Here is a 576,716-nt window from a genome sequence, read left to right on the forward strand (position 1 = left end):
CATCGGGCTCCCTGTGAGGAGCTTGCTTCTTTCTCTCTGCCTGTGTCTCTGCCTCTCTCTCTCTCTCTCATGAATAAATAAATAAATCTTAAAAAAAAAAAAAAAAAGGAGAGGGGAGAGTTGATGGAACAGAGTCTCTGGGTGGCCAAGAAGGGATGGAATTCTAGTATGTAAGTAGAGAGGTGAGCCTATGTTAGTAATATGGATAGCTCTTCCAAATTAACAAAATGGAAGGTAGTGATATCTCACTGTGGTTTTGATTTGTATTTCTCTGATGATTAGTGATCCTGTGCATCTTTCACATTTGGATATTTTCTTTGAGAAAATGTCTATTTAGTTTCTCTGTCCATTTTTTAATTAGTAGTATATCTCCTTTATATATTTTGGATATTAACCCCTTCCTGATCATCTCATAGCTGTTAGAATGGCTATCAAGAAAAAAAGAGATAACTGTTGGCAAGTATGGAGAAAAGGGAACACCTGTATATTATTTGTGGGATTCTAGGTTGGTATAGCCACTAGGGAAAAACAATATGAAGGTTCCGCAAAAAATTAAAAATAGGACTACCATATGATCCAGCAATTTCATTTCTGGGTATATGCCCAAAGGAAATGAGAAGAGTATATCAAAAAGATATCTGGACTTCCATGTTTCTTATAGCATTATTCACAGTAGCTAGGACATGGAAACAACCTAAGTACCCATTATTGGATGAATGGATAAGGAAGATGTGGTATAAATTTATGTAATGGAATATTATTCAGTCACAAGAAAGAAGGAAGTTCTGCCATTTTTAGCAACATGGATGAACCTTGAGGACATTATGCTAAGTGAAGTAAGTCAGGCAGAGAAAGACAAATACTGTATGATATCAGGTTGTGAGATAATACAAAATACATATTGGGCTCTGCCCCCAGTTCCTACACAGAGCTCCTAAAACCTCTGTAAGTTCCTAAGTGATAAGAACATTAGAAGTATCTCTTGTTCTAATATTGATCTTTGATCTCTGTTCCTGACATGGAACTCCTGAAACCTTTGTAATTTTCCAGGTGATAGAAGTGCCTTTTCTTCTAATGAGGTAACTCTGGGGTCAGCTCCTGGATGACTCCTGGATGAAGTCTGGTCACCACAAAGGCCAAGCCATAATTAGAAGCTTGGAATTTTCAGCTTCACCCCTCATTCTCTTGAGAGGGGAGAGAGGATGGACATGGAGTTAATGATCCATCATGCCAATATGATGAAGTCTCCATAAAATCCCCAAAGTATGGGGTTCAGAGAACTTCCAGGTTGGCAAATACATCCACACCTGGAGGGTGACAAAGCCCTAACTCCAAAGACAGAAGCTTCTGCACTCAGGATACTCCCAGACCTCACCTTATGTATTTCTGCATCTGACAGTTCTTCCTATGTTCCCTCCTTTAGTAAACTGGTAAACATAAGTGTTTCTCCAAGTTCTGTGAGCTGCTCTAGCAAATTAATCAAATCTGAGGAGGGAGTCATAAGAACTTCCAATTGTAGCCAAACTGGACTAAAGTTGAGTTACCTAGGGACATATCACTTGCGATTGGCATCTGAAGTGTGGTAGGGAACAGTTTTATGGGATTGAGCATTTCACCTGTAGGACCTGACACTGTCTCCAGGTAGATAGTGTCAGAAGTGAGTTAAATTGTAAGACACCCAGCTGGTGTCATAGAGAATTCCTTGGTATGGGGAAAAACCTCCATAAATTTGGTGACCAGACATGAAGTATTCTTTCTAAAAGTAAAAGAGACACACAAGAGAAAAACACACTAAGGAGAACTGGGTTTTTTTTCCAACATGGAAAAGAGGAATACTGGTTTTTTTCTTTATACACTTCTATGTGGAGTCTAAAAAAAGCCAAACTCATAAAAATAGAGTAAAATGGTGGTTACCAGGGGCTGGGGGCGGGGGGAGGGGCAGGAGAGATGTTGTTTAAGGGTACAAACTCATAACTAGTAAATGAATAAGGCCTAGAGATCTAATCCTCAGCATAGTGATTGTAGACAATACTGTACTACAGATATCAAGCTTGCTAAGAGACTAGATCTTAATTATTCCTACCACAAAAAGGAAACAATAATTAGGTGATGTGAGAGAGATGCCATAATGGCAATCATATTGCAATATATAAATGTTTCAAGTCAACATATTGTACATCTTAAACTTACAAAATATTATATGTCAAATGTATTTCAACTTAAAAGAAAGAAAAAAGATTGTGTGTATGGACAAGATGCAGGTAAGTGGGTAAGTATGGTGGTGAAAACCCAGGGGGAATTTTTCCTCTAATTGCTCTTGTTTTCACAAAACAAAACAAGGACAGATGAAAATAAATCCACTCTGAGATCTTTTCATGAAAGCCCAAAGCAAGAAACAAAACAAAACAAAACAAAAAAACAGGAAAGAGGAAGGAAAAGATCTTAAAAGCTATCTGGACAAAAAGATGGATTTCGGGTTCAACATTCAACTCAGTCTTAGAAGACAGGTGATAATGAGATACCCTCAAAGCCAGACACCCAGTTAAACTTTCCTAGAATGTACAGGTCAACTATTGACATTTTTAGACAGACTCTCACCTGAGTTGCCATAGCCACTAATGAATGTACTTTGGTTAAGAATGAAGAAAAAGGGGGCTCCTTGGAAGCTCAGTTGATTAAGCATCTGGCTTCAGCTCAGATCATGATTCCAGGGTCCTGGGATCAAGCCCCACATCAGGCTCCCTGCTCAGTAGGGAGTCTGTTTTTCCCTCTTCCTCAGCCTCTCACCCCTTGCTGCTTTTTCTCAAATAAATAAATAAATAAATAAATAAATAAATAAATAAATAAATACTTTTTTAAAAAAAGGACGGAAGACAAACCCAAAAGGAAATAATGGTGAGCAGAGACTGAATAAGCATTAGTGGTAAGAATTTAAGGGGGTTTGAGAACATGGTGGATATGAAATGTTGGACCCCAGTAGCCTGGAAGAGGATGTAAGTGATCTATGAGTCCTAAGTGTTCTGAAGGAGACTAAGTATAATAATTATAAACCTAAGATTATCTTAAGTCAAATATGGGTGTTATAAATGTAAGGACTGGTGCTGGAGCAACTGAATTAACCTAAATGGAAAAGATAGAGCTTGGACCCCTTCCTTAGACCACACGCAAAAATTAACTCAACATGAGTGCTGGTGACCCATATAAGAGCTAATGTGATAAAACTCTTAAAAGAAAATACAGAAAGGTAACCCAAAACCTTGGGTTAGACAAAGTCTTCCTAGACACAATACAAAAAGCCAAAGTGACAAAAGAAGAAAATACATAAATTAGACTTCACCAAAATTAAAAACTTTCGTGCCACAAATGATACCATCAAGAAGGTAAAAGACAGGGGATCCCTAGATGGCTCAGTGGTTTAGCACCTGCCTTTGGCCCAGGGCATGATCCTGGAGTCCCGGGATTGAGTCCCGCATCAGGCTTCTTGCATGGAGCCTGCTTCTCCCTCTGCCGGTGTGTCTCTGCCTCTCTCTGCATGTCTCTCATGAATAAATAAATAAAATCTTTAAAAAAAAAAAAAGGTAAAAGATAATCACAGAATGAGAGAAGATATTTGAAAATCACATATCTGTTATGGGACTTGTATATATATATATATATATATATATGTATGTATATATATATGTAAACTCTTAAACTCAATAATAAAATATATGTTATATATAATATATAAATAAAAATACATAAATAAAATTATATATTTAAATATATAATATATATATACATATATATAAACTCTTACAACTCAATAATAAAAAAATAATAATAACCAGGTTTAACAATGGGGATATGACCTAAAGAGACATTTCTAAAAGAAAGAAAGAAAGAAAGAAAGAAAGAAAGAAAGAAAGAAAGAAAGAAAGAAAGAAAGAAAGAAAGAAAGAAATGACCAAAAGGCACATGGAAAGATGCTCAACATCATTAACTATTAGGGAAATGCAAATTAAAACCACAATGAGATACCACTTCACATCCACTAGGATGGTTATATAAAAGGGAAAAAAAAAAAAAAACAGATCACAAGTGTTAGGGAGGATGTGGAGAAATTGGAACCCTCATACTTTTCTGGTGTGAATGTAAAATGGTGCAATTGCTTTGAAAAATAGTTTGGCAGTTCCTCTAAAAATGTTAAACATTGACTTACCACATGACCCAGCAATTTCATCCCTAGGTGTATACCCAGAGAAATTGAAAACATATGTCCACACAAAACCTTGTACATGAATGTTTGTTATACCAGTGCTCATAATCATCAAAAAGTGGAAACAACCTAAGTGTTCAGCAACTGATGAATTGATGAATATGGCCTGCGCATATTGTAGATTAGTATTCAGCCTTAAGAAGAAATGAAGGACTGATACATGGTACAGCACGGATGAACCTTAAACATGTTATGTTAAGTGGGTTACGAAATGACCAGTTACAAGAGCCCTCATATTGTACGATTCCAACATATGAAATATCCTGAGTAGACAAATCCATAGAAACAGAAACTAGATCCCTAGTAGCCAAGGACAGAGGGGAGAAGAGAATGATTGATAACGTGACTGATAGTGGATATGGGATTTCTTTTTAGGGTAACAAAGATACTGTCAGCATAGACTGTGGTGCTGGTTGCACCACTCCACGAATATATTAAAAACCACTGAATTACACACATTATATAGGTGAATTACACAGCCTGTGAGTCCTATCTCAATAAAACCGTTTAAAATGCTTTAAGGGTAACCCTTAAAAGAGTAGATTATCTGCATAATTTCTAAAATAGTAGAGTTAAAGTGAGGACTAACAGTAATTGTTCAATTCAATTGGGAAAGGAGGGGCAAGAAGTGAAGAAACAGAGAAGCAGAGCAGAGGCTGTAAAATTTTTACAGGAACACTACAATAGCTATATTCTGTATGATGCTGTTATTATATGCATATATATACTCTTTAAAGATTTTATTTTTATTTATTCATGAGAGACACAGAGGGGCAGAGACATAGTCAGAAGCAAACTCTGGGGACCCTGATGCAGGACTCAATCCCAGGGCCCCAGAATCATGACCCAAGCCAAAGGCAGGCACTCAACCAGTGAGCCACCCAGGTGCCCCGATATACATATTTTTTAAAGAATTTATTTATTTTATTTAAGATTTTATTTAAGAGAGAGAGAAAGGGAGAAAGGGAAAGAAAGGGAGTAGGAAGGAGAAGGAGAGAGAATCTGAAGCAGACTCCTCACTGAGTGCAGAGCCGGGCACAGGGCTGGATCCAACAACTGGTGAGATCATGACCTGAGCCGAAACCAAGACTCAGACGCTTAACCTACTGAGCCACCCAGATGCTCCCATTATTACATGTTTTTAAAGAGCAAGCATTATCAAATATTGGACATATCTGTGAGTAGTAAAAATGTGAAAATATTTACTCAAAAATATTGGGGGAGGCAAGGAAGTATATGGGCAGGTGGGGCTTCTACTATATTTATCACACTTCTTCAATACATGATAGGAAATGCTGGCACATCGTGCAAAGCTGTACAAATTTGAAGAGGGAAGTTTGACAATATATGTAACAAAAGATTTTTTAAGCATTCACGTTCTTTGAGTAAGTATTAAGCCTTCTAAGACTTTAGGAAAATAATCGCATGTGTACATGATGACTTAACTACACTGATGTTTGCTCTAGCTCCATATACATATGCCTTAAATATTTACATGTAGTCATGGGGAAACAGATTATTAATTGGACATATTCAAAATATTAGAAAGTACTGTGCAGTTAATCTAAAGAATTACCTGGAGATAGAGCATCCAATGAAAGCTCTGTGTCCTCCGAAGACAGGCAGATGCACATAACACACAAAAGAGTTTGCAGATGATTTCAGTGGGTCCCAGAGTATTTAAAGCTCAGATCTTTGATCAGGGAAGGAAAACCTGCCAACTAACTCGTAATCCTCCTCTAGAAGTCTCTCCCTCCAGAAGCCTCTTCCTCCAGGCAACTTCTGCTGCACCCTGCCCACTCCACCCTCACCAGCCTGGAGTAGGCACCTCTTCCTTCAGGCCCTAGACAAACCTGTACCCTGCACGCTGCATCACTTTGTACTGTGATCGTAGACCTGTGTTCTCTTCTCTGCCAGCCACTTTGGGAACGGGGCACACAACTCAATTGGCTTCAAATCCTCCGCATGGCCCAGGGCCTGGCTCTGGCGTAAATAAATATTTGTTGAGCAGATGACCAAATGAATGTTCCTGGAGGAGGGTGACATTGCTATAAACTGCATCTCGATGACACCTCACAGAGAGAAACACATACTTCCCACGTATTTATTAATCCACAGTCAGTGTCAACGACCTCTAACAGGTTGTAGGCTCGCCCCAGCCAGGGCAGATTGTCCTTTGAAATATGCTGAATTTTAAATACAGCCTTATCTTAAAGAATGAGATGTAATATACACCTCGTATAAATTGCAAATGAGGCACTGGGGAAGCAAGGCTCCCACATTCTGCACGACTCAGCCTCACGCTCGGCTCTTCAAGCAGCCACAGCAGTGGCTGGACAGTCAAATTAGCAGCAGCTTGTTTTCATTCCAGAGGACAAGCTCTCCAATCTTTTCTGAAGTTATTTCCCTTCCCTTCCCTTCCGGTTATTCCCTATTTCCATCAAACGGAGCCCTTGCCTGCTTTTCCTCCCCGCCAGCTATTCAGGGGGCTGCTCCCCCCGGAGCTGGCGACACAGAACCTATTAATAAGCAAACAGAACTAACCGGCTCCTTCTCCTGGTAGTTAAATTCCTTTGCCACCGATTTCTCAAACACTTCCCTTTAGGGTTTTCCTGCAGTGTCCCATTCATTTAGGGGAAATGTGGAAAATTGTTTAACGTTTCTTGTTGTAAGCAAATGGCCTGGAATGCTGAGTACATGGGGAGAATAAAATGCTTCTCCTGTCCCTGGTCCCCAAACCCACCTGGTGGCGCAGCAGAACCTGCCTTCACTCCCGCGGGAGAGACTCTCGGCACCCAGGTGTGGTTAACATAGGGAACTGCACAATGGAAAGCTTGAATTCTCTTAGCAGACCTCGATCTTCATTCTGCACTTCTGTTCTGACTGGCTCTTTGCCTTGGTTTCTCCAACTGCAAAATGATGGCAAGTATCTTTGCTCTTTGAATAGATTTGATTGAATGTAACTCAAGGATAACACTGTTCTGCATCTACCTTGGCCTGGCAGGTGGGGTGCGAGCTGCAGGATAAGCCCGGCAGGAGTCCTACTGCTTCTAGATGGGTTCCAAAGCAAAGCTGCGAAATAAGGACAGTAGCAAACTCAGTTCTGAAGGAAGCCGTGGGCAAAGAGAAATAGAAAGTACCTGAGTTTACAGCCTCCCCCATGGAGGGGAACGAAAGGAGAAAGGCTGGTGACCTGGAGAAGAAAATCATAACTTTACCCCCATCCTGTTTTTTAAAAATGAAAAATGCCAAAAAGACCTCATTGTTACACCGACTTCCCTAAAATACTTCAGAGAATAGGTCTTGTAGACAGGCTCCATCTCTGTTAATGAGTGTTTGTATTTAGAGTAAAAGAAATATTGGGGAAGGACCCCCCTCTTTTGTCCAGTAAGGGGAGTGGGTGAGTCATGGGACAAAATATTTTTGTTTCCTAACACGCGTAAAATGGGATGTCAGAGCCACCCAGGTCAATCCCTTTCAGTCTACAGATGGACATATTGAAGCCCACAGAGTCGGGATGACTTACCCAGGGTGACATAGTGGCAAGGAGCAAGTCAGGAGTGAGACCACAGGCCTCCTAGCCTAGAGTTCCTTAATTCTCAGCACCCAACAACATAATCCAAACACTAAAACAATCAGTTTATTATCACCCTGGACTTTTTATTCCACTAAATGTCTCTTCTACTTTAGTCAAACATGGACTTCTTTCTGTACTACAAAGACAATTTGCCCATTCCTGCTCATGGAATTCCTTTGGCAGGCAGGGCTGCCCTATATGGACACACAGGTGGTACACTACACAACTCTAAAAAGAGGGGGGAAAAAAAAAAAAAACTTGTTCAATTGTAATCCATGGGTCAGCCCCAGACGTTCTTCTCAGTATTCTCTTCTTATTCAGAGTACTTTTACAAGTCACGCTTTCATGAAGCCTTCCTTGCTGGATTTAGACTACACTGGTTTCTCTCTATCTGAGTTCCTAAAATTCTTATTCTTTATACCATTTACAGGCTGTGAATCCTTGGGCGAGGCAAATGATTCTGAGTCTCTGCTTTCTAATATGTAAGAACAGTAGAGCTGTTGTAAGGATCAAATAAGCCCATGGAGGAACTCTACAAAGTGCAAAGAGCTCTGTGATGCTTGTTGTCACACTGGCAAATTAAATACCACTTATGGTGTCTCAGTCTTTGTCTGGTTTCCCTAATAAGAAATAGTTCGTTGAAAGGAGGCCGAGACCACTCGTATTTTTACCTCCTTCGTAGTATGTAATCAAAATAATGGTAACAACTCACTGCCACCCCCATTCTAAATGCTCTGTGACACTAACTCATGTCATCTTTATAACAAGTGATGAGGTGGATTCTAATATTATCTAGGTTTTATAGATGAGAAAAGTAAACACAGAGAGGGGAAGTAACCACACAAGAGTCAAAAAGCTAGTCTGTGATGGATTAAGGATGTGAGCTCAAGACAACTGTCTGCTTTTCTAACTTCTAGACCATTCCACTCCTCTCTCTTGTATGTACAAGAGGGTCAGAGGAGAAGCTCAGCACATTTTTGATTCTTGTTGGTTTGATTTTTGAGGTCTTTTTCCTTTAGACAGTGTTAGGCCTTAGAAAAGAGAAAATCAAGTCCATTTGTTTACCATGTGGTGACATGACACGGCGTTCAGCTCCAGCTAGCTCTCTAATCTACTTTCCCAAACCTCTGCTCACTGGAGCCTCTGCTTGTTTGTGGTGAAGGAAGACAAAATTTTGTTTCCTTTTTTTTCACTGTGGTAAAATATCCACAACATATAATTTACCATTTTAACCATTTTAAGGGTGTGTCTTAATGACATTAAGTACATTTACAATTTTGTGTAACTACCACCACTGTCCATCTTCAGAACTTCCTGTCACTCCAAACAGAAGTTCCATACCCATTAAACAGTAACTCCTTGTTCCTCCACTACCATCACCTCAGCCCCTGGAAACCTCTGTTCTACTTTCTGTCTCTAAAAATTTGCCTATTCTGGGTACCTCAGGCAAGTGGAACCATATACTATTTGTCCTGTTATGTCTGTCTTCCTTCACTTAGCACAATGTTTTCAACTTTTACCCATTTTGTAGCCTTTATCAGAATCTCATTGCTTTTTATTAAGATTTTATTTATTTATTCATGAGAGACACACAGAGAGAGACAGAGACATAAGCAGAGGGAGAAGCAGGCTCCCTCTGGAGAGCCTGATGTAGGACTTGATCCCAGGACCCCTGGATCATAACCTGAGCCAAAAGCAAGTACTCAACCACTGAGCCATCCAGATGCCCCAGAATCTCATTGCTTTTTTAAGGCTGAATAATATCCCAGCATATGAATCTACCACATTCTGTTTATCCACTTATCCATTGACGGGCATTCAAGTTACTTCCACTGCTCAGCTGTTGTGAATAGTGCTGCTATGAACATGGGTGCACAAAAAGTCAAAGACATTTTAATACCAGCCCATAGTCAGCAGAGTTGAACAGATAAATCAACTTCTGAAAAATAATCCCATGATAATCCTCAAAACCAAATGGGGCAGCAGCTCAGAAGAGCAGAAAGAGCTTTCAAGGGAGAAATCTTGGCCCTCTTCTTATTAGCTTTGTGGTCTTTTGGATTGAGTTTCCTGACCAGAAAAGTAAGTAAATAAGATTAAATGACTTCTGAAGTCCTTTCCAGCTCAAATGTTGCTGGATTCTGTATCACCAACCTGCATCCTTAGTATCTACAAAGGAGTATATTCTGCTCACCCTCTTTCTTAGGATTTTAGTATTTGTAAACATAAGCTGGTTTTCCTAGGTCTGTTTTCTCAGGTGCAAAATGACTTCCTAAACAGGCTACATTTCTCTTGATGCCCAGAAACTAGGCTGGAGGATACTACAACATATCCTCTTCCCCACCTACATGACAGCCTATGGTGACTCAGTTATCCAGGCCAACTGAATTGTCCTCTTCACAGGAAAACTGTCTTTCTCACAACAACCAGTCACCAAGGCACTCACATTTCTGAGCCTCAGTTTTCTTATTCTATGCATTTACAAACTGAGAATGTTGACCACTCATGCCCATCAGCTCTAGTCTGTAAGGACTAGGGCAAAGGAGATGTATTTGAAAGAAGAGGCATAAGGATTTAGGGTGAGGATTCTGCATCAGTCCTCAGGGCATAGGCTGAGAGGAGCAGTGAAGAGTGGCTGCATCCCATACCCCTCAAACAACCCAATGAAATACATCAACATCACAGAGAAGAAAAATATATGTGTGGCTGTTGTTGAGTATAAGGGAGATGAAACTATATCATTGTGAAATAAAAGTCATGGTTCTATTTCTTCCACAACAGCATAAAACCATACATTTTATCAAGAAAACAGAGTAAGACCAGGAGTACCATCTTGTGAATGAACCCAATCCTGACTTCTGAGCCCCTCCACCATTTTTTTCTTTCTCCCTTTCTTCCCTCACCTGTCCTCTTCACCTACCTGAATTCTTGTCTGTCGGGGACTGATGACCAGTTGGGTCCCCTTCAGCTAATTGTAATATATAAAAGTTGTCACAGTTCAACTTTGAGGCTTTATTCCACTGGGTAAAGTGAAGTCAAGATGAAACTTCTAGAAAAATCTCATTTTTCAGTATATTCCAAGTGTCGACAGTTTTCCTGTTCTTTTTTTTTATCTAAGTCTAGCCTGGTTTACTTTATCAAATTTTTCAATTGAGCCCATGTGGACTTATGTTTCACATTTGGCTTTGTAGCTTGGGAGTATACAGTGTATGTGCATGCATATGTGTGTGTGTCTGTGTGTGTGTGTGTGTGTGTGTGTTCTCTTCCATGACTTGCTGATGCTGTTCTTGACTCTTACTATACTTAGGGGTACGGGGAGGGAGAAGACAGGAAAAAATGCAATACAATTTTTTATGTTGGCCAAAACAAAGTATCTGTTCAGCACCTTCTTACCCTTTCCCCCACCCACAGCTATATTATTGTCACATAGCTACTCATTCCTCATCCTGACTAGCTCAATTTGCCCAAACCTCAACCCCATCACTAATGCATGTATCAACATATTTAATGTTCCCCTAAAATTATGACTGGTAGTGTGTTTTAACAATAAAAATAGAGAAGTGATCGGTTTTCTTTTTTGTGTTGTTTATTTTTCATGAAACATCTATTAGCCTATATCTGGAATTCTTTTCAATCCCTGTGTCAATAAGAGAACAAACTTTAAAGCTTAAAAAATGCAAATGTCTGAGCCCCACCTCAGACTTACTGATTTGGAATTTTAGAGATAGTTCTAGAACATCTGTGCACTTTTCATATTTCAGGAGAGGCTTGAAGACCAGCAACAGAACAAGGGAAGTGTAGGCTTAATCAAACAAAAAAGATTTTTAAGGTATAGAAAGGTATGAATACCATCACCTAATTTCTCATCAAAAAAGCACTGAGACGTCCTTTCCTGGACATGGTACACTCATTCCCTCATTTACTAACCATTTACTCAACAGAACTTCACTGAGCTCATACTGCATGCTGTAAAAGACACAGAGTAAACAAACTATCAGGCAGCCTATCCCTAGTGAAGAAGAGAAGATATAGACAGAATTAACCACAATATAAGAGCTGTGCAGGCAAAGGGTTATAAATTCAGAAGAGCATGATGTCCTTTCTGGCTAGAGATACCATAATGGCTTCATGGAGAAAATGTTCTTTGAGATATTTCAATAGGCAGAGATGGGAGGAGGCAATCAAAGGGAGAGAGAATACCTGAGAAAAGGCTTAGAGCTGAGACAGCCAAGGCTGGGTTTGAGAGGAAGAGTTCCCATGAGATGGTGAAGTGACAGACAGAGATGGAAAGGCAGGCAGAGGTGGCCCATGAGCATCATCAAGGAGTTGACTCTTCATTATGAAGCCCTCTAGCCCACAGTCACTTAGTTGCAAGACAAGCCCAGAAGTCTCCTTCTGGTTAGTATTCCTGAACCCTCTTACAACTTTTGTTTCGCCATGCTTGACTTCTCATTTCAAACAACTGCCAACCCCAAAATTTTAACCACCAATCCTTTTTGAGAATTACCAGGCATACCTTGGTAAAATCAACCAAAATTTACTGAGTATTCATTATATTCCAAGAACCAACTCATTTGTTTTTCATAACTGGGGTACTATCTTTATCAATTCTGTTTGTCAGATGAGGAAACTGAGACTCTGCAAGGGTAAGGAATTTGCCCAAGATTATGCATGGTAGCAGAGTAACAGAGATTTAAACTCAGGTGCCCTGATCCCAAAGTCCATATTCTCAATCTTCCCATTATACCTCCTTGTGCATGACAGTCATGATCTTTTTCCAAGCCTTTATTTTATTTTTTTTTTCCAAGCCTTTAATGATGAGCCATTTTGAAACCATCTACCACTTTTACCGGATTGATTAAAAACATGAATACTGAAGCATAGCAATCCCAGAGTTAATTAGGACCAAATTCTAGATCTAATCTAATTTTGAATCTGAATCAGTAATCCACTGTGGTGGACAGAATTATGGTCCCCAAAGGGACCTAATACCTACAACCTGTGAATATGTTAAGTCACATAGCAAAGGGAAATTAAAGTTGCTGGGTTATTAAGGCTGCTAAACAATTGAACATAAAATAACAAGATTATCCTGGATTATCTGAATGGGCCAGATGTCATCACAGGGGTCTTTAAAAGTAAATGAGGGTTGAAGAGGAAAGGGCCAAAGAGGAAGATGTGACTATAGAAGAGATCAGAGTAATGCAAAGTGAGGACTCAACCTGCCATTGTTGGTTCTGAAGATGGAGAAAGGGGTCATAAATCCAGGAATGGAAGTGGTCTCTAGCACCCGGAATAGGTAAGAGGACATTCTCCCACTGGCAATCAGCCACTTTAATTTTAGTCGAGACCTGTGTCAGACATCCAGCTTATAGAACTGCAAGATAATAAATTTGTGTTGCTTAAGTCACTAAGGATGTAGCACTTTGTTAGAGCAGTATAGAAAGCTAATATGTCTGTTATATTGGCCCACTCAACCATCGTTCCTTGCAATAATAATAATGTGTAAATGATCATAATGCTTTGTATTAATAGTAATGCTTTTGCTAATGTTAAAGAAAGTCAAGATCACCAAGTCCCTTTTTAGTAGAGAAGCTATCCTCTTGGTATCAGTGAGGCCTAAAGTAAGGTAGAAAAAAGAAATATAGCATTTATGGGAAGTCCGTAGACATTGGAAGCCAGAAGATGTTATGTTCAAATCTCAGTTGTTATACCACAAACCAACTGTGAGAACTTGGGTAATTTATTTAATTTGGCTTTGTCTCACTTTCATTATCAGTAAAACTAGAATAATAACATCTATTCAATATGATTGTTAGGAGGATTAGAGCAAATATATGGGAATTTAATAGTACATAGTATGTGCTCAGTGCAAAAAAAAAATGGGTTTTGTAATTGGAGTGTCTGAAAACTTTACAAATTACAATTTGGATGGTTTGATACACAATGGGTTATAGCCACTGGCATAAATAGCATGATTTTTCTTAAAGGGATTAGAATAATCTAATGAGAAAGAAGCAAATAAATGGAAGAATTTTCACATCCATTTTTCCCAATTGGTAAAGCTGTCTAAATATTGCTTTTTCAAGGTCTTTATTTAAGGAAAAAAAAAAGATTTTCTATTTATTTATTAATGAGAGACACAGAGAGAGAGGGGAAGAGACATAGGCAAAAGGGAGAAGCAGGCTCCCCATGAGGAGCCCAATGTGGGACTCGATCCCAAGATCCCAGGATCCCAGGATCACACCCTGAGTCAAAGGCAGGTGTTCAACCATTAAACCACCCAGGTGCCCCTAAGTGTAACCCAGATACCTAAATATACCACAGTCTTCATGGATCTCCCTTCACATAATACCCAGATAACAATAGAGCAGGCTCCCATTCTCTGGAATGAGAATGCCCTTCTTTCAAGTTCCCCTCTCTACATAATTTTTTTTTTTTTAATTTGAGAGATTTTTCCCTGATGGTCACTGTAGTCTGGTTGTTTCTTCTGGTTTCTACCGCTCTTTCTACAAGTTTAGCCTGGTGAATGGACGCAGGACCCTTCCTTAAATCCTAGAAGGATAAATAAAACAGATGGTGGTGTTAACAAAACGCCACAGAAGAAAATTTGAACACAAAAAGACAATTTAAAACTGGTTGTTGGGGTACCCGTGTGTCTCCCTCTGCCTATGTCTCTGTCTTTGTCTCTGTCTCTCTCTCTCTAGAATAAATAAGTAAAATCTTAAAAAAAAAAAAATGGTTAAGTGTCACTGCTCCTAGTTATGGGACTTGGTTTCCCAGGATCTCCTCCTGGCCCTACACATATTCTCCCCTACCCCATTATCTTCTGACCTGCTACCATGTTCTGACCTGATACCATGAGGCTATCTTCCTCAAATGTCCTCCTTTCCAAAGTCGAAGCCCAACTGCTACTGGTCCAATGGAAAGGTATAGATTTTCCCACCCCCAGCCCAAGAACTATCTTTTTTCTGTCCCAGGAGGATTGCCAAATCCAATGTTATGAAGTTTTTCCCTTACGTTTTCCTCTAAGAGTTTTATAGTTTGTGGTCTTTTACTTAGATATTTAATTCATTTTCAGTTAATTCTTTTGTGTATAGCATAGGATAAAGATCCAACTTCTTTCTTTTGTATATGGATATCCTGTTTTCCCAACATCAGTTTTAGAAAAGATTGTCCTTTCCCCAATGAGTGGTCTGGCACCTTTTCAAAGATCATTTGACCATATACATGAAAGCTTATTTCTGGACTTTCTATTCTACTCCATTGGTTTAGATGTCTGACTTTTTGCCAGTAGCACACTGTTTGGTTACTGTAGTTCTGTAACATGTTTTAGAAGCAGGAAGTATGATTCCTCCAACTTTGTTCTTCTTCAAAATTGCTTTGATTATTTGAGATCTCTTGAGATTACCTATGAATTTTAGGATGATTTTTTTTCTATTTCCACATACCATTGGGATTTTGACAGGGATTGTGTTGAATCTCAGATCTCTTTGAATATTATTTACAATATAGACAATATATCTTAACAATATAAATATCTCAACAATATGAAGTGTTTCAATTCTATTTGTATCTTCTTTAAGCTATTTCATCAATATTTTTTAATATTCAGTGTACAAATCTTTAACCTCCTTGATTAGATTTTAAGTATTTAAATCTTTTTGGTGCTATTATGAGTGGGATTGTTTTCTTAGTTTCCATTTCAGATGATTTATCATTAATATAGGCACAGCTGATTCTTGCATTGATTTTTTTATCCTGCAACTTTATTGAATTTATTAGTTCTACTGGTTTGTTTTTTTATGTGTGTACAGAATATTTGGAGTTTTCAACATATAAATGCATATGTCATCTGCTAACAGAGATAATTTTTTTCTTCCTTTCCAATTTGTATATCTTTAATTTCTTTTTCTTGCCTAATTGCTCTGGCTAGGACTTCCAATATTATGTTGAATAGAAGTAGAAAGCATAGACATATTCATCTTATTCCTGATCTTAAAGAAAAAGCTTTTAGTCTTTCACTATTTTGTTAGCTATGGGCTTTTCATATATAGTCTTAGTTATATTGAAGTAGCTTCCTGCTATTACTAGTAGGAATACTAGTTGGGTGTATTTAACATGAAAAGTGTTGAGCCTTGTCAAGTGCTTTGTCTTTATCAATGAAGATGATTATGTGGTTTTCATCAATTATTGTGTTAATGCAGTGTATCATATTGATTGATTTTTGTACATTGAACTATATTTGCATTCTAGAAGTAAACTTCACTTGGCCATGGTATATAATACTTTAATGTGCTGTTGATTCAATTTGTTAATATTTTGTTAGAGGTTTTTCATCAATATTCATCAGGGATATTAGTGTGTAGTTCTCTTTTCTTCTAGCATCTTTGGCTTTGATATTAGAATAATGCCGGCCTCATAGAATGAGCTTACCTGTGTTCCTTCTTCAGCTTTTTAGAAGAGTTTGAGGAAGATTAGTATTAATTTTCCCTTAAATGTTTGATGAAATTTTTCAGTGTAGCTCTCTGGTCCTGGGCTTTTCTTTGTTGGGAGGTTTTTGAATACTGAGTCAATCTCCTTGCTAGTTACTGATCTGTATAGATTTTCTATTACCTCATGATACAGTCTTGGTAAATTGTGTCTTAATCGAATTTTTTAATGTTAAAAATATTTTAATTTATTTTTTAATTATTTAAAATTTAATTGCAGTGTAATTAATATACAGTGTTATATTAGTTTTGGGTGTACAATATAGTGATTCAACAGTCCCATACATTACTCAGTGCTCATCAAGATATGTGTACTCTTAATACCCTTCACCTCTTTCATCATTCTCCTCACCCACCTCCCCTCTGCTAACTGTTTGTTGGTTCACTACAGTTAGGAATCTATTTTTTGGTTCATCTTTTGGTTTTCTCCTTTTTTTCTTTTCTTTTGTCTCTTAAACTCCACATATGAGTGAAATCTTATGGTATTTGCTTTTCTCTGACTTATTTTGCTTAACATGATACTCTGTAGATCCATCCATGTTGTGATAAATGGCAAAATTTCATTCTATTTTATGGATGAATAATATTCCATTATATGCATATATAATATGTATATAATATAATATATAATATATAATATATAATATATGAATGACATCTTTATCCTTTCATCTATTCGTTCATCACTTAGGCTGCTTCCATAGTTTGGCTCTTATAAATAATACTGCAATAAACACAAGGGTGCATATATCCCTTCAAATTAGTGTTTTTGTTCTTTTTGGATAAATACACAGTAATGCAATTACTGGATCATAGGACAGTTCTATCTTTAACTTTTTTGAGGAACTTCCATACTGTCTTCAAATGTGGCTGCACCATTTTGCATTCTCACCAATAGTGTCCGAGGATTCCATTTTCTCCACATTCTCACCAACACTCGTTCTTTCTTGAGATTTTGATTTTGGCCATTCTGACAGGTGTGAGATGATATCTCATTATGGTTTTAACTTGCATTTCTCTGATGATGAGTGATGTTGGGCAACTTTTCATGTGTTTAATGGCCATCTGTATGTCTTCTTTGGAGAAATGTCTACCCATGTCTTCTGTTAATTTTTAATTAGAATATTTGGTGTTTTGGTGTTGTGTTATATAAGGCTTTATATATTTTGCATACTCCCCCTTTACTGGAAATGTCATTTGTAAATATCTCCTCCTGCTCCATAAGTTGCCTTTTAGTTTTGTAGGTTGTTGTCCTTCGCTGTACATAAGCTTTTTGTTTTGATGTAGCCCCAATAGCTTTTTGTACTTTTGTTTCCCTTGCCAAAAAAGATTTTTAAAAAAAGATATATCTAGAAAGATGTTGTTACGATCAATGTCAGAGAAATTACTAGCTGTGGTAGGACTTTTATGGTTTCAGGCCTCAGTTTAGGTCCTTAATCCATTTTGAGTTTATTTTTGTCTATGGTGTAAGAAAGTGACTTGGTTTCATTCTTTTGCATGTAACTGTTCAGTTTCCCCCACACCATCTGTTGAAGAGACTTTTTCCCATTGCATATTCTTGCCTCGTTTGTCAAAGATTAATTGGACATGTAATAGTGGGTTTCTTTCAGGGTTTTCTATTCTGTTCTATTAATTTATGTGTCTATTTTTCTGCCAGTACCATACTGTTCTGTTGATTACAGATTTGTAATTTAACTTGAAGTCCAGAATTGTGATACCTCCAGTTTTGTGTTTCTTTTTCAAGATTGCTTTGGCTCTTCAGGGTATTTTGCAGTTCCATACAAATTTTAGGATTATTTGTTCTGGTTCTGTGAAAAATGTTATTGGTATTTTGATAAATATTGCATTAAATATGTTGAATGCTTTGGATAGCATAGACATTTTAACAATATTTATTCTTCCAATCCATGAGAATGGAATATTTCATCATCTTTAATATCTTTCATTAATGTTTTATACTTTTCAGAATATGGGTTTTTCACTTGCATGCTTAAATTTATTCCTAGGTATTTTATTATTTTTGATGCAATTATAAATGGGTTGTTTTCTTAATTTGTTTTTCTGCTGTTTCCTTGTTGGTGTATAGAAATGCAGTGGGAGTACTTGAGTGGCTCAGTTGCTTGGGTGTCTGATTCTTGATTTCAGCTCAGGTCATGCTCTTAGGGTTGTGAGATTGAGCCCTACATTGGGCTTTGCAATTGACATGGAGCCTGCTTAAAATTCTCCCCCTTTCCTTCTATCCCCTCACCCCAAAAAAGAAAGGCAATGAATTTCTGTACCTTGATTTTATATCCTGTAACTTTACTGAATTCTTTTAGCAATTCTAGTTGTATTTTGGTGGAGTCTATTAGGTTTTCTATATACACTATCATGTCATATGCAAATAGTGAAAACTTTACTTCTTCCTTACTGATTTGGAGGCATTTTATTTCTTTTTTGTTGTATGATTGCTATGGTTAGGACTTCCAGTACTATGCTGAATAAAAGTGGTGAGAGTGGGGATATCCTTTTCTTGCTCCTGACCTTAGGGGAAAAGCTCTCAGTTTTTCTCCATTGAGTATGAGGTTACCTGTGGGGTTTTTTTATTTAAGACCTTATTATGTTGTGGTATGCTTCCTCTAAACCTACTTTGTTGAGGGTTTTTATCCTGAATGGATGTTGTACTTTGTCAAATGCTATTTCTGCATCTACTGAAATGATCATATGGTTTTTATCCTTTCTTTTATTGATGTGATGTAGCACATTGATTGATTTGCACATATTGAACTACCCTTGCATGCTCGGAATAAATCACACTTCACATGGTGAATGATTTTTTTTAAGGCGTTGTTGAACTTGGTTTTCTAATATTTTGTTGAGGATTTTTTGCATCTATTGTACATCACAGATATTGGCCTGTAGTTCTCTTTCTGTGTGGTGCTCTCATGTTGTGTCCATAAATATTTATAATTGTTATATCTTCCATGTGATTGTCCCCTTTGTTACTATATAGTGTCCTTTTTTGTATCTCAATACAGTCTTTGTTTTAAAGTATAGTTTGTCTGATAAAGTATTGCTACCGCTGCCTTCTTTTGACAGCTATTTGCATGATAAATATTTCTCCATCCCCTCATTTTCTGTCTGCATGTGTATTTAGGTCTGAAATGAGTCTCTTGTAGGCAGCATATAGATGGGTCTTGGTTTTTTTATCCATCCCATCACCCTCTCTTTTGATTGGAACACTTAGTTCATTTACATTGAAAGTATTATTCATAGATATGTATTTACTGCCATTTTCTTACTTGATTTGTGATTGTTCTTGTAAGTTTTCTCTGATCCTTTTTTCTCTTTCATCAGTGATTTTCTGGCTTTCTTTAGTGATATATATGGATTCCTTTCTCTCTATTCTTTGCAAATCTATTACCAGTTTTTTTATTTGTGGTTACCATTAGGTTTGTCCATAACATCTGCACATAGCAGTCTATATTATGTTGATTGTGTCTTAAGTTTGAACTCATTCATTACTCCTCTTCCTCCTACATTTGAGGTATGTGGTGTCATAATTTACATCCTTTTGTTTTGTGAATCTTTACCTGATTTTCACTGATATGTTTCTTTTTTTTATGCTTTTGTTTCCTATTTTCTTATTCTTACCTATGGTCTTTCCTTTCCACTCAAAGAATCCCCTTTAACATTTCTCATAGGGCTGTTTTAGCGGTCATGAACTACTTTAGCTTTTGTTTGTCTGGAAAACTCCTTATCTCTCTTTATATTCTGAATGATAGCCTTACTGGATAGATATTGGCTTGGCTGCAGACTTTTTTTCCCCAGCTCATCGAATATATCATGTCACTCCCTTCCAGCCTACAAAGTTTCTAATAAAAATTCCGCTGACAAGCTCATGGGGTTTTCCCTTGTATGTAACTGTCTTCTTTTCTCTTGCTGCTTTTAAATTTTTCTCTTTATCATTATTCTTTTCCATTTAAGTTACTATGTGTCTTAGTGTGGCTCTCCTTGGGTTCATTTCATTGGGGGATCTCTGTACCTCCTGAATCTGCAAATCTGTTTCCTTCCCCAGATTAGGAAAGTTTTCAGTTATTATTTCTTCAAATAAATTTTCTACCCTCTTTTCTATCTCTTCTCTTTCTAGGATGCCTATAAGGCAAATGTCATTACACTTGATGGAGTCACTGAGTTCCCTAAATCTATTCTAATTTTACATATTTTTTTTCTCTCACCTGCTGAGCCTGATTATTTTCCATTAATCTGTCTCCCACATCACTAATTCCTTCTTCAACTTCTTTGAACCTGGTATTTATTCCATCTAGTGTATTTTTTATTTCATTTATTATATTCTTCATCTCAGTTTTTTTTTTATCACCTTGTTAAGGGTCTCACTAATGTCCTTCACTCTTTTCTCAAATCCATTGAGTATCTATATGATCATTACTTCAAATTCTCTATCAAGAATATTACTTATATTCATTTCACTTAGGTTTCTTGTCATGGTTTTCTCTTGTTCTTTCACTTGGAACATATTCCTCTGTCTCCTCATTTTGTCTAACTCACTGTGTCTGTTTCTGCATGTTAGGAAAATCAGATACCTCCTCTGCTCTTAAAAGTAATGACCTTATGAAGAAGAAGTCTTGTAGTGGCCTTCAGTGTAGTGTTTCCTGTTAACCAGAACCTAAAGTTTCAGAATCTCCAATGTGTGTTGCATGCACCCTGCTGTTTTGTTCTGGGCACTTTTTCTTTCAGTAATATCCTGCAGAGGCTATCTTTGCTTGTTGTGAGCAAGGTTTTGTACATAGACAGAGTGGGGCATGCAGTTTTAACAAGATGCAAGTGGTCTCCCTGCAAAACGAGACCTACTGCTGCCACTTCCAGAACTATGCCAGCCTGAGTAAATAGGGCACACATTTTTAACAAGGTCTGCCTCAGGCTTTCCAAGGCCCACTGGTGCCACCAAGACTGAGGCCCTAGAAAGCAGGTGGATCAAGACGTGGTATTAGCAAGGTTTGCATAGGCCTTTTGGAGGACGGGACCTGCAGCACCAGGACTGAGGCAAGTGTGATTGGGAAGGGTGGAACCACCAAAGCAGGGAAGGGCAGGCCTTAGAGTAAACAAATTAGGTAGTGAGTATTGGTGCTGCACTGGTTCACACAGGTGGCTGTGTATTTATGCTTAGGGAGTGGAGGAGGGAGCATCTGAAAGTTCTTTTGTTCCTGAAGAAGTCCCTTTGTGATCCCTGCCTCTCCAGGACATGCTCTGAAGTGAGTAAATTACTCTCCCTCCCCTATGTTCCAGGCATTTTTCAAATTGCTGCTTATATGCTGTATCTCTGTGGGTTGTTTGCTCTTTAAGGACAAGAACGCAGCTCCATTATGTCCATTTGGTCTAAAGGTTTGTTCAAGTCCTCTATTTCCATATTGATCTTTGGTCTCTTTATTCTACCCATTAGTGAGAGTGAGATATCTAACTTTCCTAATATTATTGTAGGTCTGTCTTTTTTTCCCCTTCAATTCTTTTTTTTTTCCCCCTTCAATTCTGACAAAGTTTCCTTCATATATTTAGGAAAGTTAGTGTTTGGTACATATATGTTTATAATTGTTTTATCTGGGTGAATTGTCCTTTTATCATTATATAATGTTCTGTGTTTCTTGTAACAGCTTTTACTTTAAGTCTATTTAGTCTGATATTAGTGCAGTCACTTCTGCTCTCTTCTGGTTACCATTTGCATGAAATACTTTTTTCACAACCTTTCACTTTCTTTCTATGTGTGTCCTTATATCTAAAGTGAGTTTCTTGTAGACTGCATATAGTTGGATTCATTTTTTAAAGATTTTATTTATTGATTCACAGAAAGAGGCAGAGACACAAGCAGAGGGAGAAGCAGGCTCCCCACAGGAAGCCCGATGTGGGATTTGATCCCAGGACCCTGGAATCATGCCCTGAACCAAAGGCAGGTGCTCAACCACTGAGCCACCCAGATGTCCCCATATTCATTTTTTTACATTGATTTAGCAATCTATGTCCTTTTATTGGGGATTTTAACCCATTTGCATGTAAAGTAATTTCTTATATAGAAGAATTTACTATTGCCATTTTGCTAATTGTTTCCTGCATGTCTTGTAGATTTTTGTCCCTCCTTTCCTCTCTTACTACTTTCCTTTGTATTTCACTAGTTTTTTGTAGTGACCTACTCTGATTATTCTCTCATTTCCTTCTGTGTATATGCTATAGATATTTTCTTTGTGGATAGCATTTTAGTTATATGAAACATATTAAAGTAATAACATTCTATTTTAAACTGATTACAGCTTACTTTCAATCACATACAAAATCTCTATTCTTGTATGCTCCTTCCCCCACTTTATGTTATTGAGATCACAAACTATATCTTTATATCTTGTTGGGAAAAGTAGTCTCATACTGCAGTCTTTCAATTCCCTCTTAGCTTCATAAGAATAAGCCTTGATCCTGGAACACTGTTTTACCAAGACATAAAGAATCTACACAGTCTGTGCTGGCCTTACCATGTTGTATGGGAATATCTTTCTTTGCTTCAGGCACATGAATCCTTCTTTGCTCTGCTTAATAGTGCACATCAATGGCTCTCAGGCATATCCAGATTTCAGTATTTCAGACCCATGGGAGAGGGAGAGAGGTCCTTCTAATGTGGTATGAGAGGGGAACACACACACAATGCCTTGGTGTGGGCCCCTTTTGATCTATCCTGGTTGGACACTGAGCTTCTCCCACAATGCATATGCATACATTGGGTTGCTTGGTAGTATCTCATAAGTTCCTTAGGTTCCTTTCACTTATCTTCTTTTTTTGTTTGTTTGTTTGCTTTTTTGCTCCTCTGACTCAATGACCTCAAGTGACTTGTCTTCGACATCTTCCTTCTGCCTAATCAAGTTGGTTATTAAACTCCTATAGTAAATTTTTTAGTTTGCTTGTTGTATTTTTTTAATGCCAAAACTTGTTTGGTTCTTTTTTTTTTTTTTTTTTAATGGTTTCCATATCTTTGTTGGTATTCTCATTTTGTTCATGCATCATTTACTGGATTTCATTTAGTTGTCTATATTCTTTTTAAGCTCATTAAGTTTCTGTATGACAGTTATTTTAAGTTCTTTGTCAGGCAGCAAACAGATCTGTGTTTTTTTACAGTCAGTTTCTGGAGGTTTATTTCATTTTTTTTGATTTGGCCATGTTTAAGATTCCTTGTATCTTTGTGTGCCTTACGATTTTTTCATTAAGACTTTGGCATTTGAAGAAACCACCACCTCTTCCAAACGTTTTGGACTGGCCTCATGAAGACCTTTACCTATTAGTCCAGCTAGAGATTCTAGAATCTCTCAAAACTTCCAAGATGTATCTTCTCTGAACACGTGTATGTACTTTTAGTCCTTCCACATGCCCTAAGCATTTTGTCCCTGCTTCTCCTCAGAAGCCTGTAACCTCCTGCTCTCCCTGCTGGCCACTGGCAGAACTGCAGCTCTAATGTGCTGCCATGATCTTAAATCTTTTCTGCCGCTTCCAAACAAGGCCACCATTCCTATCAGCACTCAGAGTCAGGAGAGACAGAAATCAGTCCCTCAGGCAGTCCCCAGAGGGGCCAAAACGTTTGATGCACATTCTCCTCTTCTGTTTCTGTCATGAAGGATAATCAGAATATGGGAGGTTTCCTTCCAGTTACACCACATTGGGTTAGATAGAAGGAGGAGCACAAACAAGGGTGCAAAACTCAGTGAATTTTCCTAACCCTCTCACTGGAAGGTCTGGGTGTTGAAACTTCTCAACTGCTCCCTAGAGTTCTCACAAAGAGATTCTGATCCATATATTGTAGTTAACTATGTGTCTCTGTGGGAGAATAAGGGCCTAATGCTTCCTGTGCAGCCATCCTGCTGACACCTCTCTAAATGTGTGCTATTTTTTTTTTGTAAGAATAAAATACATTTTCTGATAGAATCCTTTCACTGTAAAATCTATCTCTCCACCTTTATACTCCTAAAGCACTGGGCATCGATCTTCCCATGCTCATCACATTTTGCCTTATGGCTATCTTTGATTCAACATATGTCAAATCCCTCCTCTAGGCCAAGGGAATCCTGATTTGTTTATGTGTGCTTTAACTGGAAGAAGAAGAAGAAGAAGAAGAAGAAGAAGAAGAAGAAGAAGAAGAAGAAGAAGAAGAAGAAGAATTGAAATTAACAAAGTGAAAGGCCTTCAAATAACAAAAGTCAAGGAAGATCCTGGATTAGGGAATACAAAAGAATAATAGAGCTGGTGATCAAGAAAGGATAAATAGGAGGGAGCTAGGGAAAGGTAACTGAAGACCCAGAGAAATTTGGGAGAGACTCATAAAGGAACAGGAAAAGGCCACCATCTTAATTTGCAACTAACCAAGACCTATGGGTATTAGATTGCTCATAAATGTTCTCTACATATTTTTATTTTAATCAAAATAGATATATGAGTTCTACAGCTCTAGAATGTCTTAAAATCAAGTTTAGAGCATGGAAATGGTTTGCTTAGAACAATTCTCATATAGGAAATGTTAAAACACATTGACACGCAGAAATAAACATATTGAACTTTTACAGATTTACATAAACAACTGCATGTTGACCATCAGTCCACTGAACGGGAACCCTGTTTTAGTTCCCATTTCTTGGTGTTGAGTAATGGGACTCATCCAAGAAATAGTGCCAGTGAGGAGGGAGGTGAGGAAATAACACCCAGTGTAATCCTTGCTTGGCTGTCTGACCTCAGTTGAGGGCTTATGTCCCAGGGTCAGGGTGACCAAGAGCATCTGCAGAGCCACATGATTCAGTGGCGTTCGGGAAGCAGATTCATCTTTTTATTTATCAAAGAATCAGATGTAGAAACAATAGTTACTAAATGTCTGTGCTGTTCAAGACACACACCAACACCAGCACCTCCGGATTCTAACAATTCAAGTCCTCATTAACTTACAATGAACAAACTTAACTGACAGGTCAGTTCTTTGAACATTTCCTATAACAACCCAGAGTACCTTACTAAGCCTCAAATGGCTGATTTTCAAATAGGAAGAAAGGAGTCTGTGTGGGGGGTTCGGTTAAGATGGTAATTTGGTTTGTTTTAACAATGACACGTTTTAACATTGATGGTCAGCCCCAACCAAAGGGAACAGATCGTGACATTGCCCTTAAAAGGACCAGAGTTATTAGCCTAATGTATTGAAAAGGGTGATGCACTAGACACGACAAATCACAACAATCACAGGAATGCTGACAACACAGGCAAGGAACAAAAGAACGGAGCTGTAACATGAACCATATGGCTTAATAACTAATAACACTTCTAAGTGTCTTTATTGTTGTTATTGTTTTAAGACTGGCTATCATTTGGCCTCTCTTATTATAACTGAAATGTTATCTATAGCTGCTATCTCCCCTGTATTTCAACATGTTATTTTTAAAGCAAGATATGAATACATCAGAGACTCTTTCATATCTTGTAGAGGGAAAGTTCAAATGCGAGAGTCTCCATAATAAAGCCTACCCCGATATAATAAATGGGGCTGTCAGATTGATTCTCACTTGAGACACCAACTGTAGCTAATATTACTCAATATGCAGATGTTTTCCGTCTCTTTCTCTTCGACAAAAAAAAGAGCATTTAAATGGAATAATGATAAATTGTTATTAATATGAAGAGGCTCTGCTACAGTGTGGCCAAGGGCTGTACAGGTCAAGAGTTGGAGGCACATGTGAGTGATGGGGCTCTCACCTCTGTGCTGAAGGGTCTCAGGAATTTATTAGCTGAACGATTCACTCTGTCTCAAGACCACACAACATTATTTTTAAAAACAGAAAACACAACCCTTAACTATCCTAAGCTTCTAGAGACAAGGTCCCCTTCAGTGCCTGGAACACTGCACTGCATTGCACACAGTAGGTGTTTAAAACTTAAGGGCTTCTTGAAGAATAAAAGTACTAACACAATTCTGGCAGAGGAATGAAAAATGGAAACGCAAATCCCGACAATTCTTTATCCAAATGTCAGAGCTAATGCTTGTTCTCAACGGATTCCACTGTCCCTGGACAGGCCGCCTGTCTGACTCCTGGAATTTCAGTCCACAGCACTGGCCGGTGGTCACCTTCACATTTGTTTCCACTTAAGTTTCCCCTGCCTCTCTTGCCCTCTTCCCCACAAGCATGCAGGTATGCCACACCGAAGAGGAATGCAAAAACTTCACTTAGCTTCTTTTCTAAAAAGAAAGAAAAGAAAAACAAAGGAAAGAAGCAAAGGGCAAAGGGGTCTAATGGGGCATCTCCCTAAATGATGAGGCATTTCTTCCTAGAGAACACTTGGGGAACTCTTAGTAGGTGTCTCCTGGCAGCAATCAAATGCTCTCTCAAGTCCTTAGGACCTAGAGTCTATAAACCTGGAACACAGCCTTTTATTATGCTTCTGAGAGTTTACTTAAGACAAATAAGTTAACTCCGTAGGGACAGAGGGACTTGACTTCACCTGAAAACATAGTGCTATACTATCCAGTCTACAAGTGACTAAATTGAGCAGAGGTTCGGCATTCATTCACTCACATATCTTTTAATGGAAGTTAGAAACCAGAACATAGCTACAGAAAGTGAACCAAATATTTATCCATCATGACTCTAGGTGGCTAAACACCCAACTCTTGATTTTCCATGTTAATGGCCTGGACAATTCATAACAGTAGCTAGTCTACAAATTATACTCCATTATATTATAGAATTCATATCAAACAACTTATCCTTCTTTTTCTTCAAGGTTTATCTCTCTAATTAAATTCAGGTAGGCTAATATTAAAGATTGTCAAATGTAAGGAGCCTCCAAATGCTCAGACTAAGAAGAACAAGAGAGCTTTCTTGTGACAGAGAAGCCATACCTAGACAGTGAATTTCCAGAGACATTTCATTGGCTGGAGAAGGGAGTGGGGCTGGATTACCTACAACTGACCTGCCAGATTTTCAGTTTAAACTCCTGCCACACTCAGGAATAGGGTTACTCTGATGTGCTCCCGGACTGAAAGTTCCAGAATCAAGTTCCCTTCTAACTCAGTGCTCTACCGAGGTCTTTCCCTCATCTACTGATCAGCCAAGGGGAGGACAGGTAGCTATGTCCACCCACACTAAACTCAAAACATGGGGTGAAACCATTGATTGTATTTCCCACCTCAGTGTTTCTCCTCAAGGCCACTGCCCCCATCCCAGGCCACATCCCCTCTGCTGTAAAGCCAGGGGCCAACCTTACTTTGCTCACCCTCTCTTGGATCTATAATGTCTCAGTTGCAAATGCAAGAATCGCTCTCTCTTCCTCTGCTTCCAGGACTTCCCTCCCTACTTCCTCTTCCAGTGAAACTTGGGTTGATTTTTCCTACCCTGGCAGCTAGCTGGTTGCTTTGTATAAAACAAAAGGCATATATCATTCTGAACAAAAGGCGGTCCCTGAGTTCCTTCTTTTTTTTTTTTAATTTTATTTATTTATTCATGAGAGACACAGAGAGAAAGGCAGAGAGATAGGCAGAGGGAGAAGCAGGCTCCCCCAGGGGAGCCCGATGTGGGACTCGATCCCAGGACCCCGGGATCATGACCTGAGCCAAAGGCAGATGCTCAACCAGTGAACCACCCAGGTGCCCTGCCTGAGTCCCCTTCTAACATAAGGGTCCCTGAGTTTTTCTGAGGTCTGGCCCTCTAAGGGTTTCCATAGACCCCAAGGACATTGAGCCTCAGGTCCTGCTACTGTAAAATGGGAGCACTAACAATACCCTGTTCCCAGCTGTGGCTGCTGCCAGCAACACCATGTCTCATTCAGCTACATGCTGCAGCATGTAATAGCTATATTGCCTTGGACAAGTCACTTGAGCTTTCCAGCCTTCACATTTTCATAGGTAAGATGAATGGTAGTTATACTTGCCTCATTGGATTATTGGGAGGATTAAAGGGGACGTTTCAATTAAAGGAGTCAGGACAGAACTTCTCACAGAGTAAGTGCTACACAGATATTGACAATTGTTAATTTTCCTTGAACTTTTGTAGAGTTCTAAGATGATAGTACACATGAAAGTGCTTCATGAGTCTTCTACAAATATTGGCCGTCTTTGAATCTTGCTGTAAGATTGGTCCACAGGTTCCTGAAAATTCAGGAAGACTCCTATTGTGACTTGCTTCTCACAAGTGGATACCAAGGGAACTTTGAGAAGAGGCTTTCCCTGAAGCTGAGAACACGAGGCAAAGGTCCTTGCTATCATACGGCATTAACCAAGAATGCCACGGGCCCACCATCATTCTGACTCCTTACCTGAACAAGGGTTACCACTATTCCCATTTCATAGATAAAAGTCAAAGCACAGTGAATATAGGCCTAAGGCAACCTAGTCACAGACAAACTAATGATGTAGGCCAAGCAAGTTTTCATCACTCCCTTAGCTTTTCCTCTGAATGTTAAAAACATCTTCTATGTTCCCATTCCCTTCCAGGCCTCACTATAACTTCACTGGCCAGACAATAATTGGTAAATAATTTAGACATTAAATAATTCAAGTTATACCAAAAAGTGAACAGCTAACTGTGTTGCCTTTTTTCAAAAGTACTGATATCCTAATAAAGGTTCACAGACAGAGCAGGACAAGGCTGAACCAAATAATGTTTGACACTCAGAAGCTTTCTTTGTTTTAGGGGAGAGGATACTTTCAGGGTGACTAACTCTCTGAGTTCGTATGGGACTGGAGAGGTTCCCAACACACGGGATTTCCAATGCTAAAACCAAGATGAGTCGGTCACCCTACTTTCCTGGCCCACACTCTTTCCATTGAGGAAGCCAACCATGCTTGGGTGACCAGCAGATGCAATGATCTAATTCTTTGTGGTGTGGCCTGCATACCTGCTGCTCCATCTATCAGAAACATCACACCCTCCTTCCCACTCTACCTTCATCTGCTAACTCCTCCCCATTCTTCAGAATACAGCTCAGTGGGAACTTCATTGGGGTAACCTTTCCAGCTTACTCCACCCCCCAGGCTAATGATTTTCTTTATTATATGTTTTCAGGTCACTCTATAAGTATGGGAAAAGTTTCCTCCCTAACACCTAAAGTGCATAAACAAAAAACATTTGTTTGTGATTATTTCAGATATGATTTCCCCACTAAGCTCTACAAGAACAGGAACTAGGAAAATCAGTCCTTGGTTGATTATGCTGCCAGGCAGTTGATGGAATCAACTATGTCTGCCCAAACCAAAGTAACAAAATTTCTTTCTGGGCTTCTTTATGGGTAAGAGTTCCCAGGGTCAGACACTTAAAATCCTCAAATCAAACCTCCACAGCTGGGGCTGCCCATGTGCTTCTCATCTCAACAGCACTCCTGAGTGGTTCTCTAGAGCACACAGAGATTGGGAGGTGACCTGACTAGAGTCCAGCTCTGCAGGCCCAGGACTCCTCCAGTCCCAGTCAACAGTGCCCCCAACAACTCCAGGTTACACCCCAGGACTCTCCTTAGGATTTCACTGAATGGTGGTTGCAGGAAACCACAAATGAGTAAATTAATTGATACACTAAACAGAGAGGAGGTGGGTGAAAAGGAAAATTTTCCTCTCTGCACCCTAGCTTAAATTTGCCTCTCCTTTAACACATACCCTGTGAGCCCAGAACTTCCTCCCTAGGAATCTGTTCTGAGAGAGGCAACCAGATCTATGCCCTCAGATCAGGGAGAGCAAGAACTTTCTGTTGTTTGGGACTCTATCTCCAGATGCAGGCATCTAATCGCAATTAACTAAATTATTTACGTAGCATGATAACAACCCTGTACGAAACTCTTCAATATCTACACCTAAAAAAAATGAGAACAGAAAGTTTTCAGATTGTTTTGGGTAGAGAGATTGACATACATGTTTTCTTCTGCTGCTTTTTCAGTATTCCTCTATAATGTGTATGATAAATTCTATTAAAAACAAATGAATTAATGGTTCTATTTAGCTGTTTGGATATAGGAGTTTTATGTTATAGGCTGTGTTCATTTAGGTAAATCAGTTTTTCAATCATTGGGCACTCTTTAATCATTTTATTTTATTTTACCACGATAAGCATACCCTTAATCTCCATCCTCTACTACCCCCATCCCTCCCACAAAACATTTTGCATTTTTATCTCTGTAGTTAAATTTTTTAACCTATGCATTTCATAAAATCCTTCTTAACATCCACATGCTCAATATAAAATGATTTAAATTTGATTCCTAATATTGGTCATTTGGGTTTCTTCTCTATCTCTCTCTCTCTCTCTCTCTCTCTTTTTTACCAGTGGCTTACTAATTTATTACTATCCAAAAAAATTTTGCCCTGTTAAAAATAAATTTTAAAATAAAAGATAAAAATACAGAAATTATAGAAACCTAGGTGATGCTTGATTTAAGGCTATGGCAGTAGGTGGATGTCCAGGGCAGATGTAAAAGGCTAATGCTAATTAGAGTCTCCAACAGGCACAACCTCAATAACACGCATCACTGTTGCTACCACAAACCCAGCATCCTGGTATCCTGACATGCAGGCATAGCTTAGCTCATCCCCTGGGATAAGCTTTTTGCCCACCAAATCCTCTCTCCCCTTCCCTATAACCACTCAAAGAAAAAAATATATCCCTCAAAAAACTGTCCACTTCACAGTTATTGAGGGCATGAGTCTTATTTACACCCCACCAGGCAAAGACAAGAAGTTGGTCATAGAGACGAGAGTGAAAAATACCGGAGAAAATGTTCTTCAAGGGAAGATCCACACTCCTGCAACTCATTTGTCAAGGACACAAGGCAACTGACTTCAGGAAAAACAGAAACTGGTTGGAAAAAAGACTATTCATGTCCAGCTCTTGCTAGAAAAGGTCATTTTTATATCCATGAGCTAGGAGGAACAGACATATGTCAACAAGAGACTGAATTGTATTCTAGAGCCATTCATTATTACTGTTTATTCTAAGGGTAACCCTCATCCTCTTTATAGCTCTCAATTTTTGTTTCCAAATAATCCTAGGGAATGACATGAATCGTTTCTTTCTTGTCAGATTAAGGAATTAAGGTTTTTGCTTGCTTTCTTTCTTTCTTTCTTTCTTTCTTTCTTTCTTTCTTTCTTTCTTTCTTTCTAAAAATGTGTGAGGGCACAGAAAGCTCTGAGAATCTAACTTAGAGCCATTTAGACCGCAGGATTCAGAGTACTTATTTAATTAACATTTATTGAACACCTGTTGTATGGAAGGCACTGTGGAGGATCAAAAGATAATTAAGACACAATCCCCACCTTCAAGGAATTTTTTCCATCCCCAGGAAGCTAGCGACAGTTAGCCAGGAGTAGAGGAAAGAGTGTGCCCAGGTGAGTTTGCACAGAGTCCATCTCCAAATCTACCTTCCCATTCCACCCAGTGGCTCAGTCTGTTACCACTCCAGGCCTGGGCTGTGTCATCTCTGGAGGTGACAATCCATGCCCTGCGTCCTTCCGTAAGACTTCAGCGAGGGACAAATGAGAAGCTGGGGTGGAAAGGATGCTGAAAACACTTAACAGACCCATACAATAAAAGATGGTACCATTCTCACTGTGACATTCTTGATTCCTACAACTCTTAAGAAATGTTTGTAAAAGGGTTTTCATTTTTTACTTACAAATGCCATCTCCTCTTAGGAGGCTTTTGAATGCAAGACAGTTTTGCCCCATGAAGAAGAGAATAAATGACATCTTCCCTGTGACTATTTTCCCTCCTGAGTAGGTGCTGCTGTGCCCATCACCTTTTCTTTTATGAAAATGCCTTTTATTTTAAGAGTAAAGGAATTTACAAATCATCTACTGTGGTCCCTGGAGAAACTTCAACAAGGTGGTTTGAGGAAGAAATTTCTGTGTCATTTTCTTCTAAATGTCTCTTTCTGAAAACGAAAAGGAGTCAGTTCAAGGACATAACAGTGAAGTATTGACTGTTTACACAACTCAAAAATGGTTTGAAAATGGAGAAAAAGTAGACATATTAATTCAGTGGCTTATTGAAATTCCCCAAACATTTTATTCCACCTTACCTAAAGCTACGTGTTCAACTTTTTTCTTTGGGAATTTTGTTGTTGTTTTTAATAAAAATGTAAGATTGGCTACATCAGGGCAACTTAATTTCAACTTTTATTTTTGACTGCTCTAGTTTCTGTGTTTATTCGTTGATTGACAAGTGACTGAAGCTGATCAAGAAGAGATACGGCAATGGGAAAGGAAAACAGAGTGCTCGTCTTTTTTATTTTTAAGATTGTATTTATTTATTCATGAGAGGAAGAGACATAGACAGTGGGAGAAGCAGGCTCCCACCCAATGGTGGCCACCCCATGCTGCAGCACACAAAGCTCCGTGCCACCACCACTACCACCACATCATTGGTCATCAACTATGTCATGGTTTTCCTCTACTTCTGCGTGCTGGCTTATTCTATCCTCTCTGTTTGCAATATTACCCCCTACTACATTCACCTCTTGAGATCCTATTGCATGTCAAGGACCAGCACAAAGTTTGCCTCCCCTATCTGGTCTTCCCAGATTACTCCAAGTTGACCCCAATGTTCCTTGATCCCTGTTCTTTGTAATTCTCCATCATTATTTCTTTGTAATTCTCCTATCAATTATGAATTATCAGTGCATTCTGTCTGGTTTTAATTACTTCCTTCTATGTGTAGCAGAATGTGCTATTGAAGATACAACCTATGTTTTGCTTTCTCACTGCTTTAGCAAGAGGGGAGCTGGGGCTTATTCCTGCTCATTCTTTGGAGAGTGGTGCATCCTGAGATAGAGAAGACATCTCCCATAAGTGATGGAAAGCAGTCGTTTTACGGTTCCAAGGTCGAGAAATGTCTTAGAGGCAAGGACTTTATTAAAGGGAGGTAGGGGGTGAATGAAGGGACTGTTAAGAACCCACAGTGTTTCTGGGATTGAGCTCAAAAATGACCATCTTCTGGAGTGGGTTCCCAGGATTGGAAAAAGGAAGTGTCTGTGAGCCCAGCAGTGTGCGCTGCCTCCTGGACTTCCTGGCACCTCTGAGATGGGGAATGGACTGTGTGACTAACCCAAGGCACGAAGGCCTGTCATTGAGGAACCTAGTGAGAAGGAAAGGGCACAAGACTTAACTCTTAAGAAGTGGAATCAGCTAGGATTTACCCTCCTGAAAAAAGCCACTGCGGCCTATGCCAGCATTCAACAGTGGCACCATGTGGCAGCAAGGAGCTATGGCAGGGAAAGAGACAGTGGCAGCCAAGGGAGAAACCCAGAATTCTCAGCTGTTTGCAGTTGAGAAGTCTTAAAAGGTTTGGGGTACAAGGGAGGGAGGCTTGCGAGGACAATATTGGTCTTCTGATCAAGTCCGTAGGGTTGGGTGGAAAAGGCAGGAAGACTATTAATTTAATTAGAGACATTAACAAATTATGGAAGTCTTAAATCACCTACTAAATTGCAAGCGCCTTGAGGACAGACACCATTTTCACTTCAGCGCCTTGGAAGCAACACTGCCCTGAGTTGGGTACATTTGATTTAATGTACTTTGCATATATTTGAGGACTATATCAATGAGATCATGAACCCCAGCGAGATTAAAAAAAAAAAAAAACTGACCTTACCATTTTTAGCATGGCCTCTCTCCAAAGGTTACTCATTTGTGTGAAAATAATTATTTTGCCTCTTCTTGGATGTACGCCAAAAGAACAAGTGTTTAATCAAAATATTAACCAGTTGGTCTACACAGATATTTTCCATGATCCTCTAGGATTTAACTTTTGTTGAATTCTGTGATATTTACTCAGGATATAATTTTCTTCTCCTTAAGAACTTACCTGCTAAGTCATCCCTGACCTAGTAAATATATCACAGCAGACCCCAGTTTAACTGCCTCAGGTCACTGCCAAGATGAGTCCCAGATTCTTGGCACCTACCATTCCTCACTTATCCTGCATCAGACTCAATAGCGTTCTTTTCATTTTTAAAGCTACATTGATAATTTCAGCTCATGAATATTCACTTGCACATCCTTTCAGAGTTACTTTTCACCTACGATGGCATCATTTTAGGCCATAATCCCCTGCCTTACTCTGCACTGCATACACTTACTCCTTCTTAACTAATGGCTTCAATCATGCAAAACTATTTTCAAGTAGATGAGAGAAGTGGGGCTTGAAATATAGAATATATCGTCATCTCCTCTTGCATGATAAATAGCTGTTATGGTCATTTATTGTTCCCATGTTCCAAAATCTAAAACTGCTTTACAGATGTTCTTTAGCCTAGCTTCCCAACATCTGTGCAGGGAAGGCAGGGTGCAGAGTTACCAGCTCCATTTTGCAGATGAGAATAGTTATGAGAGGCCCAAGGGGCAGCAACTTGACATTTTTAGGACGTTGTGATTATACTTTATTAGCTTTACCCATAACGTACTAGAACAGCCGGCAAACAGCATGTGTCAATGTCCAGCAAAAAGGTCATTCTATAAAGTCAAAAAGAGCTAGAAACAGAACCCAAGATTTGAGGACTTCCTATCTCAAGTTGCATCGGCTATTTTCCTGTTAAAGAGATATGCATAAAATCACAAATACATACCCATAGACTCAGAAAGAAGATCACATAACAACACACATCACATTACACAATGCAACAGAGTAATTAGCTTTCCTTTCAAAAAGCAAAGCAGCCTACTCTGCCTTTCTGATCTACTTCGTGACAACTGACCTCAATCCAGAGGGCTGCCCAAAAGACATGACCCCCCAGTAGGGACTATTTGTCTTCTGGGCTCCTAAAGTCTCTACTAAAGATAAAGTAGGACTATACTCTTGCTGCATGCCATTGGAGCCTATCCAAATAGGAATCAAGAAGGGAAAAAAAAAGGTATTATAACATTACGCTGGGATTTCCATATCAACACTTCAGAGATAGTTAGATGTTCTCTTAATTTTTTTTCCTAAATGAGGTCTATTACCTCGAAGTATTTCCCGAGGTGCCAATATCTATTGTCTTTGTGAGCACTGAGTACTTAAAAGGCCAGGGTTTGGGTTGCTCTGTGCAGCTGGTTGGAAAACTGCATTAACCTATGTCCCCAGGTGAAAACAGCAAAGCTCCCTGGAAGCATTTGGGAAAATGTCCCATTTCTAATTATTTCATCTTTCCTTCCTTAGTGGGAATACTCGGTGCTTATACTACACACCAACTTAAGAAGCGTTTCCAATGAGGCATGGTTACCTCTGCTCACCCCACCAAATAAACCTACCCAGGCTGTGACAGCTCTGCAGAGCAAGCCAGACACTTGAATCCACAGGTAAGACAGGGTTCTAACTGTAGCCTGAAAAGTGCCCAAGTTCTTTATTACTTTAATTCTAGATGTTGTATCACTGGTCTTTAGCAGGACAATAATTTCAAGTTCTGGACATTGCCCTCTAACTATCAGTTTGGGTTTGGAATTAAAGAAGCAATTTATTTTCTCCTTGATATATTGTCAGCAATTAGGGCATGTGCCACCAAGTAAGTGGGGATTCCTATTGTTACCTCACAATATGAACAGACTTTCTTTAAGCATATTTCACCTGCCATGAAAATATTAACATACATGTCCACTAAGGAGTCCTGCTTTTCATCTATTAGTAAAGCTTCTTCAGTGTAGCCACACTAAGAAATATGATCTTTTAAAAGGACTTAAATTCAGGGTGCTTGGGTGGCTCAGTCAGTTAAATGTCTGCCTTCAGCTCAGGTCATAATCCCAGGGTCCTGGGATGGAGCACTGTGTCAGGCTCCCAGCTTCTCTCTCTCCCTCTGCCCCCTCCCTGCTCATTCTCTGTCTCTGTCTCTGTCTCTGTCTCTCTCTTTCTCTCTCCTTTCTCTCTCCCTCTGTCTCTCCCTAATAAATAAATAAAATCTTTTTTTAAAAAAAAGACTTAAATTCATAATGCAATAATCACCTAAGTATGTATAATTTCACTATTCCTCAATCATTTTTGGTGATTTAATTTAATCTTAACATATCTTCAGTTTCCATTAAAATGCTTATTTCCTGTCTCACCATAACATGTTCTCTTCTAATGAAATCATTTCTAGGAAAGAAATGTATTGAGCCTATTTGGTATTAAAGCCCTATTTGGTGTATGATGTCTACTGTCCAAACTGCTCTCTGCCTCACCCACGTTCACTCCTTACCCAGCTTGTTTTTGGGGGAAAAGTCTGGTTATTTTGAGAACCATAATAGGCTTTGACATTTCTGCCAGGGTACCTGCAAGGAAAAAAGCATAAAGTCATTACTTTGCTTATTATTGACATTATAAAAGTCTTCCTTCATTTTTTTATAATCAAAAGAAGTTATTTTTCTGCTGTCAGATATAACAGATTTTCTAAGAGAAGCCAACAGTAGTTTCATCACTGTACCCTGAAGCAAACATTTCAAAAAAGTTTCCTCTGGTTCTTTGTTAGTTGCAAAACAAACACCAGAGGTCAACTACTTCTTTCTCTGGCAACTTTAGCATGCAGATGCTCTTGGCCAGCATTTACCCACAAGGCTTAGGACAAGGGGGGAAACTTCTCCTTAACTAGATCCTGTAAGCGGCAGTCTTTGGCTTCCCATGGGGGAACTTTAAGAAGGTTTCTATGAAAAGAAAGATCCCAAATAATCTAACTTAACAACTAAAGGAACTAGTAAAAGAAGAACAAACAAAGCCCAACATTAGTAGAGGAAGAAAATAATAAAGATCAAGCAGAAATAAATGAAACAGAAACTATAAAGACAATAGAAAGGATCAATGAAACAAAGAACTGATTTTTTGAAAAGAGAGACCAAATTGACAATCCTTTATCTAGACTTACCAAGAAAAAAAGAAAGAGGACTCAGATAAATAAAATTAGAAATGAAAGAGGTGAAGCTATAACTGTTACCACAGAAATACAAAGGGTGCTAAGAGACTACTCTGAACAACTATACACCAACAAATCAGACAACCTAGAAGAAATGGATAAATTCCTAGAAACGTACAATATTCCAAGGCTGAATGAGGAAGAAATAGAAAATATGAATAGACCAATTACTAGTAAGAAGATCAAATCATTAATTAAAAATCTCCCAACATCCCTGGGTGGTGCAGCGGTTTGGCGCCTGCCTTTGGCCCAGGGCGCGATCCTGGAGACCCGGGATCGAATCCCACGTCGGGCTCCCGGTGCATGGAGCCTGCTTCTCCCTCTGCCTGTGTCTCTGCCTCTCTCTCTCTCTCTCTCTGTGACTATCATAAATAAATAAAAATTTAAAAAAAATAAAAATAAAATAAAAATAAAAATCTCCCAATAAACAAAGGTGCAGGGCCAGATAACTTCACTGGTGAATTTTTTTCAAACATTCAGAGTAGGCTTAATGCCTATTCTCTCAAACTCTTAAAAAAGATTGAAGAAGAGCAGATGCTCTCAAATACATTTTATGAGGCTAGCATTACTCTGACACCAAAATCAGACAAGGACAACATAAAAACAGAAAATTACAGACCTCTATACCTGAGGAACATGGATGTAAAAATCCTCAATAAGATATTAGCAAACCAAATTAAACAATACATTAAAGGGTCATAGACCATGATCAAATAGGATTTATTTCAGGGATGTGAGCATGGTTCAACATCCACAAATCAAGCAACATGATACACCACATTTACAAAATAAAAAAAAATAGAAATCATATGATCACCTCAAAATAGATGCAGAAAAAGCATTCAATAAAATTCAACATCTCTTCATGATAAAAATTCTCAACAAAGTGGGTATTGAGCAAACTTACCTCAACATAATAAAAGCCATATATGAAAAACTCACAGCTAACATCATACACAATGGGGAAAATTTTTCAGCTTTCTATCTGAGATCAGGAAAAAGACAAAAATGCCCACTCTTGCCATTTTTATTCAATATGGTGCTGTAAGTCCTAGCCATAGCAATTAGGCAAGAAAAACAAATAAATGGTATACAAATCAAAAGAGAAGAAATAAAACAGTACTATTTGCAGATGACATGATATTATATATAGAAAACACTAAAAATCCCACCAAAAAAACCTGTCAGAACTAATAAATAAATTCAGTAAAGTCACAGGATACAAAATCAATATACAGAAATATGTAGCATTTTTATACACCAATAACAAACTATCAGAAAGAGAAATTAAGAAAACAATCTCAACTACAATTGCATCAGAAAAAAATAAAATACCTAAGAATAAATTTAACCAAGGAGGTGAAAGATCTATTCACTGAAAACTCTAAGACACTGATGAGGGCAGCCCAGGTGGCTCAGCGGTTTAGCACCACCTTCGGCCCAGAGCATGATCCTGAAGACTTGGGATCGAGTCCCACGTGGGGCTCCCTGCATGGAGCCTGCTTCTCCTCCCTCTGCCTGTGTCTCTGCCTCTCTCTCAATCTGTGTCTCTCATGAATAAATAAAAAATAATATTTTTTTTAAAAAAAGACATAAAGAAGGCATATTTCACAGAAATAGAACAAATAATTCTAAAATTTGTACGGAACCACAAAAAATCCTGAACAGTCAAAGAAATCTTGAAAAAGAGCAAAACTAGAAGTACCATGCTTTATGATTTAAAACTATACTACAAAGCTATAGTAATCAAAACAGTTCGGTACTGGCACAAAAACAGATGCACAGATCAATGAAATAGAATTAAGAACCCAGAAATAAACCCACACATATATGGACAGTTAATGTGCAACTAAGGAGCCAGGAACATATGATGAAGAAATGACAGTCTTTTCAATAAACGGTGTTGGAAAAACTGGTCAGCTATATGCAAAAGAATGAAACTAAACCACTATCTTAAACTATACACAAAAATTAACTCAAGGGGCACCCAGGTGGCTCAGTTGGTTAAGTGTCCGACTCTTGATTTTGGCTCAGATCATGATCTCAGGGTCGTGGGATTGAGCCCCACATCAACCTCCATGCTCAGCAGGGAGTCAGCTTACGATTCTCTCTCTCCCTCTGCCCCTCCCTCCCAAAATAAATGAATCTTAAAAAAATTTAACTCAATGTGAATTAAAGACTTACCTGTAAGAACTAAAACCATAGAATTCCTAGAAGAAAACATAGGCAATAAGCTCCTTGACATAGGTCTTAGCAGTGTTTTTGTGAATTTAATTCCAAAGGCAAGGGGAAAAAAGCAAAACTAAACAAATGAAACTACATCAAACCAATAAGCTTCCATACCATCATCAAAATGAAAAGGCAACCTACCAAATGGGAGAAGATATTTGCAAATCACATATCTGATAAGGGGTTAATATTTAAAATATATAAAGAACTCATACAACTCAACAATAACAACAACAACAACAAAAACCAAACAACTCAATTAAAAAATGGGCAGAAGATCTGAATAGACATTTTTTTTCCAAAGAAGACATACATATGACCAACAGGCACATGCAAAGATCGTCAATTGGTGATTAGGGAAATGCAAATCAAACCACAGTGAGATATCACCTCATCCCTATTAGAATGGCTATTATCAAAAAGATAAGAAATAATAAGTTTTGGAGAGAATGTGGAAACAGGAATCCTTTGTAAACTGTTGGGGTTGTAAATTAGTGCAGCCACTATGGAAAACAGTACAGAGATTCCTCAAAATTAAGACTAGAACCACCACATGATTCGGCTACTCCACTACTGGGTAATTATCCAAAGAATACAAAAAACACTAATTTGAAAAGATATGTGCACTTTTGTATTTATTGCAGCATTATTTATAATAACCAAGATATAGAAATAACATTACATGTCCATCAATGGATAAAGATGTGACATATATAGACACACACACACACACAGTGGAATATGACTCAGATATTAAAAAAGAATGAAATCCTGCCATTTGTGACAATGATGGACCCTCAGGATATTTTGTTAAGTGAAATAAGTCAGAAGGGGAAAGACAAATACTGTAAGATTTCACTCATGTGAAATCTAAAAACAAAACAAAATAGATGAACAAATAAAACAAAAACAAACTCTTAAATATGGAGAACAAGTCAGAGGGCAAGGGAGTTGTGGGATGGACAAAAGGGAGAAAGGGGCCAACTGTAGTGTGATGGATGGTACCTATAGACAGGGAATGATAACTTTGTAGTGTACACAAATGCTGAATTATAATGCTGTACACCTGAAACACAATTCTTAAAAAAGAGCTTCAGTATGGGTGGGAGGGTAGGGTAGAAAAGGGTTTCTGTGTTATTTTAAAAATAAAAAGTAGTTTGATAAACATATCCTGCCAGGAGAAAAATATTTTGCTCTGTAGCCGCCAGCCAGAAGCTCTATTTCAAGTATATAAGGGGAACCTAAGAGCACTATACTAGATCAGCCATGTAATCTCCCCATCCCCTGTTCCCACCACTCTTGCAAATCTCATTCATTCACCTTCTAATGCACTGTCCATGGACTCACAGAGGTACAGAAAAGAGATGTTCTTGGTCATGAGGAAAAATCTGGCCATGTGAGAATTCAGATTTTCATATGATATAAATAACAGAGACGTAAGATTATTTTGTGGAAACTTCTTTAATGTGAAGGTATGTAGCACCTTGGCAAAATTGTGGTAAGGAAGGATATCTCAGTGGCTTTGCTGTGTTGTCTCATATTTTATTACAAAACCAAGGTTGATTAGAGTCCTTTGCAAAAGAGATTAAAATGGAAAAAAAATAAAATAATAAAATAAAATAAAATAAAAAATAAAATAAAATAAAATAAAATGGAATAAACCTGGGACTTCATAGGGTCTTGTGATAAAAATGCTGTTGACTCTGTCTGAAAAACTGCTAAAATCTTCAGAGCAAAATATATTTCCCTTTGATTAGAGAAGATAATGCATCCAGCTCTCTTTTCTGCCTCACCCTTCAGTTGCCAGGCTTGGTAGAAATCGGCAGGGAGCGGGGGGGGTGAACGATGCAGACCTGGACCTTAGCTTCAGGAGTCTGTTATAGAGCTGATCTTGTCTTAAAGTGAAAAACTGTCCCACAGAATAAAGTCAGAGTGTCTCTATAGTACCCAAGCATTTACCCCATGGACTGACAGTGCTCTGCCCGTCAGGTATGGCCCAGATCCCAGCTCCGGTCAGAAATGACATGAGGGCAGAGGGAGGCACAGTGAGATGGGGAGCACCAGAGTCTACTCTGAAGACTCAAAGACTTACAAAAATAAATCCACTGTTTACCCTAGATCATGGAAATACTCACATTCAAAAAATGTGCACAACTTATCTACTCTCCAAAGAGCAGTAATTCAAGCATAGAAGTTTGCAGAGTAAGAACAGACTCCTTGCATCTTCTTTTGGTTACTTCTTTTTACCTAAGAGAATGCAAACATCCCTGAACACAGCTTCCCATGAACCCCCCCTGTTCCAATTCTTCTTATTTTTCACCCTCCTTTTCTGTTTCTCCTATTCCCCACTAAGATTTGAGCCTCAGAGAACAGGAGAGGACTCTGATAAAATTTGGAAAGAAAACCATTCCAATTTCTGGTCCTGGCCATGGATGGAGCCTGAAGAATTTTTGAGGCATTAAGTAATTAACCTCTCACCACCTCCGAGTGTTAAGAGACACGTGCTACTGTTATCTTCCATTTTATAACGGGCACAACAGAGGCAAACCAAAATTTAAAGACTTGCCCAAAATACCAGAGTCAATAAACAAGCAAGAAACACACACTCCCTTCTGCACACACTACTCACTTCCAATAGACTCATTTATTGTCAAATGCTTGCTCGCTTTGTTTAGTTTTAATCCCCACGCCATTAACATGGGAGCCTGGAACATGTTGACTTCTTAACAGCTCACAGAACCACAGTCATTTAAGATGGAAAGTAAACAGCATCTTGTCCTCATAAGGGAAGATGGGAGGTCAGTGGTGGGGGAAATCCCAGTCCCAAACCGGCCAGTGCGAGGCAGGCCGGGTGCAATGGCTCTCATCGATCAGCCTGCAGGACTCAGTCAGGCCTGAGATATTTTGGCTCATCTTTTGCATCATCTTCATCATCTCGGTCATCTGGTGCCAACGAGGGAGGAATTGCTCAGATCCCAACACCTGTGCCTCTCATTTTTGCCATTAGGCAAACTCCCCTATACCTCTTCTTTGATAGTCTTAAATATGCCTGTCTTATAGTCCAAATTCTGACCCAAACTAGTGTTTAATTAGGAAAAAAAATAATGCAACCAAGAAAAGATGGGATTTGGAGTCAAGCAGATATGTCTTCAAATTCTGATCCCATCATGTACTGTAGCTAGACAACCAGAGGGCAAGTCACAGAGCCCCCTTGAAGACTCACTCCCCTGCCTGCAATGTGGAGATGAGAATGCCTAGCACAGAGAATTGCTCTTTGGCCTAAGGTCTGGAATGAACGTGTATGTATAGTGCTGTCACATGCCTGGCACGGTAATGAGGACTCAGACCTCTTTTCTATTTTCCATAGTTAGAGGAATCATCAAGAGTGCACACTTGATTAATTTTATCCAATGTCTCTGCTACTTTATTTCATAGCTGAGAAAGAGTAACCAACAAAAATAAAATTACAGAAAAGGAAGGAAGGAAGAGAGGATTGAAAGGTCAGGGAGGGAAGGAGAAAAGGAGGGAAGAGAAAGAGAGAGGGAGGGAGTGAGCGAGAGAGAGAGAGAAGAGGAAAAGAAGGAAGGAAGGCAGACAGTTGCCAACTCGTGCAGCCTCTTGCAGCACAGCATGCTAGAAGTGGGTATGGAGTCAGAAATCAGCTGGAAATCTTGTTTCCTAATATATGCTACTTTGGTAACCCTAGATGAGTTACTGAACTTCTCTTCAGCTTTCTTATCTTGTAAATAAGTTTATAGTAATAATGTCTACCTCATAACATTATTTTGGAGATTAATCATAATAATGGATATGCAGGTGCCTGGCATAGTGTCTGGCACTTGACAAACACACACACACACACACACAGATTGGATTTAAATGTCAATTCTAAGATTATTCACATAAGCTAGGAAGATAACTCGGTTTCCTCGTCCAAAATAATCAGAAGAGCAGGACTAGCTCAGAGTGTGCAGTGCAGAATGTCCTAGAGGGACGCCAAAGCTCTACTGTATAGTTGCAATATTAAGTTGTTCTTATTAAAATAAGCTCACCAGACTGCATGGGGACAGAATCAAATCCAATCCATCTATAGCAGGGCAAGAAGCCCGCAGTCTGCTCCTTAGCAAGAAACAATAAATAATTCAGCAAGATAGAGATGCCAGTATTCTTATGATTTTTTTTCTTCTGGTGATGAATCCTACTCATATTTCCTGAAACCATAAGTGGCATATAATTTCACAAACTGAGGGGGAAATAAAGCATGCTAGAAATGCAAGGATGTTATGACAATTCTTTCCCCAACAATACCAGCCTTCAGTCATCTTTCCCCTTGATTTGAATTCCTTTAGCATCAGGTTTACAATCCACAGGACACTGTGACTGAATGGATTCTGGAACATCTTGGAATGGTTCTTTTTTTTTTTTCTCTTGAAATCATTCTCTTAACAACAAGTTAACCTGTCCTTAATACACTCTGCTTGACATTGTTTTATCATGTATCATTTAAAATTCTGCTTTGGGGCAGCTGGATGGCTCAGTCAGTTAAGCATCCAACTCTTGGTTTTGGCTCAGATTGTGATCTCAGTGTCATGACATCGAGCCCCAAGTCAGGTTCCACGCTTAATGGGGAATCTGCTTCAGATGCTCTCCCTCTCCCTCTACCTCCCCCCTGCTCTCTCACTCTCTCTCTCTCTCCTTCTAAAATAGATAAATAATAAAAATATTTTAAAAATAAAAATAAATAAAATAAAAGTCTGCTTTTACAACCCCTCTAGCACTTGCTAGAGTTTCCCCCAGTTTTATTGAGATATAATTGATATACAACACTGTAGAAGTTTAAGGTACATAGCATGATGGTTTGCCTTAGTATTTTGTACGATGATTGCCACAATGAGTTAACATCCATCATCTCATAAAAATACCAAAAATGAGAAAGAAAGAAAAAGAAAAATGTGTTTTTCCTTCCGATTCCCCCTTAGGATCCACTCTCTTAACAACTTTCAAATATACCACACAGAAGTGTTAGCGACAGTCATCATATTGTACATTAATTCTTAGTACTTATTTAAAACTGTGAGTACCTTTTGACCATCTTCCTCCAATTTACCCTTCCCCATCCCTCTTACCTCTGGTCACTACAAATCTCATCTCTTTTTCAATGAGCTTAGTTTTTTTGGAGGTTTTTATTTTTAGATTCACCATTTAAGTGAGATCATACAATATTTGCCTTTATCTGTGTGACTTATTTCACTTAGCATAATGCCCTAAAGGTCCATCCATGTTGCCACGAATGGCAGGAGTTCCATCCTTTTTATGGCTAAATGTATATATATCACAACTTCTTTATCCATTCATCCATCAATGGACACATAGGTTGGTTCCATATTTTGGTTATTATAAATAATGCTGCAATGAACATGGGGGTGCAGACATCTCTTCCACATGGTGTTTTTGTTTCCTACGTGTAATTCCCAGAAATGGAATTGCTGGATTGTAGGGTGGGTCTATTTTTAATTTTGTGAGAAACCTCTATACCGTTTTCCAGAGTGGCTGTACCAGTTTGCATTCCCACCAAGAGTGTACAAAGGTTCTCTTTTCTCCACTTTCTGGCCAACACTTGTTCCCTCTTGTCTTCTTGATAATAGCCATTCTAACAGGCATGAGGTGATATCTCATTGTGATTTTAGCTAATCACCTTTTTTTAACAAAGAAAAAAAGAGCAGGGATCAACTTTACAGCATTCAGCATTCAAGTGAATCTAGCTAGAACTTAATAACATTGTTCATTTTCAGTTTTTTATTGGCCAACGATATTGGTTATCTATAGTACTGCTATAAAGTTTTTAAATAATGTACTCAACTAAAAACAAAAAACAATTAATTGACCTAATTGCATACAATATGTATATATGGCTACTGCAAAAGTGGTGAATGTGGCCAGTTAATGAAAGAGGATTGGGAAGCCCAGCTACCATCCTATAAAAACAAACAGACTCTAAGACAGGTTACCCAAGGACCTATAGAGAGTGGAGGAAGAGGTTGTCAGGAAAACCAGGGTGCAAGCTTTGAGGATTGGTAAAGGAAACAAATGCCTCAGCCTCCCCACAGTTGAAATCCGGGCTCCTGGATCTGAACTCCTGGTCCTCTGACTACAGGAGGGACAAGCACAGAAAGTGAATGTTACCTGCACCCCCGCCGTGCAGACAAGCAGCCCCAGGTGTGCAGGGAAATGGCAAGAGGGTGGGGGAAAGAGGGAATGTCTAGATAAGTATAAAAACCCTGAGACTCGGTTTCAAACAAGCACTGTATGAAGGTAATAAACACACAGAGGGAAAGCTCTGGGGCACCATGGAGAGACCACTGAACTGGGCGCCAAGAGACCTCGCTTCAGTCCCAGCTCTGCTGTCTCGATGGGTGGGCAAGACACTCTTCCTACACATACGTATCCTCACCTGTGAACCACTCCTTTCAGTTATTCCACTTTTTGCCCCTGAGTGTATATCACCAAAACTTCCAGTTTGATGTGAGGGGACACAACTTAAAAGAGACAATATATTTGCTTCAAGAATACTCTCTCTTCCTTAACCATCCTCCCCCTGATGTGCACCGGTGCGCGCACACACACAATTGCATTCAGAGTTGCAATCATTTGACTGTTAATATAATCACTGGCAAATGTTGGTCATAAATACTCAGTGCTAACGGGGTCAGATTCCCTGGTGGACACTGAGGAATGTGCCTGGTGGGTGGCGGAGGGGAGTCACTTTTCCAGGCAAGTACAGGAGAATTAACCATGGATCTAGGCCTCCGTGGCCTTTCCAACAGTACCAGCACTCTCCTCCATCCCACCCTGATAAGCCCCACGTTCCTCCTAGTGGACTTTGTCCAGTGTTTTGGCAAAAGGACTTGGACTTTTAATACCTGGAACTGCATATGGCACATAAAATCACAACTCTCCTCTCTTGGGAATTAAGAAAGTAGGAAGGCTTTCTTGGTAAGTTTTTGTTTTGGTAAGTTGAGGTTCAGAAATTGCTGTCAAAAGACTCATCCAGAAAAATTCTCCCTCCATTTATTGCCCGCTGATGGGCTATTGCACTGTCAGAAGTGTCAGAATGGCAAGCGGAAAAGAAAGAGGCTTGACAGTACAATCTGACCACCATTAGCATTTACTGAGCATCTACGATCAATTGTGCACAAAGGGACAGAATAGGGCCTGGTCTCAAGATGCTTGTCATCAGGCTAAAGAGTATAAAGGCTTATCCGCAGAGACAGTGAAAGAAGGCAAATTGTGGGTAATTAGGTGACTTCCGTTGAAGACAGCCCTCACGTGCACTGCCTCAGCCCCCCATCGATTGCCCAAAACCCAGGCAGAGACATCTTTCAAAAAACACAAATTAGATCGTGTCATTTCCTTGCCTAAGGCATTTCCCAGCTCCACCTCCAGACGAAGTCCACATTCCTCACTTGGTTTTAAAGGCCAAACAGGATTGAGGCTCTGCTCACCTCTGGGCCTTGTTTCTCACCACTCCCCCTCCCACCTCGCTCTCCACGGGTGGCTCAGAAGTCACTCCACGCTCCTGCACTCCTTTCCCGTCATGCCTCTCTGCTCATGCTGTTCCCTGTGCCAGGAGCATTTACGCACACCCAGTCGCCTGGCGACTTGCCCATCCTTCAAGTCTCAGCTTAAACATCGTTGCCCATCAGGGCTGCTTTCCTTGCTCCACAGCCTCCCATGTCACAGGATTTTAACATGCCATATTGGATCTAATTTTCTAACTGGCTGTCGCCTCCATTCTACTCAAGGTCCAACAGGCCAGGAACCATGATTGTGTTAAACGACACAGTATTCCCTCCCTCCAGCACAATGCATGTTTTAGGTGCTCGCTCAATATGTCTGGGTGAATGCATGTGCCCTGTAGTTAGAGAAAAGTAAGATGAATAAGGGCCTGGAGATAGAGAAAGGAGGATTGCACAGAGGAGGTGCTATTTGACTTGGAATCTTAGGATGAGTATATTTCCATAAAGGGAGAGAGGTGATTAACATAGGGACAATGGAAAGACAAAATACTTCCAAGTATATTGGACACAAGGAGTGTAAACTAATGAATAAATAGATTAATGGATAAAAAATGAGTTTCTTGATGAAGGGAACAGCAACATAAATTAAAGGTGTTTTTCTAAAAACCTAACCAGCACCTTTTATCAACACCCCCAAGCATATGGCGATAGAGTACATGAGGGGGGGTGGAAGAGTTATCGAAAGGTCACAAATAACCAGCATTTCCCATGTCTCATGTCATTTCGGACACCCTCCCTATCTCCACCTGGATGTTTTGTTATTATTTTTAAGAGTTCAGGATTCAAGAAAGAAGTCTTCTAGGTGCTTTTGGACTTTAATGGGTTTTTCCCACAGTCTCACCTTAAAACAAAAGGAAACTCCGTCTTTCCACTGAAAGTATATCCAGGACAGAGCAGACTGACAGTTATTTCAAAGCCAATTTCCAAAACATTTTTCAGATGTGATAGGTTCTGAGATTTACCCTCTTCTCAACTGCTGTGGATTATCTCGGAATTTTTTATTTGGTTTGCCATTCTCCTGACTAGAAGTCCTGATTAATAGGGGACACGGAGCCCTGTTTAGAAAAATCCAATACATTATGCTCTAGTCTAATATATCCTAAGCAACTCTTTTGCAAGCCCACATTGTAGCGTTCTCGTTTACTCTCTCCTCTGGGGGTTTGAGGGGCCGGGAAAGGGAGAAGTGAAGAGAAAGAAACCAGCTTCTTGGCAGCTTCTCAACAATAGCTCCAGCTCCCCAGACCCTCCAAGAAAAAAAAAAAAAAAGTATTTTACATAGTTGCTCTAACCAAGAAAATATGCATAGCTTCCTGACAGATTGGATAATGTGGAGATTTGAGAAAATCGTGGCATTCCCCCTTATTTTCATTTCACCCCCAGATGCTCTGGGTGCAAATATAACTTCCACCCACACATCATAGTAGTTTCATTTTCTTAAACTGGGGAGTGGGCAGAGGGGGCAGTTGGTGAGCAGAGGGGCTTGTGTAGTCAGGGGACATCAAAATGGCACCCAATCCCATTTGGGGCTGCCCCTTCTGGTCAGTGCTGGGCTGGAGTCCAACCCCTTTCAGCAGCAGGACCAGCTGACCCGACTTCGTGGAGATTAGATACTCGTGGATGACACAAGGAAGCCTTCCAACTTGTACGTTGGAGAATCTGAAGGAACCTGAATCCCAGCTTACGGTTGCCAAGAAACTCTATATGATGCAGGTGCAAATCATTTTTCCCCTCTTTTAAATTCAGACTCATTAAAATATGTATTTTGCAAGGGGATTAAATTCTAACATCTGGGAAAGGGGAAAAAAAAAAAAAACCACATCCACAACTCTGAAATATTCTTTAACTTGGTTTCAGATTCTGATTGTTTCATTTCTTTTAGGTTGGGGGTAAGAGGCGGCTTGCTGCTGGGATGACAGAAAGGGGCAAGGAGAGAGTTAGAAAATTGCTTCGAAGGGCCCCAGACTTCATCAGCAGCCATAATTGTGGGAAAGTAACGTGAAGATGCCAAACAACAGGAAATTACCAGAAGAATCTGTCAGCACAATCAGCTGCTATTTTCATTGTTCTTTGGCAAATTTATACACAGTCGGGAACACCTGGGCTGGCCCGAAGCCCAGATTTGACTAATTGCCAGGGGAGAGGAGTCGTCATTTGTCTTCGGAGGGATTTCCTCCATTCGCTCCTCAAAACATGTGGTTTCACTTTTCCCCTCTCTCCGCAGGAAATGGCAGGACAGTGAGACGCAAAATAAATGAGTTCACTTCCAAGAGGTTGCCTCCTAAGAGGCCACTCCAAAAATAACTGTCTTGTGAGAGGTTGTTAATAACCAAGATTCTATATACTGTCCTCAGAAAACAACATTTCAAAGGCCCCACGATTTCCACCGCAGGCCCCTTCTTCCAATGTCACCCCCTCACTCCTGTGCAGAGCCCGGCTCCTTGGAGCATAACCTTAGCCCCATCCTCTTCCTGACAACTGTAAGGTGAGCCTGGAACAGCAAGAGATGTCAGAGCCTGGTCTCCCTCGCCCTGCCCTGCTGCCCATCACTGGCTTCCCTCCCGAAAAACCCAACATTGCAACCTCCCCATCGCCGGGAGCAAGGGGATTCCTCGAAGGCATAGACTGAGCCCTGCTCCCTGCCGCTGCCCTGCGCCTGGCTTGGGGCTGGTCCCAGATCCGTATTCCCTGAACGAAGAACACCAGGGGGTTTGCACGAATCACCTGCTTTGCGGCATGCTGCCCGGGAGTGGGTGTAGATATGCTTAAATTTCTTGAACTTCAAGAGATCACCTTTTTATGAGAACCACCTGCCAGAGTGACAGCCTTCTCCCCTAACCTCTCTCCATATTTTTGTAGGTTGACACACCACTACACACACACACACACGCACGCACGCACACACTCACACACCCTTCTCCCTCCTACCCCTCATTATTTAAGCATAGGTCTGGCCAAGATATCCTACTTGGGTAGCAAAGTCATGTTTTATGTTCCTTCTTGAAGCCAATAGAGCTTTCTAACTTAATTGCCCAGTATTTTAAATGTGCTGATTGGGAAATGTCACAGTGACAGTATGTTTCATATTGAAATGTGCATCCGCCTTTGGTATATTTTCACCTGTGTTGTGTTCAACCTCTCCGGTGATTTAAGGGTTCTGGCATCACATCAGCAAAGAATCAACTGCTTTTCCTTTCTTTCCTTCTTTCTTTTTTAAAGCATTTAGAGCATGCGGCAGATCATTACTACCCTAGGTGAAGCCAGCAACATTTGGGTTTGATTTGGTTGCAGTCACAGACCCCTTTCTCAAAGTTGAACTGCACTGTAATTCTAAACTGACCCACCTTCCCCCTAGCAAAGGTGAAAAAATGTTATGGAGCGTTTTACAACCCACAGCCCATCATTTATGCTGAAACACTGGGAGAGTTCAGACTTGGCTTATTTTCGCTAACTCAGAGATGTTTTGACATGTTTATTTGTTTAATTTGTTTATTTTGACTAGCTCTGATTATAATTGGCAGGAGTGTGTAGAATTAACATTAGACAGTGTCTTAGACTTGTCTGTTACAATAATGCAAAAAGAATGTGAAGAGAAATCTACCCGCTACATAACAATAGCAAGCAGGCAGGAAAACTACAGATTTCTTTCACAAAAGAAATGCAACCTCACTGCTAAATTCTATTTTAAAAATCTAAACAACAAATGTACAAACGTATGCCCAAATACTAACATTTCTTTTAGTCAGTAAATCTGCCTCTCTACTACTATGCTTGTACAAGAGTTAGGAGACGTGAAATTTTAAAAATCTAACCTTTGGAATTTATTTTCTGAGATTTTTCTTTGCTGTCTTATGTATGAGCTCTGACAAAATAAAGGCATGCTAACAATTTAATGACATTGTAGTAGTGATGGAATGATCACATAGTATCTAATGCAGCTTGTGGTTGAAAATGTACTTTCTCAATCCTCTAAAAATCCCTGAACAATGAGATTGACATCTCAAATAGAAAAATTTATCTGAATTAGGCAGTTTTGCCTGGATTTTTCCCAAATTTGCCAAGACAATGGTCATATCATGCTAATTTTCTTATTGGTGTTAGCAAGGGTCTACATAAAGACTGTTTCATGGGGTTGGTCTACTCTTCATTCATAAAAGAACATAAAACCCATTTTTAGAGGGAAAAATTCTGTGTTCATTGTTCAGCCAGACCACACATGGAATTCCCTACGTCCTCTACAAGCATTAGTCCTAAACCAGCTGACAGGGGCTTGTTTCCCTGGCCTCATCCCTTGCCCCTGTGTTGAAGACTATTTTGCTCCTAGGCATGTCTGAGAGGGCATTTGGCCACAGCTCCCTAAAAGGGAAAATATGAAATCAGTGCATCTACATAGTCTACTGCCAATTATGCACAGAGCACAAACATGCTTTGCTCACATTTATTATCCCATAAATATTTTCCCCATGCACAGTATGGTATATTGCTGTGTGTGATCTTGACTTCGAACACCATATGCGCTCTGAGAGGAGGGCCAAGTTAAGGTTGCCATATCTACTCCAAGCAGCCCAGAGGTCTCTGCTATGGAATATTTGCCCTAAGAAGCCCGGGGTCTCCAGACAACCGATCTCTCAGCTTCCATTTCCCTTCAGCTTAAATCAGACTACTTTGGGGCAAGAAAACCCACCCTGAGAGCGCAACAGTGGCCAGTTACACCATGCTTCCCCCAACGAATGACCTGTTGGGCTGTGTTTGAGGTACCAACTCACATATTTTTGAGGGGAACTGGGAAGATAGTTTCCCTTAGGGGGCATGGGAGTGTTCCTTATAGGAGACTGAAAATATCATTCCCCCCACCCCAAATTCAAAGACAAATACAGCATTTGTGCAGCTCCAGGGCATAGGGTATGAGGTCAGGCATTAAAAGCAGTTTAAAAAAAATACAGTATGGATATAAATGTCAAACTATTATGCCCACCACAAAAAAGAAATGGTAACTATGTGATTCCATAGAAGTGTCAACTAATGCGACAATGGCAATTAAGTGTATCAAATCAACATGTTTTGTGTCATAAACTTATACGCTGTTATATGTCAAATATATTTCAATAGAAGGACATACAATATGAAGAAAGAAAGAAAAAGAAAGAAAGAAAGAAAGAAAGAAAGAAAGAAAGAAAGAAAGAAAGAAAAGAGAGAGAAAGAAAGAAAGAAGAAAAGAAAGAAAGAAAGAAAAAAGAAAGAAAGAAAGAAAGAAAGAAAGAAAGAAAGAAAGAAAGAAAGAAAGAAAGAAAGAAAGGTCAATACAGTTTTACCTCTCCAAAACTGCATTCTGAGTTTTCCCAAGAGAAGGGCCAAAAAGAAATATACAAAGATGGGAATCCCAGGTTGGCAACTTGCAGTGCCCTGGGGACCCACAGACAGTCCCCTCATCCTCTATCCTCTGTACCCTTTCTATGACAACTCTGTGTTGAATTCAGGAGTTACTCAGCCGAGCCTCCGGAAGAACTGGACCAAAGAAGAGAGAAGATGGGTCGAGGGACAGGTAAAGGTCAAACACATGGTGGTTCTCTGGGGTACATCCAGAGATCAGAACATGGCCATTCCCATTTCTCACATTTGGTATACCAGCAGGTCTGACAGTGAAGAGCCACTGTCCTGACAGAGAAGAACTCTGAGAGCCTGAATCATCACAGACAGATTCAACAAGTGACTCCAGACTTTGGAGGGACATACCGCAAGCATTGAAATGAGAAGGGCTTACCGTGTAACATTCACTTAACTACTTGACTCAAAGACCTAAAGTGCTTACCTGGAAGTATTGGGTTAATCAGGACTTGGCCATACATAATGTTCTGTGCCATCTCTGCAAACCCTAGGAGAGCTAACCAGGACATAAAGAGCATGCAACCTCACATCCAGAAGTGGAGGCAGGATTTAGAGACTACTCCCTTTAGTGGAGAAAAAATTAAGCTGCACAGATTTGCAACAGGGAACAGCAAAAGGAAGTCACCATCCACTTTTTTAAAAGTTTACTGTCACCGTACTTGTGACCATTGTTAACGGAGGGATGACAGGAGAGTCAGAAATCCTATTGGCGACTTATAATCTGTCCCCATTTTGCTGGGTTACCTTAAACCAAGCACTTGCCTTATCTGTTCTTTATGTTCTCCAGTAATTCAGTTGTTCAAATTACTTTGAGCTTCGTGGAAGAGAAAATGTGTCATACAGACAAAGTGTTATGATTATTACCTAGCTCCAAGGGGAGAGCTTAAATTTGTTAATATGAAATGGGTTGACTTTCTTTTTGGTTAAACTAAGTAATGAAGCATGGGCCATAAGTGTTTTTAAGCTCCTTAGATATAGAGGTTATATAAATACAAAGCAATATTATTGAAATGAAACTTCTTCAGGGCGTTTGCCAAGGGACCCGGTGTTAGGAATATCTTACAGGAGAAGATTAAATGAGGGTTAGTCTAATGAAGTCTTGTTGCTAGAGGTTCCATTAGGGCCAGTTCTAAATCCCATTGGATATCTGGGTGATTTAGAACAAGGAGAGCAACCAAAAAGTGGCTAGCTCGAAGACGCGTTTTGAAACCATTTTGCTGCCTGCCGGTGTAGTTCTATGGCTTCAGAGATTTCCCAAACTCATTACATTGAAAATTATCAAGACATACTCAAAGAATTCTTCAGGATAATAACACCTGGTGTGGGTTCACCTTTAAAAAGTATTCCCCCTTCTAATCATCAGGTAAAAACCTCTGACTTGGAAAAATCAGATTCCTTTGCTTAAGCAGAAATTCTTTTCATTTACTGTCTAGTCATTTTAAGATGCACCAAAGCTCTGTCTGAGAACAAGACAATTGTCCCAGCAGGAGCAAAACAGTAAATACCGGCCAGGACTGCATACATTAGGGGGTTTGCTCCAGAAGGAAGTAGATAGAATTAGTATACGGTTTTCCCACTGCTGACCTCATGACAATTCTTCTGATGTCACATTTTCTGCTGTCACTTTGTAGAGTGTAGACAGTTGATAATTATGAGGCTTAAAAGTCAAATAAAACATACATAACAGAGTATCTTATAAACATAATATCTTGTAAAATATATAAAAATGAAAATGTCAAGCTTAACAGTAAAACACTAGATTGGGACACAGAAGACCGGACTTCTGTCCTACTTCCAGGAAACCACGCACAGGCTACTCAATGGTTTCTGGGACCCAAAATATCTGTACCTGGTGAATTAGGACCACCAAGAGTGCCCTCCCTACCTCAAAACTTACGTACAGAGCAAATAGGTAGAGGGTACGATTGTGCTTCAAAGCATGTTAAACCTTGGGGATCCCTGGGTGGTTAGCCATTTAGCGCCTGCCTTTGGCCCAAGGCATGATATTGGAGTCCTGGGATCCAGTCCCACATCAGGCTCCCTGCATGGAGTCTGCTTCTCCCTCTGCCTGTGTCTCTGCCTCTCTCTCTCTCTGTGTCTCTCATGAATAAATAAATAAAATCTTAAAAAAAAAAAAGCATGTTAAATCTTGAACAAATATGTAGTATTACTTTTCCTGAGAGTTGTGGTGAAGAAAAATAATTCAATGATCAAGTCAGGAATATCAACTGGTCTGAGAAACACGATTTCTATCATCCCCTGACCCCAATGTTACTAGTCATGAAATGAAGAAACGTTGACTGCCAAAACATTCAGAAAATCGAAAATGCTTCAAACACAGTAAATGGGTATCATTGGCCTTTAAATATAAAAAGGATTTCTTATTTAATCCAAAAGAAAGACCAAATTCTATTATCTCTGAAGAGTTCCCTCTCTTGTCTTTCAATATGCTCTTAGCCAAGAACATGTTTTTGTTTTGTTATATAAGGTTATATAAATACAAAGTAGTATTATTTGATCCAATATGAGATTATATTCAATTTTATTCAACAGATGTCCCCAGAGAAGTCCCTGCCTTGAAGAGTCTGGGCCTCTCCACTGAAGAGTCTCCTGAATATTTGCAATTTCTCCTTCTCCCTTGCTCACACATGCCTCCTCAGCCAGCTGCCCTGCTGCTGGCCCCGACCCTTCCCTCAGAGCTCCAGGCTAAAGTGACCATCAGTAGCTGACACTATATGAAGTGGTTTCATGGTCCAGGGGAACTTGTACCATCCAGCTCGGTTCCCAGCTAAGCAGACATGGCTTTGGGGCATTTCTGGCCTCTGGCTCCAAACCTCAGGCCAGGGGATTCTCAAGCTGTGCAGCCATGAGCCATTTGGATTCCCCCAGCCAGATTGGCCACCTTGACTTTGCAGTGGTCAGAATCTGGCTCTTGTTGTGCCCCACACACAAGCCAGGCACAGAGCCAGGTAAGTGGTCACTAACCCCAAAGCAGATGGCTCTGGAGGTTCCAGCTAGAATTGTCTTAAAAGCATCAGCAAGCTGCATCATGAGAACTTTCCATCATTCTTGCACTCAGACTCTCTCCTTCTTTCTTCTCTTCTCTTTCTTCTTTTCTTCTCTCTCCTTTCCTAAATGATAGGCAAGCCAGGGGCACCTCCACTTACCCATCACACACAGAGCCAAAGGGCTTTCTATTTCAAATTTGCAATGTGGCTGCAAGAAGCCCCTGTTTTTTCCTCTGTCCCCATCTTGCTGCGGCTCCCTCTCAGCAATTCTTTGGTTTTTAGAACAACCTCATGAATTAAATCCCAGGACAGCATCAACATCCATGGGCCTTGGTGTACCCCTTTTAACTCAAGCTTTCTCTTCCATGAGCGGGAAGGCATTTGAGCCACCCTCTCTTCTCCCCACCTCCCACAGAACCCCATGTGGCCCCCCTCAGTAATCAGACAAAGCCAGGAGGGAACAATGTTCTCAAGGCAGGAGCCCCTTAGTGTAGAGTCTGACTGTTGTCTGCAGGTAGGTGGCAAACAATTTCATACCCAGCAAGGCTGGCTACTTAATTCTTCTCAACTGGAAACAAGCCACACACACACACACACAAAGATTTTCAAAGAACAACAAAACCTCTTGTATAAAAGAGAAAGAGGAAAATGTTACTTGGCAGTTTCTCCTGGAGTCTAAAACATGAGTGACAGTATGTATCCGGTATAGTAGTGAACAGTACAGATGCACTTACAGTTGCCTGTGAAGATGCAAGATGAGGATCAGGGCAAAGGCCGAGAAAGTAGGGTCCAAACGGCCAAGAATCAGACATTTCTTAAGCAAAATTCTTGGTATTAGTCCACTCAATAAACAGAGGGGATTTTAAACTTCAGCAAGGTAAGAGGCGAAATTATGCCAGAACAGGGATAAAGGCATACGTGGCTCTCTGTTGCCATCCAGTGGATGAGTGCTGTGTGATGGGGAGATTCTTCACCGAAAGGATTCCATACATAAAATTCAGTCCTCGTGAAATCATGTTGTCTCCTCCAAAGAATTACTAAAGCTTCCAGAATGTCCTTTCCCTTAGTCCTCCCCATTCCCTCATTAGCTGCATTTGTTTGTCTTTGAGATAAAGGCATCTTGATTGGATTCTCCTTGTTGACTGAAAAACTCAATACTCAAAAAAAGAACAAACTTTTGTGGCCCTTGAACAAAATCTGCCTGAAATCTGCTGTTCCCTTAATTGGCTTAAAAGACAGGCGAGAGGGGTGTGGAGGAGAATAAATGAGAACCTGGGAGAGAGTGAGAGACTCTGGCTTTATCTGAGTGCCAAATGGTAAATAAGCCCTTTTTATGGACTCATTTGGTCTCAGCGCTACAAAGGCTTCTCTAATTGAGGGAGGAAGCAGACAAAAAGGCAGTTGTAAGTGACATTGGATTCTTCCTGAGGAATGCTAAGGTTTCTGGTTGATCTGGAGAGGAGATAGAAGGGATCCTGGAGTCACTCTTTAAATCCATGGGTTTGCTAACCCAAGAGGTGGTAGTTTAGTTCACATTGTCCGAAATGTGTCCTTCAAGCACATACCTGGTGTTTCCCTCAGTGGGTCTCCCATTCTGTATGCAGCTGATCTAAGCCCAGCAGCCAGGGTCCATGGTGCCTGTGCCAGATGGGTCCCCGGGTCAGTTGCCAATGGCCCAGGAGGCATGAGATGCCTTAGGATATATCACAGGTAGTTTCAAACTGTGTGTTCCTGACCCCCAGTGACACTGGGGTCCCACAAAAGTTTGATTCAAGTATTTTTATTTTTTTTAAAGATTTTATTTATTCATTTGAGAGAGAGAGCACAGCAGGGGACAGAGGGAGAAGGACAAGCAGATTCCCCACTGAGCAGGGAGTCCGACAAAGGGCTCAATTCCAGGACCCTGAGATCAGGACCTGAGCCGAAGGCAGACACTTAACCCACTGAGCCACCCACGCACCCAGTTCAAAAAATATCAGTTTTACCTTTAAAAAAAAAAATGCCTTCTCAAATGTCTTGAATGTCAAATTTAACACACCAGGACAGCAATAAGTTAACTTGTATGTCTGGACTTTTTAAAAACCTAGGCCTATGCATGTCTCCTCATGTGATATTGCACACATATGTTCTTTTAGTAAAATTGGCTGTGCTCAAGCTCCATCAGGGCAGGCTCATCCACGTCTGCTCAGAGAATGTGTTCTCCCAATATATTGTTAGCTGTGTAGTAACAAGTAAGGAGATGATAAGACTTATGATAACATCACATTAAAAATAGTTTTAGCAATTTTTATACATTCTGGATGCTTTTTATTTAAGTTCTCTCTCTGTGATAAATGGTATTAACAGATGTTAAATATTGGTAGTAATTCAATTTAATTTTTATTTTAAATCCAACTATTCCTCTTTTGGGCTTTGCATCAATTTATTTGAAGAGTATCTAGAGATCACAATATGAGCCAATTTAAAACTGTTACCATTTGCAGATACTTATCTGTGTGAATTAGAATTTTCCCAACACTGTTTTAACCGAACAAAACAAATACTGTACTAATAAAGCCAGGATAATATTTATCAGCAGATCTCATTAACAGACAGTAGACTTCTGTTGTCTGAAAAAGTGTATACGAAAGAGCATAAGCTTTGGAGTCTGTCATGGGCTGAATCACACACCCCGCTCCAACTGTAATTCATAAGTTGAAGTTCTAATACCCACCAGCTTAAAATATGACCATATTTGGAGATAAAGTTTTTAAAGAGGTCATTAAGTTAAAATGAGGCCATAAGGGTGGGTCCTAATCCAATCTCACTTGCATCCTTATAAGAAGAGGGGATTTGGATGGAGAAAGAGGCACCAGGGATGTGTGTTCACGGAGGAGAGACAGTGTGTGAAGACAGAGGAGAAGCCAGTGGTCGCAAGCCAAGGAGAGAAGCCATAGAAGATACCAATTGTGCCAATACCTGAATCTCAGACTGCTAACCTCCAGAACTATGGGAAAAGAAATATCTGTTGAAGCCAGCCAATCTGTGCCATTTTATGATGACAGCCCAAGCAGACTAACACAGAGCTGAAAACAATTAGGTCTGAAATTCCCATCCTACCACATATTACCTGTGTGGTCTTTTTTTTTTTTTTTTTAGTAGCTTATTAAAATATAATTTAAATATCATAGAATGTATCTGCCTTAAGTGTACAATCCAATGATTTTTAGTGTATTATAGAGTTGTGCAACCATCATCACAATACCTTTGTAATCTTGAGAGAGACACTGAACTTCTCTGGGCCTTAATTTCCTCATCTGTAAAATGGAGCTAATTCCTTCTACATGGGTTTGTTTGAGAATTTAATGGTATAACATGAAGCACATGGCTCATGTGTTTGTTTTCTTCCTTCTCTCATTCTTGATGTCCTTCTACCCTAGCCCAATCAAGTCTCAAATCCTGGATACTTGCAGCTCCAATTTCCTGTCAAAGCTCCAGTCCTTGAAAAACTTTGCATTGTAATACCTTTCACTCCTACTTACCACTTCCTACCAAAAGGTATAATAGTTAGCTATGCATGCCCCAAAAAAGTCTTCTGCGTGCCCCACTAAGATGGCCACCAATGATCTCTGTCTCCTGGTATGTTCCTGCCTAATTCCCTTCCCTTGAGTTTTAGATGGACCTAGTGACTCACTCCAAATGAAAAGAAGACAGCAGAAATGATGGGATGTCACTTCTGAGATTAGGTGACAAAAAGCCTGTGGTTTTCTTCTTGGGTATCTTCTCTGGCTCTCTCACCCACTCAATTGGAAGGCAGCCAGCTACTATGTTGCGAGCTGTCCCGTGGAGAGCCCACGTAGCAAGGAATTTCTGCCTCTAACCAGCTGCCAATAGAGACCTAAGCCCTGCCAACAGCCAGGTGCATGAGCTTGGATTATCCTTCCTCCAATATGCCTTGAGATGATCAGAGCCATGATCTGTGCCTTCCTTGCAGCCTTATGAGAGGTTCTGAGCCAGAAATCCCTAGCTAAGCTGCACCAGGTTTCCTGACTCACAGAAACTGAGATAATAAATGTTTGGTGTTTTAAGCTGCTTAAAGTGGTAATTTAAATGGTAATTTGTTACACAGAAATCCAGAAGCAATATACTCACCTTCCAGTACTATAGAAGGAAAAGAGTCAAAAGCAGGCTGACCACGTTGGAATGGTCAGTGGCCAAATAAGGAACAAGTAAGATCAGCCCACACTTGGTCTATAAGAATTTGCTAAAAAATATCTGTTGTTTATGGCAGTACCTTGTCATGTGTCTCCATGTCTCCTGGGAGGGGCTTAGTACCCTCTAACGTGGAATTCAGTTTGGGTTGCCCTATGACCTCTAACAGGCTAAAAAAAAAGTCATGATTTTATTGAATATCCAGCTTTTTCCTATTGTTAGGGCCGAAGCAATGCTCTCTGTGGCTCTCTGCATCTTAGGTAAAAATGAAACCCCAGACTGGGTTTGAATTTTGATCTCTCCCTTCTTTTCCTTCTGACCAGGTACTGTGACACAGGTCCCAGAACACCCACACAACCAAGGAGACAAGGAGGCTTGGATTCACTCTTTGAGTCCAAGGTCCATAGCCAACTGGCCCCACATAGTCCATTTACCTACTCACCTAAAGGCTAGAAAAGAGAGTTGCCCTAACAATGGGATTTAAAGACCTTTGAGGCTGGCCTTCAAGTACTCCTTGAAATTCTCATCATTAAAGTCAGTAATGAGTTTGATGACCAGTCTGTTGAAGGTAGGCCAACATAGGAAAAAAATAATTAACTTGGATGAAGGAACTTTGGGGTTTTTTGCCCAGTTACTCACCAATTGGGCAATTTGGCTTGGGCAATTCACTTCAATTATCTGTGAATTACTTTCCTTATCTATTAAAGAAGGACCTAAATGGTAGTCCTTATGACAACATAAGAATTAAATTTCAAATTTATCAAAAAGAGACTACTTTTCTTCTCATATTTGCATCTGTATTACTCTGGGTTCCCTCAAAAGATTCCACTGTTTTGTGGGGCTCTAAACAGAGGAGACTGACCAGCTGAATCTTAGGGAAAGTTAAGAACTGCACTTTCTTAAATCTGCACAATTCCCATTCTTTTTATTATTATTTTTTTAACACAATTTCTGTTTCCCCCACCCCTCAACACATGCACACAAGCTAAAGGAATGGACACATGACCTAAACCCAGCCAATCTTAGTACTTTAATCCTTCAGCAAACAAGGTTTGGGCCAAAAAAATGGACAGAGGAGAGCCCTTCCCTTGGATTATCTTAAAGATTTTGGAGAAGGGACTTCAACGGCTGTGTTTGTTTACCCAAGAGAACGTGCATTTGGGGATACTGGCTACCACACAGATGGAAACTTTCTCAAAAAGAAGCCAAGAAGAGATAAGGAGAAAGAAAGAAAGTGAAAGGTCTCCAGTTAGGGTTGTGTCCCAGTTCCAATTTCTAAGGCTCTGGTCTCTGCAACTCTTCTCTAAATTCTGTGAACAAACCTAATATCCTTCCCAGGCACGTGAGCTAATAAACAAAGATGCGTTGAGTTTCAGTTACTTGCAACTCAGACAAGCCTGATAAATACAGAGATGGAGAGGGTGGGGGATGAGTAATAAAAGCTAAGAATGAAAAGATTTTGGACTGAAGTGATGGGACACCTCAAGACAGAGGATCTAGGGGACCCAGACAAAATATCCAACTTGATTCCTTTCCAAATGTATATGGCTACAGATTGCCAACTACTTCTTGCAAGGTGGACAAAGCATGTAGGCTTGTTTTATGCAAGATCCCAAACTCTCGGGCAGCACGGTGACCTGGGTATGGTTTCTTTCAAGCTGCATTCATCTCTGAAAACCAACTGGTACAGCGACCTGTAAGCGTTGAAGTGACTAGCTAACAGAGTAAACTGTGATGTCTCTAATTTGGGCAGTCTCCGATTTCCAAGTGCAATGTGGCTCTGAAGACGATAGCATTGATTCGATTGTCACGTTACAAAATCCCAGCTGCAAGTGTACTCAGAGAGGTGGCATTGTGTTAGAGGGGAAAGTGTGGAGACTGGAGAAGCATTAAAAGTGGACTCAGACATCATACTCTCTCACCCAATCCCCACTATGTGCAAGGGTGAAAGGTGTCACCTCAGTTTTAGAGCCGTGAGACACTAACAGCTCCTATGAGGATAGAGCCAATAGCCTTGGCCTTGGTCTCATTAGTACCAAGCTCTAGCCAGCTGAATTAATCATAAAAATGAACACTTGTCTATGTAAGACACATTTTCCCAGGGCACTTACGCTCTGGGCTTAAAGGGAAGTTACATTAATACTTGCAATCCATATCTTGCTGAGTTTCTCCACCCTGCTTGCACTAACAGAATATCCAACTTCTTAACAAGTTCCCCCAAATTATGTCTTAGGACCTCTGAGGGGATTTTACTCTATACAAAAATAAGCCCTGTCAGCTTCAGTATGGAGTTCACCTCCATATTCTTTTTTTCCATCCTCTTTCCCTATCCCCTTAATGTCACCGAAAGGATTACCATTGTGTCCTACGGATCCCAGCAATGTAGCAACACCATACTCCACAGATATAAAGAAAATCCTTACTCTAGTTCCTGACACCCACCTCCAGGAACCATTAGCGTACCCTCTGAGCATGCATGCACACACACACGCACACATGCACACACCCCTTAGTGACAAGGTCTGTCAAAATGATCCCACATTAGTGCTGTGTTATATGCCAAATCTTAAAGGGCTCCTTTTTATATAGCACGCTTTTCCATTCCCCTGTGTACTTCTTTTATTTCCCATGGACCCAGATGTAAATCCATGGTGCTAACAGGGAACCGGGCTCCAGAACAACTCCAACGCTATCACCCCACGCCTCCTACAGCCTGAGCACACACTTCACTTAGCAAACACTCCTCTCCCTCCTGTTATCCAAAACATCCCCAGGGTTCCAGAATCAATCCATAGGTCACAAGCTTTGGGCTTCACTTTGATGTTTCAGTTGCACGTACATAATTCCTATTTTTTGCATTGCATGATAGATAATACAGCAACTGCTACGGAGTCCAGGAACACTTGTGAAAGAAGACCCATTGCCTCAGCTCACCTTAAAGAAAGGGTCACAGTCCAGCAGGCCTCACACTATAGTGGAGAAGATAAATATGATAGAAATCATCTTAAGATAACAGGCTGGAGGGGTGCCTGGGTAGCTCAGTCTGCCTTTGGCTCAAGTCATGATCTCAGGGTCCTGGAATCGAGTCCTGTGTCCAGCTGCCTGTTCAGCAGGGAGTCTGCATCTCCTTCTCCCTCTACCCTTACCTACCCCCATATTTGCTCACTCGCTCTCTCAAGTAACTATATAAATAAAATCTTTTTTTAAAAATGACAGGCTGGATTTTTTTTTGTCTGTTCCTTTCCTGACATCTTATGAAGATATGTTTGAACCATTAAGATAGAAAGTCTAGCTACAAAGCAAAAGAGACAGAGTGGGTTGGGACTTATACAATCCACGAACTAGAGAAGTCAGTCTTTGGGAGAGTGCTGCAAGTTCTTGTACTATATAGTAACTTTTTATATTCCAATTCAAGTCTTTAGTACCAAGGCCCCCCCTTATCTTTCTAATCTTGTGTTAGGAACTTTCTTATATATTATCTCATAGAATCTCCAGGATGAAACTGTGCTACCTATGACATTTGAAACAAAATATATTGCTTTATCTTTTGTTCTCCAAGCAATACATGTACACTCTAAGATAAAAAACTGATGAAAGGAGACATGTTAAAATTATCTATTATTCCTATGTCTAGAGAAAAATATTTTAATAGTTCGATATATATGATATTTATTATTCTATCATCTTTTCCTACACATATACAACATATAACTTTATAATACTACAATTTTAAAGCTGGTTTTTTCTGAACAATAATGAATATTTTTTTGTGACATGAAATATAATTTTCTTCTACAACACGATAAGTTTGCATGAAGTTCCATCATACACTATACATCACGATACATTTAACTGATTCTCTATTGTCGGGGACTTCAGCTGTGTCCAATTTCTTCTTATTATAAAAACATCCTAAAAGCAAAATCTTCACACATATCCATGATTCTTCCTTTTGGATTGATTCATACAAGTAGAATTTCTGGGTCACAGCACAGTAAAATCTGAAGGCTTTTCTCCCATATTGCCAAATATCCCTCTAGAAAAGTTCTAGCAATTTACATGGCCACAAGTGGTACAAAAACAAGAACTAATTTCCCTGCAACACTGCCAGCATTTTTATTTTTATCTTTGCCAATTTTTTGGAAGAAAAATTAACTTTCAGTTGTTTAAAATGTGTAATTCTAGACATTTGCCAGGGAGGTTAAGTATATTTTGCATGGGTTCACTGGCTATTTATTTACATTTCTTCTTATGTAAAGTGATGTTCATTTCTTTTGTCTGCTTTGTATTAACTTGTTCCTCTTTTTCTTGTTGATATCTAAATGCTTAATTATTAAATCTCCCATACGTATCAGAAATCTCTTGTAACTCTTTCCCAGGAACCAAAAATATTGTCTCTCAGTTTGCTTTTTAATATCATTTAGTATGTGGTATACATAAGTTTTCATGATAAATTTTTATGGAGTCAAGTTATTCTGTATTTTTCTTTATGATTTTTGTACTTTCCAAGACACTTAGAAAGGCCTTCCAGGATTTTTTTTTTTAATTTGCTTCATTATTTTTTAGAGTTGTAAAGTTTTTTTTCACATTTAAATCTTGACTTTGGGTGTGGTCCGAAGCATAAAAGATAAAAGCATTTTATCTTTATTAAATGGTTAGTCATTCTCAGGTAATCCATTCTCTTCCCACTGACCTGAAAGGCCAGTGCTACCACATAAAAAATTCTGTTATGTTTGGAGTCTCTTTCTATTCCATTTCATTGATTTCACACATAGTGTCTCTCATCATTCTTATGCCCTGCCTTTTCCATTTATCCTGCTCCATCACCAGGAAATGATTCCTTTTCTACACAAAATGAAGACAAGTCACCTGTTTTCAGCTCTCCTTGAAAAGCGAAAGAGTGAAAATAATGATCAACTACGGATATTTTTTAATTGAAGAGTGCCGTTTCAAAGGAAATCATTCCTAAAGAAATGGGCTTTAATCCCATGTTTTTGTACTATTAGCTATTAGCAACTGAAAAGAGGTGGTGGTGGTGGCAAGTCCTGCTAAAACACTTGTCTCTCTCTTTGTTAACCCTTAAGTTACATGGAGATGCAGTTAAAGGAAGGGAGTTGGCCAGAATAGCAATGCTATAGTAGCCACATCTATGAAGCAGAGAGCAGTGACCTATCCATATGGCCATTTTCGTCTGTTGCTGCTCCTTTAACATGGCAAAGTGAGAATCCACTTATGATATTGGGTAGTGTAAATAGGCCTTTGACCCTGCAACAAAGACCTCTATCACTCACTGTTTTGAATCTGTTTCTGGTCAACTCGGTTGGCCCAAATGCAGCTCTAATGAGACTGAGGTCATGGGTTCAATACCAGTGTGGTCTAATTACCAATAAGTCAACTGTTTCAGGGCCTCCACTTGTATTTCTATACCAAGCCAGCCATTTTGCATATGCCCAGCCTTGGTCACTCAGGGGACAAGGTGAGAGAGCACAGATAAATCAGAACAAATCTCCCACTGTACTGGGACGTGCACTCAATGCCCTGCTGTTGGCAGGTCAGTAGCACGGTTTTGGATACGAGCAAGGAGAGCACATTTTTATATTGGAATGACAACCTTCGGTAATTGGCATATTCTCCACCCCATCCTGCAGAGAGGCTGCCAAAGTCCCATCTCAAAGGACTTATTATTCTAATTTAGAGGATAGAGATTGGAGGGCTGAAGGGTGGGGGGTAGGATCGGATGCTTTAACAGGAATATTCCAGTATACCTAGGGGGAAATCAAAAAATTAAATGGAGAAGCAACGCTTCTTTTTAATTTCATTATGAAGTCACTGAAACATGTTAAAGATAACTTGGAAAACAAGCAAAGGACAAAAACATCCATCCTCACCCACACAGCACATGCACAATTCGAAATTTTAGACATTACATTTTCCTTGTCATTTCAACGCGTTGCACAAATAACATTTTACAGGAGAAAGAAACATTTTGCAAGAAAATGGAAATCACCTACCATCTCTAACAAAGCTACGATTTTAAATTTTCCCCGCCGATTTCCAGTCCTCACCCACAGAAGCGCTGTGTTTTGAGTAACTCCTCATAAATGCAGAAGTCCTCAAAGGCGCTGACCCACCAACCCGACAAAAGGCCCATAATTAAAATCCCCCCAGGAAGTCGAAGATGCCCCGGTATTCTCAAGACTGCTTACACTTCACCTACTAAAGAAGTTTCTAATCACCAGCATTCAGCACGATATCATTTGGAAAACATCAAGAGGGGAGGAAAAAAAAAAAAAAAAAAACAGTCCTCCTGCCTAATGTGAATGCAGTAGAACCGGCGCTCCCCTTTAGAACGTACTGTAATTTCTCATGGAAACACTTTGTGAAAAGCCAGTCATATATCGTAGCCCCTAAGTATGAAACCACGGGTCCCTCCAACCACACAAAACAGCTGTGCCCTCGGAGGAAAGGTCATCGGCTGCAGTCGTGTTTCTTTTTACTTTTAAAGAACTGTCAGACCATGTTTTATGCGGTCCTTATGACAGGGTGCTGTTTATTGTATGACCAAGCTGCCATAACTTCAGGACGAGGAAACTGCCTTTATTTGGAGAGTATATATCTTTCTGACTTGCAGGAAAGATGAAAATTAAGAACGGCCCCTTTTCGGAGTGGGTCTAAGTATTCTTTGACAGTCTCCTACAATATTTCAAACATCTTCGTCAGACCCATAAAACCTGATGCTGGCCTCACTTAGGCCAGCTGAAGCTATGTTGGAGTTAGGACATTTATCGCCAAGTGTGGTGTGAATGCTGCCACTTGGCAGATGTTTTTGACCAAGGATTTTAAACCAGCTTGCTCGGTGCCCCTGAGGACAATGAAGTGTACATAAAGAAATCACGTGACGTTAGGAGGTGGTAGTGATAGCCGATGTTTATATCATGTGCCAGGTTCTGTGCTAAGCGTTCTACATGCATTATCTCAGTTTGTAATCCTGTGATACAGATAAGAAAGCCAAGGCAGGAAAGAAATCAACTGACTCACCCCCAGGTCACACTGCTGCAAAGCCAGGGTGCCAGGATTCACATCCAGGGCTCATCACTCTGAGCTGCAGGTGCAATTAACATCTGCGGGTCACATGATGTTTCCCAGGCACCGCGGTCCCACAGGATAAGGACGGTCTCCATGGTCCTCACACGTTACTCTTACTATTGAAATTGTATTGGAGAAACTAAGTTCCCTCCCCAGGGTAACAGGTGGCAGCTTGCATTTGGAATCAGTTGTGGAAAGAAAGAAAGAAAGAAAGAAAGAAAGAAAGAAAGAAAGAAAGAAAGAAAGAAAGAAAGAAAGAAAGAAAGAAAGAAAGAAAGAAAGAAAGAAAGAAAGAAAGAAAGAAAGAAAGAAAGAAAAGAAATCAGTTGTGTCTGACCTCCAGCTCCCCGCTCCGGTGCCAAAGTTCTTGACCTGGAGGGTTTTCTAGAGAGGAGAAGTAAAGGGAATGTGAAATATTTTCAAAAGCTTGCTCCAGGACTTGACTGTCTAAGGATCAACTGGGGAGGGAATGTGACAAAGTCCCTTGAGAGCTCTGTTTAAAATCCTTGCCAAATTCTGTTTCGGTGTGTTTTTATATTCTGGCGTGGGTGAAATTTGAGGTACACCAAGCTGCTTCAGAAATTAGTTTGCATCTGGACCATGCTTATGAGGGACCAACAGTTACTAGACTAAATGCAACCTAGTCCCGTAGGTTAGTCAAGCAGTAAGTACCATGCCTGGGGTTGTGGCAATGGGTTGTGCGGTCTAGGCAAGTCTCCTGCCAGCTAGAAGTCTCCCTTGGGATGGGGAAACCATGAAGTTCAGATGGATTAGGTGAAGCAACCATGAAACCCTCTTCTCCTAGGATAAAGTCGCGAGGGGGGCTGACAGCTGATAGACATATCCACCCTCCCCTCAGTTGCCACCCACCCCATGGAATCCCCTCCCTGGCCCATGCTCCCTCCCGTCTCTCTCCTTCCTCAGCCACCCTGGGATGGTGGGAAATCACTGGCTAGGTGGGCTGGCTTCTAGCCCTTGCTCTGACACTCACTAGCTTTGTAACTCTAGACAAGTCGCTTAACCTATGTCTTTCGACCTCATTGCTTCATTTTTTCCTGCAGATTTGTATTAAACGCCAAATGAAATGCTCATATTTCATAGACGACATGAGGAATTAGGCCAGTTGGACTCTGCCGTTCTTTCTAGGTTGAAAATACTATCTCGGGGATCCCTGGGTGGCGCAGTGGTTTAGCGCCTGCCTTTGGCCCAGGGCGCGATCCTGGAGACCCGGGATCGAATCCCACGTCAGGCTCCCGGTGCATGGAGCCTGCTTCTCCCTCTGCCTGTGTCTCTGCCTCTCTCTCTCTCTCTCTGTGACCATCATAAATAAATAAAAATTAAAAAAAAAAAAAAGAAAATACTATCTCTCTCCCTCTGGTGTGATGCTCCTGTCCTCCTCTTTCTCATCATCTTCCTTCTCTCTCTATACTTCCTTCTTCTGTAAGCTCATTCCAGTCTACTTCTGAGGCTCTCTCTGGCTCAAAGCAGAGAGACAAAGAGAGAGAAGAGAAATTCCTAGATGATGGGATCTTCCTTCCTTCCTTCCTTCCTTCCTTCCTTCCTTCCTTCCTTCCTTTCTTCCTTCCTTCTTTCTTTCCTTCCCAACCCCATGATACTTTTCTTTGGCTTTTCAGGAACTAAAGAAACTTCTCTTAATTCATTTGTTCATTTGGGTAAACTGTCTGAGTGTCTGCAAGTGCCAGCACTTTGTTAGGCATGGTAAATGACAAGTATCACCAATGGATCTGGGGAATATTTGTTCACAGATATGCAAACTGTGGTCCCTTGGGGGAGCCCAAGGAGCTCATTGTAATCACCTGCCTCTAAGGAATGCCCAAACCAAGTACATGGACTATCTTAAAAGTGACAGCCTCAGGAGCCCATCACAGCCTTCCCATAGAGGTGATTCCAATGGCTTGCAAGGACCACTGGCAAGTGCCAGCTCTGTGTATGTCTAACACATCCAGGCTTCCTGCTTGAAAAATTCCAAAGGGCTTGAAAATAACTACACCAGTGCTGTCCAACAGAACTCTAGGATCCTGGGAATGTTCTATATCTGTGCTGTCCAACACCACATGAAGCTATTGGCTACCACATGGGACAGCACCGTTGCGGAATATTAGAAGCTCATGGGAAAGGACATAGGACTTCTAGACTGGATAGAACAATTATGTACAATGGACATCAGGTAACCTTGAATCAGATGATGGAGAATTTAAGGGTAATCCTCTGAATTGTGGGATTTTTAAGAGCAAAGATGCCAAAACAAGAAAGGAGGGAGTTTAGTCTTAGGCAGTTTCAGGCGGCCCTGGCATACAAGTCTCCAAAACTTCACTTGATGGGTTAATGGTTGCTACAGGTTCAGGCTAGGCTGGTTTGGTTATGAAAAGGAACAGATACACACTCACATCAGCTTGAGCAAAGGATGGCAGTTGTTGTAGAAAAGCTGTACTTATTCTATACAGGGGCTGTGATCTTTCAGATCTCTCAGATCAGCTAAAGACAGCTGGGTCTCACAGTGATTGGGAGGCTCTGGAATACATTTTCACAATTTTTTCAACAACGTGATGCTGAACACCTATAAAAATTATATAAGCACTTTTCTGAGTGTAGGCACTGATAAATGTCAATGATAAAATTATAAAAATGGCATTTAAAGGGTATATCAATGATAAGAAGAATAAGGAAGTCTTCATGTTTGGGGCAGAGGTTCATGTTCAATGCTCATGGATAAAAATAGAACTACTTGGCTCCTGTTAATTTTTTTCCCACCTATTTTATCTTAAGGAGATCAATCTTCATGTGAGAAAAGAAAATACAAACATTGTAAGAGATAAGCCAAAGTTGGTTATTATAACATACTTCATTGCCCTCAGTGAGTTCAAATCACCAGGTCTACACAAATTACGCCACCAGCATCTCGTAGAAATAATGAAAGCTGAAATGCTGTAGATACCTTCTGAACAACTATGGAGAATGAGAGAAGTATCAGTGGGCTGGATTCAACATTTTCCCAGACTTCAAGAAAGGGTAGAAAAAAGGCTCCATAAAATGACAACCAATAGTCTTGACCACAATCTCTAGAATAATTTTGAAGCGAGTTTGAAGGGAAATGGTTTGTGAACACACTTTGAAAGGAAAACAGTGATCACCAAAAGTCAGAATGGGTTCACTGAGAATAAATTATGCCAGTCTACCCCCCATTCTGCTTTTGGGACAGACAATCGCAAAAACACACACTAAGTTGGACTTCAGTGAGGCTTTTGACGGGGTCTCTCATTAGATACCTTGGACAAGATTTAGAAATTCGAGCTAAATGCTGGTACCATTGGATAGATTAATAAGCACTTGGATGGCTATCCTCAAAAAGTTAATAGATGACTGTCAACCTGAAGGGAGGCTTTTATATCATGCCATAGAACTATTTGTCCTTGGCATGCTCTGCTAAACATTTGCATGACTTAGATGAGGACAGTGATGGTATGTTCATTAAATCAGCAGATGACAGGAAACTAGGAGGGATAGATAACAGATTTCAGGCCCCAAATTTTCTCAGTCTGAGAAAATGGGCCAACTTTAATTAATTATCAGTATGAGGATCTGTCCTAGTCCATGTTGACAAACACCCCTTTCAGCTCCTTGAAAGACCAGATGGATAAAGCCAGGAAAACTTTGCTTGAGTGATTGAAAACCCAGTTTCCACCATTTTCCATGATCAGACCACCAAAAACAATTTGCTTTCCAATCTCTGGACTGTTTTGTTTTGTGGTCAGAATAACATCATAGAACATCAATGTCATCACCTGCTTCTTGTTAGGACTGACCTCTTGAATAACTCCTTAGGCCCTTGTCTCCATACTCTGCGCACCAATAAGAAGTTTCCAAGTCTCTACCTCCACGTGGAGCTCCTAGTACTTTACTCCCTTTCCTGATGAGGAAGTCACAAATTCAACTCTTGCAATTTGTCCTGTGATGAGACTAAGAGGGCTTCTGTCCTCAGTGATCCTCCTGGGCTGTTTGATCTCTCATGTCATCTAAAAGCCAACCCTTCTTTGCTCCTTGACACTTTGGGACTATGGCCCCTGTGACATATGATAGATAAAGGTAACTGGTTGCATTTTTAAAATCAATAAGATAAGCATTAAGGCAGGAGTAGCTTGTGTTCAATTGATTATGGATCCAAAAACCAACGTGATACTAAGAGGTGCTATCAGAAATAGCAAGTCTATCATAAAGGAAGTGATCCTCTTGCTCTTCTTTATACTGAGTAGACCATGCTGGGTAATTCATGGAGAAACACTATCATCTAATTGAAACTTCCTTGGAGAAGAATGGCTAGCAGAGTTAAGACACTTGACATCAATTAAATAAAACAAATGTTGAAAACTTGGGGTGAGTGTTTAGCTCTGAAAAGAACATAATAGTTGCCCACAGAATTTAGGTCTGACTTATAAAGGATTGGGATTGCTCAACCAGACAAAGCAAGCATCAGTAGATGAAAAGTCCAGAAAATCAGATTTCTTACAACAATCTCTAACAATTAGAACTGTCCAAGGCCAGCTGTAAGCTACACTGGCATGTTCTTAATTCTCTGTTGCTAGAGGTGCTCAAGAAGAGAGTGTTATTTATATTGTTACAGTTGAAATGCACAAGCTAGCATCTAGTTAACTAGGAAATCTTCAATGCCCTTTATATCCTAGGCCTATGATTTTATAACTATATGTCTGATTTAACTTGGGCTATTTTTTCCTAATTCTCCCTGTCTACTATTTCAAGAATATATTCTAGAGAAGATATATGGCCTCTCTTTTTAAGTTTGTGAGGCCAGGCAGAGGAAAATTGGGGAAGACCAAGATTAATCCTCCTTTAAAGATACAGCTGGTAAGTATCTGCTGGGGTCTACAAAATTCTGCTCATCATTTGTAACAATCCTTGCCCCCACCCGAACTCCCTTGGGTCCTTTGAAATATGACTTCAATTCTGTTCTGTTATCAGACTCTGGACAACAGGTCAGTTTTCCTCCCAAGCCCTCCTCTTCACAGATAAGCACTCCAAGACACTGTGGCCAAGTTTGGTGGAGGGGGCCTTGCTTACTCAGCCACTGAAACCCACACAACCACCTGATTGGCTCCTTCTTATCCCAGCATGAGAAGGGGACAGAGAAAAGAGGGAGTCATAACACAGAAGAAGCTGACTAGGCTCATCCATCTTCCTGCATCAGCCCATGGCCATTCTGCTCCTGGGCTTCTTTCCATCCCTGGGCCTATCTCTCCACTAAAGGGCCTCAAGGTGACTCCCATCTCTCTCCCATGGCTTTGGGCCGCCCTTCTCAAATAAGCATTCTGTCTGCATCACTAGTAATCTCTGTCCAAAACCACACATCTTTCATCTTCCATACATCTGTCAGTTTATTGTCTTTAGGCAGAGAACGTATGATTATTTTTTTAAGATTTTTATTTATGTATTCATGGGAGACACAGAGAGACAGAGGCAGAGACATAGGCAGAGGGAGAGGCAGGCTCTCCATGGGGAGCCTGATGCAGGACTCAATCCCAGGACCCCAGGACCAAGACCTGAGCCAAAGGCAGATGCTCAACCACTGAACCACCCAGGTGCCTCGAAGGTATGATTATTTTAATTATTCTTGTTACCATCCCTGTTTCCTGAAAACTTAAAATGTCAACCCTTTATGTTACTTCCTTTAACAGATGAGGAAGCAGGCCATGATAAAGAATATTGAATAATTGACTAGTGTCAGAGCATGCTCTCGAGAGAACCTAAAATATGTGGATAGAAGGTGAAACCAGGTAATTGTGAAAGATCTTTTCAAATCTAAGGACACAGAAAAAGAAGAAGAAAGAAGGAGAAAAAAAAGAAAGAAAGAAAGAAAGAAAGAAAGAAAGAAAGAAAGAAAGAAAGAAAGAAAGAAAGAAAGAAAAAGGAAGGAAAGAAGGAAGAAAGAAAGAAGGAAGGAAGGAAGGAAAGGGAAAGGGAAAGAGGGAAGAAAGGGAAAAAACAGAAAGTTGAATGGTTGTTGCCAGGGACTGATGAGAAGAGCCCACGGGGAGTCATTGTTTAAGGGGACAGAATTTCAGATGTAGAAGGTGTGATGAGTTATACAGATGGATTATGGCAACGGTGGCACAACAATGTGGACATAGTTTATACCACTGAATTGTACACTTAGAAATAGTTAAAATAGTAAATTTTATGTTAGATGTATTTTACCACAATTTTATTTTGTTTTATTTTTAAAGATTTTATTTATTTATTCATGAGAGAGAGAGAGAGAGAGAGGCAGAGACACAGGCAGAGGGAGAAGCAGGCTCCATGCAGGGAGCCTGATGTGGGACTCGATCCTGGGACTCCAGGATCACACTCTGAACCAAAGGCAGGCACTAAACCACTGAGCCACCCAGGGATCCCCCTTACCACAATTCTAAAAATGAAGAAAAAGATTTTTTTTTTTCCAAAGCTAGATTTGACTCTATGATTTTCGTTAGAACTTCTAAGAATCAGCACATAGTTAATATGTAGGCCATAGGATCTGAGAAATGATGTGAAAGTAGGTGAGGAAAGACGGAAGACATGCATCTCAGCAGGAAAGTCATAATTCTCATAGACAAGAGAATCTCCTCACTCCTCACTCCAGCAATTAGCAACACTCGACAGCGACCGGTCCATCCCAGCCTTGGTTTTCTGGGTTCTCAGCCAACAATAGATTCAGAACAGTGCATCTGAAGAGAGTAGGACATGGCAGGGAAAAGATGTTAGGCTAAGACACAGAGCCTAGAAGAGATATTGGATAATGATTAAAAGCATATACAAAACTAATAAAAGTCAGCAGGCTGAGACCATTTAGTGCTGGAGCAAATAGCTCTTCATGGCTCAACAGGCCCTGAGGGCCTGGAACAATGACTGATGCACATAATCAAGTCATCAAAGCATCATTTAACAACTTAAATAACGTTCAATGTTCTTAGTTGAAGAAGAAAGTATCAAATACTTTTCAGAAATATTCTCATAAAATGCTTTAAATTTCTGTCAGGGTTGGTATTTAAAATGGAACACACTCAGTTGTCTGGAAAACCCACTGATGCAGAACCCTCATTTTCCAATGATGCCTGATAAATAAGTATAGCAGAGTTCCAGAAAGTTCAGCTCTGCGTGTACTGCATCTTTTCAGGGGAAGGGAAGTAAACTCCAAGAGGGTCTTTTCCCCCCTCTTTGTCTTGCCTTTCAGTTAAGGAAACCCACATGGGCCATTAGGAACCAAATCTCAATGCAAATAACAGGAAACACATCCTCTAGGCTTAAAGAAGGCCAACTACCTCTAAGGACTGGTGGGTAAACACTGCTCAATGAAACTTCCCTCAGTTGAATGGTAACAACCTGATCCAACTGCATACTCTCTTTTGGAAAGAAGAAATACTATGAAATAAAGAGAAGTGAGCTGAGTTCAGTTCCCCATTCCAAAGCTGTTATAGATCACTCCGAATGCTTAACGCCATCAGCAATTTTAAAGGAGACCTAAGCACCTATAGTCCTCTAGTGATGAAATATGTGTCCTAAGCAAGGGATAGCCTTAATTGCAGCAGAAATGGGCACCTGATCCAATGTCGGCCAACCTCTAGACTGATCCCAATCAGTGAGGTTGTCTGGAAGAAAACAGTTTACCACAAGGTAATAAGCAATCTAATTTGAAAAAGAAAATCTGAGGGATCCCTGGGGTGGCTCAGTGGTTTAGCGCCAGCCTTCAGCCCAGGGCGTGATACTGGAGTCCTGGGATCGAGTCCCACATCGGGCTCCCAGCTTGGAGCCTGCTTCTCCCTCTGCCTGTGTCTCTGCTTCTTCTCTCTGTCTCTGTGTCTCTCATAAATTGATAAATAAAATCTTTAAAAAAAAGGAAAAAGAAAATATGAGAGATTCAGTCAGTGTGCTTGGGATACACACGAAGTAAGAAATACTCTGTCCTCACAGAGCTTATAGAGCAGTGGTTTTGCAGGCAAGTAAATGCTATTACCGTAATTGCCATGAAATTGTGAGACAAATACAAATTGGTTCAGCCATTATAGGAAACAGTGTAGAGGTTATTCAAAAAATTAAAAATAGAAATACCATAAGATCCCACAATTCTACTTGTGGGTATTCATCTGAAGAAAACGATGACACTGAGTCAAAAAGATCTGCACTCTCGTGTTTATTGTAGCATTACTCACAATGGTCAAGATGTGGAAGCAACCGAAGTGTCCACCAGGGGATGTAGACATAAAGAAAATGTGGTATATAAATACAATGGAATATCTCTCAGCTATAAAAAAGAAGGAAGTCCTGCCATTTGCAATAACATGGATAGACCTGGAGTGAAGTAAGTCAGACAGAGAAAGACAAAATACTGATCTCCTCACATATAAAATCTAAACAAACAAACTGAACTCATTGATACAGAGAATAGATCGGTGGTTGCCAGAAACAAGGCAGGGGGAGGAGTGGGCCAAATAAGTGAAAGGGGTGAAAAGATACAAACTTCTAGTTATAAGATAAATAAGTCGTGGGATGCAAATGTATAGCATAATGACTGGTTAACAAGGCTCTGTGGCATATTTGAAAGTTACTAAGAAAGTACATCTTAAAAATTCCCATCACAAGAAAAAAGAAATTGTAATTATATGCAGTGATGGATGTGAAGTAGACTCACTGTGGTGCTCACTTCATAATATTTACAAATATTGGATCATTATGTTGTACAGCTGAAACGAACATAATATTAAATGTCAACTATATCTCAACAAAAAAAATTATACCACACTCCTGCTAAAAACCTTTCTATGACTCCCTAAGGCAACTAGAAAAAACACCCACACTTCTTCCTCTATTCTGCATGTGACTGGATCCCACATGGCTTTCCCCACACTTCCACATGTCATTCAAGTCTCAGCTCCAGTGCTGTCCAGAACCATACAGCAGATATATGCTCCCCTCTTTATGTTTTCATATTTTTTAATGGTTCGTAAAATATCAAAAACTTCAAAAGTATATTAAAATTCACATTATTTTAAGCTTAAACATTTTATTTATACCCAAACCAGAATTTATTGGCTTCAACAGAAGCAAACTCTCCAAGAAGATGTTCAAAATTTCTTAGATGATCTCATTTTCATTCTTTTTTTTTTAAATTTTATTTATTTATTCATGAAAGACAGAGAGATAGGAGAGACAGAGAAGACACAGGCAGAAGGGAAGCAGGCTCCATGCAGGGAGCCTGACGTGGGACTTGATCCCGGGTCTCCAGGACCACACCCTGGGCCAAAGGCAGGCGCTAAACCACTGAGTCACCCAGGGATTCCCATGATCTCATTTTCAATTGAGAGAATTGCCATATTTGACAACATCTATGATCAAGTGATTATCTTAAATAATTTTTAATTAGCTTCATCTTACTGATCCTTTTTTGTTTAAAGTTTTGATATTTTGTTCCTCATGTTTTTGGCATTAATTTTGCTTTTAAAAATATTTCCTTAAAATAGTATTTATTTTGATTACTGAGACTTATGTGCCCCCCACACACACACACACACACAAACTCTGTGCTGAATTCTGTACTTACCAGCCTCACATGGTCACAGGCCCATTCAGCTCAAAGGCCTTCTCCTCAAAGATGCCTTCTCTGACCCTCTATTCAAAGTAGCCTTCCAATCCTGCACCTGCCCAGTTTCTTTGTCTCCTGTTACCCTGATTTAGTTTTAAAAGTAATTCTATTATTCTAAATCATTTTATTTAGCTTTTAATTTTTTTTCTTAGGTTCTGTCTCCCACCCCCTAGCTAGAAAATCCATGCACTGTGTCCATCTTATTCACTGTTCTTGCTATAGCACCTATAACAGCAGCTGGCACATGTCTGATAAAATAATGCATTTGGGAATAATCGAGTTATACATTGTCATGGAAGCTGTGTGCTTCAAAGAATGGATAATATGAAAAGAAAATCTAGCGTAGGACAAAACTCTGAAAGACAACAATATTTAGCATGGGAAGAGGAATCTAAAGAGCTAATTGTGGGTGATGGGCACTGAGGTGGGCACTTGACAGGATGAGCACTGGGTGTTATTCTATATGTTGGCAAATTGAACACCAATAAAAAATAAATTTATTAAAAAATAAAAAAATAAAGAGCTAATTGAAGTATCAAATTTTGGTAAGGATGTAGAGGAACAGACCTCATTCACTGCTGGCGGGAGTGCAAAATGGAATAGCCACTTTGGAAGACAGTTTGGAGGTTTCTTACAAAACTAAACATACTCTTATCAGCATATCCTTACTAAGAGCCAGCAGCAGTCATGCTCTTTGGTATATATCCAAAGCAGTTGAAAATTTATGTCTACATAAGAACTTGTACACAGATAAGTATAGCAGCTTTACTCATGATTACTAACACTTGGAAGCAACCAAATGTCCTTCAGTAGGTTAATGGATAAATAAACTGTGGTACATCCAGATAATGGAATAGTATTTAGTGCTTAAAAAAAAGAAAGAGAGAGAGCTATCAAGCCATGGAGAAACATGGAGGAAACTTAATAGAATAAAGAAACCAGTTTGAAAAAGCTACATACATACTGTATGATTCCAACTATACAGCACAAAATTACAGAGCCAGAAAAAGATTAGTGGTTGCAGGGAGTTGAGGGAAGGGGAAATGACTAGGCAAAGTGCAGATGATGATGAGGGCAATGAGACTACAAGTGTGGATACATGCCATTATGCTTTTGTCTAAATCCATAAAAAGCACAATACCAGGAGTGAACTCGAATATAAACTATCTGGACTTTTGATGATAACGTATCAATGTAGGTTCATGAATTGTAACAAATATGCAGTGCTGGTGAGGGATATTGATAATGGTGGGGGGGGCCACTGGGCATGTGTGGGGGCAGGGGGTAAATAGGAACTGTCTGTATCTTTCTCTTAATTTTGCTGTGAAACTAAAACTGCTCCAAAAAAGTAAAGTCTATTAAAAAGAAGGAAAAAAGGTAACTGACAAAGTACAGAGAAAGAAACAGAGAGTGAATCAGAAGAGTAGCTCTTCCAAAAAGCAAAAGGCAAAAGATGAGATTACTTCAAGGAGGGCGAGGCAGTCATTCCCAATGCTGCCAAGAGTTCATCTAAGATAAGGACGAAAGAGTATCTCTTGAGTTTAGAAAGAGGTCATCCTCTACTTTCACAAGAGCCGATTCATTGAAGGATTGTGGGTGAAAGCCAGATGGAGGGATGAGGAATGAATGGGTGGTATGACAGTAGTAGAGCTTACAATAATGACAACTCTAAGTGTCTGGCAGTAAGGGAGCTACAAATAGAGGAAGGGGGCTATTGCAGTTTTTAGACTGGGAGAGACATGAACATGCTTAAATACTGATAGGGAGAAGCCAAGAAAGAGAGAGAGGTAAAGAATGATAATGTAGGAAAGGGGATAATTTATATTCCATCTTCCTGAGTGGATGGAGGGATTTACCTTGACTGGGAGGGGAAATTCTTAATTCTATTACAAAAGGTAGAGAAGAGAAAAGACCATGAATAGGCATGATCAGAGAAACTTGATGCTTTCTCTCATGCTTTCTATTTTTTCTTATGAAATGGGAAGTGAGATCTACTGAGGAGAACCTATGAAGTAATTGGATAAGTTTTATTTATTCACTTCACAAATATTTATTGGGGACCTACAGTGCTCAGGCACCATCTTGGATACTTGGAATACATTAATGAAAAAAAACAAAGATGCCTGTTATTGTGGAGTTTATATTCTAGCACGTGAGGATAGGTAATAAACAATGAACATAATAAATAAGTTATATAGTGTGTTAGGTTATAAACCTAATATATAGGGGGCGCCTGGATAGCTCAGTGATTGAGCATCTACCATTGGCTCAGGTCATGATCCTAGGGTCCTGGGATTGAGTCCCACATCAGGCTCCTTGCAGGGAGCCTGCTTCTTTTTCCCTGTCTATGTCTCCGCCTCTCTCTGTGTGTCTCTCATGAATAAATTAATAAATAAAATCGGAAATATATATATTTATATATGTATGTACATATATAAGAAAGTAGAGAAAGAAGGAGATAGAGAGTGTCCAGCAGGAAGGCGGAGAGCAGTTTACAATGTCCAACAGAGAGGTAAAGGTGAGCTTCACGAGAATAGGAAGTGTGAGAAAATATTTGAGTATGATGAAGGAATTAGATGGGTATCCAGAGGAAGAGCATTTGAAGAAGAAGAAATAGTACAGAAGTTTTAAGGTGGGAACATGTTGGACCCTGTATAAGTTTCCCATTGCTACTGTAACAAATTACCATAAACTTTGTGGTTTAAAACAACACAGAATTGGAGCACCTGAGTGGCTCACTTGGTTAAGTGTCCAACTCTTGGTTTCAGTTCAGTCATGATCACATAGGTGTTGGGACTGAGCTCCACATCAGGTTCTGCACTCAGTGAGGTGTCTGCTTGAGGCTCTCTCCCCCTCCACCTCTGTCCCTGCCCCCATTCATGCACTGCTCTGTCTGCCCAAAATAAATAATTTTTTTTTTTTTAAAAACACACACACAAAATTTATTCTCTTACAATTCTGGAAGCAGACATCTAAGATCAGTTTCACAGGGTTAAAGTCAAAGTGTCAGCAGGGCTAGTTCCTTTTGGAAGCATTAGGGGAACTCTGTTTCCTTGCCTCTTCTAGCTTCTGCAGGCAAATTGAAGTCAGACACTCGAATGATCCAGAGGCTTTTAGAGTAGACAGAACAGAATTTCTTCACTCATGACCCCTCCCATATCACCCCAACCTCTTGCTTCCATCTAGAATCTTCTACTTCCTCTTCTGTAGTCAAATCTCCCTCTGCCTCCTCTTACAGGAACCTTGTGATTACATTTAGAGCCCACCAAGATAATCCAGGATAATCTCCCTAACTCAAGATCCTCAATTATAATTGTAAAGTCCCTTTGCTATGTAAAGTAATATTCACAGGTTTGAGGAATTAGGCCCTGCATATATTTGGGGGCCATTCATCAGCCTACCACAATCCATACTCTGGCTCCCAGAGATTCACATCCATCCAATATGCAAAATACATGTACCCCCATCACAACATCCCTAAAAGTCTCAGTCCTTTACAGCATCAATTCAAAGTCCAAAATTTCATCTAGTTATCAACTCAAAAATCTCAAATTTTGTCTAAGTCAAGTACAGATAGAACTCTGGATATGATAAAAATTCTGACGCAAATTTCCCTTCCATCAATGGACTTGTAAAACTAGAAAACAAGTTATCGGTTCCTAAAATTCGATGGTGGGTCATAGGCTGCCAGATATAGATATTCCCATTCAAAAAGGGAGAAAATGGATTAAAAAAAGAAACATCACTGGTCCTAGACAATTTTGTAATCCAGTAGGGAAAACTCCAATAGTTTTCAAGGCCTTAAATAATATCCTATGACTTGAGACTTTATGCTGTGGACTCAAGGTTCTGCTTTGTGAGCCATCCTTCTTTTTCATGCAGAGTGGCATGTGTTTGTAGCTGACTGGTTTTATCAGCCTGCTTTCTGCCTATAGAGTTTGGGGAGTCCTACAGTCCTCTTTCATTTTGTCCTCTCAGTTCAAGCTGGTGGTATTTCTGCTGGTGTGACGTTCTTGGAAACCTTGCAGGTCTCCTATGGATGTCATGGGGATCCACTAGATTCCATTAGACCCTTCCATAGGTCTTTCCTGGTAATCTCTTCTCTGTTCCTGGCTTCTGTGGAGATGGCTGAGTCACACATCTAAACTTTTCAAAGTGCCGTCTGTATGACCAAATACTCTAAATAGTGAGGTAAAGTTTGCCCAGTCACACCCTGGGCTTTCTCTCCAGAGCACAGCTTTCCTGATAGCAAATCTCCTAATTTTAGCATTTGTTGCCATCAAGCTAGGCTATTTCCCAAATCAACAGGTCCTGTTCATTTTTCTTAATAGTTCTTGCTTCACAGAAGGCTGTGCCTTCAACATCTTGCTCAGGAATCTCAACTATCTGCATTCATTGTTTAACAATTCTGCTTTCCACAGAACTATGGGACTCAACTCTGCTAAACTTTCTGCTGCTTTATACCAAAGCTCCTTTTTTCTCTGGTTTCCAAAAATATGTTCCTCATTTCCTTTGAAGTCCACATTGGTAGCACCTTTAATGTCCATATTTCTACCAACAATTTGTTTATGGGTATTTGTGTATTCTCCAAGACAATATGGACTTTCTTTACTAGAGAAGGGGTTTCCCAGTTTCTTCTGACCCCTCAAAGGCAGTTTTAACATCCATGTTTCTACTAACAGTCTGTTGAAGTCAATCTGTCTAGGCTTTTTCTAACATGCCCTTCAAAATTTTTCTGACTTCTGCCCACTGCCTAATTGTAAAGCCACTTCCACATTTTTAGGTATTTGTTAGAGCAGCATCCCATTTTCAGGGTATGAAAATCCATGCCAGAGTTCAACCAGAGAAATACAACTGGTAGAGCAGATATATATTATGAGATTTATTTCAAGGAATTGGCTTATTTGACGTTGAAGCAAATGTTGAAGGCACTACTTGGCACTGTTGAAGGCACTATTTGGAAATGATATTGTGAGCCCCTCAGGGATGAAGTTCAATAGAAAGGAAAGTCCAGCAGACAGTCAGTCAGAAAGTTGGGTAGGTAAGTCCTAAATCTGTAGGTCAGACTATCAAGATGGTAGACTGGAACTTTCAGATATGAGCTAATACAGCAATCTGCAAGAAAGCCTCAGTTCTGCTCTTATAATCTCTCACTCACTGAATAAGTTCCAACCAGAGTACCTAAGATAATCTCCCTTACTTAAAGTCAGCTGATTATGAGCTTTAATCAGACCAACAAAATACCATCACAGCAATACCAAGATTGGTGTTTGAATAACTAGGAATGATAGCTTATTCAAGTTAACACATACACCGACCATCACAGATGCGTTCAAGATTCAGCAAAGAGGTCACTGTGGCTGGACGGGTATGGGCAAAGGAGCAGTAAGAGGTGACAGCTTGAAATGCAGGGTGTTGTAGGTCAATGAGAAGAATGAAAAAGTTTTGAAAAGATTAATTCATAGAATCAGGGGGCTGAAAAACCTAAGTGTAGAGTGCACCAGCCACTAAGATAATGCTATTTTCTTTAGCAATGCAGTAGTCCCATTTTAGGCAAATTGAAGTCAGACACTAGAATGATCCAGAGGCTTTTAGAGTGGACAGAACAGAAAAAAAAAGAGGGGGCAAGGAATTTAACTGGCAAGAGAAACGTGAAAACAGTGGAACCAGGAAGTCTAAGTTGGGAGGAAATAAAGTGAACAGTGGATAGGGAGAAGGTCTGGGCTTCAAGAAATTCAAGGAGGACAATAATAACAAGGCCATGGGACCAAGGAACAGGTAGAGGGAGTAACTGCACAAGATAGGTGTGAAATTAACAGGTCCGGTCGGCAGTGGAATGTCTACACTTATTCTGGGATGGAATAGCTATGAGTCACAATAGGGTACATGGTATGTTTATGGAAAGAACAGCTGATGAGGAGTAAAGCTTCCAAAGATGAGCTGGACTTAGAGAAGAAATTAGGAGGATGAACCCCATACCAGTGTCTTCACTGAGTGAAGGATATATGTCCAGAGAACAGAGTGTGATAGAACCAGAGGGGATGGCCCTATGGCAAAGGCTGGAAGAAAGCAGGGCTTTTCTTTCCCCTGGAGGCAATGAGCATTATCTGTTTGAGATAGCTACCAAGAGAAGTAGTGTCCTTAGGAGAGAGCTTGGTTTCAGTTAAGGAATGGAAAGAGAGATCATCTTTAGTGAAAATATTGAGGATGCAGAGAATTTGCTTCCTATGAGACCACAGAAGGCTTGGAAAGGAGAGCAAAGGGAAGGTGTGCTGGGGAGTCAGAGCAGAGAGCTATAAAGATGAGAGGAAGTTACCTGGATGGTAACCAAGGATAACAGAGAAGGGAGGCATGATGGATTTACTGGTGGTGCATTTCTTGCAAGAATAAGTCATAGCAGTCTCCTGGTGGATGGAGAGAGGGACATTCAGCCCTTGAGTCATCCGGGACCTGGACGGATGCCACTTGCCAAGGAGGTCTACTCTGCTGGATGAGTAGATTCTGGCTTCGCTGGAAGAAGACAGTGTAAAGACAGATGATATGGGTTCTCTGTAGATACTATTATACTGTCCTGCAGTGGAATTTAAGGAGATGTGGAACCCTATACAAGTACAAATGACTACTTAGAAATGATATTGTGAGTCCCTCAGGGGTGAAGGTCAATGGAAAGAAAAGTCCAGCACAGTTAAAACATGGATAAAGAGTCATAATCTAGATACACACATACAATTTTATATTTATTTTGGGTGCTATCAGTATTAGCATATAAATGAAAGTTAAAGCAATGGTTATAGAGGAGGCAAAGTGCCATGTAAAGATGGCACTAGAGGGGCGCCTAGGTGCTTCAGTCAGTTAAGTGTCAGACTCTTGATTTCAGCTCAAGTCATGATCTCAGGGTCATGAGATGGAGTCCTGCACTGGGCTCTGTACTGGGCATGGAGCCTGCTTGGGTTTCTCTCTCTCCCTCTCCCTTTACCCTACCCTCCCACCTACTCTGTCTCCCTCAAAAAAATAAAAATATCATTAGTTATAACAATAATAATAATGATAGAAAAATTTATTGAGCATTTACTCTATGGAGTAGCTGGCAAGCCACTACTCTAGCACATGACATGTATCCACTCATTATTTGTAGGTATTAATATTTTTCCTATTCTACAGATGACATCACACAACATAATGATGGTACCAGGATTGAAATCCAGAGCCCACATTTTTTTTTTTAAGATTCTATTTATTCATTCATGAAAGACACACAGAGAGGGGCAGAGACACAGGCAGAGGGAGAAGCAGGCTCCATGCAGGGAACCCGACACAGGACTCGATCTCGGGTCTCCAGGATCATGACCTGGGCTGAAGGCGGCGCTAAACCGCTGAGCCACTCAGGCTGCCCAGAGCCCACACTCTTAATCCCAAGCTTAGGCTACCAAAAAAAGAGGAGGTAAAATATAATCCCGGAGAACATCATTATTAAGAACATACTGCGGAGAAACTATAGAAATTGTACATCACTGAGATACAGGTAACGGATCCTAAGTATGGTCTTGAAAGTTTATTTTAAGATAAGTTGCTGACAGGGGTGCCTGGATGACCGTTAGTTGAGCATTCAACTCTTGATTTCAGCTCAGGTCATGATCTCAAAGTAATGAGATCGAGCCCTGTGTTAGGCTTCATGCTCACCAGGGAGTCTGCTTGAGATACTCTCTGTCCCTCTCCCTTTGCCGCTCCCTCTGCTCTCTCTCTCAAATAAATAAATAAATCTTTTTTAAAAAAAAATATAAGTTGCTGGCAGCATCTTGCTTTCTTGTCTTTGACTCTTTTTTTCTTGAAAGTGGAATGTGGGATAAAAACGAGTTCAATTTAGTTGGGTTTCAATTAATGAAAGTTTTGTGGTATCTGCTTAGTGGTTTAATAAAAGCAACTTTAGCACTGGGAAAACTTCATCTCGTCTTCCTGCATTCCCACAAGAAATTTTTATTTAAAAAATAATAATCACCATAATAATAATCATAATTTTTCTTATTTTCTAAAGTAGACTCCTTGGACCTTACTGGCTAGAGCAGTTACTAAGGAAGGATCAGGGGTTAATTTCAGTTCTCCTGGGTTGTGAACACTGACTTGGGACCAAAGGAAAACCTTCATCCAATTTTTTTCCAAATTAAATCAAGAGCATTGATAATTAGTTTCTATCAAAGACATCTAGTGGGAAATGAAAGAACTGAAAAAGCCATAAGCTGCCTTTACTTCTTCATTAATATTTGCTCCCAAATGCAGGTCAAATAAACTACACTCACAGTTTTAAATGAGTTGCTTTAAAGCTGATGAATTATTTTTCTCCTTGGATTTATACCACCCGTTGTGGCTAATTATTCCCAATACGTGCCCCCCCACTTACTTGAGGTTTTAGTCAAACAAAGAAAACAAAGCTAAGCTCCATAGACATTGAACTCTGTTTTGCTTTAAAAAAATTTTTTCACTACATATGCAACCCCACTTTGAATACTGAGAGATTTCTTCTCACAATCAAAGCTCCTCTTGGCTCTTAATAGATAGTGGATGAGGTTGGCTGATTTTATGGCGTTCTGAATACCCAGAACAGAAACACAGTTTAGGAGGCAAGCCTGTAGGAGCTACAGGTACAACTCCATTATGACCACATCCTAATTTCCCCTGGTTGAAGCTTTCTTTCACTCTACCAGGCCTTAGCTTGCTCATCTGCAAGATAAGGACAAGAATACTGTGATAGAAACAGCTAGCTGGCCACCGAATTTGTGCAGAGTTGTTGCTGGGAAGTAATCATTCAGCCAGAAACTCAATTTCCCCACTCTTCTTGTACCAAAATGAACCCATATGACTAGTACTCACCAACAGAAATTCAATGGAGTTGTACACGCTTGGGCTTTTAAACAGTGGGCATGCACTCCTGCTTCTGGCCAAAATACAGTAGCAGGGACTAGATTTGTCCTCATGTCCCAAACAACTAAAATGTCAGACAATGTATACAAAGCAATGGTTCTCAAGACATGGGACATCAAAAAACAAAGGGCAATAATCCCTGAGTGATCAGAAAAAGTGAGGTAAGCCCAATGATTGCCCAAATTTACCACATAGAGAAAGTTTCCAGTGTGTACCACCACTGGGAGGGGGAATCCAAGCTGAGACCCCATCTCCCTGAAATGAGGATATGGAGTTGGGAGTCTGGCGAAGCCAAAGCAGCTAGAGTCCATAGGCCAGAGTATGGGAGAGGAGGGAGGGTGCTGTACAGAGAGAGAACTCTGGAGCTCTGTAGACAGTCTCCACTGAGTACTCAATTGAGTATTACTTAGTACATGTGTATAAGTCAACTACCCAAGGCCAGGAATCACTCTAAAGAATTAGACAGAACAATGCTCAGAGCACACACAGGGCCAGGATCAGTACTTATTCCAAATAGCCAGAGTGGAAAAATCTCATAGTACATGAAACATCAGAATACTAAAAAGAGCCTTGCCTCACAACTGAAGAAAGATTAATCTTAAATTCATCTTTAGGTGGTCTCACCTAAAAAGGCTTATCCAAAAGGATCACATTGGGGCCCCTGGGTGGCTCAGTGAGTTAAGAGTCTGACTCTTGATTTCAGCTCAGACCTTAATCTCAGCGTTGTGAGTTCAAGCTCTACTTGGAAAAAAAAAGATCAAACTATTTTTAAGCAATAGCATCCCAGGACAAAGCTCAAGGCCATTTGTTAGAATGCAAATATATCTATCACCAAATAATATAAAACTCACGTCTAGCATCCAACAAAAATTGCTAGGCATACAAAGAAAAAATATACAACTCATAATAAGAAGAAAAAAATCAATTGAAACTCACCCAGAAATGACACAGATGGTAGCATCAGTAGAAAAGGACAATAAAAAAGAACAAAAGAAATTTTATAACTGTATTCCATATATTCAAGATGCTAGAGGAAAGATAGAACAAGCTAAATAGAGACATAGAATATATTTTATTTATTTTTAAGGTGTATTTTATTTATTTTAAAGAGAGATAGGGTGTGGTGGGGAGGGCAGAGGGAGACGGAGAAAGAAATACAAGCAGACTCTGTGCTGAGTGCAGAGCCTGACACAGAATTTGATCTCACAACTCTGAGATTAGATCTGAGCCAAAACCAAGAATTGGATACTCAACTGATCATGCCACCCAGGCACTCTGAGACATAGAAGGTATTTTAAAAGACCCAAAATGAGAAAGTTATTGGAATAAATACAAGAAAACTGCTAGAACTAATAAGTGAATTTGGCAAAGGTTTCAGGATGAAAAATTAATAAACAAAAATCAATTATATATAGTAGCAAGGAACAATTGGAAAATGAAATTTAAAACAATGCCATTTATAATAACAAAAAATATGAAATACAGATAAATTTAACAAAAGATATGCAAGACTTGCATACTCCAAGCAACTCTCAGAACATACTCCATGATGAACTCAGTCAACAGAAAGCACCTTGCCTGGACAAACTCGATTCCCCCTTCACCCCCTAATCTAATTAAGTCTTTGGTTCCCCCACTCTCCTACCTCTTTTCAACCAGCCCGAAACCTATCCCAAGATCCTACCTCCTTTTGAGTACCCTCCACTACTGGTGCAAGGGGGCCTCCTATAGCATCCCTCTTTTCCACGAAAACTTGTCTCTTCAATGCCCCATCTCCTTCGAACCCCAATACCAACTCCATGTTCCTTCTCCACCTCTGGATCTGTCCCCTTTCTGAGTGATTGACTGCAGGAATTTTCATTGTCAGGGAAAAAGCTCCCTGTCCTCAAGGTGGCTCACCCTAAATCTGTCCCATCTGGAGGAGCCCAGTAATCCTCCATCAGCATGCTGCACAGGGCTGGATTATTTAGTTTGGAATAACATTCCTGTGGGCCTTTCACACATAGAGTTTTAAGCCCTCAGTTTGGTCTCATCTCAAGGCCCCTCTATCAACCTTGTCTGGGGCTTGCTCCTGATCTTCCAGCTGAGGAATGCCTTTATCAGGAGCCAACAATCATTTTTAGTGAGAGGGTTATCAAAATCTGTATGCAGGGAAATTTTTTCCTAAAAAAAGAAAGTAATCTGTGGAGATATGGCTTACCCACAAGAAAAACCTTCTACATTGTTCTGCAGAACATCTTATTCTTCTTAAAGACTCTGATTTACTTGAAAACTATCCTTTCCAAGAAGGAAAAGATCTTTAAGTTTGCAAAAACCAAGGTCCCGCTAAGCTAGTTTTCCTGCAACCAATAAATATTTGTCCTAAAATTCTTCAAGACCCCATCTTCTAAAAGTATATTTTTCCCAAAGTTTCCAAGATCCCAAGGACTAATTCTTTGGCAAGGCTCAAGTTCACAGTATCTGTTTTTGTCTTTCCCCTACAGACACCTCAGCAGTTCATGCAAAAAGGAAATATTTCTAAACCCGCAGCCTAAAATGGGAAGCTGGCCACCCACGGCAAACCCCAGAGATTCCAGCCTGTATCTTATTATAGGATACACACACACACACATAGGATTTTTATATGACATATAAAATTATGTAATCATATCATGATATATATGTATTATAGATAATATATAATACACTACATATTATGTTTGCTGACTTTCAACAGCCCATACCTATGAATGGCTGTCCCTTCCTGTCCCCCTATATCCTCAAGACTTCCCTCCAGGATCTCTATTCCAAACAGTGGGAGAAGGGTGCCTCTACCCTACATTTATATCAGCAGATGAAATCAGAATTTAACAATTTTATGGAAGAGCAAACACATACCATTTGAATTAAAGCATCTGTAACTCTATCAGCATATTAGTACTAGAGGAGTGTAGTAATTATCTGCATCCCACACTGCAAAATAATTTCTGGAGGAAAATTCATCTTGTGTTCTAAACAAATAACATTGAACACAATCCTTTGTGCCTTTCTACATGCTGATGATGTACTATATCCTGGAACATTCCAAAAACTTTGTTTTCTCTCTACGCTTTCTTGTGAGATAAATAGCAGGCAAAGTGCTAGCTCATGGTAGAAATGGAAAATTTGGAGGCTACAGAGAAGATAAAACAAATTCAGCCGAGGTCCAGAGCAGATTTTCCTTCTGCTAAACAAGGACTGCTTGCCTGTACAAGTCAGTCTCCCAAATACATAAGTGAAGAGTTGGAAAAAGAGAAGGAGAGTGGACCTTGCCCAGAACACAGCACTTTATCATCATGGTCCCACCCTGCCAATCTAGGGGTTTAAGTAGTTCAAAGTCTTCTGCTTTGGCCAATCAGAATCATTCACCTATTGAACTATGACAGAGCAATAAACGCAAACCCCAAAGGGATGTTTTGACTGTGCTATACTTCTATCAACCAACCAAGAACTTCCTAACTGGAAGTGAAGTATCCACAACTCTAAACTCTCCTTCCTGGCTCCCAACCCTGCCAGCTCCAGGGAGAGGCCACCATGTTCTCTTGACTTGTTTCCTCAAGTGTTCTCTCACAGGGCAACATTTAGTTAGAATTCCAAAAGAAACTGTTACTTCCAAGGGTTCCATTCCATTCTCTCATAGTAACACACTGCAGGCTAGTATTTACGTGGCCGTGCGGGCTATTTCCAGGCCCAGCCATTACCAGTGAATGCGGTGACATTAATATGAGTAAATGCAGGAAAAGAGATGAAATAAAACATATCCTATTGAAGGAAATGAGAGCTCCTTAAGAAAGGAAAACACACATAGGAAAAGACGTGGGCATATCAGAATACAAATAGGGCACTTGGGAGCAGTGGATTCCACAGGCATGATGTTATTGAAGTATTTGATACCAGTGTAGGCACCTGCAGATATGAATTACATCCTCATGTAGACCACTAACGTTAGAGTACTGACATCTCAGGAAGCGCTTATGTTATATTTCAAATCCCCTGCCCGCTGCACAAATATCCAATAAATCAATCAGTGATAAAGGACACCAAGAAAAAAGGCTTAAAATGCTGAACAAGCCACCTTTCCCTCCTCAGAGAGGCTGCCGCCCTTAATTTATTGGGGGTTCCCTAGTTGCTCACACCTCAGCCTTGGGACACCAGGAGGGTACTATTAACACCTTCAGTGCTGGGCCAAGGGAAAAAGCCATAAGCTGGCTGTCTGGGGACATTTCCGAGGTAAGCATCAGCTTGGATGGAATTCCCTGGTTATCTCTCAGGAATTCCTGATGCCTATTTCCACCCCACCTCTGCCTCCTTAACTGGGGCGTCACTTCTTTTTCCTTAGGGTGAGACGTGAGGTGGTGGGTCATACTTATTTCATTTGGTTATAATAACAGCACCTTATATACCCAAGGCAAGTTTTCCAATGATGATTGTTCTATAAGTGCAAAACCAGAGGCATGGAAAATTTTAGATACTTTTCTAGGTAAATAAGAAGAGACAACGTGAAATCTCTAGTCAAGTAGAATAAGTGATTTAAAACCTGGTCAGTGGCACACTGAACAAAACACAGAGAGAAAAGATTGAAAAGCAACAGGTCAAACTCTAATTATGGTTATCTTTGGGTGGTGGAATTTGGGAACTTCTTTTTCTCCTTCTTTCTTGAATTTCCTAGATAGTCTATTATATTAGGTGTGATGCTTTTATGTGTCAGCTTGACTTGGCCAGACATTTGGCTAAACATTATTCTGGGTGTATCTGTGAGGGTGGTTTTGGATGAGATCGATATCTGAATTGGTAGACTGAGTAAAGCAGATTGCTCTCCCCAGTGTGGGTGGGCCTCATCCAATCAGTTGAAGACCTGAATAGAATAACAAGGCTGGGTAAGAGAGACCCTCTCTGCCTGACTGACTGTCTTTGACCTGCGACATTGGTCTTCTCCTGTCTCCTGACACAGACTCATAATGAAACTACATTACTGGTTCTCCTGGGTCTCTACCTTGCCAACTGCAGATCTTAGGGCATTTTCTCCATAATCGCATGAGCCAATTTCCTATAATAAATCTCTTTATATATATATCTATATAAAAAATATATCCTATTAGTTCTGTTTCTCTGGAGAACTCTCCACGTAATGCAACTAGTTTTGCATTTATACTTTCCTATCTTCTGCAATATTATTTTTATAATTAGAAAGTAACTTTTAAAATTTATCTATGCAAATTTAAGAACTATGTACTATGCAAAGAGAGCCTCACAAAATTAATCCCACTGAGAGCACTAGTATTTCATTTCATGTTTAATTTCGATATTTATTCTTACCACATAAATCTTAAGGCACCTAGAGAATATTAACATCAATATTATTTACATAACATTACTCAAAGCCTTTCCTGGTTTCGAAAGCATCTTTTTTGTGTGTTTAAAATTGTGCATTGGAAAGGAAATGTTTTTCTGATATACCAACTGTACTCTTCTTCAGTGATTTTAAAAGCAATGATAGCAAGTCTTAGCTTTGTTCTTAGACAGCTTTTGACAAAAACTTACTTAAGTTGCACAGTGGTAGGCCCCGTGGGTGATACAATGTACAAAAATGAAACTCTTTTTTTTAAGTGTACCAAATGCTATATTAATGATTACCTTACTTAGTCCTCACAATAACCTTGTGTTTTAAAAGGGGACATCAGCCCCGTTTTATAGCAGAGGAAAGCACAGACGGTGAGGGTGCAGCGACTCACCCAAGGTCATGCAAGCTGGTAGGTTACAGAGCTGGGGCTTGAACCCGGCGCCTCTACTTCTAAACCTTATGCTTTTTCCTATGGAGTGTGACACTGTCCCCCTGCTTGAAGAGCTGACTGTCAAGACAAGATGGATACACAGGAAACGAAATAAGAGTATACGATTAAGCATTAAATCTGAGTGGTATGTTCATCGACTTCCATCAATTATAGCAAGTCTCGCCTGACTTGTTCCATTTTAAAAACTGAAGTTCAAAGTTGGAAAATAATTCACCCACATAGTTAGTGGCAGCTCCAGAAAGAGAATCCTGGAATGATGGCTTATGTTCCAAATGAGGCATAAACAGAGACATAGCTACAGCCCAAGAAGCTGTGTTGTGAGGCCCCAGCAAAGGCAGCCCTCCCCTCAGCCCAGATGTTCAGGAACAACAGAATATAATGATTCAGAGGGGAAAAAGTTTTTGTTTGATTGTTGACTTTTTATTAAGCCTTTACAAAATCAGTGATTCTCTTTAGGGTCCTCAAAATCACTGATTTCTTCTACATAGAATGTCAAGAACTGGATGTTCTTTAATAATTAACGTCTTCCTTCAGATCCTCCAGAATGGGGATGGGGGTGGAGAGGAGGAGCCAGGAGGGTGTGAGAAGGATAAGGGAGAGAACAGGAAAGGAGAAAGAAGGAGCAAAGGAAGAAAAGGAATATAGAAGAATTTGGAGTTGACCCCACTCACATTTTTCGTTATTCTAGTTGGCCACCATTTTTGAGAATCTCCTGAGGGCCACCGTCTATAGATGAGATGTTTTATTTACATTGAGTCTCACAAAAAAACACTTGAAAGAAAAACAGTGCCATCATTTCAGACAACGAATTTGAGATGACCTTGCTCAGAGTCACAAAGCTAGGCAGTGGAGCTGAATCCAAACCCGGGTCAGTGTGTGGAACTTGAGTTGTCAGCCTCCGAGGAAGACTGTTTCTCCATTTCCAAGTTCTGTAGGCAGGGACTTCAAATATTCCCAGATGCCCTCTCTCATCTTGGCTAAACCATGGCTAACAGGTGTTTCCCCAGCTAGTAGGAGTTCTCTATGAAATGCCTGGTCTGAGGATGCCTGTGTGGCTCAGTGGTTAAGTGTCTGCCTTTGGCTCAGGGTGTGATCCTAGGGTCCTGGGATCGAGTCCTGCATCAGGCTCCCCACTGAGTCTGCTTCTCCCTCTGCCTGTGTCTCTGCCTCTTTCTCTGTGTCTCTCATGAATAAATAAAATAAAATCTTAAAAATAAAATAAAGTGTCTGGTCTGTGAATTAATATTCTTTTCCCACTGACTTTGAATTTCTAACTCATCTGAAAGTCAGGACTGCTGATTAAAACTCAGGATTTTACTTGAATTAATCCTGGGACAGAAAGGGTCACCCCAGAATTCCTCAGGATACTGAAATTCTGTAAGGCATCTGTCACCCCAGTGGATTGTGCTGTTATTGTCCTCTGTGTCTAGGCAGGAGGACATTGAGTCAGGCCAATCAGCGACGGTTGGCTGAGGACGAGAGCAGATCGACAGCTCTTGATCTCTGCTAGAGTCTGGCCAGAGCCAAAGTCATGCCAATGGATGACATCGCCAGTTTCTCAAGTCCTAACCACCAAAATGTTAACAATATCGTCAGCACTCCCTGAGAAAATAAACCTTCCTTTCAAAAATAAACCTGACTAAAGGTATCAGAAGATAAAGGGTTGGTTTCCAGCCAGCAGCAAAACTGTGCAAAAGAATGACAATGACTTTGAAATAGAGTTCTGGAGAGCTCATCAGAATTAGAAAGGACTGTGGAAACAAAACCCCTAAAGCTCAGCCACAGAATCACAGGACAGTTGAGCCAAGATTAGCACATGCAGATCCAGGGGCCCCAGTAGGGTTGCTTCCTAGTTTTTCTTACTTTTCTCATTTTTATAATACAATGTGTTCAGCAGTCTAGAACAAAGAACACTGTTTTTGTTAAGAGTGTAGTTTTAGAAACTTTGGAAACTTTTGGCTTGGAGTCCTCAAAAATGGGTTCAAATCCTACGTCTTCCACTTATTACGTTCCTGCGAGCAATTTACTAACTCCTTGAGTCTCTTAAATGTTGTTAATAACATCTGCTTCGTGATGCTGTTGAGAGAATTTGATGGAATATTTTCCAAAGCATTCAGCACTACGGCTGGCACATAATACATGCTCAGTAAAAGATGGTTGGCTCCTGATCTGAATCTGAGTCAGAGAAACACTGTGGAACTATGTAAATATTCCCATTGCTATAATTACAGCCCCTTAATAATAATCATAGGAGCACATTATCTTGTATTTTTAGATTTACACTGAGGCATTTAGGGGATGGAGGCATCACATCTGTACCCTTATTAAGTGGTTCAGAAAAAAATATATATTTATAGGTAAATAGACAAATATGAATATAGAGATGGATGGATAGATAGATAGATATTACAGTCCCCAACTTAGGATGTTTCAACTCAATGATTGGACTTTACGATAGTGGAAAAGTGATACGTGTTCGATAGAAACCATACTTCAAATTTTGGATTTGGATCTTTCCCTAGGCTAAGTAGCAAGAGCACAGTCCTGTCTCATGATGTGGGGCAGCGGCAGCTCCCAGTCAGCCACGCCATCATAAGGATGAACGACCAATACGTTTACCACCATTCGTACCCACACAACTATTCTTTGATTGTTTTCAGTACAGTATGAAATAGTCAAAACTTTATTATCAAGCAGGCTTTGTGTCAGATGATTTTGCCCTACTGTAGGCTATTTTAAGTGTTCTGAGCACGTTTAAGTTCAGCTAGGATGAGCTCTGATGATCCGTAGGTTAGGTGCATTAAGTGCATTTTGACCTAGGAGATTTCCAATTTAGGATGAATTTATTGGGAGGTAGGCTGATTGTATGTCAAAGATCTATATCTATATAGACATAGATCTACACAGATCTATGTATCAATTTATCTATCTATATAGATATACCTTTCTTGAGAGAAAGCAGATACAATAAAATACTAGTATTTTGGGAATCTTAGTGAAGGCGGTTTGTAGTATTTTTATTAACTTTTCTTTAAGTCTGAAATTTCTGTAAGTCTGAAATCACGTTAGGAAAAGTAAAAATTAATATTCTCTTATTCAATCCCTATCGTATGCCTAGCACTAAACAACTTTACACATAATCACTACATAATCCAATCCTTACAATTACTGTAAGAGAAAATATATATATATATATATTTTAAAGATTTTATTTATTTTTTCATGAGAGACACAGAGAGAGAGAGGCATAAACATAGGCAGAGGGAGAAGCAGGCTCCATGTAGGGAACCTGATATGGGACTTGATCTGGGAACTCCAAGGTCACACCCTGGGCCGAAAGCAGGCACTCAACCGCTGAGCCACCCAAGCGTCCCTGTAAGAGAAAATATTATTACCCTCATTTTATAGATGCAACAACTGAGAGTTCCCAAGAGGATATGTAATTCAGCAAATAATACAGTAACTGGGGCCTGAGATTCAAACTCAGGACTAACTTCAAATCCCCTGCTCTCAACTCACGGAGGTCTCGCTGGCAACTGGCATCAAAGGCAAAGCTCACAAAATGATTAGGAAGCAGAGAGCATAAGAAGCTTGAGATCACTGTGTCTCAGGGTCCAGCAGCTGCTTGAAACAGTGGGTCAAAGGGACACTGTCATTGGGTAAAATGCTGACCTTCAAATGGCACAAAATTATTGTCATTTCCTTTTTAAACAAATTCCCTGATTTGTTTGGAGTGGAGCATGCTTCGAGAAATACTGGAATGATTGCAGGAGACTTAGCCAGCCCCTCCTGCTCAACATCTGTCCCAAGCGTGTAGAATGACTTTGGATTACATGCTTTTCTAACAGAAATAATAGTCTCAATACCTAATGCAGGTATATCATTGCATAGTACAGCCTCTCAATCCCTCAACAAGCATCTATGACATATGTTATGTGACCAGCCTGTTGCTGTGGTCAACATACAAGAGAGAGAAAGCCCAGTTGGTGGTCATTTCAAGAAGGTAAAAACATGGTTAGGTGATAGAATATCATTGATCCCACAAAAGCGACATGGAGAGGGAATAGACAAATGCCCTATATCTGGGAGACCTTATCCTAGCAGGTGGTGGGCAAGTGGTTGCAACTCCCCTCCCATCAATTTCCTTACATACAAAGTTAGAAGGTAGGAAAAAAATAAAAGATAGTCCTTATTTTGTTTTTCATCTCTATCCTTCTGTAATTTTCTAAAATTGTTTTATACACTTTGTATCTCAAGGCTTCCAAACTACAAGTACAAAATAATATATATCTGGAAATTTTTTAACCGACATTTTATGGTGTCACTGTCCGTGGCACATATTACATACAGGGGAAATGGGGTCATGAGGCCGTATAAAATAAATGTTTAAAAACGTCCTCCTCCAATTCCCGTTGCAGAAGCTATTGGGGAAAGCAGGGTAACATTCCCCAAATTTGGATACTAACTCCTTTAGGAGGAAGCTCCCATCCTTACCCCGAACTATCTTGGTACCACTGCCTGAACCAGAGCAATGAGATGGAGGGACCCCCCCTTAACTTTAACCAGCCTCTCAGCTTAAAGCTAGCATGCCAACTAAATGTATGCTCTACTCACTGTCTAGTAATTAATGATCATTTACTAAACATTTCTTTTGGCACTTGCTGCCCCAAGCCCTTGACACAGGACTTGTGCCAGTTCCTCCTTCTGGGTCTCTGGACACAAATGACAGCCAGCAGCTCAGATAGATTTCTTCTTGGGGTTGAGGTGCCCAGCAGGATGGAGGAGAGTCTATATTACTCAAACTATCCCCAGAACTGGATTTAGGATGGACAAGACCCCCCTCATGGAAACTGTTCTTCTGTCAGACTCTAGAGAGAACCTCTACCAAACTTCCTACTTTTTTTCTGGCTAAAATGCACACCTGACCCCTTGCTGTGAAATCATAGGTGAATATATTTTGGGTGATGAAAATATCCCTATATTTGATTTCCATGGCTAGGAAAACCCTAGGGAAAGGTTTGAGTAAGATAATATGAAATTTTAGCAAGCCAGTGCATTCAGTGCAGGATTACACAACCAACAGCCTTGCTGCTTACGCACGCCTGCCCTAACCCCATTTTGATACAGAAATATCTAAACTAGGAGTGAGGGGTGCAGTAGGTGGTGCAGTGGTTGAAGTTTAGGGACTGATTTTCTTTGGAGGACATGTAGGACGAGGCTATGGGCAAAGGACATGAGAGCAAGACCAGAAGTGGGAAGATGCCCCCCAAATGGAGCAAAGGGGACCCTTGTGTCTGTAATCCTGAGTAGAGGGCAGCAGCTTTCCATCAGGGGCATTTCTAATAACATGAGCAAGTCTAACACAGAGAAAATTCTCACCTTCAAATCCTTGCCTATTTACAGCATCTTCCTCAAAGGAGAATGGACTTGAGAGCACGGCAAACTCCTAATTCCAGCTCTGTCACTTAGTAGCTATGTGATCTTGAGCAAGTCACACAAACACCTTAAAGTCAGCTTCCTTCTTTGTAATATGGGCATAATAATGAGACCACGTGCAACAAGACCCTGTGAGAAACCCCTACAGTGATAACACTGCGGATAGACACACGAGAAAGGAAATGGGCTCCCGTAATAAGAAAGTGTAGAAGGATGAGAAAACAAGGGGCACCATGTCTGTATTAACTGATTTTTCTAGCACCCACATAAAGCAGGTACCCCTAACATGCCCATTTTACAGATAAGGTAACTAATGGACACTTTTGCTGTTAATGTTCTCAGCCCTTTAAGTTTTTAAACTTATCACAGTTGACCCTTGAACAACACAGGGATTAGGGGCACCAGCACTGCCTCCCTCCAACCCAGTTGAAAATCCATGTGCTAACTTTTTTTTTAAAGATTTTATTTATTCATAACAGAGAGAGAGAGAGAGAGAGGCAGCGGGAGAAGCAGAAGCAGGCTCCATGCAGGGAGCCTGACATGGGACTGGATCCTGGGACTCCAGGATCATGCCCTGGGCTGAAGGTGGTGCTAAAACGCTGGGCCATCAGGGCTGCCCCATGTGTTAACTTTTGACTCTCAAAAAACTCAACTACAAATAGCCTACTGCTGACCAGAAGCCTTACGGATACCCAAACAGTTGATGAACACCTATTGTATATGTCATGTGTGTTATAGATTGTATTTTCCTAATACAGTAAGCTAGAGAAAAAGAAAATAATAGAATCAGGAAATACTTTTAGTAATGGATTTATTGTCAGAAATCCAGATATATAAAAAAAAGAAAAAAAAAGAAATCCATGTATAAGTGGGCTCAGGCAGTTCAAACCCATGGCATTCAAGGCTCAACTGTAGAGACAGATTCGCAGGAAGTTGCACAAATAGTAGAGGTCCCGTGTCCCCTTTCCCTAGCTCCCCCCATGGCTGCGTCTTACCCCAGCACGGTGGCTGTTCCTATTTCCTCGGGGGAGCCTAGCCCTCTGAGGCTGACAGTTGGGAGCGTGGTTGGGGCCACTGGAGGACTTTTGGGAAGGCTGTGGGATGAAGGAATAGATGTCAGTGCTCAGGGAGCCCGCACTAATCTCCCGATTGGAGATTTATGAGACAAGACAGTCATTGAGGTTCAGGGACAAGGTTTGGCTGCTTCTGCCTCAGAAGAGGACACTGGCCCTGCCAACAGGGATCGTCCGTGATCCCGCCGGTGGAGGCGGCCAGCTCCCTAACATGGTCCTCTAATCTGCTAACGAGGCTCTGGATACTGACTGGCTTCCAGTGACCAGCTGGGCATGTGGTGATGAAAGGCTTCCTACTTTATTACTGGTCCCTCCGGCTCCTCTGCTCTTCCATGCACTCTGCTTACTGTTCCAAGTTACCCCAATCCAAAGCCAGTAAATGTATATGGCCAAGCCTACCCGGCCCCTCCTGCACTCCAGCTTTCGAACTTGGAAGAGAAAATAGCTCCCACATTTGTTACTGTGCTATTTGTTGGATGGGAGTCACTTCATCAATCATAAACATCCTTCTCCGAGAGCTGGTTCCCAGGAAGAGAGGAAACTCGATCCTTTTCCTTCGACACTGATACCCCTTGCAGGGCTTTGCTGTCTACACAACCCAGGTGATGCCTCCTGAAAGTTCCACGTGGGAAGCTGTCTTTCCATCTTGGGCCACGATGCCCGAGAGGCCAGAAACCCTTAAGGAGAATTAAATCGACCCAGCTGCACCCCACTGTCCTGCAGCCCAGCTGTGCCCCCACTGCTCCCCGCTGCCCACTGGGAGCCAGAGCCTCCACCTGGAAAGGACGCCCTCTGCGGCTGTGCAGCCTCGTCTGCCCCGGATCTGGTGGCGCACCCCGGCTCAGGAAACTCGCGTAGGCCAGGGGATGGCAAAGACAAAGCATACTTGTATTCCTTAAAAAAATAAAGGCGAAATGTTCTCTCTGAGCCCCGCTAAAACAAAAACCTTTACAGAAAAAAGCACCCTGCTCAGCCGCGATAAGGTGAAAGGTTAAATGTGGACAGAGCAGTCATATATAAGCAGTTTCTTAGTTTTCTGATGGGAATACTTAACAACCTAAGTATGTTTCCCCAGGAGGTAATCTATTATATTTTGTCCAATTTCTTCCTCCAAGAACTGAATCAATTCATGATGTAATGCCCAGGGGAGAAGAGTCTTCTGGAAAGAGAGTATCTTTCTGGGGACAAGGTTGAGGAAAACATCTTAATATTGTTACAGCTTTGGCCTGGCTGTAACAGCTCTTTGCTTTGCCCAGATGGCAGAGCACCGGCCGGCAGGGAAGGCAGGAAAGGTCCGAAGGACTCACGCCTCGGAAGTGGTCTGGGTATGGCCAGAACTGTTTGCCCCTCGTGGGGAAATACAGGATATAAATCCCAGCAGATGGTTACAGGACAGCAGCGGGACGCTGGGCACATGCTTCAGGAGTCTGGTGGAGATGCTGCTTGTTCCAAGTGTTGGCATCTAAACGCACATGCAGTCCTGGTTTCTGGTTCGAACGCTATTTCTTCTGGCTTCTTTCCTGTTCCCAATCCCCTCTCCTCCTCCACACCCCTCCCGCCCCCAATATATTATAGAAGAAATGGTAAATCAACACTCATGATTCACGTCGTTTTAAGAAGAGAGATGCAGCTTTTGATTATTTGTGAGAGTCTGGATGGCTTCAAAACCCCATGGTAGCTATTGATTTCAAGGGCTCCTCCAACTAAACTTCCCAAATGGCCTGACCTCCTTAAGCATGCAGGTAGAAAACGGAGGAGGCCGCTGAGACAAGCGAAATAAGCCACGGGCCCGGTACCAGAAGGCCTCCGATCTTTCCAGGTCTTATTATTGCATCTCTCTCTCTCTCTCTCTCTCTCTCTGTAGGCAGAGAAAACCGCTTCCCTCTTGATCATCTTATTTATAAGATGGGAAAACATCGTATGTCTTGCTATGCACTTTGAGAGATAGACTACCTCAGAAGGGTGTTTTGTATGTTTTACTGAAATGTGGGTTGAAAAAAACCAAACCAACTCAACAAAGTGGAGTGTGAAAACCTTGATTAAGGGTTATGAGTAGAAGGCAGGTAGGCTCAGGCAATGTACCTAAAGAAAAGCTGGTTTCTGAGGGGGGAATGAAGCCACAGTGCACATTGTTTCCAATTTGACTGAGAAATGTACATTTTTAAAAATCTTACAATAAGCTTACTTAGTTTTAGGTTAAAAAAAAAAAGGATCCCTCAGCTCTCATGGAGTTGAAAAAAAAAACAAATAGTAGAACTTCGATAGATCGGTGTCCAATTATTCCTACGCTACCCAGTGAAAGAACCCTATGTATCCGCATTTAAGTTTGAATACTTAAATCGAAAAACTTAGAGCAACATTTAAAATGGAAAACAGCTTATTTTTTTACCAAGAAGTTTGCACTTCACCCTCCTCCCCTCCCCTCTTAAATCGTAACACTCATATTTGCTTCTCTACAGCCTGAGAGCCGTGGACCTCGTGGATGCACTTACCCAACACAGAGGTCCTTCCACTTCCCACCATTCAGACACGCTGCACCACGCTAAGCACCCGCTCCTTCCAATGATTTATGTCTGGAACATGCCAGTCGGGCTGCTTGATAGGAATACAATTGGACTTTGCAGTGCTTGGGAAATAGCTATCTTTGCCTCAATGTGCAATGTTACTAACTGAAATGCAAGATGAAGGCAGTGTTCTGTCTGGAGTGTTTATTGTACAAAAAGTTTACGGTCAGTGAAATTATCCAATGGCTTATGTCCATTTGCACAGATGTCTGATATTGTTCAATAAAACATTTGATGAAAGTTTGAATTTTATATTTCAAAGGAAGGACCTAAAGGTGGATTGAATGAAGTCTTTGCTACCATTTTCTGAGGCAGACTGCCTGGCTCAAAAAATTTATGTTTCCAGTATTTCTTTGGTTAAGGCACAAACCATGGTCACAGGTGACCATAAATTTAAAGTTATTATTCTAATAAAAAATGTATTTTGCCAGGGTTATGAAGCACAATGGTGCATTACAAAATGAATTATCTTGATTGTGCAGAGTACTTTCTCCCCACAGATCCAAAGGGTGGGAATACTTAAGAGGGAGTTATTGGAGTCAGTAAACAATGTTGGAAGCATCATCATAAAGGAGTCATTGATACTCGCTAGAAGGAATTCTTCGGGGGCCATAGAAGGCTACCATCAAGGGAGTTTTACTGCATATTTGCTGGGTCTGATATTCCTAGAATTCTCAGATTCTTAGTGGTCTTTCTAAATGTTTAAATACTTAAATTCAAACATTTATCACTCTGTGGGGACCTCTGTAGAATTTATTTACATTTGGAGTTACTATTATCGGAGAGAAGTTCATTTAAAAAATATCAGCCAAAAAAAGGTAGCCTATTTAAAAGTATTACTACAAATGCAATTACTTAAGACAAATACCATTTAAGAAAAAAAAAAAAAGCCACCTGCAAGCTGTAAATATGTGTATTAATTTTTCCCCACAATATTTGCTTTGGCTGTGACCTATCCTAATACTCAGTTGAACAAGGGCTAAAAATTGTCAAACCAAATTCTTGTTTGAGAGCTAGAGCTCTAACTACTGCCAGTTTGAGAAAAACACACATGCAGGTTTAGGGAATATGTTTTGTTTGTTTTGGCTATGACATAGGGCAGAACACTTTCCATCCCATTCGAATGCATTCAAGAGAGTTTGAAATATTGCACAATAAAAGTCATTCATTATATCTGTCTCCTTTCCCTTCCAAAAACAAAAATGGCTGCCCAGTTCCAAATCTACACAGGGGGCAGGAAGAAGGGAGTCACAGGGTCACTGGAAATCACCCAAGACCAACACCAGGTTTTTCAGGTTTGAGTTAGGGAATACTTCTGAAATCTTCATTCCCAACGTATACTTAAAACAAGAAAAAGACTGGTGGTTTTGGATTGTTGTTCTGTTATGAACAATTAGAAAATGAACACATTGTCCGTGTTCAAACGTTAGGCATAAAAATCACACACTTTACATCCAAGTGCCTGGCATCTTAACTAAACTTACTTGAACCGAAAAATCCTATCATGTTTCAACAGTTTGACACCAATTTTATACTAAACAAAAATTATGTCACTGTTTGGGCCATACATGTGGAAGAACCTATTTTTGCAAACACCTGATGCTACTTAGCAGTTATTTGATATACCTAGAGAGAGAAAAAAACTGACGTTTACTTCATGCTTACCAGACTCCACAACACTGGAAATGTAGTTTGTTTTTAAGCAGCAAAAATAGAAATGTCACTAGCAAATCACCATATTTAACATTCAAACAAGTGGGAAAAAATTTTTTTTAAAAAGCAAATGTTAAGTTAGGTAAATAAAGCCATGAGAATAAAAAATTATTATATGTAGTAAGTATATATAAGAGCTATCTTTACATTTCAGAGCTTAAAAATTCACAAATACCCTCAGGAATTTGGAACTCTAAAAAATATGTAATTGGAATTTTCTTAAATTACATCTAAAACCCAAATGCCAGCTGTTTGCACCTTCACAGGCCACTTTTATTCACAGATTAATATAAATTAAACCATTTATCAGACACTGTGTATGTTGTGGACAGATGAGAAGGAAGCCTTAAGAAAACTGCTCCACAACTGGTCTTTGGATATTTTGGATATCCCAACCTGCCCCTTAGAAAATGCAAACTGGTATTTTTCTTTAGTGTGCATGCTCATGTATTCTCCATTTTCATATAACAGATATAACACTTACGGTATCTACAAATAGCAGCTCCAGAAAACACTTGCTTCTCAGTATCCTAAAATTTTCCAAAGTCCTAATAAATCTTAAAATTAAGGTCACCCCTAGGCTAAGTAGGATTTTGGTTGAAGATGTGGGACAAAACTATGTATCAGGAGAATGGCAGTAATTACTCATCTTCTCACCAAAGCTATTATGTTACTTGCAGTCTGTATCATGATTTAATAAAACACAGAGAAGCATCAAAGAATGTACAAAGATGAACACACCAGTACAACAGTAGACAAATTTGAAATTGTTAGGCCACAGTACATTGGTAATTAATCTGTTCTAGAGCCAAGTTAAGGTTACGAAATAATCTCAAAAAAAAAAAAAAAAAAAAAGAAGAAAAAGAAAAAAAACGGGGGAAATAATCTCCAATAAATTAAAGGTTAAAAAAAAAAAACACCCCATGACCATCAACAAAAACCAACCACAAAACAAAACAGGAAACACCCAACACTTTTTTTTTTTTTGGTATGTACAATTATTTATTGTGATTTAATATCATTGCAGTTCTGTTCACTTGATCATGGATTCCAGGTCCTGGGTCAACCCTTTGACACACTACCAAGAAATCTGGTAATACAAAAGACAGAAATGCATCAGCATTCAAGGAGGAGAGACTTCTTTAAAACTTTGTTATGTACGTTCATACTCTCTAGTCTAGTTTCAAATCCAAGCTTTGTCCAGCTTTATTCATAGGTTAGAATCTAATGGGGAATTAAGAAAAATACTGAAAGCAAAAATGTGTATGAGTATGTGCCTCAACACAGCAAAAAATTGCAGAAATTACAAAATAAGATAATCACATTTGGAAAAGAATATGCCTTTTGGATCCCCATTCCTCTAAAACTCCTGTTAGTATATTTTGTTCAAGCATCACTTCTAGAAAGAAATCAAACTTACCTGATCTCCAGGTGGTATCACTTGAGAGTACCAAAATGTTCCTTTCAAATCACCCTGGACTGTAATTCTGCCCCTTAGAGAAAATGGAGTATCTCGAAGAGAGTGATCACATTAGAAATTAATGCCTGGCATACATATTATTGAATCTACAATCTGTCTACTTAAGGTGACCTGGTACAGGAAAATATTCCTATGCTTAAGAAATAATTCTCAAATGCTAAGGCTACTTTATGAGTGAAGGTAGTGGCAGTTTTTATACAAAAACCAAACTATAGTAAAAACTATTTATGAGAAGAAATGAATCAGATTTATAATTTAATATTTTTGGCGAAGACTTTTGAACCTTATTTTAATCCAATTCACTTTATTTTCTTGCCGATTTTATATGGTAGTGTTCAAAAAGAGAATTCTTTCTCAATGACTAAATCTTACAGTGGGGCTCAGGGTGACAATTTAGAATCATGAACTGAACAAGAGCACTGGGCTGAATGTACATGGACTCAATGAAGTTTGTTTCCTTCCTATATTTCTGATAGCTTATTATTGATTCTTTCCCCTAAATGGTAATGCAAGTCTGGGTGTAATTGTAGGCTCCAGATAGAATTGGTTGGTCAATCTTTTGCTTCTACTGGCCTCACAAAAAAAGAACTTTTAAATATAAACTATGATAAAGAATCATAGTTAAGAAAAAAAAAAAAAAAAGCCTTCCATAGTAATCAAGATGGTGTGATGTTGGTTTAAGAACAGAGATCAATGGAAAAGAATGAAGTCCGGAAATAGGCTTGTACATATAAGGTCAAACAATTTTAACAAAAGTGTCACAGAAATTCAATGAAAAATGTATAATCTTTTCAACAAATGGTGAATAATTTCCATTAAAAAAAAAAAACCCTGACCTTACATAATTTATAAAAATTAATTCAAAATGCATCTAATACCTGAGGGCTAAAACTCTAAAACTTCTACAAGAAAACACAGGGGAAAATTTTTGTTTTTGAATTAGGCAAAGATTTCTTAGATAAAACACAAAAGCATGAGCCATTAAAGAAAAAAAAGATAGTTGTAGATTACACTGAAATTAAAAGACAGTGCTAAGAAATAAAAAGACAAGTCACACCTGGGGAAAAATATCTGCAAGATACATCCAATAATTTGTATCCAGGGATGCCTGGGTGGTTCAGCGGTTGATACCTGCCTTCAGCTGGGGGCATGATCCCGGAGTTCTGGGATCAAGTCCCACATTGGGCTCCCTGTGAGGAGCCTGCTTCTCCCTCTGCCTGTGTCTCTGCCTCTCTCTGTGTCTTTCATGAATAATAAAATCTTAAAAAAAAAAAAAAAAAAGAATTTGTATCCAAATATACACAGAACTCTTTCATTCGATAGGAAAACATCAATAAATAAATAAAATGTTGGAGAAACATCTGAATAGACACTTCACTAAAGAGGATATAAGGATGGCAAACAAGTGCAGGAAGAGATGTTCTACATTTTTAGGTGTTAGGGATACAGAGAATTCTAAAATGAAAAAGACAACATTGGGTGCTGGTGAAAATGTGGAGCAATTGAATGTGTTGCAGGTGAGCACGCACAATGGTGCAACCACAATGGAAAAGTTTGGCAGTTTCTCAAAAAGTTAAACATATCTCAACCACACACCCCAGGAATCCCCACTCCTAGATATTGGCCCAAGAGAAATGAAAATGTGTTTAAAGAAAAAAAGTCCATCTGTGAATGTTTATAGCAGCTTTATTTGTAACGGTAAAAAAACAAACAATCCAAATATCCATTCCATTGGTGAATGAGTAAAGAAAACTGGTACATCCATTAAACAGACTTTTACTACTTAGTGAGAAACAGGAATCAACTACTTATAACATGAAACATAGATGAATCTCTAAGGCATTTTGCTAAATTTCAAAAGAGACACAGAAGGATATAACTCTTATATCCATTTATACAACATCGTGGAAAAGACAAAACTAGAGGGATAGAAATTTGCTAAGTGGTTGTGAGAGGCTGGGGTTGGGGGAGAGAGGGTCTGACCGCAACAAAGAGATAAGAGCTGTTCTGGGGTGATGGAAGTGTTCTCTTATGTAACGGTGGCAGCTGTTCTAGGACTGTATGAATTTGCCAAAATTCACACTGTACATTTAACAAGGTAAACTTCACTATAGTTTACTATAGTTAATTACACCTCAATAAGTCTGATTTCAAAAAAAAAAAGAGTTCTTTCAATCTAAAGCATGAACCAGGCGCCAATAACCATTTCCTTCTTATCACGCTAAGTCTTAAGCCCCACACTCAATTCCACAGCTCAAATGCCATGGGGGGCAGCAAGAGAAAAAGGAAGCAAAGTGGCACTGAGGTGACGGCGGAATGAAGGAAATGCATGCCAGAATGTTTATAGAAGAACTCTATCACGTATGAACCAGGGAAGATAACTTGATATCCATTTAATTTTAATTTCAAGGAATTTGTCTTAGGGACATTTTTGACACAAGCCCAGTGTCGCGTAATTTTCAATCACAAAAAAGTGGAGACAACCAGACTCTTTAGTAAGGAGAGGCTAACTAAGTTATAGACATGCAGAGTGTACGACTCTGCAGGGATTCAAAAGACTGAGGCTGCACTAGGATTCCCCATAACAACATGGAAGTTCAATCCTGGTGTTTTGGTGAATAAGAAAATCAAGCTGCAAAACGGCACATTATAGTGATCCCATCAGAAAACAACAAAACCTACACTCGTGGGTATACAAGCAAAGGTCTGGAAGACGTAGGCCAGTTGTTAACAGTGTTCACACAGAAAGCTGGGGAGGGGCAGGTGTGGCTGCAGGGAGACAGTTTGGAATGGTGTACAGTTCTCCACTTTTTTCCAATAGACACATATCACTCCCATGATAAATACGGGTGAAAATTAAAGTGACAGAGAAGCACCCACAGCAACAATGAAGGGCTGCCCCGGCTCCAAGTTAATGTATCCAGATGTCATGCTGCCATCTTCTGGAGCAAACAAGCATCGACAGGAGCGATGGGCTGCTGCAGTAAAAAAAGATTAAGGCAAGAACAAACTCTTCCAAAGCCCACTTTCCGATTCGACCGTTAATGAACAGAAACAGCTAAAAACAAGCAAGCATGATCAAGTACAGAAATAATTAACTTTTCACAAATCTTAGGAATACAAATGAGACAGTGGATAAAATTATGCCCCAATTGGTTTGATTTCTCAGACCTCTTCTTTTTAGGAAAACTGCCTATTTGTTATTTACAGATAATCAACAGAACATTTATACTGATACATCCCGAAACTAACAAAATACATCAAGTGTTTACATCCTTAACTGGAGATGCCAGAAAACAAGAATTTAACATTTGAAAACTCAAGCCAAAAAAACCCACATATCAAATGTGTCCCTTGTCCGCATTAGCACGGTTTGAGAAACAGAACAAAGCGGGTGAGCTTCTTAAAATTCAAATACAACGGAGATCACACATCATCATACAGCAACAAGGGGAGGAAAAAAAAATACCAGTAGTTTTATCCTTCACATGAAAGGAAGAGAACAAAAAGCTTTTAAAAAACAAAACCCTTAACATCGTATGTTTCTGAAAGTTTTTGTTCTTTTCTTTCTAAATTACCAAAACCAAAAAGTTTCAGAATAGTTCGTTTTGCTGAGGGGAGTGTGTGTGGGGGGTGTTGTTTTCAGTTTTCAGTGGTAGAGATTTGCCAACTATACCAAACTATAAACGGGGAGGGAAAAAAGCCCATAAATAATTTACGTGTAAAGATAAAAGAATTTTTAAAACAATCCAGCCTTTAGCTGAAGAAATTGGGGATCACTTTGAGTGTTAATGTAAAATACATTTAGTCTTTAACAGCAGGAGTTCCAGACCTATTGGTGCCAAGAAGGTAACAAATAGTCTCTATCTGAGGCAGGGGAAATGGGCACTCAGCAGGAGCTTTCTTCCCTGTTGTGTTATTTATAGAGAGCTCTATTTGTTAACATGTTTCTGCTATCAGGGAGAGGGAGAGTTCAATGATTTAAAGGATTTCAAAGACAATTGTTTAATGATACAATGATTTATGTGCATTCACAAATTCCAGATATATAGCAATTTAGATTTTCAAACTGCTGTCATCAAAAGGGTAACAGGAGAGGACGCTGCTGAAAAGTAACTGGAAAATCCAAGACAAGTGACTGTACTTGAGATCGTGAAATAAAGAGAACTGCTGGAAAAGGCCAGATTAAATAAAAAATCAGCCATCTACCACCATCTTTGTGTTAGTAACCTAATTTTCCAGGGCCCTTTCATAGGAGTTTCTGGATTAAAAAAAAAAAATTTTTTTTTTTAATCGAGAACCATGAATTAATTCCCAAATCAGTAATTTGGGTTTTCTTTGAATAAATCCTAAATGTGACTAACTGGAATGATCTGGAAGATGATTCAACTAAACTGCTCTGTTTTCACCAAAAACCAAACCTGCATGTCCCACCCCACAAACCATGTAAGAGGTTTGTTTGAAGAACAGAATGTTTTCACCATATTCATTCATAAACTAAATACTCATTTTAGAATGCTAGATTTATAATATTCTGATTATTGAAGGAATTTTCCAAGGTGCCATGTTTAAGTTTTGGTTTTAACCTATTAATACAAAATTTTCATTTGAGACAAAGTAAATTAAAGCTTCTCAACTTTAAAACGTCTTATGATTTCCATCTTTCCTGTTAACATTTTTTAACCTTTTTTTTTTGCATTTTAAAACACATCTTTTCTCTTTTTCTAACAGTTTTTAACCTTGTATACCTTCCATCTTCACAAAATTACATGAATTCTATCATTTTGTTTTTTAAACTCTTCTCATCCAGACAGAATGAGTCAATTCTAAAAGACAAGGTTTTTTTGGTTTGTTTTTGTTTTTGTTTTTTTTGCAACAGAGACTTAAACGCTTCAGTGAACATGTACCAATGTGAAAGCTTCAGTAAGTGTGTACTATTTGGGGAGAGAAGAACAATATTAAATAGAATGTTTTCCTTTTCAATGAAGAAAATCACTTATTTCTACTTAAAAATAAGTTCAACTCAAATGATTTTATTTGAAACTTTTAAAACACCAAAGCTGAACAAGAGACATGAACTGGAATGAATGAATCTTTTGAGCACGGATGGTTACCTTCTATGCTGCCCTGCGTTCTGTAGGAAATGCCAGCTACTGCTTTAGTTCCTGGACAGGTTCGATTCTTTGGAAGTCCTTCGGAGAGCTCTCTCCCTTCTGGCTGAGAGAGGTTCTTCTTTTGTAGCATTTTGCCTGAGTAGTAGTATCTCTTGTATTTGCGAGCACAGATGTGCAGACACTCTTCCTCCTCTTTCCAGGTAAACTGGAAGAACCAGCAGCAAAGCCCTCTCTGTTTTCTTTACCTGATACAGGGAATGGCATACTCGGTTTCTGTCCAGAAGACACAGTTTCTTTAGAGAGGGACAGGCCTCCAAATCCTCTGCTGTCAACTGTACATATCGTTCTCCTTTTCGTTTTCTGGGAAGTGCAGGAAGTGGAAGGAAATGGAAGTGAAATCCACACGAGCCCTTCATCTTCCAAATCTTTCCGTAGCCGTGTGCTGCGTCTTACTTTTGTTTCGCTGTTTGTTCTCTGAAAGGTTTGCTCGATGGAGTCAGATAAATCTTTATACAGTTCAGAATTTTCTAGACCAATTTCTACAGAGCTGCTCGCAAGGTAGGGAGATTCGTGATTTCCATTTTCTTCCAAATATAAACTCTGCCCATCGGAATAACATGAAGAGTGCCTTCTGTGCTGCTTTTCTCCACCACGCATACCAGTGCCACTTCTACCTTTTATGGAGTTTCTTCTCAAACCTGCACTCGGTCTTTTACTTTCTTTTACGTTGTTGATTAAGACCTCTTTATTCTGGAAGTCAGACGTTAAATGCATGGTCTGCACTTTTCCTTCTGTAGCTATGAAAAAGTCATCCTGTTTTTCATACTTTATGTTTACATCTTCTGAAATTTTAAAGATTTGGAAAATGTTTTCCACATTTTGACTGGCAGTAGCCAGTTCCCGAGACGGCAGGATAACACTGGATTCTGCATCATCGGCTGCCAGGGGCTCTGCGGTCACAGAAGCACAAAAAACATGACTGCTTTCGCTCTCAGGGCCCGCCTTCAGTTCATCTGCATCTTCTGACTTAATTTCTGCTTTTGGAATTATTTTATGTTCACTAGTTGCTACAGCATTTATATTTAAATCTTGATCTAAAGCAGAGTTAATAAGCGACAAGGAACTTTTGGTGTAAGAGCTGCAGAATGCAGACAGATCGTATTTATTAAAGCCCTGATTCATCTGCAAATCTTCGGGGCTCTGGGGCAAAAGACTCTTTCCTTTAGGAGGCTTTGCTTCTTCAAGTTCTTCTTCAAGTTCACCGTTGGAGTTGAAATCATCTAAGGGATGTAAATAAGTTTAAGTCTCACTAAAAAGTAACAATGGAAATAAAAGTCAACATATCAAACAGGTGCCATATCATCTATTCTGTGTTAAGCTTTCAAAACTCACAAGACTTAGCAAATGCTGCCCTGTACTTGCCCCCATCTGTCATCTTGCTCTTTCCTTTCTAGTTCTTCTCCAAGCCACAGGTTAAGAAAATATGTATTTAATACATGAGTGGATAAAGTACATAATCTCAGACCATGAAAATGAGAAGTGTATCTCAAATTGCTTCCTGTAATGTACTTTCCACACTACAAGGTCAATCGGCACAAGGCGGCCACATTTCCCATTTCACAAAAAATGAATCACTGAAAGTGGGCACCGCCGTGCTTCTGAAACTTTTCTAGCTACATTTCCCCTGAAATAGAGAAAAGAAAACTTGGAATTCTGGCAGATCTGAGGGTACTTCTGCAGACTCTTAGGCCCTGTGTTTAAAAATTAATATAATTTAAACTGTATTATACTGTCACATAGAGCTTTGTTTCAATATTCTAAAAAATCTGTCCCTTCCACCTCAATCTCAAAGTCAGACTCTAGGAAGATATGCCAGGTGGAGGTGCCCGGTGTTTCTGACACCCTGTGTCACATCACACAGGTGAAAGAAACATCATTGAGGTTTTAAAGCTATGGAACACAGCCTTAAATAGATAAATCTTAAAAAAAAAAAAAAAAATTTTTTTTTTTTTTTTTTTTTTTTTTTAAATGGGGCACCTGGGTGGCTCAGTCTATGAAGCCTCCAACTCTTGATTTGGTTCAGGTCATGATACCAGGGTTGTGAGATGGACCCTGGGGTCTGGCTCTGTGCTCAGCAGGGAGTCTGCCTAAGATTCTCTTCCTCTCCCTCTGCCCCTCCCCCAGTTCCCATGTATGCATGCTCTCTCTAAAACAAATATTTTTTTAAGATTTTAAGCTGTGTAACACAGCGTAAACAAATTCAGGCTTTCAGTACTCAGTACTACTGGATCCCATCTCTCTTGTTATCTCAGAGAGTATAGTTTTTAAATGGCCAAATAAGTATAAAAAATATTTTAAACAAAATCAGAACTGTAGGGTATACAAATCATCAGCTGAGCTAAAAATCTAAAAACCAGTATTTCATGATTTAGGTACTTAAAATCAGGTCACATGAGGCAGAGATTAACAGAGGGTCCACTTGGTGGCAACCAACTGATATGTCACTTGGGCTTTTCATACAACTTTAAAAATCAATGTTTATGTATTTGACATGCTAGGGAAGAAACACAGGGGTAAGGGATGGAGGGAGGAAAAAAGAAAGGGATGGGGGAAATGGAAAAGGGAGGAAGAATAATTTGCTTTAAACCTTTAAAACATGACACCATTGGATAGATAAAAAAATAATCCTTCAGGTGTTTTTAAAAAGAAGTTCTCTAATAAGATGCAAGATGGAAAACATACACTAAGAGTCATCGTTTAAACATCTTTGGAAAAACTCCTGTCAGGGACTGGAGATATAATGAAATAAGACTTGGTCTTCAGTGTCAATGTGACTGCAACTTGCAGGGGAGGGAGGCAGAAGAACATTACAAACTAGACAGTAAAGGTGCAGTGTGAACAAAGACTCTCCCTGAAAGGCAGCTAGTGGAGCTAAATCTTAAAGGCTAAGCAGCACTGGGGCCAGATTAAAAAGAGGTGCAGTGGCCAACCCCCTGTCTCAAGACATAGTACATAAAGCGGCTGGGGTGTCGATGGTGCCCAGGGGCTGGAGGAGCATAGGTGATGATGGGCTACCTGTGTGTGCTTTAACTCTGTGCTTTTCTGAAGTTAAGAAGCAGGTTGAAGCCAACAGTCCAAGGTGGCATATACTGTATTCGTCCTAGGATCTATTATAAATCCTATAGATATATTGCAAATGGAATGCAGGCTATATACATTTGATGACTGACAAAGACAGCTATTTTTAGAAATTATTCTATACAAAATTAACACACCAATGAACACATACTGTTATTAATTTCAGCATGATTTAGTCAATCTTCAAACTCAGGCATTATAAAACAGATGTAACTCCAATTTTTATCTAACTAGGATGTCAACTGACTTAATCTTTGCTTGCCAACATAACTGTTTCAAGGTAATCAAGTTCAACTCATAAATGTTATTTCTAATAGATGCTTGGCAGTGCCAATTCTACTGGAACATCATAGGGCAATTATTATTTTTTAAATTTTTGTCCATCTGTTACTGAGCCATCACCTTGTTTACATTTCATGATGGACCATAACACCACACAGAATTCATTTTACTTTAACAGCATGCTATAAAAAAATCAAAACATTAAAATGCTTTAAAAAGAAAAAGGATGGAAGGAAATTATTTCCCCTAAAATTATATGTACTGGTACTATCTTGTGTCTTTGTTTCTCTGGGGAGAAGATCCAGAGTTTCCATGAGTTTCTGATGAGGGTAAAAGTTACCAACTACTGCTTCCTTAACTTCAAAATCTCATGGTAGTACGACACAAGGTTGTTATTTTTATTTATATGCTCTTTAACAGTGAATGGAAAAAAGGCAAAAAAGGGTGCAACAGCAAGAAAGTGATGGAGAAGACAAAAATATCAACAGGAAAAGAGCAGGATACCTGAACACACCCTTCCGGCGCCTAGAGTGGCAGGCATCCCCTCGGAGAGCTCAGGCAGCTCGGAAATAGGACTGAGGAGCGGCTTCTTCGAAGCAAAGTCTCTTTCCCCATATAAAGACTTCTGAACACTCTTCTTTCTCTTTGCTTTCTTCTTCCTGCAACTTTTTAAAGCCTGTGAAATGTAGTAAAATGCCGTAATTGGGAAAGACGTCACACCATTGAACTTCTGAACCTTTAATTAATTCTTACAGAAAAACCTGAGATTAGTTATGCCATTTAAAATTTTAGAAATTCTGGGATGCCTGGGTGGCTCAGTGGTTGAGCGTCTGCTTTTGGCTCAGGGTGTGATCCTGGAGTCCCCGGATCAAGTCCCACATCAGGCTCCTTACATGGAGCCTGCTTCTCCTTCTGCCTATGTCTCTTTGTCTCTGTGCACGTCTCTCTCTCTCTCTCTCTATATATATACACACACACACACACACACACACACACACACATACACATATACCATGAATAAATAAATAAAAATCTTAAAAAAAAATAAATTTTTAGAAATTCTGAGTCAGGCATGGGTGCCTGGGTAGTTCATACAAAGTCAAACAGAATACGAAGCAGAACTCCAGTTTACAGATTATATGGTAACTAATGGTCTACATTTTCACAAAACATTTGCCAAAATAAGTTCTGGGTAAGTGAGAGATAGATTAGATGCTGTAAAGCTGACAGACTTAAGATATGAGATATTTGTAAATCAGATATAGTTACAGAATGACTCATGATTAACCTAGAATGAGGTATCTACTGGAAACTATGGGAGACTGTCCTCTGCTCATAGGTTTGGAAGAAGAAACAACAGTTGCATACATAAAAAGTTAAAAGATAACACAAAGCTAGCTGAACTACTTCAAACAAAAGATGATTTAACCAAAATTGAAATGAGTAGGTCAAAATGAGATGGGTTAACAAGCACAAGTAGAAGATGACAGACAATGGTCTGGTAATAACTGATTACCAGACATGTGGGTTTCCATAAAAAATTGAAACTGTTCTAATACTATCTGGAATGTAGTATTAAATTCAATTTTGACTGCCATGTTAGCAACTGAGAATTAATGTTCTCTGTTAAAAAAAAGTTCCATATGGAAAAGACTTCAGTGAAACTCAAACACTGTATTGTTATGAGCAAAAAGAAGTACACTCAGTGTGATAATATTGGAGAGAACTAGACTTTAGGTCAACATAAGGAACATGTTTTCAGCAATTAAAGTTGCCAGAAAACGGAATCCATGCAAACATTTATTGAGAAACCACTATGTACATGTAGTAACTGGCTAGATAGGAAACAAAAAACAAACAGGATGTGGTCTTTAAGGGGCTCCCAGTCTAAGGGCAAGTAACTGTAATACATACAAACCATGACAGGGTCTCTATGGACTCAGATTGGTATGTGGCCTATAGGGGGCTTTCAAGATTGCTCCCCAAGGCAAGCAAGGCCCTTGTATGCAATGAGTATGAGCCTGAAAACAATGAAGGTTCACTGCACGGTGATTCAGGGAATGACAACATTTGATTTTACATTTAAGAAAGATTATTTGGGTGAAAGCATATAAACTGATGACGTGAAAGAACAGATGATATTCAAGAGTACAAAAACGGCACAGAACTGCATGTTCCCTGAGATATGTATAGATATCCTGTAAAAACAAAACAAAATAAGACATTCCATGGAAAAATAATTTTAGAACTGTACAAGATAAATGTTTCTCTTGGTGATTTACAATATACATTCAACATTAAATTCTATGAGAAGTCCTCAGTATAAATAATCTTCAAACACATTAGGGAAATGCTGGGTTAACTATTTTTCCATGAAATACATACATATATATATATACTTATGGAACATCTGTTGAGATTCCATGAACAGTTGGGGAAATGACAGCTTGGTCAATGGATGTGGAAACCAAAAGAAAAAATCTTAACTTGGGCTCCTCAGATGAGCTGTGAAAGAGAACACACGACCTCTGGTGCCAGATGCCTGACTCTGTCACCTAACTGCTTTGCGATCTTAGGCAAGTTACCTCACCTCTCTATACCCCCTTCCTCTGCAAAATGGAAACCACACTGGCACACACTACTGCAGCGAGAATTGTTAGTTGATGTAAGTGAAATGGTTAAAATAAGGCTTGAGCCATACACAGAAGAGCTATGTGTCAGCTATTCTTGTTTTTTTAATTCCTTCCTACTACTATGAGAATATAGGGAAAATTTTTTTTGATTCCAAAGTATGCTTAGTGTTATTGTGTGACACAGGCACTACACAGTTAATACCCTATGGTCATTGTCATCAGTTATAACTTCTAGAATAGTTTGGGATTCATAGGTACAGAAAATACCCTTCTAGCAAGATTTTGGACATCTTTGTTCAAATAAGATGTCTCCCATACCTGCAACACTTCCCGAAACACAATGACTTCCCGATAAAAAAGAAGGAATGAACAAATGAATGAATAAATGCAAAAGAAAAGGTATATTTAAAACTTCATAAAATTTGCTACACATAATGAAAAACTAATATTGCTTTTTCATTGTTACGGGCCAGTAGTACACCAACCGAGAAAAGACCAAAGATTATTAAAGCACTTGCACTCTGTCATGAACATACCTCTAATATTGCTTGCCTATTAGCAGGTTTCATTTGCAAAGGCTAAAATCTTATCAGAATTTAAATTTGTTCCAATACAAAACAGCCTTGCTTTTATACTGCAATAAAAAAGCTGCATGTATTCAGAAAAAAAAAAAAAAAAAAAAAAAGCTGCATGTCACTGGAATCCTAGGGAAGCCACTGATTACAAACGGTTAGGCTCGTATAAGACTTGAGGCAGATAAAGGACAACTGAACATACTATCCCCAAAGTGATTCCAATCACTCCAGAATCATCAACAGTTCTTCCCAGCGAAGGAGATCACTAAATAGATGTAAATACTTGTCTTTTGTTTGCATAAACAATACTTAATTTGCTTCCTGTGAATAGCTTTAAAATTATTTTAAAACAATTCATGTACATAGCAACAAATCACATTGCACAGGAAAGCTTATGATGAAAAGCACACCCTTCCCTACACCTTTCATTTATTTATTGGTTCAACTTTTAGTTCTTAATGGCTAGCTCCACCTCTCTAAATAAGAGGCTCATACTGTCATTTTTTAAACCTTCGATAATGGAAAGTTTCTAACACACAACAGGTAAAATAGTATATTGAACCCCAGGTACCTATGATCTAGCTTCAACAATTACTAACATATAGAAATCAGGATTCATTTATAACTCCCTCCCTCAGATTTTAAAGCAAATCCCAGGCATCACCTCATTTCATGTGAAAATCCTTCAGTATCCCTAAGATATAGAGCTTCCCCCGCCCCAATAATAAAATGAAACATTTTATTACCTGGCATTATATTGTTGATTTTTTTCTTTTTACAATGCCATTTCCCCCCTAACTTTATTGAGATAAAACAGATAGATAAAATTTAAGTGTAAAATACACAATGTAATGACTTGATATATGTATATATTGCAAAATAATTATTTTTTTTTATAATAACAAATACTATTCAGGAATAAAAGGAACTAACTGTTGATATACACAGCCTGGATAAATCTCCATATAATAGTGAAAAAAAAAAAACAGTCCTAAGAAGTTACAGAGTGTGGTTATATTTACATAACATTCTGGAAATGGCAAAATTAAAGAAATGGAGAATTAGTGGTTGCCACTAATGATGGGGACAGGCGTGGAAATAGGGCTACAAAAGGGGAAGAAATCCCTGTGGCAACGGAAATGTTCTTTATCTTGACTGTGTTGGTATTTTTCTATGTGATACTACTGAAGTTTTACTGGGGGAAACTGGGTAAAGGGTACCTGGGAAATCTCTAATTCTTGTTACAACAGCCTACCCTCAAAATAGGGACTCCTGGGTGTCTCAGTGGTTAAGCGTCTGCCTTCGGCTCAGGGAGTGATCTTGGAATCCCGGAACCAAGTGTCCTGGAGACCCGGGATCGAGTCCAACATCAAGCTCCCTGCATGGAGCCTGCTTCTCCCTCTGCCTGTCTCTGCCTCTCTCTATCTTGGTCTCTCATGAATATATAAAATCTTTAAAATAAATAAATAAAATGACCTCAAAATATACAGCTTAGGCACAAAGAACAAAAAGAGCAATTTACCCTAGTTATTTCCTCAGAGATTAAATTTCTCCATTTGGCCCGTGTCTTTTTACAGCTGTTCAAATCAGGATCCCTATAAGGTCATCACACATTCCATTTGGTTGACAGATCTTTGAATCTATGGTTATCTTTCTTCCCTTGCCATTTATTTGATGAGTAAACTGAGGCACCGGCCTCAGAGAATTAGTCAAACTCTGGATCTGGTTGACTGCAATCAAGATGTCTTTATTTTCCCCTCTCCCCTACACTTCCTAACATTAGTTGTTAGATCTAGACTTGATTAGATTCAGCTTTTTTTTTTTTTGAAAAGAGCATTTTGTGGGTGCTTGTACCCTTCCTCATTGCATTGGAAGGACTGCGTTCTCTCCCGTGACCTTTGTAGGCTCAAGTGCTCAGTCCGATCCATCCACTCTGGCTCCCCCATCAGCCTTCTACCCCATGATCAGCAACTTTCATGAATGTGTCTTTTTAACTTAGTAGAACTTTTCCTATAAATAAGTTCCCCTCATCAACTATGTGTTTACTTGAAAACAGAACTCCCTTATTTTCTAGTTTTCACAAAAATGAGTTGGTGTCCTAGAAAGCTTCTAAGGTGACCTTTAAGATTTTTTAACTATTATGAACTTGAAGTGTTTTTTCACATTTGAAGTCTGTGTTTCAATCCACCACAACTGTTATTTCTGATAATCACACTGTCCCACCTTTGGTCAGTGGAGCCCCTTCGAGATGGTTTGCGGTCCTTCCCCATGGCCGCAGGGGTTTAAGCTTATTCCTTCACTGCACACTGGTACTGACCCAGGCTCGTTCCCTATGTGTGCTGTTCATAAACCCGCAAGCAGCCATTTCACTACGGAACCCTCATCACTTTTAGTTGAAGATGGTATTCAGAAATGGCAGTCTGGGTCCCAGGGGTGCTCACTGCTTCTAAGCCTTGAAAGAGCTAGGATATCTTCTTAAAGGAATAAAACCTGAGTCTGTACTGATGTTTCCAATTCAAATTTGGCCTAACAAGGTTCTGAATTTGATTTTTAATTCTTATTATCTAATGGTCAGGTCTGGATTCCTAGTAAGTAAAAAAAAAAAAAAAAAAAAAACTTCACAAGAACTCTTAATTTCTTTATTCTACATTACACTCCCCTCTCAGTAGGAGCCCTTCCTTATGTTTGATTAAGCTCACTTCCTTTGTAGTCACTCTTGTCCTGAGGATGCTTTCTGAAAGGACCTCTAAATTCTAGGTTTGAAATTATTCTTTGTGAGGTTAAGCCAATAACTTGACACCCAGATGATTTGGCCTCCTTTTATTTCAAATTTCTTTAAAAAAGATTTTATTTATTTATTCATAAAAGAGAGAGAGAGAGAGAGAGAGCTGGAGAGGGAGAGGCACAGAGGGAGAAGCAGGCTCTATGCAGGAAGCCCGATGTGGGACTCAATCCCAGGACTCCAGGATCACCCCCTGGGCCAAATGCAGGCACTAAACCACTGAGCCACCCAGGGATCACCTTTATTTCCAATTTTTAAGGACTGTTCTCTTTCTCATAATTCTGATTTACTGTATCCTGTGCCACACTGACACAGTTCAAAGTCAAAAGTCCAAAACATGCTCAGGAAAGTCTGGCTTTGAGTCTTTCCTATTCCCTCCTCTGTCTCCTCTCCCCAGGGATAATTGGTTTTGGCCTTTGGCTTATTCTCTCACTTTTATGAAAAGATTTTATATGTGTTTATCAATATATACACCTGTTCATACAAATACATGTTTAACGTTCCCTACTTTCTTAGATAAAACATAATTCGATTGTCATATTAACTGCCATCACAAAATACCTCAGACTAGGTGGTTTCAACAACCTTAGTCTATTTCCTCACAGTTTTGGGGACTGGAGGTCCGAGATCAAGGTGCTTGCAGAGTTGGTCTCGGAGGAGGTCTTCTTCCTCAGTATGCAGATGGCAACTTCCTGCTGCTTCTTCTTTTTTTTTTTTTTTTTTAAGATTTTATTTATTTATTCATGAGAGAGACAGAGAGAGAGAGAGGCAGAGACAAAGGCAGAGGGAAAAGCAGGCTTCATGCAGGGAGCCCGATGTGGGACTTGATCCCAGAAATCCAGGATCACACCCTGGGTCGAAGGCAGGCGCTAAACCACTGAGCTACCGAGGGATCCCCTTCCTGCTGCCTCTTTAGCTGGTTTTCTCCCTGGCTGTGTGCACACTGAGGGTCTCCTTTTGTGTCCAAACTTCCTCTTATAAGGACACATGTCACATTGGAATAGAGACCATCCCAATGGTCTCATGTTAACTTAGAGTTTCTTCCCTTTTTTTTTAAAGATTTATTTACTCATGAGAGACAGAGAGGAAAAGGCAGAGACACAGAGAGAGAAGCAGGCTCTCTGCTGGAAGCCTGATGCGGGACTCAATCCCAGAACCCCAGGATCATGCCAAAGGCAGATGCTCAACCACTGAGCCACCTAAGTGCCCTGAGGTTAGGGTTTCAACAAAAAAATATTTTAGGGGGGATCCCTGGGTGGCGCAGCGGTTGGTGCCTGCCTTTGGCCCAGGGCGCGATCCTGGAGACCCAGGATCGAATCCCATGTCGGGCTCCCGGTGCATGGAGCCTGCTTCTCTCTCTGCCTATGTCTCTGCCTCTCTCTCTCTCTGTGTGTGTGTGACTATCATAAATAAATAAAAATTAAAAAAAAAAAAGAAATATTTTGGGGGCGGTGTGGGAGTGGGATCACAATTCAGTACCAAGAAGCCTACTCTATATGTTGCTTTTACACCTTGTTTTTTTTCACTCAACAGTAAAGACATCCTGACATCATTCCATCATTGGAAATTCTCTTCACTACTTTTTCTACAGCTATAAAATACTTGGCCAACACACCATAGTTTATTCAACCAGTCTCATACTGATAGGTATTTAGTTTTTGTGTTTTTTGCATTACAAAGGGTACTGCAAAAAAATATCTTTGCTCATATGCCTTTTTGTGTTTCTGTCATTGGATCTGAGACAGATTCCCAGAAACAAGATTGCTGGGTCAAAAGGTAAATGTTTCTTTTCATCAATGTTCAAAATATACCCTGAACCCCTAATCTGTAAAATAATCCTAACGACAGCCACAGCACCTACTATGGCCAGGCACCGGCACATTACATATATTAACTTGTTTAATGCACACAATAGGCTTTTAAATTTAAGTACCACTATTCCCTTTATTTTAAAAACAATGGAGAAATCAAGAATCTTGCCTGCCATTCCACTGGTAGCAAGTGGTCAAGCCAGAATTTAGAATCTAGGTTGGCTGGCTATAGAACCTGCTCTGTTAACCCCCTTACAGTGAATGCTAACTAACATCCTCACATCTTCTCTATCCACTTTTCACCTTCTGCTAGCAGCTACACTTAGATCGTCTTACACAATCCAGTTCTTAAAGCTTTGCTCTTAGTTGAAAACAAATAGCATTCACATCATGACTGTGTAAAATTTTTTTCATTGCTCTGCGAAGGATAAGCTCATATTCCTTTCCTCTGGTGCCCCCTGTAGATGATTCCTAGCACTGTAAAACATACTTTCCCTTACACTTGCTTGTAATCACATTAATGTTTGCTTCATATTTACTCCAAAACTTTTATACACAGGCTTTTATTTGAAATGGTATATGTATGTAATTACCTTTCTTTTTCTTCTTATATGATACACCTTCTCCTTTCTCAATCATTGGTCTTTTTGTTTTTCTCTCCAAGGACCTTCTCCCTGGAGCACCCTTTCTTCTTGTTCAAATTTGGCCTGGTTGCTCTTCTAGGCTGGCTGAACAACCAGAGATTTCCACATACTGCTCTCCCATATCATTAGATCCAGTGTGTTCTGAATCCTTAAGCTTACTTCCTCAGTTTCCTAGAGTATCTCCTCCAGTAATAATCCAAAGAAAAACTTTCAAAGTCCTTGAGTGTCTAAATGTCTTTATTTTTTCTTCTACACTTAATTGAATTTGACTGGGTACAAAGTATTGGGCTGAAATCAAGTTTCGTTCAAAACTTTAAAGATCCTGTTCAATCATCTTTCAGCATTCCGACTACTGTTAAACTTGATACTTACTATTCAGATTCTTGTTTCCAGGGAGGAAAAGTCCACTTTTCTTGTTATCCTTATTGCTCAATTTCATACCGACAGGCTGAAGACTTGGCCTTTTTTTCTTTTTTTAAATTTTATTAGGCATTCAGTAGGTCCTTCTAACCCGAAGACTCCTTTCTGTTGTGGGAAATCCCTTCTTTTGACAATTTCTCTCATTCTATCTTCTTCTTCTTTCTGAGATACGTACATAGTCTCCTAGATTCAGTTTTTACATCTCTTATTACTAGTCTATTTCTCTTTTGCTCTACCTCCTAGGGGACTTTCCTTAACTTTATTGTCTAGTCCAACTACTAGATTTTACATATATATGACTATTTTTTCCTCTGCTCCTGTTTCATAGGATCCTCTTCTTAGTTTCATGCAGGTAATATTTTCTTAAATCTGAGTAGATTAGATTTTTTTCAATAAAGTTTCCATCCATTCCCAGAATAGCATCTCTTTCCGGGGTAAGTTTTTCAACTTTTAAATATTGATCTTTCGTCTCTTGTTTCTAACTCAGTTGTCTGGTTTTACATAAGGAAACACTGGATAAATTGGTCTGAGCTTCCTCTGCGTTCCATCTCAGTCTCTTTCCTGCATGGAAATTCTATTGGCAACTCTGTGCAGGGTGGGGCAGGGCAGAATGAGGAGTATCAGTGGGTAGGCTGTGCTTTAGGGCAAGAACAGGCTGTCAGGACTATGGGACTTTCCAAATGCCAGAATGAGGGCTTTCACTTGCACGATAACATCTGTTCTGAGATGGGAGAACATGGAGGGACAGGGGTGGAATGCCAACTGGTGCAAATAGTCTCAAATACAGAACTTTGTTTACTCTGTTACCTACTACCACTCCTCACTCTCACCATCCACTGGATCTGCTAATACTGGGCCCAAAGTCTCCTGGGATTGCCACGTGCAGGCTGGCTCCCAATGCCTCTCTGGCTCCCTCTAAGAACATTCTGGGCTGTAAATCCACCTCTTTCATCTGTTAATGTGCCCTCATCCACCTTGTCTTCCAGAGATTCACTGAAGGCTGTCATCTGTTGCTTAATATCCCTCCTTACTTCCTTCCTCTTCTCAGTGCTATTCTGAGTCTAGTCTCTTTATTATATCTATTATTTTAATTCCATGGGGTCCTGGGAGGGGTTGAAATAAACCTTAATGCTCAATGCTACCTGAACTTTCTGGCTATTGATTTTATGTCAAAAAGTATGTGTACATTCTTTGTAGCAGTGTTTTTTAAAGAGTATAAAGAAAACCAATTTTTGATACAGTAATAGAGGTACATGCATATTTCTGAACATATGTGTTTTTTTCAGCAAGGGGATCTTTCAAAAGATTGGGATCTAAAAGAAGGATTAGGGATCCCTGGATGGCGCAGCGGTTTAGCGCCTGCCTTTGGCCCAGGGCGCGATCCTGGAGACCCGGGATCGAATCCCACACGTCGGGCTCCCGGTGAATGGAGCCTGCTTCTCCCTCTGCCTATGTCTCTCTCTGCCTATCTCTCTCTCTCTCTCTCTCTGTGACTATCATAAAAAAAATAATAATAAAAATAAATAAATAAAATAAATAAAAGAGGGATTAAACCAGGAAAACTTCCAGCTTTTTTCTGGCTTTGCTGACTGCAGATGTTTGGGCCATGTTTAAACCAGTTTTTGTTTCATGGAACAGGATGGAAGTTTACTGTTTTGGTGGCCAGGATATTGGGGTAAAATTGAGTTTAGTTTTGGAAAAGCTGGTATCTGAGGTGCTTGTAGGATGGTTTAAGAAGAGAAATATAGTAGGCCACTAATTATGTTTATACATTAGAAAGATTTGGGAGGCATCAACCATGCCACCTATGACATTACCCAGAAAATACACGATTTAGAAAGGCAGAGAGAAGAACTCTAGGTAGTACAAACTAAGGGTGGGTGAAAAAAAAATAAACCTTTAACAGAGACTGTAAAGGGATGTTCTCAATTATGCCAAATACTGTGGAGGTGGCAACCAAGCACAAGAGCTCAAAGGTTGCACTGGAGTTTAGTCACTAGTTCACTCAATACCTTGGGAAAAAGATTAGAGTGAAGAGGGGGAAAATGAGAGCTGACTTCAGACAATATCTGAAACTATGGCTCTGCAGCAGGAGCACCTTTGTGAGCCTCTCCAGGAGCAATGTTAGATGGGAGAGGGGACAGTGGTGGATTAATCCAGAGTTGAAGTGGAATGAAAGGGATAGAGGACTGAGGTTACTGACAAGAGTTGGTGAAACTGCTCATGCAATTTAGGGTGAACAAGGAAATGGAGGAAATGACAGGATATCTGAATGCTGGAGGGTACACAGAGGGGCCAGATGACGCATATGAGTAAGGGAGTGAGAAGGCTGGATAGAGAGGCAGCTGGGGTCAGAGAATGGGACACAGAAGTGTGTACTACTAAAAGTGGGAAGGTCTTAGGTACCAACAAGCTGTGGGGTATGGCAGAGGAAGGTGTGTGGATCACTGAAGTGGAAAGGGTCCACTGGGTCAAGTAGCTGGATCAGCTATCCACAAAGACACAATGAAGTCACCTGAGCCAGCACAGGCCCTGAAGTGTTGAGGAAGATGAAGAGCCCATTTCTACATTCTTCTTTAAATACAGGAAGAGATCTAGCCATTTGCAGAAGCTAAGTCAAACAAGCAGCAGATGGCACACTCATCTCTAAGAAATTACAAGATTCCTCTCATAGGGTGAGGTTAGATTACATTCAAAGGTAAGAATCAATTTAACATCGGGGTGCTTGGGGATCCCTGGGTGGCGCAGCGGTTTGGCGCCTGCCTTTGGCCCAGGGCGCGATCCTGGACCCCGGGATCGAATCCCATGTCGGGCTCCCAGTGCATGGAGCTTGCTTCTCTCTCTGCCTGTGTCACTGCCTCTCTCTCTCTGTGACTATCATAAAAAAAAAAAAAAAAAAAAAAAAAAAAAAAACATCGGGGTGCTCGTGTTCTACTGTGCTGAATGTACATGACACAATGAAGACAACACAAAAATGATCCTCGGGTAATTACAGCTGAGTATATAACTGCCTCTGACCCTTTCTATTTAATGATGATAATGATGATTTTAATACTCTTGGTTCAACGTTAACTGGAAGAATTCTGTTTCCTTGCTTTCCTAATCCTACAACAAAGAAATGTATGACTTCCACTCTTACTATATCTTTAAACACACACTTACCTGATTCTTTTTAGGAAGTACTCTTCTTGTGAGCTTCCTTTCCTGAGATTTCCTCCTATTCATTTTCTTTTCTTTGCAAGGCTGAGCTTCTGTATTAAGTAAGTTGCAAACATTCTCTTCTGCAAAAGTGGTCAATTGCTATAAAGCAAATTTAGAGGAGGGATACCATAAAACACAAGCAAGTGCGTTTTGACATGTGTTTCTCATATTTTCCTCCCCACGCTGCTTCTACGTTTTCTATCCCAGTTCTAATTGACCAATTCTATTAGAAGTATTTTAACCATCTTAAATTCAAATGGAGGAGCTCAGTAATTACTAATCTCTGATCTTATTAAACTTAGAACCAGAAGCATACGCACTCTGTCCATTATTTTAAAGGAGAAAAAAAAGTTTAAAACCAGTTGATTTATTCATTTATGAAATATTTACTAAGCATCTACAACTTAGTAGCTAACTGCTATTGAGTTATGGCAGGGGGGATATGCACTTAGATTATCTAAATGTGAATCCTGGGTTTATCATCCAACAATGTCAGCTAAAAGCCCTATAATGGTATATATTTATGAATTTGGACAAAAACCCAATTTTATTTAATGAAATAGGAAAAGACACACACCCAATGAGAGTTATGCTCCTACTGAAAAGAATTAAAACCCAGTGTTAAAAAAAAAACAAAAAAATGCAATGTTTTTGTAAAAAAAAGTTATAATTATGCCATTTTCTGGCTCTTGTAATTACACACTACTCTTCTTCACTGTGTACTTCAGTAAAATTCATAAAACCATGTAGATCCCAAACAAATGTGCCAAATGGATTACCTTCTACATTAACATAAACTCTGAAAGCATCTTGTTTTATTGTATTTTTTTCTAACAGAATTAAAATCAAATCAGAAAAAGAACATTACCATTGGTTATAGGCTATTAGCTCTCAGTGACACTAATTAAATCAAGATTTTATTCAAAATGATGTGATCATAAAGACAGAAAAAATCTCTAGTAAGATTTAAAAACAAATACATTGTGCCAAATACAAACACTTACATTTCTTCTGTTAGAGGCCCGTGTGATTCTATCAACTTTACAGGAGGCTATTTTCTCATGGTTTTTTGAAGAGCTAAAGCTATCAGTGCCTGATGAGGAAGACACAAGCAAAATTAGGGTAGCCAACAAAAAGTTGTAAGAGCCATCATTTTTCAAATACACTGGATACTGCTTTGGATACTCACCTCTGCTTTTAGCAGAAGATAGTATCTAAACATAATTAATTACTAAGAATAAATTTTGAGATTCAGATACATGTTTTAAAACTTAAAGTTTACTGAAAACCCAGAAACTTTTACCACTTCCCATGGAGAAAGCATACCATATTACCCTAAGACAACAGATTAAATCACATTACAGTAAATACCATATTCTCACTGATGTCACTTTATTCCAAGCTACATTTTGTACAATGAAATTGCAAAAAAAAGGCATTAAAATGATCATGACAGTAATTTTTTTAACTTACAAAATTCAGGTACTTTTTCATTTGATCCCTTTTAATGGTATAAATGAAAGGTAGTATAATGTGTAAAAGAGCATGGGCTTTGGAACATGACAGACTACACTTCTAGGTATAGCTCTAACTTCACACTCCATGTCTTGGATTCCCGTGAACCTGGTTTGTCTCTTCCAGCTGATGAGAAGCCATTAACAGATTTCCGTCAGGGGAGAGACAAGAATAATGGTCCCCATGATGTTTGCCACCCAAGTCCTGGCTTACCTTGTCATGACCATAAACAAGCCAGGGACCTCAAAAGGTACATGGGCCCAAAAGGTCAACTTAATGTTGGTGAACACTTCTGGAGACCCTTATGATCCACATCGTTCAGTTTTCCCAATTGTCACAAGGAATTTACTGTTGACAAGAGTTGGGAGGGCAACTCCACTGCCTGCAAAGACCTGAAAAATGGGGCTACCACCTACAGAAGTTAACTGCAGGTGATTACAAGGTGCGGGACCTGGATGTAGAAAAAATTCTTCTTTTTTTTTTATGACTCACTTATTTATTCGAGAGAGAGAACACACAAGCAGGGGGAGGGGCAGGAGAGGGAGAGAATCTCAAGCAGGCTCCGACTCCTTGCTGAGCTTGGATCTCACGACCCTGAGATCACGACCTGAGCCGAAATCAAGAGTCAGACACTTAATGGACTGAGCCACCGAGGTACCCCAAGAGACTTTTTATAAGCTTTTCTATACTACATGGTTTTTAAAAACCAAACATGCATTGTTATAATAAAATTTTAAAAAGAAATTAAGATTTAGTTTCACAGATATAAATACTGAAAATGACACTTGTCTGATTTTAAGATAAATAAAAGTTACTACCTGAAAGAGTCTCAGAGATTGAAGACTTACTAAGAGGACTCAGAACTGCAAATGATTCCTGAAAAGGTTCTATGTTTTCCTAAACAAAGAAAAACAAGAATAGAAATTAGACATCCTTAAATTCAGTGGACATGTAATGTGCCCAAAAGAAAATAAGGATTTATTTTTGTAGGTGGAACTGCAGGAAGCATAGGGATGGGGAACCAATAAAAGATTAAGAAAAAAGGTCAAAGCAAAACAAAGATACTGAATATAAAAAGATTTTATAATATTTACCAATCTTTAACGAAACTATGTTTACTAACTACAGTCCAACAAATGAAATATTAAATGGAAGTAGCCATAATGATCCACTAACAAGTTCCTCTTCGGTTTACTTAAAATCACATGTCCTAACTCTACAGTAAATAGGACATTCCATTAATAAGCACAACCTAACATTTCACTATTATTCAGGGGAATGGCAATATAAATGCAGATGTCAAAACTTTTCTTTCCCACCTAATTACCAGTATGATAGTAGCTGTTGGCTTTTCATAAATAGAAGTTGTCAGTTTGAAGAAATCTTCTTTAATCACCAGTTTGCTTGGACTTATCAGAAGTGACCACATGGTTTTTCTTAGTTTGTTAATAATGTAAATTATAGGTTGTTTTTTTTTTTTCAAATATCAAACCAACTGGCATCTTTGGGTTAAATCTCACTTGGTCATGATGTAGTACTTTTTTATATATTACGTTCATGAGAATATTGAGCTCTAGTTTTCTTATGTCTGATTATGATATTAAATTAATGCTGACATTAACGAGTTGGGAATTACTCCTACCTCCTCAAATTGTCTGAAAGAATATACATAAATTTAGGTCTTCCTTAAGTATATGGTAGAATTTATTAGCAAAATCATCTGGATATGCAGTTTTCTTTGTGGGAAGGTTTCAACTACAACTTAAATTTCTTCAGTTGATATAAGGCTAATGAAGTAATTTATTTCTCTAGCATGAGGTGTGGCTGTTTGTATGTTTCAAAGAACATGTCTAGTTTATGTTGTTGAATTTATTGGCATTAAGTTTTTCATAATACTTATTATCCTTTTATCTGTATTATCCTTCTAAAACCTGTTAGAGTATGTGGTCAAACCACCTTTCTTTCCTTATATTGGTAATTTGAGTATTTCCCCTGAATAGTGTGATTAGAAGTTTACCCATATTATTTTTCTAAAGCATTATCTTTTTATTTCGATGATTCTTTCCTCAATTTTTTTAGTTCATTGATTTCTGCATTTGTCTTTATTAATTCCTTCTGTTTATTTTGGCTTTAATTTGCTTTCTTCTATTAGTTTCTTAAAGTGGAAGTTGAAATCATTAATTTGAGACGTCTCTTATGTTGAAATACAGACTTTAATTATTTCCCTCTAAGCCTGCTTCAGTGCATCCCACATATTTTTGTTGTTTTGTCGTGTTTAGGGTTTACAGCATACATGTTTAACTCCCACCACTTTATGTACACCCTAAAAACCCCTCCCAGACTCTATACCATGTTACTTCTGTTGTAGATCTTACTGACATATGCTATAAACCAAAACACATGCTATTATTATTCTTGTTTTAACAATCTTTTATAGAGATTAATAATAATTTTTTAAAAGTCTGTTACAATCTGCCCACTGAAGATGAGTGAGCATCCTTAGTGCTCTTCATTCCTTTTTTAGACTGAATTGGGAATTTTTTTTTTTTTTTTTAACCAAAGGACTTCCTCTAACATTTCTTCTAATGCTAACCTGCTATGGCAATGAATCCTCTCAGCTTCCAGATGTCGGAAAAAGCCTGTCCTTCACCTTTGTTTTGAAAGATGGTTTCACTGGATTTTTTTTTTTTTTTTTATTTATGACAGTCACAGAAAGAGAGAGAGAGGCAGAGACATAGGCAGAGGGAGAAGCAGGCTCTATGCACCGGGAGCCCGACGTGGGATTCGATCCCGGGTCTCCCAAGATCGCGCCCTGGGCCAAAGGCAGGCGCTAAACCGCTGCGCCACCCAGGGATCCCTCACTGGATTAACAAGTTCTGTTGCTGTTATTGTTTTGCTTTTTTTGCTCCAAGTAAATGCTGCTGCACTGTCCTTTAGCTAGCAGTTTCTAATGAGAGTTCTGTTGCCTCTCGTGTTTGTTGATTGATCATGGATTCTAAGCAATGATGTGTCTTTGTGTACAATTTCATATTTCTTGCACTGGGAATTTGAACTTTAGGATCTGTGAGTTTATGATTTTATCAAATTGGAAAATTTTCAGCCATTTAAGTATTTTTTTCTGTTCTGATCTCTCCTCTCTTTGGGGACTCTAATTACATGCATATTATGCCACCTAAAGTTGTCCTAGGCTCACCAATTGCTCATTTATATTTAGTCGTTTCTACTCTTTCATGGGGAATAATTTCTATTGCTACATCTCTAGGTTTGCTAATCTTTCCTTTGGAGTCTTTAATATGCTTACTCTCATTCAACATATTTTTCTTCCAGCAGATTATAATTTTCAGTGACTATAATGTATAGAATTCAGGTTGGATCTTTTCTGTATCCTTCATGTTCTCAGCATGTCCAATCTTTCCTCCGCCTTGAACATATCAAAGATAGTTAAAGTAACTTTTTCAATGTCTTCGTCTATAAATTCTACCACATGTGTCATTTCTGGATCTACTTTTCTTGACTGATTTTCCTCCTCATCATGGGGTATCTTTTCTTACATGTCCATTAGTTTTTTATTGAAAAGTCAGACATTTTGAGTTTAATGTTATTTGACACTGGATACTTTTGCTGTTTTTGAGCTAAGTTGTACAATGCAGTAAAGTTGTGTCCTTTCAAAGCTTGCTAAGCTAATTCTGTTCTAATAGTGAGGCAATATGCTCCTGAGTATCGGATGCCCTCTGAAATATAAGGTGTTTCTACCACTTAGTTGGTGGTAACACTTCCTTCTTCCCTGTAGCTGTAGGGACTGTTTCCTCTGCTCCATTTAGGTCATCCTTTCCCTGGCTTCAGGCAGTTTATTCACAAGCACGCACTGACCAGTACTTAGCTGCTCAGCTAAGTCTCCAGTGAAAACCTTTGCAGATCTCCAGAGCTCTCTGTGCAGCAATCTCCTTTCTGGTCTTTGCCATGAGCTCTAGCCTCTCTGCTTTCCCAGACTCCCAACTCCATTTTCTCAGCTCATGGAAACTGCCAGGCTCCACCAGGTAAACCCCTCCTGTGCTGTGGCCTGGACACCCAGCTTGGGCAGTTAAGTTGGGGCTCATGCAGTTTGCCTCATTTGTCACTATCCTGCCCATCCTGATGGTCAGTGTCTCAGAACAACCATTTTTGTATATTTTGGGTTTTGTTTTGTTTTAGTTGTTCTTCTTGAAAACATAAATTAGGTCCCTGTTACTCCACATTGGCTAAAAGTGGAATATTCTTATTCCAAAGTGTAAGGCAAGGGAGAGGATGAATGATGGTTCCAATATAAAAACGGGCAAAGATTAATAGGCAATTCTCTAGAGAAGAAATTCAAATGGCTTATAAACATGAAAAATGTTCAAACCTCATTAGGAAACTAAATTTTCAAGTCATCTTTTTCTCTTATTAAGCTATTTTAAAAAGTACAAGTTCATACCCAAAGTTTACAAAGTTTAGTAAAATAAAACCATTTATACTGCTGAAGTATATAAGTATATAAGTATATAAGTCCAAATTGGTACAATTTCTGGATACTCAGCAATATGTATTAAAAAGGTAAAAAACATTCCTATTTTTTCATCAATTAATTCTACCTACAGAAATTCATCTTAGAGGGAAAAGTTTATATTTACAGCATATCAGTTCTAAGGTTGTTGCTCTTTCACATTTTCCCACTTCTGAAACCTGAGTGCAGCTTACAATTCATGGTGTGTGACAGCTTAACTTCTAGCCTCTTTTCTTGGTGGTCCATAAAACAATGGTACATTGTCAGTCAATGGTATTTAGGTTCCAAGAAATATGCCATGTACAAGGAGTCATGCAAGTATGAGAACACAGCTAATACCCCATGCACTTGTCATGATGAGCACAGGGTAAAAAAAAAAAAAAAAAAAAGAGAAAAAAAACCTACCTAAAAAAACACATTATTTTCTACCATGACACATCATTTAGTCCATTGCATGATTTCAAAGCATAATTATTGTTCACACAAAACAGGCGAGGTCTGATGAAAATATAAACAAGTTTGTTCCACATTTTTCACACTTACAAGATTCTCCCCCTTGTCATCAAAATTTGGTTGTGATAACTGCAACTGCACAGGAACTGGTGGTGATTGCTCAAGTAGCAGGGGACTGATACTACTTAAATCCTTTTTTCGAACAGGTGTTCCTCCTTTTCGCAACGGAGTATTTGCTGGCAAAGACTCATCAAACACCTCAGGGCTTAGATCCTCTCCAAAAGTAACTCTCTTCCTCTTCCTGATATTTAGAAAGGCTGGCACTTTACAATTTTCTTGACCTTCTATAGGTAATAAATGAGTAGATAAAAGAATTATCTAAAAATGCATAAGCTAGAATCTTTTAACATAATTAGATACAGCTTTTATAATAGAAAATAGTTTGTAGAAAACATAAATTCAAAATGGAAAAGGAAGCAGTTCTAAAATATGGTAATAGATTTTAAAGTAAATTTTGCATAAGTATCTTAGAAGTTTACAAAATTGGAATAATAAGTTCCTTTACAAGTGTTACCATTAAGCACAAATGGGCAGGCAAAATGGACAGACCGACTGTGAAACTCTCCAAAGAGATTCCAACCAACTGTTCTCCATTCCCATAGAATATGAGAAGCACCACGGCATTTAGCAGATCACTGAAAATACCACATACTACCATCAAATGATTCACAAGGAAATGATATCCTCAGGCTTCAAAATAAATGTGAATTTCTTACCTGCTTTTTGTTCTTTGCAACAGTTTGCACGATTTGAGATTAAGCTTGGATGAGTCCCATCATCACAGAGATTGTCACAGTGTTCCTAAATATCAATGAAAAATTTTACACATATAAATGCATATGCACAGTCATTAAGAACCGACAACTTGAACTTCTTTTTCTGCCAAGATCTAGATACTATTTAGCATTGCAGATTACATTCACTTTCATAATGGTTTGGGGTTAATGATGAGCCACAAAGAAAAACTGGATGCCCTAAACATTAGTTCAGTAAATAGTATTTTAGGCCAAAATTAAAGAACAGAAATCCATAATATGGGCTAAATTCACTTCATCATTTTTAATCTGGCAAATGAAATTATGGAAAATCTGAGTGGCTAGAGTCATACTAGCCACACACAAATGGTGCCAGACGACGCAGACTAACTACAGTTATAAGAATTGCACAAAAACAAGAAAACAATAGGTAAATGACATAATGGGGTGTTTTATTTTTAAACACGTAACTCGCACTTTTGATAAATATGTAAACCTCTCATCCACATTACTATATTCTTGAGTTAGGAACAAGAAAAGAAGATAGTATTTGTCCCTCTCTACTTAGCAAAAGATGATAGAGTAGGCAAGCTGGTGAGGAAGGGACAGTGCAAGTCCTAAAGCACCAGACATGGCCAAACTCAACACAGGCCCACTGGAGTCAAGCAGGACAGAGCCAGGGCTGTGGGGTCCATAAGTCACCTCCAAATCCTCATCTGCTTCCTACATCCCGGACCAGCCCTTGTTCTCTAGAGTTATTCATTTTCTCCAGAGCACCTGCTCCAAGAGCAGCACCATTTCTAAGCAACTGTCCTGCCCCAAACCAATCTTCTTGAGCAACTCTCTCTCAAGTCCATTTTATTTTCCTGACGAGGAGAATGCCCATATCAGTATTTGTGAAATAAATGAGCTTAGAAAATAAAATTCTTGTGAATTTTTAGGCTATCTTTAATTAAAACCACCATGAAAATTAGCAAACAATTCAAATTGTATACACCCACAAACCTTGGATTATAAAAATCTTCATAGAATTTTAGTGGTAGGACTTGATGTTTGCTATGTAATGCTGTTAATCAGTAAGGGTTATTTGGATCATGAAGATGCTAAGTCTGTTTGAGGAGAAGATAAAATGAATACAAGATATGAATGAGCAGTGCTGCAGAGACTCACGTCAGCTCTTTAACCAGAAAAACTATTAAACATTTAAACAGCCATTGACCATTAACTATTCATGTAGATAGATAGAAGGTAGTCTAGTTCATTTTGGCTTTAAAGATGTATAGGCATGGTTCTATACTTAAATGTCTACGGATTGAAAAAAAAATTACTTCTCATTTGACAGGCATTGTGCTAATTTCAAATTATTATCCCAGTTAAAATGCTCAAATAACCATGTAATGTAGTTACTAACATTGTCGTTTCAAAGATAAGGAAACCAAGGTACAAAAAGGTTAATAATCTGCCTACTTGTTAAACTTCAGAGTGAGGATCTGAAATCAGGCATGTGGACTCCAGAGGCCACCCCCTCAACCTTTCACAACATTTACAGCCTGCCATGGATTTCACTATCAGATTTACCTGGGTTCATTTAACAGCCTCAAGCGTAAGTTTATATAGAATGGGGCTAATGCAGCACTGGGCTCCTTGGAGTACCAGTGCTGCATGTACATGATATACCAGAACTGTCTGTAGAAAGAACTCAATAAGGGGCACCTGGATGGCTCGGTGAGTTAAGCATCTGACTCTTGATTTTGGCTTAGGTCATAATCTCTCTTGAGCTCCGTGCTGAGCATGGGCCTACTTAAGATTCTCTCTCTCCTTCTACCCTTCCCCACCATAGTTTGTGTGCATGTACAGGCACAAAAAAGAAAGAAAGAAAAGGAAGGACTTAATAGTAAGCTCCAGCCAATTCCCACCAACCTACTCTTAGCTCATACTAGCTCAGTTTAGAGAAAGGTACATGCCTATAAAAAAGCTATCTCTAAGACCAAATATTTTAGGTGGAAATAATTAACAGACTCACACATCAATAACTCTGAAACTCAAAATATAGCTACCCACAGTAAATTCTACAAGTTATATTCCATACTGAGTTTAGAAAAAAGGAAGGTAGGTAGGTAGAAAGGCAGGCAGGCAGGAAGGATCTCTGCATAGTGCTGTAAGAAAAGGAGGGGAAAACATTAGGGCAAGATAGCTTCTTTTAAACCAGTATGACATATACAACATATCACAAGAATTGTTTTAAGCCAAAATGAATTTTTATTCAATTTGCTTTAGGAGAAGTAGATCTAAACTTACCTGCAGGCTTTCTGGAAACAGCTTAACAGAGGGTTTCTTCAGCACAGAACGAAGTACAAAGGTCTCAGAGGATGGAACGTCCTTTTTGCACAGTGGAGAGACCAGGGACCTGACTTCAGGAGCTGGGTCTGCACTCACTTCTATAAAGTTGTCAGGTGGAAGAGCATCACTTGAACTTTTGCCCTCTATACACTCAGCAACCTTGACTCCTTCAAAGGAAGCATGTAAACAAGAGAGGCAGAAGACATCTGAATCAGGTTGTTCTACAGCAAAAATATGTCTTTGCCAAGAGACTAACATGCTATAAGAAATTTGACCCTGGGCAGCCCAGGTGGCTCAGTGGTTGAGCATCTGGCTTTGGCCCAGGGCCTGATCCTGGAGACCCAGGATCGAGTCCCGCATCAGGCTCCCTGCATGGAGCCTGCTTCTCCCTCTGCCTGTGTCTCTGCCCCCACCCCCACCCCTTCTGTCTCTCATGAATAAATAGATAAAAATCTTAAAAAAAAAAAAAAAAAAGGAAAGAAAAAATTTGACCCTAACATATCCTGCTTAGGGAATAACATCTGGAATTTCATTTGGATACATAAAGAGAAATGGCATGGCCACAATCTAACTACGGTGGGTGAAGGTGAGCAAGGAGTTTTGGCCACCCAACAAATTTAAGAAAATGCCCATGAGGGATGCCTGGGTGGCTCAGTGGTTGAGTGTCTTCCCATGGCTGAGGGTATGATCCTGGGGTCCTAGGATCGAGTCCTGCATCAGGTTCCTCTCCCACCAGCTTGCTTCTCCCTCTATGTATGTCTCTGCCTCTCTCTCTGTCTCTCATGAATTAAAAAAAAAAAACAAAAACAAGAAAATGCCCATGAAACAGCTATTAGTCTGCCTTTACTCAAGACTCCTAGGCCTCGCACCATAAAACTACCATGAGTTGAGCAATGAATGATGATCAATTTCACTGCTGGAGTCAGAGGGATTTCAGCCCGCAAGGGTGGTGGGAGGGAAAAGATGGGATGTGAGGAGAAATTAAATCGAAACTGGTATATGCTGTGTATGCCCTCAAACAAGACAAGGCTTACTGGTGTATATTTTTTTCCTCACAAGAGAGCACTTCCTTTACGATCAACATTTAACAAATATATATTGGGCACTTATCATGTCACAGGCACTCTTTTCTAGGTGCTAAAGATACAATGATGAACAAAACACACAAAGGCCCCCAGCCTTTGGGTGATAAACGGACCATAAAAAACACAGGAGGGGTAGGAGAGAGGGAGCGATGGCTAACGAAGGGGAGCATAGTGTGAGGGACCCATGCTGAACCTTTCTCTATCTTGTCTGCAGTGTGGTCACGTTAAGTTTATATGTCATAAATGTACATGGAACTAAATATAAACACAAATAAGTGCAGGTAAAACTGATGAAATCTGGGGGGAAGGGGGGAAGTCCATGGATTGTATCAGTGACAATTTCCTGGTTGTGACACTCTATTATTGCTACTCAAGATGTTACAATTGGCAGAACGTTGGGGAAGGGAACACTGGATCCCTTTATATATTATTTTGTACTGCTGCCAATGACTCTACAGTCATCTCAAAATAAAAAGTTAAAGAAGTGTATAGTTAACAAGTAGTAATATATGCCTTTAAAGGAAATAACGTAGAAATTAAGGAGATGTGGTAGGATAAGGTGGGAGGGGAAAGTTGCTGTTTTGAGGTGTTCAGGGATCAAGCAGGCACCTGAATGAAGTGAGGAAGTGAGCCATGCATGTATCTAGGGAAGAACACTACATGCAAAAAGCCAAGTGCAGAGATCTGAGACAGAATTATACCAACACACAGAGGTAGAACAAAGCCACTGTGGCTGGAACAGCGTAAGCAAAGAGAAGAGAGCTAAGAAGCTCCAAGAGAAGACTAAAGACTAGGTCAGGTGTGGACTGGGTACTGTTGTAAGTAAGTGGGAGGTCAATGAAAGATCCTGAGAAAGAGAATAACATAGTAACTAGCATTTTAAAAGGAGCACCCTGGCTGCCATGTAGAAAACCCTGAAGGGGGGGGGTCCACCAGGGTGGAAGGAGGGAAATCACATAAGAGGAGACACAAAATAATCCAGGCAAGATAAGATGGTAGCCTGGACCACAGTGATAATAGTTAGGGAGTAGGAAGCGGTTAGACATTTGATAGATCGTCAAGATAAACCCAACAGCACTTGTTAATCAAAAGTCTAACTTTTTCTTTTCTTTTTTAAGATGTACTGGGGGGGTGGGTGGGTGCATGTGGGGGGTGGCGGCAGCATGGGGAGAGGGAGAAAGAATCCTGAAGCAGACTCCCCACTGAGTGTGGGGCCTGACATGTGGCTCAATCCCAGGACTCTGAGATCCTGACCTGAGCCCAACATTAGAGCCGGACATTTAGCCAACTGGGTGACTCAGGGGCCCCCTGAAGTTTAACCTTTATAAGGGAGGTGGCCAAGGTTACTCCAAGGTTTTTGATACAAGCAACTGCGTGAATGGCAGTATCGTTTTTTGAGATGAAAAAAGAGAAAAAAAAAAAAAAAAGATGAGCAGACTGGGAAGGAAAAGTAATTGAGACCTGTTTGAGTATGTTAAGTCTGAGATGTTCATCAGACACTCCTGTGGAGACAGGAAAAGGCAATTGGGCACCTGAGAGTTCAGGGAGGAGGCCAAAGAGAGGTATTTAAGTTTCGGAGTCAACAGCATTGTGGATAGCATTTAACATTGTGAGAATACCCACAATCACCTAGGGAGTGAGTGCAGAGAAGAAAAGTCTGAGCACTGAACCCAGGGCATTCAAGTGTTGAAAAGTTAAAGGATGGAAGAGAAGAAATAAAGAAAACAGACAAGGAATGATCAGTAGAAGAAGGGAAAACATGAGAGAATGGTGTCCTGATGCCCAGGCAGCTCTGCCTGCCACGCTGGGACCCCGAGAAGAGGTTCTATTGAGAGGAACTACTGGGATAGCAAGGAGGCTATTGGTGACCAAAGCCTGTTTGGAGCTGGGTCAAGACAGAATGGAAGGGATACCTGGGTAGCTCAGGGGTTTAGTGCCTGCCTTCAGCCCAGGGCGTGATCCTGGAGTCCCGGGATCGAGTCCAACATCGGGCTTCCTGCATGGAGCCTGCTTCTCCCTTTGCCTATGTCTCTGCCTCTCTCTCTCTCTCTTTCTGCATCTCTCATGAATAAATAAATAAAATCTTAAAAAAAGAGAGAGAGAGAGAGAGAGAGAGAGAGAGAATGGGAGACTAGGAGACTGAGCATGACCTGGTCTTAAAGGGAGCTTTGCTATAGAGGAAAGCAAAGACATGGGGTTTTGGCTGGAAAGGAAACCTGGGACAAAGGCCAATTGAAGATGGGAGATAATATAGCACATTGTGTTAAAAGGAGAAGAGGAAAAAAAAAAAAAGGAGAAGAGGAAACACTTCAAGCAGAAGGTCCTCGAAGAGGGAAGGGATTACCCTTGGATCAGAGCATGGAGATCTACCATAATAGGAGGAAAGGGAGGGGCACACTTGTTTGGAGAGGCACGAGTGTGGTGGGGATTGCCCCAGGCCACTTGCTTCTGACATCTGTTCTCTTGGTGACAGAAGCAGCCATGGACTACAAAGAGGCACAAGAAACTTATATCAGTCATTCATGAGTAGGGCCGCCAGATTTAACAAATACAAATGCATGAGGTCCAGTTCAATTTTGAATGATATCTAATTATGTGCATGTATGTTGATATGGAAGAAAGATACTGCATGAAACATGCTTACACTGAAGAATTATTTTTTGCAATAAATAAATAAATATCTTAAAAAAAAAAAAAGGGAAGGGAAGGAGGATTAGAGGATTAGAAGCCCGAGAGAAAAGAGGAGGTACAAAAATGAGGTGATCAAGGAACAGAAGGGACAGCCAGGCAGCACTGAGGTTCCCTGGGGAGACAAAACATGCGGTGAGGCTATCAGCACACACAAGACTCTGCACAGACATATGTGGGGTGGGAACAGAGCAGATACACAGGTCTCTGGGTCGGAGTTCCAGCTAGGTGGGTGAAACAGACGAAGTGGAGTAGGCAAGGACACCGTGGAGCTATCCTGCGGGTTCTCCTCTGCAAGCCCTCCTCCAAGTGTCGTCTATCCTCCTTTACAAAATCTTTTCACCCTTCCGAAAGGTGGACTATTTGGGGCAGAATTAATTCTGGGGTGCCACTAAAAAACCAGTTTAGCACATGGAGTGCTAAACTGGTGCTGACCAGACTCCTTTAATCAAAGCTCTTCTTTCCTGTCATACAGTATTTCTGCTTAGAGCCTAGTGAGGTGTTAAAATGGGATATGTTGGCTCTTGTGATGTTCCCACTTGAAAAAGATTGTAGAGGGAGGTGTCTTATTTAGTGACAGGTTTTTAATGACCACACCTCATACATTCTATAACTACTATCAAAGAATCTGTCATTTAAGACGAAGTCCCACAGGAGGAAAGCAAGAGAATTGTTAAGAAATGATGAAGGTAAGACTATTTTATTTCATCTGGGTAACCAGTTTATAAACCTGGCTCTGTGACCCATCCATTTTATGATTCAAATTAAGTCGGAGCAGGCATACATTACAAGATGCTAAAGGAAGTTCTTTTTCAGGTTGAAGGTAAATGACAGCAGAGGGAAACTCAAATCTTCACCAAGGAATGAAGAGCATCAGAAATGGTGTCTATCTGGGTAATCATAAAAGATTCCGCTCCCAATACACGTGACTGTGTCAAGGAAAAACACTGTGGGACTTAAAATGAATAGAAAAGTAATGTAGAGTATATCTATACTGTAAATGACCATAAAAAATGTGGCTGGGTGGATGGGATATAGGAACTTTACAAACTGTCCAGATCTATTTCCCCTAACAACTCTTTTTTGGGTTCCAGGACTCAATTCCAACATGGGGGGAAGGGATTTTCTAACACACAATACCACCAAGGCATTCTTATCTTAGACCAGCAGGGTATCCAAGAATTCAACCCAATTCTGACACTACCCAGAGATAGCATCAGGTTCCACAGGTTAAGGGCTCAATCCTAGAAGAGTGTCCCCTACCTCCAATTTAAGATGCCAGCCCCAAGTGCCAGGCTGTCACCTGTGCTTCTGACTGACATGCTACAGACTGGAGTTCCAACAACCTCCTCCTTAGACTTCAGATGTCAGTCACAAGTCCAGATTGTTACCTATACTTCTGACAGAATGGCTATCAATCAAGAGGTTCTCAGGACCTCCTCCTTAATGTTCTTCTTTTAACTTTTCCAGAGCAGCATACAGAATTCAGGGAACTACTGTTTGCCAGTTTACTAAAGGAAAGATAAGGGTTACAAATCAACAGGTAGATGAAGAGAACAAGGGAGAAGTCTATATATATCCGTAAGTCTTACTTTAAAGATAAAGACACAGGTGGGTTGAAAGTAAACCTAATACCTTAACTGGTGACTTTCACTCAATACAAGCATATTGATTCAGAGAAAGTTATAAACGCTAGTCCCTTTCCACACTTAAAAACAAAATAAAACAAGAAAACAAAACAAAAAATAAAACAACGCATGTGTTTTCTCTTACAAAATACACTTGTGCGTTCAGACATCCTGTTTTTTACAACAGATTCTATCAACTTGGAAATATTTCACTTTCTTATCAGTGGCAGTCAAAGTAAAAAAAAAAAGTTATTCTCTAACAGGAATTCTGAAACATTCCAACTAGACCAAGAGCTCCTAAAATATAGGGCATGGATTCAGTTTCCCCAAAGTTTAGCACATAGATCAACTGGCACAAGTACTAAGGAAAGATTAAATACTTACCATTTGAAGCCTCTGTGAGCTCTAGAAGTGAAACAGACTCTTCAACTAAATATCCGGACTGTGTTAAGCCAGATTCAAAAGATTTCTTGAGGGAAGAATTAAAGAAATGTTAAATCTTACTACTTACAGGAGTATGGAGATCTTTGTAAGCATTAGAGATTATCTGGAAATCTGATGTCAAATCATGACCTAGCTGATTATTATGAAAGTCCACAGCAATTGAACTAAAAACACAGTATTCACTGTAACTGCAGCCTAAACATCCTATCAAACAAATTTCAGCTTTTCTTTTTTAAAGATTTTTATTTATTTATTCATGAGAGACACAGAGAGAGGCAGAGACATAGGCAGAGGGAAAAGCAGACTCCATGCAGGAAGCCCAATGTGGAATTCGATCCCAGAACTCTGGGATCACGCCCTGAGCCAAAGGCAGATGCTCAACCGCTGAGCCATCCAGGCATCCCCAGATTTCAGCTCCTTAAGAAAAGTTTATAGGACACACTTTTGTTGCCTTACTGTCTGAAGTCCAGAAAACTATATTGATGGATTTTAAAGAGGAAAAATCACAAAAATAATGAAAAATTAGGGCACCCAGGTGGTATAGTCAGTTAAGCATCCAACTCTTGGTTTTGGCTCAGGTCAGATCTCAGGGTCATGAGATCGAGCCCCATGCTGAGCTCCCCGCTCACTGTGGAGCCTGCTTGAGATACTCTCTCCTTCTCCCTCTGCCCATGAATGGGAAGGATTCATGCTCTCCCCTGCCCCCTTCTTAAAATAAATAAATACATCTTTAAAAAAATAATGAAAAAACGTTCATTATTAATCAAGGTATCGATAGCTAGGATAGAAAAACTATTAATGGCTAGGATAGAAAACACATTCATAATAACGTGGACACCATTTTCAAATCGTAATATATGTCCAAACAATCAAAGTTCTGATGAGAAACTATTGGTTTTGCTGGATGATTTCATAACAACTAGAAAAAAACAGAGGGAGCAGAGATTATAAGTGACTCCCAAGTGAAACCTATTAGACCCTGAGAAATCTTTAATGACTATCAAACATTTATTATATTAGTCCAATAAGATCAACAGGATATGTACTGAATCTTTGTGACAGAGAAGCTACAGAAAATAGTTTCAGATCTGCTGGTGTCAGGTGTCTCCTCTCACTAAAGATACGGGAATCTGCTGGGTCATACCAGAACTAAAGCAAGGAAAGCCAGTGATGAGAACTAGCTTCCCATTCACATGTGATGAGAAGGTCAGGGATCCTCAATAGTAGTATTTAATTATGTTGTTTATCGTCTTTTGATAATCTTGACAGGCTTTAAGTAGGGAACAAAAATCCCTACTGCCACTTGAAAGAAGTGAACAGAACAAAGGAGGAATGGCTAAACAGCACCCTGCTTCCCAGCCAGTACTGAACCACTTAGGGGCAGAAAAGGTCAAAGTGTAAGACCCCCAGACCTGAGCTGCACAGCCCATATAGAGTCTTCAACTCATCTGCCAGTTAAGTGTAAATAACCGCTCCTGTGTCTGCCTCCTCCAGCTGGCTAAAATTTGCTCAAGGGCTGGACCATGATTTTCTGTTGTACCATCAGTATCTAGAACAATACCTCACAGGCAGAAGACCAGAGAGCTTAGTAGTTTCATAAAGTGTTTTTCATAACGAAAAGCAACATACTAATCAAAATCGTCAAATAATCAATAAGCTAACCAACAACAACAACAGATTTTTATCTGACAAGAAATACACACGCACATACATACACAGTATAACTTAAAACTCTGCTGTAATATCTAAGTACCAGGTACCATAACTGAAAAAAAGTTTCTGACAGTCTTAAAACTGTCTAGCCAGAAACCAAAGCTTCATTTTCCTAGGATTCTGGTCAGTGAATTACCTCAGAAAAATCTGCAAAAGCAGAATCAACAGCACACATTTTGCCTGCATTGGAAGTGGCACTACTGAATATCTGCAGATGAACCGCATCACTTAGATCTTCATCAACGTTACTCTGAGAGCATATCCTTCGACGTTTGGATGATAAGTTTGCACGGAATGCAGACTCTTGACATTCACCAAGACTTTCCTTTTTGGCTATATATACGAAACAAAATAAAAACATAATGCAGGCAGGCATAAATGTTCACTTTTAAACGTTACAAATAATCTTAGTGAAATGTAATGCTTGAGTCTAAACGCTTTATCAATTAAAAGTACATTTTTCTCTTCAGAAGAAATCTAACTGAAAGGCAAGAGAGCAACACTACTAAAAAGGTAAACATTAAATTTTTTTTCTAGACTTTAAAAATGTACAAAGATATGCTAATATGCATTTCCATTTCTGATAGAGTATCTCACTCTATTTTAAAATTTACAATGAGGCCTTTTCTCTTGAACTTTTTAAAGATTTATCTGAGGAAGGGAGAGAGAAGGAGAGGGAGAGGGGGAGAGGGAGGGAGGGAGGGAGAGAGGGTGAGAGAGAGAGAGAGAGAGAGAGAGAGAGAGAGAGAGTGTGTGTGTGTGCACATGAGTGGGTGGAGGGGAAGAGGGAGCAGGCTCTCCACAGAGAAGAAGTCTGAGATGGGACTGGATCCCAGGACCTCAGGATCATGATCTGAGCCGAAGGCAGACACTTAACCAACTGAGCCACCCAGGAGCCCCTCTTTTGAACATTTTAACGGATGTAGTTATGTTCTAATACCGGTTCTGCTTTGACTGTGTATGATTTTCTGAAATATACAGCCAAAATGCACCTCAGTTCCTCTTAGCTACAAAAAGTGAATGTAGTCACCTGCAGAACTATAGCAATCAGGTCAGTAAATTATTTTAAAATGCAGGTCAAAAGTGAAAGATAGGTAAGTTACAAACTACAAACAAGTGCGCTGGAGTGGGTCACGGGCCAGAGGAGGAGATGAACTGGACTTGTCTTGAATAATGGTGTGCACACTGAACAAGAGGAGGTGTTGAAATGCACCTGAAGATGGTTCAAGAAACCAAAACAAAATCATTTGAAACCTCAGTGTGCAAAGCACCAGAGGAATAATTATGATGATTATGGTGAGGTCAAGATTTTGTCTAATTCTGGTTTTTCAAATGCTTTAGGATTGGAAAATCAAAAGTGACAGGACAAAATAACCAAATGAATTACAATCTAAAAGTTATGGTAGAGAATAGGACAGGCTATTAAGATGTCGGATTAGATATATCTGCTTATAACATCACAGTTGGGTGTATGGTATTCATAGAAATGCTTGCCAAACTTAATAATAAACCTCTAAAAATCAAGGTTTGAATGCTCCAATTTGCCACATGTCCTTATTCTAAATTTTTTTTTTTAATATTTTATTTATTTATGATAGGCACACAGTGAGAGAGAGAGAGAGAGGCAGAGACACAGGCAGAGGGAGAAGCAGGCTCCATGCACTGGAAGCCCGACGTGGGATTCGATCCCGGGTCTCCAGGATCGCGCCCTGGGCCAAAGGCAGGCGCCAAACCGCTGCGCCACCCAGGGATCCCCACATGTCCTTATTCTAAAGATGAAACAGTCAACCAGCTCTGACATGTTAACACTTAAAACTCAACTGTGGCCATGTGGAAATGCAGGCTTGGGACTGTTTGATATCAGGTTTTTTTCTAGACAAACCAGAAATCCAAATTTTTGTGTGAAATTTTCCAAATTTTAAATGTTAGGCTCCATTTAAAAATACAGCTCTGCTCAGAAAAGACTGTCTTCACACTGTGGAACTAAATTTTTTTATCCCGCACAGGCTTCTCTGAATAAATACAGTAGTCCAAACTGACTGCATGGTTTCTACTCACTCGAGCCTGTTGTCTTGAACTCTCCTTCTGCCTCTGAGAATCCAGGAGGGTCGGTCATGTTTTCATTCTCCTTTATGCAGTGGAAAGCTGACTGGAAGGCAGACATTTGCTCCCTTAAGGAATTAACATTCCGATATAGTACAGGACTGCCCTGTTAAAATACAGAGACATGCAATGTATTATAAATGAAATTGAACACAATTTCTCTACTCTAGGCCTATAACCACTGCATCCAGGACTAAATACATAAGGGCTTTTTGAAGATCAGAGGTGATAAATGAGTGTAGCAGAGCCTCTTCTCCTTTGAATCACGTATTTTCAGTTTGAGTATTTTGGGTGCTGCCATCATCCTAGTTTCTTCCTCTACATCTTCCTCAGTTTTGAACCCAAGCACAGAGAACAGCTGCGTGGTACGTCTAGATGTGTAGCTACAGGCGGGCTCAATACTGTTATTAGTCAGGCCACACACATGACAGAAGTCTGGAGTAGGTGGGGAAGAACTTTAAGAAAGCACTCATGCAAAACACATCCCCAATTGTTGTTCGGGGACTAAATACCTCTTTAAAAGGATTCCTTCTGGGGATTTTAAGGCCTCTCTTTTAGAGTCCTTAACTCAGAGTCCATAGCCTGAGGCAGCCTCAGCAAATCAAATTGGAAAGGAAAGTTTAGCACAAAAATGCTTGAGAAGCCAATCAAAGCAATTATATGGAGAACACAGGAAATAACCAAATCCTGGAGAGGAGGCAAGAAAGGGGATGGAAGAACCTGCCACTTTGCAAAGTTCACCAGAGTTGCTAAAAAGAATCCATTGAAAATTATCTGCATGACACACGTAGGTCTCAACATACCTAGTATCACACCAAGCTGGTGTGACAGCTCATTTCCATCCATACACACCCTCTCCCCGGTAGGCCGGGATGAGACACAGATGTTCCATAGTAGCCCAGATATCCAGCTTCACACTCAACCTCTCCCTAGCTAAATTTTCCTGATTTCATGAGACCTTACTTCCTTAGAGCTAAAAGCTGGCCATTCGCTAAAACTACAAAGCCAAAGTTAGATGGTCTGCACAAGAGTGCTCTGGAAACTCTAATGGGATTTCAACCAAGGCGTCATCAAGCAAAACTGACACTGGCAGGGATAGAAGTGCCAGAAACATACAAGTAACATACAATTTATTAAATTCATAAATTATTAAATTCTCCATCCAGGTGCTTTTTTCCCCCCTTTATTATTTAGACTAATGTATTTCCACTAATTTGGAGCTTGTAACAATTTAAGAAGTACACTATGCAAAAGTAAAGTAAAAAATTACCTCCCTTTACAACATCATATGGAGGAAAATCAGTTAAAAGCTTGAAGCCATGTTTGATGGTGGATCTGCTCACACATTTGATTCTATTCCCAGTTAAATACATTCACAAAGCAAACTGTTACATAATAACAGGATATTTTAAATCCAAATATGGTTGATGATGTAAACCTTTATGACATAACACTTAACATTCATAAAAAGTTGGTGGCCAACTTTTATCTATGAGATATGGAGAAAAGAAATGGATTATCCCAAAGTCATACCATTTACCACTAACAATGGTACTCCTATTTAAACATGGTAGGGGGGTAGGTTTAATGTCCTAGGAATTTAAAGTAGTTTGAAATGTTGCCTAAAACAAATGAAAGGTTCCCCAGTTAGAATCGTTTTCCCCTATTTCCTGATGGAGAACAGGAATATTACAAGGGAAACGAGACATTCAAAATGCACTGCTTTATTCTTTTGTCAGGAATTCTCTTGGTCAGTCAACAACATTCCTCCTGTGTACCAGATAACTGTCCCAAGGGCTAAGGACACAGGGGATTACATTCTAGAATTACATTCTAGACTGAAATTCTGAAAACCATATTAATATACTTACAGGTACAATAAGTGCTATTGAGAAGATAAAAAAAGGAATGTGATGTAATACGGTAAAGAGCTGCTTTTGCTTTAGTCAAAACAGCATTCTATCTAAAGCAATAGCAGAGATGAAACCAAAACAAGGAGAAAGTGGTGGTGGAGCAAAGATGTTGGGGGAGAAAGGCATTCTGCAATACAAGGCTGAATAAGAACAAAAGCTTAAGAAGGAAACAGGACACAACAGGAAAAAAACCAACCATGCCCAGAAAATGGAAGGAGATGGGGACTTAAAGCTAATGGTGGGCAGGGCTCACATCAGGAAGGGCGATGAAAGCTTTAAAGAAGGGGTCTGGGTTTAATTCAAGGCATAACAGAAAGCCACTGAAGGTTTTAAGCAGCAGAATGAATGATCTGATTCAGTCTATCTCTGACCATTCTGTGGGATGCTGGGTGGATTAGGGAAGGAGGCAAGATAGGGGACCAGTTAGGAAGGAGCAGGTGGTAATCTAGGCAGGAATCACATTAGGGTCATAGCAGTGGTGCTGTGGGACATGTAGAATTATAGAAAGGTTTCTGAGAGGTATCTGGAAGGTAGTGATGCGCTGGATGTGGAACAAAGGAACCAAAGAAGATCAATAGGTAGTTGTCCTGAACAACTGGATGATGACGACATGTACTACAAGAGCAAAGTGGGCTGGAGGATCTGATGGGGAGGAGAAATCTACAACTTGGCTGTGGCCCAAGTGAAGATGTTGAACAGGCAACTGTATACCTAAATCTGGAGTTCTAGGAAGCTCTGGGCCAAAGTTAAGACATTTGGGAATTCAGTCTACAGCTGATGCTGGAAGCTGTGGGAAGGGATCGGGTCCTTAAGGAAAGCAAAGAGAAGGGGACAGAGGGGAGCCTTGGGGGCACGCACTCAAGCATTTTTGAGGAAAAACTAGAAGAGGAAAATCAGGTCGGGATGGAATCCCAGAAACCAAGGAAGAAAGCGTTTCAAGGAGGGAGGTGTCAAACACATCAAAACCTGAAGAAAGGCTGAGGAAGATGTAAACTTAGATTTAATCTTTGTCTTGGCAAGGTGTAGGACATTTGGGACCAACAGTGACAAGAGTCTTCTTGATTGGAGTGGTAGAAACCAAAGCCCAATTGGAGTAGCTAGAGGTAGCAGAGAGGATGAAAGAAAGGAAGTGAAGCAAGACAGAACAAATGCTCACAGCACTCTGCCATGATGAAGAGGCACAGAAATGGGATGCCATGGAGATCTAGAAAGAGTTAAAGAGAGATATGAAAATCTGTTTGTACTAGTGGAAAATCACCCAAAAGAAAAGGATAACATAATTGCAGAAGAAAAATAAGCTCAGAATGACCTATGTGGTCATAGTAATATAAACACTTGAATACTTATATAACTCAACTACTAGAAAGTGTAGAGGATGGGAAGAACATTTGTGTACGTATGATAAAAAACAGAACAAAGAAAGAAGGCTTATTCTCCATCATCCACAGTGGGAAGACAAGTTAATGCCTTTACACTGAAAGATTAAGTAGTAGCAATTAGGCAAAAAATAAAAGGCATCCAGATCAGAAACAAACAGGAAAAACTGTCGCTATTTGCAGATGGCATATTAAATATGGGAAACTAAAGACTCCACCAAAAAACTGTTAGAATAAATGACTTCAGTAAAGTTGCAGGATACAAAACTAACAAACATCTGTTGTGTTTCTAGCTGGTAATAATGAACTAATAGAAACTGAAATTAAGAAAACAATTGCATCAAAAGAATTAAAACAGCTAGAAATAAATTTAACCAAGGAAGTAAAAGAACTGTACATGGAAAATCATAAGAAACTGATGAAAGAAATTGAAGACATAAACATACAGAAAACGATTCTGTGCTCATAGACTGGAAGAATTTCATTAAAATACTGTACTACCCAAAGCAGTCTACAGATTCAATGCAATCACTATCAAAATTCCAATGGCATTTACCAACACACATAACAAATGATCCTAAAATTTGTATGGGATCGTCATAAAAGATCATGAATAGCCAAAGCAATCTTGAGAAGTTCTAGAGAACAAGAGCTGGAAGCATCATGTTCCCTAATTTCAAACTATATTACAAAGCAATAGTCATCAAAACAGTAGGATATTGGCATAGAAATGGACACACAGATAAATGGAAGAGAACAGACAGTCCAGAAATAAATCCACACATGAATGGTCAATCAACTAACCGAAGACTAAAGAGCCAAGAAAATCCAATAGGGAAAGAACAGTCCATGGGGAAAACTGGATAGCCATATGCATAACAATGAAACTAAACCACTACCTTACATGATACACAAAAAACTCAAATGTTTGAAAGACTTGAAAGATATGAAACCATAACAATCCTTAAACAGGTAGTGAGCTCCTCTTTTTTTTTTTTTTTTAAGATTTTATTTATTTTTTTATTCATGAGAGACACAGAGAGAGAGAGAGAGAGAGGCAGAGAGAGAAGCAGGCTCCATGCAGGGAGCCTGACGTGGGACTCGATCCCGGGTCTCCAGGATCACGCCCTGGGCAGGCACTAAACCGCTGAGCCACCCAGGTTGCCCAGGTAGTGAGCAATTAACATCAATCTTGCCAAGGAGTTTTTGGATTTGACACCAAAAGCACAAGCAACAAGTGAAAATAAATAACTGCTATTTCCTACAGTAAACTAAAAAGCTTCTGTATAGCAAGGGACACCATCAACGAAACAAGAAAACAACCTACTGGATAGGAGAAAATATGTGCAAATCACATTCTGATAAAGGGATGATATAAAAAAATAAAGAATTCATATAACTCAATGACAAAAAAGCAAGCAATCTATTTTAAAAATGAGATCTGAATCGACATTTTTCCAAAGACGACACAGATGGCCAACAGACATGTGAAAAGATGCTCAACATCACTCATTATCAGGGAAATGCAAAACATAACCCAATGAGATACTATCTCACACTTGTCAGAATGGCTGTTATCAAAAAAATAAGCCATAATAAGTGTTGGCAAGGGTATGAAGAAAAGGGAACCCTCATGCACTGTTGGTAGGAATGTGAATTGGCACACCCACAATGAAAAACAGTACGGAGATTCCTCAAAAAATTCAAAGTAAAACTACCGTATGATCCAGCACTTCTACTTCTGAGTATTTACGCAATGAAAATGAAAACCCTAAACATACCCCCATGTTCACTGCATCATTATTTGCAATAGCCCAGATAGGAAAAAACCTAAGTAGGAGCTACAGAAGTTAAGGACCTGAGGCTGCTGGGATGGTGGATGATCATCCATGTCCTTACTGAGATATTTAAGAATGAAGGCAAGGGTAGTAGGGGAAAGATGGAGAGCCAATGTCCTTCAATTTTTCTCTAAAATGTTTTCTTTCTGAAACAGAAGGTGTAGGGGTGCCTAGGTGGCTCAGTTGGTTAAGCATCTGCCTTCAGCTTAGGCCATGATCCCAGGGTCCTGGGATTGATCCTGGGATCAAGGCCAACATTGCTGAACAGGGAGTCTCCTTCTCCATCTCCCACCGCTTGGTGTCTCTCGCTCTTTCTTTCATAAACAATATCTTTAAAATAAATAAAAAAATAAAAACAGAAGGAAGAGAATTTAAGAATTATTTAAGCATAAAGGCCCTTACACTTTACAAAAAGAAAGAAAAGTCTTAACAGTATATTCACAAAAAGATTTCAGTAAATTAGAACAGGTAATATTATTTATGCAATCAATAAATTTCTTGGGCAAGGAACGAACAGATACAGTGAGAACTGAAAGAGTAGAACCACTAAGGGTATTTACTCTGGAGGCAAATCTCCAAAGGTCAAAGGATAGCGCTAATTATCCAGAATAACTGCTCAAGTAAAAAGCACTTACTTTTAACGATGCTAGATACTAGAGCTATATATTCAAGAATTCTTTTAATACATAGAATCATATGACATGGGTGTGGGGTGTTTTCATAAATATACACACACACACACACACACCCTTAAAAAAGAAAATCAGTGCTCGATTCGGCAGCACATACACTAAAAAAAGAAAAAAATCAACAGCAGATATGGCATGTCAACAAACAAAAATGGACTTAGGTCAGAGAAAGCTGAAACCAACCGGGACTCTCTAGGGCCCCCTTACAACAGGAGCAAGCCAAGCTGCTGCAGACCCTCAGAAAGGTTCAGGTATCTAAAGTATCAGGTATTTCTGAAAATCAGTGTAAAGGACAGGACTCAAAACAGGAACACTGAAACTCTATCATTAGCACTTGAACCCACAGACCTCTCCATAAATAAGAAAGGACCTTTATATTTTGAAGAAAACACAGTGACTTAAGATTCCATGAGATTGAGAACTCCACAAACATCCTTTTTCCTCTGGGCCGCCAACATGCCATCCAGACTGAGGAAGACCCAGAAACTTTGGGGCCACGTGAGCCATGGCCACGGACGGCCGCGTCGGCAAGCACCGGAAGCACCCAGGAGGCCAGGGTAATACTGGTGGCATGCATCATTACAGGATCAACTTTGACAAATATCACCCAGGTTATTTTGGAAAAGTCGGTATGAGACATTACCACTTAAAGAGGAACCAGAGCTTCTGCCCAACTGCCAACCTTTATAAACTGTGGACCTTAGTCAGTGAGCAGACATGGGTAAATGCCGCCAAAAACAAGACTGGAGCTGCTCCTATTATCGATGTGGTGCGACTGGGCACAAATTTTTGGAAAAGGGAAAGCTCCCCAAACAGCCTGTCATCGTAAAGGCCAAATTCTTCAGTAGAAGAGCTGAGGAGAAGATAAAGGGTGTGGGGGGTGCCTGCGTTCTAGTAGCTTGTTGAAGCAGCCATGTAGGGGGAGGTTCATTACATGCTAACAAGTGCTTTTCAAAAAAAAAAAAAAAAAAAAAAAGAGAGAGAGAGAGAGAACTCCACAAACAGCTAAGGATAGGAGGGTCTGCACTGACAGAGCCCGTTCAAGTCTTCTCAATGAACAGATAGGCTTCTGGTCATTTTTGACACTTGACTTCCAGGGTCCTAGGGCTCAGGTTTATATCTGCAGAATTCCTTTCAGAGAAAAACAGACCTGCCAAAAGAAAATAGCCACAGGATTCTGATACTTGGGAGTTCTTCCAATGAAAAGTGGCCATATCTACATAAATATCCACCAGCGAACAAAACCAGACCATGCACATTGAGCTCCCAGTCAAGTTTTTAAAGTGTCTCGCTTTAAAAAATGACGAGTATCAAGGATCACCAGACATCAAAAGATTTCAGCATGAGACAGAGCCTGAACTAATCAGGTAGGAAAATGGAACCTGAAGGCAAAGAGATCCTGCAACAGGAGGAAATATACATCCATAAAAATATCACGTCCCCAAGAGCCCACAATATTCTTTAATACCTAGAAAAGAGCTTCACAAATGAAAAAGCAGGCCATTTAAGAAATAGGGAGTCAAAATATGTGTTGAATGAATAGGATTCTTCAATTCTAGAAGCTAAAATACAATGGAGCAATGCCTTCAAAATTTTGATGGAGAATATGTGCAACCTAGATTTCTATACCAAGACAAGCCATAATCCAAATGTGCTAGTAGAATAAACTTCATCAGATATACAGAGGTTCCAGAAAAATGAGATAGTAAACCAAAGAGAGAGAGAGAGAGAGAGAGAGAGAGAGAGATGAGGTCAGGGAGACAGAATATCGAAACATAAGAAGAAAAAGGAATCACTAAGGATGGTGAAAGCAAGTCACAAAATGACAGCTATCCAGCAGACCCAGATGACAACCAAGCCAAGGAAGATAGAGAACATCCAGGAAAAAGAAAAGAACCCAAAGGCTCTTAAGGTTTGCAGATCTGTCAACGTTTGAGGATGAGATTATGCAATAACTTAAGAGACTAAACCAAAAAATAACAAGTCATTAACTAGAGTAAAAACAAAAGTTGTGGAAGAAAACAAATGGGACCATGGTATACTACACAGCTGATGAAAAGTATCTACATGGTTGAGTAACACACAAAGTCCTAATATAAACAAAAATTGTTTTTTGCTTAAATTGTACCTAGTCTCATCAGACAACCAAAAGAAATAAAAGGCATTTGCATCGGCAAAGACTAAGTCAAGCTCTCCACTCCTTGCAGATGACATGATACTCTGTGGAAAACCAAAAGACTCCACCCCCAAATTGCTAGAACTCATACAGGAATTCAGCAAAGTGGCAAGATATAAAAATAATGCACAGGAATCAGTTGCATTTCTATATATTAATGATGAGATGGAAGAAAGAGAAATTAAGGAGTCCATCACACTTACAATTCCACCAAAAACCATAAGATATCTAGGAATAAGCCTAACCAAAGAGGCCAAGGATCTACTCAGAAAAGTATAGAATGCCCATGAAAGAACCTGAGGAAGACACAAAGAAAGGGGAAAATGTTCCATGCTCACAGATTGGAGAACAAATATTGTTAAAATATTTGCTACCTAGAGTAATCTATACATTCAGTGCCCTATCAAAATACCATTTACATTTTTCACAGAGCTGCAACAAATAATCCTAAAATCTGTATGGAACCAGAAAACCCCGAATAGCCAAAGCAACATTGAAAAAGAAAACCAAAGCTGGTGGCATCACAATTCTGGACTGCAAGCTTTATTATAAAGCTGTAATTATCAAAACACTTTGGTATTGGCACAAAAGCAAACACATAGATCAATGGAACAGAATAGAGAACCCAGAAATGTACCTTCAACTCTCTGGTTAACTAATCTTCAACAAAGCAGAAAGGAATATCCAATGGAAAACAGTCTCTTTAACAAACTGGTGCTGGGGAAACTGGACAGCCACATGCAAAAGAATGAAATGACCATATTCTTACACCATGCACAACAATACACTCAAAATGGTTGAAAGACCTAACGTGGGACAAAAATTAATCAAAATCCTAGAGGAGAACACAGGGAGCAACCTCTGTGACCTCAGCCGCTGCAACTTCTTGCTAGACATGTCTACAAAGGCAAAAATGAACTATTGGGACTTCATCAAGATAAAGTTTTTGCACAGCAAAAGAAACAATTGACAAAACTGAAAGACAACTAACAGAATGGGAGAAGATATCTGCAAATGTCTTATAAAGTAAAAGGGCCAAAGCCTATAAAGAACTTATCAAAGTTAACAACCAAAAAACAAATAACCCAACCAAGAAATAGGCAGAAGATATGAACAGACACTTCGCCAAAGCAGACATACAAATGGCCACAGACACATGAAAAAATGCTCACTCAGAATCAGGGAAATACATATCAAAACCACGAGATACCACCTGACACTGGTCAGAATGGCTAAAATCAACAGATACAGAGAAAGGGGAACACTCTTATGCTGTTGGTGGCAATGCAAGTTGGTACAGATACCCTGGAAAACAGAATAGAGATTCCTCAAAAAGTTGAAAATAGAGTTACTCTACGACCCAGCAATTGCACTACTATGTATTTACCCCAAAGATATAAGTGTAGTGATCAAAAGGGGCACCTGCAGCTGAATGTTCATAGCAGCAACGTCCACAATAGCCAAACTATGGAAAGAGCCCAGATGTTCATCGACAGATGAATGGATAAATATGTGGTTTACTACTCACCACTACACACACAATGAACTACTACTTAGCCATCAAAGAATGAAATCTTGCCATTTGCAACAATGTGGATGGAACTAGAGGGTGTTACTCTAAGCAAAATAACTCAATTATTATACGATTTCACTCATATGTGGAATTTAAGAAACAATGCAGAGAATCATAAAGAAAGAGGGGAGAAAATAAAGCAAGCTGAAATCAGAGGGAGACAAACCATAAGAGACTCTTAATCATAGGAAATTGAGGGTCGCTGGAGGAGGGGGAGTGGGGTACTGGGTGATGGACATTAAGGAGGGCATGGGATGTGATGAGCACTGGGTGTTATATAAGACTGATATATCACTGACCTCTACCTCTGAGACTAATAATACACTATACGTTAATCGAATTTAGATAAAAAAAAGAAAAAATTGTAATTGTATTGGAATGATGAGGACAGGGATTGTGTTAGGATAACTATAGCTAAGAGGTATAAGAGAGCAAAATCCTTACTTTTCACAGAAATAATTACAATGACAGTAAATCTAAAGCATACCATGTTCCAAGCACAGGTCTAAGTACTTCACCTCTACTAAACTTCACCTCTACTAATTTAAGCATCCTCTTTAAAAATCTTGCTATTATCATCACCTCCATTTTATATGAGAGAAAACTGAAACAAATTAAGTAACTTGAAGCACTTTGCTGGCTCAGTCTATAGAGCACCACCCAACTCTTGATCTCAGGGTTATAAGGTGGAGCCCCACAATGGGTATAAAGATTACTTTAAAAATAAAATTTTTATAAAATTAAATAAATTATTTATTTATTTTAATAAATAAAATAAAAAGAAATTAACTTTCCAAAGGCACAATTAATTAATAATAAAGCCAGGATCAAACCTCAACAAATGGTTCCACAGTTCATGTTCGTATCTACCCAAGAGCAGTTCCTAGGAAGTCTTTACACTCTTAAAAATTAAGAGATCACCAAAGGATCTCTTAGTTCATGTGCATTATAGCTATTGAAAGTATTTATTAGCCTTTTCAGAATTGTGGCTATTCTTCCTTTAATGAAACACAAAATTCAATGAAATTTCCTAAAGGTTAGTTGCAACATCAAATATGAAATCCTATGAACTTTTTGTATTGTTATGTTAAAATCCGTGAGACTCTTGCAATTTGAGGGTATTTTGTGCATGCACTAGTCATTAGGAAAATATTGGTTCACTTCGTTATGCAAATCTTCCAAATGTTGACACCTGTTATTACATAACAAAAAATCACATTCATTAATATGGCCACTGATCTTATTAGAAAAGTCTAGCTACTGGGAAGTTCTCAAGCTCATGGTGCTGTAGAGAAGTTTTCCAAAGTTCTGATTTCCTCCTGAAAACTCAAGCTTTTTCATTAATAATAAATATTTCAGTTTTTCCTTTAAAGGGCAGGTTCACTGTTCATTTTTGAGAAAATGTTCACAATCCCAGGTCTAACCATGATGTCAGTCATTCAAGTAAAAATGCCATTCTATGAAAAAAAACACAGGCAGAGTTCAGCTCACAGCTCAAAATAATCATACACACGATTTTTTTCAAAACATCCATCATACTTCTTACGTACTTTGGAAGTGCCTGATGCAGAATTCCCATTGCATCACACATAATACTCAAGGGTGGAAAATTAATAAAATTTACAGTTTTCACTGCATCCCCAAGAATATTAAGTGAACCTGGCATTATCATTTCCTGTGAAGGCTTAGCAGTGTGGAGTAAACTGACAGCATGGTGCCATGAGTTTGACCGACTGTTGCTTCTGCACTGTGAGTACAAACATCAACATAGTGGAAAAAGGCAAATAGCTCAGTGCTTTTACAAAAACCCTGTTTAACCTCTTAGATCTCTTGAATGGACTCAGGGATCCCCAAGGATGGGCAGATAATCTCTGAGAACCACCGTACCACGCAGCCTTGTGCATAGTGTCTAAAACTGAAATATATAGAAGTGGCAATGTAAGTACATTTTAAAATAGGAAGGCCAATACCAAAAGAGACAATAAGTGGTTGTCCTTCAAGAAGGGGAAGCATTAACTGTGTCTTTCATAGTAACCCTTATACACTATTTGACTTTTTAGGAACATGTGTTATTCTGAAAAAAAATCCACAAAAAACATCTACATCCTTTCTCATCAGCAGACAAGTACTTTTTTCCTTTTTGAAAGTCTATCCCAAATGTTTTGTCCTGGGAGATTTCTTACCCCTACATGCCAATATGTTACAGTCAAAAAAAATTAAGACACTTACAGGTATTAAAAGAAAAAGACTGAAAAACACTGCTTCGCTTCATTAGAGAGAAAAACATTAAATGGCCAAAAAAAACCCAAAACCCAAAACCCAAAAACCAAAAAGCCCTGCAAAATGAAATAGCTCCTCTAGAAAACTATTTCTATCCAGGATTTCCTAATTCTTAACATGGCCATATTCAACCTCACCATAAACGCTAACTCAACACTCTCTGTAAGACAGAGAAAATATTTCTCCAGATCCAAAAGGGATGAGATGCACAAGAAGGTGGAAACACCTTAAGAAAGCTTTGTAACAAAATGAAACATTCTCCCTCCAAGAATTCATGACTGAACTTAGAAGAGTATTAGAAGAGTATCTTACCAGAAAAGGGGAATTCTGTGTCAAAGGGGATTTCTCTGCATTCTTTAAACTCCGCTGCTGAGCAATGAAACGGATAAGATGGTTTGTCTCAGGGGAGCCCCGGGCACCAATTGTAGAGCGTCGTCTGGATTTTTTAAGGTAGGATGATGACTTTCCTATAACGAAAATTCTCATTTAAATTGGAACAAAACAAGGCAATCATCAGTAATCATGTACTGAATTTTCTGTAACATACCAGCCAAAGAGAGAACATGATAAACACCTATTACAGAAATCTAAATAGAGAATTACAGGCAATATTATTTACAAACAAGAAATTGAATAGGGCTGTCAATTGATTTATTCCACACTTCTGAAAGTGTCTAGCACAAAGCATTGATCAGATAGTTGTGGAATGAACATGTGAATACATTTTAATAGTTCTCATCTTTGTTTCATATGTCCTGCTCACAGGGATGGGTAACGGCTTGCTCTGGACCAAGAACTTCTCTTTTTTCTGAATTAGTTCATCTTATCCCCAAGAACTGAGAGGAAAACTCGCACTTAGGCACATGTACCCTCATGTTCTCAATTCTTCAAGGTAATTTGTTTCTCTGAGATAACAATCTACCTTCTGCACACTACACTGAATTCTGGCCATATGCTGATGAGCACAAAATAATTCCAAGTTTTTTTTTTTGTTTTGTTTTGTTTTAAGATTTTATTTTTTTATTTGTGAGACAGAGAGGCAGAGGGAAAAGTAGGCTCTATGCAGGAAGCCCGATCCTGAACCTTTGGAATCATGCCCTGAGCCAAAGGCAGATGGCTCAACTGCTGAGCCACCCAGGCTTCCCTTGTTTGTTTGTTTTTAAGGCTTATGAATAATGTTCTTGACAAGGGAACACAGAATGGCATGTCACTGTGGTGTTGTCCAAATCATGCATTATCTAATCTAGGGTCCTCTAACTTTCCAGCCTTCTATCAGCCTCCATTTCTTAAGGCTGTTCTCCAATTTAATTCCATTTCCACGTTTGTTTCATCTCTAGCTAAATCAGACGTCACAGGTGAATTTCACCTCTACTCCTTGAAGATGAGCCCCAGTGAATTTTCTGTTCGTGATTTTCAGAGAGGCATACCCCAATCTTTCTTAACTGCTCTTCTCCTTTCCCTTATTTTTGTCATTTGTAAGTATAAAATTTATCACTAGAGTATACAGAGTCCTAATCCCAAGTGTGAGGTCAAAAAGTGACTCGCGTATGGATTCTTTTCCAGTCTGGGAAACTGAGCACACTTCTCAACCTTATCGCTCTGAGTGCCCTTGGGGACCTGCTATTCTGCTATATGTTAGGTGCACTGCACATGTTCACAGAAATCTCCCTAATCAAACGTTTGCAGCGTCAAAGTAATGAGATAGAGCAGATGAACAAAACTGAGCTATATTAAAGTCATTTTTGAAGCTTAAAAGCACCGCAACAGAATGACAACCTGTCTTACCTGAAGAGTTCTTTACAAAGCTTTCAGGCGTAATTCCCAATTGCTCTACTGTTACCGTGGAAAAGTCCAAAGGAGGCTTGAAAGTATCTGCTGTGCAATCACTAGGAAACACATCAGGTGTATGCTTCTGAGGAGTTACAAGACTCCCACTCCCCAAAATGATAGAGGTATCTTCTGCAACTGACAACATACGGTGAGGGCTAAACATCATTAGGAAAACAAACGCCTAATCCTTACATTTCACAAGGAGGCAAGAGATCACTACATACCAGCATCACGAATAGCAGCCTCCTCGGTCTCAAGAGGCTCACTACTGTCCTTTGAGTTGGTATCCATCTGAAAAAAAAAAAAAAAAGAAAGAAAGAAATAACCCCATTCCGACATTAACGTGATTCGATCAAGACTAAATCCTAACACAACCTATATAGGCATGAGAAGAGACGTCGAGAGGGTGTCTTGAGAACTTAAAAAAAAAAAAAGAGAGAGAGAGAGAGAGAAATGGAGGAAACTGCTGTTGGGGATCAAACAAAGCAGACCCCACACTAGAAGTCATGGCTTTTCAGCCTTGGCGAGCATCTGCATCGACTAGGGATTCTGTTAAAGGCCCAGCTTTGCGGATTCCCACGGAGTAGGTCTGGCCGGGCTCCAGGCGATGTGCACTTTAGAAAGCACGCGGGGGACCGGGCTCAGGCCGCAAGAGGAGCCGAGTGAGGAAGACCACGCTCCGGAGAAACGCCCTCCGGGCCGCCCTACCTCTCACTCCCGCAGCCCGGCCCTGCTCCCACCGGGCTTATCCGCAACGCTCCACCGCAGGCTGAGTGTCGAGCAGCCGCTGACGGGTCGCTCGAGAAGGCGACTCCCGGACGCCAGAGGCTGCCTCGTCAGGCCCGGGGAACCCCGACCCCCCGACCCCCGCCGCCCGCTCCCGACCTTCGCCTTCGCCGCCGCCGCCTTCGCCGCCCGCCGCCAGATTCAAATCGCCAGCCCCGCCCCCTGGCCCCGGCGTTGCCCCCACGGATCTCTACGCCGCCTCTGTTCACACGTGTCCACGCGCACCCCGCACTCTCCCGGGCCTCTACCTCGTCGCCCCGGCACCCGGAGGGGCTTCGTGAGCTCCAGAGAGGCCCCCGCTAGCTGCGGGGGGTCGCACCGACCGCAGAGCCGCGACTGCTCCCCCGCACCCGGGGGACTACTTCCCGTGAGAGTCTCGCGGAGGAACCCTTCGGTTAGGCCTTTAGCCCCGCCCCCCCCGCTTTTCAATTGGACGCTGCGAACTTCGAAAAGAATCATTGGGCCAATCCTGGCAGAACGACGGGCGGGCTCTTGCCCAATCAGCCAGTCCCGACGGCAGCCGTTTCGTCCGCGGTTCCCGAGAGTGGGAAGCGGCCACCGCGACTCGTGTGCGTCCCCGCCCGCGCTCCACCTCTTTCCCCCCAGCCCCGCCCCCTATGCAGATGAGCGCTACCTGGCGTTGGGTTTGCGCGTGCTCAGTAACGCCTCGAGGCGCCGCTCGGCTGCAGGTTGTGCTGATTGGCTGATAACCCTTCCCGTCTGCGAGGCAGCAACCTCTCTTCCCTCCCTCCACCTGGGCTGGGTTAGGATGAGCCCACCCAATGCAGGGCGGTGATTGGCTGAGTCCTGGCCGGAGCTGCCGCTTGATTGGTGGAGCTTAGAGTCAGTCCGGGAGAGGTGGGGGAAGGGTCCCAGGCTGGCTGAGCAGCCCAGGGGCGGGGTGGGAAGGAGGACCGGCCGAGCCAGGGGTGTGGGACCGGGAGTGCGTGCTAGTGTGTCTCCCTAAGAGAAGGAAGGTGGCGAAGGGAGGAGAGTCCGCGTGGGTGGAGGGAGGGGAAGGGCGGGAGAAGAAGAAGGTGGGAGGAGAGCCAGGTGGGAGGGTGGCGGCGACTCACTCAGGACCCAGTGGGGGCAGCGCGATGAGGCGGGTGACCCTGTTCCTAAACGGCAGCCCCAAGAATGGAAAGGTAAGGGGGTCGGGAGGAGGCGGGCCGCCTGCCCCGGGAGAGGGCGGCGCAGCCCGGGCGGGCCGGCGGGGCAGAGGCTGAAGTTGGGGAGAGGGGCTGGGCGGTGGGCGTGCGCCGCGGCGGGGGGCGCCCGCGACGGGAGCGGCGGGTCCGCGCGGCCTCCTCCCCGCCCGCGGGGCTGCCGGCCCCAGCCCGCCCCTCGGCGCCCCCGCCGCCGCCCCCGCCGCCCCCGGGGCCGCGGCGGGTCAGCTCGTGCCGAGCGGCTCCCACGTCCACGTGCGCGTCCTGCAGCGCGGGGGCGGGGGCGGGCCGCCGCCCCCCTTGGCGCCTCGCCCCCGGCGACCCCCGGCGACCCCGCCGCCCCCGCCCGCCCCCGGCTCCAGGAGGGCGCCCGCTCGCTGCCACCTTCGTGCTGAGTAATGCTCTGCTCCAGAAAGTGAGAGGTGAGCGACCGAGGCAGACGCGGAAGGTAGAAGGAGGAGGCTTTATTTGGGGGGGGGGGGGGGGGGGGCACGGTATTCTTCTACCCTAGGTGCAATAGCAGAATGAGGATGAGGGACGTTTCCTTGACGGTGTTCCCACCTCCGTCCTCTGGGCGCCCTCAGCCCCGCCGCCGCCAAACTTAACGTGCTCACTTTTCTATTTCGCCTCGTTTTTTTTTTTTTTTTTTTTTTAGTTCTCTAGGGATTGTCACAGTAGAAGTAGACCAGAAGTGGGTTGATTGGACACGACTCGTTGCTGTGTTAGGCCTTTGTTGAGGGTGTGGTACCAAATATTTGCCCGCCCCCCCCCCCCCTCCAAGGCTGAAGCCAGCCAAAACGAATCCTGTTCCTTCTCGAGTCTCTTGCCCCACCCATGAAAGTTCGTCTCCCTTTGGAAAATTTGACTGTCCAAAGCAGACGTTTATGATGTGGCTAAATGACATCTACAAAGGACTGTGCCTTACAGGCTAAGGTGAAGGTAAATTGGCCTCACTGGAGTATTGGCCAGAATACAGTACTTTATTTCCCGCAAAGTTTGGAAACAGTACGTCTTTAAATAGTGTAATTGTGCCCCAGTATTTTAGAAAAAAAAAAAAAAAAAAGGCTCTCCAGCTACTCTGAGATTTTAAATAAATCTGCTCCAAAAATTTGAACCACGGTCTAGTGTGTTGACTATAATTTTCTGATGTTTCTGAGTGTGGAGATCTAATAACCTTAAGAACGACTGGCGTGTATTCAAGTTCTTGAGTTTTCATAAATGTTACTTCAAAATAGACTTCTGAAGACTGACTTCTGACATCAGCGTTTTCTAAACCTGTATCGTTAGCTGCTAATAATCTAAAACTTATTGGTACTGGGAGAAAAACAAAAAAAAAACTTCGTATATCCAGACGGTTGTAATATGTTCTCAAAAACAGACCTTTGACATTTTTATCCAGCATCTCTTTGTTCCTCTCTAAAAGACAAGATGTTTGGACTAAGTCATAGATATTTGACTATGCGCTAAATCTCCTCTGAAACCACTGAATTTTGTTCTTTCAAAGCTTGGCTGTGTTAGTCTTACCATATATATATTTTTTAAAGTATCTGGTCTTGACTAGGTTAGGTTAGCCGTTTTTTAAATAAAATTGTACTTGTTTAAAAAAAAAGTTGTACTTGTTTTAAAAATATTTTCTAGGGAATCTCAAAAGATTGGGAAAATTACATCGCAAGTAAATAAAGATAAATATGTTTATACTAGTAGTAAAGATCATATGAAGATCCAAGCTGGGGCAGCCCTGGTAGCTCAATGGTTTAGCGCAGCCTTCAGCCCAGGGCCTGATCCTGGAGGAGACCCAGGATCGAGTCCCATGTCGGGCTCCCTGCATGGAGCCTGCTTCTCTCTCTGCCTATGTCTCTGCCTCTGTTTCTCTCTCTGTGTCTCTCATGAATAAATAAAATCTTAAAAAAAAAAAATCCAAGCTGGAAAATTACTAGTATGATTCAATAATAGTAAAAACAAGTCATACTATAATTCTTACTACTCAGAAAACATACTCTATGCCAAAGTTCTGTTTCCTTTCCTCTTTCCAGCTGATTAAAAAATATATATATGTACTCTAATTACTCTTGTGTGACAAAAGAGTCCAGAATAATACATAACAGGTTACATGTTTGTATAAATAACATGACTAAGCCAGAATTGGCATGATCATGACATGACGTTCATGAAAAATATGCTGAAACAGAGCACTACCATTAGAGTTTGATATTGGGATATCTGTCGCTTCCATTATCCCTTCTTGACCAAGCTTCTGATTTTTCTTCTTCGTCAAAAGATGAGTATCCGTTTTGTCAAATAGGTTTCCCTCCTGTAATGCTTCTTCAGTGGTTGCCAGACTGGGCCATAAAGCCTGGGCTTGGAGAGACACAGAGATACTGCAGGGAACTACATCATATGCTTTCCGTGACTTTTCTGTATACTGAATAAACATAAGTGTAACTAGTGCATGCTTCGGTGTTGTAGAGAGGGCTGTGCATTTTCTAAACCCGTGCTTTCCATGGTGCAATAGTACACCACAGAGGGTGTGCAAGAGGACCCAGTAGAGTTTAAGAAGAAATACACTTTTTATATTTTTACTTAGAAATCTAAAATCATTTTAAAATGTGGTTTTTCAGTCCATAAAGACACAAGTGCTTTCAATTACTCAATGTGTAGCCTGTAGGCTACTCAGTAGCCTCAGGTCTACTGAGAGAAGGGAGTCTGTTCACATGAGAAAACTACTTCACTGGTTGGTTCTGAATTATGACCTACTGAATTATGCAAGTGCATGTTAAGATTTGAATTATCCAGTTTTAACTAAATTAACCTTCACCAAAATGCCAAGTGGCTTTAAGAAGCTGCAGACTGAAGACTGTTATGTGAACACAAGTAAGCAGTAAGAAAATGGCAGAGCTGCCACTTCTCCAAAAATAAACTATGAGATTTAAAAAAAAATGGGGGGTGCCTGGGTGGCTCTGTCAGCTAACCTGCTGCCTTCAGCTTAGGTCATGACCCCAGGACCCTGGGTTAGAGCCATGTATTGGTCTCCCTGTTCAGCCGGGAGCCTGCTTCTCCCTCTCCCTCTGCTCCTGCTCTCTCTCAAAATCTTTTTAAAAAATTAAAAAATAGGGCAGCCCGGGTGGCTCAGTGGTTTAGCACCGCCTTTAGCCCAGGGTGTGATCCTGGAGACCCAGGATCAAGTCCCACATCAGGCTCCCCACATGGAGCCTGCTTCTCCCTCTGCCTGTGTCTCTGCCTGGTCCCCCTCTCTCTGTGTCTTTCATGAACAAATAAAAAATTTTTTAAAAAAATAATAAAATTAAAACTTAAAAGAAATGGATATCTGGATCTGAGAAATCAAAAAGTACCTTTTTTTTTTTTTTTTTAAGATTTACCTATTTATGAGAGAGCGCACATGTACAAGTGGGGGAGGAACAGAGGGAGAGAATCTTTCAAGCAGACTCCCCAGTGAGTGTGGAGCCGGAATTGGGGCTCAGTCCCACTACCCTAAGATCATGACCTGGGCCAAAACCAAGAGTTGGATACTCAACAGACTGAGCCACCCAGCTGCCTCCAAAAGTACCAAATTTTAAAGAAGACTATTTGAAGTCCTGTTTAATAACTACTATTAACAATAAACTACTCTCCAAGTACATATTGTTCTTTGAAACATTAGCCAGTGGTGGGATGAGGTCATCCTAAGTAGCAAGATGTTTAAAAATATTTTCCAACATATGAAGACAACTTGAGATGTTTTTATTTTCCTTTCTTGTTTGTTTTTTTTTGTTGTTGTTGTTTTAATTTTTATTTATTTATGATAGTCACAGAGACAGAGAGAGAGAGAGAGGCAGAGACACAGGCAGAGGGAGAAGCAGGCTCCATGCACCGGGAGCCCGATGTGGGATTCGATCCGGGGTCTCCAGGATCGCGCCCTGGGCCAAAGGCAGGCGCCAAACCGCTGCGCCACCCAGGGATCCCGCTTTCTTGTTTGTTTTTAATGTTTAAAATCAGTTTATATTTGGTAGCATTTCACTAAATTTAATGGTAAATAGGGGATTTTTACTGGCCAGTTCCATATTCTAAGTTGATAAAAGTCCTCATTTGGGAAATTGTATTGTTTTTTTCTAATTGTGGCATAAACTTTATAAATGAGTAAATAAACACACAAATGTTTGAGCACATGCCCAAAAATGTTTTACTGATGGAGTATGCAGTCTAAAACATTTGAAGGCCATAATCCTAAAAAATTGGGATCTTCAAATTTTAGGTTTTTTAGTTGCTCCAAAAGAATCAGTTGTATCCTTTCATCATTTCTCCATATGCCTCAGAATTCTCATTTTTTTCTTTTTAATATTCCCGTAAATAGCATTAAGGAATTTGAAATGAGACTCAGATGTCTGACAGTAGTGAGTGGCTTCTGAGTAACCTGATGTCAATTCAAAATTTCTATACATCTTGAATAGAAGTTGGCCTTTTTAACTTCAGAATATTTATCAATGGGCTGTGCGAGTCATAGACCTTTTGTATACTGAAATTTAGTACCATCTTTGTATGAGGAACCATGCCATACTTACGGCAGACATAATGGAATGTGAAATAAAATTCTGTACTGATGTTTACACTCTTTGTCCAGGACATAATTATTTTCTTCTGGCTTTCATATTAGGTCAGAAATACGTTGTTGGTGTTAAGTATCCAGATTTGAATCCATTAAGTTGAAGAAAAGTAAAATCTATGCAATCTTTTCCTATTGAAACGTAAACATTAATAGGAACTTTGCTTTTCAACTTTAAACATTTAAAAAACATATTTGATACATATAAAGAATATTAAAACATATAAAAATTAAGAGGAAAATAATATACCAAGTATCAGTAAACCTGCCACACAATGAAAGAAAAAGTGTATTACCAAAACTTAATGTTCTTGTCCACTTTACTATCCCCCTGCTTATCCATAAAATCAGCCAGTTTCATGAATGCTGTAGTTTTCTTTGCCATGGTTCTTTTTTTTTTTTTTTTTAAGGTTTTATTTATTTGGGAAAGAGGGAGAGGTAGAGGAAGAAGGAGAAGCAGACTCCCCGCTGAGTGAGGAGCCAGATGCCAGGCTCCATCCCAGCACTCCAGGATCATGACCTGAGCCAAGGCAGACACCCAACCAACTGAGCCACCCAGGCATCCCTCTTTGCCATGTTTCTTTAATAGTTTGGCCACATATATATGTATAACTAACCTATATATTGTTTTGTCATCTTTGGGATATATCCTAAATTGGCGTCATATATAATCTTTTTGGACTTACATTTTTCATTCAATATATTTCTAAGGTTACATCCATAATGTTCTATATACTTCAATTTTTTTCACTGCTTTGTAATAGTTTATTGTATACAAGTACTATCCCATTTTATCTATCTTCCTGTCAGTGGACACTTGGGTTATTTCTCTATATTTTGCTATTAAATTGACAGTGTTGCTATGACTGTTCCTGTGTATGTATCCTGGTACACACATGCAAGCATTTTTCTAGGGCAGTGGATTGCAAACTTTAGCATGCATTGGGAACAGCTGGAGGAATTGAGAAACCACATTGCTGGGCCATACCCCCAGAGCTTCAGATTCAGTAGATTTGGGATGGGGCCAAGAATTTGAATTTCTGACATATTTCTGGGTGATCCTAATGCTGCCAGTCTAGCGACCAAATTTCTCAGAACCAATGCTTTGATGAATATATATGTAAGTTGTACTAACAGTTCACTTTGAACAACATGGATTTGAACTACATTGGTCCACTATGTGTAGATTTTCTTTTTCAATAAATACACTATAGTCCTATGAATGTATTTTCTTTAGCATACTTTATTGTAAAAATAGAATAACATACAAAATATATATTGTTTATATTATTGGTAAGGCTTCTGGTTTACAGTAGGCTATTAAGTGTTTGAAGAGTCAAAAATTATATGCGGATTTTTGACTATTCAGGGAAGGGGGAGTTGGTGCCCAAAAGCCTGCATTATTCGAGAGTCCAGTGTATTGGCTGTTAGGGTACATTAATGTTTAATTTTTTATAATGTCAAGTTGTTTTTGGAGGCATTGCAGTAATTTATATCCCACTAGCATTGCATAAACCTTGCCACTGATCCGCATCCTCTTCAACACTTGATATTCTCACACTTTTTAATATTTACTATTTTAATATTTGCCTTCTTAGCTTAGAGTTTAGTTATCTTTTTTAGGAACAAAATAATTGAAAAATATGTGGAATTTAAGAAAACAAAGAACAAAAGTGGGGGGGGGAGAGAAGCCAAGAAACAAACTCTTAACTATAGAAAATAAACTGATGGTTTGCCAGATGAGAGGGAAGATGGGTTAAATAGGTGATGGGGATTATGGGGTGCACCTGTGATGAGTAGCCAGCGTTGTGTGCAAGTGTTGAATCACTAATTGTACACTTGAAACTAATATTAAACTATTAACTGGAATTTAAACCCTGCACCAAAAAAAAAACACCCACCCAATTTTAAATGTATTAAACTAAAAGTGTAGGTAGAGTAAATTGAATTCTGTGTTTAATAATTGTGATTGGTGGTTTGGTTGGGTAAATCAGCTTGCATAAATTGAATAAGTATTTATTGATAGTGTATTAGGTAACAGATAACATGGGCATGTAAGAAAAAATGCTTTAGATACTACACGTGTGGGTTTTAATTTTTAAATTTGAATTATCTAGGCTACAATTTGAAAATGGTGTTTAAAGGCAAATTAAAACTCACTAAATTAATCTGTCCTCTTAGACATGGTAAAACATTTACTGTCCCATTTGACTGATGGTCTTCACTTGTCTTGGGGTCTGAACTTTAGAAAGGATTAATAGTAGCATATTATGATGGTCATTAACTTGACTAGAGGCATTTCTCAATTTACTCTATAGAATGCTTCCATTCTAAGTATAGTGCCTCCTTTATTAAATTGGGTAATCACAGTGATGTGGGAACCCCAGGTCCACCCTGGGGGGCATACCACACATAAAGCAAATAGCCTTTCTTAGCATGACCATTTTACAAATGATTGGCCTCTTTGAGGTCTAAAGTGAGTTTAACATATAACAATTAAACCTCATATGCACGATAAAGATTAATTTTTTTTAAATTTTTTTATTTATTTATGATAGTCACAGAGAGAGAGAGGCAGAGACAGAAGCAGGCTCCATGCACCGGGAGCCTGACGTGGGATTCGATCCCGGGTCTCCGGGATCACGCCCTGGGCCAAAGGCAGGCGCCAAACCGCTGCGCCACCCAGGGATCCCAGTCTCTTGTGTTTCTATGCTTTGGATTCTTTTCTGTTTTCTCTCCATACCCTCTCCCTTAGCACAAGTGGGTTTGCTTGTACATAAAGCCTTATGTATTCTCTCTTCCTTTTCTCCCAGGAACGTGTATCTGTAGTAACAGAATTCCAGGCTCTATTACAGAGGTGAAAAAATGATAGGAAATATAGAAGACACATTTTATTCAGGTTTCAGTTACTTATGGCATGTTTGCTGTGTCAAGACACTGTGCCTAGTGCTTTGCATTATTATTTTTTACCATGGCAAGATATACAAAAAGTTACCATTGTAGCCGTTTTTAAGCATACAATTCTTTGGCATTAAGTACATTTACGGTGTAGCCTCACCACTACTTCCAAAACTTTATCATACCAAATATAAACTACCCATTAAGCAATGACTTTGCAGTTCACCCTTCACCCTGATTATCTTTATTCTACTTTCTGCCTCTATGATTTGCCTATATCATATAAGTGGGATCACATATTTGCCCTTTTTATGTACCTGCCTTATTTTACTTAGCATATGGATTCAAGATTCGTCTATGTTGTAGCTTGTATGAGAATTTCATTCCTTTTAATAGCTGAATAATATTCCATTGTGTGTATGTACCACATTTTGCTTATCCACTCATCTGTTTAAGGACACTTGGATTGTACCTGACTTTTAATCCACCTACTTCCCTTTAAATTGTGCTTGCCTACCACCCTTCCCCAGAACTCCCCAGCTTGCAATATGTATCTGTCCTTTTATCCTTATGGTCCAAGAGAAAACAATTGGAATATAAGTACTCTTGCACATTTCTATATTAGCAAACAATTCCCTTCATACTCTGCTCTTCATTTCATTTATTTAACTAAAAAAATTCAAAGTCTACTAAACTCTAGTCACTGGTAAACAAAGATTCAGCCTTGTTTTTTTATTTCATATGGCTCCTTGATCCAGTATCCTGTGGAAGGTCGATTGGCTGTTCATTCTTCATGTTCAGCCCCTCATCTACATTTTATTCATAATTTTTAGAGAGCCTAACTGATAATAGCACAACTATACAACTCAGCCACCGGGCCACCGGGAACCCATAGTTAAAATTATACTGGAGCAAAAAGAAACTTAACTACATGTAGAGATTCTCAGCCCCCTACCTAAGCATTTGCATTGCTTATACATGTATCAGACTGTGTCTGATATAAAGCAGGAGAAAAATTCACTGCATCTCAGCTGTTTGCTGTATTTAGAATGTTAGCTAAAATCTGGCTTTTATAATATAGGTAATTACAGAAGAATTAAGTGAAGTGGGAAGTTCTTACCTTTCATGTGGTGGTAGCTGATGTAGTAAATGTTATCATAAACAGTAAATCATTCCTGTTTTTAAAGTAAGGCATGTATAACAAAGGAATAACACAAAAGCAACGTTGTAAAGACTTAATAGGTCTCAGAAGCTTTGTTAAGCTCTTACCATGCATTAACTCCTTTCATCCTCATGACCTCATGTAGGTGTGATTCTTACTGGTTTCTGGTTAAAGCAACAGAAGCATAAAGAGGATAATTTATCTCGTCCACTAGATAGAAAAATGTCAGAATCTGCATTCCAGTGTGGGTCTGTCTTTGGAACGGGAGCATTATTTAACACATATAAGACCGTAGATTATTTTTGTGCAGAGATCATTTCTTACACTCTAGTTCTGGATTTCAGCAATATTAGATATAAAAACCTCTCAAAATCTCCTTTTATTTGATAGTCTCATTTTTAGTTTTGATTGTAGTTTGGCGGTTTATAATTTGTAAATAATGAATTCATTATGTAAGTTGTTAATCTGGTGTGTTCACAGGTGGTCGCTGTATATGGAACTTTATCTGATTTGCTTTCTGTGGCCAGCAGTAAACTCGGCATAAAAGCCACCAGTGTGTATAATGGGAAAGGTGGACTGATTGATGATATTGCTTTGATCAGGTAACCTTCACCTTTTTATAAGCTGTCTACAGTGTCCCCTCAACATGTTGGTGCTCTGCTGTTTCCCTTAAGTAGTAGTTTAATTACTGGTAAGAATATAGAATTTTGGCAAATGATTGCCTAAAATTTGCTCTTTAGAATTTAAATAATTTGAACTTACTCTATAAGATAGAAAATCCGTAGTACATTCCAATATTCTGATCGTCTTTCTGCATATTTCATACATGGCTATAAGGAATTTTTTCTTTATGTTATTAGAGATGGATCTAATAAGACATGCAATTTGGGATGAGACATGCCTTTAAAATGCTGTGGAAGTGCATAACTTATTTTGGTATTACAAAATTGATGTACATACATTAACTCATGATTTGATTGCTTCTGAACATGTGCTTTTGTAAGATAAATTTTTCTCTACTTCTTACAAAAATAGTCTTCACAGAGAGGCAGGCTAATTTACTAAATGACTAATTGACACAAAGCCAGTTCACCAAAAATCAATTTGTCACATGACCAATTTGCCAAGTGTCTTCCAGGTATTAATTTCACCACGTCTTTTCTACCTCTTTTCCCACTGGCTTATAATTTGGATTTAGCTAATATCCAATTGATATGTTTCAAAATCCAGATGCCTAGAACCTCTGGAATTTCTGATTCTGAAGACATACGTTTTTTAATTTAGAAATATGATTGATCTCTTTAATTTTTATATGTTACTGCTTATTGTTCAATTCATTACCTAAGAATGCTGTGACTTTAATAAATCTCACAATGACCTACTTTGGTGAAAACTTGCTAAATAAGGTAGAGCTTTAAGTAGGGTTAACTCACCAGTGATCCACCACAGTAGTGGTTTTCTGTTTATTGGGTTTTGGTTTTGTTTTTTAAATATCCCAGGCAGATATATCTCTTTAAAACAACTGTTTGTTCACCTTATTCCATCCTCATAGGATCATAGAATTTTGGAGCAAGAAGAGGCTTAAGAAAGAAGATGGGAAGGGAACACTAAGTGCTGACTCTGCCAGTTGTGTTGTATTGGCTTTGCCAAAGTCACCTCATTTAATTGGGGAGGCCTGGGGTTTTTTCTTATTTTTTTAAAAATTTTATTTATTCATGAGAGACACAGAGAGAGAGAGAGAGAGGTAGAGACACCGGGCAGAGGGAGAAGCAGGCTCCATGCAGGGAGCCCAATGTGGGACTTGATCTTGGGACTCCAGAATCATGCCCTGGGCCGAAGGCAGGCCCTAAACCGCTGAGCCACCCAGGGATCCCCAGCATGGGGTTTTTTAAATTGATGATATGAAGACAATGATGTGCTAAATTGTAATAGCTAATACAAAACTACAATAGCTAATACAAAACTAATACAGAGCTTAGTTTTTGTTTAAACTCAGGTCAGAATGACCTTTCAACATTATATACTGCTTTTGAAGGTAATCGTTTCTAATCTCTTCATTTTATAAATGAGAAAATTAAACACCTGAGAATTTCAATGTTTTACCAGGGTCATACAGTTTAGTAGTTGATTTATGTTAATGAGAAGAAAACAAATGTTCATACTAGTCTTAAAAAGTTAATTGGCATAGTGAGCAAGTAGAAGAGATTACAGACTTAAAAGATGCAGCTTTAAAATCCAAATCAATTAGAATAACTTAGCTTTTCAGCATCTGTCTCCCAGCTTCTTTTCCTTTCGATAGATATTTAAGTCTTGTTGGATGCTTTGCATCAAGCCAAATTTCTCCTTAACCCAGACACTACCTCTATGAAACATTCAGTGTATTCCTGTGAAGCCTTATAGGAAATAAAAGTTTCTACAACATAGGTCAGAAGTGAAGCCTTCTGAACTAGAAAATATCTCCCTGTTTAAGAATTTGTGGCTCACAGTATAATCTCTGATCATTTATTTACACTAATGGTGAGATATGTTGAGGTAGGGGAGGAAAATATACACTGATAATCTAGAATTTTGGATTACATGCAATCATTTGACCTTTGAGTGTATGGTGGGTGTTTGTTTTGTTTTGTTTTGTTTAAGATTTATTTATTTATGAGAGACACAGAGAGAGGCAGAGACACAGGCAGAGGGAAAAGCAGGTTCCCCTCAAGGAGCCAGATGTGGGACTTGATCCTGGATCCCACAGGATCATGCCCTGAGCCAAAGGCAGGCACCCAACCACTGAGCCACCCAGGTGTCCCTAGTGAGTTTGGTTTTTGTTTTTGTTTTTTTTCCTAGAGAGTTTTTATAACAAAGTTATACTTGGAATTATATTCTTCCTAGATGTAACATGAAAATGTATTTTTATTTCCAAAGCACAGAGCAGCTGATAATTTAGAAGAAAATCCCAATAATTTATTTAGGGTTACAGAATTAAAGTATAAAAAGAAGAGTTGGCTATGGCTTTAATCCTATCCCTTGAGTGTAAAAGTACATTCCTCAATTGATAAGAAAGTGGAATTTAGGGGATCCCTGGGTAGCTCAGCGATTTAGCACCTGCCTTCGGCCTAGGGTGTCATCCTGGGGTCCTGGGATCAAGTCCCACATCGGACTCCCTACATGGAGCCTGCTTCTCCCTCTGCCTGTGTCTCAGCCTCTCTCTGTGTGTCTCTCATGAATAAATGAATGAAATCTTTAAAAAAAACAAAGGTGGAATTCACATAATTTGCATAGTGGGTTTTGTTTTGTATTTTCCATTTTAAAAGTTCTTCCATGTACAAGATCTTATTTAAATTTAAATCCAAAGACAGTTAAGAAGTTAAGCAAAGCACTGGACACTTAGTCAATGTCTTTGCAATATAGATTAATAGCAAAATCTGTCTTCTACATAATTCTAAAGTATAGCTCCTCTAGTCAACTGATAATTAATGTGATTTCTGGATTTTGATGGTGGCTTTTAAATTTTGATTTCCCCAGGGATGATGATGTTTTGTTTGTGTGTGAAGGAGAACCATTTATTGGTAAGTGACTTCCTAACAAGCCAATTTTATCTGCCAAAGTGAAAAAAATATTTTACATGCACTTACTAATAAGCTTAATATTGACAAGGATCTTGTGGTAGCACTCAGATCATCATAACTTTTTGATTCTAAACTGGGTATGTCTGTCGAAGTAAAGTTTTAATTTGAATTCTATTTTAGTATGGATATCTCATCTTTTACTTGCTTTTAAAATGCTCTGGAAGTGCACACGTTTATCAGAGATGACATGATAGGGTCATTCCAATTGTGGAAACTACAACTTTTGTGTTGATATTTTCTCCTTGTAGGTGTTAGGTTACAGATTTTTAAGTGTGTAGTGCTTGCACAAGTTAGTGTTTGACAGTCATTCACAGTGGTCGAATCAAATCAGTCAAAATGACTTGTTATCAACCACATACAAGATACACATATGGTATCTTTTGATTTGGAAGAAAGTTTATACAATTCTGCATCTCAAAAGAAAACATGAGGCTTAGATAATATCACTGTTCTTTAATGAGTATTTGATGTATTTAGCTCCATACAGCCTGACCCTGAATATTTAATAATTTGTGTAAGCCATCACAGTTATTGCATTTGGAGAGAGGAGGGAGTTCTCAAGATCATCACATGAGCAGTTGCCAACTTAGAAGTACATGCTCTTACCTTAAAACAATGAGCACATCTTTTATCCATTAGCTTAACAGAGTAGTTAGCAGGCAGTGGTCGCTTTAATTGGTTTGGTGCACACATACAAAATAAAAAGTAATTCATGTTTTTTTATTGTTATGAATGCTTGGATTTAAAAATATTTGATATGTTTTCATGCTCTGTGTTTATTGATGCCCGTACTATTTTACATTTGGCTGGTCGAAACCTCTTCAACTCCTTTTGATATAACCCCACTGGTCTTTTATAGCTTCCTTACTGTCTGGAATAACAGGGTGTTCATCTTATACTTCTCCTGTTTCAGACCCAGATCAATGTTTTTTCCAAGAAGCCTTAATTTCTTTTAGTAGGAAATATCATTTCAAAACAGTCTGGATGCCAGACAGGCTCATTGCTACTGGGTTCATTATTTTTACTAGGCTTTTTGGTGGAAGGAGTTGGAAATACATAGCTAGCTAGAGATGAAATTTATGTGTAATGTAAATTATATGATAATAAGTTTTATATAATATATAACATAGGTAAAATAGCTCATGGGTTCATACTCATACTTTGGTTTATAATCAGGATTGTAACTGATTTTATTTAACTTTTATTATTTAACTTTTTCTGTCTTACACCTATGTCTCCTTTCTTCCACATCAATAATTCTGATTTTTGGGGTCATAGGGAATGAGGGAATTATGTCACATAAGTACTCATTACATCCTCCCACACAAGACACACATAAAAGTGTCAGTAACAATTCCAGTACTTGGCAGTACCGATATGATTGCTAAAGACAGTTAAACATTTTTTGCATATGCTCATTCCTTTCTTCCGTTACTTAAAAAATAATGGTATTGTTTCTATGTTATCAGCTTATATAGGTATTATATACTATATTCTCTATATTCTCTCTTTAAACGGTCACTTAGCTTTACTCTTTCAAGTGTATTTAATACCCTCAATCCCTATGTTGACACCTCCAGTGGTTGTCGGAAAATTTTTCTCTAGTAGATCTTTACAAAGAACTTCTGAGAACAATGTTCTCTGACAATTCACACGTTAATAACAGTTTGTGGTTTCTATACTTGAGAATCAGTTTGGCTAGATATAAAATCTGAACAAGTTCAGTCAAAACTGAACAAATTGCAAACTTTAATGATGTATGGTTTATTGTGTATCAGTTATTCCTCAAGCTGTTAAAATCCTTGGTTCATATTCTCTTTTTTAAATCTCTTTAATATGTTGTACTCCATCTTATTTTGGCATAAAATGTCCATGTCCAAACAATCTGATCATTCATAATGATTATTTTTCCTAAGTCACTCAAAGGATTACTCTCTTTTTTATTTACTTACTTTAAATATTTATTTATTAATGAGACACAGAGAGAGAGGGGCAGGGACACAGGTAGAGGGAGATGCAGGCTCCCTGCAGGGAGCCCGTCGCAGAACTGGATCCCAGGAGCTTGGGATCTTGACCTGAGCTGAAGGCAGACGCTCAATCACTAAGCCACCTAGGTGTCCCCTGCCCTCTTTTTTAAAACAGTAGTTTTAGTAGACTCATCTTGGGTGTTCTGGGCTGATTCTATCTGATACCTGGTGGACCCTGTCAATATGTACTTGGCAAGTCTTTTAATTTCAGGAAGTTTTCTTGAACTTTAAATTACGCATTTACTTTGTCCCCTTATTTTCATTTTCTCCTTTCAGTCCTATTGTTTGTATGTTGGATCTTCTACACTTGTTTTCGTATTAGAAATCTTCTCTGAAATCGTTCTCATCTCTTCCTTCATTTCTTACTGATTTTTCAAGCTTTCCTCTTTTTCATTGTTTCTTTCCCTTAAGGTGTTACCTGTTTATTCTCTCCTGTGTTCTTGTAGTTTGATCTTCATTTCTGAATTGAGTTTTCATTGTAGTTTTAGTTCTCTCTTGAATTCTCTCACCTCATTTGTGAATTTTGTAATTCTGGGTTATGTTGTTCTTTCATATTTTATATTTACTTTTAGCGTGTTTGGAATATTTGATTATAGTTTTTATTTTGTGGGCATTTCTTTCTGGCACATTTTCATTGCTTTATTTAAAATGTGTGAGATTTTCTCTTGCAGTTGCCCATTTAATGTGAAATTAGTTTCTTTAACTTGAGAAGGGAGAGCTGACTTAGGAAAAGTTTTCCAATTTCATGGCTCTAAAGTTCCCTTTTCTGTCATTTGTGTGAATTATTAAATATGGAAGTCCCCTTTTGCTATATTCCAATTGTGTTAGACCTTTTTAACTTTTATCTGGACTCCTTTTTCTTTTGTCTTTGTTGTCTTTGTTTTGTTCAACTTGGGTTCTTTTTCCAACAACATCTTATCCTTGGTATTGGTCCTGGAAGGGAGTTTTGGCTGGTGGGTTTTGAGAGTTCATGTCTAGCCTTTCCAAGATCTTACTGCAAACTGCTTCCATCACCCACCATTGGAGTGGACATACCCCTTCCACTTTAAGTCTCCTGTTCTCAAATATACTTTCTGAGCTTTGAAGTCAGCATGAAATACTTTGGGATTCTTAGGTTCATCACATACTCTGTTGTTTCTCTCAGCTTCTTCCTTGAAAGATGCTTATACCACGTTGCTCTTCTGCCCGTCAGTGTTGGTAGGAATACCTTATCAGTGTTGTTTTAAATGCTATCAATTGGTCTCTAGTAGCTCTGGTATACTTTTACGTGTGTTTTTAAGTGTAAAAAATTATGCTTATTGCCATCTTCCCCAATTCTCTAATCTTAATTTCTTTATTATTTTCTACATATCATTTCTAGATCCTCAGACAGATTCTAAACTACCTGAAGAGTTGTCAGGATCTCACACAGACTGGCTGACATTAAATGTTGGAGGGCGGTACTTTACAACTACACGGTAGGTGCATGTGAGAGTGTGCACATGTGTGTGTTAGGGGCACTACGTAGTATTTGTTGTTTCCTTCAGTTTTGCCAATTCCCTTGGAAGATACTCCAGTGCTGCTTAAATGAACTGTCTGATCTTGAACCATTTTTTAGAAAGTTTTTTTAAAGAGTAGAAAAATGATAAACAGGTCATTCCAGAGAAAGCACAAAAAGCATGAACATGCTTGATAAGTATCAGTATTTTAAGGTTTTAGAACATGTTTTTTAGATGTCAGGTAATAGACGTGCAACGCAAGTAAAAATTAATGGTACTGAAATTTGTAGCAACTACAACTGCTTATGTTAAAGATAAGAACAATGTAAGTTTAGGTCAGCATATTGTGATATAATAGCTTGCTAAAAGGTTAGATTAGCATTTAAGTTAAAGGAACGTAAAACAATATTTGAATCAAAGGAAGTGCCAGATTAGAAGGGATTTTGATAAATGGCAACTTATTGCACGTTTTTGTTTCCCAGCGTCACTCCTACCAGGTTATAGCATGCATCTTTTTGAGAGAGCAGCTGGGATCGAGTATACTCTTGACTTAAATATGTTTGTTTATAAAGACAAATGGAGAAATCAATTTTTTTCCCTGAATTCTTAGGAGCACTTTAGTGAATAAAGAACCTGACAGTATGCTGGCCCACATGTTTAAGGACAAAGGTGAGTGCAACACATTGTTTCCACATTTTGTGTAACCTATTTGTAGTTATATTGACTTAACTCTTGTCCTATACTTTTTAATGGTATCAATAATTTTTACATGAGCAAAAAACTAGTATGCTATACAATTTTTCTTCCTAAATTTCTAACTTTGTTTTTCATTTATGGGGGGGTTCTCTTCGCTGTAATGGTGACACAGGTGTCTGGGGAAATAAGCAAGATCATAGAGGAGCTTTCTTAATTGACCGAAGTCCTGAGTACTTTGAACCCATTTTGAACTACCTGCGTCATGGACAGCTCATTGTAAATGATGGCATTAATTTATTGGGTGAGTTTTTAATATGATTCCTCACATTTTTGTAAGGTTAGGATTTTTATTTTGTTTTCATTTACTTAGTAACATAGTATATTTTCATAAGGTGAAAGTATAGCTTTTCCACTTTTAAAACTAAATTTTTTTACACATGTGAGTTTATATAGGTATAGAAATAGATATAGGCACAGACAGTCATATAGGCACAGATAGACAGTCTTTGGGTATATGGGTATATGTCTAACCATAAATTATGATTTCAGATTCTAAATAGATTTAGATTTTATCATGAGGTACTTTAAAAGATTTTGTTGTTTTTAACTGAATTGTGACTTGAGTTCAAATTATGAACCTTCGCATTATATTGAGAGTAGAGTGATCAGAAGGGGAAATTATATTTCCAAATCATAAGGCTGGATTAGAAATTCAGTTCTACAACTTACTAGAATTTTACCTTGGGGAAAGCCTTTCTGAGTCTCCTTTGAAAATTATTTAAATCTCTGATTACATCACAGGAATTTCACATCATGGAGATGATGTTAAAAAAAAAAAAAAGATGTCAACCAGAGCTCTTATAAAGTAGTAAAAGTAGTAGATACATATTCAAAGCTCGTGGGCCTCTATGTGACCAAATTTGGTCTAACTTGATGAGTGGTGGGGCATGTGGTGATCTTGAGTGCACATTCCTGTTCTACTTCGACAGATTGTTGCCGTCTGGAGATGTGGACATAGGGGGTCAGAGCCTTGATTTTTAAAGAAAAGCTGGAAATTTAAAATTTTATGTGGAATCTTCTGATTTTGAAAATCCTACATGCCAAACATCAGACTCAGCCTGGGGTGGTAGTAGGGGAAGGGGCTAACTTACAGTCTCTGGAGTATAATAGATAATACTCAGTAACTTTTGTTGTTGCTGTGTTAAAGTCTATATTGCCTTTAAAGCTTACCCATTGCAAAAAAATAATCTTAATTGATCTTTCATCTAGCTCAATACCTAGTCATAACAAATTCTTGTTACTTTCTTATTTTTTACCTGCCACTGTTGCTTAAAACCCTGTATAACCTATTTTTATTTTAGTCATTCTACAGAAACTGTCATTAGAAAAATAAGCAATGGGGCAGCCCTGGTGGCTCAGTGGTGGATTAGCGCCGCCTTCAACCCAGAGCATGATCCTGGAGACCCGGGATCGAGTCCCAGGTTGGGCTCCCTGCATGGAGCCTGTTTCTCCCTCTCCTGTGTCTCTGCGTCTCTCTCTCTCTCTGTCTCTTATGAATAAATAAATAAAATCTTTAAAAAAAAAAAAAAAAGAAAGAAAGAAGCAATGGTCTTCTCTTACACAGTCTTTTGCTTTTCAGCAGCTAGATCACTCTGCTGCCTATACTCTAGTGGCTACTCTTTTCTCCTGAGGACATTTAAACCTCACTGTAGATGTCCTATGGGCTCCTTCAGTGCTTCCCAGTTTAATTTTTCTTTGTATCACTAATAGCGTTTCATATCCTCCCTGCCTAGGGAAATAACAGAAATACATACTCATACTATCCCAGACTTTAGCACTACAGGCTTTTGCCAAGCTATGCTTGTTTGTTTTTCAGGTTTCTCAGCCATTACTTGTATTTATTCAGTTGTTCAGCAAGCAGAGCTCTGTACTGAATTCATTTTATAAAGCATTACTTCTAATTAGTACAAAATCTATCCAAACTCTATATAATAGCTACAGATTGCCCCAGGTAATTATATGCTTTCAATAATCTACACTGACTTATTTGCCTCCCCTCTATTTATTTAAATGACTTTATTTCTTACTCTTCCTAATTTGTGCTTTTATCAGCGAATATATTTGTTGCTTACTTTCTTTTTTTTAATAATAAATTTATTTTTTATTGGTGTTCAATTTGCCAACATACAGAATAACACCCAGTGCTCATCCTGTCAAGTGCCCCCCTAAGTGCCCGCCACCCAGTCACCCCCATCCCCCGCCCTCCTTCCCTTCCACCACCCCTAGTTCGTTTCCCATAGTTAGGAGTCTCTCATGTTCTGTCTCCCTTTCTGATATTTCCTACCTATTTCTTCTCCCTTCCCCTCTATTCCCTTTCACTATTATTTATATTCCCCAAATGAATGTTGCTTACTTTCATTATTTCTTTTGATTTCTGCCTTTAATGACCTTCACTTTTTCCAATGAATCATGTCTTCCTTTTCTGCTTTCATTTATCTTTAAAACCTTCTCTTTCTGACTTATTATTTTTAAGATTTTATTTATTTGAAAGAGAGAGCACGAGCAGGGGAGAGGGGCAGAGGGGGAGGGGGGGAAGAACCAGACTCGCAGCTAAGCAGGAAGCCCACAATGGCTCCATCCCAGGACCCTGAGATCATGAGCTGAGCCAAAGGCAGACGCTTAACCAACTGAGCCACCCAGGAGCCCCCTTTTTTTTCCCCCATTTTAAATCATCTTTCCCAACCTTGTAGCTAAATCTCACTTCAATTATTCTCTAACTTGAGAACTTTTCTAGAATTTCAATATTTATTTCCTTGAAGTTCACATAAATCTTCTGAAACCCCAGTTTGATACAGTAAAAAGAGAATGGTCTTAAATATTTATCAGAAAACATACAGTTTAATAATGATCGTGATAATCATTTATTGAGGACCTATCAAGTGCCAAACATTTTACCAGATAATATATATGCATATATCTTTTAATACTTCTGTAACTTTGTGAAGTGGTAATACTTCCATTTCACAAATGTGAACGGAAGCTTTAATAGAAAGAATAAATAGTTTAAGACAAAAAAAGAAGTAAGGGGCAGAACTGGGATTCAAATCTATTTCTTACTCGTGCTGACAAAATATGCTAAATATTACTTCCTTTTCTTATCTGTCCCTCATAGATGCCTTTTGTATTAATAAGGCTTTTCTGGAAGTTAAGGTTTGGTTCTGAACCCAGAAGTAGAAAAAAAACCTTACTACATTCCTTGGAGGTTCTGATTGACTCTGAAGATCTTGACACAAGGAGAGTGAAGCCAGCTAGAAACCCCTTTCTATGGTGGGTTTCTACCAGGGACAGAAATGAAATATGGCTACCCCTTAATGAGGAATCCAAAGATGAGGCCACTCTGGCATGGACTGGAAAGTGTGCCAGAGCACCTACCTGAGTAGTGTGCTGTTCATTAGATGACCTTTGTTTTGCAACTGGAATATTAGAGATGGAATTGGTCTTTCCCTGAGAAGACCATCATCTTCCCAGATAATTGCTGAGCTTCCCATATCTACCTATAGTTACCCTTATTAGCTTGGAACTATTTGAAGGGAGAGATTATGTCTTTTATTTTCTTTGTAATTGCTGAGTCCTTTTTTAACTTATTAAAAAATTCAGCTGACTGAATGAATGATGTCTTCATTTGAAAGAAAATCGATTCCAAATTTCTTCCCAAATACCCTGATGAAGACATTTAACAGATATAAAAAAATAAGTATGCATACTAAGTCATCTGGAGAATGTGCAGATTTTTTTTTTTTAACCAAGAAAACCAAATCATATATAAAATCCCTTTTATCATTTAGAAATCCTTTTTTTTTTTTTTTTAATTCACCTTAAGATTCACCTTAAGGGGTTTCTGAGTCATTCTGTTGCATTTTATTTTGAAATGTTTATTTACTTTTATTTATTTCTATAATTTTCTGATTCAGTAAGTAAAAGATAATTGTGACAAACTCATTCAGATCTGCTTCACTGAAGAAGTCAATGAAATGTTAAGATGAGGTAAACTGATCATTTATTATTAGATTTACAATCAAATGTATTTCAGTTATTTTAGGAACGGGAAATTAGGAGTTTTTGCTTGTGGTCTTTTTAAAGTGATTTTCAGAAAATTTTGAAATACAGAAGGTTTTCATTCTAATCTGTTTAGGTTTCTATATTTTTCTTTTGCTGAATGTAAACTATTTAGAAAAAATTTGTGTCTTACACATGTCTACAGAATATTTCAAAATATCTTCTGTATTGATTGTCTGCTTTTTGTTTTTTTTTTTTTTTTTGATTGTCTGCTTTTTGAATTTCACTTGTATTGTGAGGATTTAACAAAGAATTTTATAAAGTATTAAAATGAATAGTTTTCTATAAAAGTCACATCATTTTTATTATGATAGGTGTGTTAGAAGAAGCCAGATTTTTTGGAATTGACTCATTGATTGAACACCTGGAAGTGGCAATAAAGGTAAGGCTTTTTTTTTTTTTTTACATTAGCCAGTGTTCAGTTATTGTAGCTGTTTCCCAAAATGCTCACTCCACTGATTTCTTAATATATTCTTTAAGAATTCTCAACCACCAGAGGATCATTCGCCAATATCTCGAAAGGAATTTGTCCGATTTCTTCTAGCCACTCCAACCAAATCAGAATTGCGTTGCCAGGTAATTAAAGCAGGCTTTTACATGACTTATTTGTATCAGCAAAGCTGTGAGTAAAGTTTTACATTCTTGTAGGATTTTTTTTATTGTTGCCTTATATTCCTTTTTCAAAATAAGATAGAATTTAGTTATGGTTTATAGCATTGACTTATTACCAGAATGGTTAGCGAAAAAAGAGATATAATAGCCTTTTATATTATCTAATATGTGTTATGTAGCCGTGTTTGAATAGTGCATCAAATTGCAGCAATTAAAATAAAAAGTCAATTGTTGGTACAGTTATTCTGTATGGCCAGTTAGTGGCAGATACTTTTATGTATTATAGCACTAAAGATTTTAAAAACCACAGTATTCACTTTTTAAGAATAAAGCTACCTTGTATTATTGAATATTTATAAAATATATAAAAATAAAGATTTAAATAATACCTATCAATACATACATGGCCAAGAGAGATTGCTCTTTAGAAATTTCTGCACATAAATGAGATATGGCCATAAATGAGGCTGGAGTCTAATGTTATGTTTAGAGTTTCTTTTACTAAGAACTCATTAAGGACGCTAGTTTTATCAGATCATGTTTTCTAATAAGCTCCAAAAGACTGACCTTCTAATTGCATCTAAGAAACTTGGTGGTTAGCTATAGTAATTAAATGTAATAATAACAGATGGCTTATAGTTTGTGACAGTTTGTCTTTTTTTAATTTTAGGGTTTAAACTTCAGTGGTGCTGATCTTTCTCGTTTGGACCTTCGATATATTAACTTCAAAATGGCCAATTTGAGCCGCTGCAATCTTGCACATGCTAATCTCTGCTGTGCAAATCTTGAACGAGCTGATCTCTCTGGATCAGTGCTTGATGTAAGAATCATTTTTTTTTTGTTATAAGAGAATTAAATGTTCATTTTTTGTTATAAGAGAATTAAATGTTCAGTCTGTTGAACAGTCTCAACAAGCAGAAATGATCTCGTTCTCACTAGAGCTTTTTCTTGAAAACAGATAATTTATTAAGTTGATAAACCCCAAGGCTCTGAAGTGAAATGTGTTGGTTTTATAATTTTGATATCCTTCAATAAGTGAAGATGTGAAAGATTAGCAACTATCAAGAAATCTTGACACTACATCTTCATCTTTTCAATATATTGTACTTTATCAGGACTTATATTTTCAGTGAATTAGGAGGGTAAAGCTAAAAAAGACCTTCGAAATCTATTCAACTTCATTTCTGAAGTAGAGAAATGTTATTGCTCTAGAGGTATTTGGCAGAGATATTGTGAAATAAATGTGTGTCAATCTGTGTAAGTCAGCATCTCAGTGGCTCTCCTCTCTACATGTATACACAGGTGTTTGTGTTTACATGTATGTATGTATACGTATGTATATGCAGTTGACCCTTGCACAGCGCTGGGGCTAGGGGCACTGACCTCTGTGCAAATACATATATATAAACAAAATTGTTATATATATACACATAGACACACACACATAACAATTGCCTGTGCTAATTTGGGGTTAGAGAATGGATGCAGAAACAATAGTGAAATCTACCAACTTCTAATAACTTTAATTTCCTTAATAGGAAATAGGAAAGCCCTATATGTCTTTTTTTGTTTTTAAAGATTTTATTCATTCATGAGAGAGACAGAGAGGCAGAGACACAGGCAGAGAGAGAAGCAGGCTCCATGCAGGGAGCCTGATGTGGGACTCGATCCTGGGTCTCCAGGATCACGCACTGGGCTGAAGGCAGCGCTAAACCACTGAGCCACCCGGGCTGCCCCCTATATGTCTTTTGAATTAATAATATCTAATATAGTACCTTGCCTTTTTTTTTTAAAGCTTTTATTTATTTGAGAGAGAGAGTGAGCATGAATGAGGGAGGAGCAAATGGAGGAGGAGAAGCAGACTTCATGCTGAGCGTGGAGTCCGACTCAGGGATCAATCCCAGGCCTCTGGGATCATGACCTAAGCCGAAGTCAGACACTTAACCAGCTGAGCCACCCAGGCACCCCAGTACCTTGCTTTTAGTAGTCATTGAATAAATATTCATTGAGTTTTATAATTTTAGTTGTATTCCTTACTTGTAACCTATTTTACCATGAAGTTTATAGTATCAGATCTATAACAAAATCTGCCAATATACATTCCCAGTATTTCAACTCTCCTTGACCCATCTTATGAGGAAGGACCACATTGGTAGCAAAATAGGCAAAAGACTAGCAGCACAAAGAAAGGGTTTGAAGGACCTACTCTTTAAATAGTGAAATGTTGAGAGACCACTGTGTGGCTTTTGTTAAGGACAAGACAAACGAACAAAAAGATAAAAAGACAGATTGGGTCATTCAATACAGCTGGTTTTAAATTCTGTTGAATTGTAGTAGTACTCCAAACCTGAACAATAATTTTCTTACCTGTAAATACTTGTTCTACCCGTAGTGTATAATTGGTAAGCTGAAGTGCTATAGAATTAAGTTTAATTACTAATGATAGAAATGGCTCATGTTGGAGAGTCATTGCCCAGGGTATATAGGCTGTGAAGTCAAAACTAATTGTCAATTGTCCTTGGCATTTGAGGATGATTGCTAATGAGTAGCTGTCGTATCCACAAAATATGATGTGTGCTAAGCACTCTGCCACGCAAGATTTACCTAATGGTTCCACCACTCTTTTTGGACTTCTCACCCAATGTATCCCTCATGGGCTGTGAGGTCTTTCCATAGGAACCATGCAATTCTGTTACCAGCTAAGGTGATGTCAGTTGCTGTCCCTATTAAGAAGTCCATGCCACATTATCTATTCTGTCAGCATGCTTTAAAGTGTTTCTTCTACGTGCTCTGTGTGCCATCAGTGACTTCAGCTGCTGCATAGAAGCTGGTATAATAATTTAGCTGTTACATATCTGTTGCACATTCTCATTCAAGATTTATACATGGTAAGAGCTGGCAGGATCATCAAGTGTCATCTGTTGTATGGTTGACTGAGAAACTTAAACCTAGAGATTTGCCCAAGCCCAGAAAGGCTAGTTTGTTAGCATAGTTGGAGCTTGCGTCTATAGCATGTGTTTTCTCTTCCTTATTTCTTTTTTTTAATGACTTTTTTGTGTGGAAAATGACAAACATACAAAAATAGAATAATATAATGAGTCCCCCTTGTTACTTCCGTTACTCAGCTTCAACAGACATTATCAGCACATAAACAATTTTGTCTGCACCTCTTTTCACATTATTTTGAAGCCACTCATTCTTTCGCCTATAAACATTTTGTTTATCTCTTAAAGTTAAAACCATCTGGGCTCAATCAGTTCAGTGTCTGCCTTGGGCTCAGGACTCAAGGTCCTGGAATCAGGGCATGCTCCCAGCTCAAGGAGGAGTCTGCTTCTCCCTCCCACTGCCCCTCTCCCTTACTTGTGCTCTTGCTCTTTTTTTCAAATAAATAAAATCTTTTTTAAAGAAGATCAAGACCATTTTTAAGACATAATCGTAATGCCATTTATCATACTTAAAAAATAATGGTAATAATTGAACTACTTTCATCAAAACCCTTTTCCCCTTGATACAGTAAGATAGCAGAACTCTTCGAGATGCAATGCTAGTTTACTGAGTAGCTGAATTCTGTATCTTTAGGGTTGATGACCTGCTTTACCATTGATGGATAGAGTGTGAAATATGTTCTGTAGTTAAGATAGAAAACTTCACTGAATTTCTTACAAATCTGTTTGTGAGATTCCATAGTGTATAGCCTTCAGTATAGAGCTGTACTTATAATAATCTTAGGATTTTCTTGTGTTGTTGTGGTTATTAGATTTAAAACAACAAACATTAGTTTTTTAAAAATCCCCCATGTATCAATCACCCATTCATCCAAATCAGCTGGTCTAATCTATACTCCCATCCACTTCTGCTGCTTCCCTGTTTTTAAGTATAGTTAACATACAGTGTTATATTGGTTTTATTAGTTTCATGATAAGTGTATTTTTTTTTTAGATTTTATTTATTTATTTGCAAGAGAGAGAGCACCAGGTGTGAGAAACAAAGGGGGAAGGAGAGGGAGGTTAAGAATCTCAAGCAGACTCCACATTGAGGGTGGAGCCAGTGCAGGGCTAAGTCTCATAACTCTGAGGTCATGACCTGAGCCAAAACAACCGAAGTTGGACGCCTAACTGACAGCCACCCAGGTGCCTTTTCATGATAAGTTTACTCTTAATCCCCTTCACCTATGTCATCCATTTGTTTATTTCTTAAATTCCACATGTGAATGAATCATACGGTATTTTTCTTTCTCTGATATGTTTCAGTTAGCATTATGTCTTCTGCCTCCATTCTTGATACAAATGACAAGATTTCACTCTATTTTGTGGCTGAGTAACATTAATGTGGTGTGTGTGTGTGTGTTGTGTGTGTGTGTGTATACCACATCTTCTTTATCCATTCATTTATTGATGGACACTTGGGTGCTTCCGTATCTTTGCCATGTAAATAATGCTGCTATAAACGTAGGGGTACGTATATATCTTTTTGAATTAGTATTTTTGTTTTCTTTCAGTAGATACCTAGTCGGTAGATTACTGGATCATATGGTAATTTTTAATGTTTTGAGGAAGCACAGTGGCTTTCCACAGTGGCTCACCAGTTTTCCCACCAACAGTACATGAGAGTTCCTTTTTCTTCACATCCTCACCAACACTTGTTATTTCTTATGTTTTTTATTTTAGCCATTCTGACAGGTGTGAGGTGATATCTCATTGTGGTTTTGATTTGCATTTCCCTAATAATTAGTGATGTTGAGCATCTTTTCATGTGTCTGTTGGATATTGGATGTCTTCTTTGGAGAAATGTCTGTTCATGTCTTCTGCCCATTTTTTAACTGGATTATTTGTTGTTTTGGTGTTGGGTTGTATAAGTTCTTTATATATTTTGTATACTAACCCCTTATTGGATATGTTATTTGCAAATATCTTCTCCCATTCAGTAGGTTGTCTTTTGTTGGTGATTTCCTTTGCTGTGCAGAAGTTTATTTTGATGTATCCTCAATAATTTAATTTTGTTTTTGCTTCCCTTGCCAAAGGAGACTTATTTAGAAAAATGTTTTTATGGCTGAGATCAAAGAAACTCAAAGAAAACTGCCTGTTTTCTCTTCTAGCATTTTTATGATTTCAGGTATCATATGTAGGTCTTTAATCCATTGAGTTTATTTTTGTGTATGGTATAGGAAAATGGTCCAGTTTCAGCCTTTTGCATGAAGTTGTCCAGTTTTCCCATTTGTTGGAGAGACTGTCTTTTTCCCATTGTATATTCTTGCCTCCTTTGTCATAGTTTAGGGAGGGAGGGACAGAGGGAGAAGAAAAGAGAGAATCTTTAGCAGGCTCCATTACCAATGGAGCCTGACATGGGGCTTCATCTCAGGACCCCGAGGTCATGACCTGAGCTGAAATCCAGTGTAAGACGCTTAACCAACTGAGCCACCCAGGCGTCTCTCCTTTGTCATAATCAACAATAAAAGCATGGGCCTATTTCTGGACTCTGTTCTGTAGATCTGTGTGTCTGTTTTTGTGTCAGTATCATACTATTTTGATTACTAGAGCTCTGTAGTATACCTTGAAATCTGGGAATGTGATACCTAGGGTTTTGTTGTTCTTTTTCAAAACCGCTGTGGCTATTCAGGGTCTTTTGTGTTTCCATATAAATTTTAAGATTATTAAAAAAAAAATTTTAAGATTATTCTAGTTCTATGGAAACTGCTATTGGTATTTTGATTGGGATTGCATTAAATCTCTAGATTGCTTTGAGTAATAGGAACATTTTAACAATATTGGTTCTCCCAATTCATGAGCTTGGAATATCTATTTATGTCATTTTTAGTTTCTTTCATCAGTTTTATAGTTTTCAGGGTACAGGTCTGTCATCTCCTTGATTAAGCTTATTCCTAGATATTTTATTCTTTTTGGTGCAGTTGTATAAGTAGGATTGCTAATATTCTCTTTACTACTTCAATATTAATGTATAGAAAGACAACAGATTTCTGTATAAATTTTTGTATCCTGAGACATTACTGAATTCAGTTACCAGTTTTATGATTTTTTTTTTTGAGGGGTGGACTCTTGAATTTTCTATATAGAGTATCACATCGTCTGCAAATAATGAAAGTTTTACTTCTTCCTTCTTTACTAGCTTAAATTCCTTTTATTTCTTTTTCTTGTTTGATTGCTATGGCTAGCACTTCCAGAATGAAAATGAAAGTGATTTGAGTGGACATCCTTGTGTTGTTCCTGATCTTAGAGGAAAATCTCTCAGTTTTTTCCCCAGTAAGGATGATGTTAGCTGTGAGTGACATTTTCCTGTATGGCCTTTTATATGCTGAGTTATGTTCCTCTAAACCTACTTTGTTGAGAGATCATAAATAGATATTGTGCTTGCTAAATGCTTTTTCTGCATCTATTTAATTGGTCATATGGCTATCTTTTCTCTTGTTAATATTGGTTGATTTGCAAATATTATTTGTAGGAATAAATTCCACTTGATCATGGTGAATTCAGTTTTGTAAGTGTTGTTGGATTTGGTTTGCTGCTGTAATGTTGAAGACTTTTTGCATTTATGTTCATCAGAGATATTGGCTTCTGGCTTTTGTTTTTTTTTTTTTTGTAGTCTCTTTATCTAGTTTGGTATCAGGGTAGTAATGCTAGCCTCATAGCAGGAATTTGGAGTCTTTCTTTCCTCTTTCAGTTTTTGGAATAGTTTGAAAAGAATAGGTCTTAACTGTTATTTAAATGTTTAGTAGAATTCACCTGTGAAGCTATATGGTCCTGGATTTTTGTTTGATGGGAGTTTTTCAATTACTTACTCAATTTCATGACTACTAGTCAATCTGTTCAGGTTTTTTTTTGTTTTGTTTTGTTTTGTTTTTTTCTTCTTCCTGATTCCGTTTTGGGAGGTTATATGTTTGTAGGAATTTATTCATTTCTTCTAGGTTGTCCCATTTGTTGGCACATAATTTTTCATAATATTCTCTTACGATCCTTAGTATTTCTGTGATGTCAGTTTTTATTTCTCCTCTTTCATTTTTTATTTTATTCAAGTCCTCTTTTCTTTTTCTTTAATGAGTCTGGCTAAAGGTTTATCAATTTTGTTGAACCTTTCTAAGAATGAGATCCTAGTTTCATTGATCTGTTCTGTTGCTCTTTTAGTCTGTATTTCATTTATTTCTGTCTTAGTGTTACTTTTCCTTTCTTTTACTGGCTTTGGGCTTTGTTTATTCTTCTTTTTCCACTTCCTTTAGGTGTAAGGTTAGGTTGCTTGAGCTTTTTCTTGCTTCTTGAGGTAGGGCCTATATCTTCCCCCGAGAACAGCTTTTGCTGCATCCCAAAGATTTTGGACCATTGTATTTTCATTTTGTTTTTTCTCCATGTATGTTTTTAATTCCCTCTTTGAGTTCTTAGTTGACCTACTGTTTGGTAGCATGTTATTTAATCTCCAGGTATTTGTGTTCTTTCTACTTTTTTCTAGTTTCATACCATTATGATCAGAAAAGTTGCATGATATGATTTCAATCTTTTTGAATTTGTTGAGACTTTTTTGTGGCCTAACATATGATCTATTCTCATTGCACCTGGAAAGAATGTGTATTCCACTGTTTTGGGGGGAATGTTCTAAAATAATTTTTTTTAATTAGAGAGAATGAGCACAAGTTAGGGGAGGGAAAGAGGCAGAGGGAGAAGCAGACTCCCTGCTGAGCAGGGAGCCTGATGCAGGGCTCAATCCCAGGACCCTGGGATCATGACCTGAGCTAAAGGCAGACACTTAACTGACTGAGCCCCCCAGGTGCCCCTCTCTCTCTCTCTCTCTCTCTTTGGTAAGGTATGTTTTAGAGAGCAGGGGGGAGGGGCGGGGGGGAGAGAGAGAATCCTTAAACTGACTCCCTGCTGAGTGTAGTGTCCAACACAGGGTTCAATCCCAGGAACCTGAGATCATGACGTGAACCAAAATTAAGAATTGGATGCTTGGGATGCCTGGGTGGCTCATCAGTTGAGCATCTGCCTTTAGCTCAAGGCATGATCCCAGTCCAGGGATCGAGTCCTGCATCAGGCTCCCTGCGAGGAGCCTGCTTCTCCCTCTGCCTATGTCTCTCCCTCTTTCTCTGTGTTTCTTATGAATAAATAAATAAAATTTTTTAAAAAAGTTGGGTGCTTAACCAAGTGTACCACCTTGGCACCTCTCCATCCCTCCACTTTCAATCTACATGTATCTTTAGGTCTGAAATCAATCTCTTGTAGGCAGCATATAGGTGGTTCTTGGTTCTTTTTTATCCAATCAGCCTGTATCTTTTTTTTTTTTTTTAAGATTTATTAGAGAGAGTGTGAATGAGTGGGGGGAGGGGCAGAGAGAGTGGGAGACAGAATCCTCAAGCAGACTCCACACTGAACAGGGGAGCCCAAAGCTGGGCTCAATCCCAGATTGTGACTTGAGCCAAAGCCAAGTATTGGACGTTCAACCAACTGAGCCACTCAAGTGCCGCAGCCTGTATCTTTTGATAGGAGCGTTTAGTGTATTTATATTCAAAGTAATTATTGATATGTGTGTACTTAATATCATTTTGTTACTTATTTATGGTTGATTTTGGGGTTCTTTTTTGTTTCTTTTTTCTCTTGCTCTCTTCCCTTGTGGTTTGATTGTTTTCTTTAGTGCTTTACTTGGATTTCTTTTTCTTTATTTTTTGCATATCCATGACAGGTTTTTTGATTTGTGATTGCCTTTAGGTTCATATATAACATCTTATGTGTATTGGTATCTATATAAAGTTGATGGTTGCTTAGGTTTGAACCCATTTTGAATGCACTAAATTTTTACTCACCCATGCCCCATCCCAACACTCAATTTTATGTATATGGTGTCATACTTTATATCCTTTTATTTTTGCAAATCACCTGAGTTTTGGTTCTTTAAATCACCATACTAGTTTTCATAAGTGATTCATCTGCTGCTTTTATTATATTTGTATTTACGTTTTCTAATTTTTTACTCCTGATTATGTCCTTTTCTTTCCATTCAAAGAATCGCCTTTAACATGTCTTGTAAAGCTGATTTATAGTGATGAACTGCTTTAACTTTTGTTTGGGAAACTTTTTATCTCTCCTTCTATTCTGAATGATAGCCTTGCTGGGTAGAGTAGAATTGGTTTCAGGTCCTTTCCTTTCAGCACTTTGAATATGTCATGCCACTCCCTTCTGGCTGCCCATGTCTGCTAAAAATTCAGCAGATTACTTTACCCGGTTTCCCTTTTATGTAACTCTTTCCTTTTTTCTTGCTACTTTTAAATTCTCTCTTTATCACTACTTTTTGGTCTTGGTGTGGATGTCCATGGGTTGATTCTGTTGAGGTCTCTGTGCCTCCTCGATCTTTTCTGCTCCTGTTTCTTCTCTGAGATCTGTGTAATGCGTATTACTACACTTGATATCACTGAGTTCCCTTAATCTAGTTGCATTTTTTTATTCTTTTTTCTTTCTGCTGTTCATCTTGGTTGCTTTCCATTACTTTGTTCTCCAGCTCACTGATCTGTATCTCTGCTTCCTCTAGTCTATTATTTATTCCCTCTTGTGTATTTTTAATTTCATTTCTTTATCTGTGATTGATTCTTTTATATTTTCTATCTTTTCATTAAGAGTTTCACTGAGAGGGATCCCTGGGTGGCTCAGCGGTTTGGCGCCTGCCTTTGGCCCAGGGCGCGATCCTGGAGACCCGGGATCGAATCCCACATCGGGCTCCCGGTGCATGGAGCCTGCTTCTCCCTCTGCCTATGTCTCTGCCTCTCTCTCTTTCTCTCTCTGTGACTATCATAAATTTAAAAAAAAAAAAAAAAAAAAAGTTTCACTGAAAAAGAAAAGAGTCTCACTGAGATCTTCTCAAATCCAGTAAATATCTTTTTGACCATTGTTTTGACTTCTCTATCAGGCATATAGCTTGTCTCCATCTCATTTAGCTTTTTTGCTGTGATTTTGTCCTGTCCTTTCACTTGGGACATATTCCTCTGTTTCTTCATTTTGTCTAACTCTCTGTATCTGTATTAGAGTCAGCTCTGTCTCCTGTGTTTTTGGTTTTGTTTTGTTTTTGTTTTCGTTTTTTAATTTTTATTTATTTGAGTGACTGAGAGAGAAAGAGAGAGCACATGAGCAGGGGCAGAGAGAGGAGGAAGTAGGTTCCCTGCAGAGCAGGGAGTCTGACATGGAGCTCAATCCTGGGACTCTGGAATCATGATCTGAGCCAAAGGCAGATGCTTAACCAACCGAGCCACCCAAGCACCCCTGTCTCATGCTCTTAAAAGTAGTGGCCTTATGAAGAAGAGGTCCTATAGTGCCCTGTAGTTCAGTATCCTTTGTTCACCAGAACCTGGCACTTCAGGCAGAGGTGTCTCCTATGTGTTGCATGTGCCCTGCTGGTGTGACTGAGCTGCCTTTTCTTTCAGTCCAGTTGGCTACTTTAGTGCATTTTCTTGTTGTGGGCAGGATTTGGTCCCTGTACTGTGAAGGGCCAGTGGGGAGCCATGTTGGGTTTATAGTTGGGTCAGACTAGATGCCTAGCCCCAGTCTGTTTGCTGGTGCTGCAGTCACACCTAACTGGGGGGCACTCTCCCTGTGTGTCACCTTGGGAACTTTTGATGATAGTTACAGTCTATTTTACCTGGGTTCACAACACAGAGAGCACAAGACATTTATTTTCATATTATCAGCTTCCTGTCTTGTTAATATTTTCAAGTATTTGAAACACAGTTGTCTTTTAGTTATTTTGGTCCTTCCAGGTCCTCATTTATCTTACCTCTGAGTCTGAGTTTCTGTGCTACCTTGTGTAATTGCAAAGGCAGAAGTGGAAAGTGCATGTGCATTTCTCAGTTGTCTGTGATTTGATCTGTAGCTTATCTCCCTTTCAATAGGATTGACTGTAGGGTGAATGAAATTGCATATATAAAACAGGATTGTGTTTGTTAGATATGGCAATAACATAACTTGATCAGCCTTAGGATTTTAGAATCCTCGGAGATACATTAACATAATTTAAAATTCTAAAATACATTTTTTAGTTTTTTCCTCTTTGTATATTGCACTGTAATTTGGGTGTTCAAAGTTGACAATGTTGTGTACTAGTGATTGGTACAGAAAGACCCAGCAAACAACTTGTAGTGTTTTGTAGCCAGATCATGCTGTGAACTACTGGCCTTAGTATTCTGACCTTTGACATGAAGATAGTAATAGGATTGAACATCAAGAATTTGGTTGATTCCTACAGAAATAAGGAAGAGAAATCCCTACCCTTGACAAGTTTATGCTTTTCTTATTCATACGTTTCAGCTCTCACATTGTCACACCCAGGGCTAAATAGAAATAGGATGTCATAGTCTGACTCTCCATTTGTTTTATCTAAACTCTTAAGTTTTGTGTAAAATGGACATGCTATTGTTAATTGGGCTGTTCTTTTAAAACTGCTTTTTTAAAAGAACTTTTTCTTGAAGTAGTTCTCAGTTCTTATTGAGTCTAGATGGAAAGATCTTCATTATAAACAGAAAATAATTGATGGTAAGTGTATGCAACTGAGCTTCCACTCCTTGTCTGTTTTTTATTTTACTATTTGAGCCATTTTTTTCTTTTCCAAACAAAATTCTGAATGTTATAATATGGACTTCTCTTTTTCTTGCCAGTGTGCAAACCTCCAGGGAGTCAAGATGCTCTGTTCTAATGCAGAAGGAGCATCCCTGAAACTGTGTAATTTTGAAGATCCTTCTGGTCTTAAAGCCAATTTAGAAGGTGAGCTTCTACCTATAAGTACGTTTTCTGATGTGAAAATATACCATGAAGTAAAAGGCCCAGTAATAATAAATAATAAATAAATAAATAATAATAAATCCCAAAATAATTGTTTTGGGAAAGTCATGATCACTGTAGGGGGATATAGATTTCTTCTGTCCTCATACTGGGAAAATTAGTAATGAGTAAATTTGTCTTGATCTCAGTCATGTGCTAGGCAAGAAGGCAGGGGAAATCCAGCCTCTAATATTGAATAAGGCTAAGGCTTTAGTTGGAGAATTACATATCAACATCTCAAACTTTGAAACTAAACAGCATACTCTTAATCTGACTAAAATGAATTTCAGTTTGCATAAAGCCAGGCAGTTTTTATCATTGTTAGATTTACTGTTATATTTATGAATTCCGATTGCTCTGTTGTGTCAGTGAACTGGTCACTTCATTTATGTGTATGTTTAGAATACAGGATACTTACCTTCCTTATCATAAACTTTCAGGGGTTATTATAAAAGTGCTGTTTATCTTAAGACCGAATTAAATTCCTCCCTCAAAATATAGCCTAAAACACTCTTAATTCAGAGTATAAGCAAGCAGTTTTTTAACAATGAACTCTTTCTATGTAGAAGTTGGTTGAGAGACTGAGATTTATGGTTCACAGAGTTCTTTCCAAAAGTTAAAGGAGCCTGTCATCAGTCACCTCCATTAAGTCATCTTGTGGTTTTTTGAAGGTAGATGACTATAAATATCTTTAAGTTCACCTACTCCCCCTGTATGTTAACTTTAGGTGCTAATCTGAAAGGTGTGGACATGGAAGGAAGTCAAATGACAGGAATTAACCTGAGAGTTGCCACCTTAAAAAATGCAAAGTTGAAGAACTGTAACCTCAGAGGAGCAACTCTGGCAGGAACTGATTTAGAGGTGAGTCACTAATTGCTAAAGAGTTTTTGTTGATCTACAGTTACTGAGCATCTCATGCAAAATTTATTGAAATTATAAACAAAGTAGTTGGCTGGTACAAACTGCCAAGTGGCCTGCCAGCACAGCTGGAGGGATGTTTTCTTATCGATTGCTTCTTTAAACAAATTGGAATCCCAGAGCAGGATTCTGTTACACAAGTCAGAGATGCCAGTTTCAGATTTGAAGATTCATCTGACATTCACTCGAAGTTGATTTCTCCTCTTTTCTTTGGGTCTCCTTCAAGTAGCTCAGTTTGATGGGTGCTTTATAAATCTGATTTATTGTGTTTTTTGTAAGTTTTAATTCCAAACAATTAAATGGGGCCAGTTTTTTTTTTTTTAAACTACTTGAGAGATTTAAAAGATATACAGGTTTGAAACCAGGTTCTGAGAAAGCCTGTTCTAAGTGGGAATCATGTTCTTTTTGAATCTCAACTTCAGATTTTAATTTTGTCTGTGCATCTCCTTCATCAGAATTCTATATGTTGTCTTAATTTGCAGTGTAGCTAGCATAGTCATGTGCTATTGATAGATCTCTCAGTGCTGTCCACTAGCATTTTCTGTGAGGCTAGACACGTTCTAAATCTGTTTTGTAGGGGATCCCTGATGGCTCAGCAGTTTAGCGCCTGCCTTTGGCCCAGGGCGTGATCCTGGAGTCCCAGGATTGAGTTCCGCGTCAGACTCCCAGCATGGAGCCTGCTTCTCCCTCTGCCTGTCTCTGCCTCTCTCTCTCTCTCTGTCCGTCATGAATAAATAAATAAAATCTTTTTTTAAAAAAGTCTGTTTTGTATAGTAGTAATCAGCACTATGGCTGTTGAATACTTGAAATATGGCCAGTGCAACTGAGAAATGGATTTTTAAAGTTTTATTTAAATTCATCTAAAATTAAGTAGCCAAATGTGGCTCTTAGAATCATATTGAACAGTATAGCCCTATCCAAGAAACTCTGGCCTAGGTTGGATTGGAGAGAATAGTAGGTCTAGGTTAATTTTAGGCCTGTTACAGATTTTTTTTTTTAATGTTTTGCCTGTTCTCTTGATAGGTCTTAGCAACAGAGTGGCAGGCCCCATTAAACTTAAAAGCAAAAAGAACCAGCCTAAGGCCAAAAGTATAAACCCATTATAAGCACAGTTATTTAATTTTGGTACTGTCACCAAAGATGATTCAACCCCCGCCCTTGGTTTTAGTTACCATGTAGCCAATGTGGATAAACACCAAAAGTCTTCCTGGTTGCAACTGATTGCAAAGACTAATCAGGTTCCCTGTTGAAGTACAGCTGGTAACATTCTGTCCTAAAAGGTTATGTGTATTCGCCTACCATCCCCAGGGACTATCCAAAATCGATCTCATCTGCCACTCTGTCTGTGGTCCTGAGAAATTTAAAAGCAGCTTCGAATTGTGGTGGTAGTAACTGTTTGTTGTATACATTTGCTAAAACTCGTTGAATTGTGCATGTAATTTGGGCGTTAAAAAAAAAAAAGGCAGTTCCCTGCTTTAGAAATATTCGAGTTGAGGAATGGCAAAATCTATTTCATAATTTAATTTAGGAAGTAAAATCTCTTTCATTCAGATTTTTTTAATAGTGTTTCCCAGCCTTGTTCATGTCTTTTGTTATTGTTCATGAAATACAATAAATTTGCATAGATAATATTTACTACATTGGAGTCCATTCTGGATTTTAAATGACTGATTTTAAAATGTATGAATGGGAGACACACACTTCCTCTTGAACCTTTGTCTATATTTGTGTCTATATACAGTCAGCCTGAGCATCACCTAGAGAAAGCAAATCCAGTAGAAGAAAATCTGACTTTTTTCCCAAAACAGAAGTTTTCCAGAAATAACTGGTTTTCATGATAACGTGAGTTTCGTGTGCCCCAGGAATCATTTTGAGAGGGAACAGAAAAAGGCCCTAAACCTCCATCTTATTTTCATGAATATTGTTTTTGTCTGCAGAATTGTGATCTGTCTGGGTGTGATCTTCAAGAAGCCAACCTGAGAGGTTCCAACGTGAAGGGAGCTATATTTGAAGAGATGCTAACACCACTACATATGTCACAAAGTGTCAGATGAGAATTTCAGGGCTAGAGGAAGAAGCCCAAGATGCAAAATGTTTTCCTTATCACTTTTTTTCTCCACCCACTCAGTTGTCTAGAAGAAATAACACTGTAAGGGAAAAAAAACAAAACAAAACATTTAGAGGATTATGCTTGTTCTCAGCGGTGCATAAAGGAAAAAAGTAACTTTTTTCCACATTCTGATTTTAACAGAGAAGCACTCATGTAATAGATGTAGGGAAGCTAGATTAGCTTGCTGCCTTTTGAGTGGAGGTAGGGGGATTTGCCTGGCTTTATGACCGGGAATAGGATCTATTATATTTGCTTTTATATAGGCATGATATGGAAATACCATCTTGGTTTGAAATGTATTTTGAGGATTTTAATTTATGAAAAGCACAACATATGCAATTATATTTATTGAATCTCTAGATGCAGTATGGATATTTAAATTGTTAAACTTTATGAAAATATTGACAAGTTCAGGTTTATTAATAGCTTTAGTGATGCGCTCCCCTACTTTAAATACCTGTCACGCCGTGTTAATATGGTGAGATCAGACTCCCCAAGGCTCTCTTTTCAGGTTCATTTTTATAATGTTTATTTTTTAGAACAAAGCAGTAGCTAAATTAAATCCTCAGTTCTTACTGATTGGGACAGAGTGAAAGGAAAGACCTCATTGTCAGCTCAAGTTAAGGTGGAACTCTTCAGATGGACAAAGAATATACCTGTTGCTACTGCTTTTAAATGAGCATCCTTAGAATTTCATTGTAAGCAAGTTCCACTCAACGCCAGACCAAGCAATTTTATCACTTTACACTACTAGCCTTGTTTCCTCCTGTACAGTCAAAACACGCATAGGAAGATATGTCAAGACCAAAAAACGTAGGTGCATTATTAATGTTAATTTAATTCAAATGCCAGATAGCTTAAACTTAGAAATAGGTATTAATAAATCCCAGTCCACTGCAATCCAGGCTATAAAATGCAAATGAATCTGGCAGTCATCTTCTGGACATGAACATAACTGCAGCTAAAACCCTACAATGGGGAATGAGGGGATTTTAAACTGACAGTTTATAGCCACCAAAAAACTTAAATAAGAATAAAGGCATTTGGTTGGTTCAAGATGTAATACCAATCAGTCAGCACCTGTGGATCTTTGACTTCTATTTTCTGGTTTTGTTTAAATGAATTCTAGCCTGATTTTCTTGAGTCCTGATCTCTATGGTAGCAGAGATAGGGCCTGTATTTCCTTACCAGTGACCCATGTCCTTATGTCTACCCCAAGAGCAGGGATGTAAGCTGTGTCCAAATAGGTTCTGAATTCTACAGACTCATCAAATTGAAGCAATGAATCATTAAGAACTACTTTGTCTCCTTTGGGAGAATGACATGTCTTCAATATTTACGTAGCTTATTCTTCTATATATACATATGCAAAGCTTTCCTGAACAGTAAAGGGTACAATATGCATAGTGGGCGATCGGACCTTTACAGGTGAGGGAAAGCATCTTCAGAAATGAATTATTTTCTTTGCTTTATTATTTTTACCAAGACAGAGAAGTATTGTATTGAGAGATATCTATTTTCATAATCAAATGTGCCTAAATTATATTTAAATCATTTCACTCTGTACTATATTTTCAATAATTATAGAATGTGTTTTCATCCACTTAAGGGTACCTCCGTAGACATAACCTAAAACTGCAGAAGAATCTGAAAGATCTAAACATGGTATGCTTAGACACTGCAGATTTTGGATCTAATGTATACTGCATTAATAAATGATGTGAAATGTTGAAAAGGAGTTTCTTGTCATACTTTTGAAAATCAGCACTTTACTGTATTTTGCTTACATTTCTTCAACATATGTTCATGACCAGCCCCAAGAGTCTGGGTGGAAAAGAAAATGCAACATAACAGTGTAATGGATTCGTCTCTGAAAGTGCCATTAAAGTAACCTTGCTTCTGAAAGCATGATTATTTTGTGACCCTCTTTTTAAAATCTACCATGTTAACAGCACAAAGAAATTTCATTAATTCTGAGAAAACAAGACTGCCTTCCAATAATTCATTTAATTTGTGTTACTCTTTAGCTGATGAACGTTATAGGTTAGCTTTATTAGGTTAGTTAAGTACATTGTCCCCAAAACATTTTCACCTGACACCTAGGAGAGAGTTTTGACAGAGGAGTTTCAAAATAGTAAATACTGTAAATTAAACACAAAGCGATGTGATGGAACATGTGTACACACAGATAAAAATACAGTTGGAGGTGGGGGACTAGGAAAGGGTTTAAAACCTAAATTAGTTTACCTACATGGATAAAATTCAGTACTCGTGTAATTGTTGAGAGCCATACATAGTATTTTGTAATCTAGTTCTTTCAAATACAATTTCAAAAAAATTTTAGTAGGAAATGTTGCAAATTCATTTTCTTATGAAGGTTACTTTCATAAATCAGGACCTGGAATATTTTCTCCAGTTGCTCATTTTATGAATTGGTGATTTATACTGTAAATCTACCCCCATGTCAACTTCAAATCATGTTTAATGAAAAGCCCTAGAATTTCATTAAATTTCCAAGGAGGTGTTATCTTTAAAATTAAAAAGTACACCTCTACAAAGAAAAGTGGTTACATTATTTTCTGTATAAAGCGTCTTATTCAAGGATTAATTCTCTGAAAGCCTTTCACAACCTTTAAATATGTCAGCAGGAGTTCATCACACATTCTTCCTGCTGAGATTTTACATTAGGGCAAAAAAGAGGTTTGCATCCATCACTCATCAAGATTACGAAGTCATTATTGTAGCACTTATAATTTTGAGGTGTTTCTTTTAATGTTGAAAATGAAACCATTTTCCCTCTAAAGCCATACACTTTAAGGTCTGGACATTTCTAAATTAATAAAAAATTATGACAATTATAAAATCCAATTACTTAAACCCAGCTTACTAAATTAAGCTTCATGATAAATGGATCTATCCTTGGAACTATAAAAAGGTTCAAAGTTTGTCACTATCAAAATTCCATTAATTGCATGTTTAGTCTCTTATTTGATACTGTAGAAAATAAATCTCACCTTTGCCCTTGAGATCTATGTGACCTAAGTATACAACACAGATTTGGCATAAAGCATATTGAATGTGTTTATACACCATGTGGCTGTGTTCATCCAAAAATTTCAAAACATGTTTCAAAAATGAAATACCAACTGGTAGAAATAACCTACAAGATATCCACAGATGCTTGTCCAAAGAAAAGTGCTTAAGCTGACTATAAGGGTCAGAAGTCTTAACTCCCATTTCCTTAGTCCTGACCAAAGGCCACATCTGCTTAAGCAACACTGTTAGAGGTGCACCTCTTTCAGCAAATAGGAGGTCAGTTGGACGATTTGAACACTGTTCAAACTAATGCACTCTTGAAAAAGCTTCTCATTACCTTTGTATTATAGTGAGATAACTCTCATGTCAGAATGAAACTTAAATCATTCAGTGTCTAAGGAAATAATAATTTAAATGAAATACATCACTTAATATTTTTAAATTCCCCTCTGTTTGCAATTATACTTGAAGGCTTATCCCCTTCTCCACCCTATCATGAGACTCTGACAACCTCCACAGAAATGGCTGGGTAAAGCAGGGCAGCCTGGCTCTTTATGCTGACATCCTTGAAAATGTAATTGTTCCCAAAAAACACTGGGCAATGACTGATTGGTTTAGATTCTACCAGAGGAGAACTTGCCAATCCTAGCTCTAAAATGAGCAAATATCCAATTATTTTAAACCATTTTGCTACTTAGCTAATGTAACAGCCCTCACAGACAATTGTACAGGAAGGTTTAATTCTGTCAGATAAAACATCTTTGATGCAGAAATAGAGGAAGCATTAAGCCTAATCTGGTGTAAAGGTCTTTTTTATTCATTTGTTCATTCAAACTTACACTTATCCAATGCTGACTAAATGCTAGAGATTTAACAGGTGTTTAAACAAGATAAATAAAGTATCCTAAGGGTTAGCCACTGGGTTGGAACACATATCTCTAAAATTTGGATAACGATAGCAACGATAATAATATCATTATCCAAATTTGGCAGGACTGTTATAATAAGTGAGGTTGGTCTTAGTCACATGCCAGTTAACTACTATTATTTCTCACCTTTGTGTTCTTACTACCTTCCTACTACACAGCGATTTGCATATTTTAACTCAAATAAGTATCTACTTAAATGAGTCAAATTGTCCACCCACCAGGTGGTCTTGGGCTTAGTATATTCTTACTACAGTGTTTCTCCTTAACTTTCTGATGCTAAAGAAGGCTTTCCAGGTAAGTCAAGGAAGGAACCTGGTGGGTAGGAGACTGGGGAATTTTCAGACTCCCATGATCTGCTTTAGGATCCTATACAGGTATAGGTAGGTTTAGTGCCAATAATCACTTATTATGTATAAGTCAGCTCCTCTTACAAATGAAGAATCAAAGAGCTGAGACCAGCTACCAGGCATCCTGACTCAACTTCTTTCTATAAATATTATGTGGCCTCTCGTGAAAGCTTTTATGTGTGCATTTAACATCACTTAAAGTACGACAGCTATTTCCTTGAACTCTGGATACGTCTGTCAGTTTCCTCAAGAGAATCCCACCTAGCCAGATTTTAATCTCTGAATTATGGTCTCAGCTATAAAAGTCTTAGCTGAGGTTTTAATGGCCACAACTGAAGTAAATTTAACAGACACCCAGTGGGTGTTCCAATTACACACACTATTAAGGGCTTTTTGTGAGGATTTTAAAAAAAATGAGTATTAAAACCCTCATAGTCCATGTGCAGTATAATTTACCAGCAGGAAAGATTTCAGTCCCAGAAAAGTTTCATATAAAAGGGAAGCTAAGAAATGACAAATCACAGTACTCCACAAACTCCCAAAAGAAGCTCGGGATTTCTTTTGGCTCTTGGTCCGCAAGCAGGTAAAACGCTTTGTGTTTCTAGCACTTGTCCTAGACCACATGCTTTGTCTGTCTGTAGGGCATTTTACACCCACAGGGCTAAATCCAGGTGTGACAGTATCTAAAGAAACCTTGACCCTTCTGGTCCTTGTCACCCCAGGCCACAGAAATCCAGCGTGTGGGGAATAATTACAACAGCTCATCGACCAGTATTTGATTTTGTCTTTAGCCTCTTTCCTGTCTGATGAAAATTAACTTGAAGACTTTGTGAGCGTTCCTCCCGTCATGAGCTAATTCCAGCCTGCCTTGGCCACGGAGGCATCTGGTCTGGGGCTTAGCGCTTTGAGAGGTGTTGAGTTCTCTCTCACGCTCACAGATGGTCCGGCCAACACTTATGCGTGGAAGACACTCAGCAAAATGTAATTAGTGCCACGGTGTATGCATTTAATGTCATACAACTTTATATTAGCCAGAGATTCCTAGCAGGAGCCACCTTTCCAAGCAGATGGCCCAATTCTCCATATCTCAGGAACTGATACAGTTGAAAACTAACTCATTGCGGGGTGGGTGGGGGAATGTTGAGGCAAAAAGGTGAACTTGATAAGGGAAGGAATCCTGGGGTTTGGATAGCCAAATAAGTACTAAAAATAAAAATAGACTAGCTTAGTACTAAAATATACTGAGCATGGAAGTTCCAAGTACCGCCTTTATCCCCAGTGGCTGAAAAACCTGAAGCAAGCACATAGGGATGTGTGTCTCAGCGTCTGGGATGGAAGCAGACAATCGCTACTTCTGCTTTCTGCACCGTTAGCATATAAACATGAGGCTTCTCACCAAAAGGTCTTTCTTGCTCAACCCAGTCTGGGTCCATTCTGGCTGTTGCATTGCTGTTCCTTAGCATGGAGCCAATTCCAAAACTTGTAGCTGGACTTCTCCTGTTGACCTTCTGTGTGGTGAGCTGCTCCGGCCAACACTGGTCCTATGGACTCCGCCCTGGGGGGAAGAGAAATGCTGAACATTTGATTGATTCATTCCAAGAGGTAAGTCTCTTTCATCTTCAATATAAGACGTGGCTTATGCGGTTCAATTCTGTGTTAACATTCTGTGCGTGTGTGGTGGGGTGGGGGTCACCTGGGTGGCTCAGAGGTTGAGTGTCTGCCTTTAGCTCAGGTAGTGATTCCGGGGTCCTGGGATCGAGTCTTGCATCAGGCTTCCCACAGGGAGCCTGCTTCTCCCTCTGCCTGTGTCTCTGCCTCTCTCTCTGGGTCTCTCATGAATAAATAAATAAAACCTTTTAAAACAAAAACAAATCCATTCTGTGTGTCACCCAATCGTACTACCCTGCTCTGTCTACCCCTGGTATTCTGGAAGAGGTGAGACACTTGCCAAGGCAGGTCCCATTCTTGCTCTCTATTCAGGTAGGGACTAAGGAAACAAACAGCAGGAACAATGCCAAGAGATGCAGCAACATGTGCGAAAGTGGTGTGTCGCACTCTGAGTATCTAGAAATGCCAAAGGAATTCGAAACGACGGGATGGGCCCAAGTTCTCCAGAACTAGATGATTCCTTGAGATTTGGAGAGAAAATCTTAGAACTCCTGCTTTTTTTTTTTGGTCATATTTCATCTTTTATTTTTATTTTATTTTTTTTAGATTTATTTGTTTGTTCATGATAGACAGAGAGGCAGAGACACAGGCAGAGACACAGGCAGAGAGAAGAAGCTCCATTCTGGAAGCCCAACGCGGGACTCGATCCCGGGACTCCAGGATCGAACCCTGGGCCAAAGGCAGGCGCTAAACCGCTGAGCCACCCAGGCGTCCCCCCATATTTCATCTTTTAAAAGTATCTATGGTACTAGGCCAGTGTACATTTTCATAACTTATAAATAAGTATTCTTATCAAGAGTGCAGGCCCTATCATTCCTTTTTACTGAAATGGGTGTTTAAGGAAAGAACTTGAAGGCTGCTACTGGGGAGGGTTAGCAAACTTAAGGACACAAAATATATCCTGAAATATATCCTGGAGTGGATTTCATATAAATTAGATTTCAGTACTAGGAGCAGCACTCACATAGGGTAGTTTTTTAATCTATAAAATGAGACTTCTTGGGGTCATATGAAGATAGCAGGAGAAAGGCCTTAGATGCTAGCTGGCTAACCACCCCCCCCCCAGATGATAGTGGATTAATAAAAATACAGTTGGTACTGTTTCTTAATGGGAAAAAAAACAAGACCTAAAGGATGAGTAACTTGGGACTGAGACACTTAATATGGTGCTGAGAATAGGAAACGAGAGAAACTTAAAATCATTTATCTTTCTTTGAAAAGAAATACCTCTTTTTGGAGAAATAATAAAGATAATTTAGCATGAAATAAAGATGCCCCAGAATCTGAAATCTCCTCTCCACAGATCATATGTGAAGTAAGTCATAATTAACTATGACATCATTAATAAAAACTAATAGAAATCATTCCGATTTGTAACTAGAAACTCCTAGACATTTTGTATACTGTCCGCTCATAAGGTTCGAAGTACTTCATTCTCATCATCTGTAGGGAGAAAATATTCTCTCCTTACCACCACCATCACCTTCAGGAGGCCCCACCCAATTGTACAAATGCCTCAGGGCGGATCTATGTTCTTAAAATCCTCGTCCCACAATTCCCTTGACTTTCCATAGTTCTTGGTGAAAATGGTGGAAAATACCATTCCATTTCTTGATCTCCTTCAGCAAGAATCACGTTCTTTTTCCTCAGATGGCCAAAGAACTTGATCAACCAGCAGAACCTCAGCACCTGGAATGCACCATCCACAAGCCCCGACCTCCCCTCAGGGACCTGAGAGGAGCTCTGGTGAGTCACAGTGGAAATGACAGGGACCTTTAGAGATGGAGAGATGTGACCCCTCAGGTTGTCCACCACCTCTTGGCCTCTGTGAGGCTTACCTTCCTGACTGCCTGAGTTCCTCCTGGGGTAGGGCCTATTTGTCACACCCCCCTTTTCAGTGGGTAGGCAGTACTAATGGTTAGAACCTTTTCCCCCTTAAATTGAAATCTCTCTGTAACCTTTATCTCCGAATCCTGGTCTAGCCTTTAGGATGACTCATACATTTCTGCCCGCTGTTACATGTCAGTTCTTCTCAGGTATTAACTGACCACTGCAACCCACCCTGGACTCTAATCTAGGCTAATCCACCCTTCTCTGCGGGACTCCTTAATTCTTCACTGATGTTCTTGGTTTGGTGTGGTTTTTTCCTTGGAAAAATGTAGAACTCAAAAATGGTGCTCTACTTCATTTTTTTCCCTCCCTTGGAATAAAAAAGAATTCCAAACTAGTAAATTTATAATTCAGAGCCGCATATTTGATTTCCAATTTTCTGATGGGATTATAACAATCTCCAAATCCCCACCCCAAATGGGAGCCTACTAACCTAATGCAGGTTTTTGATAATGAGAAAGCAAGTATACAGAGCACTGAATATAGAGGTTGGAGCTTGAGCTCATCGTTGGGACTTTCAGAGCTCCTGTGGTCCCCTTATTTGCGACAGTTAGGGGCACTATAGTTAGTTACAGCTATGCCCACGAGCAGGGAAAGCCTGAATAAATCATATATAAACAAAAGCTATAGCTTTCACCTTCTCCATTGACCACCACTTCTGCACCCACGGTTCAAAGAAAAAAAAAAACAGACAGAGATCGTTATTGGTTTTCTGCGTCCATTCCTACTTACCATATAATAAAAATCATAGTGAGCAGTGAAAATTCCCCAATGTGACCTTAGAAAGAAAGAGGGGAGACAAAGCAGGGTTAATTACACTGCGATCAGGGGCGCCTGGGTAGCTCAGTCATTGAGCATCCAACTTTTGGGTTTAGCCCAGGTCCTGATTCCAGGGTCCTGGGATCAAGCCCCACATTGGGCTCATGCTCAGCGCAGAGTCTGCTTGTCCCTCCCCCTCTACTCTTCCTCCACCCTCCACCCCGTTCACACTCTCTCTCCCCCTCTAAAATAAATACAATTAAAAAAACAAAAACAAAAACAAACTGAGATCAGACCTTTCTTCACCTCCTTCATAGCCTATCCTTAAACTATTAATGTTATGGTTATTAAACAACTTAGAAACACATGATCTAATATCTCTCTCTAGCACTTTTTCGTGCACAAAAATAAATGGCTCTCTTCTTTCTATATCGGTATTTCAGAAATTAAGATATCAAAAGCATAGTGAAATCCAGCTAGTAAGACCAACCTTGATATATTTTTTGCTCGTGCATTTTTTTAGGAAAGTCTGATTGAAGAGGAAACTGGGCAGAAGAGGATTTAAATCCACTGAACCAGAAGGATTGGCGACACAAGTATAATTCTGACATTGACATTTGTGACTCGTTTAACATCTGTGAATTGTGTGGATTTCAGATATGCTTACGCTAAGTTCACATATTTCATGGTGAAAGTGCTGTGTTGTGAATAAAGTGGCATAAGCATGAAGTCTTTAAGGCAGAACTCTGGTGGGGGAGGGGCACTGTAAGCCCATGAAGGGGAGACGCTGAGTATGGGGCCCAGGAGACAACATAAAGTCGACATTATTGTTGACTAAGGAAATCCCCTGGCTCTCCGCCACCACTCCGTCCTAAGAACAGTCACCTACTGGGCTGGGCCCCAAAATCTGATTCAGCAACAGTTTTCTGGGGGAGATCGTAACTATATTTTTGACTATACACCATCAAAGTGAGGCCACGGCCAAGGTTTCCCCCCACTTGGAAAGCTGTTCCCTTCCTTGACTGCCTCCAATCCCTCTGAAAGTCAACTGGAGGCTGAGAGGCTAGGGAAAGAGGAGGCTCTGCTGGGCTCCTAGTCCAGTGCTCCTGCTGGCCACATGTGGTCTCCATGTGTTCACCACAGCAAGAGGTGTGTGCTGAAGCTTGGGACTCAGGCCTAAAAAAACAGTGTTCATCTCTTTGGGTGATCTCTCTTGAGAAATGCACTGGAGTACAGAGTCTGTTGATGAAATTCAGGTGCTCCTGTGCACCTTGGTCAAATAGCATTGCCACCATTCATTCTCCACAAAGACCAGTGTCAGGCTGTGTGCAGGGACAGATGCATAAATATTGTCATTAACCCTCACAATGACCTTGGAAATTAGTTATCCTTGTCTTCCCTTTAAAATGGGGAGACCCAGGTTTAATGTCTGTCAGGTCTGTCGGGGTACATGGGCAGGGCGGTGAAGGGCAGCTGATGGTATTAGATTCCAAAGCTAGTACGTATTTTGTTAATTGGTTATATTTTGTTAATTGGAGCTTAAACAGGATCCTGAGGCTCATGTATTGGCTTCGTTTACTAGCGACCATTTTTCTGTGGGGTCCCAGACACTATGACACCAGTTCTCAATTAGCCTCCTAACTTCTAATCATTTTGAGACCATTTGAAAAACTAATTTCAGAAAGGTTGCCTGATGTCACAGCGACAAACTGTGCCTGTGTTCACACGGCAACGATCAAGGCCCTTTCGCTGTTTCAGTCAGAGCCTTCCTCCTCCTCTCCTTGCCCCTCCATCTCAAAAGGGCCTGTGTTAAGGAATTAGAACTGGGGTTTTAAACAGTCCATGGGAGAGAACCCCCCCCCTTTTAATACAGATCAGCACAGTGCTAGATTCCCCCAAATATTTCCATTTGAACAATCTCTCAAATAATTTCCTTACTCCCACTTTAATAAAATTAAGCAGAGATGTAGTTCCTAACCTACTTTGCAGAACAAAAGGCAAAACTGCCTATTTTCACTAATATTGATTACAATACATTACAAGGCACGAGAGGCTTCCACCTGCCAATTGCTCAGTAGCAATTTTTTTGTTACTAAAAAGAATACCATTTACAATCTTTACATTAATTAGTTAACATATTTAAAGAACAGGGCAACACATTTTTTTAAAAAGATTTTATTTATTTACTTGAGAGAGAGAGAGAGAGAGAACAGGTATCACCTCTGGAGGGGCAGAGGCAGAGGGAGAAGCAGACTCCCTGCTGAGCAGGAGCCCAATGAGGGGCTTGATCCCAGGACCCTGAGCCAAAGGCAGGGGCTTGACTGAGCCACCCAGACGCCGCTCACAATCACTTATTTTTTACATTCTGTTTGGAGTCTCAGTTTTCCAGAAGCTATGGGCTTCCCTGAATGGGCTACAGAGATGCTCATCCAGCCACCTGATGATGCAGATGTGATAAGCTCGGGATGGCATCCAGTAGTTTGCGACTTACATGAACATGTTGGGTATTTGATTCTCAAATGACCAAAGGCCTAAGGAGGAGAGTGAAAATGACCTCTTTATTAAAATTTTACACATTTTCCTAAATCTGAAGAACTGTCTACCTCATCAACGCAGCTTCAAAAAAAGTTCAGTTGTCATTCAAAATAAACAGTGGGGAAACATACCAAAAGTTCCCTTTAATAAGTTCTCAAATATATAAGGCTTTAAATGACCAAGTGTCAGAAAGAATGGCCTGAGGATAGACCATTTTAGCAAAGGGCTTAGAAGTTGCAGTATCCTGGAGATGACTGGGGAAAAGCCAAAAATCATTGCATGAAATAACAGCACTTTTAAATTTTGACAGTGGACGGTACTCTAAAGTAGTATTTCTATGGAGATTTTAGATCCAAAAAGATTCCTGAGGCTTACTGATTCAGTCTTGGGGGCCCAAACCATTTGCATTTTTAGCATGCCAGGGATTCTTATGTACACAGTGGGGCATTATTGCCCTAAAAAGCAATAGATGGCAAATGTTTAAAAGCACTGGGACATTTTCTTAAAAGAAAAAAAAAATCTTAGGCATAAGCCCAGGACTTTAAACAGTGTGGCTATTCTAACTGAAGTGTGGCTGTCCCCTCCTCTCCCCAACGTGACACATCACCAGCAGGGAGTTTAAGAAATGAACATCCATTTTGAACACCAATCTTCTCAAGTTGTTATTTCCTCTAAGGTAGTGATTTGCAGCCTTGGCTTAACATTGGAATGACATTGGGGAGATTCAGAAGGAATATGGTGCCTGGGTCAAGCTCCCCTCTCTTGGAAATTGATTTAATGGGTCTGGTGTGTGGCCTCTTCCCAGGTAATAATTAATGCTCAACGTAGCTTGAGAATCAGTTTCTATCCTTCCCAAATAAGTTACTAGCTACTGCTTTTATTTCCCTTTTCAGTGAATGAATGAAGAAACAACCTATCGTATTAAATCAATTGTTAGAAGCCATCAGCTCCGATGCCAGAGGGATGGATGGAGGGGATAGAGGTGAGGGAAGAACCAAATGGTCTGTAGTTGTTATTGCTTCCAGGCAAAGATGACTCCATGACCCCACAGTAGGAGTCTCAACTAACAGGACCTGTAATGAAAGGAGGCCAGAGGCACTGGATGTGTCGGTGAAGTTCAGGAATGATTTCACTCCACTAACATAAGAGTAATAATAGACTAAACACGATAAACTTCAAAATACATTTCCATTTTTAATTTAAAAAATAAATAACAGCAAATCTGAACAAAATTTTTCTACTTCAATGCACATCTTCCTAAGAGTTCATGTTTGAAACCCAACTAGTTTACAAACTCCAGGCAACAGAGCCCTTGACAAAGTCTAGGTGAACAACTTACAAAATTTGACTAATAGACAAGTTTAGGCAGCATAGGTGGGAGACCAGCTTTGGCTGGATTATAAGAAACAGCCTGAAATCATCATCTTAAAAGAACAACTACCTTTTTCCTTTTTTGTAGGTGAGAACTGGTGGTTCCACACTCAACCCACCCAAAGAGGAACTTATCTTTTCCAACTAATTTTAAAATCCCACCTGGTTAATGGCACGTGGACCTAAAAGCCATTGTACAGAAACTTAAGTTGCCTTCTGATTCTCTTTCTCACTCAGAATCAAAGCAAGCCTAGGCTGAAGGGATTCTAAAAACCACTAGCCTCAGATATGTTTTACCTGAGGATATTGAGGCCCAGAGACTGACTAAAGGTATTGGTCTTGCCAAAAGGTACATGGTCTTTACTGTCCTGTTCTGTGTTGATGGTGGGATTTCCCCCCTTTTTCATTATGCCAAGCAGGGGCAGGAGGGCAGGTACAGCTATGAACGGCCTCCTAAATGCCTTTTGCAGAAGGATGGCATGGACATGAGAGGGATCTTCTGGGGTTCTGGAAGTAGTCTAGGTCTGGATCGGAAAGGTGGTGACATGGTGCATGTTTATGTAAAGCTTCATCCATTTGTAGCCCTAAGATTTGTGCAGTTGAGCATATGTATGTATAGGACTCATCTCAATTTTAAAGGAAGAAATCACCCCATGATCTGGGGGCCAGTAGAGGGGAAGGACTCTCACAGCTTGGAGAAAGTTAACAAAGGTAGGTGGTTATCTCAAATCCCCCCTCATCTCTTAGGGATCTGCAGGGTGACAGCATTTTTCATGGGTCTCCCTGATGGGAGATAATGACTGCGATTCTGGAATCAAGATGTGAATGAGGTGCAAGAGGGGAGGCCCATGGCCCAAGCAGCCTCATTGAGGGTTTCACTTTTCTCTAATCCCACTCTCTTGCCAACACCACAGCACAGTCTCTGCACATCATGCTGTTCCCATTGAACACAATGAACTGCCACATCCCCAGGGTCTCATAAGGTGTCTGGCATTCAGTAAGAGCTTAATTAATGTTGAATGAAACAATTCTTGAAAAAAAAAATCTCAAAGACAAATCACTGGAACAGAGAGAAAATAAGGGATTAGAAAAATTCCATTAACTAATATCCACAAAGGTTGTGACAGTTTGGGAGCTATTTTCAACATCCTTTAATGCTCCAGAGTTCTTATCAGAGAAAATGAAGACCAGTTCTGTCCTCTTTTATTCCCGGCCCCTCATCTCTCCTAGGTGCAAGGTAATCAGAAGGCATTTCTTTGCAGTCTTCCTCTTTGACTTCAGGACAGACTGATTATCTTTTGTCTAACAGGACTCTTTCCAACCAGTGGCTTCCCAACGTTCCCTGTAATCTGTTATCCATGACATTACCTATAATTCTATTCAGGAAGGAGAGACCTAGTATTTGCATTAATGTGGAAGGGGAGACACATGGGAAAAATATATTCTATTAAGAAAGGGAAGAGTATCTGGGCACTGGTGTAGCAGACTTCCCCAGCCCCTGTTCAAAGATCACACCGCAGCCCTCCCTTGCACTGCTCTGAAAGGACATATTTGAAGTCTGGTATTTTTTCTGTGACCAGTTTACATCTTTCTATTTTATGGGCGGCCTGAAAAATAGGGTGAGTGAGGCCTACACACCCCCACACTAGCCAGTCTGAGATGCAACTTCTTAGAAACTGCTCCAGGCCCCACAGAAGCCCTGAATAACCTCCCTGTTCCTTCTCTTTGTTCTTTCCACCAAAATCCTTTCCAGTTCTTTTTTTTCCTTTCCAGTTCTTATTAGCACTTCTCCTTTAGTCATAAATAATTATGTAAGAGATTCCAAAGATGCCATCTTTTTCAAAGGGACTGTATGTGCTCAGCTAACTTGCACTCACTTTCCAAATTACTTCAGGGGAAGAAAATTATCAGTAATGCTCAAAGAGAATTCCAGATCTTACTCAGGCTGAGTAGAGGAAAGGAGCATGTCGTACCTACTACTTCAGACAGTCGATCTCATCTGAACCTCACCTGTGGGGCAGGTGTTATTCCCTGTTTCAAAAGGTGAAGAAATGAAGGCTCAGCTGATTTCAAAGAATTAAAGGAGTTTGCCAAGTTAACTGATGACACAGCTGGAATGGTCTGAAACCAGATGGTTTATTTCCAAAATCCAGGTTCTCTCTTTTATCCCCTTGAAGGTTCTCCTGAGTGGAGGTGAAGAACGGCCTTTTCCTCACCACATTTAAATACACACACTAATTGTTTGAGCAATGCTGGCCAAGTCTCAGAGGTTTTTATTTCCCTGACTCTGTGAAGCATTAGTATGTCTCTTCTAAGAGGGGTAGTGTTGAGACAGGCACACAAAGGGGCAGGCAAGCAAATCTGAATTCTTGGCGGTGAAATCTCTTTTTCCTCTCTCTACCTCGAGGCAGGATGTGTGTGGGGGGGCGGGGGGGACTGGACCCAGGTGCCGGAGGGACTCTGGGAAGCTTCCCCACCTGTTGACCTAGGGGATCCACAAAAGGTTTTGGACTTTGCCATAACCATCTAAGTTGTACAGAAATATCTGGGACATTCCCATTGTTGTTGCAAGTAGGGGTGGGTATTCATCATGGAGTTTGTCAGAGTTGTCTTCTCGATCTAAGTGTTATCTGGGGATAAAGCCTCGATCAGCAAGCTGGGTTATTAGTAAGAATCTGTAGGCAGATTTTGCTTAGCTTTGGTTTCCCTGTCTACAAAACGAGGGGGTGGTTTGTATGACCTTTAAGGCCCTTCTAGCTCAAAATGTCTTTAACCTTGTGTGGTCATTTATGTATATGTAATGTTTGATCAGCTAAGCCACCCCATTTCTTCTTGTGAAAGGACTATTGACATTAGTACCATAAACATGTAATCAAATTAATTCCACAATCACGAGGAATAAATAATCAACGGGAGATATTGCACTGTATTCTCCAGGGTAAAATCAGGTGGCAGAGAGGGGCCGCGGAGCCATCCATATGAGATCTGGACGAGAAGTTGTTGAATCCGGGCTTCTAAGTCCCTTCTGTCCAGTGATTTGAGCTCAGAGGAGGTAACAGGGCAAGAAACTGTGCAAAAGAAAGAGCTTCAAGGCAGTCTGTGGCAGGAAGGAGTGACGGGATGCAGCGAGGGCTGAGGGCCGTTAGTCAGGAGTGTGAGGAACCCCTCAGAGGGGGTGGGCAGCTCTCCCTCCCCACATGTAGGGGGTGTGTGTGGGTGGGGTGGGCAGGAGCTCAGACCTCACAATCTGTCCATGTTTTTTCAACAATGATAGCTATTCATACGCGAAAGTAGCCAATCTTCATCACCAAGATGTTCTTTTCCTTAAAGGAGACACAGCAGACATCGGAAGGATAGGATTATTTTGGATACCGAAGTACTTGATGTGGGTCTCTTCCAATGTTATCGGGGACACGGCATGTCCCTTTAAGAAAACATGTCAAGCATAGCTTTTCACAAGCAAAGCAAGGAATTCTTCCAGACTGTATGTAGGTTACTGGGGTTGTTCCTCCAACACTAGGAAGAACATCTCCAGGCTTTTGTAGGCTGCAATGGCTCTGTGCCAGAGGCTGAATTTAATCATGGTGAGGAAGATCTCTCCTTTGAGAAACATACAGGACGTGACCAATTCTGGAATCTTCTTGGACTGGAAGACATGTGATGTGGCCTTAGGCATCCATCAGAGAGAAGCCTTTCAACGAGCAACCAGTTTTGAGCTGGTGAAGCTGACTCCAGCTTTAGGAGAGGTGGTCAGCACGGGGCCCTGGGGAACGAGGACCGTGCCTCCTCTCAGGCATCAGCTGTTCGAGGTGTTCAGAGTTGCAGAGAGAGGGCAAGATCCTTACTGGGATCCAGGCTCAGAAGAAAGGAAGCCAGATTTCCGAGCTTTGGGAGGTGGTGGGGGTGGGGCTTTGGCTTCTCTTCGGATTGGCAGTGGAGGAGCAATCTGAGGGAGCAGACACAACAAAAGTCAAATGAGTCTTTTCTTCTTAATCTGCTTTCTCCTCCACATTTCTGCCACTGCATGTAAGCATCTAACTGATCTGAGTTTATCTACGCCGCCTTGGCAGGGACAGAAGGGGAACAACACTCATTTATCTTCCCCTGTTCTCTGAGTTAATCAGACATACACCAAAGAGTTATATCCCCATCATTTGGGTTCTATAGCAGGCACTCAATAAGTATTTGTTGAATGAATGAAGGAAACCCATGAGAGGCCATTCCAGAATGACTGTTACTCACTCAGGAGTAAACTCTTCACATGTGAACCAGAATTCACTTCCGACTTCACTCACCTGTACCCAGGGTGAGGTACAGAGAAAAGGTCTGCCTTCGATCTGATGTAAAGGTCTGCTTACATTTTGTTTCTTCCCATGGAAACTCCCCTATCTTTTATGATTTTAGGCATGAATCAAGAAGAGACTGGAGTGACAAATCTACAGAAAACCTGCCCAGTAAAAAGCTTGGAAAACCAACACTGCACTCCCACAAGTGGTACGCTCTGACCCCAACGCCGGCCTTTGGCCTTGTTCCTACCTCGGTGGAGTTCCTCTGGCTGCTCTCATAAGGCTTGCTTTTGGGGGGAGGGGGAGGCGGGACAGTAGTAGTCATCAGCCCATCTGTCTGCAAAGATGGGGAGCCTAGAAATGATACAAAGTCGATGAAGGCAGAGAGAAGAATTCATCAAGGAATGTCATGGAACCTCTGCTTGCCATGTTAACACCTAAACCAACCTGGCCATCCAACTGCTAAGGTGATATTCTGTAGTTTCTGTGGACAGAATGGAAAAGACCTCTTGCCCTTCATAACAAATATAGCACTGTTTACTCACTAGAAGGTTTCACAACAAGTTCCAAAGTAAAAATCCCCCCCTTTTTTTTTTGCTTAGGGTTTTACTATCAAGCTGGAAATGAAGACATTTTCTAGAACTTAGCATATTAACAATAGGTACTCTATTCTCTGATCTATCCCAAGTGCTTTAGAAAAAATGTCTGTCACAAAGTAAGTGGCCAATATATATTGGTTAAATTGAACTGAGTTGTCTTAGTTGGATTATTTAAAGGGTGAGATACCATTTCCTCCAGGAAATCTTACTTAATTATCTCTAACTCTTGGTTGACTCCTGTGTCCTATCTTGGTCCTAAATGGTGATTCCATTTTTTCTACCAAGGGTACCTTGGAATTCTTGTCAGGCAATGTGTACTGCCGATTCCCCAAGGCCTGACTGTAGACAGTACATGGAGCAGGTCTATTTCTCATCCTTTTTTTGGGACACTTTCGTATACAAAGTGCAGAGCTACCTACCCAATAGTTTGTAAGCTACTTGCTTCCTGTCTAGTCCCCGTCTAGCTCTACCTCATTTATAACTTCACAAATGGAAAAAGAGTCATGAGACCCTCTGAGTCACTATTCAGAGAAGGTTAATGTGTCCTAGGAACCCACAGAATCCTTGTCAAACTCTAATTTTACTATACCCACTACTGTGGAATGAGCCAACTTTACAATAATCTCATATACTGGGGCACCTGGGTAGCTCAGTCAGGTATCTGCCTTCAGCTCTGGTCATGATCCTAGGGTCCTAGCATCGAGCCCTGTATCAGGCTCTCTGCTCAATGGAGAGTCTTCTTATCCCTCTCTCTCTGCCCCTTGTGCTCACTCTCTCTCTTTCTCAAATAAATAAATACATAGATCTTTTTTTTTAAAATAATCTCATATACTATGTGGCTGTTCTGGCTAAATATCGCCCAAATCCATAGATATACTCCATTTCCTACTGAAACAAAGAGAGGGGATATATCTGTATCTCTATATCTGTGTGTGTGTGTATATATATATATATATAAAAGACTTACTTAAGGTCCTGGTAGCTTTAGGAGTGAGTGGAGGTGGGCTCAAGGGTGTCGACTGAGGAGGTGAAGAACCATGAAATGGCGTCAGCCGATTGTCCGACAACTGGAGACTCTTTGGTCTTTGTGCTTTTCTGGCTGGGCTCTAGTGGGGGGTGAGGGTGGGGAACAGCAAAACATTCTCACCGTGAGAAAGGCTGAGCTCATCATTGCTCTGAACCCCCTCGCCTGCTGAGCACAAACATGTTAGAGGGAACCATTCCGGGAGCCACTCTTGAGCTTACCATGCTGTCATGTGGCGAGCATGGCAAACACACAGACAGGGAATCACCAAGCAGACATTGTTCTCTGGCCAGCCATGAGCCTGATCTTGACCACAGTTCGACTGTATTATTTATGTTGGAAACGAGCCACCCTGATTCTCAGGGAATTGCCACACTTAGCAACTTGATATGGCTCATAGAAGAAACAGCATTTTTTTTTTTTTAAGTTAAAAGAAGAGAAATGACAACGTTTGGACTGAGTCATGGAATATGGTGGTGAGAACCATAACTCCAAGCAGCAGCCCACATGTTTACATTGTGGGTACAAGGTCTTACACCAATACTGATTTAGCTGCTCCAATTCTCCTTATGTGCTTTTTTTAGCACAGCCTGAGATGGAATGCCACCACAGGCTGCTGTGTCCTGAGAAAGCATGGCCAGGTGACTCACAGCTCTGATGGGAATGGGCATGTGCCTGGCTACAGGGAAAGCACTAGCAAACCTCTGGTGCTTGTTTGCTTTGCTCCCCACCCACCCCCCTGTAGTAGTTGCTGTTGTTGTTTTACCATCAGATCAGGTTCTGGCACTTTTTCTGCAATGACTTGGGATTTGCTCACGCTCCAGTCTTTTCTCTTGAACTTGCTGATCCGGTTCTCACTGTCCTCTTTGAGGGGCAAGTCTTCAACTCTAGCACCTGACGAAGCCCTGCGTTCCAGAAGTGGCTCGAGGATTGACCTATCAGCCAAGAACAAGGCCCAAAATCACAAAACCCTGACCACTTGAGAGTCAAAATTTACTCCAAGAAAGACCAGGGGTGGGACGCCTGAGTGGCTCAGTGGTTGAGCATCTGCCTTCAGCTCAGGGCATGATCCTCCATCCAGGGATAGAGTCCCACATTGGACTCCCAGCATGAAGCCTGCTTCTCTCTCTACCTGTCTCTACCTCTCTCTCCGTGTCTCTCATGAATAAATAAATAAAATCTTAAAAAAAAAAAGACCAGAGATTATGACTCCTCAAGATAATCTTGATCTGTGACTTCCCTCTCAGCTTCTACATCTGAATTTCCAACTGCCAATTATTTTTTTAAGATTTTATTTATTTATTCATGAGAGACCCAGAAAGAGAGGCAGAGACATAGCAGAGGGAGAAGCAGGCTCCCCCCTTGGGGAGCCTGATGTAGGCCTTGATCCCAGGATCTCAGGATCATGCCCTGAGCCAAAGGCAGATGCTTAATCACTGAGTCACCCAGGCATCCCTCCAACAGCCAATTAAACATGTACACAAATGAGACCACCAAAGTATGAAAGGAAAACATCTCTGAACATTCATCTTATCCCAGAAAGAGAAAGTCTTACTAAAATTATAGGCAAAGACAGAGTTCATACAATAAAAGACACATAAGTAGCTTCAGGCTACTTGGGTAACAGCATATGTCCCAGAGATGGCCAGCCTGTGTTCAAATCCTACCTATGCTTACTTCTTGGGTGATCTTTTCATACCTCAGTTTCCTTATCTATGAAATGGGGACAGTAATAGTACCTACCTCATATGCTTAGAACAAGTGCCTAGCATTGATGCATGCTCCCCAAATGCTTTTATTATAGTGATAGATTTTCAAACACCATAGTGAAACCTGTTTCATTCAAGAATCATGATTAGGTGCTAGACAGAGAGAGGAAGAGTTTGATGAGAAACAGGATAGTCTCACAATATTTTCCCATAAATTACTTATTAACTACAAAGAGAGATACAGTAACTATACAGAAAAGAAAATGGACAAAACCTCAACGACATACACCATCAGTTAACACACTAATGGGGAACAAATGAACATAATGCACTTCTGGATATGATACTTTAAAAGGACATAATATGACCCAAAAGTCTACAACTTGAATCCTAAGCACACAGAAACATTAGACAAGCACAAATGAAGGTGAATCCTATGAAATGACTGGCCTGTAATCTTAAAAAATGTCAATATGATGAAAGACAAGACTGTCTTTCATCTTTTTCGAAAAGCCAAACTACTTGAGATTAAAGAATAAAGAGGCGTGGCGAAACACGGCAACTTCTGGTATGGGATCCAGTCAGGATCACATGCTATGTATAAAAATCATAGTGGGACAACCGACACAACTGGGATAAGGGTTAGAGCTTACAGCCTTGTATTGATGCCAAATTTCCTGAACATCCAGGCTGTACTGGGGTGTGCGGTTATATAAGACAATGTGTTTGCTCTTATTGCATGAAGCATGCAGCCTACTCTAGAATGGTGGAGTGGGGCTGGTGAGGGAGAGACAAAGAGAGAGGGAATGACTGTAGCAAAATGTAAAACGGAGGAAGGTTAAAAAAGATATTACACCTTTATGATGGGTATTGCTTAGAGCTTCTAAATGGGTATTTAATAAGCCCTGGCTTGACTAAAAATTGATAGATTTTTACTCCATGAAAATAGAAAGCTTGGAGGGATGAATAGGCAGAGGGCAGAGGATCTTCAGGGCAGTGAAATTATTCCATATGATACTACAATGGCGAATACTTGTCATTATACATTTGTCCAAACCCACAGAACCACAACACCAAGACGAAACTTCTAATGTGAACTATGGACTCCAGGTGACTACAATGTGCTAATGTTGGTTCATTGGTAGTAATGAATGTACTGCTCTGCTGTACATTCTTAATCTTGCTATGAAATTAGAACCACTTAAAAAAAAAAAAGCCCATAATACACACACAGACAAAAGCTATAGTATGAAATAAGATAATACAAAAACAGAGATGAGCTCTTAGTATTTAATAAAAAAATAGAAGCTTCGGCAGAAAGCGTTATTAGTAAACGAAAACTATCTGCTGGACATAATTTAGATGGCAAATATCTTTAATATATAAGAAACTTTTACAAGCCAAAAAGAAAAATATGAATAGTTCAATTTTTTTTAAAGTGCCAAAGGATATAAAAGGTATTTCATGAAAATGGAAATCCAAATGATTTTTAAAAGTCAGCATCACTAGTTACTAAATACTCAAAAATATTAAGACACGATATTTGGAGGAGGCAAGGACTTTTTTATATTATGGAAATTTTCAAATGCATAAAAAAGTGAAGAGAACCTAAGAAACTCCCATGTGTATGTCAGTGTCAGTAAGGACAACTCAGTCAATCTGCTTTCTTACAGACATTAAGCCACATTCCATGCCCCTCACTGGATCATGTGGAGATGATTATTAGATACCATATCATCTCATCTATAAATATTTCAGAGTATACCTCTGTAAGGCAAGGACTCACTTCATAACTACACTCCCATGATTGGTCCCACAAAAGGAGTAATTCATTTCATCGAACATCCAATGCTCACATTTCCTGACTGTCTCATAGACTTTCTCTTGAAGTGGCTTGTTTGAATCAAGATCCAACCAGGATTCACTCACTGTATTTGATTGATAGGCTGCTTCAATCATTTTAAGCTTTTAATATGCATGTTCGCCCTTCCTGCAAAGTGTGTTTGTCTTGGCTCTGTTGAAGGTAAAGGGAGAGAGTTTCAGGAGAGTCTGAGTAAGGCTTAGCCCCTGGAGTCACATGGGAAATGCTCATAGATGGCAGTTTCTTTTTTTTATTTCAAATTAGTCTTTCCTTTTTTATTATTTTTTAAAAGACTACAAATACGGGTTTTAATTTTTTGGTATTTTTCTTCTCTTTCCTTTTGAGAGTAAGAGAGAGTGTGTGAAGGGTGGGAGGAGCAGAGAGAGAATCTTAAGCAGGCTCCACTCTCAGCGCAGAGCTCAATGTGGGGCTCAATCTCACAACCCGGAGAATAGGATCTGAGCTAAAATCAAGAGTTGGATGCTTAACTGACTGAGCCACCCAGGTCCCTCTTCGGTATTTTTCAATTGTTAATATATGTAAGGGAAAGCCACTCACTATTATTTATCTTAAATCTGCATTGATTAAAGAAATACCATAGAGCCCAATTCCAAAAAAGACTCTAATTATTCTTAATATTTTCAAAAGATTTTATTTTTTTAAGTAGGGAGATCAAAGAAATGGGAAAAAAGTCTGCAAATAGACTAAAGAACATATAGGAATTTGATTTTGTAATAAAGTTGACATTTCAAATCAGTAGAGAAAAGATGGTTTGTTCACTAATGTTAAAGGGAAAACAGTGATCGTGTGGCCAAAAAAATGTTGACCTCTGGGCAACCTGGGGTGGCTTAGCGGTTTAGCGCTCCCTTCAGCCCAGGGCATTATCCTGGAGACCCGGGATCTAGTCCTGTGTGAGGCTTCCTGCATGGAGCCTGCTTCTTGCTCTGCCTGTGTCTCTGCCTCTCTCTGTCTCTCATGAATAAATACATAAAATTAAAAAAAAAGAATTAAAAAAAAAGTTGACCTCATACCTCACACTTTATACTTGAATACATTTCAAATTTAGTGTGAATAGTGAAACTCTAAAATTAATTTTTTCAGCCTTACAGTGGAGAAGGCCTTTAATCATAATATAAAATCCAGAAGTCGTGAAATCAAACATTAATTTATTTGATGGCATTAAAAAAAAGTCAGCACAACTCAATAAAAAATGAGAAGCAAAGTCAAAAGACAAAGGAGAAACTGGAAGGTATATTCCAACTAATATTACAGATGAAGAGAACACAACAGAAAAATGTACCCAAAATACATGACCATATTTTGCAGAAAATAAAATACAAACAGCTAATAAAAAATGAAAAGAAGCTCAGATTCACACAAAACAAGAGAAATAAGACCAAACCAAAATGAAACCCTATGCCATGAAAATATTCTCCATGTATCAGATTGGCAAAAATTAAAAAGGCTGATAATACACTATTTCGGGCAATGGGGGTGATGGGCACCCTTGTAGGTTGCTGATAGGACTGTAAATTGGTATAATGTCTACAATTTTGAAAACTGCAACTATAAATGTTTGACAAAGCAATTCCACTTCTAGAATATTCCTCATAGGGATATGCCTATATTTACAAAACAAATTATTTTTAAGAATATGCACTGTTGCATCGCTATGATGGCCAAAGATTAAAATCAACTAAACATCCATCAATAGGCACTGGTGGAAGGTGTCCTGGTGAAGACATATCACAAGATGTCTGCAGCTTAAAGCAAAGAGGAGGCTCTTTACATCCTGAAATGGAAGGATTTTCAAGATACAGGAAGTTAAAAAAAAAGCAAGGTAAAGAAAGAATTATGTTTCCACTCAGATAAAAGAAAGTGTGAGGAAGAACATGTTTTTAGGTATTGCTTGTGTGTGTATGAAGAGCTGCTGGGAAGGCAGCAAGAACCTGAAGCAAGACATCACTTGCCTCAGCAGGGCAGGACTGATATGGTCAAGGACTGACAGGTGATTTTTCATGACTGATCCCTTTTGTACCCTGGAATTCCATATCATGTAATTATATTACCTATTTACAAAATGAATATAAATTTTACAATTACTTTTGAAAACTGATTCAGATGAAAAATAATCAGACTCTAAATCACTCTGAAAAAAATGAATGCGACAGGATGATGGGTGATCATTATCCTATTTTTTCCTAACTAGTATCATTATGTAAACAATGATCTTCCTCATGAGGAAGACTACGAGAATGATCCAGAGGCTAACAACGATATACTCTGAATTACTTCTCTTATAAGGGTACTTCTCTACATTAACCAAGGCTCCATTTGGTGACAAAAGGCAGAGGTTTAGTACGGAGATACCCCCTCCCCGCTCCCTATTGCCCCCAGTAATTAAGAATTGAACCCTTACCCATCAGATCCTGGTCTGGAAGGAGCGTTATCGGACGAGTTAGAAGAGGTGGAAATCACAGAGGACGTCACTGAGGTGATGGACAATCTCCGCAGTGTAGATGACATGATGTAGGGTAGTACGATGGACCCTGTGCGGCTTTGCTTCCTCTCAGTCAAGCTGGGTGGCTGAAGAACAACACACGACATCTCACAGTGAGCTTAGCCTGGAGTTCAGCCCCTATGGACTGGTGCAGCCCCCATTCTGTCTGTGGCAGTGCCATTTGTTTTGGCTGGCACCCACTGCTGCCTCACTTGTTAAATACTGCAATGATTTATATTCTTAATTAGAAACACAACTAGGTTAAACCATCCTTGTTAAGACTAGAGGAAAAAAAAAATCCCCAGATTTTGCTGCCAGCCACATAAGGGAGGAAAAACCAAGCTGTTCATTGCCTAGCCCCCCACTACCACCAAGAGAAGAGCTAAACCTCGGTCTGCTTCCCCAGTTTTGCTTCTTTCAGCCACCAAGAAAATAGAATACTAGCCTAATAGAAAGTTTTATATTTAAACTGTAGACCCAATGCTCAAGAAACAAATGGTGAATCTTAAGAAGTAAAGGAAGATTGATCTACTTTCGTTAGAAATGTCTCTAGTAGGACTGATTTGCCCCAATAGGACACCCTATCAATTTTACACACAAACACTGGCCTGGATCTAATAAAAACTACTCATTAGGTGAAAGTCACAGTCCTTCTCATCTAGGAACTTGTGTAAAAGACAAACGTTCCTAGGAAAAAGCTCTTAGCTGGCAACAGGTTAGGAGGTTAGACACGACTGAACACTTGATTAAAAGCAATGATCACAAAGATACTCTGGAGAGAAAAAGGTAGGAAATATGGAAGTGTGGAAATGGGAGGCAGGAGTACACAAAAGGAAATTCAGAGCTTTGGTTCAAGGAAAGAGAATTTGAAAATCAGGGGTTCAAGAGTGAGACAGTTAGATAGTAAGGCGGACTCATATTAAAAAGAGCAGAAATAGGGTACCTGGCTGGCTCAGTTGGTTAAACATCCAAGTCTTGGTTTCAGCTCAGGTCATGACCTCAGGGTCATGAGATCAAGCCCTGTGTCAGGCTCTGCACTCAGTGGGGAGTCTGCTTCTCTTGCTGACTACCTCTCCCTCTGCCCCTCCCCCTGCTCATGCATGCATATGCATGCTCTCTCAAATAAATAAACCAATCTTAAAAAAACACAATAATCACAATGGAAAACTGAAGCTGGAGTCAAACATTCAATCAACTGTTGGAGAGAAAAGGTTATTTATTTTTTGTTAAGTAACCTTTATGCCCAACGTGGGGCATGAACTCATGACCCCAAGATCAAGAGCTGCATGCTCTATCAACTGGGCCAGCCAGGCATCCCAGAGAGAAAAGGTGACTAAGCACATGCACCAACCCACCCAACTTCTCAGGAAGAAGAAAACTGTCACAGGGAGAAATGAGAACTGTCGGAAAAATGATGAAATCAACCATATGCATTGTAAAATGCACTTCACAATTCTTTCTTCCTTTGAAAGGTGTGAAGAGTGGAAACTTTTCATCAAAATGAAAAATAAAGACTAGGAACAATACAAAGAATTGGGCTAGAAAGGCCAGGAATAAGCAGCATCTGGGAGCAGGAACACCCCAAGTGCTAGGAGAGTGGTTCACGCACTATGGGCCCAGACCAGGAGCATCAGCCCCACCTGGGCGTGTGTCAGAAAGGCAGACCCTCAGGCCACCATAGACCTTCTGTTAGAAACTCTGGAGATGTGGCCCAGCAATATCTGTTTTCACAAGCCTTCCTGGTGGTTCGGACAGTCACTAGAGTCTGAGAACCCCCATCTAAGCACATTAACTTTAGAAGGTCACTAATAGCACCATGTCTTCTCCTCCCTGCCTCCAGTATTTTCATGCCATTCCTCTGCTCTTTTGACTCATTTGGCAGCTGAAAAACTCATCATTATCAAAACAGGTAAAAAAAGACTGAAGAAGGCAACAAGCTACTTAGACAAAGCCAACCAGTGTTATAACACCGTAGAGCTTTTCCACTTTCTCCTTGAGCTCCCGGAAACAAGATGACAACCGGTCATGTAGTGGCTTTAGCTGCTCTGTCAGCTTCTCCCCATGGATGCGGATCCCCTCCGTCAGCAGAGGCATCTAGGAAAAAGGGCACGAAAGGAAGGAAATACGGTTTAGGAAGAGGGATACTTCAGATTTGGAGATTGGGGAAGGATGAGGGTAGAGATGGGCAGGTCAACTGGTAGACACAGCATCTGCCAAATGAGAATGCTACTTCTCCGTGTAGGGTTTGGGCACTGGACACCCTTGGGTCAAGGATGCAGAGAAATACACAAAGATACAAGTAGGCCCTAAACTGGGGATGGACGGACAGTCGAGGCAAACCCACCTGAGCCTGGGGGCATGTCTGTGGCTAAGGCCCTCCTGGTTTTAAACCTTAGAGTGAAATGGATGGCTGCATTTTCTCCCACTGTTCACTGAAGTAGAGAGAGGTAGAGAGAGAGAGAGAGAGCGAGAGAGAAACTGAAGCCAACATGCCTCAGCTGGAAACACAGCCCAGCAAACCAAACTGCAGACTTTAACCTCTTCTCTCAGAAGGACCCTCTCTGCACTGTACAGTCTAATGGAATGCTACTCCTGGAGTCACTTAGCCAAACAAACAGATAGGCTGTGATTCCAAAGGTAAAAAAAAAGAAAGAAAGAAAAGAAAAGAAAAGAAAAGAAAAGAAAGAAAAGAAAAGAAAAGAAAAGAAAAGAAAAGAAAAGAAAAGAAAAGAAAAGAAAGAAAAGAAAAGCACCCCTCAAAGTGGGCTTGTGGATTTAAGCCCTAGACAATATCTTGCCATTGTGCACGTGTGGCCCCCCATGGAGCGCAGCAGGTGTGGGGGTTGCTGTTGGCCACACACCTCACTTAAGTCATACCTGTAATGCTATCAGACGCTTCAGCAGCTCAATCTTCTCCTGGTCTTCGGGGTGCTCCTGCAAGTACTTTTCTGTAAAAAAAGCCTAAAAGGGAAGCACATGCAAGTATTAATTAGAACCATTCCTATCTGTGTATTTGACTCTTGAGGGAGGAGGGGGGAGCCTGGATGGGTGAAAACTGTCTTCTCTTCTAGCTGATAAACCTGGAACGACTATGGAAACACTCATTCCTCTCCTGGGATGACCTTGATGCCGTAGCGGACAATTCTAAGGGTATGTGCTATTTTGTGATCTTTTTGGAATCATGCAATGCCTAATCACAGTACCTTCTCAACAATCACCAGACACACACAAGTGCACTAACCAAATAATTATCAGCAGAGCAGAATGGCATTTCTTAAAATAACTTTCCCAAAGGACAAAGGCAAATGACAATATCTAAAGGTTATTCGTTAGATCAAGTGCACAGATATTATAAAGGAAAAAGGAAATAATTAATAGGCTGGAGATGGCTGATCGTTTTGCTCCTCTACCATCTGATATAGGCTGTATCACATTTTCTTCCTATATTAAGTGAATATGAATAGCCACACTTTCTATTTGTCTATCCAAAAGACTTTTTGAGGGCAGCCCGGGTGGCTCAGGGGCTAGTGCCACCTTCAGCCCAGGGCCTGATCCTGGAGTCCCGGGATCGAGTCCTACGTCAGGCTCCCTGCATGGAGCCTGCTTATCCCTCTGCCTGTGTCTCTGCCTGCCTCTCTCTCTCTCTCTCTCTCTCTCTCTCTCTGTGTGTGTCTCTCATGAATAAATAAATAAAATCTTAAAAAAAAACAACAAAAAAACAAAAGACTTTTTGAGGACATGAGATATAGATGTGAAAATGTTTTATAAATATATTTTTTAAAGATATATTTATTTGAGAGAGAGAGAGAGAGCACGAGCGGGGGGAAGAGACAGAGGGAGAGGGAGAAGCAGACTACCCGCTGAGCAGGGAGCCCCACATGGGGCTCGATCCCAGGATCCCGAGATTATGAGCTAAGCTGAAATCAGATGTTCAACCGACCAAGCTACCCAGGTGCCTGTTTTAAAAATATTAAAAGCACCTTGCGTTTAAGCTTAATATATGTGAAGACCATGTCACACATAACCAAGTTAATAAACATTCACGGGTCCCAATGGCTAAGTCTCTACAATAGTGAAATAAAACCCAAACTCAAACTATAAACATAGGTGTTATGGAACAGACCATTTTAAAGACCATTCATTAGGGGAAAAAAAGTCTGTGGTGAACATTTCCAATACAGTCCTAAAAGGGAGTTATATATTTTCTCCCTGTACCATAACTATTATTTCTGAGAGTGTTTTCAAAGACCAGCCTTCAAAGTTCCCCTCACTCTTCTTTTCCAATACTTTAAAAGCCATCCCTCTGTATGAGACCTAAGGTCCTGAAACTACAGGATACAGTACCCCCCACCAAAAAATTGATCAGGGATCAGCTCATTTTGTGTGGAAAAAGTATATGCAAACTCCACCTGTGGGAAGATATTATGAGTTGAACTGTGGCCTCCACCTTGCCCCAATTCATAAGTTGAAGTCCTTTTTATTTATTTGAGACAGAAAGAGAGACCATGAGGCAGAGGCAGAGGGAGAAGCAGACTCTGCTGAGCAGGGAGCCCGAACCAGGGCTGGTTCCCAGCACCCTGAAATCATGACCTGAGCCAAAGGGAGCTGCTTAACTGACTGAGCCACCCATGTGCCCCTGATTGAATATATTTGCTGTCCTTGTGAAAAGGGGACGTTTGGACATGGTGAACATATTGTGAAGAGGCACAAGGACAACATGGTCATCTATAAATGAAGGATATTCACTGCAGGTTGCCAGCAACCCCTCAGAAACTAGGAGAGAGGTGGGGACCAGATTCTTCCTCATAGCCCTCAGAGGGAATCAATCCTACTGACACCTGGATTTTAGACTACTGGGCTCCGGAACTGTAAGGCAATATATTTCTATTGTTTTCAGTCAACCTGTTTGTGCCTTTGTTCTGGCAGCCCCAGCAAACTAACACAACAAGGAATATAAATAAATGCAGGTCAAGTATCACAGACAGGAAGCAAGCGAGCACATCCGAGAGCACTCTTTCTAGCCAGATTAATATTTAAAGAGAAATGAATGAAAAAGTAGTATTGCTTAAACCTTCATCCACCCTTACCTTCCAAAGACAAGCAGCTTAAATCTTCAAAAGTTAAAAAAAAATTTTTTTTGATATAAGATAAAATGCACTGAAATTCCCCAAACATCGGGTTGAGTCAAATGTTGGAGCAGAGTGCTCTGAAATTATTATTTTTTTTTAGGAGAGTCCTGCCTCGCAACAGAGAGGGGCTGATGAATTACAGTAAACAGAACTTGCATTCCTAAAACTCAGGTAGTGATTAATGGGCTGCTTTAAGATAGGTCATTCATATAGGTAGGCGATGACGGACTCCCCAATTAATTGCAATGGGGGTCACTGGTGATCAATGAGTTTACTTTTTTCTTATGTTTAGAAATGCACAACTCATACATATTAATTAAAAGTACAAACTAAGTATTTTAAGCTAAAGATCTGAAATTTATGTTTACCTGCCCTACTTCCCCTTTTTAAAAAACTTCAATGAGAAGCCAATGACATTGGAAAAACCTTCCTATGAAATTATATCCTATTCACAGATATTGGCACATATGAATTTGAGTTCAGGGGGATTATGTAAACAAACAAAAGAATACTTGGAAAAACACAGTTGGCCTAGCTTATACGAAAAAAACATACCAACATCATTAAGGTATAACAAAGTATTGTATTCTGGATCCTGGTTTTATGTTGAATTTCGTTATTACAGGGGAGATTGGTACTGACACCTAGCATGCGCACACTAGAATCGGCCTCTGGTGTGGAGTCCTTCCCAGCTGCTGAGGGTCGTAGGCCTGAAGAAGGTTCAAAGTTTGATGGGAAAGGAAAAGAAAGATGGTTATAGCAGTCACAGAGCACTAGCAGCTCTACTCAGGAAGGACATTCAGATCACATTTGGCTCTGAGTGGACAGGAGGGAGGAAGAAAACCAACCCTCATCAGGGCTCAACCATATGGCAAATGCTCTGTGATGTTCCTTATACACAAGATGCCTTCCTCAGCTACCAGCCACTCCCAAGCATTACTTATTTTCCTTACTTTTTTCAGATATGAAAAAAGGGGGCTCAGAGAGGTGAAGTATTTCAGCCAAGGGCCCACAGGGGCCAATGGCAAGCCAGGATTGGGTCCCAGGAGTGGCTGATTCTAATGCCCTGGTCTTCTCAGGACTTGTGTACAAATGCAAATAAGAGAATTGGCCCATTTAAAGTCTCCTCGCCCTTCTTGTCCACCTTCTCTGCTTTCTGTTCACTCTCCAGACTATGCCACAGGGGTGCAGCAGTCAAATATTTATTTATATTTAGGAAGAGGACTCCAAAATTACTTAGCCACTGAAAACAACTGAACAATTAAAAATCCTGCCTCAATTAATTACTCTTAGCTGAATTTTACCTATTGAATCCATTACCTATTTTTTAAAATTATTTTTAAAGATTTTGAGAGGGAGAGAGAGAAAGAGCAAGAGAGAGAACATGAGCAGGGGGTGGGGCAGAGGGAGAGGGAGAAGCAGACTCTCCACCGAGCAGGGAGCCTGGAACAGGGGTTGATCCCAGGACCCCAGGATCATGACCTGAGCCGAAGGCAGATACCTTACTGACTGAGCCACGTGGGCGCTCCAATTACCTCCATTTTAAATGGTGCTACATCCAAACCCTATGCAATGGATTCACATCTGGTGAGCACTCTTTTCTTGTTTTTCCAGAATAAGATACAACACTTAGTTGAACTAATTTAAGGGTACAGCCGGGTCCAGCATTTGTCCATACAGCCTATGGCACACCAAGTTGGGGTGGGCATTCCCAGCCTAGCTCTGCCTTTCTCTCTCTGCTTCTCCACTTCCAGAGCACCCTTACAGAGGAGTCAACCTGTAAACTTTCTAACTCTCAGGGCCGAGAGGGGTTGGGAGAGGGAATAGCAGGTAAATCAAGCAGACATGGTGTATTAGATCGGTGTGAGGTCAGGGACAGGCTTTTCATTAGTTTCACTTGCCCACTTGTAAAGATGGCAGAGTGAAAAATCTCTCAGAGAAGCTTTAATAAACTAACTGACCAGCTGCATGGTGCCACTGAGAGGCATGGAGATGCACGGGATTCACCTTTTCGTAGTTGGAGTAGCCCCCCATGACAGCCGGGTCTACGATGCCACTGAGCAGCATGGAGAGAGGATGCACAGAGAGGGCTCGGTCCCAGGCATGCTGCTGCACACAGTTGCTGATCTTCTCATTGGTGAGTTCCATGGTTTCTATGGCATTCTCCAGGGGACTGATTTCCTCCTGTGACAGAGGACAAGGGAGAGGAAGAGCATTTTGTGAGCTCACATCAAAGACAGAAAAGAAGTCCTCAGTGTGCCTTTTAAAAGGTATAAAATCGGGCAGCCCTGGTGGTGCAGCGGTTTAGCGCCGCCTGCAGCCCAGGGTGTGATCCTGGAGTCCTGGGATTGAGTCCTGCATCGGGCTCCCTGCATGGTGCCTGCTTCTCTCTGTGTGTCTCTCATGAATAAATAAAATCTTAAAAAAAAAATAAAAAATACAAGGTATAAAATCCTCACCAAGCAATAGAAGAGTGAGGTTTTGCTTCTCAAGGTTGTTTATTTAGATACCACATTTAATTGGAAATGGTTTTGCTAAGTTGCCAAGTAAGCTACTTAAAGTCTCTTGGGAAGTACAAGAGTGACCTAAAAATTAGAGCAATAGCAGTGATTATTTCTTGGTGCAAAGTGTCCACAGGAATTTTGGGGGAAAAAAATTGGAGCCATAATAATGATTGATTTTTAAGCAGAGCTTTCTCAGAGATTTTTGAGAAGATCGATGACAAAGTAATGGGTTATCTGATCCAAGATACTTCTGCAGCACCCAAAATGTTCCCTGGCAAAAGGCTTGATGTTTCTTGCCTGAGAAAAGGGAAATGATATTGGAAGCCATACACTCAAACCATACATAAGTCACCTTAGTATGGTTCCGTGGTTAAAAGAAGTCAGAAATCATGGGATGTGTTAGGATATTCAAGTTGAATTTTGGATGAATGTGAAATGAGATTCAGTAAAGATTCAGAAGGGCAACCTCTGTAGAAATGTCTTCAAAGGCAGGTTTCAAGAAAAATCACCTTCTTCACTTTCCCCATTGAAAGCCATCATGACTGTCTACTACAGCCTTGATTCCAAAAGTCTCTATCCAAAAATCCTATTCTTACTGGAAAAATAATTTATTACTAGTGATATGGAACATATCAAATTTCAGTTCAGATTTGTTCAAGATTTATTTCTTGAAAGTGTATCACATGTCAAGTACTGCGCTGTGCTCCACAGTTACAGCACTGGCTAAAATCTAATTCATGGCTGAGAGGAGCCTATGGTTTTATAATGGGGTCTCAAGACATGTAAGCATGGGAGTAACTTGTTAGAAATAAGTCCAGGTTGCAAAAGGGCACAGGGAAAAGGCATCTAACCCACTTGGGAATTTCAGAGGTGCCTTCCAGGTGAAGCTCGTACCTAAAATGAATTTTGATGGGAGGTAGTTAGGTTCAGAAGTAGCATTCTGGGCAAAGATAAATGCCCCCACTGTTATGAAGGGTTGAAATAACATGGAATGAGTTTAGTTCCAGAAGATTCCAAAGGAAATCTCAGGCAGAGCTGAGTCACGAAGCCGCTGCATGTGTGTGCTAAGGAACAGAGGCTTTATGCTCTAGGCACTGGGGAGCCATAGCAAGGTTATAAAACAGTCGGCTTTCCACTGTGGAACTCACGCTCGGAGGCAGTGAGGAAAACAGGCCTGTGAAGGCCAAGGCAGGAGGCCAACGAGGGGGCTTTTTCCATGGCATCCACCAGAGATGAATGAGAGACTAAAACAGGGTATGGCAGTAGTAGAGCTGGAAATAAAGAAAATAGACTTAATGAATCTTAAAAAGGTAAAGGGGGAAATTTTGGGGAAAGATGGAGAAGGAAGAGTCTGGGATGACTGGTGATGTGATTAGCCACGAATGAAAGCAGAGGAAACGTTCTGGGAGAGAATGTGATTGACGGCAAACTCAAAGGAGACATTCCGAAAATGGTTTGGTGCACTGGCAGGATCATGAGGAGACAAGACTCATTTGCTCATAAAAGAGTCATTCACTGTGAGTAACCTTTAGGGTTGGCCTTGTAACATCAGTTGTACAAAGGAGTTCTATTATACAAGACGCCTTTTATTTCTCTTTTGGAAAACAAAGTTGGCCAGAGGAGGCTAGAAGGGGACTTAACAAAGGCTCTTATTATATTTGGAGATACAAAGAATTTTCTGAGTTCCACTTTCAGATGACTCACCGTTGAAATTTGTTTGACTTCAAACCACTTGAGAATCCCAGGAAAGGTATACGCGGTTGTATATGTGGTCCTTTCAATCCACATGGTCTGGTGGAAGGAAAGGAAATAGGAAATGTCATTTCCTGGGTAAAAGAGCAACACTCTCTGCTTGAGGTCAGTGAGATTCTAGTCACAAATGCTTCCTTAGTGAATGGGCCATATTTTGAGGATTCTGGAGGTTTAAAACTACCAGGGATCATCTACTTGGGCCTTCTGACCCTCCAGAGGGGAAATGTGAAGTCCAGAGAAGTGTGACTTGCTGATACTGGCAGCAGCACTGGAGCCCGATGGTAGAGCCCAGTTTTGGGGTGGGTTCCAGTCTAGAGTTTTCCACTGGGATGGCCTGATGTCTAAGTAGTAAGCATGTAGCACCTCTATCCCCAGGGCTGCCATCGTTTCTGTTGTCTGCATTGGTTAGGTGGAAAGCCTTCATTTGGATGTCAATTTTACGCTGTTTTAGAGGGCAAACAGGGTGGACTCACAGCAAATTCATTGTCTGGATCCTTTTCTCCTTTCCGGAATGGCCTGGAATACCTGAATTGCTGCACTTCATTGGCTCTGTAGTAGCTGGAGAAAGACATGGCCACAATGCTGTAGTTTCTCTTAGAACAAGCAGTCCTTGCTCAGACTTCAGTAAAACCTGGGCAGCATCTTACACAGACCAAGTGTTATCCACTAAGCAATCTCAAAACAGTCTCCCTAGTGAAGGCTGGAGGAAATGTACAATTTGATTTTATTTTTATTAATCTTAATTTTATTATTTATGAATCCATTCCAGTTTACTATTTAAAAAGGTATATGTATTTATATCCATGTTTGTGTTTTCATTTGTATGTTTTTATCACAATTCTACTAGCATTTTATCTTCTCAGGAAAAAGCGTGAGGCCTTTGATCACTGGGGACCCCACCAGGCAAGGTGAGGTCAGCCCACTTCTCAGAGTGCTTCTGAGTAGAAATAAAACCCAGGAGATCTGAAACCTAACAGTCAAATTCCTGATTTCCTTCTGTCTGCCTAAAAAAAATCCAAGACCTCCCAAATCTCTTTTGAGTTACCAGGCTTATTTTATACTGAAAATAGAATAAAGAGTTGTGGTCTGAATGCCAAAATTCACATGTGGAAATCCTGACCCTCAATGCAATAGGATTAGGAAGCAGTGTCTGTGGCAGGTGCACAGTCATGAGGGTGGAGCCCTCATGCATGGGATGAGTGCCCTAATAAAAGAGATCCAGAGAGCTCTGTCGCCTTTTCTGCCATGTGAGACACAGTGAGAAAGAAGTCAGTGAATCAGGAAGCAGGTCCTCACCAGACACCACATCTGCTGGTGTCTTGGACTTCCCTAGCCTCCAAAAACTGTGAGAAATAAGTGGCTGTTGTTTATAAGTCACCCAGTCTGCGGGATCCTGCTATACAAGACCCAGAGGTTTAAGACAACAGAAGATCTTCCAAATGAGTTTAAGGCTTTGTTTTTGTTTTTTTAAAGATTTTATTGGTTGATTACTGATTGAGGGAGAGTGTGCATGAGTGAAGGGAGAGGGAGAGAGAGAATCAAGTGGACTCTGTGCTCAGCGGAGTCTAACTCAGGGCTTGATCTCACAACCCTGAGATCATGACCTGAGCTGAAATCAAGAGTCTGGCGCTTCACAGACTGAGCCACCCAGGCGCTTCCAAGACTTTGGTTTTGATGTACTCCAGATAAAGTATGTGAGAGGGAAAGTGTTTTTAAAACCAAAAAACCCCCACTTACTTTAAGATCTGCTCTGGAACTGGTTTGTCCTTGTAGCTGGGCGGCAGGCTCATCACTGGCTTTACGGTGAAACACTGCATGTCTGAGGAGCTCATTAAGGAAGGAAAAGGGGCAGGGCCATGACGCTGTCACAGAAAGGACCACCTGTTCTCCCTGCTTTGCATGGAAATGGCACCTGCATTAATTATTCCTTTTTACCGAACGCCAGGACTGCACTGAAAGCGAGGTTCCCTTATGTATTACCAAAATGCCTTATTAAATCATGATCCTAGGACATTTTTAGGTCAGACCCCTGGCAAGCAATCTTGCCACAGGAAAATAGGCTTCAGTGAAATATCAAGGAAAAGGGATTTGAAACAGTTTTAAATCATTTCTTTTGGCCAAGCAGGCCTCTGAAACAGCCAGATGCCAGAGCCTGCGCAGTAGGAACTTCTGGTATCTTTGGATCTTCCTTGTTTATGGTGGGCCATAGCTGGGTGCTGAACTAGGTTCTCAATATGTTACCACCAATAAACACAACAATAAACAGTCGGATGTTACAAATCTCCTACAGACGAAGAATTTAAGGCTCCGAGAAAACCCAGAGCATACAACTGGTTCACGGTGAAGTCAGGCTTCAAACCCAGCTCAGGGGGGGAAGACCTGTCTCTTGGACTTGATAGTTAAAAAAAAAAAATGACTTTTTTTTTGTTCTTGCCAGTGCAAATATACTGTTTCAAAATCTACAGCATTTAAACTCAAGTTTAAGGCCTTGTGTCTGGTTAAAACAGCGACTGCCGGGACTTCTGGGCAGTGTGCAGCCTCCTGGGCGCAGAAACACATGGACATGTACTCAGATGCAGTATTAGAATTCACAGCTGCTGACTTAGAATCTCTCTGTATGACACAATCTGAGAACCACTGGGCTGTGCCTTACACTGGTCTAGTTGACAGAGCGGATTGAGGGCCCAGCGATAGGAAATCCTAAATCCAGTTCCTGAAGACCTCATCATTCCCATATCATGAAGGAACCTCCACTCTTTTCTGAACCCATATAACCCAAACAAGGATTTATCCTAGAAGACCATTCCTTTCCAAGCACCTGCTATGTATTAGCAGGCTGCTGCTCTCTTACATGTGTGCCTGTCTACTGGTCTGTTATTATTATTGTCGATCTTTCTACGATCTTTCTATAGCTACTTACCAACCTAGGTGTATAATAATGGCCAATATGTACTGACTTTTTATTATGTACCAGGTATTATTCCCAGTATTTGACCTATGTTTACTCAATCTTTACAAGAACTCTGTGAGAAAGGATGAACATCATCCTTATTTTGTAGATGGGAAAACTGTGGCACAGAGAAATCAAGGAACTTGCCCAAGTTGACGTAATCTGAGACTCGAACCCAGGCAAACGTTAGCTCCAGAGCCCGTTTTATTATCTACCTGCCGCACTGGCTCTGGCTTATCCACCTCTCTCTGAAAACTGTTCAATTTTAGAACATTTTTATTTGAGCACAAAACTTATGAAAAAAGTTAAAAATAATTTTGTTATGGACCTCTTGGTGTTTGTTCTTTTTTTAAAGAAAGTATATAATTAATTTTTCAATAAGTCATTGCATTGTGACAAAAGAAGAGCTATATAACTTTACCCAGAACCCAGAATTCTGAACAAGCAGTCCATGTCATCCTCAAGCTCCCCCTATTGCTATAAAACATTTCATATTCAAGATTTGCTTATTATCTATTTCCTTTACTTCATAGCCATGAGCTAAGGATGTCAGGGTCCCAAAGCTTTTACAAGGAATGGAAAACTGAGGCAGAACAGCTAAATGAGTGGTCAGAGCACAGGACATAACCATGTGCAGAGACATGACTGAAACCTTAGCTTCTGTGGCTGAGCCAGGCCATGTCTCCACAAGGCGAGGATACACTGCTTTGGGGATGATTTGATTTCCTCTCCCGGGGGTGTGGTGCTGGTCATCTTCTCGGCATTGGGGAACTGGGTCAGCAGCCTCAGGCTGAAGTCTTCTCGCCTCTCATACTCCTTCCCCCGGTAGATGAAGATTTTGTTCTGCAGATCAGAGACAGCAAGGGGAGTGATTACGTGTGAAGAGTGAAGAGGCAACTAGAGATCCTGGTGCTGAGGAAGCTACGGGCCTCCCTAGCACAGCTGGCTGAAGTGCATTCCACCAGCAAGTTCTCACCAGATATCTACCCTGCAGCAACCATCACATCTGGCAAGAGTTCACGTTTTACTGGGGGAGCTAAGTCACAGGCATAAAGCTGCCTCCACAGTGCTTCTCACAATGTGGCCCCATGACCACAGCTGGTCTGCAAACAGTCTGCACTGATCCACAAGGAAATGAGCTTGTGCCCTAGTACAGGATCCACAATGTCACCAGGCACGCTGTGGAACATAGCTGATTTTTTTTCATAGCAAGACCTTCTCAATGAAGGAAGGTAGTGCACTGATTCATGTGCAAGCCGTCCTCTTATCATGATCTGGCTGTGGACCAGCACTTTGAATGTCACTGACTTAGAGAACAACAAAGTGTGAAGAGAGTGAACACAACAAATCTCCGTTAACAGAGAACAGAAATAATTTATAGCAGTCCCCAGGCAATCCTGAAAGTCACTGTGGATGGCAATACCAAAGGCTCACAGAATCTAACTGCACCAAATCCTATTCTCTCCATCTCAATCTACATTCTCTTTATGTTTAATAAAATTAATAAAATTGGATTTTTTTTTAAGAAAGAGATTTCCTAGGCTCCAGGCATGGGTGTAATCTGACTCCTTGCTGCAGCTGTCCATGCGAGTTTAAATGCAGCCATGTTTCGAAGGTTCCTACTCATCTGATGCTGCTCAGATGAGTGCTCAGATTTGGCAGCCCATACATGATCCATTTTTAACTAAACCTTGGGACCATATTGTCTTCGAAAATGTTTTTTAAAAAATCCCTTGTCTACTCATGTAACAAATATGTATTGGACAAGCAGTGGATTTGCTAAGACACTAGGGATATAATGTTGACCCTACTCTCAAAAAACACCTTCTGGGGGACAGAAACAGAAAACCAGGAAGTATGACATTTTATATCATGCAAGTAGCATGAAGGCGCTATACCTCCTAGGATTAATACTGATGGCAGTAAAAATTGCCACATCTTCTGGAATGGACCCTGACGTTTTTCCAAGCTGGAAAAGATTTATGTGACTAATCCATGCCTTATGAAATTTGATCATTCGGGCAAAGCTGCAGTAGGTAAGGAAGCAGAGTATATGGCAGCACTGAATGTAAGATGTGGACAGCAATGTGAAGGGAACAGACAAGCATGAGGTCAGCACAGACCAGCATGGCCTGAAAGAGAGGGCTTCAAGGAAGACCCAGGATTGACCAGGCCCAGATAGAGGGAGAGTGTAAGAAGAGGGAAAGAGAAGGGGTGGTCAACCAGCAGGGCAAGGGAAAAGGATGGGGCCACCGAGCAGAAAGTCTGGAATGGAGCTAGAAGAAAGTAAGTGGATGAACCAGAACACTGGAAGGCAGGCTTCAGTTCCCACAGTCCAGGGAACTCACTGGAGGTTCTGGCAGGAGGGAGCGACGTGATGAAAGCAGTAGTGTAACAACCTCAGCAGGTAGTGGGGTGTGTTGCCAACCATTGGAATCCTGGGCAGGCCTGAGTGGGAGAAGGAGAAGCTGCAGGATCTGGAGTCTGACCCTGGTGTCTGGTGAAGGGCAAAGAAGATGGGGGGGTGGGGTGGGCGGATCACCGAGGATTCTGAGGTGGCTGGCCCTGGAGCAGGAAGGGCAGTGGTGCCGCTGCCAGAAGCAGGGGAGGAGGAGGCCTGGCTGGGGCGGGCTGGTGGTGGTGGTGGTGGTGGTGGTGGTGGTAGGAGGTGAAGAGGAAGACGCAGTTTTAGATATTCTAAATATCTAAATTTGGCAAAATGATCCACAACACAGAAGGGCATGTAGGCTACATCATTCCGAGGATTTTACATGCTTCCATGCACTCTGACAACACAGGACACCCACAAACCACGTTACAGTTTATAAAGCACGCTGGTACGCTATTCATTCCGAAGCAGCCCTGTGACGTGGGCAGTATTTCTCTAACTTACACAGCAGAGAACTTGGAAGTTTCAGGATTTGGTTAAAATCATACAGTCACCCAGCAGATGATGGAGACCCCACTCTCTCAACCTGAAAATCTAATCTTTGCACTGAATTGGTGCTGTCTCCAGCTCATGTCCTTTAGCTCATGTGACACAGCAATCTCTCTCTCTCTTTCACACACACACACACACAATCTCTCTCTCTCTTTCACACACACACACACACACACACACACACACACACACACACACTCGGCCAGCAGGCGCCACAGCCTTATCGGGACTGGCCCACCGAGACTGACAGCCAATTTCAGACTAGAACCCACTACAAGGCTCCTTTCCAGACCCTCTCCTCTTGGTGGTCCATTCTCTTTCCCTGCACTATCCCATCCAACCTTGAATAAGCCACCAACTTCATCTCCAGTCTGGAAACTGAGTTCTGGGTCCGTTGTACCAAATTGTTGACTCTCATCTTTTGGATGTTCCAAATGCACCTCACACCAAGGATGGTCCAAGCCAGACTTACATGAAGAATGTATAAAGATCTGAAAGGCCATCTGTGACTGGGAACCAAGCCACCTACCCATCCTTCCCTACTTGCCCTCTTGTTCACAATCCTCCAACCTCTTGGCTTTTGCACCTGGCACCACATCTCAACTCTTAATGGTCACCTCGCTTATTCCCTCACTTCTTCCAAATTTTTGCTCAGATGTCATTTTCTTACTGATATCTTCCATTCACTCTACTTAAAGTTGCAACTCCACCCCCATCACCTGCCTCTCTCTTCACCTGCCCCGACATTTTCTCCATGATACTTATGGAGTGTCTACACGGGGTGTGGCACTGTTCTAGGCTATCAGATGTGCTAAATGTTTCACTTACTTTTTGTGTGTCTCCAAACTAGAATATAAATTCCATAATTTCAAGGATTTGGGTTGTTTGGGACTGTGCCCCCAAGCCTATAAAACAGCAAGGCCCAGAGTAAGAGTTCAATAAATATATAGATATTTATTCAGTGAATGGACTCTATTCTTTTCTAGTCTTGCTGTCTTAGTGGATGGCTCCACAGTCCTTCCAGTTATGCAGCCAGAAACCTAGAAATCATTCTTTTTTTTTTTTCCTAGAAATCATTCTTGTCACCTCCCTCCTTCCTCACCCACATGTCCCAACAATAATCATCAAATGCCATTACTCTGTCATTCTAAATCTTTCCATTTTTCTCTAAAGCCACTTCCTAAGGACGACCTGCCTTCCCTTCCTTCTCTCAACATCTGCAATAGTCTCTAGTGGCTATCTATATACATCCAACCACTGTCCGTACCAGCCAGATGATGACCTTGCCAGCACACAGAATCCAAAATGAGAGGAATCCCTCCTGCTTTTGGGATGCTGACAAAACAGCCAGGGCAACCCCACGGCCCCGCCATAGGTGCTCTCCCCACAGCCCGTGCTGCAACTCCCCGCACACCCTACTGCCTTTGGTCCCGCACTGGTCTTTCATTCCTGGGCACTGCCGTGCTCTTGTTGGCCACTTCCTCTGCCTGGAAGGCTTTTTTCCTACCACCTTTATCTCTGTAACTCCAAGCTTGCCTTTCAAATTGCAGCCAAAGCAGAAATTCCCTGGGAAGTCTTTCCTGACTCTTAACTTCAGGCATAATTTACATATAGTAAGATCTACCCTCTTTAGTGTAAAATTCTGTGACTTTTGACAAACATAACCATGATCATAATCAAAATACAGAACAGTTTCACCACCCAAAAATTTCCCCATGCCTCTGAAACCCAACCCTCACCCACAAATACAAAATGATGATGCCTCTTGTCTCTACCTCTACTGTAAATGTTGGTTTGGCCAGATGCCATAGAAATAAAATCCAAGTATGTAGACTTTATGATCTAAGTTCTTTTACTTGGCACAATGCATCAGAGACTCATCCACATGCTTGTGTACCAGGAGTTTATTCCTTTTTATTACAGTGTAGAATTCCATTGTTTGGCTATCCCACAGTTTGTTTATTCCTTCACCAATTGAGGGACATGTGAGTTGTATCCAGTGTTTGGTTGATTATAAATAATGGTGCTATAGACAAGCATGTGCAATTTTTTTTCGTGTGAACATAAGTTTTTATGTTACTTGGGTAAATACTCCCTGGTTAACCAAGTCTTATAACCTAGAATTCCCCTCTTGGTCAGTTTCAATTTCCATTCATTTGTGTGACTATTAACATTACACTCATGAGGCTGTAAGTTCCACGAGAGTAAGGACCATATCTGATTATTATCTGCCTTGTATGTGCCTGGCACACAGTAGGTGCTCAGTAAATAGTTACTGAATGAATGAGTTTCCTCCTCATTGAGCACTATGAGAAATGTAAAGTGCTTCCTTTCTCACTTTTTCTTAAATCAGCGGAAGGAAAGTGGATAATGTGTTTAAATACAGCCAGCTCTACAGAGGCTTCCTTTGTGAGTGCAGGGGAGTGAGGGGTAGGAGGGAATAAGATTTTGGTTTTTAGATTTTAAAATCGGTATCACATAAGAAAATTTTGAGAAGGAAGAAAACACATGGTCCTTCTCACTATTACAACACCTGTTTTTATTTTTGTGAAACTTTCGTAGTCTTGTCCTCGGGATATTTGCTTTCAAACTGGCTCTGGCTGGAAATAAAATAAACAACTAAATACATCAATCCACACTTTTCCCCAGCCTGAGCTGTAGCAGCAGACCAGTGGAGGGGATGGTTCTGTTTTTCCCTTTTTCATTCCACCTGGGAAAAGTCATTTTACAAAAAAGCTGCCAGAAACCCCAAGGCTGGGGGTGTGGGGTGAAGAGGCCGGCCACGCAGGAAGTGGTTTCCCTCCCCGACCTCCCACAGTGAGAACTCAGGCCTCCAGCTGCTAACACACAAGGTCCATCTGGAAAAGAGATGAAGACCCTCCCTCCTTCGGACTGCATGGCTTAATGGCTTGGAGGACCACCCTGAGGTTTCTTACCCGGAGGAAAGAAGGAAAGCCCTGTCCGTAGTATCCAACAGCAAAGTATTCAGGTTGAGGCCTCATTGCTTTAATGATGTTCTCATAAAATGAGGCTCTTTTTTTCTGGAAAACAAAATAAGACATTCCACAGGGAGGTTACAAGGGCACCACGGAGGGGTGGGGAAGATCAGACTATTTGCTTTGTTGTTTCCCATGGGCCAACACACAAATGAAAAGTCTTAGGAAATTATCTTGTAGGCCAAAAAGTTATCCCTTTCTGGGATGGAAGAGTTTGGACCTGGGCCCGTGAATGAGCCTCAGAGGGTCTGGCAATCTCTGACGTTGCCTGTGGGAAGATGCTCGCCTTTGCATTCCTCTGTGGAGGGAGGCCGTGTGGTGTGTAGCTATCACCCGCTTCCTGAAGAGGGTTCAGTACCCCCAAAAGGTTAAAAAGCCCTCTCTGAGATTCACAGAGGGTGGCTGCACTTAAACAGAGACGTGAGAAAAGAAGATAAAGAACTTTTTGGTTCACACAGGTGGTTTAGATAAAAGTCCTTGGCTCAGCAACAAGTGCCCAGAAGGTGGTGGTGATGTTCTGTTTTTCAGTATCTGGTCCCAGCCCTAGCTTTAATCCTTCCCAGGGGAACAGGTTTCCCAGCCAGGGCTGAGGGCAAGCCTTAAAGAAAAATAGGTAGCCAGACCTGGGGTCTCTGGGGCATGTCCCTAGGCCCCCCTAGGTCCCACGACTGTATTACATACTTTATTTAGGTGAAGGTTTCTAGCACAATATTTTTGTAGCAGGGTAACGTGTTCTATCACTAACAGCTCCATTTAGTTCATGAAATTTAAAGTGATTTTTGTGTGTATGTAGCAGAAGATGGTACAACACACCAGCAAGTTCTTTTCAAAGTTACCTTGACAACTCTCCCCTCAAATAAACTACGCTTGACCCTTGAACAACAGGTGTTTAAAATGTATGAATCCACTTACATGCAGATATTTTTGATACATACAGTATAGTACTGGGAACATTTTTTCTTCCTTTCAATTTTCTTAACATTTCTCTCTAGCTTACTTTATTGTAAGGACATAGCATATAATACATATACAAGGTATGTATTGATCAATTGTCCATGTTATCAATAAGGCTTCTAGTCAATAATAGGCTATCAGTAGTTCAGTTTGAGGGGAGTCAAAGTTATATGCGGATTTTCAACAGTTGGTGGGGGGATTGGCACCCCTAAGCTCCCCACCCCACATTGTTCAAAGGTCAACCGTTATTACTACATAACAATGGGTGACCTGACGTTTTGCGATTCTGTTACTAAAAATTATCAAATGCAATGTGTGCTGGCCCACCACTGGACATTTTTAGAGGGTTATTTTTGTTTTGCTATATGGTTTTTAAATAGTTGACTTGTGCCAATGGCCAGGACTAACACATAAGTTCATGGAACTGTAAAAGTATAGCACCCTAGTGACATTTTGGGAGGAGGGAGGCAAAATCTGAGAATCAAGATCCAGCAGAAGCATTTTACAACTTAGCAAAATGTGCACAAGGGAGGAAAAAAAAGCAACCCCCCCCCCAAAAAAAAAAACCAAAAACACATGCACAAAAAAGCAAAACTCCCCAAAGCTCAAAGGTTAGCAGTTCATTCATTCAGCAGACCCTGAGGATGTGAACCACAAACAAGTAATTTTGATGAACAGAAGATGTCAGAAAATATTTGAAATATGTATAGTGTTCACAGAAGGCAGAGTAACTGAGAGGGTAAAGGGGAGATGGGTCAGGAACATGGAGGGTCCCTACCCTAGAGAAACAAAAGGCACCGAGAAGGGAGAAAGGTCTATAGGCAAGGATCTGGAGCCCTTTAGCACAGATAATCTGGAGGAATAATGATAACACCTTTTGGACCTCATCTTTTTTTTTTTCATTTTTCTTTTAAGGTTTACTTTTCCATTGTAAACAACATTGTTTATCTTGACTTTCTCAAACGTACAAAAACATTTTCACAAACACAAATTTTAGTACGCCTGTTGGCACTTGACACATTCTGACCCGGACTCACCAGAAGGTTGCCAAGGCCCTCGTAGTCAAATACTTTGCTCTCATATGTCTCAGCCAATTCTTTGCTCAGCTTGATGGCCTTCTCCCACATCTTTGGAAAAAGAAAAGTAGGGTTATGAGTGGTGAACAAAGTAGTCACTGATCTGTGAAAGCCATGGGAGAGCCTCTGACAATGACTAAGGACGCGGGTGGGTTGAGTTTCTGCAGATATTCTCACCACGCCTCACCTCCTGGATCAATGAAACCTTTTCTTCTGACATGATAAAGCTACTGTATCTTGGCTGCTTTGCCAGGGGCATCTTCTGTAATTCTGTTTGCAAGAACATGAAGAATGCTATGTGTCCCAAACAAAGCAATACTGCATTTAAAGGGCAAAGCATTAAGACCACTGAGAGCGGAGAGGAACCAGTTGCAAAGCCTGGGTTCCGAGAGCATGAAAGTCTTGTTGGAGGGGAAAGGAAGTTGGTGTTGGCTCTAGTGCTGGCTCTGGGGTGTGTGTGTGTTTTGTGTGCATGTGTGCTTTGAATCAGATTGCTTGGGAGGAGGGGAAAAATGGAAGAAAGGCTAACTATTCTGTTGTCTAGAACTTAGTAAACTGTTTCTCCAATTTTGAGGGTTAATTCCCTACTTCTGACCAAACTACCTACTTCGTCAAACAGAGTTTTAAGAAAAATGCCTTAGAGTACTTGTGACCATGTAAGTTATGGCCTACTTCACATATTTGGTATCTGAGCCAAATAATAACACAGCATCTGATAATTTCCTACTTGATTCTTATTAACCAGGTGCTGTGTTCCATTGTTTCTGACTGCTGAAAGAATGTATGTGCAGTTCATATACAGTTGTAAAACATTTTTATTTTTATTTTTATTTTTTTATTTATTTATTTTTTTTTGTAAAACATTTTTAAATTAAGTTTTTTAAAATCAAATTTTGCCAAATTTGCCCCCTTTGCAATTTTAGGGCCTGGATCTCTGAAAAGGCTCTGAAATGTGCCATATGGAAATCATTCCAGATTGATTGGGCCTGGAGCAGGAAGCCCATCAACAGTATCAAAAAAGTCAAGTTCTCTCATTTCCCCAAATACTAGTTATGCCAGTTAACAGGGCAACAGCCTGGCACACAGCTTCTCAAAGTGTGGTCCCTGGTCTCTGGGAGTCTCCAAGAGACCTCATGGGGTCCATAAGGTCAAAATTATCATCTTAGTAATAATAATATCATTTGCCTTTCTCAATCCTCATTCTCTCATACAGTGGGGTTTTCCACAAGCTACAGAACATGTAATACCACAGTAGGCTGTAGAAGCAGATACGAGAATTCTGCTGTCTCCTACTAAGCCAGACGCTAAAGAGATGTGTTGCAAACATGTCAAACAAGGTCACTCATATCACTAATTTTTTTGGAAAATATAGTAATTTTTTAATAAATACGATTATATTAATAGTGAAAAGTTTGTTGTTAACAAATAAGTAAATACTTATGATTTTCTGTCTAATTTCTAAGTATACTCTTAGTATCAATAGATGTAATCCATGTGAAAACAAGCTCTTTGGGATCCTTGATAATTTTTAAGAGGGAAAAGGGGTGCAGAGACCAAAGAGTTTGAGCAAATATACTTGCTCTCTGGGCCTCAAGTTTTTCATTTGTGAAAAAGATATATCTACCTAATAGGGCTTTAGGGTGAATTAAACTGGGGAAAAAAAGTCTGGAAATTACCCCAAACAGTAACTAGCACTAAATAGATGGTACCTATTTTATCATGATGATTATCTGCCTTTTTTTAAAAATTAATTTTTGTTTCAAGTTTTTATTTAAATTCGTTAGTTAACATTTAGTGTAATATTATTTTTAGAAGTAGAATGTAGTGATTCATTATTTACATATAACACCCAGTGCTCATCATATCACGTGCCCTCCTTAATGCCCATCACCCAGTTACCCCATCCCCCCACCTCCCCTCTAGCAACCCTCTGTTCTCGATAGTTAAGAGTCTGTTTTATGGTTTGCCTCTTTTTTTTCTCCTATGTTCACCTATTTTGTTTCTTAAATTCCGCATATAAGTGAAATCATGATGGTTATTTGTCTTTCTCTGACTTATTGTGCTGAGCATAATACACTCTAGCTCCATCCTGTCATTGCAAATGGTAAGGTTTCATTTATCCATTGCAGATACATACCACATCTTCTTTATCCATTCATCAGTTGGGAGACATCTGCACTTTTTCCACAATTTGGCTATTGTTGATAATTCTGCTATAAACACTAGGGGAGCGTGTACCCTTTTGAATCACTACATTTCTATCTTTTGGATAAATACCTAGTAGTGCAATTGCTGTGTCATAGGGTAGTTCTATTTTTAACTTTTTGAGGAACCTTTATACTGTTTTTCCAGAGTGGCTGCAGCAGTTTGCATTCCCACCAACATGCAAGAGGGTTCCCCTTTCTCCACATCCTCACCAACATCTGTCGTTTCCTGTGTTGTGAATTTTAGCCATTCTGACAGATGTGAAGTGATACCTCATCGTAGTTTTGATTTGTATTTCCCTGATGATGAGTGATGCTGAGCATCTTTTCATGTGTCTGTTGGCCATCTGGAAGTCTTCTTTGGAAAAATGTCTATTCATGTCTTCTGCCCATTTCTTAACTGGATTATTTGTTTTCTGTGTGTTGAGCTTGGTAAGTTCTTTATAGATTTTAGATACTAACCTTTTATCAGACGCGTCATTTGCAAATATCCTTTCACATTCCAAAGGTTGCCTTGGCTTATTTATTTATTTAACCAATAGGCTCTACTACTAAATCAGGAATAGTGGGTGGAGGCAGCAGTCTGTAAGAACTTTCCAGGCCTCTGATACAGTCAAATCTAGGATCTGTTTTGTTTTGATAGCATGCGGGATTTTTCTTCCTCCCCCTCCCCCTTCTGTATTTTTTCCCCATTTTAAAAGCCTTTCAGCTAGATATGCTTTGTCCAGTTGATCAGAGACTCAATACCTTCCTGCTTAGTTCACATGTTTATCTTTATGAGAGCCCCTGGGCAATTATGTTGCTTGTTACCTAAGGTGCTAGGCAAGTGGTGGCCTGGGGGTGGGATGTGTACCAGGTGCGGGCCAACAATCTCTAGAGAATACACTGAAAATGATGGTCCTAGCTCCTGGCATTCAGCAATATTAGAAAGGTAAATTACGGTTATGGAAAGAGGGGCCCTGGGCTCCACTGGGCTAAGTGTCCTCAACATAACTGATTTTTACTGACTTCTTTACCTTAATTTATCTATCCATCTGCTCTCCCATTAAAAATAACAGAATTCAGGCAGCCCCGGTAGCTTAGCAGTTTAGCACTGCCTTCAGCCTAGGCTCTGATCCTGGAACCCGGGATCCAGTCTCATGTCGGGCTCCCCGCATGGAGCCTGCTTCTCCCTCTGCCTGTGTCTCTGCCTCTCTCTCTCTCTCTCTCTCTCTCTCTGTCTCTCATAAATAAATAAAATTTAAAAAAAATAGACAAAATAAATAAAAATAACAGAATTCAAAGAAACACATGGGAATAATAAAAAGTCATGAGTCATTGTTCTAAAATCAAGAATTTGATCTTTGTCCCAAGTTTCTGGGAGGGAGCTTCTAAACCCCAGGAATTTTTCCAGTGAAGGGAGTGTCTTTGTTGTTTCTGATGGGCCCCTCAGACCACACCTGAGCTGATACTAAAAAGATGACTCACAGTGGGTCCCTAGATAGTCTCAGAATGGGGGCTGGCCTTGCCAGAACTGTAGTCTGTAGTCCGTGGGATTAGAAGATCGGGGCCTTGAGCAGCATGTATCAGCTGGATCTTCAGGGAGTAAAAGGCTTCTGGAGACTGAGTTCTTCACTCATGCAGCCAAAGATTCAACCAATGAAGCCTTCAAATGGAACCCCCCCCCCAAAAATGCACAGAGGCTCAGGTGAGATTCTTAACGGTGGACACATCAATTTGCTGGGAGGGTGACGTGCCCTGAATCCACAGGGAGAGGGCACAGAAGCTCTGCATCTGGAATGCTCCTAGACCCTGCCCTGTGTATTTCTGCAATAGGTTGGTTCTGATTTGTGTCCTTGAAGATAAAACTGTGATTGTAAGCATGACATCTTTCCAAGTTTTGTTAGTCGTCCCAGCATATTATCAAATTTGAAGGGTTCAGAGGACACCCTCCCCCAATTTATCATTAACTGGCGATACATGTGGGTGGCCCAGAGACCCCTGAACTGTGGCTGGTGTCTGAAGTGGGGGCTGTCTTACTAGGGACTATTTGCTTAACCTGAGGGATCTATGCTGTGGGTAGTTAGCATCAGAACTGCACTGTGAGGGGCACCTGCGTGGCTCTGTCCATTATGCATCTGTCTTCGGTTTGGGTCATGATCTCAGGGTCCTGGGACAGAGCCCCATGTTGGGCTCTCTGCTCAGTGGGGAGCCTGCTTCTCCCTAACCCTCTGTCCAGTCCCCTGCTTGTGCATGAACATGCGCTCTCTGTCAAATAAATAAAATCTTTAAAACAAAACAAAACAAAACAAAACTGCGATATTGCAGTCAATGTCTTACTTCCCCCAACATGAAAACAAACAAATGAACACTCACTTTGCCTTTGTCAAAGTATGATATGATTTCTTGATACAGCTTCTCTTTAAGCTCTTGCTGGGTATAGACATAGTAACTGTCCCTCTGAAGCAAATGGGGTACGCAGGGTTTATCAGACCACTGAAAAACAAAGGGAACAAAAGAAATTAATGTAATGCACTGATTAATTAAATGAATTAACCAAAGGCGGTCAATGTAGCAACTATTTGGCCAATAAAAGTTCACAGACATATTTGTATATATTTTTGATTCGGCCACATTATTTAGATTATTTGTTAAACAAAAAAGTTGCCCCCCTACCACAAGACACATGTCAGCTCCAAAACAAGTGTCATGCCAAACGGGCAACCACTGGAGGCATCCCTGTGAAAAATCAGGAATGAGGTGAGGTTGCCAACCAGCATAACTGCTGTTCACCAAAGGTATCACTCAGGCAACGGGATGAAAGGAAAAAAAAAAAAGAAGTATAAAAATGGGAAGGAAGGGGTAAAACTACAAGCGTGTGCAAACACAGACTGTATTCTTCACAATCCATTCCTTCATGAAGCGTGCCAACTAAAAAACTATCAGAGATAATGAGAGAAATAAGTAGTGGTATAAAAATTAACAAATTTAGAAATTTACAGATGGATTTCCCATGAAAAGATAACCATGCTGAAGATAGAAGACCCCAACAAGAATAAACCCCAAATGAGAAGGTAACCAAGCAAACAACATGAAATGTACATAAGGCCACTGAAAGGTACACTTAAAAATAGCTAAAACAGTAAATTTTATGTGTATTTTCCCATAATTAAAAGGGAAAGATATCTAGGAATCAACTTAACAAGGAATATGCAAGACTTCTCTACTAAAAAGTTTAACACACCATTGAAGGGCACAAAAAACAAATGGAAAGTCCTATCATGTTCTTGGGTAAGAAAATGCTACTCCAAAAACATGGAAATTCTTCCTCTATCAATGTTTAAATGTCAAGATTCCAAAATCTACGTGGAAAAATAAACGAAAAGGAATAGGGTGCAAACTGGAAAAAGAATAGCAATGAAGAGTAAGTGCCAGGTAATGAAACACACTATAAAACAGTGTGGAGGGCAGCCCGGGTGGCTCAGCGGTTTAGCGCTGCCTTCGGCCCTGGCCTGATCCTGGAGACCCGGGGTCGAGTCCCACATCAGGCTCCCTGTGTGGAGCCTGCTTCTCCCTCTGCCTGTCTCTCTCTCTCTCTCTCTCTTTCTCTCTGTCACTCATGAAGATATAAATAAAATCTTAAAAAATAAAATAAAACAGTGTGGCACTGGTGCGTGAACAGAGCATTCATCCAGACCATGCAGAACCTTACAAAATGTAGTAAGAGACTTGCCTTATATAGCAATTTACTACATGACAATGATGGAATATCATCCCAATGAGGAAAATATGGGCTATACTTAATACACCGCATCCCTAAATTCAGTAGCTAGCTGGGAAGAAAGAGTTGCATCCACACCTCATACTTGTTGCCAGGGTAGAGAGTTAACTTTCTGAGCACAACAAATGAAAAGACCTACAGTCACAGACACTCTTTGTGATCATGCCACAGTCAACATGTCCTCCCTCCATCCCATACAGGATAAGCTTTTCAGTGCTCTGAACTTAAATATGAATTGTGAATGACTGCCCTGGGGGATGGTGAGGCACAGGACTCCTGTTTTTAATGACAAAGCTAAGAACAATGCACATGTGTTATTTTTAACATAAAAATTAAGAATGCTACAAGAAAATTAATTGCTACTGGCAAGAATGGAGACAGGGAGATATAATAGGGGGCTACTGTCATGCTCAGAGACAATGGACCACAGGACAACAGCAGTGAAGATAAAGAAAAGTGGATAGAAAAAGAAGTAAAATCAAGATCTCTCAAAGATCTCTGCACTGCCGTGTTCACTGCAGCATTATTCACAGTAGCCAAGAGATGGAAACAACCGAAATGTCCAACAGTGGAAAAAGAAGATGTGGAATATAGATGCAATGGGATGTCATCCAGCCACGAGAAAGAAGGAAATTCTGTCATTCTGGGCCACGTGGATGGCCTTGAGGGTATTACAAGTGAAACAATTCAAACAGAGAAAGACAAATTCTATAGGACAGCTTTTATATGTAGACTCTAAAAAAACCCAAACACATGAAAACAGTGGGCATGGGGGTGGTTCCCAGGAGCTTGGGAGGCAGAGGCACTGGGGAGAGATTATTGAGACAGAAACCTGGGAGATCTAATGCATAGTGATTACAGACAACAATCCTGGATTACAAACTTCAAATTTTCTAGGAAACTAGATCTTAATTGTTCCTACCTCAGAAAAAATAAATAAATAAAAGGTAAGTATGTGCCTTGATAGAGGTGTTCACAGATGCTACAGGTCCACAGTTCTAGCTCGGGCTTGACAAGGGAGGATGAATCAAAGATGACAACAGGCATTTATTTGCCTGAGCGCCTGGGTAGACGGAGGTGGCCTTTAGTAAAATGGGAAGAAAGAAGAGGTAGGAATGGATCCAAGAGCACAGTGGGGAATAACAGCTTCTGTTACTGCCATGTGAAGTGTGAGTCGTCTATTAGTCATCCAAAGACTGTGATGTGGGAAGAACAGGTAATACATGAATGCAAAGTCAGAGGACTGGTCAGAGCCCAAAATAATTACTTGGGATCCATGACATATAGATGCATTTATATCCATGGCACACTACTTTTACTCAGTAAGAGAGTCTAAGTAGGGAAATACTGCTACATTCATTTACAACTCATTTCTTGGCAGTTCTAGAATTTTTTTTACATATATTAACCAACATGTATTTTATTTCTTCCATTAGACTGTCAATGACTAGACAGACCTGTAAGCTGTGCTCTGCTTCCAAAGGATTTTTAAATAAACTATAATCGACACTTTCCCAACCTCAGTCAGAAAATTAACTGCACTTGTTTAGAAAGCATACGACTGCTCTTGGATAAAAGAATCTCCCTTGAATAAGGCTTTTCCATAAAAAAATCATGAAGTGTGTAGGATCTGGTCCCAAAGGGCTGGACAGTTGACTTCCACCCAATGGAAACAAAGCATCCTTGACCCACTCACCTGTAGAAGCTCTGCATGTAGGAGGAGGGTGTAGGCGGCCTCTGTGTAGTTTTCAGAGTCTCGGTGCAAATCCCGCAGCTTGTACAAGTACCTGGTCAGAAAAGGAGGAAGGAGGCACTCTGCCATTCAGGTTCAGCTCACTCCACAACCAGGCCACAGCCCACTTCCCCATCTTTTCTCTCTTACTCCTTTCTCATAGCTGAAGGGATCCAACGCTTCCCTCTTTCCCTCTCCTCTATCCCTCTGTGCTGTTTCTTGCCTGTGTGTCTTTCCCACTCCATCTCCTCTACTTTGTACTCACCCTTTAACCCAGCGGTGCTTAATTTTAAAAAAAAAAATGTCATGGACCCCTTTGGGAAGCTCATAAGAGCTATGGAACCTCTCCTCAAGAAAGTGCATATAGTTCAAGTCCAAGTTTGTTTCATGCTCAGGGCTTCCGGCACCCCACGCTGACAGTCCTTGACAGGTCCATGTCTATCTATGCCTCTGCCCTATGCAGCCTTTCCTGACTGCTCTGGCAGGTCTTCTATCCTTCCCCAGAACCCCAACACCATCCTCCCTCTGCACCCCCTCAGACTGTACTCATGTATCTGTCCAAAGAGTTGGCCTTTTCAGGGGGAAGGGGGCATCTCATATACTTTTGGTGTCTCTCAAAGGAGCAAGCATGGTGTGGGGACTGAGTATTTGCTTACTGAAGAAATAAATAAAAAAGCCATGACATAAATGGCAAAAGCAGAAGTCTCCTCCAGCTTACCTTATGTATATGTCTTCTCTCTTCTTTTCCTTATAAAAATTCTACCAAAAAAAGGGGGAGCAAAAATACCAATGTAAGTCAAAGGTTATTGAGAAGCTAGCTATGGGAATGGCCAAATCACTATTTCCGTTCTTCAATAGTGTCATTTTCCCAAAGGTTATTGTCTCCCTTTAACAAATACCCCCACAAAGAAAGGGAGGGACCATTTATAAAGGTAAGTTGAAGAATTTTTTTAGGACCATGCATTTGAAAAATGTGAGGGAAACCCTCTATGTGAACAGAGAGCCAACTGATACTCGAGTCAACTCATGGTCTCTTTTCTTCTTCAAGGAGTCAGTGGAATCAGGCTCTTCATTTATATTAAGCAGAGGAATGCATGGCAGCCTAAACTTCTGAGGTCTGTGGTCCCAGTTGCATATATAGGGAAAGGCAAGACCACAGAGTTCTATACCATGAGTATTCCATAGACTCTCTCCTCACGGTATAGTGTTTCTGAAGCATATTTGTCTATGCCCAATATCTCCAACAACAAAGCAACCACATATAAACAAGAAGAGAAAAACATGAAGGGTGGCTTTTGAGTAAGAGTTGAGCCAAGACCTTTTGTTTCACTCTTCATCCCTATGTCTGTGGGAACTGATATCCGAATGCAAAGCTGAGTCAGCAGTCCCAATTGGACTCAGCAGGACACAGACTCCACTGAGGTGGCCCCAGGATACCTTTGAGTCTGTGAGGTCTACTCAGACTACTCAGAACTGAGTTATGCTTGCAGGGGTGACCCAGCAGTGCCCTCTCACCAACCTGGGGGCTTGGCACCTACCAGCACATTCACAGTACAGCTCATGCGGTTCTCCTTGCTTTCATCATGCATGATAATGGTTCTGTAGTCCAGGAGGTGCTCTAACAGGCTGCTGACCAGGAATGCAAACACTTCTCCAGAGCTGGAGAGGTATTTATGTTTCCGGCAATGTTCTAGGAGCCTGGAAGGGTGGAAGCGTAGATAAATAGCCATGTTCCATACTGTCTGGCATTCCAGTACAGCTAATGAGTACCGTCTAAGGGCCTAGCAGCAGGTGGCGCCAGACTAGGAAATACACACCCTTCCTGTAACATCGTCCTATCCCACGGCTTGGCTTCTGCTGTACCTCCTAGTGACTCAAGTTCTGCTTTGTCTTCAGGGCTTTGGCTCAAGTCCCATTGTCACTTAGAATCCCAGCCCGCAATGCCCATCTTTGAAGCTCTATCTGTACTTATTTTCTGCTTTTGTCTTTGCCCAAAAGATTTGTGTATGCTATCTGATCCATCTTTTTATGTCTTTATTCTCCCTAAAGCCTAGCACTTCAGGGCATCCTGTGGGCATTCTGGAAAGCCTTGAATCAATGCCCAACCTAGAGGACCCTAGCAATCTAGTGCACATGCACACACGTGCCTCTTCAGACAAAACTGCTATTTAACAACAACAAAAATGCAAAACTATAAATAAATAAGCTGAGGATAAACTTTTGAGCTAAATCTTCTCTTGTTGGACCCAAATAGAGCAAAACGATTCTACAGGGGCTTCTTAGATTTGACAACTAGAAGGAAACTTGGAGAACAAGAGAAAAAAAGAGAAAGAAATGGGTCCAAGGAATTAGCACAGACTTTAGGATTACTCTTGAACACTGGAGATTCATATAGTCATATTTTTCTGAGTTAGTGATTCAGGAAGAATGAAGGAAAAAAAATTACAGAGAAAACTCATCTTGGGAATAAAATAGGGGTAGTTCATCATTTGTAAATTTTTTTGTATATATATATATATATATATATATATATATATATATATATATATATAATGTATATAATTTTCCCATTTGACTCCTGTACAAGATCTGAATATAAAAATCATAATGTGGGAAGGTTTGAAACACAAACACATAGACCTAATGGAAACATGATGAAAAGATCAATGAACAGGTCTTGTCATCCACTAAAAGAAAAATCAGAAAGACTTCTGGTTCTTCAAAATATAGCTGAGTCATCAACTCCGTTCCATTTCTCAGCATCCAGTGTGCTGGCTCCTAAAATCTTAAAAAAACAAAAAAGAAAACCGAGTTGGGAGTTCCCTGTCCCCAAGCATACTCTAGCACATGCCACTCCCTGGAAAGAGGTGGGCAACAAAATGACAGAGGCATAAACCCAATCAACAGGTGCCACAGCTGGTCAGTATCACAAAGGCTCAGAGGACACGAGAAATGAGTAGTCTAGGTAGTGAGCACCACGGAGGACGAAGGTCCTTTCTTGAGGATGGCAGCAGTGACCAGCACAAACCCTGAGCAGCGACACTCCATTAGCATGGACTTGGTAACAGACACTCTGCTAAACGAGATTTGAAGATTGTCTAATGCCAACATCCAAGTGCTTTTAACTGCCTTTTTATATCGTAACCCCACATGCGCAAAGGAGAATTCAGAGGCCAGGAGGGGTGTGTGTGGTATGTGTGGGTGGGTAGGGAGTGGCGGTGATACTGTGAGCAAAGGAGGGAAGAAGAACGTTAGATGTGGGCGAGGTGGGTAGGGCAGTGCAAAGACCAACCTGGCTAGAGATCTAACAGGTGTTCTCAGAGGCCCTCGATGGGGCATATGGTATTTTTAAACGTAAAGTGGACTTTGAAATGTTTTTTCCTTCCTCCTTTAAATTGGTGCTTTGAAGCCATAATTAGAGGCGCTGGCACCTTTGGCGAAGTTCAGCGATTCAAACATGGGCAGAATGCCATCGCTTTGTACCTCCCCCCCCCTCTTCCATCTGCTCTGTTCTCGAGGGGCCAGGCTGGCCAGGAAAACATGGACATTTGATTCACATCAGACAAACAAACGTCAGCAGTGGACGGTGTAAACTCCATTAATCCCACCGAGGACCATTTGTGGTGGTGACCCCTGTGCTTCTGGGACTACTCAACTGGTTTGTAAGCACAGCAGAAGCCTGCTTCCCTCCATCATTAAATGATGCGTCAACTTGAAGCTTTGTTTCTGAAATACTCACAGTTTTTCCAGAAGGATCTTGTATTGTTCATCTCCTCTGCCCCCTTCTACCTCTTGGTCCAGCTTTGTGATCAACTCATTCTCAAACTGAAAGCAGAAGCAGAATTTCACAGGAGAATGCCTGGTGTCCGTAGAAGAGGACACGCAAGACACCCAGCCAACCTTTCTAGACTCGACACAACTCCTTTGTTGAACTGTGAATGCTTTCCAACATGGTATAGGGGAAGATCATGCTTCCTGTCATCTGTTAATCATGTACTAGGGTCCGACAGAAACTCTCTAAACAAGTCTCACATTACTGTGTCCTTTGCTTTACATTTGCAGGAAAAAAAAAAAACCCAGATATTAATTTTCTGTTTTGACAAACCTTAATGATTCTAATTATCTATTTTATTTTTCTTTCTTGTCTAAGCCCTGGCAGTGGAATTTACTTTTGCAGAGCTTCACAGCTACAAAATCTTCCTTTCAATACCAATATGCTAGATAGATAAAGAAACTGAGGCATAAAGAGACAGATCATATAAACTGAGGGAAACTTCAAAACAAGAGATGACCACAGCATCATTCCCCTAATCTGTGGCATTATACTGTATATTCACAGCTATACTGCAACAGACAGGTTTAAAATGGGTGATGTCAAATTTTAATTACCCAGAGATGCAGAGCTGTTTTAGGAAACGCATGTAGAAAAACATCGTTTCTCAGCCATGGGATATGTCAATTCTGTCTCTTAATTGCTTCACAAAATGAAAGTAAATAGTTTTTAGACCAACTTGGATTAGTATTACTTGGGCTACTGCTTCTCTATATTAAAAGGAAGCAAGTCAGAGCTGACTATCTTTGCCTTCAGAAGATTCCAGCTCTACCACTTCTTACCATATGGAAATTGCCGTTTCCGCTAAAGTTGAACTCACACTGCATCATGTCAAAGAAAATGGGGATAGTGGCTTTCCGGAGCTCGACTTCAGGGGTCAGTGTGACCTCTAGAATGGGACCCACCATAGAGGGGATAAATTTGATTTTGTGGGGACCTGAAATGAAAGTAAGTGAGGATATTAAAAAGTGATTTCAACTGCAAGTCAAGTGTCACCATGTTCCTCCACAGGGCCAGAACAGGAAAAGGTCATGTGGGTAAATCAAATCAAGTCACTCAGAAGCGAGTGACTAAGTATCATATTCTGACAACATGTGGATGTCATAATCTAAGATCTACAAGTCAACTTTCACTTCTAGACAGACAAATCAATCTTGGGGTTACTGGGAATTAAAATCCAAGAGAACCCATGGTAGGATGCTTATGACACAGAAGTTGTGCAGGGGCAGGTTCAAGGTCATACACTCACCCAGGTTATACCACATGTCACGGATTCTGAAACCGATTTCCTTTCTCATGTCCCCATATCTAGGAAGAAGATCATAAACAAGAGAAAGATCTGCAGTGGAAATGAGCACATATGTTAAAATGATGAGGCAAGGAAAAATAGCCTGTTGCTCCTCTAGGTCACATTTAAGACAGGCCTGAGGCTAGGTCACTCTAAGAGACACAGTTAATACCAAAAGAAGCCCCCAAAAAGAAATGGGCCACATGGAGAGGGGACTTTACTAGCAGGAGGGGGCCAAATGCAAATGCTGAAAAATAACTGAGAAATGAAATTGTCAAACAGCGAAGAGAGAAGGGTGAGGAGTATTCTGGCCACTGCTAAGCAAAGAAACAAAGCATAACAAGCAGTAATGAAAAGGAAGATGAATGAGGCATGATGTACATGGCTATGTGACTGATGTCTAACCAACATGATTTTTATACATTTTTATCTGAGAAACCCACATCCATACCACTATGTTCTTCAGAGTACTCACACTGAGAAGCTCTAGATATACCTAATCAGTTGAGAAATTTCTCATGTTCTATTTAACTACACAGCCTTGTAGGGTCCTTGGGGCACAGAAGGCTTACTGTTCTTGTGTAGGAAGTACAAATATACACAGAGTACATAAACAGATATGTTTATAAACATGTATATATATGGTATTAATATTTCAGGGGTGGTGTGATTAGAAAAACAATTCTGAAAGGTTTCCTTATAGGAGTCGATGATGAAAAAAAGAGAGAGAGAGAGAGAAACGTTGATTTAGACAGTGGTTAATGACTAGAGAAGAATCAAAATCACCTGGATCTCTCTTAAAGAATACATAGGCCTGAGGCTACCCCAACCACAACCACAGAAGCTGGGGGCCAAGAAAACTAGAAATAGAGCGGGTCAAAGTCGATATGGCCAATGTTCCCAGGGATCTCTAGTAAGGACCTATGGCCCATCCTACAATCATGTTTCTACATATTCTACTCATTGCACTAAACGTTTTTTTTTTCAAATTCCTCCTTTGTAAATTTAGAAACCAGTATAAAATTCTTTTTTTTAAAAGAAAGATTTTATTTATTTATTCATGAGACACAGAGGAAGAGAGGCAGAGACACAGGTAGAGGAAGAAGCAGAGACACAGGCAGAGTGAGAAGCAGACTCCATGCAGGGAGCCCGACATAGGACTCAATCCCGGGACTCCAAGATCATGCCCTGGGCCAAAGGCAGGTTTAAATGGGTGATGGGATCCCCCCAGGATAAAATTCTTATGTAAAGGCTTCTTGTACAAAAACAAAACAAAAACAAAACAAACTTTTCTTACTATTACATTCCAACAAAAATACTTAATTTTATTATTTATATTAGGTAAGCATATATAGTTCATGTCTGGCACATAATAAGCATATATGATAACTACTATTGTTTATTAAGACCACTGTTGATGCTACTTATAAAAATAAGAGAACTCCTGAAAAAATTTTATTCATATTTCTGTAACATTAGTAAAAATGTTTTTCCCAACGTGCATCTTTGCTCACATGCATATGTATTTTATTTTATTTATTTTAAGATTTTATTTATTTATTCATGAGAGACACATACAAAGAGGCAGAGATAAAGGCAGAGGGAGAAGCAGGCTCCCCATTGGGAAGCCTGGGATTAGGACTTGAGCCGAAGGCAGATGTTCAACCATTGAGCCACCCAGGTGCCCCAAAGAAAAGCCTACAGCACCTAGTATTCCCCGGTGGTCTCCCATACAAGTACTAACCAGGCCCAACCCTGCTTAGCTTCCAAGATCAGACGAGATCAGGTGTGTTCAGGGTGGTATGGCCATAGACCATATATATTTTATACAACCTGTACTTAGTCACATTTTTCTCTGATCAAAACCAGAATCAAAAAAACAAAACAAACAAACAAACAAAAAACCAGAATCATTAATCCTAACTAACCACTTTATTTACCAGACGTGGTGTCAACTAACTTCACTCTTGAGTGTTTAACCAAAATCAAATCCATCTTTGAAAGAAGTTATGTCATTTACGATAGTCTAAGATTAAGATATCCATCTTAAAAATCTATTTTCTCTCCATACCCACCCCGTAGGGAAATCTGGAAAACCAGTTTTACTTTTATCTTTGAGATTTAAATCTCAATCTCTTAGCCACCAATCTGTGTTTTAGGGAGAAACCAGGGGTAGACAGATACCATAGAGTTTGCCTAGAATCTCAGACATCTTGGCAAGGGAACAGAGCTCAAGTTTCATAGCCTTTAAATGATAAATTTCTCATGTTCTATTTAACTACACAGCCTTTTGAGTTTCCAGGCTCTCCATGAACTCTGAAACAGACCGGAAAGGAAAGCAATGAAAAGCTTCCCTAAATCTCTCATCGCTCCTGGACATATGTCCATGTTGAATTCTGAGCCAGGAATCTGGAGGGCATTTTTAGGGGATGTGTTAGTCTTGGCTCCTCTGCTGAAGTGACTTGAGAGGTACAGAGTGGGGCCAAAGAACTCTGCTTTGTGAAATATGAGTGGGAGAGGCGTTGCGCCTGCAATTTGGGTAAGCTGCCAGCAGATGGGCAGCTGTTCTTGGATGGAGGTGGGAGTACTGGCCAGCCTCAGCACCTCTCCAAGTATAGATGCCACTTAAAAAAACTGCAATGGGGGTGCCTGAGCCTGGGTGGCTCAATTGGTTAAGTGTCTGCTGTTGGCTCAGGTCATGATCCTGGAGTTCCAGGATTGAGCCCCGTATCTGGCTCCTGGCTCAGCGGGGACTCTGCTTCTACCTCTGACCCTCCACCCATCTTGTACTCTCTTTCTCTCTCTCTCAAATAAATAAATAAAATCTTAAAAATCTTTTAAAAGCCTTAAAAAATAAAATATTTAAAATTTTGACGACTGATGGGTTGAAAAGAGACATGATCCGAGGAAATTTGAAGTCTATTAAATGATGACATTAAGACACATCTCACTAACAACATGGGGAGCCCCTGAATAGTTCATTTCTGTGATACCAAAAACCCTGCTCTGAAAAGAAATGGAAAAATCACCTTCCCAATCATAAGCAAGTTTAAGAGGACACTTACTTTTTGACAATTTTGCTGCGCTTGGCTTGAGAGAAGGTTTCAAGCTGAAGGGATTCATGGGTGAGAAAGGCTACTGCCAAATGGAAGTAATTGTTCCAGAGCTGCTCAAAATTGATTGTGTGGGTGAAAAGAAATGGAAAATAACATTAATAAGGGTCAGAGTAAAACGATGCCACATGGTAGAAATTTACTCACAGGGATTAAGGAAAAAAAGCAAAATAAAATCCACCAGGCTTCTTTTTCTTTCTTGTGTTTCAATTATTCAGCTCTGAAAATGTTAACACTTACTATTAAGTTTTTTGGTTTTTTTTAATCCAGACTATTATATTTGTCTTTACTCCTGAGATAGGGCAAAACTGCCGCCAGGAAGTGCACCTATTTATAGTAAGTAGTTTGGCAATATGTATCAAAAGCCCTAAAATCCTGCCAAACTTCTGAAATAGTAAATACTTTAGGACTTTATCCTGGCAAAATAACCATGGGTATTTAAAAATATTTAAAGCCAGGAAGGCCTTCACAGTGCTATTTAAATAACAGAAGATGGAAACAATCTAAATGTTCATAAGAAGAATTTGGTTAAATAAATCATGGTCTGGCCATGACAGACTGTACTCAGCCATTAATAATATTGTGAGAATATTTAGTATCATTGAAAAGATGATAGAAAAAAATTAAATTTAATAGGTTGCCAAAGAACTGCACAGCTTGATTCCATTTTGGCATATATATATATATTATATATATATATATATATATATTATATATATATATAATGTCTAACTAGCAAATATAGGTACTCCATTTTAGCTTATATATACACGCACACATACATATGTATATATAAATGCATATATAACCTCCTCTTCTTAGGACTCTCCACTTTTAAAGTCCCACAGATATAAACAAAGCCACATGACACAGCAAAAGCAGGTCACCAACAAAATGTTTGAAGCACGGAGCATGGAACTTGTCTACCTTCACCAGGCCTTAAAATGGTGCTCTGTGCAAATAAATAATATTTGCTAGATGGATGAAGATGGAGCTAGGAGTCACCTGCTTCAACCCAGTTTGGATTTTCACACAAGTGTGTATGTGAATCTCTGCTTAGAAATGAAACCACCTGCAGGCAGAGGAATGTCTGCGTGCCCATCTGCAAGCACATGCGTTTATGTGTATTTGTGTTATGTTCACAGCAGAAGGTAGAACTATTTGTATTTCAATTTACTTCTTTTTGCTTAGCTATATTTTCTACTCTTACCTTTTTTTTTTTTTTTTTCACCTGTATTAGTTACATAGAAAGAAAAAAAAATCAACTTGATTCTGTCTGGAGGAGAGTGATAGGAATGTGTGCTTTAGGGAAAGGAGAAAAAAACAGGAAAACTGTTTGCATTTGAAAACGATAAAACTTGAAGTGATGTTTTCCAAAATGCCACAATTGTCTCACCATGACTGAGAATTCAAGGAACCCCTTAGGTGAGGAGATGCTTACCTGAAGTTCAAAGCTTGTCTGATCCATGAAGAACCTTGTGAGAACCTCAGTAAACTGATTTATCGCACGGAGGAAAACCCTGTGGGAAGGAAATACCAGATGAAGAAGGCAACTTTCTGCTCTTCAGAACATCTCCTACCTACGTGAAAAACCAAAGCAAACCAAACCTAGACTCAGCAACATGAAACCTTTAGCTCTGTAAAGGTCATCAGGGACCAACACCAGAACAGACTGCAGAGGACATTCAAGTCAAGTTTCTAGAACTGACTCCACGAGCCACTCAAGGCTGCATCACAATTTAGCCCCTGGAGGGTATAGCTGAGGTGATCAACCAGGTCTCCTGAGCCTCAGAGAGGGCTCTTTGCACTCTACTGCCATGCTTCCCTTTTCAAGTTTTGCGATACTGATGAGAGTTTTTCTTTAATCTGTCTGCATGTAGTTGGGAAGGATTTTTCTAAATCGGTATGTTAATAACTCTTAGGATAATTTATTTTTTAATTATTTTTTATTCAAATTACCAACATATAGTGTAAAACCCAGTGCTCATCCCATCAAGTGCCCTCCTTAGTGCCCACCACCCAATCACCCCATCTCCCCACCCACCTCCCCTTCTGCAACTCTTTGTTTGTTGCCCAGAGTTAGGAGTCTCTCACGGTTTGTCTTCCTCTTTAATTTTTCCCAACTCAGGTTTCCCTCCTTTCCCTTATAACCCCTTTCACTATTTCTTATCTTCCATGTATAAGTGAAACCATATAATGGTTGTCTTTCTCCAACTGATTTGTTTCACTCAGAATAATGCCCTCCAGTTCCATCCATGTTGTTGCAAATGGTAGGTATTCATCCTTTCTGATAGCTGAGTAATGCTCCATTGTATATATAGACCACATCTTCTTTATCCATTCATCTGGCAAAGGACATCCCAGCTCCTTCCACAGTTTGGCTACTGTGGACATTGCTGCTATAAACACTGGGGACTGGGGTGTCCTGTCATTTCACTACATCTGTATCTCTGATGATTTACTTTATTAATAAAGTTCACAGAGAATTGTGATTATCTGTATATATATAATTTTGAAATCTTATTTCATATATATGTGTGTGTGTGTGTGTGTGTGTATATATATATATATATATATATAAAATTCTGAAACTTTGAAAAGATATATATATATTCGGTTCACTTTGCTCCTATTCATCAAGTATTTGTCGAATGTCCTTAAGACCAGGAACCCTCTCTTTTAAGCCAGTGCTTAAGCACTGTTACTTGCAACATGTAAATCTAACCGTGACCCCACAAAGAATATGGACAATCTGGTGGAGGGGGTGTCAAAGAGGTACAGGACATTAAAGGAGGAAAATGCCATGTCCAGGTCAGAAAGGCTTCCTTTGGAGAGGACCTTGAATGGTGGCAAGCTGACAGCTGGAGGTTGTGGGGAAGGCACCGCAGCAGGAAGATGCAGCCCAAGGGAAAACATGGGACACGTCCAGGGATGGAGAAGAGGCTACTCTGGTTGTAGCACACATTGTCTATGGAGTGAAATATTGGAAGGTAAGGCTAGAAAAGCACGGTGAGCCAGGCCACAGAGGCTCTGCATGGCATGATGATGAAGGCCACATGGAACCACGGGAGGGCGCTATGGGAGAGCCGAGACTGAGGATGGAGGGCAATCAAGAGACTACACCAGAGCAGGGAGCTTGAAGCAGAGCAGCTGCCAACAGCCCAGGGGAAAAGCAAGAATGCAAGTCCAGAACCGGCATCATAGCCACAGGAGGCTCCTTACTCTATAGAGCCCAGATGTCCCCCCAAGAGATTCAACAGCATTTTCCAAAGGTCAGGTTACTGGTCATGGTCATGAAAGCCAAGGATTCAGAGTCAAATGCCTCAGGCCCGATCCTGGGCCATCTCACCTGCTCTGTGTCATATTCATGACCATCCAGTCTTTGGCATACACATTCTTTCCAATCAGATCCTTAAACATGATGAAAGTTTCCATGAGGAAGTCCTGCAGAGAACAAAGGAGGAATGTTTGGGGTGGGGGGAACTAGGTGACAAGAGGGAGCATGGACAGCATGAGAACAAGATGTCCTTTGCCCATAATTATAGCCTAGCTTTTTAATAAGGGGTTTTTTTTTGGGGGGGGGGGCACCTGGGTGGCTCAGTGGTTGAGCGTCTGCGTTCAGCTCAGGTCGTGATCCTGGGGTCCTGGGATCGAGTCCTGCATCGGGCTCCCCACAGGAAGTCTGCTTCTCCCTCTGCCTATGTCTCTGCCTCTCTATCTCTGCCTCTCTCACTCTCTGTGTCTCTTGTGAATGAGTAAATAAAATATTTTTTAAAAAATAAGAGTTTTTAAGGATCTGACAAGAACAAAAAGGCTGTCCACATTTTAGAAATAATAAAATTGAGTCTGTGAAAAGGTAAAAGACTGGCTTCAGGCTGTAGAAGCTGGGCAGTGGGAGAGCAGGAAAGGGAACTCAGGGTTCTGGACCCCAAATCTAGAGCCATGATATCTTTAGTCCTCTGCTGCCAAGTTTGTCCAAACACATCTACTGCACTTAAAATGAATCTGCCGGAAATTGTGATACTTCTAATAACTCTGAGTCCAATTCTCCTTTATTATTATTAGAACAGAAGAAAACCACTATAAATAAAAAGCAAAGTCATTATGCCTCCGATTCCAGGAATGTTCCCAGGGGTGGCTTGGGGGAAGGGTCCTGAAGGGTCCTTAAACAGCAATAGTTGGCAGTGGGTCGTGATGACAGTAATAACTAATAACAAAAGAACACAGCAAAGTGTCCGGAAAACAGCTCTTGTATTCAAAAGGGGGCTGTGATCAAAAAGCAACTTAGAACATTCTGGACTAAAATTCAAAGCTAAAAGTTTTGAAAGCTTTTTATTTATTAGTTAGTTAAATTTAGACATTTTCCACTCGGATTCCTAAGTTGGAAATCCAGGCCAATCCCTCTGGCACTAAACCGCACAGTTCTATCTTATGAATTACATCATGTAGCAGAAGGAAGGCGGGAGCTGGGAAGTAGGCGGCCTGGGTTCGATCTCTAATGATGTTCCTCTGAGATGGTGGGCATGATGGCCAACTTCCAGCACTTTGGATGCCACACAGCACAGGAGTGGGAATGGTCCGGGCTCTGAAGTCTGTGCCATGCTTGACTCTTCCTCCAGTTCAATGGAGAGTCCAACTTTTCTATCCTCAATTCTCAAATCATACACATATTTCCTTAGTTTTAAAATGTTTCATCATAGTCTCATATATTAATTATTCTATTGACTCTCTCAAACCAGTAAGAATTTGTGATTTGTGAAGCGAGAATTAAGTTTAGATGCCAGTTATCCACTTCTGATGCCGATTCTACATTGAACTCTTGGGAATCTAAATTAATTGGAAATAGCGTATAAGAAAGGTAATTCACAGATTATCCCAGGTCTTACTTTATCTCCCACTTCCCAAATTCTGCCAAATGATTTACTCAGAGGCAGAGGGAGGAAAAGGACAATTCGCTGGAAGTCAATGGCCTAGCTGTACCCTGAAGGCTTGCCCCTGATGACAAGTTTCCTCATGGGGATAATAATCCTCTTTTAATTAGATAATACAGGGGAAAGAGCCTACCATTGTTCTGGAATGTACTGTTTTGTCTGCTTACTTAATGGAACTATATTGTCAAGAGCTTGAATTTAGTATAAGTTCCCTTATTCTACTTAACTTTCTGAAGGAAATTTTTAAAAAATAACTATACTATTTTTATGTTAACTTTATTTTATATGACAATAATAAAATTACTATTATAAATAGCTAGTCTTCATAGGCATCAACTACACGCCAAACACAGAGCTCGGTAATTATCAGGTGTTGATTCAACTGATACTCATTTACATTAACCCTCAAAATAGGTATGATCTTATAGACAAGGAACCTGAGCTTTAGTGAAGTTAAATAGCTGGCCGAAAATTTCACAGAAGGAAACAGAATAGCCAGAATTCAAACCTAGATCTGGATATTTTAAAGTCTGTGTTCTTAAACCCACTATACCTACTGCCTATGGAGGGGACACGCTGCTAGCCCCCCACTTCCACCTCTTCCCTCCCTTCCTCTGTTCCTAATTCTCTTGCACTTGGTCTCTGTGGGCACAACTACATATTGCTATGAGTCCCTGTACCATGCTGCAGGCCAGAGCATGGCTTAAGCGGAGGTTCATGAAGGCCTCCAGATTAAACCACATGGTTCATCACTGGACCTACTCCCACTGCCATTACTACTACTACTACTACTACTACTACTACTACTACTACTACTTAGCATTTTCTCTGCAGTTCCTTGTGTTTTCTTCCATCATGTGGACCTCTCAGAAAGGAAGGCTATTGGCAGAAACGGAACTGGATATCCTCAGGTGTACAGGCCACATCCTACCAGTATAATATAGGCAGAAAGTAGAAAATCTAGAGCCTAAAGAAGACTGGAATATGCACGGATGGTGGGAGATGGTCCACCACAAGGACTAGTACAATGGGTCACTGAGTTGCTGATCCAGCTGTGTCCGGCTCACTGCTTTACAAGATAAGATGATATTTTCAGGGACTTTTTAATAGTCACTAACAACTCCCTAAAGAGAGGATCCTGGGGAAGCACCTGAGGCCCAGCTTTGCCTGTTAGGCAACTTTTGGTTGTATGCTAAACAGTCATTATGAGAACAATTTTCTTGTTTAAAACAAAAGAGAATACAATATTGTCAACTGAAGGTGACAGACATTTGTCAGGGGGCAAATATCATCTTACAGATATTGTAAGGGGCAAGTATTAACTCTTCTTGTTTCCCTTTCCAGGGAATACTGAAAAAGATGACACCAACCACATCTTAGAAGCAGTACTGTGCACATATCCGCCTCCCAGAATCCTTGCCATGGCATAACTACTACCTCTGAAAATGAGGTTCTCTTCTGAGAACAAGAAAGATCTCTCAAATGGTTCTAAATAAAGGTTCTCTCTAAATCCAAGAGACTCAGGAGGCTGAGTGAGGGCTTCTTGGTACATGTTTTGAGGTCTTCAAATGCTATCAGACAGAGAAAATAAGAATCAACCCTTTCCTTATTGTAATCATTGTGGACAGCCATGAAGTAATGGAGATGAGTGAAAGAGAATTCTGGACTCATGATGCTCAGTTTTTCTTTCTTTTTTCTTCTTTCTTTTTCTCTTTCTTGCCTCCCTCCCTTCTTTCCTTCCCCCCGCCCCCAAATATAAGAAGTATAATCCAGATCCAACAAAGACAACTTACAATGATGTCTTGTCTGGTTTTGAAAGTGCTGATATAGTGGCTATAGTGGCTGTCATCCATTTGCCGCAGGATCGTGATCATACAAGCAACAAAACTCCCCTGGAAGGACAGAAGAAACACAAATCTAATACCCCTTAGACCACCAGCTGACAAAACAAGATTTGTGCACGTGTACTTTGGTTATCTCCACCCAACTACCAAAACAGGGACCCCACCAACCTGGATACTTTCTGCATCCTAAAGGTCTAAAGGGCACATGCTTTGCTGTTTCTGCTTAAAATGACTTCCTTCTAGGTTTGAGTTGAGGAATGTGGAGGGCTTTGCTCACCCCTTTAATAGTACGATTTGCAGAATCCTGCAGGTCATCAGACACTGACTCTAAGATCTCAGCTAGGTCACCAGTTAAAATACAACAACTTGAAGGCAAAAGAAACAAAAGCAAAAATGAACTATTGGGACTTCATCAAGATAAGAAGCTTTTGCACAGCAAAGGATACAGTCACCGAAACTAAAAGACAACCTACAGAATGGGAGAAGATATTTGCAAATGACCTATCAGATAAAGGGCTAGTTTCCAAGATCTATAAAGAACTTATTAAACTCAACACCAAAGAAACAAACAATCCAATCATAAAATGGGCAAAAGACATGAACAGAAATCTCACAGAGGAAGACATAGACATGGCCAACACGCACATGAGAAAATGCTCTGCATCCCTTGCCATCAGGGAAACACAAATCAAAACCACAATGAGATACCACCTCACACCAGTGAGAATGGGGAAAATTAACAAGGCAGAAAAAAAAAAAAAAAAAAAAAAAGGCAGGAAACCACAAATGTTGGAGAGGATGTGGAGAAAAGGGAAACCTCTTACACTGTTGGTGGGAATGTGAAATGGTGCAGCCACTCTGGAAAACTGTGTGGAGGTTCCTCAAAGAGCTACAAATAGACCTGCCCTATGACCCAGCAATTGCACTGTTGGGGATTTACCCCAAAGATACAGATGCAATGAAACGCCGGGACACCTGCACCCCAATGTTTCTAGCAGCAATGTCCACAATAGCCAAACTATGGAAGAAGCCTCGGTGTCCATCGAAAGATGAATGGATAAAGAAGATGTGGTCTATGTATACAATGGAATATTCCTCAGCCATTAGAAACGACAAATACCCATCATTTGCTTCAACGTGGATGGAACTGGAGGGTATTATGCTGAGTGAAATAAGTCAATCGGAGAAGGACAAACATTATATGTTCTCATTCATTTGGGGAATATAAATAATAGTGAAAGGGAATAGAAGGGAAGGGAGAAGAAATGGGTAGGAAATATCAGAAAGGGAGACAGAACATAAAGACTCCTAACTCTGGGAAATGAACTAGGGGTGGTGGAAGGGGAGGAGGGCGGGGGGTGGGGGTGAATGGGTGACGGGCACTGGGGGGGGCACTTGACGGGATGAGCACTGGGTGTTATTTTATATGTTGGCAAATTGAACACCAATAAAAAATTTATTATTAAAAATAATAATAATAAAATAAAATACAACACAACAACTTGGGGATTTTGAGTTTCTTGTTGAGACAGAGTTGTAGTCCGTGGAGAAATGTGTGAAATAGCACAAATTTGATTTTGGAAGAAAGCAAGGAGGAAACAGAGATGGTAAAACTGAGAATGGAAGAGCAGAGAGATAGGGAAATGAGTGCTCCCAGCTAGAGCACTTCAGTGTCATTCTTCTAACTCCAGAATCCTTCAGACTGCTATCTCCTGCAGGTTATTATGCACCTGTGATTATGGATGTGGTTTGAAGAAAGGGACTGAAGAGCTTGATGATTAACATCAATTTATATTTTTGATGTCAAGAATTACATATTCAATGTGTTTTCCTCTAGTCCCACCATACTTGAATCACAGACTTAATATTCTGGCCAGTGGGCAAATATCTAGGGGGAAATGCCCTCCTGTATTAACATAGTTATTTAAATGAATTGGCATAGAGAAGATGAATATACAACTATTTTAGGGATGGAGAAAATGACTTTCTAAACACAAAAACAATGAAAGAATACTCTCTGAATGAATGTCTTAGTCTCTTTGTTTAAAAAAAGTTTATTTTTCTAATTATAAAGCAATGCAAATTTACTGTCCTAAGGCTTCTTATATATAGTACCAAACCACACAGAGTTTGCATTCCTGTCAGTATCTAACACTACTTGTTTCTCCAGGCCTTTGCCTATTCTGGGTCTCTGCATTTTATTTAATTTCATTTTTGTTAATTTGCGTTTCCTTTCTTCTGAATTACACATCTGTCTATTTGTTGGTTGGCCATTTATTTTTCTCTCATTTTGCTGTTTGCTCGTATTCTTTACCAATTTTTCTACTAAAATATATATATATTTTTAATGGTTTGTTTATAATAGGTATTTTTATACTAAGGCTATCAGCCACTTGGCACTTATTTTACAAATAAGTTTTAGGGTTTGGTGCTTGACATTTAATTTGCTTATATACATATTTTCACATATAGGGGTTTAATATTTTTCTCTAATAAACTTTTTTATGGTATCCTTTCCATTTTTGAAAATTCATAAATCTCTTTTCTCTTAAAAATAGGTCTTGAAAAATAGGTATAGGTGAAAAGAATTAAGAGTATACTTATCACGATGAGCACTGAGAAATGTATAGACTTGTTGGATCGCTATTTGTACACCTGAAATTAATCCTGCATGTTAATTATAATGGAATTTTTAAAAGTATAGATTAATTTATGTTTTCTTCTAGCTGCTTTAATATTTCTTTTTACATTGACCTTTCATACCATCTGAAATTTATTTTTTGGATAGAGCATGAAATAAAAGTCAAACTTTTTTCCACACCATTCATGTATTTTCCAAATAACGTTTATTAAAAATCTTCACTTTCCCTATTGAATAGTAATAGAATTTTCATATAACCTGAAGTCTCTTCTTAAATTCTCTCAATTCTGTTCTGTGGATATATGTACTCTATTCCATTAGTCCAACACTATTTTAATTACTGTAGCTAATTATAATGTTTTCAAATATGACAAGCAAATCCTCCACTATTACTTCAATGGGGCTATTCATTTAGGTGTATCTTGTATTGGTTTAATTTTTTAAGTTTTAATTTATTTATTCATTTAACTCATATTACTCTCATATTTTCATGACTAAATTGAATGGGATTTTTCTTTTATAATCTCTAAATAGCTACTGTTGTTGTAGAAAGGCCATTGGATATTGTCTGTTTATTCTAAAACTGGTCAGTTTAATAAATTGTTCATTATTTCCATTAAGATTTTGTTAAGTTTCTTGGGTTTCCTAGAAATGGTAATCATTTCACTAAAAATAATGACAGTTATGAAAATTATTTTGTAACTTTTCAATACTCATACTTAGTAAATATATGCATGTGTGTTATAATATTGACTGGAATTTATAGAAAAATGCTAAACAGTGTTGAGATTTAACATCTTGATTCTCCTTTTTAGGAGAATAAATAGGTTGCCTGGTGATTGCATGTTAACATTTCCTTCCATTAATTTGGAATTCATGTTATATTCATCATATATTTTGGCATTTTTGGACATAGTCATAAAGCTTTTTTCCTTTTATCCAACTGATGTATTTAATTAACAAATCCTTGCTGAAAATATTTTTTTTCTCTCTTTTTTAAAGTAGGCTCCACGCCCAGTTCAGGGCTTGAACTCATGACCCCGACTGAGATCTAGATCCGAGTTGAAATCAAGAGTCAGATGCTTCACCTACTGAGCCACCCAGGTGCCCCTAACAGATCCTCTAATATTTAACTATTCTTGAGTATGAGACTCAACTATATTAAGCCACATATATCGATATTCATTCTTTTATTATTTGCATATTTCTCTTTGTCTCTGTCTTTCCCTTGCTTTTTTCCTTCCTATGTTTATCTTTCTCCTGCATTTTTACTTTGCTTTTCTTGGCATCTCTACCACTCCCTGTATCTCAGCCATCACCACTCCCATCATCTTATTTTAACAGAAACAGGACAAGTATCCTGCTCCTTTGACATTCAAATCCCCACCCTTCTCTTTAAATACACTTAGCCAACATTCTTGAGTTGGTTTAAACAAGTAAGATAATGAACAATTTCATTACTAAAAGAAGCTGAAGAGATAAATTTAAATTAAGACATGTTAAATATTAGAAAACCAATATATCATTTCCTAAACAATATAGTTATCAACCTGCCTTTCTTTCTATATTCTTTAAAAACATGGCAGCAATGGATTGACAATAACAATGAATGGTATGTCTAGCGTCTACACCTTTAGTAAGAGATCTGAATCCTTTATTATGTTTTTGATCACCTTGAATCTTAACCTAGTGGCTACTTCTCTACAATCCTATTTGGATCAGCTCTATCACCAGATGTGAATCTTACAAGGGACATCCTGAGGTTTCTACCCTGGCCTTGCCTCTGCTGAAAGGCCCCTCCCTATACCTCCACAGTACCTCCTCTACTTCTCCAAGTCTTTGTCCAATTTTTCCCTTCTCATGCAAACCATTTTTAATCACCTAGTTTAAATTTGTAACTCTCCCACCCTGATTGCCCTTATCTTGCTCGTTTTTTTTTTTTTTTTCCTTCATGGCATATACCTTATTTTTTGTTATTGTTATGCTAGAATATAAACTTCTCTAAAGTAGTGATTTTTATCTATTTTGTTCACTAATATGCCTCCAGTGTCTAGAATTGTGCCTGGCTTACAGCAGTCTCTTAACATCTATTTGTTGAATAAATAAATGGCTTTTGTAAAAAAAATAAAAAATAAAAAATAAAAAATTTTTAAATGGCTTTTGTTTACTAAAGCCATTTGGGATGGTTCTTTTCATTCTGTTTTCTAAATGAGATCGAATTGTAGCTTTTAATATCATAAGTAAAAGATCCCTCATTTTAATGATGATACAGCATGGTCTTCCAACAGTTACCCCTGGTTGCAAACTACTTTTTTCTTTTTTGACATCTAATTGAGGCCCAGCAGGTGGAGAGGAAGAGGCCAGAGCAACCTCCACATTTCTAAAAACATGCTAATCACAAATTCTTTCAAACATTTGTTTTTCTTAAAACCAAAAGGGCTGGATGGTACCACAGGGCACCAATCTACAAGCACGCTAGACAGCAGTGGAAATATAGTGCGGGGGAAGATGGAAGTGATCAGAATTCCTCTCCTGCTGACTACAGTGCATAGCTGGAAAACATAACCTGGTTAAGCTGCCTGGGGTGAGGGCAGCCACCATGTGAGGCCTCTGCAGCAGGCAGGCTGCCTGGGACTCAAGACCCATTTCAAACCCCTGGTGTTTCTGCAACCTCAGGCAGATTTCTTAACCTCTCTCTGCAGGTTTCCTGATTTGAAAAAAAAAATGCAGCTAAAGAAAGAACTACCTCCAAGGATCTTGTGTGAAGCTTCCATGAAATGGAAACTGCTTGAAATAATTTCTGGCAGATTAAACAAAAAACAAAACCCAGCTAATGACTACTACTCTATCATCACTACAGCTAGGAGTACTAATAGTGCTCCTGTTATCATTCTAACAAGGGTAGATCCAGACGAGCCTGTGTACCACATATTGAGAATCAGAACCCAGTTACTTGAGATAACAGAGGAAGCCACCACAAGCCTTCATCTTCTGCTCACAAAGCCTCATGTTTTCCTTAAATGAAATATTAAACAGATAGAAGAGCATGAGGTCAAATGGGTACTGAGCTTGCCTGCCTGGGTTGCCCACATGTTTCCATCTCTGCTGGAACGTATTACAACAGGCTTTGTCTAATCTTCAATATGAGCAAGACAAGGTCCCCCAAACCCTTCTCCCTCAGCCCCTCCCATCACCTTGCTGGAGCCTTTTCTCTCAAGAGAAAAATCACTGCTGGAATCAAGATCTGCGGGCAGTTAGAACCAAGGTCATCCCATCATTAGGGAGGTCTGTGAAGTTCTAGGGCCCACTTATTTCCCAGGCAGCTGTGAGGCACAGCAGGCAGGTGGAGATTGTGGACCAGGACTGGGGCGAGTGGGACCTGTGGGAATCTGATCCCAAGACACTACTGGTCTGGGGCCTCCCAATAGGCAGGTGGAACACTGGGAAGCAGTGGTGGCAGCGTGGTCGCGATACTCACAATATGGGGAGACTGTCGGCTCATCCCAATCACAGTCCGATTGATCCTTCTCAGCAGTCGTTCCATTATCTGCTGGATATGGGTCGCCGTGGGGCCCTGCACGGGGGAAACACAGGAATTGATACCACTTCTTCTGACTCAGCTTTGCTTTTCCTAAAAAAAAACCTTGGACAGGTGAGTTTTCTCTAAGTCTCATTCTTGCTCTTCCCTTCAAGCAATCTCTTGTCCAAAGGGGGGAAAATAAGTTCACAGATTACTATATACTGTTACTAAGGAATCAATTGAAAATGATTGGATATAGCATGTACCAAGATGAGCGTGGGGATGCAGACAGGATGCCATCCCAATAACCCAGGCCACACACACTCACTGCAAGTTCACTGTGGCCACCAACTCAACATAGTTTTGGGCAGACCCCTCGCTGGCATGAGAAGTCAGTCCTGATGCTGAGCACATGGGGTGGCCCCGAGTAACTAGCCACGTGCATGGGAAGTAGAAGGCAAAAATTCAACGTTCTTGCCACCTTCTGAGTAGGAGGGAAAAAAACCCAAGAGACTCAAGTCAAGGAGATTGCTATTGACTAAATCTGTTCAAAAGTCATATGCTGGGGGCACCTGGCTGGCTCAGTTGATACAGCATGTGACTCCTGATCTCACAGTCATGCGTTTGAGCCCCGTGCTGGGCAGAGAGATTACTTAAATAAAAATTACTTTTTATACCCCACAAAAGTTATATGCTGGTACTCTAATCTCCCATGTGATGGTATTTAGAGATGGAGTTTTGGGAGACAATTAGGTCATGAAGGCAGGGCCCTGGTCTTATAGGGTTAGTGTCCTTTTAAGGAGACACACTAGAGAGCTTGCCTTTTCTCTCTCCACAGACACACTGAGGAAAAGCCATGTGAGGACAGAGAGACAGGAACTGTCTTCAGGCCAGGAGGGAGGCCCTCCCCAGGAACTTGACCACACAGGCACCCTGACTTGGGACTTCCAGCCTCCAAAACCATGAGAAATAAATATCTGTCATTTAAGCCACCCAGTCTTGGGTGTTGTGTTTTGGCAGCCTGAGAAGACTAACATAGGGATTTAATATTTTGACTCTGTCGTGTGTCACTTTGAGCAATTATTTAACTTTGTTGAGCTTCCATTTTCATAGCTGGAAAAAGAAAGGTTCCCTTACAGGAATGAGCTGGGTTGATGTACACAACAAACAGTGCTTCACAAATACATATTCTTTATTTTTCCTTTTTTTTTTTGGTGATTTGTACTCATTCAGCTCCAAGTTAGTAATATTCAACTTGTCTTTTCAAAGCCTTTATTCATTCTTTTTTCATGACAGATATTTTGAAACTCCTAGTTAATCCTTCAAATAACTAAATCATTGCTATATATATAGTTCCTGTTTTTTGTTTTGTTTTTCATAATCAACATTTTAAAATTTTATTTAAATTCAATTTATTAAAATATGCTATATACAATTTTATTAAAATGTCAAGTATTGGGGTGCCTGGGGGGCTCAGTCAGTCAAGCATCTACCTTCAGCTCAGGGCATGATCTTGGGTTCCTGGGATGAAGCCCTACGTTGGGCTCCCTGCTCAGCTGGGAGTCTGCTTCTCCCTCTGCCTCTGACCCTCCCCCCCACTCATTCTCTCTCTCTCAAATAAATAAATATTTAAATAAAACAGTGTCAGAAGTAGAAGAGATCTAAGAGGCCATCTAGAACAATTCCTACATGTTACAGAGTGGAAACTGAGGCACCTGTAGATTTGTGTAAGGATAAAGAGCTACACATGCTAATACCAGCATCAGAAAACAAACACCCCGATTCCCATGGTTCTGATTAACTTTGGATCATATACTTCTAGAACACCGGAGCCCTGCCTAAACCAAAGTCTCTGGTACGCTGTTGCCAACTATAGCTTGAGCTTCATTTTAGTATTTTTGATTACTGAGTCATAAGAGTTACTTTTTAAAAATATTATCGTAAGGAGATGATCAGTTATATTTGTTTATTTGTTGCAAAATCTCTCGTTTAGGAATCAAATCCCCTATCACAAAATTCCTTGGCGAAATTTATAATTTATGTGGTTTCTAGAAACACATTTAAGAAAAAAAAAGGAAAGGGAGCATGACCTATAATAAATATCAAATAAATAATACAAATTGTTAAGATGGGCTGCAGGGGCTCAGAGAAAGAGCCGAGGTGGGCAGAGAAAGCAATGGTGCTCTCCAGGATCCCTCTGGCTGAGGCGTGAACTAGCAGAGATGCAGACTTGCCCATGGGAAGATGAGTGGATGAGGCAGGCTGTGGCCAAACTGGGGTGGACCTTGAAAAGTGAGCTAAGAATTTAGCCATGGGAAAAGGGACAGAGCGTTCTTCAATTCTTTTAGCAGAACTGAATCTAAAGATATTGGTGAGCGAGTGGGCTTAGGCAAAGCTGAGGGTGTTTCTCTGCTGTATGGGAACATTGGTGCTGTGCAGCCATCGTGGGGGTGGGGAGTATGGTCTGTGCTCAGCTTGACACATCCTGCCGACTACTCCAGCCTCTGGAGGAGGCCATGCCTAGGCTATCAGCTCTGCCATTTCTAGAACAAGGTAAATTCAGACAGATGCAGCCCCCGGGTTTTGGGGAGGATGGGTGCCTAGGTAAGAGAGAAGATACAAGATACGAAAACACATCCTTTCTACCAGGCTCCAAAAGGAAGGATCGATATCAGAGAGACTATAAAATTGAGAGCATCTCAGAAGCTCAGGAATATTAACAACAGTCCCATCAGCACCAGAGGTAAAGGAGGGCCCAGGTTTCTGCACAAAATGTCTGAACACGGCTGATTCTTCAAAGTCCCATCAGGGATCTCAGTGGTAGACAAGCTGGGAAAACCAGGCCGCAGCAGGGGCCAGCAGTAAGCAGATCTCTCCTGGACCTAGATTTGCCGAGCAGGCTCTAGCAAGAAGCAGCCCCTCCGATCACCTCAAAACCAGCACGGCCTGCACCAGTACCTAGGTTCTAAACTGCCTGGGCGAAACCCTGAGACTAGGAAGGCTGTGAAGTCATCCTTGCCCTAGGCAAAGGGACCAGCGTGTGCTGTGTGGTCTGCACCGGGTGATGATTCAACTCACCACATCCTTCCTGTCCAGCACTTCCAGGATGTTGCTCAGAAGCTGCGAGCTGGCTTCATGGTCGGGCTTGCTGGAGTTGTCATCTAACTGGCCACTGAGCTGGTCTATCAGCAGCGGCAGCAGCACATCTCTGCACTCTGCGGGAGAGAATGCACACAGCTCAGCAGCTGCGGCAGCTGCAGCAGCAGCCCCTGAAATGCCCCGCTTCTGCCTGATACCACAGCTGACCTCAGAGCTCCACCGAGCAGGAACACAGCACTGTAGGCATGGACCTTCGGGCCTCTAACTTAATTTGAAGGGCTAAGAAAATTACACCTATCATGGATACATGCAAAAATGTTTCAAGTATTCAACAATATCTTTAGCTTACCAAAAAAAAAAAAAAATACGCCAACTTGACAGTTGAAGGCTAAGTCAAACAAAATGAGCAAATTAAGCAAGTTACGCTTTTAAAAAATGTTTCAAAGTTTCCACCTAATGGAGAGAATTTACTCTGAAATTTGTGTAAATACCGCGGGAGCTTTGCTAGTACATTTCAATGTTTTTTTTTTAATTTTTTATTTATTTATGATAGGCACACAGTGAGAGAGAGAGGCAGAGACACAGGCAGAGGGAGAAGCAGGCTCCATGTACCGGGAGCCCGATGTGGGATTCGATCCCGGGTCTCCAGGATCGCGCCCTGAGCCAAAGGCAGGCGCTAAACAGCTGCGCCACCCAGGGATCCCCATTTCAATGTGTTTTAAGGATGTGCCAATCAAGTCCTTTTGCAGGCTTCAGAAAATAAGAGATTATCTTTATCTATGATGTTTTCCTTCTGGGATCTTCGCTATTCGAAGACATTATTATGACGAGGCCAGATGTTCTGGACACTAACAGAAAGGACTATTAATAGTGAGAATACTTCCTCTAACTGGAACCACATAGTGCATGCTTGCTCTTGTGCTCAAACCCCCCATTTTTATTATTTTATATATCCTTTCTGCATGCTTAGGCAGAGATCTCATAGCATATTAAGATGTTTAGTAATAGTATGTTTTCTGCTTAAGAGCATTCACCAGCTTTGTGCACACCCTCAACTGTGTCCTTGTAACAGATGGAATTTCTAAGCAAACATTCACAGGGTCAGAAGCTATCGGAGTCAAAACAGTCTACTGATAGGATCTAGTTCAAATCCTTCCTTCCAGGGAAATGGAGGCTAAGACCTACAAAGGCTCCTCACGTGTCTGAAGTTACATAGCTAGTGTGGGGCAAGGCCAGGAGGCCTGCCACCAATAACCCACTCACCTTTCCCTATTTCTAAGCAGTCGTGCCAGTCCTCAACCCTCCAGGCAAAACATGCAACTAGTGGTAGCCCCTGAACTAGTGTTAGTAGCTCCAAAAGAAGTTCCCAGAGTGGACCCTCTCTAGCAAGTCTTGGATTTATTGGGGCAAGACCAGGTATTGGACCTCTTTCCCATATTAGCTTTGGGACATGAACTTAGTGATTTAAGCATGGTGGCTACATACTTGCCCCTAGTTACAAAATGAAGAGTATTTCATCCATGTAAGAGTTTTCTCTCCTCCATGCCCTCTGCCCTCCCAGCAGTATGCTGGTGATTTGGCTCCCCCACTAAGCCTCCCCAATCCCACCCTCACCAAACCCATAACTTAGAGTGTTTGCCAATTTCTGTGGTGTAAACCACTGTAACCCATTTTCAGCTCCTCATGTGACATGACCAAACATGGAAGTTGAGAAGAGATATGCATAATCCGCTCTCCTGAACCAGGATGAGTGGCACCAGCATACCCCTGCACTGCTACCTCCTGGCTTTTCAGGTTATGCAACAAATATAAGTCAAAGAAGACACATTTGCTTAAAAGAACCATCTTTCCTGCTTGCCTGCTACTTTCTGGGGTGTCCATTTTGAGGACAGTTCTCTAATTAACGAAAGACTGGACTGTTCTCATTAAAACATGCATGCTTTTATTCTTTAAGATCCCCTTAGAAATACTGAACACACTCTGCTCCTTAAAACTGGTTTCTCAGGAGGTCCCTAAGTCCCAACAAACTACTGGTAAGGACATTACTGACATTAAAACAACAACAACAACAACAACAAAACAGGTGTTGGTTGAAGAAGGAGCAAGACTGGAATTTCAGTAAGCAGTAGTTTTGGGTGAAGACATACCTGACTGCCGGAAAAGATTGCTCTCCACTATCTTGGTCATGCAGTTCAGTTTCTGGCGAACTAACTGGTTGTCAGGGATGCTTTGAATGAACTTGCAGAAGAGCACGCTGCAGGAGAAATCCCAGAGGTCAGTATTTGCACTCTGTCACGCTGAAGGTATCATTACGAGGTTCCCCTCTACTCTGAGATTCGGTGTGGAGAGTCTTTCGTGGAAATCTCTCCCAGACGCCCTGAGAGTCTGCCCCTTGGAAGGAAAGCTGAGATTGTGTTCCACGTGCTATGGCGCTCGGCCTTAGGGCCGCCTCTGTTTAAACTGCCAAAGCACGGTCATGTCTATCTGGGCTTTGCAGACCTGCCTGAACACCTCACTTCTGCAAAATCCTTTCCCCGCTGACTCCACCCCAGTGTCGCTCACCATCTGACTTTGCATTGCAGGGGTACTTAGGTAGGGCTGGAAGCGTATTATTATGTACTTTCTTCTGTAGTTAATTTCACGTCTGCCTGTCTTGCTGCCCCAGAGATAAGGGCAAACCTCTCTCAGGGGCAGGCTTTGTGTCTTCTTTTATATCTTCCACAGAAACGGAGCACAAGAAGGGGTTCAGCTAATATGGGTTAGAAGAACAACAGAAGGTGTAGCAGCCCAGGCCCCAGCCAAGAAAAGGAGCTACCCCTTTGTTAAAGTCAGCAAATGTGTTTTGCTATTTACCTGAGCTCAACGGGATCAAACACAAGTTTGACATCATTAATTATGCTGGGAAGGTACTTCAGAGCTGCCCCCTGTAAGAAAAATACCAAACAGCAAATTCAGTTGCCAAGCAGGACGGATACAGAATGTACTACTTAATCCCAGGAAGAAAAGGCTGGCATCTACATAGGGAACTGGACACAGATGCTCCTGCAGTCGAGAGGAGAGCTAAATGTTGCTAAGTGCGATTTCTTAAAATCTTTTTCCTAAAAGGTCAGGTGGCACAGTGGTGTTTTTTTTTTTTTAATAATAAATTTATTTTTTATTGGTGTTCAATTTGCCAACATACAGAATAACACCCAGTGCTCATCCTGTCAAGTGCCCCCCTCAGTGCCCATCACCCATTCACCCCCACCCCCCTCCCGCCTCCCCTTCCACCACCCCTAGTTCATTTCCCAGAGTTAGGAGTCTTCATGTTCTGTCTCCCTTTCTGATATTTCCTACCCATTTCTTCTCCCTTCCCTTTTATTCCCTTTCACTATTATTTATATTCCCCAAATGAATGAGACCATATAATGTTTGTCCTTCTCCGATTGACTTATTTCACTCAGCATAATACCCTCCAGTTCCATCCACGTTGAAGCAAATGGTGGGTATTTGTCGTTTCTAATGGCTGAGTAATATTCCATTGTATACATAAACCACGTCTTCTTTATCCATTCATCTTTCGATGTTTTTGTTTTTGTTTGTTTGTTTTGCTTCCTTCATTACCAATAGATACTGTCTATTTGGAATTCGTTTTTTTATCTAAGGAGGCTAGTTAAGATCTTGACATCTCCCCTACTAAGTGGCCCAAAAGAACAAAGAAGAAATAATAAAGTTCAGATCTGAGGCCTCAGAGATTGCATATTTTACATTAAAAAACTGATAATGATGAACATGATGGTGACTTTGGGCTTCTGGGAAGAATGGGGGGAAGTTAGCATAAAAACCTGTTGCCTATAACATCAGGATCAATTGGCTGCATTCACAGGGGCCACAGAAGCCATTCGAGGAATGTCTGAAAGGATATAGTTTGTCTTTGGCAAGCTGCCATTTGAGAATACGAATGGACATAAAAGTTAACACACAGGTTTTCCCCCTTCCTTTCTATGAGTCATACTAAAATTTACAGGCTTTCCACAAAAAAGGGTTCACTTTATTTCTCTCCCACCCTGTCCAGTTCTGCTGTCACAGAACATCCTCAGCAACAGCATTAAAAGAGGCACCCACACTGATACCATGCTTACCTTGATCTTGACAGCTTCCTCCAGGGGCCTGTCCATTAGCGTATTGAAAGCAAGAAATAACTGGCGGATTGAATTATTAAATTCATCTCCATCTTCGCTTTGGCCATAAAATCTTAACAGGAGAAAGAGAAGAGCGGTCAGGTTTTCCATGTTTAGAAAGAAATTTTCCATTGCCCAAACAATGCTGGAGGCCTGTGCCTCCCTAGTCACCACTTCACACTGTGCAAAGGGAAGGTCACAGGTACTCCAAGATGGTTTCAGGGAGAAGTCCAGTAGGCTGAGAAGATATTACCACCTGGATGAAAGCAGGTAGGAATTTCTACATAAAGTCCTACCATAGAGCTTCCACACCTGGTCCATAACTATGGTCAGCCAGTTGGGAAGGATTCTCTTGAGGCTGTATGAAGCTGTCCATCCTAGTGGTGTATGGGCATTTCTGGCAGAGGAGGAAGAGCAGGAAGCTGCACAGCCTGAAGGAGCACAAGCACTGCAGGCATGCCCACCTTCCTTCGCTCATTAGCAGAGCACTCCAATGCCGGAGACTCCCCTGGCTCACTTCCCTGACACATACTCTTGCCACAGCCTATCCTCCAGCATCACTCCTGTCCTCCTCCCTCATTCTCCTCTTCCAATCCTTCCATCTCATCTCCTCAAGCCCTGATCATCTGAGCTGAGGTTTCAGATAATGCGTAGAGAAGCTCCTCAAACCAGCAAGGTTCTAAACCCAACCCAATCTGCAAGTCTAGGCAGTGCCATTCTATCTACTGAAGTGGCCACTTGGGTGGCGACCTACTCTAGAACAGGGCCTCGTGGCACACAACACACCTTTGCCTTTACTGCTTTGTGCTCATTTTGATTAAGGTACTTCTGCTTGTCTCCAGAATTTGTCCATCTGCTGAAAAGTTGGTTCTTTCTCATAAATAGAAATCAGAAGTCTCTGGCCCATTATTCAGATACACAAAAGTCCCAAATTGTATAGTCCAAGTGCATTTACAGTGGGTGGCAATATTACCACCAATTGGTCAAGAGTAGGGGTTATTTGAAACCAGGATTTTAGACACATCCTTTAGACACACGTACCTACATGTGCACGCTTATACCTTATCAGGGACTCGTGGAATGTAAACTCCTCTGAGAAAATCATTCAGCCCAAGTTATTGGTCATTCTCAATTCACCCATTTAGTGGAATTTTAATTTGTAACTTAGTCCAAAAAGTACCTCAAAATTAACATAGCCAAAGCAGAACTCCCTTGATTCACCTGCTCATCTTTCAGTATTCCAAGTTTTGGGAGATAGCACCCAAAACATGGAAGTTACCCAGGGTTCTTCCCTTCCTCTCATTCTCCCACGGAAACTAACAACAAGGCCACCTTGCACCCTCTGCACCTCACTGGAGACAGAGCCGCCGTATCTTACACTTCAATTACAACGGCCCATGGTGTACTCACCAAGGATTTGCTCTTTACCCATGATAATCCACTTTCCACCTAAGAAATGAGATGATCAGGGGAAATGCAAGCCAGATTTTACTGTTTCTCTAACTGAAACCCTTCAATGGCTTCCCATTCCACTTGGATAAAATCCAAATTCCTTGCTATGGACTACCAGATCCTACCTCATTTGTCATTTGCCTGCCACTCCCCATTGCCCCATTCTCATTCCCCATGCTCCAGCAACACTGGATTCTTGGACTTCTACATAGGCCCTACAGAGCCCTTGCCTTGCCACTTCCTGCTCCCGCACTCATCCTCCCTGAGACCTGCACAGGTGGCCTCCTCCTGTTTGGTCTCAACTCAAATGCCAACTCCCGGAGAGGCCTTCTCCCTCCCTGGTCATCCTCCCAGTAAGTCCTCTCCTGCCAGCCTTTACCTATCTGAAATAATCTAATGGTTTCTTTCTTCATTATTTGCCTCCCTGGCTTCAACACAACCCACAAGGACCATCAGAGCTGGAGCCTTGTTTACTTGTTACTAGACTTGCTACTAGACCCCCAGCACCCAGAGCAGTACCTGGCACCCTCTGTGCCAGGCATTTATGTAAAGGAGACTCGGGCCTCTTGGGTGGCTCAGCTGGTTGAGCATCTGACTCTTGGTTTCGGCTCAGGTTGTGATCTCAGGGTTGTGAAATCCAGCCCAGAGTAGAGCTGCACTGGACTCCCCTCTCAGCGGGAGTCTGCTTCTCCCTCTTCCTCTGTTCACCCCACCCCCACTTGAGCATGTTCTCTAAAATAAATAAATCTGTAAGAAAAAGTGGGGGAGGGGACCAATACAAGACTGAGGCAGAGTGCTTAATGCTGGACCATGGGCAATTTACAATTTTAATTCTACCTCAGCCTCCCTAATGAAAGAAAATTGCAGTCAGGAAATGGGCTCTGAAGAGGAATTTCAGCTCTGAGGAAGGCAAAGGGGCAGTAGGGGGTGGAGGATGGTGGTGGGGGTGACATTTCATTCCTGCAGCTCCCGGACAGGGCCAGTAAACTGATTGATGTCTATCTGATCTAAGCAATCAGAGAATGCAGATTTCCAGGCTTACTTTCTCAGATCAAGCTCTTCTTTATGAGAAAAAAACTGGAGGAGTGTGGATAGCCATCAGCAGGTGCTCAGGGACCACATTCAACACAGCAACCCTTTAGGCAATTTCATGGGCTACTTAACCACCCTAATCTTGGCTTTTCCCTTGTTCTCCTTCTATATGATATTGAAAACAATGGCTCAGAGGTACTGCAACATTATGAAGGGGGACACACTAGCGAATCAGCAATGGAAAGTATTTTTCAATTTCATAAATGAAGATCTCCTTTCTATGGTTTTATGATGATTTTTAATACTGGAAATCAGAGTTCACTATACAAACTTTCAGGTAAGGGAATATTCCCTTGGTGGGACACTCCAAGCCCTGAATTTCTGGAAATTTAATATAATTGCAAAATACAAGGAACTAGCTATAAAAGAAGCCTGTCTGAATGATTACAGAGATTGTGTATAAACCGCACACTAGGAAAACACTACTCGCTCCTGCTAGAGAAGGGGGAATTGTCATCCACCCAGCTGAACTTTTAAGTCATCAAACATTTTTAAAAACTGTAAAATTGTGCAAAATCACTGTGGAAACTTTAAAAATGGTGGAAGAATAAAAATAACCTGCTTAAAACCCTCTTACCTACAGTTTTATTCCTACTAAAATTTTAGTTCCCAAACCTATAATATTTTTGAAATGGGATCATACTGCACTTACATCTTATGTCTTAGTTTATTATTTAAGAACCTATCACAGTTATCTTCCCTCATTAACATACCCCTTATCATTCATCTTTGTTCACACCTGGTGGATTATTTTCCATCAGGTAAATTTTTTAGATGGCATATTACCAGACAAAGGCAGTATTTTCTTTTGCTTTTTTGTGGCTTTTGTTTTTGCTTTTTATTCATGGCACCAAATTTCTGCCTTTAAAAAATTTATACTATCAGTGTTAAAATGCATGACAAATTTTTATCCAATTTCATCAAAGGAAATAGATTTTTAATTTTTATCAAATGTATAGATAAAGGTAGTGTGTGTGTGTATGGTATTTTGATAGTAGAAATTTTTTAAAGTATTTATTTATTTAAATATAAATATAAATATAAATTATATATATATATAGCGGTGGGGGCAGCCCTGGTGGCTTAGCGGTTTAGTGCCGCCTTCCGCCCAGGGCGTTATCCTGGAGACTCGGGTTCAAGACCCATGTCAGGCTCCCTGCATGGAGCCTGCTTCTCCCTCTGTTTGTCTCTCTCTCTCTTTCTCTGTCTTTAATAAATAATTTAAAAAAAAATCTTTAAAAAATAAAAATAAAAAAATAAAGAGAGTAGTGGACAGGGGCAGATGGAGAGGGAGAAAGAAAATCCCAAGCAGGCTCCCAGTGAGGCTCCCCACATAGGGCTCAATCCCAAGATCTCAACCCGAGTCTGACACCCAAACGACTGAGCCACCCAGGTACTCTTGAATATTTTTTAAGAAATTTAATTTACCATTTGAATTTTTCTCTTATACATTGTTTTTGTTTTCTTTTGTTTAAGGATGTTTACCATTCTTTTGTTGATTGGTAAGAGCTTTTCATTAGTAAAGCTAATTAAAGGCCTTGATCCATACTGTATGTTCCAAGCTTTTTAAATGTTATTTGCCTTTAATTTTAGGAGTATTTAAACATATCAAGTTAAAAACAATACAAATGCTTAAATCTAGACTTGAAACCCTCTTATCTATAGTTTTACTCCTAACAATATATTAGCATACTATCTGTCCAGTTTCCAAACCTGCCTCAGCAATATATTTTAACAGTTTGGAAATCCAGTTATTACTGAAAAGGAGAGATGGCACTGGGGTTGTGGGCATTCCCAGAAAAGTTATTTCTTCATTCTTTGTCTCTGCTACTTTTTAAAAAGATTATTTATTTATTTATTTGAGAGAGAGAGAGAGAGAGAGAGAGAGTAGGGGGCAGGGCAGAGGGAGACAGAGAGAGAGAGAGAGAATCCCAAACAGGCTACATGCTCAGCAAAGAGCCCAACATGGGGCTCGATCTCATGACCCTGAGATCACAACCTGAGTCAGAACCAAGAGTCAGACACTTAACCCACTGAGCCACCCAGGCACCATGTCTCTGCTATTTTTGATGGAGCTGTTATTCTAGAATTTCAAGTTGGGAATTATCATATCTGGCTTAGTTTCATCAGTTAGATAAGCATGACGTCAGCAAAGAAACACACACCTGAGGAAACATCTCCCTGAGGAAACATCTCCCTGACGACAACTACTACCATTCTCCATCCACCACACCAAGAGCTCACAATCCTAGATTTGTACACCCAATATTACCATGAAGTCCCCTGTGCTAAATGCAGCCCTGCGACAGGAACCTTGCTTCCTGAAGCTGTCATCACCAACCAAGGCTTTCATCAAGCGTGCACATTATAGCCACCTGCATCCCTACGTCCTGCCATCATTACTTCCCTAGAAATTCTGCTGACTTGAAAGGACTTTACATGGGCCTTTCTAGAGGTTTCAGAGTCTACCATGATCTTTAGCCTTGCAGTTCTGAAATTTGGCAATTCCATGACCCAACCATGACTCATAGCGCTGAACATGACTGTGAGATTAAGGAAGTCCATGAAGAGAGAACAGACAGCATAAACATCTTACTACAGCTACCATTACCTTAAGTAAAGTACTCTAGATTGGATGATGAATCTAAACAAGTACTTTAGGGCTTTCAAAGCAGCAAAAAGCAATTCTGTCTTGCTGGAGTCATCTGCATTAGCCACATAGAAGTTCAGTACCTTGGAGAGTTTCCTTAAAAGAGAGAGAAAGAAAAATGTCAGTGGGGCAAAGTGGTATTCTGAGGTTTGGGGTATGTTATATAGGAAGGGAACTTGGCATAGCAGGGAAGCTGAAATCATAACTATAATTACCTCTTGAGAATATGCCCTGAACAGGGAAATTAACTCCTTTGCAATCTGGTTTCTTCACTGCAGCCTAGGTTTGGAGCTTTCCTAAAGCCTAGAAATACAGGTAGTTTCTTTCCTTTTGTAGGATTTTTAAAAAAGAATCAAAAATGAAAGTTGAAGGGATTCAAACCAGGAAGGTATTTTAATCTCTAGTATGTTATACAGACATTCTCAGACGTTCCTGAAAGGAAGGGATTGTCTGCCTAACGTAGTCATCTTTTAAAAAGTCTAATTCCTGGCAGTCTGCCTCAATTCTCTGGGTTCCATAGAATGGAGCCAGATGGACACTTTTGTAAGCATGGGAAGAGAAGCTCAATCTGACTCTGGCTCAATCTGATAAGAACAACCATGGTTTCTGAGCATCACAACAGATAAAACTGTGCCGAGATGTCAGATTGCTCTTTGTTCCCAGAGTCTAGGTATTTTCTTAATCATTTGCTAATTCACTGTTTTGAAGACACTAACAGTTTGCCTTTCTTTCTGTAAATCTCTGAGTTTTAGTAGTATTAAGAAAAATCCACAGCACACATGTAGAACTGATAAAGTCTTGTAAAGAAACCCAGATTACTACCTCCTGGAGTATTTCATTTGGCTCACTTGCAGCTACTGCCTGCTTGGAAAATGAGGCTACTGGAGGCAAAGAAACCTATCACAAGTGTATCTGCTGCTTCCCCCAACCCAGTGGGCATTATGCCCACCACATTCATTGGTGATTACGCTACGTAACACCTCTTTCCTGTCACTTACATTTTAAAACATTTCTAGACCTCCCATGCAAATAAAACCCTGGAAAATCAGGTCAGCAGCCAATCTGATAGATCTGCAAGAGCAGCGAGCATGATCTGGCATAAGCCATTGTCAAAAAGATCTCTGCCGATCTCTACTACAATCCTGCCACTCTTTATCATGTTGTTCTGCACGGTAACTGGAATGCATGGGGGTGGGGGTGAGAGGCCACATATAATGTCGTGGTGAGGTAAGCTGAATATTAGTTGCTTTCCTGAGTCAGAGGCTCGTGAACCAAAGACAGAAAGGCTGCACTATAGAAAAGGCAGAGATCATTCTCATTTATATAAAGAAATATGTAATTGTCTCATATCCTCTATAATAAATTCTATAAAGCACTTGTGGGGTAGGACCGAGGACATGACCCTCAGTTCTACCACACTTAGTCTTGCTTTAATCCACTGTTTGATCCCCTTGGGATTTCCAGCTAATCCCCCTGATGATCAACTCTCCTAAGATCCTGAGTATGATCTTCTGTCCTTGACTGTACTTCCAATGCCTTCAACTCCTCATCTCTATATGTTCTGGATTCTTAAAGACATACAGCTTTATCTCTTCTGGATTGACCTTAATGCTTTTCCCAAGGTTGAAATACTTAAAAGGTTCTCTTTTTCTACCAGAGGAAGCTTAGAACAAGGTTCTGCACTTAAGGGGAACACTTACTCAGCTTATGCCCTTTGCATGTCTTAACAACCCAACACTATGAGTCCAAACCCAACAATCCAACAACAGGTAGTTCCCTTGAATCATACTTACACATATGCCAGAGTGGCGCTGAAGTGCTTGTAAATATAGGTTTCAAGGACAGGATTAAAATGCTGGAACTTGATGTCTCCTATCAGTGAGATGATAAATACCTGCCAAAGGGGAAAAGTATAAATAGCAGCACTATATGACCCCAGGCATTCTGTTAATAAGCTAGACGTTAACATCTTGGTGCCCTCTTTCTTGACCATTTTTTGCAGTGTTCCCACTTCACTTTTCCAGAGCTGAAGTCAAGTCTTGGGAATTTCTTTTTATTTAATATCAATAGAGAAACTATGATGTGTTAGGCACTGGGCCAAATGCTATAAATAATCTAATAAGAGCCAGCCCCTGGCCTCAGGAAGTTCACTCTCTCAAAGGGAGGCCAGTGTGCAAGCAACATGAGTTAGGGAGGAAGATAGGAGAAGCAGCAGAAAGATAGAGAAGGGGTCTTCTGTGGGAAACATAAACTCTAACCCAGGGATGCAGTTAATGAGTTATTTCATGACCTTGTTCTTCTGATGGCATGAGAGTCCCCAGTAATTGAATTTCATCATCAGACTTTAGCCTCTCAATTTCCGCTTCTTCTGTGAATGGTATCCCTATCAGGCCCATAATCCACCAATAACCACAATGCACCTGCTGATGACACAAGAATGCAGAAGAAGGGCACCAGGGATGCCTGCAGGTACCCACTGTCACTTGCCCTGTCCCATGAAAATCTGCAGACCTCGTCCCACAGGACCTATAACCATTATTTTCCATCAATCTGGCCAGCTGTGATCCTAGCTCGAGTGTTTCTCCTCTTTATCTCACATCCTTAACCTCTGACAACTTCTTGAATGTATCAATTTCTCCACACCACTGAGACACCTAACATTTTCTTGCTGCAACATCCAGGGAAATTCTGCATGGAATTTTAACCCCAACAACGAGAAAACAATGCTTGGTTTGGGTGTGTCCACTTCCCCTACTCCACCACAATTTGTAGCCTTCCAAGATTCTAAAATCATCTCTCCTTGTCGGGATCCCAGTTTTTGGAATGAGCTGTATGCTTAAGTACTTGATATCACAAATTTAATTGTCTGCTGGGCTGTGTGTTATACAGAATGAGATTGACACTCATTTCTGATGTATGAATTCAGTCTCCCTTGTATGAACACACAAGCACACACAACACAGCCACAATCATCTTCATTAAAGGTGTCTCCTAGTTTGTAACTAGATAATTTTAAAGTATGTTCAAGTGATTCCTGATTTCTTTTTTTTTTTAATTTTTATTTTATTTATTTATGATAGTCACAGAGAGAGAGAGAGAGAGAGAGGCAGAGACACAGGCAGAGGGAGAAGCAGGCTCCATGCAGGGAACCCGATGTGGGACTCGATCCCGGGTCTCCAGGATCGTGCCCTGGGCCAAAGGCAGGCGCCAAACCGCTGCGCCACCCAGGGATCCCTGATTCCTGATTTCTAAAGTAACACAACACCTTGTTTATCTAATGAGAAAGAAAGTATGTCAAAAAGTAAGATCTAATAGGCAGCAGAAAAACAAAGACTTTGAACATAAGTCCATTGTTTCTAATTTAACTTCTAGGAACCAATCAGAGAGATGTATACAAATATGTATGCATATTCATCACAGACATGTATAATAGCAAAATATTAAACACTACATAGTCATGAGAATAAACTAGTTAATGTGTTTAACTGCTTACCAGTGCATCAAACACAAGGAAGTCATAGGTTTCATTGTCTGACATTTCCATCATTATGTTAAAAAGTGCATCTAGTGTATCTTGCAAAAACTGAAGATAAAAAAGAGAGAGGTTATTTCATGCTTTTAGTTCAGCTCCATACTGCAAAATTTCAGAGAAATTCAGTTACTATAGAATAAGCTTAAAAATAGCATTTCTTAAAAACTGTCACTTCTGCTTTCTGATGTAGATAAGTTTTATATTTCCAACCACTGACTTCCTTTGAAGTGTTGGGAAGTAACGATACAGTGACTGTATTTCTACTCTTGAATATATAAACATACCTTAACAATCTCGCCTCCATCCACTTCCATTAACTTCTTTAAGTTGTGTTTAATGTTCTGGGAATTTGAACGCCAATTTAATAAGCCCAACAGGTCAACTAGGAAGAATGACCACAAGTCATAAAATTAGACACGGAGTAGAGAAGTAACACACACTATTTCAGGATACAACTATAGAACTCTCCAGAAAAAAAGATAATTGTTCTTAATAGGGGCTAATTCCTTGTGTATTTTTTTTAAACTTATAGTCTCCTATTTATTTATTTATTTATTTATTTATTTATTTATTTATTTATTTTATAGTCTCCTATTTAAAACAGGAAAAACTTTGTGGTCTTTTAGTCTTCAGAGAAAAAATTAACCACTAATACATAAGAACATAAAACTGAATTCCTGAATGGAATTCAAATTTTTGAAATAATGACATCATAGCCATATAGATGAAAAGTTGAAAATACTTTTTTTTAAAAAAGATTCTATTTATTTATTTGATAGGGAGAGAGCAAGCAAGACAAGAGCGTGGGAGGGGCAGAGGGACAGGAACAAGCAGATGCTGCACTGACATGGATCCTGACCGGGGCTTGATCCCATGACTCTGAGATCATGACCAGAGCCAAAATGAAGAATCAGATGGTTAGCCAATTGAACCACACAGGGGCCCTGAAAGCACTCTCAAATAAACTTTATACCTTCAATTTGCTGCATTGCCTAATTTGTCCTTTGCCACCAGTGGATGCTAAAGGAAAAGGGAACTTATATACATGCACTAATGCATTTATCTTTTTTTTTTTTTCAAGATTTATTTGCTTTAGGGAGTGAGTACGAGCAGGAGGAGAGAAAGAACGAATCTCAAGCAACTCTGTGCTGAGCGTGAAGACTGATGTGGGGCTTGATCTCGACCCTGAGATCACAACCTGAACTGAAACCGAGTCGAACGCTTAACCAACTGAGCGACCCAAGTGCCCCACACTAATCCATTTAAACGCTGCAACCACATTGTAATGATTTCATTGTTTCCATTTTTGAATTGAGGAAACTGAGGTCTTATGAAATTAAATTACTAGCCTTAGGTCACACAACTGCCAGGGAGTGCTATGAATGGAATTTAATTATAGCTTTATCAGATTCCAAAAAGTCCATGTCCTTGCTACTCTATCATAATACCTCCCCAGAGTTCTTCAAAGAAACAAGCAAGCAAATTAGATAGGTTGCTATTTCAAAGGAAGGCAGAGGGACGCCTGGGTGGCTTGGCGGTTTGGCGCCTGCCTTCGGCCCAGGGTCTGATCCTGGGGTTCTGGGATCAAGTCCCATGTCAGGCTCCCTGCATGGAGCCTGCTTCTCCCTCTGCCTGTGTCTCTGCCTCTCTCTCTGTATCTTTCATGAATAAATAAAATCTTTAAAAAGAAAAATCAAAGGCAGGCAGAACAGACTCATGATCCTTGGGGTAAGACCAGGAAAGAAATCTTGAGGTGTGTTTGGATTTAAAGTGCAGATTTATGAATCTTTAAGCCATTTATAGCTTTTATCAATGCTAAAAATGTCACAAGGAAATATAATAGGCATCTGGGCTATTACTGTTTTATTACTTTGTTTAGAATATTAAGCTACTATTCCAATTTGCAGAGCATTATCTAGTATAAGTAGCAACACATGCTTTTTAATCAATGGACTTGTGTAACATACAGAAATTGTTGAAAACATACTGTTCATTAGAACAGTCAATTTACTTCATGAGTGTTTGTTTTATTAGTTTGCATATTGTTTGGTTCCTGGGAAACCTCCAAAACTCAGTGCCTAGAGACTCTCCACTGTCAACAGAATAAAGTTGCAATACTACTCACAGAAGGCGGTGAGGCTCCACCCGTGGCCTTCCTGCCCACAGTTCTGTTACCTTCAGCAGCCAGGCAGATCAACTCACTACTCCCCAGACTATGGCATGCTCTGATAGATCCATGCCTTTGCATATAGTCTTCTCTTCATATGAAATGCCCAGAAATACTTTAATACTATGTATGTGGTAAGCTCATCCTTATGTTTAAGACCCACCTCAAATTATGGGAAGACTTTCTCTGGGAAGACTTTGTCAATCATCCTGGGCTATTTGTACTCCTTCCTACATATACATATGCATATCCATATACCAACATTACAAATAATAAAGACACACTTCATATTTCTTTGCCTCTTTCCATAGACTTGAGCCACTTGAGGACAGGAACCATATTGCATTCTTTGTAATACCCCGTCAGGAGTGCCAGGTACCCAATAGGTGTTCAGCACGTTTGATAAAAGAATGAACGAATGGGTGGAAAGGGAACCAGCAGCCCTGAAGAAACTCAACACAGTTTTTTGGATTCACTCAATTATTCAATAAGCATTTAGTAACTGACATTGTGCTGGGCTTATCTACTAGGCACTGCCCACTTCCACCCTCCCATCTCCTATTTCTGTCAGAGGCTAGTCAATGCTACCACTCCATCTGTTACTTCACTCTACCAGTCGTTGCCTGAGGAAAATGGTCTAGATACTTTTTCAGGGTGAAGAGTCACCCAGCAGCTTTAAGTATCTGCAAACCACCCCTCTATCAGCTCAGAGATTTACACCCTAGAAATATTTGCATGCCACCTCACTGCCCATGTCAGGAATTTGGTTGTTGTTTGGTGAATCATAAGGTCCTGGAGTAGAAAAGTGGCAGTACTTTGTTAGAGCAAAGTCCTCAGACTTCCTATGCTCCTGAGATTCTTGGGGGCTGAGGCATATAGCTCTAGCTAATTCATGTCAATTGCTATATAGTATCTCTCCTACTGTGTGGATGGGATGTACCACAATGTGCTTGTCCAGTCCACAGCTGATAAGCATTTGAGTTGTTTGCAGTTTTTTTTTTTTTTCCTGTTTATCATAAACAATTCTGCTATGAACACTCTCATACATCTTCTGGTTTCCAGGTCCAACCATCTCTGGGGAATGTAAGTAGAATGGAATTTCTGGATCATCCCGAATGACCATCCAAATGTTATTCAAAGTCACCTCAACTTATGTCCCTACCCAAAGTATTTAAAAATTCAGGATACTCTTGGGGATGGGGGGGGAATGGCAGGTACCTGGGTGGCTCAATTTGTGTAGCGTCTGCTTTTGGCTAAGGTCAGGATCCTGGGATCCTGGGATGGAGTCCCTCATCACACTCCCTGCTGTGGGAAAGCTGCCTTTGCCTCCCTTTCTCTCAGTCTCTCATGAATAAATAAATAAAATCTTAAAAAAAAAAAAAAAAAAAGGAACTCAAGATACTTTGAATGACAATCCCCAAATTTAGGCTACTTTAGGGAAAGGATTAGAGACCATAACACTTAAAAAAGAAACGAAAAATAAAAAACCCTAAGTTTTGGAGTTACAAATATCTATTTTCAGACCTGTGTCTGAACTTTCAGACCTATGTGTTCACTATTTATGAACTTAGGCAAAATATTTTGGCACTTGAGCTCAATTCTCTGATCAGTAAACAGGAGAATAATGACAACGCTGGTGTCTTCATGTGCTAGAGTGTTGCAGGGTAAAATAAGATTATGCTGGGAATCCCGTGGCACCAGGCCCCCCTATAGGGACCTGCACTCCCCTCTCCTTTTATTGGAGCCACAAAATGATTCTCACCCTCCATACCCGCCCAGCAACAAATGATCCCATATAAATTGGATCTGATCTAGTTTTGAAAAAATTTATAAATCAAGAGTCTACAAGCTCTGTTTGTAAGAAAGGTCAGTGGCTTTTAACCTTTTGAGTCTGAATAGTCCTTTGTAAGGCTAAGGAGAAATGCCCTTGGTTACGGTCTCTGTGAAAGAACAGCTACCCTCTTTACCAGGAAATAGCCTCTTGGCGTTGATGCTTTCTTACTGTTCTTCAGCTGCTTGGAATACATTAAATTGGTTCCTTAAAACTTCAACCAAATAAGAAGAAAGCAAATACACGAACCACCCACTGTCCTTATTATCAGTATTTGTCCCTTGGAATGCCCCATGTCTTTGGATGGTTGGGATGTCCTGCTGTTCTCTTCACTTTTCCCATATCTGTCCTCTCTTGTGTGGCCATGGGGCAGCATATATTTCCCCCTGGTTCCGATGCATTTGTTTCAAAAACCTTCTTTAGGATAGGCTATTATGTAAGATTTTTGTTTTGTTTGGTATGTTGAGGTTTTTTTGAGACCTAAACACTAGAAATAGGGAGGACAGGAAAGCAGAGGGCAGTTCCATCTGATGGAACTTTCTGGAATGACAGTGATGTTGTATATCTGCTGGCCAACCCAAAAGCCACCAGTAACATGAAACCACATATACCTGAAAAGACACTAATGCAACCAGGGAACTATTCATATTTTCTTCTGCTACTAACTACATTTCACAAGTTCCAGGTGCCTGATGGCTGCCACAGGGGGATAGCAGGGCCTTAGAACATCTAGAAGATAAGCAACATAGGTATCAGCAAATCAAGTGTGTGAGCTGAATACTGCCACCTGTCCATACACTTCCTGTATTTTTGACTGCAGATAATAATAAATTTAACCATATGGTTATTTTTCATGGAAATTCCTTCTGTTTTTCATCATAAGTCACCTACTTTGATCACTTGTTTTACTTGAAATCGAATCTCTGGAAAGGATATTAGATAAATGCCATCTCTCTTGACGATCCCTTGCAGGCCCTAAAAGAACATTAATGCTTTGTACTGTCTGTTACCGTACTTACAAAAATAACATTTTAACATGTCATAGTTAAAAGTTTGGAAAATAGAGCACAGAAAATAAACACTGTCCAACTTTGGGTGTCTTTCCTTTTAGTCTTTTCTTGTTGACATATAATGAGAATGATGATGACAATGGTGACAGCTAATATTCACATAGTGTTTACAATGAGCAAGACACTTGTTTTTCTCTCATTTTAACTTACTTCATTATTTGAAATGTATAGTTGCACTACTCCCTTTAAAAAAAAAAGATATTTATTTAGTTATTTATTTGAGAGAGAGAGAAAAAGAGCACTTACAAGTGCACAAGCAGGGGGAGGGGCAGAAGGAGAAGTGGACTCCCCGCTGAGCAGGGAGCCTTAACAACCGGGACTCAATCCCAGGATCCCAGGGCTCTGGGATCATGACCTGACTCAAAGGCAGACACTTAACCGACTGAGCCACCCACGTGCCCAACATTATTGCCTTTTTAAAGATGAGGAAATCAAGTCACAAAGAGATCACGCAGCTCGCCTGAAATGAAACAGTTAGTGGCAGAGCTTGAACCTAAACCCAGGCAATCGGCTCCAAATCGTCGACATGTATCTAGTGTTAAAGTTTTCATGTGTTTGATTACATTTTGAAATGTATTTGGTAGTTGCACATTTAATTACATGATAATGCCCCCAGTTATTGGACATTCAGATTGTTTCCACTATTCCTCTATTATGAGTAATAATAAGGAAATATCTTCATACATGAATCTTTGTGCTCATCTTTCCCTGTTTACTTAGGCTTAAATTCTAGGGGTGAGATAATGGGGTCAAAGGGTCTAAATACATTCAAAACCTCTGATACACCTTCTAAATCATCTTCCATAAATACTATACTATTTAACCCAGTACCAGCAGTTTATCACATTTGCTTTTTCCCTAAGAAGGACTAGGTCACTGATATAATTTTGTCCTATCTTCTATGAAGCTCAAAATGTTTTCTGGCTTAAGGGATACCTGGGTGGCTTAGCGGTTAAGTGTCTGCCTTCAGCTCAGGGTGTGATCCTGGGGTCCTGGAATCGAGTCCCATATCGGGCTTCCTGCATGGAGCCTGCTTCTCCCTCTGCCTGTGTCTCTACCTCTCTCTCTCTGTGTCTCTCATGAATAAATAAATCTAAAAAAAAAAAAAAGAATGTTTTCTGGCTTTTGTTTTTTTCTTAATAGACTTTATTTTTCTAAGCAGTTTCAGGTTTACTGAAAAATTAAGCACAGAGTACAGAGAGTTCCCACATACGCTCTCAATGCTCCCCAGCTCCCCTACTATTAATATCTTACAGTAATGTGCTACATCCGTTATAACCAATGACCTAATATTAGTGGTGTTTATTAACTGAAGTCCATGGTTTATGTTTGGGTTTACTCTGTGTAGCACATTCTGTGGGTTCTGACCAATGCAGAATGCCATGCATTCACGTATCCATCACAGGATCCTACAGAATAGCTTTACTGCCCTAGAAATCCCCTGTACCCGCCTGGTCATGCCTTTTCCTCTCCCTGAGGCCTCTGCCACCTTGAAACTCTTCACTGAATCCATGCTCTTCACTGAATCCAAGGTTTTGCCTTTTGTCTGGCTTAATTCCCGGTGAGTGTGTTTTTACTTTCACAGATGTATCAGCTCTGCACTTCACTCTGTTGAGTCTGGCCACTTGTCCAAGTTGAAATACTATCCATGTTCTCTAGCCAACCATGATTCATCAAAACAAACAATACTGACCCCTTTTAAAGATCAACCAACATCTGATCCCTGAGTGTACCTTACGTCTAAACTGTTTTGTCTACCCCTTAGCACTTCTGTAAGGCAGAGTCTCAGCCATGCTGCTCACCCAAATCTAGAAGGCCAAAGTGATTAATCCTCTATATGTTGCAGGGGTTGTAGAATTTCTTAGGCAAGTACCTGAAGTTCCTGATTCTTGGTTTACTATGTTCAGCAGGACTCCTTACTCTTAAGTTAATTGGATGAGAAGCTGCTATTGGATATTAAAGCCATCACAGACACAAGAGAAGTGAAAATTGGTATCAGAGATTTCAAGAAGGAGCAAAGCGAAGCCCATTTGAACTCTTCAGTTGATTTTATGACTGCTTGGGGGGAAAAGGAAAAAAAAAAAAAACAATGGAAAAGAGGAGGCTCTGTGGGGGGCAGATGGAATTCTAACAGGAAACCCTCCCTGCTCTTAGCCATACCTGTTTGGGCAAGAGACTGGTTCTTTTTCTCTGCCAGTATTCTTCCCCTTATTACTAACATCTGTTCTTTCATACATTTCACAGAGTAATTAGAATTCTTTGCTGCCTTGAAGGAAGGAAATGTAAGAGCTAAAAATTTTTTTCAGCCTCTGTTAATGACTACATTTACAGGTTTTATGATACTAAAAAAAATACCCAAATACTTTTCATCCTATTTGAAAGATACTTCAAGATAACCTCAGAACGAGCGTTAGTTTTGAGAATGCCATGTGAAGAACAGAGAGTAAAATCCAAAGGGCCCAGCATCCCATGTAGGAAGACACAGCCCCATGTCTTGGTTGGACCCAGGGAGCCCAAACAGAAAACTCAGTATGGTATCAGTGTGGTCACCACACCTACCGTTCTGGGTGAGTTTTGTGGAGCAAATGAGGGTGGCGATCTGAAAGCTGTCTTTTGTGCTATCCTTGGCTGGGGTAAAGTTGGCCAGGGTTTTGGACGCTTGGAGTTCTTTTTCTTCCATCTCTACCTTGGATCCAGGCAGGGTCAGATAGAATTTAGCATCTTCCATTTTCTTGTTGTCACCCTGAAAAGGATGCATGTTAGGGTCACCAAATGATGGGCAAAATCTCTTAGGTGCAAATAAAAGTAGTTCTATCATGAACACAGTGCATTTCCAGGGTGTGAAATAAGGTTTTCTCAAATTATATTTAATGTTCCTTCCAACTCTAAGACACTGTGATACTTTTCCAGGGTTTGAGCCCAGAAATAGTTTCAACACTGAATATGGAATAAATTGTGAACTACAAACTGAGAACATCCTAAAACTCTGCTATAAATAAATAAATATTAAGGAATGAAGCTGGATTTCATTTTCTTGAACCTATAAATGGTCAGAATGATACATCATTGGGTTGATGAGTTACTGGATTCACCGGAAAGGAACAGTTTGCCATGCCTTCCAAAAATATTTGTGAAGTAAGGAGCTGTTACAGGAAGAGCCATACCAGGTAGATGCTGCTCAAAGAAGCTACTACCAGTTCTGTGATACCGTTAGATGAATGAGGCCTTCTTGCATCAACTTTCCACTAGAAAATCTCAGAAGATAATTCCATAGCAGTTAAAGAGTGAGGATCAAACTGCTAGGGAAGGAAGCGAGGCCCCCTAGCAGAGAAATGGTGCCTGGCTCTTGGTGATATGAAAACCACATCCTACCACACCTACCACACCCCAGCCAAGCCCAACAGTGAAACTATCTCTGTTCCATACAAGATGATGCAGAGGAGAGGAAACAGCACAGCCCTTGACCATTCACTGCTGCCTAATGCCACTGTAGGAAAGGGAGACATTCTTCAGAGGCCTCAATAATAATACAATTCACTCCTTACATAAAGGGGATGGGAGACCATGTCGCTAGAGAGACCAGAGCCCTCTGCTTTTCTGGACTTTAAGGGGCAAACACAGCTCTAGAGAGGTTTATACACATAATTCTGACTGGAGCCTTAACAACCAATTTCAGAGGGAGGAAATATTTCCTAAGCAATATTTTGAGCCTTGTTCTGTTAGCACTACCTTATAAACCACCAGGTCATGCCTCCCATCCTGCAGAGTGGTGCCATCCGGGTTCATCAGTTTCACGAAGGCCACTCCAAAGGCTCGCTCCGATTTATCTCTGGCTGAAAAGACAGAAATAGATGTCTGAGCAGTGCAGAAAGATACTAGGAAGCATTGCCTATGATGGATGCTTTCATATTTTGCTCCAGGGTGTGATATTCAATCATGCTATAATCAACACCGTTCAGCAAGCTACAATAACCCATCTGTACTGTGCATGTCACAGGAAATATTCCCCAAACTGAAATCTAGTATCTCCACATATGTGTTTCATCCTGCATTTGCAAATGAATGAGACCAGCAACTACCCAATCATCTAAATAAAAAATGTGGATGTTGACTTTGACTCCAACCCCACGTCAAGTGCATGTCCTGAATACCTCTGAAACCTGTGCCTTTTCCCTCCATCCCTTCTGTTCCTACCCCAGTTCTTGTCAAGCCTTCCCTGTATTTCTAGAGGATCTCTCCAAGCAGTCCTTTTCAACCCCAACACTTTCTCCATGCTGCAGCCAGAATGAGATTTCCAAAAGCAGGTCTAATCAGGTCAACTATGCTGCTCCAAAATGCCTTCATGAAATATCTCATTTCTGTTGCTTTAAGATAGAGTTGGTGAAGTATTAATTATATTCCAAGGTTTATTATGCAGGAGAGTCCAGCCTCCTCAAGAAAAAGTCCCTCTCTCTGGATCTTTAGGTGTTGGCCTCTGGGCTGTCTCTGTCCCCTAGTTAGGTGTCAATGCCTAGGGTAACCTGTGCCCTATTCTCATGGAAGGCACAACTCTGAGGTTTGCTGTGGCTCACATGCCCCTGGATCAGCTGAGTAGTAAACCATTGTAAATTACATTACAATCTGCTTATTCTTTCTCCTGTTGGTGGCCGTTAGGCTATATCCAATTTGGCAGTATTATGAATAGAGCTGTCTGTTATAAACATAGAAAACCACAACCACCATCACCACCACCCACAAAACACCTTTTAATGGCTCCTCCATAACATGGTTCAAAATAACCACCATCCTTCACAATGAGGCTCCAGCTTGCCTAGATACCGACTGCTGAGGGGTCAACCCAGGCTGTGTCACTCCCCAGGCCTGTGGCCCTGGGCAAGTATCTCATCACTCTGCTCAGTTTCTTTTTTGTGTAAATGCGGATAAAATCAGTATCTATTGTACTGGATTACTGTGGACACCACACAGTGTATAAATACAGATTCACTTTAGTATTTCATACAAACTAAGGGCTTGATAAATGCTAGCTCAGTATTATGTAGAACCATATGAAATTGCTGATATTTGACTACTTGATATGGACCTACAAAAATAGCAATTTCGTGGGGCTCAATCTAATATTAGGACTGCTCCCACTTCAGCCCTAGGGCATTCACTTTGTGGCTTTCAAACACATTTCTCCACTGTCAGTGTTCGCTGGCTAAAAGCAATTTCTTCTCTACCTCCAAGTCTCAGAATGTAGACTTCACACATAAATCCCAGAAGGGGTGGGATGCTATGCTCCACACCCCTTTACAACTTGTTGCTGGTGTAGGATATACCACACTGTTCTGGCCTTACTTGCCTTTTTTTTCTTCCTCCTCTTCCTAGCCAGCCTAACAGAGACTTCAAAGCATGACCCATGTCCTATCATAGTTCCAGGGCCCGGCCTAAAGTCCAGTATGTGGATGGTGTTCAGTAAATTCAGTTTGGAATGAAGAATTGCATGCTTATATGGTGTTGAATAAGACATTTCCAGAAATGTTATGATCTATCTGAACATATCAATTTTCTTCTTTGTTCACACTTTTGAGTAGTCATTTCACAAACTGGGATCTAAGACTTGAAGTAGTTTTCTCATGGAAAAAAAATTTGATTTGAGGAGACATCAACAGGTTTGCTTGCTGCAGGACTTCTCAGCAATATGGCAACAAACAGTGTGAATGTCTAAGAGAGAGAGATAATATACAGCATTTCCTATTCCTATTTGACTGTGAAACTCTTTTTGCTATAGAGCATCTATTAATGTCATACATTCAGGGGAAATTCTTTTTTTAGATTTTTATTTAATTTCAATTTAGTTAATATACAGTGTATTACTAGTTTCAGAGGTAGAGTTCAGTGATTCATCAGTTGCATATAATACCCAGTGCTTATTCCATCATGTGCCCTCCTTAATGCCCATCATCCAGTTACCCCATTCCCCCACCCATCTCCCCTCCAGCAACCCTCAGTTTGTTTCCTAGAGTTAAAGAGTCTCTCATGGTTTGCCTCCCTCTCTATTTTTATCTTATTTTATTTTTCCTTCCCTTCCCCTATGTTCATCTGTTTTGTCTCTTAAATTCCACATATGAGTGAAATCATATGGTATTTGTCTTTCTCTGATTTCCTTAGCACCAACAAATCTTGAAGTAATGATGCTAAGTATCTATTTACCAAGAATTTTGTTTTCCAGACCCACAAAAGCACTGTCAAGCAAGAGAAATTTTTTTTTTTAACAGAAATATGTTGTAGCCTTCTAGTACTTACATTCCTGAGATGACCTATGTCGGAAGGTAAATCTTATATGGCAGCGAGTAACTTCTTCTATAGGAATGGATACCTACATAATAATAAGGAACTTATTATTTATATTGTTTATATATACACAGTATGTTGTGCTCTTTGCTCATTTTACAGAATTAGACTCATTTTTAGTATCTTATTACAGCACTGATTCCTACAGAGTGAGATTTGGATTTGGATCCATTCAAAGCAGATTTAGTCATTTTCAAAACCTAAAGAATCTCAAGAGAAATCCTCTTTGCTGTTTATCATATATTCTGAGGATGGAAATATTACAAGTTTCTAGTACTTTCTCAAGTACGAAAAGGATCATCAGCACTCCGGGGTCTCTACAGGAGCTTTCAGATGTCAAGATAGATTATATATTGATGCAGTAGTAATTAGTGTTCATAACAGAAGGAAAAGATAAAACACTGGGGACCAGGAAGCTTTTTGCTGTTTACATATACAGAAGAGACAAGGAATACAGAAGTACGTGGCAATGAAAAGAGTAGAGAGTTTGTACAGCATGATTGGTGAAATATTATCCAAGTACCTAGAAACCCATTTCTGAAGAACTTTTAATGCCTTGAGATAAGTAGTTTTAAAAAGCACAACCTAAATCTGTTACAAATGGCATGTTCCAAAGCATAGGAAGTATATAAAATTGAGGAAAATGGTTACTTCTTCATTGAGATATTAGTGCAATTTTTTTCCCAAGTTCTCTACGGAGAGCTCATAAGACTTTGACAATCCAATTTGACAATCTGGGATTCAGAAGAAGTTAGGTTTGGACACTAAGCAGTTACAGGACCTTGGGAGGTCACCTGACATTTCTGAGTCTTAGTTACCTAATCAGAAAAGGGCGTTACCACACTGTTTTAGCCACAGGGCTATTGAGCGACTCACAGGGGATGGCTTATCTAAAAAGCAATTGGGAATATGTAACACTCATATTTAAATTGAAAAGAGGCCCAGAAAACTTGGTTAGAGGCCAAGAAGACAAAAAAATGTTAGGCAACTGCTTGCAGAGTGTGAAAATTTCCATTTGGTTTTGGATCATCTTGGCAGCCTATTACAGCTTTACAACTGCAAGTGTCTCTAGTCAAATTTTTACACATTCATCAATGAGAATGTTATTTATTTAAGAATTCTGAGTTAAAGATAAATACTCTCATGCAGAATTGTACCAATTCATTTCTTCTAGGACACCACAGGCAACCTATGTATAACTTCAGGATAAAGAAGGAATGATTTGTGGGTAAAAAAAAGGAATCTAAATGAGGTTTAATATATGATGGAGATTACAAGTAGCGCGTCTCACCTTGACAGTTTCATACCAACAGGGCTGCTTGACTTGGTAATAGACTACTGATTTGTACTCTGAAATACCTTCATATCCAGCACCAGGATGAATTGCTTTCTTTGGATGCAAAGAAAAGAATGAAAAAAGGATATTTTTTATTATTTTTTATTTTAATTCCAATATAGTTGACATACTGTGTTATATTAGTTTCAGATGTATAATACAATGATTCAACAATTTTATACATTACTCAGTGCTCATCACAAGTGTGCTCTTAATTCCCATCCCCTATTTCACCCATCTCCCACCCACTTCCCCTCTGGTAGCCATCTGTTTGTTTTGTATGGTTAAGAATCTGTTCCTTGGTTTGTCTCTCTCTTTTTTCCCCTTTGCTCATTTGTTTCATTTCTTAAATTCCACATATGAGTGAAGTCATATAATCTTTGTCTTTCTCTGAGTGACTTATTTCACTTAGCATTATACTCTCTAGCTCCATCCATTTTGTTGCAAATGACAAGATTTCATTCTTTTTGATGGATGAGTAATAATCCACTGTATGTATGTATGTGTATATATATGTACATATATATATGTTTTCTTTATCTAGTCATCAGTCGATAGACACTTGAGCTATTTCCAAAATTTGGCTATTGTACCTAACGCTGCTATAAACATAGAAAAGCATGTATCCCTTTGAATTAGTGTTTTTGTTTTTGAGGGTAAGTACTTAAAGGGATAATTTTGTATTTTGACGGTAAATACTAAAAAGGGATAATTCTATCTAGAAAAATAAGAGCACTCCACACACCATACATGGGCTGTCCTACCCTCCATGTGGCCAGTACATGCCTCACACTGGCACACATCAACCGATCACATTTAGAGACTGAAGAATAGGATAAGAATGAGTTTTGGTCTACCACCTTCTTTGAGGGTATAAGTGGTGTGTGTATATGTATGTATGTATATATATATATATATATATATATATATATATATATATATATATATAGTACTGTGGTAGTACTAAAGGAACCCAGCATCACCATAACACGCCTCCACTGTAAACTTTATTCTCTTTTCCATCTGCAGCCATATATTCTCTCTCCTTCCTCTTCCTTTTTCTCTCAGGGAGCAGAGGGCCAGTAAAGATGACCTGGAGCTATGGCACACAAGCAGACGACCACTGTGTGAGGTCCTGTCCACGTACTGCGTTAAGGACCTGGTGTCTAGGTAGAGCATGTTCACTAAAAATCAGAGATATGTCTTTTCCTGGTAATGAACCACTTACTTCAGTAGAACCAGGTCTCTAAGGAAGCACTTCCAAGCTAGTTAGCAAAGCTGTAAAGTACACAGTCAGGGGAAGATGTATACTTGAACTCATGGGGCTCCAGGGCTCTATCAATAGCACAAAGAAGTCACTCTCAAACAAGGACTACCATACTGTTTGCTCCCGTACCACAGAATAGGACTTGACTCAGTCAACTATTGCTTTCAAAGATGATAACGTCCATGGGAAAGTGATGGGGATATGTATTCCACTGTGCCCACAAACACCTTTGTGAGAGGTGGCCTTCAGAGAGTGTAGGTCTTCAATTCCAAAGAAGGTAACTAGAGGTAACTATGACTCATACAAGGAGAACTGGATTTCAGCCGGGACTATGAGGGCCTCCTACCTCTCTTTCTGCCTGACGTCAGAATCAACACTCACTACACTTTTCCATCTGGACAGGATGCTGCCACGGTTGGAGGACTTCCAGGAGGAAGAAGGAGGAGGAACTCCTGAAAGCCAGGATACCTAGATCTAGTCTGACCTCCTCCAATGACTTCTGTGTTTCCACGAGGAGACAGCTTGCCCCTTGTGGACTGCAGTTTCATAATTACTAAAACAAAATCTAAAGACCAGTCTGTGGTAGTCGATGTGACCCAAGATTCTTGCCAGTTTAAGAGCTCTCTACTGGGTGCATCTCCTCTGGTTCTGTCTCCTCGGTTCAGGCAGTGTGCTCTTCAGTGCCATCCAGGCACCCATGCCACCTCACTCAAGCCCCATGGGGACTTACCGGGCTTCAGAGTGCCCAAATAACTTGAAAACAGTATAGAATTTCTGGATCAGAAGCATACCCATGAAATCACTAGTAGCTGGATATATTTCTTAGCAGAGGACAAAATAAGAATAAAAATAAGAATCTAACTGGGTTTATTAGTAAACTTGGTAATTGCTAATCACACATTTAACAGGTTCCATACATTTTCCTTGTGAAAAAGGAAAAGCATATGAACATGGAGAGCCATTTGCCTCAAACCAAAGTCCCGAGTTGTTGTAAAGAAGTGTGTGAGGGCAGCAGGATTTCTGGGTGGTCCCACATACCTCCAAGAGCTTGCCCTCCTCATCGTACACAGACATGGTCACTTCCACATTCTTTGGCGTCTTCTTTTTTCCTTTGTCAAACTCTCCATGGATCAAGGTGACATAAATATCATTCCGAACATCACCTACAACAGGACAACCCACCTGTGAGTGGTGCTGAGAAGTCGTTTTTAATTCTCAGGATGTAATAAGATATATAAATAAAATATGAATTGCTCTGACTTCATAGGGAGCTATTCATATAGCAGAAGTTTTTATATGTATTGTCCTCTTCAGCTGTCCTATCTATCATTCCATACAAACCAAAGTGTCTTTAAAATGCAGTGTTTTATTTTTCTTAAAGGTTTTGTTTATTTATCCATAAGAGACACAGAGACAGGCAGAGACATAGGCAGAGGGAGAAGCAGGCTCCCTATAGGAAGCCTGATACAAGATTCGATCTCAGGACCCCAGGATCATGGCCTGAGCCAAAAACAGATGCTCAACCACTGAGCCACCGAGATGCCCCAAAATGCAGTGGTTTAAAATGAACTCCTTCCAATAGTAATTCTTTGTTCTATTTATTAATAACTGCTGTCTAATAAAAGTACACAATGCATCTTATTAGGTTACAATGGCAGATTTTTTTTTCAATAATGCCTTGGAGGGCAGTATTTTCAGACATCTGAAAATAATGAAAGCTAATGTTTATTGGGTGTTTCCTCTGTGCTAGGCACTGTTCAACGTGACTTATAGGCAATAATTTATTTGATCCATATAATAACCTGATGAGATAAACATTGTTTCTAAAAGTCTGTAGAATACTTTGTTTATTTAAATCAGTCTAATTGTTTTTATCAGTATCATGCACACTTTGAGCACTTTGCATTCTCATCACTCATCTGTTTAGAAGGAAAATTAAGATCTTGCCCACAGTTGCTTAAGGTGAGACAAAAGGGGCTTATTCATACAGCAGAGTTTGAAATCTTAATTAACATATACTTTGTGGGATCCCTGGGTGGCGCAGCGGTTTAGCGCCTGCCTTTGGCCCAGGGCGCGATCCTGGAGACCCAGGATCGAATCCCACGTCAGGCTCCTGGTGCATGAAGCCTGCTTCTCCCTCTGCCTATGTCTCCGCCTCTCTCTCTCACTGTGTGCCTATCATAAATAAATAAAATTTAAAAAAAAAAAAAAATAACATATACTTTGTAACTGACAATTGTGTTAAAGCAACTGCACTGGTAACATTTGTCCCAAAGTATTAAGAATTTGAGTGAAAATTTATTTATAAGGATATTCATTGTGGTGCTGTTTACAAAAGTGAAAAGTTGGAAAATCCTTAGTTGCCAACAATAGACAGCTGTCTGATGTATAATGTACTATACATTATGGTACAATCAGATGAGATAATATTCATTTATTCCTGTAAAAAAACTGACGAGCACCTACTCTGTACAAAGCACTGTGCTAGGTGCCTGGGAGATGATGGTGAGCCATGCACCAGCCTCATTCTCACACAGATCTAGTGGGGAAGAGAAGCATTATCAGATAATCATAGGACAAAGTGAATCATTATCAATGAAGAAAAACTCTAGGCTCTGTGAAGGCATAACACTAAGTCTCAACTGTGTCTGGAGGGTGTGAGAATCTTTACTCTGAACTGTCACTGGAGGGAGGAGAGTAAGAGGGAGAGAAAATAGCACGTGCAAAGGTCCAGAGGCAGTAGACAGAGTATTGCGGTCCAAACATTAACGGTTGGCAGTAGCTAAATGGCGGCAGTAGCTACAATTAATGTGGTGGCAAAGGAGAAAGGGAGAGGGGGACAGCTTTGAGAGGCCTCTAAAGGTAAAACTGGCAAGTCTTAGACACTTTTTTGTGTGAGGCCTAAAGAAAGGGAGGTTTGGCAGTACAACTGGATGGATGCGGGTGCCATTCTCTTAGATAAAACACATCTGAAAAGCCAGTCTGGATGCGGAGGATTGCAAGTTCCAAATGGGGATTTTGAGACAAAATTCACCAGTTAAAGAGAAAAGAGTGATCCAGTGAGGCAGGAATAGTACCTACTCAAGTCCTGAGGCAGGAAGTGGGTTGGATCTATGGTAACAGAGTTCAAAGGAGCGGTTTTGAGGGCACAGACAGGAATTTAGAGGCAACTAACATACCGAGGGAAAATGAGAGGATGAGATCACATAGGAAGAAAATATAATTATGAGAAGGAGAAGAGGCCTGTTATGGACTCGAGCATTCCCCCTAAAATCACATGCTGAAGCACTCCCCCCTAGTACTTCCACATGTGATGGTCCTTGGAGACAGACCCCTTAAACAGGTGATGGGTAAGATGAGGTCATATGGTGGGCACCAATCCTGTATGACTGGAATCCTCATAAAAAAGAGATTAGACCCAGGGGTGACCATGTGAGGACACAATGAGAAGATGGCCATTTCCAAGCTAAGGAGGGAGGCTCAGAAGAAACCAACTCCATGATGCCTTAATCTCGAACTTCCAGCCTCCAAAATGGGAGAAAATAAATGTCTGTGGTTGAAGCTGCCCATCCTGTGGTACTTTATTAGGGCAGCCTGAGCAAACTAATACAGGCAATAAGGACTAAATACTGAGGAACTCTTAACAGGCGAGGTAGAGGGTGACATGCTAGCAAAGGGGAGTGGAGGAAAAAAGAGAAGAGTGTGGGTCCCTGACGATGAGGGGGGAACGTTTCAACAAGGGAGTAGTGGGTCGTGTCATGTGCTGCTGAGAGGACCAGAGACAATCCTTAGGCTAAAAAAATATCCACGGGACTTAGGTGACATTACAAACTCTGGTGACTCTAGTGACACCATTCTGGACAGAACAGAGAGTGGCTGGCAGATGCAGAAACAGAGAGTATGTGATCACTTCTTAGATTCTGGCAGAGAGCAGGAGCGCCTGAGCCAGAGGGGGGAGTCTAAGGCATCTCTGGAGCCTGTTCAAATGGTGATGAGGAGCTACAAGATAAGGGACTTTGGTCTTGATCTCTGATTTCTCAAACTTGGCCAATCACCAGAATCAGCAGGGGAGCCCTAGTCCTACAAACTGAATCAGAGATCTGCAAGACTCTGGGAACCTGTATTTTAATGTTTCCCAGCTGATCCAAAGACCAGCATTTGGGAGCCATCATCCCAGATGATTTTCAGAGTCTATTAGTCTATTATACAGCCCTGGCAGTCTGGGAACCAATCCGAGTAACTAGAAAGACTAGAAAGAAATCTTCCTAGCCAGATTTGAAAGATCAATTCGCTTTGTCCAAAAAAATACATCTCTCCATTTTATTTTTTCATCTTTTCTTCTCACTGTAGTAATAACACAGCCTGCAATTATAGGAATATTACCAATGCTTATGTTTTTAAACAAGAAGAAGACAAAAATTTTCACAGAATGAAGATGAAGATGTGTTAGGCTAAGGAAGTCTGGAAGGGAATGACATCAGTGGACTTCTTTCATGAGAGAAGAAGATGGTCTCCATTTAATAGTTCTTTTTCCCATTCATCTTTCTCAATGCTCACTACATGCAGACAGTGTGTGTGGCAACACAGTATTACTGCTCCTTAATCTTCAAAATGAGGAGTCAGATGTTGCATTACTTTAAAAGAACCCCAATTTTTATGCAATAGACAACAGCAAGGTTTTCTTAAATTTCTCCAACATGCCAAAAATTACTTATTTATATATTCTATCTACCCATCTATAAAACATATAATATGATGATCTTTTAATGTTTATTTATAACATGCTTTATGTAATACATAAATATCTTATATAAAGTTCCTTGAGGTGATTTCCCTTTATTACTATAAACATTGAGAAATTAAATGGGTTAAGTCAGAGAATTCAAGAGAACACACAGGCAGATCACCAACACGTGATGCCAAAAAAGACAAAACTAAAGTAAGAAGGCCATAGAATGTTTACATTCTTGTCACCACAAGTATGGGGAGAGCCAAGCACACAGTTGGGATTTAAGCAAATGGGGCTGAGGGTCTGGCTGATGCTGAGCTGAGCAGTCACCTCGCTAGAGCTTCCTGACCAGCAGCCCACAATGCCGGGATGTCATCCTGAGAAAGTGACATGGGACGAGGCAAATCATCTTTGGTACAAAACCAGTGCTCCCATTAGCTCTTCTTAATGGATAATTTAGGGAAGAATTTCAGAGGGGCTTTTGCAGAGCATAAATGAAGAGCATGAAGAGGAAGCTCTGAGTTACATGCAGAAGCATTATCTTGTGCTTGTACTAGGTACCCCCACTCTGTTAGTGTCCCCTACTGTCTTGATACCACCAAATGCAGGTAACTAAATACCACAGAGGATCTTATGTTGCCTCAACCACTCTGTTGGAAGTCACTGCTGCATGAAGGGAGAACTAGAGGAAGCAGAACAGATGAACCAAGTCAAAGCTTTTACCTGGAAGTATTATTTCAGGAAAGCCCATTTTTCGGGCGATTGCAGTTGATCTATCCACCAAGTGTGAAAAATTCTTCTGAACCTGCGTAAGGTCACCTGGCAAAAGCTTCAAAGATATCCAAAGTCCTTGAAAGAAAGAGAGGATGAACTTTTAGTTCTCTTTATGATCTATACCATGAACACACATCGAAATGCTGAGAAAAATATATGCATTGTGTTAATATACAGATACTTTATTATAAAAATGTAAATTCTCCCCCAGTGAACTTAAATTTTCATGACACGCCTATAAAAATCACAATAAGACTTCCCTGAGTATTTGACAGAGGTGTGAACAGATGTTTACTTTGGGGGAAAACAGAACACGAGTAAAGATACCCCCCCCATCAGATACCAAAATACTGTAGAGCTGTAGTGAAGTGTTGTATTCATGGTAGAAAACAATTAGGTTAATTACTATAATATACAGCAATTTAATATATAGTAAACATGCATAACAAATCCTGAAAAAAAGAAACAATTTCATAAATGTGCTGGAATAATTTTCTTGCTACTTAAGAGAATCGATCTAATTTCTTACCTTGCTTTTTCATTAAAATAAATTCCTACTATAATAAAGAAGTAAAATGAACCTTTTTTTCTAAGTATAGAGACAAATGAAGAAATCAGACATAAAAAAAATTACTGAGGGGCATCTGGGTGGTTCAGTCAATCAAGTGTCTGACTCTTGATTTCGGCTCAGGCCATGATCTCAGGGTCATAGGATCAAGCCCCATGTGGGGCTTCACACTCAGTGAGGAGTCTGAGGATTCTCCCCCCTACCCCTACCCCTCTCCCCACTTGTACACACTCTAAAATAAATAAATAAATAAATCTTTAAAAAAAGAATTATCTATACACAAATGGAAAGTTGTGATATTTATAAAGAAGTGAAATGCAGGCTACAAATGGTGAAATACCCCTAAGAAATTACAAGAAAAACATCAAATACATAGACCATGAAAAGACTATTCACAAGGAAAAACATGAGGTTGGCGAATCTTTGACAAATCAAAAATTGAAAAATGCATGTTCTGTATAAGACATTATCTTCATAAAAACTGAGAAGGAAACCTTTAGGAAAACTCACAAATGTATAGGAAGGCTAGGTAATTCATCATCAAGTAGTTTTTTTTTTTTTTTTTCAATGCAAGGGAACTCTGGAAGTCTACTTTTCACCTTTCAAACAGGTGAAGTCTTTTTGTTTTGTTTTGTTTTGTTTTGTTTTGTTTTGTTTAGAGAGAGAAAGAGAGAGAGAGCGTGTGAGCAAGTGCATGCAAAGGGCAGGTGAGAGGGAAACAGAATGAATTCTAAGCAGCCTCCACATCCAGCATGGAGTCTGACCCAGGGCTGGATCTCATGACTCCGAGATTATGACCTGAACCAAAATCAAGAGTCAAACGCTTAACTGACTGAGCCACCTAGGGGCTCAACAAACAGGTAAAGATTTCTTTTTTTCTTTTCTTTTTTTTTTATTTATTTATGATAGTCAGAGAGAGAGAGAGAGAGAGAGAGAGGCAGAGACACAGGCAGAGGGAGAAGCAGGCTCCATGCACCGGGAGCCCGACGTGGGACCCGATCCCGGGTCTCCAGGATCGCGCCCTGGGCCAAAGGCAGGCACCAAACCGCTGCGCCACCCAGGGTTCCCAAACAGGTAAAGATTTCTAAATATCAGCTCACCAAGTGGGCACTGTGATAATTATCACCCAGTGGCAGAAGTCGATGGGAAGCAATCTGGAAATACATGTATCTCTGACTTTGAGCTCATTCCATCACTTGACCCAGGAATCCTACTTCTGGGAATTTTCTTAGGGGAGGTAATCCTAACTATGGAAAAGCTTCATAAATAAAAGTAGTCATAGCAGAGTTATTTAAATTTATAATAGTGACAAAATAGAAAACACTTAAGTGTTTACTTAGGGGGGGGCAAATTTTCTTTAATCCAAGCAATGAAATACCATGTAGTTGGCTATAGAAAAATATTTGTGCTGAGCACAAAAACATTTGAAAAGTATTTGCTTTGTTAAGCAGCAAGAGAGGAAATTTTTATTTCACTTTTATTTGGGAAAAAAAATTACACACACACAGCAATTTGTTTAGTATAAGGATTTTCCACTCTAATAAATCGTATCCCAGGTTAGGAGTTCTAATACAACAGAAATGTATTTCACTATTCATTTTCAGATTCTTTTATGATTCCTCATATCTTTCCTATCCAGAACTGTGAATACATGGAAAATGAAATACATTGAAAATAATGTGTTTCCTGATTGCCTCCACTTCAGTAGATAGTTACAGGGCAGTAAAAAAAAAAAAAAAAAAAAAAAAAAAAAAAAAAAAAAAGAAAGAGAAAAAGAAAAAGAAAAAGAAAAAGAAAGAAAGAAAATGGCCCAATCTTCAAAATTATCCCCTAAATCATCACCATCTTGATATTTGAATTTAAAAATTTTAGCTAGTTTTTTTATATTATTTAAATTTAAAATGCAGTTTCAATGGGTGGAATTTCTTAATTAAAACTGTGTTAACAGGTATGCCTGGGTGGCTCAGTGGTTGAGCATCTCCTTTGGCTCAGGCTGTGATCCCGGGGTCCTGGGATCAAATCCCACATCTGGCCCTCCATAGGCAGCCTGCTACTTCCTCTGCCTATGTCTCTGCCTCACTCTCCATGTCTCTCATGAATAAATAAATAAAATCTTTAAAAATAAAACAATAAAACTTTGTCAATAGAATATTACACGGAAGCACTAAAAACAACTCAAAATGTTCTGCTAGTTAGCCCATTGTTTCACATTAATATCTGTTCATTAGTATCACTTTGGTCTCTTTCCTCTTCATTTTAGGGAGTAATGAAATAGACATTTAGAGGGTGGAACATAATAATCCCCAAACTTCTTTCTCTTTGTGCATTTACCTAGAATTAGCATTGGGATTGTAGGGGAGACAAAACTAAGAAAGGATCCATGGTATAAACATTGGTCCCACAGAATTTACAAAATACAGCTGTGATCCAATTCTATGCTGGGTGCAGCTCTGATGCTCCTCAGTATTAAATGCCTTCATCAGGAAGCTGAGGTAAGCAACCCTCCAGTAGCATCTGCTTTGCATCAGAGAAAGACAGGGAAAAGCGCCCAAGTCCAAGGACCCAATGCCAATGCCGCTCCCCCATGCCCCTCCCAGCTTACTAATGCAGGGCTGTGTACCTTGTCCTTTGTGATTCACTTCCTTCGCTGCTATCACTTTATTCAAGACTGAAGTGAGTGGCTCATTCTCCCCAATCACATGGGATGTTATCAGGGGTGACATGATTAGCTGTCTCTGTCGGATATAGGTTTCCATTGCAATTCTGGGAAAATCAGAAATGAGAGGTAAGGAAAAAAGGGGAAGTTTCTGTAGCACAGCTTCAAATAGGGCGGGTCCTGCAATAATTTGGAAATATAAACACTAGACACATCTCACTAGAGGACTCTTTCTTTCCTTTATTTTTCCTTTAAGCGCCTATCTTGCTCATTTCCAAGATGAATTTGGTGGCTAAGATACGCACTCGATGGAAAAAGGAAAAATAAACTTCTCAAGAACAAATGAAACTGATGTGGCCAAATGTTAACAAAATCAGAGGCAGTGCCTAATGCTCTTTCTGAGGCAGGAAAGGCTGATGTAATGGAACTGGGGATGGAAGCGGGGACGAGGTAGGAGACCTGGCCTCCAGTTCTTGTTCTACCCAATGGTAAGCTCCGGGCCTCAGTTTCCTCATCTGTAACATGAGTCTAGATCATATGCCTTTCAAATGGCTCCATCTGGCACCAACAACCAACCTACATACAAGAGCAGTATGTAAATAGCAGCTTTTGGAGGCTGTTCCTAGATTCTCATGTGATGACAAACTATATGTAGAGTTACGATGGCATAGCCACTGGCAAACAAGCTTTACTTTAATGATCCCACCAGGCCGAGGTTCACACAGGGAGATCATAGAGCCAAACACAACCCCTCCTGACAGCACAATCACTCTCAGGTGCTACCTATTAGCCTGGTGCACTTCAGTAGTCTCCCTCTGTGTTGTGGTTTTGTTCTTTTGCCCACTACGCAAGCCAGCTTTCTCTGCAGGGTTCTGATCTATATTCTGATAGTAGCAGGAAAATGTAATACAATGTCTTACTGAAAAGCGAGGTGGCTGTGATCTGAGTGGCTGTCTTCAAACGACCCTTTCTTAAAGGGACTAGCAGAATACATACAGGAGACTCTCCTGATATAACAACACTGTAAAGCTCTTGAGATAAGTTATGAAAACATTTGCCATAAATCTTAGGAGTGAAAAGCCAGAGACTTGTGATTTGCATCATGAATGCTTTACAGTGGCTGTTGGCTGCACAGTGAGCAGTAATCAAATTAGGGCTGGGCTCCTCAGCAACTCAAAGTGTGTATTATTATATGGGAAGGCGATCTCAGGGCTTCACTGCTTCAACATGACAGCCGGATGGGCACTAGTTCAGAAATTAGGCAGGGAGGCACATAACCAAAGGATGAAATAGACCTCAGAAGTGAAATACACCGACAGAATAACTTTCGCATCCATGCATGCTGCTCCTATTACGTATATACATATATAATATGTGTATATACATGATGTGCATATAATAGTGATACATAATAGCATTATGCACATATATAATAGGAACATCCATGGACATGTAAGTTCTTTATGTTTTATATATCATAACCTATAATATATACATTTTAATGTATCTAAATATATATTCATATTTACTCTCTATATATTATTTACTTAATATTTACTCAACATTTAAGATAGTCATATATTAATACATTAATAAATTTTTAACTTCATGGATTAATATAAAATTATAGTTAATATATTTATTACATTTAATATATTTATTTAATATACTTGAATGTGTATGTAGCTATTTATATTGGGATCAACATTCATGAATTTCAAATTCATATTTGTACTCATAACTCATATTAGTACTAAGCTACATAAAATATTTACCTTGTCACATTCTTGGAGGGTCAGTGTATAGGTGGTAGGATACTAAGTAAGTACACATTTAAAAAAATTATTAATAGCAGCCTTTGGATGAAGGAAGAAAGTGCTACTTAGCATAAGCTATTTGTACTATTATATTACTATTACTATTAGAAACTGGTCCAACAGTGGTAGGCTTTAAACTAAGAGAGAAAGATTTTTGTACTTTAAATAAAATTATATATAATACATATATTTTTTTTTTTGTAGAAAAAAATAGGAACACAGAGTTAAACAAAAATGGAGTAAAATCACCTTTGGTTAAATTAATGGAAATACTCACTATTAATTATGGAGTATATTCTTTGAAATATCTAAATTTTGAGGCTTCTAATGCCCTGTAACAATTTATATTTTTATAAGTACCGTGTATTTTCTTATGTCCACCCAAACTCCAGATATTGTATATATTTTCAAGACTCAGTCAAACCAAATATCAAGACTCCTTGTTTAATTTGCATTCCATTGATTCTCAATGAATTTACAGGCCATTTCTTTCTGTGTGTACGTGTGCATGGCCATGTGTGTATATATACACATGTATATTATTTTCTGTTCATACCTTTATGAATTTCTACTAATTATATAGTAACAATATTCATCCTTTTTTCACATATATTGCAAAGATTTTACTAAATTTTATTCTGGACATAAGTTATTTAAAATTTTTGTGTGGTTTAACCTGTCAATTTTTCTTTTTTGGTCAAATCTTTGGAGTCTGAGTCAGCAAGACCTCCCACACACCACTATTACATAAAAGTTCTGTTTTTCTGCAGTATTTTAAGATTTTAGTTCTTACACTTATACATTTAATCAATCAGAATTTACAGTGGCACAAGATGTGAGACAAGGCTCTAGTTTAGGTTCCATAAATGATTAGCTAATTTTGTCAAATAATTCATCTCAGCATAGTTCCTATTTCTTCACTGATGTGCACTATTATTTAAAAAAAAAATCATATATGAATTCGAGTATCCTTGGGCTGGTTTCCAGAATTCTCAGCAGTTCTACTGATCTGCTGTGGCAGCTACAGGTTGGCTGAGACAGTCACCCTCCCTCACTGACACAACTGCTCTGTTAGGACTCAGTTCTATCATCTTCCATGGCCTCATTTAGGCCACCTGCATATGGGGTAATGCGAGCACGACTGCTAGAGCCAGCCACCATGTTCACACATACACTTCTTCAGAGTCATGTGGGTTGGCATTTGCTGGCCCACAACTCCCCGGGGGCCCGCCCAGGCCTCCAGCTCCCAAAGCTCAGTCTGAGTCTTAGCCGAGCTCTTCAGGGAATCCTTTCATGTCTTCCCAGGCTGGTTCTCCCTCCACCAGCAGGAGCCCAGGCATTATTAGTCAGCCCCTCACTCTCAAACCTCCTACACTCCTTCTACTCAAAGTGTGGTCTTCAGCTCAGCAGCAGCAGCAGCAGCAGCAGCAGCAGCAGCCAGAAGCTTGTCAGTTCGGCCTCCAGACCTACCAGACCACGTTTTTTGTTCTGACAAAATCTCACAGAAGCCCTGTGCTGTCCTGCATGATGCCCTGTCTTCTGTAATACTTGCACCCTACAACAGGGTGCAAATACACTTTGGCCTTTCTGACACTTACAGGGCACCATTCTCTGGTTTCTAGTGTGGACAGAGATTTGCCCCTTCTATTCCATCAGCCCTTTCTATAAAATCAGAAAGGTTACATTTGCCCTCTTACACATGTGATCCCAATATAAAGGACCTTGAATAAAGCCTTCTGTCAACTTCTATCTCACAATCTTCCAGCTTCCGAGGCTTTCCTTCTGTAACTGAGCAAATGGTTCCTAGCACCTGGTTCTGTGTTAACAGATCATTCAGAGAACTACTCCCGGTCTCAAGTCACCCGGGATAAATGCCAAAGTACTTACTGCTGAAAGGGAATAAAATGCTGCTTTTCTTCATCATCCACCTTCCCATGTATGATATCAGTAATATCCATCACTAGGAAAAAGATAAAACTTAATTAAAGAACTTAATTGCTTCAGGCTTCAATAAGTTACAATGGAAAATTATGGTATCTGCAAACACAGGACACTAGAGAAGAAAGATACCAAGCAGGGACACCCCGTGTCTTTGCCAGCGAGGACTCCCTGTGCCCAGCCTGCAGAACGATTCATCAGGAGCTCCGGCAGAGGCTTGGATTTCTCTCAGATCAACCCTGCAAACTACCGGCTTTTTAAAATTCTACACGACCAAGTGCTAAATTCTTAAGAAATCTGAAACCATTTTGTTTGTTTGTTTTAGCAAGCCTGCGTTCAAAGACACAGAGCACACATATTTCTTTTAGGAGTGTTAAGAGAATGAAGATCTGAGAAACTCAAAACTGAAGTGGTCAACCGCCTCTTGGACTTGGCATAGTCGCACCTGGTTTCCATGTCCACAAAGGTAAGCCGAGGTGCCAGCAGCACAGAACTGGAGATCACACAGTGATTTGCTCCTTTGGACAAGAAGAGCAAGTAATACAGCATCGTTCTGCACCTTCCAGGTATATTATCTTATTATACAGATACTATTATTTGCCCTACTTTAAAAGATGAGCAAAATGAGCACAGGAAAGTTTGGTAATTGGCCCTAGATCCAAAGTTTTAAGTGGTCAAGCCAGGGTATGAACCCAAGAGTGATTATGGGGTCAAATCACTTAAGCCAATAATGCCCTGCTGCCTGGAGAACTAATAAGTGGGCCACTCCACAGCTGCTCAGACGAGGCAGGGCCCATGGCCAAGAGGCCACCCGTGGTTAATGAATTATAAACCGGCCATAAAACACACACTCACAATCTACTCTCCCGATAACCTGTTTGGAGATTAAAAGAAGTACTGATATAGGAAACATTTCTCGTATGAAAAAGTAAAGGATAAGGACAGAAATGCCTTCTCAAAGCCAGTGGGTAAGGCCTGGGAAATAATAATGTTGGTGAAAGGATGCTGTGAAAGCGGGCTGTGCCATCAGCCCCTAACAGACCCCTACAAATACTGTACAAAAAAAATGCTGAAAAATCTGTGTCTGGCACATGTAGTCCTCAAACAGGCAGTTCATTTGCTGATGCCATCATGTAGTTACTCATCTGCTGATCGGTGCTTGGAAACGAGGATCAGAGTAAATTACTGTTCTCTCCTTACATGTGCACCCACCCACCTACCCTGAAACAGAAAAGCAAGCAAAGCCGCAAGCTTGATGTTCCAATCTCTTTGGCCCATTTTGAAGGACAGCGATCTCGAATATGCCCTAAATTTGAAGTTCAGTGGATTGTCATATACATGGCTAAATTGTGCTAGACCAGGGCTCTCTGTCTTTTCTGAGATTTCATTTTAATTCTCTATCAGGAGTAATGCTGCACCCTCTTCAGAGACTGGCAGACCTTGAGCAGCAAATGGGAGTGCAAGGCTGGTCAAGGGATGAGAGTACAGAGTCTCATAGAGAGAAAGCCTCGTTTTCTCTCACACAACCCACAAGTTCAAGCCTGCTGACATTTTCTGGCCATTTGTTCCAGGAGAATTATGGCATTTCACTGACAGCTTTCAAAACTTCTTGGCAACCAAGACGTCAGTGTATGACCCGGAATGTATTTCCTCAATTAAATAAACTACAGAAGAAAATGCAGGGCCTCTCGGAAGGGATTTTGATTTAAGCCAAGGGCCCTCTTTGAAAGCAGTTACCAACACCATGTTGCCTTTGAAGAATAAATCTCTCAGACCAGCAAAGTCTTTCTAGGGAGAATTTTATTGGACTGAAATCAATATGCAGCCCGCAGGCAGGGAGAATGCCAATAGTCACAACTGAGCCTCTACTCCGGTCCTACTGAGCACAAGGCACTGTGCTGAGCACTGAGAGAAAAACAAAGGAGATGGGGTCTAGGGGAGGATGCAGAACCCAAGAAAAGACAATTGGTAGCCCTGGGCAGTAAATGCTGTGTGTCTGATAACTAACGCTGACAACCAAATTCATCTTGCACTGTCTCTAGGTTTCCCTCCCTATCTTTAATTGTGTGTGTGTGTGTGTGTGTGTGTGTGTGTGTGTGTGTGTATGTGTGAGATGAGGGTAAAATATACATAGCATAAAATCTGCTGTTTGGGGCACCTGGGTGGTTCAGTGGTTGAGTGTCTGCCTTTGGTTCAGGTCATGATCCCAGGGTTTGGGGATCGAGTACCACATCGGGCTCCCCACAGGGAGCCTGCTTCTCCCTCTGCCTATGTCTCTGCCTCTCTCTCTTTCTCTCTCATGAATAAATATTTTTTAATATGCCATTTTAAGCATTCGTAAATGTACAGTTTAGTGGCATGAAGTACATTCACAGTGTTGTGCAGTCAGCTGCACCATCCATCTCCAGAACTTTTTTTATCTTCCCAAACTGAAACTGTCCCCTTTAAACACTAGCTCCCCTCATTCCCCTACCTCCACCCCCAGCAAGCCCCATTCTACTTTCTATCTCTGTGACTCCGACCACTCTAGGTACCTCATGTAATTGAGAGCATGCCGTTTATTTTTTTGTGACAGGCTTATTTCACTTTACACAATATCCTCGGGGTTCATCCACATTGTGGACTTTCCTTCCTTTTTAAGGCTGAATGATATTCCACTGTATGTACAGACCACATTTTGTGTACTGTTTATCTATCCATGAACACTTGGGTTGCTTCGCCTTTGGGCTATTGTGAATAAGGGTGTACTTGTACCTGGGTGTACAAATATCTTATGACCTTCTGCTTCCAGTTCTCTTGGGTAGACACCCAGAGGTGGGATTCCTGGATCATAAGTTCTATATTTCACTGCTTGAGGCCCTGCCATGCTGTCTTTTATAGCGGCTGCACCGTTTACATTTGTCTCTGGGTCTTTCTGTACCTGCTACTCCAAAAGGTCTTCGGAGCCCACAGGTATGTTTTTTGCCCTCCTTCAGCTCCATGTGGCCCACTCGGACAATCTGGCACACGAGGCTGATGCGGGGTCGGATGAGGTCTGTGCTACTGAGATCCTGAAGAGACAGAGAACATGTAAAAGGAGATCATGCCACATCACCCTGTCACCTTTGTTTCTCTTTTCACTCTACAACAGACCACCGTTTGGAGCATATTTTCCTAATGTTAGAATTGCAGCATAACTCCTCCCTTCCCCATCCCCACCCAAGAACTACCATGGTATCCCAGGAAAATGACTGTATTCAAAAAAGGAAGGAATTTTTTAAATTTCCCAGTTCCTACTTCAAGTTGAGAAATCAGATCATATTCGACTGAAAGTCTCTAATTTATCCATTTAAGCAGGGTACTTAAAAATTGGGACACCTGTCATCGCTACTTTCTATTCTGCTAGGACATAGCTGAGCACAGGATGCATTTCAGTGTCAAATGAAATCAAAGACACTGTGTGACACTGACATTTATGGGGGAATCTATACAGGCTGGTGATATTTCATCTCCCAAATAATCCTGTGAGGCAACTATAACAGAGAAATTTACATGTGCTGGTTTCTATAAATTATTCATCTGTTTTATGAGAGGCATTCATTGAGAGCTTCTGGGTGTATGTTGATTAATGAAAGATGTGTAGATAAGATGTCTGTTTTTTTGTGGTTCATGTTCTACACTTGTTTGTATTCTTAAGGCTGGATGAGTAAACCCATGAATGAGCCCACATATCTCATTCTCTAACATCAAAAATAATTTAATTGCATTTCAAATTCCTTTCATGAAACAGCTATCCAAGGTCTCTTTACTGAATCAAGAATTACTTTCTGAATAGTCACTCCAAACCCATCCTCTGTAATTTAGTTAACTCAGGTCTCCAAGATAAGAATACAAAGCAATGATAGCATTAACCCTGAATTTCTGCTCTAGGTTTTGTGAGGCTTCTGTTAATAGAAACGTAAAGACTCTAGGTGACTACTTATACAAATGTGGCACATTGATATTATTTAATAATGTACAATCATTTGTAAAAGAAGATTTTGTAGAATGTTGAGTGATCAAAAAGTGGTCACCACATTTTATTTAATTGAAAAGGCTGGAAATGAAATTTACTTCCCAAGAAGACCCTCATTGGTAAGGGGAGTGGGGGGAAGGGGACGAAATGCAGCTTTTCTAAAATGCTATTGAGTAGAAGATGAACCAAAAATTCAGCAATTCCTTTTATAATGTGTTTTTTTTTTTCCAAGGGACACATTGAGTGATAAATAAATGCCTTTTATTTTAGGGAAAAATCCACATTATCTGTGAACTGAGGAAGGAAGGTTTCAGGAAGAGTTCCAGCTCTTTCTCTTTGTTTGCCAAGTGGTAAAGATACAGGTGTGTCAGTATATGAGCAGTAATGACACCGTGCTCATCCCAGAAATGAGATGTTAATAGAAGGACTGAATAATAATGAGAAATGAATGAACAAATGAGAGACTGATACACCTGTACTGGGTCTGCTGCTCCATATCACGTTCTTTGGCACTTTAACTTACACTATTTTCCTTGCTGTAGGAGTAGTAAGAGAACAAAGAAATAAAATATGTGCATGGGCTTAATTAAGGAAAGAAGGCAGAAAAGGAAGAGAGTTCTCTCCTTTAGGCTTAGTGCAGAGCAGTGAAGAGTCAATAAATTCCTCTTGACTGATACAGAGCAGTACTCCTTACTTGGAGAAAAGGAGGAGTATAGGGTAAAGTCCATTAAAATATGAGCAAACAAAAAAGTCAAGATCCCCATCTTTGCCTGAGCTATCACCTTGGTCTGGAACACTCCTGTATCAGCATTGCTCATTCTCTTGTCAACTTTAAGTTCTTGCTCAAACCATCCCTTCTCCAGAAGGTCTGCCTCAACCTGCCTATTTTAAACAGCATCCCTTCCCCAGTCCTGAAACTCCCAACCCCTTCCCCAAAAGTACTTATGACTTCTAACATTCTGTACAATTTACTTATTTATTTGATCATTGTTTCTTACGGTCTCACCATTTTGGATAAAAGCTGTTTGAGGCCAGGGATGCTTTTTCTGATATGTTCACTATTATATCTCATAAGTGTCTATCTAGGTCAGTGGCTGGGATCTAATAGCGGCTCGATAAATATTTGCTAAATAAATAATTATAAATATTATTATTATATTATATTATATTATTATTAAATTAAATTAAATTATTATTATAAATAATAATAAATATTTGCTAATAATTATTCCTGCTAGAGGGATTAGGATGATTTTTCTTTTCAGCTTTCCATTTCTGAAGTTTTCCATATATTTACCACAAGCACCTACTAATATCATAAGCACAGAAAATTATCAAACATAAGGTAGGACTTACAGTAAAAACTGCTTGAAGGTTATTAAGCTTCTCTATTTCCTTGGGCATCCCATTACTGCCCCAACGAATTAGGTAATTCTCACTGGTGAAGGAAAAAAAATTATCCTTAATGAAAGGCTAACTGGGGATGGGGCTGCCCTGAGCACAGACTTTACAGGGTAAAACGAAGGCCCAAAAAACTCTGTTGAATTTATCAGCCAAGTGTGAATGTAGCACCCAAGTGGCTGCTCCCTGGTCTCCTGGCTTTGGAGAAGCCTGCGTGCTGCAGCCCAGCTCTGTGATACACACCCAGGGTGGACCCAGACAAACACTACTCAGGATAGGCAAAGGCACAGCCGATTCTATCACATTTTGCTTCGGGTCATTCTCCCACCTCCAATTCTTTGTATAAAAGTTTCAGCTCTTCTGAATCTGGAATCTAATTTCAAAATAATTACTTTAAATCCATCCCCTGGAATCCACACCACTACACTTAAACAAAATTTCTACTATAGAAATAAACAATTTGTAAGTAACAACCTTGAACAACATCTGCTCAAGAAGAAATCTGTTTTCTTAGCTGCTCAGCTAAATAGTAGCATGACTGTAGGGTCAAACAAAGCCTATTATCATTCCCTACAGCCTTAAAAAAAAAAAAAAACTTTTTTTTTTTTTAACAGACTTTATTTTTTAGAGCAGTTTTAGGTTGACAACAAAGTTGAGTGGACATTACAGAGAGTTCCCATATACTCCCTGCCCCCACCCCCACCCCTGCCAACAGAGCCTCACCCACTATGAGCATCCTCCCAGCACAGTGGTACATTTGTTACAATTGCTGAACCTACACCAATACCTTATTACCGCTCAGAGTCCATAGTTTACCTTAGGGTTCACTCTTGATGTTTGTATTCTACTGATTTGGACAAATGTATCATGACACACATCCACCATTATAGTATCATACAGAATAGTTTTACTGCCTTAAAATCCTCTGTGCTCTGCTGATGTGTTCCTCCCTTATCTGGTCCCCATGGTCTTTTGAACTCTTTGTCCCCGTCTCTGATAAGTTTTATGTGACTCTAAGACCCTGGGAGTACATAGACTGTGGGTAGCAGGTGAAGGCTGGGTATTTTTGCAAGGTCAAGAGCAGATGGCCTGGGACTCCACTACCTGATGAAGGTGGACTGGTCCGGGTCATAGAGGGCCATGAACAACTCAGCGTCTTCCCCAATGTTGCAGACAAAGTTCTTGAAGTTCACATAGAGGCCATAAGTGTGGACAGCACTGAAGACAGACTGGCCTCGCAAATCTAGGTTCTGAAGAACTGACTGAACACAAAGGAGGAGAGAGAAATCATCTCAGTTTCAGCAAATGGAAAATAATGGCCAAGACATGGGCTGGCAAATGGGGAACAAGTATAATTACCACCTGAGGGGAGAAACACTGACAGAGAAGAAAGTGTGTGCATGTGGCCAAAGGAGCAAGTGAGCAAAATATAATCACTATGATTTGGATGCTCAAGACTGTCCTCTTTGTGGGGTGCCTGGGTGGCTCAGTTGTTTAAGCACCCCACTTTTGATTTTGGCTCGGATCATGATCTCAGGGTCATGAGATGGAGCCCTGTGTCAGGCTTCACGCTCACCACAGAGTCTGAGATTCTCTCTCTCCCTCTCCTTTTGCTCCCCCTCTCCCCACTGTGCACACACACTCTTTCCTCTAAAATAAGTAAATAAATCTTTCAGGGGGTGCGGGGGGAAGGACTGTTGTGTTCAGGGCCTTGAATGCAGCGAATTCAGTTAGTGCTATCTAAAGATGACAACTCATGGCTTAGCAGCTTCGAGAACTTCTCATCTCTCACAAAAGCTTCTGAATGAGCCTCATAGGCACAAAAATCATGATCCATTATCCTTCTTTTGGGGAATAGCTCTCATTGCAATACTGGAAAGGCCTCACTCTCAAGTGTGGTTAGCCACTGGATCCAGAAACACAACTAAATACAATTATAACTGTACTAAAGAAACAAAAAACAACAGACTCAATAAACAGAAGCCTTTACTCATTAGAACAGAAAGATTAGAAGAATATATGCCAAAATATCAATATGGATGGGTCTGTGTCATCATACTATGGCGGGTTTTTCTTGTTCTCTTTCTCTGTACTTTTCTAATTTTTATTTAATATCTAATTGTTACTTTCAAAACCCTTGGAATGCTTTATTTTTAAATATTTTATTATTTAGTTTGGAAATTGTATCATATATACCAAATACAGATAGTTACACCATACAAAGAAAGGCTCCCTCCCACCCAGTTCTCCTTCCTAGAGGCAATCATTAATTATCAATTTCTTGCCTATCACTTCTGAGTTAGTCTATGCATATGCAAACACAGAGATACATATATCCCTTTCTGAGATATGAAGACTAGTGTTCTGTAGACACTGTTCTGCATCTTGCTCTTTTTCTATTAATGCACACTTTTGCAATCTTTCTGTATCAGAAGGTATACCACTGCCTCATTCTTTCTGTTATGTTTTGCTTTCAGTGAAGCAATGAATGATTTTCTAAACGTTTCTATCTCTGGTTGTCCATGACTCCCTTTCTCTCATTAAAGTAAAAGCAAAACCGGAATCTCGGCAGCCCAAATCTAGACACTGGAGAATGTATACCTTTTCTTCTTGGATCTTCTCCTCAATCCTTTTCGAGGCCATTTCATGGGCCTTGAAGAGGGCAATGGTGCTGGTCTCATCTGGGTCCAGGATGTTCCCATTGTCATCTCTTACTACCAGATCCAACCCAAGCATTCTAGAAAGAAAGGAGTGATTAGCGAGTTCTCCTCATTAAGAACAGACTCTCTCCTGAAGAGTCCCTGGAGGATGCACAGTTAGAAAGCTGGGCGTTGGACCAGTCAAGAACAATTCCTTGGCTTTTCTCTTTTGGATTTCCGCCTCCTTTCCTCATAACTTATGGTAGGTAAGTTATGAAAACTCATGGTCATGTTAACCAAACTCATAGGATATGCAAAGTAATTTGTTCCACAGATCCTCCATAGCAAAGCCAAAACTGGCACTGATTGCGACCAGATTACTCTGACCAATGGCTCTTCCCCTATCTTCTATCACTTGGCATAGGAGGAGTAATGATAGACCAGTCCCCAAATATCTGGGGGCTTTGCCTGATTTCCTTAAAAGTTCAATGTTGAGGACAGTCCTTGATTCAAGACTGTCTTAAAGGCAATCAGTGAAGTAGGTCCTGGCTGTTGGAATCTCATAACCTCAAAGCATGGGCTCTGATTTGAATCTTCGCTTGAATACATGCTACCACAATGATTCCAGGTAATTTACTTCATTTTACAAAGCCCTAACTTCCTCATCTGTTAATATCCCCCATCCTTCAGAGCTGCTGTGAGAATTTAATGAGTTAACACATAAAAAGCACGTAACGCAATATCTAGTATACAGTACACTCTCCACAAATGGCAGCTCTTATCGCTGAAACCAGCACAAGAAAAAATCTGTGTTAAGTTGTAGTTCTGAGTGGTTTTTTTTTAAGATTTTATTTATTTATTCATAAGAGAAACATAGAGGGAGAGAGGCAGAGACACAGGCAGAGAGAGAAGCAGGCTCCATGCAGGGAGCCTGATGTGGGACTCGATCCCGGGTCTTCAGGATCACACCCTGGGCTGAAGGCAGCACTAAACCACTGAGCCACCCGGGATGCCCTGTAGCTCTGAGTATTACATAGGAAAAGTAAGAGCCACATGACCTAGGCATGGCACGATCCCTACCAAGGCTCTTATGCCCGATGTGCACAAAGAAATAGAAAAAAATTTTTGTTTAGTTCCAATAAGTTGGGGACTGTGGTGGAAACAGGATACTGCTATCTGAATACCCAGTGTACATTCCAGGAACCAGCAATTTGGGAGAGTAGGGATGTCCAAACAGCAAGAAAGCTACGGGATAATAGTGAAATATGCCAAGTCTTTGGGAAGAAAGCAAAAATGTCTAATTACCCTCCTCACTGTTTTATAGCATCTCCATCAACTGATTTAATCTGGCAGATTCCTTTCCATGGCAGCCAGACCCACAGGCCACCCACACGCAGGAGCTATGGGTCTTACTGGCAGCTCAGAGACTGAGCACTGAGGCACTGATGAAGCAGCTTAATTTCTTGAGCTGCTTCTAAAGACTGGAGAGGGAAGGCAGGCGTGTCTGACCCTCAGTGGGACATTAACATCCTATGCTGAAGATCAGAGTCCTCCAGGCCAATGTCATACTGTGACAAGACTCAAAAATACTAGGGCAGCCTACGTGCAAGGAGGGAATCTCTTAACCAATCTCAAAGCATGGGTTCTGCTGTCACTTAGACCAGGATTTAAATCTTGGTTTGAATACATGCTAGCAAGATGATTCCAGGTAATTTACTTTATACTTTGACTTATCCCACCATGTCTTTGAAGAAATACTCGAGCACATGATTAGCAACCCCTGTGGCTATAGTCCTATGAATGGACAAGTGACACGGGAGGGAACAGTTCATTCTTAACCCTAAGAAAGGAGCATTAAACATGAAATCATCAAGTTTGGGGTTCAAATTTAGACTTCCCCACTTCTGATCTCTGTGACTTGGAAATAAATTACTTAAGTTCACTTGATCTGTTTCTTTAACCATAAAATGAGTTATAATCAAGTAAGATATGTGAAGGTACATAGGAGATTTCAAATAATGATTGAATATGAATCTTGTATGTCATAGTCACTCCAGATATTTCTGAATATAGTTGCCAGAGTCTATAACATCTAAGTCCATAGGATAATGAGCTGTATTTTTTACAGATGTCAGAAGTACATTCAAGAGTCCTGAGGCAAAGGGGGAAGGGAAAAAATCACATATGCACAACTTGAAGAAATTTAGAAAATGAAATGTCAGACAGATCACCAACAAAACTGAGGAACCAACCCAATCTTTTAAAAGGAGCTAGTCAGGAGAGATGTATCCCAGGCTACCATAAACTGATGAGTGGACTGATTTCCCATTTCCAAAGGGAATCTATAGATCTGCTTTAACTAATCAGAAAATTAACAAAGTGATGAACTCTTTCGAGGTTACTGGAGACATAATTGACAGGCTAAGAATATGTTTTACTCTTCTTGTAAATTTGGTTTTTATACACTTCACACAATGGTCCCAGTTAGGGACATGGAGATAAAGACAGAATGAATCTGACGTTGATTTAAAGTTGGAATAAGAACTGTGATCCTTGTAGGCCTCAGAAAATGTGACTTTGGATGCGCTATCCCTTTCAGGCTTGTTTGGCAGCAAAGTCCCATCTTCCCTGATCATCTGATCATCCCTGATGATCTTCTCTGATCATCCTTGACCCAGAGATCCCACACAGGGTCTGGCCTCCACGAGGGGACTGACTGCCAAATTTTTCTAACAAAATTAAATGTCTTCCAATGCAGAAAGAGAGAACAGTAAGCACCATTCTTTGACAATTCCAAGATGGAAAGCTGATGGCAAGCCATGCTTAGCACAAATGTGTCCATCTCTTTCCGAGTTCTCGGTGAAATTGTCCCTGGTTTACCTGTTGCCATGATCGATTTTGGCTGTGACCTTTTTCTTGAGCTCTGCCAGTTCGTCCTTGGGGAGTGTTCCAGACAGGATCTGGGACCGCCACTCAATCAGGCTGTACGTCATCTGCTGCAGCTGGCGGAAGAGCGTGACCTTATTGCTCTAGGATGGGAAATTGAGGTGGAGGAAAGAACAAAAAATGAAGGTGTGGAGGATGGAAGGCATCTTTCGACTTGACTCTTACTCTATAAGGTATTGCTTAAGCAAATAATTTCACCATACAGTAAGCTGTGTGCTTCAAAGAATTTTTTAAAAAATAGGGATGGCTTTGCTCTAGGCCATTCCCACTCCCTCTTCTATTCCAATTTTAGAATCAGATAAGCCACTGGAGGATGGATGGTAGCTCCTAAGTCATAAGTATATCAAATCATCCATGTATCCAAAGTTCAACCATGGCCCTCCTTTGTTTTAAACCCTCCAGGGAGTTCCTCTGTCCTCCAGAGACAGAAAATCACATTGTAAACCCCATGGGTCCTGCCCACATACCCAATTGCATTTTATTTTTTTCAAAAGATTTTATTTATTTAAAAAAAAAGATTTTATTTATTTATTCATGAGAGATGCAGAGACTCAGAGACATAGGCAGAGGGAGAAGCAGGCTCCTCATAGGGAGCCTGATGCTGGACTCGATCCCTGGACCAGGATCACACCCTAAGCTGAAGGCAGGTGCTCAACCATTGAGCTACCCAGGCATCCCACCCAGCTGCATTTTATACCAATGTCTACCTCAAAAATCTATGTTCCTTTCTTGCAAAAGCTGTGTCCATTTCTCTTAAGTGTTCCAGACCCTCTCAATATGATACCTCTTCTCCTTGAAACTACTTTTCTCCTCTTCCCTCAAACGTCCCCCCATTTCGCACCTCCTCACACACTACAACCTCTACCAATCATTAATTCTTACTTCTTTGGTCTCAACTTAGAAGTCTCTTGCTCAAAACCCTAATGATGGGCTGGCTATCCCTCCCATTGTTCCTGGAATTTGCTCCCATTCTGGCACTCAGAACCCAGAGACCATCTTGGCCCATCTGACCCTCTTCTTGGACGTAAGCTCCTAGAGGGCAGGATAAGGGGCTTGTTCATGCTTCTATCCCTAGGAACTGATATGGAGTAGACGTTCTATAAAATGTACTGCATGAGTGAATTACGGATGGAGAAAGAATTATCATTTCAGAGATAAAGGATAATGGAAAATGAAATGGACAATATTGTTTTAAAGTCCTCATAAAACTGTAAGACCATCCCAGAAATCATCAGACCTACAATAATTAAACTACTATTCTGGGCTTCATTAAGAACTTCTCTATCTGAACCAAACTAACTTATGACCAACTAATTATATGTACCTCTGTCATTTGAAGAGTCAAATATCTGATTTCCAAGCCATTATGACCTTGCCTCTATCTAAATGAGTATATAGTTATATATGTAAATAATATCACTAACATACACAATATTGTTTACATAAATAACATACATCTCATTTTATTCATATAAAATAATTTTAAATTGTGACAAGAACCAGAAGGAAAACAAATGGGGGCAATATGATGGGGGAAGGAAGACACTTGAGATAAAGTCATAATGGAAAACTGTTCTGTGTATCACTTTTGAAACATGTTTTTTAAAAATAAAAACCTGCACAATTCCACTCACGACTTACATACTACAAAATCACTTCTTTTTTATTTGCAGGTAAAAATTCATGATATATTTATATAACTAAATATTTTTAAATTATAGAAAATATTATTATCTGCTATAAAAATAATGCAACTCCGCCCCCCCCCCCCCCAACACACACACTCAAAGAAACTGTGGATGGCTATAGAGCGTGTTCTTCTGTGATCTTCTTCTACAACAATCCCTGGGGCAGATTCCCAGGCAAGTTATCGAGTACAATCAAGATACTGAAAATACCCAAGATACTCCTGAACAAAGAGTAAACGTGGAGCAAAGAGCCCTCAGCCCAGAAGTGGGGACAGGGGGAGACAGCGAAGACTAGCAGAGTGGGATAAAAACCCTAAAAGAAGGTCAATGTTCTGAGTGCACAAAAGAGAGAGTCAAAGAACTCACTTCTATGCTCCATAAACACTACTGATCTGAAAAATATAGACCGTGAAACCTGCTTCAAATTTTGTACTGCCTACGTTTTAGGCTTTTAGCATTTTCTGAATTGCCTCTTCCTCATCAGCCAGTCTTTCAAAAAAGCATAAAAACGGGACTTTAAAAAGTTCCATTTTTAATAAGCAAAGATAAAACTGTTTTTTTTTTCATGCAGTACTGTATAAAATGTTGCCATCCATTGTCTTTCAATCTGAAAAGGGGAGTGAAAAATTAAGCCCATAAAATTCTGCCTTTCAAAGCTGCTAGGCAGAGAGGGGATCTTCTTTCTTGCAACCCATTCGTCTACTCTTAGGTGTTTTTTTTAAGTGTTTTCTAATTTTAATGAAGATATTAGTCCTCATATTATGGTAAAAAAAGAATGCGGGAGGTGTTGAGACTCCAGGGAGCCTCTCTGAGAGACAGTGCTTTGTGACACATGGTCACAAGTTCTTGGTCTCAATTATATTAGACACTATCCAAGGCAATTTAATTATTGCCTGTTCATATCATCTTGTTTGCCAAGATCCCCCCATAAAAGAAGGATGAAGACAGCCATTCTTCTCTGACTCACTGTGCCAAATTAATTCTGAATAGACAAGCTGGAACACACCAAAGGAAGCAATTTCCCCAGTTATTGAGGAAATGGATTTTATTGCCACATTTCTAAAATTGTTCTAAGTAGGATGTTCTGTAGTAGCTGGACCCTGATGCTTATGGGTTCCCAGGGAAGCACATGAGGACAGGTGGAGGAGAAAATCAAGCACTCCCCAAAAGACCCTGAGTCTCCATCTGTTGTCCCATCATGCCCCCCCTTCCTGTCTTCTTTCCTGAACTCTCCATTGCCCAAGCCTGCCTGTTGCAGAGCACCTTCTCTGTTATCATTAATCCCCACTTTTTTTTGCACTAGTAGCTATGGGTCACATAATTTAAGAGGGCAGAGAATTTATTTAATAATCCCTTTGATCCTCTCTACAAAAGTCAGCACAGCCCTGGGAACAGAAGAGCAACTCAAAAACAAATTCTGACAGTTCACATGTAAAACTCCACTCTGGTCTCAGTTTCAGTTACAGCTGCATGAAAGAGAGTAAAGGCATTCCTGTACTTGCTTAGAATTTCTCCCTCTTTTCCTCTTGGAAATCTTGAAGGTCTTGCTTTTTACATTTCTATTCTGAATGCCTCTCTCTCTCTCTCTCTCTAAGAATTTCTAGAGATAAAAAAACAAAGTCACAAGAAAAAAGCTTTGCCTTCAGCAGTGGCCACGAGGGGTACAGAAGGCCTCCACTGAGTATTTCAGAAATTCGAGAGACCACTGGGACGATGGCACCAGCACCACTTCCCTGGGTGTCAGAAAACCTGGACTGTATTTGTCATTTTCTCAAAGGAGGCAGAAGACAGTCAAAAGACTTTTCTCTGGTCCTGTCTCCATCTGCAAAGGGGTATTTCCTCTGCTCGCCAACCTCTCCTCTTGCGTGCAGATTTTGATTTAGAGGTAAAAGGCCATGACGGAAAGTATGGGGACTGGGTCTCTATCTCTAATTCTATCATTACCTTGCTAAACGACTTTGGGGAAATCATTCCCTCTGAGATACATCCATCTGGAAAACAAAGGAACTGGGTCAGAGACCCATTCCCCAGGATAAGCAAGCGTCCGTGAGTCTAGGCGGAGACATTAAACTTAATTACTCCTGCAAGCAACTTCCTGATTAACTCTATCTGACTCTGACCATCTCACTCCCAACGTGCTCACATGCTCGGGTGGCTCCATATCAAATTTCACCTGTAGAGAGCTCTCTGCAGGGACTCTCCTGTCCTTCTGTAACTCTGGGGGTCCTGGTTCCTGGATGTCCTCCTGCCACGCTGACTCCAAACTCTGGGAGAAAGGGAATCCATGTGGCCCTGGCCCCTCTTCCTCTCCATTCCTTTCAGTGCATCTTCTCCCTGCCAGAAAAAGGCTTTGCCTGACTAGCAAAGGCTTCATTTTTGAAGGGAAGATTCCAGTAAGACACTCTTTGCCTCAGGAAGTAGCACAAGAAATCCTGAGAGGCAGGCAACCAAGACAGAGTAAAACCAAACTGGAAAAACAGCCAAAGCACACCCCCTGCCCTGTCCCGGTCACTGCCGAGTCTCATCTTGTGTCTCATGAGAGCCAGGCCCCAGCCGGGCTTGCAACTCACAGATGGAATGCCCTGACAACGAGACCAAGTTTTCTATGGGAATTTTCTGTCCCTGGTAATAAGCAATCAGATGCTGGTTTCCAACCATGAGACTAGCTTAATTACACTTCAGAGCATATGCTCCAGCAGCCAGTAATAACCACCAGTTCAAAAAGATTAGACTTGAGTAGCTTTAATCTGCACGGCTATGCAATGATGGGAAGAAAGGCGATTCATTGTGTCTGGCAAGTTCCCCACCCCCACCTCCGTTAGGGGCACTTTCTCCCCTCCAGATTTTTATACAACTACAGACCAGCTCAAGGTCTTATTGTACCCACAAATTTTAAATGAGAGAAGATCAGGGGCAACTGGGTGGCTCAGTCAGTTGGGCGTCTGACTCTTGGTTTTAGCTCAGGTCATGATCTCAGGGTCCTGGGATCAAGCCTCACATGGGGCTCTCTGCTCCATGGGGAATCTGCTTCTCCCTCTCCGTTGTCCCTCCCCCATCTCTCTAATAAATAAATAGATCTTTTATTAAAAAAATAAATAAATGTGGGGCACCTGGGTGTCTCAGTGGTTGAGCATCTGCCTTTGGCTCAGGGTGTGATCCGATCAAGTCCTGCATTGGGCTCCTCACAGGGAGCCTGCTTCTCCCTCTGCCTATGTCTCTGCCTCTCTCTGTGTGTCCATCATGAATAACATAAACAAAATCTTTTAGATAAACAAATAAATATGAGAAACCAGTCTGTTCTATGAACTACATTTTAGCAATTACATTCACTTGATTCAATAATGCATATTAATCACCTTCTATACCTGGCTTGTTATGTTTCTCTTTTTTGTAAGGAAAAAGGATTAGATTTAGTCTCCCCAAATTACATGGACAAAACAGCCTGGCTGACCAAAACTCACCAAACCATTGCTCCAATTGGAAAGTGGGGAACCACACTGAGCTAAGTCTCGGGGTGAAAGGTTCTAGAGTATGTTTAACATCAGCAAATATCTCCATATTTCCAGGACAGTCCCACTTTCAAAAATGCTCATCCCTCTGTCCTCACAAATACACCCTAACTTGTCAGTTTTCAAGTCCTGATTATTGGTTGAGAAAAATACATTATGACGTGGGATGTAGATTCATGCCTATTCAAAACATGTAGCCAGGTTGTTATTGAGAAGGGAAATCTGGGTATTACATCAGTCCAATCAGTCTAAATCAACACCTCCAGCTGGCGGAACTCACGTGGAACAAGGGAGATGTGCTGCTCGAAAGGAAAGGAGGCCAGGGTTCAGTTCACTGGATCTACTTTCCCAAGCTAGGGAGAATACATGATCCTGAGCGGCAGCAAAGAATAAGGTGCAGAATACTTACAAACCACTGGTGGATGGCACTTAAATTCACACAGAGCCCAAAGGGGCCCCTCTGTCAGCCCTGAGCTGGAGGATGCACTGTAAGACGACTTCGGGGCAGAGTTCCACAGTACGATCTAGTTCTCCTAACATGTCCCATACTTTGTGTGCTCTTTCATGAAGCAGTGATGTAAAGGCATTGTCAGGGGCTGTCACATTTTGATGACAAAGCACCAGGCACTGTCCTGGAAGTTTTATACAGATTATCTTTCTAAATCCTTAACAGCAAATGTGCAAGGCATATATAATATATAATTACCATTTTAGGTGAGGAAAATACAATGTAGGTGTCAAAGGACTTGTCTCAGGCTATAGAATCAGCTAGTGGCATACCCTGGACCCAAATCCCTGCCTTCAGGATCTGAGTTCTTTCTGTTTTAGTATGTAGTAACTATTACTGAGTTTGCTAATTTCTTTTTCTGAATATAAAAATACATACCAAGTAAGAGAGTAAGCCAGAATTTAAGAACCGGCTGTTTGACCCCAGTGTCCACAATCTTGCCATTTCACCAGGCGACCACCACTTCACTGTTTCCCCCTTCCCAAATCAACCAGTGAAAACACGCCCACTAAACCAGTTCCAAATGAGAAAGAGCAGCATAGACAAAGCCAGAAACTGTTGTGAATTCGCACTCTGCATTGGCAGACTTCCCCTTTCTTTGCTGGAATGATCTATGCCTCCCAGACCTGAGCCTATTGACTAAGGAGGCTCACTATCTGTGCTGAGAAACACTTAGCAAAGTTATTGAGTGCTCAAGGTCACTCCGCCTAAGATGATAACACAAGGCAAAGGAAGTGGCCTTGGATGGGGGTGGGCAGGGGGCACACACAAGGGAGCTTCAGAGACTCTGAGTTAGGTCAAGGGATGCCAAGTCAAGGCTGCCCAGAGGGAGGACATCCAAAGCGGCTACTGTTTCAAGTTAAGACAGCAGCAAGAATGCCATGTGCAGAGTCCTGGATGTTCGATCTGCACAATGACTTCACAGCCATCACCTCTCTTCATGCTCTCACAACCCCAGGGAGTCAACAAGGCAGATTTTACATAGCTTTCACACAGGGCCAGAATCCAGAAGATGCTTGGAAACATCAAGTGACTTGCCCAGGACCACAGAGCTAGTTAGGGCAGGGCCTGGATGAGAAACCAAGCTTCTGAATTTCTAGTCCAGTGTTTATTCCCTATAGCCTCCTTCCTCCCAAAAGCATAAAGCCAACATCACCAGGAAAAACAATTATATGGGACAAAATAATACTAATAGAACAAAGAGGAAGAGAAGACACATGGGCTTTGTCATCATTTCTTTTTCTGCTTTGGATGAGTGGGTTCTCCTCTCTTCAGCATAAGGAACTCCTCTCTCCTTTAAAACTTATTTATGGTTGGGGTACCTGAGTGGCTCAGTGGTTGAGTGTGTCTGCCTTTGGCTCAGGTAATGATCCCAGGGTCCTAGGATCAAGTCTCACATCGGGCTCCCCACAGGAAGTATGCTTCTCCCTCTCCCTATGTCTCTGCCTCTCTCTCTCTCTCTCTCTCTCTCTGTGTGTCTCTCATGAATGAGTGAATGAATGAATGAGTGAATAAATAAAATCTTAAAAACATATTTGTGGTTATTTCGCAAAGTTACAGTATGGCTACTAAAAATAAATCACAGCTATCCAAATGTCTTTCCTGTCTAGGCTGGGCTTACACTGGTTAGTGGATAGCATTTTCCTCTCACGTAAGACTCTGGGTCTACTACATAAATTTCTCATGAGCAGGGACTGAAAAGGAGAGAACTAGTAAATGTGTTGTAGAGAACTGTGGAGGTTCTAAGACTCCACAAGCATCTTGAAAGATATCAAACAAGGGGTGCTTGGGTGGCTTAGTCTGGTAAGCATCCAACTCTTGATTTCAGCTTAGGTCATGATCTCAGGGTCGTATAATCAAGCCCTGCTTGAGATTTTCTCTAGCTCCTTCTCCCTCTGCCCCTTTCCTGCTCGTGTGCACATGCATGTTCTCTCTGTCCCTCTAAAAAAAAAAAAAAAAAAAAAAGGTATCAAACAGAACACCTGGTCTCATAATCTGAGGGAGGAAATGCAAGAAACACAAGTACTGATGTAGATTAGTAAAATCTGTGTTCATCTTTATGCAAACCGAAAGGACTTACAGAATCAGAAAGCAAAAACACTGATAAAATTGTGGGGGGGCGGGCGTGAAAAACTACAGACTTGGTGTCCTTTTACCTTTTACCCAGTGACGCACAATATTTGAGGTTTGTTACTCTGATGCAAATTTTTGAGAAAGAAGCTCAGAAATTCTGCCTGAAGTGAACTGTCAATATTTTAGGAAAGAACAGGAAGACAAGAGAGAAAGCCGTGATTAATAATGAACCCATTTTAAATGGATTTTTAAAATAAATAAGTATGTATCAAAAGCAGAAGCAGATTGCTGAGCCATATCAATTGATTAAGATTTCCACAATGAATGTCTTTTTGACATTTACAGCAGCTATCAGACATTTTTTAAATATTCACAATTACCACAATGATTATTTGATTAGATGTCAAAATTAAGATGGGAAATGCGCTTGCCCCTCTCAGAGAAGATGGAGGTCCATCCGTTCATCCTTCCTTCCGTCCTTCCTTCTTTCCTTCCATCCTTCTTTCTTTCTTTCCTTCCTTCCTTCCTTCCCTCCTTCATTCCTTCCTTCTCTGCTTCTTTCTTTCTTGCTAAGAACCCATTTCTGCTATTAAATAGTGAAATGCCCATACAGGAAATCTTCACACTGGGCTTGCCCACATCTAACTACTAAGAGATTTTGGAAGCCCAAAATCATGAATCAGGCTTCCTCTTCCCTGGCTGACTTCTCATTTCCATCAATAGCAGACATGGCACAATCACCTGTGAACATGTGGAGGACACAGTAATGAAGTGAGCACAAGAGCTGTGTCTTAACAAGAAGAAAAGTCTATCTCATTCATATTCTTCACTCTCCAACATTACCACTTTAAAAATCTCATTTCCCAGTACTTAACTCTTGGATACGTTTCGCCACTCATCAATTTCCAGAGAGAATGCATTAAGGAAGTTCCCTGTGTATGTGCACTCCTCATTTATCAGACTTGTTGCAACCGCCACTAACCAATCAATTAACCAGAACCAGAGAGTGCTTTCAACAGATGTACCAGATGATCGATGTAGGCCAAAGGGCTTAAAACAGCATGTCAGTCCTCCCAGAGCTGAGAGCTTGTGATTTAAGAATTTACAGGTAGCTCTCCCCTCAATTACACATAAAGAGATCAAAAGAGCACTTGCATTACAAGGCAGTGTGCCCCAAGGGTCAAATGATGGGCTCAGCAGTAAGAGCTCCTATGGTCCAGAAGGAAACGTTATGGATTGGTATGTTTAGAAGCTACATGATGAGGAAGAAAGAACCTGAATTAGGCCTTGAAAGATGGGCAGGCAGAGAAAAATCCTGTGCTTTTCCACCAAAGGGATTGGTGATTTCTGCTGCTGTGATCCATCATGGGTAACAACGGCTCATGGAACAGGATGGAAATGAAATCATATGTTAGCTCTTAGAAGTTATGCTAGAATGAGCTTCTGATTACTGTTTTTGGTACTATGGGTCTAGAGGGAGGTGTCCTTCATAAGTTATTAAGACTGGCTTGTGAGAGTTCAAATGAAGAATCAACACATGACTGAACAAAAACCCAGATAAACAAAATCACATAAAGGAAACAGAATGACTTCCAGGCCATGGGGTCTAGTCTACTCTGTCACTGCACTCATTATGCATTGAATGAGAAAATATATCTTCTTCTGGTCAGCAGAGGAAGATGCTTACAGAGGCAAGGCCTAGTGATGCTTATGTACTCCAGGTCTCCAGGAAAGAGGGAACATTAGAAAAAAGATATTTGTGCATTCCAATGTCAAGGAAAGAGCTTCCTAGTGTGCACATTGCTGCCAGGGGACTTGGAGCACTCCTGACGTCTTGAAGAGAGCAGCCCCCAGTGTTTTCAGTCAGATGATATTAAAGGCCAGATCTACCTTCTCCTAACTGCCAGCCTACACATAACTTGTGATGATGGTTCATCATGGAGAGAATGTGCTGGTTCCTGTGAAATTTCCCACTGACTTGGGGTGTCTTATAGCATTCTGAGGTCAAACTATTGTTCCAAGAAATAGTCACCTTGAGTTGGCCTTGGAAAGAAAGACTCTTTAGATGGTGGCTCATTAAAGCCATTCAGGTTGCAGTCTGTAAGGACACTGGCCAAAGAGGGAGTCCTCATGCGGCTAGCCAATGAAACACTGTCAAGTTCCTATCCACCAGAATACACATCAAGACTAGGAGCTAGTCCCGTCATTTCTTCCACCATCCCTAGATCACCAATGCCCCTAACTCCAGGACAGTGAGAATGTGCTGGTTATCAGCCACTGTACAGTCCAGTTAACACACACCCTATTCCACACACAGAGCCCAAACATTGCTGACACCTTGCAGCAGGACAGACAGGCCAGGAGCCCAGAAATAAGACTACCAGCTTCAAGACCCAGGGGAAAGCTCACCACATAGAGTTTGCGCCAGATGACGACCCATTCTCGCAGTGTCGACGTGAGCTCCTGCACCAGTGGAAGCTCACCAGGAATCACAGTCTCATTTTGCCTAAGGAGAACAACCAGACAGATGCTCATGTTACTCCAGGTGGATCATCCCTGCTTTGCTTGACGGGGGTCATATTCTCTATGGCTCAAAGATAGGTGTCGGGCTGGTCTGGCTGGAAATAAAACGCACCCCTTGTGGGGAAATTTGTTGAGCAGACTCTACTATACCTAAGCACCTGAGAAAAGAAGGGACTTAGCAATACAGCTCTCAAAATGAATGGTTCCTGCAATGGAACAGGCCTTGGCCCAGCCTGGACCACACCACGTTGCGTCTCTACTGGAGCAACTACTGAGCTGGGGTGGCTTCAGTGACTCCTAGGGATGGAAGCCAAAATCCAGTATTTTAGCTGGTTCTGCCATTTCATTAGGGAGGGTGAGTGGAGAAGTGTGCATGGCACGAGGGTCATGGGGCTGGTGATCTCACAAGGACCTGTGAGAAGAAGAGTTAAGAGCAAGTAAACAAACAGGAAACAGAGGTAGGATTGCCAGACTTAACTAAGAGTACATGATGCCCAGTTAAGTTTGCATTTCAGATAGATTAAAATAATTTTTTAGTGTAAACATGATGCATTAAATACCTAGGACATATTTACTGTAAACAATTACTTGTTGTTATCTGAATTTCGAACTTAACTGGGCACCCTGCATTTTTATCTGGCAACCCTCGTTAGTGGGAATATGCCTTCCGCCAGCATGGCGGCAGCTCATGACAACAGAGGCTGCTCAGAAATGGCCCACTGGAAAGAAGATTCTCTAGGAGGCGGGGGACATCTGGTTATCTTGGTTCTGCTACTGAAGGGCTGTGTGAATTTGGGCCTGTCTCTATGTCTTGTCTATAAAGTGTGGGTGCAGAACTTAAAACTGAGAATGTTCTTTGCTGCTTTGAGTCTGCGTGACTCTGATCCTTCCACTCTTTATCAGCCCTGGGATTCCAGTCCTGCTCCAGGCTCTCCTTCCCTCCTTAATTCTCCTGCCTTTGGGCTCACCAACCCAGCAACTTCTTTCTCTCACCTCAGGCTGTGTCTTACTCCTCTCCTCAGCCACCACAGAGGCAGTACTTTCCAGGACAAATGGTAAGGTGGATGAGAAATTAGAATATCCAAAACTTAATGGATTTTATCTGCAGAGCATCTTCACACACAGTATTTCCCCTAATTTCACATGGAGCTCACAACTGATGCAGGGCTCGATTTACTTCCTCCAATTTGTATTGGCAAAGTCCAAGGTGCAGTAAGACTAACTGCCTGGTCTAAGCTCCAGAGCTGATCACTGCAAGATACAGCTTGCTTATCTCTACCCCAAGGTGGCCAAATTGGGGGTTCTCAGAGATCTTACAGCAAAAGAATGCCAGACATGCATGTGTGCACACATGAGCACGCATATACTCAGTGAGCAGATAGTGCAAAAGGAAGGCAAAGGCCCTCCATTCATTCATTGTCTGTCTATATTATTCTGGTGAAGGATGCCAGAGAGGAGCACTTATAAAAGAAGGAATCATATCAGGAAAAAGTTTTTATTCACTTCTCTCTCTTGTGAAAGGTGCAATTGACGGAGATAAGAGAAATAAAGCCCTTGAGAGACCCTTCAATGATCATCTGATGCGTTCACCAGTTTTTAGGAGTCTTCCTGGGACTGGAACTTACCCTCGGTCCTCCACGGTTGCCTCCTTCAAATGGATATACGTTTCAGGGAAAATACCCTACAAGAGAAGAACATTGGTTATACGGCCATACAAATCTCGGGGTAAAGAGCACAAATTGCATCAAGAATGAATGAAGAGGAGACAGGGTACCAGGATAGTTGCTAGACTGTGCAGTCAGGCTCGCAGGACCTATCACACTAACTGAGCCTAAATGAAAGCATGGCTGGAAAGACAGAAATTAAGATCGGGATTCCCAACGCATGGGAGAAACACTCCATAAGTGGGCAGGCAAACGTGTCCGCGTCAGCTCAGAGCTGCAGTAACGATAAGGAGTTCCACAGCGAGCTCCTAAAACCCTCCAGATCCTACATGCCATGAACTGTTGCCCTGAAAGGGTTTCACATAATTAGTGACATGAAGGGCTATGTACTTAGTGGCCCATAAAATTACAGTGATTTTCTGAAACAATCCCTTCTCAGCACTTTCACTTAAGCCAAATGCACCCCCAATCAATTAGTACTAGTTATCTGGTTATTTTTAGCATTTCCCAGTCTCAAATTGCTCTCCATTCTACAGTCTTAAGAGGTGAGTCTGTATCACTGGTGTGACACTGCCCATGGGAGAATAAACACCCAAGGAGGGCCTAAGAGAGGGACTGGAAACCAGTCAGTAGAAACTGAAGAAGTGAAGATCAGATGGAACCAACAGAAAGCAAGTCATGGATCTGAGTTTTCCTAAATGCCAATGGCTTCTGTTGTTCAACTGTGCAATACACTCATCAATAAATAGAGAAACTGCCATCTGGAAAAGGCATTGCTGTTTTTGGGAACTTAGCCTGCTAGGCCAGTAGAGGTAGAAGTGCCTCACCCTGTACCTGTGAAAGTTAGTGCGACCCTGTGGACACCCTGTGTTGGGGGGGGGGGGGGGGGGGACACAGACATGGGAGAAGAATATCTTCCTACCTGGGGGACTTGGTCAAAGATGGGTGGGTGTGTGTACCCAGTGATCCTTAATCCATTCAGAGGCAGAAAACTAGTTAATTTCTACTGGGGTCAGTCTTGTGTTTGGTTGTGTGTGCTATACTTATCTAATACTCTCCTTTCTCCATTTTAGCCCTTTGTCAATACAACAGGAAACTAAGAAAATCTGAGCTTGAGCTGCTCCCAGCATTGGTGATGACAGGGTAGATCCGGTCACTGCTTGAGTCAAAAGCAAAATGACCATCCTTTCCTGCCAGGCAGGAAGAACCAAAAAAAAAAAAAAAAAAAAAGGTATATTACCTTCCCTTCCTCACTCTGAGACTCTGAGAAAGGGGTATGCATGGGGGTATATAAGAAAGTACTATGCTAATCTGTTATTGATAAGACCCACAACACACAAAGGTAAGCTGACACTGACTTCCTTCATTACAGGGGCAGGATTCAAAGTGATTTTGGAAAACTGATCAAACAGTTAAACAAAGATTCAATGTACATGGGATTCCTTTGGGACCTAATTTCTGATATTCTGAAGCTCCAGATCTGTCCTTAGGGTATCTAAGGAACTTTGGGTGAACTTTTTTTCTTCTGTCCTTTTTTTTTGCTGCTTTGAGTCTGTGAGTCTTTTTTTTTTAAGATTTTATTTATTTATTTATTTATTTATTTATTTATTTATTTATTTATTCATGAGAGACACAGAGAGAGAGGGAGAGAGAAAGAGAGAAAGAGAGAGAGAAAGAGAGAGAGAGAGAGGCAGCGACACAGGCAGAGGGAGAAGCAGAGGGAGAAGCTGGCTCCATGCAGGGAGCCTGATGTGAGACTCGATCCCAGGGCCTCCAGGATCACGCCCTGGGCTGAAAGCAGGCGCTAAACCTCTGAGCCACCCAGGGATTCCCTCTTCCATCTTTTAAGCTGAGGTAAATGTCTTGTTGACTGCCATCCTGGTAGAGAACCAGATTCGATGATGAACTACTTAAAGCAGTAGTTATAAGGAACCACATTTGGAGGTTAAAATAAGGTAACACGGCTCATCCCAGGGAATATCCTTGAAGATTTTTCTCATCAAGAAGGTAAAGGGCCGATTAAAATTTTTGTGCATTCATAATCTGATGACTGGTCTTCTACTAATAATTGGGAGAAATCCAAGATAGAAGCATTTGAAATATGAACATCTTATGTTGTTACATCTAAGCAGATTACATTATATTGAACATACAGACATGATGACTTTCATTTTAAGAGAATATTTATTTCGTTGCATTACTGCTCTGTTATTTGTAGGCACCATTCTCCCATGACAGCACATGTCCACTTATATCCATTTAATTGCTCTGGTAAATCTGAGCCTTGTAGAATTTTTCCAATGCCTTTTGACACACAGAAAGGCAGGATAAACCTGGGTGATATATCACTAATTATAGCCTATCTCAATTTTGATTTTCCTTTCTCAATGCAATCTACTCACTTGAGAAAAAGAAATAAACCAATGATTTTCTAGATATTGCCCTTATCCACATTTTCACAATCCTGCCAGGATCAATAATCAGTTTCTGCAAAGCTCCTGGCATCTTCAATTCCTAAAACCACTAGCTCATTTTATCACCACTCTAAATGGCTTTGTCTGCTGATAAATGACACCAAAAATTTCCATTAAAAGAATAGGCCTTTCAAATAGCTCCTCCCCCAAAGACCAGCAGACACAAGAAAACAGCATTAAGAGAGCATTTCAAATAGGCTGGATCTCTTAATGAAAGGGTGTCAAAAGCTGAACATAATTCATGATGATTGAATTTGAATTCCCTTGATTTTTCTGGGAGCTCTTCACCAGGAAGATATTGCAACTTAAAAATCAACAAGTAAATGCACCGTCCTTGTTTGTACTATCATTTCATTGAATTACAAAGTCGAATTATCAAGAACTAAAAGAAGCTCCTCCTGAAACAATTCTTCTTAAGGGTGAGATTTAAAGTTTAAATAAGGGTTTTAAGAAGATGAAAACAAAAAAATTAAAAACATACCCAGAACATGTCATTTACACCCTAGCAGAGCACTCTATTTCCTTTTCAAAGTCAACAACAAGGGCACAAGGTGAATAGATATTGATCTGTTAGGGTATCACAGCACACCTTAGAAACTGAGGTATTCTATGTGCAAAAAGGATCCTTACATACTATAAGCTCTCTGAAAGGGAAAAGTGTGGTCTGGGACCTTGTTTCAACATGATTCACAATCATCAGTAAAAATCAAGAATTGTGTTTGTTCTTTTAGTTCATGTGATCTTATCTGAGAATGGGTTTTTGTTCATTTTGTTAAGGTCTTTTTTTTTTTTTTTTTTTTTTTGAAGATGGGGAAGTATTCTTGCTCTTTAATAAATCCAGAACTTCAAAATGGTTAACTCCAATCATGCTTTGAAATAACTATCATTCCTATAATTATCAGTCAAAGAAACACGGATTGGGCTAAATCCAAACCAAGAAGTAGGAGTATCTCTAAACTACAGACAAGGATCCTGAAAGAAAGGCTTTAGTCTTCTTTACACTCTCATTCATGACAGAATGTCCCCGTCCTGGGTCCCTATTTAAGGCCTGGAGAAATTAAAGTCAGCAAGAGATTAAATGAAAATAGTTAAGTTGAAAACAAAAACATGTGGCCCAGGAATCTAACTGTGGGCAGAAAAATTCAGCATTAGAATTTGGGGAGGGATAAAAGGACAGATTGTGAGAGCTGACACATTATAAGCAAACACTCCTCTATTTTGGAAGATTATTAAATCGTCAACATTAACAAAATTGTGTGTGTGTATATATGTGTAAATGTAAAAACAGTGAGTGTGACATCAGAGCCAAATATATGGAAAGCCTGATCCAAACAGTGCTGGTTCCTAATGACTACAATCTTGTAAAAAGGTGTTTCTCTAGGCCTTGAGCTCTTCTGAAGTTGTGTGCTCAGATTACTTATATCTCATTCCATGTGTGAAAAATAACAACTGTGGGTATTTTTTTTTCACATGCTTCCTGATAAATTCTAAAATGTTTCTTGGACCTCTCTCCTAATTAGCTTTTTTGCATGTGAACTAACTGTGAAATACTATGGTCCTATCAATGTTGCTCTTTCAAAACAAAGTGCTGACATGCATTGCTGCCCCAGAGTGCAGAGTCAAAGAAAAAGCACTGACCTGACCTAAAATTAACCAAGGGGGGTATTAACGTTACTAATAGATTTTCTTTAGCTTGATGATGAGTAGTTTTGGCACTGGGTATAGGAACCTGCTAGGGTCAGTATTTTTCAAAGTCTCTGACCATGATGAGATACATTTTCATGGCAACCAAATACTTAACTATACTTAAAATACAATTTAAAATACATTTAAAAAATATGTACCTCACACAAAAGTTTCATAAAAGAGTAGTTTTCATGGCATTCCATTTTCTTTTCTACTTTTCAGAGTTTTGGGTTTTGGACAATGTTGGTTAATAATACACTATGTTGATCTCATGATGTATTATTGGAGTCATGAAGTTCACAGTTTCAAAACTACTACTCTGGCTTATCCATTTTTTAATAAAGGGTAGAGTCAAGTACAAATGGGAGATGCTTTAGTTCTAGGTTATTAGCACCGTAGCTCATGGACAAAGAAGCAGCATGGGAACCCCCTGAAGGAGACAGCCAACCTAATAATGTCATTGTATCACCACCCTGCTTAGCTTGAGGGACAGAGCAAGAAGCCTACAAGAGCCCTAGCTAGTGTGTGAATTCACCTCTGGCCTTTATCCTTAAGTTGCCTGGTGGGAAATGCAATCAATGGGATTTGTTCTATTTTACTTAAACACTGAAGTCAGAGAATTTGTTTTCAGATCTAAACAATAAGCCATCACAGAAAACACAAACTAGAGCTAGAGGCAGCGATGAGCAGAAAATGGGATTAGGTAACATAATCCAAAAGTGGCAGACAGACCCAAATTTAAAAATTAAATGTTAAACCATACCTTTTTAGATTTGTTCTGGAGGGTATATCCTCTGTACCAACCTATTGGGGAATAAGAAAACATAATCTTTTATGTTATCTGATATATTTATATTAATAAAAATATTAGCAATATACATCCTCAAATTCTATTGGAATACTGGGATGTAATCCAAGAGGCAACTACTTAGAATGTGTACATTTTGGTTTATTACATCAAAATCTAAATCTATTTTAGAGCTTTATTCTATTTACAGATAAAGGATTTAAAATTCACATAGAAACATGCCTCATCTCTGCTCCTTTGGAGAAAGGAAAAATAACAACAACAACAAAAACGAGACAGAAGACTGCTCAACTTCTTAATACCTAACACCTTACAGTCATTCAGTAAGCATTTTTGCATGAATGAAGGTCTTTCAACCATGTATATACACTCTACAAGTCACCCTATACTATTAAAATACTTTAAAATAATTTACGTAGTCTCTCTCTTATCTCAATTCTCAGGTGAAGAACCACTGTTCTGGAACAGTCTTAAACTGAAATGGCAAATCTTACATATATAAATATTTGCACCTAAAAAAGTTGAAACAAACAATAAAAGACCGTTTTAAACAATTCTTGGCAATGCTATTCATACCCCAATAATAATAAAAAAAATTGCTGGCCTGATGAGGCTTTAAATAAAGCCTTTAAATTCTTTATAAAAATTTCAATAAATACACATACTCCTATTGATGCTTTTCTACCCTCTATCTGGTAAAGAGAGTTTACAACTTATCCATAAACAGATAACTTATATTAAATATATACTGAATACCTACTAGAAGTAACTGACTACAATGATTTTCCTCATTCCCCATGTCCATCAGGCATTAAGTTGGTCATGTTGCTTAAACGAACCTGGTTGTGGGTGGTACATATGTTGTAAAGCAGCCACATACATAGAGTAAGTAGATGCAAACTGTTAATAAAACTTTAGGCATCTGCCAATAGGGTTCTTGAACCGTCTTGTAAGTTGTTCTACATGAAATCATCCAGAGAAAAAGACACACAATATATTCTGGATATATTATATATTACCCAAAAAAAGTTGAATTTACCTTAAGCATAAATTTAATAATATTTTATAAAGTTTTAAACTGTCAGTATTCAAAATTTAAAGAATTTTGCTATTTTTTTACAGGAAAGAATTAGGGTACTATTCTGTGAGATCATTATAGGTTTATATCAAAGCCCACGGTTGAGAAAAAGATACGTGAACAGGAAACACTGCTCCCAATTTTGGATGCCAAAGTGTACAAGAGAGCCAAGTATAAGAAGAAAACCAAGCTAAGCATCTCTGGTAGGTTCTGCTGCCTCAGGAAAGTGCCTTTGCTTGAATGAATAGCTTTAGGCTCATCCTGGGGCGGGGGAAGGGCATGAAAACTGAGAAACAATGATCTCTTCCAAGCAGTTTTCATCTCCCTGTGTCCTACAAAACCAAGATGTAACAGTTTGGACTTTGCTCCACTGTCAGAGAGGAATTTCTCTGTACTTCTGTAAACAGTATTTTTGGGCAGCCATTCATCACAGAATTATGCTTCTGAAACCTGTCATTTTTGAGAACTTTTTTTTTCTTTTTTACCTCCTAAGTCTTCTCTAGGATTGTGGTTTGAGTATAACCCCTGTCTAAAGGCACAAAATTACCACACTGAATTTGTAGAATGTTCATTTTGCTTGGCATTAGGTAGTATCAGAACAGTGTCTATCTCTGGAGTTTTAATCATACACTGTCAGGAACCCGTAAATTCAATTGCTAATAACTGCAAGGGATACAAGCAAGAACGTGGTTTTCCAACTGATCTTCATATTTAAAACAGGATAATTATAGTTAAATATGTATGCTTCTAAGGCTTCCAAATGCATCAGGATGCAAAGAGATAGTGAAGGTTCTATCAAACAAGCATAATCAATAAGTAGTGTGAAGTGGTGGGAATCTTGGATGCTTTTGAAAATTAGTAGATTCTTAAAATGAAGAGAATGGTAGGGGATGGTGAACTCAGAGGGCCAGTCTTACCTAGATTTAGGTGAAATGTCAGTCTCAAAGAGTGAGTTTGCAAGCCAATAGATATCTAGAACAGATTGGTCGCCAGAGATAAGAGTGTGCAGATGAGGGTGACATGGGTGAAGGGAATCAAAAGGTACAAACTTCAAGTTATAAAATAATGAAGTCTCAGGGATGTAATCTACAGCATGGCAACCATAGTCAATAATTCTGTGTTGCATATTTAAAAGTTGCTAAGACAGTAGGTCTTATTATTACAATATAATATATAGATATAAATGTTATCAATATAAAATATTAATATATTACAAGGAAAAATAATTTTGTAACCATGCATGCTAATATATGTTAACTAGGCTTATTGTGATGAACATTTTGCAATAAACATAAATATGGAATCACTGGGGCGTCTGGGTGGCTCAGTCAGTTAAGTGGCTACTTTCTGCTCAGGTCATGATCTCAGGGTACTGGGATCAAGTCCCCCATTGAGCTTCCTGCTCAGTGGGGAATCCGCTTCTCCCTCTCCCTCTGCTCCCCCTGCCCATGCACTCTTTCTCTTTCTCACTCCCAAAGAAATAAAATCTTTTTCTAAAACAAAAACAAAAACAAACAAAAAAAAGCAAATATTGAATTATTATGTTGTACACCTGAAACTAATAAAATGTTGTACTTCAATCATACCTAAAGAAAACAAAAGGGTAGAGGAGTGAAAAGAGTTTATAGCAACCATGGTGAACATCAAAAGTGATTCTAAGCTAAGGGTGGCTCTTCCATTTGGGAAACCAGCCGTTTCTGTTTTCCTGGGACTGGACCAATTCAGAATAAAAATCTCTCCCGTCTGAAATGAAAATATCTGAGAGTTCCTAATTCCATTGCCACAGCTGCTTCCTTTATCTGGTTTCTTAGATCATCTCCATCAGTTAAGATTCTGGCATCTGCTCCATGTCATCTCACCTGCCAGATTATCTCTTGCTACTGCACCCTTTCTGGCTCCTATACAACAGGGCCCTTTACTTGGTTTTTCTCCCTGCTATTTATTCACTCAATAAATATTTATTAAACACTAGTCTGATCACCATGGTATAGGAGAGAGCAAAGGTTATCATGAAGACTACTCTCATACAAAAAATAAAAATACAGAAATAAGGTGATTTCAGATAATGGTAGTACTAAGTAAGAAGTGTTTGGCAGAAAATGACCAGTAACATGGGACATTATTTTAGATCAGGTAATCAAGGAAAGGCCACTCCTAGGATCTCAATGGAACCAGTCATAAAAGGAGAAAAGGCAATAAGATGGTTGTCTGAGGGAGGCATAATTCTCAACCCTGGCTGCCCATTAGATTTACCAGGGAACTTTTAAAAATACTGATGCCTGAGCCACATCTCAAATATTCCAATTTAATTGGACTCAGGTGGGACCCAAGCTTAGTGCTTCTGAAAAGATCCCGTGGTGATATTGATATGCAGCCAGGATTGATTACTGGAGATACTACTTGCCATGGAGGAACTTTGTTTGTATTCTAAGCACAATGGGAAGCCATTGGAATTCTGAATGACATCATGCCTCATGCTTTTAAAAGATCAGAAGATCAGGCTGGCTGCTAAGTAGGAATGGATTGGGGAGGGGAGGGGGGGCACCTGGGTGGCTCAGTGGTTTAGCATCTGCCTTAGGCTCAGGGCGTGATCCCAGGGTCCTGGGATTGATTCACACATCAGACTCCCCATGGGGAGCCTGCTTCCCCCTCTGCCTATATCTCTGTTCTCTCTGTGTTCCTCTCATGAATAAATAAATAAAATCTTTAGGAAAAAAATAATGGATTGCAGGAGATGAGACTTAGCAGAAAGAGGAACAGTGAGAAGACGACTAGGAGGTAAAGCAAAAATGGGGAGAGATGAAAAGATGCTGGACACATTTTGCATCAATAAGAGTCGCTCATGAGTTAGCTGGGAATAGGCAAATATTCAAGGGCACTCAGATCTTGGGTTTAATTAAGCAAATGAGTGGCCAGAATTAATTCTTTGGGATAGAAAGACTGAACAAAGGAAAGCCCTGGGGCACAGGAGACAGAATCAAGAGGTATATCTTGGCCCTTCTGCTTCCCTTCTTGAACAACTGAGCCCTGAGGCATTAGGTGGGACTGGGCCATTTAGGCATTTGCAAGGAGAGGACATCCACACAGCAGGCCAGATTGGCATGACATGTCAGAGCCCAGGCAGAACATGTCAGAGCCCAGGCAGAACAAGGTGGGCATGCAGGGGTCTGCAGGAAGAGGGTGAAGAGAAGGGCATCCACACCCACAAATTGGGCGTGAGGAACGACAGACAGACATGAGCTATGAGAGAGAGAACTGACTGAGGAGGACGTCCATGTAGAAGGTGTGGTATGAAGGCAGAGATTGGTTGAGGAACTGATGAACTAAGGAAATGTATTAATGCTGGAAGCCATATTTCTGACTGTCACAAAAGGGAGTTACAAGAAAGGGAAAAAACTAGAATGAACTCTTATATGCTAGACTGGACTTCAAGGGACCCATGTGTACACATGACTCCTAAAATAGGCCAACAGGTCAAAATTAATGGATGTGTTCATCTGTATTTATACATGCATGCACATTATCCCTGGCTTTGCTGATGCCTACTGGTTCTTATTTTCTTGACCCTGAGAGAGATGATGGCGAACTCAGAAAAGCAGCTCTGTAACTGGCCTGGAGAGCAACCAGTCCAAGACAAAGCAGGAAGGCAGAGGACTCCATGAAGAACAAATCCAAGAAAATAACTGTAACTGTGAAATTATCTCATTTGTCTGAACATATGAGAAGGAGGTAAACACTTCTGTCAGAAAGTCTGGAAACGAAAAAGAAGTAGGTCCACAGAGAACCAAGAAAAGAAGAATTAACACCTCTAGAAAAACATTATTCAAGATAGGAAACAGAATTAAGGTACATTCCACAGCATCTCCTGCTTATACTACGTAGACTCAGTAATCTAAATAACTTTAAAAAATTATGATGTATCTCTACTGGGAGGTCTCTATTAGACACAGACAGGTATATGTGTGGGTGGTGGGAACTAAACAAGAGCTAAATCCTTTTCTTCCATAAATGAAAATGGAAATATCAAGTAATAGAAGCATGATTCTTTCAAATTGAAAAAGCATATAACAAAAAAAGGGCTGAAAGAGTTGAAAGTGGAATCAGAAACCCAAGAGAGGTGGGAAGAGACTGCTGTTTATCATGATAAACTTGATAGAAATGACTTGACCTTTAAAATGACATGCATCTATGACAATGATAAATTTGAAAACTATGAAAAAAATTACAGCTAATGAGTCCTGGTAAGCCAGGACTAGGAAAGGCAAAATTATACAGAAAGAAAACACATCAAGGCTCAGGGTGGCGTGAGGTTGATAGAGAACATGGGAGAATTTTCAGGGGGCTGATAGAATTTTTCCCTATCTTGAATTCTTCCCTAATAGAATTTCCCTATCTTGAATATTTCCCTAATAGAATTCTTCCCTATTTCATGATTCCATGCATTTGTCAAAACCTGTACGCTACCACATAGGGAGAATTCAACTCAATGTAAACGATATATATTTTTTTAAATGAGATACTACACTACTCCCATTCAAATGGCTAAAGTTGGGGTGCCTGGGTGGCTCAGTGGTTGAGTGTTTACCTTAGGCTCAGGGCATGATCCCGGGGTCCTGGGATTGAGTCCCACATCGGGCTGCATGGAGCCTGCTTCTCCCTCTGCCTATGTCTCTGCCTCTCTCTCTCTCTGCATCTCTCATGAATGAATGAATGAATGAATGAATAAATAATAAAAATCTTAACAAAAACAAAACAAATGGCTAAAGTTAAAAAGATGTACTCTACTGAGAGTTAGTACAGATATGGGCAATTAGAATTGTCTCACATTGTCTGTAGCTTCACATAAGATTAAACATACGTGCACTATATGTTAACTAACAAAATTTAAATTATAAACCAAACCAAAACAAAAACTACCAAAAAAAAAAAAACCCCACATACACATGACCTATGAATTAGCAATATCTCCACTTCTAGGTATGCACCCAAGATCAGTAAAAACTTACATCCAGAAAACTGCTTTACAAGAATGTGTATTGAACCTTTATTATTAAGAGCCAAAAACTGGAACCCATCAAAATGTCCATCTGGGCAGCCTGGATGGCTCAGCGGTTTAGCGCCAACTTCAACCCAGGGCCTGATCCTGGAGACCTGGGATCGAGTCCCACGTTGAGCTCCCTGCATGGAGCCTGCTTCTCCCTCTGCCTGTGTCTCTGCCTCTCTGTCTCTCTCTGTGTCTCTCATGAATAAATAAAATCTTTTTAAAAAACTCAAAATGTCCATCAATAGGAGTATGGACAAACTGTGGTATATTCACATAATAGGGTATTACTCAGTGATGAAAAGGAAGGAACTACTGTCATAAGCAACATTATTGATGAACCTAAAAAACATTACATGGAATGAAAGAACCCAAACACAACAGACATGCATAATTCCATTTATATAAAGTTGAAGAGCAAGAAACCAAATGCATGGTGACCTCCCCTGGAGCAGTGGTTGCTTTTTGGGGTGGGAATCTGGGGTGTAGAATAATGCAATGGGGAGCTTTTTGGGGCAAGGGAAATGTTCTGTATCTTGACTGGATCTTGACTGGAGTATTAGGTACATGGGGTGTACTTATCTGTCAAAATTCATTGAACTAAACACTGAAGATGAGTGTATTTTACTGTATATAAATTTTACTGCAATTTTTAAAAGCCATACAAAACTCTACACTATCATTTTTTTAAAAAAGATTTTATTTATTTATTCATGAGAGACAGAGAGACACAGGCAAAGGGAGAAGCAGGCTCCATGCAGGGATCCTGACATGGGACTCAATCCTGGGTCTCCAGAATCAGGCCCTGGGCTGAAGGCAGCTCTAAACCACTGAGCCACCCGGACTGCCCAACTTTACACTATCAAGTGAGCATTACCAAGTAAGCACTTCAAGGTGATACAGAATTCCATGATAGTGACATTGCTCAAAAACTACTCAGTATTTCTGTCTGAGAGTGCCTCTGAAACTGGCGTGAGCCATGTGTGAAAAATTGCAGGACACTTATCCATCATTTTCACTTTTTATTGTGCCTCCTTAAGATATTATCCATCTTCACTCCTTTATGCTCCCAGGCTAATCTGAACAAATTTTCTTATTTTCAAAAGTTCAATCACAGAGAGATTTACTCATTCAACAGAGAGAAGCCAAGAGAGCAAGACACAGGATGTCTCCATCCTTCCAAGTCTTGCTTTATAATAGGGAAGAAAAAAACAGGTACATAAACACCTAGCAAATAAACAAAGTGGAGAGTAATGAGGGAGAGAGATGAGTGGGGGTGGGGAGACTTCAGAAAGTGTGGTTAGGCTCTTGAAGGAGCTACTGGAGCCAAGGACTTATATCACTAATGTGGTCATTCATTTATTATACATAAAAACACTCACTGAACAACAGCGGGCCAGACATCGCCTTCAATGAGGAAGGAAATAGATCCATAACAAATAATTGAATCCAAAGGACTTCTAATGGGAAGACTCAAAGACACTGGCACACAAAGGAAGAACTATGAATGTGCTAAAGACTCCAAAGGCAATTACTGAGGGGGACTCAAGACTGTCTGAACCATGATAGCATTGTTTAGATGTAGAACTCAAGGAGAGTTCTGTAAAATCTCTCATTTTGCAGTCCTACAATAAATTCAGCTCACCACCCAGAAAAATAAACAATTTTTGTGTTGTAAAATTTACAGAAAATTTACTACTTTAACCATTGTTACATGTTCATTTTGGTGGCATTAAATTCATTCACAGTATTGTGATACAGTTGACCTCCCAGGAATGAAAGGCAAGAAATAGATAGGGAACCACTGTTTACATACCTCCCAACATAGGGGAAGGATGGAGAGGATCTACAGAGGAAGAGCAGGTGCCAGATCCTGTTGTTTTTCCTTTCAGTGTAACTGGTCTGGTAGTTAATTAGGCCAAGGTCAGAGGTCCAATCCCCCTGTGGGCCAGAGAAACCTGTTTGGTTTCTCTGGCTGGTTTCTGTGGCCAAAGCCTGCCCTCCCATCCCCAAGCGAATGTCCCCCAAAGAGATGGCTGATGTCCCTCCAGGAAAGCTGCTGAGCAGGATCAGCTGGGTGCACACTCCTCAGAGGACAGACAGAAACAGCTCAGCTGTTGGATCCTTGTTTTCCAACTGTGGGATGTTTACTTACCAAATGCACTGGGCAGCTCACTGGTGTTTTGCTCTGTTTAGTTTAATTTAAATTCAATTAATTAACATAAAGTGCATTATTGGTTTCAGAGGTAGAGTTCAGTGATTCATCACTCTTTTTTTTTTTTTTGATTCATCAGTCTTATATAACAACCAGTGCTCATTACATCACATGCCCTCAATGCTCATCACCCAGTTACCCCATCCCCTCACTCCCTCCCCTCCCCAGCAACCTTGCTTATTTCCTAGAATTTTTTTTTAAGATTTTCTCTATTCATAAGAGACACAGAGAGAGGCAGAGACATAGGCAGAGGGAGAAGCAGGCTCCCTATAGGGTGTCTGATGCGGGACTCGATCCCAGAACCCCGGATCATGACCTGAGCTGAAGGCAGATGTTCAACCACTGAGCCACCCAGGTACCCTGAGTTAAGAGTCTCTTATGGTTTGTCTCCCTCTCTGATTTCATCTTGTTTTATTTCTCCCTCCCTTCCCTTATGCACCTCTATTTTGTTTCTTAAGTTACACATATAAGTAAAATCATGTAATTGTCTTTCTCTGATTTATTTATTTAGCTTAGCATTATACCCTCTAGTTCCAACCATGTCATTTCAAATGGCAAGATTTTATTTTTCTGATGGCTGAGTAATATTCCATTGTGTATATATACCACATCTTCTTTATCCATTCACCTGTCAGTAGATAGGGAAGCTCTTTCCATAGTTTGACTACCATAGACATTGCTGCTATAAACATTGGGGTATAGGTGTCCCTTTAGATCACTACATTTGTATCCTGGGGGTAAATACCCAGTAGTGCAATTGTTGGGTCATAAGGTAGCTTTATTTTTAACTTTTTGAGGAACCTCCCTACTTTTTTCCAGAGTGGCTGCACCAGCTTACATTCCTACCAGCTTCACTGGTGCTTTTGAAAATAAGAGGAAGAAAAGATAAGGATGCAAACATAGTAAAAGATGATTCTATTATTTTCTACCTTTTTGGGAAACAAATCCATCTTCCCAGTTAAACATTTTAGCTCAGTTTTCTGCCGTTACGGCACATAGATAGATGTTGCAGGTGTGAGCTCCAAAGGAACTCAGATTTCCCTGAAATCTAACACCCTTACTTAAAAAAAGAGGAAACACAGGCAAGGAATTTGAAAGGTGGTGCCAAGTCCCCAAGTGGCTTACTATCTAAGCTGGGAACGCAAACACAGGGCTCCACTGCCTGGCTCATCACTATTTGCCTTCCACCACCTGCCTCCATGGCCATGCAGTGAATGGGATACTTGCTCAAGGCTATTGCCTCTCATGGGAAGGAAGTTTGCCCATAGAATCCAACCAATATAAAATACCATGCATGCAAGCATGCCAAGTAAGTGAAAAAGAAAAAGATGCTGTTTCCATCTTTTATTTTATTTCTTCAGTGAACAGGAAAGAGGCCTGTTTTTGCGGTGCCTGGAATATAGCAGACAAGCCACAAACTTTAAATAACTTCAACAATGAGAAAGAGGAGGAGGTCCTGTGAGCTGGTGGTAATGGACAGAACAGATCATGCAAGGACTGTACAATAAAATCTGCACCTCCAAGGTACGATCTGACAGCAAGGTCCCAGAGACCCTTCTTTCCCCCTGGGGTCCCACACCCAGTGGGCAAAAGCTGGGAGGGGCCCAAGCACTGGCCTGGAGGCCGGAATGTCCAAAGAGGAGGCACTGCTCCTTATGAAGAGGGTTCCTCTGAAATGAACAGGATGGTTCTTTGCTCACCCGCTCTGTGGGACTCCATTTCTCCAACTGCTCAAGTAATTAAGGCTTTCGTGTCTTCAATTTCCTTCCACAAAAACATTCTACATTTTTCCCCATCTTGTTAACCACCTAACTCCATAGCTAAAAGTGCTAAAGTTTCTCCTGGTTGCCTACAAGAGATGGTAATGTCAGAGACTTCTCCTTTCCACCAGCAAACACCTCCTGAGACAGGCAGCAGGACCGGGTCCAGGGTGGGGGTGGGGGCAGTGCAGTCACAGTTGGCAGAATGGAGAGATGACATATCCAAATGTCCACTGCGAAAGGAGGAAATGTCTCTTGGCTTCAGACACCCGGAAGCTCAGTGACAAGGGAGAAATAAAATTTCCTCTAGTCTAATCAACATCATCCCTCTGATTTGCCAAGTGCTGTTCTATTTGCTGGCTGCAGCTTTTTCCTTCTGCTTCTTCTTCTTCTTCTTCTTTTTTTTTTTTTTTAAAAAAAAAAAAGTAATCCTGCCAGCAGTTAGTCCTCTTGCTCATGGCTCTAATTGCCCTCCTCTGGGATGCATTTCTCTGGCTTATTCAACTAGCTCAAGAAAGCTGAAATGACAGGATGCAATATATAGTTTCACTGCAGTGCACCATTAGACTGGTTTTAACATCAACACCAATTTGCAAGATGGACAAGAGAGGGATGCAGGTTTGCAAGTTGAGGAATCAATCAAGCAAGATATACTTAAAGGGGTCCATTTTTATAAAGACCTATGGTAGGCTCTGTGGAGCCTCCAGAAGTTTGAGAGTATAAACCCAACCCCTGATCTCAAACAATTTCTAGTCTAATGGTTGAATGGAACAGAGATGCAGGTGAGAGAAGACAACTTGCACAGCTAGTTAGCTGGGGATTTCTGGAAGTGCAGGCTGCTGTTTTCAGGTGACCATCTAAGCCTCCTGAGGAGGACATCACAGTAAAAGGCACATGTACAGGTGGTCTTACTTTCTGAAGGGAAACTGGAGGCCCCAGTAAGACAGGAAACATCCTGGGCCATGGCGCTGGAAACATGTGTGCCCTAGTTTAGAGCATGAGCTGGGTGAAATGAGCAGTGCACTGCATGTGACACTGTGCCATCCCGAGGCTCCTTTAGTCTGGGTCACTGAGGAACCTGCTTCAAGTTCCTCAGTGGAACGCATCCCCAAAATGAAAGAGCAAAGCTCTTTACCGACTTTAAAAGTGAACTATTGGGCTCCACTCTGAGAACCGAGACAGAGGCAAGGAGATGTGGTCAGGGCTGTGACAACATCACCGTGGCAGAAACGGAGGTGGAGCCCCGTAGTGGTGACGGCAGTAAGAGTCCAGGTATCAAAAGATGAGCAGTAAGGGCACAAATGTGAACCGAATGGGACCTTTGGGGACTATGAGAGCCAAAGGCCACTGGGTTCAATTCGGATGCCTTCTTTATTTGCTAACCCAAGCAGGAGGGCACAATCGGGAACACCGGTTATATGCTCAGTGCCACAAACATACAGGGACGGAGACTTTCCCCCTCTCTGACCTACCTGCCACACCTAAGAGGGTTGGACACACTGTTGTAACAGTAGCTCAGCCCCTCAGTAATTTTGATCTGGAGTGCGTGGGCTAGAGGAAGAGCACCCACATCTCTGGGTGGGGAAGATGACTGTGCGATGCTCCCCTGGAACACATACGCCTACCTGCTCAGAGAAAACTGGCTCTTGAAAGCAGGTGGAGGAGAAAGGTGGTGGGGGGGTGTGCAGATGAGGCAGGTAGGCACTAGGGGCACTAGGGCTGGGGGCCCAAGTGCACAGTGGGCTTGGAGAGCAGTGAGGAGTCCACTTGGCCACAGTGGCAAGCAAGTGTATGAGAGCCATGGGGGGAAGGAAGTTCAAAAAGAACTCACCCCAATACTGGCACATTTGGGGTGATGGTTGGTGTACTTGTCTGACAGCAACTTAAAACGCAAAAGAACCTCACCTGCTTTGAAAAACTATAGGTTAGGTCCAAAATAGAAGTGTCATTTCCTCTAAGGCCTCATAATGTGCAAAGAACACTCTACTTGGATTCCAGAGGGCCATGGTGAGAATCACAGCTCTACCATTTAATAGCGTGTGTCGTTTCAAGTTTCTTAACCTATTTTCACATTTAGTAAATGAGCATCAGTAACTCTGGTCTCTCATGACTGTAAGAGCTATGATTCAGTACATGAAAGCCCTTAGCTCAATGCCTGGCACACAGAGCAGAGTAAAATGCCAGACAAATTTGGAACCAGGGGTACCAGTGACATAATCCAGGGACTAACTCCCACTTCTAGGGCCATCATCTGGTTCCTGCACTAATGATGGTAGAATAAAAGTTCTCTTGTCTTTGTTTTCTGAGGAATGTTGTCTGTGCTCCCTGGAAGGAGGAGGAGCACCTCTCTAAATTATTCTCTAGTTACTGACAACAAACAAAGCTGCAGCATATGTAAGGCAGCTGGGATACCAGGCTAGGGGGAAGCTTTACTCCAGGAACTGTAGTGCCTGATAAGACATACTTTTATTTTCTAAGAGAAGAAGAAAAACCATAGAAAAGATTACTTCAAGGGAAAGGTAACGAGACAACAATAGAAGAAACAGCTCAGGTGACAGAAAAACCATATGATGATGGCTAGGATAATTGAGACAATAATGCTGAGTTACTCAGGGCCTGAGCAGATACTGAATGCAGCCAAAAAGGAACTCAAAAGTTACCAAAATAGTGTCTTCCAAGGCCTGGTTTGACATTCAGGGGGCAATGAATATGACAGGAAGAATCATCAAAACACCCGCCCTCTTCCATTCCATCAATTCCAACTACAGTAAAAGACTCTCCAATCTTCATCGGTGAGCACTAAACAAGTATTGCAGGATAGGAATTCAATGTTGATCGCTCTGGACATTTAGAAGATGGACTGAAGTGCTTGGTACAGTCATTGAAAATCTTATATTGTCAAAGTTAAAGTTGTCAAAGTTAAGTGCACACATATTTAATATCGCTCTGATGACACATGCTGGGGACCCACACACAGAACTTAAGGGTGAGACTAATCATCTAACAAGCATCCTTCCTATCTTGCCCTGGTCACAGCTCCATGCAGCATGGTTATACATGGAGCCGAGGCCAAGAAAAGAACCACAGTTCTCATGTGCTTCTTAGACTGACTGGTGGCATTTAGGTTTCTCAGGCAGCATGTCTTCTACAATGCTTTATATTGAATGACTTGCTGCCACAGGTTGAATAAAATGGGACACTCAAGTACAGAGTGAGTACTTATGATGCCCAAGTCCCCTTATATGCTTTTTGAGATCATAAATTGCTTTCATATTACTAGAAGCAAAAAAGAAGGATACATTAATCTTCTCTTTCCAGATATGAGCAAGAGGAGAAATATCCTATTCTTTGCCCTCAATCTTAAACTTCTCTCTAGGACTCTCCCCTGACACGAATCCTTCACCGAGTCTACCTAGCCCCACAACAGTCTGATGTGCCCTGTTTCCCAATGGGGAGAAGATATCTAAGGCGTTTTTGATAAAAGTTATACACCAAATAATGTGAATGGCCCAGCATTTAGAGATGTGGAGGGAGCCATGAGTGGTTATGTGTATGCGTGGGATGGAAGGAGCCTAACTTTGCCACCTTCTTGACACCTTGATCCCGCCAAGATCCCTAGGAGACCAAAATTTATGGGACATCGAAAGTTCACAAGAACATTCCTCCAGAGCATCCCCCAAAATGTCTTTGCTTTCAGGCTGAGCTTGCCTCCTCAGGTGCGTGGGCAGCTGTTGAAATGGGCCAACTCCAAGTGCCAGTTCGTGATAAAGTAACTAAATAAAAGCATTACTCAGAAAAATGTTCTGACCTCAATCCTAGAAGATCCCAGGTAAGCCTAATGGACAAATAACAGAAATTTTAAGGATGGCATTTTAGAAGCACACTCAAATGTATTCTCAAAAGGAAGAATAAGAAAAGCCTTTCTCCTTTTGGTAAGATTAAATCTGGGATGAGACTTCTCACCGGCTCTACTTTTTAATTAGTTTTTCTGTAAACATACTCCTGCTGCCACTCATCTTTTAAAAAACACATCTCGGGAACATATGTCCCCAGTAGTAGTAGCTGACAAGCAGTTCTTAAGGCAAAGGTCAAACAGATGTGGGAAATGACCGGCACACTCAACAAAATGCCACATGGCCTCATTTGCTTTCCAGGCTGGTGCCAAAATGTTCGCACACAATCCGTATCATAAAATCCAAGCTGTTGGGCTCACTACCATTGATGTTTGTGAAAGGCAGTTGTTTTTTTAATAACTAGGACATGGTGAGACTATGGATTCTGAATTATAATAAACTTTTCAATGATCTTGATGGGTGGAGTAACAAAAGTAAATGAAAGTTACAAACACATCAAAATGCCTTATTTCAGCTTACACTCAGTAAAACTTTATACATGCTATTAAGAACTGATTTTTAAAAATTAATTCTCATTTTCTTTGTTTCTCACTCACCTATCACCATTGGGTATGGCTGACCAAAAAGAGAAGGAAAAGAAAAAAGGTATGATAAAGGAATGTCAAGGCTACCCAGCTGGGTAACTGTTGTACAGAGCAGTAGGATGTGACTGTCCATCCTCTTGATTCAGATGTTCTGAAAGAGTTCAGTAAGACCTTACTTTGTCAGACAGTCCAAGGCAGGTCCAATTAGCATAGCTCAGAAAGATGATTAAGCCTCTGCTGGAAACAAGTTCAAGAGTACTCTCTCCTTTTTTAGGTTTCTGTTACAAAGTTTTGTCAACCACGGAGTCAAAATTCAGTGCCATGTAACTCTACATATGTGACATAATGCTGCCTTCTATACTTGCTCACAGAAAAGCCTACTTTGTAAAGATGAGATTCAAGATATGTACAGCTCAAGTCATAACCCGTATTAATTTTTTATTATAAGGGGATGGGTTTCTAGATTACAGTGCATTTTAAAACTGGCCTGATTCTATCTAGAAGAAATAACATGGGTATATTAGGGACCTCCATATACACACAAATGCTTCTTTCTATTTCAACTTTTCAAGATCGTCTGTTTCCTCTGGTTCCAATGCAATCATTTGCGCTATCCTTTGGGTCCTCACATATTATACTAAAACTGTACAAAGCTTTATGCTGTGCCTGCTTCTGTAGAGTTTGGAACGCCTTTGAGACATTATCTCATTTTGTTATGGCCAATTGTGTTATGCTTACCCCCAGAAATCACTGCTAACACCAGCCACCCTCTCTCTTGAGCTTGTGAGTGGTTTATGGAGCTGAAAACGAGTTAACCAATGGATATGAATCAAACACAGGAAACCAGTACCCATGGGTGGAACAACAGACCCTGGGCATTAAAGCATTTATGAGTAAAATCCAGTTAATCACAGGAGAGGAGAGCTTAATGGTAACAAGAATGCTGCAACCTTGTTTTTCAAAGCACCTTCATTTAATCACTTTCAATTCAAAAACTGGCCCAATTTTAGAGGCAAATGACCATGTCACAAAAAGAGTTTAAGTGTCCTACCCAGGATGGTCTCTATCTAGATAGAGACAAAAATCATCTGATCTAAAGTAGGCTTTCTGCCTCATCTCTCCTCTCCCTGTCCAACACTCATGTCTTCTTCTGGTCCTGGTATAACACCAGACTTTTTTCCTCATAGCACTTCTGAGTATCTGAATTGTTTTGTTTACTTACTTTGTTCACTTGTTTTTGTTATCCCTCAAATGAAAACCCTATGAGAACAGGAATTTTACTGTTTTGTCTCTCAAGTGACCTCACTGCCTAGAAATCTCTTGTACTCAATAAATATAGCTGGCACACAATAAGAGCATAATACTTCCTCAGCCAGTGTTTTTGAATAAATGACCACATCTGGAATCTCCAGGTAGCAGTGATTTTTTTTAGCCATGCCCATGGACCTGGGGTGGAAAAGAACAACTCTAGATGGGGAACAGCTGCCCACTACCAAATCCCTCGCCTGGTTAAAGAAGCAAACATATGGCAATGACAACAGGGCAGGGTAGTGCCAAAGGTGAAGAAAGGCAAGGGCACCTGCTTCAGCCCTTGAGGATCTTTATTCCCTGAAAAAGTCTCTGAAGGAAAATTCCTAGGGGCCTATGAAAGATGACCAGTATATAGCTTCTCAGTCAATTCTACTTTCCTACCCCTATTTTGGGTAACAAATGAAGTTCAATGGCAAAGTGACAGAAAGAAATGAGTGATAAGTGATAGTAGCTCACTCATTTGGGCTAGTTTGGAGGGAAAACTCAAGTAATCTGGCAGTTCCCCAAAAGGTTAAACATAAAAGCTATTATATGACCCAGCAATTCCAGTCTGAGGAACAAACCAATGAGAAAAGAAAACATATGTCCACACAGAAACTTGTACATAGATGTTTATAGTAGCATAATTCAGAAGAGGTTAAAAGCATAAACAACCCAACTGTCCATCAACTAATGAATGGATAAATAAAATGTGATATATGCATACAATAAATTTTACTCATCCATAAAAAGATAGGAAATACTGATACATGCTGTAATGACGATGAACCTTGAAAACATCACATTAAGTAGAAGAAGCTAATCACAAAGGACTACATATTATATGATCCTATTTACATGAAATGTCTAGACTAGGCAAATCTATAGAGACAGAAATTAGGTTGGTGGTTGCTCAGGGCTGGGGGATAATGACCACCAAATGGGCACAAGGTTTCCTTCTAGGATAATGAAAATGTTCTGAAAGTAGGTAGTGATGATGATTGCCCAACTCGGTGAATGGCGCACTTTGTAAATAACCACTGAATTGTATAGTTTAAATGGGTAAATTGCATGGTATTTGAAATAGATCTCAATGAAGCTGTTATTAAAGACAAAAGCAAAAAACTCATGCAATAACCAAATCCTTCTGCAGTCTGCAAAGGGTGGGGAAATGTTGGAGCCTCCTGTGTTTCTCTCATGGAAGGAAAAGAACAGCTCTGCCTATAATATCTGGGGTTTTGTGGAGGTGACCCCTATACCCCACTTCCTCCTCCCATTAGCTTGCCCTGCTCCAATGGGCTTGGTCTCATATTTTATCTCCACTCATTTAATAGACTTCTGCAGAACATCTACTATATGCCAGGTGCTGTGCTAGACACTGGCCCTGAAATGTAAGAGGAGCAGGCTTTACCTTCAAGGAGCTACCACTTTCATAATTATTCATCTGACCACAGGGCAGGAAACAGCAAAAGGAAGAGTCCTAAGTGGTATTCTGTAGTGGGTTGTGGGCAGAAAAGAATTTTCCGTATCTGGGCTCCAGAAAGGTAGACTCATGTCCACACCGGAAAAAGCACACACCGGTCTGGTATGTGAATATATCTCAAAGGCGGGGTGGGGCGGAGTGTGCAGTGGGGAGCCCTGGAAGCTAAATTCAACAGGAAGCTGGAAGTCACAAAACCCCTAAGGCCATGAAATAGTACCAGCATTAGCCCTAAATTCCATCTGGCAGTACTTTGGATGTTTCTTTTTCTTTTTTTTTTTTTTTAAAGGAAAAGGAGATGAGGGAGGAGGGAGAGAACTCAAATTATTACTCAGGATTTCCACTGTGTTTAATGTTTGCAAATTACTCTTGCCCTCACTTAGTCCTGAACTGCCTGAAATAATAAAGGAATTTGAGAACCCAGCCAAGAACTCAAAGTACTTAGGAGATATAAGAACATATCACTGCATCTGGCAAAGCAGGCATTATTAAAAAAAAATTAATCCCATAAAATAAGCACTATATAAAAACTTAATCCAATATAATAATCTCTGTAAGGCTGACAGGCCACTTGGTGGTGGTAAATGAACTCTATAAATTCATGTTCTAAGATGGCCCATTCATAACTTGACACATGTCATATGTGAAATCCCTATTTTTGGGCTTGCCAGGCACTGACGTCCTTTTTTGACATGAAAGAGTCCTATGGCACAGCATGTATTTTATGGTAGCAATTAACAAAAACACCAGCTTCTTGCTGTCAGGACTAGAGCATCAGGATCACCATATTCAAGATGCAGGATTGATAAAGTGGCAGGTTTTTGAGTGACTGTCTATCAGCTGGGCCAGCACCAGCAAGCATAGCACTGCAGGAGCTGCAAAATGCTAGGAGCACTGTGGCTTGTCCTGGACTCAAGCTCCAGGGGGTACTTCAAATGGATGTTTTTGTGCGCCTGTGATTACATTTATATTTAACAAAGCTTGGTGACCACCTCAGCTTGCTACCTTTAGGAATGCTCATTGGTTAACTGGGAGACTACTCAGTAAAGCACAAAAAGTATGTAAATATAAAATGGTCATTGATATGAATCCTATATGGACAAAGTGCTTCAATTAGCTATTTTGAAAAATATGCTGGGGTCACATAAAGATAGAAAAAGAATTTTGAAAGTGTATTCAAAAGACATCACCTACTTGATTTCCAGTCAACTCTCCACTCTTCCCTCCTACACTCCACAGTACACTCATAAAAGCTGGACAACACACATACATACATGTACACATACTGAAAATCTAACATGGTAAAGTGGGAATTACCAGGTCGAGATCTGAAAAAGACCAAAACTCAGCAAGATGAAATTAGCATCTAAGGCTGCTCTCTTCTTGAGACATCTGCTGAATTAAGAAAAGCTTCCTAAATGGCTGAGCAGCATTTCTGATGGCCTGGTGGGTTCATGAGAAAAAAAAAAAAAAAATGGAGTTCTGAACTGTCAATAAGTTGGCTGTAACTTCAAACTAGACTATGGAAAAAAGCATTACTATAGACAAAAGTAATGGTAAAAGATTTAATAAGCAGGAATTAAAAGTCCAAATTGCTTAATATAATAATTCTAAAGCTGTATGCACCTAAAAATAGGTCTGAGAATATATAAAGCAAAAAACCGCAATTGCTGTAAATCATCATCACTGACCTAAACTGCAAGTATGATGGAAGATTTAACATGGCTCTCTCAGTGATGGAAAATGCAGAAAAACATGAACATACAGCAAATTTGAAAAAAAAAATGATGGAGAAATCAGGATCTATCATCTATAGAACTTTCACCTCATGATCCTAATACACACTCTTTTCAAGCCCATATGGAAAAGTAACAGAAATTGAACATACACCTTTCATCTATACAATACAAAAATGTATGCCCAGAGACACTAGATAGAACAGATTAATCTGGCTCCTGATAAAGAGGTATGACCTTGTAAGGTTTGAGAGCTCTGTGGTTTCAATAAGCAAAGGAGCCCTGAGATGAGACGATAAATTGTCCCTTGTGTCTCAGAGACTTAGGAACTACATGGAATTAATGTTGGGCTGGACCTGAGATGGTAAGGATAAAAACAGGAAAGAGAGTGGAGTGCGAAGAGTCTCCACAGCCCTCTCTCTCTTCTCCCTGCCCCTGAGAGTTGCATGGTTATACTTTGAGTTGTGTGGAAGGAAGAAACAAACCTTCACCCTCTATCTAAAAATAAAGGGAAGCAACAGGAATAACAGTTTTCTATGCAATTGGGCAGAATGAGTTAGTTTTTCTGTGGCCAAACCCTGCTACCTTTTCTCCTGGCTTCACATCTCTTCTTCCTCATCCTAGGAATCCATATTAGGTTCTTGATGACCACCTTTGCCATTTCATCATCATAAACATTTACATGGGTGAGGGGGCATGCAGATCCTGAAAATCTAGAGATCCCGATTCTAACAAGACTTACCCTATGAGAAAAGTCGGCCTACCTCCCACCTCATTCCTGCCTCAATCTTCAGAGAGAATAAATGGACCCTAAAAATTGGTCTCTACTTTGATCTTCAACTTCAGTGGCCTGGATACATGTTTGTTGTACTCTGGGTATTTGAATTAGAAATGTGGATATGTGGAGCAGTCCAGCTAGGAACCAGAGAGCTTGAGTTGGAGCTAAAAGCTTGGGGTAGGGTGGGATGTGGTGGGAGCAGACATAACCTGTGTCTCAGACAAATCAGAAGTCCTGACTACTACCCTATAGCACACAAACAGGTTAACTGGAACCACCTCCCTAGCCCAACCTAGTTGCAGGAAATATACTAGTGGGCTTTCTGGATCTGCTGTGGCCCTGACCTAATTCTGTGAAAGAATCTCAGCAACACCAGTAGGTCTCTCCCTCATTTCTCCCCCAATCTGGCAACATTTAGTGCTGAGTAGAAAACTAGTTAATCAGCAGTGTTTCCCTTGCACGACAGCCAATCTGGTGTTCCACATTGCTCCTCCCAAGCCAGCACTGTGTCGGATCCTTCTGTGTCAAGCACCTAGCATTCAACTACTCACAGACTTTAAATTCTGGTGTCTGGGCATATATGCACACACGTATTCAACTGGCTGTTTTGAAATCACCCCCAGTACAAAATTGTATAACCTAAAGCACTTCCTGGGTTTTCACTAGCACCACTTCAGGAAGTAAAGCATGTTGATGTTTGCTCAAAGTGCCTTATTAATAAGTAACCTCTGTCATTTTTTCCCTTTCCCTGTCTGGCAGAAGGCCATCCAGACTTACCCTCATACATCTCCAGGATGTGAACCGTATCTCCAATCTGCAAGGAGAGCTCCACATCTTGAGAGGCATTGTAGTTGTAGATCGCTGCAAATGAGAAACATGGGGGAAATGACATCAGTGGCAGTTAAAATACAAGTCACTAAACAACACATCCAGTGGTTAATGAATTACTGATTTAACAAATAGCCCTCTATTTTCATGCTTTTGTGTGAATCACCCACTGCAAAGCGGAGATATCCTCCTAAACCCCCGTTATTGGTATGTTACTGTCATTCTTCCACCCAACAAAAACTGGTTGGTTGCCTATTGCATATTATGTTAGAGACCAGTGATGGTGACAAAACTCACAGACATGGTCCCTGTCCCAGAGATTTTTTAATAGTCTAGTAGAGGAAGGAGGATATTAAATGTATAATATTGCAGAAACAACTACTTCATTTAAATTGTAGCAAGAATTATGAAAGAAAAAAAACAGGCTACAATGAGAATATGCTGTGAGGTTCTTTTAGGTCAGTCCCCTTGTTTATCAGACAATAGCCAATCTACAACACCACTGAGCTTATGATCTCTAAGACACAGAATGAGCCATCCCCTGGCTTGCCTGGCACAATAATTGGGAGTTAATTGTGAGTCCCATCTACTTGGTAGGACTAGGCTGACACAGGTTCATGGCAGACATGGCTGCCTTGTCCCAGTTCTAGGCATCCTGAGTAACTGGATGGCCCAGAACCTCCTCACCAAGGTGACCTCCATCACCACACCCTTAGGACTGGCAGTGACTGGGCCAGATTATGAAAAATAGGCAAAGTCTTATCATTCAAAAAGATGACAATCCAATTTTAAGGTGGGTAAGAGCTCTGAAGAGACATTTTACCAAGAATCATATGCTGGTTTAAGACACGTGAAAGATACTCATAATCATTAGTCATCAGGGAAATGCAAATTAAAACGAGATATCACTTCACACCCACTAGAATGGCTACAGGTTGGAAAAGGCAGACAATCGGCCAGAATGTACAGAGACTGGAACCCTCAGACATTGTGGGCAAGAATATAAAAAGACACAGCCTCTTCAGAAACAGTTGGACAGTTTCTTATAAAGCTAAACACGAATTTCCATTAAGGGCCAGCAATGACATTCCCAGTTATCTATGAAGAGAGACGAAAACACATCTAAGTGGCAACTTTACGTGAATATTCGCAATTGCTGTGGTAGGCAGAAACACAGCCCCCCCACAAAAGATGGCCACATCAAATTTCTGGAACCTGGGAACACAACTGTGCATGGCAAAACATCTGAGTAAGTTAAGTATCTTAAAAGGAAGAACTTTTTTCTGGATTATCTGAGTGGACCCTAGAGGCAATCACGTGTATCCTGGGCAAGAGAGGGGCAGAGGGAGTTTGGGTAGAGGCACATAGGAGAAGGCATACATGTAGACAGAGGAAAAGACCGCGTCAGGGACTGGCACCACCACCAGAGGAGATGGTGAGGAATGGAATCTCCCTGGAGCCTCTGGAAGGAGCACGGACTGTCAACACCTTCACCTTAGACTTCTGGTCTTCAGAACTGTGAAGCTTTAAATTTGTTTGTTTTTTTTAAGCCACTGAGTTTGCAGTAATTCGTCGCAACAGTCATAGATAACCAATATAGTAGCATAATTCACCAGAGCCAAAAAGTGGAAACAATTCATCAATCTATGAACGAATAGCTATAGTACCAGGATATATCCATATGATGGAACACTACTCATCAGAAAAAAGGAACAAAATATGGACATATGCTATAACACAGGGGAACTTCAAAGACATTACACTAAATGACAGTCATATGTGAAATCCCTATTTTTGGGCTTCCATTTCTTTGCAATGTCCAGAATAGGCAAGTCTACGGGAGACAGTAGCACCGATTACTAGTTGCCTGGGCAGGGGAGAGGAGGGAAGAGCAACAGAACACAATAGGGACCAGGGATGTTTCCAGGAAGTTGAAACCCTCAAGCTGGATTGTGGGGATGGTTACACAGCTCTGTGAATTTATGAATATTCACTGAACTATATACTTGAAAGGGGGAGGAAGATTTTATAGGATATGAATTCGAGTTCAAGAAAGCTATTTTTTTTTAAAGTAGGCTTATTTCTTGCCCTCAGTCTCTTGATATGTAATCTGCATCCTTCCAGGCAAAAAGAACCACTTCAGAGATGCAGTTCTAGCCATTTGCCTGCCAATTCAAGGAAGCAAGATGTTCCCCATTTCTGCAGCTCTAATGAGCATATGAGGATGCTCATTCAATCTGCCTCCCAAATTCCACAAGGATCCTTAACAGGGGAAGAAAGGTCCCCCTGCATTGCAAACCATGGGTACTCACTGCTCTTTCTCGAACCTGCAATGCACCCTATGTATGTAGCTTGACTGGTGGCTTTTCCTTACCTCGCTGTCTATCCATGAATGGGAGAAACATGCCTCCAGCCACATCTTTCTCAAGCAGCCTCTCTTTTTGAAGGGACTCACCCAGAGTGTTCTTTTGTAGTCTTGGCATAGAAGCCTGGACAAATCATGCTGAAATTAATTTACTCTTGAGCTTTTGGCCTACACTATGAATGCAGAACAAGGTTGGGCTAATGAAGTGTGTTCAGGGAAACTCTACTGGATTTAGATGTAGCAGTTAGTTCGTGATTGACTCCTATACCTCTTCATGGGACAGTGGACCACTGCTGCTATTCCACTGAATAGCAGTTCTTCTTCATCTGAGAGTCATGTGACACCATGGCTTTACCCACTAAGTGTATGTCTAGTTTTCCATAGAAAGCATAGATCTCATATCCTTGACTCCTCCCCATTCACTCCCACTGAACCTGTTCCTTCCAGCAGCCCTGCTCACAGATGGAAACAGGAAGTAACAAAGTTGCTGTGTCACAATGTTTAGTGTAATGACCAAGCTCCATCTCTCCTTCATTCTTCGTCATCAGGGAAGTAGGCAGGAACTCTCAAAGGCAGCACCTAGCTCAAACACCTATCAAGGAGTGTCGTAAACACACACATACACCATAAACCAGTATGTTTCCTTAATTCCTAGATTCCTAAATCCCCCCCCCCAAATTATCCTGGCCTTAATTATCTACCTTAGCCTCCATCACCTGGAAAATTCCACCCTCTGCTCCAGTCAAGACTCTTCGAGTGTCCCCTAAATTCTATGCTCAGCCCACAGTTTATCCCTGCTAGGAACAGCTCATCTTCTGCTATGTAACAATCCAAAGCTCACATTCATAATTCTGTTCAACAAGTAACTGTGGACTTCCTATTACCCCGCATGAATTCGTTTCTCCAACATCTGACATCTTATCCTTCCAACACGGTTTGGGTTGTTAATCTCAGATAATCCTGGTTATCATCTGCCACCAATCAGGAGGTGGCACAAATGTTGATCTGGCTGCACATTATTTTTGTGTCTTTCAAATTTCAAGGTACTGGATTAGATCCAAAGAAGGTGTTTGAGGCACAGAGTGACTTTTATAGAATTTACCAATTGATTCAGGTATTCACCACTTCTTCCCCGAACTTTAAGATACTTCTGTTTTCCTGAGAAGCAGCAGCTGTGGTTCCCCACCACTCATGATATCAAAATCACCTCTCCTACCAATTTTTGTTTATTACACGAGAGAATCTGCCTTTCCAATTCAGGCTTTCAAAGAGATTCCCAGGGGAAGCACATCCCTTCAAAAATGCCTTTCACTGGAGTAAAGTTGCAGGTTAGAGGATATTCATTAGCTTCACATCTTTGGGCAGAAGTATGAACAAGATTCCCAATCGCAGCTGTCTGTCATCTCTTCATTCCAACAATGGACTATTGAACCATGCCCTCCTTCTCCTACTCTTTATTACATCTCATTTCCATTGTATTTTATGGTATCACTTCCATATGTTATACAGTAACTATAAGAAGTACATGCCACACACCATGTTATTATTTAATAAGGAAACAGATTCAGAAGGAGTAAACACCTTGCCCCCAAGTAATCCAGCTTTACAAGCGGCAAAGTTGTTATCGGCACTGGTGATGATGCCTTCATCACGTTTTACAAGGCTGTTCCAGAATGGTGAAGGACTTCCCTGGAACAGCCTGGAAACAAAGAGAAGAGCCTCATGGATTCTCAGTATGATGTCTGCTTTAGAATTCTCTCAGAAAATGGGAATCCAACTTCCAAACACAAGCTTTATTCTATGAATCAGCAACTGGTAATCATACTGTCTGCTTGTCTGGTGCTGTTTGAAGAACAGGCACACAACCAGCACTCAGTGGATGGTGCTTTCTCCCTGGAATGTGAGTAATCATTAGAGAGAAAGACAGATAAAGGGGAAATAAGGGAAAATCCTGAGGGTTAAACAAAACACTATTGAAGATTCAACTATACCACTTCTACATGCATGACCTTGAATGAGTCCTCAGTATCAGCCTCAGCTTCCCATCAGTAAACTAGGCATCAGATCAGATGAGTCTAAGGGTCCCAGCAACTCCAACGTCTCTGATTCATGAGGTGATGATAAGAAGCAGGAGAAACAAGTGCTGTTTTGAACAAGCAGGCCCACCACAATCTCTTGTTTTGTCTGAGGAAATTAAACAAGAACAGGGAGTTGCTGAATATAAATTGCCTTGCTGGCTGCTATGTGCAAGGTTGGGAAAGACGAATTGCTGGAACTTTTCCCTAAGCAGCTTACTGTTTATATCATGGAAGTGTAATTTTGCAGAGCCAAGTAGACAAGACAGTATGTCTACAAATGTAAAATAGTTTGCATTTTACCAAATCTTTGATTTGGCTTTTTCTTTTAAACCAGGCTTACATGAGAGAGGAAAAAAGAAAGTTGAGGTCTAAAGATTATGCAACAAGAAAACAACAGAATATACTAACAGGCCCCGCCCCCAAATGAGGATCCATTTCAACAATGAAAAGTCTACGTGTTACTAGTATTTGATCTTTCTGATAAATTAGGTTCTTTCATGAATCCTTAAATTACAACACCCTAAAGAATAAATAAAACGTGTCATTTCCTATTAGTCCTTTGGTAGAATCTACAAAAGAAAGATCCAGCAAACACAGAACAAGTTCCCAATTTGAGTTATCTACTATTCAGAATATAAAAAAGAGAACCAAACTTCATCTTTTTCATTGTTATCCTTATCCACCTACTTTCAGCCATTAGAACTACAAAAAACAAAAAAGGCACATTCCATTTTTGATTCTTTCCCTGGACTTAACACAGTCATGTCCCCAAAGGCCAAGTGACTTTTTTCTTTTGCTCTTTAATTCCAATCTACATAAGGATCAGAGAATCAGATTCAATACTACATCTGTTTCCAAGAAGTAAAAATCCATGGTTTTACACTGTTCATTCTATGTAGGTTCCAAACTAATATTTTTAGGATGAGATGACTATGATGGCACCTCTCTACTCAGAGCTATCCAGGCCAGGGGCCATAAAATGAAGAGATGTAAAGTTCTATAGATATCTGTGAAATCCATCTGGTCCAGTGTATCATTTAAAGCTCTTGTTTCTTTGGAGATGTTGTGCTTAGAAGACCTATCGAGTGTAGAAAGTGCTACACTGAAGTCACCAAGTATAAGTGTATTATTATCTAAGTATGAGAAGAGTAGCTTATACATATCACCCATAGTACTCCACAAGAGCAGGCTCTTAGGGGATTCTTAATTTCATTTTCTAAACTACTGAGGAGAATAGAGGATTTATTGGCCAATTCACTGGTGATTCTCTAAGAAATCTCTGCTTTAAGTTTATATATATTTATAGATGGAATAGATAAATACCCTTAACTGGAAAGGTATTTTGGAGATATAAATTCAACTATGGTTTGCTGACTGGCTGTTACCAAGTGATTATTATACACCATCTCATTTAAACTCATACGAAATTAAATTTACATGGAATGTTTAAAGGAGAAAAGCCCAAACAAGACAATCCACAATTATGGGAGAAAAGCCTATATTCTACAAACATGTGGAGCTTTCTCCCACAGCTTCCCCACCTAAAAAATAGAGGCAACAGTACATTCCTCAAAGTTTCTGCATACATAAAGTTTCTGCATACATTTTCTTCCCAAAGAGGAGAATCCCTATGACCATGAGTAATACATGGTGGACACTCAAAACAATGGCAGTCACTTTCCCTTTCTCCCCTTCCCCTTTCTTGCCCTGTCCGGCTCCAACTTTGAGGATGGTGGCACCCATGTCCTCAAAGATGGATGCCATCCCCCTCATCAATAAACCAGTGGAAATCATTTGATGAAGACTGGGAATCAGAGAGGCCTATGGAGAAGCAGAACAAGCTAGCTCCAACAGTCCTTCAAAGGTAAAGGCTGGGGCAGACCCGGTGGTGGCTCAGCAGTTTAGCGCCGCCTTCCGCCCAGGGCGTGATCCTGGAGACCCAGGATCGAGACCCGCGTTGAGCTCCCTGCATGGAGCCTGCTTCTCCCTCTGCCTGTTTCTCTCTCTCAGTCTGTCTCTAATAAAAAAATAATAATAATAATCTTCAAAGGTAAAGGCTGCTGGACAATGCAGCACAGGTGTCCTGAGGACAGCAAAACCACCTTACTGTCAGGAGTTGAGAAGAGTTCCCCCAAGAAGCAGCATGAGAGTGAGGGAATATTTTAATATTTTAACCATTTTCTTGCTGCCCCTTCTAGCACTGCTACAGTGATTCAGCTGAGGAACCAGGGTTTTATTCAGAATACCAAAAATGCCTCAATTACATACTTACTATAGTACTCTAAACATGAATACAAAATTAAAACACATTCTAATGTTACTTATACTTACAGTTCTATTAGCTTTTATTCTTTTCCACTGATCTCTTTCTTGTTAAGAAAAAGTAAAAGAGAAAAAAATCTGAGGGCAAATAAGGCAGGGTTTTAATGAGGAAGTAAAAAAACCTGACTTACTAGGAAGCCCAGAACACCTTCCCCCAGCCAAATAAGGTATGAATCAGGTCCTTCTTGGTAAGCATTCCTATTAAATACAAAATTAAACAGATCTGAGATAAAAAACGATCAGATCTAGGATTGAGTCAAGTTTACTGCATCTAACTTATGCACAGAAATCACAACTGAATAAAAGAGAAGCTGAAGATAAAAGCCACAGATTATTGTGGAATCTAGAACAAGCACCCTGAAATGATAGGCAAAAATGTCAGTGACTATTTTTTCCAAACATACATGAATTTGAGACAAAACACAGTTAATTGGGCAGCACAGGTGGCTCAGCGGTTTAGCGCCGCCTTCAGCCCAGGGCCTGATCCTGGAGACCCGGGATCAAGTTCCACATCAGGCTCCCGGCATGGAGCTTGCTTCTCCCTCTGCCTGTGTCTCTGCCTCTCTCTCTGTGTGTCTCTCATGAATAAATAAATAAATAAAATCTTTAAACACACACACACACACACACACTTCATTGAGAAAAGGAATGATGCCCAACCAGGCTGCAAAACCCATTAATTTGAAAACATGAAGCTAAAAATGAGAAAACAAGAATAGATGGTTGGGACCTGGGCTTACATCTAAGCAAGGCATATCAACCAGTCGCCTTTCTACCATGGACCACTTCCAGGCAGATGCACCACAGCCACATCTTGCTGCGAGCACTGTGAGAAGACAGAGTGTGTGTCTATGTGCCCAGGAGGGAAAGGGAGATGAGAAGAGCAAATAGCTGGGGAGAAGGCCAGAAGCTGAAGAAATCTGGAAAACCATCTGGTCAAATCTCCTTATTTCATAAATGAGAAAATGGAAGCCATGCATTGGCACATGTGTGTAGCTGAAAAATGATAGATGAAGGTGAAACCAACTGTCAGGCCAACTGAAGATCCTTCCCAGCCTGGCCAGAGAACTACCTTCCTGGAAAGCCACACAAGTCATTTAATCTTCAGCCTTCAATGTCCTCATCAATAAAATGACATTTGTGAACTGGTATTTTACCTGCCTCTTAGGGTTGTTATAAGCATAAAATGAGGGGCATCTGGGTGGCTCAGTTGGGTAAGCCTCTGACTCTTGATTTCAGCCCATGTGGGGTGGGGCTGCACTCTCAACAAAGAGTTTGTTTTTCTCCTTCTCCTTGTCCTACTGCCTCTACCCCTCCCCCCATGCATGCTCTCTTGCTCACTCTCTCAAATAAGTAAGTCTCAAAAAGGAAGGAAGGAAGGAAGGAAAGAAGGAAAGAAGGAAGGAAGGAAGGAAGGAAGGAAGGAAGGAAGGAAAAAGAAAGAAAGAAAGAAAGAAAGAAAGAAAGAAAGAAAGAAGAAAGAAAGAAAGAAAAGTAAAGAAGAAAAGAAAAGAAAAGAAAAGAAAAGAAAAGAAAAGAAAAAAGAAAGAAAAGAAAGAAAAGAAAAGAAAAGAAAAGAGCAATGTTCTTGGGTGGCTCAGTTGGTTAAGTATCTGACTTTTGATTTTGGCTCAGGTCCCGATCTGAGGGTTGTGAGATTGAACCCTATGCTCAGTGTGGAGTCTGCTTGAGATTTTTTTCTCTCTCTCCCCTGCTCATGCACATGCTCTTTCTTTCTCTAAAAAAGAATAAATAAATAAGAGAATAAAAATAATAAAATGAAAAGAAATATAAAAGTGAGTAATTTTTAGTAAAGTCTTTGGAACCAAGATATTTCAGCATAGAAGAGAAGTACGAATCAAAAAGAGGATAAAATAATCTGGAATAATCTATGTGAATTAGAAACATCATTATGAATCTGAAATACTTTTTGTTCTAAACAAATACATATATATGTATGTATGTATTTCATTTCCACTGTAGCCACAGTGGACCAGAGAACACATAAGGAATCATATGAATTACCTTGTCTTAAATATCTAAAAGACAGGTAAAATATGACTAATGGTTTTCAGGCACCTAACAATACAGTGCAAGACAGGGATGCCCGAGAGAACTGAAATAGTTGAGGTAAGTCTACAACTGCCTCTGGTTACTGTTTGAAAAGAGCCTCCAGGCAAAAGTAAGATAAGGAAAAAGTTGAGAATTCAGGGAGGTCAAAGTGCCTAAGATATATAGGACAAAGAATCAGAGAGGAGTTTCCCCTCACCATGCCAAATTATAGCTAATGGTGGTCAGGAGTTCCCCCCACACCAAGTCTATAGCTAGTAGTGGTCAGTCCATGCAAAGACAATACCCAAGGCTAAGGGTATTGAAAAAAGAACCACTGGAAAAGAACAGAGTAGCAATTCCCATGCCTCACATAGGGCTGGGAACAGTTCATGTTTTCCACAACCAGAATGGAGAAACCCTGTGGTATGTGGCCACTGCTCTGAGTACCAGAAGAGCAGAGCCCTGGCAATGCAACCAAACTGGCCCTAAGGTAAAGGCTATACTGGTCCTGCCTAACTAAGATCAAATGCAAACTTAGAAAGAATAAAAGTTTCCTCATAATTTAACTGCATCCCAGAACAAGATTCAAACTCCCAACAAAATAAAATTTATAATGTCTGACATCCAGTTCAAGATTACCAGGCATGCAAGGAAGGATGAAAATATCACGTAAAGTCAGGAGAAAAATGAATCAATAGAAAAAGAACTAGGTATGACAAAGATCAGGCAAGAGAGCATGTCCCAGTTAACTAAATTCAAATCATACAAAATATATTCTTTGACTACAATGGAATTAAACTAAATATCAATAACAGACATTTAAAAAATCCCCAAACATTTAAAACTGAACAACATATCTCTTACCAGTCTGAGGACCATTCAAAAGTCAATGTAATCTATCACATTAAGATGAAAAAAAAACTTTTTTAAAATATGACCATCTCTATAGATGCAGAGAAGGCATTTGATAAAATCGGATATCCATGAATGATAAAAAAAAAAAAAGTCAGCAAATAAGATATATCTTCAGCCTGATAAAGAGTATACATGATACACCTACAGCTAACATCATACCGAACTGTCAAATATTAAGTGCTTCCCTAAAACTGAGAACAAGGTGAGGGCATCTGCTCTCATCACTTCTATTCCATATTTTAATGGTGGTTCAAGCTAGTGTAATAAGGCAAGAAAAAGAAATTAAAAGTTTACTAATTGGAAAGGATGACATTGAAAATAACATGATCATCTACAAAGAAAACATTAAGGCATTTACAGAAGAGTTATCAGAACCAGCAAATGAGTTTAGGTGGCTTCAGGACCCAATTTTTGTCAATACATAGAAATCTATTGTATTGTTCTATACTATAACCAGCAAGCTAAAACTGAGCTATGATGTAAAGTGCATTTCTTCCTACAGATTCTCAAGGAGACAGCCTGAAAACCAGTGCCCCAGGGAATCTCTTGCACACATGTACTGAGAAACAGGTACAAGAATGTTCACAGTAGCAGCATTTGTAGCAGCAAAAACGGGAATCTCACTCAATGTCCACTGAAAGGAAAATGGGGAAATAAATTATGATATATTCAAATATAGAGTATAGCAGGGAAAATGAATGCATGCAAATTTGCACACATACCACTAACAAAATGTTCAGCAAATAAAAAAAAAAAATCATTGGAGAAATATATACCAGATGATGCTTTTAGAGAAATTCCAAAAGCTTACAAAACTAAATGAATTAGGTTTTTAAAATATGCATGCATAAATGGTAAAACCATAGAAAAACACTGGAAATAAAACACACTAATTTCAGAATATTTTTATACCCAAGCTTGGGCTGGAGTGTTAGAGTATTAGGGGGAAGCATGGATATGTGACTAATATCCAGAGAACCATTTTTTGCAATTCATTGGATGGTGATACACAGGAGGGCTTATTACTATTTCTCTTTATATTCTTCACAAGTGCTATAAATATTCTTTTATGTATTCAATATTTAATTCAAATGATGAAAGCTAGACAGATCTACACATGCACATATACATGGGGGATATTCATAATGACAAAAAATACCTCTTTTACATAACTTATTACAGGTTAACATATACCTTCATACACATTATTCCAATGGTTCACAAATGTTAGCATACAGCAAAATCACCTGGAGGGCTTGTTAAAACACAGATTCTTGGGCTTATATCTGGAGTTTCTGATTCAGCAGGTCAGGAAGGCAGCTTGAGAATTTGCATTTGAAGATGTTCCCTAGGTCACACTGAGTGCTGGTTCAGGCCAACACTTTAGGACCTTCAACATTACTGAATTTGAGCCTCATACAAGCCAGCAGAGGAGAGAGAGCTAACATAAGCCTCATTTTACAGATTAAAACAAGTAATCTCTGAGAGACTAAGAGATCTGTGTGTTATTATTAATCATACCAGTTCTGGACTCAGACTACCTATGTCCAAACCCTGGCTTTGTATTTAGTAACTCTTGGAGGTAATTTAACGTCGTGTTGCCAAAATTTCTTTACCTGTCAATGGGTACAATTACAGCATTTCACACATAGGATTTGTGTGAGGGGTAAGGGATTATAAAGCACTGAAATCTGTGCCTGGTAAGTAGTAAATGGTAGGGGAAATGTTAACTAACTTTGTTGCCACTAAGTAAGTGGTGGAGCTCTTCATTTTCAGTCATCATCAACACAAATGCTTTCTAGTACCATAAGACAATATAGAGGAGTCCCTCAGAGTCGCACAAAACCTTTTTCAAAAAAGTTTTGGAAACCTTTAAAACCAGAAGACTTTAATGTAAATTCTATATCCAACTGCTCTTTTCACTTTTAAGAAAAGTAAGAACCAGAATGAAATGGCTTAAGATCATAGAGCTAGTTAGAGGAAGTGTGGGACATGCAAACTGGAATAACTTTTTTCAAGGGCCATGTAAGTGGTCTTTATAATTCAAACAAGTAAGCAAGCATCAGGTCTATAAATATGAGGAGCTAACTTTCTGATTTACTTACCTTCTTCTTCATATATATACACATATATGTATACGCACATGCATGTACACACACACACACACACACACACACCTATAAACGCAACCAAATGAAATTTTCTTTTCTTTCTTTCTTTTTTTTTTTTTTTTGAAATTTTATTTTCAAGACACAATCAGCTGTAGGGGCACCTGGGTGGCACAGTTGGTTAAGCATCCAACTCTTGGTTTCAGCTCAAGTCATGAACTCAGGGTCATGAGATCAAGCCCTGCATCAGCTCCGTGCTGAGTACAGAGTCTGCTTGAGATTCTCTCTCTCTGTGTCTCGCTCTACTCCTCACTCTCTTTTTCTCACTCTCTAAAATAAATAATTTTTTTTAAAAGATACAATTAGTTGGAGTCAATTCAATGCAAAGATATGCAAAATTCTTTCCATCTCATTTCTTCCTGCAGTCTGAAGAAAGGTGAATATATTATTTCTCTGATTTAATTTTAGAACAAAAGAAAATTCTAAATTTGGGGTTGTATTTCATTACGATCATTTTACATTTTTAAAAATTCACCTAAGTTCCACTCTTTTCACATACATTTGAACATAATCAAAATTAGAGTATGCCAATTCAACACACCTTTCAATTTATCCCCAAAACATTAGAATATTTTAGGCATGCATGTTCATAAAAAATATATTGTTCATAAAATATGAACAACCTAACCTACCTACAACACAATCTAAATATTAATAGCAAAATAACATTTTTCCAACCAGAAATCTAGGCTTCTTTGCTTTTTGGCATTTAAAAATAGAAATCACTCTAAAGCTAGTGGAAAATATATTTCCTGATCTTCCACACTAGCATGTTATATTTTATTTCAATATAATGAATTCAGCAGTAAGCCTACAGTAACTACATTTGCTCCAATGTAAAGTGTTACAATTCTAACTTCTGTTTCTGTGCTGTGGACCACAAAGAAAGGACAAAACCATGTACCATCAGAAGCAACACATTTTATGATAAGCTAGACATATGACATAATCACACATACTTCACTCCCCACTCACATTCCCACCCCACCCCCGCCCACTGCTCTGCTTCATTGGACATTTTTTATGATATCAGGGCATAGTATAGGTAAGGAGAAAAATCAAAGATCAGTCTATTTCAGTTAGATGGCTGGAGATTATTCTTTGAGTCATGCAGGTTTGACACTTGCAGAGTCATCTTAGACCTACTGCTCCCCATTTCTACTCCTGCTGTGTTCATCTTTGGTTATCATCTAGAACTCAGGTTACTACCCTTGGGTCTTTGCCGACTGCCCTATTCTCAGTCTCTCTTCAGGTATGAAACAGGATAAATAATAAGAACTACATCACAGGGCTGTTGTGAAGATTAAGCAGTATTCCTACAACACTTAACATTGGCAAGTACTAGCTATCACTGTCATTATAACACTATTCTGAATAATCATGCCACTCTAACACTTTTCTGACAACATACTCAAAAATCTTCCCATAGTTCTCTATTTTGGACTGATGCATATGATTTATGAATTCTCAAAGTTCATTCCTTCCTGAGTCTTCTTTGGTAACCCCCTTGCTTGAACAACCCACTCTGCTTTCCTCCACTTGATTACATCCTAGCCATAAAGTAAACTTACAAAAGCTCAACTACAAACTAGTTGGCATTATCTCAGCCTTTGATGGTTTTACCACTGGAAGGTAAAGTGGTAAACTTTACTCACAGTTTAGAGTTTCCTGTGTCACTTGATGTGCCTGGGTCCCCCCTGGGGTTCTATGTAAAGAGATGGCTCATATCAGGCATGGCCCCATGTGCCCATGGGTTTCTTGGCAACTGTCTTCTTGAAGAGGATTGCTCAACAGTGACAAAAGAGGCCCTATGTAGATTTGTCTCTACTTATCTAAATTACAACAGCTTCTTCCCCTCATTGAATCTCCTCAAAAGGGAACTAAGAATTTTCCTGATAGTGTCCTTTAGTCAAGTCCTGTCTGTACACTACTGTAGACCAGTCTGGGTTTTTTTCCCTCCTTTTACACACTATGCTGTGATACCGTAAAAAAGTTCCTCTGGGGAGGGAGTTGGGTTGGGGTGTAACTGTGGAGTGACATGTCCATGAATATGTGATACGTGAAAATGTGCCAACTATAGGGGATATGGATGGCATAGCTCCCTTAACAAATAGGGCTGATTCCAGGTTTCCTCTTGATAGTTCTTCAGACCTTTCAAGAAATTTTGGAAAGAGTAAAATCAGTTGCCTAAGCTTAGAGCCATTTTCCCCCTTTCAATTCTGTTATTTAATGGAAAGTTTAGCATTATTTTTGTTACAAACATCTGTATCTCATTTTTTGTTATTTTATGCTTTCTTTTCCTGTAAAATATTCTTGTTTGTTTTGTTTTGTTTATCTCTTGCTCTGTGGATTCTGCTTTCCTTTTTCCCCTTCTGGTAACATAGGGTAATTCTCTGTATAGTGAGGCTTTATTTGTATTTGTCAAAAATTGGAAACAACCCAAATGTCCTTCAACGAGAGAATGAGTAAACAAGGTGTGGCATATCCATATGCTGGAATTCTATTCAACAATAAAAAGGAACAACCACTGACACAATATGAATTAATCTCAAATGCATTATATCAAGTGAAAAAGCCAGACTCAACGGAGGACATTTACACTGTCTGATTCCATCTACATAGCATTCTGGAAAAGCCTAAACTATAGAGGAGTAAGAAGGCCAATATTGTCTAAAGGCATGGAAGGGAGCTGGCCAGAAAAGGGCACAGGAAAAAGTTGGTGGGTGATAGAAGTATTTCACACTTTTACAGTGGTGGTAGTTGCACAAATGTATGAGTTTGTTGAAATTCACAGACATATGTGCTAAAAAAAAAAAAAAAGTGAATTTTACTGTATGTAAATTATATTTACATGTAAGTTATTTACCTCAAGTGGTAAAACCATCAAAAGCTGGGATCATGCCAGCTAGTTTGCAGTTGAGCTTTTGTAAGTTTACTTTATGGCTAGGATGTAATCAAATGGAGGAAAGTAGAGAGGGCTGTTCAAGCAAGGAGGTTACCAAAGAAGACTTCAGAAGGGATGAGCTTTGAAAATTCTTAAATCATATACATCAGTATAAAATAGAGAACTATAAGAATTTAAAACTTTAATTAAAAAGCACAAAAAAGAGGTGCCTGAGTGGGCTCAGTGGTTGAGCATCTGCCTTTGGCTCAGGGTGTGATCCTAGAGTCCTGGGATCAAGTCCTGCATCAGGCTCCCCAAAGGGAGCCTGCTTCTCCCTCTGCCTGTGTCTCTGCCTTTCTCTCATTAATAAATAAATAAAAATATTTTAAAAAACACACAAAAAAAGTTTATTCTACTCATGATTGCTTTGCCACTTAAAAAACTCTTGAATTTATCTTAATCATCAGTATCTTTAATTAGACATTAATCAATGAATGTAAGAAAAACACTTTTACATCCTCAGATCCACACCACTTCTCAGTTTTTCTTCTTATAATCTGGCAGCTTCATTATATAATATTATAGTTAATTATTATTTTAATAATTTTTACCTGCTTTTACAAAAATTACTGTTCCATGATCTTTTGTACCTGTATTTAAACTAATTAGTTGTGTGTAGTCTTATGTCTAATCGGTTTCTGATTTACTACTAACTTTTTTATAGCCTTACCTCCTCATTTTTGCATTATTCAGGTTGATCTTTAGCCTAGAATAAATCTCTACTATTGTTTGAATGCCTGTATCTGCCCCTCACTCCTCAAATTCATATACTGAAATCCTAACCCCCAAAGATGATGGTATTGGCAGAGAGAGCCTTTGGAAGTGATTAGGTCATGAGAGTGAAGCCCTCATGAAGAGGATTAATATCTTATACATGAGATCTCACAGAGCTCCCTAGCCAGTTCACTATGTGAGAAATCTGTGACCAGCAAGAGGACCCTCATCTGACCATGGGGGTACTCTAATCTCAAACTTCCAGCCTCCAGAACTGTGAGCAGTAAATTTCCGCTGTTTATAAACTATCCAGTGTGTGGTATTTTGTTACAGCAGCTCAAACAGACTAAGACAATCAATCCCCTATTAATTCATTTAATTTAAGCATACTCGTAGAACTCTTTCTTGGCTTTTGCATCTGTGAATTACTGTTGCCTTTAAGATCAACTGAGTTTAGAGTTCTTTTTTTAAAAAAGATTTTATTTATTTATTTGAGATAGAGAGTGAGAGAGAGAGAGCGCGGGCACGCACGAGAGCATGAGTGGGGGAGGGGGGCTGAGGGAGTGGGAGAAGCAGGCTCTCTACTGAACAGGAAGCCCAATGTGGGGCTCCATCCCAGGACCCCAGGATCTTGACCCGAGGTGAAGGCAGATGCTTAACCGACTGAGCCCCTCAGGTCCCCCTGAGTTTAGAATTCTTGAGTCAAACAACCTTTTGCTCAAAAGAGTAAGTATACAAAGAAGATCCAAGTAAACAGAAACATATCAAGTTCCTGTAAGAAAAGATATTAATATATCTTTAATCTATTTTAAACCAAGATCTCAATGCTTTAAATAAAAGGTATACTAAATTAAATTCCAATTAAAACTCCAATGGAGTTTTAAAATTTTTGATACATAAATAATAATGAAATTCATTTAGAAGAAAAAATGTATGAAAAATTTTAAATATTTTGAAAATGAAGAATTAGCCAAAGGATACTTGCCCCCAATACGTTCTTTTAAAAAGCTACAATAATGGGGGATCCCTGGGTGGCGCAGCGGTTTGGCGCCTGCCTTTGGCCCAGGGCGCGATCCTGGAGACCTGGGATCGAATCCCACATCGGGCTTCCGGTGCATGGAGCCTGCTTCTCCCTCTGCCTATGTCTCTGCCTCTCTCTCTTTCTCCCTCTGTGACTATCATAAATAAATAAAAATTTAAAAAAAAAAAAAAAAAAAAGCTACAATAATGAAACCAAGCTGATTATTTAGAATAGATAGATCAGTTGAACAGAATTTTTGAAATTCAGAAATAGGTCCAACTATATATATAAGAAAGTGGTAAATGATAAAATTGGCAATTTAAGTAACACAGAGTAGAAAAAAAATTATTTAATAAATGTTGCCAAAATAATCACCTTACTAGGTAGAGAAAATATAAGGCTGATGTGCCCTCATACCATATATGGAAAACCATGTATGAATACCATATATTTTAGATGGGTTAGGGATTTAATAAAATAAAAATCATAAAAGTACTAAAAGAAAAATACAGGGCACTATATTTATAATTCTGGAAAAAGGAAAACCTTTGTTAGTTGATGGCCAGGTCAAATTGCAAAAAGGACCACAGATTTGGTCAGAAAAAATTTAAGCTCCCAAAGAACAAAAGGCCATAAAATGACATGAAAAATGAGTAACAGGGAAAAAATTACAACACACTGGTATGATCACATCAATAAAAGCAGAAAAAGCATTTGATGAAATCCAATAACCATTTGTGATACTGTGATTTATAGTAAGAAATATATATATATCTGGTCTTGGTCCTGTCCATGAGGCAGAGCTCCTAAAACTTTGGAATTTCCTGGGTGTTAAGAGTAACAGGAGCATCTTTCATTATATTACTGGTCTTTGATCTTGATTTCTGACACAGTACTCCTGAAACTCTCATAATTTCCTGGGTGATAGAAGTGCCTTTTGTTCTAATGAGGTAACTCTGGGTGGGCTCCTGGATGGCTCTTGGATAAGGACTGGTCACTGGAAAGGCCAAGTCTTGATTAGAAGCTTGGAGTTTTCAGCCCAAACACCCCCATTCTCTTGAGAAGGGAGAAGAGCTAAAAAGGGAGTTAATGACAGATCAAGGCTACCTGATGAATCATCCATAAAATCCCCAAAGTACAGAATTTGCAAAGCTTCTGGGTTGGTGAACATGTGAATGTACCCCTTCCCACATACCTTGCTTCATGTATTTCTTCAACCTAGCTGTTGCTGAGTTATATTACCTTATAATAAATTGGTAATGCAATAAGAAACATGTTTCACTGGGTTCTGTGAGCCACTATAACACATTAAATCTAAAGAAGAGGTCATAAGAATCTCTGATTTATATCCAGTCAGTCAGAAGGTAACAACCCAGTCTTGCAACTGGCATTCTTATTTGGAAGGGGTCACTGGAATCTCTGATTTGTAGCAAGACTGTAAGAAACACAAGTAACAGCTTGAAAGTGGTGCCTGAAGGTTTGAGAGGAAGTCTTGTAGAATCTCATACTATCTCCAGGTAGATAGTGTCAGAACTGAGTTGAATTGTAGGACACCCAACTGGTATCCAAAGCACAGCACTCCTTGTTGTGGGGGAGAGGGAGAAACCCTATACACACACACTCACATTGGAATTAGTACCAGAGCCAATTTACCATTCATGACAATACTCTCAGTAATCTAAGAATAGAGGGGATTTCCTCAACTTGTTAAGAAATATCTACAAAGAACCAAAGTTAGCATCATATTTAATGGTAGCAAACTAGAAGCTTCCCCATTAAGATCAAGAACAAGGCAAGGACGTCTCCTCTCACCACTCCCTTTCAACATCATACTGGAAATCCTAGATGACATAGTAAGATATGAAAAGGACACAAATGGTATATAAATTGGGAAGAAAAAATAAAACTGTCTTTGTAAATGATGTCTGCAGACATGACCATCTCCACAGAAAATCTAAAAGAATCTTTAAAAAAATACAAGATTAATATACAAAACTCAATTGCTTTTCTATATACCAGGAACCAACAAATGGAATTTGAATTTTAAAACAATACCATACACAAAATGAAATATTAGGCATAGATCAAATAAATTACAAACAAGATTTATGTGAAGAAAACCATAAAGCTCTGACAAATGAAACAGAAGAACTAAATAAATTGATATTCCATAGAAAGACTCAGTATTATCAAGTTGTCAGTTCAACTTGATTCATCTACAGTCAATGTAATTTCTATCAAAATTCCAGGAAGCTATTTTGTGTACATTGACAAACCGATTCTGCACATTATATGGAGAGGCAAAAGACCCAGAATAGCTAAAACAATATTGAAGGAGAAGAACACAGTTGGAAGTCTAATACTACCCAGCTTCAAGACTTACCATAAAGCTACAGTCATCAAGACAGCATGGTATTAACATAATAATAAACAGATGTACAGAACAGAATTCACAGAATATGCCCAGAAACATACATACACAAATATATCTTTATCAAAATATATTTTTATCTCTGACCAAGATATGAAAGACTATCTTTTCTCCATTGTATTGTCTTGGATGATACCAGAACTGGACAACCACAAGGAAAAAAAAAAAAAGAATTTAAACACCGATCTCATACTCTTCACAAAATTAACTCAAAATGGATTTTATACCTCAGCATAAAATGCAAAACTATAAGACACCCAGAGGATAACGTAGGAAGAAATCTAGATGACCATAGGTTTGGTCATAACTTTTTACATACAACACCAAAAGCACAATCCATGAAAGAAATAACTGATAAGCTGGACTTCATTAAAATTAAAACTTTTGTTCTGCAAAAGACACTCTCAAGAGAATGAGAAGATAAGCCACAAACTGGTTGAAACTATTGGCAAAAGACATATTTGATAAAGGACTATTATCTCAAATATAAAAAGAACTCAAAACTCAACAATAAGAGAAATAAACAACCCAATTAAAGAAGGAGTCAAAGAGTGATGCCTGGGTGGCTCAGTGGTTGAGCATCTGCCTTTGGTTCAGGGCATGATCCTGGGGTCCTGGGATTGAGTCCCGCATTGGGCTCTCCGAAGGGAGTCTGCTTCTCCCTCGGCCTATGTCTCTGCCTCTCTCTGTGTCTCTCATAAATAAATAAAATCTTAAAAAATAAATAAAAATAAAAAAGGAGTCAAAGATGTTTACAGACATCTCGTCATAAAAAGGTACACTTATATAGTTCTCAAATGAGCATATGAAAAGATAGTCAACATCATAAGTCATTAGGGAACTACAAACTAAAACAACGAGATGCCACTATGGACCTATTAAAATAACCAGAACTGACAACATCAAATGTTGGTGAGAATGTGGAACAATAGGAACTTTCTTCTATTGCTGACGGGAATGCAAAATGGTACAGCCAGTTTGGAAGAGTTTAGCAGTTTGTTTAAAAATTAAAAATAGTCAGGGTGCCTGAGTGGCTCAGGTTAAGCATCTGCCTTCAGCTCAGGTATGATCTCAGAGTCCTGAGGCCAAGCTCCACATCAGGCTCCCTGCTCAACAGGGAGCCTGCTTCTTCCTCTTTTTCTGCCCCCCACCCTGCTCCTGCTGCTCTCCCTTTCTCAGATAAATAAAATCTTTAAAAAATTAAAAATAGTCATCATATGATCTAGAAAATGCACTCTGGTATTTTCTCAAATGAACTGAAAACTTATGTCCACACAAAAACATGTACAGGGATGTTTACAGAAAATTTATTCATAATTGCCAAAACTTGGAAGCAACCAAGGTGTCCTTCAGTAAGTGAAGGGACGAATAAACTGGAACATACAGACAATAGAATATTATTCAGTGCTAAGCAGAAATGAGCTATCAAGCCATGGAAAGCCACGAAGGGACCTCAAATGCATATTACTATGTGAAAGAAGCCAATCTGAAAAAGCTACATACTGTATAATCCCAACTATATGACATTCTGGAAAAGGCAAACTATGAGGAGAGTAAAAAGAGCAATCGTTGCCAGGGACTGGAGGGTAGGGGTGGCAGTAGGAGTTGTGAAGAGATTAATAGGTGAAGCACAGAGTATTTTTAGATTTTTTTTTTTGAGATTTTAGAAACGAAGCTATTTTGTATGATACCATAATGACAGATACATGTTATACATCTGTCCAAGCCCACAGAATATGTAACAAGAGTGAACCCTACTATAAAGTATAGAATTGGGGCAATTATGATGTGTCAACGTAGGTTCACCAATCGTAACAAATGTACCACCCTCCTGGGGGATGTTGATAATAGGGGATTATATGCATGTGTAAGCAAGGGATATCAGTGAAATCTTTGTATCTTTCTTTCAATTTTGCTCTGAATCTAAAAATGTTCTTATAAAAGAGTCTTTTAAAAATGTACAACAGGGGATCCCTGGGTAGCTCAGTGGTTTAGTGCCTGCCTTCTGTCCAGGGTGTGATCCTGGAGTCCTGGGATAGAGTCCTACATTGGGCTCCCTGCATGGAGCCTGCTTCTCTCTCTGCCTGTGTCTCTGCCTCTCTCTCTCTTCATGTCTCATAAATAAATAAAATCTTAAAAAAATAATTAAAAATAAAAATAAAAATGTACAACATATATGGCAAAGACAGAAAACTGTATGCCATAAAATTTTACCAATCATGATGAAGAATGAAGATTTTTACTCAAGAAAAATAAGCATGGAACACGGACCAATTACAAAAGAAATATGTGTCCAATAGATGCATATCTCCACTAAAAATAATAAAATGAAAAAAGTAGCAATTGATTTTTTTCCCTAACAGACTAGGAAGTATTTTAAAATATGGGAATTCTCAAGGTTGGAATAATGTGGGTGACAGGTACTCTCAAACATTTAGAGTAATGACACTAAGGAGAAGGCCATTTTGGAAGGACAATTTTTTTGGAAGGCCATTTAGGAACTATGCAATACATTTTAAAAGACCTTTTTTTTTTTTTAAAGTAAAATAGACACACAATCACAGGCATACAGTTTGATTAATTATTTAAAAATGAACATGTGTGGGATCCCTGGGTGGCGCAGCGGTTTGGCGCCTGCCTTTGGCCCAGGGCGCGATCCTGGAGACCCGGGATCGAATCCCACATCGGGCTCCTGCTGCATGGAGCCTGCTTCTCTCTCTGCCTGTGTCTCTGCCTCTCTCTCTCTCTCTCTCTGTGACTATCATAAATAAATAAAAATTTAAAAAAAATGAACATGTGTACATAACCACCACCCAGGTGAAGAAACAGAACTTTAGGAGTACTCCAAAGCTCCCTTCATGACCATTCACAGTTTCCTTCTCAAATATAACCACTCTCCTAAGACTATAGGTTCCCCTTGTCTGTGGTTAAACAGTACATATAACCTGTAACATATAATGTATATATGCAATTCATTCATGTTCTTGCTTTTACTAGTAGTTTGCTCACATTCAGTGCTATATAGTATTCCATTATATGAATCTACAATTTATTTATCCATGCTGTGTTGCTGATGGACATGAGTTGTTTCCAATTTGAGGCCCTTCAGCTATATGCTTCTATAAAATAAACATCCTTACACATCTTTCATTATACATATGTACTCAGTTCTATAAGATATATACATAGAAATGAAATTGCTGAAATTACATGGTACATGTATGTTCAATTTTAATAAATATCACCAAGCAACTTTTAATAGTCATTGTATCAAATTACATACCCAATCCAACAGTAAGAGTTCCATGTTGCTCTACATCCTAACCAACACCTGTCTTTAGAAAATAAAGTCTAAAAAAAATCAAAGATCGGGGTGCCGCAGTGGCTCAGTCAGTTAAGTGGCTGCCTTTGGCTTATGTTATTATTTCAGGGTCCTGGGATTGAGTCCTATGTCGGGCTCCCTGCTCAGCTGGGAGTCTGCTTCTCCCTCTCCCTCTGGACCTTCCTCCTCATTGTATGTGCCCTTTTCCTCTTTTGTATGAAATGAATGAATGAATGAATCATCAGTGATCAGATCATCCATATCACCAAGCTGGTTTTAAAAAAAAAATAGTGATGGGGCACCTGAATAGCTCAGTGGTTGAGCATCTGCCTTTGGCTCAGGTCATGATCCCGGGGTCCTGGGATCGAGTCCCACATCGGACTCCCCACAGGGAGTCTGCTTCTCCCTCTGCCTATGTCTCTCTCTCTCTGTATCTCTCATGAATAAATAAAATATTTAAAAAAATAATAAAATAATAGCAAATTAAACCCAAAGAAAGTAGAAGGAAGTGAATAATCGAAGAGCAGAAACTAAATAAAACAGAAACTATTCATACAATTAAGTAAAAGCACTAACAAAACTAAAGTTGTTAGATATTAAAAACCAGTGTTAACAAATTTGAAAACTCAGATGAAATGCAGAAATTCTTTTGAAAAATACAATTTAACAAAATTGACACAAGAAAAGTTAGAAAATCTGAGCAGTACTATTAAAGAAACTGAATCAGTAATACTTTTTCCCAGACAAAACTCAAAGCATACATGGCTTCCCTGGTGAATTCTACATAACCTTTAAGGGAGAAATATTACCAATCTTACAGAGAAAAAAAATTCACAACTCTTTTTATGCATGAATATTAGAAATGTACATAAACTCTAACATAGCACTTATAGGAATTTATTCTATGATGCATCTATTTAAATGCACAAAAATACATATACAGGAATAATCACTATGGCATTGTTCATTGTTAATGACTAAATTCTGTCCCCAAATTCATATGCTTAAGTTCTAACTCCCAGAATCTCAGAATCTGACCGTATTCGGAGATAAGCCTTTACAGAAGAGATTTAGTCAAAATGAAGTCTTTAGTCTGGGCCCTAATCCATTATGACTAGAATCTTATAAGAAGAGAAAATATGGACACAGATATGCACAGAGGGGAGAAGACCATCTACAAGCCAAAGACACAGGGAGAAGCAGACCATCTACAAGCCAAGAGAACACAGCTTTCCCTTACAGTCCTCCCAAAGGAACCAATCCTGCCAACACCTTGATCTCAGATTTCTAAGCTCCAGAACTGACACAATACACTTCTGTTGTTTAAGCCACCCAGTCTTTGGTACTTTGTGGTGACCATTCTAGCAAACTAATATATTCATAAAAGTGAAAGGGCAAGAAATAATGCATCATACGATTTTTTTAACTTATATTTTTAAGTAATCTCTATACCTAACATAGGACTCGAACTCACAACCTCAAGATCAAGAGTTGTATGGTCTATCAACTGGGTCATCCAGGCACCTCAATCAATATAGCTACCAGAAAAAAATGTTTAAATAAATTACAGTACATTCATACTGTGAAATACTACAGACTATATGAAAAGTGAGGTATGTGTATGCATGGGTAATGATCCAGAGTTGGTACTTTTTAAATATTTTATTTACTTGTTTGAGAAAAAGAAAGCATGCACATACACACAACCAAGGGGAAGGGCAAAGGAGAAGGAGAAACAGAATCCCCGCTGAGCACGAAGCCCCACTTAGGGATCTATCCCAGGACCTGGAGATCAGGACCTGAGCCCAAGGCAGACACTTAACCAATTGAGCCAATCAGGTGTCCTGATCTAGATTTGTTAATAAAATATCCATAATTTTTACTTAAAAGAGTATACTATACAATTTTTGTTAAATAATTCAATGTGTGTTTCAAAAGCACAGAAAGTGTCTGCAAGTTCACACAATAAATTGTTAATGTGTTCAAGAGGTAAGAGAAGGCATTATCTAGCACCATCTAGTAATGGTTTGGTTGAAAATGATGAGCATAGGGGTGCCTGGGTGGCTCAGCAGTTTAGTGCCTGCCTTCAGCCCAGGGCATGATCCTGGAGTCCTGGGATCGAGTCCCACATCGGGCTCCCTGCATGGAGCGTGCTTCTCCCTCTGCCTGTGTGTCTCTGCCTGTCTCTCATGAATGAATGAATGAATGAATGAATGAACGAACTAAAAAAAAAAAGGAAATGATGAGCATATATTGTTTTTCTTAATCATAAAAAACATCTAGAGTTAAACAAATGCATACACCAGATTATATGTAATAAGTAAATAATAAGTAAAAAGATCAGAATCACAACTGGACTTTGAAAAAACTAAGAGAACAAAATGGTTTAAAAGTTTATAGGAATGAAAACAAAACAAACAAACAAAAAGTTTATAGGAATGATGGGACGCCTGGATGGCTCAGTGGTTGAGTGTCTGCCTTCGGCTCAGGGCATGATCCCAGGATCCGGGATCGAGTCCCACATCACGCTCCTTGAAGGGAGGCTGCTTCTCCCTCTGCCTGTGTCTCTGCCTCTCTCTCGCTGTGTCTCTCATGAATAAATAAAATCTTTTTTTAAAAAAGAAATTTATAGGAATGAAAAGATATCTGAGAACTCATATTATTTTGAAAAAGGATTTTTTTCTTTTGACACATTAAAACTGTCTATAAAGTTCTATATACTCAAAGCAGTTTCACTGATACAAAAATAGAAATATAAGTCAATGGTATTAAAGAGTCTAGGAAATATGCAAATACATATGATAATATCACTTTAATTTATTGAGGAGGGATCCCTGGGTGGCGCAGCAGTTTAGCACCTGCCTTTGGCCCAGGGCGCGATCCTGGAGACCCGGGATCAAATCCCACGTCGGGCTCCCGGTGCATGGAGCCTGCTTCTCCCTCTGCCTATGTCTCTGCCTCTCTCTCTCTCTCTGTGTGTGTGTGACTATCACAAATAAGTAAAAATTAAAAAAAAATTTATTGAGGAAAAATGATCTAATAAACAGTGCTGGCTATTCATCTGAAAGAAAACAAAATTCGACTCCCTATCTTATCTCATATGCAAATAAATGTAAAGAGCTGGTACACTTTTAAAACATATTCAACTTCACATCTGCAAGTCTGAAAAATAATAGCAACCCATTATCTACCAGTAGATTACAATATCTGGTACTAATCAACAAGCTGACATCTCATAAAGTACTGGTATGAATGTGAACTATTATAAATTTTTGGAAAATATTCTGACAATATTCTTGACCTAGCAATTATTTTGCAATTCAGCAGAAAGAACATCAGTATATAAGGAAATAAAAATAGAGGTGTTTATTTCAGCATTGTTTGTAATGGTAACTAAACTGGAAATATCTGAAAAAGGAAACATTAAATAAATCATCAGACACAAACCCTATGAATAATTGGTCATTTTTGAAAGACATGTGAATCATATCTATATTCACTGACCTGGACATTTGTCCATAATATGCTGTTAAATGGATTAAAGAGGAAGAAAAAAGAAAGAAAACTTGAGTAATATGTGTCCTTTTTTTATAAAACAGGAAGCATAAAGAAGCCTCTAGACACAGCTGGCTTATATGAGCACTGAGATAGGTCCTGATGACACAGTCTACCTTTTTATTTTACTTTTTAAAAAATGTTTAACTGTAGCAAAATACATAAATTTACCATTTTAACTGTACAGTTCAGTAGTGTTAAGTATCTTTGCACTGCTACGCAACCTATCTCCAGAATTTCTTCATCATGCAAAACTGAAGCTCTGACTCATTAAATAATAATTCATTTCCCCTTACCTGCTAGCCCCTGGTAACCACCACTGTTCTTTCTGTTTCTATGATTTTCTTAAAGATTTATTTATTTTAGAGAGAGAGAAAGACAAAGCATGTTGGGGGGGGGGGGTGGCAGAGGGAGAGAGCCCAGAGCTCAAAGCGGGGCAGCCCAGGGCCCAATTCGGGGCTCAACCCCATGGCCCTGAGATCACAACCCCAGCCAAAACCAAGAGTAAGACACTCAGTTGACTGCATCACTCAGGCTCCCCTCTGTTTCTTGGAATTTGACTACTCTAGATACCTCATATAAAGGGAATCCTACAGCATTTGTGTTTTTGTGACTGGTTTAATTCATTCAGCACAATGTTCTCACATTTATCCAAGCTGTAGTATACATCAGAATTTCACTTTTTTAAAGGCTGAATAATATTTATTGTATGTATATACCACAATTTTGTTTATCCATTCATCTACCTATGGACACCTGGGTTCCTTTCACCTCTTGGCTACTGTGCATAATGCTGCTATGAACATGGATATAGAAGTATTTCCTAGAGACCCTCTCTTTAAAAAAAAAATATTTATTTATTTGAGAGAAAGCGAGTGAGAGAGAGAAAGTGCACAGGGTAGGGGGGCGGAGGGGCAGAGGGAGAAGGAAAGTCTCAAGCAGCCTTATGTGGAGTGAGGAGCCCCACGAGGGGCTCGATCTCACAACTCTCAGGTCATAACCTGACCCGAAACCAAGAATTGGACGCTTAACTGACTGAGCCACCCAGGAGACCCTTGAGACCCTACTTTTAATTCTTCCGGGTACTGAGCCAAAAGTGGAATTGGTGAATAATATGGGTAATTCCCTTTTTAAGTTTTGAGGAACCGCCATACTGTTTTTCCTAGTGGGTACACCATTTTACATTCCCACAACAGGGTACATGGGTTCTAATTTCTCCATATCCCTGTCAATCTTGTTATTTTGTTTTTTTTGTTTTTTTTTTGATAGTAGCTATCTTAATGGGTCTGAGATGATATGTCATTTTGGTTTTGATTTGCATTTCTCTAATGATCAGTGATGTTGAACATCTTTTCATGGGCTTATTGACCATTTAGTACATCTTCTTTGGAGAAATATCTATTCAAATCCTTTGTCTGTTTTTAAATTGGATTATTTGGAGTTTTTTCATTTTAAGTTGTAGGAATACCTTTTTAATGTCAGTCACCTGAGAAGGGTGCCAGGGGGGCCCAGCGTATGGGTGGAGGCAATGAAGCCCATAACCTTTCCTTTATTCATCTCTGTAGAAACACAAAAATGCCTTGCAGATTTTTATATCTAACAAATTATAGGAAAATAAGATGAATTTGTGTCCCATTGCCAAAAGGGGCCTCATGCCAACCCCTGCGAGTTCTTGCCCATCTAACTGTTTTAAATTAGTTTCCCTCCAATAGTTGAAGACAGATTTATTCTCAGTTCATTTCTACCTTTTCCAACTGAAAGGGAATGAGATTCAGAATGACTCACTTGTTCTTTTCCTTATGGGTATATAAAATGCCACTAATTTTTATCATAGGGTAAAAAAGATACATTTGCTAATATATGGAAATTATAAAAAATATTATATAATATAAAGAATATTATATAAATGTAGGAAGTTTAAAAATACTTAAGATAAAAATGCCTCATTCACTCATTCAACATATCAGTACAACTTGGGTCTTGTTCTTGTTGCTGGAGACAGAACAGGAAACAAAACAGAAAAAAACCAGAAAGTGATAAGTGCTATAAAAAGTAATGCTGGGTAAGCAAGGGTGGGGTAATATTCAGATAGGATAAGCAGGGAAACTTTCTCTTATGATGAGTCTCAGCTTTAACAGGCTACAAATGTCCACACTTCACCCATGAAGGTCTTCCCACTTAACAGAAATTTAATTCTGTTTAAAGATTTTGATAAATCTAAATAATTATCTACCAAAAAGGACCTAAATCCATCTTAACATATAAGTATGCATTTATAAGATTTTTAAAAAAGAAGTTACTTGTTATGGAAGGAATATTGGTGTCCCTCCCCAAATTCACATACTGAAGCCCTAAATCCTTAATGTGATGGTATTTGGACGTGGGGCTATGAGAAGTAATCAAATTTAGATGAGGTCATGGGGATGGGGCGGCCATGATGGGATTAGTATCCTTATAAGAAGAGGAGAAACCAGGCCTCTAGCTCCTCAATCAGCCACATAGGGACACAAAAGAAAGTGGCCATCTGCAAGCCAGGAAGAGGGCTCACACCAGAACCGAACTATGCTGGTACTGCGATCTCAGACTTTCCAACTTCCAGAACTGTGACAAACAAACCCAGTCTATGGTGTTTTATTATAATAGCCTAAGCAGACTAAGACATTACTTCTCTTGACAATAGCAATCCATTCTTACCACTCATTCTCATTTCATTTTTTATGCTTCTGTTTCATTAAAAGTCCTTCCCTTATTCTTATTTATTTATTTTTGGATCACAAAATATTTCAGCACACATACCCTGTTTAGAGGACTAAGACAGTAGCATGCGTATTCTAAATCTTGACCCATGGGTAAATCGCTGAGCCCTCAGAAGGGTGGAAGAATTAGTTGTTCAGTTCCAGAGCTTTCAATAGAAATACTCAGTTGACCAGAGCAAAGGCCCCGGAGCAGGAGTCTGGGTAAGCTCTACTACCGTGAGGTGAGAGGAAATTAGTGGATGAGGTTATACAGCCTATCATTTGCTGGGCAGGTAGTTGTTAGTGGCACCAAGGGTGGAAGACATGTTTTGGCAAATTTCCTCAAATTCTTCATCCTTCCTGCAGATGGGAAGTCTGCTTATAGTAAAGGAAATACTGATGTCCCACGGCCTTTATGAAAATTCTTTAGCTGATTAGGCTCTGTGCTTGCTAAAAATAAGCAAGAGCATTCTGGGTTTCACCAGGAGACCCTGCTGAAAGGTAGGAACAGGTGGAAGGACCAAGAGATTAGATAAAAAGGCATGAATTCTAATGATCTCTACCTCAGTGTAGCAATGTGGCAATAATTACCATTCCTGGTCTTCATCCTATCTGATTAGAGGGGGAAAAAACGAATTTACAGAGATCTTCTTACTTATTCTCAGGGAACTCCTGTGAAACAGCGAGAGGTAGGGCATATCATTCTTTTAGCTGTATTTGAGAAAATAAAGGAGTGTCTGAGTCAGGGGGAGATTCAGGCCACCTGTCTCCTAAGAGCTATCATATCCACCCACCCAGAAGTGAACACGATATGACCAACTGAATTATATTTCCATTTATTTTAAAGATGAGGTTTGGGAATTATTCATACGTGATAAGCCAGAGGTCCTCAGGGGTATGCTCTCCCTTTCAGCTCCCCTTTGAAATAATATCAGGATTATTAAAAGAAAGAAAAAATCTACAACCATCCTATAAACCAAACTAAAGCACTATCCCCATGCCAGGGCCTTAAAGAGTCTTCCTACACTGCAATGCAGCATGAAGAAAGCAGGAACTCATAATTTTTCCCTGAGAGAAAACAGTGTCCCCCCGAACAGCAAAGACCCTAACAAGAGCCAACATTCCTTGCTAACTTGGAAGGATAAGGACATTTCTTCACTCCCAAATACCCTGGAGATGAGTTCAGGTAAACAGGAGCACAGGGTAGCTCTGGGGATGGTGAGCTGATAGGATCAGCATAACTCTGCAGCCAGTTGGGTCTGGATATGAATCTTAGCTTCACCACCTATTAGTTATTAAACTTCTCTAAGCCACCATTTTCTCCTCTACCAAAATGCCTGAGTAGCTCAGTCGGCTAAGCATCTCCTTTTGGTTCAGGTCATGATCCGGAGTCCTGGGATCAAGCCCCGCATTGGGCTCCCTGCTCAGTGGTGAGTCTGCTTTTCCCTTTGCCCCTCCCCTGTTCATGCTCATGCTCTCTTTCTCTCAAATAAATAAATAAATAAAAACTTCTTTTAAAATGCCTAATAACTGTGACTTATGCACAGGATTGCTTTGAGGATTAAATGAGATGGGAATATAAAGTGCTTAGAATAGTCACTGCAAGTATTCCTCTAGAGATGATGATGATGATGAAGATGATGGTGATGGATATGATGATGAGTGATGGTGACAGATATTGATAATGGTGATGATATGATGATGGTAATGGTGGAGATGGTGAGTGATGATGATGGTGATCATGATGATGATGATGACAGCGAGAAATGATGGAACTGGGATTTAAGATTTGGCAAAATACAGCTAAGGCTTTCAGAAAGCTTCACTTACTTCATATATTCCTGTCCTTTGATCCAGTAATTTCACTTATTAGAAATATTCTTTTGGAAATATAGAGAAATAGATGAGAATTTAAACATAAAATTTAGTTGCATTTGGAAAAATAGCAAACTAAATACCTAACAATAGTGGAAATTTTGAAAAATGACGTGTAGAAATAAAGCAATTTAGATAGACTGGCCATAATTATAGAGAAGTGGTTGTCAAGATGGGGAAATTTGAGAGGCTAGATAAATGAATGACATCCCACCCCCATGCACTTCCAGATAACAATCCCTTCTTCATCTAATAGGAGACAGGAAGTTTATCCTCTGCAAAAATTGAGTGACAAGGACACCAGGCAAGGGAGAGGGGCTGGAGGGGAACAGGACAAAGAGGGTTACAGCTTAATTCCTGCTGATGACCCCAGCCCTCTGCTTCCACTGACATCCAAAGCAAAATCTTTCCTGGGAAAATCTGAACTGCCCTGCCCAGAGAAACATCTACAGATGAAGGCATGTGAAGGTCTTAAAAAATAATAATAATAAAACAATAAAAAAGAAAAGAAAGAAAAGGAAAGGAAAGGACCAATTCAGAGTATTCGTACAAATACCTTGTATTTGTATAAATACATAAGTAGTCAAGATCAGCAAACATTTGGGGAAGATTCTCCAAAATGAAGAGTACTGCACTAAAAAAAGAGAAAAATAAGAGAGAGAGAGAAAAGAAAAATAATCCAGAAGAAAGAAAATTAGTCCAAGTATCAGAAGTACAGTCTTACAACAGAAAGAAATGGAAAGATAGTCCATGCTCATGGATAGGAAGAACAAATATTGTTAAAATGTCTAGTACCCAAAACAATCTACAGATTTAATACAATCCTTAACAAAATACCACCAGTATTTTTCACAGAACTAGAATAAACAATCTTCATATTTATATGGAACCACAAAGACCCCAGCTAGCCAAAGCAATTTTGAAAGAGAAAAGCGAAACTGAAGACATCACAATTTCAGACTTCAAGTCATATTACAAAGCCGTAGTAATCAAAACAGTATGGCACTGGCACAAAAACAGACACATAGACCAGTGGAACAGAACAGAATACCCAGAAATAAACCCCCAATTATTTGATCAATTAATCTTCGTCAAAGCAGGAAAAAACATCCAATGGGAAAGTCTCTTCAACAAATGATGTTGGAAGAACTAGACAGCAACATGCAAAAGAATGAAATTGGATGACTTTCTTATGCCATACACAAATATAAATTCAAGATGGATTAAAGGCCTAAATGTGAGACCTGAAACCATAAAAATCTGAGAACAGAGCACAGCCAGTCATGTGTCTGACATTGACCATAACAACTTTTTTCTAGATATGTCTCCTGAAGTAAGAGAAATAAAAGCAAGAATAACTTATTGAGATTACATCAAAATAACAATCTTCTACACAGTGAAGGAAACAATCAATGAAACTAAAAGGCAACCAGTTGCAAATAACATATCTGATGAAGGGTCAGTACCCAAAACATATGAAAAACCTATACAACTCAACACCCAAAATACAAAAAATCCAATTAAAAATGGACAGAAAACTTGAACAGACATTTCTCCAAAGAAGATATACAGGTAGCCAACAGACACTTGGAAAGATGCTCTGCATCACCTATCATCGGGGAAATGCAAATCAAAACTACAATGAGATATCACCTCACACCTGTCAGAATCACTAAAATCAAAAACACAAGAAACAACAAGTGCTGGAGAAGATGCAGAGAAAAAGGAACCCTCTTGCACTGTTGACGGGAATGCAAAGTGATGCTGCCACTCTGGAAAACAGTATGGAGGTTCCTCAAAAAGTTAAAAATAGAACCATACTATAATCCAGTAATCCAGCAATCCAGCACTACTGAGCATTGAAGCCCCAAAATACAAAAACACTAATTCAAAGGGATATATGCACCCCTATATTTATAGCAGCATTATTTACAACAGCCAAGTTATGGAAGCAGCCCAAGTGTTTGTTGATGGGTGGATGGATTAAGAAGTATAGTGTATACACACACACACACATACACACACACACACACACACAGTGGAATATTATTCAGCCTTTAAAAAGAATGAAATTCTACCATTTGCAAAGACATGCATAGAGCTAGAGAGTGTAAGTCGGAGAAAGACAAATACCATATGACTTCATTCACATGTGGAATTTCTTTTTTAAGAAAAAGAGAGTGCGGGCAGGGGGTGGGGAGGGGCAGAGGGATAGGCAGAGAGAATCCCAAGCAGGCTCCAAACCCAGTGTGGAATCCAACACAGGGCTCAATCCCACAACCCTGAGGTCACAACCTGAGCCAAAATCAAGAGCCGGATGACTAATCAACTGAGCCACCCAGGTGCCCCAGTCATTCATGGAATTTAACAAAACAAACAAGCAAAGGAGAAGGAGAGAGAGACAAACCAAGAAACAAACTCTGAACTATAGAGAACAAACTGATGGTGACCAGAGAAGAGGGAGTGGGGGGGCGGGTGCTGTAGGGTGAAACTGATAATGAGGATTAAGGAGGGCACTTGTAATGAGCGCTAGGTTTCGTATGGAAGTGTTGAATCACTATATTGTACACCTGAAACTAATAGAACATTGCAGGTTAACTATACTGGGATTAAAACAAATAATAAATAAAATTTTGTATTTCAAAAAAAAAAGTATAGTCTTAGGAGCTACAGTGACCTATAAAGATTGAAATTGCAATGTCTGAGCAGTATTACTAACACATCATACCAAAACTTCCTATTTGATGAAACCAGAGGTATTGAAAGAGATTTCAAAAAGGAACCATTTCCTCACTATATGATTCAATGTTAAATTAATGCCATGTACTAGACCATCTAAAATTATCTTATGGCTCTCCAAAATCACAGATATGGCTCCCTTCCTGCAAGTGTTGTCCTGGGCAATAATATTCCCTCATGGCCAACCTTGAGCCATTGTCCTCTACCAACCTATCTTCTGCCCTCCCCCCCCCCCCCCCCCAGTAGCTCAAGCTTGATTTCTGTGTTCTGGGTAACTGGAATGAAGGTACTAGAATGACATGCACATTCAGTACTGCTATTAGCTGGCACAGAAAGAAAAACCCAAAACTCTCAAGCTAAAAGTCCACTGATTAGGACAAGTCCCACAAGTAGAAAGTTCTGAAAGCAGTTGGTGACTCAAACAGCTAATTTCAATTGCTCCCTTTTTAAGATGCCCATTATTTAGGTGTCCAGAGATCATTAATACGATTACTCATTTAAACACAAAACAGTTCTTTAAATCCCCTCCTAATTATCACATGAACTGTGTGTGTGTGTGTGTGTGTGTTGTTTCCAGGGTTTAAGGAAAGCCTGAGATTTGTTATTTCTAATCACTTAACATATAAATCATATAAACTTACTCTATCCAAATTGGGGGAAGCACTATCAAAGTTAATAGTGGTCATTTTCTATCAGTAAATCCTTCAATAATAAAACAACATTGCTTTAACAAAGAATCTTTTTTTTTTAATTAAAAAAAAAGTGTGTTCCAATGATACTGTAGTCAGAAACACTGCCAGAAATTGAAATAACATAAAGTCCAGGACATTGAGTAGATTGCAGATTGTTCTCATGCCCTGCTTGGGAAGAATAATTTCTCCCTCCCTCCCAATCTTGGCCCTTCTGGAGAGGTACCCTCTCTCTCTCTCAAAACAAATTACCACCATAATACATCACATAAGTCTCTATGGAGACCTGACTGCACCTGATCATGGGCTGGGGTCCAGAGGCAATGAAGAAGCAATTCCTGCACTCTGGAAGTACTGTACCTCCTCTCTCTTCAATGTCTATAAATCCAAGACGCACAAAAAAACCTCGCACACCCACCCCTGCCTTATACAAATTGACTGTTTTGTTCAAAGGTGCTGTATTCCCACAGAATACGCTGCCTGCCATGTCACTCTAGCTTATCCATGGTTTAAAGCTGAAATCAAACTGGTCACCCAACTCCCCCATGCTTTTGAAAGAGACACAAAGAGCCAGCTGAGCCATTGTTAGGGTATTCCCTGGTCTGAAGAACCATATCCCAATGGTGGAGAGAATGACTCCATCACAGAAATAGAGCCCAGGCTGAAGGACCTGCACATTTTCTCATAACCCCACTCACTGATCATGCCACTTCCTTCAAAAGAGGCATCTGGTGATACCTGGCAGAAATATGTCTGGCCAGAATGATAGGATGGCTTTCATTCTAGTCACTAGCTTGCTGTTGATAAGACTGAATCTGAAGTTGGCCAGTAGGGGAATAAAAACCAAATGGGGTAGGAAATTTGATTTAAGGCATCCCATTCTGGTCCTTGTGCCCTGTCATTTACCTCAGCTAGCTGGCCTGTGACAGATGGAGCGTCACCCACATGTCAAAATCCAATGTCCCAGGCACCTGGGTGGCTCAGTGGTTGAGCATCTGCCTTTGGCTCAGGGCATGATGACCTGGGGTCCTGGGATCGAGTCCCACATTGGGCTCCCTGCAGGGAGCCTGTGTGTCCCTCTGCCTATGTCTCTGCTTCTCTCTGTGTGTCTCTCATGAATAAATAAAATCTTTTTAAAAAAATGTCTCATTCATCTCTGTCCCCCTCACATTCATACAGAGCATAGCCTGTGGAAGGATGACCACCAACCAGTGTGCCCTGAACTGATATGACCTACTTCCATATAAGAAAAGAGGAATGGGGGACTAGCAAGTAAGGCAAACTATAAAACCACAGTTAACCATCTCAGCCACATTGCCCTGAGACCAACAGAACAGGTGAGTCAGTGGCAGGGGTGGGGAGGGAAGTGGGAGGCACAGGGGGTGTAGGGGTGTTCACAGAACCCCAATGAGAGCTCTCCTGAATACCCCTAAAGCAAGAATCACTGTACAAAATTAGAGAATTAGAGATGTCAATGGCGACCGCCAAACATACTGAGACTGAAGAGACAAATGTGAGACTGAAATCAAGAACTACTGGATCAGATGGGACCTATGTTCAGGTGTGCAAATGCCACTTCTCCTTTATCAGAGGTGCTCTGAAACGGTCTGTCCCACTCACCCTCCCACCCTGGATTACTTAACCCTAAACCACTTCCCACTCACAGGCCAGATATGCTGTCCCAGCTCATCCTGCTACACCACCCTGTACACCAAACTTGCTGGGAGCATGAGCAGAGTAGCCAAGGTTAAGATCAAAAGAGGAACAAGCCAAGTGAAGGGAAGAATTAGTTCTCTAAAAACAGAGAGGCAGGTGGGGGAGCAAAGAGAACCAGCTAGCAGGTTTGGTATCAAAACATCAACCCGCCCCCTTCTCTGAACGTCCTAACGGGGCCCCCTTTGCCACAGCCACAGTAAGACATGGGAGATTTCCCAGATCCAATGCAGTCACTTTCATGGATAAATGTGTTTATGATGTCAGGATTCGGATGAGTGCAATTCTGGATATGCATTTAATTTGTGCTGTTACTTCTCCTTGGGGTGGGGGTTGGTATTCACAAGGAAAGTTTATTTCTCCCCGGAAGGCTACTCACCAGACGGTTCTAATTAAGCCCTGATGGAGCATGAGGACATCCCAAAAGAGGGTGAAAATGAGCTCTGCCTCCTGGGTCTCCAGTGTCTCACATCTTGAGAGCTTTCGGGAAAGAGGCACTACACATGTGCCACACAAAGTAAAAGCTACATTCCCAGCCAGGAGGGGGAGAGGCCTTGAGATGATCAGCTTTGTTTGGCTATAATCATGCGTTTCTCAGGCGGCCCCAGGCTTCTGTGTGAAACAAACCACTGTGTGAGGTGAGCAGAGCTCTTTGAACAGGACAGTTACCCCAGGGAAGTTGCTGTAACACACCCGGCCTTCCCATACTGCCGTTTCATTTCAGGCCGGAAATAGAGAGGCCCCCTCCACCTCTTGGGTCTGGGCCTGATCCACAGGAAACTTCTCTCTTGATTAGACTCCCACTGAGCCCAGGGTTCAGCTTTCCATCCTTCATTCCAACCCACACACCCTGCCACTCCACCAAGAACAGAGTCAGGGGGCCTTTTCAAACAAACCTGCCCACCCACGACCACTGTGGGCAAGCTACAGAGCTCATGCTAAGAATTAGCCCTGCCTTTTTCTTGGAATTGAGAAACTGGCCCTTGAACTGCAAAGGAATATTCTCTAAAAAGCAGATTAATCTTTACTGATTTTTGGCAGTCAAAATTCTGGGGTCAATTAAATGGAGCCAAGACCTAATGCCATAATGCCTTAATGTTTCCTGAGCATTTATGTGCAACGCCTGAGGAGGTCCAAGACTCTGTTGGCCCCATCTAGATATTGCTGGAAAATTGCACCAGCCTTATACAGCCTTCATTTTCCAAGGTTATCCTATAGTCCAGCACAGAAGGGGGTTTCAACCCTATCGTTTACAAACATCAATGTAACACAAAATAATTCAGACACTCTCTAACTACTTTGAGTGGATTGGTCACAGTCACATGACACATATGGATATTTCCTTTTAAAACAGACTTTCCAACTGAAATGGGATCCAGATGTTGTAAGCAGATGTATATTCAGTCCTCTTTCAAGGGGGTACCTACGTAATGAAAACTCAGCTTATTTTGACTCATTTGTGTACTTTTTACTTCTCCTACTAGCATGAGAGCTCTTCCAGGCCTAGAATGCTTGCCCACTGCACTGAGCACAATGTTTGGACCACAGTTGGTCCTGCAAGGCTGGTCCAATAAATGAAGCAATACATAAACACAATGAAGGTTTCAATGAATCGGATTAAGCACCAAAGTCAGGAACAGAATGTTTCCTGTATAAGGTTATACACATGGATTTGGATTTGGAAAATTCTTGATCCCCTTGTTAACTATGACTATTCATCAAGCTAACAGCCAGACTTTTTATTTTTTATAATAGCTGGTGATTTCCATTTGAATGGTGCTTTACATGGAAGCTTTACAAAAAAAATTTTCTTAGATGACAAACTGCAGAAAACGTTAGCCATTCTTTAAGACCCAACTCAAATGACAGGTCACATTTATTGAGCACCTACTATGTGCCAGACCCTGTTTGGAAAACTCTCAGGCACTCAGTCTTTACATGGCTCTGTAGCAGATTCTGACACTATCCTCATCACATAGGTGAAGAACCTGGCTCAGTTGTTCCTTGGGCCTCTCTGAGCTCTCCAAAGGAAGGTAGCCACTTCTTCTGAAACCCTATTTAGCATATCTTGTGCTCCTCTTATGAGACATGCTGTGCTCTCCCATGTACAAGCAATAATTCAAGCATCGTTCCATCCCCTCTGCTCCACTGTAAGCTCCCCGAAGATGGGGCTATCTTATTCCAGTGGTATTGCCAAGGCAGGCCCAGGAACTGCATACCAAGGTCACCTGGGAAGTTTTTCAAACAAAACACAGCAGAGGCCTGGGCCTTACACCCTAGAGGTTTTGGGTGTTGGCTGGTGCTCTGGAACCCCTAGCCTCAGAAAGCTACCTAGGTGGTATTGACACACACCAAGTTTGAGGACCACTGTCTTACTCAACTAGCTCATTGCTTTGCACATTGTGTATAATGAACAAAACATCAAATGAATGAGTGGTTTAACAAATAACCATTATTATGAGATGTCACTCAAGATACATACAACTTTTTCAAGTGGACACAGAACTACCCCAAACAAACTCTGCCAACCCCTCTACCTACTTCCCACCATTCCTTTTCTGCCCCCTTCTGTCATTCAGCTCCAGCCACACTGGCCATTCTTATTGCTCAACTGTGCCAAGCCTCTACCTGAAACTGTCCTACCCTAGATTTGCATGCCTTATTCCTTCTTTTATTTAGATTTCTTCCCAAATGTCACCTCCTCAGAGAAGTGATCTCTGAGGGCCTTAACCTATAGCATGCCCTTCTATCCCTCACAATACTATTACAATCCTGTATCTGTAACCTCATAGCCCTTAACATCAACTGCCATTATATTACATATACTTCAAATTCACTGTTTCTTCCCACTTAGAATGCACACTCCAAGACTTTATGGATTCTTTGAGGAAAGCCGACAAGCCTCTCTGGCTCATTAAGCCTTCTGTTTGAAGTGTTTCAGAGGAGTCTTATTTCTCATTGTGACAAAAAGAAGGGCCTCACTGACTTTCCAAGTTCCTTCCAGGATCCCAAGTCTTAGAAAAATGAAATTTTATAAATAGAAAAAGGCCCAGACATCATCTAATGCAGGGGTTCTTCTTAATCTGGGGTTCATGAGTCCCTGGAGAGTTCTCAACTTCCTAAAACTGTATGTGAAATTCTGTCTGCATGCATATGCACAATTTTCTGTGGAAAGAATCCACAGCTCTCATTAGCGTCTCAAAGGAGTTTTATTTCTCAAACAAAAAGTTAAAATTCTCTCAGCAAAATCCTTTATTATGGATGAGGGGATGAGCCCCCCCCCCCCCAAAAAAGCAGCTTAGGAATGACCCAACAGCTGGTTCGTGATGGAGCTGTGGGCAGAGTACCCATCTGTTGACCTCTAAGTGGTCTCCTTAACAACTCTCCACCATATCCCTTATAAAGAGAGGACCCTTCCCTTGTGACAATGGCATATTGCCACCCTGAACCCTGGACTCTGGGAGTAGCTACTTCACTGTGTGTATGACTAAGCCTTGGGCAAAAATACTGCAGCATGCTTTCCCCCTCCCTAACAATTTAATTATTCACAAATTTTCATGTACAGAGAACATCAGGGGGGATGAAGACTCAAATTTGCCCTAAGCCTCTTTCAAATGGCATTTCATACCAATGCAGTAGAGGGCATCTTCTCGTACCCTCGCGCACCAGATGCCCTCTGCAAATAAAGACCTTTTTTTCCCTATTGCTAATAGCTGCAATTTTCTCATGATTTCCTATCGTGGTAAATGCCAACAAAACACATCACCCCCACCACTTGTCCTACTGGCTATTCTTTCAATGTTGCAGATTCCAGACCAGCCCTGCCAGAATGAAAAACATAATATTCACAAGCCATCGGGAGGCATGCAGAGAGGGGGGCTTGCAGAGAAATAAAGGACGGGGTGTACTTGGAATTCAATCAGAAGCCCGTGCATGATCTGCCCCTTCCTCTCTGATTTTTTGTGTTTACAGAAAGCTCTGCAAGGTACTCTGAGGTGCCAAATCAACTTTTCCAGTGAGCCCATCACACTGTATGGAACAGAGACCCACTCAAGTTGTGTCAGGAAGAGTCAAGAAAAGCAATGCTTTGGACCTAGAACTGGACAGCAGCTAAGAACAAGGAGAGCTCTGGGGCCTGGGTGCACCCCCTCCAACCCTGCACCCGCCCCAGAGGCTCTAGGGTTGCTCTCTACAGCTGCTCCCTTCTATCAATCAGCTTCTCCAGTTTCCCTATGGTATTCCTGTTTCCTTTTTTCTTTAAGTATAGTTGACACATGATGTTAACATTAGTTTCAGGTGTACAACATGGTGACTGGAGAAATGTATATACATCATGCTGTGCTCACTGCAAGTGTAGCTACCATCTGTCTCATTACATCACTATTATAGTATCACTGACTGTATTCCCCATGCTGTCCCTTTTATTCCCATGACTTATTCATTCCATAACTGGAGGCCTGGATCTCTTACTCCACTTCACCCATTTTGTCCATTCCCCAGCCCTCTGGTAACCATCCGTTTGTTCCCTGTACTTATAGGTCTGATTCCATTGTTTGTTCACTCGTTTGTTTTTTTTTAGATTGCACATGAGTGAAATCATATGGTATTTGTCTTTCTCAGTTTGATTTACTTCACTTAGTGTAATACTCTTAGGTCCATCCTCCATATGGTTTTTTCATTCATAACCTTGGCCTCCACATGATTTCAGTTTGCCAAGGACTCGACTCTGTCAAATGGCATCCTTTTAGCTTTTGCCTCTGTGGCAAAATACAGCTTGGGATTCTTTCATTCAAATTCCCAAGATAGGGAATATGACTGACTCTACTTCTTTGTGCCAAGCATTGTCATCGTTCAGATTATGGAATAGCTTCCCTGGAGTGCTGTGCCCACCCATATACCAATTGACAATGGCCGAGCAAGTCAGATATGGTATAAAATGTGGCTGGTTACCTAGGCCTTCCCAAAGTCTTCTGCAGTGGCTTTGACCAGATAGGTATGGTGACGATTTATTCTATTGGCTCTAAATCAGGCTGTTCAATAGTGTGCAGTAGCAGGCTTCTACTAGCATGTAAGAGCCAACTGTTAAATTTTGGGGGATTTTTGTAAGCTATTCGTTAATCCACTGATAGTTTGAAATTGGCCATAGTGGGAATACTTATACCACAGACATTGGCAAATACTACAAATCAGAGCCTGCTTGCTTGGTTTCTCTCTCTCTCTCCTTTTTCTTTCTTTCTTCCTTCCTCTTTTCTTTTCCTTTTTCTTACTTCCTTCCTTTCTTCCTCCCTTCCTTCCTTTCTCTCTCCCTCCCTCCTTCCTTCCTGTCTTCTGGAGAGCTAGTTTGCCAGCATACCCCTGTAGCATTAATGGTTAAAGAGGAAGAAAAAAATTAAGGTAAACAGGGCTCCGGGACAACCTGACATTTGATAATCTATGTCATTTCCCTCTTCTCTTCACCTAGCTTTTGCTGCAGCCAGAATGGATGGTTTCCTCATTCCTACCTCCCACAGATACCTGTTCTACAGCCAGGAGCCAAGTCTCATGCTGAGCCATATCTTCAGGCTTCTCAAACCTCAATGCCCATCTCCATAAAGGTCAGCTTCTTCCCTGAAGACTACCTAATCCCCTCAATTAAAGTAACCTCTGCTTTTCTAAAGTCCTGGAACCCAAAGTATTGCCCTCTTTTCATCTTCAGCCTTCCACTTTAGCCATTTCTGAATTCATAACTTGTAGTACTTTAATTTATTTTAAACTTCCTATGAACAAGATCTATGTCCACTTCTCTGGATCCTTCCAAGTGCTGAACATATGCTCCTCAGTTAAATACCTGGGAGCACATGGTGAATGAATACAGAACAATTATTTCCACAAGTCAGCCAATAACACACCTCTAGAGCCCTTGTCTTCACACATCTACCATTCCAGACCTGCGAACTCATGAGTTCCCCAATAGAGATGAGCCCTGACAACCAAATCAGAATAGGATTTGTGAAGGCATCAATAGAGGTCACCTTAAGGCATGTATCTGGTCTCTCTGTGTGTATTACTTTAAGTAGACACAAATGCCCATAAGAGAAGGGGGAAAAAATCAAGGATATAATATAGGGATTTTAAACTTTGACTTAGCAACAGCAGATTCATACCTCAAGCCACCTATTAAACTTGATCAACCCCTTATTAAAACTGATCTCCCTTTAAGACTTTGAGAAAAATGGCTCTGAGTATTAGGGGAAATCTCAGAACTAGGAACCAGATGAACAAGATCACAAGTTCACTGTCAGGAGAAAATGAGTTCTTCATGTTATGAATCACTTAAACAGCCTGAAGAGTATATAAAAGCCATGAAGCAGTTAGAAGGAAAACTATCAGATTACAATTGGCATGTGAAGAAAAGAGCCCTGAAGAAATGGGCTTCTTTGCCCCAAAGCTTTTCCTAGACAACACCACCTGAGTAAGGCTTCAGGCAGAAAGTTCAATGGCGTATCAACTTTAGATCTTGACATTGTTGGTCAATGCATGTGGCCTTACTGGCACTGCTCAATTAATTTGTAGAAATTTGCTAAAATTGAAAATGCCTCACACTCTGAGAATCTGGAAGGTGGCAGAAAATAGCATCTCTATTTTACAGCCAGAAAACTGAGATAAAGAGAGGCAAGCCACTCGATTGTGTCTGTAACAGAGACTGAAGTACAAGCCCAGCTTCCTAATCCTGGCTTCGATACTTCTCTGTGGGTCTCACTCTACCCATCATCCCTCCAAACCCTAAGTGCCCCAGAATATAAAAAAACCTTTATGAGACCTTTATGAGACGGATCATTCCTGAAGCTTAATCCAAACACTTGGTGTTAAAAACAGGAAAAAAAAAGGGGGGGGGTCCCTCAGAACTAAGGCAGACAAAAGAACATGGTAGAGTGCCTATTACTGCAAGAAAACAAGCCCTTTAATCTTCCAAAAGTCTAAAAACCCTGTCACCCCAGGCTGCTGATAAATGCAAGAAGATAAAGACATATTACAGGGAATGCACACTTCACTGTAGAGATCACTTATATTTCCTTCATCTGTCATTTCTTGATAGGAAGATAGGACCACAGAAGTGCTGTACTTTCCCTAAGGTTTTATAACCATTAGCTAAAGCCTCCTAACCCTGGAATTTAGCCCCCTGGTAGCTAAGAAAAATCACCAGTAAAGATGGGAAAAAAGAAAGCAAATGAGAGCAAAACTCTGCATGTACATGTGTCCTCCGTAACAGCCTCGTGTCTGATCCTTACAAATGGAGTCCTTTGGGCAACCAATGAGGGTTTTCTGAGTCCAAAATATGTCACTGCATTAAGTCAATATCAAAATGCAACCAAAGGAAAGTGGACAAGATTGTGGTTTGCTTTTCGGAGTGAGCCATTTGCTTCTGAAATAAGTTCCACTGTCAAATCTGAACTGAGCAGGCAGACTCATATCTAACTCAGGAAAAAAAATATAAGAGATGGATTCAAAATTTCCAAAGCTCTTGGCTTAGATCGTAGCTCAAACATGAAAAGAATTCTTCTACAGAGTCAAACCATTTCTGAATCTGTGAGCTTCCAAAAAGACCTCCCTGAAGCTATCAAGCAATTGGAAAAAAAGCTGGAGCCGCAATCCCCACACTGCCCAATGTGAACTGGGTACTGGTCTCCCTCAAGCTAGGTTCCTCAGAAATATTCTGCAGTATTCTATACACAGTCAACCCCTTTCCTCAAGTAGGCATCAGTCTTCTTTAAGAAAGGTTCACACGGACAAACTGTAAGAGACACTTAATCATAGGAAACATAGAGGTCGCTGAGGGGAAGGTGTGAGGGGTTGGGGTAACTGGGTGATGGGCATTAAGGAAGGCACATGACGCAATGAGCACTGGGTGTTATATAAGATTGATGAATCACTGACCTCTACCTCTGAGACCAATAATACATTTTATGTTAATTGGCTGACTTTAAAGAAAAAAGAAAGGCTCACAGGCTTATAAGATAATCATTCGGGGTTCTGTCCTCAAAGATTCCTAGTTTCAATTCTACGATAGTCTGTGTGATAGGACCAGAAATGGCTGGCCAAGAGCTACTGGTCATAACTGTCTGTGAGTGTAGGACCGGAGATGAGGCTGGAGATGATGTATACTGTGGCATTCTATCAGACCAAAGGGAAGGAAGCCAGACTTTATGAAACCCTGCCTACTCTTTCTATGTATTTTCTACACATTCCGTATCTTAGGTCATCCTCACACCCCATAAGCCACTGGAACATAGCAGGTATTCTGAGAACATGGACTTCCTCAGAGCAGTAAACTAGTCACAGTGAGTAGAGAATAAAATTCCAGTTGGTTGGACTCAAAACACCCATGTTAGTCGGTTTTGTGTGAATTATTTGTTTATACCTCTTAACATCCTAGACTGATCTGAGCCAGTGTTACTCCAAAAGCACAGAAACAGAGAATAGAAGTCCCCTCACCCAGAGACTCCTGGGAATTCAAATATCTTCTCTAACAATTTTTACAAGACCAGGCCATTTCCAGCCATAAGAGCTTTGACACTGGAAATGTACTAGAGTCTAGTCTGGACCTCTGAAGATGGGTTCAGAGCTAACAACACTAACTGTTTAATAATCAATCCTGCTCTGGGGGCACCTGGGTGGCTCAGTGGTTGAGCATCAGCCTTTGGCTCAGATTGTGATCCCGGGGTTCTGGGATCAAGTCCCTCATCAGGCTTCCAGCAAGAAGCCTGCTTCTCCCTGTGTGTGTGTGTGTGTGTGTGTGTGTGTGTGTGTGTGTCATGAATAAATAAATAAAATCTTAAAAAAAAAATCAACCTTGATCTGCAAATAAGATCACCTGATTGCCAGGCTAGTATAGTCTCAGGCAGGCTCCTGCCTAGCAAAATTTCAGATAATGATTATATACTGCCTGTGGTACCAGGAAGTATGCTCATCATATTCCTACCTTCTCAACTGGCTTAGAGCCTTATTTGATTCATAAAAGCAAAGGGTAATAAAAGTAGACCTGAACTTCAAAATTCTGAGCCACAAGAACCTACTCTCCAAAACCTTCACCCTGCAGCAAATGGCTCTTGCATCTGTCTTTACAATTCTGATTTTAAGCATGGCTTGGCCACTGGCACTTGCTACAGTCTGCAGGACTGGAAGTAGTAACCATGTTAGCTTACCCTGTGGCACTGAGCAAATCAACAGCTGCACATCGATCTTCTTCACCTACTCAGAACATGACTTATTTTTTTTTAAAGGCATACCATATTAGTGAAGCTATTAGACTATAGAAATAATCATATATAAGTGTTCTATTTTGTTAGTGAAATATTTTATGTAATGTGAGACTAAGTCTTGTGTATGCCATGGGCCTGTCCATTACCTTATCAAAGAAAAGAATGACATCACCTCCCAGTCTTTAAACAAAGGAGTCAAAGCCAGAGAATAATGGTTTATCAGCCATAAAATAGTCATTTAGATACTTAAAACAATAAATTACTTAAAATTAACGAGACGTAATTCTACAAGTTTTTAATTTTAGGATTATAAAGAAATGAGGCTAGTGTAAACATGAAAATTCCATTTTGCCCTTAACTGAAGAACAATGTAGGAATAGGTTTTTGATTGTAAACAAAGAGACAGAGTGTATCATAAGTAATTCACTCAGTTGTAGAAAGCAAAGTATACTAAATTACAGATGATCTTCAATACAGGAGTGTATAAAGTTAGAATTTTGCTAGAATATGCAATAGCGTAGTTTGAGAGATGGGGTCAAAGACCTAATTGCTGAACCCACCCAAGACATCCTGTGTGATTTGTAGCAAACCACCGAAATAGTCTGTTTCAGTTACTAGACCTCTACAACAGAGGTGACAACAGCTCTGCCTTTAGGTCACAAATTACATTAATACTCATTGGATCATGAAGTCCAATTTATTTATTTGTTCAAATTGGTAATCGATCCACATTGCACAAACTTTCAAAGGTGCAAAAATAGTCAATAAAAGCTCTCTACTTCTGACGCCCAATCCACCATCCCCTTTCAAGAACCACCTGATGGACAATTTCTTACACACAGTTTCAGAAATGGTCTAGCATTTACAAGTTCATGCAAACACACACTTTTCTCTGCCTACTGCATTGTGGCTTGACAGTGCCTGACACACAGTAGGTACAGAACAAATATTCATTTAATGAAATTAATACTATAGACACTTTTTGCATCTTGCCCTTTCATTCAAATATATCTTGGAAATAGCCCATATCAATGAATAGAGAGCTCCTTCACTTTTTTCCTTTCTAAAATTTTTTAGTTTACTGTACATACAGGAAAGGCACATGTTATACACGTACAGTGCACTAAGTTTTCATAAACTGAATCACCTACATAAGCAACACCCTGATCAAGAAAAGACAAATGTTACTGATAACCTAAATGCTCTCATCCTCACTGCCAGCACAACTTTCACCCTGCAGACACCTAGACTAACGACTACCCTGACCTAAAAAATAAATTAGTTTCACCTGTATTGGCATTTATAGCAATTCAGTAGCAAAATAGGTACTCTTGTGTTCACCTTCTTCCCATGGCCTTTTGGAAGACTTAACTGTATTTTTATGAGGACATGTAAATCTTATATTCTCACTGCCCTATAGTATTTCCTTGGGTGGGGACACCATAATTTATACATATGTTCAACTGCCAATGGGCATGTGTGTCATTTCCAATTTGGAGCTATTTTAAATAGTGTACTATGAACATTCTGCACAAGGCTTTTAGCAGAAACTTGTCATTCTCCTAACAGTGAAACTGTGGAGGCACATAGTAGGTCCACACCAAACTTTCCTAGGAACCACTAAACTGCCTTCCGAAATGGGTGTACTGATGTACGCTTTCACAGCACATGCGACTTCCTACGACCACGTGTCCTCACCAGCAGCTGGAATGATTCCATGGTTTTGTTTTGTGCTATTTAGCTCTTCTGGTAGGGTTGCCATTGTTTTTACATCTCTGTGATGACAAATGGAAAGCAGCCCCCTTTCATATGTTTACTGGACATTTGGATATTATCTTTTATGAAGTGTCTATCCAAATCTTTTGCCTATTTTTGTATTGGGTTATTCTTTTCTCTTACTAATTTCTAGTTCTTTACATGTTTGCAATATGATCTGTTGTTCAGACATATGTACTGGGAATGTCTGCTTCCATTCTGTGGGTTCTCTTTTTAATCTCTTAAGTGTGTCTTTCTGTGAACTTTAAGTTCTTAATTTTAATAGATTCAGTATAATTTTTTTATAAGTTAGTGGGTTTTGTGTCCCTTTTAAGAATCTCTGCCTACTCCAAGATCAAGATGTTCTCTTATGCACTTTTTTTAAAAAGATGTATTTATTCTTAGAGAAAGAGGGGGGGGGGAGGGGGAGAGGAGAGGGAGAGGGAGGATCTCAAGCAGACTCCCTGCTGAGCACAGAGCCAGACACGGAGCTCTATCTCATGACTCTGAGATCATGACCTGAGCCAAAATCAAGAGTCAGATGCTTAATCAACAGAGCCACATAGACGCTCCTCTTATACTCCCTTCTGAAAGACTTTACCTTTCAGACATTTGGAATCATTTTTTACAGCGTGAAGTAGGAGTCCAGGAATCAACTTTTTTTGGCATTAGGTAGGGATCCAGTACATTTTTCAAGACAGACAATTGACCAAGAACCATTTTTTGAAGAGATCATCCTTAAACTACCAAATGCCAGTATCATCTTCACAGACACTTTGTCTATCACTGAGCTTGATTTTTTTAATGCTGTAGTATTCCATTATATGCACATGCCACAAATCCCTAAACCCACTCCCCACTGGTTCACATATATTTTCACATTTTTGTTATGAATAATGCTCTAATGAACAATCCTGTCCATGTATTATTTCCCACATGTGTTAACATATCTGTAGGATAAACTCATAGAAATGGAATTGGTAGATCAAAGGATATGTACATTTTTTATTTTAATCAATATTTGGTAGAGGGTATACCAGTTTTAATTAGATTTTTCAGACCACAATGATACGGCACACACAGTATTATTATAAGACATGGCACATTAGAACTTCACTTATACCAAAGTTTCCAACATTTTGAGCCTCAGGATCTCTTTTTTAAAGATAATAAATGAAAAAAAATAAAGACAATAAATGTTCTTCTAGTATTCACTGGTTGAGAAAATATACAGAAGCATGCAAGTTCATAGAAACTGTGCCTCATAATCCTGTGAGATGGAAAAACTTAAATGAATCATGCTGTCATGATGTGAGGGGCAGGCCTTCTCTATTTATTTGCTCCTGTTCATAAGGAAGCTCAAAGCCTGGCTGGTATACCTCAGAAACCAGGTAGACAGACTCCAGCCCTGTTCCAGGAGGAGTTTGACTCCAACAGGAAGTCCCCAGTAGCTCTCTGCCTTGAGATGAGGCTGCATATCCTCCCTACTATCAAGCTGTTCCCTTCCATCAGAACTGCACAGGAGGACTTGTACCCACCATGACACCAAGGAGCCTTACTCAAACTTCTCCTACCTTAAGTGTTCAGAATAAAGCATCATGGTTTTGCTCAAAATACAGGTTTAAAAAAATACCAATGTTCTCTCACTTCCAGGTCAATATTATAATCCCTTATGATCAATACATGACTTTACCCATACTTGGTAAACTGCATTAACATTCAAACATGCCTGTAATGTTGTAAGAATATCATGTTACTTATTAATTTTGTCATTGAACATTATATCAATACTCTGGTGCTGGGGACCAAACATCACTGGGTCTATACCAGCCCTGAAATATGACCACCATGAAACCCACAGCGTGACTTCTACTTTGCAGGCTCAAACCTCCAAGACACACTTCCTTTCCAGAACTCTTAAAAAGGGGAAGGTAAACAGCAAAGAAAACCATCAACAAAATGAAAAAGGCAGTCTACCAAATGGGAAAAAATATCTGCAAATCACACATCTGATGAGGAGTTATCCAATATATAAAGAACTCATAAACTCAGTAGCAAAAAAAAAAAAAAAAATTCCAATTAGAAAATGAGAAGATCTGAATAGACATTTTTTCCAAAGAAGACATACAGATGCCCAAGAGACACATGTAAAGAAGCCCTACATCACTCATCATCAGGGGAATGTAAATCAAAACCACAATGAGATATCACCTCACGTCTTTTAGAACATTATTATAAAAAGACAAGAAGCAAGCATTGGTGAGGATGTGGAGAAAAGAGACGTCTTATGTACTTCTGGGATGTAAATTAGTGCAGCTAGTCTGGAAAACAGTATGGAGGTTCTTCAAAAATTAAAAATAGAACTACCATATAATCCATCAATCCCACTTCTGAGTATTTATTCAAAGGAACACTAACTTGAAAAAGATATCTGTACCTCCATGTTTAATGCACCATTATTTAATAGCCAAGATTTGGAAACAACCTAAGTGTCCTCTGATGATGAATGGATAAAGAAAATGTGATACGTATACAGTGAAATATTATTCAACCATAAAAAGAAGGGAATCCTGCCATTTATAGCAACACAGATGGAACTGGAGGGTATTATGCTAAGTAAAATAAGCCAGAGAAAGGCAAACACTATATGATCTCACTTATATGTGGAATCTAAAAAAAAAAAAAAAAAAAAAACCCCACAAAAACAATGGAACTCATAGAATAGATTGATGGCTGTCATATGTGGGAGATGGGTGGTAATAAGTAATTCTTGGGGATGTAATGTACAGCATAATGATTACAGTCAATAATAGTATATTGTATATTTGAAAGTAGCTTTTATTTTTTTAAAGATTTTATTTATTTATTTATGAGAGACACAGAAAGAGGCAGAGACACAGGCAGAGGGAGAAGCAGGCTCCATGCAGGGAGCCAGATGTAGGACTCGATCCCGGGACTCCAGGATCATGCCCTGAGCCAAAGGCAGACGCTCAACCGCTGAGCCACCCAGGCATCCCAAAAGTAGCTTTTAAAAGTCCTCAACATGGGGTGCCTGGGTGGTGCAGTTGGTTACACAGCTGACTCTGGATTCAGCTCAGGTTGTGAGCTCAGGGTCATGGGATCAAGGCCCACATCTGGCTCCATGCTTAGCATGCAGTCTGCTTGAGATTCTCTCTCCCCCTCTGCCCTTCCCACTTGTGCTCTAAAATAAATAAATAAATTTTTTTTAAAAAAAGAGTCTTCATCGTGAAGAAAAATTTGATATGGATGCTAACTAGACGTACCACAGTGATCATTTCTCCTTATACACACTTCACATTGTATACGTGAAAATACCATCAAGTTATATGTCAATTATATCTCAATAAAAAGGGGGAGAAGATAATTTAACAGCTAAATCTTATTCATACCGAAATCTCCACCTAGGAGAAAACCCAGGGAAGACAAGTATTTTCACCTTTAGGACTGTGTTGGGTGCAATTATTTGTCAGAGTCCCAAGCAGACATATAAAGAAACTTGCTCTGTCAAGTTATAGAGAGGAAGCAGCTAGAAGACAATAGGCTGAAACACAAATTTTCTAGGAGCCCTATGACTTTGGTTAATCACTTTATGCCTGCAGGGCGTATTTTTCCAATAAATGAGGGTGTTAGCTATGAGGGGATGCATAGAGAATCTAGCCCTTAATATTTTATGATGCTATGCACAAAAGGGTAAAGCTGTCAGATTTTTTATAACCAAGTTTTAGAACTTATAACCAGTCTCCAGCAGCAAAGTGTGGGGGAGTGAGAGCCCTATCACTCCAGGCTCATAGGAAATACACTCCTGCCCCAGCTACATATGTAACAAACCAGTCATCAGGATGCATTCTTACTCACCTTGGCTGAGTCAGCAAAGAGCTATTTTCAAGAGAGAATTAATCTCTGCTACGATTCTTTTCCTCAAGTTATTTGAAAAGATAAAGAATGGATGCCCAAGATTCTTAGGGCATCAAGGGGGTCCAACTACTGCATCTGACATAGACCGTCCCAGAGTTTAACAGGGTGTGGAAAAGTAGGAGAAAATGGCACAATCTGGAAACGTAGATCCATGAATATAAAGCCATTAGAACAATAGCAGCTTTGCCATGGCATAGAGCTTTGTGGAAAGACAAAGACCACTTTTGTCTCTTGCTTGGGAACTGGTTGCCAGCAATTCAGACAATCGTTTGAGTCCTGACTGCCAGCCCAGGCTCCCAGAGGACAAGGCCTGGACATCACTTGCAAAAATAAAATTAACACAACCATCCTCTGCTTTCCCTTGCTCACCCAACTCTTTGCCTCAAAATAATTTCTTAGCCTGATCTCAAAAGCCCTTTTTTAGCTTAAAAATAAAAGCCCATTATTCCTGAGGTATGCTGGAGGCTACTTCTAAACCAATGTCAAAGGACTCCCGAAGGATCTGTTATACCTTTAACATCCAGAGATGGCAGACATTTCATTGATGATTTTATCTATTTGATGAGGAAGAAAACTTCTTTTCCCTCCTTTTAAGCATTTAGTGAAAAACTATCTGACCTTAGTCAATTTCCTGGGCCACAGATACAGGTCAATTCTATTGCAATTCTATTATAACTCTCAATTCAAATGAGTAGTAACAGAATTGACCCATGTTCCTTTTTTTATTATTTTGACAGTACTGAAATATTTTCTGTGTATAGAGTTGTAATTGTTGTTACACTGAATATTGATGGGGATAAACTAGCAGTTGGGAAATTTTCCCTTCGTGGGAAAATTCATTACGATGAGATTTGACTCCTTACCCCCCAAACTCCACTGGTTTGTCTCTTAATATTTAGATGAGAGAAACTACCAGTTAAGTTTCAGCTAACAAGTTGAAACGTGTGACCACCACAAAAAAGCCTTCTATAAATCTGGACAAATTAATTATTGAGTAACTACTCCCTTTGCTGCAAAGCCCCTTGCCAGTACTCTAAATTACTTTTTCTTCTCCACATTACTTGTGATCTTTTTCTTTTGATGACCCTGTGTACAGTATACACTATGCTTATTGTAAAGGGATCTCAACTCCTTTTTTGTAATAGGAAGGAACAAATGCATTTAAAAGCCTTCTTTCTTTCATTAGATTTTGTCTTTTCTAAGTCATGTGCTCAACACAGTACTAATGCAATGACTCAGAACCTCCCAAACCCTATTTACCACTGTGGTCAAGCACCTTCCTCCATGAAGACTCCACAAATAATGAAGGGGGGTGGAGAAGGAGAAGGAGGGGGAGGAGGAGGCGGGTGGTGAGAGGGGGAGGAGGAGGACTATCCCATTTTCCTTTCCTATCTAATAAGGCATCATTTAGGATTTCAATTCCTGTCCACCCCACAATGTTCACACAACCTCTGCTTAAGCAATTTATTAAATCTATTTTATCTAGTATTTATATGTTCCTTTTCCTACTGCTTTTGATTGCATCTCATTGGAAGGATGCATAGGGCAGTATACTCCATAGCTTGGAGAAAATGCCCTCTTATGGCAGACAAGACAAATTTAGGTAGATGATGGGTTCAAGTGCTCATTTATTACTCCATCATTTATATCCTGAGTGCTGACCATGTGCCAGGCACTTTTCCCAGGGTTGGTATTTTCTAATGGAAAAGACAAAGCTCCCGTCCTTATAACCTTATATTCTGGTATGGGAGACAGGCAGTAAACACAATCAAATAAATAAGACAATTACAGACTATGTAAAGAGAATAAAGGGAAAAAGACATTGAGAGGTGTGGGGAGGCAAAGTGTGGGCAAAGGCAGTAGTACCCTAAGGGAGGATTCTTAGAAGGACTTAAGGAGGGATTACTCTAACAGTGATTCCATTTTTTAAAAAATTTTATTTATTCATTCATGAGAGACACAGAGAGAGAGGCAGAGACACAGGCAGAGGGAGAAGCAGGCTCCACGCAGGGAGCCTGATGTGGGATTCAATCCCGGGTCTCCAGGATCACGATCTGGGCTGAAGGTGGCAGTAAACCACTGAGCCACCAGGGCTGCCCAGTGATTCCATTTTTAATTCTCTTTTTATCTAACTAGCTACAGTTGATGCTTATTATTTGCAAATTCTGTAACTGTGAATTTTCCTACTTGCTAAAATGTATTTGTAGCCTCAAATAAATATTCCTGGTGCTTCTACAGTCACTCTCAGATGTGTGCAGACAGGCAAAATGGGATGTGCAAGGTCCCATCTGAGGTCCAACAAGGAGACACCACCTTTTTCAGTTCTCATATGGCAAACAAGTGTCCTTTTTGCAGTTTTAAAGGTAATGTCATATTCTTCTCATATTATGCTTTTTTGTTAATGACTTCACCATTTAAAATGGCCCCCAAGCACAGTGCATGGTATTGAGCTACTGTGTAGTGTTCTTAGGCATAAAAAGGCTGCAATTTGTCTAATGAAGAAAATACATGTGTTAGGTAAGCTTCACTTAGGCTTGATTCATCGTCCTATTGGCTGTGAGTTCACAGCTAGTAAATCAATGATATATATTAAATAAAGTCTTTAAATTTTAAACAGAAACACACTTAAAATAAGGTAATGTATTGACCAGTTGATGAAAACGTGACCAGAGGCTCACAGGAACCTGACCTTGAATTTCCCCTAGGAGCAATGGTTCAATATTCACTAGTCAGGGTTCCCGGCTACTTTATAGAATATCAACTATCAGAAATCACGGGAATCAACGTCACAACAAAGAGAAAGCTTCAAGTTGGGTATCATCCTCCCTCCTGAATAGAGGAATGGTTTGACAGGTACCAGTATCTAGCCAGACCTCAGTACACTGCTGTCTTATTTTTGTTGGTGTTATTTTTATAGCTGCTTTTTCCTATGGCACATGATGCTGGTTCTTCTTTAATGGCAGGAATGGAGGATTTTTCTTTTCCAATAACTAAGTAAAAACTACAACATTCAAAAAGCAGTAACACAGAGAAAAGATGAAGTAGGAAACAGACAAGGCAAAAGGGCATGGAATCAGACATGAAGCTGCTTCACCACAAGGGCACCTGGATATGGCAAAGATCAAGGTGACAATGGACAACTGTAAAATGTCTCTGAGACCCCCACATGTACCTAGAACATACTGAATTAAAGGGTTTAGAACAGTCACAAAGTAAATTCATAATAAATATTAATTCTATAGTTCTTTTATTCTTAGCCTCAATGTTGTTAGAACATGAACACATTAGGGCAAAGGCTTCTTCAGCTGTATAATATCTAGCAGCATCTGCCTCCAGTAGACAGATGATCAACAAGTGTTACTGTTGTTGCTTATTCTGGTTCCATAACTAATTAACTGTGTGATCTTCAGCCAAGGATTTTTAATCTGTGTTCAAATCCAGAGATCTGGGCAGCCTGGGTGGCTCAGAGGTTTAGCGCTGTCTTCAGCCCAGGGTGTGTTCCTGGAGACCCAGGATCAAGTCCCATGTCCGGCTCCCTGCGTGGAGCCTGCTTCTCTCTTTGCCTGTGTCTCTGCCTCTCTCTCTCTCTCTCTCTCTCAATCTGTCTCTCATGAATAAATAAATAAAGTCTTAAAAAAAATTCAGAGATCCATGGATTTGAAATGGGAAAAAAAAATGCATCTCAATTTTCTAAAACTTAGTATTTAATTATGACTGTAGGCAATAAACCCCAACTTGTACCAAACTGAAATCATAAGTATTTTCATATCATTATCATGGTTACTGCAGATATCTTAAAAAAATCATATATACTCATCACTAATTTGAAAGTATGGTAGTTTACAGACATGCCACTAGATCTTGTTATTTAGTGCATTAATAAGCACACGTATCACAATATTACAATTTTGAAAAATACCCTGACAGCTGTATTTCAATACAACTGGGTTCCATTTTCAATTCCTCATAGTTGACTTTATACACTTAAAATCATTATTCTAAGAAAGGGATCCAGTGGCTTCACCAGAGGACCAACAGAGTTCATGCAATCAAAAGGTTATCTTGTGTTAAGCAATTCACTTTACCTCTTTAGACACCAAGTTCCTCTCTTTAAAGGGAAACTGGATTAGTTATTCCCTCAGACCCTCCTCTTGAGGATTGGATGGGAACCACAGCACACCTGAATGCATTAACAAAGGGCTACAGGAGTCTGCTTTCAATTTTTTACATCAGCATTTGAGTCTCCTCTACTAAGCTAAATGCTTTCAGATTAATGAGGCCTAGCAGAACCAACAGATGAAGAGCTAATGGTGAAAGCAAAGATGCTCCCACACTACCTTTTATCACATTATAACAATACAGATCACAAACAATAATGAATTGTTTTTGCAACAACAACAAAAAATCAACCAACAACATAATCTGGGACCGTTATTAATAATAAATAGCTTGTGGGATCCCTGGGTGGCGCAGCGGTTTGGCGCCTGCCTTTGGCCCAGGGCGCGATCCTGGAGACCCGGGATCGAATCCCACGTCGGGCTCCCGGTGCATGGAGCCTGCTTCTCCCTCTGCCTGTGTCTCTGTGCCTCTCTCTCTCTCTGTGACTATCATAAATAAATAAAAATAAAAAAAAAAAATAATAATAATAAATAGCTTGTTTGGGAGCAGACTTAAAACATAAATGTTTCAATAATCAGAAAAGTAACCTGGATATATATCACTGACATTTGTTTTAAATCTAAATAAAAGTGATTATATCCTCATGTCCTCGAACAGAAAAAAAATTCAAGAAAGAAAGGGGAAAAAAGAATAAAGGAAAAGAAAATAAAGAAAATGGAAAGAAGAAAAGACAGTTTTCCATGGCTGTACGGAAGAGCACTTGCTTCCAAGCATTTGGCACGTAACACTTCACACCAGGATACTAATGGACTAGAACTTTAAAAAAGCAAATCTATTGGTCCTTTCCCTTGATAACAGATAACATACATGGGTCATTTAGGCCCTCCAAAATGCTAGAGATTGAGCCAACAGAGCTATGTTTAAGAACTAAGAAAGCCCAGTCAGATTGCATTTCAGTCCCCATAGAAAAATCTAGGCTCTGTCAGGAGCAGCCAATAGTGGCACCAAGATAATATAAGAGACTGCTAGCTTCACTTAGCAAAATTCAAATTGAGATCAAAGCACTACCCTCGCACAGAGTAGCTGTGAGTCATTGAAATGCTTCAAAATGACTATCACATGGTTTCCTTCACCCAGAAACACAATCTGACCAGCAGACACTCGTAAGTGATAACTATCCCCCAAAAAGTCCAACAAGCCAATTTTCCTAATTATATTTAAATGAAGTCTGTCTACTCGATGCTTCCTTATTTTCTCAACAGCACATCTCATTTTTCTGCTTGCAAAGAAATAAAGACACCGAAGGCTCTCACTACGCACATTTAACCAAACAAAATAAAACTCATACTGTGGTGAATGGGGGTGGGGGGGTGGGGAGAGGAACTGCATTAAATCATCATGGAAATGAGGTTAAGGCTTTAGAGTGTCACCTCAACAGCAAGGACAAGCAGTTACTGAATACAGGCTCTCTACCTGGTATCATGACAGGGATACAGAACCATAACCTGATTCAGTGAACCCAAGGATAAAAGGATAAGTAACAAAGTGTGGCACAATGTAGTGATTGTGAGGAGAGGCATACGGGTTTGGGAAGAAGGTCCGGTTCATACCAAATCTGGGGAAGCAATGCAAATGCATCTGAGCCCCCCGAGGAATAGGCTGGATTGGAGATGATACAGAACTGGGAGGGCACTCTGGGAGCAAAGTCCCAAAGGGAGAACCTCTTCATTGCATGTTGCACAAGAGCAGAGAAGGGCAGTGTCTGCCCTGGTAAATTAATGAAAGAAGCCAGGAGAGATAAAGTTGGTGGAGACAGGTCGAACCAGATTATCATAACCTTGAAAGTTGGGCTCAATTTAGACTTTACCCCGGTAGGCCAAGGAAGGCTTCCAAGCGGGAGGCACTGAGAACAACAGAGAGTTTTAGGAATAAACAATGGTGATTTATCTCCTCAGCTAATCTGTCCTAACAGTGGGTCCTTTTGTCAAGCCAAGATTAATCAAAATCTATTGTGTCTAGTAAAATAAGTGTGCCAAATTATATCCTGGGGCAGTTTTGCTACCACCTATGCCCTGGAAATGCATTTCAAATGCTTTTCTTGACTGCTGATAAATAACATGGTAACCTGATTCCAGAATTGGGGGGGGGGGGGTAGTATTACTGAAAAGAAAACATGTCACACTTGCTCCTATGACTATGGTAATTAAAACCACATTTGAGGGGTATGCTTGGCATTAACTACATGAAAGTCATAGTGTTGGATCCTGTTAGAAACAAAATCAAAACTGCTATCTTTGTAAATAGTAACTAATGAGCAGGCATTGCTAATTATGCTTTAATTTAGTAGTACTCTGTAATGCTCAAAAATAAATCGATTCCATCTATCACAGACCATTTTCCTTCCATAACTACTGGCTACTCACTGGCACCTGCCTGAAGCCTCAGGACCAAATTCTGACCAGATACTGTGGGTCAGAAGAAACACTCATTTCTGAGTTGCTGCCACAAGAGAGTGCAAGGATTCTAAAGGAAATTTAAGAGGAAACAAGTTTTTTGGAATAGGGGGGCAACAAGGAATTACATATACACAGTACATATCACATATACAGCTACATATACACAGAAAGGGTCACAATTAAGATACTATTTTAAATGTGAAAGGGTTTTGTTGTTGGGTTTTTAACGGACTCTGTGGTTACAGAGTCGAAAAGCACCTAGAGGAGGTTGTTTAAAGAGTATCCCAAGAGGACTTCAGTGTGTCAGAAAGCACAGAAGCACTGCAGGGATCCCTCCCTCCCTACTAACTGAAGCGGTAAGGAAAAATGGGGCCCGGGAAAGCGAGTAAAATAAAAGATTACATTACAGATGGACCGAATGAATGAACCTGGGAGGAAGTGATAAAATGCTCCACACACACAACTGTGTTTATTCTAGGGAACCGCTCGGAAGTCCACCTGCCCCAGGGATGGCCCGGCTCAGGGCAGTCTTTCCAAGAGACCTCAGCACGCGCGCGCACACGCACACACACACACACACACACACACACACACACCAGGTGCAAGGACCGCGGTTTTCCACCTGGGTCAAAACCAGGCACAGCCAGGCTTTCGGGTCCCCAACAACACAACAGCCACCCCTCCGCGGGTGGTGGGGGCTCTGGAGCACCACCTTTAGGAAAGCCCAGTGCCTGGCCAGGACCTGCCACAGGTTCCTTAACAAAATATGCTCCTGTGGGGATCCCTGGGTGGCTCGGGGGGTTTAGCGCCTGCCTTCGGCCCAGGGCCTGATCCTGGAGTCCCGGGATCGAGTCCCGCATGGGCTCCCTGCATGGATGGAGCCTGCTGCTCCCTCTGCCTCTCTCTCTCCTCTCTCTGTGCCTCTCATGAATGAATAAAGAAAATCTTAAAAAAAAAAAAAAAAATCCTCACGTTATCTGCCCCAGGACGGAACTGCGGCCTCGCAGGGCGGTCGTAGGCGCCTTTAGGCACGCTCGGTTAGGGACGCGCGCGTCCGCGCCCCCAGCCCGCTCGCCGTCTCCTCCGTCTCCATCACCCCCACCCCACGGCTTGAGTGTCCCATTCACTTTACAACTGTTACCGGCATCCCAGTCCCTGGAGGAAGGGGGGCGCCGTCCTACCCCCTCCCCCGCACACCTCACTTGGGGACCTCACTTGGGGAGCCCAGCAGACGGCACGCAGAAGCCCCGGGTCCGCGAGCGGACAAACCACTCCACGGATCCGCAAGGCTGGGGCGGAGAAGGGGGAGCCCCGGGCCCGCGCCCCACACCCCCGCGGGCGAGCGCTCGCTTTTGACGTTTGCACCGTGCACGGCGCCGGGGCTTCGGGTCCCGGAGCCCCAGTGCCGTTTCGGGGGGCGCTGAGACTCCCCACCCCGGGGGCGACGTCCCGGCCGGGCAGCGCCGCCTGCGCCCTGGGGGCGGGGGGCGCGGGGGGCCCGGGGGGAGCCTCCGCCGCGGGGCAGGGCCGCTCCCGCGAACTTCGGGCGAGCACTCACCGACCCCGTACTTCTGCCTCTTGGTCGGGATCCAGCGGGCCATGGCGGCGACCTCGCCCCGCGGCGGCGGCGGCGGCGGCTGCGGCTGCGGCGGCTACAGCTCCCGGGGCCCCGGCCGCCGCCGCGCCCCGCTCCCGCGCGCCCCGGGCTCCTCCGCCATGTTCCGGCAAACTTCGCCGCCCGCGCGCGCGGGACTCGCTGGGGCTCGGCCGGGCCGCCGGTCACCTGCTGGGCCCTCCCGGCGCCGCCCCGGCCCCTCCCGCCGGCCGCGCCCTCCGCCCGCCGGGGCCGCCTCCGCGCCCGGGGCTCCGCGCTCCGCGCTCCCCCGCCCCGCCTCGCGCGCTCCCCGGGAGCGGCGCCCCGGGGCCCACCGGCTCCGGCTTTTTCGTTTTACTGTTGCGCCCTCCGCCGCCTTCCCTTCGTCCCCCGTGAGACCCTCCAGGCTGGAGCCCGGGGCGTCCCTGGAGGTGGCGGCGCACCCCGGGGGAGCAGAGGCGCGCCCACCGCGCCCCCGGGGGGCCCAGGATCAAGTCCCAGGTCGCTCCTCGCCCCGGGCCCCCCAGTGCCTGGCACTCAGCAGGCGCTCAGTAAATATTTGTTGAATGAATGAGCAGCTGACGCTGCGCTCACCCCCTGCAGCTTTCACTGACCGAGAGAGAGAGAGAGAGAGAGAGAGAGAGAGAGAGAGAGAGAGAGAGAGAGAGCCGGAAGGACTCCAGGGCCCACAGGCTCTCCCGGGGCCACCCTTTAATGCTTTCCTTCTCTTTAAAAAAAAATTTTTTTTAATTGGAGTTCAGTTTGCCAACATACAGCATAACACCCAGTGCTCATCCCATCAAGTGCCCCCCTCAGTGCCCGTCACCCGGTCACCCCCATCCCTCCACCCACCTCCCCTTCCACGACCCCTTGTTCGTTTCCCAGACTTAGGAGTCTCTCCTGTTTTGTCACCCTCACTGATATTTTCAACTCCTTTTCTCTCCTTTCCCCTGTATTCCCTTTCACTGATTTTTAGATTCCCCCAAATGAATGAGACCATATAACGTTTAGAGCTTTCAAAGCAGGCGCATTCGTCTTCGGGTAAATAGAGACCTGGTGCGGGGGGGGGGGGGCGATGTGCACCCCAGAAAGGTCCGTCTCCTCGGGGAGCTCCGTTGGGGAAATTCTTTAGAGTTTAGAGAGCCTTAACTTGGAAATCCTGTACCCCCACCCCACCCCCACCCCAAACACCGGGACTCCTCCCCAAGTGAAGAGATTGAGGGCCCCTATGATCAAGGGAGAAGTTCGCCCCAAGACACACACCCCCCCAACCGCCTTTTCCAAAAGACCAGCAGCCTAAAGAGCATCCCTGCGGAGAGGGGGACAGGACACATCCGAGTCATCTCTCCTTCACTGTATGGTTTTGACCAGCAGCCAAAAGCAAAGCCTGCTCTTCTGAACTGCAGAAGACTGCTGTTGGAGCCCTCCGAACGCCCTCCAGGATCTCACTTGCTCCTGGAGAGACCTCAGGACTGAAGATGGGATTAGAGACGCCTGTGCTGCCCGGTGGAGGGGAGGGATGCTTTGCTACCTTACCCATAGAAATAAAATCTCAGAGTAAATGACCAGCCGATTTATGTTCACGATTCCAGAAAATACCTCTCAAAAGAAACCGTTTTGTCCTTGCAGTCTGGGAAATTTGCCTTGCCTATTTGGAACATGAAAGAAAGGTAAAATAAACACGTAGTAAAAGAGTGAATCTTGGAAGGAAGAATTAGTGCATTGTAACTTTGGTAACTTTTGCAAAACCAGATCTGAAATTTTTAAAAAGGGGGGGGGGGGGCGGGGAAGGGGTCCTGTTCTAGGTGGGTAACTCCTAGGGCTTACTTTCTTCTCCATCAACAAATAGGTATTTATACACAGAGTGTGATGATAATTTAAAAATCTATCACTTGAGACAACATCCAGAAGGCATGAAGGCATTCCACCATTTCCCTGAAAAATAATTTCTCTTCCTCTGCCAATGACTTCATGATTAACCTAATTTCCCAGGCTAGATAATCTCTTCTTTTTTTCCACAGATGTTAATTATGTGCGTATTAGGTGTCAAGCATTGTTCTTAGAATGGGGCACAACAGTGAACACCGTAAAATCCCTACCTTCACAGAGCCTACAGTCTGGAAGAGGAGAATAAAACAAAACAAATAAAGATATGCCAAACAAAGAAAGGCTAATCGTGTAGAGAAAACTACAAAACAGGGAGGATAGGATGTTTGGGATGCCATTGTTTTATACAGAGTACTCTGCAAAGGTGATATTGAAGTATAGACCAGAAGGAAGTAAGGATTCTAGGGAGAAATATTCTAGACATTAAGAACAACAGATGCAGAGGCCTGGAGGCATATTTAGCAGGTTCCCAAAACAACAAGGAATCCTAGCTGGTGAGAAGTGAGTAAAGAACAAACCTGGTCCCAGTGGCACAGGGTGGCCAGATAGAGAAGGATCCTGAAAGGCATAGTAAGGGCTTATACATTACAACAGTACACAAGGTTGGGGAGTTTTGAGCCAACCTAGGACACAATCTAATTTGCTTGCCTGTGGGATGAACACACTGTAAAGGCCCAAGGGAAGACATAGTAAAATTTCAGTAGTTCAAGCAAGAAATGGAAGTAGTGGGTCCAGGATGGTAGGGGAGAGAAGGGAAAGAAGTTGGATTCTTGATATATACTGAAGGTAGAACCAACAGGAGTGCAGTGTGCACAGAGGGGAATTTACTGTGGACACTTTCATTAGCTTACGTTTTCAGAAAGTTTGCAAAGGAAAAAATGTGCGTGCGTGTGTTTTTTTCTTAAGATCTTTACTGTATATCTTAAGATCTTAAGATCTTTACTGTATATGGTTCAGGAGCCAGAGACCTTGGATCTTGCCCCTGGGTGTGATTGACAAGATGGGTCAAGGATGACTCTAAGGTTGGGGACTTGAGCACCTGGTGAATATATCCAAATTGTACTGTATTGAAGTTTTCCTTTGTGATTTCTTTAGGACTTATTTCATCATACTTCCTCAGTGATTCCTCCGTGTGGACCATTAGGAGCTGAAGTATTTGCATTATAGAATGGGGCCTTCACGAAGTTATTTTAATCACCTCTGTTCAAGGAAATTGACCAATGTTCTCTAACCACCGGTATATTTGAATATAATATGCATCAGAGTGTTCGTGCTCATCCAGTGGATCTGTTATTTCTAACAAAATGCTTTCAGCTGCCTTTTCTGGAACGTTTTCAGCTGCCACCCCCTACCACTTTTTGCAAAACGTGAGGTTGGAATTTGGGCACTGGATATTTCAAGTTTGACAATAATTGTCTTAAGAAGGTTGGAGGCAAACGGAACATTTTAATTACAGCTTTCAGTATGTTTATTCTTTTTCCTCTGAAGGCTGAAGTCCACCCACTTTGTTATATCAGATGGTTAAATCCCAGTTTGAAAGTCCATTTAAATCATAAAGGCAGAGCTATTCAACGTCTTTTATTAAAATTAGGCTTAAAATTAGAGAGTCAACTAGATGAGTAGGTGGCATAAAAGCATGATTCCCAGAAATATCACTTTCTTTTTCCTCTGATACCTTTTCAGAACAAACAGTAAGCATATCCCACAACCGGAGATATTCAGACACTGAAACCTACATAAACACAAACACATTTATGCACACACTGGCACTAGCTTAGTCTGCCTGAGGGAGAAAGAAATGAGGATAAATGAATTTGGAGGCTAGTTTGACATAAAAATTGTGGCTATCCCTTACAATGTCTAAGAGAATAGATAGATGGTGAGGGTAACTGGTAAGAGCTTCACTTCCTTTTGTTTTGCCAAATCTGGCTGACTTGATTGCTTCTCTGAAAGAAGCTATGGATTCTGCAAAAAAGTGTCTCTCTCTCTTTTTTTTTTTTTCTAGATAGAAGTGGCTCATTCTTTGAGCCTACATATGAATGAGTGTAGTTTCTAGAATCCACTCCCCCCGCCCCCATCAAAAAAAGGAGAAAAAATGTAATTGGCTTTAACCACTACTCAAAGATCTTACTCTAAAGGAAAATGTTTTGGGACAGGGTGGTTGTAAGTAAATCAGGCACAGGGTGATGATTGTCATTTGGGACCTGTGAGCTAAACTGGACAGAGGAACTGACCCTCCACTGCCCTAGAAGCACTTTTTATATTCCCTACAAACTCACATCACTGTCTACTCTCTGCCCTACAAATGATCTGTCTAGTAAACATCTTTGAGTCTGTTCTTGCCTCTGCCATGTGTCATTGTGGATCCCATTTCTCTGATGAGTGGGAGATGATGGTCAATGCTCTAATGTTAGTCATATCTATTGCCATTGCTGTGAGATTTATGCCTGGAAAGCACTTTCACCTTCCTCACAAACACAGCAAAAAGCTTTTAGTTTTGTTTCTAGAATGCTCATTGCTGCAAATATCTAAATGTGCTTCAAGATCACCTTTGGGAGAAGCCAATGACATGAGCAATGCAAAGTCATTAGTTTGATGAAAATGGGATCAATATTCACATGATTCACTCACCACTTGAGTTTTCAAAACTTTGTTTATATACATATGTTGAAAAGTTCCTGTATGTGTTGAAAATGTGTCTTCATTAAATTCTTTAAAATAAGAGATGAGGGGCACCTAGGTGGCTCAGTGGTTGAGCGTCTGCCTGTGGCTCAGGTCATGATCCCGGGGTCCTGGGATTAAGTCCCACATTGGGACTCGCTTCTCCCTCTGCCTATGTCTCTGCCTCTCTCTGTGTGTGCCTCTCATGAATAAACAAAATCTTTTTAAAAATAAAATTAAAAAAAGTAAAACAAGAGATAACTAAGAAGCAATGTGGAAATATTACAATGTAAGCTTAAGTAAAAGTAATTAAACTGTATATGCCATAATAGAACTATATACAATTATAGGGGTCTCCGGTGGCTCAGAGGTTTAGCACCTGCCTTCGGCCCCGGGGCATGATCCTGGAGTCCCAGGATCGAGTCCTACGTAGGGCTCCCTGCATGGAGCCTGCTTCTCTCTCTGCTGGTGTCTCTGCCTCTCTCTCTCTCTCTCTGTCTCTCACGAATAAATACATTTTTAAAAAATCATATTTTACATGGAAAATGACTATAAAAGAACATTAGAAAATGGAAAGTTTTATATAACCTTCCTCAAAATAAAATAAACGAAAGAAAACTAGTTGGTTGCTGAGATTCCCGGGTGATGTAGGAAAGCAAGAAGTTAAATGCCTAACTTTGACCTTTATTTGGGACCAGAGTGAAGTTTCATTCTGCAGTCCCTTGGTAAGAGTGACCTTGTGACTATATTGTTTAGGTGACTCTCATACTCAGAAGATTTTTCTCCCTATTACTTCATGGTCAGTTAAGAAACACACTTTGATCCAGAATTTTTATTTAACACCAGACAGATTTTTCTATGGTCACCAGCTGTGGTGTAACAATAATAATTAATATTCATGGCCTGTTCCTGACACTATTCTAAATCGACTTGTTTAATTCCCACACAACCTAATGAGGTAAATAAAGCAGTTGTCATTCCCCCACCCTCTTAGAAATGTGGACAGCATGGTCCAGAACACGCTAAGATACTGCTCATGTGATTAGTTAGTGGCAGAACTAAATTCAAACCCTGAACAGATTGGCCCCAGGGTCCATGCTCTAAACTAGGAGTCAGTGAACTGTTGCTATAAGGGGCCCATATATATATTTTAGATTTTGCAGGCCATCTGGTCTCTGTTGCAACCACTCAACTCTGTAATTGTAGCAAGAAAATGGCTATAGACAATATGTGAACAAGTGAGTGTGGCTGTGTTCCAACTTGTAGACCTGAAATTTGAATTTCATTTCATTTTCATATGTCATGAAACACTTTTTTTTTCCCAAACTTTTTCAATCATTTAAAAATGCAGAAAACTTTCTTAACTTGAAGCTTGTACAAAAATAGGTTGTGTGATGGACTTGGCCTGAGGGCCATAGAGTGCCAATCCCTGCTCTAAACCATGACTGCCCCCTTTTGAAGTGAGTGAAAAGGCTGAGGGTGCCGCCCAGAGCATGTTCAAGGTACCAAGGGAGACATCAGTATAGGACCTTCCCACCAGAAGTCTGCTGCATAAGAGCTTGGGAGAACCTCCTGGAAGAGAAGGACACCAAGTAACAAAGGGTGCCTTAGAGGAGGGGGCACTTCTGAAAACAGTATCTGTTTGGGGAAATTGACTCCTGGCCTAGCCTCTCTGAACTCTATTCCAAATGATAGGAACTATAAATTAAAAACATAATCAAATCTCTCTAAGACAGCACACAAGCAGCTGCTTTGGTACCCACTGAACAAGTAGACTTCTAAAGGTGGACAGGGGAGGCATTTTTATCACACCATTATTCACAACAGCCAAGACATAGAAACAACTAAAGTGTCCACAGATGAATGGATGAAGATGATATGGTGTGTACACATAAGAAAATATTATTTAGCTATGAGACAGACATTTGTGATAGCATATGGTTGGATCCTGAGGACACAATGCTAAGTGAACTAAATCGAAGACAGAAAGATAAGTAATGTATGATTTCATGTATATGTGGAATCTTAAAAAAAAAAAAAAAAAGTCTAATTCAGGGATACCTGGGTGACTTAGCAGTTGAGCGCCTGCCTTTGGCCCAGGCGTGATCCTGGAGTCCTAGGATCGAGTCCCACATCGGGCTCCCTGTGTGGGCCTGCTTCTCTCTCTGCCTCTCTCTCTCTCTCTCTCTGCGTGTCTCTAATGAATAAATAAATAAAATCTTAAAAAAAAAAAAAAAAGCCAAATTCATAGAGAGTATAGTGGCAGTTGCCAGGGTCTGGGGGTTGGGAAAAGTCAGGAGAAGTTGGTCAAAGGATACAAACTTCCAGTTACAAGATGAATGAGTCCTGAGGATCTAATGTACAGCATGGTGATTATAGCTCAAAATACTGTATTATATACTTGAAAGCTGCTAACAGAGTAGATCTTAAATGTTCTCACCTGAACAATATAGAAAAGCATATGGTAATTATGTGATGTGATCAAGTTATTGGCTATAGCTGCAGCAGTAATTATTTTGCGATATATGAATATACCAAATCAACCTGCTGTACACCTTAAACTTACACAATGCTCTATGTTAATTATATCTCAGTAAAGCTGCGGGAAACAAGATTGGAGGGGGGCATTCTCACAGGTATCCTACTGAAAATGACAATGGGTGTTCTCAGAACATAGTTCTAGAAGGAAGTGTGACAACCTCTGTGAAAAAGTTTTCATGACCAGGTGGATACCAATGATACCACCTGGCAAAGGTCAGAGCAGAAGAAAAGAAAGCAAAATGGGCAGATTGGTGTGAATTCTGAGACACACACTCTGGGCTTTTCCAGAAATACTAGAAGGGGGACTTGGTAGGGAAATGTGGGTGTTTAAACTGTAGAACCAGCAACCGGTAAGGAATTTCTTTTTTTCAGTCCTGCTGAAATCTAATGACATATCAAAGTACATGTTTAAGGTGTGCAATGTGATGATTTGATACACTGCTGTGAAATAAGGTCCACCTCTGTCATTTCACATGATTACCATTTTCGTGTGTGTGTAGTAAAAACACTTAAGATTTACTCTTAGGAACTTAAAAAAAAAAAAGATTTTACTTATTTGTTCATGAGAAACACAGAGAGAGAGTCAGAGACACAGGCGGAGGGAGAAGCAGGCTCCTGTCAGGGAGCCCAATGTGGAACTCGATCCCCCGGACCCCAGGATCACTCCCTGAGCCAAAGGCAGATGCTCAATCAATGAACCACCCCGGCGCCCCATACTCTTAGGAAATTTCAAGTACATAATACAGTATTGTTAACCGTAATTACCACCTGTACATTAGATTTCCAGAACCTATCCACATTATAACTGGAAGTCTATACCCTTTGACCAACATTTCCTCCTCCCCCTAGACCCTGGTAACCACCAATCTACTCTCTTTCTATAAGTTTGACTTTTTAAAAGGTTTCACATGTACATGAGATCATACAGTATTGGTCTTTCTCTGTTTGACTTATTTCACTTAACATAATGGCCTCAAGATCCATCCATGTTCTTGCAAATGGTAGGATTTCCTTCTATTTCAATGCTGAATAATATTCCATTGTGCATAAATACACCACATTTCCTTTTTCCTTTCATCCATTGATAGCTTATTTCCACACCTTGGCTATTGTGAATAAGCTACAGTGAACATGGGATTGCAGATATGTCTTCAATATCCTGTTCTCATCTCCTTCGGATGTACGGATGAGTAATATTCTGAAATGCTTTCATGTCCATTCGCTCATTAAAACTGAGACCACTTTAATTGTCCTTGGTCTCAGAATTCATGTTTTTGAACGTCAGTCTTTTTCTCTTGAGAGAAACTACATTGAGCGTAGAATTGTTATTGCCGCAGTACAAGTGACTCAAAGTTTTAGGGATTGTTCATTGGGATAGCAAGATTTTAAATCAGGGTAATCTGAAAGCTATTATTTGAATCAAGCAAATATGGGATTGCCACCCCTACTCATGATAGCTTAACAAACCTTTAATGTTAAAATGCTGACAACATTCTCAAGTAATAGTCTTCGATCTCAGGATATGGCTTCACCCCAAGATTGTTTTGCCTCCTATTTGGGCAATAGTCCTGAGCTCACTTCTTTCAAGATAACAAGATGTCTCTACATACTTTGCTGCAAATCACCTGGCTCAGCCGCATCAGGAGGACAGCGCCCCGGGGCTTTCTACTTACATAGTTTCTTAGTCATGTTACTGTGGCATAATGTTCTTATTTAAACAAGCCCTTCCCGCCCATAAAATTAGGCCTCAGGCTTTGTTTCTCAGAACCATTCATACCGCAGAGGCAAAAAAAATTCTTTTAGGACAAGTAAACGCGCTTAATGTTCTTTGTGGAGGCAAACTCCATTTAGAAATGATCTGACTGCTAATGTTTGTTCTTGTTAACTTGGCCCACACTTCAAGTGCCAAGCAAGTGCTGGCCCTCAGAGCTGTGTTTAGATTCCTCCCGTAATTTGCTGAAAGGTCTCCCTCCTGATTTCAGTCTTCCTGTTGGTAAACATGTTGTCATAATTCATTGTCTAGGGAGAAATATTAGAATTTCTTCAGAATAAGACTGTTATTTGAAGACAGGAAGCTACTATTCACCTAGAATGTGAACAGGAGAATTCCAATGGCCATGTATTTCACTTGACTTTCTGTAAGCCGTGTTAAGTAGAAGCATACCAATAAAATGAATTAGACCTGGCGTGAATTCAGCCAAGAATAAAAGAAAGACAGGGCCGCCTGGGTGGCTCAGTTGGTTAAGTGTTTGACTCTTGATCTCAGCTCAGGCCTTGATCTCAGGGTGGAGAATTCAAGCCCTGCTTTGGGCCCCACGCTGGGCCTGAAGCCCACTTAAAAAACAAAACAAAACAAAACAGAACAAAACATAAATATGCAAGCTAGGCACACAAAAGGAAATAGGATCACAGAGTTAGAGGAGCAAAATTACATAAGATTATGCATATAGTTCCTACTTAATAAATTGTAAAAATCACAATGATAGAATTCACTGGAAAATGTAAATGACCAAAATTCAGCCAAGAAACAGATAACCATAGGAGGCCAAAGAGCACAGAAGACATAGAAAATGTGGTCAAAATATTACATCTAAAAAACATGGCAAGCCTAGACATAAAGGCATATACTTCTGTATATTCCAAGAAGAGATTAGTTGAAAATGTAATATGAACACTTCCACAGGAAAAGATAGAATGCTTTCTGATTTATTATAAGAAATAACATAACCCTGGCAGAAAAACCTGTTTAAATGTGGGAGAAAAAAAAATTGATATTTGTGCAAATATCAGACAAATATAACTGTACATAGAGATTCAAAGTGAAATATTAAGCATCTCATCAAGCATTCTATGAAAAGAACAATACAAAATGACTTCAGCGTTGGGGCACCTGGGTGGCTCAGTCAGTTAAGCGTCTGCCTTCGGCTCAGGTCACGATCTCAGGGTCCTGGGATCAAGCCCCACATCAGTCTCTCCGCTCAGTCATGACTCTGCTTTTTCCTCTGTCTCTCCCTCTGCTATCTCTCTTGCCCTCTCTTTCTCAAATAAATAAATAAAATCTTAAAAGAAAAACAATTAAAACCCTAAATGACTTCAGTTTTATTCTCAAAATACAAGAGTAGTTAGCTAATAGAGTATTTATCAGCAGAATTCATCTCATCAGAAGGTCTCAGAGAAAAACCAAACGATCATGTGGATAGATATACAAAAGGCATTTGATTAAAATTAACATTCATTCACAATCTAAGGTCTTAGTAAACCAAGAATAAGGCATACATCCTCAACTCAATGAAGAGTGTGTAGTGGAAACAAGCAGACAGCATCACACTTAAGTGCTAATTGTCGTGTATTCATATTCACCGGAAATAAGAAGTGAAGTCCTATTCATCATGGTTAGAGCAGTATTCAGGATTGCTCTATCCAAATATAAGGAAATGCAAGACATGAATTGGAGACCAAATTGTTATTGTTTGCTCATTATATAACTGGCTAACAGAATCCATGATGAGTATTTTCAAATAAATGGGAATTTTATCATATAATATATTTAACTCTTTTCCCTTGTTTTGATGTACGTGTAAGTGAACTTTGAAGGCCAAAACAAACAAACAAACAAACAAACAAACAAACAAAACAAAAACCACTTCGCAGGTGAGGCTCTTGCACCAAATTTACTACTAAAAGGTAACGCGTGATGTTTCAGTTTCTGCAAGGTTCAGTTCCACCCCTAAACTTACCCATCTGGAAACACAGAAGGGAATTTAGCTTCAAAATTATTTCACTTGTCATAGAGAAGTTTAAACAGGTCAGAGTGATTACTATTATTTTGTTAGTGGCTTGCTCTCTTGGGTAGAATGGGCCTTTCCGTGGGTTGCAGGGTTTTATTCTGAATTCTGCAAGGCTGGTGCTGCTGCTCCCCTAAGAAGCATTTGCTGGACCCTTAGAGTTCACCTCCCAGCCCAGTGTGACCTGACAGCCCTACCCTTGTTCTTGATCGCTGTAACACCACCCTTGGTGCTCAGACCACAGAACTATTGCTGCAAACAAGACTCTGGGGTGTGGTTGCATAAATACATTTTGCACTGAGGCCGTGTTTGCCTAGAGTTGGCTTTGAGTGGGCCTCTTACCCTTAGGGAACGAGTTAACTCTTAGAGAATCTCTAAACCCTGTGATGCAAGGGAGCCGCCAGCCATGTCACAGTTCAAGTCTGATGCACCCAAATAAAGCCCAACCTGTAGCTTCTTGGCTGTGCTAGAGAATGACCTGAATTAGTTGCAATGGCAACAGCATAGGAAATAAAATTCACAGAGGCATTTGTGAGAGCAACACAAATTGAACTGGAAAATATAATTATAAGGGTGCCTGGGTGGCTCAGTCAGTTAAGCGTCCAACTCTTGGTTTCAGCTCAGGTCATGATCTCAGTGGATCGTGGAATAGAGCCCCAAGTCCAGCAGGTGCTCAGTGGAGAGACTGCTTGAGATTCTTTCCCTCTGGGCTTCCCCTTGCCCTCTCCCTGCCCTCCCCCCACTCCTCAAATAAATAAATAAATCTTTAAAAATATTTTAAAAATTAAAAAATTTTCAGAAAAAGAACATACAATTATAATCACTGCTGAATTAACCATAAGCATGTCCACCAAGCAATTGAAGGATGATTTCAGAACCATTGGTAGGTTTCTTGCCATGCTCAAAGTCTTCTCTTCAAACACTCCTTCAAATAAACACATCCTATGGTATCCTAGGAAAAGGGGCTTGATACTTTCTTAGGATTAAAGATGTCAGGATTAAGGATTTTATAGATGTAAAATATTTGTTTCAATGTCCATAGTAGAACAATACAGTCAGATTTAGGGAATGAATTAGAAAGAGGGGAAAACTTCAAAATAAATTTTAAAATTTCGTGAAACCAGCCTGTGGCAATTTGTGTCTGCATTTTAAAATAGAAATAATTTACTCTGCTACTGAAAACAGCCCATGAAACTATAAAGGGATAACAAAAATTAAAAGATCAAGGGGGAAATGCTCTTATTCCTGGAAAAGAAAGCCGAAAAAGGAATGCTGTTAAAAAAAAAAAAAAAGAAAAAGAAAAAAAAATTCGGGGGGTGGTGGTGGTGGAATGTCTAGATAGATATGATATGGTACTAGTGCCACCCACTGTTGTAAGTATAAATTGCAGCTAAGCTATAGCCCATTCGTTCTGAATTCTCAAAATTCTTTTAAAACCTGCCCTCTCATGGCAGGAATAGATGTTTTGTGTTACTTTCATTATTTCCACTTACCTAAATCTTATTCAGAATTACTGTGCTAATGGGGCACATGGGTGGTTCAGTCGAATAAGAGTCTTCTTTTGGCTCAGGTCAGGATCCTGGGGTTCCAGAATCTAGCCCCACTTCTGGCTCCCTGCTCAATAGGGAATCTGTTTGTCTCTCCCTCTGCATTTCCCACTGCTCATGCTCTCTTACTCTTAAAGAAATAAATAAAATCTTTTAAAAAATAATTATTGTACTAAGAGTTTTACATAAATCTTCTCATTTACTTGTCATAACAACTCTTATCAGGCAGGTAGTATTTTTATCTCCATTGGATAGATGAACAGAACAGTGCTTAAGAGTCATTAAAAAACTTAGCCAAGGTCACATAGGTGTTGAGTGGCAGGGTGGGGGTTAGAAGACGGTCTAGTTGATCAGAAATCAACCTCTGGGCTGCCATTCTGCTGTGTCTGCTATTTCACTGTATCTTGGGATCTCCCTTGTGGAAGATCTTCCAGAATATATATTTCTATTACTTCAGCCTCAGTTTATCATCTCCAGAAGAACTCACACAGAGGAATGAATTATTATAACACACTATTAGGGCAAAGAAAAGGGTCTGCAGGTTATTTTGGGTGGTCTTTCCCATTTTAATAAAAAATGGGTGTCAAGTTTCAGGCCTTTATGTGCCTTTTGTGCTAATTCACATGTCTGGCAATGATAACTTGTATTTGGATATTTTCAGATTACCACAATTGAGAGATAGAAAGATTGGTCAGATTTTCCCTGAAAAATGCCCCCTCTGAAGCTAAGGGTTCCACAACCATTGTATTTCTATGGGGGCGGGGGAGACAAGATGGCTTATTGGTGCTTATTTTGATTTTTTTTTTTTATTTATTTATGATAGTCACAGAGAGAGAGAGAGAGGCAGAGACACAGGCAGAGGGAGAAGCAGGCTCCATGCACCGGGAGCCCGATGTGGGATTCGATCCCAGGTCTCCAGGATCGCACCCTGGGCCAAAGGCAGGCGCCAAACCGCTGCGCCACCCAGGGATCCCCTGGTGCTTATTTTGTATAGAAGGCTTGTTATCAAACCTTCATTGGCTATTATATGGAGATGCCAAAAACTCTTAGTAATATGTTCCAATGAATCCCTGGGTTTCTGCTAGATGTAATGGTATTTTGTGTCCAAGGTTTGAAAACACAAACCAGAGAAAGGATGAAGCAAATGGAAAAGTATAGAATAGATGGAGTCTGGTAGGGCAGAGGGTAAAGTAGAGGGAGACACGGGCAGGGTAGCATATCCAATTGGAGGAGAGAAGAAAAATCTGGAAAATGTACCCAGGAGCCAATTCGTAGGAAAAGCAGAGGCTGGAGATCCATTCTCAGCATTTACCCATGAGCTGTACAAACAACTGGAGCGATGTGGAGTTGAGACCTGTTGGAAGCCCCTGATTGGGAACTCCATGACAGTGTATGTTGGTCCTTAGAAGAGTATCTTTCAAATCAAGAGGGTCAACATCAGATACCATTAGAGTCCAATCAATCCCACCGTATAAATACTTATGCAATACCATTGGTATGAAAAGCACTGTGGTAGTTGTGCACTGTGAGTAGTCAAAAACCTCTTCATAAGATCTCCTTTCCCTGTTCTATCTGCAGATTTGCATTGGCAGCATTGAATGCCATCTAGCTGTAAAGACTGGAAAACCTCAATGGCTGAGTTCCAATCTGATTAAGCATGGTGCACCCAAAAGCTACAGCTTAGTTACCTAGTTACAGCCTACATTGGCATCTCTGTGCTGTGTAATGACTTCCAGGCCCACATCCTACTTCTTGCCTGGAGAACCCTACTTCTTACATGTGTGTGTGTTAGTTTTATTAGTTTTTTTTCCTCTTTTTAAAAATTGTGATTTAAAAAACCACATAACATTTAAATTTATTATCTGAATCATTTTTCAGTACAGCTCAGCTGCGTTGTTTACATTATTGTGCAACAGATCTCTAGAACTTTCTCATCTTGCAAAACTGAAACTCTATACTCATTAAAGCTAATTCCTTCTCCCTCCTCTCTCCAGCCCATAGTCACTGCCTTTCTATTTCCCGTTTCTATGATTTTTTGGTTACTTTAAATACTTCATATGAGTTGAATCACACAGTACTTATTCTTTTGTGACTGGCTTAGGATAATGTGTTCGAGGTTCATCTATGTCTTAGCATGTGATGGAATTTTTTTTCTTTTTTTAAGGCTGTGTAATATGTTATTTTATGTATATACCACATTTTCTTTATCCATTCATCCATCGATCACACCTCTTGGCTGTTGTGAAATGCTGCAATGAATATGGGTGAGTGCTTATTTTTCAAAAACCCAAACTGCCCCACCTAGACGTCTTGCAGTCTAGGGAGTGTTGATGGAAACTGAGGCAGAAAGAGGATCAGTAGCAGGCTAGGTGTCTCAGGAAGCAGAGCATGTGGGAGAAATCTTCATGCCTCGCTTTCTGTACTTTCACTCAGAAGAAAGTACAGCTTTTGGCATGACCTCCTGGGGTTTACAGAAAGACAAACTTGCAACAAAGGGCTACAACTTTTCTTCAATGACTCAAGCAGGTCACGCAGCTCAGATCCCTAGGGTCCTTGTATGTCACCCAGAGATTTTATGGGAGTCATCCTCATCTGCTTCCAACATGGAGACACGTGTGCTTTGTCAAATTCCTCAAAGGGAGGCATGCTGGAGGGGAAGAGAGAACACAGATTCTCAACTCTGGACTCTGAGGGCACTAATTTAGTTCCTTGTTTTTAAACTTGGGAAAATCATCTAAATTCTTTAAATTTCAGCCTTCTCATTTATCAAATGAAGATGATAATGCAGAGTACAAATTTTTGGTGAGCATTTAATGAGAGTAATTGAAAATTCTAAAAAAGAAGTGTTATATAAACATTGACTACATTCATTTTAGTAAATATCAGTATAATAGCATTTGTAGCAAATTTCTGTTTCAATTGTCATTTAGCTGCTTTCCTTCTTTTTATAACTCAGAGGATAGCACACTTTCTTTTTCATATGTCTTTCAGCGTTCTGAAAAGTAAGTTCTCTCCTCTCAAATTCAAATGAAAAAATAGCAGTCTTCCCTGGGGTTTATAGCTACTTTGAATACAGAAATAGTTGAGCAAAATTTATCAACTCATGAAAATGTTTGTGGGGAGTGCCAGAAATTGCTGATTTTTCCTGGATGTCTATTTCCTCTACTCCTTTAATAACAAAACTCCTGTATTTTTAGCTGGACACATGGCTGTCTAGAATAAAGATTAGTGTTTCTTAGCCTCTTTTGTTGTCTAGCTGTGGTTAGGTATGAAGATTTGGCCAATTGAAATTGTGTCTGTCTACATATTTTTTAAGCCAAAAAAATAGTGAAATGTAGGCAATTAGCCCTTTTCAAAATAATTGGAAGAGGGGATAGCAGGAGGCTGCCATCTGAACTACTAAGTTCCAGAACATTTTGTCATTGCTGTAGTCCATCTTGGAGCATGAAGTGGAAGCCAAGTGGTCAACCTGGGTCCCTGATGAATACAGAGTTAGGAAATTAGACCCTGGGGTCACTTCTTTCTAGGCATGGTTTACATGCAAGAGAAAATTCTTTCTTGTTCATGCCACTGTTGCCTTGGATTTTCTGTCACTCAGATGGAACCAAACTACAACTGATACAAGTTTGACCTTGGTCATGATTATTACTCACATGGTATTTTTAGATATACTACTTTAAAAAAAATCCACACCACACCTTGTTCTGTGCCTAGGACATCCTAAAACGTAGTAAGTGTTCAGATGTTGATGTGGCAGACAGTGCTGGCCTAACTAAGAAGCAGAGACCACTTGAATATTTAAACAGAAAGGCGTCAGTGCAGGGGATTGGTGACCTAGGGGGTGGAAGAGCCAAATGGAGGACAGTGAATTAATTTAAGAATTATTGACAGCTGCTACCACTGCTGGGCCGAAGGGATAGAGGGAAATGGTATAGATTGTATAATTGCTCCTATTTATTCACTACACTCCTGAGTTTATGTGTCCTGCCTCATGGATATGTGGCTTGCTAAGAAAGTGTGAGCAGACGTGATAGACACAAACAGCTGGCATCACAAAGACTTTCTGACAGCTGGCAGCCTGATATGTAGGCAGCAGTGGGTTTGGAGTCAGGACATCTGCATTCAATTCCTGGCTTGGCCACTTACCACCTAATAGATCCTGGGCCAATTACTGGGCTTCACCTGAAGGCAATTTCTTCACTGGGGGAATGGGCTCAATGATGGATTTATACTTGATCTATCAGTGTCCTTTTATCCTGCTACCACATGCATCGGATCAGCCATACAACAACAGTCCCCAAAAGGAGAAATTCTTGTCTCTAGATTGAATACTTTATTTCCTCTGTTCTTTGACTAAATGTTGTCTCTGTCTTTGTACTTATTCACCAGGTGGATTTTTTTTTTTTTTTCTGCTAAGAATGACTATTTCTTCCATGAACCAAAGCAGTACAAAGTTGACTCTTTCCAATTTTTCATAGAACGATTCCATTGGCTGGGAAACAGTATCAGTTTCAGGAGTGACTTGGCAGGTGCAGGAAAAACATCAACACTCCAGGGCCTCAGATAAATGCAGATCCTTTCAAGTGGCGTTGAGTGTTGTGATAAAGAAATTTTCAAAAAGGAGCTGTAACGCAATCTTTCAGTCCCTTTCCTCCCCCCAACTACACTTCCAAACTCCCAATTGGGCTTGTCACCTGCTCTGTCACCACCTTGTTTTCCTCCTTTTCAATGGAAGAGAGATTGTATTTCACTTGAGTTACACCAACCAGATTTCCTAAACTGACTACCAAGGGCATCTCTGGTGGTTTTCAATCCTGCACACGGTTGTAATAGAAGTGAGGTGGTAGGGGGGGAAGAGTGCCTTTTTAGGTGATCACCAGTAAGTCTAAGAGTTTTGGTGCTTTTCAAATCAGTCTATCAATATACATTGGTGATAGCAGTCATCCTGTTAGGCAGTTCTTAAGTGTAAAGTCCCAGCATTGGGGAAAAAAGTCACCCAGAGGAATGGTAGAGGGGAGGTGGGATAAGAAAAAGGTTTCTTGCCTACCCGGCTGAAACAGACCTACACCCATCTCTCCTAGGCCCTGTCCCAATCCTTTTGACTGATGGCCACACTGATTTCTAAATAAATGGCCATGAGTGAGGCTATTTAGATTCATAGGGCCTAGATTCCTCAGAGATATTCATATGCACAGTTAGGTGTCAGCTTGGCCCTTGGGCCAACTTCCCTGGGCAGCCTCAGTGGGGAGGATGATAGAAAGTCCTTCTAGGTTGAAAGTCTTTCAAAACAGAACCATGTCTGACAATCTAGTATTTGGATTTCCATTGCAATAGACCTTCCTACAGTTTTTGTGGCCTGGTTAAAGCTTGTAAAACTAATATAGGCAAAATAAAAACATGGCCTTCCCTGCCTTCACCAAGGGAAGAGGGTGGGATTTCATTCCATTTCCCACCTTTCCTCCATGAATGGGCTTGCATCTGTTTGTTTCTATTTCTTCTAAATTTTTTTTTTAAGTAGTGTAAGTACAGAGTACTAAATTTAGCACACTCACCTCCATTCCTTGCCCCTCAAAATTCCCTTACTCCTCTAATTTAAGTAGTTATATATCAACTGATTTGACATTGACTTTTGACATTGTTTACTGACTGGCCATAAGATGCAAAAGTTGCTGTATTTGCATTTTTTCCTCATGTGTCCTTCTATTCCTCTATACTTGGCTTGTCAGTGATATCATTAGTTTTTTAATGTCAAGGATTATTTTTCCGTAATTGTAATCAAATCTTCCATGTGTTTTGTCTATGTGTCTATAGATTAATTCTCAAACAGTGATTCCAATATGATGATTCTGAAAGTATCAATCACTGAAGAAAAAAATAGGGTGACCAGACCTATACAAAAGGAAATGCAATCCTACATCTCTGAAACTGTACTGCTTGGAGGAAAAAATTCCAAGCATCAAGGTCAATGGGATTTCTCCCCCTAGTAACTACTCAAAATTGGTTCACACTTTAATTTGTCTCATATATACCTGTGACTATCTTGGATGGCTTTTTTTTTTTTTAAATGAGGGACTGTATTGTTTTTATTATTTTCATGTTCATGGGAAAGAAGAGTGAAATCTTAGTTTCTTCTTTTTTTTTTTAAGATTTTATTTATTTAGTCATGAAAGACACACACACACACACACACACAGAGATTGAGATGCACAGGCAGAGAGAGAAGCAGGCTCCATGCAGGGAGCCGGATGTGGGACTGGATCCGGGTCTCCAGGATCACACCCTGGGCCGAAGTCTGCGCTAAACCGCTGAGCCACCGGAGCTGCCCTCTTTTTTTTTTTTTTTTTAATATTTTATTTATTCATGAGAGACACAGAGAGAAAGAGACAGAGACACAGGCAGAGAGAGAAGCAGGCTCTATGCAGGGAGCCCAATGTGGGATTCGATCCCAGGACTCCAGGATCACGCCCTGGGCGGAAGGCAGGTACTCAACAGCTTAGCCACCCAGGCATCCCTGAAATCTTAGTTTCATGTTCAAAATATATTGAATGAACCCCACATTTGTTTGTTTGTTTTTCCAAAGAGTTTTTTCTAACTTTCTGATTTAATTCGGGCTACTTTTTTTTTTTTTTCCCAAGGCAAGTTGCATACAGTCATTCCATGAATCTCTTCTTTGACTGCATTACACTATTTTTTAGATTATATGTATTCTTGCTTAGAATCCTTTTACATTTTGTTAAAACAACTTTACAAGTAATTTTTTCCAGAGATGGTGCAATGGAGGTTATCTTTCTGGGTCCTTGCTTGTTTTTAAGTGTCGATAATCATTTCTTACATTCAATTGAGAGTTTGGTCAAAGATAGAATACTCAGTGCCAAACTTTCTCTCAAAATATTGAAGCTATCATTTCACTTTCTTGTAGTGTTCATTGTTGCTGATCAGTAATCTGACACCAATTGCTTGCTTTTTCTTCATAGGAGGTTTTTTTTATCTTTGGGAAGTTTTGGGAATTTTCTTTCCTTTTTTTTTCTTTAAGTACTTTAATTTTACTGGGATGTGTCTAGGTTTAGATCTTTCCCCTTCTTTCATCTTGCTTAATTCTTGGTCCTTCTTTTATTTTTATTTTTTTTTTTAATTTTTGGGATGGCAAGAGGCAGAGGGAGAGGAAGAGAGAGGATCTTAAGTGGGTGCCATGCCCAATATGGAGCCTGAGGCAGGGCCCAATCTCAGGGCCCTGAGGTCATGCTTCGTGCTCCATTTTTTTTTTTTTAAGATCTTGTTTATTTATTCATGAGAAACACACAGAGAGAGGCAAAGACACAGGCAGATGGAGAAGCAGGCTCCATGCAGGGAGCCTGATGTAGGACTCAATCTCAGGACTCCAGGATCACACCCTGAGCTGAAGGGAGGTGCTTAACCACTGAGCCATCCAAACGTTCCGTTAGTGCTCCTTCCAAACTGGAAGACCCATATCTCTTCAGTTTTCCCCAACTCAGGGCATTTGTCTTCTATTATTTCTTTGATTATTTCCTCCATTCAATTTCTTTTCTCTATTCTGGAATGTCTGCCATATGGGAGTTGGACCATCTGGATTCATCTTATAGGTTTCATATCTTAGTACTTTTGCTTTAATTGCTCTACAGTTTTTCTAATATTAGCTTTCAGGACTCTAATTTGGAATTTATGTTTTTATTTAGCCTATTATAAATGTTTTATTTTGATATTTATGTCTTTAATTTGTGAGAAATCTTTGTTCTTTTCTTGTGTGCCCTCTCTATTCTTGTTTCATAGGGACCTGTTCTTGTTTTATGGATGCATTAGCCTTTTGGATGTCCATCAGGATGCTAATTAGATTTTAAATATTTCTCCTTTGTTTCCTAAGCAACCTATTCTCCTCAGTCACTAATTGTTCATGCGATCCTTCTCATTCATGCACAGCAAGGGAAACAGTGTGCCTAATAGGTTGAAAACAAAAGGGTGAGAGAAGGAAAAATCAGGTTGAGGGGCATCCAGTGGCCAGTTTACATATGCCATGATAAATACATTAGATTTATTCCATGTGTGAAAGCAGCCACTGGAACTTTGAAGTCAGGAAGCAATATGAATTGGTCCTCGTCTGTAAGTGTCGCTCTGACCACTGAGTGGAGAAAAAACTGTGAGGATTTGAGTTGATGAGCAGTTAGGAGTCACAGGATCCATCCACATCTGAGAAGAAAATGGAGCTTGCATGATTTGGTATGTTGTCACAGTTCTCATTTCCCCAAGGACAGACATTCTTGGAAAAGTAGGTCTGTGGGGGACTAGTAGGGACAAGCGTCAGGAGTTGGGGATGCATCAGTTGAGATCAGTTTGGTTGGATAGGATGGCAGAGGTGGGGGGAGCAGGGAGGTCATGGCCATGGGCTCTGCTGTTTAGTCTACTTGGTCCATTTTCTACCAATTCAATTTCTGAAAATTCAGCTTTGGACTTGCTGAGATAAGGAGAGGTGAGGTGGGAGAGAGTGGGCTGAAAATGAAGGAGAGAAAAGAAGGCAATCTCACAGTGATTTGGGGGAGGAATACCATTCCAAGTCACTTGGGCTTGCTGGATCAGAGCAACTGCATTCTAAGGGTGGCACAAAGTTGAACACTTTCTGAGTTCCTCAACATTTTTCCAGGTCAGAGAGGAGCTATGTAATAAAGTAGAAGGAGACAGCTATAGCTAGTTTGAATACTGCTCTATTACTTGTTATTATGTAATTTTAGGTTTAACTTCTCAAACTTCTCAGTATTCTCATAGTAAAACTGAGCTCATTAAGACCAACCTCATATAATTGATGTAAAATTTTAGGTGAGATAGTGTAGGTAAAGTGTGCATGTAGTGAATGCAAAATTTAGCATTTTATTAAGATTTATTCATTTTTTTCATTGATCCATACGTTTATCACCCCACAAGCCTAATGTTAATGTTAACCATCAGAACAGTCACAAGTAATATCACAAGTAGTGATAACTATGTGCCAGCTGTGATTATAGAAATAGAAATGCTCTACATATTGACTCATTTAAATCCCACAACAACCCTAAGAGGGAGAAAGTGCTCTCTATCAAACAGTATTGGCTAGGCAGTACTGTGGTAACAAGGAAACCCAAATTTCAGTGCTTTCAACAGCAAGGGTTCATTTCTCACTCATATTTCTTGGTGGTTGTGGGTCAGCTGTAGCTCAGCAGCTCTTCCTCACTTTAATGTCAAGGTCAAGGAGCCACCTCTGTTTTGGCCTCATCACAGAGGGAAAAGAAGTGGCTGAGCCATGTAACAGTTCTGAAAATTTCTGCTCAGAAATGTTGTCCATCACTTCCTCTTTCATTCTATTGGCCAGCTGGCATGCCACACCTGATGTGAAGTGGGCAAATATACTCATCTTTAGGAAGAGTACAAAAAAATAAATTGGAAGGGATCTTTGTTTTGTAGGTGATGAAATTGAGACACGGAGAGGTCAAGCAACTTGCTCGAGGTGACACAGCTTGTAAGTAGTAGGACTGAACTCCAAGGATCATATAAACAGTAGAAACAAACATTATTTCTATGCTGTAGACCCTCTTTCCCCTTCAAAATCCTTTAAAATTATTTTTGGCAGTTTTTAGGGAGTATCTCATGCATATTCACAAACAGATCATCTCAGCCCTGACCAATTAGTGAGGTCTCTGCAATGTAAAAAGTCACATAAAGGTACCTCCCAGGTGTCATCTTTTAAAAATATTGAATTGCTACCTACTTTAGACTCTCTTGCTACTGACTCATGGGTCCCAAAGCTGCCAGGGCCCCTCAGAACTATGATGAGCCTTTCAGCTTGGAATTCAGAGTGCTGCTGCTGGTGTCTATTCTATTGGCACTGTTTTGGCCACATGCCACCGAGGAGTGTGCTTGGGCATGGTGGTTGACACTCCTAAAGTCACGCTATGCCATCCCCTGTTACCTTGGACCCAAAGTACAGTTGCGTCTCAGTATATCATAGTGATTTTTTTAAAGATATATTTTTATTTTAGAGAGCTAGAGAAAGAGAGCAGGAGGGTTTGGGGGAGAGGGAGAGGGAGAGTGAGAATCTCAAACAGACTCTCTGCTGGGTGCAGAGACCAATGCTGGGCTCAATCTCACCATCCCAGGATCATGACCCAAGCTGAAATCAAGAGTAGGACACTCAACCAACTGAGCCACCCAGGTGCCCCTCATAGTGATTTTTTTAATTACTTTTTTATTTTTTGGAAATAAAGGTAAAGGGTTCATGTTATAACAAATAACATATAATAATAATATAAGAAAACATACAATCTTGCTTCCTTCTTGCCTGCATATGCTCTACTCCCTCTTTCCAGTATAAAAACTTATATTAGTTTCTTTTTTTAAAAAAAGATTTTATTTATTTATTCATGATAGACAGAGAAAGAGCGAGAGAGAGAGAGAGAGAGGCAGAGAGGCAGAGACACAGGCAGAGGGAGAAGCAGGCTTCATGCTAGGAGCTGATGTGGGACTCTATCTCGGGACTCCAGGATCACACCCTGGGCCAAAGGCAGGCGCTGAACTGCTGAGCCACCCAGGGATCCCCCCTTATATTAGTTTCTGATATTATTATTATATATAACTTAAATTCTTCTAGAATTTCTTAACAAATACTAGCAATGTATTTTTATCTCCTTTTCTTACTCAAAATGCAGCATACTATGTATTATTCTGGACAATTATACACTAAATTGTGTCTCTCCAAAATACATGTTAAAGTCCTAAACTCCAGTGCTTATGAATATGGCCTTATTTGGAAATGGGGTGTTTGTAGATGTAACTAAGTTAAGATGAGGTCATTAGGGTGGACCTTAATCCAATATGATTGGTGTCCTTATATGGAAAGGGAAATTTGGACAGACATACAGGGATAATTCTGTGTGATGACAGAGGCAAAGACTGGGGTAATGCACCTGCAACCCAAGAAAGGCTCAGATTTGGCAGCCAAGAATAGAAGCTGAAAGAGGCAAGAAAGGACCCTTCTTTATAGGCTTTAGAGAGAACGTGGCCTTGCCAACACTTTGATTTTGGACTTCCAGCCTTTAGAACTATATAAGACAATGCATTTCTGTTGTTTTAAGCCACGTAGTTTTTGACAGTTTGATACGATAGACCTAGTGAACTAATACATACACTTTGCTTTTTTTTTCACTTAATATAGCAGAGATTTTCTGAAGCAGTATAAAAAAAAACTATCTTGTGAAAAATGGCACATGATATTCCATTATGGATTACTATAATTTATTTACCTTGCTCTATTGATACATACTTGAGCTATTTTCAATTTTTTACTGTTACAATGTTGCAGTGAATAATTTTTTTTTTTTTTTTGAGAGAGAGACTGAGTAGGAGAAGGAGGTGGGGGTGGGAGGTGGGAAGGGGCAGAGGGAGAATACATTTCCACATATATTTTGGTTAATGTCTGGACTTTTTATTCAGTTCTATTTATCTATTTATTTATGTCTTAATACCAAAATAATTTAATGTTTGTGTTTTACAAATATGCTGTAATATTTAGCAGAGCTATTTTTTATTCATTGCTTTGTTTCCCCCTCCCCCAAAGTGTTCTGGCTCTGGCTTTCTTACTTATGTATACAAACTGTAGAATCAGCTTCTCCCAGAAATCTGGTGTATAAACAGAGTTTCCAATTTTATTCACTACATTCTCTTTCTTTAGGTTTTAGACAAAGTCATGTGCTCTTTTCCTTCGGATGATTGAATTATCATCACAAACCCAAACTTTACACACTTCCCTCTCTTCCCTAGGATGAGTATATCCTGCCCACATGTTGGACTGTAACATGCTCTACTTCTGCCGAGAGACCCTGCATCTAACAGTCTGATTTGTACCACTGTCCACAATTTAGGCTTGAGCAGGACCTCGATGAAGATATATTCATTTATGCTGCCAGTATCTGATAGCACCTTCTTGAATATCCAAAAATAACTCTAATAAGAAATGAATAGACCTATGAAAATAAAATTATGAAATTTTTCTTTTTTTTAAATGATTTATTTATTTGAGACAGAGAGAGAGAGAGAGAGAGAGAGAGAGCACATGGGTGGTGGGGAGGGCCAGAAGGAGAGGGAGAGAGAGAATCCTCAGACTCCCTACTGATCAGAGAGCCCCACAAGGGGCTTGATAGCAGGACGCCAAGATCATGACCTAAGCCAAAACCAATAGTTGGATGCTTAATTGAGCCACCCAGGCACCCCATGAGACACTCAGGCACCCCGAAAAATATGAAACTCTTCTGAATGAAATATACAAATATACAAAGGCGTATAAATAAAAAGATATATTCTGTTCCTGGAAGGGACCATTTGATAATATTTTTGTCTAAATAAATTATTTGTTGCATTCCAGTAAATAAACAAGTGTGATTCTTTCCTAATTTGAAGTGGTATTTTATTTTTAAAATTTTAAAAAAAGATTTTATTTGTTTAGAGAGAATTTTATTTATTTTATTGAGAGAGAATGAAAGTAAGAGAGAACAAGCAGGGAGGAGGGGCAGAGGGAGAAGCAGACTCCTCGCTGAGCAGAGAGCCCAACTCGGACTCTCTGGGATCATGACCTAGGCTGGAGGCAGACACTCAACTATCTGAGCCACACAGGTCCCTGAAATGGTATCTTAAAGGTCCTCTGAGAGAATAATGGGATAGAGAATTTACAAAAAGTTTATAACAAAGAATACTGAGTAAAACTTCTTTTAAGGTTATAATAATTAAAACAAAGTGGTAGTAGTGAAGACCAATGGAATAAAATATAGGACCTAGAAAAGGGCCAATTATATGAAAACTTGGTTTATGATGAAATGACATTTCAAACTGGACAAGGAAGTATAAAGTGTTCAGAAAATGGTAATATTGGGATACAGGCTGAACTATTTCAACAAAACACCAGAAATACAGTTTAGAGTGTTGCTGCTTCATGTGTAGCCCACACACTATGTGTTTGTGGTCCACTAAGAAATAGGTCCTGAAACTGAGTGTGAGCATTTAGAAACTTTTATGATGATTTGACCTTGTCGTGACCTTCAAGTGCATGATTGCCTGCCCAAAAAGAGTATATTGCATTATGGAGGTTGAAAATCCATGGTGTGTAGTGAAAGTCATGGGCAGTAGGACTCTATTACAACATATGATATTTAAATTTTATTTTGAGATAATGTAATGATTTAAAACATTCTTGAAATTTTAGTAATTAATAATTATATGATTATTTTAATTAATATTAATACTTGTTTCATTTTTCAACCAAGTCTGTTTAAAATTCATAGTTGAGCATTATTAGCTTAATGAAATACATTCTCATCATTTATTTTCTAGCTTTAAAACAGCAATAACTTCAAAAACATTATAAGACGAATACAAAGCATTCCTGTATTCACCTAGATTGCCCACTGGTTGACATTCTACCACAGTTGTCTTACCATTCTCTCTTTTTTTTCTCAGTGTACAGACATGATAGATGATACTTTCTGAAAGGGCCAGAGTAATATGCCACCGTTCCCTATTGCTCTTCTAGAACTTTGCCACTCCTCATCAAGAAGTACTGTCTATAGCCTCTGTTCTTGACCTACATGGGTGTGTGACTGCTATAAACAATGGAGTACAGCATAAGTGAGGTTATGTGACTTCTCAGATTAGGTCATAATAAGGATATACCTTTGGCCTGATTATCTCTCTTGAGATACCCTAGAAGTCAACTGTCATTTTGTGAGAAAGCCCAGGACATAACTGTTAGGCCACATAGAGATTTTCTAGTCAACGGCATCAGCATCAGCTTGGCTGACAGCCAACATCAACCACCAGACAAGGGAGTGATGATTTAGCCCCCAGCCCTCAAATCTTCCAGCTGAGGTCACAGACATCATGGGGCAGAGACAAGCCTCCTATGCTGTGTGCTGTCTGAATTCCTGACGCACAGAATCCATGAGCATAATATGCCTCTATGGCATAGTCATTCTATGCCACTAGATTTTGGGATAGTTACTCAACTATATTAAGTAAAACAATACATTAATAATCTTTTTTTTTTCTGAGTCCTTAGAGAACAAATTACAGGTATGAAGCCATTACCTATTTATACCTATAATATTTCCTAAAAGCAAGGAGAGACTCCTGCGTAACAAAGCAGCCATCAAAGTCAGGAAATTAACATTGAGACAATGGTCACTTCTAACCCCCAGGTCCCATTCACATTTCACTGAATGTCCCCAAAATGCCCCCTACAGATTTAGGATCCGATCCATGATCACATGTTGTATTTGGTTGTTTTATTGAATCTGGAACTATTCTTTAGTCTTCATTTGGCTTTTCTGACCTTGACACTTTTGAAAAGTGAAGGCAACTTACCTTGTAGAATGTTCCTCAATTTTGGCTTGTCTGATATTTCCTCATGAGTACATTCAGATTATATATTTTCATGAATGTCACCAAAGTAATTCTGTGTTCTTCTTAGCACATTATATTGGGGACACACATTTTTCACACCGCTAAAATCCTGTCTGCCACATTTCTCTATTGTAAAGTTAATATATATTTTGTACTTAGTATTTTGTGTAAATGTCCTGTTCTTCATCAAAATTTACCCCACTGGTTTTAGTGTCTGTTAGGGATTCTTTGCTTTAATCAGCTATTACTGCCATGGCTGCTGCATGTTGATTTTCTAATTCCAGGATTTCTTCCACATGTATTTTTTTTTAAAGATTTTTAAAATTTATTTATTTATTTATTTATTTATTTATTTATTTATTTATTTATTTAAGACACAGAGAGAGAGAGAGAGGCAGAGAAACAGGCAGAGGGAGAAGCAGGCTCCACGCAGGGAGCCGGACGTGGGACTTGATTCCAGGTCTCCAGGATCACACCCTGGGCTGAAGACAGCACTAAACCGTTGAGCCACCCAGGGTTGCCCTCTTGTATATGTATTTATTGACTTCCTATTACAAATGAGAGTTTTACTTTCTATAAATGTGTGCCTAACTCGTGATTCTTATTTTACTCAATGTATTACTTAATCATTATTTTATGCTCAGATTATCCTAGATTAGGTCCATGAGATATGTTTTCTTCATTCTTTGGGTACTTCCTTTCTCTCTGGCACAAAAAAATAGTCTAGACCATAGCAGCAAACTATAGCCCATGGCCCACTCCACCTTACCAGCTGCTTTTGTAAATACAGTTTAAGTCTTGTCTATAGCTATCTATCTTCATACTCCTACAGCTGAGTTGTACATAGGTATATATTTACCAAAGTTGTAACATTTTACATTCTTATCAGCAGTGTGCTAGAATTCCAGTTGCTACACATCATTGCCAATACTTGGTATTATTAATCTTTCTAATTTTTAACCATTCTGATGAGTATACAGGTGTACTTTATTGTGGTTTTAGTTTGCATTTCTCTGATGACTGGTTACGTTGTGCATATTGTCACGTATTTATCAGCCATTTGGATATCTGTTCAAACCATTTCTAAAAAATAAGGTTGTCTTTTTATTACTGAGTTGTAGGAGTTTTTTTTATTGTACTTGATGTTGAATGTTATATTAGTATTAGTTTCAGGTGTATGACAGTGATTGACAATTCTATACCTTATGCTCACTACGATAAATGTAATTACCATCTATACCATATAAAATTATTACACTATTATTGACTCTTCTCTACACTATACTTTTCACCTCCATGATATTTTTATTTTGCAACTGGAAGTTTGCACCTTTTAATAGTTCTTTATCTATTTTGATACAAGTTTTTTGTTGAGTATGAATTGTAAATGTTTTCTCCCCTTCTGCAGTTTGTTTTTCTATTGTCTTAATGATGTCCATTGTAAAGAAAAACATTTTTGATTTTATTTTTTTTATAGTTTATGTTTTTAAGCCTTATCTAAGATTTTCACCTCTGTTCTCTTCTACAAGCTTTTGTGATTTTTATTTTTTTATTTAGCTTTATGATACACTTCTAATTTTTGTAATAGTGTGAAATGGAATTAATGGTCAATTTTTAAAAATACAGATATCCAGTAGTTCTAGCAACATTTATTTTTTTTTTTATTTTTTTTTTAAGATTTTATTTATTTATTTATTCATGATAGTCACAGAGAGAGAGAGAGAGGGGCAGAGACACAGAGAGAGAAGCAGGCTCCATGCATCGGAAGCCCGATGTGGGATTCGATCCCGGGTCTCCAGGATCGCGCCCTGGGCCAAAGGCAGGCGCCAAACCGCTGCGCCACCCAGGGATCCCTCTAGCAACATTTATTGAAAAGACTTTTCTTTACCCATTGACTTGCTTGACATGTTTGGGGAAAATGAATTTACCAAATATAAGTGTATCTATTTCTGAAGTTACTGTACTGTTTCAGTGATCTTTATGTCTATTCTTTTACCAAAACCTTAAATATTTTTGAATTTTTGTCTTAATTATTATAGCTCTATAGTAAAACATAAAATCAGAGGCTTTCTTTAAAAAAAAAAAAAAAGATTTTGTTTATTCATTTGAGAGAATGAGCATGCAAGAGAGGACAAGTAGGAGGAAGGGCAGAAGGAGAGGGAGAAGCAGACTCCCTACTGAGGAAGGAGCCGGATGGATGCTGGGCTCAATCCCAGGACCTTGGGATCATGATGTGAGCCCAAGGCAGACACTCAACGATCTGAGCTACTCAGACTCCCAGAAATCAGATAGTTTTATCCAACTTTCTTCTTTTTAGAAATGGCTTTAGCTCTTCTAGGTCTGTAGAAATTTTCATTATAAATTTTAGAATTAACTTGTCAATAACAATCCAAATGCCTACAGGAATGGAGATCAGGATGGTACTGACTCTGTAAATCAATCTGGGGAGAAATAAGAGTACTGACTTTTCCAATTCATGAACATGCCATATTGCTCCATTTAGGTCTTCTTTAGTATCTCAGAGCAATATTCCATTTTTAAAACTTTTTTAAAATTTTATTTATTTATTTATGAGAGAGAGAGAGAGAGAGGCAGAGACACAGGCAGAGGGAGAACCTCTCCAGGCTTCATGCTGGGAACCTGACGTGGGACAGGATCCTGGGTCTCCAGGATCATGCTCAGGGCTAAAGGTGGTGCTAAATTGCTGAGCCACCCAAGCTGCCCAATATTCCATTTTTTCTTTTTTTTTTTTTATTCCATTTTTTCTAATGAAGAAGTCTTGCATGTGTTTTGTTAACTTTAATGTGCCAAGTATTTATAATTTTTCTGTTATTTGTTATTACTATATTTTTTGAAATATAATTTTATTATTATGGAATCTAATAATAAAATTTGGGGGGCCTGTCTTTGTTTTCTATTCATTTCATGTTTTCTAGAGATTGAATTTTATAAGATTTTTCAAAAGAATTAGTCTATGAGAAATTTTTCTTCACCACAGATAGTTAGAAAAGCACTTGTCTAGAGATGTAAAGCTGAAATCCAGTCAGCACTTTCAGTTTTCATCATCTTCCAGGCATTTTGGAAAGAGAACATAAAAAGACAGGGAAGTGCATGCCCAACTGTTTTGGAAAAATCCTCTGGAACTGGCACCTATCAATGCTGCTCATATCCCATGACCATATCTTGCTGCAAGGGAGGTTGCAAAATGTAGCTTTAGCTGGCTTACCTGAATCCAGTTACAGCTTTTTCTATAGAAGACAGGGAACAGGGGATCCCTGGGTGGCGCAGCGGTTTGGCGCCTGCCTTTGGCCCAGGGCGCGATCCTGGAGACCAGGGATCGAATCCCACGTCGGGCTCCCGGTGCATGGAGCCTGCTTCTCCCTCTGCCTCTGTCTCTGCCTCTCTCTCTCTCTCTCTGTATGACTATCATAAATAAATTAAAAAAAATTAAAAAAAAAAAGAAGACAGGGAACACGGATATGGATGCAGTGAGGGAACAGTTGGCATTCTGTCACTGATGAACCTCCTAGATGCCTAAATGTTAATGCACAACTGTTTTTCAACGTAGTGAACATGCTCACACCTCCTCAGATGAGACATCTCAAAAGACTCTCTGGGTGAACAGCTAGGATCTCAAGCTGATATGTATCTTCCTCCAACAAGTTTGGATGTGGCTTCTCATGACCTGATGACTTACTCTGGAGCTCATGTACCAGTGACCAATCCCAGGGAGAGACTCCAAGTACGTGGAAGATAGAAGATCATCACTGTGCCAACTACCAGGAATAGAAAGTCCAAACACTTCTGCCCATTACATCTTTGTTTCAATGTGGCCAAGGAAGACAGCACTAAATGAAACAATGCTTTACTTACATAGAAGGGGGACAGAGCAAGATTAGGTTCAGCAGTGTACCAGAGGGTCTCTCCCAGCAGTGACACAGAGCAGTTGGCCCATGTTGACTCCTCTTGTGCCACAATGGAGGAACTCTGTTCCCTTCTCATGGAGGACAGATGTAACAATGAGGTTGGCCAGGCGCCATTTGACACACATGCTTGAAGCAGAGACAAAAGAGTACTTATTGAGTCTGAAACACAAAAAGATAGTCTCACACAGCGCGATAAGCCTGCACAGACCGTGTGGGCTCTTTATCTCTTGGTAGGAAGTGTTCCAGGCCCAAGGCCAGTTCCTATGCAACAGACGGGGGGAGGAAAGACTGTGTACAAGAGGATGCCTTCCCCAACACTCATAAAACAAAGAACACATGTTTGTATCCCCTCCTAAAGATGCACATTGAAATGGTAGACTAGGTCAAGGACAACTGCAATAAAATCCTTGTTTGGAAAAGAAATGTAAACAGCAGCCAACAATGCTCCACAGCACTGATTAATTCTCACAGGACCAATTGTGAAGGCTCCTTGCCTTAGTGGCAGAGTGACTTTTAGAGCAGGCTCTGGTTCTACTCTCTGGGAAGAACTCACTTGTTTCTTGTTCTCTCTATCCCCTAGTTCTATAATTAAGGAGACACCTAGAGAGTCTGGCCCATTTAAAGTCTGTGTCACATGTACAACTTGCTTTTTGCTGGTGCAGGACATACCAGGCCCCTCTTTAAGGGAAACAGCCCAAAGTTTAATTGATCTATTCCATCTGGGTCAAAGCCCAGGGTCCTGGGTGGATACACAGACTTTTCCATGGTGTGTTGGAGGTCTTACATCCAGCTGGAAAGTAGCATCCACCATTCCTCTCCCATCTCACTGGTTAGACCTTTTTGTGTGGACACAGCTGGCTGCAAGAGAACAGGAAATGTAGACCTGAGCTGAGTAGCTCATTTTGGAGAATATAGATACTGTTTATGTCACAAATGATGAAAACTGTACTATCACACCTTCTTATACCTTAAAGACCCTCATCTCTTTTACTATGTTTCTCAGCCTCGCTTCTGCCTTTCCCTTCACTTTGCCTGGTCTGTTTTTCAGATTTACTATTCAGTCCTATTGCTGAGTGCTTTAGCTTCCTTTCTGTGTCCTTGACAATCTAATGTTCTTGACAGTCTCACTTTCCACCCAAGTGATATTATTAAGTGATTTTGCTAAACGAAGCAGTTTTCCTTTAAAAGGAAATTCAAGGGCCAATTCATGATTTTCTTTTACCCTGCTCATAGTTTGTATATGGTAAAGAAGGGACTGGAATGAAAAGAAATATTTAAAATATTTTAAAAAATACATATCATTGCATAGTGAGATTATGGAAATCTTATATTTTCTGTTAATTTACCAATGTATTATTATAGAAATAGATTTCCTTAGTAATCTGAAACATGAATTATGTTAAACAGACTATATTAAGGAATCAATAATTTTCTCCAACTTTTCTCCAAGTTTCTGCCAACTTGAAAGTTGGCAAACCTGTGGCATACATTATGCTCAGCCTTCAGCCCAGCTTCATATCTGCATTTCTATAGATAAGAAAAGGGAAAAGATCACATAATAGCATCATTGAGTGCTTATTATGTTGTAGGCCATTTACTACATACTGTATATGAATTAACTAACTGAATACTAATTATGACCCTAAAAAGTAAGTACGATTTTTATTATTTCATTTTATAGATAAGGAAACAGAGAGAGGTCAGGTTTCTTGTGCAAGCTCACACATCTAATAATAATAATCAAAATGCTTGGAGTGCTTACTAAATGTGTTGTTTTATGACCTATATGTATATGAATACTATTTAATTCTCACCTGAACTCTATGTGACAGGTAGCATGCTGCCCATTCACAGATGAGTAAACTGAGGGCCAGAAAGTGTAACAACTTGCCCAAAGTTATATAGCTAGTAAGTGGCAAGGGATTTGAATCTGGACAGTTTGAGTCCAGGTCCCTGCTCCTAAACTTTGCACTCTGAAACATTAATATTCACTACTTGAGCTTGTATTGTAAAACTAACGCGTTTACTCTCTAAGACAAAGGGGTCCTTGCAGAGATTGCCGTTAGAAGACTAACGTTGGGGATGTAAAGCCTTGTGAAGAGCCTGACTGCTGGGTCCTTGCATGTTACGTAGGTCTGTGCAATTGAGTTCCATTCTGGAATCTAGTTGGGTGCATCCATTCACAGCAGGGCGGGAAGACTCCTAGGAGGGCAAGGTTTGAATTACAGCAACCTGAAGACGAAGTCAGACCCTTGCCTGGAAAGTAAACATCAGAATGCTTATTCAAAAAGCAAAGCCTGGATTTGTTAGGCTCTCTCGAGAGATGCCATCATTATTAAAGGCCTTATACCAGCTGGCTTCCTGTGCACGGGAAAGCCTAATGATGCTGACAGGTCACAGAAGCTTGCACTAATGGGTTCGTGTTTTATTTATTCAGGTGCCGATTTGACATTTCCCAGCCCCGATGAATCTATGGATTTGGAAATAACTGGGTCCTCACTATATATACTGTGATGTTATCTCCCCAAATGAAGGAAATGGGAACCAGGAAAGGCCTCGATTCCCTGCAGATAGCTCTCATGGTTTACAATGAGAATTCAAATACTACAAAAAGCATTAGGCAAAATTTAAAACACAAATCATTGGTGTTTAACATGATATATTGCAAAGAAATTTCTGGCACTGAAAGTCTCTCTTTAAGCAACACTTCCACACAGCGCCAACTAAATAATGTAACAGCATCTGGACGCCTTCTAAATCGAGTATGAAATTATGTATTTCTCCCATGACACAGATGAGACCAAAAGGCAACATTTCCTAAAATAAAAAATGAAGGGTAAATTAAGTAGTGGCTAAGGAAGGCTCTTGTGCTTTCTTCTTTTTATTTTTTAAAATAACTTTTATTATTGAAGTAAAACATACATATAGAAGAGTGAACAAATCATGGATGTTTATTTTGGCACATTTTTACAAACACCCATGTAATTACCACTTAGACCCAAAAAGAGAGTGCCACCATGTTCTCAGAATCTTCATGCCCTCTTTAAACTCTTCTCTTCAAAATTAATTACTGTCTTGACTTATTTATAAAATTTTCATTTTAAAATATAGCACAGATACATAAACCACATAAAAATACATACAAAATAAAAAAAATAATTATAAAGCAAACCCTTGTAACTACCACATGAGTTAAGGGATTAAAGTTGAACAGCCACCCAGTACACTGCCACATGCTCCGTCCCCCTAACAGGAAGACAGAGACTTATTCAGGTAATGTAAAAATCATTTCCTTGCTTTGCTTTATAGTTTTCCCACCCCACTGTGTATCTTTAAACAAAAAAGTTTCCTTCTGTCTGCTTTTTAAAAAAGTATGTTACTGAGCCTGGCTGGCTCAGTCGGTAGAGCATGTGACTCTTAATTTTGGGGTTGTAAATTCAAGCCCAACGTTAGATGCAGATATTACTTAAAAGTAAAATCTTTTAAAAAATGTTATTTAAACCTCTTTTAATCTAAAGATCTTCCTCTATCATCATATTTTACATGTGCATTGTATTTGTTGAGGATGCTACATCTTTGTATTGATAGTGTTTCTCATTGTTAGGTAATATGACCAAAAATTTCAAACCTAATCATTTCAAATATGATCAAGCTCATATATATTTTTTAAGATTTTATTTATTTACTCATAAGAGACGCAGAGAGAGAGGCAGAGACATAGGCAGAGGGAGGAGAAGCAGACTCCATGCAGGAACCCGATGTGGGACCCAATCCCGGAATTCCGGGATCACATCTGAAGGCAGACGCTCAACCACTGAGCCACCCATGCGTCTGAAGCTCATAGTTCTAAATGCCAGTTTATAGGCAATACAAAGGACAGAGTGACTTAAAACAGTTATGTAGATATACACTCAGCAATATTAGTATAGCATCTATAGGAAAGTCAGAGCAAATGCTTGATTTTTTCCCATTAAAAAAGTTTATTTTTATTTTAAAGGTTTTATTTATTTGTTCATGACAGACACAGAGAGAGAGGCAGAGACACAGGTAGAGGGATAAGCAGGCTCCCCTTGAGGAGCCTGATGCGGGACTCAATTCCAGAACCCGGGGATCAGGACCTGAGCAGAAGTCAGACACTCAACCACTGAGCCACCCAGGTGCCCCCCAAAAGAAACAGTTTTAAAAATAATGAGTTAATTCCCTATCATCCTTCAAAGGTAGTCAAATGCTTAAAGCATTATTATGAACTCATGTATTTAACTCACACCTTATTTATTTATTAAAGATTTTATTTATTTTTATTTGAGAGAGAGAGAGAGAGAGAGAGAGGGAAAGAGAGTATGCCCCAATTTATTTTTTAAAAGTAGAGCTCCACACCCAGTGTAGAGCCTAATGCAGGGCTTGAACTCACAACCCTGAGATCAAGACGTGAGCTGAGACCAGGAGTCAGATACTTACCCAACTAAGCCCCTCAAGTGCCCCTTAAGTTGTACTTTAGGTTAGGGTGAAAGTAATTACTTTAGAATCCCAGAAACCATGCCGACATATTTAAAGAATATAAAATACAGCTTTCATCATCTTTCCTAAATTAGTGTATTTTTTTTCAGAGAGATAAATTTTCTTATTCATGGACCATTTAAAATAATTTACTCTTTTTATCCTTACTGATATTCACCCTCTCCAACTTTGTTTGGTGAAAACTTCTTCAAGTTGCTGTTGTATCTTGATAATACTACTTTGATAGCTTACTTGATATAAGAAGGTACACTGGGCTTATTCTGTATATTTCTTGGTCAAGTCCTAGAATCAACAATTTCTTTAATAAGTTTTGACTTCTTTTAATAGAAAATGATATTTCAAGATCACATCCTGGGGGGTAAATATGCTCATTGCTACTGGGTAGATCACTGTTATAGAATAGGAAAATAGAATATAAAAGAGAGAAGAAAACACAGTCAATTATATATATTGGATAAGGGATTAATATCCAAAATATTGAAGGAATTCTACAATTAAAATACATCAACAACAAAAATAAATAGCCAGATTAAAAATGGACAAAGGGGATGTCCAGGTGGCTCAGCGGTTGAGCGTCTGCCTTTGGCTCAGGGTGTGAGCCGGGGATCCAGAATCAGAACGCTCATTGAGCTCTTTGTGGGGTGCCTGCTTCTGCCTCTGCCTATGTCTCTGCCTCACTCTCTCTCTGTCTGTCATGAATAAATAAATAAAATCCTAAAAAAATGGACAAAGGATTTGAATAGACATTTCTCCAAAGAACACATACAAATGGTCAATAATCACATGAAAAGATACTCAATGTTGTTAATCATTAGAGAAATGCAAATCAAAACCACATTGTGATATCACCTCATATTCATCAGGATGGCTACAATTATAAGAATGGAAAACGAAAAATGTTGGTGAGGATGTGAAGAAATTAGAACCCTGTGCACCATTGATAGGAATATAAAGTGAAGTAGTCACATGGAAGGCAGTATGGAAATTCCTCAGAAAATTAAAAATGGAATTACCATAACATTCAGTAGTTCAACTCCTGACTATATACTCAAAAGAATCTAAAACAGACTTTCAGTAAGATATTTGCAGACTCATGTTCATTGTAGCATTCTTCAGAATAGTCAAGAGGTAGAAGCAACCAAAACGTCCATCAATGGATGAATGGATAAAGAAAATGTGGTACATGTGATGAAATATTAGGCAGCTTTAAAAAAGATGGAAATCCTGTCACATGCTACAACATGGATGAATCTTGAGGAAACAAGTCTGTTGCATAAGGACAAATACTGTATGATTACACTCACCTAAAGTATCTAAAATAGCCAAAAATCACAGAAACAGAAAGTATAAGGATGATTGCCAAGGTTTGGAGAATAATGAAGTGTTTATTAGTGTTTAGTGGGTATAGAGTTTCAGTGTTGCAAGATGTAGAAATTCCAGAAATCCTTGCACAATACTGTAAATATAATTAACATTATGGAGCCATAGATTTTTTTTTAATTTTTAATTTATTTATGATAGTCACAGAGAGAGAGAGAGAGAGAGAGGCAGAGACACAGGCAGAGGGAGAAGCAGGCTCCATGCACCGGGAGCCCGCCGTGGGACCCGATCCCAGGTCTCCAGGATCGCGCCCTGGGCCAAAGGCAGGCGCCAAACCTCTGCACCACCCAGGGATCCCCGAGCCATAGATTTATAAATAGCTAATTTGGTAAATTTATTCTTACGTGTTTTTATCACAAAGAGTTTTTAAAAAAGATCTTAAATCAATAAGCTAATGTTTTATTTTAAGAAACCTGGAAATAAAAGTGAGCTAAATTCAAAGTAGGCACATGGAAAGAAATAATAAAAATTGAAGTAGAAATAAATGAAAGAGAGAATAAAAACACAATGAAGAAAAGTCAATGAAACAAAGCTGTTTTTGCCTTTTTAAAAACATGACAACATTGACAATCTTTTAGCTATACTGGATAAGAAAAAAGAGAAAAGACTCAAATATTAAATTTAGAAATAAAAGATGTGTCATTACTACTGAATTTATAGGAATTAAAAAGGAATATAAAGGAATTATATGAACAAAAGTATGACAATGAATTAGATTACCTATATGAAAGGAAAATTCCTAGAAAGACACAACCTACTAAAACTGACCCAAGAGGAAATACAAAATCTGAACAGAAGCGTAACAGGCAAAGCAATTGAATCAGTAGAAGCCAAGTCAAGATGGTTTCACTAGTAAAACCTACCAGACATAGAATAACATCAATATTTCACAAATTCCCCTCCACAAAAAAGAGGAGTTAATACCTCTCAATTCATTCTTTGACTTCATTATTACTTGATACCAAAAGACATCACAAGAAAACTTCACACCAATATCCTTTATGAAGATAGATGCAATAATCCTCAACAAAAAATTCACAAACTGAATCCAACAACAAAAATGATTATACACCATGATTAAATAGAATTTATCTCAGTACCTGAAGGTTGGTTCACCATATGAAAATTAATTTGTATGATAATTCATATTAACAGCATAAAACAAAATGACATGGTAGTCTCAATAGATGCAGAAAAAGTCTTAGGCAACCTTTCAACTTAGAAACTTTGAAGTTTCAGGTTTACCACAGATTTTGAAAGCTATTTAAAAGTTTACCTAACTCTGGGAAATGAACTAGGGGTGGTGGAAGGGGAGGTGGGTGGGAGGTGGGGGTGACTGGGTGGTGGGCACTGAGGAGGGCACTTGACTGGATGAGCACTGGGTGTTATTCTGTATGTTGACAAATTGAACACCAATAAAAAATTATTTTAAAAAAAAAGCCAACATTCTTTGTGATAGAAGCAATAAACTGGGAATATAAGAGGACATCCTCAACTTGATGAAAGACTTCCATACACAGACCACAGCTAACATCATAATGCTGAAAAACTGACTAATTTCCCCCTAAGATCAGGGACATGATGAGAATGTCTACTCTCATCTCTGTTTTTTCCCCCCTCAACATTATACTGAAGGTTCTAGCCAGGGTAATTTGACAGGAAAAAGAAATAGAAGGCGTATTTCCCACCCACCCCCATTTTTATTGAAAAATAATTGACATACATCACTGTATTCATGTATGGGAATGGGGGGCTGGCTGTCCCTTTGAGAGGAGTCAGCAAGCGAGCCCAGCAGGGTCAGTCCGCGGCATGTGAAAAAATAGTTTGACTTACATATATTGTGAAATGATTACTACACTAGGTTCAGCTAAAACCCATCTTCTTGTAGATATAATAAAAGGAAAAAAGAAGAAAAAAAAATCTCGTTATGAGAACTCTTAGAATTTACTCTTTTCTCTATATCACACAGCAGTATTAGCTATAGTCATCACGTTGTATATTGTATCCCTAGTACTTATTTATCTTATCACTAGAAGCTGTATCTTTTGATCAACTTCTTCTATTTCCTTCTTTCCCATCCTTTCCCTCTGGTAATCACAAATCTGATCTCTTTCTATGAGTTTTTTTTTTTTTCTTATAGAAGACAGTTTGATTAGAAAAGAAATATAATGATCTCTATTTCCAGATTATACATATAAACTCCCAAAGAATCCACAAAAATCTATTAGACTCAATAAATGAGTTCATCAAATTTGCAGGATATAAGGTCAATATACAAAAATCAGTTGTATTTCTATGCACTAGCAATGAACAAACCAAAAATAAGAAAACATCCTATTTACAATAATACCAAAATACTTAGTAATAAATTTAACAAAGGAAGTACAACTTTTACTAAAAACTGAAAATATTGTTGAAAGAACTTAAAGAGCTAAATAAATGGTAAGACATTCCATGTACAATGATCAGAAGACTTAAAATAGTTAAGATGGCAATACTGCTCAAACTGATCTGCAGATTCAATGCAGTCACTATTCAAATGCCAATTGCCATGTTCGCAGACATTGAAAAACTGATCATAAAATTCATATAGAAATGTAACAGACCCAGAATAGTCAAAAACAAGGTGGAAGACTCATATTTCCTGGTTTGAAAACTTATTACAGGGATCCCTGGGTGGCGCAGCGGTTTGGCGCCTGCCTTTGGCCCAGGGCGTGATCCTGGAGACCCGGGATCGAATCCCACGTCGGGCTCCCGGTGCATGGAGCCTGCTTCTCCCTCTGCCTCTGCCTCTGTCTCTCTCTCTCTCTCTCTCTCTTTCTGTGACTATCATAAATTAAAAAAATAAAAAAAAGAAAACTTATTACAAAGCTACAGTAAACAGGACAGTGTGATCCTGGCATTAGAATAGACTTATAGGGGATCCCTGGGTGGCTCAGCGGTTTAGCCCTGCCTTTGGCCCAGGGCGTGGTCCTAGAGTCCCATGATCGAGTCCCACATCCGGCTCTCTGCATGGTGCCTGCTTCTACCTCTGCCGGTGTGTCTGCCTCTCTTTCTCTTTGTGTCTCTCATGAATAAATAAATAAGATCTTAAAAAAAAATAGACATATATAGTTCAGTGGGACAGAATTAAGGATCCAGAAATAAATCCTAACATTTATGGTCAATTGATTTTCAGCAAAAGTGTCGAGACACGGGGCAACTGAGTGGCTCAGTTGGTGAAGCATCTGACTCTTGATCTCAGCTCAGGTCTTGATCTCAGGGTCATGAGTTTAAGCCCTCCATTGGGCTCCATGCTGAGTGCAGAGCCTACATTAAAAAAAAAAAAAGTGTTAAGAAACTATAACAGGCGAAAGAATAGTCTTTACAACTAATGATATTGGGACAGCCAGATAATCACATAAAAAAGAATGAAGTTAGATTCCTACCACATACTATATACAAAATTAACCCAAATGGATCATAAACTCAAAATGTGAAAGCTAAAATATAAAACTCTTAAGAGGAAAACATAGAAGTAAATATTCGTGACTTTGTGTTAGACAGTGGTTTCTTAGAAATGGTTCCAAAACCACAAGTGATAGCATAAAAACTAGATAAATTGGACTTCAACAAAATTTAAAATTTTGTGCATCAAAGGACATTATCAACAAAGTGGAAAGACAACCCAGTGCTTGAGTTGTTCTGCAATATTTACAACCTCGAAAAGATATAGAACTTAGGGAAAGATGCCTGAAAATTCTCCTTCCTACCTTTCCCTGTTACTCAAATGTAGCCTCAATAGTTTCCATTCTGTGCACTTTATCTGCAACATGGGACATGACAAGCAGGAAATGTCCTTCCTGGCATGATGCGACAAAATCACTAAATGCGGAAAGCATAACTCTTGATCAGTGAAACTTTCAAGAACAGATCTTGATCAAAAGGGAGAAATGTGAAAGTAAGTAAAGGAAACCTCATCTACCATGAAGCTGGGAAGCCGTGAAGAGGCAGCTCACACATACACAGTTTTTGCAGCCTACGTAACCAGCAGGAAGAAGGACCGCTTATAGCCAATGAGAAATTGCCAGAACCTCAAACTCATGTTCATGTCAATGAACTTTTGTTCAAAACAACTGTCCTCATTTTCCTCCTAAAAGCTAATAAAAGTTGACATTCTCTTTGTCTCTGCAGACTCCTCTATGCTTTTTCCACAGTTTGCTAGTCTCAAATTGCAGTTCCTCAGCTATTCCCAAATAAACTCATTTTGCTAATAAAATAACTGGCTAATTTTTTTTTAGGTTGACAGTTTAATTTCTTGAAAGTCTTTTGCCAAATTTTGATAATTTTCACTTATTATTTCTCTGAATGCTTTTCTACCTTTGCCCTCTTTCTCTTTTCATTAGGGATTCTAAAGACAGAAATGTTCAATTTTTGTTTTATTCCCACAGGTCCCTTAAGCTCTGTTCTTTTCCATTCTGTTTCTATTGTTTTAGATTGGCTAATTTCTATTGTTCTAAGCTCTAGTTCACTATTTCCTCTGTCTCCTCCATTCTGCTATTGAGTCCTTCCAGGGAATTCTCTAATCCGGTTGTTCTGAAATTTCCATTTGATTCTTTATTTCTTTGCTGCGACTTTCCTTTTTTTTTTTCAATTGCTTTGAATCTGTTCAAAACTGCTCATTTAAGTTTTAATCATATGTACTTTAAAATCTTCACCAAATAATTCTATTACTTCTGTCATCTCACAGTATCAGCATCTGTTGTGTTTTTTCATTTAGTTTGAGATCTTTCTGGTCCTCGATATGAAAGGAATTTTTCAGTTAAAACAAGAATATTTTAGGTATTATGAGACTCTGGATCTTATTTAAACCTTCTGTTTTAATTGGCTTCTTCCGGCACTGGTCTGGTTAGGGAAGGAAGGAGATGTCAACTTGTTACTACCAGATGGTAGAAGCCAAGATTCCTCACTTAGCCTCTGTAGCTACATGAGTGGGAGGCTCCTAATTTCTGCTGGGTGGGAATGGTAGTCTGGCTCTTTTTCTTCCTTTGTATTGACTATATCTTCCAGTACAATGTTGGATAGATGTTGCATAGTTGATATTCTTGCCTTGTTCCTCATCTTAGTGGAAAAGGATTTACTCTTTTATCATTAAATATATGTTAGCTATAGGTTTTCATAGACGTCTTTTTCTTTTCAAGGACCAATATATGTTGTTTGTTTGTTTTTTAAATAATCCATTTATTTTGGTTAGTGCTGGTCTTGTAGGATGATTTGGGGAGTAGTGGCTCTCCTTCAATTTTTGAGAAATGTTTGTGTAGAATTAATATTATTTATTCTTCAAATGCTTGGTAGAATTAATCAGTAAAGCCATCTGAGTTTGAGGTTTTCTTTGTGCTTATGTTTTTTAATGTACAAAGTCATTTTCCTTAACAGATACATGGTGACTTAGTAATAATATATTTCTTCTCAAGTGAGCTTTGCTAATTTACGTTTTTCAATAAATATATCAGGTTGCCTGAATTTTCAAAATTTTTTTGCCTACAGTTATCTATAACATTAGCTTATTGTACTCGCTTTTTTTTTTTTTAGAAGGGGGAAGTGCCAAGGGAGAGGGAGAGAGAGAGAGAGAATCTTGAGCAGTCTCCATACCTAACATAAAGCCCAATGTGGGGCTCAATCTCATGACGCTGAGATCATGACCTGAGCCCAAATCAAGAGTCAGATGCTTAACCAACTGAACCACCCAGGTACTGCTTATTGTACTTTTAAAATATGTAAGAGTTATAATGATGTCATCTCTTTCATATCTTATATTAATAATTTGTGTTTTCTCGCTCTTTTTCTGCTCAGCCTCAACCTCAGTATTACTGACATTTTGAGCTGGATAATTTAGTTGCGAGGGCTTTCCTGCAGGACGTTTAGCAGCATTCCTGGTCTTTACCTGCTAGATACCAGCAATTCTTAGTTATCGTACTCAATAATGTCTTCAGACATTACCAAATGTCCCGTGGTGGGCAAAATCACCTCCAAATGAGAATCCCTGGGTTGGAGATTTATCATTTTTACTGATCTTTGCAAAATACCAGTTTTTTTACTTCATTGATTCACATCATTTTTTATCTTCTGCATTTCTACTTAATATATTCACTTTCTTCTCTAACTTTCTGAACATACAGAATATGGTTATCGTGAACTGTTCTTATGTCCTTATTTGCTAATTCTAACATCTGCATAAATTCTGTGTTGACTTTAGTTGATTGATTTTCCCCCTCACTATGGGTCATATTTTCCTGTTTCTTTGCCTACTTAGTAATTTTGGTTGGATATCAAACATTGTGAATTTTAGCTTATTTTATTTTGGGTTATATTTGCATTCCCATAAAATTTCTTGAGCTTTATTCTGGTATACAGTTAAGTTCCATGGACACAGTTTGATTCTTTTGGTTCTTGCTTATTAGGTAGGACCAGAGCAGTGTTTAATCTGGATCAAGTTATTTTCCACTATGGAAGCAAGATTCTTATGAATGCCCTGCTTAAAGCCTCGTGAATTATGAGGTGTTTCTGACTGACTGTTAGGAGTAGGCACTATTCTGAGCCCTGGTGGAGCTGTACCTTTTAATCGTTTCAGGTCATTCTTTCCTCAACCTGGGGTAGTTTTCTCACATGTTTATACTGATTTTCACTCAGCTAGGGATCCTTTGCTACTGCTCCCACATCTCTGGTACTCTGCCTGTGAACTTCAGCCACTGTGGGCTCAGCTCTATCTTCCAACTCTGGGAGTCTTCCATGATCCACCTGGGATTTCCTGTCCTGTGGCTGCAGCCTAGAAATCCTTCCAGGGGCATAAACTAGTCAATTGTAGGGTCCATCTTGCTGTCTGTCTCCCAGGGGCACAGTTTTTTTGTGGCCTGTTGTCCAATGTATTCGAAACTGTATTTTTCCAACAATTGACAGTTGTCTTGGTTAAGAGGGAAATCTAACCCTTTACTACATTTTATTCAGAAATGTAAGGCTATGCAAATATATTTTAAAACTCTGAAAAAATTATGTATGTTCTCAAAAAAATATAACTTACCAAATTCAACTCAACAACTAGAAATCATGAGGTAACATATAGCTACTAAATAAATTATAGCATAAATCTATGCATAAAGTAATATCAGGTCAGATAGCTTTACAGGCAATGTTTATAAATTATTTAAGGAGCAGATTATCCTAGTCTTATACAAAAGTTCCAGGGGGTACAAAATGAAGGAATGTTTTCTATTTCATTTTATTATACTAATATAACTTTGACCCTAGAATCATTCAAGGACAAAATAAGAAAAGAAAGTTTTAGGCCAATCTTGTTATGAACTCAGTTAACAAATTCTAAACCTATAAAGGCATGTATTTTAAAAATATTAAATCTAATCATGTCATTTTCCTGCTTCAAATTCTTAAATGATTTGTCATTGTATTTACAGTAAAATCTAAGCTTCTTAGCATGACTTGCAAGGCCCCACGTATTTTGTCCCCTACTTGACTCCTGATGTTCACCTACACCCCTCCCTGCTTCTTCCTCTTCTTTATTTACAGTGTCCTTCATACACATCCAGCTCTTCTACAGTTCGGAACTTTTATACTTGCTCTTCATCCTACCCTGCTTCATTGCCCAGATCTTCTTAATATATGTACCTACTACCATTCAGATTTAAGCTCAAGTATCACCTTTTTAGAAATTCCTTTTTTGTCTACCTCATCTCAGAAGTTCTCCACTCCTGCTGTCTTGTCCCTTTATCTTCTTTTCTGGCTTTATCATCTTTATGGTACTTATTACTTTCGATTACTATTATCTTTTATTTGTCTATCTCTTCCTAGTGTATAGATCCAAGAGGAAAAGGACCTAACTTTGTTCATCACTATATTCTTAGCATTTAGAGCTATGGTTGATTCATAGTAAGGGTTCAACAAACATACATTGAATTAATAGATATCAGACTTTCCAAATATTTGATTTAAGGTGAGATATTTTCATGCTTTATTTTCCCTCTAATTAGGTGCATAAATATTTTCAGATATTATTGTAGCATAAGTTAATTAAGTGGATGATTTATTCATGACATAGTAAACCCTCATTCGTTAGAATAGAATAATCTTTTCTTTTTAATTTTTTTGTTAAATTTTCCAAACATATGCAAAATGGAGAGAATAATAAAATAAACCACTTACATTCATTATGTAAATTCAATAATTACTGTGATTTTGCCCCATCGGATTAATCCATTTTCCTCTTTTCCTGAAGTCATTTAAATGTAATTAAATATATGTCACTCTCCTCTATATTCTAATATGGGTCTAAAAATATGGATGTACAGTCTTACCTAACTACAGTGACATTATTCATATCCACAAAATTAATAAGTAATGATAATAATAATAATTCTTTGGGGACTTCTGATAACTAGACAATAATCAGATTTCTTCAATTGTCTCAAAAAGTATTTTCTTAAGATTTATTTATTTGAGGGGATGGCAGAGAGAGAGAGAGAAAGAGAAAGTGAGAGAGAACCTTCAACAGACTCTCTGCTGAGTGAGGGGCCCAAAGCGGGGCTTGATTCCATGAGCCTGAAATCATGACTGGAGCCAAAATCAAGAGTTGGATGCCTAATTAATTGAGCCACTCAGGTGCCTCTTGTATTTGGTGTATCTGAATCGGATACAAAAAGAAGTCTACACATTGTATTTTGTTGTCTAGTGTTATTAAGTTAAAAATAATATCCAGAACAATCTCCCATCATGTTTTTGCATGCTATTTACTTGTTTCAGAAGTCAGGCCAGCTGTCTTGTAGAATGTCCCACCTTCTGGATTTGTCTGATTTTCCTGATGGTGTCATCTCACTTGTTCCTGTTTCTCTATTTCTCATTTTTCCTGTAAATGGAAGTTAGCTCTAGTGCTTGATTAGATTCAGGTCCTGCTTTCTTAGCCAGAATATTTCATAGGTGGTGCTGTGTGTTTTGTATCGCATCACAAGATGAAGTACAAAAATGTCTGTCCTACCTTTAGTGATGCTAAGATTGACTACTTGTTTCAATGGGCAATAGCATGATGTGTGTTTTGTTTCCCACCAATTTCTTCTCTATTGCACTCACTGCTGATAACTGATTGAATCAAAGATTTCACTACAGCTTCCAAAATGATGATTTGTATAAATTATATTTCTTCATTCATTAGCTGAATGTTTTCTGAAAAGAAGGACATTTCCTTATCAATTAAAGCAATTTGGTTATCCTGAAATTAGGATAATTGACAAATCCTTGTATTTATTTTAATTGCCAATCTCCAGAATAAAAAAATTGGTGCCTTGGTTTTCCTACTTGTGACCCAAAGGGAAGGTTTTTATTTTTGTTTTTGATGTTGCCCTTATTTGATTTTTCTTTTTATTATTAAGAACTGTGAATATTTTCATTTTACTTTTCTTAAGGATTTTTATTTATTTATTTGAGAGAGAGAGTGCACACACAGGGGGAGAGGCAGAAGAAGTAGACTCCCTGCTGAGCAGGGAACCTGATGCAGGGCTCAGTTCCAGGACCCTGAAATCATGACCTGAGCTGAAATCAGGCCACCCAGGTGCCCCAGAACTGTGGGTATTTTTAAAAGTTCAATGTGTTTAAATCAATTGTTTTCACTAACACTTTTGAGACATATATTGTCCCATTCTTGACCCAAAGGAGTCACAAAGATGTTATGGTGTCCTTTGATGATGACTATTTTGTCTTAGAATTTTTATCTTTGAAAGTTTCCTTTTTTTTTTTTCTTATGAAAATCATTCTAAACTTGAGAAATATTTGGATTGTAGATTTTTCATGAAGTTTCTTCCTTCCAAGTACACATGGAAATTTGGACTGTGAATTAAATGTTGCCAAGATGTCCTTCTGGATTTCTTGTAATGACTCATTTGCACATTACCAGTAAATTGATTAATATTTCTCAGTCTTTTTTTCTTCTGTGTGCTCAATGTTTTATTCAGCAAATATTTATTGAGTGCTTAGTATTTAATATGCATTATTCTACTTACTATTTACTTGATAAATATTAGCAACCACGAAAATCAATGCTCCTGCTAAAATAAAATTTACATTATAGTAGAGGAACCGGGAAATAAGCAAGATAAATGAGTATAGTATGTGTTATAGTGACAAGCGCTAAGGAAAAACAAAGAGGAGAGAATAGAAAGTATGTGTATGTATATGGGGGTTAGTGGAGGGGTGTTAAAACTTTATATAGGGTGACCAAAGCAGCCTTCACTGGAAAGTGATATTTGAGTAATAATGATATTTGATAATCTGGAGTGAGGAAAGAAATAAACCATGTGGATATCTGAGGGAAAGGGATTTAGGCAACATGGGCAAAGGCTCTATAGTGGGAACATGCTTAGTGTTTTCAAGGATTGGTAAGGCCAATGTGGTTAGAACACATGATGCAAGGTGTTGAGGCAATGATGGGGCAAATTGAGGCCTTTGAGGTTTCAGTGAGAATAGGTTTCACTGACTTCAAATGACAAAGAGTGTGATTGATCAAGCTCTCCAGCTGCTCCATTCTGTAACCTACTGTCATTTTTTAGGGCTGCTTCCTTTCAGTCAATACCAATAGTTCAAAGAAACTAAAGCAGACCCATTTCTGGGAGAAAATGGGGACTCCTTTGATGGCTAACTGTGGCTGTTGGACTTGCCAAAACTTCCTTAGATTGAATGGAGGTCTAGAATCCTTCTACTCAGTCTTCCTTCCTTATCTCTTTTCCTGAGAGTCAGACTTGCTTCATGGTCTAAATAATTATCTCAATTTCTCCCAGTTCCTTCCTCATTCCCCCTCATGGACATTTCTCCTAATAAAATCTTTGTACTCTGTTTTTCCAAGATAAATTTTTATTGCGAAAAAGGATACAAATCATAAATTTTACCATTTTAGCCAATTTTAAGTGTACAGTCCAGAGGCATTAAGTATATTTACATAGTTGTGCAACCATTACCACTATCTATCATGAGAACTTTTTTCATCTTCCCAAAATGAAATTTCATACATATTAAACAATAATGCCTTATTCTTCCTTCATCTCTGCAGCCACTGGCAATCACCATTCTACTTGTTGCCTCCATAAATTTGACTACTTTAGGTACCTTGAGGAAGTGAAATTATAAACTATTTGTCCTTTTGTGATTGGCTTATTTCACTTAATCTAATGCCTTCGAGGTTCATCTATGTTGCAGCATGTGTAAGAATTCCATTCTTTTTTAAGGGTTGAATAATATTCCATCATATATATGTGCCACATTTTGTTTATCCACTGATGGATACATGGGTTGCTTCCATTTTTTGGCTATTGTGAAAACTGTTGCTATGAACATGGATATATAATCTGTATGAGGGAATCTCTGTGCAAAGTCCTGCTGTCAATTCTTTCGAGTATATATCCAGAAGTAGAATTGCTGGATCAAAAGGTAAATATATTTTATATTTTGAGGACCAACCAAGGTAGTGGATTGCACCACCAATGCATAAGGTTTCTAATTTCTCAACATCCTCATCAACACCTGCTAATTTCTGTTTATTTTATTTAATTATTTATTTACTTGTTTGTTAAATATCTTGTTTTTAAGTAATCTCTACACCCAATGTGGGGCTTGAACTCATGACCCCAAGATCAAAAGTTGCATGCTCTACCAACTGAGCCAGCCAGGCACCCCTTGTTTTATTTTTTGTTAATAGCCCTCTTAATTGCTGCAATTAATCTTATTGTGATTTTGATTTCTCTTTCCCTAATGATTAGAGATACTGAGAATATCATTTGATGCTTTTTGACAATCTGTGTATCTTTTTAGGAGAAGTGCTTATTTAAGTCCTTTGCCCATTTTTAAATATGTTGAACAGAAATGGTGACAGTGGGTATTCTTGACTTGTTCATGATCTTGGAAGAAAACCTTCCAGTCTTTTGCTTATGATTTCTGTGGGTTTTTCCTTTTTTTTTTTTTATTAAAAATTTTTATTTATTTATGATAGTCACACAGAGAGAGAGACAGAGAGAGAGAGAGAGGCAGAGGGAGAAGCAGGCTCCATGCACTGGGAGCCCGACGCGGGACTCGATCCTGGGTCTCCAGGACGACGCCCTGGGCCAAAGGCAGGCGCTAAACCGCTGCGCCACCCAGGGATCCCTCTGTGGATTTTTCCAAATATGGCCTTTGTTATTTTGAGATTGTTTCCTTTTATTTCTGGTTTGATAAAGTGTTTTTATCACGGAAAGATGTTAAATTTTTTAGCTTTGTGCAGTGGCAGTATCGTGCCAATGAGGTTTATCCGAGGCGCGATTATTGCTAATTGAAAGATGTTAAATTTTTGTTATCAATTGAGATAATCATGTGGCTTTTCCCTTCATTCTATTGATGTGGTATGTTATGTTAATTTTTGTATGTTGAACCACCCTTGCATTCCAGGAATATATCTCACTTGGTCTTGGGCTATTTTTACTTCTCTTCTTTTTTCTTTTAGTTCTTCAGACTCAATAATTTCAAATAATTAATGTTCAAAATCCTGGATTCTTCTTTCTACTGTTCAAGTCTGCGTTGAACTTCTTTAGTGAATTTTTCAATGCAGCTATTGTATTTACAGCTACAAAATTTCTATTTGGTTCTTTTTTTAAAATTTTTATTTATTTATGATAGTCACAGAGAGAGAGAGAGAGAGGCAGAGAAAGAAGCAGGCTCCATGCACCGGGAGCCTGATGTGGGATTCGATCCTGGGTCTCCAGGATTGCGCCCTGGGCCAAAGGCAGGCGCTAAACCACTGCGCCACCCAGGGATCCCCTATTTGGTTCTTTTTTTCATTCATATTTTGTTTTCTTGATTTCTTTCAGTTTTTGTGTTTTCTTTGAGCTCTTTGGTAGTTTTTTAAAGTCTTTGTCAACTAAATCTGATGCCTGTTTCTTCAGGGACAGATTCTGGAGATTTATTTTGCTCTTTTGAATAAGCAATGTTTTCAGGGTGCATGGATGGCTCAGTCAGTTAAGCATCTGCCTTCAGCTCAGGTCATGATCCTGGGGTCCTGGGATTGATCTCTTCATTTGATTCTCTGCTCAATGGGGAGCCTGCTTCTCCCTTTGCCTATGCCACTGCCCCTGGTTGTGTTCTCTCACTTGCTCGCTTTCTCAAATAAATAAAAGAATCTTTTAAAAAAATAAATGGGCAATATTTTCTTGTTTCTTTTTATGCTTTGTGATCTTCTATTGAAAATTGAGTTCAGGGGCGCCTCGGTGGCTAAGCGTCTGATTCCTGTTTTCAGCTCTGTGCTGAGCATAGAGCCTGCTTGAGATTCTCTCTCTCTCTTTCTCCCTCTGCCCTTCCCTGCCCACTCACCTGATCTCGCTCTCTCAAATAAACAAATGAACAAAAAAATAAATAAATAAAAATAAAATTGTTGTTTTAAAGAAGAAACAGTTACTTCTCCCAGACTGGCTATTAGGGGAGGACCTTTACTCATCAGCCCAGTGTGAAGGCTTATGGTTGTCAGAACCATAAAATGGTCATGAATTTTCCTTGGGGTAGGGGTCTTCCCACTTCTATTCTTCTATATATACAGTTGCCTTTAAACATCTTAATTTCCCTAAGTGTTTCCCCTCTGATTCTTCTCAGGGTCTCAGCTGTTCTATTGTATTTCTTAATCAGTGATCTTTGCTCTGGGGTATCTGTAGTTCTGTTGCACTCTTGTAATTTTCATGAGCCATGTCTGCTGTTACCTGCAGGTTATTCTAGTGTACATCCATGCCACTTTTTTTTCTGTATGGGCTCTAAGTTAAACAATACTGAGACCAATCCCACAAACAGCCCACATACAGGTTAAAACACTATAAATTCATTTCATGGACAGGGGCTTGGGATGAGGCCACCACTTTCCTCAAACTGCACCATATCAGGGAAGAGGTGGCTACATATATCATGAAATTTCCTACCATTTTGAATGTGGCTTTTGCTTGATTTGGCATTTGCTTACTTGCTGTAAATTCTTTGATTTCTGTTATTCTGATAAAGCTATTTTATTCAATTTATGACTATTTATTTAATGTTTCCATGAGGAAACAATGGTCTGGGGCTTCCTCATCTGCCATCTTGCTAATATCACTCAGGGTTATCACTGCACTTTTAATTCCATCTTGCAATCTGCTTCTCAGTGACCACAGACCAATACAGATTTGTAAGTATTGGGAAGAATTTTACTCTTTCCCTGAATGTGATTAGAGGTCTGGAGCAGAGGAATGACATGATCTGATTTACATTTAGATAGTATTTTCCTAACTATTCTCTTGAGAGTGGTCTGAATGGTCAAAGGGGAAAAGAATAAGTAGACCAGGTAGGAAGCTGTTGCAATAGTCTAAACAAGAGATTATGGTAGTTTGGACTAGGATCACAGCAGCAGATGTGCTAAGCTTCTGAATATATTTTGTAGGTAGAGTTGATGCTTTTATTTATAAATTAGATATCAAGGAAAAAGAAGCAACTGGGAAACTAGAATTGCCAGTGACTGAGAAGGTAGAAAGGCAGTGTGGAAATATCAGAAGCTCAGTGTTGACTCACTCTTTATAATTTTGAGATGTCCATGAGACTTGTAAGTGGAAATGGACATGTGCATAAAGGCCAAAGGAATGTCTGGGTTTGTGAAATACATTCTAAATAGTAAAATGTGGTAGTGTGAATTGGATATGAAATTGGATATAATCATTCAGGGGCTGAGTATAGATAGAAAAACAATTGGTCTGAGGACAGAGCATGGGAGACTCCAACATTTAAAAATCAGGGAGATGAAGAAGAACCAGCAAAGAATGTTGATAAAGCTCATCATGTTGAAGACATTCACAAAAACCTTATTTAAATGATTGATTTCTTTGAAAAAACTAATCTAGAATAGGTCCAATAATTATAGACACATTCTGTGAAGTTTTCAGTACATTCACGTAGCCAGTTTACAATCATTTTAGCAGTTATAAGATTAAAACATGTCAAGTGAATAAATTACACAACCACCTCTTTTGAGATCCAGAAACTAGTATTTAAGTCATCACAATGATTTGAAATTTTATATTGATATAAATTCAATATATAATATCAATTGTAATTGGTATATATATATATATAATATATATATATATATTATATATATATATATATATATATCACCTGAATGGTTCAGTTGGTTAAGCATCAGTTGGTTAAGCATCCTACTCTTGATTTCTATTCAGGTCATAATCTCAGGGTCATGAGATTGAGCCCTGTATCAGTCTCCATGTTCAGTTCAGAGTCTGCTTGTCCCTCTCCCTCTGATCCTCCCCCCACTCGTGTTCTCTCTCTCTCTCAAATTAATAAATAAAAAAATCTAAAAAATATACATATATAATAAATGATCTTGTGGTGGGCTGTGGTAGGCAAAACTTTCTTAAGCAGGATACTAAAAGATTTAATCATAAAGAAAAAGGATTGATAAATTGGCTTTATTAAAGTTAAAAACTTATGTTCATTAAAAGGCATCATTTCACAAAAGGGGATACCCAAAGAGCCAGTAAATGTATGAAACATATTCAAGATCATTACTCTCCGATGTATTTATGCTTTTTTTAAATTTTTAAAAAATATTTTATTTATTTATTCATTAGAGACACACAGAGAGAGGCAGAGATAGAGGCAGAGGAAAAAGCAGGCTCCCTGCGGGGAGCCCAATGCAGGACTCAATCCCAGGACCCAGGGATCATGACCTGAGCCAGAGGCAGATGCTCAACCACCCAGCCACTCAGGTGCCCCAGATGTATTTATTATTATATAAAATCAGATCATGTGGTTATGGACTCTGAAAAGCCCCCAAATCTGTAGTTAGTGTGCTGGAGACTTAGGAGAGAGAAAGGTATAGTTACAATCTGAAGTCCAAAGACTTAAAACCTCACTGAGGGGGGCACTTGATGAGATGAGCACTGGATGTTATTCTGTATGTTGGTAAATTGAACACCAATAAAAAAATAAATTAAAAAAAAAAAAAACAAAGACCTAAAACCAGGAAAGTCAATGGTATAGTTCCAGTTCAAAGCTGATAGGCCTGAGACCCAGAGCAAGCTAATGTTTCAGTTTGAGTCAAAGACAGAAAAAAATTGATGTACTAGTTTAAAGGCAGTCAGGTTGAGGGGTACCTGGGTGACTCAATTGGTTAAGTGTCCAACTCTTGATCTTGATCTCAGAGTTGTGAGCTCATGCCCCACATTGGGCTCCATGCTGCATGGCAAGCCTACTTAAAAAAAAAAAAAAAAAAAAAAGACAGGTAGAAGAAGTTCCCTATTATTCAGGGTTTTTGTTCTAGTTAGGCCTTCAACTGATTGATAAGGACCACCCACATGAGGAAAGGCAATCTGATTTATTCTGCCTACTGATTCCAAAGTTAATCTGATCCAGAAACATCATTATAGACATATTCATAATAATGTGTGACCAGATATCTGGGTCTCCTGTGACCCAGTCAAGTTGATACATAAAGTTAAGGATCACATTGTGTGTGTATGTGTATGTATTTTACAATTAATTTAAGTGCAATCTGGAATAATTTTATAGAATACATGACTGTCTCTGACAGAAAAGGCTTGCAATTTGAAGCAGATTCACATAGCCGAGTGTTGGGACAAGTGTTGGGACAAAGAAAAATAATGATGAATGTATAGCAAAATCTAACTTCCAAAGTTAACTTCTCACTTAATTGTTCTGTACCAAATGATCCGATTAATCACAGATTGTGGATTTCTAAATAATCTAACTTCCATTGCAAACGTGTTTTCACATAATGACTTATCTATGGTGTGGCTTGGTAAAGGGGTTTAAGCATGAAAGAAGCTGTAGTCATTTGGAGGTCTGAGTGCATACCCCACCATGGATCTTTTGAAGTAGGAGTACAGTTTAGATCAGTGAGGGCCAAGTAGAAAACTGCAGCAGACCTCTAATCTAAAGATTATTTTCCCCATTTAATAGATGAGAAATCAAGTTGTGTGAATTTACCTAAAGATGCTCTCCAAGTTAATGAGAGAGGCAAAGATATGATTTAGCAGGCTGGACAAACATTCCACTATAATTTATATACTTTCCTGGCTCTGATTTAATGACTTTGACCTAATGTTCGATGAAAAATCCTGGCTTGGCAAATAATCCCTGTGGAGACTATTTCATGACGCCAATTAAAAAGTTTTTTCTGGATGACTCTTTGTCCTTCCTCTCCTAATATAATTTCTACATCAATTGCCTTGAAGAAATTCATTCAGGTTGTATGCAACTGCTCCAGGTGTTACACAGCTGTCAAAACTAATAAGCTACAAATACTCAGGGAGCATAATGTGGTTGTCCCTCTGCAGAGAACCAGCTAGAACCAACATGCCTGCATTAAGCATGTTGTTAATAACACCTTCCCCCAATTATAAAAGGAAAGGAATGTTCATTGCAGAAAATTATAGAAGCACAGAGAAGATAATGAAAATTACTTGCAATCCCCAAAACTGATACCACTTCTAAAATTTTCTAGTCTTTTTTTCTATGCCTATTTTAAACCCTTGTTGACATGAGTGTGTACACATACATGTGCACACCTTTTAATAATACACTATATCTATGTACTCATTGTTTTGTTGTTGCTGTGGAGTTATTCATTGATTAAATAAATTTAAATAGATACGTAGTGAGCATTCCAGATACTTGAATAATTATTCTAACTTACCAAAATGTTTGGTATTTCTTGATAATGTAGCCAATATTTTGCATAACTTTTGGGTTATGACAGAAACAGATTTGTCTTTATTATCTGCCAAAAAATAGATTGTATGCAGTGACAGTCATGCCTTCACTCACTCATTCAAAAAATCTTTACAGTGATGAGGTGTGTTCAAGGCAAGGTGAGAATGGAGTAGACTGAAATTTTCTTTAGCAGTCGAGTGACTTCTCTGCCACTTTGTGCCAATGACCTTTTTTCCAATTTTATTAAATAACAGATTTTAACTTAAAGCAATGTGTTAGGCAAACTGGGACATTTTTATTGAGATATAATTGACATACAAGATCCTATTAGTTTGAGGTGTACAGATAGGATACATGTGGATGTTGCAAAATCGCCACCACAGTAAATCTAGTTAATACCCTGTACCACACATAGTAACAATTTTGTGTGTGTGTGTGATGAGAACTTCTAAACTCTACTCTTTCAACATTTTTCAAATATGCAATACAATATTATTAAATATAGTCATCATGCTGTACATTGCATCCCCAGGACTTAATCCTTACAGCAAGTTTGTATCTTTTGACACCTATACCCATTTCACCCAACACCCAACCTCTGCCTCTGGCAACCACCAATCTATTCTATATATCTATGAGTTCATTTTTTTTTTTTTTTTAGATTCCACATGCAGGTGAAATCACACATGTACTTATTGTTTAATGAACGCCACACTAGAATGTAGGCTGTTTGGGTATAGAGGCATTTTCTATTTTATTCACTATCATTCTCTGTGTCCTAGGACAATGTCTGTCACTTAGTAGACTCCCGATAAATATTTGTTGATGATTAAAACTTGTTTTTACTTAGTATAATGTTAACATTTCCTCATACTGTTAAATATTATTTTCTAGCATCTCTTAAAAATATTTTAAGGTATAATTTACATGCACAAAATTGTATGTATGTTAAATAGTCATCTCCATAAATGTTTACTTATGTGTCATCTCTTAGCCACACCCCATCAATATATAGAACATTCCATCAACTCACAGGCATCCCTGGGCTCTTTTCCATTCAAGATCTCCATATAGGTACCTCTATTCTGAGTTTAATCACCATAGATGATTTTTGCTTAACTTTGCATAAATGGAATGAATTTTTTTCAAAAGTACTCTTCAGGATCTGCCTTTTTTCATTCAACATAATTTTATTAAATATTCATTTATCTTGTTGCATATATTAATGGTTCTTTCTTTTTCAACATTGCTATATAGTATTCTACTATATAAATATACCATAATTTGTTTTTTCATTCTTCTGTTGACAAACATTTGAGTTATTTCCATTTTGTAGCTATTGTGAATAAAGTTGCCATGAACATTCTTATATAAGTCTTTTTGAGGACATATGCTTTTTGTTTCTTTTGGGTACCTAGCAACACATCATAGGGTAGGTGTAAGTTTAGTTTTAGTAGCCAAATCACTTTTTCAAGATGGTTGAAGCAATTGTTACTCCCTCCAGGGATGTATGAAGGCTCCAGTTTTGTGATATCTTTGTGAATATTTGGCATTTTTGGTCCTTTTAATTGTAGTCATTCTGATAGGTATTTGCTACAATCATTGTGGTTTCAGTGTGTACATACCTGATAAGTCATGATGTCGAGTATCTTTTGTAGCTTACCAGCTGTGTGGGCATCCTCTCCTGCAAAGTACCATTTTTGTGAAGTGATGCTTTTTGATGAGAAGAAGTTTTTAACTCTAATAAAGTCCAATTCATCAATTCTTTCTCTTTTGTGGTTAAAGCTTTTAGTGTCTGCTTAACAGGACAGTGTCCTGTTTTGCCTACCACAAGGTCATGAAGCCATCTGTCTGTTTTCTTTTAGAAGCTTGGTATTTTTACCATTTACATTTAGTTCTATGATCCACCACAAACTAATTTTTGTTTATGATATAAGCTAAAGACCAAAGTTCATTATTTTCCATACAAATATTCAATTGCTCTTATGCCATTCATTAAAAAGTTCACCCTTTCTCCCACTGAATTTCACTGATGTCTTTGTTAATTTACTTAGGTAGCTGTGTACATATGAGTCTATTTCTGGATACTATTCTCTCTTCTGTTGGTCTATTTGTTTATATCTTTGGGACATTACAGCACCATTTTTAATGAATGCAAAGTTTTATTTTTCCCATTCTTGGATATTTAGCTTGTTACCAAACTTTCTCTATTATAAGCATGAATATCCTTAGAAATAAAGCTTAATGCAAACCCATGGCTTTCCTCATAGGGCAAATTATAAGACTAGAATTGATGAATCTAAGGAATGTACATATTTTAAGTGTTTCCTATATGTTTCTGAAGCACTATTTGGAAATATATCAAATTAAGTTCCTGTCAGCACTAGATGAGAGAGAGTATACCTTTATATAAATTCTTAGACATGTCTTATATTATCTGTCAATTTGTGGTTGTTCTGGGAGCAAAATATTTCTCAGGTCTTTTTGTTGCTGTTGTTATGTTTTGGAGTTGTTTGGTTACCAGGGAGCCAAAGATGAATTAAAAAGAAAATCCCACGGCCATTTGGTTTCTACTTCTGTGAATTATGTATTCAAATATGTTTTCTATTTTCCATTGGGTTGTTCACCTATTATCTATCTGAAAGAATTCTTTGAACTTTTGATATATTAACATTTATCTATTATATTTGTTGAAACATTTTCTAGTTTTCTAAAAATTTAAAACATTTTTGAATTATTATTTTAACTTACAGGTAAGTTTTATATTTTCAATTTGCTTAATATTTTTCATTATAAACTTATTTCTAGTAAGTGTCATGATTATAAAATCCTTCCTTACCTATATGCACACAGTATAAGGAAGGATTTTGCTGGCATAAAAACTTCATATTATTGTTTTATATTTTGGAAAACTATTTTCTCAGTACTCCCACTCTTTTGTTTCTGATTGCTTGCTGTACACTCTCTACTTTTTCTAAGTCAGCTTTATAATTGTTTTCAACTTAGTTTTTTCAAAGAATCAGCTTTTTTATATATTTTTTGTTGCCTCTTCAATTATTTTTTCCCATATCTTTATTATTGTTTTTCCTTCTATTTCCTTAGGATTTACACTGATACTTTTTTCAAAATTGGATGCTTTGCTCATAATTTCAATGGCTTTTATTTCCTAAAATATGTATTTAAGTGTGTATATTTGCCTCTGATACTTTGTAAGCTTCGTCCCACAATTTTCATACATAATGTTATTTTTAAATTTCCATTATTTTTTTAATTGCCCATGAACTATTTGGAAAAGAGTTGTTTGCTCAGTATAAATATTTGGGGATCATATTTATCTGTTTCTTCTTCTTCATGGTATTGTGGTCAGAAAATGTTATTGAGGGATCCCTGGGTGGCGCAGCGGTTTGGCGCCTGCCTTTGGCCCAGGGCGCGATCCTGGAGACCCGGGATCGAATCCCACGTCGGGCTCCCGGTGCAGGGAGCCTGCTTCTCCCTCTGCCTGTGTCTCTGCCTCTCTCTCTCTCTCTCTCTCTCTGTGTGACTATCATAAATAAATAAAAATAAAAAAAAAAGAAAATGTTATTGAGAGAACATTGGCATCATGTATCACCAAATTTGTAAATACTGCATATATCTTTGGAAATTTTTTTATTTTATTTTTTGAAAGATTTTATTTATTCATGAGAGACACACAGAGAGATAAGCAGAGTCACAGGCTCCATGAAGGGAGCCCGATGTGGGACTCGATCCCAGATCCTGGGATCACGCCCTGAGCCAAAGGCAGACGCTCAACTGCTGAGCCACCCAGGTGTCCCTGGAAAATTTTTTAAAGATTTATTTAGTTAGTTAGAGAGAGAGAGAGAGAGACACGCATGCATGCGTGGGAGGAGGAACAGAGGGAGACAGAGAAAGTTAATCTGGCTCACACCCTACAAGGGGCTCATGACCCTGAGATCATGACCTGAGCCAAAACCGAGTCAGATGCTTAACTGACTGACCCACCCAGGAGCCCGTGGAAAGATTTGTTAAATTTCCAGTTAGCCTCAGGAATTCATATATATGACACAGAAAAAAGGTGTCGATTTTGTTCAATCTTTTAGTCCTCATTTGTCTGCTTGAAATAGCAATTACTGAGAGCGTTGTATGAAACATCTTACAACAGCAATGCATTTATTATTATTTTTTATAATTCTGAAAAGTTTGATTTCATGTATTTGGAGCATACGTACTTAAGTATGACTATATTCAAGACTGTTAAATCTTCATAGTGAATTTTTTATTCATTATTTATTATTCATTATTCATTATTTATTCAATTATTTATTATTCACTAATAATCTTTTTTATTATTGAGTAGTAATTAACTTTACTACTAATAATGCTCTTTTTTTTTTTTTTTTTTTTTTGTCCAGCAAAGCCTATCTTACTTGTAATTGTAAGGGCAATGCCAATTTTTTTTTGGTTATACTTGCCTGGTGTGTGCAAGGTGTGCATATGTGTGTCTTCAGTCTATTTTCTTCCAACTATTATATGTCATTATGTATCAATTATGTCTTTTGTAAGTAGCACATATCTAGTGTGGAGGGAAACATTTACATTGTATTCATTTCATAAACATTTCTTCTGCCTTTTTCTATATTTTATTTGAAATTTTAACTTTGTTTGAAATTTTAACTTTATTTGAAATTTAAAACTTCTTGAGCCTGTCCTACTCTCCCATGCTTACTAATGAAGTTCCATATTTAGCTTTGAAATTACAGATACTTCAAACATCTATTCAAAGAAAACCCAGGTTCCAACAGTTGATTATCTATTAGCTGTAGATTTTGGTGATCTTTTTTCCCTAGTATCTTCCAAGTTATTTTAGAATTAATGCTGCAGGGATGCCTGGATGGCTCAGCGATTGAGCATCTATCTTGGGCTTAGGGCCTGATCCCAGGATCCGGGATCAAGTCCCACATCGAGTCCCACATTGGGCTCCCTGCGAGGAACCTGCTTCTCCCTCTGCCTATGTCTCTGCCTCTCTCTCTGTGTCTCTCATGAATAAATAAATCTAAAAAAAAAAAAAAAAAAAGGAATGAATGCTGCGTTAGGTGATATTAATCAGATGGCATTTGAAAGATAACTCATTTTTCAGACTCTTAAAGAGTGTATGTAGAGGGGCACCTGGGTAGCTCAGTCAGTCAGTTTGGGCTCATGTCATGATCTCAGCGCCCAAGATTGAGCCCCCACCCCCTATCAGGCTCCATGCTCAGCATGCATCTGCTTGAGATTCTCCTTTTCCCTTTGCTCCTTCCCCACTCACACTTTCTCTCTCTCTCTCTCTCTAAAATAAATAAATAAATCTTCAGGAAGAAAGAGTGTGTGGAGAAAGTTAGCTTACCCCTTCAGCTTCTCAAAATTTTGAGATTTATATTTATTGAAGCACAGTTGACACACAATGTTACATAAGTTTCAGGTGTACAACATAGTAATTCAGGAACTCTATACATTATGCTTTGCTCACCATAAGTGTAGCTACCACCTGTTACCACACTATTGCAATACTATTGACTATATTCCCTATGCTGTAGCTTTCATTTCTATGATTTATTCATTCCATAACTGGAAACCTGTACCTTCCATTCTTTTTCACCCATTTTGTCCATTCTTCCCCATTTTGGCAACTGCCAGTTTGTTCCCTGTATTTATGGGTCTGTTTCTGCTGTGTTTATTCATTTGTTTGTTTTTTTAGAGTTTACGTACAAGTGAAATAATGCTATTAGTATTTGACTAATTTCATTTAGCATAATTCCCTCTATGTCTATCCATGTTGTTGCAAATAGCAAGATCTCATTCAATTCTATGGCTGATAATATACCATTATATATGTATCACATCTTCTTTATTCATTCATCTATCAATAGACACTTGGGTTGCTTCCATATCTTGGCTATTGTAAATAATGCTATAATCAATGTAGGGATGCCTATGTCTTTTTGAATTGATGTTTTTGTTTTCTTTGGATAAGTATCCAGTACTGGAATTACTGGATCCTATGGGTATTGCTATTTTTAATGTTTTGAGGAACCCCATATTGTTTTCCACAATGGCTGCACCAATTTACACTCCCACCAGATGTGCTCCAGAGTTCATTTTTTTCCACATCCTCGCCAACACTTATTTCTTGTCTTTTTGATTCTAACCATTCTGACAGGTGTGAGATGATATCTCATTATGGCTTTGATTTGCATTTCCCTGATGATTAGTGATGTTGAGCCTCATTTCATGTGTCTGTTGGTCATCTGTATGCCTTCTTTGGAAAAAAGCCCATTTTTTAATCATTTGCTTTCCTGGTGTTGAGTTGTATAAGATCTTTATATATTTTGGATATTAACCTTTTATCAAATATATCATTTGCAAATATCTTCTTCCAGTCAGTAGGTTGCTTTTTTATTTGATTGATGGTTTCCTTCACTGTACAAAAGGTTTTTATTTTGGTATCATCCTAATAGTTTATTTTTGCTTTTCTTCCTTGCCTGAGGAGGCATATCTAGAAAAATTTTGCTACGTTTGATGTCAGAGATTACTTCCTATGTTTTCTTCTAGGGCTTTTATGAGATCTGGCCTCACATATAGGTCTTTAGCTCTTTTTATTTTTATGTATGGTATAAGAAAGTGACACAGACTTAGTCTTTTGCATTTAGTTGTCCAGTTTTCTCAGCACCAAAAGAATGTCTTTTTCTCATTGTATATTCTTGCTTCTTTTGTTGTAGATTAATTGACCATATAAACATGAGTGTATTTCTGGGCTCTGTAATTCTGTTCCATTGAACTATGTGTCTTTTAAAATTTTGAAAAACTGTATATATTTATAATTCTAAGATAATTGATCAAGTAATAATATAAGTCAAGTATTATTCTACTTAGGCTATTTTGCTGATATTTATGAATAATTATTATCTATTTATTAAAGCACCTTTGTTACATGTATTAGTTTCCTAGGGCTGATGTAACAAATTACATGACTAATTAAATTTATTCTTTCAGTTTTCAAGAGATTAGAAGTCTGAAATTGAGGTGTGGAAAGGGCTGTGCTCCCTCTGATGGCTTTAAGGGGAATTTTTTTCTTTCTTCCTTAAAGCAGACTTGTGTCTAGTGAGGCCTCACTTGGCTCATAGTCTTTTTCTTGCTGAGTCCTCACATGGTGGAAGGAGAAAGGGGCTTTCTGGAATCTCTTTTATAAGGGCACTAATCCCATTCATGAGGGCTTTACCTTTATAACCTAATCATCTTCCGGTAGCTCCCACCTCCTAAAATTATCACATGGGGAGTTAAGATTTCAACATAAGAATTTGGTGGAGAATACAAATATTCAGTTCATAGTAGTGTGTATATCTCAAAACTCCCCCTGCCTCTTATGAACATACATGTGACTACATGTAGGCTTACCCAAATACCTAGGATAAACTTGTTTTCCCAATATTCTTCATTTAATCACACCTTTTGTCATAATACAATATCCACTATTTTGCCATCTAAGGCCATAATCACAGATTCTGGAGATCAGAAGGTGTACATATCTTTTTGGGAACCATCATTCAGCCCACTACATGCCTGACATGTTGCTAGACTAGTTTGAGTTCTGTACACCAAAATCACTAAAATAAAATTTAAAAAATTTCAAATTAAGAATTAAAATATCAAAACTACCTAGTTTCTTCAGATTATTATTTTTTAGAGATAATTTGGTGAGATATAGATAATTCCTATTCCACACACTCCCCATCCATAAATCCTCTTGCTCCTTCCAGCCATTGCTTATGCCAATGAATTTGTATCTTTAATGTTTGTCCTAATGCTCAACTTAAAATAAAAGTACCTGAGGTGCCTTTTAATATTTCTCAGTACCATTAACGTAGAAAATGTTTAGCTTTTTTTGTATGCAAAATAATTGCATATAATTGGCAGGCACTACTAGGGGTGATTTATTTGCTTTGTTTTTTCCATTTTTCATAGGCCAGCCAGGCATGATCATCACTAAGAAAGAAGCATTTGCCTGTAGAGTGTAGACAGTGTGGGGCAGAAAGTTAGTGGTTGAAGGGATCTTAGCTGTCATCATTTCCAATCTTTTCAACTCGGACATGCAGCACTAACATGGAAAGAAGGCAAGTGACCTGGCCAGGTCTTGAAGCTGGTGGTGGAAATGAACCCAGAACCTGCTCTTCTCATCCATAGTGCAGTGATTCTCACCTACTTTATTATCATATCTCTTATCTTGGGATGAGGCCATATAGGAAAATGTGATTTCAGGGGTCTTAAAGACTATTGCAGGGGAAGCAAAGTTAAAATGTTTTCCTTTAAAATTTTGCCTCAAGACAGTGGTTTTGTTGAGTCAGTCCCTGTGACATTGCGATTTATAATAAGAAATATATATATGGTCTTTGTCCCCTTTTCTGGCACAAAGCTTCTAAAACCCTAGACATTTCCTAAGTGATGAGGGCTACCAAGGTGTCTTTTGTTATGTTAATAAGGTGACATTTTGTAAGCACTTGCACATGGGGGTTGGTTGCCAGGAGAACCAACTCTGATTAGAGGATTGCAACTTTCAGTCTCCCTATTCCCCACCCTCATCTCTGGGCTGGAGATGAAGTTCAACTGCCAGTGGACAATAATCTCATCAATCATGGCTATATAATAAAATCTCCATAAAAATACAAAAGGATGGGGTTTGGAGAACTTCCCCATTGGCAAAAACTTGAAGATTTGGGAAGAGTGGCACATTTTGAGACAGCATGGAGCTCTGTGCCCCTTCCCCATACCTTGCCCTATCCCTCTCTTCCATCTGGCTATTCCACAGGTATATCCTTTTATAATAAACTGGTAAATTCAGTAAGTAAAATGTTCCTCTGAATCTTGTGGGCTGCTCTAGCAAATTAGTTTAACCCATAATGGGGTTTGTGGGAACCTCTGATTTATGACCAGTCAAAAGCACAGGAAATAACCTGGATTTGTTGATTGGCTCTGAAATGGGGAGCACTCTTCCAGAGCTGAACCCTTAAAATGCAGAATCTGATCCTATCACCAGGTAGATAGTGTCAGAATTAAGTTGAATTGCAGGACACCCCCACCTGGTGTCTGAGAATTGCTTGATGTGGAAGAAAAACTTATATCTCAGAATTGGTGATGTAGGGGTTCAGAATGGCTCCACCCAAAATATGCCACTTTGGTATATTGATTATTTTGAATTAAAGGTACTTGAGAAGCAGCTGGTACACTAAGGACACTCTGAAAGCAGGAGATAAATTTCTCATGTGAAAGCTACTCTCCTTTCAGCAGTAGTCTAGAAGGCCTCCTTATCACTAAACACAGAATTTAGGGCTGAGGAAAGCTAAATAAACAAATCTTATTACTTCTTCACCATTTAACTACCGCTAGCTCAAACACCTTTGCCCTGTTAATTTTTCACAAACTTATTGTTTATTTGTTCAAAAAGTATGAAAGCTTCCTGCTCTGGTCACTTCTTTGAGTCTCATATTTTTGTGGGGCTCCTGTACATGCATACATAATTAAATTTGGTTATCTCCTGTTAACCTTTATTTTTATGACAAGGTAGTCTCAGTTAGGAACCTAGAAGGGTAAAAGGAAACTTATTTTTCCACCCCTGCAGTCATCAGAACCTACAGTCCCCAAAAGGAAAATGTTCTTGGAATCATCTAGTGGTTATCTTACTTCTTTAGACTGGTGATGACACATATGGATATACTTTTGAAGAGTCAGGAGCATGGGGCTAACAGACAAGAGTGGTTTGCTGTATGGTGGGAAAGAAGGACTAGAATCCAAATCTGCTAACATCTGCTCCTCTCATCTGTGATTTGAACCTCTCTGATCTTGCCATGGAAGCAACATATCTTTTTGCAAAAAAACAAAAACAAAAACAAAACAACAACAAAAAACAAAAACAAAAACAAAACAACAATAAACAAAAACAAAAACAAAAAAAGAAAAGAAATTAAGGTAGGTCTGGAGATAACCTAGCAATAAAAGCAAATTAATATGCTCTTGCTTTTTCTCTTTTTGGGGTGGGGAGTAGGGGTAAGGATCTTTGCGTGTGAAGAGATTGTGATGGCTTCACTCAGAGGTATCATGTTCTTAGAGTTCTGAAGGTGACATCAGCCTTGGCTATAAGTAAGAAGTATGGCCTCCTTTGTGCCAACATCATCCCCCATAATGTTTCCTTCATCTGCTGGCTAATAGCTGAAAGTGAGCCTAATACCCTGGGATAGGTAAATCAGATATAAATGTGTGCTGTAGGATAAATAATAGATACTGTCTCCTTTGCTGGAAGCATGCTGTGATATAAGGGAGGCCAGGAAGAAGTGATAGCCCCAATGAGGGACTGAATTTAGAGGAAACAAACATACATTTTTCTTGGGTTCTCATTTTGTTTAACACTAGCATTGGGAAGAAGGGGAAGATTTCCAAGAGCAAAGGAAGAGAAACTGGGCCTATGCCAATCTTTTGGGCCAAATAGAATTCAGAGAGCATGGTGTGTTTTTGAAAATGCTTGGCAAGGTAGTTATTTAAGATCCCCTGGGCATTCTCAGCTCAGAAGCCTGTTTCAATCTGACCAGTCAAGTCAACGAGATATTTAATGACTATTTGCACTTCTACAAGTGACTGTCTGAAAGTGTTACTATTCCCTGAAAGATTTGTGAGGCCTTTTCTGCTGATGCTGTAGGACCTGAATAAACATAGATTGTTGATGCCAGGCCAAGTTTGCACACATAGACAAATATTAAGGAGTATCTTCCTGCCTATAAGAAAAATGATTTTTGACACGTTTCCCAGAAACTAAAGTTTGTTTGTTTGCTTTCCTAGGACTTAAAATTCAAGTTTTTTTCCTTCCCCAGTGCAGTTGATTAATGGCATCGATGAAGTTGAATCATTAGGTTAGCATAGTTCAGCCAAGTTAAGCAAGATATGACTTCCTGTCCTCAGAAAGGACAGCACTGGGGACATTGGGGATCTTGATAGCAGAAAGATTCAACTCTCCTTTTTGGGTCAATAGTGGAAAACCCTCTAATCTCAATTTCCCTGTGAATATCACCTATTCAGGATACATTACATGTTAAAAGAGGTTCTAGCTCAGTTGTGGAGACTCCAAGTCCACCTCTTGATGACTGTGATATAAGGACCATCAGAAATAGGGAAGAGGCAATTCCCTAAGTAAAAGAAGAAATGCTAAGTGGATGAAAACAGCCCATGACTCCTCAAAAAAATAAGGGAGGAAAATCCTTTTCTGGACCCGTTGGAGGAGAGAGCATGCTTCACTTGAAATGAGGGAGGCATGCGAAAACCAGTACTTTCTATGACATCCTGGGAGCATAGAGGCCCCTGTGCCTGTGCTCTGAGCCCCTGTGACTTTTTATCTTCTGCTTACCTGCTGAGATGCCCTGAGATTCAGAGGAAAGAATGGATGGGAGGGTGTTTTGTGAACTGCAAGGCATTTGTGGATATTGTGAACCACACCAGGCAGCTTCTTAAATCTCCTAGTGGTGGTGGCCCCAGAGCAGAAGAGACAGCAACATGTAAAGCCCAATATATGGGAGGCAGACTCACAAGTCCACGTTCACAGTGTAGAGTTTTGTTGTAGCCAGAGTGGACGAAGAAGACTGCTACATAAAATTCCCCTAGAGATGTTTTGTCTGGTTCTGGCCAGGGGCTAACTCCCTTTTTGGGTTCATTCACTCAGCTCCCCGATTCTTTAGAATGGAACACTGTTGCATTTTACAACTGACATCATGTCTGATCTTTGATAGAAAGAACATGAGTTGTCCTAATGCAATTCCTCTTCTTCTATCGACCTTCAGATAGTGTCATGCTTTCCAGATTACTCAGCATTTTATTTTGCAAAAAATGCTGTTCAAGCATTCTTGAGTGATCTCTGTTAACAGTGCTATGAAGTGCATTATTAGGATTTTTAGAGTACCTCACAGTTGAAGAAATTTAGCCACAAGATAGCTAAGGCTGTGCCTACAGACATGTAAATAAGGAGTTGTACCAGGGAAATCAGGGTTTTACTACAGAGCTGCTGATGTGGCCACTTTCTCTTCCCTCAAACTTTTTGTTAGATTTATGGCAATTATTATAAAAGAGCACTCAAGAGACAAGTTTTTCAAAGTAACATTTTAACTTAGTTATTGAAAATTCAGCTATACTCTAGGGGAATGATTGGTTGGGGAGCTTATTATTAAAAGTCAGCAAAACTATCACTTAAATGATACAGTGCAGCTAGCTTAACACAATCCATTGAGACACGAGGCTTGGCATGAATCACGTATATCACAACCCCATCCACAGGGATTCAATTACCTACCTATAGGGTCTTATCATCATGTGACTTTGCAGAGCTCTGACCCTAAGATACAGCGGGATGCTTTATCACTGAGGACTGAATATGTATCATTCAGAAGTGGTGTCAGAATCATTTTCCACAGTAGGACGATTTTCCACAGCACAAGAGGCCAGACTCTGAGGAGAAATGTCCCAAGCAACCAGGAAAGCAAGCCATGGCCAGATTACAGAGGTCAGGGATTGAAGAGTTGGCAGATGAGAATGAGCTCCAGGACATGAACACTGAGAAGCCCCAGCAGGCATTCAGCCAGAAGACTGGCCATGAAGCCACAGGTGTGAAGCACAGTGAGAGGCCAAAGACATAGAACTGTCACCCCTCAACCAGGTCTAGCTCCTTCCAGCTTCTTTTTGTCTGCTCTGGCTGCTGTAACAGTCCTCAGACTGGATGCTTTAATGACAGATTTATTTCTCGCAGTATGGAGGTTGGGAAGTCCCAGATCAAGGGACTAACAGATTCTGTGTCTGGTGAGAACTCCCTTCCTGACTTACTGACAGCTTCCTTCTTGCTATGTGCTCACATGGCAGAGAGAGATAAGGAGAGGTCATCTCTTGTGTCTCTTCTTGTAAGGACACTAACCCCATCACAATGGCACCACCCTCATGATCTAATCACTTCCCAAAGGCCCCACCTCCAAATACCATTACCTGTGGGGTTAGGATTCCCCACATGAATTTGAGGGGTGGGGTAGGGACACAAACATTCCCATAGCAGTCTGTTCTAGAGGAACTAGAACACTGTAGGCACTTCTATCATTCTTTTTGCTTGCCCATCATTGAGTCCCATTTCAATGTCTCAAGTGTAAAGAGTTCTCTCTGAACAAGTCTTTGTGTGAGTCAGAGCTCACCTGGCATTATGGAAATTAGAGCTGGCCTAGTGAAGCAGTGAAGCCATGATCACAAGACTTAGGCTTTGCCACCCTCACACACTACCCTTGGGTTTAAAGGGACCCGGAAACAAGGACTATAGAGAATTCCCTGCAGCATGATTGTGCACCCAGCATGCAGGGGCTGCAGTGAGGCAGCAAGATTGAGATCCCATCACAGCAGTGGTGCCTGAGCAATCTACAGGTAGTACCCGCTGCTTGGGACTTCTGCTAACTTGTAGCTAGGAACCAGCTCTGTGGGATTTGGGAATTCCTGGACTGTCTCTCCAGATCTCTTAGAGATTCCATGAGATACCTAATATCCTTTTAATAAATTACTCTTTCTGATTAACTCATCCAGAGTCCATTTGTTGTTGGTTGTTAGAGATAATCCTACCTACTGCATTGTTACTTTCCAGATAGCAAATAGACAAAAATCAAAGGAACATAAAAGCCTCATATGAGGGATGCCAATCTATAACAATAGCTCTTGCTTGTTGGAAATATTGTTTCCCCTGCTGTTCTATGTTGTAAGGCAGCAATCTCTGTCATGTTTCAGATCCTTCTTTCTCTCCCAGGGGAAATTGTTGAGGCCAGACCTTCACTAAGCCCTAGAGGGCTGGGTGCCCTAGTCAGTGAATCTTTCCCCCCCAAAAAACCTGGGCTGCACTGACTCCTGGGGCACCTGGGTGACTCAGTGGGTTAAGTGGCAGACTCTTAATTTTGGCTCTGGTTGTGATCTCAGGGTCATAAGGTGAAATATCAAATCGCATTGGGCTTCAAGCTCAGCACAGAATCTGCTTGAGATCCTCTCCTTCTGCCCCTCCCTCTGCTTGCACACTTTCTCTCAAATAAATAAGTAAAACAAATCTTAAAAAAAAAAATTGTGGGGCAGGGGGTGGGGGTGAATGGGTGATGGGCACTGAGGGGGACACTTGACGGGATGAGCACTGGGTGTTATTCTGTATGTTGGTAAATTGAACACCAATAAAAAATTAATTTATTAAAAAAAAAAAAGAGAGAAAAAAAATGTGGAGCCCTGCCTTGCACTCCCCAAGAATAAGATCCAGTGCTCTTCTTGGTCTCATCTAGAGTCACTTCCAGGGCTTAGCTTTGCTTCTTTACTCCTGACTTGTAAGAATTCTAACAAATACTTGTACTGTGCCTGGTGTTCTCCCAATTTCTGCTTTTCACTTCCTCCTGACCCTCCCCACTCCAAACTTTCAGGCCCTGGATGGTCAGCTCTACTCTTGATGCCGGCCTGGAACCAGGACTGCTCATTGGTTCTCTATCCCTCCTCAGGGCACCCCTGCTTACTGCCTCTGTTCCACTCCCCCCATTAGTGTTCCATGAAAGCTCTTCTCCCTGGATTCCCAGTGATGATGCCAGCTACCAGTGTGCTCCAACTTTCAGCAGGGGCTGAGGGGAGTGATTTTAGTAGGCATCAAGGAGACCTTGCATCTGAGCATAGTCCTGTCTTGCCAGAATCTCTTTATGTGCTTCCTGCTGTGACAAATGCTTACCCTGGAGACAGAAAACAGAACAAGGTCAAAGCCAAGAGCAGGGCAGCCCCGGTGGCGCAGCGGTTTAGCGCCGCCTGCAGCCCGGGGTGTGATCCTGGAGACCCAGGATCGAGTCCCTGCATGGAGCCTGCTTCTCCCTCTGCCTCTCTTTCGCTCTCTCTGAATAAATAAAATAAATCTTAAAAAAAAAAAAACAAAAAACAAAGCCAAGAGCAGAAGCTGACAACCATAGTTTCCTCAAATTACCTAGAACAAGCATGAATAAGAAATTTCATTGTGGGAATTAGAAATAAAAGGATGAAGGAAGTAGGGCCTTAAGGCAGAGAGAGAGAAAAGGAAAACATCAAACCCAAATCCCATGTATCAGATACTAAATATTAGATACCAAGATCAAATGTCCCAAAAGCTATTGGCATTCAGAAATCCTTGTGAGGAGCTTGGTAATTTTTAATTATTATGATACAAAATAAGTGAACGGGAAAACCTTAGTTGGAAACAGAGCTCCAGTGTAATCATTTATGCTTATAATCAAAGTAGTCAGCCTGAATTTATCTACTGTGATCAACTCACTGCTTGTGATGCAATTCTTCTTACATTTACCTTTGGGTCTAAGCCCTTAATCTAATCAGCAGTCAAGTTAGGTAGGAAACAAATGTCTTTGCTAGACAGAGGCCCATCTATGAAGCTGGAAATCACACTAGCCTCCCAGCCTGTACTATTTTAATCGTTGACTGTAGGAGTCTCTGCATGTTTAGCTCAGATGAAATCGGTTTAATGAGGTAAGGTTCAAGTAGTTTTAATTAGTTTGTGTGAAAATGTAGACGTTTCACGCTGTTTTGTGTGGGCTCATCTCTGAGAAAAGGGGCAATCCATCTTTCCTCCCCCGTATTTCCTGATTATCCAGCTCTCAGTAAAACATCATCTCTTACCTACTTACCAACTCGGTAAGACAAAGTTGGATGGCTTTACCAGCAGGTGTTGTTAAACTCTAAAATTAGGATCACCGAAATTCAATATAGCAGCAAATTAGGCCCTGAAGTGCCAGAAAGTGTTGCATGTTCCCTAAAATTGTTCCCAAAATGTCTTTGTTTTCTGGAATGCACTGAAGCCCATTTGTTCCTGACACACTGGATATGAAAGAGGCCCCTGGGCTTCTACTTGATGGAACACATCAGGCTGTGAATAAATTACTTCTCAAAACTTGGCCAAGTTTTGCACTCTAGAAGCAATCTGTAATAGTTTTAAAGTTGCTTGGCCTTTGTGAGACACTGCAGAGAGTTGGCGTCAAGAACTAGCCAAGCAAATAAAAAAGGTATGCCTTTCTCAATCCGGAGATTCAGATTGCGGGTGTTTTAAATCTGCTGCTGAAAAACTGTTGAAAAGTCTGCATGACCTTTGCAAGGCCTCAGGGGCAAAAGAAAAAAAAAATGCTTGGGGATTATTTTGCATTTATATTTTAATTGGTTCCCAATCAAGTTCATGGCCAGCTTTCTTACTCAATGATTGCGGATACTTTAAATTTTTGAAGATTCCTCTGTTTTAGGAATCCACTTCCATTTCAGCGATCAGAACCTGAGTTTGTGCACTATTTGGGCTTCTTAGTTGCAAACAAAGGCCCCCTCTGGGTAGTTTAAGTAGAATTGGAATTTACTATATGGATTTCAGAGAACTCCCAGAAGGGACGGGGAGGCTGGAGAAAAGTACAAATGAGGCGATAGGGAAAGGAGAACAGGAGGTGGGAGCCCCAGAGGCTACCCCATGGAGAGGCTGGCTGGGATCCCTCTACAGTACTGCTATAGCCAGGGGGAGCTACATGCCCTTTGCAGGCCAATGCTGACAGCACCATCAGGGAGACTTCTTTGGGGGTCTCCTGATTCCTTGTGTCACTTCCTCCAGAATAAAATTCTGGGGGAACATCCAATCGGCTGAGGTCTCATCCCACATCCAAGCTATAGCTGCCAGGGCCTGGGGAAAGCAATTGTCCACATTTGAATTCAAAGCTTCCATGGTGAGATGGCATTTTACCAACCACCAAGAGTCACACAATGGTGAGTTCCTGAACCACAGGAAGGGTGTTCTTTTTTTAAGATTTATTTATTTGACAGAGAGAGAACACAAGCAGGGGGAGCAGCAGGCAGAGGGAGAGGGAGAAGCAGGCTCTGCACCAAGTAGGGAGCCTGATGCAGGGCTCCGTTTCAGGACCCTGCGATCATGACCCAAGCCAAAGGCAGATGCTTAACTAGAATCACCCAGGCACCTCAGGAAGGGTGTTCTGATGATGAGAAACCAAAAACAAACAAACAAACAAAACAAGCAAGGCAAAGGACTCTATGGCGAGTGGGGACGATGGAACGGCACAAGATTGAATCTAGATCTTTAATTCTGACCAAGGACCTGAAGGAGCTGGGTGGCTCAGAATGTATTAACCTTGTAGGGGCCCCTGGGTGGCTCAGTCAGTTGGCCATCTGCCTTCTGCTTGGGTCATGATCCCAGAGTCCTGGAGTGGAGCCTTATGTCAGGCTTCTTGCTCAGTGGGGAGTCTGCTTTTCCCTCTGCCCCTCACCTCACTCATTCTTGCTCTCTCTCTCTCTCAAAGAAAGAAAGAGAGGAAGAAAGAAAGAATATTAACCTTGTAAATTATTTCCCAAATGGACTTGTGTTTTGGAATACAACAGAGCACAAGAGAGCCCTCAAGTTGGAACTAGGTTGAGGTGAGGGGTGTGGATGCCCAATTTAACTTCCAAGGGGACAGCAGCCAAGAAGTTGAGGCACAGGACTCTACAGTGGCAAGAGCCTGCCAGGCCTGCCAGGAAGCAGCAGTGGTCTGCGCCGGTAGATGTTTCAGCATTCTTCCTCACTGCGGAAGAATTTTTTCTTTTTCTTTATCAGTTTTCAAACAGGTGAGAAGCTTGAACTTAGTTACTCCATGACTTCTGCTCATTCATGTGCTTCTTCTGATTCTTTTTCTGATTTTTGTTCAGACCTTCATTCATTAACTAGGACACCATTTTCAGTAAATCCCATTGCTTGACAGTTTGACCTCACTCTTCTTTAACGCATGTGTGAACCTCAGTGAAAATGGCTTTAGTGTTCAGAGGAAAGGTGTTGTGGACTGCATATTTGGGATCCTCCAGTTCCTATACTGAAGCCTTAACCCCCACCATGACTGTATTGGGAGATGGGGCCTATGAGATTAGATGATAAAGTTTAAATGAGGTTATAAAGATGGAGCTCTAACCCGATGAGGCCGGCGTCCTCATAAGAAGAGAAAGAGACCCTTGGGCTCACTCTGTCCACATGCACTTGGAGGAAAGGCCATGAGAGGACAAAGTTGAGCTCTGCAATCCAGGAGGAGAGCTCTTACCAGAAACTGAAGCCTGCCAAAATCCTGATATTGGGACTCCTCAGCCTCTAGATCTGGGGGAAAATGGATTTCTGGTATTTAAGTCACAAAGTCAGTGTCTTCTGTTATGATCACCCAAACAGACTAATACAGAAGGATAGAACATATGCCATCATCTCCAAATGTTTACTTTTAGAAAGTGTTTATCCTCTACTGGCCTGTTCGTTTCTTTGTGTTGCTTGACTTTTTGATAAAGTGCTCTACTATGATCTTTGATTATATACCAGGATTCATTTAACAATAAGAAGACACCTTCTAAGTTTGTGAACCTTTATTTACTATGAATTATCTGGAGTGTAACTGGATGTGATACCATTATCAGGAAACTCATCTTGGAGAAACATCTCATTTATATGAATTTGTAAGTAAGTGATAAAAACAAACGCTGGGGAAGATTGTTGAAATTTTTTCCACCCTTAAAGGCACAGCTAAAATACATGGTCTATAAAACACTGTGACAAATTCTTTAACAAAATACCAGAATCTAAACATTCCAGTGACTTTTTTCTTTCAGGGTAGAACATTGGAAGCCAAACCTTAGATAAGATCTAAGATACAAAATACCTTGGGACTTTCATTTTGGAATTGTTTTAGTAAAGAAGCACATTTTTAGGAGCGTTCTCAAGAGATATATAATGCTTGTCTTTTAAGATAGTTGCTAAAATTGGGGACCGAAATCTGGAACACCCTGAGCTATGTATATGCTCTTTGGCCACAACCCCTGCCCCCCCCCCGCCCCCCGCCCCAGAGATTGAGAAGAAAGTGATAAAACTTTTTATGGGTCTCTTAAACTGGTTCAAAAAGATTCACATTGGTCATCCAAACACTTGTAAATGGCAGTGTCACTGAAAGATGTGCATTCCCTCTCTCCCACTGTGACTATTTTGAAGGACAGCATACATTTGCAATGTCATTTTGCTGTCACTCCTTTTGAGCTGTCTCTAACCATGCTAGGGTTTTCTTCCTTTTCTATACTCTTTTCCCTTCCCTGAGTGAGTAACAGCAGTCAAGAAGGCTTTTTATTTTTTTTTTATTTTTTTTTTTAAATTTTTTTTTATTTATTTATGATAGCCACACAGAGAGAGAGAGAGGCAGAGACACAGGCAGAGGGAGAAGCAGGCTCCATGCACCGGGAGCCCGATGTGGGATTCGATCCCGGGTCTCCAGGATCGCGCCCTGGGCCAAAGGCAGGCGCTAAACCGCTGCGCCACCCAGGGATCCCAAGAAGGCTTTTTAAATGCATAGTCAGGATGGCTGTTCATACTGGCTTCCAAAAAAAAGATGCCATGATTTATATAAGGCCTTTCTGCTGAGCAAAATGTACGAACTTTTCTTTATACCATGACCTCTCAGTGTGTAGGAACTAACTGCAAATTTTTGAACTACTGCATTAAAACATTACAGTGCTGTAGAAGTGAAGTACAAAGAACAGCTGGATGAATTTGAGCCCAGAGATATCTCATTTCTCATGAAATCCAAAGAATCCTGGAGCTGTGAGACTTGAAATTTTAAGAACAAATTAACTTTTTTTTCTCATGGAATTGAGGCACTGGTGAGAACAGTTTTTGAGAGGCATCATTTGGTGAATCGAAACAAAAGGATCTAGGCTTAGGGCTCTAGGACTCAGGCTCTTTCTTTTTCCAACTCTGGTAAATATTTACCATCTGCTTTCCATTTTTTAGTCACAGAAATGAGCTCTTATGGAAAAATCAATGTGGATTTATTATGGGCTTTTATGTGCTTGAAATCTTTGCATCAGTGTGGTCTTTGAAACAAAAGGTTGCTATAGAAAGGGTCACACATTTACAAGACAAAGGTTGGACCAGAAATAGCATTATGTCTGATGCCATAATGTAATAACACAAATTATACGTTTTCCTTGAATATATTCCGTGTTGCAAAAATTGTGTATTTAGTTTCATAGTCTGAAATAATTTTACATTTTATCATCATTAATAAGGGCATAATAAATGTGAGTTCAAACATAGACTTAGATCCAAATTGGCTTCCACTCTAGGTTAAAAAAATCAATAGTAAAACTGAAAATGAAGGCTGGGAGACCTACATGTAGATATTAACAAGTGTGTTGGCCATTATCCTTTGTGATTCTTCCCTTCCGATAGTAGTGACATGACTCTTCAAATCCATCACCTTGAGTTGAGCCTCCATGTACATAATGAGTCTGTTGGGTATTCATATGGCATGAAGGGTTTGTGCTGATTGTTCACCTATGGTCTTTTGGCTCCAAGCCTACCCTATAGTGATAGGTTTTTTGATGTTAGGACTATGTACCCTAGATGCCCTGCACTCTGGTCCATTCTGGCATCCTGTTGCAAGGTGACATGTCACCAAGTAGAACACCAGTGGGAATGAGAAAGAGGGAGGAGGGAGGCTTTCCTTCCTGTATCAAGCCCCTGTTAGCATCCCTCCAGTAGCACAGGGCAGCCCCCCAGCTTCTTCAGTACTTCCATGCTGGGGTGTCACACTCACCCTTCAGAGGTCTGCAGCAGCTGTGCAGTATCCTGTTCAGAAGTCAGAGCACCAGCCAATCTAATAAGAAATCTAGCCAACCATTCTCAGAGCTCCTCAGTTTTGGTATCATTCTTCATTTTTGTGCTAGAGGTGGGAGCTGCCTCCTGTAGTTACCAGTGCCCCAGTATTTTAACACCCGTGTAACCACTTCTCTGGATTAAATCCCCTCAATTTGAAAAGCCTGGTGTGGTTTCTGGTTTTCTTACTAGACTCTAATATAGTGCTATTATAGTGGAACACTGGTTTTCTTAAAATTATTACAATTATGATGAAATCACACTTATAAACAATAAAGGAGAGAAATTTTTCCTGCCCTAATTGATGTTAGGAGAACAAGGGATAACTAGAGCAAAGTCCACAGACTTTCTACCAGTAACTGGAAATTACACGTCTGGAATGCTATGGCCCTGTTGGCAGTGAAGCCTAGATTTGAAAACTATCTTAGAACTGTATTCAACTGAACCTACCAACTTTCATGGGACACTGGTTTAAATGGTCAAGCAAGAATATTATAATGGTATAAACATAACATCACCTGTTTATAGTTCTTCTAAGAACCTGTATGCTCATTATGGAAGATGGAACCCTAGTCATCATGTCTATGTTCCAACCAATAGGTTGGAGAAAGGAGGGAAGAAGGACCATGGCAGCTCCCTTCAAGGACACATCCTAGAACTTGCATATGTCAGTTCCTCTTATATCCCATATACCAGACTTTAGCCAAGTGGTCATATTCAACAATAATGGAAACTGTATATAGATTTTAATTCAGGTAGTCAGGTGTCTGGTTAAAAACCTAGAATTCTAGAAGAATAATAAAAGAAAATGAAGGAGGGAGCAATTAGTAGTCTGGACCAGACCATTTTCTACAGGAGGAAATAATTTTATTCAACAAGTATTTGCTGAGTCCTGGATACCTTTCTAGGTGCTGGGATGTGACAGTGAATAAGATCAAATCTCTGCCCTCAAGAGCTTTCAGTGGAGGTGGGATGCAGATAACAGATAAACAATAACAAAAAAATATGATAATGTCTGCTCAGTGACTTTGAGCAGAGACCTGGGGAAGAGAATTCTAGGCAGAACATGCAAAGGTCCTAGGGTAGGGAAAGATCAGAATGTTGGAGGAGCAGCCAAGAGGCCAATACAATTGCAGCTCACCAAGAGGTAGCAGATGGATTGGAGAGATAATCAACACTGAAGAGGTCAAGGGTTACATAGGATATGAGACATCAATAAGATGTTAGATTCAATCAGTCATTGATTCATACAATTAACAAATAGAGTGGAAACTATCATTCATGTGTTCATTCAACAAGGTTTTTTTTTTTTTTTTTAATTCAACAAGTTTTTTTAAGAAGAGCATTCTAGGGATCCCTGGGTGGCGCAGCGGTTTGGCGCCTGCCTTTGGCCCAGGGCGCGATCCTGGAGACCCGGGATCGAATCCCACATCGGGCTCCCGGTGCATGGAGCCTGCTTCTCCCTCTGCCTGTGTCTCTGCCTCTCTCTCTCTCTCTGTGACTATCATGAATAAATAAATAAAATCTTAAAAAAAAAAAAAGAGCATTCTACATACCAGCCACTATGCTGGTACTTTGGATACAAATATAGTCAGGGCCATGAAGGAGCTCATAGTGTAGTGGAGGGGGAGAGAGGGGGGAGGTAGAAATGTAAACAAATCATTGCAATATAATGTGATCACACAACTATGGATAAAATGCTATGGAATAATTGGCACTGGGCTGAAGAGAGCTACAGAGGTAGATTTTCGGATGTGGAGGAGAACATGTGCTATGTTAAAGGATGAATAAGAATATTTATCCAGGAGAAAAGGAGAGGTGACATTCCAGGTAAGGGAATGTCCATCCTTGTAGGCAGGAGGTAGCACTAGGAGTGTGTGCATGTGTGATCTAGTTTAGTATTCCTGCAGGATGACACTAGAGGCACAAATGGGAACCAGAAAATGAAGGTCTCTGTCCCAGGACCGGTCTGGACTTTATCCTGTAGATAAGAGGTTGCTGTAGAAGGGATTTAACCTGGGAGCATCATTAGGAGCCTTGTATTTAAACAGATCACTCTTTAACAATGTGGAGGACTTAGGCGGAGATGGGAGCAGTGGCAGGGGAGTGCGTAGGGAGGTGTGAGAGTTGGCAAACTCTGAGGAGGCATGGTCAGAGAGCCAAGTGCTGAGTCTAAGATGGATGAGTGGAGCTTTGCTGCTGCCTGGGCGAATCACGGAGCTTAGAGCTGCAGGGGCACAGATCTCCGGACTTGGGCACGTCCATAAGGAATTCTACTGTAACCAATGACTCAGATGCACATGCAAGTTCAAGATAAATGCCAGAAAGTGCCACAGATGCTAGAGATAACATAATGTGGAAAGGCAGAAGAAAAAGAGGCATCAGCCTTTCTGGAGGTCGTGTCATCCCAGGAGGCTCTTTAAGAATGGAGGGGAATCTGAGGTTGCAAAATCTGGGTTCTTTGGAATGTTAATATATCAAATGCTCTAAGACAAAAGGGCTTCATGGTGAAATCATTTGGGTTAATGTTGTATATCATATCTTTATTTGATTACAAAGCTTTGTTACAACTATGGGTAGAATGCTATGGAATGAGTGGCCCTGGGCTGAAGAAGCCCAGGATGGGCCAACCCTCCCAGATGGAATTCCTGCAGTCAGGAAGTCTATCTGTGTTTGTCTTGTCACCTAAATCTGTATACCCACAAAAAACATCCCCATATTCCTAACACCCTTTTGTCCCCCACATAACCTATTATTTCCCTATAGATCCATGTTCTACAGGATAGCATTGGAGGAAACATTGGCCTAGCTCTATTCCCCTGTCTGAGAAATTAGAGGGAATCTGAGGCCAGAGGAATTAGGTCTGTGAGCTGAAGAGAGACAAAGCCTGGGGCCTATAGTCTATGGTTTTTGTTCAGTGTTCGGCCCCTACATCGTTCTTGTCAACCAGAGTTTTTAGTGAGAATCTAAGTATTGAGCATGGAGCAAGGCGTTATGAAGAATGTAGTCCACAGATAGTTTATATCAGCTTCAGACTAGAAGGAAACAAAACAACCCAAAATCCCTCTATGGTGCACAAATCATACAAACATATGGAGAGTGAAGGGTCTGTTTCAGTCTTGAGCAGGGGACATTAGTAAGATGTCCTCTGCCGGGGATTTGGGGGAACATGCAGCCGACAGGATGGGCCAGCCCTTCCAGATAGAGCCCAGGCAGAGGTGTGGAGAACAAGATTCATTTCCAGAGCCTGGGTGGGCAAAGGGTCTGGTCTGGGGCAACTGGGGAAGGCCATGGCCTCAGAAGTACACAGCAAGAATGATCTGGCTTTGATTCTTAAGTCAGAGGACAACAGTCTGAAAACTAGGAAGGAAAGAGTAGAAATCATGCCCATTCTCTGGGATGTGGGGCTGGCAAAGATGAGCCAGTAGGTTCTAGTTAACATGCAAGGGCAGGTATAAGATTCCCTCTTACATGTCAGGGTCCTGGTGTGTATGTGTGTGTGTGTGTGTGCGTGTACATGTGCACACTTGCTCAGGGGTGTGAATGTGGGTATGTAGGAAACGTGGAGGAGGGAGGATCCCAGACACAAGCAGAACAGAGAGGTCCTTGCCCTTGCAGAGCTCCTTGAGGAAGTAAGTGTATGCAGGACGGTGATTCAGTGACGCTCTGCGAGTCCTGGCACCAGAGCCCTCGGAACAATATATCAGAGTAATATTGCCACTCACTCAGATACAGCAAGAACAATTACAGTTATAAACATTGACAATTAGAACAAAGTAATAAGGTTAGGTCTGATCTAGCTCGTTGGAAATATTTTCCTTATCTTAATAAGGACAATAACTAATTAGATGTGGCCTCCCTGCTGTTTTAATAACACGGTGTCACTCATTTACAAAGCTCATTGAATCTTTGCTTCTAATTTCTCTCTGCATATTATCCTAAATTAGCTGCTGTCAGAGAAATCTTTCTAAACGGAGTTTTGATCATATTCCTTGCCTACTCAAAAACATCTGTGATGAATACCCTTTCCTCCCTCTTAATGAATAAAATCTAATCTTCATGGTGTGGCATTTGAAGACACCCTTGAACTGGCTCTAACCTACCTCTCCAGATCCTGGTGTTGGTCCCTCTCATAATCTTATGTTCAGGCATGATGTTCAAAACATGTAACAGCCAATAAAATCTGGGCACCAAACAGCCGAAATTGATGAGACCACGGCATTGCAGCAGGCCCCTGTGGGCGGTCCAGAGGGCTCAGGTGGTGGCTGGAACGGTATTATGGACAATCAGGGGCTGGGATTGGTGGATCTTTTCAACTAGTTCAGAAGTACTTAATTGTTTTAGCAGCTTGCATATCCTTCCTGCATGTGCCAGCTGGGTATTAGCCAGGCTATATATGCTCCACCCTTTCATTTTCATTCTCTGGTCCTTACGTGAATCATATTTTCTACCTTCTTGTTTTCGTGCATGGATGCTCACTAAACCCTTTTCCTGTTCTTCCTGGACAAAGAGCCAGACTATATTTCCTGATCTTCACGAAGGGCTGGCCATGTGACTGGCTTCTAGGCAATAAAATATGAGCAGAAATGATGTGTGCCAGTCCAAAGTCTGGCTCATAAAAACCTGCCATGCAATCCTCCAGTCTACTTGCCAGAATGCCAGCTGGATGCTGAGGATTCAGTGAGGGGCCAAGAAGCTGTTGGAAATGGCGGGGCCATGGGAAGACAGAACCTGATTCCCTAAATCACTATACAGAAAGCTATCTACTGAACACTTACTTTGAATTATTAAAAGACTGAAAATTACACTATTATTGCATTCTACCCATTGTTTTCAAATGTATATTATCATTGCTTATATAGCTCTCTTATTTCATCTCCTTGATTGCAGATTTAACGTAGGGTCCATATTGACTAAACCTTTCTTAAGTGGAATATTTTAAATGCATATGAAAAGTATAAAGAATAAGAAAGAAGTCATGCATTCATCAGTCATACTGAACAAACATACAGAGCAAAACTTAACCCATATTTGCCTTGGATCATTTTTGAGTAATAAAATTACAGATAAGTTCTCACTCCTGCATTTTCAAGAAGCTCATTGCTTTGCAAGTAGTGGGTGTTCAAGAAATGCTTTATGAACTTGGACATCAATGAGTTGTTTTCTCACTAGTGACAATTGATTGAAACTTGATGTCCTTTGTGACCAAATCTGTGCATTTCTGGGATCATCTATTAACATTTATATCACAATTTGGCTCCATAAAATGCAGTGAAGCTAAATAGCTCAGTCTCAAATGGAAACCAAATCAGTTGCCTCAACTGGTATCATTCTACCTGCCTTATCTGGACACAGCTTGATTTTATAGGTGAGAGAAATTGGTTTTCTTCAAAATGTGTGAGTACCAGACAGTCTCTGGAAACAAAATTTGTTTTTCATTATAGTGCCAGGGATGATGAACTTCTTCTGCCCTATGGTCCTTCTAGCTGGACTTAGAATCAAATTGATATAAGACAGATGAATAGAAGAAAATAAAATTCAATAGGCTTATGGACAGGGGATCCACACAGACATGGAATTCCAAAGACAATGAGGCAACAGGAAGCTTCTATGAGCTAAAGAGAGGGGTAGGGGTCTGAGGACACAAAGGAGAGGAAGCTCATTAAGGGAAAGGTGAAAGGAGATGTTTGGAAAAACAAGGTTGCCCTATGTGCAGTCTCTGTTAATATTTCTCTTCCTCTTGCAGGCCGCTTCTTTCCAATGTAAATGTAGGCAGTAATGAGGGAGGCAGGGAACTTTTCCAGTGTCTGCTGAGTTTTGATTACTTTGAACCTAAAATAATTTTTATGCCCAAGTGGCACATTTTGTGGCATCTCATCCTGTACCCCTCAGTTAGACTGGTGTAGTTCTGATTAAGTTTATTTGAATGTCAATCTTCGTAAAGTCTGGGATTACATGTCTTCCCACATTTCTATTATTATATGAAAATATGAGAGTAGACACATAATATATGAAGTGTAATCTATTTCTAATATATACAATATAACCTAATACTATTATGTTAATAGATAATGTTATATTATCTGTTATTTTAATAAATATTCTATTTATATTCTACTTCTATATTTTTATTTCTTCACTTGTCTTTAGACACACGGATGTAATTACCTCTAACACAAAGCCCTCATTAATGTTGAATCACAAATATGTGATAAATAAGGTTCACTTTCACTGTACTCTTTGGATGGAAGGATGTGTGACACCATCTTGGCTGCACATTAGAATCACCTGGGGGAACTTAAGAATCCCAGTTCCAGCCTGCACCTCACACCTATTAAATCAGAATCTCTGGGGACAGGACTCAGCTTTCAGTATATTTTAAAACTTTCCAGATGATATCAACATACAGCCAAGTTTGGGGAACAGAGTGTTAGAATTTTTAGTTTCCAGAATTCTTCATATTTTCCCCAGAAAGTTCATGGACTATGAGAATGAAGTTGCTTCCTTTATATCAGTTAATCATTGCTTCCATAAATTTCAAATGAGCCAGAACATTATCCTGTTTTGACCAGTCGTTTACCATGGCAACGCATTGTATCATTTGTACATAAATGGAATTTTACAATTCTCAGCCTACACTCTGGTAAATTGCTTAGTAACCTTCTCACTGCATAATAAGATTGCAAATAAAATCTTTATTATTACTATTATCAGAAATTACACATGATAACAGTGGTTATTTTCTTTCCAGTTGGTGTTAAGAAATTAAAGTCATTTAAAATCTAATAACAGGACTACTTGCTATTCATTTAATTTCCTTCTAGAAGAAAAAGTTCTCATTAATAATTTATATTCTGGAGTCTCATCTTGCCATTCTCATTAAATGACACTTTAGTGAATGTAAAAATATCATCCTTCTAAGCACAAAGGGAGGAATGGCTGAATTAAGGGGAATGTGACTTTCTCTTTGCCACTGAAAGAATTTTTAAAGAAAATATCCCATAAGAGTAAAGGTTTACCAAAGGATGCCTGAGTTTAGGGGATGATTTCCAGAACTGAGCAAGAGCAACAGAAATCAGAATGGTGCCTCTCCACCCAAAGATGATTTTATAGTGAAGCATATGCTATTCCTAGTTCTTCTTCAAGTAGTCAGGATGAGTTTTTGCCAATCTGGGCATATCCCCATCAGAGCTACATGTTGCACAATTCCAAGGAATGCTATTCACATCAAGATCTTTTGATGAATGTGTGCTATATAATGACAATGAAAATGATTTTGCACAGGAAGTCTTAATCTGTAACCCCTGTGCGGTGTCACACATCTGTAAAGCAAGTTCAAAAGTTCATGCAGGATAAATGGCTCACCTGCTCTTCAGTGTACCTCTCTATGGAAACCCATTGTAATGAGGTCAATTCTGATTCTTGTAGAGAAATGTTATGGTTTTAGGATCAAGAAGGAAGGTTTGGTAGCCTGGGTGGCTCAGTGGTTTAGCGCCTGCCTTTGGCCCAGGGCGTGATCCTGGAGTCCCAGGATTGAGTCCCACATCAGACTCCCTGCGTGGATCCTGCTTCTCCCTCTGCCTGTGTCTCTGCCTCTCTCTCTCTCTCTCTCTCTGTCTTTCATGAATAAGTAAATGAAATCTTAAAAAAAAAAAAAAAGAAGGAAGGTTTGGTAGTGAGTGAATTTAAAAGGAATTTGCCAACATTTTCCTTTTTACTGGCCTGGCGTTTTTGTCCTAAACATATAATCCAGGCTCATGCATCATGTTCTAGAAGATTACAAAAAGCATGCCATGCTCTGGGCTTCCCCTCTTTCCACCTCATGCCAAATGTCTCCATTTCCTTCTCACTACCAAGAGATGCCCTAGTTGTCATCCCAGCCCCAATGTTTGGATCTGTAACACTCTATTTTTCTGTACAAGGAAAATTGTGTGTGAAAGTGGTAATTGAACCTTGCTGATTCATCCTTATCTCCTAGTGGAAGAGGAATTTCAATGATAATTAGAAGACTGATACCCAGTATTCCCTTCAAAATGCTTAATGTACCCTACTAAAACACCTTCCATTTTTAAATTGTGGTAAAATATGTGTAACATGTAAAATTTATCATTTTATTCAATTTTCAGTGTACAGTTCAGTGGCATTATGAACATTCACATTGTTGTGTGGCCATCACCACCATCTATCACCAGAAAATGTTCTTTTTCCCAAACTGGGGAAATGGTACCCATTAAAGAGTAACTGCTAATTTCCTCCTTCCAGCTCCCCAGAGCTCCTTCTAGCTCTCCCAATCACTGTACTTTATGTTTCTATAAGGTACCTCATGAAAGAGGAATCAATCCTACAGTATTTGTTTTTTGGTGCCTGGCTTATTTTACTGTCTTCAAGATTCATCCATGTGGTAGCATGTGTCAGAATTTCTTCCCTTTTTAAGGTTAAATAATATTTCACTATATGTATATACCAAATATCTATAGGTAGAAAAACTGAGCCATAGAAATGTTCTAGTAATAGAAATAAAACACTAGAATCCAGTTACTGGGTCCCTTGACTTAATGGTTATTGCAATTTGTTAATCTCCTCCCCTAGTGTAGAGTAACTAAAGGGCCAGGACTTAATTTTCCTGACCTTTTTTTTTTTTTTTATAATTTTTTTATTTATTTATGATAGTCACAGAGAGAGAGAGAGGCAGAGACACAGGCAGAGGGAGAAGCAGGCTCCATGCACCGGGAGCCCGAAGTGGGATTCGATCCCCGGTCTCCAGGATCGCGCCCTGGGCCAAAGGCAGGCGCCAAACCGCTGCGCCACCCAGGGATCCCTTTCCTGACCTTTGTATGCATGGTGCCCAGATTTTAAATCTTGTTTAAAGCATTTAGTTTAAACTGACAGATTGACAACTAGCATTTGTGACCTCCTCCTCCTAAAACTTGTCTAAAATGATAGATAAAAGCTCACACTTGTCAGAATGGCTAAAATCAACAACACAAGAAACAGGTGTTGATGAGAATGTGAGAAGAAGGAATATTGTTGCACTGTTGGTGGAAATGCAAAGTGGTGCAGCCACTCTGGAAAAGAGTATGGAGGTTCCTCAAAACATTAAAAAATAGGGGTGCCTGGGTAGCTCAGTTGCTTAAGTGTCTGATTCTTGGTCTTTTTCTGGTCTTGGTCTCAGGGTCATGAGTTTAGGCCCCATGTTGGACTCCATGGTGGGTGTGAAGCCCAGAAAAAGTGAACAGACCCAGAGAGCAAATATTAACATTTAGAGATTAAACAAAATGGCTGGTTTCTCTCCCAATCATCTGCCCACAGAACCCAGGAGTCTACAAGCTCTGCCCAGGCAGTATTCAATCTGTTTTCAGTGTCTCACTCTGAAGGGATAGCTGACTATCACCTCCAAGATGAAAGAGGTAGAGATCAAAGTAAACAGAGAAAGAGATTCTAGAAGATCAGATACAATGCAGAGAATCAGAGAAAGCATCAACTAATATTCTCAAAGGAAAAAAAAAACATCCTATATTCTATGAAAAACAGAATGAAGCACTATCAAAATAAAAAATATGCTACTGTAATAAAAAATTAGTAGATAGTAAGGAACAAAGACAAGGAAATTGAAAGTAATAGAGAAGGGGTTCCTGGCTGGTTCAGAGCATGCAACTCTTGATATTGGGGTTGTGAGTTTGAGCCCCATATTGGGCAGAGAGCTTACTTTAAAGAAAGTATTAGGAAATATAAACTAAGAGGGTCTATCCAGGAGATCTAATATCTGACTAATGGAAATTTCAGAAATACAAACTGGAGAAAATGTTGGGAAGAAATAATACCAGAAGAACAGAAGGATTCATCCATTCATTGAAGAGATATTTGTTGAGTGTCAGAGATTCACTTAAGTACGGGGAGAACAGGTATAAACAAAATAGATGAAAAACCTCTGAACTTACAGAATTTACATTCCAGTGCAAGAGATAGATAATAAAACTGAAGAGGTAAAATACAGAATATATTAGTGACAAATGCTAACGAGAAATATTTAGCATGTAGGAAGCAAGGAAGTGTCAGAAAAAGTTGCAATTTGGGGTAGGAGAGCCAGTGAGTGTCTCACTGAGAAGGTGATAGTTGAATAAGTTCCCAGAAAAATAAAGGGGAAGCCAGGAGGACCTTGAGGAGAGGATATCAGGTGCAAGCAACCAAAGGTAGAAGTGTGCCTGGCATTGACTTGGCACTGCAGCCAATAGATGAATAAGCCAGAAGACAAGATCAGGAGTTGGGTGGGGCTATTGATTTATTTGTCTTCTTAGGGATTTTGATTGCTACACTGAGTGACTCCAAATTAGTTCATGAAGATTCATCCTTTTTTTAAAAAAAATTTTTATTTATTATTTATGATAGTCACACAGAGAGAGAGAGAGAGAGGCAGAGACACAGGCAGAGGGAGAAGCAGGCTCCATGCACCGGGAGCCCGACGTGGGATTCGATCCTGGGTCTCCAGGATCGTGCCCTGGGCCAAAGGCAGGTGCCAAACCGCTGCGCCACCCAGGGATCCCAAGATTCATCCTTTTTTAAAAAATTGCTGTAGATTACACCATTGTATGATTATATTACATTTTTTTCAACCAATCTCCTATTTTGGCACTGGGATGATTTCCAATATCTTGCCATTATAAATACTGTAGAGTGCTTATATAAATATTCTTAGGCTCTACGAAATATAGAAAGTAATCCAAATGTTTTTTGAGTTCACACAATCTAGGATGATTTTTTGATGTTGAGTACAGTGTTTTATTTATTTCTAATTTTTATTCATTTTAAGTTTTTTGAATAGTGACTTCAATGGCTTCTGTGGATACCAGCACCTGGTTGCTCACAACTCTTAGAGTCCATGAAGGGCTTGTTTGGATCTGACTTCTGACACCATAAAATGTCAAAAGTTCATAAATAGAAGTAAAACCAATGAATCCTTGACGTAGTAATCTGTAAAAATGCAGGAGTGCCAGCAGTGCACACACAAAAAGACATTTTGGAAACTGGCAGCACTCAAACCATGGAATGAAGCTGAGCAGTATATTGTTAAAAAGTAGTTTATATAATTAAAAGACACTATTTATTTTTTGATTGGTTATATTAGAATTTTCTTAAATGCTTAGGAATTGGTGAGTGATTACCTCTTATCAATTTGGGGCAATGGTTGACGTTTTGTGTGTGGTTTGTAGATGCATAATGAAAAAACAAATAATGCAGAGTGAATAAACTAGTACATATATTATTCAGAATTATGGAAATGTACTTTCAGCATAGATTCCTACAACTTGAGTTGCAACACTAAAGGATAGTGGTGTATGTAATGTTTATCTATTCCAAATTCCCTTCCTTACTATTGTGTGTACCAATAGCATATTATTGTGCACTCCTTCCAGCAAGGTATGAGAGCGCCTGTTTCTCCATATTCTCACTAAATGTGCTGTCAAGCTTTTGAAATTTTCTAGTCTAACAGGTATGAAATTGTCACTTGGTATAGTGTGTTATCATTATTAATTATTTGTTTATTTTTAAGTATTCTCTACACCCAACATGGAGCTTGAACTCATGACCCCAAGATCAAGAGTCATATGCCTTCTCTTCTGGGCCAACTAGGTGCCTCTCACTGGTGTAGTTTTAATTTTTGTTTTTCTTAATATGAAAAAGTCGAATCTCTTCATAAGGAACATTTGTCTTTTCCTGTGAAATACCTATTTTTATTTTTGCTCTCTCTTCTTTCTCTTATTTTTAAAAGAGCTTTTAAGAAGTTTGCGTTTCAAACATTTTATCAGATTGTCATTCATTTTTTACTTTCTTTATGGGATTCTCTCACATAGAAAAAATTTGGTTCAATATTATATGGCCAAATTTACCAATCTTCTATTAATTGCTAGATTTGGAGTCATTTATAATGCTTTTTTAAAAAAAGATTTTATTTATTTATTCATAGAGACAGAGAAAGAGAGAGGCAGAGACACAGGCGGAGGGAGAAGCAGGCTCCATGCAGAGAGCCCGACGTGGGACTCAAATCAGGGTCTCCAGGATCACGCCCTGGGCTGCAGGCGGCGCCAAACCACTGTGCCACCGGGGCTGCCCCTGGAGTCATTTATAGAAAGGCTTTCTCTACACTCAAAGAAACTCATCCAGATTTCTCATAGTTTCTGTTCTTTTTATTTTGAAAACATTTAGATCTTGGACTCATTTGGAGTTTATTCTGATTCAGTGCATAATGTAAGGTCCCATTCTACCTTTTCCAAATAGTTATACCATTGTTCTAACACCATTTACTAAAAAAGTCCATCTTCTCTCCAGTGATATGAGATGTCACCATCATAATATACTAAACTTCCATATGTTCTTGGGACTGTTTCTAGATTTTCTGTTCTAGTCCATTGGATTGTCTGACGCTTTGTGTACCAGGATGATATTGTCTTAATTTTGTATTGTCTTTTATATTTTATTATCTCCTATCACTGCTTTTCTTTTTCAGCCTGTTCCTAGTTTTCTTGATTTTTAGAATCAGTGTGTCTGGCTTTAGGAAAGAAATATTATCTTATTTGGATCATTGTAAATATATGCATTAACTAGTGGTAAGTTGACATCTTTTCAGTGTAGTCATCCTAAACAAGAACAAGGAATGTATTTTCATTGGTTCAAAGTCTATCTTTGGGTCTTTTCAGTATGTTTTGAAAACTTTCCTTCTACAGCTTTTGCAAATTTTTTGTTCAGTTTATTCCTAAGAATTTTATTTCTATTTTGTTGTGACTAAAATGATGTTTTCATTTTCATTACACCTTCTAATTGTAGACTGTATATGTGAAAGTCACTAATATTTTTGAAAAAGATTTTATTTATTTGAGAGAGAGACACAGAGAGAAAGAATATGGGAGGGGGGGAAGGCAGAAGGAAAAGCAGACTCCCCGCTGAGTGGGTAGCTACCTGGCCCCTGGGCCCCATCCCAGGAACTGAGCCAAAGGCAGACGCTTAACCGACTGAGCCAACCAGGCACCCCATCATTTATTTTTTAATGTTTATGTCATGCTATCTTCTTGAATTCTCTTACTGTTCATACTAGTTTTGCCATTGAATTTCTTAGCTTTCCTCAGCAGACATCAAATCATCTGCATCTCCTCTTCACCCTGCAGCATCCATCTGACTCTTTTCTTTGACCCAGTAGCTATCTCTATTGGTTTTGAATATTTATTTCCCCATATACATGAGATTTTTAATATTGTCTCCTAGTTTTGCTGAATGCATTGATTATGGGTGGTTTTATCTCCTTTTTTTGGTGCATTCTCATGAATTTTAGAGAGTGTGGGAAGAAATTTTCAATTAAAGCATTTCACTATAAGAACCCAGAAGTCTGGATTTCTTTTTAAAACTGTGAACAATTTGAAAACTTGAGAAAACTAGAGAGAATAATATCATGAATAACATCACCCTCAATACAAAGCTTTGTCATCTCGTAATCTCTTTTTGCTGTTTTGGCTTTAGATCATTTTTCTTTTAATAGAAAAAGAACATTACAGATACACTAGAAACCTTCCCTGCCCTCTCTGTGTAGTCCTCACCAACCAGCCTCCTCCCCTCCCAGGACTAACAATCATCCTGACCTGGGTAGTTATAGTTTCCATATCTGTTTTTATATTTTAAGTATGTAATTTTCCTCAAGCAATGTATTATTGCCTTGAATATTTATAAACTCCTTATAAGTAGCCTTTTACTATACATATCCTCCTGCAACTTGCTTTTCCTGTGGGATTTTTTTCATTTTAACCTCTGAGTAATACTTTGTTGTTTATCTACAACTCAATTTATTTACCCATTCTTCCATTAATGGGCACTGGTTATTTTCAGGGTTTTTTTTTCTTCCTGTTAGAAACTGCTGCAGTCAGGACTCCCATACATGTCTTCATTTTGTCCAAATAGGTGTTCCTAGAGGATATGTATCTCGGGGTGGAAATGCTGGGTCATGTTGCTTTACACGTGCTCCATCATGATTGTTCCTCCTTCCACTATCAAACCCAGGGCTAGGAAAGTTGCCACATATTTATATGGCCACCAAAATTTGCTTCATCAGATTTGTACTTTGTTGGCACTCTGATGAGGTTTTAAAATGTTCTCTTTGCTGAGGCTTCATGAGGACAACACAGGATTATTTTTAAATACTGACTTCAGGGACAACCTGAGTGCCTTAGTTGGTTAAGCCTCTGCCTTCAGCTCAGATCACGATCCTGGGTTCCCAGGATGGAGCTACACATCAGGATCCCTGCTCAGCGAGGAGTCTGCTTCTCCCTCTCCCTCTGCCACTCCTTCTGCTTGTGACTTCTTCTCGTTTCTCTCAAATAAATAAATAAAATCTTTAAAAATAAATTAATACTGACTCCATAGTCTGCAGGAGAATTATATCATTCACAACAGATTTATAGTATAATAAACTCTAAAGGGTATAGCAACTCCACATTTTCCCTTACTAAGCAAACTGTTCATAAGCTTTAGTTAGTATATAAGTGATAATAAAGATTTACAACGAATCAATAGTATTAAATTAACATATTTATATATTATAATAGTATGTACAATTGGTCTATATTATATTAATAATAATAATTTATTAGGTATATTCTAAAAACCTTACATAAACAATCTGACTTAGTCTTTATAGGAGCCCCATGGAGCAGAATAAGTAAATTTACTAGATAAGGGGAAAATAGGTAAGTTTACATGCTCAGGGAGTCCTCCAGGACTCACATGGCCCTTGTCTTATGTCGCCAGGCACAAGTCAAACCTTTTCTGTCATCCTTACAGCTCTTTCAATTTGAGTGCTCCCACCTACATTACAGTAAGTGTCAAGGCGCTCTCCACTGATTTTTTTACAGGGTCCACACTTCCCTTTAATATTCTCTGCAGCCTGTTGGCTGTGTGGTCCAGTCAATAGGTAAGACAGGCTGTTCTGCAGCCACTCGACCTCTCTTACCCATACTATCTCAGCCTCAGCACTTTCCTCCCTGGTTGTAATTATTCCCCTTGCAGCTTCTGTGCTCTCCTCCAAAATATTTAACAAAACTTTGCAGAGAGATAGCTGAAGGACATTACTGAGCTCAAAAGACCAAAACCAGATGAAAAACAAGACAAAATCAAACCAAACCCTGAAAACAACCTTAAATGGACATCACTGCTGATGGAGTTCTCAGGCCATGTGTATCCTCACTGGCTTCTCCTGGCCAGTCCTACCTTTAGCTCTCTGCCAGGCACCAGGTCTATTGGCTCCCTTCCCCATTGGGATTGTGTTGATCACTTCCACCTCTTCAGGCTCATTTTCTTTCCATGGTCTAAGGGGAGGGAAACAACTGCTCCCCATTTCAAGGCCTCCTTCCTGCTAACCACAGTTATAAGAAACTGATAAACCCAGAATATTAATTTACTGATGAAAAATAGTGAGTATAAAGAGTCCAGATCCTTCATTTTGTAATCCCCAAATCTTTAAAAGCCAATTTTTGTACTTATTAGGGAGTTAAATGTTCATGAACCCAATATGAGGCTATTTCAAGACTCCTTTGATCTTCTTTCAAGTGAATATTCATAAATTGCACTGCAGAATGTGTATTTACTTGCATGGTCCTGCCCTGGCCTCTGCTGAGGGTGTTACATACTGAATATACACTATACACACTGTGTTTTCTTTCTTCTTTCTTTATTTTTTTTGTGTGTTTTCTTTCATTAAAAAATATTTTATTTATTTATTTGTGAGAGATGCAGAGAAAGACAGAGACATAGGCAGAGGGAGAAGCAGGCTCCCTGTGGGGAGCCTGATGCAAGACTCAATCCCAGGACCCCAGGATCATGGCCTGAGCCAAAGGCAGACATTCAACCACTGAGCCACCCAGGTGTCCCCACACTGTATTTTCTTTCTAAAATATGAAAATGTCTGTGTTCTGAGGCACATCCGGCCCCATGGGACCACCAGGGCATGAAGGCATTATACGCAGCATGTGGGGCAACCCTGCATTGTTATCAAAACACCCAGGAAATTATTAGGACCCTGCCCAAGGCCAGCGGAGGAGCATGGCACCTGATCAGACAAGCTGGACACGTACCATGCTTGTGAAGAAACTGAGAGAATCATTCTTGATTACATGAAGAGAGCACACTCTGTAACCAGACCACTCAGTCTGTCTGTTTGTCCCATATAAAGACCTGCATAAATCCTAAAACTGTCCTTCTACAGATTATTATATGCCCATATCCTGTACCAGTGACCAACATCTTCTTTTATTGAAGAACTGCTTCAAAATATTTAGACATTGAATAGTAATTTAATTTATAAGGATATATCTCTCTAGCTTTTCTCTTTTTGACATTTTTTTTATGAGACCTGAAGCCATAAAACTTCTAAAAGAACACATAGGTAGTAATTTCTTTGATATCAGCCATAGAGACATTTTTCTAGATAGGTCTCCCCAGGCAAGGGAAACAAGAGAAAAATTAAACTATTGGGACTACACCAAAATAAAATATTTTTGCACAGTGAAGGAAACTATTAATAAAACACAAAAGCAACCTACTGAATGGGAGAAGATTTTGACAAGTCACATATCTGATAAAGGTTTAATGTACAAAATATATGAACAACTTATACAACTCAACACCAAAAACTCCCAATCTGATTAAAAAATGGGCAGAGGATCTGAATAAACATTTTTCCAAAGAAGACATACAGACGGCCCACAGACACATGAGAAAATGCTCAACATCACTAATCATAGGGGAAATGTGAATCAAAATCACAGTGATATATCACCTCAGACCACAGAATAACTAAAATAAAAAACACAAGAAACAATAAGTGTTGATAAGGATGTGAAGAAAAAGGGACCCTGGGCACTTGTTGGTGGGAATGCAAATTTGTATGGCCACTGTGTAAAACAGTATGGAGGTTCCTCAAAAATTAAACATAGAATTACTACATGATCTAGTAATCCCACTACTGGGTATTTACCCAAAGAAAACAAAAACACTAATTGAAAAAGATATACGCGCAGCTATATTCATTGCAGCATTATTTGCAGTAGCCAAGATATAGAAGTAAGCCAAGCATCTTTATTCATAAATTAATGGATAAAGAAAGTGTGGTAAATGCATGTATACATAGACAAATACATATATGTAATATATATACATATATATAATATACATACATATACATATGTATTATGTATATAGTATTACTCAGCCATAAAAAAGAATGAGATTTTGCCATTTGCAACAACCTGATGGACCTAGAGGATATAATGTCAAGTCAAAGAAGTCTATTAGAGAAAGAAAAATGTCATATGATTTCACTCAAATGTGAAATTTAAGAAACAAATGAACAAACATAGAAAAACAAACAAAAAACCCAGACTCTTAAATACAGAGAACAAACTGGTGGTTGCCAGAGGAGGAGTGGATGGAGGGAGGAATGAAATAGATAAAGGGGATCAAGAGAACAGTTTTTGTGATGAGCACTGAGTAATGTATAGAATTGTTGAATCACTATATCGTACACTTGAAACTAACATAACACTGCATGTTAATTATACTTCAATAAAAAAGTAAAAAAAAATAAAAAAAATTGAGATACTGAAAAGAATATATATCATAAGTGTAAATAAAGGTCAATGATTTTTCTGAAATTGAATACATCTGGATAACATATAGCCACATTAAAAAACAAACAAACAAACAAACAGAACATTACCAACACCCTACAAGTTCCCCTCATGCCTTCTGTATCTTATCTGTGTCTTCTTGACAAGGCTTGGGGAAGGCACCCTTGGTATTTTGAAGATGTGTGGGAGACAAGCTAATTACTCTAGCTACATTTGTAAACTATCACTTAATGGAGCTAACACACTGGAAATATTTACACAAATGGCTAATTCCATTCCTTTGTATGAATTCCTATTATGCCTATAAGACTGACCTTTTCTGACCTTGTCATCCAGTTTTCAGGAGGCATCTTATTTGTGGTCTGCAGTTATTGTACACTGACTACAACTATTTACCAAAGATTTCAGAAAGGTCAAGAGCTTCTGGGCAGCATATGTGAATTTGAGAGAGAGGGGAAAAAAATGTTTCTCTCTTATGGTAAAATCTAAAGTATGAGAACAAGATGTACCCTATACACTAGGGTATAGTGGATAACTTTTTTTTTTTTTGGCCACACAAACCTACATTCCTGCTAAAGTAGCAATTCACCTCATTTCACCACCAGCCTCCCATTTATAAACTGGGGATTTCTCAGTCCTTTGTAATGCACTTGGGGGATCTGCTCCCCACTCTGGGGAAGGGATTGGTGGAGCACAAAACCATTCCTAAGTTAATCAGAATACTGCAGTACTTCCTGAGAAGAGGTGTATACTTATAAGGGAGTCTGGTTCAGCTTGCTATGTGAGGCTGGTGGGGTAGAAATCCTTAGCTGGCCCTATTCAGCTACATGGAGTCTCATGTAAGTATAGACTTTGGGACTTTCCCTTCCATAACACATCTGACTTCCCTGAGTGTCCAAGGCATCACCCTCTATGTTGGATGGATTAAAGTGATTCTGAAAAGGGCATTGTTCCCAAAGTAAAGGTGGCATAAGCTGGCCCAAATCTGAAGCACTACTAAGCAGGGCTACTACTATTAGGCAATTGGCAGGTCCTGTGCAGGCTGCCATAGACAGGATGCCTCTCTGCCTGGTAAAGGACAGCCCTGCTAATGTTGCCCCACACGGGTTCCACACTGGACTCCCCTGGATTGGATGTGGTCTCTGACACAGCCCTCCTGGGCCTCCCTGTGCTGCAGACTGAGGGTGTCCACCTGTCTGAGTTTGGCCATCCTTGATGTTGACTCCACACCTCTCCACATGGTACTCACCATTCAGGAGGCCCCAGTCTCCTCCCTCCTTTTGCTTTTTGTCTTTCTGCCTTCCCAACCAGGGAAACTTTCATCTTTCTCCACAGGGCAGGGAGCCGTGACCCTTTTTTGGGGGGAGGGGGAGGAGGTGACTTTATAAATTTCTGTGCTCAGCCTAGTTTAGTGAATAAATGTTATTATGCCCAGCTCCTTTCAAGCTTAGCCTTTGGAGGGGAAAAAAAACCTTATTCTTTTCTGTAATGCCTGTCTCGTGCAAAATCAAAGGTCTAGTTTTTACAGCTCTGGTTCATGGATTCCATAAGCCTCTTTCGGAAGTCAGAAAGTGGACTATTGACTTTCCTTATAGAGTAGGCTGGGAGGCGACCCATAAGAGTACAAACCAGAAACAAAAAAAGAAAGAATTTTAATTTAAATGTAAAATGTTATTTCATGCCACCTATGATTTATGTCATTTAATCAGTGAATCTCAGCACTAGCTCGAATTAGGCTGTGACCCATGATCTTTGACAGCCATCTTTATGCCAGAGGGGAGACCCCCATAGGGAATGTGGTGAGCACTGGCAACATACTCACCAAATGGCCGATTTGCCAAGCGCATGAGTTTGCTGGGACTGCCACAACAAAGTACCACAGACTGAGTATATTAAACACCGGAAATTTGTTTTTGGAGTCTGGAAAGTCTAAGATCAAGGTTTCCACAGGGTTGGTTTCTTCTGAGGCCTCTCTCCTTGGCTTGGAAAAGGTTGTCTTTGCTGTGTCCTCACATGGTCTTTCAACTCTGTGTGTGTCTGTGTCCTAATGTCCTCTTTTTATAAGGACACCAGTCATATTGGACTTGGGCCCATCCTGGTGACTTCATTTAATTTTAATCACCTCTTTAAAGTCCCTATCTCCAAGTATAGTCACATTCTGAGGTCCTGGGGGTTAAGGCCTTGACATATACATTTTCAGGGGACACAATTTAGCTGTAACATTAAATAACCATTTTTCCAGACTGATTTATTTCTTTCAACTATTTCATTTTAGCTTACTTGTTTTCATTTTGTATTCAAAGAGCACCTTAAAGAAAGTTCAACTGTATGCTTCCTGGCTCCTTGAAGCAAGAACAATGAAATTGGCTTTTGGTAAATTGGTCCACTTTCAGTTAAGACTGAAGAAGCAAAGTTGGAGGGAAACCAGATCCTGAGCCTATGAGCTGTGCCTCAAGTAAAGTCCCTTTGATCAAGCCAGTTGGTTCTGGGCTTTAGTCACTTCCAACTGAAAGGGTCCTAATGGACACAGTAACATTCTTTTTGTCCCCCCAAGTTATTTTTATTAGTTTTTGCTAGGATAAAAACAATTGCTTAGAAATATCTAAATAATTGAAGTAGTTGATATAAATATATATATTAACACTTTTTATTGAGGAATAACTTATAAACAATAAATTAGACCCAATTAAAGTGCATAATTTGAGTTTTGATAGGTATACACATTCATGGAGCCACCACAACAATCAAGATACAGAACAGTTTTCCAAAAATCCTTCTTATTTTTGCATATTCTTTATGGTGTTTTTTACTTTCTCAGACCATAATTGATTGGAAAAAACCTTCACTTTCTCTTTAAGGCTTTTTGGGTTTTTGTTTGTTTGTTTTCGGGTTAGATTTCTCTTTCCCTTTCTCTTCAATTCCAGTCCTGTGCTTACTTATGGCTATGTAAGAACACTTCCAAGGAATAGCTTGCAGTCAAAGCAGATTACGTTAGTTTTTTATGTTCACTTTCATATTTTAATCTACAATCACTTATTGAGTGCATACTATGTGTTTGGTACCGTGTTAAGTCATGAATCATCTTACTTAATTTTTGAAATGAATAATCTTACTTAATCTTTGAAATGCTATGACTTAAAATACCCAGTCAGTGGTATTTAGCTATGGCAGCCATAGTAAACTCATACACATGGCAAAGCGATTTTGCAGAAGAGATTAAGTTAAAATACTTGAGATGGGAGATTATCGTGGATTATTTGGGTGGACACAGTGTAATCACAGGGCCCTTATCAGTGAAAGAATCAGGAGGCCAGAGTGAGAAAAGGAAATGTGATGCAGCATGTGAAAGATTCAACTAACCATTGCTGGTCTTGAAAGACAGAAAGGACCATAAGCCAAGAATTGCAGGAATCTCAAGGAACCTGGAAAAGGCAAGGAGAAGGATTCTCCCTTAGACACTCCAGAAGGAATGGAGCCCTGCTGACACCCTGATTTTAGCCCTCTGAAAACCAATTTCAGACTTCTGGCCTTCAGAACTGTAAGATAATATATTTATGTTGTTTTAAACTGTCAAATGTAATTTGTTACAGGAGCAATAAGAAACTAATGCACGTGGGATTTTTTTTCCACTTAAAGGAAGATGTAATATATCTAACTTTGAGAACCACTGCTTATAGGAGATCTATAGCTAATCAAAAGTTTATGCTGAAAGAGAATTTAACATTTAAATGTTAGAAAGGGTAATCTAGATCAGAGGATAAATTGGACAAAGTGAAGATTAAGGACAGAGAGATTAAAAAGGAAGCTCCTGTCATAGCTGAAGCAGAGATGATGAGTACCTGAACTTGGGTTTCAAGATAAGGGGTGTGTTTGAGAGATTTAGTGGGAAAAATCAACACCATTTGCTAAGGGCTGGGGTAGAGTCTTGGATGAAACTCAAGTTTATGGCTAGGAGAACTGGGAGGATCATGGTACCATTCTCGTTCAGTGACTGAGTTGAAATGTATGAGATCACTCAAAAGCTAAAGCTGAAATAACGGAACAAATGGAATCAGAACTTAGATTATCCACCTCATATTGGTTACCTCCCAGATTGTTTTATGGAAACAGTAAATATTCACTCAGATTTACCATTTTATAGTTACTGAGTCATTTAATGACTCAACAGATCTCCAAAACCAGTAATAGGCCAGGATCCATGTGATCTGACTTTTGAAAATATTGCTACTTTTGGCACATTAAAAGACAGAGAGAGAGAGAGAGAGAGAGACCATGTCTTAGTGCATGGAGCATGCAAACATTCTGGGTCCTTAGTAGGGTCATGTGGTATCATGATATGAAACTACTGTCCCTGTCTAAGGAATCAGTAAAATGAGCTGCTATTTATTTAAAACTTTGTTTCTTTGAGAGGCAAAAGTCAATCAGAAATAGGTACAAATGTGGGTGGGGGGTGGGAATGAATGGGTGACGGGCACTGGGGGTTATTCTGTATGTTGGTAAATTGAACACAAATAAAAAATAAATTTAAAAATAAAAAAAAGAATAGGTACAAATGTGAAATACCAGCACATAGGGGAAAAAAATTCCACAAACTTATTGTATTTTGTATATTAGTCATTGCTCCCAAAATAGGTTACATGTGTTTGAAAGCAGAAATTGTGTCTTAAAAGTCTATTGATTTTCAAGTTATATATAGACTATTTTGTGACATAGGCTTAGATATTTCATTTACACATTAATGGGGACATTTCCCAAATCCTGGAACAATTTAACCAATCAATAGGGTTTTTACAAGTTGTTCTCTCAAATGTTTACTAAACCTTTTGTATCTGCTACCCTTGTGGGATATAATGAATGAAAAAGCAGCACACACACACACACACACACACACACCAAGAGACTCAGACACACGTGATCATTCTTTTTTTAAAATTTATTTTCATTTTTAATTTTTTTTGAGAGAGAGACTGCGTGTGTGTGAGCAAAGGGTAAGGGCAAAGGCAGAGGGAGAAAGAAGTTTTTAAAAAATTTTTAAATTTAAATTCAGTTAATTAATATATAATGTCTTATTGGTTTCAGAGATAGAGTTCAGTGATTCATCAGTCTTATATAACACCCAATGCTCATTACATCACATGCCCTCAATGCCCATCACCTTTTACCCCATCCCCTCACCCTCTCCTCCCCTCCAGCGACCCTCAGTTTGTTTCCTATGATTAAGGGTTGAGAGAAAGAGAATTTTAAGCAGGCTCCACACTCAGCATGGAGTCTGATTCCAGGCTCGATCCCACTACCCTGAGATCATGACCTGAGCTGAAGTAAAAAGTTGGACATTTACCCGACTGAGCCACCCAGGTGCCCCAACACCTAATCATTCTTAGTCTAAGGGTTTATTTTATTTTGGAGCACATGATCTCATAGTTGTGACTTTTAAAATATTATAGCAGTCATATTTCCTGCTAATAAACATTCTTCCAGTTTGGAGGATGAAATTAAATCTGTCTTCCAATGTGTATTTTGTAGCACACTAATTCTGTGGGATTTTTGGCTCACACAAAAATGTCTTCAGTCAAATAAGTTTGGGGAATACTGGATTAAATATAGTTAAGCTGCTTTCTCAAAGTCTATAAAATCAGAATGTATCCACAATCTCCAGAAAAGGATAGAGTTAAAGTATATTGCAAACTTATTTGATCCTAGCACCATGTAACAATAAGCAAACTTGTTTTCAATTTATGTTGTGGGACTAATATTCCATGAATGACATTTTTGAAGCACTGATATTGAGCAACTCATGTTCACGTTTGGGCTATGATTTCCAGCCACTTCACCTCCTACGGAAATGTGAGAATCACTATTCTATGTCATGCAGAAAAGGCTAGATTACATAATAGTAGATGTACTATGAAAAAGACTGCTGATTATTTCTTGGTGTCCATTCTCACCACTCCCTTTGATAATAGTACTCCTGTGTTTTTACTGTGGACAGAGCTGCCCAATATAGTCTTGGTTTTCAAGTCTCCCTTGTGCTAGGTGAGAATGTTGACTTCATTCAGGAGGAACTGCTGTGAAAAATCTGTGTCATTCCCTCAGAGGAAAGGGGCATATTTCAACCTCTTCTCCCCTTTCCACTGAGTCGAATGCAGTTGCAATGGCCGGGGTTGGAGCAGCTATTCTGGCATGGGAGATGAAAGCTTCAAGTTGAGGATGGCAGAGAAATAGAATAGAAATTGCCTGGGATTCTCATGGTTGTGGAGCTACTGTATCTGCCTTGGAGTGCTGCCTCCTTGGTGTTTTACATGAAAGAGAAATAAACTTTAATCTGTTTCAAGCCATTTTTTATTGTGGAGTCTTTGTTATAGCATCTGAATTTATATCCTAACTAATCACTGAGTTTATGGATCAGGAGCAATAAGGAACATGTAGAGAATGTGACAATCCTGGGTGCTGAACACACTTGGGAACCCTTGTTTGTTGATTGAGTTGCTGAATGGGATGTCTTTCTTTTCTAATTATTTATGATGCTTTCTCATTGCCACACTCTCTGTGAACAGTACACATATCAAACGTGACTTATCTTCCTCCTGGGGCTGTTGTTAAGCCTACTGAAATAATTCATTTCCAGCATTTTCTTTTACAGCTTGTTTCTTCCAAGTTCAAGGTAGAAAATCTGATATATTGGTTTTTTGGAGCAAATGAATTAATTTTCTCAGGCCAGTTTTCGGAAGAAATAGAGAACACTCAGGAAGTGTGACAAACTTGACGTGTCATTCCCATTTCCATGTAACCTGTGGTAGTTCAATTAGCCAAGCTAATGAAGCTAAAGCCCCTGCTGACAAATAGATTACTGATTAGTCCTCCTGCCCTGCCTTCATTGGGCTTTCTGCACAGACGTGCTCTATGTAGTTCTGCTTAACACGTACAATGTTTGCAATCAAGTACCGAACACCTTTTATGTATCTAGTGTTGTGATGGGCATTAGGGATGCCATATGATACAGAAAGCGTGATAGAGAAAACATGATCTTTTAAGATTAATGTAAGGATCACACGTAACAATTAGCAAACAGCATGATCCATTGTATAATTAACAGGTTTTGATTTCAGGGCTATAGGCAGCCAGGAGGCTAGTTTCAGCCCAATGCATGACTGATTTTTAATAATCTCTCTGGCCAAAATTTCTGTAATTCTCTGCCAGGCAATTAATTTCTTTTAGAAGAAAAAGTCAGGAAGAGTTAGGTGTGAGAGAAGATTAGGTTATGTAGTTGTGAAGTGACATGGAAAGAGTTTCCTCCTGCTTTCTGCCCTCCACGGCTCCTGTTTTGATACAAACCATTTGTCATTTTCATTGTTTTTCAGGTTTGCACAATGACTTGCAGTGTCAGAGAACATGTTTGGACTGTCAGGAAAGAAAACAAGGCAAGTAGCTTTGATGGAGATAAATAAGCCGTTTTTCTAAGTAACTTGCTTGTGCCTGCTGGTGGAGCCTTCATGATTTACTGAAATGTCTGCCCCAGTGCCAGACCCACATTTTCTAGATGAGGAAAGCTCATTTCGATACTGACTGCATTACCTGGAGGCAGAAATACTCACAGATTCTTGCTCCATAGTCATTTATACTTCTCAGTGTTCTCTAGCCCCCAGGCATTTCATGGACTTAAGGTGATTTTTCCTTGACCCTCACTATTCACAGGATCACTACAAATATTTGGACTGCCATTATTCCAACAGTACAAGAACAGAGGTGATGCAGCAGAATTTTTTGAGGATGAAGCCGAGCCTTACATAGAAAACTATGTTTTCTTAAATGTTGCAGATGCTTCAAAAGTACACACTGTGACTCTTCTCTCTTGGGTGCTATTAAAGAGAAAATTACACTTATTAAAATGGGAGGCAGACTTTATTTAGGACTGTTGATGGATGTAGGGACCATTTCAGTGGGGTTTAACAGCAGAGGAGAAAGACTGGGTCCAATTCTGAATACAACAAGGTAGAGTGGGAGTTTATAGATAAGGAACAGGGGTGGTAAGTGGTAGAAAATTATTATTGCTAAGAGGGTAGGGTAATTCTTTGCTGAGGTGACCTAATAGGATTCTTGCAGAAGGCAGGCCAAGGTGATCAGATATTTCTGTGGGGATGGTGGAGGATGGCGGAAGATAAGGGTGATCAAAGTATTGAGGGTGAGGGAGTTTGGTTAAACTGACTTAGCAGGATTCTTGCTAAAATTGAGCTTTTTTTAAAAAAAAAAAGATCTTATATCATGTAATCTCTACACACAAAGTGGGGCTTGAACTTACAACCCCAAGATCAAAGGTAATATGTTCTATCCAACTGAGCCATCCAGGCACCCTAAAACTGAGCTCTTAAGGACATGCTCCAGGACGGGGCCTAATCAAAAAAAGGCTCCGGAGAGCCTAGATAGAGTTTGATCAGGCAAAGAGTCTTTGTCAGTCTCCTCAGTAGAGTGCTAGGAATCACGTGGGGGAATAAATAAGTGCAGCATGATTGGGAGCAGAAGTTTCATGAGGAGAAATGTGGAAAGAGAGGGCCCTCTGAGCACTTTTTCTATGTCAAGCACCTACTTACTTCCCTTTCCTTACCTCATTTGATCCTGTAGGATCCCAGGGCAGGCCTTCAAGACCGGTGGTTTTGGCATGCAGATTATCTTGAGCTGGAAATAAGGCCCAGAAGGTTAAGGAAAAAACTTTGACACCACTCTACCTTCCAACTGCCTGAAAGAATTTAGAGGACCTGCTCTAGGAACAGAGCTGTCACCACAGATAACTAATTATGATGTGAGCTGGGTGTGGCAGACAGGGAGGAACCAAGCCAGGCCTGTTTGATCACAGTCCTCTTCATCCCATTGTTTCTGAGGGGCCCAGCAAACACTTGTTTACCAAATATTTTCTCTTTTTCATTCTGCATTTCTTCTCTTTGAAGCCCCAGACACCTACTCTTTCTCCTTAGTTCAGGATGACATGTGTACTTCGTTTTGTCTATCTTTGGAATTCCATGTCTGTATGAATTCCCCATATGTACAAAATTAATAATTTGATTTTCTCTGGTTCATCTGTCTTATTTCAATTTCTTTCTTAGTTCAGTTAGAAGAACCCTGAAGGGCAAATTAAATTATTCCTCTTCCACAACCATTACAAGAGGGAGATTCAATTCTTTTTTTTTATTCAATTCTTTTTTAAAAGATTTTATTTACTTATTTATTTATTTTGAGAGAGAGAGAGAGAGCACCTGTGAGAGAGCACCTGTGAGAGAGAGAGAATGAGTAGGGAGAGAAAGGAGCAGGCTCCCCGCTAAGCAGGAGCCTAACATAGAGCTCAATCCCTGGAGTCCGAGATGATGATCTGAGCTCAGCAGACCGAGCCACCAGGGTGCCCCTCAATTTTTTGCAAAAGGTAATTTAAGGATAGAGTAGGATTGAAACCCTTGTCTGTATCCTGGACAATGAGCACATCAGAGGTGACCTGTTTGGGCTGAAATACGTAAGGCAAATGTCCTGTACTGTTTAAGATCCCTTGAGACCTTCTCAAGTATAATTGGATTTGAGGGTTGTACAGAGAGAAACTATACAATGACTGGAAATTTTCTGAGAACCTAAGAGGATGTTGGATCACAATGAATTATTTTGGATTCAGGGGGAAAAAAGGTGACGTTTGTTGCACACTGATGTTGTGGACTACAATTCACATATCACACATATAAAGCGATCCACTTGTAGTCACTATGGCACAACTTTGGTGCCATGATTAAGGAATAGCTGGTCTTTACCTTGTCAACTCTAGATGTCACTCTAAGATCGTGAGCTAGATGCATCCACATCGACTGCAGAGGCCTCAACTTCCCTGCATTCTTTTTAGCTGACTCATGGTGCAATTTTTCTGTTTCAGTCACAGCTGTTTATTTTTAAAGGAGGAACTGACGCAAATAATAAATTTTTTTTAACACCAATGTTCAAGACAACCCTAAGATTAAGATCAGGAAGCTGAGAATTTTTGTGGAGGTGTGCATATCTGAGCTATTGCTCTGAGTCCCACTGTGAAAAGGCCAGCAGAACACACAACAGTAAGGATTTTGTGGCATGCATGCAACAAGCTTTAACAGGGCAGGCCTTTTGTCCTGCAGTCAAAAATTTTTTAAGAAAAAAAAAAAATTCCTCCAAGGAAAGTCTTGTAATTATCACAGATGGTGTGATATATTTGCTCAATCTAATGACGGGTACATTCTGTTTTTATCCAGGAGGAAATGCAGATACAGGATAACAATGGAGATAAGTGAAGATTCTGGAGATTCTGGTTTCAGGAAGTGAGTCCTTTGCCACTCAGGTTCTATATCCAGGCAATTGTGTGGGCAAGGGTACCAGGAAAAAGGAACTGGTCTGCTCCCTTCCTCATCCTATTCTTCAGAGCCATGTGTTCAGAATATGGGAGGCAAAGGGTTCCTCTTCCTTACTCTCTGTGGTGATTTAAAATTCTCTCTTCCCACTTTTTTTGCACTGAATGTTTGGTTTGGGAAGAATTGCAGCAGACTGCAAAAATTTTTGTTCTTTTGATTCACAAATGGGGTGTTTTGAAGTTAGCACTGCAAATGTGTTCAAACAGTATGCAAATTGAAACCTCAATGATTGAATAGCTGAAAACAATCTGGTAGCTCCATTCTGCCTGGGATTTAGTTTAGATTATAAAGCACATTATTGGCAATAGCACTAGGCTGGACCATGTCCGGGAGGAACTCAGGAAAGGGGGACTGTGAAGGGAAACTAGGAATTTGAGTAAATTCTTGAGCAATTCTAACTCTAATGCTCCACAAACCACTAACAGCCTCCTACTAACTAGATCTGCTAGTAAGTCATTATGTTTGAGGCTTGAAATCATCTACACCACACAGCTTGTCTGCATGAACATGACTGTACGATTCAGCTGTCATCATTAACATGACTTTACTCTTCTAGTATCTTCATTAATGAGCTTCACTATTCTGGAAACTCTTGCCTAATAAGATGAAAGTTGTGAGTAACTTTATTATTCATTCCAGGAGCTTCTTGAAAAACCCCAATTAAATGAACATTAGACTATTGCATTTTTTAATTTACAGCATCAAATGAGCATTTTCTGTACAAGTTTCTTCAAAACCCTCACCTTTTGGTGTTCACCAGTTCTAAAGTGTTGTATCATGATTTTTACCTACTTCTCATTGAAAGAGCTACCTTAAACCAACACCAAATCTCATATATATTCTAACTTGACCCTACCCCTCTAAGATTGAGTAGTGTTCTTTCTTACCAATGAATTCAGCTTTGTCTCAAAAAAAGGCTGTCTTGGTGGTGTTTTCTTGAAGTCAGCAATGCCATTAATCTCTCAAACGCATCTGCTTATCGATCATTTCTTTTATCCCAAAACTCTCATACACTTTCCTGGTCTCTTCCTATCCAGAAGGCATCTTGTTTTCTAGACTCCTCATGAACTCCTCTGTACAGATGACTGTAAAATTATACTTTCAGTGAGATTCATTGTGCTTTCTCCCCACATCGAAAGGTTCCTCTTGAATATTTCTTTATCATCACAAATTCAGCAGGTTCCTGACTGTCTCTCCTTCTTTCCCCATTTCTGATAAACAGCACCACGAGACAGTTGAATTTGAATTATCTTTGATTCATTTCTTTCTTTTATTGCCGGTAAACAAGTCTCTAAGACCTGTTAATATACCCAAAAAACATTTTTGTCGATCTCCTTCTTTTATTTCTGCCACTGTCCATCAATCTAGGCTTTTATGTTGTGGTCCTTAAACTTTATTGTGTCCATAGACTCCTTTGAGATTTCATGAAAATTTATGAATTGTTTCCCTCCCAAAATGTAATTTGTGTACATACACACAAGATTTTAAGTATAATATTAGAAAGTTCACAGAACCCCTGAAGCCCAAATTCTTGTCCTAACCATGTGCTCTGTCTCTAATATCATCCTTCTCATTCCATCTTTGTAGCACTCACATTAATCTTTAATATTGTCATTATCTATAAATGACTGGTAATGGCTTCTTATAAACTTCAGAATAAAATCTGAAGCTAGAGATATCCCTGGATAGCTCAGCCGTTTAGTGCCTGCCTTTGGCCCAGGGCGTGGTCCTGGAGACCCGAGATCGAGTCCCACATCGGGCTCCCTGCATGGAGCCTGCTTCTCTCTGCCTATGTCTTTGCTCTCTCTCTCTGTCTCTCATGAATAAATAAATAAATAAAGTCTTTTAAAAAAGAATCTGAAGCTCATTCGGGCATTTCAAAAGCCTTTATCAATCCTGTGAATGGGACTCAAATTACCCTTTCAGTTTTATACCCTTAAATATAGAAGTAAAATATGCTTCAATCCCCAATTAACGGGCACATATTAATTGAACACTTATCATATACAAGGAAGCTCTGTGATGGCTGAAGAGTTGTCAGCAACTCCCTCACCTTAAGTGCCCACCCACTCCCCTCTACCCTTGCTCTGGCACACCTGGCTGTTTGCTGTCTGCCAGACACAAGAAAACTGTGTAGGCTTTGAAATTTAGGTAGACCTGGGTTTTAAATGATGAGTAGCAAAATATGCCATCCCAAAATATGACTCTTTGGCTTCGAGATTATTTTGAGTTGATTATTTTGAGAAACAGTAGACATAGGAGAAGCTCTAGAAACAGACTAGAAGTTACACTTTTATAAGGGAAATTTATAAGAAAATCTCCATTGGCAAGGGTATCTCCTTTTCTGTACCAGGAAAAGAAGGACAACCAAAACACAAGAGAATCTTGTCAATGGAAAAGGCTCTGGACTTAAGTCTGCATAACAAACCTTACCCTGTTTACCATGCTTTTTCTGTAAACTCCCAAACTGGCTTCCCCCCACACCTTTTGTCTTCTGTCTTTAGTTGTAGATGGTATTTCAGTCAGAGATCCAAGCTATTTCTTTGAGTTACTCATATTTCCCTGGGTGTCTATCTATATCTGAGGTATGCATATTAATAAACTTATGTTTGTTTTTCTTTTGTTAATTTGCCTTTTATTTATGGGGGTGTCAGCAAATAGCTCTGAAAGGTGGAGAAAAAATTATTTTTTCTTCTGTGGAAACATCAATCTATATTCAATCATTCTGACCCCTGAGTCTCACCTTTTCTCCTGGAAGTAGGAATAATAGTAACTATTCGCAGGCTTTTTATTTTATTATTTTATAATAAATTTATTTTTTATTGGTGTTCAATTTGCCAACATACAGAATAACACCCAGTGCTCATTCCGTCAAGTGCCCCCCTCAGTGCCCGTCACCCATTCACCCCCACCCCCTGCCCTCCTCCCCTTCCACCACCCCTAGTTCATTTCCCAGAGTTAGGAGTCTTTATGTTCTGTCTCCCTTTCTGATATTTCCTATCCATTTCTTCTCCCTTCCCTTCTATCCCCTTTCACTATTATTTATATTTCCCAAATGAATGAGAACATATAATGTTTGTCCTTCTCTGATTGACTTACTTCACTCAGCATAATACCCTCCAGTTCCATCCATGTTGAAGCAAATGGTGGGTATTTGTCGTTTTTAATGGCTGAGGAATATTCCATTGTATACGTAAAGCACAATCCATTCATCTTTCGATGGACACCGAGGCTCCTTCCACAGTTTGGCTATTGTGGACATTGCTGCTATAAACATCGGGGTGCAGGTGTCCCGGCGTTTCATTGCATCTGTATCTTTGGGGTAAATCCCCAACAGTGCAATTGCTTGGTCGTAGGGCAGGTCTATTTTTAACTCTTTGAGGAACCTCCACACAGGTTGTACTACAAAGCTGTGGTCATCAAGACAGTGTGGTACTCGCACAAAAACAGACACATAGATCAATGGAACAGAATAGAGAATCCAGAAGTGGACCCTCAACTTTATAGTCAACTAATATTCGATAAAGGAGGAAAGACTATCCACTGGAAGAAAGTCTCTTCAATAAATGGTGCTGGGAAAATTGGACATCCACATGCAGAAGAATGAAACTAGACCACTCTCTTGCACCATACACAAAGATAAACTCAAAATGGATGAAAGATCTAAATGTGAGACAAGATTCCATCAAAATCCTAGAGAACACAGGCAACACCCTTTTTGAACTCGGCCACAGTAACTTCTTACAAGATATATCCACGAAGGCAAAAGAAACAAAAGCAAAAATGAACTATTGTGACTTCATCCAGATAAGAAGCTTTTGCAAGCAAAGGATACAGTCAACAAAACTAAAAGACAACCTACAGATTGGGAGAAGATATTTGCAAATGACGTATCAGATAAAGGGCTAGTTTCCAAGATCTATAAAGAACTTATTAAACTCAGCACCATAGAAACAAACAATCCAGTCATGAAATGGGCAAAAGACATGAACAGAAATCTCACAGAGGAAGACATAGACATGGCCAACACGCACATTAGAAAATGCTCTGCATCACTTGCCATCAGGGAAATACAAATCAAAACCACAATGAGATACCACCGCACAGGCTTTTTAGATGAGGATTACAGATGACAACACACAATGCCTAGAACAAAGCTTGTCACCTAGGAGCTAGCTATTTCCAAGATCAATAAAATTTGAATGCGTTCTGAGCTAGTGAATAATTGCTAAGGTTACTTACCAGGTAAGCCCCTCAGCAGAAGATGCTTCTCTCACAATTGGCCTGCCCAAATCAGTACATTCTGAATGTCTTACAAAGAGCAATTTGTCTCTAAGAACTTGTCAGCAACCTCTGTACTGTGTCATCTGCCAGAGTGAGGGGTAAGCAGTGAATCTATGAATGAGCCCCCCACCCTTCCAGCATGTGACCTCTTCTAACTCTGAGCACAGAATAACTTTTGCTCATTTGACACAAAGTCAACAAGCTCAGAGAGCACTGGCTGAAAAATCTTAATATGCAACCAGAAGTAACCTCATTACTTAGTGTAATTCTCTCAATAATAAAACCATATTGATGTTTTTATTCATATTCACTCATTTAATTTAGGGGTGAAATTTTAGTTTTCCCATTGGCAGAAGACATGTAATGACTAATGAAAATGTTATGTATTTTAAGTTACATTTTTCTATGAGTTTATAACCCATGAAAGAGAAACATGCCTTTGATGAACTCCTAAATTATGCTAAGTGCTATACTACACATTTAGAGAAGAGTTCTGGAGTTCTGGAAAGAGAGGAGTTTTAGGAAAATAAAAAAGGGCAGGTGCTCACCTAAAGTGACTTCTAATCTTATGAGGAAGACAGAATTTATTCATGAAATAATTAGACCACAATTATATTTTAAACTAAAGAAACTTAGGATTGATTTTTAATATCATTGGCTTCCTATTATTTTATGAGATTGAAAATGTTATTATGAGATGGGTTTTCATAGGCTTCACCAGACTGCTGAGAGAGAGAGAGAAAGAGAGAGGCAGAGAGAGAGAGAGAGAGAACTAAAACAGGTTAGAACTAGATTATCATTTAAGTGTGTAATTTAGTATGGGTTCAAGGAGAGCTAGTCTCTTGGGGAGTGCTTTCTTTCCATCCCTAGGCATATGTGTACATGTTGTGGGGGGATTCCATTCTGCCTTCCTTCTGAATCTAGGTCTTCATTATATTGAAGTCAGATCCTTCCATCTATCAGGCTGAAACCCAAACACAATGGGGGCTACTACCAGAGAGAGCAACATCTAATGGGGATCACTGCTTTCCTCTTTCTCCACTGGAACCCTGAGCTGCTTGACTCAATTTTAGCCCCCTACCGCTGTACAGCTTGAGTAGTGGCCTCCCTGGCTGAGCAAGATGGACAGTTCTCCCCTGCCTCAGTTACTCAGAGGTAGCAGCTGAAACTGGTGACCACTCTCCTTGCAGGAGGAAACAAGGAGAGGAAGGGATGAGGACATGACTCTGGTAATGGCCAAGGATTCTTGAGTTTGCAGGGTGGCCTCCCACTTCTGCCCAGCTCCTCCTCTAGGTTCAGGAAAAAAAAACAAGCTCTAGCTGTCTGTAATCACTGCAGAATTGGTAGCAGCTTTCTCTCCTGTCAGCAAGGGAGTACATTTCCTTATCCATCACAACCTTCGGATAACCTAGTTTATGCCCTACAACAGTGTGATCCTGTCTGGCGACAAATAAATTTCAATTCTTATTTACCTGAGCTGCATTTTAAAATGAACCTCAAAGGATGGTGGATGCAGAAGCCTTTCCTTTCTCCCCAGATGGGCCTCAGTGAATGCCAAGGGCACCACATGGAGTGAATGCCTCCCTTTCTGGGTAGTTTTGCATTCCTGAGTTCAGGTTTGTGGTCCTTCCATGGGCTGAGGTGTCTGTTTTGATCAGAGGAAGTAAGTGATATTTGGGAATATGACATCTGAAGGCCAGTGGGGAGAGGCAGTAGCTGGGCAGCTCTGGTTGCTGTCGACCAACCACACTTAACTCCTGAGATGTTCTGGAATATTCAAAACAAATCGTTCCCACCTGCTGTGACAGTCCTGGATGTCATAGTGTCTCAAGGGTTGGTGAAATTCAAATCCCCTTCCAACTTACTTCTAAAGGGTTTGTTGTCCCAAGTCAGGGATGGGGTTAACTCTGACCAGGTTCAGAGGAGATATTAGCTAATCTATGGTAGCCCCATCCCCCTTCCTGAAGCACATCTGATCAGCACGTGAAATTCTTATTCATAGATATACTGTGGAGAGGTGAGTGCTTTTTCTTTTTGCCACCCATCCCCCACCATCTCGGTTTTTTTGTGAGTTGCACTTTTGGGCATTTATGTGGCAGGTGCTTTTTAACTACTCATATCAAAGGAGTACCATATATTGAGTCTAACCATTGTACAACAGCTAAAAATCCCATAATTACACCTTTCCCCACCTGCCACCTAGTCTGTAGTTCTAATCCCAGCTCTTTCACTCACTAGCTGTTTAACTGATTGAATCACCTAACCACTTTGAATCTCCATCTGCTCTCTGTAACTCTAAGGACACAGTCTCTCTCTTATCAGAGTTTTGGGATGTGAAAGGAGAAGATGTACCTCAAAACAGTGTCCAATATATAGAAGGCACTCAGATATTGGTTCCTTTCCTACCTACCAGTTTACAACCACACCATAAATCCAGGGTAATTTTTAAAATTAAATTAAATTTATTAACATATTACTAGTTTCAGAGGTAGGGGTCAGTGATTGATCAGTTGCATAGAACTCCCAGTGCTCATTCCATCACGTGCCCTCTTTAATGCCTGTCACCCAGTTACCCTATCCCCTCTACCCCCACCCCACCAGCAGCCCTCAGTTTGTTTCCTAGAGTTAGGAGACTCTTGTGGTTTATCTACTTCTCTGCTTTCGTCTGATTTTATTCAACCCTCCCTTCCCCTATGATTCTCTTTTTTTTCTTAAATTTCACATATGAGTGAAATCATATGATAATTGTCCTTTTCTGATTGAAAATCCATGGTAATTTGAGAGAGAAGGTATAGAAAATAAGGTTATTCGCACCAGACCGAATTCCTGATTCAGGAAACATAAAAACAAAAACAAAAACAAAAACAAAAACAAAAACCAAACACAATCAAATCAATCTTGGTTCCAAAGACAATAGGCAATAAACTAGACAACTTTTACTTTTGACATTTATTACTTTTACTGCCAGAATTTGATTATATTTAGTATGAATATAGTTTTTATGAAATGTTATAATAATCATTATTGATCCTGTGAAGTTATAGATAATCAGATATATGATGGTATAATGATCTCCAAGTTAAAACAGAGCGTGACCTTGGTAAACTATTCAACTTGTATGTCTGCGATATCACTGTATCCTCTCTGATCTTGGTATCTTTGCTCCTCTTCTTGGTGTAATATGCAGCAAGTGAATACACAGGAGTCTATGTGAGCTTCCCAATATATTCTTTCCAACCCAGTATAGAAAAAGAGTAGACATTATCTTGATTTGTTCAATCTTTCTATTAAGTACATCAACTGAGAGCGTTTAAACCTCTCACCATCTGGTTCGTGGCAAAGACAAAACCTGAATCTAATTTTCCTTATGATCTGAGCAGCCTTTCTATTTTTTTTTAAAATAAAGTACTGAAGGAATCAGTAGTTTTGCTCAACAGACTTGGAAAAACATCCTCAAACATATGTACCCTTATACTATTCTGACATGTGAACCCAAGTGGAGGAAGGTATCAATCAACATCTCTAGCAATAGTTTTGATCCAAGAGAGGAGCCCACCAGGTTTTACAACAGCCCACTCCCTGCTTTGTGCTTTGCCGTGATGCGATTTGACCATAAGGTGGCAGGAGCCTCCAAATAGTAAATCTAAGTAGGAAAGGAAGCATCGACAATGTTTGTGCAAATATTGTATGTACATATGTGCAAACATCGCAAGCCCCTTGTTCTTTTGCCTCTTATTTCAAGGGCACTCTAATTAGCCACTTGTGGGATGAATTCTTGGAAGACAAATGCTCCAGTAAAGCACAAGTCTGTGGGACCCTCCCCTTTCCCCTTTCTGCCTAATGTTCTGCTTCTGTCACAGAGGGATAAGTAGGAGGGAAATATATGTCAGAGCATCCCGAAATGGGCTGGAACATTTAGCTCTTCTATGATGATCGCTCGACCAGCTAACTTATGAGCCAATGGGAACAGGGACATATTAATATCATCGTTTCCTTTTTTGGCCGTTTCTCTCAGGGTGTAATATGCAGTAAAGTAATATATAGCAGCCTACATGGGGCTATTGTAGAGACCTATTTTAAATTGCTTAATTGGGCTTGTCATCTTAGAGCTAGGAGGTGTGGGAAGTTTACAGAGGGGAGGAAAGGCACTTAATTGGTGCTGCGTTCTATATATCTTTATGTAACAGCAGGCTCTTGAAAAGGGGGGAGATCTTATAAAAAGAACGTGAGCAAGACCAATCAAATGAGGATACAGGCAAATCCTCCAAGGGCACAGAGGTTGTGCTGGAATCATAGCTAGCGCGGCAGTGACGTTGCGAATAAGAACCTGTTTCTAGAAGGCTCTGTGTCTTACAAACTTGAAGAGTCATATTCTTTAAACGAGTGAAGTTTTTGCTATAAAAAGGTTCAGCAAACCCTCACCAACAGCCACATAGAAGAAAAATCTTCCCAAAGTGTGAAAAAAAAAATCAATAAAGCATCCCATATGCATTCAGGGCTTAGGCTTGAAAATTCAGTCAAGGCACCATGATCTGTGTATCTGAAAGTAGCTCTGACCTCAGCTTTAGAAATGACTTGTTCCCCATTAGCACTCTGCCTGTAATTAATGGTTCAATGTCTGGAGCCTTGTTCAAGGAAAGCGGGGAATGTGCCATCCCTCACCCATGTGTTAATCTGTGGATGAGGAGTTCCTGGCATAACCAGAGCAAAGCGGCTGGCTCACGGTGGCCCTGCTAGTTGCTGGCTGTAAGAGGTGTCCCCTCTCAGCACTGGGCTCAGCCGGGATGCTGGACCCAGCCTGGGGAGGCAGGGTGCTACTTTCTGGGCTCACTGCGGTGGAGACTGCAGCAAGCCACGGGCACGCCCTGTTAAAGGCACAGCGCTGTATTCCCTCCAGCCCAGCTCAGCTTTGGCCACACCTAGAAGAGTCTGGCACCATCAGACAGAGAGCAGGTTTCCAGCGGGGACTCCAGGAGGGACTCAGTCTCCAGGGCCACAATCTGTGTCAGGTTGAAAGGTGTCATTTTAAGGTTACCTTTCTTCTTAGGTGCTTTAGATCTGGCTTGACCGATCTAATAAAAACTCGGTTTCATTTAGAGGGGGGAAATGCTTACCATGTATTCATTCATTCATGTAATATTTTTGAGCATTTATTATATGCCAAGTATTCTGGTGGACTGGACATTAGCAATGCAAGCATAGCGTTTACCTTCATTTTTCCTCTGTGAACAAAGATAAATACTTAAATGTTCCTTCCAACGTGATAAGCATTCATCTGAGTTCTAGCCTCCCAGACTTAATGAGGAGGCCTTCAAGGTTGAGAAGGAGAAAAACAAAAGTTGAATTTAGAAAAAAAAAAAAAAAAAAAGAGAGAGGAGAGAGAGAGAGAGAGAGAGAGAGAGAGAGAGAAGGCCAAAAAGCCTCCCTGGCATGGCTAAATTAGCTCCTAATTCCCTCAGGGGAAGATAGGGTGACATCACCTCAGGGGACTCTCATCACTAAAGGGCTGGGAGAGAAATGTTGATTTTATTATTTGCTGCAGTTGTCTGGAATTAGTGTATGGCTCTGCTTTTATTTACTGACAAGCAAGAAGCCCCTGTATGCCTCAGTTGCCTTATCTGTGAAATGAGGCTGCTACTCTGGCTCATGCTTATCACACTGTTTAGAGAGCAAAATGAGATCATAGGCACAGAGTGCTTTGCATGGTCCCTGGCTGGCTGGTGGGGAGCTCCCAGTATATATGAGCTGATGAAGAGAGATGAGAGGAGGGGCTTACTAAAGTGAGAGGTGGGACCCCTGGGTGGCTCAGTGGTTGAACATCTGCCTTTGGCTCTGGGCGTGGTCCCAGAGTCCTGGGATCGAGTCCCACATCAGGCTTACTGAAGGGAGCCTGCATGTCCTTCTGCCTATGTCTCTGTCTCTCTCTGTGTGTCTCTTGTGAACAAATAAATAAAATCTTAAAAAAAATTGAGAGGTGAGGGAGGCTGTGGCATCCTTCACCCGTGGCATCATGCTGCTGGATCAGGTCTGGCTCCACATCCAACCCCAGTGTGCTCCAGTAAGAGGCTGTGAGGTGGGGCAGGAGTCCTGGGCTTGCAAATCCCCACCCTGCTGTGGAACCTGAGCCAGTCCCCAACTTCTCTGCACCCTAGCTCCCTCACATTCAAAAAACAGGGATAATAATATTCCTTGTAGGTTAACTCTAAGGAGCGAATGAAACATGGGTGGAGGTTCTAGCTCTGTACCAGACACCCCAAAAGAATTCAATACACACCAGTCTTCTTCCTTCCTTACCCCAGTCTGGGCCATAAAGAGGCTGGAAGCAGTCACTCGGCATAGAATCTTCTTCCCAGAAGTGGGGTGGGGTTGCTGCGGCAGCCAAGGGAGTTACAGAGGCACTTTCAGTCCCGGGTTGAGGTGGGGGTCTGGATGGGCTGCAGCAATTTCAAACACTCTATGTAGGAGAGCAGTATGGGGGAGTGGGGGAAGGTGGCAGCGTGGGAACCCAGAAAAGCACTTGTGGGGACGGAGAAAGGCTGTAGTCACTATAGTTTCCTGCAGGAGGAGCATCAGCAGAGAAAAGAGGCAGCACTCGCTCTCCAAGGGTGAAACCCAGCCTGTGACTGGGGCTGGGGGTGGGGGCACAGACCCCCCGCTGTTAGCATCAAAAAGCCTTTTTTGGGAGGATAAGCCAGAGCCATCCCACATTCAGCAGGTGGAGTGACTGGGGCACAAGAAAGGGCACAAGGGCACCTGGGGACACAGATAACCTCTGCACTACTGGTAAAAATCTCTTGGGATTCCAGTTACTAGCTCCATGACCTTGGACAGTCCCCTTCATTGCTCAGAGTATGCAGAGAATGAGGGTCATGCCAGTTCAGTTTACAGGTTTTTGAGGATGAAGTTAAATAATTTATGCTCAAGTTTCTGTGACCGAAGCTTTAGTGCAGGGCACATAGTAGGCACTCAGCGAATGCGAGCGTTAGTAGAGGCGGTGGTTACCTGTACCATCCCACACTTAGCGCTAGCATACCTCTATTTAATATAATTATCTGCCTCTCTCAGCCTGTGGACACTCAGAAGACAGGGAGTATATGTTGCAGAGGCACAAAAATGTTGTAAGTGTTGAATAAAAGAAGAAATTTGATTCACAAAAAGAATTGTAAATTACAGACAGCACATACATTTTAGAAATGTGTACTGAGAGCCAACTTCCCACCAGACCTATGCCAGAAAGTGGCATGGCTCTTGCTTTCAGGTAGCTCATCACCTTGTTGGGGGTGTGATTTCCACATATGAGTTAAATTTCCACATGTGAGACAAAGAAAGGGCTATACATGCCACGTTAATTTATTTTTATTAATGAATTAAATACACATAAATATATAAAATATATGCTATCAAAAATATGAGTACAGTATATGTGTACGTGAGGCTCCTGGGGGGTAAGTGTGTAAAGAGACAAAGCTTGGATAGAACTAGTTGTGAAGACTCTGAGGGATAGTCGGAGAGGAGAGGTAAGGATTGGAATCCAGCCATGGGGATGAAGGGGGGACAGGGGAAGGACGGATGGGGGAGGAGTGGAAAAGACTGGTTGAGTGGGGCAGCAAGACTCTGTGTTGTCTCTAAGTCACAGAAGATCTACTGGCAGAAGGAGGATTTTGATTCTTTACTGATATATGTCCTTAAGCCAAGAGGGTGACATAATAAAAATGATGCTTTTAGACAATTAGTCTGGCACTACAGCACAGGAGCGATTTAAGGAGGGAAAGAACCCCAATTAGTTAAGAAATTATTGCGGCCGTCTAGACATGAGATACGTGAGTCCTAAAATACTACTGTGCTATGTTCAATGTCAATCCACTTTCTGAGCACCTACTGTGTCCCAGAATGACATCAGTTACTTTTACAGAATAATCTTTTTAAATTTAACCACCTACAAGGGTGAATCTTTATCCCTTTTTTACAGGTGAAGAAATTCAGGTTCAGAGAGGTAGTGTTACTTGTGAAAGTTCTCACAGCTTACGAATGGCAGATGGGAGATGGTACTCTGGGTTTCTAACTTCTGACTCAGCATTTCCTGTTATACAGGCGTTGGCTTCTCTATTAGAAGATTCTGTCGTAAGTGAGGCCGGGACTCATTAAAAAAAGTATATAATCATTTTGAGGATCAAGAGAGGGCATCAGGAACTCAATGTCCATATTAAGCTAAGAGAGACAAATATGTCCACTGTAAGAGTCGAGGAAAGAAAGTAGGTTGAAAAGATATTTTTAATTAAATGCAAATGACTTGGGAGATGGATGGGAAAAGGGCCTTTTGCTTTGGAACATCCATGAAAAGATGACCCAAAAAGAAATATTTGAGGGATCCCTGGGTGGCTCAGGGGTTTAGCGTCTGCCTTTGGCCCAGGGCACAATCCTGGAGTCCCTGGATCAAGTCCCACGTCGAGCTCCCGGCATGGAGCCTGCTTCTCCCTCCTCCTGTGTCTCTGCCTCTCTCTCTCTCTCTCTATGTCTATCATAAATAAATAAATCTTTAAAAAAAAAGAAATATTTGAGAAAGAATTGGAGGCTCTGTTGGGGTAACCCATGGAAAATGGGTATTCAAAGACAAACAAGGACAGAGAAGACATCAATCTAAAATGTGTTTGGATAATAGCATCATAAGGAAAGTAGTTTAAACATTTTAAAGAAATTTAAAAGTGCACTGACATGCCACTCTAGAAAGATGTTTCTAATAAAAAAAAATCCCATGAGAGGAAATGAGATGCTGTAAGAAGCTGTGCGGAAGAAAAGTGATATAAAACTGTAGAATATTATGACTGTATCTTGACCAGTTTTTTTTTCATCAGGAAAAAAAATGTGAACACAAATAATTATTTGCCACTTAAAGCTTCCAAATGTGGACCACAATAGGGTTTGAATTTACTCCTATGATATGAAATACAAATGACTTTCAAGTCTTATTTCTTGTGAATTTAAATGTGCTACCACTAGTTCCTATTTCAGGCTCAGAGCACTAGTACTAGAAAGATTGATGCTGGCAGAGCAATTGAAATGTTCTCTCCCTTCAGAGATATAGGATTTTGTGTCAAATGAAGGTGATGAATATGGTCAGTTGAATCTGAAAGCACTGAGCTTCCGTGCTTCCTGATGTCAGTAAAAACCGGAATTGCCAGAGATGTTTGGACTCACACATAAAGAACCTCTTTACCCCTGAAGTTTAATTGATTGAACCAGTAAATATTTATTGAATCTCTCATAAGTATGTTAAGTTGATATGGAATGCATGAGGTTTGCACCAATCTTCCAAGACTGGCAATTAGTGAGAAAGCCCTGAAGAACAAGTAAATCTCAGGTGACAGGGACAGAGGCTCTGAGGTCTAGGCGACACCTGCACTCTACCTAGAGCTCCCTTTCATTTGTTATCTTGACTATCATTATGAAGTTGGAAATTACCAAGGGCTTCTATCTACTACTAACTAACATGATCATTATGTTTAAAAAAGCCCACAAGGTACCCAACACTGTACCCCATACCATATGCCTCTCCCCACCCCTACCCAGGTCAATGTTCTGGTGTTCTCAGCTCTCTAACGGTGCATTTTCCTCTTTCCCGAAAGGCGCTGGTTCCACTGGCCCCACATGGGAGGGAAGACTCAAGGCCAAGCTCTGTAGCTTCTGTTTCTTCTGCATCTCCGATTTGCTGCAATTCCTGACCTTATATAACTAAGCCATATGGCTTTCCTGGGTTTCCATGGAACTTCTCTATCATGTAAATTGTGAGATAACCTGAGTGACTTGAAATCAAAGAGACTAAGGAGAATAACAAGTGACTTGAAATCAAAGAGACTAAGGAGAATAGACAGAAAGCAGAGGGAGTCTTTATCCTGTTCTGTCTATTCTTTCTGAGGCACAATGTGAGGCATGCTCTGTTCATCTTCCTATCCAAGTGGCAGGGGATAATGGGAGATGGGTTGACCAGAAAGACCCCTTCATTCAGCAGATTGCACTCAGCAGATATTTATCAGACACAGATTTTTTTTCTGCCAGGTGTTAACCATGTAATGTCTGGATTGATTTGGTCCTTACAATATTCCTAGGTGAAACCCCAAAGGGACAGGAGCCATCTCCATCTTTCTACATTCCAAATGCCTGCCTCTCAGAAAGACCTGAATAAATATGTGTTGAATGAAAAGTGAATAACACGTGCCAGAAGTTGTTTTTTTTTCCCTTAGTATTTACAGACAACAAAACTGGGTTTCAGGGAGGCTTAAGGACCATACTCAGTGGTGTAAGTAATTTGCTATTAAGTAACTTGCTAGTAGTGGCAGACCTGGGATTTGGTACAGCCATCTGGCTCTCCCACTAACACACTTCCAAGTGCCATGATGCATTTCCATGTTAGCTTACCAGTGAAACTTCTGAGATACATTTTCCCATTGATTGAGATTCTAAGAATTAGACTAACCCTTCAGAGTGTCATAGCAGTATTAATTCAGGGAAAGTTGCAGGATCAATGAGGCAATCATAACACAGAGCCCAGAAGCTTAGATGAATTTAATAAAAATAATCACCACCATTGCTAATGGCTTCAGACACTTTGAGGGCTCTTTGACACGGACATTTTTTTAAAAGATTTATTTATTCATGAGGCACACACACACACACACACACACACACACACACACACAGAGGTAGAGACACAAGCTGAGGGAGAAGCAGGCTCCATGCAGGGAGCCTGATATGGGACCCGATCCCGAGACTCCAGGATCACACCCTGGGCCTAAGGCAGGCGCCAAACCGCTGAGCCACCCAGGGATCCCCTGAGATGGACATTCTTATTTAATCCTAACAACCACCCTATGAGATAGGAGTGATCATTCCCATTTTATAGTGGAAGAAACTGAGGCACCTTGGGTTAAGAAACTTGCCCAAGGTCTCTAAGTAGTCACTGCTATTTCATAGGATGAGATTAGAACAGTCTCTCTGGCTTCAAGGATTGGGCAATTTCTAACGCAGCAAAATATCATCAAAACCAAAATCACATGTCTGACCTTTGGTTTTGACTGAGGGACATCATTCAACTCAATTCAACAAATAATTGCTGAGACCTAACGACGGTGGATTGGGCAATAGAAAATATGAAGATGAACCTGCCTGCAGGGAGGTTACAATACTGTGATCTTACAGGGCCTGGCATATAATTGGGGTCAATAAATCTTTGTTGGATCAAAGAACAAATGATGAATGAATGGTATAGCAGACTATAGTAGAGGAAATTCTATGAAAAAATTGAAAATCAGAGTTTGTGAGAGGAAATGCATTACAGCTCTAAGCCAATATATCTAGAAGGGATATTAGAGATCATACAGTGTCAAGGTCACACAGTCCACTAACAGCAGAGTATGATGCCTAATTCAATACTCTATGATTATATTTTTCCCTCTACCACCTTTTAAAAGGCTGGAATCCTATTTCTGTCTTCTCTCTGCATATAATCATGAAAGAGCTATTGTTATGTCCTTCTTCAGAGAGAACCTCTTTGTCTTCTCAGACCGAAGGGAAATGCATGCATTAGCTGACAGAAATTGACTACCTATCAGTCATAAAGAGAAGGTTCTTTTGGAAGAAATGAGTCATTTCTGAGGATTGAAATTTTCATACATAAAGCTCATTGATTTGCTATTAGGATTCTCCTGATACCTCTGTACGCACATGTGCACACACACACACACACACACACCACCTAATAGTGCATCTGTACTGAGCTCAGTTGTATGGAAAATCAGGGGTATTGGAGATACAGGATTACATTGCAACAGCATCAATGAATGTTCAAGCAAACAGCTGACTCATTCAAGGAATCATTAGAGCTCATTGTGTCTTCCTTTCCTTCTTCTCTGATCACCCCTTTTGCTTTATTACCCTCTCATAGGTGGACTCTCTCCACCTCCATCACTTCCCATCCACTCTAATTAAGATTCCTTTATTGGAGGGGATAGGAGTCGCATTTCAGTGACCTTACAATCTCCAGTACTTTTTTATTTCCACAACCTGACAGCACTGAGACAGGATAATAATATTACTTTTACTAAGTACCCGCACTAAATCTTTTTCTTCAAAGAAACTACTGGTGCTTTTAGTGACTTCCCTCCTGTTTATCATATGATCTCTAAAATTGCTTCCTGTGATGAAAAGCCTCAGGAGCAAGTACAGCCAAACCATTTATTAAATCGGTTGGACATTTCAGATGACATAGCTGTAATAAGCCATGTGGAAGACCCAAAGCTGGCAGGCGCGAAGTTATGAAAGAATCACATTTTTATTCTAATTCTCCAGCAGTCAGCACTTTTCAAAAAGAGTAGTTTCTGGAATATGCATACATGTCTTTTAGCATATATTTATTGATATTTATTGATTGTACCTTTGTCTTTGTGGACCGTGTGGTCTAATTAAGAGAAGACCCATAAACAAATAATTTCAATATCATGAGATAGCTTCCTGGATACCAGCATCCACAACATGTTTATTCAGTCGGCCAGTAGAGGACTTTCACAGCTGTGATTTCTCCATGGAAAATTGTCTTCTTTCAGCCAATGTTCAGTTTAGAGAATACAGGAAGCAGGACCCTCACTTCCACCCTCAGGAGGGAGCTGGTGTTGACCATTACACCAGGGGACAGAAGATATGGGCCCTGGCTCTGAGGGGGAACTTTCCTCATTCATAACTCAGAACAAAAGCCTTTGTTCTACATTCATAAGAATAGAATGAGAGACCACAATAGCATTCAGGAAAAAGGCAGCAACAAAAATTGCCTCTATCCAGTAAGATTCTCTATACTTGGTTTTTCCTCCTACCTTCATACAGGATCAGTTCACACCATCCCATGCAGGTGAACTTAAATTTACCTGGCATAATTTAGATTGTTTTAAACCACCTGGGCAAGATGACTCTAACTCCTTTCACAGAGATGGGAGGCAGCACTGCATGGGAAGCTGTGCAGGTACTGGAGTCAGACCCCAGCTTCCAGCTCTGCTCCCTTTGGCAAACTTTATAATCTCTCTGGGCTGGTTTTTATCTCTGTAAAATAAAGGATCTAGAGTGGGTTATCCGAAGCTCCCTTCTAAACAATTGTCAAATGAAGGTGTAAAACTGCAAAACATTTTGAAATAAGGTATAAAACTGTAAGAAAAAAACCTTTCTTCTAACCGTTGCCATCTATTGATCCTAAGGATGTCATGGACCCAGAAGGGAGAGAAATTATAAGTCACAGGATTCCATTGGGAAGAAATCCTAGTCATGATGAAAAAAGAACTCAGTTGGAAGTCAAAAAAATGTGAGTTCTCAAAGGAGTTGAAAGCTTATGTTCACACAAAAACCTGCACGTGAATGTTTATAGCAGCAATATTCATAACTGCCAAAACAGAAGCAACCAAGATGTCCTCAGTAGGTGAATGGATAAATAATCTGGGACATCCAGACAATGGAATATTATTCAGGGCTAAAAAGAAATGAGGGATCAAGCCATGAAAGGTATAGAGGAAGCTGAATGCATATTACTAAGTAAAAGAACCCCATCTGAAAAGGTTATGTACTAGATGATTCCAATTATGTGACATTCTGGGAAAAGCAAGACTATGGAAATAGTAAAAAGATTAATGGTTGCCAGGGGTGGGGGGAAGGGAGGAGCTAATAGGCAGAACACAGAGGATTTTTAACCCAGTGAAAATATTCTGGACCATACTACAATGGCGGATACATGTCATTTTACATCCGTAGAAAGCCATAGAGTGTATACACAAAGAGTGAACCCTGATGTAAACTATGGACTTTGGGTGATTATGATGTGTCAGTGTGGGTTTATGCCACTTTGATGAGGGTTGCATTGTGGGGACAGGTGGTATATGAAAAATCTCTGTATTGTCTCAATTGTGCTGTGAACCTACAACTTCTCTAAAAAAAAAAAAAAAAGGTCTGTTAAAAAAAATACAGGTTCTAGTCCTTGGTTATGCCATTAGTCTTTGATTCACTGGTTACTGGAAAGCCCAGCCAACTGGGACTCTAAGCTGCTGGCTCCTCACCACTGCCCCAGCCCTGTCCTACTCTACTTCCATCTCTTAGGCCTATCAAGACTCTCCACTCCAGAAAGACCTCTATTGCCAAGACACTCCCCCATAACTCAAGGCTTTAGGCAATGCCCAGTTACCGTATTATCTGAAAGCTGCTAGGAATTTCTACAGTTGCCTCCTGTGTATATACTTTTCATGGGTCTGGGCATTCAGCAGACTTTCATCTGCCATCCAGAAGTGGGCTGTCAAGACATAGGCAACAGGATGGTTGTGAGCTTATTGCTGCAAGACACTGGGCATCATGGAAGTCTGATACCTTCTTTATGGACTGTCTTCAGGGTCATTGATGAAACGATGAGACTCAGACTCCCATGATGCACTTCTGCCTGCAGACAAAGTTTCCAGGCGGAGAACTCTTCTAGCAAGCTGGGGCTGGGGCATGCTGCACTTCAGAATGATGGAGTTAATTGATTTGTTCAAGTCTGTTAGTCTCATTCTGCTTGGAAATACTGATGGCCTAAGAATGACACCCCATCACTTCAAGTATTGGATTACCCTTACTTAAGATGGTCAGAAATACGAAAGAAAACTATTAGCTCCACAGTTAAGGAACTCATCTCTGGATCAGAGGCTTTGGGCACAGATGGTGACCTGGGTTTAAAATTAAGCTGGCCAGAGCAAAGCAGGCATTGGCTCTTCCCATTAGGGGCTGCAGTTTCCCATGTTCAGAACAAAAAGGCTTGTGACTGGTTAGGTAAGAAGACAACTTGATAGGCTTTTACAGAAGCCTCCCTAACTTCATGGCCTCAAATGCTTTCAGGCCACAGTACGTCTTCTCTAGAGAGCCCTACAAATCCATCAGGCTGTCTCCTCCCTTTTCTCCTTTACAAAGAAATAATCTAATAACCAATCTTCCTTTAGGCCCACAGTTAATCAAATATGGGGAGGTGACCAGTAGACCCAAATTAACATAATTAATCTTTAAATCATAAATATTCAAAGGTTCAAAGAAGCATCTGGGTATCTTCTTTAAAAATGTTAGTGAGATGATCAAATTAATACCAGTATAATAAATTAGATCTACATCTGCTTATTTTAAGAAAGGGCCCTAGTCCTTAAAAACCATGCTCGTACAAGACAGTAAATCCCATTAGACATAAGAAAAAAACCAACATCCTTTGGTGGAATTAAGTGTCAAGAATGGCATATTTGTTGGATATGAGAGTCCCCTGCTGGGGTTTCCAGATTCAGCTGAGTGCAGAGGAAAACCGGCTGCATTTGTAAGTGGTAAACATTTTAAAGAGCTTTTCTGCAGCATCACTGGAGCAGATGAATAAACCATAGGCAGCCATATCTGAATGTTCAATGTTCCCAAGAAATTCAGGAGACTGCATTTTTTAGACTGATTCACTGATACTAGTAGTGTTACCCATTTTCACTTGACTTCATGCTGTTTAGATCCAGGCTTATTAACATCAGAAGCTCTTTTATCAGTTCTGTTCTCTAAGTACTGAAAATAAAAGGGAGTTTATTGATCATGGAGCTTAAGCTTCTAGGAATCCAAAGCAAAAGACCTAGAATACACTCCCATGTCTTGTGAACTTATACCCTTTCATCCATCCTCATACCCACAGAGTTTGATTCAAAGGGCAAGCAGGAATATGTCCATGAACATTCACTCTTGTTTTCATTACTTATTATCTGCCAAGAACAAGACAGTGGGTGATACGTGCTATTAGCTAATAGCTCCGTGATCCATCATCTTCTTTAAGCCAAAGTCAATTCCTCTTAACAAATTGGAATTTCAAAGTGGCCCCTGCTGGGTGTGGGACCCAGTCTGCAGATGATCTGATACTGAATGCTAATGGCCTGCAGCAAACACTGCAGCAGGGCGTTGTCAGGGAGAAGGAGGGGAGAGCTTGCTCTGAGGCAGTGGCTTTTGTTCAGAATCCAATTCAGAGGAGCCCTGCCCTAGAAGTTAACTCATCTCTACACTAAAGTAGTTCATTTCTGTATCAAATGGCACTTTCCCCAGATTGCTATTTACAAAGGATTCTTAAATCTGAGAGAAATGGTTTACGAAAGCAGAGTCCCAGTCGTCTTTTTATACCTGGTTGCCTGTGTGTTTTAAGTTTGTCATGTATGGATATTGAGTAATAACTCCCATTTTACCTGGACAGTGGGACTTTTAAATGGACCAACCTGGAGTCTGGGGGTGGAAAACCCAGAGGGCCGGCAGAAACCTTAGAGAGAGTCCACCTTCTGGAAACGTAGGGAGGAGGGAGGTGAGGCCAACAGGGTTAAATGGTTGACTTCAAGTAACACAGCAGACTGCCCCCAACCTTCTAGCCTTCCAGCCCCTAGGGGAGGGTTCCATCTTCCTCAGCAAGAAGGAAAGCAGGTGTCGCTTGATCTGTCTTGGCTTTAAGACTTAAGCCAGCAGGTAGGATATGATACATGTGCAGACACACACGGAAATAAAAGGATTTACACCAAAGAGGTATTCCCTCTAGGTGGAGGTGACGTTTAACCTTTCATTATGCTATTCTGTCTCCAAGTTTTTGATAATGCAGGTATTTTAAGAAACGTAAAGAAAAGAACAAATCGCCTTACTGTTCAGATTCCAGACTATTATTAAGCCATTAAAAAAAGGATAATCTTACCATCTGTGACAACATGGATGGATCTTGAGGGCATTATGCTAAAGTCAGACAGAGAAAGACAAACGTCTTATGATCTCACTTATATATGGTATCTTACAAAAAATGGAGACAAAACCCAAGCTCATAGATATTGGTGTTTGTCAGGGGCTGAGAGGGGAGGGCAAGCAAAATGAACGATGGGAATAAAAAAAGTATAGACTTTCAGTTATAAAATAAATAAATAAAGGGAATGTAATGCACAGTATGTATAGTTAATAATACTGTATTATATACTGGAAAGGTGAGAAGAGAATACACCGTGAAAATTCTTATCACAGGGAAGAAAACTTTTTTTTTTTTTAAGATTTTATTTATTTATTTATGAGAGACCCCAGAAAGAGAGGCAGAGACACAGGCAGAGGGAGGAGAAGCAGGCTCCATGCAAGGAGCCTGATGTGGGATTTGATCCCGGGTCTCCGGGATCATGCCCTGAGCCAAAGGCAGACACACTCAACCACTGAGCCACCCAGGCATCCCGGAAGAAAACTTTTGTAACTATCTGTGGTGTCAAATATTAACTAGAGTTATTGTGCTGACCATCTTATAATATGTGCAAATATCAAATAATTACATTGTACACCTGAAACTAAAGCGATGTTGGATATCAATTATGCTTTTCTTCGAAAAAGCCATCCCAGGCAAACTTTCCACTGGGGTGTCCTCCGTGGCCTCTCAGCTGGGTCAGCTCTAGAGGCTCAGAGAAGAGGGGGGCCATATCTCAAGCTCTTTTGTATCCTCACGGGAGTGTCTCTAGTATAAGAAGCCAATAAAGGAGGGTTGCTGAATGAGTCAGTGGAAGAACTCTCGAATAAATGTCATCACACAAGTAAGTGAATGTCCTCACTTGCCTTTCTATGGCAGCTCTCGAGGTTCTTGCTCTCGTTCCCAGAGCACCAACTAAAAGGTAGCTTCATGCTCATATGCACCTCTAGAGGGAATAAGACCAGACTGCTTGAAGAAGATGCTCTAAATAGCATAAGAAAACTCTCTTTGGAAGCTATTATCACTCATTCTCTCCTTCCTGGAAGAGATATATGTCCTTGGATTCTTATTTGGCTAAGGTGGACCTTTAGTTGGGAATATTCCTCAGGGCACCCTAGTCATCCCTAAGGAGTTCCTAACTAAATCCAGCTTTGGGACCTCAGAAAACATTTTTTATTATTATTATTATAGCCCAGAATGAGGTTCTTATATCCAAATAAACCAGACTCAGTCATCCATGACTTCATTTTTCCTGAGACCTGCTGGATATCTTTAGTCCCATTGTGTTCTTTTACTCTCTTTTGGTGGATAACATGCAGGTAGAAGGCTAAATCCTAGAGATGTGAGGATTTGCATATGAGGTGAAGCCACCCATGGGATGCCGGAGGCTCCATTTGGGAAGGAGCCATACATGGGCATCATTTTGTTTCTTGCAGCCATGGAAGAGTTAAGCTGCCATCTAATTAATATACCTATTCCTGGATTGTGGTCTGCTCTTTTTAAAAGGAAATACTAAAGTGGGTAGGCCAATTTGTGGTTTTAAATTAAGTACTATAGTGAAGAATACCTTATCTTTCTGTCTCACCCTATGCTGACGCTTTTTATTCTATGCACAGCTTTACAAAGAAAATTGCTGACTCATTCTATTCTCCTTCTGTCTCCAGGATGAGAGAATATAAATAATTTACATTAAGATACCAAGACAAGCAGTGGTTTTGAGTTTGTTGTGTTCCTGGCCTGAATTGCTTTTGTGACACTGATTTAAACTAAAAAAGGCCTCTGATGGCTGCTGTGAGCTTATAGTTTGGTCAAGACTAGTCCATTTGCTGCAAAGTCCTCGCCTTGAAGGTTAAATAAATATTTCATAGTGCCTCTAGTCGGATGTGTGGAGCACAGACATTTTCAAGGACCAAGACTGGAACTGAAATGTAGATTCTAGACAGGAATAAAGAGCCCAGGTCAGGGTAAGGGATCGCACATATGGTTAAACTGCTGGCTTCTCTGTTATCCAAGAAAGGCACAAGTTTGAGATATTGAAGATTCAAGCAGATTTTCGTCACTGACCAGAGGAATTCTTCATGCAGTTAACCTGTGACTCTGAGGTCATCTGAGACTCAGGAAAGTTCTTATAGATCTATAGATCTCTGCAGGATGGATGGCCAACTGCCAGATCGGACCCCAGGCTGCCAAATCCAGATGGAGAACCAAGGGAAAATAAAAGAAGACTTGAGGAAGAGAAAAGTGGGAAAAGAATGGAGACCTGTCTTCATCCGTCTCCCTTTCTATTCCTGTCAGTCTGTTTGTGCCTCTCTCCGTCCTTTATCCTTGTCTCTGCCCCACCCTCATTTACTCCTGATGCATTCCCAATTCCACTTCTAGACTTTTTCTTGTTCATTTGTGGTTCTCTATCATGAGACTGTCTTGCATTTGTAACCCAGGATCTGCCTCAAATAAACTTAATGTGTAGGAAAGACAAAGAGCAAATTGTACAGTGCCTGTACAGTGTACAGTACATGAAATTGTACAGTTTTCATGAATCTTCTACTATGAGACATAATTACTTAGTAGGAACATGGAAGATGGGGAAGCATCAGTGCTACCACATTCCCCTATAACACCCAGGTCAAAAGTTGCTAATCAAAAGGTACCCTTTCCTGACACACCACAATCTCTCTTAACCCTGCGCAGTTTAGCGGCCACAACCAACTCATCAGAGTTGGCGTGTGAGATGAAGCCAATTTGTTAAGCTTAATTTAATAATTTTGCTGAAACTGCATGGGTTGACTTCAAGTGTCGGCTTTCAAGCCACTCAGGGGCATCACCTGGTGCTTTAATCAAGGTAGCAGCAGCATATAAAACAATCAATTGCACTAGAAAAGCATGGACTTCTATTGTGATTTGCTAATTGTTCTGACTGCTTCTCCTTCTATTGAACTTGCTTCAAAGAGATGGTTATACTCATTTCTCGGACTTCTCAAATTATTTTGTAAACAGCTAAGGCAGTACTGGTTCCGTTTTTATAGTTTGGGTTACTGGCTTCACTTGTCTTCCTCCTCTCTGGAGGAATCCCTCATGTTCAGATTCTTGGTTACTAGCAATTTAATTTATTATTTATTTAGAAAGTGCGGTCAGGGGGTGCAGGAGGTGCAGGAAGAGAGAATTTTTTTTTTTTTTTTTTATTCATGAAAGACAGAGACAGACAGAGAGAGAGAGAGGCAGAGACACAGGCAGAGGGAGAAGCAGGCTCCATGCCCGGAGCCCGTCGCGGGACTTGATCCCGGGACTCCAGGATCACGCCCTGGGCCAAAGGCAGAGCGTTGAACCGCTGAGCCACCCAGGGATCCTTGGGAGAGAGAATTTTAAACACGCTACCCGCTGAGTGGGGAGCCCAATGCAGAGCTCCATCTCACAATCCTGAGATCATGAACTGAGTGGAAATTAGGAGCGGAAAACTTAACTGATTGAGCTACCCAGGCTACCCAGGTCACTAGCAATTTAGATTAATATCACATCTACCAGTCCCAGATGGAAATGTCTCCTGGCAGAGGCAATGGCTAGTTGTATGCTCTGCTCCACCCGAAGTTCCAAATGAGGGGGGCCTCTCAGCTCCCATTCTCAACTTAAATGTCAACACTTCTGTGAAAGGACATGCATTTCTCTCTCCCTGTCTCATTCTTGGCATTGGCCTCTGGGTTCTGTTTCTGTCACTCTATTAAAGCAGCTCTTCTGGAGGACACCAGTGGTGCTTTATAAGTCAAATGATCTATTCTTAGCCCTTCATCATCTTGGACTCTCTGCTGAATTTGATCATATTGATTCCTTCCCCTTTCCTGCATCCCACTCACACCTCTAGCCCCTCCCTCTCTGTGAAACTCTATCCTTCTTAAGCTGTCCTCATAATTCACTCTTCTGATTCTCCCACTACTATTCAGACTGCCCCTCAAACTCCCCAAATGATTCTTTACTCTTCTTTCTTTGCCTGAGGGAACTCATTCCTTTCTCCTGACTTTATTTGACATCGCTACTCCATTGATTCTAAAATACATAAGTTGTGTCTCAAATGTGTAACCATGTTCTATTCTGTCAAAAAGTATTCAATACCTACCTGCATAAGGTCCTGTTTGAAATGTGGGTATCTCCAGGTCAATTTTCTTACCCATGGTCTAACTCCAAGAACCTATGAATTACTCCATTTGGAATATGCAGTTGTACCCCAATCACATCAGATTGCACTTATTGTCTTTTCCCCCCAAATAGACCCAATCTCTCTGTCCTCACTCTGTCAGTGGTATCACCATTTTCAAGTTACTCAGATTTCATGATTTAGAACTGCCTCAGTCACCTGGATGCCTCGGTGATTGAGCATCTACTTTTGGCTCAGGTGGTGACCTTGGGGTCCTGGGATTGGGTCCCACATCAGGCTCCCCACAGGGAGTCTACTTTTCCCTCTGCTTATGTCTCTGCCTCTCTCTCTCTCTGTGTCTCTCATGAATAAATAAATAAAAATCTTAAAAAAAACAAACCCTGCCTATGATGTAATCCTATTTTTCCTTCAAAATATCACATCTCTCCTCCATTCCTGCCCTAATCCCTCAGGCTTCCTTACCACTTGCCCAGATTGCTGTAACTTCCTGTGCTGGACTTGTTGTATCTGGACATGTATATGTGTTTCATCATGTCACTTCCCTGGAAGGGAATTTTCAGGATATCTCTCTATATATTATTATTTCTTTGCTTCATGTCAAAGCTTCTCAGTCTGATATTAGGGTCATCTGCCAACTTTGATTTCTTTTAAAAGATTTTATTTATTTATTCATTAGAGACACAGTGAGAGAGAGAGAGAGGTAGAGACACAGGCAGAGGGAGAAGCAGACTCTATGCAGGGAGCCCAATGTGGGACTTGATCCCGGGTCTCCAGGATCATGTCATGGGCTGAAGGCAGACCCTCAACCTCCTGAGCCACCCAGGCGTCCACATCTGCCAACTTTTCTTTAAAAAAAAAAATTATTTATTCATGAGAGACAGAGAGAGAGAGAGAGAGAGAGGCAGAGACACAGGCAGAAGGAGAAGCAGCCTCCATGCAGAGAGCCTGACATGGGACTTGATCCTGAGACTCTGGCATCACACCCTGGGCCGAAGGCAGACGCCAAACCACTGAGCCATCCAGGAATCCCCTCTGCCAACTTTTCTAATGATGTTTTCTACTCTTCCTCAACTTGTATCATCCTACTTAGTCAAGTGGTCTTGTTGTCCCACCAACTCCCCACATGCAGTTCTGTTTCCATGATGTATGATACCATTGTTCCCACCTAGAATGCCCTTTCTCTATTGTCCATTTAGCCAAATTATAGTTAGCATCTAAGATTCTGTTTGCCTACAGCTTCTCCTATAAAATCTTTAATCTTTATCATCTAGAAAATTTGATTATTCCCACCCAATTTAGCTACCACTGCAGTGAATCATGTAATCATTCTCTGTCTCATTCTAGGTGATCTTATATCTCACTTTAGTTGTAGAATTCTTGTTGGAGTGATATTTTACCTAATTTTGTAGTCTCCATGGGACTCAGCATAGTTTTGACACATAATAGATATTCAATAAATACTTCATTGATTTGCTCTTCCTTAATTTAACAAATATTTATTTGAATTAATGGTTGGGTAAATAAATTAAAGATGAACTGATTGATTCTGCTTATTGATTTGGTTGAGAACTGAGCTGGCTTCTCTGCACTCTAATTTGAGTGATGAGGGACACCTAATATTTTATTCCCTTCCACCTCCAAACAAGTCCTGGAATAGACTTCACAAATAAACTGTTGGGATCAAGACACATCTTCAATCATTTTCAGGTGCATTTATGGTGAACAGGACTTTAGTATCTGAATGTTAATGACAAAGTAAACCCCTGCCAAACGATTTTTTGCATTGAAACATCAAAGAAACAATATAAATCTCATTGAAAAGGTAAATTAAACTCTGGTTCTTTTCCTAGAAGTGACACATTAAAAACTAGATCATTTTTCTCTTTAAATTAAGAAAAAAAATAGTGTCTCAAAAACCAGAACAAAAGATACCTGCAATCTAGATTCTATTTAGTACAGTGTTTTGGGAAATTAAGCAAAATGTGTAGTAACACTGTTATTCTTACTCTGCCCTGAAGAATTTTGAGCACTAGCCAATGCTAGTATCTTCTAAAGCTCAGTCCTTCATTCAGTTAAATGTCCACTTTGCTAATACTTTTTCCTTGTTATTTAATTAGTCATACTGTAATATAAGCATTACTCTGGCCTGAATTTGTTCTCCTCAAATTCATCTGTTGAAGTCCTAACCCACCAGTGAATTTCATAATATGACTATATTTGGAGACAGGGCCTTTCAAGAGGTGATTAAATGGGATGCCTGGGTGGCTCAGTGGTTAAGCATCTGCCTTCTTCTGCTCAGGGTGTGATCCTGGGGTCCTGGGATCGAGTCCCGCATTGGGCTCTTTGCAGAGAGCCTGCTCCACCCTCTGTCTGTGTCTCTGCCTCTTTCTCTGTGTCTCTCATGAATAAACAAATAAAATCTTTAAAAAAGAAAAAAGAGGTGATTAAATTAAAATGGGTCTGTTAGGATAGGTTCTACTCCAACCTAATTGGTGTCCTTAAGATGCAGAATCTTGGACATGGGTGAGACACTAGGGCTCATGTGCATGAGGAATAAACACATGAAAAAGCAACCAAAGGGGCAAAAGACAGAAGAGGCCAAGGAGAGGCCAAGGAGGAGACCACCCCTGCCAGCACCTTGATCTTGGAACTTTAGCCTCCAGAAGATAAGAAATAAGTGTCTGTTGTTTAAGCCACCCAGTGTGTGATTTTTGTTATGGCAGCCCAAGCAAACTAATAAAAGCAGGTATGCATCGGTCTCTCTACTAGACTGTGAAATCCTTGAAAGCAGGGATCACATTTCATTCACATTTGTGATGCCTCACACAAAACTGATTATAAATGAACTTGCACAGAGTCGTGAAAATGAATTTGTAGGAAGCTCATTCTAATTAGGAAGCTCATTCTTAGAATACGTATTGTTTGAATATCTACCATGTGCTTAGTGCTATTCTGGATACTCTGGATACTCTACCAAGATGAATGAAACACAGACTAACTCCAAGGAAAACACTGGACCATTTGGTCCAATAGACCATTATGTAAGGTTTGCAACCACCTAAAGACATGCTGCCATCACTATATGTACTGAGATGCGCAAACATTACAAAATCTGTAAATGTTCCATGGGTTGCCCCACTCAGACTGTTCCATGCAAGGGTTATGTCTGCCTTACTCACTGTTGTATCCCTTGATCTTTTTACAGAGGTACAGAATAGGTGGCCAGTAAATATATAATGAATGAATAAACTAATAACAGAATTAGAGTATTTTGCCAGTTGGCATTAACTGGTGCTTTTGTTTCTGAAAACTTTCAGCTCTGCTAGTGAAAGTTATGGAAAAAAATGAATTTTTCTTAAAGACAATAAAAAAATAGCCAGCCTTTCTTAATTTTCTTATCAAAGATGAGACTTAAAGAGGCTAATATAGAATAAGCTTTTTAAAATTTGGTACAGTGTCATTAAATCATGGCTATTAGCAGTTACTGATATTTGATCCTAGGCTGGTCTTCAGTGTATATAGAATGCTTCTAACATAATTGGATTTTTAGGTTATATGTGGGAAGAAAGTACTTTCAGACATACTTACCCAATGAAATAAAGATTAAATCAAGGTACTAAGCATGCCTCCCTCTCCCACTCTTGCTCCTAAATCTCATAAAATTATTTAAAAGATATATTTATCTGTCTGTGTGTGTCTGTCTGTCTTTACCTCCACAGGAAAACATAAATAATGTAATCAATGAACCAGAAATGTTGAGGAATTCTTAGAATACAGGAAGAGATAGAATCAGAGTTGCATAAAGTGGAAATGTAGAAAATAACAGTACAAAACACTTAAAGAGGAACTTTGCAGAGGTAAGAGTGGTTTGGGGAACTTTCAGCTCAGTGTAAACAAGTAGAAGGCCTGATGCCTAAGGACGTAGAATTAGTAGAAGAGAAAGAGTACTTTGATGTATTATTTATTTTAAAAAGATTTTATTTATTTATTCGTGAGAGACACACAGAGAGAGGTAGAGACATAGGCAGAGGGAGAAGCAGGTTCTGTGTGGAGAGCCCAATGCAGGACTCTATGCTCAGACCCTAGGATCACTACCTGAGCCAAAGGCAGATGCTCAACCACTGAGCCACTCAGGTGCCCCATTTTGGTGTATTTTTAAATTTATACTTTAGGGTAGATATTGCATCTATAATAAGGAGTCAATTAGAAATTTCACAAGAATATCTTGATCCTTTAATTAAAAATGTAAACAGTCTTCTGGCTCCAGAGCTGTAGATGTAATTAACACATTGCACTGGCTCAGATAAAATGCAGTGAATTTCTCCCACATTTAGAAAAACCTGCCCTTGCACACTGGACCCACATTAGTCCTGGGTGTACCAGGCCATCATGGGTTGTTAAATACTTTGAATCTCACCCTGACTATATCCACACATACTTACATATGAGTTTCCAAGGCATATTGGTCAGTGGGTAAAAAGAAAAAGCAACCTAGAGAATTGACAGGAAAACAAAGAAGGACACATATATTTATACAGATCTCTTTTTGCTCAAAGGGAACTGAAGGGATGTTGGCTCATCACTAAGAGTGATAATTTTTGGAAGAGAAGGAAAATGTAGGGAAGGGACTGGACTAAATTTTTGTTTCTTTTTTTCACATTTCACTGCATAATGTTTCTCCAAATTCTGCTGTCTTGGAAATACATATCTTCGTCTCTGCCCTTGGCCATCGTGTTGTCATTGTCTGGCTGTCACTCCCACGTGCTCTGAGCTTCTTCAGTTCAGGAACTGTGTCTGGCATTCAATGAACAATATTTTTTTAAAAAAGATTAATTTTATTTATTGATTTGAGAGAGAGAGTTGGGAAGTGGCAGAGGAAGAGAGAGAATCTCAATCAGGCTCCCTGCTGTGCATGGAACCAGATACGAGGCTTGATCACACAACCCTGAGATGATGACCTGAGCCAAACCCAAGAGTCAGATGCTTAATTGACTGAGCCACCCAGGGGACCTTCAATGAATAGTATTGATAACATCACCTCCTCCCTACTCACCCCCCACTGGCCCCATATATAACCACCAACATCACCACCACCAACTGTTAATGACTGACCAAATTGGATATGTGAAAGACAAGTTGTGGGGTGCTGTTGGTATGATGGTAATGGGAACATAAAGAAGGCAGGGTCTGAGAAGCAAATATGGGTGGTGTGTCTCTAGCCACAGAAGTGGCAGGATAACAAGAGTGTCTAGTCTGTACAAGGGGTTGTCTTTCCATCAGGCCATTTCAGCATCATCACCTGGGAGTCATCCTATTGACATTCCCCTTCCTTAAGTGTAATTTCTTGCTATACAGTCTTATTATCAGAGAAGGATACCCCTGTCATTTTCTTGGAGTTTGAGAATTATGGGTTTAGTACAAATGAATCCATTTAACAGTCTAGTTTTTACATACACATTTCTTGTGATTTGGATTATCATCATCCAGAACCCCAGGGCCCCATAGCCTGTGTGTACTAACCAGCAAATTTGCAAGCCTATAGAACTGGGAGCCTCACCCTGGAATGGGAGATTGAGCCCACTTTCCACAGGACCTATAAGAGAAGCTCCTGAGGCAGAAACCTTTCATGACTTAGGAGTTTCCTTCTGTAACCACTAGTTTAAACTGATGGCATTAATGAAAGGGGAAGCTTTGGATTCCATTTCTAGCATCTTCGTCATCTAGGAAAGTTAGTGGATTACCTCCCCTTCATCCTATCTCCCTGTGAAGAAGCACTTTCATGAAAAATAAATATCATATGGAGTAAGTAACCCCCAACCCATCTCCATTCTCACTGGATGGGGTCAGAAGATCGGTCTCTTCATGCCAAGAATTAAGCTAGTGACTAGCATATGGGGTGCGTAATCCAACCTTCAGTAGCTGGAGAAGGCTGTAGATAGGGTCCTTGAGGAGAAATTGGAGGCTACACGGAAAAACAAAGCGAAAACTCAGGGGAAAGCAAGCCAAACTTAGCAGTTAGGTTGAGAACAAGGGCACATCCAGGTAGGCATGTGAGCTCACCAAAGGCAGAATGGGCATCACCTTCAGGTTGGTGGCCCCAGACTGTTAGTAAATGCTTGTCCTGGTGTCATCCATCTCAGGAGCTAGGAGATCTAAATATGGACAACACACTTTAGGGACCCAAGCCCCAAAAGCTTAGATAATGGCATTTTAAGTCTAGGAAGTCAGAGAATTGCATATAGAAAGGACAACTCTTGCAGGAAAGAGTGGAAAGCTAACATAGGTTGAAGGTTTCAGATCCCAGAAAGTAGAAAATCAGCAAATGTGTCACTGTTGGGCATAGGCACCAAATTTTGAGGCTAATATGAGAGTCTTTATAGCTACCTGGTGTTGCCCCATGCTCTAGCCAGCCTTTTTAGTACTGTTTAAGGATAATATCTTTTGGGCTAATTTTGACCAAGATATTTCCTGATCGGAGACTGAGGCTAGCCAGAAAAGACAGGACATGAGGTGCCTGAAGTAAAAGGCAGTAGAAATGATCAAGCAATTTGAGAAATTGGCATAAGAGTCCTCTTTAGGATCTGATTTTATAAGAATAATGATAAAATGATGATAATCATAATAGTGACAGCTATCACTTATGTGTTACTTATTATGTGCCAAAGCATTGTACCAAGTGTTTTATATATATGTTTCTCCCTTAGACAACTATGAACAGTAGGTATTATTATCATATCCATTTTACAGATGAGGAAATTAAGGTATAGAGAGATTATCTTGGTCAAAGTCATAAAACTAATAAGAGGCAGAGCTAGCATATAAATTTATACCACATCTGACCAAATATCCATATTTTAAAATCAAGTTTTATTGGGATACAGTCACAGCCATTAGTTTATGCATTGTCCATGGCTGCTTTCATTCTACCATGGCAGAGCTAAGTAACATGCGATAGAAACCATATGGTCCATAGACTACGATATTTACAATTGGGCCCAAACAGAAAGGGTTTGTTGTTCTCTGATTTAGACCATCAAAAGCCCATGCTCTTGACAATGCTGACTATAGACTTTCAGGATCTCTGCTACCCTAACTTAGTGCAGCTATTGGCTACGTTCCATGGCTTTTCTGGTCACCCTCTCAGACTAGGCTTTTAATCACCACTCGCACCCCAGTAAGAGACCTTCATATGAAACTAAGTCAGGAGATAGACCAGGCTCAGACAGTTACTGCTATTAATGCTGATTGAAGGTATGGTGGCATATAAAAGAGTTGATTTGGAGGATGAAGTGGCATTGGGAGGCTGAAGCCAATATGTAGGAAGGTGCAGCTAATGTGGGAGCTGGTATAAGACTTGGGGGGAAACTGGGACTCCCAGAAATGCTTACTGAAAAGAACAGAAAAGTCAAGGCAGGCCTTTTGCTAGGAGTTCAGTCAGATGCCAAGAATCCAAAGAAGAAGCAGAACAAAAATAAATGGGTTCATCCCTGGCTTCCTTAGAAGAGCAGTCCTACCACAGCCAATTTCTTGATCTACTGTTGGGTGCTGCTCTGATGAGGTGAGAATTCTTAGTTCTTGTCTCATCTCTGCTCTCACCTTAAAATGCAGAGAAGCTTGGTCTCAAGATGCAATAGACAGCAACATATTCCCTTCACTCATGGTAGCTTCTAGGACACCCTCCACGCTTCACGCAGATTAGTAGTTCTCAAACCCCTGATATACTGGGTTTGTGGCTTTAGCTTTGCTCATGAGAAAATTGCATCACAATACATGTAAACATATCAGAATGTTCCCTGACCACATTATTCTTTTTTTGTACATAGATCAGATCTCCTTTCATTCTCTACAAATTGGAATATTGTTCCAGAGTTCTTAGCCTCTGAGGGAAAAATAAAGAAGCTAGTCCTCTTTTTTTTCTTCCAAATTGCTTTGCAAAAACCTATGAATTGACTTTTAATTTCTCTTCCATTGTCCCCTTCAGTAAATTATTCCCAACAGAAACAGAAGTGTCAAGGTTACCTCGTAAAGAAAGCAGAACTCTGGAAACCAAATAAATGAAAGCAAATATTTCTTGCAGCTTACCCAATTCAGGACTAGGAGCCACGAGACATGTTTTTGTTTAGGCTACATGGCATGTATGCTAGATCCTTTCCAAATATTTAGCGATTTAGCGATGGAGATATCAATAAATAATGTATTTCATATAAATAGCATCTGAGTCGATGTAGGATAATGACTCTGTGATCCTCTAGTTCCAGAAAGTGCCCACGACTGGGATACAATCGACAGTCCCACATGGTGTGTGAGATAGCACTTCTTTAATGCAAGTGGGAGCAGTGCTCCAACTTGAAAGCATATTCTAAGTCCTCAGTAATCTTACTGAAAGCAGAAAAAAGTCCCAGGAGTATGGCTTAGAGAGTGAGGGTATTTATAATGTGATCACATCTACACTGATTATGAGTCATGATCAAATAAGGACGCCATTCCATGTGGGTAAACCATTGTGGAGACCAGAGAATAATGAAATGAACTTCCAGTGCTTCAGGGAAATGCAACTGGCATCCAGATCTCAGGGTAAGAAGAGATCCTGATCCTTTGGAAGGAGGACACTGAAGTGAGAACCAATCATATCATGGTTTTGAATATCATAAGCCAAGCTGTTTTAACTTCCCTTCCTTTTAGTGCAAACCCTGACTGAATGTCAGAAGAAATAGAAAATCTGAATAGTACTATGTCTTTTAAAGAAAATACTGTAATTAACAACTTCAAGAGAAACCCTAGGCTTTACCCTTTTTACTATAAACACAAATAAACTGTTTTACAGTAAATAGCTCCAGTAATAAATTATTTAAAAAATTAATGATAAAGTACTACCAGTCTTACACAAATCATTTCAGAGGATAGAGGAAGATAGAATATTTCTCAATGCAATTTATGAGACCAGTGCAATCTTGATATCAAAATCTGAGAAAGACATTAAAATAAAATTATAGACCAATGCCTTTTATGAATATAGATAAAAAAAGATATTACCTATTATTAACAAATCGAGTCCATCAATACTATAAAGATAATACATAATGGTCAGGCATAATGGTTTATCGCAGGAATATAAATTGGCTTACCATTTATAATCAATCAATATAATTTGCCACATCAACAGAATAAAGTGAAGAAAGTATAATCATCTTAATATGTGCAAAAAAAGCATTTGATAAAATTCAGCAGATGTCCATCATTAAAATTCTTATCAAACAGTAGATAGAAGCTTCCTCAATCTGATAGTCTATGAAAAACCTACAGTTAACATCTTAATGGCAAAATATTGAATGCTTTTTCTCTAAAATCTAGAAAAAGGAAATGATGTCTACTATTATTATTTCTATTTAACATTGTATTAGAAGATCTAGTCATGGAAAAGTACAAAAAGAAATTTAAGGATCCATGGTTGAAAAGCAAGATGTAAAAGTATCTTAATTCAGACCTGACATGATTGTATGTTAGGAAATTTCAAGGAATCTATAAACTACTTTAACTAATATGTAATTTAGGCAGTCTGAGGGAGGCACATCAATATCTAAAAATCCATTATTTATTTACACTAGTAACAAAAAATTGAAAAAATGAAATTTGAAATACCACTTAAAAACTCCCCCAATATCCAGGACTAAACTTAACAAAAGGTAGGCAAGACCTTTGTCTCAAAAGTACAAAACATTACTGAGAGATATTAAGGAGGATGTAATAAGTGGAGAGACATAATCACTGGTTGGGAAACTCAAATGGTTAAGATATTAATTCTTATCACATTGATTTATTGATGCAGGCTATTCCAATTAAAATCCCAGCAGGGGAAGTCTGGTTGGTTCAGCGGTTTAGTGCCTGCCTTTGGCCCAGGGTGTCATCCTGGAGACCCGGGATCAAGTCCCACATCAGGTTCCCTGCATGGAGCCTGCTTCTCCCTCTGCTTTTATCTCTGCCTCTCTCTCTGTGTGTCTCTCATGAATAAATAAATAAAATCTTAAAAAAAAAAATCCCAGCAGTTTTTGTAGAAGTTAATGAGTGGATTCCAAGATGCATATTGAAATGCAAAGGAAATAAAACATCCAGGACAAACCTGAAGAAGAATACAGTTGGAGGAATGAAAATTAGTGTTAATGGGCAGCCTATACCTAGAAGTTAAATTTATAAAGTTTTTAGAAGAGAACTTAGAAAGTTATCTTCACAATCTTTGGGTAGAGAAGACTACTTAGGACACAAAAAGCACTAACCATAAAAAAAATGATGAACTAGATTTCACCAGACTTAGAAAACTTCTGCTTATCAAAAGATAATGTTGGGAAAGTCAATGGCTTTTCTCCCACAGACTGCGAGAAAACACTGAAATGCGTATATTTGGCAAAGGACTTGTATTGAGAGTCTATAAAGAATTCCTACAAATAAAAAAATAAACAATTCAATACAAAAATGAGCAAAACACTTGAAGAAATGCTCGACAAGTAAAGTTACCTAAAGATATACTGAGCATAGGAATAAGTGTTTGGCATTTGACATCAGGTAGATCTAAACGAAAACCACAGTGAGTACCTCTATCACATTCGGTACAGCTAAAGTTAGAGGAGGACAATATAAAAGATGATGAGCAATTGCAATAATTATATTTTCCCAGTAGGAGTACATTTCGGTACAGCCAGTTTGGAAAACTCTGATAGTTTCTAATAAAACTAAATACATACTGATATATATGTACCTATGACCCAGCAATTCCACACCAAAATATTTATGCAAGGGATACAGGTGCATGTCCACAAAATGTCTTGCACAAAAATACTCACTTGAACACTGGTGAAACCCAAATGTCCATCAGAAGGGAAATAAATAAATTGTGGCATACTTCTACCATGGGATAGAAAAAAGAATAAGAATAAGCTATTGATACAAAAAACAACATGGATGAATCTCAAAAATATTACATCGAGTGAGAGAAGCCAAGCACAAAGAATACATATGCTGTATGATTTCATTCCAATATGTGAATCTGTTTCTGTGGGTTTAGGAATAGTCACAATAAGGATGCCTAGCTGGCTCAGGCAGTAGAGCATGTGACTCTTGATCTTGGGGTTGTAAGTTCGAGCCGCACATTGGGTGCAGAGATTGCTTAAAAGTAAAATCTTTTATGTATTTTTAAGATTTTATTTATTTATTTGAGAGAGAAAGAGAGTGCGCACGCATGAGCAGCGGGGAGGGGAAGAGGGAGAGGGAGAAGCAGACTCTCTGCTGAGCAGGGAGCCCACTGTGGAGGCTCGATTCCAGGACCCTGGGATCATGACCTGAGCCGAAGGCAGATGCTTAACCAACTGAGCCACCTAGGTGCCCCTAAAAATAAAAATTAAAAAAAAAAAAAGAGAATAGCCCAAATAACTCTGGTGATTGGAATCAGAACAGTAGCTGCCCATGGTGGGCGGGGAATGGATTAGACTGGGGAGGGGTAGGAAGGAATTTACTGAGGTGATATAAATAAATGTTCTTTACGTTGATCAAAATAATGATTACACATTTGTCAAAATTTATCAAGTTCTACACTTCAGGTTTATGAATTTTACTGTGTGTAAATGATTCCTCAATAAAGCGCAAACCACAAAAAGCATATAATGAGTGGAACAAGACTGCTCCAGACAGTGAATGCTGCAGGAAATCAGAGGAGAGAAGCATGACTCACCAGGAAGGATGGATGAGTCAGCCTTGAGATTGTAGGTAGAAAAGGAACTGAACGCTGTAGGATGGCTGGTATTCATAGGGCAGGGATGGAATGGTAGTGGTGGGCGTTTCACCTAGACCAACCTCTGTGAAAAGCTTCTAGTAATTCCAAATCCCAGGCGCTCACACCAGCACTGTGGCTCTTGATGAGTCACAGTCACCGGAATATGCTTCAATAGAAAATCTCTTTTTTGCAACTCACTGACAGATGGAAAGATGGATAAAGTGTACTAAAAACTCTAGGCCAATCGAATAAGCTTTGGTGCTTGCAACAGCCCTATTCAATATTTTGTGAAGTTCTGAGCTTATTTTGAAATGATCTTTCTGCCTGTTTGAACAATGCGCGAAGTACTGAGTTGGGCAGGCTGGAAACACCTCCAAAGGCTTTTGCAAGCAGATGAACTATAAAATACAGATAGATAAACATGGAAATAAGACATCCCTTTTACTTGTTAATTTTCTCATTTAAAAAAGGAACATTTGACATCATCTCTTAGGCCTCTTTTATTTCTAAGAATATTAAGTTAAGGCTATGATTTGTTAATTAATCTAGTCATATTCTCTCTCTCTCTGTCTTTTATTTGAGAGAGAGAGAGAGAGAGAGAGAGCATAAGGAGGGGTGGGGCAGAGAGAGGAGAGAGAAAATGTTAAGCAGGCTCCCTATCCAGCAGGAAGCCCAGCTCAGGGCTTGATCTCACGACCCTGACATCATGACCTAAACTGAAATCAAGAGTCAGATGCTTCACTCATTGAGCCACCCAGGCATTCCAATCTAATGTCTTCTGACATGGAAGATCCTTTACAATATGACCCCAAGATTCTTTACCATTAAAATCCTGCCTGGTCCCCAAATAACCACAGACCTTTGTCCATCCCTGCCCTCATAGTGCACTATGTCCTTCCATCAGGAATGTGTTTCCATCCAGGACGCTCTGCCCACTGAATCCTACCCACCTCTCCAGCCCACTTACTCACTAGAGATTCCTTTACTATTTCCTACACTCTTGCAGTTTAGCAATTACTATCATTTATTTGGCAAGTATCATCTTTTGCCTTGTGTTACCATTCACCCTCTAACACATGTGTTTTCAACCATCACCATGGATAAATGTAAGCAGAATTAAGGCAAAACTTACAATGCATATCTCCTTCCCCCCTCAATTTCCCACAATATCTAGATGTGTTATTTCTAATAGATGTTCAACAAATACTAGGTGGTTAACCAGTTGGCTCATACCAGGTTAGGAAAGATCCCTCAGATACGACCCACATTTTGGAATTGAAAAAAGAAGAATCAAACATGCACACATGCAAGTCCCCAAAGGAGAGCACATTTGCCTGGAAGGGAATGTTTTCACGGGAAGTCAGAGAAACAGTAGCAGCTCCAGTCTCAGACCCAGAGATCTCAGATTTACAGTGATGTTGATGGATTGGGATATGTTATCAGCAAAGGCAGACTAGCTAAATCACAGGCCGAGAAGCATAATAAACTTTGGCATCTAATATGCTTTGCTAAATTAAAGTTTAAAAAGGAAGACATGAATAAATAAAACAGCTAGTTGAAGGCCAACCTATTAAATGAAAATGAATCCATGAAAGCTCCAGAACACACTATACGTCACTTTGGATACCACTTAATCATGGAACTAAAAATATCCCTCAAGCTCTCGGCTCACTTGTGAGTTTGCTGAGGATGAATTAGATAGTATAAGACAAGAGAATTAGTACCAGTTGCAAAGAAAATTTGAATCTCTTTGAAAATTCTAACCTGTGAACTGCTCATCGTTACTCTTAGGTGGAGGGCACATAATTTTGGGCACTCTGGTGATGTCAATACCCTACTTACAACAGTTCCATGACATTCTATGGCCCTTAATACAAAGTTCAAAATCCTGCCTGTTAGTAGGACCTCTCTCCATCTCTGCAATCTCATCCTGTCAATTTAGGCTGTTAAAACAAAATCCCACAGACTAGGTAGCTTATAAACAATAGGTATCTATTGCTTACAGTGGTGGAGGCTGGGAAATCCAAGATCAAGCCCTTAGTATGGTCAGACGAAGACCTTCTTTCTGCCTCATAGCTGATACCTTCTTGCTGTGTCCTCATATGGTGAGAGGTTTGGGAGCTCTCCAGAGCCTCTTTTATAAGAGCACTAATTCAATTCATAAGAGCTCCACTCTCACGATTTCAGTGCCTCCCAAAGGCCCCACCCACTAATATTAGCATCTTTAGGGGTTAGGGTTTCATCATATGCATTCTGGAGTGACACAAGCATTCAGACCATAACAACCCTCTTCTAACAACAGAGGGATCTTTCTCTGTGCTCTCCAGCCCACTGGTTTTTTGGTTCCCCAAACACTACATGTTACTTTCTGCCTCAGGGCCTTAGCACATGCATTTCCTTTCCCCTTGGAGTACTCTTCCCCCTTCTCACTTAGATACTTCCTATTCATTCATTTTACTTCTTTAAGAAGCTTGGGAAATTTTCCTGTTATACATTCTAACAGCACCTTCTGTTTCTGCCTCACAGCTCAAATGAAAATGAGAATAAATTAAGTGCATATATAATTTTTTAATTTAATATATGTCTTCCACACCAGATTTTGCTTAAGGGAGAATAGCCTTTCCTCTGGCCTCATTTTTTTTTTTTTTTTAAGATTTACTTAGTTATTTGAGAGAGAGAGAGAGAGAGAGAAAGCACAAGCAGAGAGAGAGAGAGAAGCTTAAGAAGACTCCCCTGCATGGGGAGCCTGACATAAGACTTAATCTTACAACCTTGAGATCATGACCTAAGCTGAAATCCAGAGTCAGATGCTCAACTGATAGAGCTACCCAGGTGCCCCAGGCCTCATGTTTTCATGTAGAAGTACTTGAACTGGAGTCATCCCAATGCCCCATGCACTATCAGATAGTGACTTGTCAGCTTGGAGAGTTTGGGAGGATGAACTAGGTGTGTGTGGCTTAGCTCTTTGTTTTCCTGGTTTGCTGGCAGGAATGGCATCCTGTACTGCTTGTGTGCTGGGCAAGAGTCATATCCCTGAAGTAAGGAGGGAAGGCCTGTATTTGCCCAGCAGGGCTGGTGATTAGATGACAGAAGATCCGGTAAGATTTATCAATAATATTGCTGACATTTTTATCTTTGTTTCTTTGTTTTCTATATTGAAATCATATCATATAAAACTCAAAAAGGGAAGAAAAAGATGTTAAAAATTCCATTAGATTCTAAGCATGTCTTTTTCATCAAATGTAACTCCAGCATGCAGCCCAGTTCCTGCAAATAGTGAATGTTCCATAAATATTTATCAAATGTATGAATTATTTAATCTCTCTGAGCCAGTTTTCTCAAATGCAAAATGATGATAAAACTTACCAGTCTGGCAACCATATATGAGTATTCAAGGTACTACGTTAAAGCAATCAGTACAGCATCTGGAGCGTGGTTAAATGGATAAATATGCTGTAGCTATTACTTTCTGGCTGGAACAACTGAGAATAATTCCTATTTAGAGCTACACACTTCAACCAGGCATCAGGACAATATAACCACAATGTCATTGTGTCTACTTGATAGGTTCTGATGTCTTTTATAAAAATAATATCAAGTTGTTTTTTCAACCCAATATTATATACACCAAAAAGATAATCTCCAATATAGAATGAAATATCACTGATCTATGCAATGTACACATATAGACTTAAAGCAAATTACCCAAAATATGCAATAGTCTTCAATTATACTCTGATTCAAATGTCCCTTACAAATCTTCCCATATGGGGTTAATATATGTCTTCCACACAAGATTTTGCTTAAGGGAGAAAGCACTTACAAAATCATCAGGACCTGGTTTAAATCCACTTCTTGTGTTATTCTGTGTGAGCTGCATTCATTGCCACAGCATTCTGTCCTGGTCCATACCACATCAGCCATTCCTGGCAGTAAGACTGATGTGCTAGCTGTGTCCAGCAGTCAGTTCCTCGGTGTATGATTTCCCAGACCCAGTGCCTGCATATAGACTTTTTGTGTCAGTTATGCATTTCAGCAAACATGCCGTCAGGTAATGGATAGTGCCTCAGGATACAGATCAGAAGACAGGAAAAGATGCATTATTACTGAGGGCTAGTGGGGTGAGAGAAAAAGACTTCTTATATCTGGTATCTGTTGTGAGTCATATTTTGATAAATGTGGAGTGTCTCTAATTTCTTATATGACTTAACTGATAATTTTGTCTCTTTTTATTAAAGATCTAAGTTATGTCTGCTTCCAGTTAGGAGGAAGAAGAATGTGAAAGATCTTACTCCTGAGGTAACTACAAGAAAAAAAGAAACAGACAAAAGAAAAATGATTTTTATTTTATTTTATTTTATTTTATTTTATTATTTTTACGGAAGCAAGCAAGGAAATTTTAATGAACTGATATGTGGAGAAAATCTACTCCCTCATCAGTGAGAAGAGAGTTGTGGGTCATCCATTCTTGGTGGTGGATGCCTGGTCTAGTGGAGGTGAGAATGGTCAGCTGTGGATGACAAGAAAATAACCAAAGTCTTGGATGAGTTGGACTTTGAAAGAGCACCAAAAATGAAATCAAATCACTTGGTCCAAAAATCTACCACCACCCTCCCCCCCAACTCCCATTAACACATTTACACCCTGAATTTTGCAGAGAAAGCCATAATGATGACTGGATAGTAGAAAGATCACATTTTCAGAATTTTGTTTACATTCTGGGGCCCTATGAAGCTGAAATTCAAAGATCAACCAAAATCATCTAAAATTGAAGTGCAGTCTACTCCCAGTTCAAAATACTGATAAGATCCATAAAGATCATCCTTTGGCCAGTGGGTGTGACACTAGAGGGTGGGTAATCAATCTAGTTAAATATCTGGTCCAGCTCCAGCTCAGTTAGATTCTAGGGGGAATCTGAATGGTCAGCAGTACCCTTCTCCCCCATCCTTACCAGCAGACAGAAGAAAAGGATTTTCACTCTCTGAGAAATGAAAAAACAATAATATACCAGTCTCCACTTTTTTTTTTTTTAAACACACAACAGGAATACAATGAAAAACGTTGAGACACATTTCCCGAAGAAGCAGGAAAATGTGACCTTTCATAAAGAGAAGAGCAGTCACTAGAAGCAAATCCAGTTAGAATTAGCAGGCAATGACTTTAAACAACTTTTAACATTAAAACAACCATCAAATATACACTAAGGAATTTCTAGGAAGAGATTGATGTAATAGGTAAATAGATGGAGGCATTTTAGGAAAGAAATTGAAACTTAAATAAAAGGACCAAATGGAAATTGTGGAATTGAAAAATATATGATCTGAAAGTTAAAAAAAAAAATCATTGGATGAGTTTAAGAACAGATTGTATGCTGCAGCGGAACAAATCAATGAACTTTGAAGAAGGTCAATGGAAATTAACCAAACTGAAGTGCAAAAAGAAAAAAGACTATAAAAGAAAAAGCAGCATATTAGTGACCTGTGGAATAATATAATGTGATCTACATATAACTGGAATCCTGGAAAAAGAAACAAACAAACAAATGTCACTAGAAAAATCATTTGAAGAAATAAAGGCCAACATTTCCCCAAATTTGATGAAAAATATTAATCCACAGGCTCAAGAAGCTCAGCAAACCCTAAGCAAAATAAATACAAAGATACCCACACCTAGGTAAATTAAAGCTATGGTCTGGCCCAGCTCAACTTAGCTCTAGAAGGAATCTGATGGTTAGTAACCCCATCCCACACTCACTAGCAGACAAAAAAAAGGACTTTCACTCTCAGAAATAAGCAAAACAAAAAAAAAATCATATCTAGTTATATTCCTAGTTTTCGAACTGCTGAAAATCAATGATAATATCTTAAAATAGCCAGGGGGGAAAACAACTAGGAGAATTGTTATTCTGGACCTAAGTCCAACTATATATATTTTTAATGTAAGTAATGGAAAGTTTGAGTAAATGCAATTTTGGAGTCCATGAGAAAGAGAAAAATCTAGTGTGAGTGCATGGTTTTTAGAAGATAGCATTGAAAGTTGAAGGTAAGCATAATTCTATGGAAGAGAAGGTAATGCATCTATACTCTCACACTGGCATTTATGAATATGCATTTGTGAGAAGTTTCCAAGGGGAAGCATGTTTTTTAAGAGAGATGGGAAGCCCACATTAGGAGAAGGAGATCCCATTACATTATAGGAGTCCAAATCGTTTTGCCAAAAAGTATTATTTCCCAGAGCACTGCAATAGCTTGCAAAGTTTCCAAATTGCTGTCCTGCAAGAACACATGTGCACTTCTGGTGTTTTTTATTAGTCTTGGAGTCAGAAGAGAATAAGAATATTAGAGATGGACAAAATCTGTTCTGATTTTCAAAAGGGTAAAGAAGGTACATTCTTTTTTTTTTTTAAGATTTTATTTATTTATTCAAGGAAAGACAGAGAGGCAGAGACACAGGCAGAGGGAGAAGCAGGCTCCATGCAGGGAGCCTGACATGGGACTCGATCCTGGGTCTCCAGGATCACACCCTGGGCCGAAGGTGGTGTTAAACCACTGAGCCACCCAGGGATCTCCCAAGAAGGTACATTCTTAAAAATGTTAGGTAAGTAGGCTTGATGTGGCCCTACATAATTCCAAAATATAGAATTACTTAATGAATCATTTGTTCTTACCTGGAAGTAGAAGCACTTAATTAAAAGCATATAATGCCATGTTAACATTCTTGTTAACAAAGCTTTTGATAATGTCTTTTATGAGGTTTTTGTGGAAAAGTTAGAGAAATATATATGTAAGAATGAATAGATAGGTTAATAGCTCATTAGAGTGATTCTCATAACGGGCTGATCTATGGGTAGATGTTAATCAGCATACAAAAATATCTATACCATTCCCCTTCTTCACCTCTCAATGCCACTTTAGCCCACTGTAACCGAGATCCTGCAGGCATCACTCAATAGAACAAGACTTGTTAAGTCTCCCAGTGACTCAGTAGTTTCTCAACGAATAGTTTGTTTCATTTGCCTTCTCTGGGGCATTTGACACTCTAAATACATAATTCTTTTGGAAATCCTCCAAACTTGACTTTAAAGTCACCACCCCCCCTTGGTTTTCATCCTATAGTTTTGCCCACCTCAGTCTCACAGGGTTCTGACAGCTACAATCCCTAAAGGGCTTGGTGCCCTCCAGGGTTCTGTCCGAAATTCACTGCTTTTTTTTTTGTTTTTTTCATGTTTTTCATTTTCTTTGGGTTTTCTGATTAGTTCGCATGGACTCACCTTATGTGTTTGCAGACAGTGCTCAGGTTTGTGCCTTCAACCCAGATCTGTCTGCTGAAGGCCAGACACATTCATCAGTGCTTGGATGTTCCACAGATGGCCCACACTCACTGTGTTCTAGACTGAGCTTATTGCTGTTCCCATAAAAGCAGTCATTGCCCCTCTTCCTATGTTCTCTGTATCAGTGAACAACACCCTGTCCACCTATGTGCGCAGGCTAATTCCTCCTTGCTATATTCTATGAATTGAGTTGTGCCTCCCCAACCCCCATTCATATGTTGAAGTCTCAAGCCCCAATGGGACTGTAGTTGGAGATAGGGCTTATGGGAGGTAATTGAGTGAAGTAAGTGTAAGGTCCTAATCTGATAAGTTTGTTGGCCTTAGAGGAAGAGGGAGAGAAAGGCTATGTGGAGACACATCGGGTAAGCAGTTGTCTATGAGCTAGAAGAAGGTGGAGGAAGAACTCCACCATGCACACACCCTGATCTTAGGCTTCCAGACCCCAGAATGGTGAGAAATCATATGGGAAAATTTACATTTTTCCTCCACTTTAATTTATTTTTTTAATTAAAGATTTTATTTATTTATTCATGAGAAACACAGAGAGAGAGAGAGGCAGGGACACAGACAGAGGGAGAAGCAGGCCCCACGCAGGGAGCCGGTCGTGGGACTGGATCCCAGGTCTGCAGGATCACGCCCTGGGCTGAAGGTGGCGCTAAACCAGCTGAACCGCCCAGGCTGCCCTCCTCCCCTTTAATTTAATATTTAAAATTTAGTGTACTTTTCTACACTTCAATATCCTTGGTGTTCCTGCTTCTTTGCAGAAATGGTAGGTTCAAATTGAAGCCTTCACTACATAAGTTAGACAGGCTTCATACCCCTCTAATGAAGAAGACAAGTAAACAATTACAATAATACGATATGATCATGTCCACAGTAGAGGTTTATTCAAAGGGTCATGGAGCACAAAGGAAGAACATAAGCAAAACAAAATATTATATTTTCTGCCTGAGGCTGTAAGAGGCATTATGTAAAGAGGAGCTGTTACTTTTGCATGATAGAGAGCCACCAGAATCTTCAAGGATGAGTAGAATTATCTCCTACCTGTTCTATATTCCTCACTAAGAATAGTGCTGGCATAGAGTGGCTGCTTCCTCCATACTGACTGCTTGGTCATCTTAATAAAACATTCTTGTCCATTTTCACATAGCGGGGCCCTAAAACATCAGCGGATACTGAGCATCCTTCCTTTTGACTAACGAACCATTTTATTTTATGAAAAAAAATGTAGGTGTGTCACTATATAATAAGTGTCATTACAGTTCTGGTCAATAAAATAGCAGTAACGGGAAGGATCTTCATATTCACACTGTGCACTTTAAAATGACTGATCGGCTGCACTTATGCAAATGCTCCGAGAAGCCTAGGCTGTGATTTCTCAGTAACGGTGAAGGGATACCACAGAGGCCAGGGACCACATCTGTTCGGGATATTTGGGGCAAAAGGGTCTATTCTTCATCTGTGTGGTAATCTGTTTATACTCATGGGCAGTGAAGGTTTTAAGCCATGGGTCTTTATGATAATGGCTACATTGATGATGTTGATGGTAATCCTGTGGCTGAGACATTATTATGTAATGCTCCACCTGGGGGTCTTGATAAATGCTTCATTATCACAGTAAACAGTGATTTTCATGCAAGCATCCTATTAATTTAGTAGCCATGTTATATTTTGGCATAGAAAATCTATTTTAAACATTAAAACTGCTTTTGGGGGAATATATAGGTTATAGAATACACATCCATGCAATTTTTGCTACTTTCCCACAGTAGGAGAAATACATAACTTAGAAGATATCCCCTTCTGGGATGCCTGGGTGGCTCAGCAGTTGAGCCTTTGGCTCAGGTTGTCATCGCAGGGTCCAGTCCCACACTGAGCTCCATGCAGGGAGCCTGCTTCTCCCTCTGCCTGTGTCTCTGCCTCTCTCTCTCTGTCTCGCATGAATAAATAAAATCTTAAAAAAAAAAAAGATATCACCCCCTTCTTTCAAAACAGAAAAAAAATAGAGGAAGGGAAGTTAAAAGGAGAAAGGGAGCAGATATTCATGATCTGTGTCAGATTCAGATATTTTTTACAAATTATTTTGTGTAATCTTTCTGATAATTTTGCATTGTGGGTAAATTCTAGACACTTGGAAATTGAGACTCAAAAAGGTAATTGGCCAGTCGCAAAGCAGAGCTTAGCTTGACTGAGACACCAGGTCTGTGTACTTCCACCTTCCACAAGCGCTTGTCCCTGCTGCGCCCCGACAGCAACGCCCAGACAAGGCGGGGGCACGCGGTTCAGGCAGCTCCCCTCTCCTCCAGCCCGGTCCCCCGTGCCCTGGCCCTGCGCTCAAGCCCGGGTGCAGCTGTTCCGCAGGCTGGACAGCATAACGGAGGAGTCATTAGGTCATTAGGGAGGTCAGAATCAGCACCCCCCCCCCCCCCGCCCGCCAGGCTCTGCCCCTCCCGAGGAATGATCCGGAACAGTAGTCACACCTTCTTTCTGAATCTCCTCTTTTTTTTTTTTCTTTTCCTACAGCAAAATGAGCAAATCCAGTGGCTTCCTGAGATTTCCACCAGCTCCACAGTCGGTGATTAGCAATTGCCAGGTTTGCTGCAGATCCTCCCGGAGTAAATTACCCTAACAATGAGGTCCATTTACAAAATCGGGGAGGTGGCCGGCGCCAGCCGAGCTAATGGCTTGTTCGATGGCCCGTGTACCTATCACCGGCTGCGAGCGCGCTGCTCCCTTCCGAGGCCCGGGGACCGCGCGAAGGATGCTCTGCGGTGAGGACCACGCGCCCGCCGCAGACACCTGACGCCCAGCGGTCGGGGCTGGGCCTCCAGATCCGACTGCACCGAGACGCCCACTCCCTGGGTGCTTCGGATCCCAAAATAAACCAGATCCTGTTTCTCCTATCCATACAAAGTCAGGCAGGGAGATTGTCTTTTTTATTTCCCTTCTTTTCATTCTTTTTTTTTTTTTTTCTTTCATTTGGTATGGGAAAGAGAGAGAAAGGAAAAAAAAAACACAGCATAAACGGAAGAGAACTTTTGCCTTTATAGGATCGCAGAATGCTGGGATGGAAGGTGATTTTCTGCTAACTCTCTTAGTTAGGCACATAGAGATGGAAGGCTCAGCAGGCAGTCCCCCAGCTGAGATTAGAAGCCAAGCCCATGCCTCCTTTGCAAAAAATCAGGAAACAACATTTAAGAACTCTGGCTCCCTTTTGACACACTCCCCAGCTGTACCACACCAGGACCTCAGGAGTAATCAAGACTCTGGAGGGTCTTCTTCTTCTTCTTCTTCTTCTTCTTCTTCTTCTTCTTCTTCTTCTTCTTCTTCTTCTTCTTCTTCTTCTTCTTCTTCTTCTTCTTCTTCTTCTTCTTCTTCTTCTTCTTCTTCTTCTTCTTCTTCTTCTTCTTCTTCTTCTTCTTCTTCTTCTTCTTCTTCTTCTTCTTCTTCTTCTCCTTCTCCTTCTCCTTCTCCTTCTCCTTCTCCTTCTCCTTCTCCTTCTTCTTCTTCTTCTTCTTCTTCTTCTTCTTCTTCTTCTTCTTCTTCTCCTTCTCCTTCTCCTTCTCCTTCTCCTTCTTCTTCTTTCTTCCTTCTCCTTCCCCTTCTCCTTCTCCCTCTCCTTCTCCTTCCCCTTCCCTTTCCCCTTCCCCTCCTCCTCCTCCTCCTCCCCCACTCCCGTTTCTTCTTCTTAGAAACTAAAGTTTTGTCTTAAAACTAGAGTTTTAAGAATTATTCTTTGCGAAGCAATAACGAATTTTTATAGTCAGTGAAAAGGAAAACAGAACATAAACAGCATATTGTGCTTCCTAAGCAAAGGAAAAAAACCTTTGGCTTTTCCTCTAAATCTCCCTTTAATCAATTTGCAAACCAAAGTGGATGATGGAACTCAAGGCATTCTCAGCTCTAAGCGCTATTACATTCCTCCCTATTTTAGAAACAGGAGACTATTTATTAGTTGTATGTAGAAGGTCTGCCTTTAATGTAATTGCTCTGTCAGAGAACAAGCTATCTGACTATTGATGTATAATTCTGCTTTTCTCAGAAACATGATTAGGCTTTTCATCTGGAATTTTTGCCCAAATTCTGGTAAATGCATATTTGCTTTTAAGATTCTTTCAAAAAAGAAACAGGGATTATTAAAGGACCCTGGTGCCCATCATAAAGCATTGATATAAAAGCACAGTCACTGCCCAAAGGAGCAGGGGAAGAATTTTATGTTCTGTTTTTCTTGCACACTAGATGCTTTTGAACAGAAAGACAAGGGGTGGGGAATAACCCATAGGAGTCTGTTACACACCAGCTCAATGCTAATGAGGGTGATTAAATGGAAATCGACTGTGAGAAATAGCCATGTGTCCTGTGGTAAGTGGACTCCCTGCATCAACTTCATGAAGTGCCTTTTTATTTTTGTTTGGCACCTGAAGAGCCTTTTAATGAGTAAAGATCTTCTGTAAGACTTTGAAAAGTAACCAAGAGGTTGTTGACCTTCTTTTCCTTACTGAGGAAGAATTTGTCTATGCTTGTTCTCCAGATCCTGGGGCTACAGGAAAATAATGTTGCTTCTGAGGTAGTGACCTTGGTTTAGTCTGGGGTCCAGCATTTCCTTTCGGCCAAGTTGGAATCCATTCCAGCAGCCTTTTTAGGGGCTTAATAGGCCAGGGCATTGCTTGAGGACCCACGCTTTTGGAAAAATGTTGATCTTCTGGTAGCTGGATAGTGACTCCAGGAAGCCATGGAGACAATGAGAGAATGACCTAGTATTGCCTCCTGCAGTCTCAGAACACAGGCACAGCCTGCTGGTAAACCTTCTCCATCCCAGGTGGAGATGTGGGAATAGCCATCCACTCACCAGCACCTCACCCTTCTGTGATTTGCTCCCCACTGTTCATAATGACCCCACCTCTTCTGGATAAATGAGGGAATGGGGTAAGGGTGGAAAGGGTAGGGAAAAAGGGGGTGGTTAACTCTGGGGTACACACACAAGACAATCTTCTTGCCCTTTGTTCTTGGCTGCAACTAAGTGAAATGCAAAGAAACATTCAACCTCCTATATTTTTTCCCCTGCTGCTGCATTGACTATGGTGCGCCTTATCTTTCCCACCTGCTCACCATTTATAGATTCACCCTCATCCTCAGTTTCTGGAAGGAATTTGGACCTAACCTAAAGTCTAGGGTACATCAGTGGCTCTAGCTCTGTGTTCTTGGTCTCAGCATCTGGTATGCCCCAACCTTGGACCCCATTGGAACTAAAAGGAGGGGATCCCTGGGTGGCGCAGTGGTTTAGCGCCTGCCTTTGGCCCAGGGCGGGATCCTGGAGACCCGGGATCGAATCCCACGTCGGGCTCCCGGTGCATGGAGCCTGCTTCTCCCTCTGCCTATGTCTCTGCCTCTCTCTCTCTCTCTCTCTCTGTGACTATCATAAATAAATAAAAAAAATTAAAAAAAAAAAAAAAACACCAGGGCTGCCTGCCTTTAAAAAAAAGAAAAAAAAAAAAAAAAAAAAAAAAGGAACTTAAAGGACTTCTGGTGTCATTCCTGCCCCTATATTCCTCTCAGCCTGCTTGCTGAACACCCATTCCTTCCCTAGGATGAAACTTGTCTTACTTTTGCTGTTCCCTTTCCCAACTGGATGGCAATGTCTGGTACACTGAACACTTCTCAGTATAGCCCAGTGGATCTCAACGGGAGGCAGCAATTGGAAATATGTTGCAGTGGGAGGGGAGGAGGGGGGCATTTTTGGTTGTCACAAGGATTGAAGGACACTTCTAGCATTAAAGGATTGAAGGACACTTCTAGCAGGGAGCAGAGATACTAAACAATTTGTCCTGCCTAAAATGCCAATGACCCTGAGGTTGAGGAACTGCTCCTGCCCCAAGGGAGTGCATGCCTATCCAGCACTAACAAGGGTACATGAAGACCCTCCGGCCCATCTGGAAACTTCTTCTCAGTCTCCTCTTTCATAGTGGATCTTCTCTTCTCTCCAATTTGGTTTTATGAATTGGAACTGTAGGCAACGCCTTTATTTACTCCCTCCTGGAAGATCAGCCTTTCCATGACTTAGGCCTTAGAACTTTCCTATCCTTGCCCACTGAAGCACATTTCTCCAACCTCTAACATTAGCTTTAAGCATATTTAGTTTCTAGTTGCTAATTTTGACTCTACCTTCTATTGAAATTCTGTTTACTCTCTTTGGTTCTTGAGCCTAGGTGGATGTAATCCTACAGGTATGTGATACCAATTCCAGAAACTCATCTGTCTTATACTCTTTCTTCTTTGGAGTGTCTGGCCTCAGGAGTCAAGTCTTCCAAGTCAAGGGAGAGAGACAACAGACAAATATTAGTTTGTTTGGACTGCCAAGACAAAGTACCACAACTGGGTGGCTTAAACAACAGAAATACATTGTCTAGCAATTATGGAAGCTTGAAATCTGAGATCAGGAGTGGGTGGGGCTGTGAGAGAAGGATCTGTTCCACACTCCTCTCTTATCCTTCTGGTGGCTTACTGCCAATATTTGGAGTTCCTTAGACCATGGGAACATCATCTTGATCTCTGCCTTCATCTTCATATGCATTTTCCTTGTACACATATCTCTGTCTCAAAGTTTCCCATTTTTATAAGGATACCTGTTATATTGATTAGGGACCCACTCTACCCCAAATATGACCTCATCGTAACTAATTCTTTCTGGCAATTTATTTCCAAATAAGGTCATATTCTGAGATAGTGGAGGTTAGGACTTCAACATGTGAATTTGGAGCATAAGTCAACTTTTAACAGTGCATTAGATTGTGATAAGTACTCAGGAGAAGAATAAAGTAGCAGAAGGGGTTTGGGAAGAATAGAAGTTCAGGGCATATTGTTTTTAAGGGATGGTCAGGAAGAAAATCTCTGATAAGATGATATTTGAGCTGACCTGAAGGCAATGGAAAAACCAGTTATGTAGGTATCCAAGAAGAGAAAATTATAAGCAGCAGGAAAGGCAAATGCAAAGGCCTTGGGGTGGGAATGAGTGGACATGGGGTGGGAGCGAGTGGGCATATCTGAGGAGCAGCAAGGTGGTCTATGTGGCTAGATTGGAGAGTGACAGGATAGGTGTGAAGAATGGGATCAGAGTCAGCTAGGGGAACCAGACCATGTAGACCTTTGTTGACTTAGTAAGGCTCTCAAAGCTATTTTGTCCTCAACTACTTGTCCAGATAGTTTAGGTTGAAGAAAATACCATAGCTACCAATTATTGAACACCTACAAGTTACTACCACCGTGATGTGCTTATTTTAATTTGTTGGCATGTTTTTCCTCATTTCATCTTATTTTATAGAAGAGAGCACCAAGACTCAGAGAGTCAGAGGTTTGTCCTGTATCACTCAGTCAAGTAAGTGAAGCAGATTGGACCTCTTGGCTGTTTCACTTCAAAGTCCATGAGCTTAACCTCTGTGCTGTATGGCTGTTATGGGTTGAATTGTGTCCCTCCCAAATTCATATGCTGAATTCTTAACCCCCTAGTACCTCAAAATATGACCTTATTTGGAATTAGGGTCATTGTAAATATATTTAGGTAAAGTGAGATCAAACTGGTGTGGGGTGGGCTCCTAATCCAATGTGACTATTGTTTTTATAAAGAGGGGATATTTGGACAAATCTGGACACAGACATACAGGCAAGGGGAATGCCATGTGAAGATGAAGGTGGAGATTGGGGTAATGCGTCTATAAATCACGGGACACCAAAGATCACCAACAAGCCACCAGAAGCTAGGGCAGAGGCATGGAACAGATTCTTCGTCACGTTCCTCACAAGAAACCAACACTGCTGATACCTTGATTTTGGACTTCTGACTCCAAAACCATGAAATAATACATTTCTGTTTAGCCGCTTAGTTTGTGGTGCTTCTTTATGGAAGCCCTAGTGGATGAATGCGATGCCTGTCTATGGTTATTTATATTTTTAATCATTTTGGTGATCTGTAGCTTAAGGCCTTTTCCATCTTCCACAGGAAATGTGTTTCTAGGATAGATATATTCTATTTGATTCTATATTGATTCATCATAGGTTTATGAATCAAAATTTCATAAATGTGGATTTAAGAGATTATAGATGTGGTTAGATCTTAAGAGACAATCTTCTTGAAGATACAGAAATTGAGGCCCAGAGAGATAAAAGGACTTGCTTAAGGTCAAAAAGGAAATTCCATTTGTTTATTTCCTTCTGTTACTTGCCCTTGGACTCTCTTTAGGGCCACCCTGACTTCTCTCCTTTTTGGCCTGTTTAGAGAAAGTTTTATCCATGGTGCAGCCTCTCTTGAGGAGAGTACATATTGGCCTTTGTTGGGACAAGCCCCTGCTTCCTTCTTCACCAGCATTTGCTAGAGTTCCCTGAGATCAAAAGACAACACAGATCTCCTTATTCTAGCACAGGTTAGAGGGGATCTTTGAAGATCAATGATCACATTTCCACACACTTTCTTCTTCTGCTGCTCTAGGAGAAACTTCTTTCAATTTCTATGCCCTAGTCCTTGAGATCTGAAGGACTTTTCAATCTGTATGGTACTAGGTACATACTGCTTTACTCATAATGTAGTAATTAGTCTTGGGGGAAGTACATGAAACTTATTTGTCCAAGCATTGGACACCTAAGAGTGTCTAATGATTTGCCTCCCTTCACCTCACTGAGAATCTCTGAGCAGAACTACTAGAGATGTGGTAGTCTCCATCTTGCAATATGAATATCTCTGCTGTCCTCTCTCTGTTGTATGTACCCAAGGGACAGGAGTAGCATCTCTGTGGTCCAGGATTGTAGAAGTCAGCAAGGGGAGGTCTTAGAGGGAGGGTTAATCAAATCTGGGATTGAGACACCTTGTTGTTCCCTCAGTCCCCAGGGAGCCTTGTTGGCTGGCTCCACATTACTTTACATGGTTACCTCTCAAGGTTGTCACATTACCAACAAATTGTTTACACCAAAGGAAGAGGAAGTGCCTCCTCACAAGAGCTTATAATGCTTTTGCTCCTTTTCTATATCCCTTAGGGATAGCCTGGAACTCCAAATTTGAAGTCAAATACTTTATCCTCATTGTGTGAGCTCTGAATTGGGTGTGAGGTTTTAGATTTCTTTAATAGGGTAAGTTACACTGAAACATTGGCCTTGGAACAAAAAACCATGAATTTCAGTTTATTTCTGAGTCTCAGGAAAACATATATGCAAAAGCAAGCTTTTAGTCTGTTCTAGTATAAGAAGGAACAGAGAGTCTTGCTCGGAATTGTGGTCTAACTATTGAGATGTCACCATTATTGCTTCATCCGTGTATTAAAAATGCACGTACCCTTACTTGGGGGGAAATCTTAATATCAGTTACTATATCCTAACGTGATTCTGGGATCAGAAAAGAAAGAAAGTTCTTTTCAGCTGGAGCATAGCTAAGCCAAGCTACTGCTAAGCCCATGCATTCTGTTTGGTCCTCACTCCTGCATTCATCATCGATTTGGCGGTAAGAGGCAACACTGAGGGAGACGCTGGAGGGTTAAAGGTAAATGTTTTCTGGTGCCATAACTTTACCATGGCCTAATGCAAAGTGAGAGAGAGGGGGAGGTCTGGACCATCTCCCATCTCCCTGCTGCCTCTCAAGCTTTAGGCTCAAGGGAGGGTGGGTTTCAGAAGGCAAGTTTAGAGACTATATTCCATTAGTCATCAAATGTACATTAAGCATTGACACCTCACAGAAGTTTACTACACACTTGTGGTATAAGAATGAGCATCCAATATATGGTTTCTTCTCATGAGGCACTTAGACTCCAGTTAGGGAGATGGGATTTCTGCAGAACATCTCTCTTAGGAAGGCTTCATGAAGCTGAGTGGTTCTTAGCTGCCCGAGCATACATAAATGTCTGGAAAGCTTTGGAAGGTCTCTACAGTGTCCCAGGGTCTTCTCTAAACATGGGAAACCCGGAGATCTGTATGGTATTATCATCAGCACCTGGAGGGGTGGGTTTATCTTCAGGTTTGGTCAACTAGCTGGGTCATTTGACACCAAGGGGCTCTAAATTTTTTTCTGGATGACACAAACAGATTCTTTCATTGGTCCATCTACAAACCTAAAATGACTAAGTAATTCCTCCCCCAGTTTTTTTTTTTTTCTTTTGAGGGCATGGCAACTTGAAAATGATGCCAATTTGCTACTCATATATTTTAGTAATTTTTCTGCGCTTCTCAGAATTCAGATTTCACCCAAAAGGGGAGAGACTCAGGTTCCCTCCCTATGGCTAGACACAGGTAGGAAAGTTGAGAGTTCAGAGCAAGCTTCTGGGGCCAGTGGGATTTCAGGATGGCAAGGAGAACATTGGACAGAGGAAGAAAGCTGAAGGGTTGCTGCTTCACAACTGGGCTGGGGATGGGACCAAGACACATCTGTTTTTAGGCAGGCAGGCCATTCCTTATTTCTTTGGCATCATTTTTTTTTTCCCTTGTAACTAATTATAACAGACCCATCACTCAGCAATTAAGAATAATTTATGTTTCCTTCCCAAGGGAGAATCAATCAAATATCCCAGACTGAATCCCTTTATCATCCTGTTAACTACAGAAGAAGCAAAGAGCTCCTTTTATCCAAGCCACCTCCAATGTTGCCGGGTCTGCTCTATGGCCTGAGGCAGTAAGTACCCAGCATTTTGCACCAGATACATTTTGAGTTCTCATTCTGTAATTTGAAAACAAAAGGAAAACCGAAAGAAATTTAATAGTAGCAGGAACAGACTGTGCTGCCCTTGCTTGTCATTAAATTATTCCTTTCACCCTGGCATTAAACAATAGCTGGCAATAAAGAAAACCCCAGGAGCATAATATTCTTGGGATGGTATCAGGATGGA

The 576,716-nt window shown here is 40.0% G+C and overlaps 4 protein-coding genes, 1 long non-coding RNA gene, 1 other non-coding gene and 2 pseudogenes across 16 annotated transcripts; 4 read left to right on the forward strand and 4 right to left on the reverse strand.

Annotated features, from left to right (window-relative positions):
• Nucleotides 1–105,004: 105,004 nt before the first annotated feature.
• CDCA2 (cell division cycle associated 2) lies at nucleotides 105,005–158,654 on the reverse strand. Of its 8 annotated transcripts, none has more exons than XM_072796230.1 (15): nucleotides 158,338–158,654; nucleotides 157,142–157,208; nucleotides 156,873–157,052; nucleotides 155,400–155,554; nucleotides 143,198–143,348; nucleotides 141,276–141,472; nucleotides 139,367–139,451; nucleotides 133,540–133,748; nucleotides 131,203–131,287; nucleotides 130,517–130,770; nucleotides 126,300–126,348; nucleotides 124,941–125,029; nucleotides 123,898–124,035; nucleotides 112,375–112,546; nucleotides 105,005–109,730 (listed from the first exon to the last, which is right to left on the reverse strand). In XM_072796230.1, exons 2-15 carry the CDS (start codon nucleotides 157,206–157,208, stop codon nucleotides 108,487–108,489), a joined length of 3,075 nt encoding a protein of 1,024 aa, XP_072652331.1. In that variant the 5' UTR covers nucleotides 158,338–158,654; the 3' UTR covers nucleotides 105,005–108,486. The 8 variants fall into 8 exon arrangements, with proteins under 8 accessions (XP_072652331.1, XP_072652327.1, XP_072652324.1 ...); XM_072796226.1 differs by having other exon boundaries at nucleotides 126,270–126,348; nucleotides 156,873–157,046; nucleotides 158,338–158,653; XM_072796223.1 differs by having other exon boundaries at nucleotides 126,270–126,348; nucleotides 158,338–158,653.
• On the forward strand, nucleotides 149,515–149,964 carry LOC140616551 (large ribosomal subunit protein uL15-like; annotated as a pseudogene).
• KCTD9 (potassium channel tetramerization domain containing 9) lies at nucleotides 158,617–196,636 on the forward strand. Its single transcript, XM_072796232.1, has 12 exons — nucleotides 158,617–158,851; nucleotides 168,010–168,131; nucleotides 171,043–171,086; nucleotides 174,534–174,630; nucleotides 175,262–175,320; nucleotides 175,520–175,648; nucleotides 179,778–179,845; nucleotides 179,944–180,039; nucleotides 180,746–180,895; nucleotides 191,711–191,816; nucleotides 192,601–192,734; nucleotides 194,729–196,636. The coding sequence occupies exons 1-12, from the start codon at nucleotides 158,804–158,806 to the stop codon at nucleotides 194,843–194,845; spliced, it is 1,170 nt and encodes a 389-aa protein (XP_072652333.1). The 5' UTR covers nucleotides 158,617–158,803; the 3' UTR covers nucleotides 194,846–196,636.
• A 3,071-nt stretch (nucleotides 196,637–199,707) lies between these two features.
• Nucleotides 199,708–204,259, forward strand: GNRH1 (gonadotropin releasing hormone 1). Its single transcript, XM_072796233.1, has 4 exons — nucleotides 199,708–199,796; nucleotides 200,674–200,815; nucleotides 202,532–202,627; nucleotides 204,054–204,259. Exons 2-4 carry the CDS (start codon nucleotides 200,675–200,677, stop codon nucleotides 204,093–204,095), a joined length of 279 nt encoding a protein of 92 aa, XP_072652334.1. The 5' UTR covers nucleotides 199,708–199,796; nucleotide 200,674; the 3' UTR covers nucleotides 204,096–204,259.
• A 5,294-nt stretch (nucleotides 204,260–209,553) lies between these two features.
• Nucleotides 209,554–418,770, reverse strand: DOCK5 (dedicator of cytokinesis 5). 4 transcript variants are annotated; one of them, XM_072796235.1, is made up of 52 exons: nucleotides 418,683–418,770; nucleotides 359,560–359,643; nucleotides 338,922–338,962; nucleotides 333,960–334,015; nucleotides 332,221–332,317; nucleotides 321,968–322,116; nucleotides 319,050–319,185; nucleotides 317,553–317,710; nucleotides 316,404–316,485; nucleotides 313,974–314,103; nucleotides 311,003–311,075; nucleotides 307,263–307,405; nucleotides 304,024–304,149; nucleotides 299,610–299,734; nucleotides 297,260–297,358; nucleotides 295,921–295,993; nucleotides 293,365–293,468; nucleotides 292,195–292,378; nucleotides 284,852–284,949; nucleotides 284,529–284,618; nucleotides 282,829–282,929; nucleotides 280,997–281,131; nucleotides 275,803–275,914; nucleotides 274,535–274,605; nucleotides 273,829–273,935; nucleotides 271,661–271,797; nucleotides 268,541–268,636; nucleotides 262,371–262,469; nucleotides 258,996–259,090; nucleotides 257,088–257,166; nucleotides 255,599–255,699; nucleotides 252,495–252,553; nucleotides 252,028–252,182; nucleotides 251,153–251,238; nucleotides 248,952–249,111; nucleotides 248,132–248,172; nucleotides 247,378–247,468; nucleotides 244,277–244,396; nucleotides 239,679–239,768; nucleotides 237,628–237,732; nucleotides 232,452–232,593; nucleotides 230,538–230,619; nucleotides 229,274–229,358; nucleotides 228,753–228,839; nucleotides 226,552–226,728; nucleotides 222,293–222,376; nucleotides 221,372–221,509; nucleotides 219,335–219,501; nucleotides 214,112–214,280; nucleotides 213,289–213,427; nucleotides 211,973–212,076; nucleotides 209,554–211,382 (listed from the first exon to the last, which is right to left on the reverse strand). In XM_072796235.1, exons 2-52 carry the CDS (start codon nucleotides 359,567–359,569, stop codon nucleotides 211,278–211,280), a joined length of 5,493 nt encoding a protein of 1,830 aa, XP_072652336.1. In that variant the 5' UTR covers nucleotides 359,570–359,643; nucleotides 418,683–418,770; the 3' UTR covers nucleotides 209,554–211,277. The 4 variants fall into 4 exon arrangements, with proteins under 4 accessions (XP_072652336.1, XP_072652335.1, XP_072652337.1 ...); XM_072796234.1 differs by lacking the exon at nucleotides 418,683–418,770 and adding an exon at nucleotides 418,312–418,451; XM_072796236.1 differs by lacking the exons at nucleotides 209,554–211,382; nucleotides 211,973–212,076; nucleotides 213,289–213,427; nucleotides 214,112–214,280; nucleotides 418,683–418,770 and adding exons at nucleotides 218,061–218,707; nucleotides 418,312–418,452.
• On the reverse strand, nucleotides 254,229–254,347 carry LOC140616647 (5S ribosomal RNA). The gene has a single exon (XR_012017064.1). It is a non-coding gene; the product is annotated as a 5S ribosomal RNA (ribosomal RNA).
• A 48,526-nt stretch (nucleotides 418,771–467,296) lies between the features above and the next one.
• On the forward strand, nucleotides 467,297–467,460 carry LOC140616661 (U4 spliceosomal RNA; annotated as a pseudogene).
• Nucleotides 467,461–517,495: 50,035 nt separating this feature from the next.
• Nucleotides 517,496–519,977, reverse strand: LOC140616003 (uncharacterized). Its single transcript, XR_012016523.1, has 2 exons — nucleotides 519,779–519,977; nucleotides 517,496–519,035 (listed from the first exon to the last, which is right to left on the reverse strand). It is a non-coding gene; the product is annotated as an uncharacterized lncRNA (long non-coding RNA).
• Nucleotides 519,978–576,716: the final 56,739 nt, after the last annotated feature.

Source organism: Canis lupus, chromosome 24, assembly GCF_048164855.1.
Source record: "Canis lupus baileyi chromosome 24, mCanLup2.hap1, whole genome shotgun sequence".
NCBI lineage: Eukaryota > Metazoa > Chordata > Mammalia > Carnivora > Canidae > Canis > Canis lupus.

Excerpts from the sequence above, each read along its gene's own strand:
- CDCA2 (XM_072796223.1), bottom strand. The coding sequence starts at position 157,208 with ATGGATACCAACTCAAAGGACAGTAGTGAGCCTCTTGAGACCGAGGAG. Across the intron at positions 139,452-141,275 it reads CTTTTGCAGATTTTTCTGAG|AAATCTTTTGAATCTGGCTT; the intron begins GTAATTCACTGA and ends TCTTCCCTCAAG. Across the intron at positions 133,749-139,366 it reads GCTCACAGAGGCTTCAAATG|GAGTCAAGGTTGCTGAGTGT; the intron begins GTAAGTATTTAA and ends CTTCCTTTGAAG.
- DOCK5 (XM_072796234.1), bottom strand. The coding sequence starts at position 418,354 with ATGGCCCGCTGGATCCCGACCAAGAGGCAGAAGTACGGGGTCG. Across the intron at positions 359,644-418,311 it reads GAGGCAGAAGTACGGGGTCG|CGATCTACAACTACAATGCC; the intron begins GTGAGTGCTCGC and ends TCTCATTTGCAG. Across the intron at positions 332,318-333,959 it reads GCAACCGTGGAGGACCGAGG|GCAAAATGAGACTGTGATTC; the intron begins GTAAGTTCCAGT and ends TGTTCTCCTTAG.
- GNRH1 (XM_072796233.1), top strand. The coding sequence starts at position 200,675 with ATGGAGCCAATTCCAAAACTTGTAGCTGGACTTCTCCTGTTGACCTTC. Across the intron at positions 200,816-202,531 it reads TGATTGATTCATTCCAAGAG|ATGGCCAAAGAACTTGATCA; the intron begins GTAAGTCTCTTT and ends CTTTTTCCTCAG. Across the intron at positions 202,628-204,053 it reads GGGACCTGAGAGGAGCTCTG|GAAAGTCTGATTGAAGAGGA; the intron begins GTGAGTCACAGT and ends GCATTTTTTTAG.
- KCTD9 (XM_072796232.1), top strand. The coding sequence starts at position 158,804 with ATGAGGCGGGTGACCCTGTTCCTAAACGGCAGCCCCAAGAATGGAAAG. Across the intron at positions 168,132-171,042 it reads GATGATATTGCTTTGATCAG|GGATGATGATGTTTTGTTTG; the intron begins GTAACCTTCACC and ends TGATTTCCCCAG. Across the intron at positions 180,040-180,745 it reads AATCAGAATTGCGTTGCCAG|GGTTTAAACTTCAGTGGTGC; the intron begins GTAATTAAAGCA and ends TTTTAATTTTAG.